This window comes from Aythya marila (genome assembly GCF_965140915.1).
Source record: "Aythya marila genome assembly, chromosome: 3".
NCBI classification, from domain to species: domain Eukaryota; kingdom Metazoa; phylum Chordata; class Aves; order Anseriformes; family Anatidae; genus Aythya; species Aythya marila.
The window spans coordinates 28,144,163-28,720,878 of NC_139044.1; the positions used below are offsets into that span (position 1 = coordinate 28,144,163).

The 576,716-nt window shown below is 39.2% G+C and overlaps 4 protein-coding genes across 24 annotated transcripts; 2 read left to right on the forward strand and 2 right to left on the reverse strand.

The window, feature by feature from the left end:
- Positions 1 to 30,389: 30,389 nt before the first annotated feature.
- On the reverse strand, positions 30,390 to 131,771 carry CEP170 (centrosomal protein 170). Of its 5 annotated transcripts, none has more exons than XM_082757941.1 (19): positions 131,609 to 131,771; positions 110,219 to 110,364; positions 104,915 to 105,004; positions 95,618 to 95,699; positions 94,937 to 94,992; positions 94,668 to 94,830; positions 92,405 to 92,539; positions 83,754 to 84,230; positions 80,652 to 81,289; positions 67,388 to 67,537; positions 61,112 to 61,238; positions 55,196 to 57,019; positions 49,343 to 49,469; positions 44,937 to 45,114; positions 43,342 to 43,509; positions 42,979 to 43,067; positions 37,860 to 37,953; positions 35,561 to 35,612; positions 30,390 to 32,751 (listed from the first exon to the last, which is right to left on the reverse strand). In XM_082757941.1, the coding sequence occupies exons 2-19, from the start codon at positions 110,321 to 110,323 to the stop codon at positions 32,465 to 32,467; spliced, it is 4,842 nt and encodes a 1,613-aa protein (XP_082614067.1). In that variant the 5' UTR covers positions 110,324 to 110,364; positions 131,609 to 131,771; the 3' UTR covers positions 30,390 to 32,464. The 5 variants fall into 5 exon arrangements, with proteins under 5 accessions (XP_082614067.1, XP_082614066.1, XP_082614065.1 ...); XM_082757940.1 differs by having other exon boundaries at positions 45,018 to 45,114; positions 49,343 to 49,577; XM_082757939.1 differs by having other exon boundaries at positions 44,967 to 45,114; positions 49,343 to 49,577.
- A 278-nt stretch (positions 131,772 to 132,049) lies between these two features.
- SDCCAG8 (SHH signaling and ciliogenesis regulator SDCCAG8) lies at positions 132,050 to 246,902 on the forward strand. 6 transcript variants are annotated; one of them, XM_082755544.1, is made up of 20 exons: positions 132,050 to 132,274; positions 139,165 to 139,344; positions 139,465 to 139,547; positions 144,436 to 144,549; positions 144,939 to 145,064; positions 145,357 to 145,497; positions 146,854 to 146,918; positions 149,147 to 149,335; positions 150,976 to 151,114; positions 155,352 to 155,504; positions 157,721 to 157,855; positions 161,223 to 161,339; positions 172,928 to 173,070; positions 192,217 to 192,344; positions 194,460 to 194,568; positions 200,607 to 200,738; positions 234,602 to 234,728; positions 235,402 to 235,425; positions 236,596 to 236,678; positions 241,249 to 246,902. In XM_082755544.1, exons 1-19 carry the CDS (start codon positions 132,208 to 132,210, stop codon positions 236,644 to 236,646), a joined length of 2,223 nt encoding a protein of 740 aa, XP_082611670.1. In that variant the 5' UTR covers positions 132,050 to 132,207; the 3' UTR covers positions 236,647 to 236,678; positions 241,249 to 246,902. The 6 variants fall into 6 exon arrangements, with proteins under 6 accessions (XP_082611670.1, XP_082611671.1, XP_082611672.1 ...); XM_082755545.1 differs by lacking the exon at positions 235,402 to 235,425; XM_082755546.1 differs by lacking the exon at positions 161,223 to 161,339.
- AKT3 (AKT serine/threonine kinase 3) lies at positions 243,855 to 397,775 on the reverse strand. 7 transcript variants are annotated; one of them, XM_082755553.1, is made up of 15 exons: positions 385,163 to 385,298; positions 332,560 to 332,635; positions 318,166 to 318,291; positions 317,021 to 317,111; positions 304,853 to 304,964; positions 303,232 to 303,376; positions 294,055 to 294,186; positions 289,508 to 289,573; positions 287,790 to 287,858; positions 281,572 to 281,694; positions 279,771 to 279,899; positions 262,533 to 262,747; positions 259,767 to 259,854; positions 250,151 to 250,253; positions 243,855 to 247,930 (listed from the first exon to the last, which is right to left on the reverse strand). In XM_082755553.1, the coding sequence occupies exons 3-15, from the start codon at positions 318,205 to 318,207 to the stop codon at positions 247,845 to 247,847; spliced, it is 1,401 nt and encodes a 466-aa protein (XP_082611679.1). In that variant the 5' UTR covers positions 318,208 to 318,291; positions 332,560 to 332,635; positions 385,163 to 385,298; the 3' UTR covers positions 243,855 to 247,844. The 7 variants fall into 7 exon arrangements, 6 of the variants coding, with proteins under 6 accessions (XP_082611679.1, XP_082611678.1, XP_082611677.1 ...); XR_014317073.1 differs by lacking the exons at positions 317,021 to 317,111; positions 332,560 to 332,635 and adding an exon at positions 397,303 to 397,442 and having other exon boundaries at positions 243,859 to 245,414; positions 246,941 to 247,930; positions 385,163 to 385,317; XM_082755552.1 differs by lacking the exon at positions 332,560 to 332,635 and having other exon boundaries at positions 243,857 to 247,930; positions 385,163 to 385,314.
- Positions 397,776 to 469,247: 71,472 nt separating this feature from the next.
- On the forward strand, positions 469,248 to 476,301 carry ZBTB18 (zinc finger and BTB domain containing 18). Of its 6 annotated transcripts, XM_082756580.1 has the most exons (4): positions 469,248 to 469,567; positions 470,304 to 470,387; positions 472,544 to 473,231; positions 473,344 to 473,523. In XM_082756580.1, the coding sequence occupies exons 2-4, from the start codon at positions 470,375 to 470,377 to the stop codon at positions 473,372 to 473,374; spliced, it is 732 nt and encodes a 243-aa protein (XP_082612706.1). In that variant the 5' UTR covers positions 469,248 to 469,567; positions 470,304 to 470,374; the 3' UTR covers positions 473,375 to 473,523. The 6 variants fall into 6 exon arrangements, with proteins under 6 accessions (XP_082612706.1, XP_082612701.1, XP_082612704.1 ...); XM_082756575.1 differs by having other exon boundaries at positions 469,251 to 469,567; positions 472,544 to 476,301; XM_082756578.1 differs by lacking the exon at positions 470,304 to 470,387 and adding an exon at positions 470,630 to 470,712 and having other exon boundaries at positions 469,251 to 469,567; positions 472,544 to 476,301.
- The last annotated feature ends 100,415 nt before the right edge of the window (positions 476,302 to 576,716 follow it).

Genomic DNA, 576,716 nt, shown 5'->3' on the forward strand with positions numbered 1-576,716 from the left:
CCCATGTGAATCAATTTACATTTATTTCCACTGAATGTTACCTGGTGTGCCTACTTACTAATTCTAGCAAATGCAAGAAAATTAAACAAGATAACCACAATTCTGAAACCTAGATAACTATGTAAACATAAAAACCAGCTTGTAACAGTAACAGTGAAAATGGTGGTGCCGTATTCTCTTAAATCTGAAGTGGTGATTTAGGTTTTAAATTCCAAAAGCAGTAATACCTAATCATTGAGATGCTTTGTCCAGAATAACTGCTCTTTCTGACACTAAAGGGATACATGTTTTCCTGACTGATGCTGGCTTCCTAATGGAGCTATTTAATTTGCAGCTTCAAGAAAAAATGTGCCATATATGCATTTCTTGTAAAAAATGAGACTTCTCTTATGGAACAGCAAATATTGCTCTTGTACTCAAAGCTTGTGGAATTTTCTCATAACTGCATAAACCCATAACCAGTAGAGTATAAACATAAAAGCAAAACTCTTACAGGTATTCATTTGATTTAAATGCAAATAAAACCACTATTTTTGCCTGGCCTAGATTCCCCAAACTTGTTGAGCTGGAGCATGTGTGAAAAACATTACAGGAGATAAAGCTCAATAATTGTATAGCGTAGTGTTTGAGAAATATGCTGTTGATGAGTTACAAATTAAAAAAAAAATAAATTACAAACCACATAAGAAATATGAATTCTGACCTACCTATAACTTGTGTTTTGTTGATAAGATTTTAAACAATATGTAATATTAAACAAGATTAGATATTGTTTTTACTTAGATGTTTAATCAGTTGGAAATAAGTCGATTTACTGAGGATTATGGGAGTTTACATGAATCGCATACTTAGCATTTTCATGTTTTAGCTTTCATCCCTACTTCTTTGCAATAAGTTCACAATACATTTGAATACACAATGCACAGCTGAATTCTAACACAAAACACAACTCATAACATAGTCCTCAGATTTGTTTTGTGTCTTACCATGATATTGGTAAGGAATTTACCCATTCTGTTAATGCTCCTAAATGTAGCCTTTTAGGTCTTGCTGAAACCTGCAATGTGGAAGAAAATGCAACAGTTAGCACAAAGCTCAGGCAAAATCCTTCCCTGAACCAAAACGTACCTGTGGTATGGTTTTGGTACATCGCTGGCAACAGCTGACAATCTAGCTCAGTGGACCATGAAGAAACCCAAAACAAATCTTATTAGTTGTGTTAATCCCAACCCTGGTTCTACAAGTACCATACACAACAGCACCATTCTCATTACCATACCAGGCATAATTTTGTCCCAGAGGATCTGGTGGGTTCTTCAGTCTAACCTTTATTTTATCTTGGCTTGTAGCAAGTGTTATGTCAGAACAGATGGCTTTTGCCAATGCAAAAGCACCAGTCCTCTTTTTGTTGTTTTGTTTTGTTTTGTTTTGTTTTGTTTTTTTCTTGTATGTATCTTGCAAGATTTCATAACTAGCCTTAACCTTACCCTCAGAATAAGGAAAAGAAAAAATTGTCTTGCTGGCTTCAGCAACTTTATGTCTTACAGTATTCAGTCAAAATCATAATTCTTCAGTACCCACTGTTCTAACCCCTAGCCCTTAGCCTTGGACATAACCTACACTTAGATATATCTGTCTTGTCTAGACATAGAATTACTGCTGGAGAACCATTATTGTTTCATGAGCACTTTCCGACTTAGCTGGACCAGTTCCAGCTGTAAGAACAAGAAATGGGAGCTACAACTCAAATGCACAAGGGCTGCATAACCAGCATAAAGAGGGATCAACTATATTATTAGTGGGTATAGTAACTGTACATGCTAGGATCCTAGGTTAGTGACTTCAGCCTCTACAGTTTGAGGGAAAAAGCCAGTGGCAGAAATTGCAAGCATGCCTAATTGAGAGCATAGATGCAACTTGTAGTGATAAGGGTACCACAGATGCACAGATTTTGAAATAAAGCTGTTGCCCCCTGTGTTTAAAGAAATGTGATGTTATGCAAGTAAACAAGATTAGACCTTATTTTAGGGCAATTTTCATTCTAATGGAATGACTGAAGTCAATAAGTTTAAATCATATGCTAAAAGCGGGTACATATACAAGTATTTTCCTGATTTATGATCTATGGTTTTTAAATGAGAAGCCAAATTAGTCAGAGAACTGAAAGAACTGAGGAAAAATGAAAATTAGTGACTGCTTGCATGCCTCCATTTCTCAACCATCAATAGCAGCTCTAAAATTTGTGTCCTAGATATGATAAACATTATACTCAGTTTTATGCACATTAGTCATACTGAAGACAATGGAATTTTTTTTGAGTGGCTCCTGTACTATTTAAGAGACCAGTGTGTAAAAATGACTGTCACTGAAAGTGACATCCCCAAAGTCAGGGAAAGCCATTTATTTTCATACTTCTGTTTCTTCCCCAGCAAATAAAAGGAAAATACACAAGGTAGATGAGAATTTAACTCAGGGAAATGGGCTTTCCTGTCTTAGCAATGAATTAGATGAAATAATTATGGCAAGTTCCATGCTGCTAATGCAGACATTCAAAAGCAAAAGGTATTGTGTCCTTAATGTCAGGTTGAAAATAACTAGTATAAGATTTGAGTGAACACAAATGCATTTCTCCCAGTAATGTTTTTCCAAATGATTAACACAGAGACTTTGATTCTACAGGGACCTGTATTTTTTTTTTCCTTTATGGGAACAAGCAGATCATAGCATCATAGAATATGAAGTGAATCTACTTAAATGAGATGCACTATTTGCTTAGAACTTCCCCTTGTTTAATAGGAGACAATGTAATGATCATAAAGAGTTTGAAATCAAATGAATGTGAAAATATATTTTAACAGGATACATAGTAAAAGGAACAAGATCAGGAAATAAAGAGATCATGGTGGTTTTTGGTGTTTTTTTTTTTTTTTTTTTTTGAGTGATGTTATATAATTAATATAAAACAGTTTATCAACACCAGACAGAAAAAAAAAAGTAAATTGTATCTAAACACCTTCCAAAGTAACAAACAACCGATTAGTTCTGTTTATAATAGTCTTCCATCAGCAAAATAAGTGACTTAAATTAGGTTTCTGCTATTGCAGAAATGAAAGAATGAAGAATCAGTCTGTCTAGATATAGGATATTGAATCTGACAAAAAAAAAAAATCAGATGTGCATGTCAGGAGAGCTTAGTAAGTCACACAGTTTATGAATCTAGAAGATTGTCTTCAAAAGTTGTGCTTAGTTAAAATATGTTCCATCAAAGTGATAATGAAGATGTCACAACTAATCAGGAAAGAATAAAAATGCTTCACAGGACAACGCAGAAAAATAACATCCTAAACAAGGCAGATTTAGTGAATTAAATTGCATATGGGACTTAAAATAAATAAATAAAGAATCCCAATCCTGCATAAAATTTTCTATTGTTAAGCTTAAAAAAAAAAAAAAAAAAAAGAATGGACTTTGTTTCAGCTGTGCAAATGGAATTCTGCAGAACTTGTGCCTTTGACTGAAAGCAACATCCACTGGGATAAGAGTGAAAAGAAGCAATCTCTTCCAGTTTTTCACCAATATTGAGAGGCACTTGCACCCAGAAGATAAAGAACAAAACAAGGAGGTTGCAGACCTGAATTCAATTCAAAGCTTCCACACAAATCTTCTGTATGAGTTTGGACAACTCACACCAACCACCCTTTCTTCCCTTATGAGCATTTTTTCCTGCTTTTTGCAGTTAGACTGCAGTCCCTGGGAGACAAAGGCTTTTACTCTGTGTTTGTACAGCACACAGAGCAACAGTGTCAGGACTTAAATTAAAGTCTCTGGGTATGATAAATAAATATAGGTGTGTTAAAAAAAAAAAAAAAAAAAAAAAAAAAAAAGATAAACATGAGATTTTATAATGAAAGTATAACAAAGAAAATTAACTGTTTGGATTTGATACTATCCATGTGTTAAATGTAATGCTGAGAAGATGCACAAATCATAGTTTTTATTATTGCTACTGACACCATTATGAAGTTCTTAGAGGGCAAGTTTAAGATTTTTGTAAGTCAAGTTCTGCCTTGTAATACATAACTGAATTTGTTGTAGCAATTACTCTTAAATGGAAGAGTCACAATTTTCCCTTTGATAATTGTATGTTACAAGGTATGAAAGAGATCTGAATAATAATGCACCTAATTGTCCTTTCATGAGTGAAAGTTCCCAGTTAAGTTGGTAGAGTTATGTGAGGGAAAGCTGAAAACTCAGGCCATCTAAGATACAGCAGTTCCACCAGTTATTTATTAGCTGCTACTCCTCCTCTCACACTTGCCTAGTTTATTACTGTGTCCTTCTTGGGAGATCACTCCTCACACAGCATGAGAAGAAAGGCAATAACTTTTTTTGAATTCAACTTCATTGTTTCTGAGGAATAAAATTCCTGGTCTCATTTTTCATCATTGTTAGTTGATCCCTTGGATTTTCCTATCTCTAGTCAGCAAGCACTCAGAGAGAAGACGGTGGCCTTAGGTGTTTGTTTGTTTGTTTGTTTGTTTCCCCTTAGAGAGGAGGACTATGGAAGGAACAATAGGTCTGAAGTGTCTGTGGTAAGCTGTGTTGCTGAAGAGTGCCATGCTGCAATAACTAGATTTTCCTGAATACTTAAGGTTACTTGCACATTTAAAATGCCTCATTTTGTTACACCTCAGAAGGTGTAACAAAGACATGAGTAACTGAAGCCAGGTCATTACTTCACAGAGTAAGAAAAGTCTCCTAGCCCATGGGAATCCCTGGGAAGTGTTAGTCATCGGTGCTCAGGATTTTGGATGATTGTAGGGACTCTCATAAGTCAAAGATAAAGTTGTTCAAGAGCAAGTGTAAACCTTTAATCACAGGAGACTGCACTGTGGCTTCTCCAAGATGGATTCCTACTAGCTTCCTCATCAACTCTTTTCTGCTCAGATTTACTGCAAGGTAATTATTCTAAAAAGGCAGACCTATTCTATAATTGCTCAAGCACAGAGCCATCGCAGTAATAGTAGCATGTATTTATGTTTAAAACAGGAAACATAACAATGAAGCATTTGCTTATTGATGATGTTCAAGATCATGTCACCTATTTCATCTTCAGTCTAGCAGAGGGTCATCAAAGTGATTAAGGAACTGGAACATCTCATATATGAGGAAAGGGTGAGAGAGCAGGAACAGTTCAGCCTAGGGAAGCAAAGTCTTAGGGGGATCTTATCAATATGTACAAGTACCTGAAGAGAGGGCATAAAGAGGATGGAGGCATGCTCTTTACAGTGGTGCCCAGTGACAGGAGAAGAGGCAATGAGCACAAATTTGCAGTTTCAGTCTGAACACTGAACACCAAGAAGCATTTTACTGTGCAGATGACTAAGCACTGGCACAGGCTACCCAAAGAGGTTGTGGGGTCTCCCTCTTTTGAGATCTTCAAAAGACATCTGAACATGGTCCAGGGCAACGGGCTCTAGGTGGCCATGCTTGAGCAGGAAAATTGGAGCAGGTGACTTCCAGAGGTCCCTTCCAACCTCAGTCATGCTGTGATTCTGTGGAAACTCAGAATCATTAATACTGATATTTGGTAATTCTTGGAACACTGGCAAAGTTCCAGATGATGGGAAAAAAATGCATGCTGTGACAATATTAAAAACACTAATTAGAGACCATCCGTCTGACATCAGTCTTGGCCAAGAGACTAGAATGGCTGGAAAAGACTGCCAGTGAGGAATTAGAGATGGCAATTGAAGCTAAGCAGCGTGGCTGCAAACAGTGGTTGTTTTCACTAATTTGATTGTTTAATAGCATTACAATTTGGGGTGCAAATGCACCCTCCCAGAAAAGGTGAAGTTGTTGATGTAATAAATTGCTTTGTAACATTATTATATAAAAAAAAAAAAAAAAACTTTGATGGAATTAAATTACATATGAAAAAAAAAAAATGAATACCTGACAAATCTTCACATTTAAGCCAGAATAAAGCAGTTACATGTATAACAAATTTCTTCAGGTTTTCCCCCCTCACTCTGAAGAATTTTTATCCAGACCCTAAAAGATATAAAACCACTAATAATATTTACAGATGAGGTTGGAGAGCTTGAAAGTAATTAAAACAACAGACCACTGACAGAAGACAAAGCACATTGATAGGCAAACTGTCCACAAATGGGAAAAAAAATGTATATATATAGAGAGAGAGAAAGAGAGAGAGAAAAAATGATTGGCCCATATTCACTTTAAAAACAAACAACAAAAAAAGTGGGATATTCTGTTTATAGGACTATATACAGGGAAGTATACATCTTAAAAAGACTATGTCCTGCACTGAGCTGTCTGCTCACTCTGAGCACACTCCTTGGGAAACTGGTGAAGCCGTGACCAAGAGCAGTATGGAAAAGAATCATGTACGTTTTGGAACTCAAACTGCATGGTTTGAAACAATACAACTCTTCATGTTCATGCTAATGCCACTGCAGTCATGTGCCTAAACCACAGCAAGGGTTAAAATTCTGCAAACAAACTGCAGAATATATAAAGAAAATAAATTACAAGTGTGATTCAGATATGGTTTCTTACAATGGAAGACTTTGAAAAAAAAAAAGACTTTGAAAAAAAGAAAGAAAGAAGGAAAGAAAGAAAGAAAGAAAGAAAGAAAGAAAGAAAGAAAGAAAGAAAGAAAGAAAGAAAGAAAGAAAGAAAGAAAGAAAGAAAGAAAGAAAGAAAAGACAATATATTTAAAGCTAATATCTCTCTGCATTACATGGCTGTGAAAATGTCTTCTTATCTCTGAGATAATACTATCTTCAATCCAATAAGGCAATAAAGTCTAGTAAAATCTTATTATAATTGAATGCTGGAACACTTAAGAATAGCATCTATTACGTGCAACTATGTTTTGTGTTTCTCTAATTCCAGACTACCTTTCCAAGAAATAACCTGTTAGAGGTCTTCTTAAGACCCCTCAGCAGTAGATGACTCATACAGTAAAATAAATTTGTGCAGCCAAAATGTAATATGTGCAAATAGCTTTTTCAGTTACCTGTTGGCTCATCATATTAATTCAGTGCACATATTTGAAACGATATGCTTTGAATTATATTTTTTTCCCTTCAGAATGAAAATATTACTAAGTATACAATGGAAGTCCTGACATTTAACCTTTCCAAATTGTTCATAACTTTGAACTTCACCAACATCTCATGAATTTGTCTAAAACTGCTGCATATCTCAATTTTCTGTTTCTTTTCCAATTGCTGTAGTTGTGCTCAGGTCATGATTTCAGCAGGAAGTAGCCATGAGGATTTGCTGAATGCTAATGAGATGATCACATAGTAAATTTTTTAAGTAATGATAAATGTGGAAAGAGTTACAGATAATAGGGAATGATACTGCAGCAGAACTGTTCAAGTTTGTCTTTTATAATGTTCCTTGAAGCATCAGGCATTCAAGCTATAAACGACATGAGCAAACAGTAAAGAGGCTTTTTTTGTGGTGTGCAGAAAGCAATGAATGGCACAAGTAACGAAATATACCTTTGAAGTTATCAAAAGAAACAACCATCAAGAATAAGAGATTAGCCAAAATCTACATAGGATAGGGAAATAAAAAAATAAATAAATTAAAAAAAAATAATAAAAAAAAAAAAGATGAGAGAAACAACTATCACTTTGATTTACAGCTGTGCAGCTAAATCCACATAATATCAAGGGCCTAAGTAAAAATCTGATTCTTGGTATAGCCTTTGGCTATATGAGTGAAGCCAGAGGGAAAGCTAGAAAGACAATGCTGTATCTCAAAAGCTCAATGTAAATACTATCATCATTCACTGAAGCCAAGATATTTTAAATCCAGCAATTTATTAAAGGCATTCTGAAACTGTAACCCCACAAAAGACATAATCCAACTGCTTGAGTCCATGGTACTAGACAAAAAACTGTAATTCCAAATTTTAGCCTCCCTCATCTAATGTTTTCTTAACAGGACCAGACATAGTTGTGATGCTTCCTCCAAATTCTTGCCATTTTTGTCAACTCATTTGCTTCCTTCAGAATTAGTCTTATGTGGCTAATTCTGACAAATAGGCTTGTGATAAATCCACAAATTTAATTCATCATAGTCTTATATCAGTTGTACTTAGCTACCCCAATGCAAAGTGACCTAGGTGATAACATTCTGACTAAACAGCTCTTTTTAAACTTGCCTACTACAGACATAAATGAGGATGTGGCCTTGTTGATATAATCAAATTTCTTTAGAGAATGAATTAGTATGGATTCTTATTTATAATATGTTTGTTTACTACCATATTGTAAAGAGAAATGTGTCATTTGCACGTGTCTCAAGCTGTTAATGCATCTGATTTCTTCTTAGCACTGCTGCATATCAGAGACAAACTCTTGGTTTGTAAACACTAACAAATTAATGTCAGTCCCTTGTGTGGGAGTCAACTGCATTTTCAGATTAGCCATGAGCCACATCTATTTTCCACAGAGATATTAAAACATTGTTTAGACACAGTCTCTTGGAAGGAAAATGTGTTTATCACTTTCCATAGGATGACAGCCATTGATCTCAGACTGTTGCTTTCTGTTGCGTTAAATTTAAACCCGTGATGTCTGGAACTAAGCTGTCTTTGCATGTACAGACAACAGAAAAATACCAGCCTGCATCCAAGTGATATTAAATTCTGTTAATAGTATGACCATTTGCAGTCATTGTTCAAAAGGTATACACCCATAGAGCGTTTTGTAGCAAACCATTCCATGGCTTGTAGCTTTTTGTAATGGCTTGCAAACTTTTCTTCGTTAGCAATGAAGAACACCAACAACACTGTCACTTAGTTCAGCAGTTCCTCTATTACTAGCTATCACTGAGCCCTTCCCCTCAGATTTTTAATTTGGAACCACATAAAGCTTTAAAGGGATTTTTTTGAAAATTTATTATTCTGATATTTTCATCTCTGAGGTAGTCTTTCCACTCTTTCACCACCCACCCAGGCCTTCTTTTATGGCTTTATTAAACACATTTTACTCCACACTTGTTCATCCAAAATGCTGAGGGAAATTCAGTTCCCCATCTCCCTGGTGGTTCCTCCTCCTTCACTACACTGAAGAACTTGATTTAACTTTTGAGTAGCAGAAGGAAGAATCTCCACACCACTCCTTTCCACCACTGAAACACAGACTGCTGCCAATAACTCCAGTCCATCTGCTAAATCTTCATACAAGCAGATGAACACATTTTACTTTGCCCCAACGTTATGGGCATAAAGAGAACTTCAAGCATAGGTGTCACATTCCTGGGGCTGGGGCTGACCCTGGTTAACTTCACGAAGCCTGGTTGAGCCTGGTTGCCTTCACCTGTGGGCTGATGAACCAGCCTGGCCTTAACACATCCCCCAGCTGTCCCACCAGCCTGTCCTTCTCCCTGTTTGGGGTTGAGGGACAAGTTCTGGCTGGTGATGCCCTGTCCTGCCAGCCCAGGAAGTGCCCACAGCTCAAGGCTCCTTGGCCCTCTGGAAGCAGCCAGCCCTCACTGCTCTGACAGTAGGCAAAACTAGCTGGTTGCCTGCATTCAAGCCCTCCCTGTAAATCTGAGCTCTGGTGAAGGTAAAAGCTAAATCAAAGTCTAGGTTGGTTTAGTTTAGCGTATCAACAGTGCTTCTTGTAGACTGGCACTGTTGCACATTGTTATTCTCACTTTTTCTTTATGTTCAAAACTGTTTGCACAGAACCATCTGAGATGTTCATGGCATATTCAGTCACTGGGAAGTGTTATTGGCATTAGAGAAGTCAGTAACTCGGATATTCAGTATTAATCACTTTCATCTGGAAACCTGGGGAAGAAGTGCTGAATTATTTTACTCTCAAATAAGTCACTGCTCTAAAATGATTTCTTTCATTTTAGTTTCTCTACAGGCTATTCAGTTTTGAAAAACCAAATGAAAAATAGAAGTTGAAGATTCTGCATTTTAAAATCTCATTATGATTTGGTGATTATTAATATTTCCCACATGGACCTAGAGGCTCTTTTTAAATCTTGGTTGTCTGTACAATGAATGAGAGTTCTTCAATATAGGGAAGACAATTCAAATCTACAGTCTGAGGTATTTGGTATTTCTGAAAATTAAAGATTTCCTCTGAGCATACTTCCCATAAAATTAGGCCAAATCCTATTATCACTTTGAAGATGTAAGTCAGAGTAACTTCATTGACTTCAGACTGGAGACCTAGAGAGTTCTAGTACTTACATAATTTCATGTTTTCTAATGTCATCAAGATGGCAGCCTTCCCTAAATTTATATGGATGACAAAATTATATCCCCAGATACTTACCCCAAAATGATATTGATTGGTTAAATAGCTTTTGATACTATGCCCAGAATTGTCTTTAATAAATAATTATCCTGCTCTCTAAAGATTTTTTTCTGCCTTGAATTTACGTAGTTTTTATAACAAGTCTCTTTGATTAAAAGCACTATTAAGTACGGTTAAGAATGATTGGAACCAAATTTGAGCAATTCATCATTTTCAATTCCACAAGTCAATGTTGGTAAGTATAGAGGTAGCTCTGGCTGTCCTTTGCTGGGGTATGGGTAATTTTTCAAAACAAAATGCCTGTTCAACCTGGCAAACAGCCATAGGACATCTTATAAAAATTCCATTCACCAGCATTGTTGCAGTTATGACGCTCAATAAGACTGCAGAATTCGTTGACTGACCTCTGTAGTTTACAGTTCTCCCAGATGATAAGTCAAAAGTTTACTATGGCCCCATACAAATTACCTTGTTAAAATTGCATTATTTTCAGTTTTAGTTACAATATTTTATTTTTCCTGGTAGGTGTTCCTAAACTCAGAAACAAAATAACATTGCATGTTTTAGGAATGAGTATCTGCATGCTCATGTGTGTGGTATGCAAGGTCCAAGGTGACAAATTGCTCTTCATTCATCCACACTGTTTTTCTCATGCAACAAAGCCATGTTCACCCATTTCCAGACTGTGCTTGTGGCCATTTTCTGAATGGTGTTAAGATCCTAGACTAAAGGATTTCTAAGAGAAGGACAGATAAACACACACAAAAAAAAGATGATGTCTGTGGTAGGTGGACCTCTATAGACAGGCAAGCTCCCATCCAGTTACTCACTCATTCCCAGCAGCAGTATGGGAGAGAGAATCAAAGAGCAAAAGTGAGGGGAAAAAAGTTCACAGGTTGAGATAATGACAGTTTAATAGTCAAAGGGAGTGGGGAAGGAAAAGGGTGAGGAAAAAAAAATAGTTATACAAAGGCACTTGCCACCAGTTAACTGATACCCAGTCATTGTCCAAGCAACAGCTACTTTTGAAAAGCTCCCTTCAGTTTTACATCTGAGCATGATGTTATACAGTATGGAATATCCTTTTGGTCACTTCATGCCAACTGTCCTGGCTGGGTCCTCTCCAAGGCAGACAGGAGAACCCACCATCAGCCTTAATAGTTCTATTTTGCAGCACAAACATAGCCAGTGTCCAAAAAAAGACATTTTGCACCACTGAACACACAAGTAAAGAAGGCCATAGTCTTATGGATGTGGTCTTACCAGTCCAAGGTAGAGCTTCCCAAGAGAGCTACAGGCATGTGACTAACTGAACACTGGCAAGTACCTGTTTTGTTGCTGGTGATGAAAAATTATAATGCTGTTGCCAGCTGGCAACTCTGATTTCAAGGATGTAGCTGAAATTAAATATTGTTTCCAGTTAAAGTAGATTTCAACAGTAGCATAAGAACCTGGTGCACATAGATAGTGCTTAAAAAAAAGCCAAGGTGCATGTTAACCAAGGAGTACTGTATCATGGATGTGGAAAACAACATGAACATCACTGCTAAGCACTGACAAATTGCAACACAGCATTCTCAGAATATCTGTCATTTGTATTCTTTGACTTTGCCAATGATGAAGCAATCATGAGGATGCTTTTGACAACCTGTTTGTTTTTTTTTTTTCCTGTCCTTTCTTTTCCCACTGGTAACTGAACCCAGCATACAATCCACATCACTACAAAGAAATTCTAATGTGCTTTCAACAGTTGGTGCTGGTGTGCCTCTTTGGATGGCTGAAAAAGTGGCACTCTATTCAGAAACACATAGATGCAAATGTTACAAACAAACAAAAAAAAAAGTTGGATGGACTGCAAAGTTCCCACTAGAACACAATGTCTACAAAAGAAGAAAGAAGTATTTTGCAAGCTAAAGTTCCCTGTTGTTGAAGGACCCTGTCACCATTTCACACAAATAAACAGTGCCCTCTCCCAGGCAACATGGGGCTGGGTCAAGGGAAATTAAAATGCCATACAAGTTAACATCGATGCCATATATTGTAGCTGTAATGAATAATCGACTGCAAATGCTAGTACTGTTTTATGGATTGTGAAATACCCTGGGACATGTTTAAATATGTTATAGGGTACTGAAATGCCTGTTGTGCTTATTTTTTTAGACTCCTGGTGTGAATGGACTGCCAATCTGCAAGGGTTATACTGTGCCAAATTAATTTTATAGATTGTGTTGGGCAAAGGTCGATTCATTTAACAAATAATATATCAGTTAATTGTATCTCTGAGCTTGCTCATTAGGGACATGGGGTGCCATTTAATTGGTTCATGTAAATTGCTTGAGCTTTTGTATGTGTCTGTGCACATTTTATTAAAGTGTTTTTGCAGATCAGTGGCTGCCATTTTCTTGCAGTTAAAGCACTGAGAACAAGTGCCTGAACATGGAAATAAAGCAAGGGAAAGAAACTTAGAACAATGCTAACAACAACTAAATGACTTCAATCAACAGATGAGGTTCAACATGTAAATCAAGTATGGAGAAGTGTGTCCTCTCATGCTATCACCCAGCATGGTGCAAGCTCAATGTCAAACACTTAGACTTCCCCCTCTCTTCCCTTCCTTTTGCCACCATGGCTGCATTCAAACACCTGAAATGCAAGTATTTGCATAATAGTTAAAGTGATACAGCTTTATCCTACCAGCAATTATGGCCATTTCCAAGACACCTTTGGTAGGAAGAGAGAAGGTTTTCCTGGTAGATCAGCATTAAATTCACAAGTAATGGAAAAATTGTGTTTTATGAAGTATGATTAACTTGATTATCCTGCATTGCTTCCCCCAGCCTGAGTCTCCAGCATCACGCACCCCAAGGTGGTCACTTCCCATGAAAAAAGAAACAGGAATAAAACCCAATCCAAGCACTAAATGTAATAAACTTAATTGATCTTAGCTTGTTTGGGAGTTGTTACCCAATAACAGACTCTGGAAACAGTGTTAATTGTGTCTTCAAATTGCATAAACAGAAGGCTCTCCTGGATTGCTGGTTAGTATCTTTTGTCTTTCCTGATAGCTCATTTGGCACTGTGACCCAAACCTATGAATGCCCAAAAACTTAGTGAGATTGCATTACGAAGATGAATAGTTCTATTATTGAAGCCAAATTTGTGGCACTTGGCCTACTCTCTCTATCTATTCACCAAAACAGAAGTATCCCTCTCTGTGCTATTAGCTGCATAGGAACATATTTTAGACAGCTTCCTGTAACAGATGTTATCTGGCCATCAGGAACCAGCAGGTCTCTGTTGGTACCAAGAGGAAAAAAAAAAAAAAAAAAGAAAAAAAAAAAAAAAAGGAGTTAAATGCTGAATAAGGCTATGTAAAACGCCACCTACCTTCCATTAAGTAGATGGACAAAACAATCAAAAGATGCCAATCAATGAGCTTAATGATAACTAGTGCTAGGGCAGGATGCAGCTGTACTTGTGGCGGCCACTTGCGTCTTCATGATGATCTTATTGCAAACTGGGCACTTAAAGCATCCAGAAGTAAGAGACTAGTATGTACTCAAGGCAAAAAACTCAGAACTGTGCCTGGACTGAGCCTGCTGTTTCTACATTACTGGCATACCTTAGATGGAATCCAGGCTGTTCCTGTGAGAACTGACTTCAGAGAGGAAAAATAACCTCATAAAGCCTTACATATAAATTTTGTGGAGAAGTTAGCATCTCCTAGGTCTTTGGCAATCTTAGTTTGATGGGGGTGAAGGGGTCCATGCTGTGAGAGATATCTATTTTAAATAGAACTGCAACTTGTCCCATATTTTAAATATTTATTAATCTCTTTGTGGTAAAAAATTTGAGTTCCCTTCTGATTCGATGAACTTTCTTTTACCTACAGTTCTGTGAAATAAAATAGGGATCAAGTTCACTTCAGTTAAGCTAAGACCATCTTTCCTTCCTGAATTCTAGTCTGTTGTCATGTATATACACGAAAGGCCTAAATACAACAAGGTACTTTGGTGTACAGGAGTCCCCTAAGTTGTATTTGTGAAAGTAACTTGATGGTTTGGAGCCAGAGCAAGGTAAAATTTAGTATAGTGGCACCCCTATAAAACTGTGAGCAAAAGCAGAATCCGTGCATGTGTTTTCTCTGTATCTCCTGTTATTGATAGGACCTCAAAGCAGAGCTGATCCTCAGTTGCAATGCCTCCATATTTAGCACAGCATTGCAACTATTTTAATATTCCACAGACAGAATGAGGATGACTACTTCAAACACCTTCTTTTATTAATGACCTAGATATTTAATTAGCAACTGTTTACTTCATCCACCTTTCAGCTATTTAATGATATTCTTGCTTATCTTTGAAGTTCTTTGCTTACTCCTTGTTGAATAAGTTTATGACAAGTGTTGTGACACATGACACTAGTTTAATTTTGTTTTCAGGTCTATGGCATGAGAACAAGTCTTAAAGCTGGTTTTCATTGTATTTTTAGATGCTCAAAGATGAAAGATATTCAGCTAGATTCTTCCAAATATTCTGGAGACTGTAGTATTGTCAGCAGAAAGAAGATGGAGCACTGCTGGAGTCTGCATGTGGGCTAGACCATGACAGTCTATAAATAGGAGCTGCATGAGGCAGCAAGCCTGTAGCATTATAATCCCTCCACCTCACTCTCCTAGTCCAAACTGTCTCATTAGGGGCTTGAAAGATAGCCGTGGTATCAACAAATAGCACTGCATGCACACCTAGACTTAAAGCTTACACAAGGCTAGTCACTGGGAGCAAGAAGGCCATCAACTGATACTTAAACTGCATTTTTTTTGGTGGGATTAATGAATTACTGCTGCTGTGAAGCATGAATACTTTATGGATGGTGATATTTGTTAATAAATGAGTGCTTGGAGGATTTGGGGAAGCAAGAGGAAGAGGTAATGCCAGACACTGTAGCATTGAAACACAAATCAGGTATTTCTTGATGTAAATAAATGGGCTACCACCAACTTTCCCTGGTGGAATGAATCTTACTGACACTACATTTCCTTTGTTCATATGCATTATGCTCTGGGATGAAAATGTAACCGAAGGGTTGTTTTTAAAAACATTTGCAATCCAAAAACCAGGTATTTTATTCCTTATAACAAATTAGCAGTTATGTGGAAGAGTGACAGATTTTAATAGTGCTGACATCCGGAGTATGTTAATGAGACATATATCAGTAATACCAGTATAATAGGAGCACAACATTTGTTTGCTTCTGTGTTGCATGGCAGTGGAATATGCTTGAATACAGAAATATTTTTCAATTTTTGAAGAATGCATTCAAGCATTAACCCTCAGGAAAACAGTCATTATCTGTGATTAATGACCGAATGGTAGTAAACAGCTCAAAGCAAAGATAAAATTAATGTTCTAGCCAAACATCAGCAGACAAAATTTGGCTGAGCAGCCGTGTTTCTGAATCTACTGTCACTTGACATGTCATGTAATGCATGTCATATTATGAAGCAGATGTTTTGCTCAAAAGAGAATCAACTGATAACTACCATACATTATTAAACTGGAAATAGGCTTCACCTAGGAGGACTTTTTTTTTTTTTTATGCTGAGAAGCTGGCCTCCTGGTGAACCGAGGTTGAAATATTTTCTTCTTTTTCCCCTGTGGATGGCAGTTTAAATATTGTCCATTCCGAAAGATGGAAAGAAACCTAGGATGCAAATCCCTCCTTATCTTACCCTTTTTGCTTGTATAATAGCTTAAATGGGGTAAGTTTTTGATCCAGAATACTGCTGTGTTTTTCCTAAGAAAACAGAGAACAGGAAAGTAAATTTCACATGACTTCACCATTATAATTTTCACCCCCCCAAAAAAAAATAGGAAAAAGAAACTGGTACACTGAAGAATTTGCAAGATTTCTGAAATCCTCCATTTGATACTATTTCACTTTCTTCCTTCTGTAAGCCTCAACTAACATATTGGAGTTCAATTTGGGGGGCATAAGACATGGAAGTTAATTTTGAGAGGTGACAATTTTCATAAGCTGTCAATACTTTTGGGTGATGCCACTGATAAGATTTTTAGAAAATCATTTTCAAAATGTAAGAAATATAATTTTGTTTCCAGAGCTCTTAATTTATAAGAATGCCAACATCAAGGAATGCACATAATAAATCATTCCACAAAGTGCAAATTACATAGGAAATGCTGCCAACACTGCCTATATTGTGGTACAACTCTTTTTGTGAGAGATATTGCTGTGGCTATGCTGCCTAAAACAGGAATGTCTATACCAGTGAAACACTTCCTCATGAATAGTTACACTCTGTATGCTACTACTCAGCAAAGTTAATTTGTATGGCTTGAACTACCAATCAATATTTTTTCCATTAACTTTGTGGTAATGAAAGGATACTGGAGTGAAACTGTTAATGTATTTAATATCTAATTCCCAAATAATAGTTCTGGAAAGGATTTGAGCTAGTATTATTTATCATATATCAGGGTTTAAGCTTCCAACATTTAAAGTACCTGCAAAAGCTACAAAACAAAGCAATTTCTTTAACCTTGGCATGTGCTCAGTCATACTAGTTTCTGTACTGGCCTTCTGTCTTCACTATGTTTTGTGTCTGCTTGGGTATTTTCTTTGTCTTTTTCTGTTTTTGATTTATTTATTTCTCTTTATTGATGAAGGTATGGATTTTGATTATGTGTGGATCAGTGTTCAAAACACAATACCTATTATCTACAGGTAATCAGAGGAAAAAAGGTTAGCATGATATTTCTCAGATTGCTAAAAAACAATCAGATGAACATCTAAACTGATTGAAGATCTAATCTCAGGACAAAATACTTCATGCATGATGCATTAGTAGAATTAATGGGGAGAGGGGAATAGAAAGTCACTTAATTAATCTAAAATTTGGGATCAGTTTTACTGTGCAGTAGAACTCAAAATGAACAGAAGGTGCTTATTTTCCCATAGATTTACTGTATAGGACAGCCTTTCTAAGGCTGAAAATTAATACTATATTTTAGTAAGCTTCCAAACCTGCCTTGCTTTTTCCAATGACTTGGGAAAAGTTAGGGTAAAATGAAAATTTATACAAAAAAATGAGATGCAGTACCTTCTCCACAGATTGACCTCAGTCCAATGCTCTTACTATTTACTAGACCTCTGCCTTTATTTGAGAATCCGGAATTTGAAGTTATTTCTGACAATGAAATCTCCCAGTTGTCTCAAATCCTAAATCCAAGCCTTTTCTCAATATACAAATACCAGTCTCATGAAGTAAAGCACAGCAGAAAACAGGTAAACAGATAGTTTACCTGTTTTCCAATAAATAAATAAATAAATAAATCATTATCAACTACCCATTTCACTAAGCTACTAGGGACTTCTTGAAGTTGGCAAACAGCTTCTTTGTAAAGAAGGGAGAAGGATGGCAGCAGGAAAGGGCAGTGGTTAACTACATAATGCACTTATTTGTGACATAAAAGAGACAACATGCAATACAGTGTGCTGGGCCCTGATTCTATCTTGACCTTTTCAACAGTTCAGGAACAGACATCGAAAATAACATCTGGAAGCACCTTATTGAGATTCTGGAGGGAGCCCCCACCTCTCTCTGCAGACAAATACAAAAATCCTTCTTATTTGTCCCCCACGTACCACTTATTTCAGTCATTTACAGGTAAAGTTCCTAAGGTCTTCCTTTCCATGCTCTTTTAAATACAAGCTGCTAGGTAACAAAAGCTGCTTTGAGGAGGCACTGCTGTGTACAGTCTGACATGACCTTCAGCCACTTCAGGTACAAAACAGACGGGTCTGTAAAGGTGGCACTCAAATAGTGCCGTGTTATACCTGTGTGCTGTATATTACTGTGTCATATACAAAGCAACAGTCTCAGAAAGAGCATCTGCAGAATTGTATTCCTGTCTGCAGGTGTACCACATACTGGGACTTGTACACACAGGCACGTGTACATGCACACACACAGGGCAAGCACAGACATAATTACATACTAGCTCTCTCATCTACAGCTTGCTCTTTGTCCATGCAGCTGCCGTAACTGGAAGCAACACCACAGCGAGTGGTTCTGAAACTTTAGACCAATGTGCCATCTAGTGACAAAGCAGGTGAGCCTGAAAACCAAACTGTTTCTTCCATTTTATCTGAAATAGAAATCACTGACTTGCGATGAGCCCACTTGAGTTCGGAAGAGATTTGTGTTTTCAGGTTTTTACTTTGTAGTGCAAGAACACACTCTCCAGACTCCAGAAACTGGAGTTCCATAAAAACCTGTGCTTGCATTTCTATTGAGCAAATGCTGAGCCTGCAATGGACAGCTTTGTAGAAATTCTTATTTCCAGCCTCTCAAACTATGTTTAGTATCCATATTCTTAGAAAGTCCTCCATTTACAGTGGTCCAAGAACCTCCCAGGTATTCAAGAAGGTATATTGGACATAAGTAGTCCTTTCTTCTTTTTTTTTCTGTCTGCACTTAGAACAGCTTGATTAGCTTATAATGGGGTTCATTTAAGTTTGAAAATGTACAGCTGCCAGGAAATTCATGGAGGAAAAGCAGATTAGGGAAGAGAGATTAATATTCTGTTCTAGAAAAATAAAAAGTGCTTAATTTAAAATATTAGAAAGAGGTGATCATTCAGCAGTGCAATATCATCATCTGCATTATATCTTTTTACTGTCAGGCATGGTTACAAGGAAGCTGACAGAAGGCCTTGAGTTTCTTTTTGCAATGTCACAGCCACATTCTAGAGCCAAAATATGAACAGCAGTGACCATTGTAACTATTTTGACTGGCACAAACTTAAGGTTGGACTAGATGATCTTTGAAGGTCCCTTCCAACTGGACTATTCTATTCACTGTAATTTCTTTTCTCAAGGACTGATAGGATGGGACTATCCAACAACAGCATGTTAATAAAGCTGCCTTGAGAAGCATGCAGTTGGTATGCCTTATATACCTCTCATCACATTTGGGATCTCTCCTGGAAAGGATGCAGATAGGTGAACTTACAGCTGCTGAGGAATTTCAGACATTATTACAGCAAGTAGCAGATACAACAGTAAAACAACTATACAACCTGTTACACATGTGTATACTGTTATACAGTAGCAGAGGTCAGATTTCCTTTTATGTCTTATCATCTTTTCTTTCCCTTTTGGAAGCAACTTCGATAGCACAGGTTCAATAGTAACACCAGTATTCCCCTCTACCTTCCTATTTTTGTAAAATGTGCATTCCCAGTAAAAAACAGTGACTTGATTTGAAGTTCTTCAGCTCACAGAGCACTACAAGTTGAAGAAATGCATGTCAAAAGCTTCCCAGGACACCAAGGACACCCTGGGTCAGAGCCTAGATGGTTTTGACCAACCTCCTCAAGTGGCCACCATGATTTCAACTACCCACAACTACAATACTACCAATGCTGCACAGAAGGACGAGCAGAGCTCCTGCTGAGTTCAGCTGGAGTCTAATAGAGGAGTTTGGAGTCATTTGCATGTCTGATGGGTTTCTAATAGCTCCCAGATAGCTCCCCAGCTTCCCTAAATCACACAGAATTAGAGCATCCCTGAAGAAGGTATTTTGTCCTGTCTGACTGGCAGCAATCCACAGAGCAGAGACTCTGGGCATCAGGCAGGCAGACACCGGGAACTGGAAGAATTATCTTCTTGCTTCTACTTCTGTCCATGCTATTCAGGAGTGGGAGCTGAGCAGGATGGGCAGAGAAAGACTCTAAACTAGCTGTGGGGAAGAAGCAGCCGTAGCCCCACACCATCCAGCTTCCTCTGCTTTCACTCCCTCTCTTGTTTACCTCTACTCTCCTCCTTCTGTACCTCCTACATTGAGTAGGAACAGTAGTGCAAGGAGCTTTCTACATTGAGCATGGTAGTGCTTCTCCCCCCTCAGTCCACTACCTACATTCATGTACTAGCTGCAAGCCCAAGTGATGTTTCTGTCCATTTCCCCCAGGACAGCTGGGGGCAGGGCATCATCCCACAAGGTACTCAAGTGGCCTAAATAGGTAACACCTGAGTTTTGCTGCACATTGCTACATAAGCAATTGATTTTACATCCAAGACTTCTTTTTAAAGAATTGTGCTCTGAGTCAAGCAAAGAAATTTTACGGATTCTAAAAGTTGAGAACAATCCTGCTACCAGCTGAAAAAGTAGGCTGAGTCAGTCACTGTATCAGGTTTGATATTTATAAGCAAATCTGTATGGCTGTATATAGGACAAGGCACAGTTCAGCCATCTGCCACACAGCTGGATGGCTGGTGTCACACGCTGGCTGATCTGAAGGCGGACAGGTGGAGCTCTCCTAGAGGAGAAGAAATGAGATGTGGGAGACAGAGAGAACGGAACAAGTGTCAGTGCAGAGACATACAGCCTCCAGTCTTTTATAGCTTATGTTTGCTTTTTTATTTTCCTCAACCGATTTTAGTTGCAATTAGTATTGAACTCTGGGTATATTTATGTTGCACAAGTGTAGAAACAATTCCACCAATATGCAGGTATTAAAGAATCTGGCCCAATCTGTTTATTTTTTCCCAGAACAACAGCACCTTCCTTTGCCCTCTGGTGATGTCTAGAAGGTGACCGGAAGAGTTACCCATGCAGAGTTGAGACAGAAAAGCTTCTAGAAATAGCTGCTGAACAGCAGAAGTAGGTGGCATGGAGAACAGAAAGCCTGACTATCTGCTCTTCTTATCTAAGCCTGTGCTGGGAATGATCAAGAGGTATGAGACAGCCTGGTGTCTGTGCCAGTGCTGAAGACAGCACTTGTCTCATAGTCCATACCTAGTAAACAGCTGGGATAACCTTGCAAATGTTTAGAAAAACTCAGTATCAGTGGGGGCTGACACAGATAACATTTTGAGTTGATAGAGGATAGTGCAGGTACTTTTAGTCTAGAATAATCAAACTGATTAAGCAGTTCTAATTCCTTGAATGGAATGAGCATCGCTGAAGGGTAAACAGCTGAAAATAAGCAGTGTGAACCCTTGGTTTAAATATGGGGAGGTTAAGTGATATAAATCTTTCTAATCACTTCACTCCGTAGTTCAGCTTTGTGCCTCAGTATAGTGTCACAGGATTCAGAGGTGAGCAGGAATTAAAGGGGAACAACAAAACACACACACACCACACAAAGAACAGAAAATTAAAAATTACAAGTTCTTTTGATTAAAAGAAGAAAAAAAGACTTCATATCAGAAATCCTCATTTCAGACATGATTTCCCATGTTTTCTCTTAACCACATAGTTAATACATCTGCCATATTCCAGGCATCAACAGAATAAAAACAGATTTAAATCACAAGTTTGGAAGTACAATGAACTTATTTCATCTCCAGATGCCAGTCACGTGTGAAATGAGTTTGAAGTGCTGAAGTCTTGGTTCCTTCCCCAGCACCAGGAACATACATCTATAGCCATTTGCAACCCAAGCTTGTGTACAAATTGTCACTGAAGTTCATTGGCAAAGCTTCAGGGACTTGCTTGCAAGACATTATCTAGTTGTTTTGTTTCACAGATTACTCCTGTTAATGAAAAAATTTTGTTAAATAAGGCAAATGACTCTATTTAACATGAAAATAAATAGGATGAAAGATGAGAGAGGTTCTCTAGTCCTCAAGAAATTGATTCTTATGTGCAAAAATCTGAAGAAATTGGCAGAAATCCATGGTGAATATGGGAAACAGAACTGAATACAAAGCAAAGTAAATTAATTGTCAGTTTACCTTGCGTGTCCAATGGCATACCACAGACAAAATTTGCAGTCACATACCCCAGTTATTTTTTACATCAGCCATTTATGTAGCCTCACCATTAATTATCTGTCTCTGAATTGCTGTATTTGGTTGTTCAGTTGAGACATAAGAGCTGAAATTTGGAATGAGCTACGGCATATTGCACTGTGAGTCAGGACGTTGTTTTAATGCCATTTGAGAAAAGTCATGTTGTAGTTTGAGCTTTAATTTGATATCATTAACTGTACTCCATGACTAATGCTGAAATCCTAAGGGCTGTTTCTCATGGCCTCAAGCTTAATTCCCTAGTGATCTACTATCACATTATCCTCTCTGTCTTTTCTCAAGTGTGCATGAGAAATGTAGAAGTTACAACATCAGCTTTAGTCCTTCTATTGTACCATGGAGAATTTCTATGGAGTTATAACCAAAAACCACCGTAGCTTTCTTACTCACCAATTTGTCCTTATTTTTTCTAAACTCAGTAAAGTCTCACAGAACAGATGAGACAAAGAATAAAGTACCCCAGAGGTGACAAGGGTGCAACGCCCAGAATTAGGTGGTGAGTTTATTCGAGTCACATTGTTCAGGAGTGCAAACATGAGTAGCAGGAATCAAAACCCACTGGTACCAGGACTGTAGGGCTTAGTATCAAACAATAGAGAGATGTAGCTGTCCTGTTTGCATTTCTCTGACAGAAAACTATCCCCTTCCAGGTGAAAGAAAGCCAGACTAGGAGACTGACCCAGTACTCTCATCTTCCTATATAAAACAACATCCCTCACTCGCAGACCCTCCAGACAGACATTCCTGCTGAACAAACCACAACATATCCAACCATTCCAGGTGTGCCGAAATGTGAAAGGAACACCAGACATTACTTTACATTTTTACCTTTTAATCTCATGGTCTGCAAATATCCTCACTGCACGCTTAAAGCCTTTTCAGTTGAAATTCTTCCCTCTTCCACCTCTCAGAAGCGCACAAAAGCGGGGCAACCTGCAGTGCTAGGACTTTGTTATGTGACTTGGCTGATGATGGGCAGCCTTCCTCCTAACCCAGGCTAAAGCAAGCCAGACTTGCTTTAGTCCTTCCTGGCTGATCATTAACAGTAGCTGGCTCTTCACAGCTTCACTGGAATCAAGAAGAGTTGTTGCTCAACTCCCAGAAGCATCTGGCTGTAGCAAGAATAATGTCACTATTGAATGGTCACTTTACATACTTAATGCATGATCTCTTCACACATTGCACTGCTGAGATCACATAGCACAAACTGCTTATTTACAGTAGTTTATTAAAGCTAGCTCAGGCTAATTTAAACTAATTCTGCTTGGTCATTCCCCACCTAATAGCTGTTGTTCATCACTGCTCAGGTAACTCACACTCCTGGAAACAGTCAAATGTGACAGCCTACATTTTTCATTTACATTAATTTTTGAGAGCACTGTTATAGGTCATTGATTCACCTTCTGATTTAAATAATAATACATGTGGCTGAGAGCGTGACAAATCTGGAAACCAAGATAAGTGCCAACTGGCATTTTGCAGCAGTGGGTTAGCTTCTCACCACGAGCACTTAATTACATTGCTCAGCACAGCTGACACGTATTAATTCTTATTGATGTTCCCCTGGAAAACATTACAGAGAATTAGCGAGTAAGTACAGGCACAGAAGTACCAAGCTGAAATAGCTCTTCTCTCTCCTATAAGGCACCGGTGGGACAGAGTCTGCGACTGTACCTATCTAATGGATGCAGTGATGGAGGAAATGGCTTGAACTCATGGGAGAAGTAGTTATCCTGAACAGCTCTGGTGTGGGCTTTCTTAGAAGTGATGGGCTAGAGGAGAGGCCAGCAGCCAGAGAGGCAGCTGGAAATCAGGATGGGAAATTCCAGGAAAACAGAGCCCGAGCTGCCACCAAATGTGTCAAATAGAGACCTGCAGAGAGGAAATGTGTCAGATAAGAGAGGCTCCTTGTTAGCCACCTATATTATGTTCTGTCCCAAAGTCCTATTCCTATTGCTGTTGTGGTCAACTCCATCACATTTGTGTCACAAACACTGGATGATAAAATCAGGAAATCCATAGGTGCTCATGATTGATGTCAGGCTCATAACAAAACCAAAATAATCCTGATTAACTGATGTTGAGTGACAGCAGATGCAGGAGGAGGTCCAGTATATCTGGCATTCTCCTTGCTCAAACAGCTTTTCCCAACCTTCAGGACAAGGTGATGTCCCGGAGGCTGCCTGCCTCCTGGGACAGGCTCCTTTGTGTCTTCTGTCCTGCTTTTATGTGAATGAAATGAAGATCTTTGGGTTCTTCATCTTTTTTGAGATATCACTGTCATCTTGGTTATTTAGCTCAGGAGTAAAAAAATAACAAATTAATTCAATTTCATTTATAGGCATAGAGACCAGCCTGGAAACATGCTATTGGCTGTCAATATTTGGCTCAGATTTATGATGCAGTGAAGTTGCAGAATATAGGAATTATTGGGTTGCTAATAAATAAATAAATATTTTTAAAAATAAATAAATACCCTTAGAAGAGCCACTTCTCTCTCTCAGTGGGAAGGGCTCAGAGACCACCCTGCATTTGGCAGACACATCCAGAATTTGAGGACTGCAGAATTATTTACACCATCTCTATCTTGTGGAGAAGAAATGATTTATCTTGAATTCTGTTTTTAGAAAGAGCTCTTTAAAATCCACATGGAAATATATGGTCCCATTTTGCTCTTCAGAAGGCTGATTGATAATAAAGGAAAATAAATGAATAACTGGTACTATACTAAGTTGTATTTTCAAGCAACAGAAAGAAAATCAGTCAAGGAAAGCTCTCATGATTTTTAAGGCAGGTTTTACTTTTAGTTATCATCTCCTCCCATTACAAAACAATAATTATTAATTAACGTAGATCTAGGTATGCAGAAAGTGCATTTTGCTGGAGACAGATTCAGTTACTGGTGGAAATCTGGTCCAACCCCTTTAGCTGTAGTGCAGTGGAGACAGGGAGCTTTGCTGGCTTACTGTGCTATGCAGCACTTCGCTGTGCACTCCCCCTGCAGTTTTTGTGCTTCATCACTAGAGAGCAGCTGCTTGATAGTGCTTTGCACTGAATATCTGCCTTATGAAAGTATCTGCCCTACAGAGAAACTATAAAACAGCTCCTGGTGCTGCACTCCACCTGCCAGCCGCATTGCTATCGCTTTTTGTTGCCTGTGTGTATAACATTATTTGGCCAGTGTCCAATTAATTCCTTGCAATGAGTTGATCAGAAACTGGTATTATGGTGTCTGGGGGAAAGAAAAAAAAAAAAAAAAAAAAAAAAAAAAAAAAAAAAAAACAACAGCACAGAACATAGAAAGTCTGTGAAGGTACCGAAGGGCCCATAAAGTGGTCTTCAATCAGATCTGAAGACAGTGACATTTATTTGAATGCATACGTGTTCAGGACAGGAATTTCATGGTTAATGGCACAAGAAGCAATTTTTGGAGCAATCCTATGATGGATAAGGACCATAGAAATCGGTCAAATCCACATTTGTGTAGATCATGGGAAACGTTTCATTTGCTCAGTTATGACGTTAATGTTAGGGATTTGATAACCTGATTATCAACTGTATTTTGACTTAAATTCTTTGCAAAGCACATTAAAATATTTCTAAAAAATTATTTTTAATTTCTTTATTAAAAAAAAAAAATCAGTACAAGCAGCCTAGAGAGGAGAAAGAGAAACTGCTGAGCAGCAGAGCACTGGGCACCGTGAGAGGCTGAGGGAGCACCTTGTCTCTCAGTGGTGAGCCTGCAAGTCAGTGCTGCTCAGTGACTAAAGCTTAGGGCTGCTGTACTTGTGGGTGATTCAAAACTCTTCCTGTATGATGTTCAAATTCTTGGATTCCTCAGGAGAGCAAGAGGCTGTGATGGGAAGCTTTAAGCCCTCATAGTGCTGGGGCATGTGTGTAAAGGCACTAAATGGTCACTCTCCAACCTGCATTTGCAACAGCTTGTAGCTGGGGCTTTCAGTGTGGTAAAGGCTAGAAAGCATTCACTCATATGTAATGTATTTTTCTTATTTTTCGTATCTGTCAGCAGGCAAAAAAAAAAAAAGTACTAAGAAAAGTAAATGGGCAATTTTATTTTTTTTTGTTATGCATGTATAGATCATGTACTGACATGGAAGGGATAAAAGTACTCCAGACGTTCAACTTCCCAGTCAGTCAAAGGAACACAAGAAAAAACTTAGAAATAAGATAGTGAATGTATAAACTTATCCAGAACAATTCATGTTATAACTCTGACATGAGAACTTCATTTTCTTTTAATCTCTGAGGACCTTTGTAACAGCAAAGAATATTAAATTTGGAGATTAAGCAGCAACATGTGGCTGGTTCTGGTATCTCTGTGTAGCAATGGCCCTTTCCTTCTCTTTCATGTTTTTGAACAGTCTCAAGAGACTTCGCAAAGCCCTCGAGGCACTTCCTTCATCTAGATCAAGCAGCCCTGTTTAAGAGCCTTCGTTTCACAGCTCTGTCACTGAGCTGAACATCTGCCCTCACTTTTGGGTTGCCAAAAGTTTCACTCATTCTAGGAAACAGATGTAATCATTTACTGAAGCTTTCGGAAGTGTTCAAAATATAATGAATATGGCCAGCGCCCTGCTTTTATCCTGTAGGGGAGGACTCACTCTTTTCCAAAGCCCTTGCTGGCATGTCACCCTTCCGTGTCTGCTGGACTCCTGTCCCTGTCCCACCACTGACACCCCCGCAGCTGCTTCAGCTGCCTGCCATGCCCATGCCCGAGGTCTGCAGAACCATGGGAACGGCCCTGCCAGCTCCTGCTGCCCTCTCTGGTCCCAAACATGAATGTCTCAGAAAATGCAAAATGCCCCCCTACCCTTACCCTCTGCTGGGTAAGGACAGCCTCCTCAGCACAGCCTGATTTTTTTCCATGGAAATCTCTTGCCTTGCCTTGCCTTGCCTCGCCGCGCCTTGGATTTACCTGAGGAATTGCTAGAGCTGACTGTAATGCACTTCTTTGGATTCCCCTGAGTCCATACATTATTTGTTCCAGCTTGGTTCAGCTAGGTACCCTGTACCTGATCACAATTCCTTTCCTTACAAATCCTGCTGCTGCTAACAGCAGCAGTGCTTTGTCTTCACGATCTGCTTTTCAGAGCTCAGTACAGTGGTTTATATCAGAGAGAAAATCAGGGAGACAAATCTAGTATACTTTTTGCTGAAATTGCCTTTAAAGGAGAGAAGCAGGAGAGCCTGAGTGCTGGCATAGCCAGAGCCAGGAGGGGCCAGAGATAACCTGACCATCATGAAATGATCACTGGCTCTTCTGCCTCTCATTTCTCCTTTGATAGTGATGGTAATAAACCACAGACAGAACATGGGATTATCCACTTAGCTCTGTCCTTCCCAACTCCTGAGTGAGGTGAAAGCCTCAGCCACAATCCTGAGCCTTCAAGAAGAAATTAGGCAACTTGATCTTATTTCAAAGGACACCAGACTTAATGGGGCATGTGACGTTTCTCAAAACAACATCTTTGAATTCCTGGTAAGTAGCAGTTTAACTAGAAAATTTTAGAGGCTTCAGAATTTTTTCTTCCAGAAGAATTCATGTGCTCAGCATGGTACCTCACCGTATTTATCTTTTTTTTTTTTTTATGAGAAGTTGACAGGCGGGTGAATGGCTTTTAGATCTTTTCTGAGCAGTATATACTGTAATTGCCAATATGTTTTTTGGTATCACGATCCTGTGGACATTTAACATACAAGAGCAATGAGGCCACAATCAGTAACTGAGGCTCAGGACTAGAGCCTTCCTACAGAACCCTCCTGCTGCATGCTGTCCTGCAGGGAAACCGGCTTGTGATTAACCATAGTGTTGTAAAAATATAATTGTTCATGTATTCCTGATAATGTTTGGACAATCAAACAAAAAGCAATTACTTGGATGTTTTTTATTTTGTGCTTCTTCCTATATTTTGAAATGGAGTCACAACATTAAATTACATTAGAAAACTAAAATGAACAGCAGCATCAGCGCTGCAAAACTGGTTAATAGGGTTTTGCTGGCAGCAGATCGAAAGCCGCAGGTATTAGTGGCTGAAAACTTCTATAGATACGATCTCCATTAGCTCATTAAATCTTAAGATAAAAAAGATTAAAATATTTAAATATATGCACATAACCCAAGATAATTTGCATGGGAAATTACAGCACTTCATGCACATACAAACCATATAAATTCAAAGAAAACTGATACACATCATGGCATTCAGTGCTGTCTAATAGAGAGAAATAGGGAGAGGCCTGGAAAAAAGATTTTCTGGAGACTCATGAAAATGTCAAAGAAGCACAGCGCTGGGGATTAAGCGTGCAATGCTTGAAGTCTCTGGGTCTGCCAGGAGGAAGCAGCAGCTCCAAAGTGCCTCGCTGGCCGACCCTGGGGATTCCTACAGCCCAGCAGCAGGGAGCACTGCCAGAAAGCCAGTGGGGGAAAGGGCAGGGAGGGAGCAAATTGATCCAGCTGGGAAGGTGCAGTTCAGCCAGAAAGCACCACTGGAGGGTAGGGTCTTGTAGCTCCTTCTTTGGCCTCAGTCGTGTGCTGCAAGCCTACGGGTGATTGTGCTGTTTGTAAGATTATCTGTGCCAGCCCTCCATCCCGCAATCTGGGAGACTTCAGAAAGTGGCAAGACGGCTTCATTGATCTGCAGTGATCCTCCAAAGCCTCGAGCTTTCACTGTGTCTCCCTGGAGAAAAGCCTTAATTAGAAATTTCCTTCAGCTATGCTTTTTAATCATACCTCTTGCTTTATAGATTTTTTTCTGCTACTTTATGCTTTCCATTTTTTGGCTGACTGCATTTTAAAGCAGTAGGACATGTTCCAGCATGTTTCCTAGGCTGGAGGAATTTAAATATCAATTAAAAGAAACCACAGATCTCAAGTAGGATGAATTTCTTCCTACTAATTTAAAAATCCTTGCTTTTGCAACTTCGGGTTAAAGCTTATAATCATCTCATTTAAAAACACTTGAAAATTTCCTGTGCTGCAGGGCAACTTTTCTGAACTCTACAGAAGTGCATGCAAGCAAAAACGTGAACACGGTGGTTTGATTTTGCGCTCAGTCATGCAGGTATGTAACTTCACTTAGATGAACCCTTCCACTGACTCAATGGAGAGCAGCTATGCTTAACTTTAAACCTGTAATTGAGGTTGTGTGCTGGATCGTGTGCTGGAGCATTAGGGGACAAAGACATGATTTGTTGAACAGTTTTCTTACGGCTGCATAAAAAAACATATATTTTATAAATAAAACCATTTCACCGCTAAAAAGGAAATGAGTTTTTATGTTAATGCCACTTTAAGATTTGAAAAGTACTTAAATTGGCCAAGGTTGGAAGTTCAGATTCTCAAACATCTGCTCAGGAGCCTACAAACACATTCCCAGAAACTCCAGCTGGCAAATGGTGCTTACAGCAATGAACCAACCCGCTCAGGTAGGCTGAAACTTATCACCTCTTCTAAGCTCAGTATGCCCTGGAGGTATTTAAGAGATGCATGGATGCAGAGATGGATGCAGAGCTTAGGGACACGGTTTAAGAGTGGACTTGGAAGTGCTAGGCTGATGGCTGGGTTTGATGATCTGAAGAGTCCTTTCCAACATACCTAAGTCTGTGATTCTACGTCAGGTGCTAACATCAGCCCTGAGATAAGTTCATTAATGCTGAAACGTGCAAGCTGGGAAAGAATTGTTGAAATTTAATACTAAACTCAGTTCTGCTCTTGCATGAAACTATCTACAGAGGAGGAAATGCAGTATCTTGCAGGAAAGTTTGTGCAAAATCCAAGCTGGGACAAAAGAAAAACAGGCACCAACCTGGAGCCAAACCAGAATGTTCAATACAGTTTTCCAATATATGAAGCACAAGGAAAGCAGTCTGGAAACAATTTGATATAGCACCTGGCAGGTGCAATAAAGCTCACTTATTTTCACTACATAAAGGGGGAAACAGTCACTATTTGGTGACTAGCATACTGGACTATTTTTGCCTTTAGTTTTGCACACAAAAATCAATTCAAATGTTGTAACAAACCCAAGTATAGGAAAGCAAGCCAGTAGTGTCAGCACAGAATAAATGATGCAGTGGTGGCAATGCTACATCCTTTTCAGTAAAGAAGGTATTTATGAAGAATGCCATTTCCTATTTCAGTACAGGGAAGGTGGAATGCAGGAGGATTGTGTGAACTTCCCAGCCCTGAATTACATACTCACACGCTTGTAAAGTTCCAGAAACACTTTATTTAAAAATGGAGTTGTAAATGCATATAACAAAATAACATACATAATAAATGTAACAAAAATAAATAAGGAGAACATGTTCATATAAAATAAGAACATAGTAATGCAAAATGCTTATTACAGAACATAAAGGTATAAACGCCTGAAGGAACACAAACAGAATCTTGCATGAAGAGCCTGCACCTTTAATCCTTCCTTTAGTCCTTCCTAGCCATCTCCTACTTCCCATTTGAGTCTGCAGAAAAAATGTTTTCAAGCATTAAACAAAAGAAGGAATTATGGCGATGGTTTGGTACACTCTGTTTTCAATACCTAGCTCTAGTTTCAATTTGTTTTTGCCCTTCTGCACCTTCTAAAACTTTTCATGTAGCCCTGTAAACTAGTGTAGTTCAGGCTTCCACAGTTAGCTGGAGTAGAGCATATTGAGTCATACATGAAGGCTGTTTGCTTTTATTTTTTTTTTTTAAAGAAAATATGAAATCCATTATACAACAGATTAGTGGTTTTGTTTTTACATCTCTACAAAAAAAGTTTTTGTGTTTTTATTAACTGGTCCAACTTTTACTGATTTCTGAAAGCCTGTACAATTTAAAAGTGTACAGAAAGTAGATTTTTTAAACAAATGTCATATAGGATTATTGCTGATATTAAAGACCATTTCATAAAAGCTGCAAAACTGTATCTTTAACCTTAATATATAGAGACTGATGCAAACATAGGAAAATTCCAGTCTATTAGTTACATTTAACAGAAATAACATTCCTCCAAATTACAGTGTTCTGGAAATACAAAGTAATTTACTTTTATTTTTATTATTATTTCCAAATGTTAAGTTACTGGGACACCTTATAAGGAAAATAGGCTTATATAGGAAACTTTAAATAGACTTGCTTTTCAGTGGTTTAAGCAAAATGTCTGTGTTAGCAGTCTTCTTCCAGAATCCTTTTAAACATGTAAGACAGAGACAGCTTTACTAGCAAGACTATGGGAAAATATACAGAAACAAATTAAAATCATTTGCTTGGGAGTGCATCTATTGATCAAGCAAATTATGACAACTCTATTTCAAGTCCCTAAAGAAAATTTTACATCTCATGATCATTCCAAGGAACAGTAATTTCTTTCATAAGCTTATGTCGCATTTGAATTGGTGAGAGCCCATTTGCCTCAATATGCTTTAAAATGTCCCACATTGCTGTATGTTTAAATTTGTTTCCTAGTTTCAACAAACATTTGGACAGGAATATGAAATACTTCTACTTTTATTAACATCAAAAAGACATTTGAAGATCAAAAAGTGCCAAATAGTCCTTTCAGAAAGTAAATTAAAACACTGCAATGTTAATGCAAGTACAGTATTATCAGTTTTCTATGTACACCAAAACACTGTTTGCTGTTTAATGATATCGATATGTTCAACTACCACTCCCAGCAAATCTTAGTGCAAACATAATATGTGAACTTTGTAAACCCCAAGACAATTTACGCAGCAACAAGGTTATATAAATCACAGAACTGTTTGAGATTCTCAGCACACAAGAATGAATGTTTTCTGAAATCTGTCTTACCTTTTGCAGTAATGTGTCATTGTAGTCAAAGATAATGCTTCCTATATAAATCATCTAATTCAGGATCAAATGTAACTGTTCAACAGTTTTGTACAAACTTTAGAGGAGGAAGTCCATTAAATAGAGCAGCTTGGCAAAGAGATTTGGGGTTTCAGTAACATTAAATGTTAGACTGCTCGCATGGCTTTTAAAAAGAAATAAATCTGTTAAGGGAAAACTGCTGATATAGTAATTCTTTTGCAAAGCACACAACCATAAAGGGCAAACCTGCCACAATCTGCTTTCCTACACTGGTATCTATGCATGTCTTTATGATTTGAAAAGGATTTGTGTGACAATCAAAGCATCACAGTTAAAGAAAACTGGTTTAATAAAACAATTACTGTTTGACCAAGCCTTTTTTTATTTTTTAGTTATAAAACCAATATTATAATCTTTCCATTATTTCAAAACATTCCACGTGAACGGTATTTTTATCAACACTGAGATGTCATTCACGCAGAGTAGCATCTTCTTCTTCACCATCTGGATTAAACCTATTGAAATGTATGCTGAAATCCGACTCAGACTCAGTGGTCTCAAATTCAGCTGCAACAGGAACAGCAGTGGGTCGAGGAGCCCGTGCTTCAGGCTGGCAGTTTGGCTGCACTTGAGGACGGGTGTTTTGAGAAATAGGACTGGACTTCTGCTTCGGCTGAGCTGGTAAGATGGGGCTGGCAAATCCCAAATTGCTCAGAGCATCCAAGGTACCATCAGGGTCAATCATAGCATTAATTGCTAAGCAATCAAGAAAAGATGAAAGGGATAGGGAAAAAAAAAAAAAAAAACAAACAAACATGAAAAACATTATTTTCTGCACTAATGAAAACAGCTTATTTGTATCTCCATACTTTTTATTCTGTTCACGTATTAACATCTCTGACTAGAGTAAAAGCCTACAAACAATCCCAACAGGATCAATAACCGAAGTTATCTCTCAACTATTCGGAATCTAATTAGAGATGTAAAATCCTATTCTCACACTTCTATTTTTATGATAACAGACAGGAAGTTTTTATATATGTTGACCACTGCAATATAATGGTATATACAACATATATGTTGTATATGATACATATGTTTAAAAACATTTACATTTATTAAAATTGCAGATGAAAGGGAATTGCACAAATTAAACACTGCCTGATGTGGGGGTGGGAAGAGATGATTTAACAGTCTCCAACTAGCTTATGGGGACTTAAAAGAAAGATGGGATTTTTAGTCATGTTTAAGAAACTGTTTCTTTAATCTTATAAGCGCAGTATGTTGCATCCCTCCCCATGCCCAAGTATCCACAGCTGCTAATTCCACAACTGAATGAAATTTGTACAAAAAAAGCCATCACTTATCCTTTTATATATAATGATGGATTTATTGTCCCTCTCCCTCCAGATAGTGAGGGCAAACTGAAAGCATCCAGTACATGTTTATTTTGCTGAACTATTAATACGTGTCATATTTAACAGAATCTTTCTCTGTTCTATTCCAAAACTAAATTAACATACATTTGAATACCACTGCATACACGAAGAAATTTGGTCTCTTTTTCTGGGCTTATTTCTTTGTTATGTAATCTGAACATAACATAATTTGTAACAAATTAACATTTTATTGAAAACTAGCATGAAACAAATATTAATTTGCCAATAAACGTTACTAATGATTTCCCCTGAAATATTCTTTAAAAAAAAAACAAAAAACAAAAACAAAAAACAAACAAACAAAACACAAAACACACATACATATTAATGGAGGATTAAATCTGAATTGAAAAAAAAAAAGGAAATTTAAAACAAAGATAATACAATTATGATTATACATGAACAAGGACAATCAATTCATTTGACTCCTCCAAGTAAAGCAATGATCTAAGTATAAACAACACATAACTGTAAGCTCTTTTTAGAATAAGAATAGTTGAGTCAGAAGAGACCTACAAAGATCATCGAGTCCAACTGCCTGACCACTAAGGGACTAACCAAAAGTTAAAGCATTCAGGCAACAGTTGAGGGCATTGTCCAAATGCCTCTTGAACACTGACAGACATGGGCCATCAACCAACTCACTAGGAAGTCTCTTCCAGTGTTCGACCACTCACATTGCAAAGGAAATTTTCCTAACGACCAGCCTGAACCTCCCCTGGCACCACTTTGTGCTGTTCCCTTGTGTCCTGTCATTTGTTAAAAGAGAGAATTGTCTCAATTTTAAAATATATGCGGCTGTTAGTTGATTTTGATAAATGGAATATATGTCTAAATAACAGACCTTGCCAATGCTCTTTCCCCTCCCCCCCATTTAAACATGTAGGTTAAGTCTGCATGTGAAAAAGCAAAGAAGCAAAGAAATAACTGTTCTATTTCATAGTCTGTGGATGCTGCAACTACAGTGAAAAGACCTAGTAGTGTGAAGGGAAGATGTCAAAAACTGATCCTAAATTTTCATTTTATGGTGTCAGATAAATGACTTTTTTTTTTTTTTTTTTTTTGATCTCCTATAGATTATAGTCCCAGAGTATTACTTATACTGAATTGTTCTAACATGAGGGTATTACTGATGTGCAAAAACTATTTTATAAAGCCTAATCTCAGTAGGGTATGCTGTCTCCTACTCTTCCAAATTTTCACACAGAAATATTTATATTAAGGAAGTTTCACAAGTAATTCTTCTGGGATTCTCTGGACTATTTCATTGTAAATTGAGCCTTTTCTCACCCACATAAAAAATATATCACTGTTCTGTTTTAATACAATTCGGTGATGTATATTTACCAGATATGCCAGTAATTATATGGTATTAAATTATGTAACATACTGTGATCATATTTTAAATAAGATGTGACATTTTTATTTGTTTCATATATATATTAAAAAAAAAAACAACAGAATCATTTAAGTTGAAAAAGACCTCTAAGATAATCACATTCAACTGTTAACATAGCTCTGCCAAGTCTACCACTAACCCATGTCCTTAAGCACCACATCTACCCATCTTCTGAATGCCTCCAGGGATGGTGACTCATTCACTTCCCCTGGGCAGCCTATTCTAATTTCTAATGCCTCACAACCCTTTCAGTGAGGAAATTTTTCCTAATAACCACCCTAAACCTCCCCTAATACAACTTTAGGTCATTTCCTCTTGTCCTATCTTGGGAGAAGAGACTGACCCCCACCCTGCTACAACCTTCTCTAGTTGTAGAAAGAGGTAAGGCCTCCCCTGAGCCTCCCTTTCTCCAGACTAAACAACCCCAGTTCCTTCAGCTGCTCCTCATACGCCTTGTTTTCTAGACCCTTTAGCAGCTTCATTGCCCTTCTTTCGACATGATCCAAAGCACCTTGGTGTCCTTCTTGTAGTGAGGGGCCCAAACTGAACACAATATTTGAAGTGAGGCCTCACCAAAGCCACGTACAGTGGGACAATCACTTCCCTGGTCTTGTTGGCCACACTATTTCTGATACAAAATAAATAAATAAATAAAATAAAATAAATCTCTATATAAGAATTTGGAAGCAGACAATGATTAGAAAGAAAAGTAAAAAAGGATCTCTACCTTGCAACTGTTTCTCAACTCGTTTCAGTTCTTGTAAGATCGATGATATTTCCTAGGAAAGAATCAAATATTCAAATGATCAAGGACATGTTTCAGTAAGGAAAAATACATCCAAACTATGTATCAGTAGCAAATAACCCCTCTCTCCAGATTTTGCAATATGGTGTTTGTGTTGTCCCTCCTTGCATCAAGAATACTCGCTGGGTGGGGCTGTGCCATTTACACCATGGGCCCTAGGTGCTTCAGGACGGACTACTGTGGCCCTCTTGGAAATGAAGTATTCTTCCTGACTGGCCAATAACCAAATCAACAAAGCCTCATTTTGTGCCTTGCTTAATTGCCCACACTAATTTTTCTCAAGCACTGACTGATAGGCATCCCAATTGTGTAGAAACAAGGCAAAGTGAAAGCAAACCTTCAAAGGAAAGTCAACATATAAACCCAGTATCAACGGGGTAGACAAGCTGATTCATAACCTTGCTCAGATGCGAGTCAGAACAGGCAGTAAGATGACTACATTAGGATTTTACCTTCAACCACTGGGCCCTGCTTTTGTGAGGGCCTGCACTGCATTGGCGCTGGGCCTTCAGCACTCATTTGCCTTTACAGTGCCTCTGCCCTGCACTGCTTGCTAACACAGACATAGCCACAGCTGTGCAGTCAGGAACACAACAATTATTAAATGCACCACAGTTTGGATTATGAATATGTAAACCCTACTGCTGCAGGATCCTGCACTGAAGAATACTGCTAATCTGATTGCTAAGGAAAGCTATCAGCGATCTTTATAAGCAGATAATTTTCAAAGGTGCTCAATTTCAGAAACCTATTGAAGGATTTCTGCCCTAACTAATTTGATGTGAATTTTTGTGGCTGGCCAAGAAATTGTATCTTGGATTTTACAAAGCCATTATCTATAAGCAAATTCCACATCTGACCTGGACATATATGTCCCAAGGTCAAAGCAAACATCAGCTACAACTGTCCTCTGCTATCTTTTCATAACATTCTGTGGTTAAAAAAAAAAAAAAAAGCACCACTTTAGTATGTGTTTGAACGATACTTCGCTCTGAAAACTAAGCAGAAACTTGAAAATAAGTGCATAGACCAAAACAAACAAACAAACAAACAAACAAAAAAAACACTTTCAAACACTGTGAGATGCTTTAAAGCATTGGAAGAAAGAATTATAAAGTGCTGAGCAAAATATACAAAAAATAGTGCTTTTTCATGAAAGCCTTAAAAAACACACATTAATGGCATTTAGAATGTAAAATATTAAACTTTGTTATTATTCTGTATATAGATAGGATCATTATCTATTTTCTATAGATATCTATATATATCTATAGATAGGATCATTATCAATTATACTATCATGTTTCTGAAATTACACATTTCCATGAGTAACCTTGATTAATTAAACTTTGAAAACAAACAAAACCCCCCAACATTCTGTAGAAATTACAGGCCAAGTTTCTAATATTTTCAGGAAAAATCAATCTGGATGCATATTATACCAAAAGAACTTGTAATGATATAGCAGAGAAGTACTAGCCAGTTCAAGACCAAAGGAACTATGAGGATATTTTGTTTCTGTATCAGTCCAGGATGAAGGACATGAAGAGGAGTTTCCTCTCCCGGCCTTTCCCTTAGAAAAGAAAGCTGCCTCCAGAAGTTAATTTTTTAGCAACACAATACTCCAGCAGTCAGGGTAATACAGGCTCTCCACTTGCTCTCACATGCAGAAATGTTTTTCAAACCCTATGCTCTGTGTTTAGAAGCAGAGGACAAGTATACCAGGAAAAAACCCTTGTGCTCCATTCCCTCACACTGTCACACAGTCTAGTCATGAAATATTTCTAATTATGCAGGGGTAGAAGACTGTACAATTTAAACAGAGCTGTGGTTGGTATCTTAGAGTTGTCATTTCAGCATAAAATTAAAATGATTAGATTTGAAGAGTGTTTTTATTACAATATGCCTACAGATTCTTTTCCTTCCCATATATCAAAATATAACTATTTCTCATAAATACGACTCATTCTCATAAATATGATTAATCAGTAGGTAAAGTAGTCTTGAAATTGTAAAACAAGTTATTTGAAAGCATCCACCATTCAAACTGATGGTTACCTTCTGTTAAATAATAGTGATCAGTTAAGTCTATAAACAGTTTGTATCCTTTTCAGGTATTCTGTTTGCAACATAATTGAATATAGCACGTTCTTCTACTTATTATTTAGAAAATATACAACAGAGACATTCATTCTATCCCAGAAAAGATACGCATTCATACCATGCTTGATGTTTTCACAATAGGAACTTCACTTTCCGCTCGCAACTTGTTTTCAATTTCTTCCCAATTTCTGTCTTGGTCCTTAAATAATATTCTAGAACAAAGAAACGCAAGAATAGTATGTTTAAAGTAGACAAAAGGTAAACAAATTAAAACTTAAAGATTAGATACACAGTCCGAGAAAGCAGCCTATGGAACCCCGAATAAAAACAAAATCTGAAAATATTAAAAACTGACTGAATTGAACCACAAAGTTTGAATTTGTAGGGTAGCATACAGAGTTTCAGCAACATCATTTGTATTTACATTAAAATAGCAGCAGTGTAGCTAAATACTTGCTTATGGTGTTGAAAAGGCATAGTTGATTCTTTCTGCCAGCACTGAGACAATTTTATTTTATTTTTCAAACTACTTTGTAGTAGTCAGAGAATTTCCTGTTAATGTTGCATTTAATGACAATGGCAAAATATATGAAAAACATTAACACTGGTAAATAAATTCAACTTCTACATTTGTACTTTATATTAATTTAAAGAAAGAACACTTTTGGAAATTAAAAATATGTTACACAGAAGATACTGTTTTTCTAATGCATGAAAACTCTCAATGCACAAATTGCATACACATAGTTTAGCAATACAAAAGTTACTTGTTTAAAGAAGTCACTTCTTTTATTTGTAAAATCCTAAAGCATGTTATGAGATCCCCAGGTGTTTTTTTTTGTTTGTTTGATTTTACTGTTTTGCTTTCCTGCTGTGATAACATTGCTGTATTATAAACATAATTTAAATTGGCCATATTTACACAACTGAAAACAAGGAATCCGTGTATATTTAAGGATCTGGTTTTTTTTTATTATTATTATTATTTTTATTTTTCCCTAAGTGACACCACGATGACATTAGTGGAGTATATTCTAAATCTGCTTCTTTAATTGCTATAATTAAATACTAACTCTAGCTGGAAATGCAACTGCAGCAAATACTAATGATATTTTAGACTTAACTTTAGACTTTAACCTTCAGTAAAACAGGCCTGCTTTCACCCTTATTCTCCTTTAGAGATGATGTTTTTACTTTTTTTTTTTTTTTTTTTTTTTTTTTTACAATTTGAAAAATTTACACTTCAGAAGTTATTTAAAACAATAGGAAAAATGGAAAAAGTAATTTAAAAATGATATTATTTCCACTATAAATTGGACTGGCCAATTTGTTTTTGATATTATTTGAGGAATCCTATTTCCTTTTTGCAATATTTCTTCCTTCTGCTCTTGCCTTTTCCCAGACTTTTTGTTGCAAATCTAACCTTTCTTTTTTGGTTGTGCTCAGTCCTTGTTTTTCTTTTGTTGCACTTTGGAGGATAGACAAACAACTTCAGGAACTGATGAGTGGTGCCTACACTGAGCTGATTGCTTTGCCTAGATTTTGCCTGACTGAACAAGTACTTGCCTGCTGCAAGTCAAGCCAATAGTACTGCATTCTTATTGTACAGCACATATAAAAACCAGTATGTGTTGTCACTACAAAGTGTACTTACCTCTTCCCTCCATAACCTCTGAAAATTCCTGCAAACGCATTACAACATACAAAGACAGAAAAGCAAACAAGCTGTGTATCTGCTTCCTGTGAAGCCACCACAGTAATTCTTAAGCAAAGAATTGGTTACAGAATACCAAGCAAGATTGCTACAGAATTTTTAATTACAATGTCGTTTGGTGTACACCAGTGGGTAAGAACCTGATTACACACACCAATGAATATAAGTATATTAGCAACACCCAAGCTATGACCTTATTCTGAAGAAAAATGCAAATATACAGAGGGTTTGGTGAAAGGAAAGAATTGAGCACTTGAACCTGGTTCAAGCTGAACAACATGCTATGACCTGGAAAAAAACAAACACCTTGGCTAACTCTGAGAGGATTTAGCCAAAGAATACAGCATCAGAAGCTTCTCTCAATCCTATTTCTTAATAGAAGGTAGGAATGATGACAGAACTCAGTAGAACTCTGAACATTATCTCTAAAGTAGGAAACAAAAATGGCAGATCTGATGAAATAGGGAAAAAAAAATTGTCAAGCCAAAAAGATACACATTTATTTTTCCCCTCCGATTTATTTATTTTCACGACTGATTTCTGCTCATTTTAATTTCCAATAGATCATCTTGTTGAAAATGACTGAAAATATTTATGATAATAGTATTTTAGCTGAAGTGATACTGGTCTTTTTAGTAAAGCTAGCTTCTGCAACTACAATATTACAGAAAGAAGAATGTTTATGTTTACAGGAAGCACATCTTTGACCATATGAACTCAGGAGGGATGTAATTTATTTTTTTTTATTAGGTGGAATTTGTAATTGCACTATACTGTCTATGCTCTTGTGAAAGAAGCTTACATTGGTGAAGAATGAAATTTGAAGGAGGACTTAAAAACATAATCAAGCTCACTGGTGCCTATAAAACTTTCTCATCTTCTTTCAGGGTCAAGTACTCTGGAAGAACACACAACTGTTTGCTTGACAAATCCTGACTGATTTTCATTGTATCTGTTGTGGACAGAAATTTTAACTGGTTTAGCTCCAGTGAAATGAATGGAAGGACAGGAGTTTGTTGAACTTACTACAGAATTTACCTTAGTTTTGTTGATGTACATAGCCCTTTGCTCCCTTGTATGTTCTCTAAAAACAATTCTAAAACTATTGTGTTTTTCTAATTCAAAATACCAATGACATTAATCATAATGTCATATTATTCAAATCCATTCTGAGTAGCAGGAAAAGGAAGTTTGGATCACAGTTCTGGGAATTATGCTCAAGAATTACATATTGATAAAAGTTCTCCAATATATTTTTATTGAAAAATGTAATGCCTCTCTTTTTAAATGTATGTACAATATTTACATGTATGCTTATGCTTATAGTTTCATACATGATCAAATAATTGTTGCATTAATTATAATGTAATATGACATACCCATTAAGCTCAGAAAACTTAGCAGAAAAATGTAAGAATATTATACCTGTTTTTCTCAGAATGCATTTGTATACATAAATTTGTTTTAATTCACTGTACTGAACTCACAGTTTTTTGTGTTAAACAACTACAACTGTCCTAGCAAAATATTTACAGATCACAAGCTTCAAATCATCAAGAAAAATCAGCACAACAAAAAGAATAGAGCATCTACTATCTACTGCGTTTGAGGCATTTTAAGATTCATAACATCCTACAAGCCTACCATAAAAAAGTCAGTCAATAAGTAAGATTCTTGTTCCGATGATGCAGCTTTAAAAGGAAAAAAAATATATTGGTAAGCAGAGTTCCTCATGGATGTCACTGTATTTCCCCAGAGAATTATGCTCAAAGCAAAAATTCATGTAATATTTTTGCAATGTTTCTGTTTGCAGTATTTTGAATGCCTTTTAGAAAGACTTTCAAAGAACACTCACACTTATGTATCTCTTTGTACATGTTTCTTTGCTTACTTGTTGGGATCAATTGGTAAAGTAAATGATATGGTGCACTCATAGGTAAATTAAACTTGAATAAGTTATGAATTTCTACACAATTTGTAATAAATTCTGCGTAATAAAGTTGAACTCTGTTAATTTGACACAGGTTTTGAGGGTAACTATATTGTAAATCTGCATTTCACAAATTCACTGGTATCTGAAATTTATATAGCAATAGATATTTATGTCTTTTGCTTAAGGATATTTTAATAAATAATGATACATGAAATCATGTATCTGGGGAAACCAAGAAGGGAAAGGCAGCGAACAGTGTATTCCATTATTATAATCCTGTAGCCTGCAAATGGTAAATTGGAACAAGAAGCAAGACAAATGTCAGTGTGGGAACATGTTCTGAGATAGCAGAAATAACATACTCACAAATGTTACCTATAACCACCAGTAACAATAGAACAGACACACAAAAATAAAACAGATATAATAAGAATGGACTGTTTTAAAGACTTGATTCTTATTTATATTCTTCCTACTAGAAACAGTAATACTAGAAATGGCAGATAATCTACAGTTTTTACTGATTTATATTGATTTTTTTCTTGCTTTATATGATCAAGTCTTTTTCCATAGTCCCATGGGAATACAACATTCAAATATGCTAGTATTTTGCTGCTTTTAGTTGTTACATCACCCTATGATGAATTTAATTTGTGATTTGGTCATCCATCCAAGATTTCAGTATGGGACACTTACTAGACAAACAAATCAATTACAAACCTAATATTTTCTCACATTAAAAAAAATTATACATGAAGTTCAGCCAAGTGACTTACTTTTTCTTTTATTTATGCTATTTTTAAATGATTAACTGCACAAAGACATGAAGAAGGACATGTGAATTATACAACCCTGAACTTTTTATTTAGAATTTGTATTTCCTCTTGTCAAATAAAGTGGTCACCAAATGGTTGTACGCTCACTCATTCAAGTTAAAAGCAGCTGTTGCTAGAGAAACAAGTTATCATTTTTGACATGTCTGTACTTTCTGCTAGCTACTATGACATTTTTGGCAGGAATCTAACTATCTAAGCAGGAGTTTTCAATTAAAAATAACAGATGTCATCATCTGTTATTTTAGTTATTGTCTCCAGAGCAAATTCTTTTTCAGAAGGGTTTACTGAAACTGCTCTCCTCTCTCCAATTGTTTTTCTTCCTAAAATGGTTGATCCTTACATCAGCTTGGCAAGTACGCAGTTTAGCACACTTTAAGCTTATCTTTTAAGAAAGAGAGTTCTATTAGACTTGCATAGAGGTAATGTAGATTTTGCACAGCATTTTCATGCTTTGAAACAGCACTTTGGCTGGAAATATGATAAATATTACTCTGTCCATGCAAATTTTACTGATATTTAACTTCATATAATGTGTAACACACACAAGCAATAATGGAAAAAATATTAATTCCAAATCTTATTGAACACTACAGAGAAAAAAAAAAAAAAACACAACATAACTAACATTGCTTTTTTAAAGCATTAGTTGCTACCAAACACTTTTGCTGTATCTGAATAATACACGTCTCCTACTAGTAATGTCGATGAGAGCAGAACATTTTCAATAACAACAATTAAAAAACAAAAAAACTACCTGATTTTGCCAGCTGTTTTGTCTATGGATTGTCTTATCTTGCGAGAAAACTGGAAGACTGAGGATAACAGCAGACTGTCCCCCATAACCTGCAATAAGTTTTAAGTAAGATTAAACAAACAATTCCATATATTTTCAATTACCTTTTTACCTTTAAAAAAACACACTGGTGTTCTAATTAGTATCCTACACAATCATATTAGAACATTTTGCAAATTAAATAACACACAAAGAATGTTTTCTGGGATTAATGCTACCTGATACAGGTAGGAATGAAAGGATAGTGTAGAATACTAAGCAGAGAGACAATTGTGAAAAATTAAAATAGACCTATTACTACAGAGAAACTTGTTGTGTACTCACTTCATCTCTGCTCCAAGTCCTCCTTCTGGTAATCGTTGGGGGATCTGTGATATCTGGTAGCTGAGGTCTAGCATCATTAGGCCGACCATTCCCCTCTGGTGGTTTGGCATGCACTAGTGGAGGGATTTTTCTAAAATTGAGACTTTCATCAAATACTCGGTCAACCAACTGGAGAATAAAAGAAAAATACAGTTTATGAAACCAACTAATGGTGAAGTGAGACAAATCTTTTTTTTCCTTTTGAAACAGATTACAAGAAGTCTATCAAATAAAAATCATTCTGTTGTCTTTTGTAGTATAAACTGAGGGATTGCCAATGTAATGATACTTTGTAAAAATGAATGCCGTTTTTCAAAACAGCAGACATACGTGGTAACTACACGACCAGCCCACAGAAATTTTGCTTACAGACAGGTAACATGACAGTTACCTATAAACTGGTTTGGCCTTTAACTAATGCAATATATCTGTGAAATTAAGTACAGTACAAGCAAATTTAGATTTTTTTTTCCCAATTAATTGTAGTATTACAGAAGCACCTATACCTACTTAGAGGACATACTGCCACCTGCAGTAGTATGTACACATTGTACAGCATTTTTTTTAAAGAACAAGATAAACAGTAGCATAATAGTCCGAGCAGTCTAGCTGGATTTGAGAAAATGAGCACTTTCCTTGCTGAAGTTTAGCCATGAGTCCGTAAGAATTAAAAATAAAATCTATGTGGGTGTAATTATAATTTTTCGAAGTACACAACTCATAGGTTTCTCGTCACTGTTTATATCTTTTTTTCCACAGAAAATGACAGTATTTTACTAGTAAAAGTCGACTGATGTATTAGCCAAACTTAACATACACAAAAATGAATAAACACATTTTGAAAGGAGTACTATGAAGAAAAAAAATGCAGTAAACATTTATAACTTATTAGGATGAACTGTAATATGGTAGAAAGTGATGATTTCAGTTCAAATTACTGGCATTAGAACTGTGATGGTTACTAGAACAAGTTAGTCAATATACATGTATTCAAACAAAAGCACACCAGAGATAGTCAAAGAAAATTAGAACTAATAGAATCAATCACAGGGTAAACTTATTTCAAGGCAGTTTTTGACAATGTTATTAGGAGAGAAAATATGAAGTTATTGTTAGCTGATGGTGCCTAAGCATTTAAATGTTCAGAAGAAGAAACTTTAACGTCACCTGTGAAAAGAGGGGCTTTTTTTGTTTTTAATTACTATACAAAGTATTAAACATATACATATATATATATATATCCCTGCATACACACTAGTATCTCTAGTATCTTTAAATGCACTTAGATAATATTCAATATCTAAGGCTACGGTTAAGCAAGAAGCAAATAACCATCTAGGTCCTATGCTTTGTGGAAAAAAAGAGACAGACAGATAGGATGCATTTGGGTGATATTTTTTACAATCCGTGTTAACAGAATCATTTCTGGGTAATTTATCAGAACGCAAAAGAACTTTAAATCAAAAGAGAACAGATCATGCGTACAGGTTGGGTGGAAATAACTAAAAAGGCTATGCAAAATGCTAAAAGCAAAAGAAATAAAGAAAAGAAAGAACCTTATGCATTTCTCCATGAAGATCTCCTACCTCTTCTCTAGTGTCTATGGCAGAGCCAGGGGTGGTGGCAGCAGTGCTTACTGTGGTACTGGGGGCAGTGCCTGATGAAGTCACTGAATCTATCTCTCCTGCTACATCGTTGATTTCCCGTGCGATGAGAGCCAGATCTTGACTGATCCTAGTAATAAAGACAGCGTTACTTTCTTCCCTAGAAATACTACTGGAGCAGTAGAGTCCAACCTGCAGCCTTTCAGCTTTTAAGTTCCAGCTTTTGATGGTAACTGTGCTATGAAAATGTGCATGCCCCTCTGAATAGAAAGTCTATTCATGGAATCACAAAAGCAAATTCTTAACTGAAGCTTTTAATAATATGCGTTTATAGAGGAAGATGATAGAAGGCAATCTCAAGAGACAGAGCATCCTTGTTTTTTTTCCTGGGATTCCCAGGCAAAGAAGTGTGCAACACACACACAGTTATGTACAACATATGATTCAAGAGAAATACTGTGAAACTACTGCAAAGATGACTCATGTGAATGCAGTAAATCTGAAATGCACAGAATACCTTTAATTTATATCTCAGTTAACCTATTTACAAAGAACTTTCTTCAGGACCTGTGATTACCCAGCAGCCTTGCAACTTGCTCACATCAAGCTGCTTACATGCCTGAAATTCCAGACCAATATCCTAAATCGTCAAATCAAGACAAGCTTGCCAGTTGGAAAAACAGAACATGCTTGGATATGATAGAGCAATACAAATATATCCAGCTTCTCAGCTGAAGATTCCTGTAACTAATTACTGTTTGAAGTTCTCCAAACTGCTGCTGCAGCCTTCCTCTGCAGTTGCCTTTTCCTTTCTTCTGATCCACCACATCACAAAATAGCCCTGCTCTGTATTCTGCTCAGCAGCATGGAAGCAAAGCAAAGGAGCTTGCCTAGCTCTGCTTGTGCCTCTCCTCCCCAGAACACCCCAAAAGACCGATAGAAAAAACAAAAAGCAACCCAAAGCAGAAGCTAAGAGCCTCCCAATAACTATGGCACCCTGAATCTCCAGCTTCAAGCAGACAGTTCAGAAGACCTAGAATTCAGAGCAGCCCAAGTGATCCCCGCTCATACCTCTGTCTAAGAGGAGCAAAGGCACAGAAGTCAGCAGTGCTGACTCTGCACCACCAAGGATGCTGTGAAATAGCAGCAGTCGCCATTTAAGTGGAAGGAGCTGCATGCAACAGGGATGCACGTGATGCTGGCCAGTGCTTAAGGGTGAGTTTTGCTGTCTTTTATTTATTTATTTATTTTTTGAAATTGGCTTCAAGTCTGAACAAATGGACACCATTGATTTTGAGATAGTTCTACTCACTCAGTCTTAAAACCAGAAAAGCAGAAATAATTAGAGATATTCCCAGCCAAATGGCAACACTGGATTTTGTGGCTAATGATCAGCAATTCATGACAAAGTGCAAGATTGTGTCATAAATGTATATATAATTGGAATAAGGCTGGCAGAGAATATGTGACAATTACCTATGACATAAAAGACAGTATTTCTGAATTCAGGCTATGAAAGACTGGGACACAAAAGTACAAATCAAGTCAATTGATCAGTTTTATAAATTAAGATGTGGTAATTATTTCTACATTAATTTAACCTAATTATTACAATTTTTGATCCAATTTTAATTTGTTTCAGGTGCTTACATATGTACACCATTATAACTCCAAGGCTTGAGCTACTGTTCCAAGTAGAAGAGCTACTAGAACACCTGCTTCCATCGCTTCACACAACCACATCACTTTTTTCATAAACAGGTAGTTGTAGCTAATAATCACTTTTGAATCTCTGGGACAAAATTTGGCACGTAATGAATTATTGTGGAGAAAATAAGGAGGAAATTGCTATTATCAGTAAATCCCCCAGAAGACAAATGTCATTAAACACTAAAACCAAAAGTAGTATAAATCAACTAGGACAACTCTTTACAGAAATCACCAATGCTTTGACATGCAACAGACACTTCTGCTGAATTCTTACCAAGCAATCAAAATTACAGAAAAATGTCAGATGTCCACATCCAACTGAATTCAAATGAATTCTAAAGATACCATATTGAACAATTCTAACATGTATGACAAGCAATTTGTTACACAATCACCACAGTCAAACACCAGCCATGTGAACAAAATCTGGAATCAGTTTCATTGTGATAGTAAGCTATAGCCAGTGCTCTGTAATTTTCTGTACAGAAACAATATAGAGTGCTAAATCAAAAGCATTATGAAAAACGAAACAACTCAGAGTTGGGCTTGCTCAATTATCAAATCATTCTGCATTAACTTATAGAAAGAAAAAGTATGGCTTAAATATAAGGAGTATGTTTTGTATAAAGACTAAGCCTATTTCCCTGATTTATGTACACACTATTTACTCTGTTGTAATGGTAGGTTGTCTTGCAGATTTCTACTGCTTCCATTGCATCAGTCCTAGCAATTACAGAAGGCAAATGGATTCAGGGAGACAAAACCAAAACAAACCTCAAATTCCCAAGCCCCTCCACCCACCCAAGGAAATGCTTCCAGATTTGCTCTGTGAACAGACTCTTCCCCACAACTACACAGTTGCTTCATCTAACACAAGGAAAAATGTGGGAACACTTGGCTTGGAATAGGGAGAGCATGATCTTTTTGAACAACCTTGAACTCTAACTCTTATTTACCTGTATTGAAAAAACAGCTGTGGTGTTCCAAAAATTACAATAAAATAGGAATGCTTCCAAGAAATCTGTCGTAATTCTTTACTCATGGATTACTGAAAACATTTCTATGCTTAGTCTACTATGTCATAAACTGAGTCAATTAATTTTGCAATGATACTTTGAAACCATTATACAAAATATATGTGAAGCTCATATTATTGTATATTCAACCCAAGCCAAAACGTTTTAGACCAGATTTGGCTATTCCATTATTTTTAAATATCTCTTTCAAATTCTCAGTTTTATTAACATCTGTAAATTTTAGAGTCTGTGAAAAGTGCAAAACATCAATCTTTGAAGACCAATTTAAATACAGCATGATGGTAACACAGAAGAAATTAAATGTTTGTCACACAACCTCTACTTTCAACTACACATTTATTTTAAGTAATACTTAATTTTATCGCTCCCCAATTTGATCAGCTATTCAACTAAGACTCACAGAATTTGGTAGGAATCGAGTATTTTTATAGTTGTGCAAACAATGTATGTGTATAAATGTGCACATGTGCACAAATACATAGAGCATATATATTTATGATGTTAAATACCTGTCTTCAATCTGTGTTAAGGGTACAGTATCAACTAAGCTACAATAAGGAAATAGTACATTTGAAGTCTCTAAGCTTTACATATTTCTGATTTTAATCACATCTTTTTCATATTCTTGAATTAAATTGATTAATAAACTTAATTTCATAGTGATACTCATGACTTATCAAGTCTGCCTTAAGTATTTTCTCTTTGCACACAGTACACTAGAAAAAGTATACGTTGAAAAATATTACCAAGAAGAGGCAAAACTAAATTACACTAAGCAAAGCACAGTGATTCACCAGCTGTAAGACCACACTAAGATAAATTTTAAAAAGAAAACACATTTCTTGATTAGGCTCCCTAATTAAGTTCTGTGAAAAGGTTCAAAACTTGAACACTGGCATTTAAGTTTTAAATGACATTTAAATACTTATGTAGTTTTATTTATGTTGTGCAAGCTATTTGAAGTTTTCATTGCCTGGTTATTGCACGACACAGGAATAATAGGTTACCAGGATGTAGAAGTGATTGCCTTTTACGTGGTTAACGTGAAGCACAGTGCTATTAGCAATAATGAAGAAATTGCTACACTAATCTCAGGGTCTCAGAAGAAATTACTTTTTGATGAGTGTATATGATTTAAGCCAGAAAATATCTAACATGAACTAACGTCCAGACAGACTAAACATTAAAGCAAGAACATGGTCTCTCACATTGCCCAAATCCCTTCCTCTCTCTGAGAGGCACAGGTACCAAAATGAAATTTTACCTCACTGTCATTGTAAAGGCAGTATAAAATCCGATATACTTCAGCCTCAAGAAATACACCATTAGCAACCGAGAGTTCCACACAAAGTACCTCTGGAAGTCCCAGTAACGCAACCAGAAGTTTGTATTCTGGGATCTAGCTATCCTAATTCAGAAATGACCATCATCAGGTAACATGGGTGTTCTGTCAGTCTCTTGTCAGAATTCAAATTTACCCATTAAGGCAGTGAATGAAAACTAAGAGCGATACAGAAAATCCATCAGCTCACACATTCTCCCATATATGTACCCATACAACTGGTTGGATACAAATCTTTGTAATTTTAGTGGTGCTCCTTGAAAACCAACCTTGCTATTTCTTCTCGATGAGCAGTCCAGTCACGAATGTAATCTTCCTGTTCTTTTATTCTGTGCTTGAATGTATTGCTACTTTGAGTTGCTGTCCCAGTGCTCTGCAGTCGTGTGGTTTTCAGGGCTGGAGAGGTACGTAGACGGGTATGTTTAGGGGAATTACGGTTTGATCCAAATTCATCTTCTGAGGTGGAAGCATAATCTGTAGGAAAGCGCCTCCATCTTGCACTTACTAAATTAGTTTAATTATTAAAAAAGAATTATTATTGCATCTTTTATAAGAAAAAAAAATATTTCAGTAATATCACAAAAATACACAACTATTCATTATCAATCCCCAGATACCTCACAAAAGGTTTATTTACTACATCTTAAAAAGAAAGGTTAAATAATATTGATTAATAAAACATAAAACGGATGCTCTTTGTATAATGATGAGTGAAATAAGATGTAAAAGCCAGTAACTGTATAAGAGCTGAAGTGAACTGTATCAAAAAAAGGGCCCAATTCATTAACATTTAAGTATATAGTCAGGTTGCACTTTTTCTGCAGATTTTTTCCCCAAGTTTCATTTATAGTTTAAGTGATACACAAAAACTGAAAAGACATGAAGGAAGGACTGAGCTGGCACCAAGCCTAGAATGCATGCTTACGTAAGGAAAGCATAAAAATCACAGAAGACGCAATTTAGCCTAGAAAGAAAACCAATAATACTGTGCCACAAAAAAACAGCATCACATCTAGAAAAACAGCAGCCTTAGAGCAAAAAGTGTATTTTCTCACATGAAGCACAAAGCATATACAGCCATGTTGCTGAAGACAGACTGAAGTATAAGAGTACTGAAATTAAGTAGGAGGCTCTCTTCCCCTTACAAATTAGTCAAGTCTAGAAAATGTGTATCAGATATACTGTCCTTGAGCAATCCAAGCAGGAAGAGAGATCACTGAACGTTAAATGAGTGCTCATCACTGCAACCTGCTAAATTCTTGCAGGGGATTTAATCCCCTAAACTCACTGACATTTATGAGGCTCTGCAATTACTGTAGACATTTTTAAAAGTGTGCGATCTCATTCTGGTAATTTAAAAGTAGTAGATTTAAGCAATGCATATTGGCTCTAGTGTATGAAAGAAAAATGTAAGAAGTAATAATGACTACTCCCGAACCATCAAAAGATTACAGATGAAGTATCAATGAATTTAGGTAACAAATACTGAAAGTAATTTTTAATTGATAAAAGATTTGTGCAGTGCTTTGAAAGTCTATAGTGTGTAAAATATGACATTGGTGTATAAGCTTACATCCCTTCCCTCATGTAAATAATCCATCCGAAAACACAAACATGCTTGCAGAATTTTTTCAGGTTTAAATGCAGTCTTCAAATTGTATCCAGTTCTACTTTTTTTTTTTTTTTTTTTTTTTTTTTAATATTCTAACTTTCTGAAGAAAAGAAAAATGCCTCTCCAGTTACTTATTGTATTCGTTTTAGGGGGTTTCAAGCTCGTTTTTATAAGGGAAATAGTACATAAGCAGAAAAAGCACATTTCCCCACCAGTAGCATGCAAGCAACGTGTGACTGAAGGCCAAAGAGTTTTATGAGTTGGGCCCAAATTTCATTATTAATTTTTCTTTAAATGCTTTGTTCTGGTTTGAATTAAACTTATGAAAATAAATGCAAATTTTATCTTAAAATCTCTCAAGTGAGGTAGTCCAGCAACTCAGCACTGTACAATGAGCATATGTAGTCATACATTTAAAAACTAAAGATTGAATGAGAAGTGAAATTATCAGAAATATCAGAAACAGATTTGATTTCTAGTACTCTACCACTGTAAGTTTCAACATCAGGATCTGGGTCTGGGAGAAGCTTGGGTTTCTCTGTGTACAAAATAGTGTTTTATCATGTTAATTTGTATTAAAACATTCAAATTAGAATCATTTGCTTAAATAAAATCTGTTTATGAGATTAGTATTAATTCCTTTTTCACACAGCATTGACCCCACACTTTTTAGGAAAAGAGTCTTAAATTACACACTCACAAATAAAGAATTTTGCGAAAGCTTAAACATATCAGAGATACTATCCAACTCAAACAACATCAATAACAATTGTCTACGTAGTACCATAATTTTTATTTATATGTTAGTACCTTAAAATGCTTATTTCTGTATGATCAAAAGGTTTCTTATTAACATGGAGGAAAAGTTATTGTAGGCCTACCAGTAGGCAAATCTAAATTGGTGACTACTGCGTGAAAAGCACAATGTATTGATAATACTTTAAGCTGGCAAATTTAGCGACTTGGACACCATAATCTTACTTTTAAGACTTAGGGAAAGAATTGTTAAGCATAACCCTTACAAAATACTCTACTCTCACTGATGCATTCTCAGGAATCATCTGTGTTAAAGATCCTGAGATTCAGTGCTCAATACTTGCAATAAGGCTAAAGGTCAGTTAATAAGGGTTGTTTTCTTTCCATACTTGAAACCTTTGTTTTACTTCAGGGATACCTCAACATCTTTGATTAACCTATCTGCTGATTATTTGCAATGACAACTAGGTCAGCAAGCCAGCAGAGCTGCTATATACAACTAGTTGCTGAACAAGGTCTCGTTGCTTTGACATAATGCAGAATTTTATGATTGCAGCTTGGTACTCTTAACACTGGGCCTGTATTCATTGCTCTTTTTCCCAACGTTTTTTTTGTAAAACTTTTATTTATTTTTTTATACTATTCTAACATCATCTGCAATTTTCCTCCACAATTGTGGAAAAAGTTCTTCAGTGTTCTCAGTTTTATTGATCACTATTTTTTGTCAATTTAGTGCTTTGATTAAATCTTTCATTGCATGTACTATAGAATTACTAATTCTGCTTCACAGCTTTTTTGCAGCGTTGCCAGTTATCAAGCCTCCTGCCATGGAAACACCCTGATAATCACTTTAATGCTGATAATTCCCATCCAAGACATTCCACTTATCTGCTTGCCCTTTCATTTAAAAGAGAGCAGCAATGCTTTAGCCTACCAAAGCTTCAAATAGATTCTTGAAATTATGGACTTGCTCACAGCTCTGACAATTTTAATGCTATTATGTTTCAATTCATCCACATGAAGTAGAAGGCAATAAAAATATCCAATCAATGTAGGTCATTTTTCTGCCCTCCTTCTACAGGCATGTATGTCTGAACATTGAAAAAGATTTGTGAAATGCAGAAATAATTTCCTCTTTGGTAGATTGGAGTTAAAAAGCGTGATTCTGCTGCCAATGCTTAGTGATCTAAAATGTTGTAATGCTAACTGCACTGATGAGAAGGCCCATGGAACAACCTTAACACCTCAATCACAACTGATCCTCTGGTAAAAGAAAAAGAAACTAATTTACTGGTAATGACCATCCATTTTACAGTCTATCTAGGTCCAGGGAGACAAGAAAATACATCACAGTTATGTCTTGATTAAATCTGCGCAAAGGAAAACAAGTTCAAATATTCTGAAGTACTTTTATCAGGCACTTCATTAGTCATTTCCAGGAGTGTGGCAATTTAAGTGAATTGTTGACATTTCTAGAAACAAAATTAAGTTGAGGAACTGGATGCTTTGAATCCAAAAGCTTCTGCTGTAGTACAGTTTTATATAATGCAAGAGAATAGTACATCCTATTCAAAGACGTTTTAAATAGGGATAAAGTGTTATTATATAGTGTTATTATAAAGCATAACTAATAACTTGAGCTTTTGGGTAGTTATTAGCATCATTTTTAAGATGCTAATGGAAAAATGGAGACACACTGAGTAGTGGCTTATATAAGAAAATTTTATACTTCTTTAGCAATTCAGATGTATCTGAAGTATTTAAAAGGTCTACATGCTACTCCCTGATTTGGGGAGTAAACTGATCAAACTGATCAATTCATTTAATAACAGGAGCTATTCCTACTACAAATTTTTCAAACCAGTATTTTTTTATTTGTATTTTTATAATGTCTATCTTACTGTGTTGGGATAGCTCATGAGAAGATGCTTTTTTTTTTTTTTTTTTTTTTTTTTGGAAAGCAGCATATTTTATACAAGCCACAGTAAACAGTGTAATGCAGTGAAATGAACACTCAAGGAAAGAGAAAGCTAAGAGCAATCCACTAACAGAAGAAGTAAACCATCTCAATCTGAGAACCCATTTAGGAAACGTGCAGTAGTACATAAACCTCAAAATCCATACAGTTTTGTGAAAAAAAAAACAAAAACAACTACAATAAAAAAAAAGCAAAGTAGCAAGTAACATCTGGGGTTTGCCTTTTCAGAAATCAGCAATATCAGGATATGAACTCGTGTTAATTCGTAAAGATATGAGCAGTCTTAAACGACACTCTTCCCTGGCCTAACGTTGCCAGCTTTCAGGCTGCACAAATCAATTTAAAACAGACTAAAAGTGAAAAAATGTTATTTTTCCAATAGTATCTTAGAGGGAAAGATTGAGTGTTTATCTGGTGCTTAGCTTTTTTTTTTTCATTTTTTTTCTGTATCTTTGTAGACAACTGTCATCATATTGCAACAGATTCAACTATATAGTTCAGTGAACACCTCATTTGTATCTCTTCAGAAATTTCTATTAAGCTAATAAATAACACAACAAAAGGATACCTGTCTGGGAGAAAACACTGCTAAGAATCCTAAAAAGGTACATTTACAATATACAAGCAACAAAAGGGCTACAGGAAACGTATCTATTGCAGACCTTTAAATCAACTCTGAAGGGGAAGCAGCAAAGTAAAATATATAATCTCAGTGGCAACACTCAGCACTGCAAGTAAGGAAGCTATTGTAATTTTATTTTATTTTTCTTAGATTGTGGACTGCCTCTAAATACGGACAATCTTTGACGATTCAAAGAGCAAGAGATCACCAATTATAGATATCCATTTAATATGAGAGATGACTTAGATAGAATCACCACATTTTTACTTAAGTTGACTTAATATTCCTGTTGGTAAAAAGCTAGCCTTTCACACTGTTCATATTTAAAGCGTTATGTTAGCTTCTAACAAAACAGCAGGTTATAATTCATCAATTATATGGATATTTTTTTTTCATCCATAGATAAGATATTACTGTAAATATGCGACTACACTAAAGAAGGTCAACATGATTTGGAAATAATGATGAAATCATAAATTGTCATGACTTTGAACAGAAAACAAAAACTACTCCAAGGAAAGGCAAACATTTTATTATTAATTACTTTATGGTGTTTATTTAGGAAGTATTTGTGTTTAATTTTTTAATTTTAAACTTTTTTGTTATCATCATTATTAAACAAACCTCATGGTTGTGGTTTTGGAAGCTAATCTTAAATTACAGGTATGATTATCCTAAAAATGCTCAGGGTATTTCCTTGGGAAATACTACATGTTGGGCTTGTAAATATGCTGAACAAATAAATATTATATTTTCTATGCAGTAAAAAGCATCGCTGACCTTCTGAACACTTACTACCATGACTAGCGCAGAGAGATTCCACCCTGTTTTTGTACCAACACAAATCAAATCAGTGCTGCCACACTTGAATGCCTCACTGGAATTCCTTCTTACTGATCTACAGCTACAAAAAATAAACAAACATATATATCCATCCAAGACGGTAAAGGATTGAAATTTCTTGTCTTTGTGATTTTAAGTGAGAAACATCCACAAGCGTCAGCAAGGAAGACTCTTACTTGAAAGAAAAAAAGAGTCAACTAAAGCTCAACAAATTGTTTCATAACAACATTCCTTATAAAAGTATATAAATATAAAAAAAAAAAAATCAAAATATATGGTATTGTAGAAGCTAGTTAAATAATCTGACATACCTGAGGGAGAATTATGAGCTGAAGCCAAAGATTTGGATTTTGAATCTGAAAGTCGAGAAATGCTATTGGCTCGAGTTCTAGCAGAAACTTTACTACTATCTCCAGCTGATGTCAACCTGGCACCACTTCTGATAATAGCTTCTGGGGTACGAGATGAGGCAGTGCTTCTAGTTATTGTTGCTTCAGAATCACTACGTGCTGATAAAGAGCCAAGTCGAGTTCTGCGAGGTTGAGCAAGTAAGTCTATTCTGGAAATACTTCTCCTCCCTGAAGGAGGTTTTGATGTAGAACTTGTAGTGGACACTTCGGAAGCCACTGAAGCTTTATCAGCATCAGCAAGCTCACTATCTGAGGCTTCACCAAGCCGTGCTCTGCGCAAGAGAGAAGTCCTTGTAGGACGAGGTCTTGGAAGAGTAGTAGATTTACTAGATTGCCCAAGTGCAACAGGAGTGCTTTTCGATTTAGCTGACTTTCCTTCCATTTTGGAATGTAAAAGTTCATCTGCTGAGGCAAAAGGAACTCTTCCATGTGATTTGCCAGAGTAGGTTTCCTGGTCAGATGATAAGATATCAGAAATGGCGGAATGAGGTACACTAGATGTTTGGTCATCATCTGTCAAATCCACTGATGGTTGTCTCATTCTTCCACTAGATTGCACAGTTTTGCGAGCATCAGCTCTAGACCCACCATCTGAAGAACGACTTTTAGTTTTCTTTTCCATCTTTTCTCTGGCACTTGTTGCAGAAGATTTTAAAACATCCTTTGAAGGGGAACCAGAGGAACATCTATCTTTATATAAGGTTGTAAAGCTCTTCCGTTTCTGTGTGGATTTTCTTTCAGAGTCACCAGTAACGAGACTGATTGTGCTGGCTGTATCTACATCTGATTCTGGTGATATGGAATTATCTCTGTTATAGCTAGGAGTCTCAGGACCTTCATCAGTTTTATTTTCTTCACGGAGTTTAGCTTCAAGGAAAGCCATTACAGCTTCCGTGTCCTTTAAAATGAGCGTTGTATCTAGACTGGAATCAGTGTCCATTGAATCACTTCTGTCACGTGTCCTGTTTGCAGATGCTGAGGGGGCAACAGATCCACTTTGCTTATTAATATGAGGAATAAGTTCTATCGGTATATTTGTGCTAGGCTTATCTATAGTAAAGCTGCCTTGCCTCACTAATGGTTTTGAAGATTCCTTTTTTTCTCCTCCTGATGTTTTAGGACTTTGTCCTTTAATAGTTTCCTCATTTTTTCTTCTCTTTCCCTCATTCTGTGCCAACTTCACTTCTGTTTTATCAGTAACATGTCCAGAAGCTTTGTCTTGATTATCTGAAGTTTTGTGTGACACAGCAGTCTCCTCCCTACCCTTCTCAACTTGATTTGTAGCAGGTTTTGTAGAAGACAGTTTTGAGGGTGTCCAGTGTCCTTGCTCCTTTCGTTCTTGTTGAATTTTTGCTAAAGCTTGTTTCACTACAGAAGTTTCTCTGCCAGTTTCAGCTCTCTCTTTACTGGAGCTAGGGAAAGAAAAAACTTTTTCTCCTGTAGCTTTTGGTGAAAGACCATTCACTGTTCTGCCTGACTTAGCTATACTTCTGCTGTCAGCATCTGAGGCACGAGCTGGAGTTTCTTTCTCCTGAAGTTCAGTGTCTTGCTTTTCACCTATTTCTGATCTCTGATGAGATGCAGCTTTTGTTCTGGAGCCTTCACTCACTTTCTCCTCTTTGGGAAGCTGTGGAAGCGTCCTCCTTTTTCGCTCACCTTGGCTGGTCACAGAAGTTGCTGAACCAGCGCTTCTGATGGAAATACCAGACTCGCTGATGTCTGTGTCTGAAAATGAGAAAGAAAAAACAGCTAAGAAACCATTCAATATCAAGCTAAACACAAACATTAAATTATTAAGATTGCATAACACTAATCCAGCAACATAAAACAGAATTGCAAAAAGTCATTGGAATATAAAAATGTCATTTGTCCACTTATCTATTCTATAGTAGGATGAATTATATTTAGGTAAACATATGTTATACAAGGTGGAAAAAGCTCTCAGGTGATGGAGATTTGACTATTCTTATAAGCTTTTTGAGTAGGTAACTCTTCAAATAATTTTCCAGCTTAGCACTTGTCCTATTCTCATTAGGCATAATTTCATCTTATGGGTAACAGTGGAAACATTCTTATTATTACAGAGTGGAAACTGTGAATTACATTAACTACTTCCTAAACTATAATCAATAAGTTGAACATAATTGGCTCTATTATTTCATTTCACTTTGTAACAAAAACGGAATAAAATCATGTATGTTAACACAATTTTAGAACAGGTATCTCCTGATTAAAGGCATCAGATATATAAAAAGATATTTCTGTATTACTAGAACTACAATATTAGGAGTGCCATACAAAAGAACAGTTCATTCAACACAACGTCATTACAACCTAATCCAACATTGCTGATACACTGCATGTGTCTACCAAAACAATTTCTAAAAGGTAGCAAGGGAATTACTACAATGAACCATTTGTGGTTTGTCAGAGACCTGATCAGGTCAGAAAAAGCCATCTTTCTTCTCAGTGTTCTTTCTAAAAATGTCATTTTGCAGGAAAACGGAAGGAGTCATTGCAGAAGCAGGGTAAGAATGCAAAGACAAAACAACATTTTTCCTCTTCTGATGCTTCAAACTGACATGGTTTCTTCCCAAAGATGAAAAATCTTGATTGTGATCACCTGGTTGTCTGTTATCTTGGGCTAATTACTACCTTCCTGATACTCTGTATGTATACTGTGAAAGGGAATGCTTTATAAACATGTATGTCATTGCTGCAGAGGGTATAAACTATTTTTTCCTGCTTCATTCTAATTTCAGTATCTGTGTAGCATATGGTCTATGATTGCTCTCATATATAAAGGAAAGTTTTCATAAATATGTAGAATTTGAGCTATGTGAGAAGCTCTCCTTGAAAACAAACTTTTTGCCAGCAAAGTACACCAACACCGTATGTATTAACCTGTTTTTACACTCTAGGTTTAAATAGGTACATGATGTATCGCAGTTACATCAGGGGACAATTACAACAGGAACAGGAAAGCCAGTTTTACATCCCTAAACAGATTCAGCACCACATTTCAAAGTTCCTGAATCGACTAAGACCCTCTCCTTTCTACTCGCTTGCTCCACAGCTGCTTGTCTCACCAAGGGGTTGCAGGCCATCCCTGCAAAACCACCGCTCAAGGACCACTGAAGAGTAGCTTTCAGTATTGAAAAGCCCTATGCATGAAGAAATTACTGTGGTTGCTGCTGTGCAGAGAGCAGAAAATATGTTTTTAATCCAACCAGAACATACAGCATGTCCTCTATATACACATATATATGTACATACAGGAAAATATATATAACACCAATAGAGTAAATAAAGTATATAGGTATAAAAAGCATCAGAAGAAAAACATCACTTTGATCAAATTCTTAGTGGATAGGGAATGCTCTTCTGAAGAAAATATAGGCATCTAAGCCAACTAAAGATTTTGCAAACTGTTCTTTGGACATGCATATCAAATAGTATTTTCATTACATCTTAGGTGCTTGAATGCCGTTTAAATTTCACCCTAAGTACTTTAGAATTCTTGCAGTATGGGTATGCACTACACAGTTGTTGCTTCCCTTACAATAAAGTTCTAATAATGGCCAAAAAAAAAAAAAAAAAAAGCATTCATCCCTCCAAAGATCCTGTTTAGAATCCCATCTGAAACTGACAATTTAAACAAATCCAAAGAACAAGTGAGACCCAAACCTCTTGGTTAACCACCCAAAGGATGAGTTATCAATACATAAAACTAGATTCATTTTGGAGAAATTCCCAATAATATTTGTGTTTCACTTTTTTTTTTTTTTTTTTTTTTTAATTTACTGTTACTAATTTAACTTTAAGTTACTAAGTTACTAATTTAACTTTAGAATTAAAATTAATTTCCTTTCTCTTCCTTTCATTCTGGCAGAATAATACACAGAATTGAAAGCTAACTTTTTGTGAAGAAGCTGGTTTTTTTTTTCCAGTACAGAAAAAATTTACAGATAAGATAAAGAACACAGAAAGTATCTGAATTCATTTACTAGTTTTATCTAAAATCTGAGGGCAATGAAGTAAATCTATGACAAAACCACTTAGGAAATGCATCCATTAGTTACAACTAAATTAAGATGTTCCAGGACAAATAGAAGAAATTTGAAAGAAAAAAAAAATCATTACAGGATTCAAGATTGAGTTGCTCAGACAAGGGTTCAGTTCTCATAATGCAGGTGAGAAACAGTGTTAGCTATCTGCACTGACCAAGAAACGTATAATTTGGACAGAAAAACATGGATGTGAAACTGCTTTTTTGCCTAAAAAAAAAAAAAACCCCGAACTATTTGTTTATTTATTAATGTCACATAGAAGCGATAAACGTTTTGGAGAAATCTCTGCTGCTACAGTTTTACACTTGTTTGAGGACCCAAGGAGAAGGGTGCTTGTGCTGGGAAACAAAAAACAAAACAGGAAACTGAGTAACAAGCTTAAGTTTGTTGTGCAGAAGGTCTGACTGCTGGGCAGAATGCTGAGACCAGGTTTCCGGACTAAGCAGGGAGAGAATCACAGGATTCCACTATTCCACTCTGGAAGCTTTACATAATGGCTTGGTTTTATCAGTAGAAAATGCATTCTTCTGAGAAACTAAAAAGTCAAAGATATAACTTGCTCTGAAATTTAACAGACAGTGTATTCTTGAAAATCTGAACAAAGCCAGCAGCTATAACAAAAAAATAGGGAACACATATTATATTTCTGAATGTAACTTTGTAGAAAAAAATATTAACTAAAAAGATGCTTAGAACCATAGAAAAAATAATTTATTCTACTCACCAATGTCTAACAAGAGGTTATTGGACACGTTCTGTAGATGGCAGTGTATCTTCCACAGTGGTGTACACAGAAAAGCACTCTGCACTTTTAAAGTACACTTTTTCCCTAATTAAAATGTTTTAAAACTTTGTTGTAAATTTCAATGTCAACTGGAGTAAGAGGAAAGGCTGGAGTTGCAGGGCACAAATCTCTCTCCAGCAGGTAGAGTTATAATTGGTAAATTTTTGGTCACTAAGCAGCATATCACTTTTGGAATATGGAACATTCATTGAGATGACCTCCTTTTGCAGTTACCAGTCAATTTTGCAACAAAGAGCCACATTAACTCACATAATTTACAGAAGACAATTGAGGAACTACTTTGCAAGATTTATTAAATTCTACCTCAATATGCAAATACCAGTATTAAAATTCCACTAAATTACCATTTCTAGGCTGAAACTGAGAGGAAGAAAACAGAAGGTAAGTAACATAAGCAACTGCTTCACAGTCAAGAGTGCAGACCCTAAAGAACATACTACTTAAAGTCACAAATTTCCATAGCTTAACTAAGGACAGACAGTTGTTCATTGCTGAAGATAAAGTATGTTTTCTATGTTTCCAAGATCAGGAAGTACACTGCTACTACTCAGCTAACTAATAACTGAATAACGAGTTTCAGGTTAGACCGTTTAATATTAAAATTAAAATCCTGTTTTGAACTTGGGCATTACTGAAAAAGATGTAAAGAAAGAAACATACTATGCAGACCAAATCAAATCTCATTCAAGTGAAAGTTTCTTTTATATCACACACTTTTTTTTTTAGTAACATTCAGTTTAATTTTGACACTCTTCTGACACATCAAAAACACAATCACTGAGCTTGTTTTTCTGTTGCTTCTTCTCAAAGACATGGAAGAATTTCAGGTGAAGATAATGTGCAAAGAGTAATAAAGTTACTTGTTTATGTACATTACTGCTTTTTTCCCCTTTCAGAGGCTTCTTCATCAGATATTATGACAACAAGAACTGCTTTTAGTACCGTTTTCTAGTGGAGCAGGCACAGGTGACTCCAATCTGATGTCATCATGATCATGACGTGTGTGATTGGCAGCCAAACTGGCCCACTGTGATACCCAACGTTTACGTCCAGGGGCAGGAGAACCTTCCTAAGGAAGATAAAGCAGAAGAAAAATTACTTATAGATTAAAAGCATGCTCTCGTTACAGGTTTTCCTGTAATAGAAGTGTTAGACACTTTTCTTGGAGGAAGTTGAAAAAGGAGTTTACTTCAATAAATTTTAGTTATCAGTTCTATAATGGCAACATACATGTAAGTGACTCTATATAGACACAGAATCAGTACAGAATAAGCAGCATTTCCTAGTGCAATGAACTTTTAATCAGAACCCATAGGAAATACATTAGAACACTTGTCTGCTTCAAAACAGAAGAGCAGGAGAGAAACATGGTAAGTGTGTGCACAAGAATTAAGAACGTGCTTCGGGAAGATAAGAAAGTGACATTTTACTAGCTTAAAAGACACTTTTGTCCAAATACAATATTGTATTTACTTCTTTCGGGAAAGACTACCTCAAGGACTGAAAGAATAAAATAATTTGTGATGGAAAGTAAAGGAAGATCAGATCACTTGTTTGGCCTAAATGACAAAAGAAGCAAAGATTAGTTTTATATCATCCTACTGGATCATTATCTGATTGTTTTGTTTTTTTGTAGCTGACCTGAAAAGGAAATTGATTTGATATCCTGAAGGGAAAGCCTTTTGAAACTTTTTTCCATTTAAAAAAAGAAACACAGAAAGCAAAACAGCTGCTTATGCTGTATCCTTACAGTACAAAAACCTTTTTTTTCCCCAAACCAGATTTCTAAATATAATGCAATATTCCTGTTTTATCCGATATACTATAGTTTTGCTTGCTTACTTCCCTAAAAGAAGACAGCAGACAACTATGGCTGTATGTATATGTATGTACACATGCACATATGTGGTCTGTATACTACTGAAAGCTTTATAGGAGTTTAGTTGGTCAACCTTATTGGAATCAAAACACAAAATTCTGCAAATAAGAGAAGTCACTGATAGCAGCTCCATAAGTTACATAACTATAGACACGTAAAACAAGAAATTACAATTCAAGATCAATAAGAGAGATGTGAAGGACATGAAAATACGAGTAACTTGCTTCATAAGAAAATTTGCAGGTGCTATTGCAAAGGTTAGATGGAGCTCTGCTGCCTGTTCAGATCTTGGCATTTATATCCAAAATGTTGATTTTTGCCTAATTCATTGGCCACTCTGGGATTCCACTCTTTGATCAGGAACCAATTCTTCATATTTTATAAAATTTATTTAGCAGAAATGGAATGGTGAAAAATGTCGTCTAGTGTATGAGGGCTTCTTTCAAATTAAAAGTAACTTAGACATCAAATGTCTAAGCAAACTTGAAGTTATGGTCTTGAATGTCTCTTAATTATATGGATGACCCTAATTAATGAAAACAAAAGCATCATGAATCTATTTCAGAATGTTATGAATGAAGCATGTACAGACCGATCAAATCATCAACTACTGTGTCCACATGCTAAATTAATCTTATAACAAAAATGTTACAAAATAAAAATCTTAATAACAGGAAAGTAGGGCAATTCAATGTTTCTGTTATTTATGGGCATTTCTGAACACAATGTAAGGAAAGAGTGCCAGAATGAATCATATTATTAAAAAAAAAAAAAAAGGCAAAAATGTGCAGCATTTATGTATTGACAACAAAAACCATTGCCAGTGCTGATGCTTCATTTTTCTTTCATGTCTAAATTTTGTCTACTCTATTTTCTTGTCCCTACTAGCAAACATCCATCTTTAATAAAGCAAATAATTGCAGCCTAAAGTAAATATGATAGCAGTCCCAATTATCTTTGCTACAGAAAATCCTAATTCTTTGTGTACCATCTAACCAATTCCATACAGATACGATTTCTGACACATAATCAGCAATCTGAATTCCACTTTGCAGTGAAGTACAAAGATTTTGTGAATTAATTGTAATTACCCTGCCAAAAAACCTTTTCTACACAGCAGTGGATGCCAATGTGTTTTATCAACTCTCTGTATATACAAGCACAAACAACAAAGCTATCAAGTTTCTTTTAACAGTAGTTTAAGCGTGGAGATTTTAGTACTTTACTAAAGTTACAAAATGGTTTTTATTAAATCTAATATGCAACACTATAATAAAGCTTAACTCCGAACAGATTAATATCCAAATGTGAAAGCTTTATAAAAAATTTAGGATAACAGAATGTGACCTTTATTTATTTTCCTCTACTATTTCATGTGCTTGCATCTTGCAGGCTTTCCATAAGCAATCCTCCAAATCTTCTCTTGAATAAAAAGAGGAGTTTCCTAGTTTTTTAGGCTTACTGCCAGGCTTACATAAGAGACACCAGCATGTGAACGTTGCATTGCATCTCCTTTCCTTTATGTTTATCATATATTCAAACTGAATTTGAGAAACACATCCACAGAAAAAATACCCATGGATTTCTGTAGACAAATTTTGCATCCTGAAGATTCAGAGCTTTAGGTTCTACATCTGAAAAAAGCCACAGCACATGCAAATGACACCTGAAAGCCTCTCCAATACTTGGCATTTCACAGCACAATAATAGTAACTTTAAAAAAATTTCAACAAACAGAATCAAAGTCTTTTAAGACACACATTCCAATCGTCTCATGTTGTAAGAATCAGACTATGCCATCCTTTCATGAATTTAAGTGCCATTTTGAAAGCAGTCTTCTGGCTTCTCCCCTTTCCATCCCTGTTTCTGAACCACATTCCTCCAGCAGTGGTGATCTTTTTTTTTCTTTCAGATCTTCGTACTCACTCTATTTATACCAATGTTTCCACATTTGCTTACAGAACAACACTGACATCTATCTCAAATACTTCTTTTTTTTCATTCTATTGCATTTACTTCCCTAACACAGCAAACCCCACATCATACCCATGTCAGCTTCTGCTTTGCTATAGTAAATAAATTAAATGGTATCAAGCTCTTGTAAAGCAAGTCTCCATTCACTTAATCATCTGAGCACACCTCTCTGTAGTTTAGAATTCACCCTTCTTAAACAAGAATGGTAACAAAGCTCACGCCAATATTTCAGAGTTTCACCACCACTTCCCATCAGAGACAACACTTCCCATTTCTACTGGCAATATATTGCCCAGTGCATCCAAGAGTCATGTTTGCCTTTTCACAGCCATAGGACCTTGGTGACACAATCATCCTACGTTCTAAGTTCATAGCATCTAAGTTCAAACAAAAAACAAGCATCAAACTTCAGACTCAATGGTTTCTCTATGAAAGGATAGGAAATTTGTGTAATAAGATCAGACAACAAAAGGGCATAGAGCCTCTAAATACGTGTGCCGCTCTCTGCTTCTAAGGAGCAATACAAGTATTTACATGAATAAAGTTATTCAGTATTCACGATGTCAGCACTATTATTTACTTTAATCTTCAGTGACAAAGACATGAAGTAGGCATTCAAAACAAAAAAAGGAGCATTGTCAGCAATGGTACTGATGACCCTGCAGACACAGAAAAATAAAAGAGGTATGTCCTTAATGAGCACATTAAAAATGATATTGATAAATCATGTACATGATTTAAGAACTGTGGTTAGCATATAGTCACTGAAAATTAAATGGAAGTTGGATGGATAAATCATAACCCTACTTCTCTTTGTTCTCTATCATATTTAATATTTTTTCTTAAACCACACTTACCTTGGTTTGCAAGTGGCAGCTCATAATATAGAAAAAAAAATTAAATATTTTACATACATGGATTTAGTATTGTTAATGCTTATTTTTGATGCTTATAACCATTGAAAAGGCAAGAAACAGAGCATGCAAGCTCAATCCAATTGTGTCAGACATTTATTCTGCATTTCATCTAGTCTCATGACTCCTTCAAAGTACCAAAGCTTGTCATACCAAAGGAAAAAGGGAGAATTTCTTTATAAGAAAAGCAAATTGTATTCCCTTCAAAGCAAGTTATTTACAATGTGCCTTCTAAAGTGAATATATTTAAACTCAGGATAATCTTTCAACCCCAAAATGATTTTATAAATCCTCATAATTTCCCAAGCCATCTTTTTCATCTTCCAGAACTGAATACTCTTTAACTTTTAACCCCTTCTTCTATTTCAAACATGTTCTGATTTCATCTCATTCTTCTAAATCATCTATAGGTGCAACTGTCATAGGCAGATGCACCAAGACCTCCCCACAGCCTGGGACACTGAGCTACCCCAAGGTTACCTGATTATTTAGGCAAAATCTTCAATAAGGTTTATTCACTTAGGATCTGCAGCTCACTAATACAGTAAGACTTCCAAAAAGCACAAGTGAAAAAGCTCACGTATAACAAGAATACGATGCTCATGTATTTTGCAAATCAAACACACCTGCCTCTCCCTTTCCTCTCCCTTTCAAACAATCTGTTTTGGTTAAAAAAATAAATAAATAAAAGTTTAAATATTACAACCTTCTCTCTAGTTGAACCAATAGTTATCCTCATTACTATTACCCTACTACAAAATTATGAAACACATCTCTTTTTCTGAACTAGCTTCTCTTTTACTTCCACATATGTATTAACTTACTTCTATTTTTAAGTTTCTCTAGTAGGCTTTTTACCAACCTTCATTTACCCTCATCATTTACCCTACATTAATTCATGCTATATCCATGTTGTTTCATCTCCTTTACTTACAGAGCAATTACCATTTTTCCCCTGCTATGCCTCATAATAATCCTATAAATTATGACTACGCTAAGATAACCCACTCTTTTCCCAATACATGAAGAAAGCTTATGTATTCAGCAAAGCATCCATAGTAATAAAAAGGGACCATTTTTGTAATTTCAACTTAATTCAAAGGGAGTGTTCATATGCCATTGCCAGAAGGGTTCTTAAACCTGTCCTATGATTGCAGAAGTCCCGGTCTTCTCAAATCAACCTGTTATTTGTAAAGTATGATACCTGGAAAGCTCAATCATGGTCATAAAGTAAATCATATATTCTTCTGCTATTATAAATAGGAAAAAAATACAGAAATGGAAACAAATCAGTACTTTTGATAATCTTGAAAACTCACAAGGCACAAAAGAGCTGAATGCTGCAAAAGGCATGAAAAAGAGTAAAACTGCACTTACGGATTCATTCAAAGAAGCAAGGTACAGTAACCTTAGAAAAATGACACAAGGACACTAATCTAAATACACTGACTTATTTAGTGTATCAGGGCTGCACAGTAGCCCAAATACAAAAATGACAACGTACACTTTTTCTATGAAAAGCAGTCTTCTAGATACCAAAACCAATACATTTGCATGGCAGGCAGACCGTCGTACTTTAAGCTTTTGATGTCTTCCAGAAAAATTGCTTATTTATAAAGTTTGTTAATTTACAAGATGGTATTTCAGCGTCAATTTGCCATGGCAAGCAGAATAAATGTGATGTGCTTCGTTATCAAATTTAATTCTGCTCCAGTCTGAGCCTGTTCTATTTCTAACACATTTTAAGCTATCTTTTATCCATCACCATGATATCAGAATGTCTCCCAGGATTTCAATATGCAATATGATTAACATCTAGCTCATGTGCATATTTTGAGTCATATACAAAGAACAGACATTTTCCTTTGCCTAATCTTTTATCAACTGATTTAATTATACTGCTTCTGAGGCAACTAACATAAGTGATTTCTCATGAGTGGCATCTCACTTGAGAAACAAAACCCTGAATTTAAAAACCTCTGGCTTCGTTAAAAAAATAACCTGAAATGTATTTTTTTTTTCCCTAGCTGGCTTTGTATCACACATTAAATGCATATACCTTATTTCTGAATTTTAATATAGTTACTTGCTTTGGGCTATAAAACATAACCAGCTTTTCCTCAGTTCCACTGTATAAACTACAAGAAACATATACTGTGCAAATGTGTGTTGCAAAGGCAATGTTGCAACAAAATTCTTGCTACATTTCCCATACACTGGTATTAGTGCACATGGAAAAGTAGCAAAGTTTAAACTTTTCCCAATTTTACTTGCCTCTCTTTGACATAGAGATTTCAATAATGCAATAAAGGACTAAGAAAAATAAAGAACGTAGAGACCTGAGCTAATATTTTCCAGGCAAGGTTTTGTTTGCTCTTTAACACTTATTTTTCAATTATTAGTGCTCTCTCATCGGAAGAAAAAAGAAGACCATCAAAAGTTAAATTCTACCTCTGTGTCAAGAAATCCAGTTGTACTCAGTGGTCTTTTTTCTTCCAGCACTACTGTAGCAGAATTTATAGCCCAATCTTTTACTAAATCTTTCTGGTTCTCGTTGATAACAGGCCTATTATAATCCTGGCTGTCATCCACTCCAAATACCTGAAAATGAAACAAACCATTACACACATTAACCCAATACCATCCTGATACAATGTTCAATGTTAATGGATGGATGGTGGCATGCTGGATAGTGAGTTCAAGTATTTTTTGTTGTATTATGTTTATCTGACATCTTTATGAAATCTACAGATTAAATAGAAAAAATAGCTACTGCAATTTAAAAAAGAACAGAAATTTATGTCAACACTGACAATTCAAGGATCTGCTATCTGGAATGGTCACATATGAAAAAATGACACTGATGAAAGAAACAAACAGTGAAACCAAAATTATTACAAAAATCATCATGAATCCATTTCCCAGTCAAGGAAAAAAATCAAAAACTAAACCCACCACATTTTCAGAATTTTGTTATTATCTAGTGAAAACAAGAAATGTAAATGCTTAGCTTATATTTACCACTAATACGCTCGTTAAATTATTTCTTTAATACAAACAAGATTGCAATTTTTCACTTCTCAGGAACTTAGCATACATCAGAAGTTCACCAGATCTCACAATGTACAAGAATCTCATTCAGATGTGCCTTGGTATGTGTCATCTACTTTATTGTTTCTGACTGATGCTTATAGCATCCGTTATATATATCCATGATATCCCTGCTTATAGTATACAGTTTGTGAGAAATAATTTTCCCACGACATTCAAAACCATAGGTCATAGAGAAAAATACTAAAAAACATTAGGTATGTTTGAGCTATTAACAAGATAATGTAGTGAAAGGGAGTTAAGCAGGACAACCAGCCAGTATACTTTCTGTCCAATTTATTGAGTCATTAAGGAGTATCAATTGCTTTCAGAATTTACATATATTTCAAAGATATTTAACAGAATATTTTTTACCTTGGAAATACACCTACCATTTATAAAATTTACATTAAAACTGGCTGCTAGAAAGAAGCTATAATATCGGGTTAATTTTAAAGAAGAAGTGGAAATGACTTTCACATGTGTTATGCCCATCAAAAAAAAAAAAAAAAAAAAAAAAAAGTACTAGTACAAAAGAGAAAGAGCTACAGAATTATTTTTTTCCCAAAAAAACGGTTTTGTAATTCAGTTTTGCACAGTAAAGCTAGAGGCCTAGTTTATTAAAATCCTCCACAATGTTTGTGTATTTTAAAGGGATTCACCACTAGATGGCCACAAACCACAATGTTTGTTAATGTCTAAGAAGCAGAGGAAAGGAAAAAAAAAAAAAAAAAAAAAGCACCCAATGATTCTGCTCCTGTTAATACTTCCCAAATTTAATAAAAAAATTAAATCATGTCTAGGTGTTCTTACGCATGAGTTGCTTGAGAGTATTTTATAAATATTTATTTCCTTAGAAAAAGTGTAACAGAACATAAAACTCCTCTCTGTAAAGATATACTTCTGATTTGTACAGTTGCAGCAACTTTTGAAGATAGGAACAAACCAGTTGTCATCCAGTGCCTCCTTTCTTTGAATATATTGGTACTTTGCAGCTTTTTCCTTGTTTCATATAGTTCTACTGTCTAGAGTTTTCTACGCTCTTAAATTAAATGAAATTCTAATTTTATTACCTAAGCATCTGAAGGAAAATATGAATTCATACTTCCATAGCTACAGGAATCAGGACTACAGATCTAAAATGTTGCTTACAAAACTCTTAATATTAGCTGGTGGCACACTCATTTACTATGCTGAATTTCTTTACTTGTATCACAAACATAACCTAGGTTTCTTTCATTCAGTTACCTCTTCTACTCTTGAAGCCTTTTTTTTTAAGCGATTTTTAGTTTTCTTCTTCCATTATTAAAATTACAGCAAAAGCAAATTTGAATGTTGTCTTTTTTTTTTCTTCTGTGAAAGGCGGTATTTGCAACAATAAGATCCAAGTAACAGATTTACCTCCTAATACTACTTCCAATGCACCCTCCATAAATAAAGTGGGGATATTAAAAAACTAAAAATAACATAAAAAATAATAATTTAATAACTTATTAAAAAACATATTAAAAATATAAAAATAACTTCTACTTAATGCTTCACAAAATTCAGAACATTCCAGACACACCAGAAAATGAATACTGTCAGAATTTCAGGATTAACCAATCCACTTACAATATCTACCGAATAATGAAAATATACTCTCAGCATAAACAGCCATGGAATAATCTAAAGGCTCGTGCTGGAAACTGTATTGCTTCCATCTAGAAAAAATGTTACTTGTACTCAACTGGTTGCTGTTGTAAGGTTTGTGTTTGGGTGGTGTGACTGAAGCCTCAACAGATAAAAGCCTCTATCCTCCTAAAGAGACTGAAAAACATTCTTCAAGATTGCCATTTCTTCAGAGCTTTCTGTTCTGTAAGTAACTTCTTGATTTCAAAGGAGATAACTTAACTACCACTGAAAAAAAAAAAAAGCCAGAGGAAATGCTGGTGACACCTACCTTTGCATCTCTTCGCTATTTATACGAAAAGAGTGAAGTTTCTTTCTGCAAAGCTTGCATTTGTCAGAAACAGCAGCCATAGCTTAAACAAGAGGCAATTACCATCTCTATTTTGATCAATTGTGTTTTCGAGAAGAAAAAATGAAGCCAGATTACAAGATGCAGGTTTGGACATGGCTGAGTTGTTTGAAAACTAAGAAGGATTATTGTTATTATATTTTTTTAATTAAATTTGCAAAAATAGGTAAAGAGAGTTTTGACATTTCTTTATGACTTTGAAAACTTTCCCAACCATCTCAAATCACAGGTATCCAAGCACGCTGCTGGTCAGTGAAAAAACAGGTTTGCTAAGTTTTTGTTTGTGTGTTTTTCATCACTGCAAACAATAAAACTTCCATAAAATCATGATTTTGCTTTTTTTCTGGAGAACACCAGGGGGATAGAGAGTAGTGTGTTGTTTTGTTTTTGTTTGTTTGTTTTTTTAAATTTAGGTAGTTGTAAGTAACACAAACAAAGCAATTCCTGTAAGTTTATTTAAGATATTAATACTGTTTTTAAACATGTCTTTTCAAAATGAAACTATAAACTCACCAAAGAAGCTAACTCAAAAGTTAAAGGTTTCTGGCCTGCTCTAGTCTATTATTGTTCTTTTTTATGGAATGGTATTTTAGCAGAAAGACTAGTTTATTTTATCATGAAAGCTGTAAATTTCATAAAGTTACAAAACAGAAAATGGGATCATAGTTTTCCCAGAATCCTTGAAATATGACCAATGGGGGAAAAATCTAGACACTGCCAAAATCTGCAGCATTATTTGGGGTTGCTACAGCATCTCCACCACCCGGCTGTAATGGTGGAACTGTCAGAAACATTGTGTAAGCTGTGCTGGTGGGGTTTATAAATAACAACTTAATTGTTAAGAAGCATGAAACAATTTCTATTGCAAACCAGAACATTTTGAATGGCAGGGGAACAACAACATTTGTACATGAAGTCAAGCCTCGTTTATGAAACATAGTCGAAATAATGTTGTTTAGCCTCAAATTCAAATGGCCTGTACACAAATGGAATAACATGTGATAGAGGGACTGCATCTGGTTTGGGTTCCCCAGTAGAAGAGAGACATGAACAAACTGGAGAGAGCTCAGTGGGGGCTGCCAAAGCGGTCAAGACTGGAGCACTTGCCCTATGGAGAGAGTCTGGGCAAGCTGGCCTCAGGGAAGGCTTTGGGGGTGCCTAAAAGCAGCCCCCCTGTACCTCCGGGAAGGGCATCTGGGTGACACAGCCAGGCTCTTCACAGTGGTGTGCAGCAGGAGGACAAGGGACAACGTGCACAAGGTCCCCCCTCAGCCTCCTCTTCTCCAGGCTGAACAGGCCAAGTGACCTCAGCCGCTCCTCATATGTCTTCCCCTCTAGGCCCTTCACCATCTTTGTAGCCCTTCTCTGGACACTCTCCAACAGTTTCATGTCCCTTTTGTACTGTGGTGCCCAGAACTGCACACAGTACTCGAGGTGAGTCTGCACCAGTGCAGAATAGAGGTGGACAACCCCTTCCCTTGACCAACTAGCAATGCTGTGCTTGATGCACACCCCAGGGTATGGTTTCCTGGCTGCCAGGGAATGCTGCTGGTTCATATTCAGCTTGCTATCAACCACAACCCCCAGATCCCTCTTTACCTGTTCTGGACAGTAATGCCACAACGTCCAGATGTATAACAACAGACATATAACAAAGTCTTCCACGTCAACAGGAAAAATAGCAGTTCTTGAAACATACTTTTAAATTTGAAACCAACAAATGGTAAATTCTCCAGACGTGTCCCTGTGATAATCCATTAACATCCTGTGCTTCTCCCAGCAAAACAAAGGGACAAAACAGCAAGCTAAAAATATAGCAAGTCCCTGAGCATCATGTTTTTACTTGCAGGAACACAAACCCAGCCTGACAAGTACAGAGATGAACTACTGATGGCAACGTAGTTGTACCTTGAAGTAGATATTGATAATTCCATCAATTTAACTTAGCAACAGTTTCACAATATTATAACTTAGAATATAACTTTACCAACATAAACCAGTCATTTAAAAACAAACAAAAAAAACCTTTATCCAGTAATAAAAAAAAGAGGCAACAAAATCTATGTAACACAAAACAACCAAGACAGTCCTTGCAAGAAGTACTGGCACATTTAGGGGGGATAGTGTGAGTTACAGGACCAACTCTGAGCACATGCCTCGTCCTATTCTACAGGGGCTTATTTTGGAGAAAGGAGAGTACTCTCTCCTTGAATGCCATGCACGTTTTCCTGTGAAAGCGGTTCACAACACAGAACAGCTTTAGTGATCAGTTACTGGTCTTACTCACTTCTTCACCCCTCAATAGATGAGTTAATGTTATATTACACAGATAAACTGTTACAGGTCAGTATAATGACTTTAGCAGTAATTAACAAAAGTGATGACTCTTTAAAACCATTTTCATTATTGATATGTGAGAACTTCTAGAAATTAAAAGTAAAAACCAGTCAGAAAAGTTAGAGGCAACATGAATAATTTTTCTGAATCACAAGGAAGAAAATGGAATAGCTAAAAAAAAATACTCGACATTTTCTTAATATGCTTCTAATAAACTTCTAAGTACTTGATTAAGAATCTTCTCCAGTTTTATCTTGTATCTTTCTATCTCATATCTTGTGTCTCATTTGCATGCATTTTAGAGTTCCTAATGTCAGGACATTATAGTTTCTTTTCAATTTCAGGATATTAACTTTAAAACATTTCACAGTTCATGAAAATCACACTGCAGATGTAGAATACTGTAATTACTCAGTACTTTATGTCCACTCTTCTAGTTCACCATCCAAATTGTTACTGAAGACAGAGATACAGATGGAGAAAAGGTCTTATGTGTGACTCTCAATAAGTTCACTCAGTTTATAGCAAATGAGGCATACTGGAATAGGGATTCAGTTGTTCTACTAACATACTCTCTAAAGTTTCTCTTCATAGATTTACTGCAGTAGTCCTGATAAAGGATATACAGAAAGTAACAGTATTATTAAGAAAACAGAAAGACAAATTATTAGGATAATAGTTACAATTCAGAGAGCCATAACTAGGAACCTATCCCATTAATAATGATATTTGTAAACCAGAAGTACATGAAAATTTTCCCCTCTTTCAGTTTGGCCTTAACTACAGTTAAATATATGTTTTGGAGAGGTATTTGAAAAGAAAGTAATTGATATGCTATTCATTTCAGTGCAGGCAGTCTGCACACAAGGAATAGAGCAAAATCCCAACACAAAAGGTGTATAAAAGAGAATTCAATGATGAAAAGGGCAAATTGAATCAAAGCAGAAGGCTGGTTTAGGGACACGGGGCTATGTTGCACAGTGCATTAAAGATAGGACCATGGCAAAATAACAAGGAACAAGTTATTCAATTTTAAATAAGTTATTTGCCATTGAAAAATGAAAGGAATGTAGATTACAATAGCAAGTATTTTTCGTAACTTTTTAAGGGAAAGGAAGATGATGAGTGAGTTTAACTGTTAGGGAAGGCAAATAAAAGCGAATTTCAAGAACTGCGCTGTGAACTGACACAGTCAAATCAGCAAGAAAAACAAAGAGGGAAGAGATATTAATTTGGAAACACATGCTGAATTTGGACACGGTTTAGATGTGCTAAACAAGGATAAGAAAGTGTAAATAAGCTGAAACCGTAAGGATGCTTTACTGATACGAAGAGAGGATTTCAAAGAGTGAGGAAATGGAAGAGGCTTTGGATCCACACTCAGATCAACTTGGCAGTGCTGAGCTTATTGTTCAGACTGAGCTCCTCATAATTCTTCCTAAGAAGGTAGTCTGAACATTCATAATATACAGTAAATTGGTTGTTAGAAGTTACTGATCTGGTGGAAACAAAAGACAAAAGACAAACATTTTCTTTATCAGTTTGAAAAAGTTTGATGAGCCAAAGTAAAATGCCTATGTTCATTTTGTGTTAAGCTACTGTAAGAACTGCATTTAACCAAGTTGCTTCTGAGACATCTGATTTTAATAGTTTATGCTTGTTCTTGGCAGTTAGCCTAGCCATCCCAGGCAAACAGACTGTGTCCTGTGCAGGGAGTAGCTCATGAATAGCCATGGATTTTCACAGAAGCTGTTTATGGCATTTAACTATATATTGAAGATACAGAATCAGACGCAAGACACGCTGGTATAAAAAAGCGCTACATAGGCAAATGAATAGATCAATGTGCCAAGTCTAATAACTTCCTCTTACCAGAAGCCAGTTACATATTTACATGCATACACATTTTGTAGTTGTTTGCTACAATGAAAAATTCATTTTCTTTAGAATTCCAAATTTAAGAGGAAATGGTATGTTTAGAGACTGTAAGACTCCTCACCCTCCTGCAGCCCAGAAGAAAAAAAAATTACAAACACTGCATTCTTGCAAAAATTTATATCCTCAGACGACTTGATAGGCTTCAACTGTTCTACTGCTTTTTCAAAATTGTATTCATAAAATACAGTCCCTCTGCAAACAAGACACTCAGTAGGGCTAAAATTAATTCTTTTTGGAAAAAGTCACTGAAGCAATGGCAAAAGCAATTAAATCCAGAGTGTGAAGAGACAGGAGATCTGAAAGCCATTTTTTGAAAATAGATACATCTGTCTCTGTTCCTTAAACAGTTATTTAAACATGCAGATTTTTTTTTCTCCTAACTTCCTGCCCTCTGAATCTTTTCACATAGTTTGTCATTGCCGCTACTACAAAAATTTGCCAAGTTCCACTTAAAATAAACCATCAATTTGTATATTAAATATTGCTATGTAAAATATCACCACCTTACCTGCTCCTATGCACCATAAATGTGCATTTTTGGATGAACACAGTTTTAATAAATCTGATATATTTTCTAATTCATCTTCAAGATCTTAAATATAAATATGTATGCATATATGTACATGTATATACAATGTATATACAAGGTTTCACAGTACCTGCAAGATTATCTGTACAACTTTAAGGTTTGCAATAGAGAATATCTAGTAAACAAGCTGTCTGCACTGAAAAAACAAACAAACAAACAAAAAACCCCACGCCTTTCAAAAGCACGCAGTCAAACATTAAGCTGTTCGAAACGTATTTTTTTTTTAGAAGTTACCATAGATAATGGCACCTAGGGCTATTTGTTTATGACCAACTGACTGTCCTCCAAAGTTGCCTTCGATGTAAAAATGATCTGATATTAAGCATTTTTTCTTGCTTGCAACACAAAACCAATAAAGACTCTCTCATTAAAAACTCCTAGCTCAGCAAGGAGAAGCACAGAACAGTCCTTGGAAGAATGCAATATTAACTAGTAAGTAACTTAATATAGTATGAGCAGACATACCTCAGGAGCAAAATGAGTAAAGAGATCCCATCTTATTGTAAATCTTATTTATATGCATACTAAAACCAAAGCAAACAAACAAACACCTAAAATATAAGTATCACTGTAAACAGAAAGATGTAGAAAATGAAAACCTGGTGTCCACATCAACACCTGCTCAGTGCCCCCTCCAAAACTATTACAGTTATTCCAAATTTTTAAAGAGGAGAAAACCTCACAACTATAGCAACAGAATGCTATTCTATGTATACCTGACACATGGTACATAATCAAGTATATAACAAGTGAAGGATACAATTTTGGGACAAAAGAAAATTTTATTCAAGCCCAATGTTTCCACAAGTTGCTATAAAATTCCCAATTCCCTGGTTAGCAAAAGGCTGGTAAGATTCAAAACAGACATACATGTAAGCTCTATTATATTCTTTCCCTTCACTGATATCCAGAGAAGTTTAGTGCTGCTATAGTAACTCCTAATACCCACATAAATCAAAAAGGGCCTCCCCCCAAAATACAAAGAGCTTATACAAAACTCCCTGAATTGATCTTTATTTACTGCAATATATAGCCTGATGAAAATATTTTAATATTCCAAACACATCCAGAGTTATTTGCACACTCACTTATAATAAGTTATTACTAGTATTTTGCTTTATTGAAAACATGAAACTCACTAGACTGGTAATTTGCAATCTTTATATCAACAAAAAGAAGATCACAGAATGACACAGTTGTACGGGTTGGAAGGGGCCTCAAGAGTTCATCAGGTCCAAGCCCCAAGATGAACTGCAGAAACTTCATTCTGAATTCTTTCATCCACTCAGAAACTTACCTTTTCTGTGGTCCAGGAATACTTTTTTTTTGCCTGATACAACTGATGAGAAATTACCTCTATTAGAACAAATGTAATTAAAAAAGAAAAACATATAAAGTTCATAATTTAGCGCAAAATAGAGAAAATAGAAATAGAAAGCATTGAACCTATCTAAAGGGCAAAACTGGATGTAAGAAGGAAATCCTGACTATGCCCCATATACTTCTCTAATTTGTGTGTTTAAATGTCACTGAAAATGTTTTAGATCAAGATCCTGAATTTGTTTTGTACTTTGCAATTAGGTGCAACAATAAGAGCATTATTCTGTTACAAGGATGCCTGAAGTTATTTGAGTAGAGAATTTTGTATGCCTGCTATGTTTAAGATGGTCTTCGTAGTATGTAAGAGCAGCTCTTCTCCTTTGCACACTGGTAAAATTGATCTCAATGGCAACTTCAAAAAGGCCTCTACAAGTATAAAAAGAGATTCAGTATCTATTTTTCAGTTAGAACCATATTCCACATCATTAACGTGGAATTAATTTATTTTCTACACCTATTTGGCCTAGTAACCAATTCATACTTCTGTATGAACTTAGTTGCTATTTGAACATTGGTATGTAAAAATCTTGGATAAACATGGTACTTGAAAGAAGCAGGTTTTCGTGCTATTTTTCAAGCTTTCTCTGCTTATAAAGAACATTACGACATACAATATTTATACTGGAGAGAACAAGCAAAAAGAGCACGTGAGTTTGTGAGGAACGGGACTGATCTAGCTTAGAATTTGCATTGTATAAAATCAAGCTGACAGAGGACCATATGGAAATCCATGTGAGAGTAAAAATGCAAGTAAACCACAGACAGAAGAGAGAATGTACAACTCAGCTCCATACTAATACTGGCACTATTCACTCACTCTGGAAAACAGAGTTTGAAAGTAATAGCAATAATGACAAGTTACTCAAAAATAAAGTCAGTCAGAAGCCCTAGCAAAACGTTTTAAAAGAATTTAAATACTACAAGATAGATTTTATATGCATGGGTTCATGCTATTTGTGAAAAGCACAGCTGAATTCTCAGAGAGCTCAGGAATATTTCTAAGACAGCACTTTATGGACTGAAGAGAGAAAGTAGTTAAAGTGAACAACAACTGAAGACTCCATTGTTTGCAAATTATAACTATTTTTCCACTACCTCTAAAGCTTTTTCCATTCAGAAAAATCATGAAATGAAATTGGAACAAGCAAAAACAATAGAACCCAAACTCTTAAGCCATATCCATTTTCCTCCAGCGATAGTCTGGTTTTGATATCTGTCCTAAATACATATATGTATTATGTTTTAAAATAGAAACAGCTTAGAAACAACTATGAAGTCTTATGACTGCTTCTCTGTCTCCTCCTAATAACATGCATGGTGATTTCTTTTTTTCTCTTAATCTGTACCTTTTTTTTAAATTTTTTTTTAAACTTACTCTCTAAGATTTTTCTTTGTTCCGAGAGAAGTGACATACTACTTCTAATCATTCAAAGCTGGCCACATGCCCGTGATATTTACTTCCTCTGAGGAAATTCAAATAACAGCACAGAGGAAATAAGTATTAGTATTTCTGAGATACTAGCTAATTTCTTCAGCTCCTATAATGGCTGATAATAAGAATGGAAGATTTTAAAATATAATCAATCCAAATGATAAACCAACAAACATGAGTTAAATGAACAGTCTTTGGAGTACTCCAGGCATGTATAGGTCTTAGATTTTTTTTTCTTTATTATTAAAACTGAAAACTATCTGCTTATCATTTTAAGTCCTGCTTTTCTGTGTCCTAAAATCAAATCTATTTTAAAAGTAATGCACATTTGCTAACATTTTAACAATTACCTCTTTTCCCACTCATTTTAGTCTTGGTGGACATTTACATAGGTTGCTTTCATTGCAGTGACTTTGCCTGTCAGATACTGATGTCTCATTTTCACAGGTTCAACAAATTTCCTTGGTCTTGGAAGTTGAGAAAGGACCAAGCCTCAAATTAATTTACTGAGCCCTTCATTCTAGGCTTACTCCAAGGTAGTCATCACAGAGGAATGGTTGCAACTATCTCTTAGGGAGAAGTATTTAACTAAAAGGCCTTTTTCTCTGTAACTTAGAAAGTGTTTTCCACTATCCTTCTGATTAGGTTTGTAATCTTTCTTCTATTCTCTTTTCAAAAGACAGGCTTTTTAAGACGTTCATAAAAAAAAATTAAAAAAAAAATTAAAAATTATGACATTTGTTATTTTACACCTCTTTTGCTATGGTCTCTTTACAGAGGCTGAAAGAATAGTGAAAGAACAAATGGATCCTTAAATAAAATCAAGATGTTGAATAAATAAGACAACACCATTTACTGATTATTAAATCTTTACAAATAACTATGTCTTCCTTGAATATTTCCTGGAATCATTAGAAAAAAGCTACATGGCTACATTAAGCAAAAATATTGATTTGAAGGGAATCTTGTCAAAGCAATTAAGGTGTGTTTTCGTTTGTTTTTTTTAAGTTACAGAGAACTTTTCATTTTTCTGATAATTTGGACATTGATTTCCTGAATGCTTCTCTTGGATCATAAACTCAAAGCAACATTATATATCACAACTTAGTATCTGACAATTTAATGTTGCACTTAAATTCGTGGTATGTTCTCAGGTGTTTTTTCTTTTTTGCCCTCCAACAAAGAGCAGAGGCTTTGCCTACAAGGGCAAAACTATGGCTAAGGCTTTGCAAATGAATGAGTCACAGAAGTAGTCTGAGTATTTTGTTTGTTCTCACCCTTCCTTCCAGTAAAAAGGAGGAAAAAAAAATGAAAAAAAAAATACCCGAATCGAAAAGCATTTTTTTCCATAGGGAATTATTCAGGTAAATTAGACATGAATTTTAGCACCACTCTAACAAATTTTTACAGACAGACTGTTTGCACTATTTGTGCAAATGTTTTAGAAAGTTATCCTTGCTATTTGTAATGCATTTTCATCCCAATCCTAGCAAATCCAACTCTTGAATTTCAATGAATCTTTTGACTCAACAGACTTTGAATGAGACTCAAATCAGCAGGCTGGAAAAAAAAAAAAAAAAAAAAAAGACTGACTTGCCAAGAAAAAGAGGTTATGCTGGAATTATTGACTAAATGCATACCAACTATTCTCTTAAATACTTGACAGCACAGCAGTCAACAGGCCAGCAGAAGTCCTTGTCTTATTCCTCACTTATCACCTTTTAGCAAACTAAAAGAATCCTCAGCATTAGCAATTTTAAATGGGAGGGAAGCAAAGCTGAGCTGAGCTGGAGCAAGAAGTTTTGGCTTCCATTTGGTTTTGATTTTCTTCACTTGCTGTTGTTCTTCCACATTCCCAAAGCAAAGAATTATGACACAAAGCTTACTTGCAAAAAATCAGAATCTCTGAATTGGATCTTAAATAAAAGTGAAAAGAGACCTCAAACAATACATCTCTCAACTTTACTTCATTATAAATCTTCAGTTTCAAAAGGTTAGCAGTAAGGGGCATTTATAATACCCAAAGGCTTTTCAATGCAACACTACAAACATTAACCAATACTTAACCACTGGGGAGAAAAAAAAGAAAAACAAAACACATCATAGATACACAAACAATTCTTATGTAATTCTATAACAAGCAATATGTTCTCTGTTAAGAAGGCCAAAAATATGCCTAAAACTGAATGCCAGCATTTGACCACAGTGGATTATTTATGAAAATACAATAACAGGAAAAGAAAATCCCGCTCAAGAGTCAGTTAGGACTAATGGCTCTATGTAGTTTATCCTACTGGTATCTTCCTATTGAATCCCAAGGAAGTTCACTTCTATTTTTACCTATAAGCGAAGTTTATTTGGTCATTATAAGGTTCCTAGGCCTAATGAAACATATCTATAATCAAACCATGAAAATGACATCACTATCATATAAAGATTTTGGGAAAATAAAAGCATTTTATGCTTTCAAATTTAAGTTATTGCAGTTAAGAAATTTATTTATAAGTATAGAAAATGCATTATGTTTTTACATGATAATTTGGATGGAACTGATTTGTATACCAAAAACTACAAAGACCGTAGGTTTTTAAGAACAGGTAAATATTTCTCCATGGGACATAATAAATTGTAATCAAACAATTATCATAAAAATTTAACTAATTTGACTTCATTGTTTAGTACATTCGTGGTACTTACCCTACTGAAAACACCTTTAAACTACCAAAATAGAAGAACAGCAGTATCAAACAGTAACTTTTCATCAAATAACTGCTTCTGCTTTTATTATATTCTTTGTATCATCATTATACACTGGCTTTTAACTTACATTATTGCAGCACCTTTAATAAGTCGAACTGAAGAGGTAGACTGTTGCCCACCCACATAACACATACCAGTTTAGCAGCAACACACATTTTTGGTTTCTCACCTTGTCAATCATTTTGCGGGCTTCCATTTCTTCAGAATTGGGATTTTCCAACTCAATAGTGTAAGTACCTTTGTCACTCTGGTCATCCTCATTGTCCTTCTCAGTAGCAGCAGAAACATGTTGGCTTTTCAACTTTTTGTCCATCTCCTGGTTCTGACTAGGCCTATGGCCGAGGCTTCCTGAACTCCTTAACAACGCAGCTTGTAAGACAGGTAAAGCAGCAGAAGGGTCTTCTGATTTTTGTTTTAAAAGTTTTGCATGTACTGCTCTGTGATGTGATGAACTGGCTTGCACAGATGAAGGAACTGCTTTCTCTCCTGATGTAGGTTTCACTCTTTCAGCTCGTGCATGAGGTGTTGGAGATGGAGATTCTGAGCACAGAGCACCTATGTTCTGAGAAAAAGAATAAGAACGTCTCTTTCGAGGATGGTCTTCATCAAAAAACTCAATCATAAAAGCAGTCTGACTCACACCAGCTTGCTCTTGCTGCTTTTCTGTGGAATGGACTTTCTGGTGAGCCTTTTTCAGCTCTGTATGATGATGTCTTAAGTGCTCTTCAAGTATTGCCCGCTTACTATAATGCCGGTGTGCACCAGCGTTTTCTGAATCACTCTGTGTACCGTCATCATGCTTATTCCCTACAATCAAAGCAAAAGAAAATAGAGCACAATGAAGCTATAAAAAAAAACAAAACAAAACACTAAACCCAACACATACAAAGTAAACTTGCATACTAAGAAAGAATTTCAAATTGTTCTTCTGTGCAGAATCCAACACATTTCTGTACCTAGCTCTGGAAATTTTGTACAGCTGCTGATGATGCATAAGCTAAGCAATAGTATCAGTGCATCTGAATTACCCTTTTCATCAGTATTGCAATCTACAGGTACTTATCAGTGATTTACAAAAGGCAGTATTTTATCAGCTGTGCTATAGCATGGAAGTGGCTTGTTTCCCAATTATATCAATTTCGTTACACAGCCATTTGATTGATTACAAATGACTACTGAAACATTCTAGGCAAGGATAAAATGAAAAAGAAGAACATTAAGACAGACCTTCTGGTACATAAGAATGCCTGTCAAGTGACAAAACTGATGTTGTTAGATGGTCTTCTCCTCACATTGTTACAACAGTTTATCATGACAAATGTCTACTGAAAATTGAAATTAATTCTTTATTACTTTTTCCAAGAAGTAGAATGAATTTTGCCATCATTCATTCCTCTCGGCATCTGATATATGCATGCAAAATGTCTGTTATTACTTATTCATTTCTCAAACTACTTTGAGATCTATGAATAAGGACTACGTACTTAATAAATCACATATAGACATATAAATATACTCAGTAATGAGGCCTGAAAAATGTATGGAAGACTGGGTACTTATACACAGTAAATCAGGCTTAACACTGAGCAACTTCATGTACAATGAAACTTTCTATACTTGCATAGTTAGGATACACAGCTACTATTCATTTAAATGGTAATTGTATGTTGGGAACCCTTACCTAGGGGACTAACAACACTGAATACTCAGTTGAAATCTTTACAGCATCCCTATTTGCCATAGAGACCTCCCTTTGTTACTTATTTGTACAGTGACTCAACAATGTGATGGGTCCTATACTTCCATACAATAACAATAAACATCAACACCACTCTGAAAGTCATATAACAATTTTAGCAGTGTGACATCAATATAGGATACTGTAGGAAAAAGCTGAGCATAAAAATCAGAAAGATTTTGCTTGTGTTGTTTTTTATTTAAAAACCAAAAATTTCAAATAAGTTAGGTACATACTCTACCCTTATGATTTGACAAAGAAGAATTAATGAGAATTAATGAGAATATGAAGAGATCACAAAAGATTACAAAATTCAGATATTTGTTATGGCCAAATGCAACCTATAACTTACAGCTCCCTCAGTCAAAAATTTATCAAACTTCAGGAAGTTTCTGCTGCCAGGAAAGGGCTAAGGCCTTGTAAACAAAATCCTGCCATAGTGATATGGTTAATGTTTTAAAGAAGGTTCATGAATATAATACAATATCATGCAGATAAAAGAATGCTCTGTAACATTCTCTGAAGAACTACTATGCTAGTATCTTAATTTTAGTGCACCCATACAATTCTGTTTTGAAAACGTTATTTTTCAGCTTAATTTGAAGAGCCAGCCCTAAAATACAGACTTTTGATTAGAAAGACAAAACACATTGTAATGAATCCCAGCTGGGTTAAGAGTTAACCATGATAATGTTGCAGAAGCAAGAAAGTGGGAATAGCAGATTAAATCTGCTGAATTTAAAAACAGAAAATAACAGAGACTCAAAAAAATTTGTCAGAATTTTCATTCTGAAAGTTTGAATGTCACTGGAATCTTCAACTGAAAATAAAAACTACTTTCTTCTCTATTCTGTGAAGTTGGATCCAAAAGAAAGTACACTTTAGACACTAAAGATTTGATTTAATTTTATTGGAAATGTCATTGTATGCAGTGAATATGTCTTAACTGTTACTTCATTTAACAGCAGTGTTTTTATAAATATAATATCCTGCAAACATAATATAAAAATCAAAGATTTTTGTTTACTTCAGATTCCGGAGACAAACTTGACTTCATCACACATGATCAATTTAAGCAGAATAACTATACAATGTACTTTTTGTCACCAAATGATTTTCCTAGAGTACATGAATATTCACAGAACATAACTTGAACTTCCGAACTTTGATTCTGTAAAGCTATTCAGCTTTTTAAAGTAATACACAGGAAAAAGTGAAATATGTAAAATTTAACTAAAGGCTTGAGTTTGTTCTTTTTCCCTTCAAGATCAATGTTTTAAAAATATGATTTCTTTGTACCTTGTTAGCTGTACTATAATATCTCCAATTAGTATGCTTACTGTAAGATGACTTGGTATTTGGTTTACTATCCTCTTTAATATTCAATACGATATCCCTGAACAGATCCTTGCACTCCTGTGGAGTACCTGTGATTTCAATTGAACTCCACAAGGGCTCAAGGACCCACTTACTGGATTCTGGTGAAGAATTGTTGCCTTCAGAAATAAGCATAGCTGGAATTACTCACTTTACCTTTTAGTCTCTTCAAGTACACTGGAACGTCACTCTTAATACTTTTGGAATCTTCTTCTGTTGGTTCCCATATCATTCTTGGGGGATTGTTCTGTGCTAGCCAATCTGCTACTTTGCTCTCTGCAGCCATCATCACATTCTGAAGCCCAGGCAGGTCCTGACCACTGGAGGAAGAAGGCTTCTTTGACTTGTGACGCTGTTCAGATGTGAACTTTGTTACGTGATCTTTGATTGTTACTTTCCCTGGAGTGTTGTCATCAAATTCAATGGTAAAGGAGGCATGCCCCGCACCTGCTGCATGGGAGCTCTCGTTATCTTTTGTGGGAATTTCATGAATAGTGCTCTCTGCTACCTGTGAAGATTGCTGGAATTCTTTTGTAGGAATTTCAAAATAACTTGGCTCCCTACAGAAAGGATAAAGTTCTTCACTTGCAGCTGCAGATTGTTCCTCAGCTTGCTTGGCATCTGTGCTGCATCCTATTAAAAAAAAATAAAAAATAGATTTCACAATACTTGGGAACTTCAGGTTCTTCAAGAATTTTCTGAATTTTTGTAAAGGCCACTCAAGAAAATTCTGTAGTAAATAGCAGAATTGTGGAGAAGATTGAGTAACATAGTTCTGGAAAAATAATTCCAGAATTACATATGAAAAGCATTACTGAAAAGACAGCTCTGGCTGTAAGGAGCGTAAAGTGGGAAAGAGCTCACTTAAATTTGACAAAGGAAATCTGCACTCCAAAAATGTTTAGATGACATAAAGGTCACATGAGTTATTAGTAACATGGAAAACAGTCATAAAACATTAGAGAAATAGTTGGGAGGATGACTATTGGCAATTTTCAAGCTATTTAGAGAAACATAGATCAAAGTGCCCCTAAAACAAGTGCTAGTGATGTGGCTTCCATCTCCTACAGTGGAGAGTTAGTTTAATTTCATTTGGTAAAAACTTGGAAAAACGACTCACACATAAACACAAGATATACATTAAGTCTGACTTGGAAGTTTTAACACTGATAGGTACTGGATAGTGTTTTGGAATTCAAACACCTTTTATATTTCTACAAAAGGTAAAATCCAAGAATCAAGATAAATCCTATTGTCATCCACTCTTATTTTACCTGTTTCCATAATTTGTAGAAGAAAAGAAAAAACAACAATAGCTGGAAGCGTGCATAATGTTATAAAATCATGCTCGAACTGGGAAAACACAGCAGAATGTGGAAAAAAGCATGGGGAAGTCCCACTATATAGACTGAATGAAGGTTAAAGCTTCTTGTGGTTGCTAGCAAAGCTATTGATGTGTCTTTAAGAAAACAAATCTTCTGGTTGCATTTCATGAAGCAGTAAGCCAGCCAAAATATCTGGTATAAAGATGTGCTATAAGCAACAGATGCTTGAGATGTTAGCAGCAATGGCAAGTTACGTTCCAGCAAAGAATTCTGAATAGTTCCTACGTGATTTATCATGAACCACATTAAGATGTTTTAGAAATCAAATTAGATTGCCAAGAAAAGGAGTAAGAATGCAATTAAGAGATTTCTGGGGCTAAAAATAGCCACACGATATCAGCTGACACAGTTAACATTTGTGTATGAAATAATTAAGCAATAAGGTAGCAATGGAAACATGCATACTATAAGTCAGGAGTTTAAGGGGTCAAGGATGCAGGACAGTTTAATACACCTATGCTGTTCTTTGCAAACATTTGCTTCTTGTGAAGGTTTAGGAAAAGGGTAAAACTTAAGAAATAAAAGAGGAGAGTAGTTTGATAAAGAGAAATGGAACTAATAGCATAATAGTTAGAAAAGTTGGAAAAGAATGATGTTAGGTAGGGATAACACAAGTCCATATTCTTTATTGATCACCATGCTTTCATACCAATAGGATTAAAGAACGTTAATGCAGGTACACAGTTATTTTATTTCATCTATAAGTAGCTGCTACAAGCCCAAAAGATGTTTAGAATTCAGACATTTTTTAAACTCTGTTGTTGCAGGCTAAGAATACCCCTGCTAACATGTTTGACTGATACCAGTTCTTTCTAAACCAGCCCCTACACTGTCAGCTCTTAAACCAGCCTGTGTTACCTCATCCCTGGCAGGTACATTTTATGCACTACAACAGCACCTGACTACACCACGTTCTGAGAAATGGCATCCTCCAACCTGAAAACTCTTATGACAGCAGATATAGCAATAAAGGATGAATCTATTTTACAGACGCTTGTCTTCTAGAAGACCCGGGGTTAAGTGTTCTATCTAGAGCAGGTTGCCCAGGATCATGTCCAGATGGCTTTTGAAGATTTCCAAGGAGGAACACTCCACAACTTCTCTGGGCAACCTACACCAGTGCTCTGACACAGTACAGTAGTGCTTCCTGATGTTCAGACAGAAACGCTTGTGTTTCAGTGCCCACTACCTCTTGCCCTGGTACTGGACACCATGGAAAAGAGTCTTGCTCTGTCTTCTTTGCAGCTCCCTTCAGGTACTTACATACATTGCCAAGATTTCCCCTGAGCCTTCTCTTCTCCATGCTGAGCAGTCCCAACTCTCTCATGCTCTCCTCATAGTAGAGGTGCTACAGTCTCTTGATCATTTTGTCTTCGAAGCCCTCTGTTGGACTCTTCCCAGTTTGTCTAGGTCTCGCTTGTACTGGGGAGGTGGGAGAGTGGGAACAGAATTGGACACAGAAAGGTGTCCAGGTGCACCTTCAACTATGCTGAAGGAGCAGAAGGATCACCTCTCTTGACCTGCCAGCAATAGGCAATACTTTGCCTAATACAGCTAAAAATACCATTAGCCTCCTTAGCAGCAAAGGCACATTGCTGACTCGTGTTCAGCCTGATGTCCAACAGGACCACCAGATCCTTTTCTGCAGAGCTGCTTTCCAACAGGGTGGCCCCCAGCAAGTACTGATGCCTGGGACTGCTCCTTCCCAGGTGCAGGACTTCACACTTCTTGTTGATCTTCATGAGATTCTTGTTTCCCAAGATACTGTATTTAAAGAAGTATTTCTACTTTGGGGCCTGGAAAGTGTAATCTACTGGCCAGACAATAAACAATATTTTTCAGAATATATGAAATCATTGGTTCATTGCCATCTTTTGATTTTTGAAAATGGTTAAGATTGAAGCCAAAACACATCAGAGGTGTGGTAGGCTAAGGCTGAGTGCGTCTTTAACACTGGTTTGTAAGCATTGATGGACAACTTCAAGAAAAATCTTCTGTAAAATTTCCCTGCAATGAATTTAACATTTGAAGTCAACTGTTTATACTATTTTATTCTAATATTTGATTCTAATATTTTTATTTAAACAGATGATATAATGCTTTTTAAATCTAAATTATGACAGTTAGTTTATTCAAAAGAATTGAGAAAGTGGATTACAAATGTAAAACAATTTCCAGTCTAGAAAAAGTCCAAGGAATTATTTTTATGAGAAATATCCAAAGTACAAGTTAACGTTAGTTACTTAAAAATACTGTTTACAGTCGGAAATATTTGCATTTTTAAGAGAGTTAAATGCATAATCATTGATTAGAATCAGCAATAGAAAGCAAGGATGAAACAAAAATTTAAGGTGAATACTGATCTAAATCACTCTTCCGAATTTTTCAGAAATACTAAATGCAAGCCCTTATTGCTTTCTATATATACACACAAAGATAAGGCTACTTTACAATGAATTTCTATTATAAAGTCATCTGCAAAGCTAAAGGAAATTGTCTATCAGACCAAATATAAATAGATGTAACAGATAAACCTCAAGCAAATTCTTAAGGTAGTAGTCATCACAACTCTGTAATAGCAATAATTATTATTTATAAACAGAACTAGCAGAGTACTTATATAGCAAGAAAATCCAAATTTTGTGAAATTGAAAGTATAGGCATCTGAAAGAAGGAGCTCTCATTCTAAAACAGACTAGAGCTACAAAAGAACGGTGTGATGATTTCTACAGGACAAGCAAGGAAGAAAAAAATGTCGCTGTTGTACAGGCATTTGATGATTATTAATAAAATAGTCTCCTAGAACATCCAGAGCTCACTAAATGGGAAACCATGTAAAACCAACGCTCATTTTTCAACATTAACAGCATTATACTTTCTAGGACTTTTTTTTTCCCTTAAAATATCAAACACACAGCTAGTCAGTACGTTAAAATTTTACTTGACAACCTAGACAACGGATGTGGCAGATGTTCTGCTATTCAATATCTATCCTATACACAAGAAAGTGTGTGCATATATGAAGTTATTATCAACAGCAAATATAGGGTAAAATCTTAGAAGACATTTTCCAGTGTTCAGATGCTTTTAAAAAGTTCTGTATTTTTAAGGCAGAAGGACAAAATTGTAACAATAAAACTTGTAAAATAAAATTGTCTGGAATTTACACAGCTCTTCTTGAAAAAAAATTGTGTAAATGTGGAGCAAAATATTTATTTTCAGAAGGTATGAAAAGAGGCCAGAATGCCACATTTATACAATATCCCCGAATATTTTTGTATTTAATTTCATATTTGGCTGAAGTCAGTGCTTTCAGTTGCTCGTTAATATTCCCCTTTTCCCTTTTTTCTTCTTTCCATATTACACTTAGCTTTTAGTTTCTGAAGCAATCCAGTGGTCTAACAGCATTATTTTTCATTTGATATTTAAAGCCAAATTGTGAAGAATACATAAAATGATTTACCTAATACTAAAGAAAACAACCTTTGTCTTCTAATGTCATCATATCTTGTCTAAAAAATACAAAGTAGTATCATATAGATATGTCCACCTCTCATAATAAATAACTTAAATGAATGCTTTCAGGGAGTTGAACAAAAGAAAACAACTAATCTTAAATATATTGTAGTCATGGCTCTAAAAATTTCTGAGCACTCCCTGGTGCATAGTGTCTACATTCACTTCTCTATCTTCGCAAAGCAAGTGCAGCACATGCATGTATTCCAGGCCAAAACTCAGTAAAATTCTAGAACAAATTTCTCAGAACTTTAATGTTAACATTGATTAAATACATGCATGTAATCTCTTACACATACGGCTTACACCGATATTTCTAAAATACTGGTTAGCCTGCTTTAGCCTAGAATGACTCTTTCGTGTATGTAAGAACATTTAATCTGATATAGAGTTACACAATGCTGGAATTCAAAAAGTACTTCATGCCAAACAGAAAAAAAAAGGATTTCAGGCTCTTAAAACCTATTTAAAAATTATTACTTCTGCCTTTTCTTAGATTTCCAGTAAAGGTATTATTGATAAAACATTCTACAAGTACTAATTAGATTAGCAGAAAATGTTTTTTTTTTTTTTTTTTTACTTTTCCAGGAAGCGAGAATATAACACATGGCCAGAATATTAACTACACACCCAGGAAACTTGTCATTAACATGTAAGCTTAACAGCTGGAGCATAAATAAAACAATGTCATATCATCAGTTTATATGCAACAGATGATTTGAATTGGGGCTAGTAGATTCATGGATCATTAAATTAAAGCAATGTGCACGTCTGGGGGAAAAAAAAAAAAAAAAAAAAAGTTTTCTTTCTTTTTAAAATTTTCCAGGCTTTTCTATTCCATTTTCAAATAACTTCCATTAGTGAGCTTCCATTGAGACAGAAAGACAGTAACACTAAAATAATCCTATTAACTTGAGACTGTAAAGACTAATTGTCTATAGTTGGCTTAGCAGAAACAAATCTCCCATTTGAATCTCCTCATTAAACCTTGCCCCATCTGTTATAATTCATGCCTTCTTTTCTATTCAGGGAATAATCATTAAAGCATAAAGCAAATTCTTCACAGCATTAATTTGTTAGAATGATCAACATGATGCTTCATGTATTTGAGTTACTTAAGAAAAAGTTTAAGAACTTACATAAGTTAATTCATCTGTAATTAATTCTTGTAGGCAGTTTATATCAAGAACCTTGCTCCAAACTGGTGTTTTAAATACATAATTTTAGCACATAAAAGAACAAATAACTGCATCCACTTTGAACAGTTTTTGCTAAATTAAAATTTATTTTTTGGTTCAAAAATATCCAGACATTAAGGTCTTGTGAAGTTTCCGATTTTCTTTCATTGTTTCTTTTTAGTGACTTCCAATTATTATACTCAGCTATGTTATAAGACATAAGCCCATAAAGAAACTACAAACTTCTTGAAAATTAACTTCATGGAAGTTGTATGGAATTTAATTGTAGGCCACAGGGGCCTGTAAAACTTATCTCTTTATTTTAAAATCATATGAAAACCTTTAGGATATTTTCTGTATGCTTCTATACGGATGAAATTAGCGTTTGGAGACTGAGGAGGAAAATACCGTTTCTTATCTGGTCTGTCCTCTCAGGCTCTCTGCCAACACCACTGAAAAACATCCACAACAGTTGAAAACCAGATGAAGAGAAACATGTGACTGATGTGCCATTAGTAAGAGATTAAGTGACAGAGAGAGAAAGAAATCACTCTTCTATACATATTTACACATCCTCTGAAATTAAAGTATTCTGCAAAAAGTGTAAGTACCCCCCCATGTGTATTAAAAAAAAAGAAAAATCAGAAATAATTAGTCCATCTTATCTATCCATCCTTATGATTACTTCACCAAGACAATTTATTTCAAAAATATCCCCGTCAATGTAGTTGTGTCTAGAATACGAAACCAAACTGTAACTCCTTGATTAGTTTGAGACAAAGTCAACATCTTATTTTTCTTTGAACTCAGAACTAAGACAGAAGCACTGATCACTTTGTGAAAAGACTCTTGGTAAAGTGAATAAAAACATTGTAAACCACTTGATGCTATATTGCTTCTGAAAAAGCAATTAAAAAAAAAGGAAAATAACAAACATAGCTACTAAATAGAAGCTGGAATATTGTGTCAGACCTTGTTAATTGTACTGCATCAAAACCACAGACTTCCGGATGTTTTTTAATAATCTATTTTTTAATGAGGATAAACAACCTGCATGTTTCTAAACTAAAACAATGTAGATAGATATATGCAAGAAGAAAAAGCATCATGATTTCATATTTTTGTTATTTTGCTTTGGCACAGTGACTGTCATCAAAGAAATAAAAACACAAATACCAGAGACTACCAACCCTTTTTTTAGTATATGCAGCAAGGAATAGAGTCAGAGGAATCATAGACGATAGTTAATGTTTCCTCCAGTCATGAAAGAGAGAAGAATCATTTGGCTAGCAAACGTACGAATGGTATAACTTGAAGGCAAGGGCTTGATTATTTTTCTTTGTAACTGATGACATATATTTTTTGAGAAAAAAACAAAACAAAACAAAAAAACACCTAACGGTCTGCCTTCCATTATTATTGACATTAGGAAAAAAGATTGTATTCCTTAAGAATGCTTAGAAGCATTTGAGGAACACATTTCTAGACTGAACATGGATTTGAACTGGAGTTATAGAACCAGAGATTTCTAATGCAGGGTATTAATTCCGTACTTAAAAAGCCTCCATAGTAGCACACAATAGCGCCTAACACCATCTACAGTAGACAAGCCTTTGACACACACAAAGTGTCCTACAACTGTACTCCACTATGACCCAGTTGTTTTCCTATGCAACAAAGTTGTTTTAGTTGCACAACTATCGCTACACTAAACGATTTCTCCTGGTTTCCCTTCTACTAGTCCAAATCTCAAACGACTTACTGTCAGAGTCATGAGTAATTTAGACTAGTAAGAAAAAGATAGCTATGGAGTTGGAGTTGATTTCATTACACAGAAGTGTTTAGTTTGTTCTCACTTGTTTTAGAGATTATTCCAATTCCTGCAAAATAGGATTCATGATAACCACAGCAACTACCATTATAGTAAGAGAGAAACTCCCACCTCAGTAGTTTAAAGAACTCCGAAATTAAAACAGTTGAGCCTTAAATGTGCACCTAAACAGCTAAACAAAGATAGGTTGAATTTTGCCCCAGCTTCAGTAAGTTTTGAAGCTATGCCCTTTATTAGAAAAGCAGTCACTTTATTTATATGTCTGATGATAGATTTAGGAGCCTAATTATAGACATTGAGATTTAGGTTTTGGCAACACACACTGCAACTAGACAAGCTGACTAAAAAAATATGTATTATGGGGAAATAAACTTGATAAACAGTTTATCTTTAGATTATGTAAATCTTTACTGCATAAAATATGAAATGCAATTCCTGCTAATACAACATTACTAAATTACATGACAGAAAGTTAGCACGGATCACCTTATATAGCCAAGGGTCAAAAGCAAAACAAAACAAAAAAAAGTGATTTTATTAAAATATCCCACTTTAATCTATAATTTTTAGTACATGAAATGACAGGTATGGACTAAATTGATAAAGAGACACTGGTTCTGGAAACATTTCTATATTTACTGACAAAACTAGTATTAGATACTAGTAAAGTGATGTATCTTGTCTGAAATTGGTCTCTGGAAATTTCTGGTTCCTTGAGAATAACTTTTCAAAGTTAAATTTTAGTAGGCTTTCATCTGTGCAACCCATCTGTGGAACTTAGAAAAACTGATATCCATTTAGTTCTCTAGTTCAGAATACATGTACTCTACTAAGCAGCAAAAGCCCTACAAATATTTAAAAGAAAGAGAGAGTAAGAAAAAGAAAAGATAAACTTACCCGAAGCCCCTGTCTCATGCATTTTTTCTTCACGTTTGCTGTCTGGTTTACAACCACTTTTTTCATCTGCTTCATCATCACCCCACCAGGCTGGCTGTCCATACAGAGGTGTACCACGAGGCATGGCAGAAAGATCTATAAAAAAAAAGCCCACAGCAGAGGAAATTGCTTTTCTGTTTAGTTTTGGTATTTAGGTTCAAGCAACAAGAAGAGAGAGTGATTTGCCAGGATCATTTCTCCTGGAAGCTGAATTGAATTGGTTGCATGCAACCAACTTAGAGGCTGGATAAGTGATCTGAGTTCTAAATATAAAAGCTTACTAATGACCTGATCAAAACTTCTGGCACAAACATTTCTGCAAAGGCAGCTGACACCTCTTATTGTTACCCTGATGTCTGCAAACACTATTTTCTGCATTCAGTTTGGAGTCATCAGTACAGCAGTACATTCCTAAAAGCTGTTCATTGCCATTTCTATGAGAAGAGTCTCACTTTTACCCACATTGACCTTTTGTTGAAATCTGAACTCACAGCATGAAAAAACTGATCAAATTTTGCAGTGCTGCCAAGGTTCCAAATCACTGACAGCTACTACAGAGTGCTGAAAGTTACCTAGTGTAAAACATCAGTGAGCACAATTTTAAAATAAAACAGGAAACAAACAGAAGACAAGCTGCTGTACAATAAAATTGTTTGTTATATAGGATACATAAACATGATTAAACACACTTGAACACAAAGGTTAAGTAAGGAAAGACACCATTATAATTAAGATTTGTACCTTCATGATAAATTGACTGGATTAGTTTTGATTTGAACTCCGGAGAGGATATTCACGCTACTGAGATTTAGCTATTTCAGTATCATACATATGTATTGAGGATACTTTAAGAAGTTTTTATATAAAAGAACATGACCTGTTCAAATCCATCTTAGTTGTTGTCTATTGCTTTGTCTGCCATGATTTTCATTGTTTTTATTCAACAGTTACATATAATTTCATAGCCATGCCAAAGAGCAGCATGATTTGAAGATATTAACTACTTTTAAAACAAAACAGTAACAAAAAAGGACAAAAAAACACTTCAGTTAATACTCAATTGTTTTTAAAAACATGGTGGCTGATGCCCGTGCACTGAATTAGCAATAGGAAACAGCTTTGCATACAGTCAGTGAGAGAATCAATTCCCAAAATGCTTATAAGTTGCAGTCAAATATAAAACTCTATCATTAACTTTTACTGTTATTTTTGGAATAGTAAAGAGAAAGCGAAGCTGAGAAGAAAACCCACTGTGCTCACTATAAAAATTTAAGAGGACCTAAATGCTGGAAAGCAATATTAAATAGGAATACTAAGTTATTGGCTAAGCTTTATGTATCCTTAATAGGATGTCAGATTAGCCAAAAGGTAGTTATACCACTGAGTCCTATAGGTGGTGGAGAGAATTACTTGAAGTAAGCCTTCCAGAAGAATGGATTCAACCTAAACAATGTTGTAACTGCCTTGAATTAAGAAGTCAGACCTAGCCAGAATAATATTAAAAGCACAACAATACACAATTCCTTTCTCATTCTTGTGGTTATCTCCTGTAGTAGCTTGTAGCACAGCAAGCAATTATGGTCAGGTAATTCCTAAAATGAACAATCAACTTCGTTGTGTGGCTTGCTTAACATTAAGACATCTGTGGCAAAGCCACCATGACACAATACATAAATATTAAATATAAACATATATAAAGATGATGTAGAAACAAGATAGAAACTAGTTTCCACCATTTTTGTACAATAGAATGCTTTAATTCCATCCTATCATCTAACCATGTATGCTAATATCTATTAAAAACAAAAAACAAACAAATAAACAAACAGAAAATAAATCAAAAGAAGGAAAACACTTGGGAATGGTGGTGAAAAAAATGAAAAATAGTCCTATAGGAACAGTAGGAACAGTTTGTACAATTCAACTGTAAAAAAACACATCACTTTACTGCCATAGATACTGGAAATTTCTGATTCTTGAGAAAAGAAATACAAAGATCTGTTAAATGCTGCTTAAAAAGAATCCTTTAGGAGCTTTCTTAACATGTGGATGCTAGGAAAAAAGGCAGAAACTAAATTTAGAAAGTTATTAATTATTCTTATAATACATTTAATATTTCACATGATGTTTCTACATCTAATTGAACAATTTCAAAGGCACCCCAACAAAGCAAATAAATAACCTTTCAAAGTTTACATTTTTTTGCTGCCAAAATGCACCTTACCTATTGATTTCTCTTCAGATTTCAGTGCTTCAGTAGTCTTGTTGTGCACTTCATTTGTGGAGTCTGTTCCTTTGGACTCTGTAGTTTTGGAGCTAGTTTGCTTTGACCCTTCTGCCTCTGAAGATTTTTGGGATAACTGGAGCTGGCTTGTAAATTTTTCATGCTAATGTAATGTTAAATAAATAAATAAATTATCTCAAAGAATGTAAAAAACTTTTACCAGTAACTATGCAATGACAGAAAAACATTTAGGAATGGTCCATTATTACCTTAAGTGCTTCTTCAGGTACTCTCATCTCTCCTCTGACAACAGTAAAAAGATTAGTATGTAGGAAATGCTAAGGAAAACGCTCAACTCACAAGACAACTTTCTGCAAAGGCGATAGTTCTGTAGTCTATTCTGCTATTACAGTACTGACAATTGTTTTACAAATCTATTACTGTACAGACTAGAATGCACAATAATACATGTACTTCTGAAAGCAAATGCACAATATAATTATTTACTACTTGTAAATAGAACATTGAATAGATACCTTAATGTTGCAATAAGTTTTCCTTTTGTTTTCATTTAGTAGTTTGCTGAATAATTACTTGCAATCTTTACAATTTGCATACAATTTCCTGTAATACAAGAATTTTCTTATTTGCCTCAAAGTAATGTTTGTTTGCAACATAAAAGTTACATGTTAAGAATGTTACAGCAATAGCTATACAGAGGTTTTAAATAGCAATTGAAAATCAATGTTTCTTTTTGTTAAGAAACAACAACATGTACTTTATCAATACTTCTGACCAAGGCATAGTATTCCAAAACCTGCGATTTTCTCATAAAGAAACAGGTATTTCAAAGTTGCTTCTCTAATAGTATGAGAACATTTCATTTAATGCAAACATACTTTTCAGCAAGAAAAGCATGTCAGCACATTGTGCATTTTTTATGACAAGGATATCATATCCAAATCTCAGCTTATCTTCTAACTTTAGAGTGATGTATGTCTGTTCTGGAATCCTCACATCATTCACAAATGTCTAGAAATAAATGAAGACAGATACTGTTAAATTGAAAAAAAAAAAGGTCACTAAACTAATTTTATAGGAACGTTTTCAGCATTGCAGATTTTCTACCAGTGATTCACTGGGCAATGTTACCTCAAATTAGCATCTAACATCATTATTTTTTTTTGTAGCTTGCATTTTCAATCTCAATTAGCTGTCAGAATTGACATACCATTACATTTGTGCACCTTTTCATATTATATACATAAGTTCTGAGGTAGTTTATCATTTCTAAACATTGTTAAAAGACTTAATGGAAAACAAACATGGACCAAGTTACTGCATCCAAATAATTCCACATACCAGTGATAAATAACTCAATGTACTGCGACTCCTGAACGGCAACAGATATAACAACACTTGTAAGCAGAAACAATTATTCTAACAGCTAGCAGCAAAACAGGGCAAATTCCACGGTCTTAACAATGTCTTTTGAAAATTCAGTTGTTGTACCAAAACTAATCCTCCCTTCCTTCAAATCACTGTTGGAAACAGCAGGAGAAATCAGACAAGCTTTCTGGGATGTGAAGAAGGATTTACGTACCTGAAAGTTTGCCTTATTTCACCAGCCACATCAGTTGGCTGTTAAGAGGTAGTACAGAACAATTCAGACCTCGCAGTTTGTGTGGTTGGCAATCTTAATAGCAACAAATAACAAAAAGCTTACAAAAAGATACTGGTATTAACTTCCACAGAACACCTGAGATGTAGACAACAGCTAATTACAGAAGCAACAAGGAGGAGGAATAATACATGTTAAAATCAAACTGGATCTCAGAAAGGTAATTTGGAAGATTTGGCAAACAATACCATCAATTTTCAAAGGAAAAAAAAGACATTAAACTTAATTCTGGAACTCAGATCCTTGAAGAATCCGTCCACCATATGAGCTGAGAAAAAGCTTCTGCACAGCAACTTGCCTCAAACTATTCCTCAAGGCTGAAACTCAAAGCTGAACTTACACTCAAAGCTCCTCTCCCCTACATGAATGTTCTCCCTGGGCTTTCTTGAAATCTTCCTTCTCCTTTTACCTTAAAAGAATGTAGCATCCAAACATACAATAATGTAGCATCTTCCCCATAAGAAATACGACTAACCAGTTACATATGACCAGTCTCTTGTTTCTTGGTTATATTTCCCTCATCCTCTTTTTCAAATCATTAAAAAGCCTTCATTTAGGACAAATTCAGGGGAAATAAAATATTTATGGTTCAGCTGGATGAGTCTGTTGCATTATTTTATGAATTATTTATCAGTGGTATCATTTTCTGTACCTTAAAAAAAATACAGATTCTTGTTCATTTCTACTTTTTAGAACAACCAAACATTAGTTCTACAGATAGGAGATTAAACATTCAGAGAGAGCTTTGCGGAAAGACGTTTACTATTGTTTTGTGCCAGTTTTAGGGACTCTAAATGCCACAACCATGCAGGATCGTTCTATTTTAAACTTGCAAATTCTACAACAGTATGTACGTTTTTAAGGACTGGAGCAGCTCAAGACTGGCATCTTTAAAGTACTTTAAAGTTAGGAGTACACAAAAAAAAATAAAACTTTAATAGATAGGCAAGCCAAGTATCTGAATCTTTAAACGCTTGTTTTGTTCATCTACATTGAGTATTAGATGAAATCTCTAAGGATAGAAATTATGTCCTCCCCTAAAATAATAAAGGGGTCTTCTGTTTTGTCCTTTTTCTAAATAAAAATAATGTTTATCTCATTTATAAAATTGACGTAGGTATCTTTCACAAGAAATAAGAATTAAAGGTACAACTATTTACCGGTTAGTAAGCTAAAACTTAAGAGCGGTATTTAATGCATATTTATTCTACTTAAACATTATGAGAGTCCAGAGCAAAAACCCATGCCAAGAATATCCTCAAGACAGCCTGAATCTCAGTAAATTACCAAAATTCAGACTGCTTTGAGGACACACAAAGAAGAAAATACAGTCCTTTGATATTGGTGAAATAATTATTTTATATTAGAAACTGTACACTTTCCTCAGAAAAGACAAATTCATCCATCTTTTTAGTATGAAATAAAAAGATTTGCAAGAATGAGCTGGAGAATTACTTGTTTTTTGGAAATAAAGCATTATGTGAATCTGATAAATTTTTTTTTTGCTTTATTTTCAAATCTAGACATACAAAGTCCAGAATGAAGACTTGTCTCATTTTCTCTGAACTGAGCATGAATTAGCCACACAGATATGAGTGTTCAGGTACCAGGGCATCAACTGCAATCCCAGCCCATCTTGTGAAAGTGTATTGGGCTCACTAAACTCAAAAGAAACAGTCTTATGCATTGGCAGTGGCCTTCTCCCCTTAACCCTCAAATTACCTTTAGTGGCTAAAGTGCATTACACCAGAAACGTTCTCGAAGGAAATCAAACTAATTGCAGAGACTCAAAATAAATGTTTGTTCTTGATGAAGGAAGATAAGAATGGGTGGAAACCAATGAAGCAAAAGCAGGACCTTTCTTCCACAGTACTGAAAGAACACGTGTAGTACTTTTGGAAGAAAGAAGGGCTCAGGCCTACATTAAAGGGAGAGCTTATCTGTTGATACCCATATTACCTCCTAATTACCTACCTAACTCAATTTAAATGCAGTTTTCAAGGAAGAGTAAAATTCTGAAGGAACTGCTCTTGTTGGTTGGGTTTTGTTTTTAAACTAGAGAGAACAAAAATGCTGAGTCTTCAGAGAAACCATAGGCTTCCTTACATACCATGTCCTTGTAGAATCACATATGCTTCTATCTCACCTTTATGAAACACCAAATCACAGAAAAGTTAAGGTTTGAAGGGACGTCTAGAGGTCACCTGGCCACACAAGTTTATGTACACATGACATTAAGAATTAAAATGCCGTTATAAAAAACTACAAGTTGGTTCTCAGCTCCAGTAGATAAATGGTTCTCCTACAACTTGCTTTGAACTTTTCATCTGGCACTCTCCAAAAAACTTGGAAGAGAGGCATAAGAAAATTACTTGTATCATTATTAAAAAACCTTGTATAGTAAACCACCTTCTTTTTAAGACCAAATATAACATTATTTACCAAGGGTGATGGTTGCATTTCAAACAACTCAAAAAAAAAACAACCAAAAAAAAACAGATGTGCACTCACATGTACACAATTGGCCTAGAAATTGAAACACAGAACTTCCATAAAGATACTGAGGAATAAGACAAAGGAGTAAGAAAAACCTCCTCCTACAATTTTGAGACACTTGACCACTAACTAGTGGCTCTCTGTGTTATGTTCTTCACTAGAAACTGACAGAAGCACAAAAATACACTGTTACTCTTCAGTGGCAACTGAGTAAAAAAGTGTCTGAAGAACCTGGACCCACAGATACCAGACACAATTTAAAACATTTCACACAGACTAGTGAGAAAACGAGCATCCCTCAAACAAGTAAAGATGACCTTTGAAAACATCAGTTGCAATGCTAAAACAGTTATCTGTCAAGATTATGAGTGACACTATGTTAGAGAATCAGTGACCATGGAGAGAAACTGACACTCAACAATGCTGATTTTAAATTTCTTCAAAGATTAAAGAACTTACACACCATACAAAAGGTCAGACTGGTAGAGGAAGAAATGGAGCAAAGTAACAGGTATGAGGTTCTAGAACACGACAGTCAGAACAATGAAGTAGATAAAAGCCCATCCCAGTTGGAGAGGGTGCCTAAGGCAAGGCAACCTACCCCCCCGCATTGCTACATCATCTGTCAAAAGAGAAAGAAGGGTTATTGTCATGGGGGACTCTCTTTTGAAAGGGACACAGGGCCCAATATGCCAACCAGACCCAACCCACAGGGAGGTCTGTTGCCTCCCCAGGGCTCGGGTGAGAAACTTTGCTAAGAAAGTCAAGCACCTGGTACGGCCCAATGACTACTACCCGCTACTGGTCTTTCAGGCTGGTAATGATGAGGTAGCAACAAGAAATCCTAGAGTGATCAAAAGGGACTTTAGGGCTTTAAGTCTTGGCCCAGTCCCACAGCTACAACATCATCGGCATAAGCAAAACCTGGTGGGATGAGTCCTGTGGCTGGTGTGCTGCAATAGATGGCTACAGGCTCCTCAGGAGGGACAGGTGGGGAGGCGAGGTGGTGGGGTGGCGATGTATGTGAAGCATGGGCTGGACTGTGTGGAACTTCAAGTTGGTGATGGCAAAGTTGAGAGCCTCTGGGTAAGGATCAAGGGATGAACAAATAAAGGGGATGTCGTAGTGGGAGTCTATTACAGACCACCCAGCCAGGATGACAATGTCGATGAACTGTTCTTTGCAGAACTAGGAGATGCCTCGAGCTCAACTCTCCTTGTCCTTATGGGAGATTTCAACTTGCCAGAAGTCAATTAGGATCACCACACGGCTGACACAAGCAAGTCCAGGAGGTTCATAAAGCATCTAGATGATAACTTCTTGGTGCAGGTGCTAAGGAAGCCAACTAGGAAAGGTGCCCTCCTAGATCTGTTGCTAGAGAACAGAGAGGGTTTTGTGGGAGACGTGGCAATTGGTGGCCATCTTGGTCATAGTGACCATGAAATGGTTGAGTTTAGAATTTATGGCAACAGAAGGAAAATTGCCACCAAAACTTCAGCCCTGGCTATGGGGAAAGCAGACTTCAGGCTGCTCAGGGAACTAGTCAGCAAGGTCACCTGGGAAACTGCTTTTGAAGGCATTGGCGTCCATCAGTGCTGGTCACTCTTTAAGCACTGCCTCCTAAAAGCACAAGATCAGGCAATTCCAAAATATCAGAAGCCAGGTAGGCGGGGCAGAAGGCCAGCTGACCAGGGCTCTTCTACTGGAGCTTAGGTGAAAAAAAGCAAGTGTAGGGCTGCTCGAAGGAGGGTCAGGTGACACAGAAGGAATACAGAGATGCTGTTTGTGTTTGTAGGGAGAAAATTCGTGTGGCCAAAGCCCAACTAGAGTTGAAGCTGGTTATGTCTGTGGGAGATAATAAAAAGTTTTTGGTTTTTTTTTAGATATGTGAACAGAAAAAAGGAGGACCAAAGGAAACACAGGTCCACTACTTGATGGGGAAGGTCTCCTCACAGACAATGACAAAGGCAAAGCAGAGATGTTTAATGCCTTCGCCTCTGTCTTCAACACTGATGATGGTCTTTGGGACCCAGGGTGGCCTGAACTGGAGGACCATCACGATGGGAACAACAAACTCCCAACTGACCCTGAACACGTGGGGGATTTGCTGCTCCACCTGGATCCATACAAGTCCACGGGTCCGGATGGGATTCATCCCAGGGTGCTTAAAGAGATGGCTGATGTCATTGCGGGACCTCTCTCAATTATTTTTCAATGATCTTGGGAATCTGGAGAGGTCCCAGTAGACTGGAAGCTGGCAAATGTTGTACCAGTTTTCAAGAAGGGTAAGAAAGAAGACCCTAGCAATCACAGGCCTGTCAATCTCACGTCAGTGCCTGGTAAAATTATGGAGAAGACGATTCTTGAAGTTCTTGAAGCACACCTGGGGGACAATGTGGTCACTGGTCCCAGCCAACATGGGTTCATGAGGGGTATGTTCTGCCTAACAAATTTGATTTCCTTTTATGATAAGATCACCCGTCTAGTCTATCAAGAGAAACCAGCTGATGTGATCTTTTTGGACTTCAGCAAGGCTTTTGACATGGTTTCCCATAGGATCCTACTGGACAAAATTTTTGGACTTAACAAAAACATCATATGATGGGTGAGCAATTGGCTGATGGGCAGGGCTCAAAGGGTTGTGGTAAATGGGGCCAAATCTGACTAGCGGATGATCACTTGTGGGGTCCCCTCAAGGCTCCATTTTAGGGCCAGTCCTCTTCAATGTTTTTATAAATGATTGGATGTAGGACTAGAAGGTGTTTTGAGCAAATCTGCCAACGACACCAAACTTGGAGGAGTTGTGGACTCGGATGAGGGTGGAAAGGCCTTGCAGAGAGACCTGGATAGGTTGGAGAGCTGGGCGATCACCAACCGCATGAAGTTCAATAAGAGCAAGTGCCGGGTCCTGCACCTGGGACGGGGAAACCCTGGCTGCACGTACAGACTGGGCGACGAGACGCTGGAGAGCAGCCTAGAAGAGAGGGATCTGGGGGTCGTGGTTGACAGCAAGTTGAACATGAGCCAGCAGTGTGGCCTGGCAGCCAGGAGGGCCAACCGTGTCCTGGGGTGCATCAAGCACAGCATTGCTAGTCAGTCGAGGGAGGTGATTGTCCCACTCTACTCTGCGCCTGTGCGGCCTTACCTCGAGTACTGTGTGCAGTTCTGGGCACCACAGTACAAGAAGGACATTAAATTGTAGAGTGTCCAGAGGAGGGCGACGAAGGTGGTGAAGGGCCTAGAGGTGAAGACATATGAGGAGCAGCTGAGGTCACTTGGCCTGTTCAGCCTGGAGAAGAGGAGGCTGAGGGGGGACCTCATTGCAGCCTACAACTTCCTCACAAGGAGGAGTGGAGAGGCAGGTGACCTATTCTTTGTAAACACCAGTGATAGGGCCCGTGGGAATGGTGTCAAGCTGAGGCAATGGAAGGTTAGGCTGGACATCAGGAAGAGGCTCTTCACGAAGAGGGTGGTTTCACACTGGAACAGGCTCCCCAGGGACGTAGTCACTGCACCAAGCCTGTCTGAATTTAAAAAGTGTTTGGACTGTGCACTTAGTCACATGGTGTAAACTTTTGGGTAGACCTGTGTGGTGCCCGGAGTTGGACTTGATGATCTTTACGGGTCCATTCCAACTCGGGATATTCTATGATTCTATGAACATGCATTTATATCCTGGAAACATTAAAAAGGAGAATGAAAAAAAAAGTTCAATGTCTTGAAAAGCCGAAAGTCACTTTACTACAGATTTCATAGATAAAAAGCAATAGTGTAGTAAGCACACAAAAAATGGAGTCATACATGTATTTTGGAATGTCTTATCGGTGTTACAGTAACAAGAAAGCTTATATTGAGAAGAACAACTCTTTGGAGAATTTAGCTACCATTTTCTCCAGGAACTCATCAACAAAGTCTGCCAAAACCAAGTCAGATGTTACAGCCACGGTGTAACAAGCAAGCTTTCTCACTAATTTATCTACTTTATTTATGTTATCTAATTTATCACAGATACTATTAGATTTAGTAGCTCTCTCCCCGATCCCCACACCAGAAACTATTTTCCACAAGGCGACTTAAAACAGCCTTTACACACAGAAGCTGGCTGAATTATGCTATAATATAGTCACAGAAAGATAACCATCCAAAAATTTAAAGTTAAAATCAAGATCATTGGTCTAAAGGCATGTGCTGGATTTTTAGGGTTCTGTTGGCTTCCTGTCTCAGCCCCCTCCCTTGTCCAATTTATGCTTTGTCATTTTGAATGCCAATTAAAGCCTTGTATTGCTGTATGTCAATATGCATGGTAAATACAGTCAACACTGAAACTTTTAACTGGACTAAAAGAACCATTGCCTAGTTAGTAGTTCATTGCAGGGTACAGAGGCATTGCATATACTGTTCTACTACACAATTTGACTTAAGTACCATATTAGAAAATTGTATGTTTCCTCTTCAGACTTGAAACCGGATAGGTAGAGGTATGTAAGAAAAAGCACAGTTGGAAACAGACAGTAAAGGAAGCACTGTGAAGAAGAGAAACAAGGACTGCAATGATATAATTTAATATTCCCCAAACTGTGAGAAGAGCTGCTTTGATGTCTCTGGGTAAACAGCTACACAGTTAACTGACAGCTCCAACTTGAGAACGAATCAGATCAAGAGAAGAAAATAACTGAAAGCTGTATACCATACATGAAGGAGTCAAATTAAGGTCTTAAAAATATAGATAGGTGCATTTTTTTTAATTAAACTCAAGTTTTGTGAGAAGGCAATGAAAATCAGGTATGCCTGTTGACTGCAAGAATAACATAGAATTGGGGAATAAAATCAAGTCTCTCAGCAAGAAATTACTATGAGCTGAATTTTGATAATTTCCTTGAAACAGTGTACTGACTTTCAAAATGCAGAGGTGTATTAAATATTTAAGGAGCAAAGTTCTCATCTGCTTACAGCTATTCAAATGATATAACCTTTCAGGTTACACTGGTTTCAGATGGAGTTGAGACTCTGACCCTTTGGAAAGCCAAGTTGCCTACATACATGTTAAGGTCTGTACCTTAAAATACAGAAAAACTAACAAAGACAGTCCGAGTATTTTGAAATGCACTTCAAGATGAAACACCAAGTTAAAAGTCAATGCCAACAGACAGTAAAATTGAGATTCCTTCTTCATCTTATATATATACATATATATATATATACACATGTACATTTAAAACTTGGCACTGCTTACTGAAATTAATACTTAGGAAGTTACTGATAATGAGTAGTTATCAAAGATGAACTCACAATTTTTGGTACTCTATGCACATTCATGACAAACTGAGAAAGTACCAACTATAGCTACCATCTATAAACAGCTCAAACAAATATCTAAAGGGCTACAAAAATATGACAAAGCAACTAAGTTTTTAATAATCCATTACAATATTCAAAATGTTTATAAAAGGTGAAGCTTGTCTAGAATTTTGTATGTGCAATCCCTAGAAAACTCTTAAAATGTAAAATAATATGAAACTTCATTTTGCTCATAACTTTGCATTTGTCTTATGTTAGTTTGTAATAACCTGACATTTATACATTATTCATAGAGATTTTGACACAAAGGATACAGAGATAGAATATACGACTATAAAATATGTTAAATAAGTTTACATGCAATTTGGTTTTTGGATTTGTTTTCACATAGAGTACAGTAACATTCTTTTCTGTGTAAAACAGGATAAGTATAGATCAATTTCTTAAGCAGAAATTTTAGAGACTGAAAGGCTCTCTTTTTTAAAGCATATAATCAATTTAAGACTTTCTGCATTTATGTTTGAAATTAAAAGTTAAATATCCCCTTGTATTCGAGTTTCTTTGTCTTGTCAAGGCCCTCTTATTAAGGTGCTTTGTTCCAGTCCTTTAATTGATGCCCCACAAAATTACATTTTCCTTTCAAATGTTCCATCCATTTGCAAACTTGCATTAAGAAGATATTAACGAACACTTAAGTCACAGCATCCTTGCTATAAAAAAAAAAAAAAAAAAAAAGACTAAGGGAAACTATACATTTTTGATGTTATCTTACCCCATTCAAGCTGCCCAAATCTTTCACCAAGTGTTCATCTGTAGAGGGATCATAGTTAAGTACAGCATGTTGCTTGTCCACACTTCGTGACTAAAATATTAAAAAGAATACAAAATAAAATAACGCATTTCAAGAACAGATCAATATAGCAATAATGGCTATTTCTGCAAGTACTGCAATTATGTTCTTTCCACATGTTTCTTCAAACTGTATACAAAAAAATTAGGCCTACTCTAACTTGAGAGTTAACCATATCCAACGCTGACCCTGGGTGCCCATAACAGAATCAAAAAATTCTGAATAATGATTTTCTTAATGTTTCCTCAAATATAGGTCCCATACCTATACAGTGATAAGAATGACTTCTGTGCTCATTCCTGTCCCAGCACCAGCAGTGCCTGTCAGTTCTAAGGATCCCAGGTTATCAGCACATTAGCCAGTTCAAGGCCTTAAGACCATGCATCCAGGACTCCTAAGGAAACGCTCTCTATTCTCAGAATCCCTTATCTCATTCCTTCTGTATCTCTTGTGACTTGCTAGTACTGTTTTTCTTCCTTCCTTCAATTTCCTTCCTTTCCATGCCAACTTTTCGTTGCTTTGTTTTCTCCTCATAGAAGTGGATTCTCTTCTGCTTATACTTATTATGTTATTTTAGCCATTCTGCTCTACAGGAAATAGAAAGGGTGTTAGAATATAAACAGGGAGTGGGGCGTAGGGGGGGGAAGGACAGACAAAGGAAGAGAGAGACAAATGAACAGCAAGGTCACTGATGCACTACATCAGTTAAGCGTTCTTAACAGTGGGTAAAGATACACTGCTACAGTTCATTTTATATGGGTTTAGTAACCTTTCCTCAATTGAAAAAAGCTCAGTAAAATCAAATTCACTGATGTGAGTGTTCTGCTGAACCTACAATATCAAGATTATGCTTTCCCACACAAGTGGTGCAAGAATGCAAGCAAATGAATTAGCCTATCTTTACCTAGGTTATGAGAAAAAAAAAATCTGAACTTCTCCCAATTATTTTATTCAAATATATATTATGCTATTAATCAGTTATTTTCTAATCTTTACACACCACTTCCTATTAAAAAAAAAAAAAAAAAGTTAAAATGGAAATGAAACTAACAAAAAGATCCTCAAAGCTTCACAATATTTTGTCACATTTTTGAAATGGTAAGAACAATTACTTGAGTCTGTGGCTTTTAGAGCAGCACCTGAAGTTCTGCATATTACAGCTCTCCTCAGGCTTAGAAGACTATTTGCATATAATAGAACATGTTTTTATTATTTACAGATGATCTTTACAAGTCCAAACATTGTGCTAATCTTTGAAATACCACGTTTCTTTCAGATTTATTATTGTTGCATTCCATTCAAATATAATTCCTACCCAACTACTCTTTATAAGATTGCATTGCCCTGGCTGGCAGCTAAGCACTACACAGCCGTTTGCTTGCTCTTTCCACTCCCTCGGTGTGAAAGAGAATAGGACAAGAAAAAAGCAATAAAACAAATGGGTTGTGTTAGGATAGCTTAAGAAGTGTGAAGGAAAAAGGAAAAAAACAATCAAACAAAAAATCAATCAATCAAAACAACAACAACAAAAAAAAAAACACCAACAACAATTCCAGTGACTCAAAGGCACTAACTCACAATCTCCCACAAGCAGACTGATGCCCATCCAGTCTGTGAGCGATGGCTACTCTCCCCAAAATCACCTCCCATCAGTTTTTATTGCTGAACTCATCATTATATGGCACAGAATATCTGTTTGGTTGGTTGGGGCCGGCTATCCTGGCTGTGTCCCCTCCCACCTTCTCCACTCCCAAGATACTCATGAAGGAAGGCAGCAGAAAAGAGAAACAAAAAAGGCTGTGACACTGTAAACCCTGTTCAACAATAGCTAAAACAGGGTCTTATCAGCTGTTTGGGTCACAAACCCAAAGAATACTACCCTAAGGGCTGTAATGATGAAAATTAACTCCATCCCTGCCAGATTCAGTACAAAGATCTATCTACAACTGAATACAATTTTAATCACAGTGTAACTGTGCTAAGAGATGTACGCATATGAAGAGGAAAACTCCATATTCAGTTAAAATAAATTTGTAGCTTACATTACTTTTTCCATACTACTAAAATGTATTCTCAGAATACAAAAAAATACTTCTTTTGAAATAAATCTATATTTTTAGTAATATCAAAGTTATTTATTTTTGTTTCCAAGGATATAACTCCACCATCAAGATCCAAAAGGTTTTCTAAACATAACGCTAAAAGAAGGGGAAAACGCAGAAAGGTGGTGTATTGGAGAAGCTAGTCTAATACAAAGATTGAATACCACATTTGAATACATTTACAAAATAACACAGTTAAAAGTAAATCTGTATTCCCAGGCCTGAACAAAACCCCTAGTAGAAGAATAGTGGTCAGGCATAGATCTGAGGTCTAATTCTATAAAGCACACAACAGAACTGAAATGCTTTTTAATAAGGCTTTTATAACATGCTTTCTGTCAAGAGATTATGAATAAAAGCATTAAATTCCACTTTCTTTATCATGCATTGTCCACATGCTTTGCAGTAAGAGAACAACCAAGTTGTCAGGAGTGGAATGGAAGGTCCTACACAAAGAGCTATACATACAGAACAAGAACACATTATCAGCTTCTCCTTTGGTGGGTTCCTCCCCCCTTCAGCAATTGTGGTGTCAGTCATGCTGGCATGTAGACCTAACAGCAGGCTACAAAGAATATTCTCAAAAATCACCAGGCCCCTCGATTCTTTTTACTATCCCTAAAGTCAACAGAGAGCAACTAACATCCATAAATGACTGGATTCTATTTAAAATATTACTCAAAGAGGGAGCTGCTTTTGGAGGTGATGATGACTGAAGTTCTGTAAAATGAAAGAGTAAACGCTCGAGTGTTAAGCTTTGCTCTAAAGACTTACTAGCTGAAGACGTGGACCATTAAAACCTAAGTTATTTACTAATGAGAAAACTGCAAAATCAAATGTACCACATATGCATTGTGTGAGGAAAAAGTATCACACGTTCTCCAGCTATGGCAAAACTTCAGGAAAATAACATATAGCAAGGAACTCAGCCTTGGTTTACGTGTATAAAGCTACAAAAATCCTTCCTAGGAGTGTTTTAAATCCTTCATTTAGGTAGCAGAAGGTAGAAAATTATGTCAGCCAGAACTCATTTTGTTAATCTTGGTATTTGGTTTCATATGAACTGTTAACTACCTATTGGACAGCGAATTCTTGGTCTTTTCTACTCAGCTAAACAGATCTGCAGTAGTGTATATTATATACACATTGTCTACAAATCGTTTTGTTGGACAAGAACAGATCTATGGCTGGCCTGATGCCACAGTGACTTGTAGGCAGCCAATCCAAGTGAATACTAGAATACTAAAGGATTAAAAAGTACAATAAAAATCAGTACTGTGGTAGAGATGGGAATATTAGGAATGACAGACAAAGAAAAACAGTTAACAAAAAACACTAAGTGCTGAGAAATCACCGTCTTTAAGAAATTGCTTCTACTTTCCCTACCATCTATGAGAGAATTCTGCCTCTCTAATTTCATACTGAACAAAATTTTACAGTTAGAGTAACAAAAGTAACAGTAGTTCTTGCAATCAACATAAAAATATTATAATGACGTAACGTCAATAGCATCAAGCGAAAACACATATATGTGGATTTTAATACAAAATTTGTAGAAAACTAGTCATTTTCTAGAAAGTTGCAACTCTTAACATTCTTCCTGACATGAAAAACTATTTGGATTAAACAGGGAGTAACAGTTATTGTTGGGAAGAGGAGGTGTGAACCAGTTTTCTTACATACCTAACGAGACATAAATTATTTGAAGCATATCACTACTTTTACACTGTTGCAACATTTACATTTTTCCAACCTGTGAACAGTGTGGTCATGTAAGGTATAAAATTATCATTTAATTCCCCACCTTAAAAAAGTGGAGATTGTTGTCAGTTTAATGACCTAAAGCAGAAAAAGATGCGTACCAGTGATGGACAGAGAAGGAACAAAAGGAGGAATAATAGGAGAAAGAAAAAGGACAACAAACCACAAACAAGCTAGTGGAAAAATAAAAGTATTTTGTAATTATAATTTCTTGGGTGGGAACCAATGATGTGGGATACTTTGTTGTTGTTGCCACCTTGTCTTTTTTTTTCCCCTTTTAAAACAAATACTTCTCACAAAATACTCCATACTGACTTTTTTTTTTTTTTTTTTTTTTTTTTTTTAAAAAGACAGTTAGGAGTATTTTCAACTACTTTATAAGAAGACAAAGTATTTCTATCACTAAAACCTTTCGGATAGATTCTGAGGTTGAGAACCAAATGCCTTTTACCTATAGAAATTACATTCTCAGTAATGCACATAAAAGTAGGTTTCTAGGCACTTCATTTGCAAGTGAAATTCTGATTTGGCCATTGATGGCTGCATACACAATTCTTGAGAACAAAGAGTCTACAAGAAAATATTTTACTGAGCGGTTTGGACATATGGAAGTTTAATCCTTGTAAGAGTTCTACAGTAACCAAAGACAAGATTTTTTTTTCCAAAATATTACCATTAGTCATTCAAAAACAAATATACTGGAAAGAAGCTCAGAGGACTTCAGCTTTGATAAGGCAAAGTGTCTGCTGTATAATAATACGTAGTAATAATACATAATAATACAGTTACACACCTCCTTTAAGTGTTCCCCATAGTGATCCAAAAGTTGAGGAACCTACTTAAAGCATTAAACTATTTTGACTAAGACTTGTCTTTTTAGAGTTAAAATGAAACCATTACTGAGACTGAGTCATTCAACTTCCTTAGAGATACAGAAATACTCTTCTCCACTAATTTCATTTGCCTTTGTGCAAGATCAGGACATGGGAATAGAGTTGCATCAAATCATGTGACTAAATTAGATTACAAGTTGCAGAAAAAAGAAAGCTCTTTTCAACAGCATCCAGTGCACTTAGCATTATCACATATTACAGAGCACACAGTTTACTCATCATGCTGCAAAATTTCTTTAATCATCTATTTCTGCATTTTGTATGTGATTTATGTAAAGGAAATCTGATCCCCTATGCTTTGACAATAAGCGTATGATTGATGGCAATATATTCAAACTAACTTTTCCTAAGAACACAAAAGATTAATCAGAACTACTGCCCCTCCCAACATCTGGCAAGTTTCATTTTCAAAAGGAATACAAAACTGGCTCAAGATTGAGCAGTTGCATATGGAAGGCTGATGCAATTACCTGTAACATCAGCTCACAGTCATCTCTTCCAACAAAAATCATTTCTCGTGGCAGCCTGTGGCGGGTGCCTCCACTGCTCACCAAAAACCAGGATGTTAAGCTCATTTTCTGCTTAGCTGATAAATCCTTGGCAAAGCTACGTCATCCTGCAGCGAGACAGAAAGAAAAAGGGACAGAGGAATTCATTTTTGGTTATTTTTAGCAACAGTTCCTACTCAGCAAACACTGAGCTGAATATCTAAAGCCTCTGAAAATACAGCATTTCTCAATAGCAGGCACTGAATCCAAGATTGGAGGAAGTGACAAGCTACAGATTTCCATAGTCTTGAGACTTTGCTTCATGCAAGGAGGCAAACTGAATGAGAGGTAAGCTTCCTCAAAATAAATGAGCAGCCAGCTAATGCCGAAGTCATACATCAAGTTGTCAGAAAGCTTTTAACATTTAACAGCTTATTATCAAGATAGTGAAGCATTAATGTAGCAATTACCACAATCAATAAACAGCATGGCAAATGTTCACAAAAGACAGCAAGTAACTTGCACGTGTGGCATGTCATTACATTTTCATGTGAAGAACTACTTAAATTCATTCCATTTTAAACCCAGGTTCTCTGTACAGCACTAAATTTTGCTTCTTATTTACTGTGAGATGTTCTCAACAAAACTTTAATCTTGGAAATTCGTCAGAATACATTTTGAATTGTAAACAAAAACGAGCAAAATGAGCAATTTAGAAGTTAATTGCAAGTAACAAAACTGAAAGCAGTGTTCCTATAATACTTTAGCTTAATTTACCAAACATGACACATATCATCAAACAAAAATAAACATTTAGCCATTTAAAATGCCATGAAAACACAAAACAAAAGTTTGAAAACTCAATAATAGTACTTTTATGGAAAAGTTCTTCACGTAATATGGCCCATTTGACACCAGATAAAGCCATGATGAAAAGCACTCTCCAAAATTATTCTATAGTTGATACTGGGAAAGTTATCAACCACCGGAGTCACATCCAACTATGATTTGGAATATGTAAAAGCTTAAAAATCTCTCTTCAAGATAAAGTAAGGCAAAGCAATCATTTCTTTCATTCATTACTACTCTCTATTCATTCAGGGGAGCTGAAAATAAAAAGCAACAAGTCTGCATTCCTTTTCAGTACCAAATAGGTGGTATTTCTGGACTTTTATTTATGCCATTTAGTGAAATTATGCAAGGGTAGCAAATATACTGTAAGTAGACACAAGCCTGTAGCAGATTTGAGCATAATCTGCATAATAATAAGAATGCAGTGAGGTTCTCAAACCCAGGAATAAAGGTAAGTACCAAATAAAATGCCAAGCCAGCACCGCCCCATAAGGCAACCTACAGCCATGGAGAGATCCCACAAATTACAAGCCCACACAAAGAGGAACGAGTTACAGCAAAACTGCATCTGAAAATGACACAAGAGGCCACAGTAAGTTGAAAGCTTGCTATGGCAGTGCTAAAAATGAACCAGCAGAGCCGTAAATCCAATTAAAAAAAATTGAATTCAAATGAAGGAAATTAGAGGATTCAATGCGGTAAATACTTATTCCATTAAAAGGGTAAATAAGCATTTGCAACAGAGCTCCTCATATACAGCAACACATATGATAGGATAATCTTCCCATTACAGCATCACAGCAGGTTCTTCAAATGAAGCCTATGCCTACTTAATGTTCTCCAACTCAACAGAAGAAATCATACAGCATCTCTGTCCTCCCTTACAATTACAAATTGCATTTACAATAATAACTTACTAGATGAGTTTAAATTTTAGTTCAGTTACCAAACAAGGATTTTAATAATTGCAACAGCTTATTCAGCGGTTTTGAAGGAAATTAACCTTTATATTTTTCATTTAACCTACTTTAAAAGTAGAAAATAAACTAGGCCAATCAAATGACACCTCTGAATTCCTTTTAAGAAAGAAACAGGAAGCATCAGAAATTGCCAGCCTAGGTTCCCACTTTTAACAAGGAAATTAAACGGACATATTAGAGCAAGCATGCTGATCAATATCAAAACTCATTCAGTTTGTATTTTACTGCCTTTTACATCTCCTATCTACCGATATAATACCATCCTTACCATTAGGCCTTCCTGCACTAATAGCGAATTCAGGAGAACTCTAAGATGATATAAACTATTTTAAAAAGTTCATATTCAAATACTAGATTTTAGTTTACACAGATAGACTGTCAATAAAAACTCCGTTTTTATTTTTAAAACAAACAAGTAGGTCAACAACAACTGAGCTAGAAGGAAAAACAAAATCTCCAAACCTCCTGCAAATGATAAAGCCTGACAACAAACAGATTAAATTAAGCTATCTGAAAATAATTTTTAAAAAGGAATTATACAGAGCAATCATTGCTGCACAGCTTGGCAGCACATTTGTAGTTAAAAGCCCATCACCATTTCTGTCAAACTTAATATTGTTGTTCTTTTCAAACAGCGCTGTCTCAACAGTGACAAATCATCAACCCAGATACATATTTTATTTTAAAGTACTCTTTAGAATAAACCAATGCCTTTGATCAGCAAAGCTCTGCTGAAATCGCACATGGCAAAACTAACTGAAAGTACAGGATACAGTATCAAGTTACTTAATATCAGAAGAAAAAAAGTGCGCTCAAATTTTTGTATGAAACCACGCTGTTCATTAGTTACATAGACAGTATATGAACAAGTGCATTGTGCCCTGAAAACTTCGTGAAAGCTTAACAGTATTTTTAATACACTGCTGTGTTAAGTATTCTGGCTGTAGTGGAGAGTTTCTGAGCGATAAGAGGATGAATGGCTGCTCACCGTCTAGGAGATACCGAATTAAATTACTACAGGACAGGTGCAAAATCATCATAAGTGGCTCTTTACACAGTGCAAATTTAGGCCATGGTAGTTCTTGCAATTAAACACTATGGATACTAGAAGGTTACATTGGGTCAAAAAGCGATAATTATTCAGGGAAGAAAAAAATATCCTTGTGCCTATTAAATCCCATTTGTGAGCCAGGGAGAAGTCCCCTGGTCTCGTCCTAGCAAATGTGCTCCCTTCCTTATAGAGCCTGTGCTTGTGGGGAAGGCGACAGAAGCCTGGAGGAACCTGTCTGTCCTACCTCAGGACAGACTGCCCCTTTCAGCCAAAGTACTCATCAGACATAGTAGGATTTCCTCTCAGCAAAGCCAATTTTAAACCCTGTATTGAAACATTTTATTCATCTTTGCTAAAAGGGCAGCACTGTGTTGCAATCTTTAACCCAGGAAAGATTTCGTTATTGAGGCTCAATCATCCAAACCAATGCTTTGCCCTAGATACCCTGGAAGTCTGTTTCTCAGACCTCTATTACAATTGTGAAACGTTTCCTCGTCTGCAGAAGAAAGAGCATTTTATGGTGAAGGACGATGAATTTCAAAAGGCAATAATCAGTGTGTAAGAAAACACACACGGGTAATAAGTCATTTGAAACAGATGCAGCAGCAAAGGGAAATTGGCTACATCATCCTGTAAATATAATTCAGCCCTAACAACTAAAGCCCTACATTATGTCGCCAAAAGATGGGTGTAACCAATTTCAAATATGTCTAGAGAAACATTGCCAAGATTACAGTTTTGATACAGTAATGTTATTGTAAGCAAAACCCCTTAATAATCTCACATTTGAGCAATCTGGAGTCTACATTTCTGTATTTGCCTGTAACTGAGAAGATCCAACTGTTTCCTCCAGCTAGATTATTAGCAAGCACTGAGATGCCAGTCAAACAGAGAAGCAAAAAGCTACCTTTAAAATTAAAGCTAAACCTAACATACGCCAAGATCAGGCTTAAGCACCAGTCTTCCAGATTAAAACTGAAAATCATATAATTTTAATAGTACATAAAATGTACTGTACAGCAATGGGATAATTATTTAGAATACTTTAAAGTAACATTCAAAAACACCTCTGCATCAAGCTGATACACAATATTGACAATCCCTACATTGCCCAGTATTTGCTGCTTTAAGTTCCTGTTTCCAGCTGCTAAAAACTTCATTCAAATCTTCTTTGACATGTAATTGTGTATTCAGGTGAACCTTGAGAAGTATTGACTCAAACATTTTTGAAACAAAGTAAGTGAAAAAAATTCGATGTTACCAGTGTAAGAAATAGTAACAATAATAGTTGGGAGAAGTACTTGATACATGCAGATTTGTAACTGAAACGTGACAGGAGGCCTTAGTATCAGTTTGTACCTTCTACTACTGTTCCTGTGCAAATTGATCCAAACACAGACAAGCAAAAGGCTTTTGAAAACTTCCTATGTGCATGTTAGTTCAGCAAGTACACAGATAAATTCTCTTACCATCTGTCTACACGCAGCATGCCCTGCGTTTGCCTTAACTACTGCTTTTCCATGCTGTAGTGACAGTCTGAATGGGAACCAGCGCGCCATTGCCCACTACTCCCAATTCAGCCATCACTGATGGCAGAGCACGAAGGCGAGGGGACAGCAGCCGGAGGGACAGGCTGCCAGGCAAGGCAGTTGAGCAGGAGCCAGGCAGACTCTGCAGCCAGGACTCGAGGAAAGAAAACATCAGGTATAAGTCAAGGGAGAAATCAGAATTAAGAGAGTGCTAACGGCATCGGCAGTGACTGGAAAAGACTTCAAGATGATTCCCAAGTCACCAAAAAATGCTGTGAGCAAAGAGTGCCCACTGCTGCTGTACTGACTGTCCAGAGAAGTTGAGAATGCCATGGCTGGCAGGTCTATTTTTGACTGAAACAGAGAAATCTATGCTATAGAAAGAAAGAAGCAAAGTGAATGTAATTCCAACCCTGACAAGACTACAGTATCAACACAGCTGATACTACAAAGTATTCTATAAAGATAAATGATTAAAATCAAGGAAGTTAAGTGGAAAACTCCATAATAATATGGAGTTCTACTCTGTAAAACACTCTGAGGTGGGGCAGTATCACAAGGGGTGTTTCATATGCAATCATAATTAACCTACTTACATACAGCATTCAAAAATAACCTTTAAAATATTATGCGGTGGTATAGTTAACCAGGACCTCTACCTTACTAAGGTTAAAACATAAAGCTTGACGATCAATTAATGAGGGTGGGTTGTTGTTTTTTTTTCCTTCTCCTCATCAATTGATTGGCCTGTACTTATTTATCACACATCACTAAAACCTTTTGTGAATTATTAACTTCCCACTGACTTTATCTGCCATGCTCATTGCCACAGTATGAAAAAGTCACTAATGCTTATGGCAAAAGCTCCACAACATCTTTGTAAAAGGTTTATTATAAATGGGAAACTATAGAGGGTATCTTTCTTTTAAACACTTAAGTACCTTAATATTGAACTATTTAAACTCTAAAACCAACCGCACTTCATCTTAAAGCAGCTAGTTTTATGCACCACTACACGCATTCTCATTTATTTTTACAGTCTAATATATTTTTGTTAAGTCACTGAATACCTCATCCTTTTGCAAGTAAGGCTAAAGAGTGTGGGCGTAAGCTGGTAGGAAAATTAGGACCATCCTTCCAAAACAGAAGGCAATGCTCATCTCTCATCGCAGGGCCTATAAATAAAAGAATTCATTCTGTACGGTAGCTTCTAGATGTCTGAGTCATGAAACTATCCTTGGTGTTTTTTGTAATCCACCGGTTTCATGACTGGCACAGCCGTCATCCCAGAAGTGGAGAGAAAGGGTTCCACAAATTTCAGTCTCTTGGCTGAAGCTATTCTCACCAGTTCCTAGAGTTAGCCCACCAAGGAAATTTGCTAATAAAGAGGTTACCTTGTGCAGGTAAAAAACACCTTTCATTAGGAACTGGAATTCAATTCCACTGAGACTAAGGCTACATAAGCAGTGGTGGTGCGCAATGTTGCTCCTTGATGCTCTTAAACCCATTGAAAATTAAAGAATTTTAGGCTAAAGATAGATGGCAATTTTTGTTGAATTTATGGACCTGCTGAGGTCACAGACAGCGTAGTTCAGAAGGGGAAACAAGATGACTTTCAGCCTTGGTCCTTGCTTGCCAAGCAACACAGGACACATCTGTAGAAGTGTAGCACAGAAAAAGACACCACCCAAATAATGCTTGGACCACCGTGTCAAGTGGAAACACTTTTCACTTTGCAAAGTTCTCTGACAATATCCATATAGGTTAATGCAAATATAGGCATAAAAAGCTACAAAAAAAAAAAATTAAAAAAATTAAACAACTCAATGGAAGTATAAACAAGGTGGGTTATGTTTAAAAGAAAAACTCTTCTGTCACTTCCCACAGAGATGAGCTCACATGCTTATGAAAATTGACCAAAACAATCCCAGATTTTCAAAAGCTGTCCAACAAGCAGCAGTTGCTACATTACCAAATATTTCAGTGGCTGGAAAATTCAGCTGAACAGATCCCTCTGTTCTTAGAAGCATCCACATGGCATACACAGCCCTGAACAAGAAAGTGCTCCTGCTCACATGGGAACTAACAGGAATTTTTATATAAAGGAACACTGGCAAGTTGCATGAAAGTTTTGCACAATTACTGTGGAGTTACACTGGTGTAGCACTGCAGAACTTGATGGCAAGCATGAAAATTGGCAAAGTAGAAGAAAACAGAAAATCCACATGAAGAAAAGTGAAGCATCCATTCAATTTACCCTATTTATTCATTTGCTTTTAATATTCAATTGCTTAAGTATGTTCAGGACAACTGTCCCTCTTGCTAAACCACAACACCTTACAGGAAAATCCCAGCCCTTGGTCTGCTGGCTTTTCATAATAAATTTAAGACATAAGGCAATTGAACAACAGTCTTGGGTTTTCATTCTGCTTCTGAGGTATGACTTTTTCCATCTTAGCTCAAATCTCTGAATGTGGCCACAATTCCTTGAAGAAAGATCATAAATTCATACTGAAGCCTTATGTTTCTTCTAAAACCTCTCTCAGTGTCCGTCTAGAGATGTAACCATGCCAAATTCTACAGAACAAGGGAACCATTGAGAGCAAAGAACCCCTTCTTAACCACTACCCTGTAAAAATCCTCTCTTTTCCTCTTTTTGTCCCCACCTCCCTTCTCTTTTCTTCTCATTTTTTGCACGTGGAGGGGGAAGAAAGCAAAAGGCGGCTATGTAAACTTTTTGAATCTGAGTCTAGAAAATCATTCAGGTCTTCTGTTTATGGGCAGATAAAATAGTTCACTTGCAACATCTGTGAGTTCTGAGATTCAAAAAAGGTATTTTTGAAAATAATTTTGAGATTCACGAGAAGAAAAAAAAATATATAGTCAAACAGAATAGAAGTGAAAACCAGTGCAAGTAAATGCATTTACTGCCCATCAGGAGACCAAGCTGAGCTACCTCCCCCCTTTCATTTATTGATATTTTTACTAATATATATCCAACACAGGTAATAACCCACTGCACAAGACCAACCAAAACAACAAGCACTGGCATTCCTCCCACTCACTAAAGCACCAGCAATGTATTTCTCAGGGTGTCTGGCTGGCAGGGGAGCACTTTCAGCGAGGAGACTCTGAATTCCCTGGGGGGTCCAGTCTGGCACCCTAGGGCCAGATTATCACATCAGCCTCCTCGGTAGCATTTGTGGGAAGAAGCATTTCTTCCCTGATATTTGAATGACAAAGGGGCATAAAAGCATTCTAGTTGGGCATGAGGCTAAGGACAGAGCAAGATTTTCCTCCTGCATTCAAGGAGTTTAAGGTCTCCCCAGAAGGCCCCCAGATAGCCCCCTCTCTCTGCAGGTGCCCCCACACATCTGATGGAGGCAGGAGGAGAAAGCAGAGCAGGAGGCTCTTGCCCTCTGCCAGTCACCCGATAGAAGAAGCGCACTTCTCTCCTGTGATGCGGCTGCACAAACATCCTCTCCCTCCAGTCCAGGGCAGAATTACATCTATGTTATTGTTGTGACACACAGGAATAGCTGTCAGAACAGCAACTGCAATAAAACCTTTCTTTCTGCCAGCAGTGCAGCTGCACTGGAAGTTGCTTGGGTTTTTGAGTTTGGGGGACAGGAGACAACAACTTGTGAGACTGTATCCTGTTTCGTTTTGGATGTGATAAAGACAAAAAAAGCCCCCAAACTTTTCTTTTGCTACTCTGTCAACATCAACATACAAATACTGCAAAAAAATATATATATGAAAAAGTCTTAATAACAGCTAGCAATCAATTGAATGTCACAATATGCAGAAGGATATTATTTTCATAAACAAACAACCAGGATGTCTGTAACAATTATGAAGCCCAACATTAAGACTTCCTATGAAGTGTAAGCAAACTCACACAGTGGAAACTATATCTCCCATTTGAAGCACCCTTAGAAAGGGAAGTTAAATGTTTCAGGAACTATGAAGACAGTCATGCTTTATTCCCTACCATGGAAGTCCCCTTTAAAAAAGCAAACAAACAAAAAAAGCAATCAAAAGCAGCAATTCCTACTAGAAGCTAGGAGATTAAACTGTATCAAGAGCAATTTGCTGGACTAAAGGTGATGTCAGCAGATGGAAACAAAGACTTCAGCAACTCACCAAAACAATAAAATACTGGGTATCTTTACCAACAGTACTGGTAAACAGCAAATTCTTAAAAAAGACTGATGAGAAAACTTAGCACAGGACTGAAGCTGTATGTGGTTGGTTACTGTCTTTCACAAGAATCGTAATTCTTTTCTGCATATTGTTGTTATAATGATCAGGGGTACCTGAGGGTTTACAAAACCAAAAACTGTAAAATTTTAAGGTATTGTCAGCCTAAACATTAGATTCCATACTGTTAAAAGCATACTCAGTTGTTAGTCATGAGGATAAATCCACTCTCAGACTTCAAAAAAGCTTATTCTAGCCTTTGATGAAGATAATAAGGATATTTTGCATTTATTAAAAGGCAACTGATGGCAAATTTGCATTCCTAATCTTTACATGCATGAGAGAAATGAGCTCTCACGAATGTTCCTCTTTGCAGCCTTCCTACACTGAAATGCAACACTTCCAAAAGTTGCTTTCAATAAGCAGATAAAAACAATGAGTAAAGTAATGACTGCCTATAAAAATATTTTAACTTATGATCAAACAATCAAATGTTCATATTTTGTTCATTATTCTCATTCTGACTAAAGAAATGCATAAGGAAGAGTATTTTGAAATTTTCTTATTTCGCCATACTTAAACAAGGCCAGCTATACAGAAATTAACTTACCAGCATGCTAAAGAAACAAGCAGGTTAAAGAAGCCATAACCAAATTGCCTTTAAGAAAAAAATTCCTTTAATGAAAGCTTCAGAAATCCTTCCTTTCCCCTATTCCCTTATCACACTATATCATCAGATTATATAATCGCCAAGAAAAGCAAACAGGAAAATAAATAAAATAATTGGGCATTGCATTCAGGCAGAATGTAATCAAGACGTAGTCAAGTCCTCATCCCACATTTCCTGTTGTCACTGCCTCCATCATGGCATAGCCTGTGTTATTTTGTAGGTTTTGTATGAAGGGCAGGTTTATTTGCATTGGCTAAGTACTGACCACAGTGCCGACCAGCACTGAAAATACAAACACCGCTTTGCAAAGAAAATTGGACCTTTTGACCTCCCAAGGGTGGTGATTTCATTTTCCCCCAAAATTGTGAAATATATGGAGTTTATTCCACATCCCAAGATACTTAGTAAGATTAAATTACATTCAAAAGCAATGCAGATTTTTTTCTTCCATAACACAAGCAATTACTTTCTTTGTGGATATGAAGGTAAGTACACTCTCCAAAGGGGAATAAAACAACCAAACAAAAAAGCCAACCAAACACATGTATTTAAGTAGTTTTAACGTCTATCTTTCAGATTCCAGTCCTGCTGTACTTCCTGACCTGGCACACAAACACAGACCACGAGAGCAGAAGCACTGGAGGACCACTGTTGCAGTCAGCATTACTGATCTCCACATCCATTCACCATGTCACAGATAAATCACATCAAACAGGTATTCAACTGTTAATCTTTGCTACATCTCCACGGTGTGATGAAAAATGTATTTATCTTCTGAAGTTAGGCTCATACAAAATATTTGGTACATTCTACCCTCTCCCTTATGGAATGCTTTGGAGCTTTTTACAATTATTCTCAACAGCCAAGTCCACAGATGTATTTTTCTTGGAAACACACTGGGTTGTTTGTTCCAGGATCTAGTAACACAGGCCCTACACTGGAGGGGGAAAAAAGGAGAAAAAAAGTTGGACGTAGTTATTTTGTAAAACAACCAGAGGCTCAAAATTTTGTCTCTTCAAAGGTATAAGTGATGCATGCTCTAGGGAACCTTCACTGTCTCAAGATGGGGGTAGCATGTTTGCATGTTCACATGTAATAAACTTCATTTATTCTCTGTCATAATTATGCTGTGCTACAGTGGTATTCCACGGACTATTTAATATAATGACAAGCTTAAAACCAAAATTCTTTAAAAATTAACACAGTCGCTATGACTTACAGAGAGCATTTTTTTGTGTTTGCCATTTCTCAGTCTCAGACTGTAATTCAGGATCACATTATGCACTCAATTTTTAAGAGCTTCTCCTGATGGGTAGTATCCTTCCTGGGGATTCATATAAAAATAGAGTAGAAAAAGGCTTAAAGTGTCTTATATTTAAACTATTTTTTCAGTTCTTCAGTCACATCCTTTCTCCTCTCTCCTTCCCATAAAATTAAACTTCAAGGTACCACAGACAGCACAAACACTTTCTCACTGTAAAATCATGTGAAAACAGCTGCCAGAAAAGCCTCCACAGTTAGCAAGATACGAAGTAGGATAAGACGTTTGCACAAACAACAAGAATACCCACGGTTTGAATGATAAACATAAGCTACTGCAAAGATTTTAAAGTGGCATAGACTACACTTCGGATTTTAAAGCAGTCTGTAATTAGTACCTAGGAAATGGCTTCCCTGGAGAGAAGCTATTCCACATTTGCTTGCAGCGCCTGCTCATTCCTTTGTTGTGTGCAGCTAAACAGGAATATAGCTACCAGACTACAGCATGGCAAAGTCTTAATTAAAAAGTCTTAATATTTTTTACACTAGCTCTTATTTATTAAATATGTTCAAACAATTGTGTGTGAGATTGTTGCTATAAGCTTATTACCAAACACAGTGAGTATATACAGCCTGACACTTTTATGCAAGGACTCGTCTGAGCCAGTGTATTACAATCTCTCAAGCAAATTACTATCATAAGCCCTTATTGCTACGCAAGTAGAATATTTTCAGATGGACATTTATAAGCTGGTTTACAAATGACTGGTGATAATTTGGTTTACAATTGATTTGGTACAACATTAGCATAGGTTCTGCAGACTACTACGATGTAAATCTGGTTAACTTTGGAACATTTGGAGACTACTGGAAAGCACTTCTATTATTACACTGAAGTAAATATTTTTAATGGCTATTAAATGCTTCCAAGCACTTTTTTCAGTAGACAGATATCTGTAATTCAAGTAGTTCTGCTGGAGGAAACCTATGTGGATTTTCCTTTGTAAGTTCAGTAATTGGCACCTTCACTTTAGTAGCCTTAAAATAAAGGACCAGAAGGAAGAGATGTGAAAGGGAAGGCTAAACGGGAAGAGCCCTGACCTCCACAAATGCTGCTGCAGGCACAGAACCAAGAGGAAGCAGAGCTCTAACCTCATCCACAAAAAGGGATTGAGTCATCCCTTCTACCAGCATTTCAGTGAACAACTGCTGATTTGGTGTGTTCCCTCCCCCTCCTCCTTTTTTTTTTTTTTTTAAATCCACAGTTACTACAAAAGTCTCATTTTATGTTTCCAACACAAAGATTTGACTGGGAACTTGGCTATGTTCAGCTACATTAAAAAAAAAAAAAAAGTCAAAGGTATATTAAGCAACATTGACCACATGGCTGCAATTGATATAGTCTTCTGGTTTACCAAAAATATTTTAAATCATTTATCACCAAACTAAATACAGACAAAAACATAAGAAGTTGATTAAGACTGATCATCACCAGTTCCCTCTTTTGAGGCTGGAACGATTCATTTCCTCTGTTTGTTAAATCCCTCTATGTTCCCATGGTATACAAGTTAGTATTGCTATTGGTGCCCACCAAGCAACATCGCTGTTAGCTTAATAGATTACAACACCTAACATCTTAGAATAAATTAGTGCTGCATTTCTGTGTTTATTTGTTTTGCCTTCGCTCTTCCCAGACTTTACCTCTTGTATATTTCCCATTTAAGAGATGGTAAATATTTACTTAACATATCTGTCACAGATAAGGCTAATATTTTCTCATGCTTAATCCAAAAATAGCCCAGTTGGAGACTTCATTTTTATTTGTCCCCAGACGTATTTTAGGAGGTATATTGCTCCCATCCAGCAAGAGCGTGTATTTTTTAAACAATTTAGGATTTACGTTTTTTAATTACATTGTCCTTCTGCCACTCAGTAACTAAAACTCTTACTGAAATATTATTTAGTTGCCTGAGCAAGTGTGACCTAAGCAGCCACTCTTTATACCATTCTCTCCTCCTAGCAGCAAGCTTTTAAGAGCTGAAGAGACTCTGACCAGCTCCGAGGGAAGGAGGGCTGAGTACAGATCAAGTTCATTGTAGAATCAAAGAATCATTCAGGTTAGAAAAGACTTCTACATGTAAGATCATCAAGTCCAACCTTTAACCTAGCACTGCCAAATTTACCATTAAACTATATCACTAAGCTCTACATCTACACGTTTCTTGAAGTCCTCCAGGGATGGTGACTCAAACAATTCCCTGGGCAGCCTGTTCCAATGCCTCACAACCCTTTCAGAAAAGAAATCTTTCCTAATATCCAACCTAAACATCCCCTGGCGCAACTTGAGGCTACTTCCTCTTTGTCTTATTGCTTGGGAAAAGATCTGCTCCATGAGCTTCCTCAGCACTGAGGTCAGGCTGGCAGGCCTGTAGTTCCCCAAATCCTCCTTCCAGCCCTTCTTGTAGATGGGCATCACATTTGCTAGCCTCCAGTCAGCTGGGACCTCCCTGATAGCCAGGACTGCTGATAAATGATGGAAAGCGGTTTGGCGATCATCCCGCTGGCAGAAACACCATGCCACAGATTTGACAGGTACCAGCTCCTTGCAGCCTGTTGCCCACCCTGCACTTGCGTGGCTCCTCTGTGCTCGGCCATTCAGGCTGTTTTCCCCCCAGAATATTGCTGGTTCCCACCCAAGCAGACAAGAAAGAGCATGTGTTCACATGGAGGGTCAACATGGTTTGATACAAGACATATCCTTAATAAACCAGACATGTTCTTCTGCATGATTTTCCTCTCCTTTTTTGTTTTTCCCTCTCCTTTTTTTTCTTTTTTAATAGGATTGCTTTACTTTGAATTGCTAGCAAAGTGCTTTCACAGTGTTGCCAGAAATTCAGAAGTGTTTTTTTCCCTTCAATCTTGGATGTACCTGCACATTCCCTGCACTTGGTCCACGAGTCAGACAGGTTGTGGGCAATCCCAGTCTGGGCACACAGACATTTTTTAACAGAATGAGTGCATTCACATGGTATCGCAAGTATGAACACACAAACACCGTAATGGATTAAACAGACATTTTAGTAATAAAGGCCCAGCCGTGCCAGCCCACACATCCATAAAAGTCAAGCTCTACAGCTGGGAACAGATGCTCTAGAACATACCTGTCCGTGACAGTCTGGAAGCTTCCATAAATAAAAAGGCAATTAAAAAAAAAAAAAAAAAAAGGAAAAAAGAAAAGAAAAAGCATTCTATTTCCAAATCCTTCCACAAGTTTTAAGATCTGACAAGATTATGAATTCTGAAGTATATGTTGTATTCAGAATTTTTAATGAGATCGGAGCTGTGTGTGCCCAAAGTTTTACTGGTGGAAATGGAGAAGTTACTTTTAGCAGCTCGATTAAATGACACAATTAAGTCTCTAAACATAGGAAGAGTCTGCTGGACAGCATTATGAGATAAGAATTTATAGTATGGTATCTCTTCTTCATTAACTGCTCAGGCACCTACATTTCCACTGCAGCAAATCCCAAATAACCTAATAGGAGTTAGCATGGGAAGTTGACACAGTTAATAGGCAAATATAGGCAAATACATACTTCTGACCCTCACCATACAAACGCCGAGCTGAAGATGCTGTGGTCCCACGTCAGCCAAATGCAGCCTGACTGCTGTCAGGCTCCAGCCCTCTCACCCTGCCCCAGCCCCGACCGCTCCCTTTGCCTTGGCTGCAGGACTGCTGGGGCTGGGGCTGTGCAGCTGAGCTATTTCAGCGCGTTCAGCTGGTGACAAACCAACTCCTCCCGTCCTCTCCACTCCCACAAACAAATGAATCGTTCCCAGAAGTTAACACACAGAAATCTAGCACCACAGCAAAAGGAGTGGGGCTGCAGAGCTGCAGGGGGAGAAAAAGGCAGGCCCAGGTCAGCCAGGAGTCAGCTCTGCCTAGGCTGCTAGGAGAACCCACTGCAGTTACATTAGTCCCAAAATCTCATGGGACTTCTTAGGTCTACAGTAACTGTAAGAAATATTAATAAAATAATCTTCACGGATAATGCAACTTTTAAAATCTGTAATGGGTAATGAAGAAAACACTTTCTTCTAATGCTGCCTTAGATTAGCGTCCCCAAAGCATGAATAAATACCTTGAAAAGAAAGCACGAATTCCCATGGAGGTAAGCTACACAAATAAAGCAATGCACATGCCCTGAATACAGTCTTTTTTGAAGCATTGCCTCCCAAAAAGCACACTAGGTAAAAATAGGTTTAGTGCTTTTCTTGGTTTTGGAATGAAACTGCACCAAGAAAAAAGACCCACAAAATATGGCAACTCAAATCTAAGCCTACTAAATCAAACCTTCTCCCAAAGTACTGTTTAAAGGTAATTAATGAACTGCATTTAAAACAGCAGACTGATTGTTTATCTTCTACTAAATCAAAGGCTTCAATTTACCACAATCAGGCAAGGTATGACTCAGGGCTTCAGGGGTCACTGTCACATCTTGACACTCGTCTGTTTTTTTGTTTGTTTTTGTTTTGTTTTTGTTTTTTTACACTGCCACTTTTTAAAGGACTTCACTACAAGCTATAGGCTGCCCAGAAATTATAAAAATGAATTTGCCTTGTCAGAGGTTTATAAAAATAATCCAGTAATATTAACTGGAGCAATTGAAAACTTACTGTTTAGGATGCATAAAGAAGGTAGAAAGAATTGAAGACCATGAAGGCAATGTCAGAAGCTCTAGTAAAAAATTTTGCTTTTCAACCAAATACAGCTCAAGACATGACAAATTAAAGCTTTAAAGCATTTCTAGTGTACGTGGATACTGCAGCATGATTCAGACATCCAGAAGTGAGGCTGACGGATAATTCCATTCTCAGTTCTGGTACAAGCCCCAAACCCATCAGAGCAGCTAACCAGCAGCATTTAGAAGTGCTACACCTACAGTGAGGATCATGCAAGAGAACAATGCAAACCGCAAACCAGGTTTTGGAGTATCACCCGGTCAGACAGGAGGAAGCTGACTGTTGCTATTTGCAGGTTTAGCAATGCAACACCCAGAGTATGTTTAATTTTGAGAGTTGAAGATGCTCATACAGTATGTTAAAGAAAATTCAACTGGGCTACAAAATCAGGAAAAGCAAAGGTGTTTACTTAAGAAAAATGATTTAAAAAATAAAAATAAATAAAATGTGCATGCAGTATGCAAGACAATTATATGTGATGATTTAGAGGATGCAAATACTGAAGAAGGAAATACTGCTTGGCATTATCTGATAGCATCATTTTCTCTTTTCCTAAAATGAGTAAGTTTTCTATAGTAAGCTGAAGAATGTAATGCAATAGCTTTATGTTGGACCTTGAACTGTGTAAAAAACAATCCCATATGCAGAAGTCAGCCGCAGTACCTGAAGCTTATGAACTTCACCAAGACCTTGAGCAAACAAACAACTCATCTTTGCCCAAGGAAGTTGAAAATCAAATTCTGAATGAGAAAATATGCTACCAAATTTGTACTCTAAATGGTAATAGTTAGAACTATACATACTGATTTTAACAAACAGGTGTGAATTCTGACAGATTTTCTTATATTTATCATTGTGATCTCTAATAGCAACAAAAACACGGAAGGACTGAAGAGGGCAATATTATCTATATCATGAAAATACTTCAGCTGTTCCATAATTCTTGGCTTCACTAGTTGTGGTCATTTTTCAAAATTCTCTGCTAATCCAAAATCTAAACAAAAAGGAGTTCTGGGTTCTCAATGGCTTCCTGAATAATTTCTGCTCACAATTCAAAACAGATTTGTAATAGCCAGTTTTACAGTCAACCTCAAAACTAAAATTCAAGCTGTGTTTTGACCTGTGAATCACCCCAAGCAGCAATTCTTATAGGAAGTATTTGACCCTCACACTGCAGCAATATTCCCTTTGGAAACCAAGTACAATACGAACACATATCATTTAAAGAAGGGGAGATGGGTGAGCAGAATCTTCATTAACCTCACAAAACTAGGTCGGCTTCTCTTTAATAACAAAAAGAGGCAATAAATCAGGATTGTTATTATTAAATTAATCCAGTAAAAAAAATGAACATGTGTGAGAAACAAAGGTCTGAAAACTAGAAAGGGACAGTTTAACTGAACTGCCTTTTCAAGACAATGCTGAAGAAATGCAGATCAAGTAGAAAGAATAATATTTAATAGAAACCACACCCGACTCAAAAGTCCCAAGCAGAAAACAGATGGAGACTAGCTTTGTTTTAGGAGAAAATAATCACATATGCCTGCACCTTTCTTATGGCTCTCTAGGTACCAGGTTGTAGATGTTCTTGGAGGCTTCAGTAGATTGACTCTTGGCTTGACCCAAGATGGCCATTCTTGAGTTCTTATGAAAAGCCAAAAACAAAAATCTAAGTTAAATGAAACTACAATATTTCTCACTGTCTTCCATTTAGTAAACTAAATTACGAAACTAAGTATGATAAGTCTTACTATTAAGTATAAGGCTAAGTATAATAAGACTATGTTGCCAGTTGCATTGTTGGGGGAGCAATTGTGGGTTGGAAGCGAGACTTAATGAAAGCAAGAAAAATCGTATTCATGAGAAAACAGAAGAGAGATGACATTCTGAGTTCCTGGATTTTTCTTCTGAATCTTGAAACGTAATCCACAACAAGATGACAAATAAGAGATAATTGAAAAGGTCTTGATTTTGACCACAGAAGAGAATACATATGAAGATTGCCAAGTATTTGCAATTCAAAAGAATGATCATCAAGAAAATTATTTAGAAGGAGAAGTCCTAAGTACATCTAATTTAATGGGTTCAGTATATTGCTGCTACCTCCAGACCACAATGGTTAGCTAATGGACTGCTTACAAGCCCATCACGCACTACCACAGCTAAAGACAAGCAAAATGCCCTGTGCACAAAGCAGCATCTTGGAAATGCCAGGGCGGAGCATCACTTCTGGCCCTGGACAGAAGCAAAATGGGCAGAGCCAGAGTCTCGTTTGGAATGGTGTACAGTGATTGGAGATCTGGAAAGCCCATCACACAGACTTAGAAGATTCTGCTATATATTGAGGAAAATACCACCTCAGTTTCAGGGAAAAGTTCTGAATACAAAACATTTTAGTTCACACGGATGGAAACAAGTAAACAGAGGAACCTATAACAAAAAGGCCAATTCTTGCACTAAACCCAGCAGAACAAACTGAAGCAGCCAGGCTGTAAGAGGGCTGCAGCTGTTGGTACAGAGCCTGCTTCCTAGGCCCACCAGTGGATGCTGATGGAGCTCTGAAAAGCACTTTGCTAAGGAAAAACCTATTTTCCAATAACAATTTCTATGCAAACAAAAAGAGGAGGAGAAACAATAAACTTTGTTTATAAACTTTGTTTATTGTTTCAGATGCATGTAGGAAAAGAGATACCCGTCGTCCTAAGTATAACATTCAGTGGATGAAATGAGAGATGTACCATGTATCTGTTTTGAATGAATAAAAACAATTTATCTAAACACGTACCAATTAGCACTTTTCTACAATTCAAAAATAAATAAATAAATCACACTTTTTAATTAATATGACTAGGAAGTAAAAAGATTGCAAAAGCCTCTGAAAACTAACAACCTCAAATTCTGTGGAAGAGAAGATGCCACTGTTAGTCTGGTATGAAAACCCTGTTTTTTCTTATGCAAAGGACACATCGCTTACCAGAACCTCTTTTCATACCCCTATTATAAAGAAACATTATTTTTCATCCAGTTACGTTCTGAACATTGTGAATGTGGACATTTTACATACCAACAACAGGAAATGAAGACTAAAAGAACAAAACCAGTACCTTAATGGCTTTCTTCAATTTATACACATCCCCTTTCTGACTGCAGTATTCTGCAGGAGAGACTGTCAGAGCATAGAGCTGAGCAGACCAAATGGATTGCTGCTACTGGAAAAAGAATTTCCTTCTTCCAGGCTTGACGTTGCTGTCCCCATTCAGTGTAGTTGCTCTGGCACTCATCTGACCACACAATGAAATAATTCAATTTGCTAACCCAAGGGATTAAAAAAAAAAGTCAAGCAAAACAAAAAGAAACTGCTGGATTAGTCGAGCAAATCAACTTTTCCCACTCTCAGCCAAGTAGCAGAGCTGCCTGCTGCACCATTAGCAGAGGAAGCGGGTAAGCAGGGAGCTTGAGGACCAGGAGGATGTTACAGGTGCCAGTCACCCTCCTCTAACACCCACCTACTCCCAGACTTACCCCTTATCAACCATCTAAAGGGCCTGAATGATGCACTTCAACTTCACAGGCAATCCACTAAAACATCTCTGTGGGTTTTATTTAATTCTTTTAGGACAAGCTGCTTTTCACAGAATCACAGAGTTGTAGGGGTTGGAAGGAACCTCAAAAGATCACGGGGTCCAACACCACTGCCAAAGCAGGTTCCTTAGAACAGGCTGCCCAAGTATTATTTTGACATAATACATGACCAAAAAAACCATATTAATTTAGAATATGTGTGTTTTTTTTTTTTCCCTGAAGGTCAAACAAAATTTCAATTAAAACAGTCTTATGACTTAAACTACAAGAGCACCACTAAATTAGAAACAGCTTCCCAGCTTTGAGAGGACAGAATGGGAGAAACTAAATTATAAAAGCGGACCGGGAATTTGTGATTTGTTTGAATATTTTGCTGTGGCAATACAACAGACACACACAAAGCTGTTTAAGCAAGTAGCCTGTACTCTCTTCCCAGCCTCATTTGCATATATTATCTTATAATTTAAGCCACGTGATCACGTACTATTTTTCCCCAGGACATCTGCCTCATTCAGCGCACAGGATGGACTGATGCAGGGAAGCACAAGCATTGTGCAGGGAAGGAAGCTGCTATCTGCAGACCACTCTACAGAGGATGCATAAGGAACAAGACAATGCAAGAACAGATATGGCAATCGACGCTGGAACACAACTGCAGGCGTTCAGCAAGAGCATCACAAGCCTTGTAGCCAATGAAAGGCACCTCCCTGCTTCCCTTAGCCCTGACACAGGGAATGCTGGTAGAAAACCACGCATCTAGCATCAGCTCCCAGGCAGCGAATGAGCAGCTCCATTCCCCAGTAACAAAGAGCTCTTTTTTCCTCAAATTTCAGTCTCCAGGCTACAACCGTACCAACTTTTACTACAGCAAGCAGCACGCTCTTCAAAGAAGGGACCGCGTGCCATTGTAACCTCACAAATGTCAGAGGCAGATGGGAGAATTTCTGCAATTCTGCTACCTGAAGACTCAACACCTGACTCTCCTGCTCAAAATTTTCAAAAGAAAGAATTCTTGGCTTTCTTTCTTCAAAATCTGTTTTACCTCAATTTAATTCTACCTGCAAAGCCAAGAAAGGCAGCACTGACACTGAAATGGTCTTTTTTTTTTTTTTTAGAGACTCGAGGAGGTACTATGGTAACTACGTACATTAAACATTTTTTTGCCTGCATTTGCAAGAACTGGAAATGGTACTTCAAAATCAATTTCTGCAGCCATTAACGTTTTAGGCTTTGTTGCAGTCACTCAAAGAAGCTCCCTAGCTCTCGCGTACAATTGAACACAGACTTTTTTAGTTCACATTCGTAACTGACAGTTATTTTCTGGGTTCTGTGTTACCAAGAGAATTACTGAAAATCCTTCCTGCCAAGTCCCAGACAGTTAGGAAGCAGAAGACAGTGAGAAACCATTCTGAGTTGCAAAGCCCAGCCTGAATAGATATGGGAGGCAGTCACCTTCAGAATACTTGGAACAGATGTCCAAAAGTAAATAAATAAATAAAAATCACACTGCAATGATAGAGTAAGTTTAGTAACAACTTTTATGCCACAATGTTTATTTTAGAAAGAAAGAAAAAAGATTTGTAGCTGATCCATTATAGATAATATGTTTAGAAATCTGAGAAAAACAAATGAAAACAAAAACGCGTCTTATGGTTTTGCACAGATAATTCTGTGTATCCTCAACTTTACTCATAGAATTGCAGAATCATTAAGGTTGGAAGAGACCTCCAAGATCATCTGGTCCGACCATCCCCCTACCACCAATGTCACCCACTAAACCATGTCCCCAGACACCGAGTCCAACCTCTCCTTGACCACCCCCGGGGACGGTGACTCCACCATCTCCCTGGGCAACCCTCTTCTCTCCATCCACCCAGCCCTCATGACCTCTTTCAGAAAACAAAAGCAAACAAACAACCAAAAAAAAAAAAAAAAACAAAAAAAAACCCACACCATCAGAAATCAGCATGCAACTGACAAACCTTTTGGAAAAAAAAAAAAAAAAAAAACAAGAAGCAAGGGGAAGACCCGTAGGGCTCACAGCCGCGGCGCTCCCCGCTGCCGCTGCCCAGGCGTGAGCGCTGCGGAGGCGCCGCACGGGCAGCGGGGCGCAACGCAGCCCCCGGGGGCCGCTCCCCGCAGGAAACCGCCTCGCGCTGAATCGCGCCCGGGCCGCCCCGTCCCACCGAGGGCGGGCGCGGGGGGCCGAGGGCGCTGTCACGGCGGCGCGGGCACGGAGACCTCCGGCGCTGCCGCCCTCCTCCCTCCCTCCTTCCCCTTCACAAAGGCGGCCGTTCCCCCGAGCGCTGCCGCCCCCCTCCGAGCCCACTCCCCATTTATCACCCCCCCTTCCTCCCCCTCCTCCTCCCCCTCCTCCTCCTCCCCCTCCCGCACCCCCCCCAGCCCGCCGCCCCCCTCGGTGTGCGGTGAGCGCTCCGCGGCGCACAATGGCTCGGCGAGCCCCCGGCCCCGCTCCGCCTCCGCGCTCACTCACTCACTCACCCCTTCGCGGCTGCTCGGCCCGGCGCTGCTGGTGCTGGTGGCGGCGGTACCGGCGGTACTGCTGTGTGTGTGGGGGGGGGGCGCAGGGCTCGGCGTCGCCGTGCAGCCGCGCCGCCGTTATTCCCCGCACATAGCGGTAACGGGCACGGCGGGCGCGGCACTGCGCAGGCGCCGGCCGGGCTCACACAATGCGGGGGGAGGGGGAGGAGGAGAGGAGGGGAGGGGGGCGGTGCGCAGGCGCCGGGCGCCGAGCGGCGCGGGGAGGGAGCTGCCCATGCGCCGGCTGCAGACAATAGCGGGGCCGGGGCTGTGCTCAGTGCGCAGGCGCCGCGGGGAGGCAAACGCGGCTTCCCGCGCCTCCGCCATGCGCTATGCCCGGCCGCTGCGGAGACGGGGACGTAGGCGGAAGGCGCGTGCTTGTGCGCAGGCGCGAGCGCGGCCGCCAGCCCCAACAAAGGGGCGCCCGTCCTCCTCTCGGGGACTACACTTCCCAGCAGCCCCCGCGCGGCGCGCTGCGTGCCGGGACTTGTAGTCCCTGCCCCTTGGAAGCCGCAGGGCAGTTCGCTGCGAGCGTGGCCCCGGGAGCCGGCGGCGTCCTGATGCGGGAGCCCGGCGGGGAGCCCGGCCTGGCGGCGGCTCTGGAGCGCTACCAGCGGCGCCTCCGAGGTGAGCGGGGGCGGCGCGGTGCGGTGGGGGGCCCGGAGCGGTTCTCTTGGTCACACGGGTCCCCCCCCGCCTTCCCCCTACCCGAGCGGTGCTGCCCGGCTGGAGCCGTTGGCGGAGGTGACCGTTGGCAGCTCCTCCGCAACGGCAGCACGGCGCCGTGCTCCCTCGCCCCTGCGGTGAGGGCAGGGGGCCCCGGGTAACTTCGGTGTGCCGGCTTCGGGCTGAGGGCTCCGGCTGGGGCTGTGCCTGGCCGTGGAGGGGCGATAAATTAACGTTTTAATTACTGCTGGGTAAAACTTCTGTTGGCGAAACGGGTTTGCCCCAGTGCAAAGTATTGCTGTCGCGCAAGAGAGAGTTTCGATTAGGAAGGCTTATTATTGTTGTTCGTTTCTGCTGCACCAGCGCAGGCATAGGCACAAGCTGGAGGAATGTGTCGGAAATGTGACGTGTTTCACAGCGCTTGCTGTATTTTTAGAGAGCTTGTGATGATCTTCTGCCTGGAACGCTGCTTCAGGCTTGCTTGCTTGCTGTTGTGCAGGTCTGGCAGGGGGCTGCACTGTCACCGAAATACCTTAGGAATTCGAGCTCCTGTTCCGTACAGTGCAGCGCCTGACCTGCTTCTTCATTTTAAGCGTTGGAGGCTAATTTCTGCTGGCCACTGCGAGTCCAAAGTGTGGTGGTGAAGGCGGGTTTCTTGTGCTCATCCTCCAGGAGATGCACTGGTGTGTGTAGTTGAGCTCTAGAGCATGCAGGCAGTGTGCTCTGCTCGGCGTCCGTCCTGCTGGAGCACAGGGAAATGTGGGGATTCAGTGGTTATGTCTGGATTCAGTGGTTACATCGAGCTGCCTGGGCTCCCTGCGGGGCGTGACGCTCTTGGCTTCCTTAGGCCGTGACAGCAGGGGAAGCCAAAAGCCTCTGGAGTCTAAGCCACAGCCCTCTGCCTGTGTTCTCATAGTTTCAGCATGCTTCATATTTCTTCATGTAGATGTTCTTTTGTGTGTGTGGTTTGGTAAGTTTGGTTCATTCCTCGATTCAAATTTGCCATGAAAACAGGCTTTTGTAGTATTTTGCAACAGAGCTCCAGTTTTTCTAATTTTGTCTTAGGCTCTTTGTGCATTTAAAATGTTCCAGTGGAATTTCTCTTTCCCTCAACTAGAAAATCTGTTGAGATGCTTGGGGACTGTTTTATATATACATGTGTGTGTGTCTGTATATATATATGTGTGTGTACATACATACACACAAGTATGTGTGTATATATACTTGTGTATACAGTATCTTTGTAGTTGTGACAAGATTATAGTGTTTTCATATGTGGAGTCTGAAGCATGCCTGTGTACCAAGTTATCTGGATGCTGTAAGTGATAGCTTTAATTCTCTTGTAACTAACTTCAAAGGGCCTTTCTCATGAATCTTGCATCTTGGACTGTTTAACTCTGTATAAGGGTAACAGGAGAGCTCACCATATCAAATGACTTGGATATATTCTGTTCATAAAACTGATTTTGTTTTTTCCTATTTCTGACTGGATTGCCTTATTCGATATCCATTATGGTTTGTAAGCTACTTCAGAGCACAATCTTCTAGTGGCTGTTTTCTTTTCCCCTCTGGGAAGCAGGGACTTTCTGTACAGCGCAGAGGTAGGTCTGATCCCTTACATCCAGGAGTGCCTCACAATGAGCAGATACCAACAGGGCAATATCACAAACAACCCCATTGCTCACATTGTTCCTGGTAGCTTTATGGATTTAATGTGGAACAAATAGATCTATTATTTCATGTGCTGCTGAACCTAATTCTTTACTTGTTTTACCCGCAGTTACGCAATTTGGGATTTTTTTTTACAAACCTGTATCATTCATGTCATCTGGATTCAGGAGCTTCAGATAGCCTTGGGCACTGTTACGTATTTTTGATATGCAGCATTTACACTGTTTGTAGTCCTTGACTTTATCTGGACCCAGGCTGACACATGGCAACAGGTTATAACCATCCATTCTGGAGATCAGAAGAATCATTTCACAGCCTTACTCAGTATGATGGAAGAGTGCACAAGTTCACAAAGATTACCAATTACTCTTCAGTGCTGTGTCCTTTATTAAGAAAAATCCCTCAGTACTGGTATGTGGGGAAGCCCAAGTGTTCAGTGAACTGACTCCTGTAGCCAGAGGACAGAAAGCCAGGCCAAAAATGTGACCAAAAAATAATTGGTCTTAGAGCCCAACAGAGAGGTTTCTGATGGAAATAATGAAGGCTTTATAGCAGGGCTTTTCCTGATTAGTCTAGACTTCGTAAAATTGCAATCTTTCACATTGTGTGTAACGCAGAGTTAGGAGGGTGGTATTTGTACGGCTTGGGTTATTAGGTTACTATGTAAACTTTCACACAATTGAAACCGTTTCAAATGAACTTCAAAGTCTTTAGGAGATAATAGCATTTCTATTTAAGTTATCCCCATAATAGCATTTCTATTTAAGTTATCCCCAAGGGAAGAGAGGTATTTTCTAACAGAGAGTAAGAGCTGTGCTGTTGTAGTCACACTAACCACCAAAAATGGGCAGTTGTGGCGTGAACATCCAGCGAGCCTCCTTCTACGTTGGTATGAAGAGGGAGGAGGGTGTGACAGCAGGTGACCTTTCAGCTCAGCTTTCTCTTTTCGGCTCAACAGCAGTCAATACATGAAAGATGTGATTTTTAGAGTGTACTTTATTTCTAGCATTCACCTAACTCTTTGGACAGAGAATTGTTCACTTTTTTTTTAATATGAATTTTCTGCCCCATAAATAAGCAACCCTTTGAAGTGAACAACGCTGTCTTGCTTTTGGGTCAGAGTTGGTTTAAGAGAAGGGAGAGGCCATCCCTTTTAGCTACAATGTCTGATAGAGGCAACTTATAAATCTTTACTGTAAGGAAATGCGGAAACAATGTTCTCTATTCCACTGCATTGCCAAGTGCAGTATCCTTTTATGTAGTTTCAGGGGATGAAGCTGTAAGAACAGAGGAAATACAAGACTTCTACAAAGAAAACTTTATTGTGCATCTGCCTTATGTGACTCTGTGTCTTTTTCAGTAAATTAGGAGAGACATGCAGTCCCAGGAAAAATGAGATGTGGCCAAGTTACCAGCTTTCCAAGTGAGCTAGGACACTTTAGCAGCTAAGGAATTTTAAATGGTAATCTATAATTGTAAGTTGTTGTTTTTTGTTTTTTGTTTTTTTTTTTTCTCTTTTATTAGGCTTTTTATTTGGCAATTGTTTCTAGGTGTTCTTGCTGAACAGAATATGTAACATGCATTCAAGGTCGGGGAATCCATCAGAAAGGATTGGGAAGTGCTCGGTGTTTCCAACAGGTGAGGGTCTCTAGACCGTAGACATGTACTTTATACTCTGCAGCAAAAGCTGGTATAGGGACTGGTAGGGATGAATGCTGCAGCTCTAGAGAACAACCTCCTCTTAAAGATAGCTGGCTAAAGGAGGTGTTGAAAATAGCAGATTTCTCATGTAACAATGCAAAGCAAGTATGAAAGCTGAGAAGCCAAACCAGACGGTTCTGTAACTCATTATTCTGAGACATCCGTGTGTTACACACATCTTACAACCTTTAGAGGCCTGGCCTAATGAGCAGCCTGGTATCGTCTGTTGTTGAATGTTTACATGTAAAGTCCTAGAAGCACATTTAATACAATAGCTTCAGTCTCAAACTGCCATGTAGTGCATTAGTGGCATGGTAGATCACGTGCCTGTGCTTGGCTACGGCTGTGGTATGAAGAATAGCTCTGTAGCAGAATGGTGAGTAAGGTAAATTACAAGCCCGCACAAAATACAATAAAAACTTGAAAGCAATTTCTCAGCTTGCTTCTTTGTTTCTGAGCAGATATTTCATGTGAAATTTCATTTCAATCAACCATCTTTCACTTGGGGATGAAAAAATCAATTCTAGTTAGTGTACTTGAATACTTACTTTAAAATAATGAGGTGAGTGCATATTACTGTTATTGAAGGACAGTTTGTTGTGTTTTGTGTTTTTTTTTTTTTACCACCCTGTGAAAATCTCTCCAGCAAATATTTTTAATATAAATAACTAATTTTCTGTTTCAAAACAAAATAACCTTTAAAAACTTCTTGCATACCTCACGTTTCCAAGAATGAGTAGATATTCAGGAAGTCAATCACAGAATTGTCGGGGTTGGAAGGGACTTAAGAGATCCCTTAAGAGCTCCCACCCCGCTGCCAAAGCAGGTTACCCAGGTAGGTGACCAGATGGGCCTTGAATATCTCCAGAGAAAGAGACTACATGGTGTACTATTTTTAGTTTTATAAGTGTCAATAGAAACAAAATCAATGTTAATATACTTTGGACTGTAAAATTTTCTTTAAATATCTTTGTTTTCACCAACTGGTCTAATTTCCTGTCTTGTTGGTTAATGTTTCACATAAATTCTATTTATATTATTTTAGCCCTAAAGAATCACTGTAATTTTGTCTCCTCCTACTTTCTAGGGCTGTTCTCTGATTGGGAACTGTGGAATATTAACAAGTGACATGTTAAACTTCCACTTATCTTCCTGTAAACATTATTAGAACTAGACCTTTTTCTGTAGATGATAGAGGTAAAGCAACTTTGTAGTTTTTCTCCAATTTATGTTGCTCAACAATTCTGTCAGTTGGAGTTATTTTCTGTTTCTTGCAGGCACTTCTGTTATTGTGGATGGTTGGTTCTTTTGCTAAGCTCTCCATTAGCTCGAGAGTATTTTCTGTGGCATTTCTGAGTTCATGAATGAGGTAGCTTTGGTGCTTTCGTTTAAAGGAGTGCTCTTCATAGACAGTCTTGGGCAATGTCTGAAAAAACGTCTTTTGTTTAGGCAATGCAGACACAGTTCAATGCCTTCACTGTTTGTGTTTTGTTGTTGTGTGTTTTTTTTTTCTCTGCTTTCCTCTCAGTAGCAAATTGTTCTCAATCTTTTATCTTTTTTTTTTTTCCCCAAAACTGATTACTACTTACTTGGAAATACACCAACCTCTTCCTTGTTGTATTTTGTGTTTTGACTCTAGCCTTTATCTTAAAGTTTTTTTTGGATATGTTGAATGGATCTGTAGTGTCTTTAATTTTTTTTTATTTTTTAAAGTTGTTCTGCAGCAGTAGTGGTGTTCCCCCCCCCCCCCCCACACGCACACACACACAAAACAAACCACCTTCTACCCTTTATATTTATATAAAGATTCTTCTCTGGAAAAAAGGATACCTGTAATGTATCTTCAGAATGTAATACTTAGATGTTGTAGTTAAAATGAGTAGAGAAAATAAAAAGAGATATCAATACTTCTTTCAGGACATGGAAGTATTATTAAGCAGGTAGAATATATAGCACATGCTGTTTGAACATTAATGTTTCAGTTAGGGTCCTATTGGTTTTGTCTGAACCATTATGCTTAACTGAGCTTAATCTAGTCCAAGATTGTACTGATGTTTAGGTGAAGGGATCGGGGTTTCTTTGTACCTACAGCAATGAGGTCTCGAACCAGTTAGTTTCCCTGGTTGCTTCTGTTGTTGAGATAATTCGCAGTGGTTTTCGTTCTCTTAGGTGTTTGGCCAGCTGTGGCGTTAGGTAAGTTATTTGCTTGTCCCTTATGGTAAGTACTGCCTGTGACTTACACATGATAGTTGGCAACTTTTTATGGAGCAGTTGGATTGAGCCCAATACATCAAAGAAAAGAGATTCATCAAGTTCTGTTGCTAGCTTGCAATTTTTCACAGGGATCTGAAGTCCTTTAAATACTGAAAACCAAAGAGCTTTACCAGTAAATAAAACCTAGAGGTTCTGCTCTGAGTATTGCAGAAAGCCATACTATGCTAGATTACTTTCCTGTCTTAGTATATACATGGCTTAAAGGGAAGAGAAATTACTCATCTTCATTTATACACAGGTAGTTAAAAGAAACAATGTAGTTAGTGAATTAACTGATTGAGGTCCTACAGCGTGAAAAAGAAGTGTCACTGTCTAAAACCAATCCCATGTTTTCTGATTTGCAATGCAGTTGTCACCTTTTCAGCTGCAAATCTGTCCAGTTTCTTTTCTGGCATATCAGATGTGTTCAGCTGTAGTGCAGTGATATGGCATTTGTGGTTAGAAAGTTTGCTGTTTTTATGAAATCAGATGAAAGAAGGAAAAGGGAAAAATAAATATAAGAAAAACATATTGAAAATGAGAAAAGAATGTTGCTGTATCACCCCTAAGTCAGCCAGTTGTTGGAAGGGTTCATAAAGTATTTCGTTTTATCTGGAAATAGTTTTTTGCTTTTGGTTTTCTGGAATGATGTGTTTTTTTTTGCAGTTGGTCAGAAGTCATCTATCTTTATTTAATCACAGTTTCCTGTTGCTGAGTTTTTATTTCAGTTACTCAGATATTTTTCATTTGTACTAGTCATTGCTTTGTCATGTGAGGTGTCACCATTAGAATTCACAAATGTTGTCCTTAGAGCCTGATCCTCCACGTTATACGAAATATAGCATGAGCTTTATATTCATTTAAAAATAATAGAGCCATATATACTAGGAAATGTTTTGGGGTCAAATAAGTAGTTGAAGCTTTCTTTCTGCTGGCAATTTCTAATAGCAGGTACTTGTGCTGTTGCAGAGGCTTAATGCATTGACAGGCTAACATACTGTTTATGGCTTGTTCTTTACAAATGTGGTAAATGATTCTCCCTCAAGTTGTTGACATATCATAGTTTTGGTGTTTGCATTAGACAATTACTTCCAGCGGCTGGCCTCAGATGAAGGAGTCAAGCTAAACAGATGCCGAATGCATTTAGTCTTTGCATTTTTTTGCAAACAAATTGTCAATCAGTAAATATTTTCTTTTATGTTTTTTTTTTTTTCTTTTTACTGCAGAGCGTGCTAATGAAAGTATCCATCAATTGAAATATGCCTTGGAAGAAAGACAGTTTGCAGAGGGTAAGGATGAAGTTGGATTTGATGAGTCCTCTGTGGACAAGGGCAATGATGATGTGGACCATGGCAATGATGACAGTGAGAATTCAGCCTGGCAGGATCTACAGCACAGTCATGCAGGTAAGATTACTCAGAAGGCGAATAGCTTAAAAATTGTTAGAAGCGATATTAAATCAGTCGTCCCCCCCCCCTAAAAAATCAGTCTTCTTGCTTACAATAAATGTTTTTATCTCTTCCTAGCTAATCAACTTAAGATTTTGTTGCAACATCAAGAAAGAATGGAAAGTGAAGTCTCTCCATCAAGGAGGAAGATGCTGTTCTGTGTATGTTTCTTCTTGTTTCTTTGTGTTATTTGAATGAACAGCATGCATGCTGAGATCAGTAATTTCCTACTATCCAGGATGAATCATTCTTATATTCCAAAATGTAAGGTTTTTTTTTTTTCTAGGATGTGGTCAGAACTTGGCTTGTTTATGACTATGGCAGAAGAAAAAGAAATTCCTAATACAGGATCTAGACATTTCTTTTTTTTGTTGACCATGATGCATAGGTGACAGTTCACATTACTTTAAGCTTTCTCATCATCTTCTCTCCACTAAAATTCATCCTTTTTGTTTTTGAAACAGTTGGGATTGACTGCATGGCCAAATTTCTGTAAAAGCAGTCTCTGTTTTCCTTTATGACTATACTCAGAGGGCTCAGAAAGGCTTACTTGCGCTATAACCGTGCGTTTTCTCTAGAGGATTATAGATGTCCGTGTAACAACAGGATTTGTAGCTCTGCACCAAAATGCAGTGGTCTCTGCCAAAGTCAGTAAACTAAATGGAAGGGATAGCCTTATCTTGTCTTCTCAAATGTATCCTTCCTGCAGCAGAACTGCACCAAAATACATGCAGTATACAGGTCAGTTACTGGTATATAGCAGTTTTTCTGTAACCAGCAGGGGAAAAAAAACAATTGAAGACATTGTTTCAGTTCAATCTTACAGTGGCTTCTATTGCCTGGGTAGGTTTGCACCAAACCATGCAAGCAACTCTTCCCTGTCAAAGTTGAATTAGCAGTAGGGAAATTGGAAAGACATGTTCCTCTTCTGTTGCTTTGAGCCTGTGTAATAAGTCTTAGCTCCACTGTTCTGATATTGAGAAAATTTTATTGAAAGTTCAACTTCTCATAGAGTTCCAAAATCCCCGAGTTCAGTCTGATTGTCCTGACAGGCACTTGTGCCTCGTAGTAGTGCAGGATAGAATTAGAGTTTTGTATCTCAGGGGAATGGTGCATCATTGTTTGATCTTGAGGCTATATGACTCAGTATCAATTTGTGGTTAACCCATGGGGGGATGGAGAAAGTGTGGTTTTTTTTTTTTTTTTCTTTTTTAAAGCATCTTTTAATTCATCTTTGTCCAAGTTTTCTACTTAAAGAAATTTTAGCCAAGTGGAAAAATTGAGAAAACAAGATGGTTTTTCCAAAGAAACAAGCGTAATCGTGGTGTATTTCAAGGGCTGTATCCAGGAGTTGGACTCAGTGATCCCCGTGGGTCCCTTCCAACTCAGGATATCCTATGATTCTATTAAAGGATGGAGGAATAAACAGAAAATATGGTATTTATTGTATGGATAGAGCATTGGAGCCTTTGAAAGGAAGAAATGCGCACGTGTTTTGAGGACACAGTGTAAAAGTCAAAGAATGTGCAGCTACAAAAGTGTGCGTGCATATGCTTACACACATCCTTGTCTGATACCATCTTGTCTGTTGGTTTGCTGGATACTGCAGAAATGCTTCATGTGTAAATACAAACCAATTCCCTAACAGTCAAGGAAAACAAACACATATTATGAGTAACCTTAACCTTTTTCTTTGAATTATGATGAAATACCTGATGACTACTGAGTAGTAGATAACTACATGACTCTATAGGTAAATAAAATATTTCACAGCAAGCATACTGTTTAGTAAACATCACAACTTTTTGTACATATAAGTAACATTTGCCCTAACAAAATTCCTTTCTTTTGCCTGCTGATTACAAGTGCAGGAGACATCAAATAAGTACTTCTCTTTAAACCACACCCAGATAATCAGGCAGAGGTTTGCCTTTCGTACTCCCCAGCCCAAGATCCTGATGCTGTCCTTGTAGTTTAAGTTTTTGCAACTGCTTCCCGTTGTCTCGTGCCAGTTGACAGGGCAGCAGGTTCAAGAGTGCCAGCATGGAGTGCCCAGTTCCTGGGGCTTGGAAATTTGAGGCATTCTGTAAAAGTACAAGGTGGACCAACTTATTTGGGATGTTGGCAAAACTATTTGTCAGTGTGTAGAACACTAACCTCTAAAGCTGCCAAGCATCTATATTTTATAAACCCTTGTGTTCATACGGTAAACTTTTCAGTGTCAAGAATGCAAATGTGAACAACATTTCTGAGACTTGTGCATAAATGTTTGGTAATTCATACTGATTTTTATAGTTGGCCTACATTAAATATGTTTCCCTTGACCTCTGTTCTTCTGTTCTATAACACATTATTTTGGGGCTGTGATCAGAAAATTTATTAAAATTCCCAAATTAAGTGATAACAATTATGTGGTTAAAGAAATGAATCACTAATTATCTAACAAGCATTCATCCCATCAAATGGCAGGTAGAAGCTTATAAATAATGAAATATCACTGTGACAGGGCTGTGGGTTAACTAGTCCCCCGTTGCTTCTCTGTCAGAAGAAAATATTACATATTCTTTTCTTTGTTGAAACTCTTCTCTAGCACTCTTGCATATCTTATGCAAGTGTTTCTTAGGTTAAACATGAGTACTGTTCTTCAGTGGAAAAATTTGAGTAGAAAAGGAATTTTTCCCACTGTCAAACAACACTGTTGTGTAAACTTTTCAGTGAGGTAATACGAATTCTCAACTGCAGTGTCTTAAACTTTCAGAGAAGAGTTGGGAAGTCAATTGGGATCTGGAGGAGCAGAGCAATGGATTCCAAATATTCTTGGAACCGTAATATGTTCTATTTAGGATATATGGATACACATACACATGTATATTTTGTCTCTTCTTTCTCCCTTCCCCAACAAATGTTTTTTTTTTTTTTTTTTTTTTAATAAAAAAAAAGAGACTATATAAACTAATTGAGATAAATAGCCTCTAAAGCACTGTGAATTCTGAGTATACAGAACACTTACATGCACTGAGCCAAGGTGAAATAGATTACAGATTCAGAGTTTATTCTATAAATGTTTTTCTAGATGGTTCTGGAAAACCCTGCATTTTTCTCCTCAATTCTAGCTCTAGATCTCTCAAGAATCCCACTTTCCTATGGCAGAATTTACATTAGGTATCATTTGATAGGAAGGCTTTTCTTGCCAGAAATTTCTGTTGCCTTTACAGGTATGGTTATTCATTCTCATGTAAGGTTTGGATATTCATTGCCATCATAGCATAGTTATTTCTTTTTTTGTGTGTGTATGGTGGTTGGTGTTTTTTTTGTTTTGTTTTCTGTTTGGTTTTACCCAATTAGTGGATTTTATTGTTTTTTTTTTTCCTTTTTTTTTTTTTTTAAAGCTGGGCAGGGAGTCTTAATACCTCATCTTGGAAAATATAACATTTTTTTTGTCAATTCTTGTCAGATGACCAACTTCTAGATAAGGTAACTATAAGATGCAATAGCTAGCCACTAATAGCTTAATTTATTTTAAATGGTGAACGTTTCTATTTCTTTCAAAACAAAGATGTAGGTTTCTGAATATTTTAGGAGGTTCAGAAGACTAACAGTCCAGCTGTTCAATTAAGTAGTTCCTGAAAATGAGTTCTAGAATCTTTAAAACTTTAGGTGTATTTGAAAAGCATACAATTGATATTTTTTTTGCACAAAAAGGTTTGATTCTGACCTAAGATCACTGAAGGTAGAATTGTAACAGTTTCAAAACTACCTAGAGATCAGCACAAGGAGCCTGTTTTGCCCGGAACAGCAAACTAATGCTAGAAATGTATCTGCTCATCCTCCAAGAGGACCTAATTTGCAGACTTTGTATCCTTTCCAGAAAACAATACAAAGAAGGGACACTTACCCTATTTATGTTTGTCAGTTATGTTTTCCAGTTCAGTAAATTACTGAAAAGTGCAGATTTTTTTTTTTTACAAGAGGATGTATGTTCTGTTTAGAAATGTGTTCCAATTTGACTGCCTCGGTTTTAATTGTTTATTTATTTATTTTTTTCAAAGGTGGCTTGCACTGATAGACATTACCTTCAGGAATGAGAATAGTTAGTATAGTTCAATAGTGGAAAATCAAACTAAGGTAGTACAGCAATACTGAAATATGTAAAGAGGATGAGTGAGACTCTGAAAGCAGTGGATTGTTGAATTTGTCGTTTGAGACTAGTCACAAAAATATTTAACAAATTCAGAAGCAGTTTCATTGTAGACTATCATATTCATGGTTAATGTTGTTACTCTATTAAAATTATTAAAGTATGTCATATTTCATTAGATCTCAATAAATTACTATAATATGCAAAATAGTTGTGTAATAACTACTCTAAATTAGCTCCTTTTTCAGAGTGACAAAGCCTGTGTGTTGCTAGTAGGATCAAAGAGGTGGTAGTTTTCAGGAAGACATTTCAGCTATGATTTGAAGGATATTTTAATAGTAGACTTATTTACATTCTTATTTAATTCGTACTGTATTCTTAGGAGTAAATTCTGTAAAGTTGTAGAGTCTCTTAAAATACCAGGTTCTTTGTTAAGTGTAGTGTCTATTACATATTTTTGTGTGTTTCTGTGGAGCTATTGAACTGGCATAGTTGTGTTTCTGCAGCAATTATTAATGAACACTTAGAGGTGTATCCTTTGATGCATACCAATTAAAATTCAAGGGATTTTTAATGTTAATCTCACAGCAGAAAATATTCCTGAACACTTTTCTAAAATGAATAATAAATAGCGGTGTGAATTTCATTTGGACATTGGTCGGTGGGTATAATTTTTTTCCTGATTTTATAGTGTGCTTAATCAAGCAGTAACACATTTTGACAGGAATGACAAATTTACTTTTTTTGTACTGAAGATTTGAAGTTTTTCCTGTTTATCCCTTCCTCATGATCTAGTACTTGGTGTTTTGTTTTTTTTATTAAGCATAAATAATAATCTGTGTGTAAGTAACATCTTATTGCAGTAAGTGGAAAATCAGAAAATAACACACAGTATTCTTTATTTCCTACAGAAACCTCCAGAAGCTGCAGCTGAAGATTTACCAGGCCTTTCTGATCTTGTTCCTATAATTAACGATCAGTCTCAGTATATTAACCATTTAGAAGCAGAAGTGAAGTTTTGCAAGGTATTTTACACAATATATTTCACCTGAATATGAAACCATGGTACCCAAATATGAAGAATTGCCTTAAAAACAGCTTCTTGCACTTAGCCTTGAGGTTGATTGTTGTAATGACCAAAAACGAACAAGCCACAATTCAGTCAACACTGAGCCTTACCATGTATCTTGGTGTCTATTTAGAGTCTAAAGACCTTCAAAGACATTTTTACTTTATCTTAGAAATGGAAATAAGCATATTTTTAAGAAGTATTTTTGTACCTTAAATATCCATATAATGACTCCTTCTTTGAACATTCTCATTTTGTTTGAAAGTGTTAACCTAGACTTTTGGTCTCAAGATGTATTTAATTGTCTCAAGGAGCCTTTTACATGCAGTTCCTGTTATCATATAGGAGGAATTGTATGGGATGAGAGAACAAGTTCGAGTGGTTGTGCTTGAAAATGAGGACCTCCATCAGAAACTGAAATTTCTGGCTGCAGAACATACTTTGAGAGAACAAACTCTTCTAGATACCTCAGTAAGGTTTTATTTTTGTTGTTGTATTAATCAAGGTTCAGAGACATAACTCCTATTAATGAAGGCTATATAAATGGTCATCCTCAAACTGAATTTTAGTCAAAACCTAATGACAGTTTGAAAACATGGATTTCCGTAGATAACTTCACAGGTTGCTAACCTAATTAAGTTGTTTATTGGTTCTTAAATTCTACTGTGATGAAAATCATAAGATTCAATACTCACATAATTAATATTTGTTTAAAAATACAGCCTACATAAGTATAACTGAAGCACTAATATTTTTATTTTAGGCAAATACTCGGAACTCCTGGCCTGTAGGTGGTAATGACTATAGTCTGCATCAGCCAGTCACCTCATCAGCAGCAGATAACAAAAATCCAGCTTTGGTTACAGCATCTGTTGGAGAAATAGAAAAATGGCATGTAGAACTGGTTGGTATTAGCATTCTTTACCTTTGGAAAAACTTTCAGTACTTTGTTATTGCTGCAGTTCTGAAAATTATTTTTGTAACAGGCTTACAGGAGGAGTTTTAGTTGACTGGAGCTTAATTGGAGGTCAGGTTTTATTGTCTTAAGCATCATTTCCTCATTATTCCCTAATTAATATTGTTATCCAGTTAGATACGGATGGCAGAGTGTAGCTGCAGATGTTGACTTCCAGACATAAGTCTCAGTTTAAGAATGTCATGTCAGTAGTGGCATATACTATACTTTGGAGATTCTTGGCAGTAACACAACCCACAAGCAAGTGGGAGCTAGTTGCTGTAATTCAGGCAAGCCTTTAGGCAAGCTCTTTTGCAATGAGCCTTACTACTACAGTAGCAGTGCAGGGTCAGTAAGGTACAAAAGTAGCTTTATCTTGTCTGCCTTTCCTGAGCCAAATTACACTTTTTGTGCTTTTAGAGATACTGAGGAGCCTTTGTGATTCAGAGTTGTTGTAGTGCCTGTTTTATTTCTTCAGCTTGGGATGATATTCTAAATTGCTTTAATCTAAATTAATTGGGTAACATTGCCAGTTTCTGAGATAAGAACAGGATTAATTTAAATTTTTGGTGTATTTTATCCATGTGCATGTGTGTGCTGTGGAATTGAAAGGGCACTTTAATTCTCCAAGATAATTATTGGTATCTATTAAGTTCTCACAGAAAACTGTATTTTTGATAGTTTATGCCTCATCTATAGCTGAAAACATCTTCAGTGATCCATAACGCCTATTTGAAAGCTAGTTTTTATAATAATTGCACTTCTTCCTCTGTCATGTTAAAGTGGGAGTATCGTATTGATTGTGACTTCTTTATAAACATCACAGTGAGCTGAATCTCTGGTGTTTCTTTGGCTCATTACCACCATTGTGTTCGCCATTGTTGTGGTTAATTCATTTATGTAGTTTGTGGTAATAGGATTTCCAGGTAATTGGAGTTATTGTGTTATAAATAAATAACTGTTTTACTAGAAGAATCTACTATTTCTGCTGAATTAGGGGAGAGTAAGAGCAAAATGAAGGCAAGATTGAAGAGATTCATCTAAATTATTGTAAATAACTGAAACTGCTGGAACTTTTGCAGTTCATACCATATGAGAATCTGGCACATTAAGTAGGAATAAGAAAAAGGAGGGTTATTCATTTCATAAATTTTCACAATAATGTGAGATACTTAGATTTCTCTGGATCTAGTATTTCAGATTTATATCTTCAGGGGAAAAGAGTGAATGCGGCTGATGTCTGGTTTCTTCATAATACTGTCTTAAAGAAATCTAAAAAACTTTTTTCTCCCATCTTTCCTAAAGGAGAAATTAAAACTTCTTTATCAAGAAAAAGTCAATATCCTTGATGCTCAAGTAAAGTCTCTAAGGTAAAGTGATTTTTTTTTTTTTCTTAAAATTATTGTTGAGGAAATATTATCAGCTCACGACAACCTGAACCATTCTTTATTTGAATTTAAGTAACAGAATGGGTCATGTTGTCTAGTAGTGTCCCTGGAAGCTGGCTTTACAAGAAGCTTTCTCAAATAGAAATGTAATGTAGTTGAATTTATTGCTATTATGTCAATATATAAATTTTATAAATTAAGTTGAATTGTTGTATTTACAGATGTTACCAGGCCTTAGAGCTTTATATGAAATCTTTATTCTTTTTACCCATTTTCCATGTGGAAACTCCACGTCTGTTCAGATAACCCAATAAAAATAAAGTTTTAACTTTTGTGAGCTCTTTCATAATTAGTTCTCTTCTGCTAGTGTTTGGTGTCACAACTTTTAGAAATCTTAAGCACTGAAGTAGTTTAATCCAGATAATGATTTTGGAGGATGAGAACACAGTTTTGAAGCATGCATTCTGTGTTTCCAGTCATGCAACCTGCATATCTTTAAAAATAAAAACATAATGAAAATAAGAAATGTATTCTTCAAAGTAACAGTGGTGTGATTATAGTCAGCAGACTATGGAAAACCAGAAACAGATGCATTCACTTTAGAATTTGGTGTTCTGGAATAAACTTTCCCCTGTATACTTGCATTCATGATGTTGCTGCTGAAGCTGTTTTTTTTTTCCCTGAATAAATTGAGATTTCACATACCTGAAATTTACGTAATTGTGTGTTTGTGTCTGTGCAAGTGTAAAAGGACTTAATGGTTTAAATATGCCTTCTGAAGTGATGCAATCATAGATATGCAAAGCCAATCATGCTAGTGAATGTAAAGGAGAATCTTAAATCTCAGCTGTGTATTCTCCTGTCCACTTGGCTTGAAGTGTTAAATATACTCAGAGAAAAAGATTGGAGGTTCAAATGGTTTGAAAACTCCTGTAACTACTCTACTGAAGTTCTTGTTTTCCGCTGAAGGGCATGATCTTTGAAGATATAAGCTCTGCAAAGCATTTGGAGATTTACTGATTTTATTTTTTTCAAGTGCAAAACTCCTTTCAGTGGGACTATCCTTGTTTTTAACTTTTAGCATGAATTTACATTGGACTCACCAGTTTCTGCCCTAGACTTCCCAACAACAGATCTGTTGTACCACGGCCATCTAAAAAATATATGCAGAGCAAATTCTGTTCAGGTTATAGTGATTCTATTTGATACACTGACTACTAAAATTGGGCAAAGTATGCAGATTTCCCAGATGGAAATAAACATGCATGCTCAGTAAATCTAATGCAACCAGAATGTGTCAGACGTGCTACATGTATGCTGCCCAGATGGCCTGCATAACAAACCAAAAGTTTTGGAATCATTGCACAATTTGTCAAATTGATCTATATGTGCACAGTGTGCATTTGTCTGGAACTTCCTGATGTCAGCATTCCTACTGCTCATGCTCTACTTGGCCTTACAGATGCTTAGAAATTCTAGAGCAAGTTTGTTTGTTTTTTTTGTTTGTTGTTTTTTTTCACAACACCTGGTAAAAATTTTGGAGATAAGTTGTTGTTGTTTTTATTATTATTTATTTATTAAAAAACAAAAACAAACGAACAAAAAAAACCACAACCTACCCCTGTTTCCCTGTTTATCTGGAGATGTGGTTGACCTCAAGTTTGTGTGTGGTGATCAGAGTATGTGCTGAATAAACCTGGATTTTTCTTAGGGAACATAGGGGACTTTTATTTTAAGTTGTCACATTCTTGTTAATATGAGAGTAGAGGAGAAATGTGGACTTAATGATACTATAAGCAAGAAGAACAGGAAAAAAAATATCTTAGGATACTGAAATATTCACACAGCTGATATATAAATTTATTTACACAGTTTTTATTGCTGATGAATCCTTTTCTCTGTTCTTGCCAATAGGTAAGTCTACAATTTTCATCTAATCTTTTTTCTATATAACTCCACTGTTTTCTGGCAGTACAGAAAGAACAAACTAATACAGTTTTGTTTCATATACATAAATAATTCCGTTTGGGTTGCTCAACTATTATTTCTTAAGTTTTCTTTACGCTGCTGGTGTGTAAAATAATATGCATTACAGGTACTCTTAGAGTTCCTCTTCTCTATAAGTCTTCATCTGTAAGTATATGTTGCATATAAATATAAGTTGTAAAAGTGTTTGACTATTGCTGAAATATTTTTTTGTTTCTTTCTAGAAAAGACCTTTCAGAATCTCAGAAGACATGCGAAGATTTGGAAGGAAGGCTAAAACACCAGAAGTCCCTCGTTTCAGCCACACATTCTGGTCGGGTTGGTGGTCTGTGTCTGAAATGTGCACAGCATGAGGCAGTTCTTGCACAGACACATTCTAATGTTCATGTGCAGATCATCGAGAGGGTAACAAAGTACGTTTGTGAGGTATTTAGTTTCTCATTGAAAGCACAGTTATTTATGTTAAACCACAGAAGTCCTAATGTGTTTGGTTGCATTCGTAAAGATGTGCCTTTACAGGACAATGGAGTCCCAAGTTCAAATTGTGATGCTAAATTGATGGCAGAATATGACTAGCTCAGAACTGCTCTGAAATCCATGTAGTTTTTCTGCTTATTCTGACTGCAAAATAATATTAGTCATGTAATTATGGTGGGAAACAGCAAGGTGTGGTGCTGTTAATAGTCATTGTTTTCTGCACTTATTCTACAGGAAAACCCTTTGCTCTGTCAGGACAAATGTTATGGAAGTCCGTATATTTTGATTGATAAGTTCCTTATTTTTCTATAGTTAGAAATTTTTCTTACACAACTATGTTGCACTTTTATTACCAGGGACATCTAGAATACATTACCATTGTAATCCCTTTTTCCTTGGACTTGTTTAATAGGTCTGGGGTTTGGGATAGGATGTACTGCTAACTAATTTGGGTGATTTCCTTTGATTAAGAGATAAATTATTCGCAGCAGCCATTTTTAAATTGTAGCTTTTATTTAAATGATTAAATAAACAGTGATACAGGCTATATATATGTAATGTTGTATAAAATCTATAAGATACGGTAATTTATTTGTCACAGAACATGTGGAAAATCTGAACAAGCTATTAACTAGTACATTTTTGTCACCTTGTGTTATAGGGGGGTTTGAAACAAAAGATTTGAGCTAACCTTTTTTCTCCCTCTTACACCATCATTTCAGTGTCAGGAAAATCTGAAATCTACATCTTTGTGATCTAAGACTTATTAAAGACAAATATATTGCAGTAGGGATTTTCAAAGGGACTAAGTAGTTTGCCTAAATGTTAAAATGAACACACACAACTATTTTACCATTCCATCCAGCAGATGCACACAAAACAGCAACGATTTTCAGTCAGAATTTAGTTGTACCTTACATAAATGGAGACAATGATACTCTAATTGAAAAGACTTCATGTCAAAATAATGAACAGGTGAAATTAAGTACTACGCTCTTACTGATTATGCTACTCCATTTGGTACAGGTCTCAGTCTCTCAGTTATTTCTTAGTTCAAGAAGTTATGGAGGGATGTAGAATTCAGGAGTCTTATTCTTCAGTTCCAGTTTGCAGCAAAGGTCTGCAAACTGGAACTGAATTGGCTTGATCTGAATTACTTGTTGACCCTAAATATATATTTTTTTTTCTTTCTATTTTACATTTACAGGGTAATTTCATATAACTTTGATATTTTAGAAACTTTTCCTTTTTTTTTTTTTTAACATGGATTCCTATGATGCAGTGCCAACTTCAGTGTTATTCAGCTTCAATATGTATATGACTTGAGCTCTGCTGTCTTTACCGTCAGTAATTCTGAAGTGAAGGACCGATCAGCAAGCAATTGATATTTTTAGTATCTGCTGAGTATTCTCAGTACCTAGCAATATTCTGTCTTTCATGCTTAACCCATGGTAGTTCTAGTCTTGCTTTGCTTTTCACCTTTGTTTCTTATATGTTAACATCTTATCTTTGATATACCTGTTTTTACCCCCCTTGTGGGAAGACATGAAAGAAGTCTCATTTTCTTTATATACAGAGAAAGAGATGACTTGATGGATGCCCTTGTTTCAGTGAGACGAAACATGAAAGAGATGCAGCAAAGAGAATCCAATGCTTATGAGCAAGTTAAACAAGCTGTACAAATGGCAGAAGAAGCCAATCTAGAAAAAACAAAGGTAAATTTATCAAAAAGATGAGAGTTTTTGAGTATTTGAAACTGCTACAAATGTTAATTAGTTTTCATGCTAATGAGAGAATACATGCGTAAGACCTCTATCACTGATGTAGTAGCTTTAAAAGAATTGTATTGTGTGAATACTTATGAGCAATAACAGGAACTCTGTATTTGGATTCTTAAGTTGTCATCTAACACCATAGGTTGTATTGCAGTCTTAAGCGATTATTTAAATTCTTATGTAGTTTCACAACTAGAAGATAAAAATTGAAAGATTAGAATTTTCAGAGGCATTCAAGACACATGGAAAGGTAATTCTTATATCGTATTTATGAGCTGCTCTGGAAAGAGTACTTGAAATGATTACAGACACCTCTTTTTACCTCAGATGAGTGCAGTGCAAGAACTGATTAGCTAATGTAATGCTTTGAAGATGAGAAGTGCTGTGTGAATGCTACCTGCGTGAACCTTTTGGAACTGTGAAAATAATAGTGATAAATCCAGTGCTTATCTAGTGCTTATGTTAGACCTAGCTGCTGTATATATAATCAACTAATTTTGACCTAAATTATTTCCTTGATTTTTAGTGACATCTACTGTGTTATTAGGGAATTACTATGGAATTGAGAGGTGGGGCTTTTTATGTTGTTCTCTTAATGAAATGCTGTTGTTTTTAATAGTGGACAAAATTGCTTATTTGGTCAATAGAACAATTATATCAGTAGTGTTTGTTACTATCTATCCAGTTTGTGTGTGGGGGAATGTCTTTAACTGTGAGCAGTGGTGGAAAATATAAGAGTTAGAAATCCTATATACTTATTAAACTTGAGTATTATAGCTCCATGTTTTTTACTCAAAGAGAGAATCCTTTTGAACCCACTGTTCTCCAGTAATCACCTGTTTCACCCCGTCCTGAGGGGTTACATTTTTCAATTGCTAACTAGTTTTCTTTGGGCAGGCAAAGTTGTCTCATACAACCATTATTCACTTACTCTTCTTTAAAACTGTACCAAATACTTTTCATCTATGTAATAAAATAAGAGTAGCAGATCTTCCTGTTTGTTTTTCAGTAGCTGTTGGAGGTCTTTGTAATATTCAAAAAGAAAATCCCTATTATCTTACTCAGGGTAGCTTATGTTAGAAATGGCTTACTGAAACAAAGAACCTTTAATTAAATGGGTCTTTGTACCTATACTACTTCTGACATAAAAAAGAAAGCAGCTCCATATGGTCTCTATAGGCCACCTCTTCCCTGCAGCAAGGAAATGTGAAGTATTACATCTGTGTATAAGACAGAGCAGTAGTCTGTTTTTCTAGGCTCAAAAACTGCAGTAATATGACGGAACAGGAAGAGAAATCTTTTAGTTCTATTTATTTATTCTAGAGTTGCAAGAACTGTGTTTTGCATGTCTACCAAGCTACAGCAATATTAAGCGTACAATTATTCACTAATGCTGATGTTACATTTTCAAAAGCAACAAGAAAAAAAGGATTCAAAGCAATAACAGAGGGATTGCCTTTCCAAGGTAGACTTTGCTGATGGGGAAAAAAAACACTGAGAAGGGTCCTGCAGAATTGACATTAACTAACGGAGACTCTTAGATAATCCTCTAAACATGATCACAGAATCACAGAATTGTCTAGGTTGGAAGAGACCTCCAAGATCACCTAGTCCAATCTCTGACCTAACACTAATAGTCCTCCACTAAGCTGTATCTCTAAGCTCTACATGTAAACGTCTTCTAAAGACCTCCAGGGATGGTGACGCAACCACTACCCTGGGCAGCCCATTCCAATGCCTTTCTGTAAAGAATTTTTTCCTAATATCCAACCAAGCCTCCCCTGGCGCAACTTCAGCCCATTCCCCCTTGTCCTGTCACCAGGCATGTGGGATGATCTGATCTGTTTCCCTTGTGAACAGCCCAATACTCAAGGAAACTGAGTACCAGAGACTGGCTTTGAGTAAAAGAAAAATAAGCACTTTGAAAAAAGAACAAGTTTGAAAATAAAGGATAATAAGGTAGTATTCCTAAACATGGGTTACTTTAGCCTCCTTCAGGTAGGATACACTATTTCAGTGTGTATATATACTGGATATATTCAGAATATACTATTTCACTTCTATCGGTGAAATTAAATCTTTTTCGTTTTTTTTTCTTTTAGCTTCTTTAGAAGAGAGTGTCTATTGTGCCTCTTAAGTATAAACTTGCTTTTCTTTCAATAATCCAGTTCAGGCAAATAAAAATTACACACTTCACATGAGACACATATATAACCTGTGTCTTATCAGCTTTTCTTTATCTTTTCTTAAATCTTCTAGGCTTCTTCTCTAGCCTTCTGCACCCAGTACTTTCCGTCTGGGGGAGAACAAGTAGAAATGCGTAGTTTAAGTTTTCCTTCAGCTGTGCAGTTGAGCAGTAACCACAGGTTTCCAATGTTTGCAAGGAGTCAGGTATTAGAGGCTGGTTCTAGAGATGTGCATTCAGGAATTTTACATATAAAACTGACAGGCCTGTCAGTTTGACCTCAGTGCCAGGAAAGCTCATGGAGCAGATCCTCCTGAGAGTCATCATGCAGCACTTGAAGGGGAAGCAGGCGATCAGGCCCAGTCAGCATGGCTTTATGAAAGGCAGGTCATGCCTGACGAACCTGATCGCCCTCTATGACAAAGTGACGCGCTGGGTGGATGAGGGAAAGGCTGTGGATGTGGTCTACCTTGACTTCAGCAAGGCTTTTGACACCGTCTCCCACAGCATTCTCCTCAAGAAACTGGCTGCTCTTGGCTTGGACTGGCGCACGCTTCGTTGGGTTAGAAACTGGCTGGATAGCCGGGCCCAAAGAGTCGTGGTGAATGGAGCCAAGTCCAGTTGGAGGCCAGTCACTAGTGGCGTCCCCCAGGGCTCGGTGCTGGGGCCGGTCCTCTTTAATATCTTCATCGATGATCTGGACGAGGGCATCGAGTGCACCCTCAGTAAGTTCGCAGATGACACCAAGCTATGCACGTGTGTCGATCTGCTTGAGGGTAGGAAAGCTCTGCAGGAGGATCTGGATAGGCTGCACCGATGGGCTGAGGTCAACTGCATGAAGTTTAACAAGGCCAAGTGCCGGGTCCTGCACCTGGGGCGCAATAACCCCAAGCAGAGCTACAGGCTGGGAGAGGAATGGTTGGAAAGCTGCCAGGCAGAGAAGGACCTGGGAGTGATGGTGGACAGTCGGCTGAATATGAGCCAGCAGTGTGCTCAGGTGGCCAAGAAGGCCAACGGCATCCTGGCTTGTATTAGGAACAGTGTGACCAGCAGGGCTAGGGAGGTGATCGTCCCCCTGTACTCAGCTCTGGTGAGGCCGCACCTCGAGTACTGTGTTCAGTTTTGGGCCCCTCGCTACAAGAAGGACATCGAGGTGCTTGAGCGGGTGCAGAGAAGGGCGACGAAGCTGGTGAGGGGCCTGGAGAACAAGTCCTACGAGGAGCGGCTGAGGGAGCTGGGCTTGTTCAGCCTGGAGAAGAGGAGGCTCAGGGGCGACCTTATCGCTCTTTTTAGGTACCTCAAGGGAGGCTGTAGCGAGGTGGGGGTTGGCCTGTTCTCCCACGTGCCTGGTGACAGGACAAGGGGGAATGGGTTTAAGTTGAGCCAGGGGAGTTTTAGGCTAGATGTTAGGAAGAACTTCTTCACTGAAAGGGTTGTGAGGCATTGGAACAGGCTGCCCAGGGAAGTGGTGGAGTCACCATCCTTGGAAGTCTTCAAAAGACGTTTAAATGTAGAGCTTAGGGATATGGTTTAGTGGAGGGCTGTTAGCGTTAGGTTGGAGGTTGGACTCGATGACCTTGAGGTCTCTTCCAACCTAGAAAATTCTGTGATTCTGTGATATAAAACAAATAATCATTGTGGTTGTAGAAAAACAGCTAGTTATTTGGAAAATATACACTAAAAATGCTTTCATCTTTGCCCTGACTTCTAAATTAATTTAGAATTTATAAATTATAGTAGGGCATGTATATACATACAAATGTACATGTTTTCAATTTGTTAGGCCTATTTTAGATGTTGACACAGTAGGATATGCAAAAACATTGTAGGAAGTATCTTTAAAAAAAAAAATCCTTTCTAATAGCAAATTGGTTTCTCTGTAATCATTAGATACATATCACAGTTACGTTAGGTTTCTTTCACTTAAAAAGTAGCTGTTGTTTAATACTTGTTTTAAACTTGTTTGCTTTGTGTTACTTTTTTTTTTTTAAGGCTTTAGTTCAATGTGAGCAACTGAAAAGTGAGATGGAACGCCAGAAAAATCGTCTTGAAAAGGAGTTAGCTGCCCAGTTAAATAAGAGGACTGATGAAAAAGAAGCACTGCGGGAAGAAATGAAGAAAGAAAGGGAGGACTTGGCAGCAATGGTATGAGAGTGTTTCTTTCCTATCTGTTTATTACAAGGAGTGCAAGCTTTCTCTAAACTTGTTTGCATGTCTTTAATTTTTGTTCCGGTTTTGGATTTAAGAAGCCAGCAAGTCACTTATATTACTACTCTAAAGCAAGGTTTGTTTCTAGCTTCCTACAAGTAATGTAATTTAGGTTGTAGAGTCAAAAATTCAGTATTTAGCACATGTCAAAGTTAGGACTCTTTGCTACTTTGAACTTACATGATCTATTAATGTTACAATATCATAATACCATTCTAATATGGTATTTTTCAGAGCAGTCTTATTAATGTTTGATTTGCCCATCTGCAGAAATGTGTTGGAATCTCTTTTTATTTAACTTTCTGAAATGGAATCTCTCTGATCATTTATATTGTGACCAACCATTACAACAGAGTCATGCTAACCTTGTTTTACTCTTCTATATCCTAGTGTAATATGAATATAAAACACAAGTTTTTTCTGCCCACTGGTATATACAGAGGAAACTTAATGCTTAGAGCAGTAAACCTATGAGGTGTGTTTGATTTGCAGCCTCTTCAACCATTTTCTGGTGGAGGTGTGGAAACAATATGGTGACTTTCTCATCTGACTATAGGCTTTTTCTTTTCTTTTCTTTTCTTTTTTTTTTTTTGTATTTATTATCTCCTTTTAGAAATAAGCCATAAAGATTATAAAACAGAGAACTCGGGCTGAACAAGGTAAATCACTGAAGTGTTTAAAAATGAGGAGCTTCTTCAGTAGTGGTTTTGCATGTGACCTGACTGGAAAGCTTCTAACATAGAGAACTGAGATGATATGGTTGTATTTCTGGTAGTATGAGATCGGAAGTTGCAGCCTTTGACTCCAATTCCAGATGTTAAAACAGGAATTAAGTACAGTAATAAGGATTAAGGGATATTTGATATTTTTAATAAGTGAGCTGTTGTAATTGATCATCAGAACTCTGTTGGCAGAACAAATGGAAATTAAAAAGAAAAAAAAAATTGCACTGAACACAGTGAGCTATCATTAAGCAGTTGTTTGTTCAAGTCATTATCTATTGGAAATTATCTATTTTATGCCATTTAGATTTACTTTAGAGCAGAGTATACAGTCTAAAATACAGCCTACTAGACAAGCACGTTGTAATTTTTATTAGTAGAATAATTCACACTGTGTCTCCATATCACTTTGTATTTCATCACACCTGGTGCTGTTTTACTGAAACTAATCCCATCTCTGGAGTTCTAGTCTTTTTTTTTTTTTTTTTTTAAATCATACACTTACATTAAATGACATAGTGAAAATATGATGATGTCATTCTTGGTAATTAAGGATGATCTGGGATGACTTTCTAGAAATCTTTGATCTATATTTATGATTTAAGTCTACGTATGATTTAACTAGTGCTTATGCTTCAGGAAAATGAAATGGTAGAAATAGCGTATTATGCATTAAGTCACTCTCCATGTGAAATTTTATCACTTGCTCTAAGAAGTTAAGAGGAGGAGAATTGGCATGATCCCCAAATCAGGTGGATGTATAATGAGTGAAAAATAGTTATGAATATATAATCCTCTAGGTTTGGCTTTGAATTCCTTTAAGTTAACCTAGAACTGTCAGATACCATTATTTCCACTTTTATTAGTAAGCTTCAGGGCTAAATAGCTGAAGGGTCACTGTCTCTGTTTTATTGTTACTTTTTTTCTACCATTCAGCAAAATTTGATCTGAATTAATTAGATTTTTTAACATATGATTTCAGTATGCTTCTTGTACAATATTATTCTTTGAGTTACAGTGCTGAAATATTAACTGAACTTGGAATTAATTTAAGATGTCATTGCAATGGCAGTTTTCTTTTTACTGGTGCAAGAGATAGCTGGGGGAACATGGTTTGATTGAAATTAATCCTACTTAAGGATTGATAAGAAGGTGTTAAATAGTACTCCTACAGCTGCGAGAGTAATGCAGCCAGCTGCTTCTGACACTTTTCCCATACTAACAAATCCTGGAGACTATTCTGATTAATTAAAAAATTAATCTGTAAATTAATAAATTTATTATTGCTTGGGATTAATGCAAAATAATGAACCTATTGTTACATATTATTTTGCTACATAACTACAGTTCCTTTCAAGGAGGAAGTCCAACAGGGTTTAGATCTGTAGCTGCTTGAATTTCATTACTGTAGTGTTCTTGGGCATTTTGCAGGTGACAGCCATGTCTGAGAATGTTGCCATGTTAGAGGCTCAGGTAGAGAGAATTACAAGGGAAAAGAACTCACTGGCTAACCAGTTAGAAGAATCACAACATCAACTTGCATCTCATGAAACGGAGATGAATAAGGTAAGCATATTTACAAATAAGTCTTGAGCTTGCTTTTCCTTGTTGTTGTGACTTGAAATATGAGAATTTTTTTTCTCCATTTTCCTATGTATTGGTAAAGAGCACATGATAAATATCAACTTCATCTGAAGAAGACTCCAGAGACAGTTTTACAAGTAAAGAGAGAAGTCTGTCAAGTCACCTTGTGATCCAAAAACTATGCTTACTTTCTCATGGAATATGTAAATCTTATTTAAAATTGCAATCCAGTGTTTCATTTTAAAATTGCATTAGGTGTGAATGAGACACCACAGTATTCAACCCTGTCCTGTAATTTCTTCCTCTGGGTTATGCAGTGTTAAAGGGAGCAGTAGTAAATTACTGTTTTTCAAGTATTTTCCTGTACAAAATGCTATGTGGTATGCTGTTTTATACAGTAACGTTGATGGTAAGCATTTTACAAAGAAATCTTTCTTCCAGTTAAGTACTATAGTTTAAAATACATGTATTCCTTCTGTTTTCATATATAGATAGATAGATCTTATACACTTTTTTGTTGTTTTTTTAAAGTGTATTCATATATATGTCTATGTACATATATCACTATATCACTTCAGGGTGTGTTATTTTGCATGTTTCTCAACCAATTAGAGCCTTAATGTGTGTCATAACGTGAGAAGGACTGCAAATGTTTTTTCTAAAACTTATGCTGGAGGATGACATATTATTGCAGTAGTTATTTTTTATTAGCTTAGTTTTGTCAGTCACTTTTTATAGAAATAAATTCAACTTAATGAATATGAGGGGATGCTAAATTTTTATAAAATTGACAAACTGCAAATGACAATTTGTTAGCCTTTGACGTGTCTTTGTGCCTGCCCAGTAATCCTAGAGCTAATCCTACCTACCTAGCAGTTAGTTGCAGGATTTTGGGGAGCGATTCATTCTTTAGGCCTCCCCTTCTGGAGAGTTTTCAGCACTCTTATCTTCCTTAGCTGCCCCTACTGGTAGAAATAGGTGGAAGGAAGTACTGTAGAAAATTTACAGCAAAAAGCCAACCAAATGAGTTAGAAAACTTGATTCAAATTCAGCTGAGAAACAAACAAATGAGCATTTTAAGAATGTCAAAACAGTTTGTTTTACCACTTCTGAAATGTAAGAGTTTTGATTTTTCCAGACTGGGCTCGTGGATGGCTGTAGCCATCCATGGAGGGAGCCAAGGAAGGAGGGAAGTGATGTATATGAATATCCACTGGTTTGAAGGAACTATTATAACAGTAATTTGAAGCAATTTCTAGGGAGAGATGACACTGGTTCCAGTCCTTGCTTGAGTTAAGTGATACAAAGCTGAATAGGCTACTTTACAATAGTCAATACTATATTTTCACTGCACTGTCCTGAGGAACTGGAGAAGGGTGTCCATGACTGTGTGCTCATGTGAGAATTTTTACACGTCCTAGAGGAAAGTTCTAATAACTGAGCTATTGGGACTAGGTACTTTGCTATGACAGTTTGCACTGGTTGTATGACATTTAAATCCCCTTATGGCTCTGACTCATCCAAATTAAGACTAATAGTTACTGGTTTTAATAATGGCAATGTTTTTCCTTTTGAGTTATATCTGAAATGCTTTTTTACCCCTGCATGTACTAGAAGGCTGGGGGGAAAAAAATGTTTGGGGTGAGATTTTTTTTTTTTTTTTAACCTTTGTTATGAACTACTAGGAGGCTGAAGAATCAGTTATTAGGACAGCACCATCTGCTGATTTTTCTGTGTTTCTCAATTTGTACCATGTCCAGAGGAGACGAAGGCAAGGATGGCTGTATTTTTTTTTATTTCCCTTGGAGAAAGGGACATACTACATCTTGTTCACTCTTAATATAAAGAAAGAAGGACTTAGATGGGGCTGGCAATCTATGTAGCTGCATTTTAGGATTTTTCAGTTGCCTGTCATATTTCAGTATTAAAAAATAAATAAAGGAAAAAAAAAAACACATTAGAACATTAACAGTCTTCAGAGTATTTGCTACTTTCCATTATTTGCACTGGAGCTAAATTCACAAGCTCTCCTCCAAGAAAATTATTCCTCTGCCCTCTAGTGCTTTTGATTTGTAGGTGATGCTTCCTTGTAGTTATAACAGTTGGTTTTGTTTGTTTTCTTCTATAAGGTTATTTGATTGCCCTGTGCATATTTACTTTTCCTTCTATTTTTTTTTTTTGGGGTGGTGAAATGTGAAGAGACTGAAAATTAAAAATGAATTTAGACTGTAGAATGTGTGAGAGGAGGTTGCTGAGAAGTACAGTGGACTAGCAGCAAACTAAAAATGTGCATATTTAGGAAGCAAGTCTGAAAGTATGAACAGGGCAGGCAAACGGGTGAGTTTGAAACAAAGTTCTCTGAGAGTAGCTGCAAGTAAACACATTTGTGTTTTCATTGGGGAATGTGAGGGATGGCAATCTTGCATATGTTCGTTTCATGTTAAGGTGAAATGAATAGGCACAAATTAGAAGTGATTGCACAGGATAAAAAGCAGACAGCTTATCCCCATCCTTCTCCATTTCCAGCAGATAAATTTAAATAGAATCCATTAAAAATCTTAGGGAAATTGGAGAGCAATAGCCCTGTACAGCAATAGTTTTGTGGGAGGGATTGGGCTCTCTCCCTCAGGCACTTTGAAATTGAGCTGTCTTCAGGCATTAAAAAACAAGATAAAAAAAAAAAAATAAGAAGAGGGATAAGATGTTGAACATCTCAGCAGCACAGAGTACTTGGCTTTGTGGAAGTGATCTTAAATGTCTGTAAATGCTGCTTTGATCCCTTTCTTCTGGCCCATGCACATATATGATAGAGGCAATTTGAAAATAATTTATTTTCATTTTGTAGTAAGTCTATAGCGTTCTGATCCAACTTTGAAAATTATTGTATTAACATCTAAACATTTTATTTCTTAACAGCAGAGAGCTGGCAAGACAAGAAACTATGCCCTTATATAGGAGTGTGCTAGATCCTTTACTTCTAGGTTTTGAAAGTGTTGGCATAGACTTTCTTCGGATTTTAAAGAGAATGGGAGAAGAATATGAAAGCAACAGTAGTTTAACAGTGTTTAGTAGCACATATATTTACAATATAAATATTTATAGTTAGCAAAATCTTGATCCAAATATAATTGAATCTAGAAGGCACTGCATATTTCAAAGTTAATCACTATATAGAGAATTCAGATCCACCTTTATATAAAAACATTTATCATATGTAGTCTTTAAAATATCTGTAAATTGAAATACGTTGCATTTAAACGGCCTCTAGAGGGCACCAAAAGATCTAATTGCAAACCTTGGGCTATGGGTTCTTCAAGCTACAGATCATGTTGTCTGTATAATCTAACAGGTGTGTGGAGAAATGCGCTATCAGTTGAATCAAACCAAAATGAAGAAGGATGAGGCAGAAAAGGAGCTCAGAGAGTACAGAACAAAAACTATAAGGGAGCTTGAAATTAAGGACCAGGTAAGAGATGATACTGCTATAACTTTGCAGTTATTAGAAGCCTAAATAGGGTTATTTTGGAAGTTGGAATGATTCGTTTTTCTAATAGTGGTCATTTATTACTGTTAAATGGTTTCTAAATTAATGGCAATGAGCCAGCTGTTACTGTTAAATAAATACCTCTTGGTTATGTTATTCTTGTTTTCAGCCCTAGTATGTTCAGTTTTACATAGTACTCATCCCATGTTTTCATATAGAATTACTCTATCATATGAATTCATACAATGTACTTGAATTGTATATACTGTATACATATGTTTATACACCTTTTTTCTCACAAATAAATCCACATGTAATTAGGTATACATATAGCGTGACAAAACAGTAAGAAGTCCAAGTATAACCTAACTATACGAAGGGGGGGAAAAAAATCTCTTCCAGTTTCTTTAAAGATTCAAGGATAACAAATGCAAGGCTTCATGGAAAAGTTTTTTTTTTTTTTTTTTTTTTTTTTTAACAAAAGCACAAACAAAATTTTTTTTTTTAAAAAGTCCTTTTAGGTAGGAAAAAAAAAATAAAATAAAAATTCCAGTAGACATTGGTTGTTGATTATCTAAAACTGTGTGTTAAACAAACAGCAAAAAAAAAAGCAGTATATGCTTTACAGGTAGACTGTGAGAAAACATCCCTTGCAATAAGAAGGGTTATTAGGATTATGTGCAACAAACTTGGTAAACAGCTTGAATTGGTATACTCCGTGTCTTTTGAAGTGCCCTTTTTGTTGAGGTTCTGTCCATTTTTTCTCTAGGTATTCAAACTTGTAGTTATTTCTTCATAAGCTGTGATTTTTCATATGAGAGTGAATGTCTTCTGAATACACAGAGGAATGTATAAGACGCACAGAAACATAATTTTTATATGGATTTAGTACTTAGAGCAGTCTATCCAACAGATGTTAAGTATTTTTTTTCTTGCAAATAAGTGAACAAATCAGATCTTGTGTACGAAAATATGTAGTAAAAGCAGTATTTCCAAAATTATACTTTATCCACCAGTTACCCCAAATCTGTGTATAGGACAGTAAGTTTACTGAAACAGTAAGTATACTAAAGTGTGAGCTTGGACTACAGACAATATTAATTCAAATTATAATCATAAGGTACCTAAAATCAAAAAGTAAAGTCTACTAGATAAAATAATTCTTAAATATGTAAAGAAAAATCATACAGCCTAGAAAAACAGGGGCCTTCCAAAGCCTTTTGTTTTCTTTTTCTGTTTGTTTTGTTTTTTTCTTTCCTCCTGCATCCTTTAGGCCTAAGGACACTTTTTAAAAAAAAAAAAAAAAAAAAAAAAAAAAAGCAGGCTTGTCGTCTGTGTCTTGACAGATATCACAGATAAGAGAGTTGGCATAATCTTGGCATACAAATAAAACAGGATGTGTTTAATAAGATATTTGAAGAAGTATCTTGGATTTTAAATCCTGTTCTTCAACTTGCTTCAGGATTGCCTTCTGAGCAAATTGCAAAATTTAACAAAATATTTTAACCTCATGTATCGACATACTGGTATTTTATTCAGTGTGGGAATGAATACACCAAAATGTGGTAATTTATAATTTGATATAATTGAAGTGATGGGAGGGGGACTCCCTATCAGTAAAGATTATTAGAGTAATTCAGTAATTATCTAAAGTAATTATGTAGTTCACATACGATTGTTGGTTCCTTTTTAAAAGAAAGGGGGGGGGGGGGGAAGAAGGAAAACAAACTATTTTTCAAAATACTTAGGCTCAGTATCTAGCAGCTGGTTTATAGCTGTGACTCTAATAGTCAAGAAAGTTCTGTTTAGGTATTACTAATATTAATACCTATTAAATAATATTTTTAAAGGTAACCAAAAGGAGTTGTTTTTTTAGTATCATTCACTAACTTTGCTTTAAAAAAAAAGTTTAGTTACTGCAAATCATTTCCTATAAATGAAATGAAAACAGCTTAATCACATTTAGTTTTGTATTTAAAGAAAACCCTAAAATGTTTCAGCTTATATGACACCAAATAGCAAACAGTAATCGTTCTTTGGTCTCTCAGCCATGACCTGACCTTCTGGCTAAGACACAGAGTTGATACCTTCCGTGGCCACCATCTGTTCATAATAAATACGTATTTATTTTTTAAAAGTAGAGAGACAATAGTGTATAAACAGTGTCACTATGCATTTACTGTTTAAAAAGAAAAATATATTTTTCAAGTTCACTTTTGATACATTGAATATGTTTCCTGTTTCTTGATGTGATTGTATTTTTTTTAATTACACAGATAAATTTTAGTTTTCAAGCTGTACTTTAGTTGATAGGTAATGACTTCCTAAAAAGGATTAATGTTATCCAGGTGTGTCAGAACAGTCATAAATTCCCATATGTACAATTTGGAATGATCAGATAAGTATCATCTTTAGTTTATCTATAAATTTATTTGAAAATGAATTTGTATCTTTTAGGAAAATTAAAGGAAATTATATATTTGGTCTTTTGTGCTGTTTTTTTCTTAATGTGTACTTTTCTATATTTATTACTCAGCTGGGACTAATTTCAAATATTAACACTTTGGTAAGACTACCTGTTACTAACATTTGATATATCTTAATATAAAGAAGCAATGATCAATGCTACCATTTAAATTGAATAAGTATTTTGTGATATCATCCATCATGATCCTGATTAATGTTAGGGTTTGGGCCGGAGGAGGGAGGAAGAAGGCATATACCACAGTTTCTCAACACAAAAACTGCATCTGTTCATCTGGCCCAGTAGATCATAAAGTAGCATAACCTACTGCCCTCTCTTTTTCTGTCTCAGCTCTCCCATTGTGGATGTAGCTGTGCTGAAAGAAAATACTTGTCCTTCCTAAGAAGGTAAAGTATTACAAGTTACACGGGTGTAGTGCCTTCATGGCAGTAAACAGTGTCCACACTAGGGGTTGTACTAGCACAGCTATATCAGAGGAAAGTCACGCCCTAGCCTAAATAGCTGTTATCAGAGCAAAAATTGTGGCATGTTTGACACTGAGGGACTTCACTTTTGTAATACTTTTTCTGTGAATTTGGAAGCACTGCATGGCATGATTTGTGCATTTCTGGTAGAATTTTCTTCTGGAAATATGAAGTTGTTTTTTTCTCAGATTTGCATTACTTGCTCTTTTCTGCACTGCATTATAAAAAATAAAATTAAGTCTACTGTTAATCGTTTGCTTTCTATTTGTCTGTAAAATCATTTTCATTTGGTTTATAAAATCTTCCAAGCTTCAGCATGTAGAAGTTTGTATTACTGGTTTACATAGTCCCTGCCAGTTTGGGCATCTTCCTTATTAGAGAGTTCTGAGTGGTGGTGTGAGACCACTGGGAGTTAGGGCCTTTGAATAAAGCAACAAGATGTGTTCAATCCAACTTTATAAGATCAATCACTTGAATTTTATTTTTACCATGGAATACTGAAAAAATAATTTTTGTAGAAATCGAAGCTTCTACTCTTAAACTGAAAAACAAACAAACATTTTTAATACCATCTTTATAAAATTCTCCAAATGTAGTTTGAAGCAGGGGGTAGCAGAATTCTGCTGTGTACCTTGTAGGTGACAGAATGAAAAGCTCCAGACATACTATACTTCCCCTTCCTCAGAGTTTAACAAGTTGTCTGTACATAATGTGTATGAGCTTCTGAGCCCAAATAAAGAGATACTGGAGTCACTGATATGCGCAACCTCTACACATGGAAGGAGCTGTACATGACTGCATTTATGTGTTGTATGACAGAACGTAAATGATGTCTATATGCACTATAGACTGAATGACAATTTTGAAGACAAATAAAGATCTGGCAAAATTGCAGTCCAAAAGCATTTTGCCAAAAGGTATTTTGGGAATGTTTATCTCATTTGTCATAAACCCATGATTTATAGTAACCTAATTTAGACATTATAAATGGAGAGATTACTGACTGTCTTCATCAGAAATAAAACAGGTCGAGAATTTGGGTGTATATCCTGGAAATGCTGAGAGCGTGTCTGATGCAAAACAAATAGGATCTTCTGAAGACACTGATTCCCTGAAATGTCGCCTTATGAACAGATATCAGACTTCTATGAGTCAGGTTTTAAAAGATTAGGCTTTTCACAAGCTTGGACACTTAGAATATCACCAGATGTTTTAAAACTCAATAAAACTGCAAGATTTGATAACCCTGTTGAAGATGGGTTAGGATTACGCACCAGTAGTTAGAAGAACTGTTAGAAGAATGCTCCTTTTTATACTGAAGATTTTGTGACCCCATTAATTACAAAGATCTTCTGCAAGTTCTGTTTTTAAAAGAAATTGTAAAGTTAATAAGCAAATTTGAGTGCTGTTTGTCAAGGAGGAGAAAAAAAAAAAAACACAGACAGCTTGAAATGCTTAGGATACTATTTTCATACCTAGTCAGACCTTGAATATAATGGCCTTGAGAGTAACAAAAAAAAAAAAATTGCTTTTGGACAAGAAAGCCTTAAGAAAAACAAAAATTTTGTGATAACCTTCCACTATAACCAAACTCTTCTTAATATATAGTTCTCTTTTCTTTTTCCCTTCCTTTATTCTTTCTTTCTTTTTGACATGCAGTGCACTGATGTGAAAATAGGTATATGAGGAGGGAGTGAAATATTACTTTAGGGCTTGCTTTGATAATAATTTTCTGACTTGTTCAGGAGGAACATGATTGTTTTTATGACAATCTAGACTTACTAGACTCAATGTTTTTTAGGAAACACATTCATATGGAGCCCTGCAGTATATAACAAAGAAATGTCTAATTGCAGTTACGATATGGCTGCTGCTATAGCTTTGCTTTCCTCTGTCAGCCATCCCCAATGATCAGTGAGGATCATCAGTCATCAATATACTCTTTGACTTCTTTTCACGAGAAAAATCCCTGGGACTGGGATTCCCAGTAGTAGAACTTTTTTGTGCTGCTCATTTTCTGTACCAGTTTGCTTCTTCAGAGCAGCAGGCCTGCTAAGAGGAGTGAGCTGAGCTCTGTCAGCCCGTGTTAGTTATCAGGATTTTATTTCTCATAGCTGCAAGTAACCCCAAGTAACATTGGTCCATGTTCTATCATCAGGTGTGGTGTTACCCTTTGAGCACATAAAATCATTTATGTGCATTACATGTTATTTGAAATAGGAAGTGTGCAGCTTTTGGTGTACTATGCGTATATGTTAAACTTACAGAAACGCTTATTTTCTCTATTTTTTTTTTTTCTAGGACTAGAAAACTAGTGGTTTTGTCACCATTTGCCATCATTTATCTACTCCAAAGAAAAAGAGTGTAAAAGTCCCTGACTATCACTTGTCTGTTGTCACTTTGTAGTTTTTCTTAATGTTGTACAGGGGAAAGAAAAAAAGAAAAAGAAAAAAAAAGAGACAGTCCTGCATCAGTCATATGAAAGACAGATTTGAAAGGATAAAAGAAAGAAATTTTATCCTCTCCTGTTTCGCAATAGTGAAGGAGGAGTAATCTCCTTCATTTGTTTCTATATGCATCCCTCCTTTTCTGAAATTCCTTTCAGTGAGTAAGCCATCTATTCTCTATCACCCTATTTTCCCCTGTACCCTCACCCACAACTTCAGTCCTTTTAAAAAAAAAAAAAAAAAACTTGTTTCACTGTAGTAGAAAATCATTTTCTGCTAGTGGCTGCTGAGCTGATCTGTAGTACAACAATGTTGTCCATGGGTTTGGAAATTCTGGTCCTGAAATAGTATTGCAGTACAAATATTTTCAAGGAAATAATGAGGTAAAATCCCTCTACAGCATATTTCAGCCACTCGCTCTTGCTTGTTTTCCAAGGCACTTATCCACAATATCCAGGGGCCATGTTGCTCTTTAAGAAAAGTTGCACAAGGACAGAATAGCAGTAAGAATAAATTAAGCAGTAAGAATACTGCTTAATTTAAAAATTGTGTGTGCATATTCATAAATACATATTTAGCAACATGAATCTTGTCTTTCAATTTTTTCTTGCCCTGACTGCAAGTAACAGATAGAAAGTTTGCTTCGATGGGATTTAAAAATGTTTGAGATCATCCCTCCTCCATGCTATTCCTAGTCCTTTCAGTACCCTTGTTCCTTTGTAGCAAACTGTAGCACCGTGCCTCTTGGTTCCCAAACGTTTTGGATGCAGGGGATTTGTTGCTCCTGACCTTTGTGTAGCTGATGGCTCTGGTCTTAAAGCTTTGCACTTTAGTACGGCACACAGGGTGCCATGGTACTGCCAGGTGTCATTACATTTCTTAACAGTCTAAGAACCCTGTGTGTTTATTGGGGATGCTTCTGGTTTTGTTTCTGCTCATGTCAGTTGTCTTTCCTGTCAATATATGAATGAGTTCTCAATTTCATGCCTAACTTAGGATTTCTGTTTTGGGCTAAATGATTTGTAGAATTTGCAGTTGTTTTGTGGTTTTTGAGAATTTACTTCAGTTGAAAAGGTTTACCCTTGAAAAACAGATTTAGCTTTCATAACTGCTTTGGATCCCCATTCAGGTTTGAATAGGAAGCAGCAGCAATTCACATAGAATTTAAAAGGGAGAAAAAGATTGTTGGGACCTGGCAGGGGTTAACCTCGTGATGGCCCTAACTCTCCTTACAAAGTTGGATAGTTCTTCAGGTGCAATATGCTATGTCAGATGGCCATGCCTGGGAGGTCTGAGGTTTAGAGACTACTCAGATCCGAGACTTGCTTGATTGATACCCGGATTAGGATAGAAATGACTGCAAGTGACCCCTGCTGCATGTGAGCTACTAATTTTCTTTCCTCCAAGTAGAATACCTTGAAATCTTGCTGTAAAAACTGCTTGTTCTTTTTTATAGTTAAAAACAACAACAAAAAAAGTTTCATTGCTTATAGTAGCGTATGACTGTTCTGTCCCTGATTAATTAGTAGATAAATAAGTAACATTGAGATTAGTGTTAGACAATGCAAAAATTCCCTATTGCTGTTATATATCATGTTTAAGTGTACTTGAAAGGCCATATTGGTGGTGACTCTTAAAAAGAGCTTAATTTTAGCCTCAGTCTTGTGCACTACCAATAATTTCTGTGCTTTGAAGGGCTATTTCAGTAAGTGAAACTAAGCATCTCAGCACTGGGACCTGTAAAATTTTATTATGTTTTATTCTGAAGTGTATGTGATTTTACAGATGTTGATTGCCTTTTGGGGGTGTATCTGCAAACACGAACAATCATAGTAATTATCCATCACTTTCTGTTACTTTATCTTTGTTATTCTATTTCTTGGTTCTATTTTCTATCCCTTTAATATATAAAAATTAAGATAATGAAATATGAAACAAAGAAAAGAAAATATTGTAAATTCATGAGAATACCTTCCCCTCCAGAACTATTGTACTGCAGAATTTCTGCAATGGTATAGTTAGTGCAGAATTTATTTTTCAGGTTATGTTGTGCGTTTTCCTACCTGATGTGTAAGAGTACTGGTATAACAGTGAATGTCATAAATCACTTTTTAAGTCAGTTGATTTCAGTATATTTTTGATTTGTTAAAAGGCTTTTAGAGTTGTTTTTGCATTTAATTCAGAATGTGAGTTTTTTATCACTGCTTAATCATTCTCATTTGTTTTTTAAAAAAAGCATTTGTCTTTTCTGTCAGCTTTGCTGCTATTTAAAATTCTATGAAAAACATCTGCTAGTTTGGAATTTAAAGTTCCATTTTTCTGCATACAATAGAATCAGCATCAGTATGAAAAGAATTAGGCAATTATTTTAATCTTTAATTTAGCTTGTTTTGAATGAAATTACTTTATTATTTCATTTTATCAGATTTTGTAGAGATAAAGAAATGTCTAGTTATTTAAACAGCACGTTTTTACAACACACATAAGCATTGTTAGGTGAAGATAATTTCAGATAATTCATGAAGAGGGTATATGAAGGTTGATCCAGTATTTGAGGGCTACTATACGTTTTCCAGGAAGTTGCATTTATTTCACTGAATGAGCATCTCCAGTGTGCTCATCTAAAAAAGCGTTGTGAAAATCAGAAGGCTATTTGTAAACTCATCATGAACTAATGAATGAGAAGTAAAACACTTCTAAGAGTTTCAAGAAACTATAGAAGGCACTATATGCTTCAAACTGTAGAACTTCAAATATAAATCATGTTTGGTGGTAATACTCAGGAAAAAAAAAAAAAAAAAAGTTCTATAGAATAAAGTTCAGGCTGCCATCTTTCAAAGGCAAAAGTGCCTGTTGATACTCATGGGAGTTAGGCAACTGCAGTGCAAGACAGATTAAATAATACTTTTAAAATTATGTGCAGAAGTAATAAGAATATTAAAGCTGGGGAGTTAAGCACCAGAAGTTGCCTGTTCCAACCTTAATGTAGTCTTGTTGTACATATACATTATGATAATTCTGTTCCTTGTTATACTGAAAATCTGTTTCAGATTTTCTTAAACGCAAGATTGTCATCTGTCTTTTTTCAGTTCTGTGCTCCATCTCTTGTCTCTCACATACATTGAAAAGTTAAGTATCTCAAAGAAATACTATCTGATCATGTTGTAAAAAGCTGCATCACAAGTGATAGGCACTGAGGGATCAAATTGACGCTGCATGAGAAGCGGAGTTGTCATCAAAATCCTTTAGTTGGTGGTTTGTTTCTGTTTCTCCCTACAATTACGCTGAGGCCCAGATAGCAGCTACAGAACTGCTTGGAGCTTCCCAGGAGAAGAACTAAGAACTAAAAGTAACACAAAAACTAGTTTGAGTCAGAGTAGTTTTGGAAGGACACTCTCTGAGAAGGTTCCCTGCAGGAACAATGAAGAAGTTGGTGGTTATTGAATTTTTCTATATTTTGAATTCTGATTATATTATGATGAGCCTGACTTGACATATTTCAGGACAGAGTGTATACATTTTTGAGCCTAAGGTTGTGTGTAGTAGAAGGAAAGGTTTTGTTTTCATTGTATGAACATGTTTCCAGTTCAGAGGCTTTGTATGTTTCAAACCATTGTCTGAGTTGCTAAACCAAAGTAACAAGTAGCATTCAGAGCTTGGGCTGTGAGTTTTCAGCATAATGATATTTGGCTTCTACAAGGTTCCTATTTCTAATGAACTGCTTCTGGTGTCTGAGAAATAGTTTAGGTGGTATCCCTAAAATATGTCTGGATTAGATACCTCTGGTTTCTGAGATGCTTGTTAGCATGCCCTCTTGGGTGACAGTTCTCTCCCATCCTTTTCTTGTGAGGTTGTCTGCTATTTCTGCCATAGTCGTTGCCAGAATTCTTGGTTAGAATTCCTACTTTCCTTACCACTCACATTGTGATGACCTCTAAATACTCTGATTTTAAGATATGTTTATTTGTCTCTGTATGCAAAGATCCTGTTAGGGAGTCAATGATTGAGAATTTGTTTCTTTTACGCTTTCATGACAGCTGAAATCTGTGGATGCATTTGGAGTTCAAACCTTGCAGGGTAAACATCTGGCTGATGGAGGCAGAACATTTTCACCAGAGGTTCTTGTGCTTGGAATTTACTTCCTTCTGTAGGTCTGTGTCAAAACCTGACTGAGCCTGTTTAACTAGAGGGAATGGTGTAAAGCCCATCTGTTCACTGAAGCTTTTCCCTGACAGAGTGATTGTAGAGTGTATTTATGTTCTCAGCTGTAGTTGTGCTTTTTCAAATACTTAGTTGATACTTTTAGCTAATTCATGGTTTTGGTTTCTGAAAGGTGTATAGAATAGGTGTATTCTTAAAGGAAATGTTAAGAGTGTTGCAGACTGTCCCTGTCTTTAACTTGTAAATACAGGGAATAACACATGTCCCAGCTTACTATGAATGGAGAAATAATGTTAATGAACTGCTGCTGTTGAGAAGAATAGAGTACAGAGAACCCACTGAGATTTCTGTTGTTCTATTTTAAGTAAGCAGAAGTCTCTAGAAATAAGTGAAAAGAGAAAGCATATGTAGCTGAATACCTTTGCATACCTGGTTTTAAAATTTTCTGACAGTGTAATAGGTTGTTACATTCTTTAGAGGTGAAGAGTACTAATGATCTTGCAAATAGTTTCACTATCTTTGTATTCAAACTTGGAATTACCAATTTAATTTGTTAGGTGGTCTGTGTAATAGAGCAAGGTGACATTCAAATTCTAATCAAAATTTTCTTCGTAAGCCTTTGTTGAGTGCTCTTAGGGGAAAAAATGTTCAGTTAAGTAATTACAAAAATTAAAAATATTAAATAAGAAAAAAACGAACATCGTGAAACCATTTTCTGGATGAAGAAATTGTGTTTGCAACATCATGACATACTAAAGTGATTTAGGTTAACATTTCTTGGGAGGAACAGAGACAAGATTATTATGAAGGTGCTTCAAGTGCAAATATTGGCACCAAAATACATTCATTTGTTCTTGTTTGAATGAATAATTTCATTAACTGAAGAAGATATTAAGGCTTGTCTACATGAGGAAGCTCTCATAAAATAAGTTATGGTGTGAATTTAAAATATAATAGCTATTCAGCACTAACTCCGTACATGAACAATTTTATTCTGAGCTACAAATGACCTTTCACAGTTTAGTTGACTGAACAACATGCAAGTTCCCTCTAGTCCCAGCGATGAATAAATATTTATGTATGGAGTCAGTGTAGAATAGTTACATTAAAAAAAATTACATTGTTAGCTTATTCTGTACTACATTGCCCTCCTTAAAACTGTCCTTAGGACAAAGTGTAGTATTATGTTACAAATATGTTCCTACAGGTACTTGTATGCTATACATGGACTTAGAGCAAAACATATTCCTTCTGAGAATATGTATGAAAAATGTTTAAATTGATGACAATATGATTCAGTTAGAGGTAGTAAGTCCAGTATGCTTCACTGGAATCTAGATATGCTCATACAAGTTTGCCGACCATTGTATGTAGAATAAATTAATACACTTATTAATGAAGTTAGATTTACTTGCTTTAGTTGACTTGTAAGGACTAACGATGTAATGAATATGACAGGATTAATAGTGGCTGATGTGTTTAGGATTCAGTCACTAATTACTTATTTTTAGTAAAGATAATATCAAAATGACCTTATTCTCTTGCATAGTATTAGGAGAATATAACAAAAACTTGATTCCCTTGCATTGTTGCTTATGTCATAGATAAGCAAACGAAGTGAACATGAGCTATCCTCTATCCAACAGCTTCTGACGATGGCCACTGTTCTGCTTTATGTGTTTTTAATATGGTGAATTGTGGACATAAATATGGAAGGTTCACATGAGGATACCGGAAAGTGATTTTATGTGTATATCTCTTAGGCCATGAAGACAATTGCATTGATTGTGTATTAATATATTTAAATGTGATGTGCATTTTGGATTTCCATAAGAACGTAATGTCAAATACTACAATTTACTTGTTTTGCAGATTTTATTGATGAATTTCTTTTGTTCTAAAACAAAACCACGTTCTTTTTCATGAGCTGTGATCACATTAAGATTTATTGTCTTAAAATTTTTTTCCGTGCATTTCTTAAATATACTTTCTTTCGTTCTAAATTTTTCTAAGAAAATAGAAAAACTGGGATTAGAGCTGAATGGAAACAAACAGCGTTTGGAACAAGCCCAGCAGGATGTGACAGAAGCCAGAGAGGAGTGCCTAAAACTGACAGAACTGCTGAGTAAATCTGAACACCAACTGCACCTCACCAGGTACCCCTTATCCTATTACATGCTGTAGTACCAATTTCATTCTGCTATTATTTTTTTTTTTGTCACAGGCTTCCCCACAGCTGATATAGATAGTTGCTGCCATTGACTGCATGGGCAGCCCGCAATCATATTAAAAGTGGAAATTTGAATGACTGAGTTATGAACTATAATTGTTGACAGTGAATTACTAGTGTGTAGAAAAGGCAGTGTTCAGCTCTGGTGATGAGGTACCATACTTTTGGGCAGGACAGAAGAGCCGGGAAGAGCTCTTTTGTTGTAAGTGTGCTTGATTGGACAAAGATACTTTAAAATGTCATTTGAGTGTACAGCAACACCCTTAGGCATAGGAATTTTCAGATTAATAACGTGACGTTTCTGCAGCAGAGTGACCAGGAACATATAAATATACATAACCATGCTAAGCTTCATTGAAGGTTGAACAATCAAAAGGTAATATTACTCTCTGCACATACAGAGTAAACTCAAGTGCGTGAAGAGGGTGTTTAAGTTACTTTCTCAGTGGAAATGTGATACAATGCAAGCATTGTATGACTAGTGACTTTCCAAGAGCTTTTTCCATCTTTTGCTTTAGCCCCTGAACCCACTTATTTTATTACTTGGTATACATTTCTAGAAACCAACAGAAGATTAATGTGCCAATGATTCATTCCAGCTTGAGTTTTGGTAACTGCAGGAATTTTTACCACACAACATTGTCTTACTGTTACAAGGTTTTGGTTGTATGTGTGTTTTTTCTAACCCACTTCCCTCCCTCCCCGAAGAGTGAATATCCAGAAACAAGGACTTGTACTCAGTCTTTAAGCAAAAAGTTGAGTGAGTTTAAATTTTACTTGGGAGGGGGAAAAAAAATAATCAGATTTTTATCACTTAACAGAATGTCTGCATGTTTATCCAAGTCTTGTAGACTCTTTGTTCCTTGTGAGAATTCTGCCATTGAGTAAATGGAAAGAAAATAGCCTCATCTAAACTATTAGATTCAATGAATCAGTTTTTTATTCAGCTACATTTCTGTGTAATTCAGAGCACGGTAGTTTAACAGATGGAAGAAAGTACCACTCTAACAGCCTGTATTTAGAGAAAAAAATATGCTAGAGGTTAATGAACTTGAAAAAAGTTTTGGGTGAGTTGTTAAGATATCTAAAGTTTGGATTTAGCAGAACTTTATTAATAATGATTTGTTGTGATAGTTAACCAAATGGCTTACCACGCTCCTTTTAGCAAAAGGCTGATTATATGCAGTAAAACTCTGGATATCTTGGAGGAAATCTGACTAGCTAATATATTTTTGTGAAAATGTTTGACTTGTTAAAATGAGCATTATTGACTGCTTCTACATAGTGTGGCACCTACAGCTGGGTAACTAGAATACTGATGATTCAGGTAGCTTTTCAATCTACAATTTTTGACTCAGGTAGTTTGTGAGCTACACATCACTGGAGGCTGGGAACAGTATTTTGGGCAGGTAATGCCCTGTGCTGGCCCAGTTCTTAGAGTATTTAATAGACATCTGCTTTTATCTGCTGTTTGAGACAGATACTGAATTAGCACGGTTTCTTTGTCTGACCTAGCATGGCCTCTCTTCTGGAATGTCCTAATCTTTATTTTATACTTTGTGTTCATATTATAGCCTTTGTTTATAAGTATACTTTTCAGGCATTAAAATGTTTTCTATAATGACATATTATTATCAGAAAAATGTATACATTAAAGCATGGGAAATTGGTTCAATTCTTTTACCATAATATTCCTCAACTTCTAGAATACATTGTAGGTTTTGTATCCTTCTTATCTTTGGAGTGCATCTGCTTTCCAGGAGTATATTAGGTGATGTTGCTGTCACAGGTGGTGGTGGGGAAGGATGAGATATTCATTGCTTCTGTACCGTCATCCGTGGTCCCTGTATACTTATATTGGTAGGTTAGAGTTAGGTATTCTCACTTTGTCTTCTGTTTTCCTTGAGTCACAGAGGAAAACATCCCCTACTGAAATTAAACTTTTGCTCAGCCTGTATCCTCTTCTTCTCGGATCACTTCTGCTAGAGCAAGCTTTCTGTATTAGTGAAGGTTCACGAGTTAAATTTCTAATGGCATTACAGTTTTGCATTCTAAAGCCAGTATGTTTTTAATGGTGGTACATCCATGGTAGTTGCATGTGAACTGTATTCACTTGCAGTCTGTCCTCCTTCGTTCTTTATTCCCTTCACCTAAAATGGCAGCTGTGCCAGTGAAAATACTCTCTTGAAGGGTAGTGGTAATAGCAGTCCTATGGGGTTTATGGAACCATTCACTGCAATACTTGCCAAGGAGAACAGATTTTAAGCTCTAGAGTCCTGCCTGTGGGAGATTGCTGCAGAAATTGCACTGATTCAGTGCATCTCTTGGGTATTCTGGCCTTGGCCTCGTCTTGCTGATTTCCCTATTTTCAGGACAGAACCAGCTGGTCAACTGCAAGTCTTCTTTCAAAGCTGGACTTAAGGGAGGCCTGTACTGCTGTTACACTGTTGTGGATAGTTTTTCTGTTGCCTCACATGAACCCTCTTTGTTGTTCTGGCAAAAAATAGAGGTAACTGAGGAGTTTGAGTTCTTTGCTTTGTATGACTTCAGGTATTACTAACAAGAAAAGCTTTTTACTAATCCACCGATTCTAAGCTTGGATATTGTAAATAAAATAATAAAATGAATACAAGAGCTTTAGATGTTAGTATACGAGTATTAGACGGTAAAGATTATATGAATGGATTAAATGAGAAAGCGTATGCAGTCTTTTGTAACGAGAAGAGAAAGTGCTCTGTGAAATTGTGCTCTTCTTCAGGAGTCCCACTTCTGTTGTATCCTAGTTTTCAAACACCGTTGATTGATTACCAGCTAAACAGCTTCTAAGCTAACAAAATGTACTTGTTAAAAAATCAAGAAAAAGGTTACAATTAGCTATTCTAAACCGTTGCCACAGAGTTTAAATTTGCCTTTTCCTGTCACCTTTGTTTCTGGAGCAATATGTTGCTTAGAAATCTTTGCTATTAACATGCATTTCTGATATTGAATCTAGTTAGTAATTCTAATTTGTATGTTTTCAAATGACTGGGAAAATACAGACCTTTTGCGGTGTAGTTAAGGTTGTCTGTCATTTAACTTTGCAGATGTCACCATGCTATGAAGCTGACCATGCTTGTGTACTTCTTGTTTTTGTTGTGTTTTTTTTTTCTTTCTTTTTGTTTTTTAACCCTAATTTCTGTTTTGTGTTTATTTGTATTAGTTACTGTAGTAGAAGGATCTTAAGAAGTTACTTCTGAAGTCAATTGTAAATTAGTCTTACTTTAGCAAAGTTGGGTCTTGCTAATGATGCTTATCTGAATCTATTCTTCGGAGACTAGAAAACATACAGATCAATTTTTCTCGGTTCATGAGAATAATTGTTAAAAGTCATGTCAGTATGCTGGTGGAAAAGATCACATAAAAGATACAAGATATTAACAGTTTGCCCAGTTTTTAGCACATCATCTAATTTAATAAAAATTTTCACTATTCTAATGTAATGAAAGTGTCATTAAAAATCTTTCCTCTTTTTGTTACAAAACAAATCTGAAGTTGTTACTTGTTTCAGTTTAAGTCAGATGTAGTTCCTGTTTGTATATGCCAGAACACTTAAATCTTAAGAAGTGGGAGAATTGATGAATTTCAGAATTGAACTTTCTCTATGTCATCACGTGTTTTCTCAGGCTTGGAGGTAGGTAGAGGACTTGAGATATATTTGACTGAAATGTCATCAAACATTTGTTGGGAGATGGAATTGAAGCAGATTTTTTAATTAATATTTTTATTATTGTTGTTTATTTATATGAAACATTACAAACACTGTTGAATGTCAACTTATAGGTGGGGAGAAATTACTAACTTGTGTAACAACCTATGCTTCCGTGTTCACTAACATGGGACCTTTCAGACAAACCTGAATGCCTGTGTCACTCCCTTGAAGGATAAAAATAAACATTACAGTGAGGACAAAGGGGTGCTGTAGTTCTTGATCTTTCCAATTATGTGATATATCTTTTCTCCCCCATCTGTACAAATGATGTGATGTCTAGAAAGCAGTATATCTGACACAGTGGTATTTGGTGAGTACAGTGTTTTGTAGCAGTTCTTACTATGCACAGGTCTTCTAGCAGCCTCTTGCTTGTTTCAATGGCTCCATTAACACTTACGATAATACTTGTATAATAAAACAAAGCACGTAGATCTATCATTCCACCTCCAGGTTCCTGTGGCATTATTTAGTCACTGCTCTTGTGCTTCATGATGTCATCAGCGTTCCTTGTTAGAATTGCAGCATTACCTCATACATTAAATGCCCAATTTAAACTACACTATGAAATTATAAAATAGAAACTGGCTTCTTGATTTATTGGAGCTAGTTATACATAGTCCTCTAGGTAGTTGCAGAGTACCTGGTGTGTTGTGGTCTTTTTTTTTTTCTAGTAGTAAATGGTAGTCAGCAGCACACTTACTGCAGTGCTTTTTCCAAGAATTTTAGCACATTAGAAAGAGTCCATCATCTATGCTGGAAATGAGATAACAGTTGAAGAAATGCTGTTGCTAATATTAAATGACTGAGATATGTTTTATGTTCCCAGACTGGCTGGCTGATGAAAGGACCAATAACACTTGCATTGTAGGGGGAGAAAGGGGGAAAGCTGAAATGAAGTGTAAGCAGTGATTGATTTCTATTTTTTTTGTATTTGCTAATTTTGTACAAAACCATTATTTTAAAATGCAGGGAGGAGTGATAACGTGAAACAACTCTGATAACTAATAAACTTTTTAGTTTCTGCTTCATATGTTTACTTTTCATTAAATTTAGGGATGGTTGTGACTGTGTTGTTGTGATTCAGTCAACATTTATTTCTATCTGTTTTTCATATACAAAGGCATCGGGATGCCAGAAAATAAACTGTTAACGGAGAATTAACTTCTTTGGCATGCTTTCATACTTATCTTCCAAATTAAAGAAAATGAAATGGGCAGAAGCAGAGTGTAGATTACCTCCTTTTTGTCAAAAATGGTGGGAATTTGAAAATTAATAATAAAAAAGGGAACAGATGCAGTAACATGCCAGAGGGAGATTAATGTGGAGAGTAAAATCTGTGAGCAACAAAACTGAAGCAAACTGAATCAGTGGGAGGTGGTTGTACAATCAAAATCAGGATAAAAGAGAAATTACAAACAACCCTGCACTTGTCAAAGTAGTAGTAATGAAATCCTGACTCTGCCAGCAGCGAGAACCTGTGTTAGCACTTTGGGGTAAGGCCGGGAGCCGGGTGCCAGGTAGGAGGGCAGCGCGAGGCTGCTGGGCGGCAGCCATCGCGTGTGGAACAGATGGCGGGGAAAGCTGGCCGGGGAGGGGCTCCTTAGCAGAACTAATCAGACAGTAACAGATAGGGCAGCTGGGAGGACTGACCACTGAGAGGCAAGCGGCAGGGTAGCCGCAGCTTTCCGTGCGATGTGTGCAGTGGTGTGCCCGTTGGTCTGAGAGAAGACCTTGCAATGTCTTTTTGGGGCAGAAGCCGTGCAAACTTCTGAGGCGGACAGAGCGGTCTGATGCCGCTGGTGGTGGAGGGAGGTGCGAGCTCGCTGCCCAGCTCCTCTTGCAGCCTCCTGAGCATCGAGCCCATCCTGTCTTGCTGTGTTGTGCTGCCTGTTACCCTCAAAAATGTCTTGGCCCTTAGTTCTGTCATAGGATATAAGGGCACGTGGATTTGCGTTTTCTTGTGGCAGTGTGTTGAATGTAGAACTTGAAGATCTACAGAGACACAAAAACACACAGATCTGGGGCCTGATCTGGCAAGCCAATGAGAGAACTTCGCTCCTGCTGACATGGAGCAAAAAGCTGTAGGTCAGCATCGTCCCACAGGGCTGGGCCCCTCCGATGAATGAAGTCAGTTTTGTGATGTTTTATTTTTGCTCGGAGGAGGAACTTCCTTCTTCATAAATGAGAGCTTGTGAGAAGCGAGTTGAGGTCTGAGCCTTCTGATCTTCAGTCACTTGAATAAGTTTACTTGCGTAAGAATAAAGATCAATAGGATTTCTTGTGCGAGTTAAGAGGTGGCCATGTGAGAGAGGATTACTAGGACATGCCCTCTGTTGATGACTGTCAGCTTGAAAGAGAAATGAAAACAAAATTTTATCAAGGATGTAGGAAATAAAACTGTGAATTGTAACAACGGAGACCTGACTTATTACTGCCCAGTTGTATTTGATTGTGATGTGGGGTACTTCCTTAGGCAATTAACAAAGGAACATGCATCTCCTGCATCTACTTTTGAACTTGTGTCTCTCTCTTTTGCAGAAGGTTTATAGCTTGGCTCAATTATCCATTTTGAGCAGGGAGGGGAGGAAACATTACAGGGATTTGAAATAGGTGGTATAACATAGCCATATGCTATTTATGCAGCAGTTTCTGCAATAAATCTAATTTGGTGCTGTCAAAAAAAATTAGACTTATTTGGTATAGCAGCACATTAGTAAATGATCGTGGTAGCTTTGAAAGTTGTCATTCACTCTGCTTTACTTGCAATAGAATCCCGCAAAGCTTTTTTTTTTCCCTGTTCTTTTTTCCCTGAGCAACTCTGTGAAAATGTCTCAGTTCTTTGTCCTGCAGCTGTAGACACTGCAAATATTTCCACAACTGAAAAGAAGGTCTTGCCTTAAGGTAACTGATGGAGAGGATAGAAGAAAGAATAACCTCTTTTGTTAGCAATTATGTGAATGTACAGGCAGAAAAATCAGTAACGTGGGGGGTTATATTTCTCCCTTGCCTACAGGTTTACATGGTGCAGCTGAAATTGTTTATCTCATTATACAGCATGTAGATAAATTAGCTGCTCTGCGTTATTATAGAAGGTAAAATATTTTACCTGCCATGATAAGACCATATGCTGCTTTACGAAGACTGATTCTGAATGATTTGAAATAAATCGGCTCTGTCGTCTTCTGGCAGTGCCTTTTAGAAATTTTGAAGCTGATAAACTTTGTGTCAAGATAATGCACAGTTATTTAAATATCTTTCTATTTAGTCATTTAAACATATTTAAGATCATTGTACAAACATTTAAAGGCCATTGTTGAAGTTTAAAAGGAAGAAAAAAGATAAAGGGAATGAATAAAAAAGAAATCCAAAATCAGTTGTTAATTTTGAATATGAAAATCATTATAAATAATCTTTTTTCATTTGTAAAGAATTGAAACATGGCTTACAATTGAATTTATTGTCCTACAATACATTTTTTCCAGGAAGAAGCAATAATACATTTTCAGATTTCAAGTCTTAGATTTATCAAAATTTTTCTCTGTGGCATTTAAACTGCAACTGGTCACATCAAATTTCTCTAATGATTTCATCTTTTATACATCGCGTCAGGTTGTTGAGGCAGCCAAATTGCTACTGCATGGAGAGTGTAGTTCAGGAGCGGTGACAATACTTAAAGCGCTTTGGAGCGAGCAGCGAATTCAGATGAAATACAGAAGAGACTAACTGCTGTAGAAAACAAGCGTCTTTATAAGGTCTTTGTTTTGAGCAGCTATTATTCAGCAGTAACAGTAATAAGTTTATGCGTGTGTACCAAATATTTACTTTGATCTCATTCAAATTAGGCTTTCTATTTGTGTGACTAATGACAACAGGATAACGATTTTTGGTTTTTGTTTTGTTTTGCTTTTTTTATACCATAATAATCTTTCAGACACATATTCAAAGCTGCTGGATTTTTTGCTGAATTTGCTACTGGAAAAATGTTTCTGAGTTTTATCCTTATTCTTGACTAGTTCTAGGACTTTTCTCTCAAGTCCATCTGAAGGCTTGTTTTTACAACAAGCTAAATATAATTTTTATATCAGTGCATGGTATTTGTGAACTTAATTTTAAAAGCTGCCTTGTGCTTTCAATAGTATACTGGAAGTCATTTACTTCATGCAGTCACAGTGATTGTTTCTTCTCCTGTGCAAGATTCCATTCCTGAAATCCTTACCCAGAAAAGATTTCAACAGAGAACCCAAAGGTCCTTAATTAGGGACTTGATTCGACTTGACATTTAAGAACATCAAACTGTAGGTTGTCAACTCTGTAAATGGATGGAGAAAGGAAGGCGAATTACCTGAGCATGCCAGCTTTGGCTGCTGGGCTGCTCTTGCCACCCCTGTGCCCGGTGCCCTGGTGCCGGTAGCTGGCCAGGGGGAAGTGTGAGCTGGGAGCAGCGTGTCCCGAGTGAGCAGATGAGCGCTGCTTCTGCCATCGGCTGCTCGACAGAGCTGACCTCCTTTCCCTGTCTGTGCTGGCAGCCCAGCAAGCTTAATAGCATGCTACCATTGGTTGCCCCTGTGTTCCTGGTGATTTGAGTATCAAACTAAGCTTTTGCAGAAACAGGAGCAACTGTTTCTGATTAGTTGTTCCTTGTTCAGACACCTTCTACAGGGCTTAAATCAAAATAAGGAATAAAAGTGTTTTTTTTTTTTTTTTTTTTTTTTTTTTTTTTTTTTTTGTAGTTAGATGGTAGTAGTACAGCTGTAGACACAGCTGTATATTCTATTTGTTCCAAAGTTCCTCCTCCATTTCCACTGCTTTTGTTGACCTGTATGTAGTTTACTATGGAAGATCATAAAATCAGAAAACATTCCTTTGCAAATGCAGGGACTAATTCCCATGTAAGGGATGTATCAGTATTAAGTTATTATTCAGCTAAACTTATGTAGTATATGTCAAAGCAATTTTTATTAGAGTCAAATTCAGACCTAACATAAGTATAACTGCATTTCTGCTAATGAGATTGGATTACCTCCTGGATTTGCTCCCAGAAAGCTTTACTTTAATTCATTTGTGGTAGTAGGGTAATAAAATGGGTGGTTCATTATAATTGCTTTTAAAACTTAAAATATGTATTTATATTTTTGGTACTATAGTTAATCTTAGTGAAAGATTTTATTTTCATTTTTATTTATTTTTAAAGGATGCCCAAGATAAATGCAGTGAAATTGAAAGGTATTTCTTATTTTAGAAGAATGAGACTGTCAAGGAGGTTAGTTAATAATTCAGGAGTTTGTGGTTATCAGAATCTATTCCTGAAAAGAAATAGGGGCACAGGAGTTGCTAAAAATAATGTATCCTGTTAACAATGTGAATTTAGTCTCAGCCCTGACAAAGAATCTTTACAATTCATCTCAATGTGTAAGGCAGTATTTTAACAAAGAGTTGCATATGTGTGCTTACAAGGCTTAAACACAGGAAAAATATTCTGGATTTTTTTCTCCTTAAAGAGTGTTGCATTTTAAACATCTGTAGGTAAGTTTGGGGAAAAAAAAAACTGTCGCAGATAAAATAATTTACAATGAATGCTGTTGGCCGCATCTAGGTTTTACTGTAAACTTACTTGGCTGTTCCCATTTTATCTTTGCATTTTTAGTCAATATCTTTGTTGCATGGTGTTAAAGTGAGTCAAAAGCTTTCATTTGTTATTTTTATTGTCATATTTTTTCCTTTTCTACTTCTTTGAATCTCTCTGCAAGTCCTGAGAGATTCTGCCAGTCTTTGCAAGGAGGTATATGTATGTGAATTAGAACATATTAGCTGTTGTAGTTAAATGATTAAAGTCTCTTATTTTACTTCTGTATTATTTCTCTTACACCCCAAACCTATCTTCACAAATAGAGAACTGTAAAGAACTTCATCTTCTGCTGGTTAGCAGAAGTGGATTTAAATCCACGCCGACAGTTCATTTGACAATGACCTTGAGGGGCTTTGCTTCTTGAAGAAGAAAGCAGAAGCTTGCGGTAAACAAAGTTCACTTCTGACAGATGGATTGAATGACAGAAAGGTTGCGAGTGCCAGAATAGCCCTGGCAGAGGAGGAAATGTTCAGTGGAATCCAACAGGAGAGGAGGTGTGAACAGGTGCAGGGTTGCTGACGGAAGGGGAACCAGATGGAAGGAGCCAGAGCCAGTTTATTTAAAGGAAAAGGCAGAAAACACTGAAAGGCTGTGCGATCAGTGGCTAAAAGTGTGCATGGAAGAAGGTAAAAATTCACAAAGCAAAACTGCACAGTGGGATATCTAGCACTTAACATAATGGTAGTAATTGTGAGTTTAGTTTTAAAGTTGCTATTGAAACATGTTTCTCCTTAATCTTGACAGCATAAAGACGGGAGCTTTATAAACTGACCAAAAAAAAAAACACCACCTTTGGCTAATAAATATACTGCTTGTCCATTATTTCTAATACTAATGTACAAATAATGTTGCAATCAGGTAACACCAAAATTATGCTGTAGGTAGTCAGACAAGTAAAGAACCAATAAAGGATACACGAGGCTAGAATTTTATTTTTTGATTCACCTGTTCATATCTAGCTCTTGTGATATGCGGGTAGGTAAACATGTCTTTTATTAGGATGTTTCTGTAAAATCTAAGCAAATTAACATCAGGTACAATGTAATGTTAGCACAGTACTCGATTGGTCTTGCTTTTTGGTCACAACTTTGTCCGTTTGCTATAACGTGTGGTATCTTGATGTAGGGCGGGGGAGATGTCAAACTTTCCCTAGATCAAATACCCTCAAAATCAAATATTCTCTTTCAGATTGTCTTCCTGAGGGATGATTTGTTGTGTGAAGCTGTTCTTCTTCCCAGGCTGTTCATGGGAAGCTTGGTCTTTTGGAGGCAGAGAATACTTTTCCTAAGTTCTCAACTTCAGCAGTAGTTTAGAAGAGTTAACAACTTCAGCGCCTCAGACCTGCAGCTAGCGTGGTAGCGTAAACTGGAAGTTGTATGTCTGCCCGAACAGAATGTCTGAAAAATTTGAGGTGGCTGTTCAGCAGGCATTCAGAGCGCATCTGTGATCTACTGGATCATTCAGCTGTGCTGATCTGATGTGGATCAGGTGTGGGCACAGAGTCACTTTTCTTTTCAATTAGGCAGAGCATGCAATGCAGTGTCTATGCTGACCTGATGCTTGCTCCAGTAGGACAGATGATACCTGATTCAGCATAAAACTGGCTGGTACAAAATTAATATACCCAAATAATTTTTGAAAAAATTGAAATTGGCAGAGTGAGTTCATAATAGATCAGATCTCTGCATCATTTAGGTACATCATTTTCTGATTCAATAGAAGGAGCTTGAAGACTGAATTTACTGTATCATGTTAGCAAGCTGAGACTTGGAGTACAGATTCACAATTGTTCTGTGGTGGTCTGAGTCTGTGCTGCTACTGAAGCATAGACTCAGATTCCCTAGAGTTGTGACATGTGGCTCTGCCTGGCCACATATCTCTAGGCCCTTACATGTGCTGGCACTGGAAGACAGGCACCCTTATGATCACGGGGTTCTTTTTCAAATTGAAAAAGCATCATATGCTCTTGCAGGATAAGTTGTGTGAATGCTAATTATTAGAGGATAAAAAGAGAGACCTTAAACTGGCAACATCACCTTAGACTGGCTTAAACCTGTTATGAAACTGCATCCTAAGAGACTGCTGGTACCAAGATCAGGAATCACAATAAGTCAAGCAAATTACTCCTTTATTTTAAATATAGTGAAAATAATTTTCATAACTATGTGTGCAAAGTAAATGCGTGCGAAAATATTATATGGTAAGCAAGCATTTCAATGTTTAGCCATTTGTGGAAGTGGCTTGAAGGACAAAGAGCAAAGGTGGAAAGAGGATTCTGTAGAAAAGGGCAAAGAGCGAAGGGGGAAAGAATATTCTATAGAAAAGAGCATAGTACTGTGAAGTGGTTAGGGTTGGGAACTGACTTCGCAGAAACCACTTCTCATGATGCATCTTCCCATGCAACTTCTGTATTTAATTGTGTGTTTCTATCTGTTTTTATCAGCCAAATAGTTCACAATCTGATGTTAATAACCATTGCAGGATGGGTGTTTACATGCAATGTACATATCTGGCAGACAAGGCTTATAGATGCACCAGAAAAACAACATTTTGGTCTTAAGTCAGTATATTTGACCTAACACGGTACTACTGTTAGAGACAGTTTTTGCCTTCTCTAACAATGAAATAGAGGGCAGTTAATGATAAAGTTTAGCTGTGGCTTGGCATACAGAAAACCATCTAGACTGAAAAGTAGTTATAGTCTACATTGAAGGCAAGACACCAAAGGAATAGAATAGTGTTATAAGCTAGTCATTTGCAAATTCTTTCTTTTATGCTGGATTTAAAGTGAGTAAGAAATCCAATCCTCTCATTGTAATAGATCTGCTACATAGCAGTAGATATACCACCAGTAATGCATATACTGAAGTTAGCTATACTCAAGCTTCTTCATACTGTATGAACTTGCATAGGAGTAACACTCTGTGTTTCTCAGTTTGTGTGCCCTTACAACTTTTATCTTTCACATGCCCATCAGTATCTACAATTAGTGGTAATTTTGAAGTAGCTTTCAAGTACACTAAGTAATTTAGAAGTAGAGTAGGAATCATCTTCATGCAGAGCCATTAAAAATATTATCTTCTGATGCCTCTGGCAGGGTTTAAAGGTCAAAGCAGAAGTCTAGACTTTGTTTTATTTTGTCAATAGATCTCTTAATACTATATACTGGATAAAGTGCAAACATATATAAAAGTTATAAGCTGTTTCCAATTGTGCAACTACATTTTAAATAGAGAAAGCAGGGAAAAAAGTTTCAGTGGGAACAAGAAAGTCATATGCACTAACTTTCCATCTCAGCAAAATTGAAATTCTCAGAAAAAAGCAGAATGTCTTATAATGAGGTTGACATCGTTTGGATTCTGGGGATGGGGATACAGTTGTGTAACCTTATTTATTATTTGTATTGTGGAGAAAGTAGTTGTGATGATTTTGTCAAATGTTTGTACTTAGTTTCTTGACAAAAGTTTAAAATGTGGAAGTTTAAAATGTAACATCTTGTCTTGTTTTCTCCCCCAAAAATGATCCTTGTGTTTGAGGTGTTTTTGTGAAGTAGTAGTACCCTGGGAGAGCTGTCTTTTCCAATCACTTATTTAAGGTAGGGTAGTAAAAAGTTTTGTTCATGTTTGGTCCATTAACCTACTTCAAAGGTATTTTTACTTTAAAGTTATAGCTGTAGAATATTCTAGTCTTCCAGATCCATATTTAATTTTTGAGTCAATTTGAAGGTTTAATTTCATACCACCCTTGGCCTTTGCATAACTTTTTTTATTACTTTCAGTAGCTTCTTCATATGGTTATAAGAAGAAAACTGTAACGTTTCATTGCTTATGAAACTCTCTGTATCTACTAACTAATGTAACTAGGCATCTAACATGATAAAAAAAAAAAAAGTTTTTTTTATGAACTTCAATTCAAATAGAACCATGTGAATTCTTAAAAATGATGCAAACCTCCAATTCTACCAATTAGAGTAATAATCAGGTCTCTACAGAATTTGACCATACACATGTAGCTTGTACCAAAGTTCACCAAACACAGTGTGCTGGCTGGGGCAGCTTCCAGAAACCTGAGCTTTCCAGGTTTCTGAGAAGACCTGGCAGCCAGCTCCAGAATCAGCATCCGGTCAGCTCTTGGAAACAGACATAAAGAGCAACTCAGTGGATAATTCCCACAATAGGATACAGGAAGGGCACTTTATCAGCTCCTTGGAGAGGTTTAAAGAAGTGACCTGATCATGATGTTTTTACAAGATATTTCTATGTAATTCTTGCAGTTGTATGCATGAGTACATCTTTTTTTCATTCCTTTTTGGACATCAGAACATTCATCTCCTTCAGTCCTGTAAAAGCACCGAGCGCCATAAAATCTAGCCAGCCAAAGCATGCTGTAGTGGTTTTGCACAGGTATGGAAAAATATCAGTACTTTTACTACAAAAATAACAGGTACTGAAAAAAAATCTACAGTGGTAAGAGGAAACCATGAAGCACTGTCCAGCTATATCCTCAGCCACAGCAATCCTTTTTATTAACAAGGATCAGTTAGATGAAAATATGTAAGCTTTATAAAAGAAGAACCAACCAACACTAAGTAAAAGGTTCCTAGAAGCGTGACTTAAGAGAGAGAAATCTTCTGGCCCTAAGTCTTATTATTGACTTTATCCTAACATACAGAGAAGGTACATGCTCGTAGAGCTCTGTTAAGTTGTAAGATGTGGAAATTAATAATTTTGAATCATGGCTACACTTAAAGCCAACATTTACTTCTTTATCAGCACAATTTGGGTTCTCAGTGTTGTATTTCCTTATCTAAGTATCTGAAATACTAAAACTTCAGATAGCATAAATATGTAAACATGTTCTCCATTAAAAATAACTGAATATTATACTACAGTGATGTTAAATTAAAAGGCAGGTCTGAAAGCAGTTTTAAAAGTTTTACATTAATAGAGAAAATGATTTAAGACCATTCCAGGGAAGAATGACTTCTAGGTACCTTACGATTTCTTTTTCATGTTTGAAAACCAGCCTTTAAGCCTTGTCTACTCACTAGAAAAAAAACACAATCCCTTATCCTTTGGCATATGACACAGTTATGAAGATACGTATGGAGGACAGAGGGAAGAAATTTGTGAAGTGTTCTGATCCAAAGTATGATCTTATTCTATATACATTCTTTTATGACCTTTATCAGCATGGTATTTCAGTGCTTTCTGATAGTACAGTAGGAGACTGCAAGTGTTTTTCTAATGTTTTGCCTTACAGAAAAGGATTATTGCAACATCTTGTTCTTTATTCCCCACCCCATCCCCCTTTTTTTTACTGTAAGTGTTGCTATGTTGCTTGAGAGAAGAGCAAGATTATGCTCTGATTTCTATTCTTCCCTTGACACCTGTAGCTGAAATAATAACATGAACAACCTGTAAGAAAGTTCAGGTGCTGCTTGTAATGAACAGTGCATTAGACCTGTAGTGTGGAAGGCTTGCAAAGTAGACTGCATACAGAATTGCTGAGTCTTTGTACCCAAAGTTATTGGCTGAAGTCGTTGAAGTTGTTAACACACATAGGCTTTCAAGTCCTGTTTTCAAAAGTGTTTGAATTGATTCGAGTGCTTGCAAGCCAGATTTTTAGAAAGATAATGGGAATTAAGTGAGTAGGTACCTTCTCAAAACTGATTTTCCATTTGGTATATATAGCAGCTTATGCTATGCATTTATTTGCAAAAAATGTTGGGAGAAGCTCACTTCCTCTAGAAGAGTGTAAAGTAAGTATACATAAAACCCCACAGTATTTTATAATTACATTTTTAACTATAATTAACAAGAAACAAAGATGGCACAAATAAGGTTATGATAAACTCTGGTGGGCTGCTGAACTGACATAATAGCTCAAGTTTTTTAATTTGTTCAATTAAGTTCATGGTCCTTCCTAATGGATCCATTAGCTTTTTACAAAATGTCACATGTTGATCTCATGGAAAAATCAAATAGTCGATATAGGAAGCATGGTTGCTTCACAGCATAGCTGTTTGTGAGAAGGCTTGCTGGCAACTTCCAGTCAGAGGCCTAATTCTACACTGAGGTTTATCTTGTGGCTTTTTGTTTTGCATTTGAACTCTCGCCAGAGCAAAAAGTCTTGCAGAATTACCTACTGCTGAACTGCATTGTGAAATTCAAAGTTATATCAGTCTGAATTTTGTCCTTTTGCAGCCGCAAACCAATTATTTTTTATGAAATCTGACTTTAACTTCACTAGTTTATAAATTCTTTCTTTTTTTCCTTTACTGAGAGCCACTTCTCAGAGAGAATTAGTTTTCTATTGAAAATGGACCTGTGATCCAGTTTTCACTTGCTAGTGGTGGGGAAGGTTTTTGTTTGTTTTTATTAAATTTGGTGGCTCAAATTCAGCCAGTGTACTTTTCATGTCACCTTTGAGGTCAAGGTGAATTTTCACTTTGTTTTCAGCAAGGAGTGTTTGTCTCCTTCATGTGCTATAAACTACACTTTATTTTGGCCTTAGTTTTGACAACAATTATTTGGAAAGCAGAACTTTCAGACCCTGCAAACCACTATGCTGTTCATTGAGATATGTGAACAAGTTAACCCAGTAGGCTGCTCTTGACAACAATAAGTCAGGCTCAGAGGAATGGGTGTTCTGAATAAAAATCATGGAAAATTTCTACTTCAGAGTAGAGCTCAAGGAGAGCTTAAGTTTGCTTCCATGCAAGTGAGTCTTTGGTTGCTTCTGACTTCATGGCACAAAAATGAAAGTCACCTTGAGTTCAATGCTCCTGCTTTAGTAAAATTGAACAACATTATGGCCAAATCCAGAATTAATTATCAGATAGGCATTTACTCGGTATTTCAGAATGGGTATTGTGTTAAAGAACTTGAATTCCTGCTGCTGCCTCCAGTTTTGCCTGGGTGTTTGCATTCTGCTGGAGAACAGACCAGTAGAGCAGAACTGCTTCAGATCCTTGTCATTGGTAGCCATAGCTGGTGTTTTAAAAAGGTCTGGTGAATCTTGAGCTCTTGTTTCTGATGCTGATCTTACCTGTGTCATCGAAAACTGTTTCCTGTGTGTCTACACTTGATAGCTCTGCTTTTTCTTAAATTAAGCTCATTTTCTTTCACATTTCAGAGTAATTGTAAATAAGTAGCCACTCTCAAATCTTCTAAAGCTCTTGCAGTGTTTTCTGGTTGTATCAGGAGTCCTACTAATAGTTCTGAAATTTCTTGGGCCTTCTGTGTGCTTTATGCATGCTTTTTTTTTTCTCTGTATGTGTAAAATATATCGGGGAAATTTTCTGTAGGAGGGCAGAGAGATTGAACTTAGGGGACAAGGAAGGTGTCAAATCAATGTGTGGGTGATTCACCACTCAGTTTAGACAGCTTTGGCTCCAGCAGACATTTCGTTCCTCAGCAGCTCTAGACACCTTGGGTCCTGCTCTTTATATGGCACTGGGTATGTCTCAATCCACAAATTTTCCAGGTGCTAAGGCTGAGACTAGTCAGCTACCATTCTGCTTAAAGATTTACTGTCTTCCTAGTCTTATAGTCAAGCTTTTATCCATTACGTAAAATCTCCTATTTTCACCCACCCCTTATACACTTCAGACAAAAGGAACTCGCCACCATTTCTGAGCTCCTGTTCATTCACTCTACCCAGCAGGTACCACAGACGAGTGGCTTTTTTGGATGGGTCCCCTTAGCAAGAAGGTGTTTTTAGGTGACATCAGGTTCTCCATTTATTTTGCTCTCTTCCATTAATGTGTTCCTGTTAGACAGGAGTGTTCCCAGCAATGAGAAATGGACCTGTACAGGCTTACCTTGGTAGCTTGAGCTGTGCAGCTTGGTACATGTTGAAGGCTACCCCTAGCAGAAGGCTAGCCAACCAGCTGTGTGCCAGATAACTGCCCACAGCCATCTCACACAAAGACAAACAAAATATTAATTAAACAAAATAATGTACAAATGGCACTTTATTTAGCTGGAAGTGTCTGGGGGACGTGTTAGGTGTTGGTGCATTTTTTTTGAGCAGTCCAGTGCTCGTGACAACTGTCTGAAGGCAAAGGAGGTTTGCAAGCGGGGGAAGGGGTTAGATAGACCTTTCCAGCAAATATGGAACTATTTTTCATAATAATGTTTTCCAGATTTGGAGCTTATACTTAGGAAGTGATGTAAGCATCACTCCTTAGGATAGCCCCAATATAGTTACGAAGCAATTCTGAGAATGATGTGATAAGGTGTAGCACGATGTTTGAAATTTCCTTAAAATGTGCTTTGTTTCCTGAAAGCTATAATATTCTTGTTATTTAAGTATATTCTCTGTCGTATCAGTCTCAGTCCCACCTCAGAAAAAAACTGCCTGTGATTTCAAATGGAGTTTTTGCCTCAGGTAGGGCTTGCAACATCAGGACCAGGAATTAGTGTAATGTGACCCACCATTTGTATTGCTTTGGGGTAAATTTAAGAGAGAAGATTTAACATCGTGTATGTCATGCTGAGATATTGCAATATCTCGGATGGGTTATTAGGCACTGATCCAAAGGTTAAGTGCAGCAACCACATGAGATGTGGCTTTATCCTTATATGATCTATGCCCGTGTTCTGTTTTGTAGTTACCTGAAGTGGGAATTATCACACATTTATAAGACTATTGAAACCTATCCTAAGCTATTAAATGTAGTTTCAGGAGAAAAGTGTGTACATATTTATGTCCATTGAAATCTAGAAATCAGTTCTTGTATGTGTGAACTCACAGAAATTCTGACTCTAGGTCCAAATGAGCACCAGATAAATATTTACGACCTTTGGGAAAGTCTAGATATGAATTTGCAATTGAGGATCTTTTCTAATTTATATGCATATATCTTTTTGTTTCTTATTTTCCATGCTGTTTTTGCTTGGCTTGCATTAAATAAAATGCTTCAATGGAGTGTGGTAGTCTAGCATTTGTTTTGCCTCGGGAGTAGATTGCCCCATCTTGCATATCTGGTCAAGTAAATTGCTCTCTTGCCTGCGTACTTCAATAATAGTACTGGGCTTCAGACCCTCCTGTACAACCCCCCAGTGAGCAGGGCCACAACGGGCTGGGCCTGCGTGGTGCAAACAGGCTTCTGTATTGTTATGGATGCATTCATCTCCTATTTGCATAAATTAATAGTTAAAACTTGCTTGGTTGCTTAAAAAAAACTCATTAGGCTTTGAAAGTAGCTGAATTATGAGCACTGTGGCAATCGCTCCTATTGACTTGTCTCCTGCTGGTTCACTGGGAACCAGTCCATCTCGGGGTCAGGTCCCTAAGTTTCATTGCAGTATTAAATAGATAACATTTAAAAGAAAATGCAAATAATCTGTTGAGTGAAAACTGTATGCTGGGGAACTTCCTTACACAAAAGAAGTTGTGTTTAAAATTTTAAAAGATAAAATGATATTTTAGTCGTAAGGGCTAATTTTTGCTTAGGAAATGAATCCCTTTTTTTTTTTTTTTTTTTTTTAATCAATTTTCTACTAGTCACTAGAGAATGTTTGACATTGTAAGAAAAAGGTCAGTTCGTATAACCTGCCATGGGAAAGGAATGCTTCGTGTGAAATCTTGGCCAGATTTTCTTCTTTGTTTTTATTAATTGAATATCCTACTTTACCTTTTTTATTTAGCATTTTCAATACATGATTTTTATTTTTCTTTGTTTTTTATAGACTGGAGAAAGAGAGCATTCAGCACAGCATTAGCAATGAAGCAAAGGCCCAAGCCCTTCAGGCCCAGCAAAGAGAGCAGGAGCTGACACAGAAGATGCAGCAAATGGAGGCCCAGCATGAGAAAACTGGTAGGTGGTAGGGAAAGATTAGAGCCTGGGCACTCACTCACAAGCCAGGCCCACGCCTTACTGTGAAATGACATCAGGAACACCTGTAACCTTTGGCTGGCCGAAGGGAGCAGATGCTAACTACACCGGAGATTCCGAATTACATATTAGTTAGCGTTTAAAAGAGAAAATGGAAAGTATTGCCCACTGTCTGTTGATTTCAGAGTGCTGCTCTCACATCTGTTGCACCATCTGGATTATGAGTTTATTTACCTGTGTTCAAGAAACGTAAAGCTGAGAGAGACCACAACAAAGTAGAAAAACAAAGGGCTTGTTTTTGGCTGGATTTTCAGGCACACATGTTATATAAAGAAAATAGCATCAGAAGCTCTGCGGGAAATGCTCTGAGCTTACAGTTAAAGTCTCCTGAATAGCATTGAACAGTTCCCACAGTACACACATTATAGCTACTCTAAAAGCTTAATGAGTTTGCTTCGGCATCCAAACTGGAGAAAAGCTTTAGCCATTAATCGGTTCTTAATTCACTGTCGCAGCTGGATGTAATTCACTGGCTCCAAATTGATATGTTCCTTTATTTAATCTTTGCAGCCTCAAACATTTTCAGCATTAGTATGTGTCCCCCCCCCACACACACCCCTAATCTAGAAGAAAGATATTTAATCCCTTGCATACTTCAGCTTGTCATAACAGGAGACTCCACTGCACTGATTTAGCTGATCAATAACTTCTAACCTTTAATCTGGGAGTAAAATGGGTTTTACAAACCAAAAAAAAGCCTTTTGTCATTGTGAAATACTATGCCAATAAAATTAATAAAATTCATTTTATAAACAAAAAATAATTTTTAGGGAGGAAATCTCTAACCTCTGAGCATGGAAAGGAGGAGGAGCTCCAGCTTTAATGGAACATGGTATATTCATATGTTTAATGAAATAGCATTATTATCCACCAGTCATCTAGTGCCTTCAGAAAAATGATGTTGCTTATATTACTACTAAGCAGTGCCAGCTAATGCCTGAGGTAGCAGGCACATTTACATCTTCCATCGATTTTTTTGCTTTTTAGCAACATTATCACAGTACACAAGGACCTTATCTTGTGTTCAGGGAATGTAAACTGCTACGTTATGGCTACTATCTACACAGTAGGAGAAGAGAAGAAGCACTCAATCATATTTCACTGCTCTAGCCAGCACATCTGCATATGACCAAGTGTAATTTTGCACAAGAGATGTGTAATTTGCCCTCCTTGTGCATAAATTGTCCCAGTACACAAAAATGAAACAACATTAAGTTTGAGTATGTTTTTATATATTTGTAATAGGATTAGGAGTTGAAAATAAAAGTCATTTGTTATGTACATAAAGAAACCCTTCTGTATTATGATCTTTCATGCATATAGGAAATTTGGGTAACAGTGGTCTGTCTTTCTCTGAATGATTTTAAAAGCAGGAATCAAGAAATATAATTTTGCAATATCTTCCTTTTGGAAGAATAAAGGTCTTTAATTTTTTCGTAGTGAATTTTGGTACAGCACAAGCTAACAGTAACTGAAAATGAATTTATAAAATTGTTTCACTACAACTCTCACTGGACAGTAAGTCTATCTCATTGTTAAAGACCGAAATAAATTACAGTAAGCACAGGACACAGTAAATAAAATAATTGCTTTCTTAAATGACAAAATGAAATGAGTCTACAGTGTGAGCGTCTGGATTGCTAGTGTGTCCTCTGCACCAGTTGAGTAAGCAAAAGGCTGCTAAGGCATGGATTGCTAATTTTATTCCTTCCAGAAATATCAGTAAACTTCCAGCTAAAAAGCAAAACCACCAGATTAGATGCATAGTCTTCGTGGTGATTCTTCTCACACAAGACCTTATTCAATGGTCACCTCAGTTTAACACTTTAGCTTTAGCTTATTCTGACATACAGCCTTTATCTGATGAATGACAATGTTAAAATTCCATGTCCAGATAGTTGAAGCTTAAAAAAACATACCAAGAACAGTGGGATCTAGACAAAAGAAATTAAGAATATATTAAATAGTTCCTAAATTCTCTATAAATTTATACAGTTTCAAAATATTTTTCTAGTTTTATAATTTTATAATTTCTAGTAAATGAACTGGACTCATTGCTGACCTCCCAGAATACATTCATAACAAAATTAAAGGAAGAATGTTTTTTGTTGGCAAGAAAGTTGGAACAAATATCAGAAAAATACAGGTTAGTATATTTTCTTATCCTGTCCCCTTTATTATTAGGATATGCTTCCTTATTTTATATTTGTACTTTAATATTTGTTACTACTCATGTTGTCCCAGGTATTACATATTTTCTCAATATAATACATGACATTTAAATAACATGGATGCATTTTTCCAGGATAGTTCTACTTTTCTACTTTTCATGCAATGTTTCTGGCTATTAATTCAAATTTCCTAGATGATTCCAATGTAAAAATTGAGTACTGCATTCTTTCTGATGTTCTGACACTCAATATGAAAATTTGAAAATTGTTAATGGAGCTACAATTCTAGTTTATCTGAAATTATATTTAAAATACTAAATATTTTAAATTCTCCAATCTGTAGTATGTTGGTTAAATTATTTACTTAAAGCTTCATTCATAATAGTACACACTGAATAATTATCTCTGAAAAAATTGTTGTCAAAATTGCTTGTCATTGAAGCTCTGATTCTGCTGCCACTTGTTATGTGGTGCTCATTAAAATCAATAGCAGGTCTAAATACAAAGCCATTGAAAATTCTGGAGTAGAATTAAAAACTAGAAGCAATAACTGGTTTCAATAAATGCAAAAATATTAAGGTATATCTTTGAAAATTAAGTTCTATAGCACACAACTATTTTTAAAAAAAATACAAATTCTGTGGATCCAGCCCTTGTATTCTTCACTAGTAAGAAATAGGATTTTTTAAGTGTGAAAATAGTCTTTTTGTAGAAACTTTCTGCAAGGTTTATATTTAGAGTACTAAACAGGGCTGAAATGGTGAGTTGGTATTCTGCAACTTCTGTAAGTTTCATGCAAAATGAATTTGTTAATTAAAGTAGTATTCATCTTAGATGACTTATGTGAAGTAAGACAACACTCAGCAAAGGTAAAATTGGTTTTCAAGATAAGCTTTTTCTTCTGATGCATGGATTCAGTCATCCTGTTGAGGTAATATAGCAGGGTCAACACTCACTCAGGGACAGAGCTTATTTATCCCAGTATCCTGTTTTTGGGAATGGTCAAAAGGGAATTATATAAGTAGATGGCAGGGCAGACATATATATATGATGCTTCCCACAGGTACTGCCTCCACTGTCCATCCTGCTTTTCACTGAATAAAAAGTGTTGACTAACTGTTAAGTGAATAAAGTTGGGAGATGAATCCCACCCTGAGTATTTGAGGAAGAAATTAGAAACTTGAAGAAATGTAAGTGACCTTCCCCTGCAAATGCTGCGGTGGGTATTCAAGAGAGAAGCAAACTGAATTTTTTCTTCTGAAAAAGCAGAGCTCCTCTGCCAAAGTAATACAAAATCTAAATAGATTCAAATCATATTATTATTCCAGCAATAAAAATGCACACAGACTTTGTTGCTAGAGCTCACAGTCACAGACTAGTAACTGTAAAAGGATGAAGGAAAGACAGAAAACATACTGTGAAAACACATTATTCTCTGAAAATAAATACCAGAGATTGCCAAGTGTTTCTCCACCTAGCAGCATTAGCTGACTATGTCAAGAACCTGGAAGGGGGAAAAGAAGCCCTCTTGGATCCCCACAAAGTGGTATACTTTGCACAGGGAATATGGAAGAATGTATGAAAGCAGTTTTGAGAAGTTGCCCAAAAATAGCTTGAGATTGCCTGCGCTGGAGTGGGTGCTGCTGCAGGCAGTAACAAGAATGGACAGATACATAAGGACAAAACTAGGAAAGCATACGAAAATGAGATAAGAAAGGTAGAACTGGAGATGGTGTAAAATGGTAACTTAATAGATGGCTTCAAAAATGATGTGATCAGAAGATCAGTTGCAGAAAATGACTTCAGCTAGGTTTTAAATGCATGATCCTTCTTTATCTTTTTGTAGTGCCTTTCCAAAAGGCAGTCCTCACACTCATCATCACCAGTGATAGTGTAAAATGCAGTTCTGAGATAGAAAGTTATACCTTTGTTCTCTGGAAAAAAAGGATCATTTTAGAAAGATTTTATAACTTAGTTCTTGTGTACATTATTAAAAGCAGATCAAGCCTCTTTAAAAAGAGGTGCATGAGTCAGTTTGTTTATTTGTTTTGTTTCTTGATAGGAAATAAAGGGTCCATCTGTAATGAGAGACATTTGAAATTTATTTGTGAGAAGTGCTTAAGGTGGACACCTCTGTATTGTGTGTATGTTTTTATATTAAATATAGGTTTTCTGGTAAATCTAAACTGAAGTTTTCTTGTTTATATGTAAGCTGGAGCCATTTTTTTGTGAGCTAGCCCCTACACAGGATTAGAAAAACTTCAGAAAGACAGTGTCAGTTGAATTATAAACCCCTCAAACTGTGCAGAAAGAAGATAGTGTCTGGGAAGGTTTTTATATGCTTAGGCATGTTTAAAAATACAGTCCTTTGTTGATTTCTTTTCCGTTATTTTGTTCTTTTTTTTTTTTTTTTTTTTTTCTCTGATTGTCACTATCTGAGTTTCTAGGTTGTGGATTAATGCTTAACACTGCCCACTGTGTATTTGTGATTTGCGTTTTGTAATTAAGGGGAACAATGGGAGTCCATTGGGTCTCGTTATATATAATGGTTGGTTTAATTTGTTTCACTTCTATCTTGTTAATTGTAAATTGATCATTAAGATTTGAATTCTAATCTGTCACCAGGGTTGTGAGTATTGAAGCTAGAGCAATGATCCTGGTTTTAATCACTGATGATGAGAAACAAATTTTATAATTTTGGTACATATTGCAGTTCATATATTTTAACACTGTATTTTATGGTGTTATAAATATTGTTAAATGACTTTTAGTGTAGTTTTACTGTTTGGACTATAATGTATAAATTATATTACTGTTTTGGCAACAGTAAGCATCCAACTGTGTGAGTTTAATTGAAGTAAAGAACACACACCCGGCTGAACTATTTTTCTGCATGTTTGGTTGACTGCAGTTATTGCGCTCAGTACCAGGGGTAGCGTGTTTGCTGAGGGTAGCTGTACGAGGATGTGCAGCAGTCTGTCTGCAGGATGAGTCATTAAAATTACATGCAATGATACTCGTTGTGATAGCAGAAAATATTTTAGAGCATATATGTAATTGCTTTGAAAGTAAATAATAAGCTTTAAAGCAGGAAAAGACAATGCCTTAAAAAACACTGTGCTGTGAGTCCAAGTGCTGCAGTGCAAAAGATGGTTGAGAGGAATAAAGGCAGTGTTGCCACCTTCACGTTCAAAAATCAGTTCATCCTAAAAATATCCTAAGTCCGACTTTAAATTATGGCTATTTATTATTTGCTGGTTCTTTGCCTCTAATCTGAATGTTTTGGTTGAGCTTGGATTTTTTTTCCAAGATTTTCCCAGCAAGAATGGGGTGTGTGTGTGTAAAAACTTACATGTAATTTACTTTTTTACCTAGTAATTGAGGCTTCTGTGGTAGATGGCTGGATCCAGAAATAGAGGGTTTTTTTCTGTGGTTGTGCCCCCTGGCATCATCAATAATTTTGAAGATATCCCATTCCTAATATGATGGCTTATGAGCAGAAAAGCATTTACGCAGACCGTGTACTGCCCCTGGCTGGGTGGAATTACTACTCATAGTGTAAATTTGCTCTCGCTGTCACAGTGCAGGTGTTCGGGCTCCTTACAGGTTTGTTTTATTACCCAAAATTTTGAAATTTCTTAAAAACCACATAGAATTAACTTCAGAAACTGAGATTGTTGAGTAGTTTATTTAAAGCTACAGGAGGAATCGTTGTCAGATGATGCAAACTGTCAGTATGCAGTTGTGTATTGGGTCCAGTGTTCTCTTTTTAATGCCAAACTGAACTTTTCTACATTGACTGCAGTATGCATTCTGCCCTTGTGCTGTCCTCTAAAATTTCAGTGCTATGAAATACTTGAATCTGAACTTGTTCAGATTCTTAAATATTTCAGTTAGAGTGGCCATTCTGTAAATAATATTTTAATTTGAATGACGTTTTTTTTTATTGAGTTCCTCAACTCAACAAAATGCTTCAATTCTTTTAATTATGTTACAAAAGATCTAGAAGAGAACACAAGTAACATGGTTCAAAGCATCAGGTGTTTAGAGCTGTGTATTAGCGATAAGAGGTCATGCTACTCATGTTCTCAATGAATTCAGTGCTTTCTTTTGTTTCTTTAATGGTAGTTTTCAGTAGCGTTTTGGTTGGTTTGAAGCCCTTGGTCTTTCCAGAAAGACTTCCTGCACCTTCAAGTGTGCTAGAGACGAGCAAGTCCCTTTAAAACTTTTAGATTTTTACCTCTTTGAAGTTGCTTCTGCTGTATCCGTGAATCAGAGAGCCACATATAAATACAGAAAAAGAAGCAGAATCCCACAGTTGGGAAACCCCGTCAATGTGATAATCTACAGTATTCCTACCAGGAAAACATTGCTGTTGCATTTTCCTGGCAAAAAAGGAACGCAAGATGGCAGATGAGTTTAATCCCTGTTAGCACTTGCTTGGGCTCTGTTACATCAGGTTGCTGGTGAACTGCTTTGCAACAGACCTTTGCTTTTATCCGCTGATTGTCTCTCACAATGTCAGTATCAAGAAAAGGCTGCATTCATCCTGTGTGATAAGAATTGGTCCAACTGACAATACTTTTTGATGCTGAGATTTCACGGCTACCCATATTTCTTTTAAAAGGCAAGAATTAGACTTCATTTACCTCTCCATAACAATCCTGACCACTGTTAGGCACCCATCCAGGAAACTCTTGTGCATTTAAGTTTGATGTGAACATTGGTGTGATTCTGATGTATTTTTTGGTGATCCTTAATAGAGCTGTAACTCCGTATGTAAATTCAGTTGTATACAGTCTTCTTCCAAAGTTGCCCTTGCTAAATTCTTTCAGATTCACAGATGATATCATGTATTGTTCTCCATTTAAATATGAAAAGATGATGTTGTCATTTCCAGATTTGACTTGTCAGTGTAACAACATGTTTTTGAAGGAGGAGTATTCCGTTCTCCCTGCACTTTGTTGTGTTTTTCAGAATGTCAGTTGTTGTTGCATTCTGTAACAGCCAGGAAGGTAAAGTCTCTTCATTCTGTAACTGCAGCATATTTAAATTGATGATTTAAAGATATCTCCGAAGCTTTTTAACCTCAAGATCTGGAGTGGCAGATGCCATAAAACAAATTTGCTTGCTTTTAATTCTTACGTTCTGATGGTATAGCAGATTCTGACATGTTCTCATTAACCTTTTCCAAAGAGTTAAACTGTACAAGTGCATAATGTATATTTTATCACAATTTTATCCGAGATCTTTTCCTGATATTAAGAAACAGCTCATGCCTGTTTCTCCATGGGCTGATGGTTAGAGATATAGCAAGTAACAGTCCCAGGTCATTCATGGATCTGGTGTCTCTGCTCACCCGTGAAGAATAAGAATTGCTAGAAGTGACTAATTTTCTTAAAGGCTGTGCTGAGTCTTATGTAGATTACAGTATGCCTGTATGATTTGTACCTTGTTTTTTTAAGATTTATTCATTTTCCTCTTGATGTTTTTTATCTGTGTAGTGGTATTTGGGCATGTTATGTTAATAAATTTTCTAAAACAGTAGTACTATTGAGAGTTCAACCTGTACAGTGCCGTAAGGGTTGAACAAGTTTTTAGTAGTGATTTTTAAAATTAGATGTTAGCTTTTACCAATAAAGAACTTGAAATTTATTGTCAAAATGCTGGACAAATTTTTGCTTAACAAGTATGAATTTACATTTATCAATGATGTTTAATATCAGTGCCTAATGTCAAATGAGATGACTGTTTAAATTCATCTGGAACAAGCATAGCCAACCTCTGACTGAGTAAATGCTACTGACATATTTCCCAAATACAGTGCAGCATCATGTTCTTCCACCTTAAGATTATTTGAAATAGTTTCTTGTTTCTGTAAGTTCTAGTAATAGCCTGTTTATGCATTTTATATACATGTATGAAATTTTATAAATGCTGAAGCCACATATTGATGGCACGCTGCAGGATGAAATCTGACAACATCCATCATCACTGTGTTTTACTTCTGTAGATCTGAAGTCAACCAGCTTAGTCAGGAAAAAGAGTATCTTCATGGCAGATTGGAGAAGATGCAAAAACGGAATGATGAATTGGACCAACAATGTATCCAGCATGGGAGAATGCATGAGAGGATGAAGTCGAGGTAGGAGGTCCTGTTAATCTGTCAGTATGTGGTACACTCTACTGTACCTGTTGTGTTCTGAACATAAAAATGGCACTAGATTGCTTGAAAGTAATGTTCTTGCTTTATGAAAATGACCACCCGTTCCCCCTCCTCAAGCATTCTGTGAAGTTGTGTGTTTTTTTTTTTTCATAACATCTTTTGCTTGTGCCATTTTGGATAAATAAAATGAAAGCTTGAACAACATAGTCTTCCAAAGAATTTAAGCCTAGTACATATGTGTGTGGGCTGCTTCGGCTGTTCTCTGCTCTAACTTGGATGAATTGTCTTACCGTATAAAAAAAGAGGGAGGGGAGGGGGGACAGGGGGGTGAGAAGAGGGGAGGCTATTCAGTAATGTGAATGTAGGCTACAGATGTGGATTCTGTAAGGTAATGTAATATGTTCTTCAGTATCTCCATTTTACCTTTATCAATAATTTAACTTCTATAAACAGAAAAATCTTTTTGAAGGTCTTAGTATCCAGAGAGCTATTAACAGCTTCCAGGTGCCCCTAGCCTTTTCAGAGGGGTGGTGACTCCAAGAGCTGGGAGCAGCTACTGCAAAACTCATGGGGGTATTTCCACTGTTACCCAATGACTGTTCTGGCCACAGTGTCCAGACTGGTAGTGTTTTGTGCTGTGATTTGTGTCAGATAGCCTTGAAGATCACTGGGGAGACTACTCTTCTTGGTACCAGAAAGCTCATCTGTTCCCTCTTGCTCTTTTTTCCTCTCTGTGTATTCAGACATCAAAGTTTGCTGAGGCATGGTTGAGGGGGTAGGAGAAGATAAAGAAGGGAAATAGCAAGTGCAATAGTAGTCAACCAGGCAATCTCTTGTCAGTAGTGAAAGGCAGAGTACAGTTTAAGCTCATTTGGGCTAAGTAGTCCAGCCAGGGGAAAAGTTTGTTATTCTTGACCACTGACCACCTGACAAGAACAGAGTTTGCACATACTGAAACATCCAGTATGTTTACTTTTTTTTTTTTTTTCCAACTATTGACTTTTTATCTCCATCTTTTCATTATCTGTCTGTCCATTTTAACATCTTTTTTTTTTTTTTTTTTTTTTGCACTCTCTCTGCTTTCTTTTCAGTCTTCCAAGCCCCCTTCTTTCCTCTTCCTTTTCAGATTTGTCTGAACCTCATCCTGTTCCGCCGTACCCCAGAATTACCATCATTTTTTATAGCTCAGAGAACAAAGAAACTCAAGATACTACAATTGTGTCCCTAGTCTGTGACCGCATAATTTTTCCATTGATCTCACCTCTTTCTCCCCACCCACCTCTTTTTTTTCTTTTCTTTTGTGTGCGGTAGATTCTCAGCATTTGGGGGACACATGCACTGAGGACTCTGTTACTTTTTGGGGGGGGATATAAATCTTTTTCTTTTTTTTTTTTCTTTTTTTTTTTTTCTCCCTAGCTGTTCCCCTGTAGCACTACTAGTATCTGGGTGGATATGAGAACTCTTTGTGAGTCTCTTGGAGAGTCTTTCCTCTATGTAAGAGCCAAATAGACCTACTGGAAAATGTTGCTTGTTCTCTGCTGCAGCAGCAGTGACTATACACTAGAAAAGATTGAAAGCATTAATCCAGAACAGAAAAGTGGTTTGAAAACAGAGTGGTCATGCTGCAGGCAGTGCCCTACCTTCTGCTGCTGTTTTGATGATGGCAAGGAGAGAAAACAGGACAGTGATGGTATTTGTCATATTTAGTATTTTAGAATATTTAAATATGGCAGAGATTTATCAGACATTTGAATCACTGACAGTATAGTTTAACAACATTTTCAGAGGGAATTCTTTTAACATTTTTAATTATGTTCTTATTCTGTATTTATTTAAAATCTAGGTAATTAACGACAAGGCTTTGTAACGACAAGGCTAATAAACAGCTTTAAAAATTCAGTGTAATCTGATTTTAGCCTCCATGTGAAAATTATAATAGTTTTCAGTATCAGTTCCCTATAAATCAGCTATGAACTATTCAGTTCTAAGTGAAGAAAAAGGTCTTTTCCAACCTTAATGATTCTACAATTCTACGATTTCTACCACATAAAAAACAGTGATTTTTCCTCTTCTGATTTTTGAAACTAGAGATCTGACTAGGGTATGTAGCAATTGAGATAAGAACAAATACTGATGTGCTTTGCCTCAGATTTCCATCCATCACTCAGATACTAATAATCACAATTTTAAGGGTGATTATTTCTTGTCACAATTATTTGCTGCCCATTTTTATGCAGCTACAAATAACCCTGGTGGTCTTGCAACACAATAATGTGCAGTGGGTTCCTACCCAATTTCCTATCTGTTTTTATTCTGCCTCTCTTTCGATAGTTTCTTGTAGCAAAATTAATTTGACTTAATTTTGGACTTAACATTTGCATTTGAATCATATGAAATTGTGCCATTTGTACCTAAGAAATTTTTGTCACTACTTCTGTTCTGCTATGAGAGCACAAAGGCCCGGCTGTAACTATTTTGTGGAAGGAACGAGATCTAATTGATCAATCAGAATTTATTTTGAAGCAACATTTGGACAGTTTTGATATTTACACTGCTGAAAATGAACAAGATAACTTTTTTGCCATTCCCATCTTTCAGTCTGGCTATATGCTACATATGCATATTGTCTGGAATGATATAAGGAGGTTTTAAAGGAAAGGGTTGCTTTAAATTACAGTCTTTAAAGGTGATTTAAAATTAGTCTTTTTATGTAATGCAAATATCCATCCCTTTCAGTGTTTTTGCTCACTGAAATGCAGTGTTAAAAGAAGTAGATGTCCATCTAAGTGACACAGAGGACGCGTGCTATTGGAACAAACTTATATTGAAAAGTGCAATTTGCGGGACTATGGTGACAGGTTAAGACTGCAGTGGAGCTTCAGAACAGGTGTTCAATTAATGTTGTTAATCTAGCAACCCCGAGGATCTTTGCTTTAGATCTGTGTATGATTTTTTACAGTAGTTTATTCTTATTCTGGTATTTTTGTACCTATGGGCTTTTCATTTTAGACAGTGCTTTAGCTGCTAAGCACATTATCTCAAAAATATTAGGTAGTATGGTACAGGGCTTTGCCAGTGGAAATGAGCTGGTCAGCGTGGGTGCCTTTACAAGGCTGAATCTTGGAAAAATAAAATGTCTGTGGTGTAGCAAAGAGCATATTGATGTCAATTTTCAACCTGAAAGCCAATTTTACAATTAAATTCTTCAAATTCCCATTCTGTAGATGTGTGTTCATAGTAGAAATGAGCAATAGTTTGTATACTTACATGAAGTATAAGGCCCTTTTGAAATATTGTTAATAAAACATAAAACTGTAGGCTTCTAATTAGTGTTTTCAGAACTAATTTTAAGTAAATTTAGTAAATGGGATTTAGAGCTATAAGTTTTTCTGAAATTCCAATTTTGGTGGTTGGAAATGATATATTTTGCTGTGGGTGCTCACTGTTCAATCTATGCAACATTAACTATGCATTTTACACCACGGGGTAAACCTGGGGCTTTTTGCGGTGGTAATTTGGGGAGTTGATGGTAATGCATGTGTTTTAACTGTATTTTTGGTAGCTAAAGTTAAAAAGGAGAGCCTACAGGACTGGCAGTTTGGGGCAGATGTGTGTCTATTCCTCAGGCATCAGTGGTTGTAACTTAACTATAAAAATGTTACAACCATCTGTGTAACAAGACGGCAGAGATCTGCTCTTGCCTGTTACTATAAATAAGAAGGAGATTTGTTTGACTTCATAGACATTGGATTTATAAAGACTATATGTGTCAAATTGTAACTACGTGCCATGTTGCTGAGATGTGTCTGCAGCCAACTACCTGGGGTGCCTTCCCCTTCAGACATGGTAGAGGAGTGCAGCAACTGTGCCGAAATGTCTGTACAGCACAAGATGTCACAAATTATATTTGTTTTCCACCTATGGGGAAACGTATGATTCTTACGGGGATAAGCGTATGTGGAAGACTTACTAAAATGTTAATCGTTAAGTGGACCTCTATAGGAGTTAGGGAGAATAAATGATACTGAGTTCGACAATGACTTTAATGTTCTTCCACCATTAATTTTATTGCTGTTGTTACTAAGTGAATAGTGTTTGAGAGATTGCATATGCATGAGAGAACACAGATTTATGAGAAATGAGGCATATATATTGAGATTATACCAGCTATTTCAAGTAGCTAATACATGAAATCATGAGAAGTGGTTTGCTGTCACCACTACAATCTGAATAGAGATTTTGGGTTTCTTTAGTAATTTTCCAGGAGAACAATTGGTTGAAATTATTTCTTGATAACTGAAGCTAATAAGTTGCACTGCATATTTTACATTTTTCTTTTTAAAGATCGTGATGCCTTTTTGTTTTTTCAAGAAATGATGATGGGTGTAAAAACTCAGTTTTGACCGTTGCTTAAAAGACCTTTATTTTTCTTTCAAATCCAGTTTGTTCTTTGTTGAATATATTGTCTTCCCTATTTTTGTTGTACTGATAGGTTAGTATTAAGTAATAATGAAGCAATTGTTACTTTCTACTCACTAGACTAAGCATCTGTTTTGAAATGCAATTATAGAATAAAAGCTGTATAAAGTTGTGGCTTTTCAGTTTAAAAGGCATTATTTTTTATATTGAAAATAGTGATTAGTATATGTATTGTCCATAAATCTTTGATTATTAGAATTGCCTCAGTGTTTAAACAGCAGTATGCTTTGCTTTTTCCGGAGCATCCTTATTCTTCCCCATGTATCTTTGGTGTGGTTTCGCTGTAACAGGATTGCTCCAACAACTGGAGAGAGTTGTTTGTGTAGCCTTTCATTCAGTGAGGTGGTAAAAAGCTTTGTGGTCAATGCATTCTGCATTGCAGTGCAGCCAGATAAAACTCTCAGCTCTGTCCAGAATTTGGGGTTATCATTCTTACTTATTTTTTTATTGCTATTTAATAGACTCACATTTTAGGTTGAGTACTGTATACTCCAGAGAAGTACTGTAGAAGTGATCTACAAATGTTGTGTATACACGCACACAGATAGGTATGTGTAGCAAATCCTGTCAGAATCTGAAAATGTATTTGGCTTTTGATTAACATGTCTGAATGTTTTAACACAGTGCACATGGTCTGGAATAGGAACTAGATGTTCAAAACTCTCACTCCCTCTTTCTCCCCAGGTCACTGTCTACTTAATTTTTTTCCTTCTCATTATCATCTATAGGTGTGTGTATATACAGCGTGTATGTATATGCATATATCTATATAGTTTTACAAGTATATTATATGTATCAGTATTTCCATTCTAAATAGTTAACAGATTGTGTAAGATTATATAAGCTCCTGAATACTCTCCTTAAAGATTTATTTCCCAACTAGTTAACCAGTATATACATAAAGCAACAAGTATCTTAGTTGTTAAAAAACCTGAAAATGTGTGCTAAGAATAAAATACAGAGTCTTCAGAAAATGCTGCAAAATACTGCACAGATCAGTAGTTACCTTTCTTGAGAAGTAAATGAGAAGTAGAGGGAAATATCACACACAATTTTCAGATAGAAGCTTAGGGAACATAATAATGTTCTGTAAGTTGTATTCTAGTTTGCTGAGTTCTGTGTTCCTCTACTACTGCTATTAGTGAACCTATACATATATTATATGATTATATATTTGATATACATATAATAATTCCTTTGGGACTGTATTGGGCTCCATTATAAGAGTCATTAGGCTTCATTGCTTAAGTTCGTCAAGGGTTTCTAGCACCACTGGTGTACTGATTGGGGCCTTTCTTATTTTCCATCTGCATTTATTTGTGGCCAGCTTGTACCTATTTTTCTTTGAGCCAAAACTGGTGTAAGTAGTTCTTTTGTTCTGTTTTTATTTTATCTGCACAGTATTTCTAGACAATGGTTGTACCCATTCAGTCCTACTTTGAATAATAAATGAAGCCTTTTTCTTTTGTTCTTTTTACAATAAGCTTTTCCTCTCCCTCCATTTTCTGGTTGTTGATCTTTTTTGAATATAGGCAATCAGAACTGTCTGCAGGGTATTGGAAGAAGGCATTTGAATGTCTTGGATGGTGGAATTAATATGTTTACTGTAAATTCCTTGACTGACGGATCCTATGATCACATCTGCCTTTCTTACAGCTACATAATACTGGCAGCTGGTAATCCATCTCTATCCAAGAAGTGCATCCAGGACCTCTACCTCACAAGTAAATCCAAATTGTTAGCAGAGACTTTTGCTGTGAACTAAGAACCCATTAAGTCTCTAGTGTAAGACATTGTATTATCAAATTTCTTCCCATTTCTGCAGTTCCATTCTTCTGAGTCATCTGTTTCTTTCTGTGCAGTGTCCCAGACCTTCTCTAAGTTTATGATACCTCTTAAATTTATCAGCCCACTCCCACTTTTTGTGCTGAGTCGTAATTCAAAATATTAAAATATCTGTTTAAACTCAATGAGAAGAAATTCTTAAATTTCTTCCTTAGCTTCAGTTGTTCCTGTTGGTTGTGCTCTTTTTTAAGTCAGTTACTTACCAACAATGACTAGTTGCTTAGTTAGCAATTGTTATTGTGGCATGATATGTAATGGATTGGTTAGGTTAATGTAGGTAAGATTTATTCCATATCCATAAATAAAAATCAGCTGCCAGAGAAATTAGGATTGATGTAGCAGAATCTGCGTGAGTTAATTTGTGTTTCAGTTTCTCGTGTTTTCCATTTACCTTTATGTCCCTATTTATTCTTTTTCCTTCAAAATGTCTTGTACACTTTTCATGCATTTGAAGTCACATTAACAGACCAATCATTATTGAATTACCTTCTTTTAAGGATTAGCTTTGATATCTTAGCAATGTAGTCAATGGAGAGGGGAACAGGGTCTGTGTTCGCTTTTCTTATCAGGACAGCTGGTCACCACAACTTCAGTGTTTTAGAAACGGGAGAATAATATCTGGGATATTATAAATGGGGGGATAGTCCATGCCTCAAAGGAAAGCTAGGTGGAAAAATAGCCAGGTTTGCTTGCTTCTCTGAACAGCTATCAACACTCTGACTAACACCCCTTCTGTGAAGGGTCTGGTAATTGTCCACTCCTGAGAATATCTTCAACTCGACTGCTTTGATGTGCTCAGCCTTCTCCAGAACAGACATGAGGTTAGTTCTTATTCATGCCATCAACTTCTGGGAGTCAAAGCCTTCAGCTCACTAATAGTAAGCTTGTGCTCTTGTCTACCGGGAATGTAAAAAGCCCTGAAATGTGTGACATAAAACAGCACAACATAAGGTTCCAGGCTGTTCTTGTTACTTTCTGTTGTCAGCACAGTTGCCGAGTTTCAAATTTAAATGTTAATTTAGCATTAACAAAGAATTCTCGATTCTCTCCTCTGAAATGGAGGTGGATAAAGGTGATACTTTTAATAGCCCAGCCCAGACTCCCCTTGATGTGTCAAGATCTAGAAATGCTTTGTGCCATGCAGTGCATCACGCTGATGTTGGAAAAAGCACACATTGCAAGCCTACCCATGGCCTTCCAGTGAAACCCCCTTTTTTTGCTCCTACGTTTGCTTATTTGCTACAAACTTGCTTTTTTTTTTAATTTTTTATTTTAGATGGGGGTTGTTTCCAGTGATCGTATACAATTCTTCTTGTGTTAATCCACCAATTACACCTTAACCACCACCGTATCTTCTTGAAATACTTTGTCTTCGGTGCCTGGTAGTAGCCCTTCAGTTCCACAACAGTAGACCAGTCTTACCCACCTCCCTCACCAGTTCCCCAGAGATGTGAAATAAGAAGTGAGCAGGATGGGTCCAAGCACACCTTTGCCAGTGGGTTCATAGAAACATTGTTGTTTAATGGCAAGAAACAGCACCAAAACATGTCACAGTTCATTGAAACCATCTGCTAAAAGGTATCCAGAGCAACAAAATAAAGGTTTCTACCCAGGATAGTACCCTTCGCAATGTATTAGAAACTCTGGAGGACAATCCTCCCTGTGTTACTTTGGAAAGTCTTGATTGTTTAGACCATCTAAAAAGTAAACTGCTGAAATCTCTGACTGTTACAGTCACCTTGTTTGCTTCTATATTGTGTTGCATCTGCATTTTTAAAGTTCATTCTTCTGTGCTATATTTCTGTGATATCCATGTGATATGTCAGAACATTCAGAAATATATTTACAAGTAGTCACTGTGAGACTAACACTATGCAGTAGATCAGTGGCAACTACACAGTTGGGATATTTAATAATAATTGGGATCTTTCTATTGGGCCTTAAGTGAACTCACAATACTTGTAAAATCTAGCTATTAACCCATTTAAGCAGTAGCAGATTCATTTTTGGTTTCGCTCTCTGTGTATAACTTAGATTTTCATACTAAGGCTATTTGAAATCCTCTGTTCCCATATAACGGGGAAGTGAAAACAGACAGATGAATAACATTCAGAAGGCTTTGTGTGACATGAAAATTTACCAGTGCCATAACAAAATCTATGCACCTGCCTGCTTCCAGGGTTACTGTTGAAGTGAAGGAGACCCCAAACTAGTGGCAATTTATGTTCTTAATACAGAAGTGAGTAGATTTTTGCAAGGCTACTGGAAGGCAGCTTTTTCCTGATAACTCCACCATTTTGATTGCTTCCACAAGGTGCAGTTCTGCTCCTTTGGAAGTTGATGTAATTGTGGATGCTTTCATTTTTCCCATCTAGCCTTTTTTTTCTTTTTTAATCTTTGATTGTTTAGCCTTGATGTGTCTTGTGCCAGTAAGTTACACAACTAACATTTCACTTACAGGTTTTTTTTGTTCGTGATTTTTGGGTTTGATCTATCAAATTCATTGGAAGTGCTGTTGGTTTTGGATTATGAAACTAAAGACTTATTTTTGCACCATTTTTTGTTCTTTAAAATGCAGATAGAATCTTCTGTTGCCCATTTCTTGTCTAACTTAAACTGTCATTCATTTCTGGAACTTCAGTCATTCATTATCCGATTCTGAGTGCACTCAATAATGGTAATAGTAATGGTAATAATAATGGTAATAATAATAATAATAATAATAATAATAATAATAATAATAATAGTAATAATAAAGTAACTAAGTTTTTATTGTGTCTTGTGATGGTGCAAATTGGTAGTAGCCTAAGAGTTACAGGCATTGTGTTAGTTTTTAGAAATATTACCTTAAATATCAGAAGTTATACTGAAATTGGGAGTACGGAAGTGGCTGTAAGTAAAGACAGTATAAAAAGGGGTACTTAGCATCTACATTTTTAATGTACTCAAGGAAGTGTTGTGTGTGCTGTGGGCTTCTTAGTTTGGTTCTGAAAAAAAAAAAAAGTGGTGATAAAGGAATGGAAAAGAGTAATAGATTATTCTATGGTTGTTTAACTTGTTCTTTGTGAACAGTAAAATCTTGTGTGCAGGAAAAGAAATTATTTTTGTTGTTTTGTTTGTTTTTAAAGACCTTTTGAACCTCTAGCAGCCATATTCCAGCTTTAGTTATATGTATGAAAATACATGCTTGTCCCAAATATCTCTCATTTAAGACTTAATCCTTAAAGGCCTTTAGAATTCTGATTTGATTCAAGTCAAGGTTGCAGAATACTTCCAGGTCCACAGACTCAAAAGGTTGACTTAGTGGTAAGACTGAAATTATAGTAATCTTTCCTCTGCTTATGTAAAGTGGTGTAATCCTTCTGAGTGCTACACTAGCACTTCCCACACTAGGAAGGATTTAGCCTTACTTTTAGCTATGTGAATTATATGTAGTCAAAAACAACTTTTAGTTTGATTTATTTTTATTTTTTCTCTCTCTGCTAGGTTCACTCAAGTGGCTGACCTTTCTCATACACGCACACAAACATGCATGCAGTTTCAAAACTGAAAAAAGCTTGTCTGTAAAATTACACCAAACTTAGTCAATTGCACAGATTAAGTATTTGGAGACATCTGATTTAAAAGCATTCTGACTTTAACTTTTACCATCATGAAGGCTGTTGTAATCTGCTGTGCCTGATCACACATGTATTAGGTGGTGCAAATAGTTGGGCTTCTCAAACCAGTTTTATGAATAAAATGGACAAACAAGCTGAAGGGCTTGTTTGAAGTATATGCATCCTGGGGAAAGGGCTTTCAGAGGCTGGACAGAAATGGAATTTCTTCATTGGCTTTCTGTAACATTAACCCATGTCTATAAAATCCACAGGAAATGTGTCTAACGTTTTGTCCTTTTTAAATTTCCATTTTTAATAGCAGGAAAACACTACAGGCAGTGCATTTCTGAGGGATTATTGCATTTCTCGGGTGGCTGAAGTCACTCGCCCTTCAGCCTTGTGCCTCACAACACACCCGAGGTGAGCCATAATCCCCAGCAAGGCACTGCTTGTCTTATCTTATTGCTTAATTATTATACCTATTGAATGCTGCTTAGAACATTGTCAGCTGTTGAAAAAAAGGTAATTATCACTAGTCAAATGAAAAACACTTTTTTGGCTGCCTTACGGATACACATTTTACTGGTACCTTGATACATAATGAAGCCTGATAGCAAAACTTTTGCTTGTCTCTTCTTCAAGCCACAGCTGTTTCCCTGCTAAATTCATCCCATCTGTCTCCCCTTCCGTAAGGCTGTAGGCAGTATAGCATAAGTACAGAAGCAGTTCAGTGCTATTTTGGATAAACATAGCTGAAATTTGAATCTTTGCCATTTGCAATGCACACATTTTGTTTTACTGCTGTAAAGAGAGCTGTCAAAATAAAAACTACATGGATAATTTACTGAAATACAGTCAAATAAAACGATGATCAAAGGGGAAAAATGAAGATATAACATAGGGTCACTCTTACTTTCAGGATATATTCTGAACAATGTAATTGTTGACCTCTTGACATTTCTGGGCTCTGAGAAATTGGTAGCAAGTAAGAAAAGGAAAAAACACTGAATTAGAGTATAGCATGAAGTAGCCCGGGTTTCATGCCAAAAAAGGCTAATTGTAGCAGGCAGTTGTTTGCGGTAGCGCCCTGTGAGATATCTGAAAGGTACAGTTCTTCACTCATTTTATAAGGAGAATATGATTGTGTAAAATAATACAGCATGGGAAATAAAATGAACAGTTCTATATGTGTCACTTTGTCTCTGAAAATGGAAAGATACTATAATGATCACTGGGAGAAAGGTTTAACCACACTCATCTACATCTTCCTTTGCTGTTTGCAGTTTTAGCAGATATGGGGAAGTATATGTTAAAGCTCAATAAGGTCTTTTTGCTTGAGTGTGTTGTTCTAAAATGGATTGGGTGGTTACTTATCCAAGACTTTTATTTGAAATTCCTGGACTTTCAGGAACAAAAGATCCAAATCCCTGTGACATCTGCTTGATAGTTAGCTTTGTTACTTAAATAGAGTACTGTGCAATATAAAGTATGTGAGAGTCTTTTGGACAAAACCATTTATAAATGTCCTCTATTCTGCCTAAGTGTTAGAAATCCTTTGGCACCTCTGTTAAGAGAAGGATTGTGACCATTGCATCTTAGATATATTTTCCTTTTACTGCATTATTGTGGGCTGTGTCCCATCTCAGCGAAGACTATGTTGTGTCAGCACCATACCTATATGGCTGATGAACTCTTTTGAGCCTTTTGCAGGAGAACCTTGGAAACTCATCCTAGGTTAACCCTGATGTGCATTTGGGATAATTCCACAACCTGTGAAAGTTAATTCTCAAAGGCTAGTGGATTGTGTAAAGTAAAGGTGAACAAAGCTGTTCTTGTCCTAACCTAGATGATGCTGTCCTTGATAAAAGATACAGTGAGATGACCTTAACAAAAAATAGTCTAAATGTTATAAGCAGAAAGTTATTTTTGGAAAAAACATTTTGGGGAATTGAATACTACAAAAGTACTATTTTCAGTGTTTTGTGTTGGGATAGAGAAGGGGGAAAGGGATGTTAAATTGTTAGCTCCTTCATATGCTACAGGATTATTTTCAAGCTATATTGAAAGCAACAAAGGCTTTTGTCATGCTACTAAGAAAGGTACTGCTACATGAAAAGCTTGCACAGTGTTTTTCTTGCAAATGTGTGTGAAATCAGTACTCTGTGGCAAGAACCAAGACTGCATTGCTGCTCGTGTTTACAGCAGTGTTGGACTTTCTTTATAACACTGCATGAATAAGGATGTTTTCATCTGGGAGAGTGAATGTCAGTATTTAGTTCTCCCGTAACTAATCCAGGAGCTGGTAAAACAGCTGCTGACAGAACTAGTGCCCCTACATTTCAGCCTAAAGGAAAAAAAGCTCCAGCATTTCTAAAGGAAGCCCAGTTCTTCAAGGACTCCACTGTAGAGTATGCCCAGTAACCTCTGTGTGCATCACATTCAGAATCACCTTAAATTAAAGATTGCAGAAGCCGTACTATAAAGACTTCCATTGCACGAAAGCTTACGCTAAATGCCGTTAACTCTGTGTGATTTTGTTTTGTATATGTTTATATTGCTGGTGCGTTTAGGAGAGCTGTCCAAGTCCACTAGCTGAATGGGAATGTAGCCAACTTTTACCTCATCAACCTGTTGGAGAAAGTTGTTGCAGGAAGATGAAGCTTAAGAAACAAAAGGAGGTTATGGAGAGTTATGCAGGGGGAATGGCATCTCCCCCTCCGCATCCCCTCAAAGAACAGTTGTATGGACTTGCTTCAATAACTATTAGGTTACCCAAACATTGTAGTAAACATCTGGGTACTAAGACCATCTTGGAACAATTTTTTTTTGTTTTAAATATATTAGGCTGCTCTTGAAAGTCCTGCTTGGATCTGAGCTTTTCTTCCAAAAATAGCATTAGGGCTTTGTCATCCAGTTTTGTATACAACTTGCAGTAAAAGGAGAGTGTTTAACATCTGAGAGAAAATGTGCATGCACCAGCTTAATGACTCAATGAGCTTAATAAGCCTTTTCCTCTCCAAAAGGAAAGATTGACTTTTGTGCAGCGTTAGGGATTGAAAATTGTTAGTCGCTGTTAGAATCATTTAGGTAGCCTCTGGAAGTTCATGAGGGAGGCCTGCACTTTTTTTCATGACAAATTTGACAGATCCACTGCATGTTTTTCCAAACAAAAAACTCAGTTTTACAAAGGGTTTTACCTTCTTATGGTGTGTATGCAAATGAGAGTTAGCTATGGAGGACTGGACAAGATCAAGAACAAAACAAGTTATAGTGGCTGTAGTCTTTTCCCATGCACAAAGTATTAAGAAAGCTGTAAGTCTTATGATTTTTATATTTAGTATACCTTCTTTTTGCATAATACCTTACCATAAGTACATGTATTTGTTGACGGTATGATCAAAAATCCAAGATTTTCTGAACTCCAGGTGATCCCTTGCCTACAGTGTCAGGTATGCTTACACTGTTGAGACTGTTTGTGGTGATCTTAATCTAATATGGAGACTTCTGGCTTTGTAGTAAGGTCAAATATAGCACTTCAGTTGCTCAATATGTTGTTGTCTGGCCATCATCTTTTGCTGAAGTCCAGGATATTTTTTTTCCTGCCTATGTGTTTTTAGATTATAAATAAGGCCCTGTATTCCACCCTTTACTTCTATAAGGACAAAAGTAAAAAGGAGGAAGGGGTCAGAGGGTGTCACGTACAAAATAAAATGATAATAATAATCCATCAATTAAAATGAAAGAAGAAAAACATTTCTTACAGTATTGTTTTCTGTTCTTTTCCCCTATACCTTTTCTTGTTTTTCTTGATTTAAGGTAATTTTAGGTACTTCATGTCTATACATGGAAGGAGTATATCCTGGTAAAAAATGTGCTGAATATTTCTTGATCTTCTGAAAAAAAAATCTGAATTCTAAATCTTCTGAAAAATTCTGAAAATTTTTGGAATGTACACAGCAAAAAAATTCCTCTTGCTTAAAATTTTTTATGCAACTTATTTGTTTGCTTGGTTGCCTTGTCATCAAAACCAATAATCAAAGTCAAAAGCAATAAAATCTTTACAGAATATTACTACTTTTCACTCTTAGCTGTCTGCTCTCAATTTCAACTGTATCTATTCTGGCAAGTTTTAGGCTGGTAAATTAATGCTTAGAAGTTCTGATTATATAGGATTTACAAAATCCACTATTTGAAAGTAATTTTTTAATGGCAACATGACATTAACTGAACAATGCATTTGACTGTATGGTACATAAATGTTTTTCTACGTTTTGCCTAGGCTCTTCCAAACAGAGAAACTGTTGCAACTATTTTAAGTGTTCGCAGGTCATCTGTAAAATAAAACTAAAATCCCTTGCTTATAACAGTAGTGAAGGTTTTGGATATGCACTGTTGAGAGAAAGAAAAGCTTACCTTATATTGTATTAAAATGCTTTCCTCTTACTTGCTCTCTGAACTCAGAACCCCCCGGTCCATTTGAGCCCCATCTAACTTACAGAAGCGACACCAAGTTTTCAATGACAGGGGATATTTATGCAAAATCAGAGGAAAAAATAATTTTGGTAAAAAGCAGAACGGATTAGAGTCCTGACAGCTAAATTCACTATCAAAGCTCCCAGTTCCACTTCAGATAAAGCAGTATTGTAAAAGAAATGAATGAGCCTTCCCATGCTGTTTTCAATAACCAGTCAAACATGGGCTGCTGGAAACAAGTGAATTTGTTTAGTCCCTTAAATGCAACAAAGTGTTACAACAGAATTGAAAATGTGGGTTACCTGAGATGTTAGTGTTATTTGTGTGAAAATATGTTTAAAAAATCTATCCTACTAAAATCTATTCTCTCCTATTAAGTTAATTTCTATTCATATTTTCAAATAGTACATTTGGGGATTCTTTCCTTTGTAGTCTTTATGGGAAAGATTTTTTTCGTAATACTTCAGTGATTTTCTGCATCAGATTGGAGGGTACTGTTACAGTCAGTAATGTTTACATCAACAAATGTAAATTCAAATTAAATCTATTATTTAAATAGCATAATGGAAACACATGGTGCTTTGTAGTCATGTAATTAAAGAAGATCTGTGCCTCCAGGAGTTTATGATCTAAAGATCAAAAACAGTTCCACATGCAACAGACCTCTCCTAAATATTGGTGTACAATTTGGGGATTTTGTCTTGCATCTATTTCAGCATAAATTTTACTCCTGTACAGAGATTTCCCAGGCCAGTGCTGTACAGTTTGAGATGTAATGCATAAGTACTATACTTGGCTGTTTGTGCACGAGCAGTAAACTCTTAGAACAAAAAAAAAAAAAAACCTGGTGACTTAATGTCAAGATTTATACCTCACTTATTTAACAGTAACGCTATGAGTTAAACTTTGTGGATGACATTGGTTTAGTTAGGAAAAACCCTCAAATCTCCATCTGCTATATTTCCAAGAAAAAGGAGTCTGACTAGCCATGCTATTTTTTTTCTTCCCCTTCCGATTGAGAAAGTGATTTTGTGCAAAACTGCATTTGAGTTAAATTATTCACTCATCCTGGGGCAATAGTCTGTATTCACTTTCCAGCTGAGCCAACTAAAAATATGGGTAACAGACCAGCCTAGTACTCCGCTGTTGTCTTATATAATGTGGTGGTTTGGAAATGATGATGAAGACAACTGGGATATTTCATGGGTGAAACAGTAGCATCATAAACTAAAAGCTTTGCTTGCTATATGTAATGTTTTCTCCCTCCCTCATTTCTGTGCCCTCGTTTCAGAGATGTTGCTTTTATTAGAAAGAGAGGGGAAAAAAAAAAAACAAAACAAAACAAAACAAAAAAAAAAAAAAACACCTTTTTATTCTTTGTAGAAGTTTTTGCCTGAATTGCTGCCTGAGTTCCCTCCAAAGTCCCGGACTCCCTGAAATGAAAACTTGGAAAAGTTAAGCCCTCAACTGGGTATGGCAGTGTACTTTGTCTAGAGTACTTTAAGTCTTCCTTTTCCCCTCACTCTATGCTACAAAAGAGATGGTTGTAAACACGTAGGTTGTTGTTGTCAAGTGCAGTGGCTCTGGATTTCTTCCAGTTAGCATCTTAATTAGAACACTGAATTAAAAAGAGAATTTTTAATTTCTTTTGGGTGTGGGGAGCTAAATGGAGACCTGTCGGTGAACCCGATGACTCATGGCTGTAAACTATTAAACTCCTTTGTCTCTGGGATGACTTAGCTGTAAAATAATTGGACAGCTCTAAGAAGCAATTTTTGGCTTCAACCTTCTTGCCTGAGCATTTTCCTTAAGTTAAGGTGAGGAGGTTTTTTTGTTTGGTTTGTGGTTCTTGTTGTTGTTCTTTGTTTGTTTGCAATAATGTACTAGAACTGTGAGATTACAATGTTAGAAAAGAAATTTGGTGTTTGGGATTGCTGAGCACTGAATTTTTTTAATCACAAGTCCTTTATATGAGTCTAATACTAATTATCTGAGATCCAAATACACAGGTCCCTGGCACAGTGCTACACTAGCTGTTGTTTCGGGCCTCCTTTTGTACATTACAAAATCCAATATGTCAGTGAAAGATAAAAGCAACAAGGAGGAAGAAGTGTAAAACAAATCTTTGTTGCTAAGTTAGCCCTCATGTGGCAGAGGTTCATGTGAAGCCACATACCATGCGACCTAAAGGGTAATTTTGCTCAGAAAGCTGCAGCTCACTTAAAAAAAAAAAAAAATGCAAATAAGCTTACCTTAATTTAGGGAGAACACTCAGGCAAGGAGTTTGAAGGTTGCTCCTATCAATAAGGGTAGCTTATTAATTGCAGGTGCTTTGGGTAGAAAAATAAGGAAAGATAATAAGATTTCCTAAGAAGGTGTAGCATTGGTTGTCTTACAGCAAAGCAAAATAAAACAAAAAAAGAACAGAACAGCAAAACAACCAACCTACAGAGGTCCTGTGAAATTAGGCAATAATTTTGACATCAGGCAGCTAAATAACAGACTCAGATGCAGAAAACTGTCCCAGTTTCCAACATTCCTTTCAGATGACATTAGAAAACAAGGTAGACTTAGCATGAGAAATAGTGTCTTTATATGAAGAGATTGCTCTTGTTAGGCCCATATGTGAACCATATATCCAGATTCTCTCTACATCCGCTCACATGTCTCGCTGTCAGCATCTGAAGAGAGATCCCCAAATGTTCAAATGTACCTTTCAGATCAGAGTTTAATTTTAGAAGACTTTCTTGGCTTATTAATTTTTATAACAGTGCTGTGATGGAGGAGACACCACAATGCAAGTAAAATTTCAGAACTCAAAGTGCTATAGAAAGATGCTGCAATAACTGACTGTGCAATAATAGGTCTTAATATATGAATATAGTAAAATACGTCTATATATAAGACATGTCATTATTGAATAAGTAATCATTCACTGTGGTGGTACTGTTCATGTGTACTTTTTATGTCACAAATTGCAACGTGAAGGATGAACATTTCCATGATCTATGTGTGTAAAATAAAGGGAGGTAAAGTTTACAAGTCCATGTAAGTGTGGTTCCAGAATTGAGACTTGCAGAAATTTGGAACTTCAGTACTGTAGAACTGAAAACGAAAAACGTTCATAGGTATTTTTGCAATTTCTTTATTTGCTCTTATTTAATTTTGTATACATTCTTTTCAATTTAATGACAAGGTTTTGAACATAAAAGCAAAACCCAAATTCGTCAGGCTTCTTAAAAAAAAAAAATTAAAAGGCAGAAGAAAAATAAAGTAAGAAAAAGAAAAATCTTTATTATTTGGATTGTTCAGTAAGCACCTAGAAAATGCTGAAGAGTCACCCTCTTTATTAAAATAAGGCTGGTAATACCAAAGAGATAGAAAAGTAAAACCAATTGCATTGGAATAATTTGATTACCCTGAAGCTTGCAGAAATGTTAGTTGAAATCTTTCAGGTACCATATTGTATACCTAATTTCTTTGTGAGGTATGTTTTCTTGTTATATCTTTAAAATTAAATACATGAAGTCACCATCCAAAACTAGAAATGATACTAAAATAGGAACTGTGAAACAAAAAATGCTGGTTTGAAGTGCTGCCATTTTGTAATGTGGTTCTGTGCTTTTCTGCTTTGTTAATGACCATGTTAAGGACATTCATGTGGTTAGGAGGGAAGAAATTAATTCCCTTCATAATATCCCCACTTCCTCTTGTAAAACCTTTTCAAATTAAAAGGGCTTTGCTTTGCATTCCCCATTTCTCCTTGTCTCAAGAGGGAAAGAACATTGAGTTATTTCTACACATTACTGCAGTGCCCAATAAAACTGGGTAGATGATTTACTTTTTGTTTGTTTGTTGTTGATATCAGGCATTTTAGGTATACCTAAAGTAAGAAAACCACAAGCATTACAACAATTTCTGTAATCATGATTATTACATTGTTGTTTTTACAGAATCACAAAATTTCTAGGTTGGAAGAGACCTCAAGATCATCGAGTCCAACCTCTGACCTAACGCTAGCAGTACCTCATTTTGTTTTTGTAGCTATGTCCAAGATATGGCAGTAAATTAATCAGAACTAGTCCTTATCTTAAATGGTACAAACTGCAAGTGAACTCATGGGCACTTTTGGCCTGACATCATACAAGGTGAGCATCTTATGAGGCACTGTAATTGCACTTTCCAGTCAAGGGAGAAGCCTGTTCCCAAACAAGAAGATACAGCAGGTGTACAAGGTTCACTTTCCTTCTCATGCCTAAAAAAAGCCCCGTATGTTTTGCCTCTCACCACAAAGATAATGAGCAATGCTCACAGTAAGTGTCAATTCTGAAACGCTTAATCCAATGCATGTTTCACATAATCCAAAGGACCTCTGTTGGCCAGCCCCCGTTTCTGAAATTCCGTTTCTGCTGTCTGCATGGGCTTTCACTGAAGGGAGGATGTACTGAAACTTGCTGCCGAGGGACGAGCAGGGCGTGGGAGGCTGCGTGACAGCACTCGAAGCACGCTGCCTGCTGGAGCTGCTGTCGCAGCTGATGTTCAGACATGCCCCGTGTAGTTATAGCTTCTGGCTGATCAGTCCAGGAGACATCCTGAGCTGGTAGAGGCTATTGCTGTAATATCCAAAGCAACCGAATAGGTAAAATAGGCATTTTTGACATCTTACTATTCAGATTACTGAGAATCTTTCAGGAAAATGCAGGGGAAAATCTGTCTCCACTCCTTCATCAATGAAAATAAAGGAAGTTATGTGCTGTCAGATGGTTGTGAAAAGTTCTCTCTCACATCTCCCAGAGTCCTCTGAGAAGGCTGGGGCAGGCGGCTGTGCCTGGCTGTTAACACCTGAAATGAAAATCAGTTAATGATCAGGAATGTGTGCAAAGCAAACGAGCTTTGAAAGACGTTCATCTAAGAGGCCTGAGGGACTTTTTGTTTGTTTCAGTTTTTGTTGGTTTTGGGGGTGTGTGTGTGTGTGTGTGTATGGGTTTTTTGTTCTGTATTCTTACATTTAAGTAGTTCCACAATTTATAAATTTTGATGAGTATGCATGTAACTAAAATCTTACTCAGTAGTTATTTATGAACATCTCCTGATACAGTTCTTTATTTATTATAGCTGGTAAATCAAGCCCTATCAAATTTAAACTGAGCTAAATTGCTACATCATTGAATACATTGCCACGTTTTACATTTTGAAATTCAAGTGTGTTTTGAACTTCTGTCATCTTTTTCATAAGGAAAAGAGAGAAAAAATGAATTGTTTGAGGAGAAAGTGGCCCTTTTGTTTGTTTTTAGTTAAAACTGTCCATGGCAATTTTGATTAAATTTAAACTAGCCTTGAGACAGAGAAGAAAAAAAGAAAACACATGAAATAAACAGCTTAGAAATTGAGCATTGTGTCCTCAGAAATGCTGTTCTGAACCAAAGCCTCAGCATTGGTCTGCCCTTTCTGTGAGGGTAGGACCTGGCCTCCCCATCTTCCTCTTAAGAACTCCAACTGCTAAATAGCTGAAGTTAAAAACAATTTGTACCCTCCATAGCCAAACACAAGCATTCCCATGTTGTAAGGAAAGCTAGCTTTGTGAAGGCAATGAAACGCTCTGTGCTTCTTAAAACGGAGAGTTGATGTGGGGAGGTTATTGGGAGCAAATCCATGCAGAGTTTCTATCCTTGAAAAGCACTGGAACGTACACATGTGCTTCGTGTTCCTCATGCTACGTACTGCTGCTCTCTGTACAGATCGTCATATGAACAATGCATGTGAGCAGCATTTGAGGTAGAGCTGTTATCTTTTATCTCTTTGATGTCTTATTTTACTGATGCATGAAAAGTTGAATGAGGAAATAGTGTTTCTGAACAAAAGGTGCTGCAAATCCTCAGCAGACAAAATTGCAAAGTGCCGTCTGTCCTTACACATTTCTATCTCTGCCTGTCCTTCATTAACTGAGATCATTATTCATCACAGTGGTTGCTGAGAGTTTTATAGGAGCATTTATTTATAATTTTTATGTTATAGGTATCTATTTTTTTAAATTTCAGGCTCCAAAGTGCATATTTTCTTTTCTGTTATAGTCAATTATGTCATAAATGGTCAAATGATAACTCATCACAAACAAAATTATTTTTGCAGCCTGTCTTCCTAGCGTCTGGATTCTAAAGAGACAACCTGGATGCCTGCATGCCAGTGCAACCAGGATTTCAACAGTGTCAATAATCTTTGCTCATCATACCAAAAAAATCAGTGTGTCAGTGTATTCCTGCAGAGTCATTAGCATACAGACTCACTCTGCTTGCTTAACAAAGCATGGTTCGGTATATTATAGTTTCCTAGTCTGCTTGTCTAATTCACCTCTGACAAAAGCAGAGAGAAAATTCAATCCCTTACTTCAGTGGCACGGTAATGCAGGAAATAAATCTTAGGGCATAAGGTCTGAAATGGCAGTCATTTAAATAATTCAAATGTAGCAATCATCCTGCCCATGTGCCTTTCATTTCTTTGTTTTCTTTCTCTGTATTCCTCAAATCACGGAGAGACAAATGTTCTTCTGCAGCAATCTATATTTTTAAATATCTAGAGCTAAATAATTCCTGTCCTCTTTAAATGCAGTTTAACTGGTTACATGTTAAATAATTATTTGCTCTCTCTTTTGTGGTGTGGAGGGGGGAGTTGGAGGGGAGAAGTAACATACAAGCAGATGTGCTGCTAGATCTACAGGCTTCTGCCAACCATATGGCATCTTAAAGAAAGATGGTTGGAGCGTCTGGATTAGCAAAGAGTCGGGATGGAAAGCCATGTGTCGTGTTGGTACAGGCAGTTGTTTTAGCTCTCTGTAAAAGGCTTCAGGAGATTGTGTAATGGAACAAATGGTACTGCAAGCCTAGTAACAGCCTTACCGCTGCTGGAGAGGCAATTGGCCCCCAGGCGGGTACTGCTTCATCCTTGCTTGTTGGTTTTTCGTGAAGGATTTTTATATCGTTATTCTCTGCTCTTCTTTGAACACACGGGAAACTCGGAGATCTAATTCTGAACTTTATCCTTGAAAGAGAACTATTGTGTGTTTAGGTTTTTTTCACACCCTCGTATTTTATAATGAAAACACACAGCTTCCCTCTGTTTGAAATGAGAGGCTCCTGCCCTTCTGCAAATTTCCTGCATCCTTCGTGAACACTTTGAGACACTGATTCATTGCATTTGTAGCCGATGCCCAGATTTTTTGGGGAAACTGCTCTCTCTGGGATTTACTTAGTTAAAAACAAGATTGGGGCTATTGAGCTGGTGGCTGTAATGTACCAGCTTGGCATTGGTATTCTGTTCGACAAGTTGCTCTTTATGCAAACAAGGGGCCTGCTCCTATTAAAGGCAAAATTCCTTTTGTTTTTGTAACACAGGATTGGGCTCTCGGTGGGCCATTGTGTGCTTTACGGGAGTCTCTGTAGTTCACGCTGCAGCTCACGGGAGTTATTCAGGATCAGGATGAAAGCTTTTGTGTCTAGATCTGTAACAGAAATAGGTTTTAGTCATTTCTCTGCTGTCACAAAATAGAATTCTATGCTGCTCTGTATGTCAATGAAATCTTGCCTCGTAGTACACCTGTTAAGTGCAGTTTTATCTCCCCAATCCTCTTTGTTTCAGAGGAAATTTTAAAACCTGATGTTGCAGTAAAGGAGTTCAATTAAATTAGGATTATTTTATTTGAAGAGACTTTAAGTGCATTATGATCCCGTATCACAATTTTTATGTAACAAGGTAACATGAGAGACACCTAAATATTCACTCATAGGTAAATACCTGCTGAGCAGGTAACATTATGGCTTCAGAGATATTAGAAACAAACCATTAACTACAGAAGCATCTTCCCTACTGGGAATGTTTGCAGAAAAATGTATTATCTTAAACTGAGACAAATGCTACTCTAATGTAGCCTAAATTCACAATCATTTAGAAGCAAAACTATGATTACTGCTCTTTTTTTCTCTTTAATTCTTTCCTTACTCTCCAGAAGGGTCCTTATCTGGAGCTTAGGAAACAGCAGCCTTCAGCTTAATCTGCAGTTTAGTTACAGTAGAGCAGCGCCTGCTTTTTGCTGAGCTGCATTTTTGCCCCCCTGCTCAAGCCCACATATGTTGCTCAACATTGATCAAAAGTGGCCTCCCTGGGGAGAGAGGCTAGGGTTCGTTTTGTCGGCCTGTTCATTACCTCGCCGCGGCTGAGCCAGGTGTGAGGTGGACAGTTGTTGGCCAGGAGCTGTGCCAAGACCACCAGCATCTATCTGGAAGGCTCTGGGCAGCCTTCACGGTGGCTGCTTAGGAGGAGCGGGGCCGGGCCGGTGACAGCCCGCAGGGACCTCTGGTGCTCTGGTCCTCTGCTGAACTGTCACCATCTTTCCAAAATCCAGGCTGGTTTTTGTGCTGTGAGCATGTGAGGTCACCATCATAGTGGTGGACACATTACTGGAAGTGTACATTTCATCCGGAAATGTTCATTTCTCTGTGGAAGTTGCCCAATAATTATGAATTATGAATAATAGTATATTTATGCTGCAGCTACGCTATCAGAGGTTACCAAGTCTAGAAGCTACATTATTGATTATTAGTAGGTGGAGTCTCTGGCTTCTCAGTTTGCATTTGTCTTCTGTATCCCAGCTTAGAAGAACAAAAACCATGGTTGTCTTTTTTAATATACAGGCACAGCTTTGTTTTCTTAATTTACTACTCGTGATTTCAGGCACTTAATTTTAATCATCCAATCACTTATGTAAGTGAGAATGATCATTTCCCAAAAGTATAACAAGATTTCTGAGCTTTCTGATTAAACATTTGTTTCATGGAGCTTTTCCTGTTACTTACCATTGGAAGAATAGGATATAAAGAAATAATGTGAGAAAAGTAAACTCATCCACCAAAACTAAGGTCTTCTGATATAGTCTAAAGGAGAAAGTAGTCTACCTGTAGTCACATTGAAGAAGTGTCAAGAAAATTAGTAACGCTTAATGTAACTTGTAGTAAAGAGAAGGCTAGTAGTTTTGTTGGACTTTTTGACAATAATTAAAATATTGTGGAGACAAACAGAAGAATATGTGTATGCGCAGTCCTGGACAGAATGATTTTTTCTGCAGGAAGATGCCAGTAGCCTTAGCGTGGTGGGATGCCTGTGCAGGGTCCAATGACAGCTGACTGATAGGCCAAGCAGTGATATGGGAGAGCCAGGCTGGAGCCACGTTTGTGCTTGTTGTGCATGGTACTCCTGACAGCCCAGTGCTGCTATCACAGAGACCCAAGAATGGTTATTCTCATCCACAAGCAAAGATTCTCTCACCAGAAAGGCATAATTGACCCTTCCCGCTGGCTGTGATCTGGGTGTGTTGATACTCGTCTCCAGACTGCTTGGTTGCAGTAATATTCCTTATTGTGGAAGGGTTAATGGCTTTCTGAAGATAACTGTAATGATATTCGCCTCTAAAGCAGGAACAAAATTCCTTTTTTTTTGTAGCAGTGATAGAGTTCAGCCTTTAGACTTGGTGCACCATTCAGAGCACAAATGGACTAATATATATACATCATGAAATAGCCACTCTTACAGAGATTCTCTTACAGAGAGTCACTTTTAAGATGTATTTTCTCTGAAATGCTTCCCTGTTTTCCTTCAGTGCTTCTAAGCAACTGCTGTTTTCACATACTTCACATGCAAATTCACTGTGCTTTTAATATAGTTTAAAACAAACATCAAGTGGACTCTGTATTCATGAGAGCTGAGCCCCATGAAGGTCAGCTGACAGTACTGCTCAGATCCTCCAGCTTTTTTTTGTTGTTGTTTTCTGATCTCTGCTTTCTCAGGATGAAACTCTGTTCCTCTGAGCTGCTTCCAATACAAAAGCTGTGTTTGTAACCCTCTCTGTCTCCCCTACCTTTGGTCTTCCATGTTATCTTCCTCACTTGGTGTTTGTTTGACACTGTGACTCTCCCTTCACTCTCTACAGAAGAGCTTTATGGCACACCAAGGGAGCCAGGGAGATCGACGCTGATACAGAGTGCTGTGCTGTGTGGAGAAACAGAGGCTGAAACCTCCTCAGGTCCCTTGGATAAATTCATGTGTGCCTGAGCACAGCTCTTCTCTGCATCTCATGCACACCCTAGGCTCTTCTGCTCAGCTGATCTCTTGGTGTGACCTGTTTCCCAGTATCTTCTCCATATCTTCACTCAGTATGTTCCCCTCTACACTGAGTTTTGTTTCCTAGGTGGAATAGGTTTGGAAAATAGACATGTGATAGAGCTATATATGAGGGGAGGAAATAAGCCAGGCAAGGGACAAGTTCACAAATGGAAGCAATCTGGTCTGTGTGGAGAGAGCAAGGGCCTTGTATGGGAAACATGCATCTGAATATGCTGCACAGAGAAATTATCTCTGTCACATTAAAGTCATATTCATCCTCTTGTATGTCACAAGCATAAAACTTTCTTCTCTACAAATCTACATCTATCATTACAGTGAAAGTAATTTTTAAAACCACAATAACCCTGTGTGAACCCTGGAAGTAAGCAAATGTGTATAGTCCGCCAGAGCTTGTGGGCAATATCTTGCATTTGAAGTGATGCTGGAAAGAGGGGTGTATTGGCACCCCTGGAGTGGAAAATAAGAGTGATGGTGTTTAAGCAAAGGAACTAATGAATGATGCCTGCACAGATATTTAATGGTGTTTGATTTTTTTTTTTTATAACAATCAAACTATACAGTATAGCAGTATTGTTTTTTTTATAGTGGAGGTATTTTTGAAGTGCTATGATATATAAGTATTAAATTGGGCAGACTCCCCTGCAGATAACTGGATCAGAAGGACCATACCTGGCACCCCTGAGCTCCCATTTGCAAGGTCATTACTGAGAGACATTTTACCTTTCAAACACAGGTACTAATAGCTATGAGCACAGAAGCTTTATGCTCTTTGTAATACAGTGCCTGCAGTCCATGCTGATAGCAGCTAGAGTTTGGGCTCAGCAAGGACAGCAGGACTGAACCCAAAGCTGTTCTGCTAGCCTATAATTGCAACTGTCAGAAACAACTGAAGCAGTTGTAGCTCAGCTGCGCTATCCTTTCTAGCAGTAGTATTTTTTTAATTAAGACAATGTTTGAAAAAGTAAATTAACAGAAGCTGATGCTTTTATCAGTGTTTTTGCTTCAAATGCCTGATGTCAGCTTGGGCCACATGTACATTCTGCACATGCCATCGGATAGAAAAAGTAAAGACTTTTTTCAGTTCTCCGTTGCCTGCCCAAACACCACATGTACTGTCTGTTACATGTCGCTTCTGATGAGGTTCATGCTGGGAATTTCCTTTTAAAGGCAAAGTGTTTCTGAAGGAAGGAGTTCAGATTGGGCAGATTGCATTAAAAAAATTATCAATCTCTGACTCAGATATAGTGTTTGTTTTGTGTGGACACCTGGACACTAACTAGCAATCTGTAAAGGGTCAAGTTTGTCTGGTTATAAAAGAAATAAGAGAAATTGGTAAGCTGTGGGGAAAATGGAGCACACATTTACAAAAAGTGAAATAACCACAGAAGGAGTTGGGACTAGTAAGACAAGTACATAAAAAAAAAATACTTCAGTAATGTAGACATGTACCTTGTAGAATGATCCTTATAAACATTTTAGGGGGTCACATTTGAAACCTTGGTAAGATAGGCATCTCTTAACATATCAAGACAGTTTCTTCACTGGGAACTTGTGTAAGATCTGATCAGCAAGCCCTGCCTCCCTTTTCTCCTAAGGTATTCTAAACTAACAGGCAGTCTGAACAGTTTGAAAAAATTTTATTAAGCATTTTTCAGCAATAAGCAAAAAATATTAACAAGAACTGTTCTTCTCCAGAACAAAGTTGATCCAGAGTTCATATTGACTATATTATTGACTGTAACATAGACTATAATATTACTATAATATTGACTTTAATATAGACTATATTATTTTGTATTATTCTGAAGGAGGAAAAAACTTCTTTAGCTGAGAGACTCAGACAGAAATAGATGTTATTGAAGGTTTCACCCGTATCTTTTACGGCTTCCTGTCCATTCTCTCAAAGTGTTTCCTTCCTGTCAAAACCCAGGAGGGCTAAAAGTGACCATCATATCAGCTAAGCCCAGCTGCTACACCCCCTACTAAAGAGCAGGCTGATAATGCTCTTGCTTCAGCACTTCAGACATGAGCCCAAGAATAGATCCAGACTCAGGTTTCCTAAATGATTGTTTAACCTGATGGGCCAGCTGTGGAAGTGAAGATGTATTCTCATAGTCAGTGATGAAATCACAAACAAAGCAGAAGCTACTGTTCCTATGTGAACTTTTAATTAAACTCTATTTGCAGTTGTTACTATGGCTTGTTATCTTCTTGGAGAAGATGTAGTGTAGACAATTCTTGAAAAGTGTGTGGAAAAATTAAGAGTTTCTTTAGTAAAAGGAAATTCAGAGGTTACCCAAAACACATGTAGGAGGGGAAGAAGAAGAAAAAAAGCTTAATTAATAACCACTTGGGTCACAGGTTCCATGGTGAAATGTGGACATTTTCTTTTTAAGTGTCTTATTCCAAGAAATATTAGCCTCTAGTTACCATCTGTTAACGTGAGCTGGTTGTCTCTAGTGTAGGGAACTGCTTACCTTGCTAAAATAGAAGTGGTATTGATTGTATTCCTATCTGGCTAAACAAATGACAGTCATTTCATGTTTCAGAGAGGTGGGAAATGCCACAGAAACATCTTTTAATGTGCCCTAAACCATCTTTCCATGTTAGAAGTCAGGAATTCCAGTGAGACAGAACTAAAACAGTGTTAATCAAGGTATTTGTTTTGTTTTGTTCTTCTCTTTAGATTTCTTTCATTAACTTGAGAAAGCTGCATCATAGCGTTCTGCTTTTGAAGCTAGAAGGGAGTATGGAATTCAGTTAAAGGATAGATAGTACAGATGTTTCTTTTTAACTTTAGGGAGCATACAGGGAATTCTCAGAGATGCTGATCTCACCAGGTCTTGATCTGTGCCTCAACATCTTAAGTAAATACCAATTTAGGAAAACATCTAAACCTTGGCTTATAATCCTCTATTTATCTGTATTTCAAAATGTATAGAATCCTATTTAGTTACCTCAAAATGTAGTGCATAAATTTGTGAATGTTGCAATCCACAAAGAACTAACTTTTACTACTGATTTAAGTGCCCTAGCTCTCCATGGAGCTGGTTGAAGACATGAAGAGATGGTGGATGTAAATTTTACTGTCTTTACAAGAGGGGCACAACATCATTTCTGCTAAAAAAAAAAAAAAAATAGCAGAGCTGAGCTGGGAAGCAGAGGGGAAGTGTGCTGCTGTCCCTGCAAGAGGGAATGGGGAGTGAGAGCAGGAGAGCAGCTGGGACTGCTGAAACAAGCCGTTCCTCTCTCACTGTGAGCACCAGCCATACACCCAAACTCTTCACGTGGCAGTAAGTCTGGCTTTCCAAAACTCTCATGTAGGCAGAGAAAGCCTGATCTTTGATTTATGTGTAGCAGTTTTTTACTGTAGGCAGTGCCTGCTTTATCTGTGTCAAGAGCAAGCTGTGATCACCAGTTTGTATTTAAGGTTGTGTGGTGCTTCTTGTTTTAAGACACTGTTAAGTTCTTTGTGATTTCATTGGGCTTGCCAAAACTTGTGCTTTAGGCTGAAACTGTTCAGCAAGCTCATGGTGAGCCTTGGGAAGAGGTGAGAGGCCGAGCAGGGGAGCTGCAGCGGAGGTGGAAGCTAGGGTGGGAAGAAGCTGCACAGAGAGCCTTTGCTCTAGCATTTCCTAATGCTGAGTATCTGAATATACACATTCAACATCCTTTAACGTGTTGTTCTACAACTATCTGTGAAGTATCACAACTTAAACACTTCCCTACCATTTTAGTATGATAGCTGATTTGCAGGATGACCTGAAAAAAAAACCCTAATAGTGGGTAGAAGTTAGCTGAAGGAAAATCTACTGGATTTTGTTGTCTTTTCTGACTGCCTTGTTCCCTCTTATTATAACCACCTTATTTTTAATCCTGCATGTGGTTTCAAAGTTCACAGTGCGCTAGAAACACCTGAGGTACACAAATGGACAACCACCAATCTGATGTTGATCATTTTGGGGCAGATCGTCCTTCAGTAGCATCTCTGCAGCCTCACAGGTCTGTGGCCTTGTTCCTGAACTTCCCCCTTGCCACCAGAAGCAGTGTCTGATCACTGCATCCACCTCCAGGCCCACAGGTGCTGGGAGAGCGCCATGAGGAATGTAGCCTGTTGCTCTGCCCTTCTCCTGCAAAGGGACGTGTCATTTCAAGCCTCTTGGCTGCGCCATGCCACCTTTTCATGACTTGGGCCTTCTGCAGCCTCAGGACCCTTCTCACCAGCGGGCGAGCAGCAGGGGCCGTGCCCAGTGTTGCTGTGGCTGCCTGGGTGGGGAGGCCCTGGGCCCGGGCCTGGTGGGCCACCCTCCATTTCCTTGGCAACCGGCAGATGGGGGGCTTTGGCGGGGGTCAGCGGGGGGCGGCTGCACCGCTCAATAACAGCCCTTTCAGCTCTGACAGCTCTGCGCGGGCTGGCCAGCGGTAGTTATCAGATTACTTGTATTAAAACCTAATTAAGATGTGTGCCAGTAAATGCAGCGTGGTTATTGGATTTGGTGATTTAGCGGCTGTAGGTTGCTGCAATCCAATCACGCCGTTTCAGCAAATTCAGCTCTGCAGAGTAGAGGGAAAGCGTTTTACGTTAGTACCCTGACTGTACTGAAAGAGTAAATAACCTTTTAATGCCTCTGCTTTGTCAAGGACTGATCCCCGCTGCTGGATGGATGGACGCTACCCACAGATCCTTGCATATTAATTTATTTCAAATCAACTTTAAAACCCCGAGGAGGGCCGACAGGTTGTATTGGCTTTTGTTGTACCAGCTTTTCCCTTCAGCACTCGTGGCTGCCTGCGGATTAATGGACCTGTGACTTCCCCAGGGCAGGGGCTCGCTGCGCACTCACTGCTGGAGCCTGCCGGGTGCCCCTGCTTCAGCGATGGGTCTTTATAGAAAAGAAAGAAGCTTTTATTTTTGTCTGTAGGACACAAAGTGCTAGTTCAGCTTTGTGCTGCTGACCGCTGTGGAAGTTAATTCTGCTGGGTGTAATTCACCTTGGTACCAAAGGTCTGCTCTGTGCTCCATGTTTCACACAGATTCTGTAGTGTCTTGCAAGGGATGTCTATTCCTACCTGTCCAAATGTAGCAAAACATATCTCTCCCTTTCCATTTTGTTTCAGGACAACTAGGTACTAGCCTAATCTTGGATCCAAATTTAATTTCTGTGCTGAGTGAAAGATGTGCTCTACTGCAGGTTTTAGCATGAGCTGCACAAAATGAACAAGGTAGTTTGGAGCCCTGATAACATAAAGCTGCATTCAAATACTGAGCATCAGAATGAAATGCTCATCATGAAGTGCTCATTGCAGCTTGCGATGCCTCAGTTTTGTTTTTCTATGGATGCACTTGCCTCACAAAGCTGTCTCTTACCTGCTGCCATATCAAAACAGGAATTCTGGTTTAGACCAGTTAAGTTTGCATGGAAAATTATTTTAACAGTACTAATACTATTAAATATGAGCTACCCCTTGGTGTAAGGTTATCCTGCAAGTAGTACAAATATAAAACACTTGGAGTTACATGTCTGAAACTTGTGCTTTGAAGTAACATGTCAGAGGGTGGAGTCAGGCCCTACCCTTCAGCACTCCCAGGCCACGGAGCAGCAGTCGCTGCCATCCCAACTGGAGAGCACTTGCCACTTTGGTGGAAAATGAACTCATTTGGAACGGAGGGGAAGTATGTGGTGGTCACGCAGATGCTCAGGACGCAGCGCACGTTTGCCTGGTCGGTGGTGTTGCCAAAGTGAACATGGTGACTGTGCAACCTCACTCACTCGTATTAGCAAAATGTGCAGAAGGTTCTGTCACCCAGTTGTAAAAATGATGGCAGGCATCGATGTGCAGTTGTAACATATGGGAAGTACAGTGAATGTGGGTGGAGCTGTTCATTTCTCATCTTGAATCATTTACGAGATCAGCAGGCAGGCCAGATACAATGCATATGGGAATGTGTGGCTGTGCTGCACATGTCACACGTAATAGCAGACACTGTGAGAGGGCCCAGAGCCTGTCCTCGGGAGCTAAATGCACCGGAGCAGGCTGGTAGTCCCAGCGTGCAGACCAAGGGCCAGCTTGGCAGCAGTTTTGGGAGAGCAGACTGGTAGACAGAATTTGGGAATTCACAGACTGAGATGTGTGCTGACTAGATGTACTCCCTCATTATCTGTTGTGACCCAGAACTGTAGAAAGGAACATTATTAACCCTGTACTCGAGCACTGGAGCTGGATACAGAAGATACAAGTTGTGGTCTGCTAGTAAAGCCTAGTTCAGTGGCTGTGTTGTTTTCCATCTTTGTTCAAGGGCACAGTCTAATATAACATGGTGGGTGATAAAGTTACAAAACAGAAAAGTGTAGTTGAGTAGTATTGCCATAATTAAAGAGTTCTTAATTTGGATGAACTATTGTAAATAAACTTTAACAGGATCTGATAGGATCCTGTCGATAGTCTTACAATAGAAAGCAGTAAGGCTCATATCCAGCGATGTTTTGAAATTTGCATGTGCTGCCTGTGAGTATCTAGTAGAAAGTGTTGTTTTGATGTAGAATTTACATGAGCTGGAACTTACTTCAGTTTGCATGCCAGAACTGGAGGAAGTTCCTTGCACTGAAGTGGTGGCTCTTCAGCTGGAGCCTTCTTCTTGCAGGAGGAGACGCCTGGTAGGGCCCTTCCTCATGGGCTTCTTCATTGGTTGTTGCTCTTGCATCCAGAATGGGCCCTCTAAGCAATGGGCAGCACAACCGTGTTGCTACTTGAGGGGCTTACACACTTAACCATGTCTTTAGCTGCTAGGAGTGCCAATTTTGTGTAAGATGGTGTCTCAAAGATCCTTAAAACAAACTGAAGCACTGGTATAATGGAAAGATTACTAATTAAATATAGAAGTCAGCAGAAATTTAAAGGCTTGAATCCAGACAACAGTTGGTGGTTGTTGAGTGGGGCTTTCATGCTGTCTGAGATGACCTTGTGTGAAGAGAGGATTTCATAGTCTCAAGGCTTCACCTATGGAGGGAGGCACTGGAGTTTTTTCCTTGTCTGTCTGAAGACAGCACGTTCTAGTTACATCTCCCTACCAGTACTGTTATAATGTAGTGAGTATGGTATAAATAAAAGACTGGAAGATGACTTTATTACAAATAAAGGAGTCCAGTAAGCTCACAAATCATCAAACTAAAGGAAATCAATGGCAAAATAGTAAGCAGAACTCAGCTCTCCAGTCTGAAACTCTGCTACATTGCCTCCAGCAAACAGTACCACTGTCTGTGCACTCAGTGGGAGCAATCTGATGCTCTTGGAGGAGCTAGTGTCCTTAAAAACAGAACACAAAAAGTACACGTGCATTTTTTTGGTTTGTGAGGGAATTTTGTTTCTTTTTTTTTGTTGTTGGTGGTGGTGGTTTTTGTTTGTTTTGTTGAATTCCACACCTCTGAAGTCACCCTTTGTAAAGAAATCAAGCATAAACAGCTCATGTATCAACATGTTATAGTTTAGAACATACAGGGACTGTGAAATTAGACACACAGCATGTAAGTGTGTATTTAGTAGAATATTCTATGCTATCAAAGTGATCTTTTTGTTTACTTCATTGGATGTTTACAACCAGCTGTCACTGTTTGCAGCTAGCTGCAGTTACTTTTGTTCTGATCCCCAGGAGATGGTCCTGCAGCTCCTCAAATCCCTTTTTGCAGCTATCCATTAGCAGAGTAACAGGACAGGATGAAATATGTCCATTCACAGTGTTTGCTGCATTATTGTTGCAGTTCAACTTCAAAGGAGGTGTCTGATAGAGATAGACCACTAAATACCGTTTTTCACATAAATTTTGGCAAATTTGTTTCAGCTAAGTTTTACTAGATTTTTATCAAGAATTTCAGGGGTGTTTACTAATGCAGTTATTTGAACGATCCTGATTAAGAATGTGAATATTCAGAGTGATTAGCTTAGCTGAGTTATGACAGCTGTACAACTCAAAACTACCACATGGAGTTGAAAGTAGAAGGATTCAGAAAATCACATGCCTTATTGTGAGCATATAACTAATTCTATTAAAAACACAGACTGTATGAGAGATATGAGCCTAAGCACCTTGTTCAGTTGAAGCTGTTTTTCGAAATGGTGAGCAAGAAATGGTTTACAAAACAAGTGCAGAATTTAAATCCAGAACTTACCATAGCAAAACCCAGGTTGGTTCATGCTCCCTAAATACATAGTGTTTAGACATACAGACTTTTCTCTAGAGCACCGATATTTAAAGAACAGAAGCTTCTAAGATATCTGCAGGGACTTGTAGTTAAAGATGTTTCCACTTAAAGAATGAATGAAATGCGCTTAATGCGAAAACACAATTTTCAGCTTATTTCTGTTTACTTTCCTTGTTACAGATCTAAGCAAACTTTTTAAGATTTTTTTCATGGCAGGATTCAGAGGGCTATCCAGTCACTGGGGACATTCCAGGTTTTGAGATTAAAGTAAAGGTGCAGTTGCCCTTTCTACAAGGATGTTGTTACACTTGTTTCTCAAGTGTAAGCAAAGCCTTTGTGTACCCCTGCTGACACCCACTGGCTTGTTCTCCCTGTTTTGCAGCCCATGATGAGAAGTCTTTGGAGTGGTGGGCTCTTAAATCCTTCCAGAGGAATCTCTGTTAGAGATTAACGCTGACATGCTTAATTACCACTAAGCTCACTTTAAATAATGTTGTGCTCTGTAATAAGTTTTGGGCATTGACCAGGGTGTAAAGAGCAGTGGAATGAAAACTAAACTTTCCGTCACTTCAGGTCCAGTTTGTCAGGGGGTTGGGATACTTGGATTTATAATCTGGGCTAATGTCATTGAAATAACCGCCTAAAATCAGGAAACTGGTTTCTGAAGGAGCTGTAGGGTGCATAGGTCTGCCAACAGGTTTATTGCCGTATCCCAAGAACAGCCCTGAACTCACAGCACCCTTTCTGTAGGAAAGAAGAGCAAGGCATGGCTTGCTCAGTTGCAGATGTCGGATGGAGTCCTATGGTCTTTACTGATGTCATTGAATGGCAAAACTGACTTGTCATGTCACGACAGGGCTTCTAAGTTAGAAGTGCAGACATTTAAAAGTGCTCATTTAAACTGTCAAGATCAAATATACTGAGTGCCCTTCTGTGGAGTAATAATATTTCAGTCTCAGCCCAACACCAGGCCGAGCTGTGTCATCTGGGAGCTTGCACCTGCCAGTGCAAAGATCAAAGCTTCTGCAGAGAACTCCAACTTCAGACACACTGCACTCTTTTTATCTATTTTTTCCAGGTTGCACCAGCTTGACAAGCACTGCCAGGCCACTGCCCAGCAGTTAGTGGAGCTACTCAACAAACAGAATCAGCTCTTCAAAGAGAAGCAGCTGCTAACAGAAGAGGTGCAGTTTCTGCGAATCCAGGTACTGTGCCAAAAGAAAAGAAAGTCTGAAGGGAATATTCTGCAGCTTTAGCGAAGAAATCCACCAGCAGTCTCTTCTCAGCTCTGGGGTTTTATTGTTGTTGTTCTAAGTAAGGCATTGCCTTATGAAAAAAAAAATCCATGCAACTGGAGATAGGCTGGTTGCTGGATCAGAGTCCCACTTAAACTAAATGAAGAGACAATAGAACAGCAGTACTTATTCTTGGTTACAGTTCCTAGCTTTCCTATTGCAAGATTTTGTGTTCCTTTTCCAGAGAAAAGAGAAATCTGTTCTTCCACAGCATTAACATTTAAATAGTAGCTTGATACTTGTAATTTCTTGGAGCATTTTGCTGACATTTGTCAGCTTAAGTCCCCCTACCACTGTGATTTTTTCCCCTTATTTTTAAATGTTATTTTCTTTCCTGCTGCTTCGTGACCACTCACCCAAATGTGAGGTGGAGAATGTGAAATCAATCCACCTGAGCACTACTCACTGCAGTGCACCTTTGGCAGGCCCAACTGTTGCTTCCAGTGGTCTCTAGGATGCTGCAGGTTTCCATGGGCTGTTGTTGCTTGGGTTTTTGACCACTGTTCTTCACCCATTGCTTTAGAACTAAGGGAGAGGACTGCATGGTTTGTTTCATTCTTTCCCTTTCATCCATTTGTTTCAGAAAAAAGAGGAAGAAAGAGAGATAGTAAGTATAGAATGAAGTTTTCAGTAAAACTATTAAATAATCAAACCCTTGTTTTGTGACTAATTGAATCGCCTAATTCAACCATATCATGATGTTTTCTAACTAATAACTGGAGTTCTGTTAAAAGGGTAACAAGTTCAGTGGAGAAAATGTTGTCCAGTAGTACACTTAGCAGTAAACAGAAAATAGATGTCTTACAACTTTCAAATATTTACATCATACTCTTTTTCATAGGCTTTTTAGCTGTAGGATTTAATAAATGTTTAACCTAGGCAAATAAGATCCATATTTTGTTACGCTTTTAATCATGTCAGTGTGTTTGGTTTTACAGGATTTACTGTCGGTAGACAAACCTGGTAACCCAAGATAGCGTCAGGTTATCAGCATGTAGTAATTACTGACAAATTTTAGGGCAACCATAGTGTTCTCTCTATAAGATGGTTGAAGAACATTTGCCATTCAGAAAAGAAAATGAAAGTTGCTACTCTAAGGGAAGCACTCTAGGTAATATGAAGAGACTTCCTACGTAGTCCACAGAGATTCTGTCATTGATAATGTGTTTTATCTGGAACTGAGCATGTTTTTATGAGGTTGGGCGAAAGTACTAAATTGTACAGATGAGGAAAAAAAAAATCATTCAGATACACAACCAAGACTTGACTAGCAAAATCTTCCTTTTTTCTGTTCATTATAAGTTAATTGTGTTCCAGAGGATACTTTTTAACATGTGAATATTCAGAAGAGAAGTATATATATATTTTTTTAATTATTACGAGTCCTAAAAATCTGTTTGTTGCTATTGAAAGCAACAGTGATTCTCTGGGAATTGGAATTCAGCCCAAAAAAGCTGTCTGGAATATCAGACGATTGTTTGAAGAAAACTAAAGGACATTTCACTGTAAACTGGAGATTTTAACTACAGAAAGATGTATGTAGCTATTATAGAAATATATGTTAAAAATATCAATTGCATAATCAGTATTGATCAGAGGTGAAAGTGACTTATGCCATGTTTTACTGTGTTATTCAACAGCTATCCTTTGCAGTTAGTTTTTGGGGAGAAACCACTCATACCTAATGCTTTAAAAATGATGTAAAATACACTGACTGAAATTTGGTGTTATATCTTGGAACACAAGCCACTAGTAACTCTGCAATTGCATATTTCAGGAAAAGAAATGGGATGCAGATCTCAAACAGGACACAGATGGAATCAAGTAAAAACCTGGATGGATAAAGAGAAATGAGCATAAGTAGGTATTTTTTCTATACACTATATATAGAGGAAAGGGAGGGAGAGGAAAGGAGGACTAAAACTATTTGCAGATGTGGGTTGAATCTGGCAAACACTTCAAGACAAAGGGAGAAGAAAGTGTTTGAAATGTTTTGGGGCTAGAAATTGTTGGGGGGGGAGGGTTGTGTGATGTTGTGTTTTTTTCTTTCTATACTGTTAAAAATGTAGGGCAAGCTCTCCAGAAAAGAAACAGGTTTACCTGACAGAATTTAAAAAAAATAAAATATAATTTAAGTTGGAGAGCAAGGAGGACATACAACTCTTGGCAAGGTGGGAACTTTTACAATTCAAATTTTACCTTAGATACCTTTTGGGCTAGATAATCACTGTGGGTTCTCGTTTGATTTGGAGTTGGTTAGCTTTGTCACTTGCAATAGTATTTTCCTTCTCAGAAAGCAAAATGCTATTTCTTTAGAAAGGCTTCAGCTTGTTCTATAATGAATCATAAAAACTCAGTGTCATGTTGTAAGAAACATTATATAAATAATTGCATTTGGAGTGATGCTGTTGGAATGACAGCACTGCTACAGTTTATAGCTGTTCCTATAGCATTGTAAGCATTACCTTTAAAAAAAAAAATGCAATTGAAGTCCCAGATTTTAAAAATTGTTTCATTATTTTAATCTAGCTGATTTACGGGGAAAACAAAAACAAACAAACAAAAAACTACTGCCAAACCTTTAGCCTTCATAGGATTTCCAGTGCTCATATTTGCCATATCTGGGGGAAAAAATGGAAAGAGAGAAAGAGGTCTTTAAATCCTGCTACATTTTGGTGTGTTGAGAATCTGTTTTTCATGGAAAACTCATGTGATAATGTAAGGAAAATTCTTGGTTTCATAATGAATGAAGAAAAAAAAAAAGCCATTTTAAAAGAAATACTTGATCCTGCTACATACTGAATTCCTTACAGGCACCATGAGTTAAAAAGCTTTTTGCATCCTTGTTGAAGGAGTAACCAAGGCAAGAACTATAGGATTCAAAAACACCTTTCTCATCCTTGGAAATGAATTACAGGCTTTTGAAATAATGATGTTAAATCTCATGGTACCGGAGGAAGCTCAGAACAATCACCTGCCCACAACCTTTGGGCTAGGCCATCTTCACTTGGAAAATATTTGTCCCACAGACAGAGGATAGCAGAAAGCTCCCATTACCCATACCACTAGCAGAGATTTACGTCACTGTCATTGTTTTTCCAGTTCATTTCCTTGTCAAACTTCTCTTGTGTATCTTCCATTCTAAAATGTAAAGTAGGCTCTAGGCATAGCCCCTGAGAAGCAGAGGAGTGAAATTCTGTCCTTCCCACTGAAGGTGGTAATGCGTACATGATGAAGATGCTCACACCAAAATTTTAATTTTCAGAGAGCTAAAAAGGATCAGTATGATAATTTGGCCTGACCTTACAGCATGTGCTGTAGATGAAGCCTTCGCATTAATATTTAATAGATGGCAGTAATATTTAATAATGATATACAGCTTAACACAGGCAGATCCACCAAAAGGTAGTCAAAAGTTTAATTACGGGATTTCTACTTCTGATTTTGAAAGCTTTTGAAGGATCCAGGTTTTGTGTTTCTACCTTTGAAAGTCTCTCTTACCCGGCAAGTTACTGCAAATCAGGAGAGCAAGAGATACGTAACTCCCATTCTATATAGTTACTAAATACAAACGTGTGTAATAGAGGAAAATAATATTTAAGTTGAGATGACTAGAAACCTCAGCACTGTCCACCCAGTGTGTTTATGTTTCTGAAGGCTGGAATGCTCTTCACTTGCGGGATCTGCCTTGGTGTCCCTCAGTTTCACAGAAAGAGCTGTTTGTCCCAGTTTTAATCCCCTTGCAGACTCTGGCCAGCTGAGCCTGCCAGCGTGCAGGCCAGCTGACAGGATTGGGACCTCTGGGATTACCCCCAGCCACATCTGCCATCCCACACCGCTGGTCTGTCCTCTCCCCTGGACATCTCCCTGTGCAAGTCTGCCCTTCCCCGTGCTCTCCAGATTGTCATGCTGCTGAAACTGGCTCGTCCCTCGTTTCAGATGTCCCGTTTTTCAGTGATCCCATTGCTCTGTGAACAAACCACTCCTTTCCCAAACAGAACATAAAATATACTCACCCTTAAGTATCTTCCCCTCGTCATGCCTCTTGTGCCTTAGTGGGAGGTACTGTCTGAATTACAGCCGGTCCTGGGCTGAGATTGTCTTTGTTCTCCTAGGTCTGCATGAATTTTCAGTGGGGCCCCAGCAACAAATGCAGTGTTTGATGGGCTCCCAAGTGCCCATTTTGCTTTTTTTTTTTTTTTTTTTTTTTTTTTTCTCAATTTAAACGTTAAAGCTAGCCTTCTGTATGTCCAGAAAATGAGTAGCCCTTCCACTTCTGATGTCGGAATTGATTCAGGCTGATCTTATGTGGGCTTTTTTTTTTTTTTTTTTTTTTTATTGTGGTCTCAATGTACAAAAATGTGCATGTTGGATTTTTTTTAAAACAGCTAGTGACATTCTACAGACACGGTGTTGGTTTTTTTTGGAGCAGGAGAAAGGAAGGTCATGACTACTGCTTAGGTGGCATTTAATCAAGTGGTGATGAGCGTTAGACCACGGTAGGTGGAGCTTCGGGTTTTGTGATGCTGCAGCTGGGTGCAGGAGGCCAGGACGGCCCGGGAGGTGTCTGGCAGTGGCAGCAGCAGTGCGGCCTGGCCCCTCTCAGAGCACCATGCTGACCAAACAGGCATCTAGTGGCTCCTCTCCCCGCCCCTGTGACTAGCATTAACATCAGTTAAAACACTGGGGTTTCTATGGCTCTGCTACCTACAAAAATGAAATCTGTAAGACTAGCCAGCCACACAGCTAAAAGAGCTGCCCCTGAGGGGAGGGAGCATGGGGAGAACTTTGAGCACTTTGTGCTGCAGCACTCTGCTCACTCAGCTGGGAGGAGGAGAGCGGCACATCCCAAACAACTGCTTTAGCATCCAGCCTGCTGTGCCATTGGGCACACTGAGACTTTGCCAGTATTTGCACTTTTGTTTTTAAAGCAGATGAAGCCTGCCTATAGTCAGATGGAGAAATGCTGACTTCGTCAACCATGCAGAGGTTCAGTATCTTGCAAAGCATTAACTTGGAGTAACTGTGCCGATGGAAGAAACGCAGGCAGCCTGCGGCACTAGAGGTGGCCGTTTTGGTACCTAACCCATTTACACGCATCTGAGCAGGGCTAATGAAAACCTTTCTGTGGCTTCAGGTGGTAAGGAAAGGCAACAGCAGCTCCTTAGTTAGAGGCATAGATGACAGGATGAAACTTCTAGGTAGAAATGTTTTGAGGCTTGGTGAGAGAAAACAGCTGTCTGAGAAGGGGTACCTAAAAGAACAAGCAGTGGTACTAAGGATACTCATACCAGTAGCTAGGGGAGAGAGCAGTGCACTAACAGGCCAGGCATTCAGCTGCACCTCAAAGGGCAGCCTTGACAAGCCTCAGGTGGCCAGGAGACTTCTTCAGGAGCTGGGTGGAGTGCTCTTTGTCTTTTTAATCTTTTGTTAGTATTCTTATGCTGGCCCTTTAATGAAGCACAGCCTGGGCTTCCTCTGGCTGTCACTAACAGCCACCCTGATGCTGAGTCTGACCCATAACTCTTTCCAGGGATGTAATTTGATTTTCAGTGCACTGGTTGTGGATACAACCATAGCAATGACATGGTGCATGTATTTTTTGGGGGAAAAAAAAGTACCATGTTATTGTTTTTAATTAATTCTTTAATGAACTGCAACATTATAAATCCTTTCTTAACTCAGTCCTCAGTACCTTACCAACTCAAAAAAAAAAAAAAAAAAAAAAAAAGCAAAACACTAAGTCCTCTAATGCAAAACCAGCCCAAATTGAAAGTTTATTTTTATTTGAGGTCATTTACATCTCTTAAATTCAAATTTCAGAACTCCAGTTGCTTAATTCTAGGTAGCTACCCCAGCTCCACTAGAGTTTGATGTCTTGCCCTTAATTAAGTCGTGAAGTGCTACTGAGGAGGCACAAACAATAGCTATGCGAGAGCTTAGAAACTGCAAATTAGCCTTCCCACCAGAGGTTTCCTAACAGCACACAGGCAGCTTCCTGTTTTGCTACAGCTGCCCACCCCATATACAGTCTGTACAATTCACAGTAAACAGTCTCTGGCACAAACCTGTCTCCTCCTTCCTGGAAGGGAGAAGGGGCAGGATCTTAGACGTGCCCCAAAACAAGAGCTTAGTTATTTACTGCTAAACATGAGCGATGGCTAAAGCTCATGGAGATCTTGTTTTTCAGAAATCAGATAGCTCTTGTTCTTGCTACCTGTAAGATTGCTGATCTTAGAAAGCGGTGAGGACCACAGGAAGCACAGGCTTTGAAACAGAGCTTGTTTACATAGCATTGCCACATTCTTAACCATTTACGTATTTCTTTTCTAAGAACTCACCCACGGGCTGAAGTGACACAAATGAGAGATGCAAGCAGCTCCATACAGACTACTTACTTACGCTCCCATCTCCTTCTTCTGTCTTTCAGTTCTCCTTTGCACCCGTCTGAAACTCGGACTTGTTTGAAGCTCACACAGAGAAGCGTTCGCAGAAAACAGACACACTGGCTAATTTCAACTGGTTTATATTTGTTTTAACTACAGAATCATAAATATTTTGAAACATTACTCACCTACCAAACTTTCTAGGAAGACAGCTGAGACTTTTCTAAGAAAAGGCTAAGCTTGCAATCCAGTTTTAACAGCTGTTATGAAGCATCAGCTTAATTCATAATTTGTACAATGTTTTATAAAATGTTTTTATCTATTTTTGTAATTTAACATAGATGTCTTATTTACAGATGGCAATACCAATAAACTGAATTTGATTCATTACTTTTCCTGGTTGTGTCCTTTTGCATTCAAGGGAAAATGTGTGTTTGGGGAGGAAAGGGTGTTTAAATCTCACAGAAATCACAGTGTGCTGAAGTTCATTACTCATGACCAGAATCTACCAGGGAACTTTGAATGGGAATGACCAGAATCTACCTGGGAACTTCAGTTGTACAAGCTACTTGCCACTTTTATACAAAAGTCAGGGTCCTAACAACTCTTAATCCATCAGAAGGGCTTAAGAACAATTGAGAAATATTCCCTGTAATGTGGAGTAATTTCCACAGGGTAGGTTTCCCATCAAAACAGTCACTGGCTAACTCCTTTGAGACAAAGGGACCCTTTGTTAGCAAAGGCTAATACGTACATGAGGTGCCTGGCTCTCAACACTGAAGTGATTCTAGACTTTCCCCCTGGAAGATACTTCACTATCTTGGGGATGGGCATCAGCTGAACTCTGCTTCAAATTATTGAACTCAAAACATTTGGAGGCTACATTTGGAGGACTTCTTTCCAGTTAACTTTATATTTGTAAAGGTTACTTTCCAAGTACCAGGCTGTTTCAGAAAGAATTCATCTGAACCTTTTGCTGAACTAGTGCATAATAAACTAACCACGTAAGAAAAGGTTTTTACATTCAGTGTAGTTCCTGAATTGCACTGGTAAAGAGGGAGGGAAAAAAAAAAAAAAAAAAAGTGCAAAGAACAGTTCCCAGTCAATAAGGCTACTTCAGCCAGCATGAACACATAAAATGTAACAGAAGTAGGAGTAACAACACATGCAATAAGTTACCATTTGCTGTGGGACACAATCTTTCATTCCTTGTATTTTAAGAATTACTAGTGGTACAGCCTTAACATCAAAGTGTTTTTTCTTCCCATTTCAATTTCCTGCCATATGAAACTGCCAAACACATCTGAACTCCTCCCTAAACTGCTTCACCACTATGACAATAAACATGCTTAAATCGCCTCGGGTCTTTTGGGAAGGGAAAGGCTGCTGATGAAAATTCCTTTCTAGCTCAACTACGGGTTCTCCACGCTAGTCAGGTGGACAATTTTATTTTATTTCTCACTACTTTATAGATGGTTACATAGGTAAGACTATATGTTTATAAATCTGCAAACTTATTACTTTTCCCCACACCATAAATCTGTGTTTAAATAGGAGCAGTGCCTATCAGCCACATGCGTGAAGGACCTCAGGCACCCAGTCCCAGCACTTAGGCTTCACTGAGATCCTGGAGCTGCTGTGCCACGGCCCACGGCACAGCTGGACCCTCAACCTTTCTGGACCTACCTCACCTGCTGCAGCCACCACTGTGACTACAAGGATCAATTTCTCTGCAGCAGCTACTCTACTCATAGCAATCATTTACTCACTGTGCACAGACAGTGCCAGGGCTACCCCGCTCCTGTTCTCCCCACCCCACCCTGTCCTTACCCACAAACTGCTTACTTTTACAAAGTTTACAAAGTTCAGATCAGGCGATCGCATCCAGGAGCTTCCATGCCCACAGCTAGAGCATCGCCCCCCCCGAGGCATCACCCCTGTGCCTCCATGCAGAATGAGCAGTGGCTCCTTCCATGGCCACAGCTGAGTCCTGTCACTGATCTGCAAATATTGCAACTACTGTCCATCTGTTTGTCCCTTTCTTCTGCTCCTTCTGGCCTACTTCAAGGGGAAAACAAGAAAGACCCGGCTCATGCACTTACTTACATTCCAGGGAAGGGTTCATGCCTGAGAACTGAGCTAAAACCCAGATGACCGACTGCTCCAGGGACACTCAGCCCTCCTGGCTGGCTGCTGCAATTAGGCTTGGGCCAGTTGGCGGGCGTCAACGAGTCCCACCCCGAGGTGCCCTGCAAATCACACCTTCCCCTTGCTTCCTCCAGCATGCTGCCACGCTACGCGACTTGAGGCTACGGCTTTCATTCGATGACAACTCGCTTAAATGTTGGCTGTTCTGATAGGAACGTAGCCCTGCATAATCAGTACTTGAAAAGTACAACCCAAATTTACTTTTAGAAGTTACGTACACCTCGCAGAGTTAACACAGACCACCTGTATGGAAATAGCCTTGGGCCACAGCACAAATACATCTTGCTTAGCCATTAAAACCTCTTTTTGTTGTTTGTTTGTTTTTTGTTTTTTTTTTTGACAATACCGTAACTTAATTTACAAGCTGAAACTGATCACCCAGTATCTGAAATACGTCACATCAAGTTACAGTTATCACTAGGACTTCACAGCAAATAAAACTTTGAACTAATCATGCACAGATCATTATATATACAGTGATAAAAAAATAACGATGTACATTTTCTTGTAAGAAGAAATTAAGTAAATTCTTTGTGCATTTCAGGATTGAAACATCTAACCTATATAAAATTACTTTAAAATATGAAGTAAATATTTAAACCAAAACTTGAGAAATCTTTTGTAATCTGCAATATAGCCTTCTCGTTTCAGATTTTCTTTCTCTGACACAGAACAGATTAGGAACTTTATCCTCTAAGATATTTAATAATAATGTGCAGATATAAAAAAATACGTCCTTTGTGGCAAGCTTGAACATATATATAATATATTTACAAACCTCCAGAACAAATTAGCATTAAAAAACACAGAAGTAGCAGATTGACATAGTGTTTTATTTAAGCTGTCTGTACGAAGGAAAATAATGTGCATCCCTATCATATACGTGTAAAAATACTAAGGATGTACAGTGTACAAAAACAGTTTCTTGTAGTTATTTCACATCCTTGTGGGTCATATACTTAAGGAAATAAACAGTTTAAGTATGACCAACAGTAATACGGTTTCTTGGGTTCATAGTCGTGTCTGCTTAATATCCTTAACCATATGACTAGATCTTGCATGGATCTAATGAAAGAACTAGCAAGGTCAAGAAATGTCACAAACTCTAAAGCTACAGGGAGGTAATTCAATTACCAATTTAGAGGTTTTTATTTAAATAAATACTTTACATTTCATGCTTGCCTGTAATGCACTACCAGGAGCAAGATAAGGAAATTCTACTGTAGACAGTACAAACAGTAGCAGCAAAGTGTGTACATTGAGGTGTAATATATAGACCCTGCAGTTAGTAAGGAAAGACCTTACTTTTGTACTCTAGGAGAAGCACATGGCCCCTGCAAGAACAGTCAGCTTTAAGAAGCCGCAAGTAAAGATGAAAAAAATGTAAAACAATACTGGAATAAATGTTCTGTAAGCAACAGGAATGTACTGGAAGATGGATTAGTGTGGAAAGCAAAGCCGTGTGCAAAACTGCCAAAACCCAAACAGAAATGACCTATTTCCTTCGAGATGGCTGCAGTACAAGAGGGCATACTGTCTGCCATGGAGGTCAGTACAAGCTGGAGTCAAAGTCTGAAATGTACTGTGCTCAAAAGGCTCATCAAGGTAACCAGCCACCACCACGCACTGTCCAAACCCAACTACAACTACAAACAGGCAAAGAAGAGCTTTGAGAGTTTCTCCCAGCACAGCTTGTTAATTTCTCTTTCTTCTATCTCTGACACTGCTATGAGGGAATTCCCCCACCCCCGGCAGCATTAAATGACTGCTGACTCTCTCCATAGCACGAACTCGATCTATGATATTTTGGAAGGCAGATAACACAATACACACTGATTGAAGCCTTAAAAAGTTTTCAGATAATTCGCCCACAGATATTTACTGCGAACTGCACTCTAACTAGCTACACTGTGATGAACCTAGCCACAGGGTTTCTTTCTTCTCAGCACGAGGAAGGGTTGGTCAGAGGCACAACTCCAGTTGGTCATTAGCTATAGGTGCCCTGTGTCAAAAAATTTATTGCTGTTAAAAGCTGGAAAAAAAAGAAAAAAAAGAAAAAAACACCACAGGCATATAACACAGATTTTGAATCACCATAGTTTTAGTCTGTAAGTACGAGGCCTTTGCAGAAAACTAATTAATGCCCGTCTCCTAAGTAATTGGTTATTTCAGTCACTCACTCACTGTGTCAGTACAGACACTTCTACAGACCTGCAATGCATTTACTGTGCTCGCTCTCTCTACAGAGGGATAATTTCTACATGTTTAGTGTTACAAGGAGACAGAATGAGATCCTATGTAGTTAGCATATACATCATGATATATTTCTGACTGATTATCCACCCATTACTAAAGATAAAACACGAAACATGAAAAATTGTCTAAATTAGTCTGCGTCTTTAGCTGCCTTGCTAAAATGCCCATTGGCCCCTTGACTGTCCCAGCATATGCACTGCCAGCAGTGGGCTTCACGCCAGGATACTCAACTTTCCACATCAAGAGGCTAAGGCATCTGCGTATGAACATCTCCTTTCAGACTCACCTCCTCACTCACACAACGCAATCAGTAATACTCTGTGATATCACAGTCTTTGTGGGAGCTAACAAGATACGAACACAGAGATACTTCAAATGATAATCCCATGGAGTCAGGGCTTTCAGGCGCCGTTAGCAAGGGCACGTGCACACCATTACTGCACTGCAAAATATCCCAGCTCCTAGCACCAAAGGGTTTATTATTAAGATTATCATTGCTGAAGATCAAAGCTAAAGCTTGTGCACATGTTCTGTTAGATACAGATCTTCGGAAATGGAAAGACGTTTTCCTGTCAGTGGAGTGTTTCTTGCAATGCTTTAAATTCCATCAATCGGGTACCATGGTCACATGTAACATGCTGGGTTTCGTAACTCTTTTGGTTGAGGACAAACTTTCCTTGAGAATGGCTGATCCCAGAAATTTACTATTTTAATTATTAAAGTGCTTTTCTTGTAATCACTGGGGTCTCCTTGTTCAAATATGTTTCCTTCATATAGGACAGAAATTTTCTATTGTGCCATCAGGCTTTTACAGTATCTTTATCCTGAATAGAGCACAAGATGTAGCTTTTTTGTTTATTTGTTTTTAACCCTTTGGCACATGAAGTTGGAACTCCTCACCTCCACTGCCAAAGAATTAAAAGACAGTATTTCATTCACAAAAATCTGATTCTAAGCAGTATGTACAATTTCAGAGCCTTGTTAAAATTTCCACATGGGATAAAAGTGCATTATTCCCTTCAGCTTGTACAGTCCTTCCATATATTACAAAATTAACTGCTATAAGCCTGTTCTATCTAAGATGTAGCAGCATTTGCAAACATGACACATACAAACCTTATCTCTAAAAATAAATACTACCGCAGTATAACAAAAAAAAAAAAAAAAAAAGGAAAGAAAATAAAAGAAAAAAAGAAGAATATTCAGAGTTAAACACCTGTAGAAAAAGCTAATTCACAAACTCAAAAATAAGTAAGGCAAACAACTGTTTACCTTGGTGCACACATTTTGGTGAAAAGCAATACCATTATGCCTGTCTACATTCTTCAGCCATCAGAGGTGATGTATATCATGAAAGAAAAAGAAAAGCATGAGAAAGATGTTATCTGGTGCAAATTATAAGACCCCTAAACAACTTCAACTGCTGCTTTTATGCCTTCATTTCTTGCATGTATAATGTTCGATTCTCCATGATTGCACATGAACCTGGAAGTTCTAAGTGGCAGGCTGGGTGAGCCCAGCCCTTCTGCTTCTTCTGTAGTATCCAACAGTAATTAAAAAATAATATATATATATATTTATATATATCAACAGTTTAAGTCCTTCTCTCAAACGTTTCCCAAGCAAATTCCAGCCAGATGTTAATGACAGAGACCTGCTTCAAGTAATGATATGCCTAACAAAAACCTTGCATATGTACATCACCACCCCTACGTTTTCTTGTTCTAACCAGCACAAACAGATGCAAGAAAATATTATAGACTAGTCTTTTTAGACTAATTACAATTTTGATTCATCTTCTAGAAGAAGATAAGCTGGACCAACACGTTTTCCTGTTTAGCCTCCACTGTGAGGAAAAATAGATGACTTTGTGCACAAAACGTACAACGCTGAAGTAAAGTCATCTACCTTCAAAGAAACTGTTAGTAACTTCTTGACGTTGCTATTATACTGAGACGGTGGGCAGCAGCAATAGCAGGAGAGCATAGAGAGCTACCATATTTCATGCAAAACCAAAATGGATTTTAGGTAGGTTTGGGAAATAACTTTGTTCAATTTGCAATGGTCTCTGAAAGTGCCCCTGCTATCTTAAATAGTATCTAGTACTGGTGGTGATGTTCAGGAATCATTTTCAGTGATAAACCTAAGATGACAGTGAAGCAGCAGAACAAAAAAGTTATTCTCGTCCACTTGCGGAGTAGGAAAACTGGGGGAAATGCGGCCGCCTCTCATTGTCCATGCAGTCCATACCATCCTCGTCATCTGTATTAAGGCAGAAGTTCAAAACGTCATTATATTTACTATAAAATTTTATTATTCACCTAACATGCAGCCCATCTTTCAGAGTTCAATGCTGAAGTTAAAGGCTCGAGTTAAAAATACATCTTCATTCACATAAGTTTATGCTCATACAGTAGACTGATGCTCATGGAAAAGATATCCTTTCAGTAGGTCATCACTACAGCAGTATGGGGATTTTTTTTTGTTTATTTATTTATTATTTTATTATGACTATCACACAAGGACTTCAATCACTACTACCCTTTCTAGGCTAATCAAAACACACCAGCACATCTATTTATTGGTAGCACAGAAGAAAAAGAAAAGAAGTCCTTGCTGATTGAAGCAGAGAAGCAGTTTTCATTGCTTCTTAAACTGAGTTCAGAAAATTATAATCTTGTAGACATACTTAAATGCTTCTCCATTTTGAAGGGAGTTAAAAGAAAGCACACCAACAAAATGAACAATTCGTACAAGTTCTTTTTAGTTCAATTTTTACATACAATTATTTAGTAAACTATTTATTTTTACAGTATTTTCTGGGATCAGAGGAAACACGGACTAAGCCAAATTCATAAATATTTTTATTTACATATTTCCTGTATTGCCAATGGAAACCAGACACCAGATGTTGCCTAACTCTGAGCATTTGGATCTGCATTCTCGCATGGATTTTTAAACAGTGTCCTTAAAGACACCTATTGAAATTGTTATCCTAACAATAGATTTATATGCATAAATTTATTGTGATATATGCGGTTTGGTTACTGTAGATACAAGATATACTTTCAACATTTGTGCACTGGTGCTGGCAATCACCCCTATTTTATTATTTTTATGAGCAGGGTGGGTTGTAGCCTTGCACTGTTTCAAGCTGCATCAGTCACACCATTACTAGAGGCTAAGACAGGAATTTCAGGGAGGAGGTAGTTTCCCAGAGTTCTTATTAATTGACCACCCTGAACTCAATAAATTTAAAGCTGAAGTCATGGTAGCATCTTCGTATTTTGTATTGCTTCAACATTTGATGGAGAAATATCCATTCTCATTGCATATGTGGAGTTTTAAGAGATAATGGCTTTATAGGATCGAACCAATAGTCTCTAAATTAATCCAAACTTAAAATTTGTTAAAATTACAAATATGAAAAAATTCTTATATTAAAAATACAAAACTGAACCACTATAAATACAAAACCCAGAAAACTACTCCAGATTTGTTCAGCAACAGAGAACTGTGGCTAAACCTGAGAATCCTAATCCACCCAAAAATGAGCTAGCTCTATGACAGGATAATCAATCTTAATTACAGTATTTCCTGCCTACTTTTATGATCCTCCTTTTCCTCCTTTCTCAACCCCCCAGTTAAAAAAAAATAAAAAAATAATAAAAAAAAATCTCACTTAGAAAGTGAATTCATTCAAGAATTCAGCAGCAAGACTTTAACTATGCTTTAGCACTAGCTTGGTAGTAACTCTGTTAAGCCCTAGCTTGTCCGATTCCTGTGTGTGCAGTGGAAGATGAAGAAATACAAACTGTGGTGGAGTGAAATTCACTCCTACAAAGAAGGTCTGTGCAAGCCTCAGTGCACTGATTACATCTATATTAATAACTTCTTTAAGTGCTCAGAAAAAGCACAGGACTTGTTAAGAAATTCAATTTTCAAGTAATGGATATCAACACAAAAGGCATCCACTCATCTCTGTCAGTTTGGCGTGGGGAAGGGATTGTTTTTTTCTGGGGGGTGGGCAAGCAGGAAGATGAGGCTGGGGATTGGTGGGGTCTATGAAGTACTTTAAAATATGTGTGTCTCACTAAACTTAAACAACCCACTGAAATCAATAGCAGTCTCCAAGGAGGGTCTATATTCCAATTTACTTTGCTGAACTGGGACCTTTACTGACACCCAGCAAACATTTGAAGCTGGTGTTTTCCCTAAGGAAAGAACTACAGAACTGTGACCTACGTTAAATAATAGTAATAATATAACAAACAAACAAAAGCATGTCTAACATCTAATATTTCAAGCTTTGTAATTATTCCTTCTTCAAATGAAGACTGTTTTTGAGAATTTATTTACACACTTTCACGTGAAGATTTTTGCTAGTAAGCTTTTCCATTCAAACAAAAGAACTTTCATACATAGTGCTTTATTATAAAGCGATTATTTTTAAGTTATGCTTATGTATAATTTTTGACTTACATTTTTCAGGCGGCGTTATTGTAATAGTCTGAGCTGTAAATTCTTCATCAAAATACCTGGTGTCTGTCTCAGATGTCACTTGAGGTTTAAAAGGAGGTACAAGCTGAAAGGGACCAAGAAACAAAACAAAATTACTATACCTAAAGCCAACCAAATTACTACCAAGAAAGGAATTAAAGTTTTAATGTAAGTTGTTTTTTTTCTCTACGCCCTAGGTCAAACAAGAAGTTGCAAGAGGGTCCAACAAGAGACAGCTGAGTCTCTAACTCCTAGTAAGAGATACATGTCATTAGAATCAATCCCAAAAATACTAGTTCAGAATCTAGCTAATAGCAAGATAAGGCTAAATTCAAAGTATCACTTTCACATGACTTGCAGATTAATTGAGCTGCATAATTACCTAGAAACTCTTTGGGCCGTTTCAATTACCTACATAGCTGTCAGGCAAAGGCACCTCCAGGTACTTGCCAGACCTGCGTGGCACGAACAGCTGAGGCAAAAGGGACAGCACAGAGGGTACAGTAAGCACACTGCATTCCGTTTTTCAGCAGTAAGGCTGAGAACTTACCTTTAAAATAAATCATGTAAATGTGAAAATAAATTTTATGTTTGAAAAAGGTCAGTTCATACTTAAGTAAGGTTCCTGAACCCAACATTTCTGGATCTGATCCTGTCCCCTACTTCCACAACACAGTGCAGTGCTTCCCAGCAGCAGGTAACTGGTATTTGCTCACTGCTTACAGGCAGCGCTCCCTCACATCAGCCTCACCTTAAACCTTCTCCTCTAAAAGAACATCCTACAGGCCACAGGTTTTAACTGGAAGGCACATTGACTATGGGATTTCATGCTGTATTGTGCCAGTCCAAAACTACACAGCAGGTTAATATATATGATATTGTAATGCAGTTCATGGAAGGGAAGCATTTTGGTCTGTAACTTGGAGCCCTTCGGTGTTATCCACTCACATACGACTTAAAATGCAAACCCTGAAGACAGCATATCCATTTCCCTTTCTACATAAGAGCTTAAGTTATGGCTCACTGATGTTATCAGACCTTGTGCGTGTTTTTCGCTAGTTTCATTTTATTTCTGTCAACTCCAGAACACCAACACTGAGCAAGTAAATTGTTAATTTTACCCCACATAGGAAGCAAAGCTGCTGTTAACCTCCTCCTCCCACTAGGCTCAATGCACTAGACTCATTTCATGACAGAAATGATGTACTTTAAGAAGCTGTCTTTTGATAATCCCTTTTTATGGTAGTATGAGTCTTCGTTATTTTACTATGTTCAATGCATATTTTAAAGACTTTTTTACACAGCTAGCCTGTCCTATCAGGGCCATATTGTGCATATGTAGTGCTATGCCTTTATAGCACTATGTAGTGCTATAAAACCAGCTAAGGAAAGACCTTGTTCAAGAAAGAATAGATCTCTATCCAGAAAATTATGTAATGAAAAAGACAAGACAGGCAAGGTAAGATCATAATATATAGCAATGCATGGATTTGCAACTGAAGAGGAAAAAAGTAATGCATCAGCTGGCAGGTTCTTCCTTAAAAAATTTCTGGCTAATTACTGATTTACTCTTCTTTTTTTGTCCTCTCTTTTTTGTCCACTGAGATCAACAGGCTTTGCTATGATGTTAGTAAGGGAAGTACAGTACTCAGGACTCTTCAGGAACAAGTGACTACAACAATAATTTCAGTCAGGCTTTACAAGCACCACTAACACAAATGTCACCAGCAACAAGCACATTCTGTAACAGGAGGGGGTTTGGTCCTCCCATGCCACACTCGGTAGCCAGACTTCCAACTGTTTAATAGGAAACTCTTTATCAACGCCATTCAGTAAGTCAGCGGCTATGCCACAAGTCTGGGGAAGTGAAACAAGAAAAACAAACAGAACTCCAGTCTATAACCAGAAGGGAGGAACCTGATGCAGATTTATGTCACTGGTGCTACGGGATTCAGTCATCTTACAGAAGTACCTTTCATACTTGAGACATGAAAAGCAGTAGTGGGCTTCAGTGGCTGTAAACACAAACCCTGCAGCCACGTGGCTGGTATTTACACAGGCTGTACCTTCACGTACACCAACACTGACAGCCTAGGGGAAAGAGAAAATGGCAGCTGAGAGCAAGAGGCATAAACACAACACAAGAGAGAGCAAGAGGAAGGTATTTTCTCTCTTCCCACATGCTCTGCCTCCTTCTCAGCACCACCTTCCAAGCTGAGAGGATAACCAGAGACAGGGTTCATTCCCCTCGACCTGCTCTAACCCCCCACACCAGAACAGCCAAGCCTAAAGTCTCAGAGTCGCGCTGCAGGGGCCTGCTCTGCCCTCACATACACACCTTCCCCTCCAGAGATAAATTCCCTCTCTGACCTCCACATAATTGCTGAGATACCTTCAACACAGACTCCCCAATTTAAAGGGAGAGCCTCTAAAATAATTTACCAGTTGCTGCACAATTCCTGTCAAGAAAAAAGGAACTGGCATGCAGTGCTTGCGTATCACCTCCAGAAGAAAATGGAGCAAATGGGATAAAGTGCTTTCCTTACGTCCTTCCACATAAAGCAGGAGCAGGGAGCACGGTACAAATGATGTGCACAAGTGCACACAGAAGGACACTATACCTCCACAATACAGTCAGGAGATTAGAGGCAGAACCATTCATGTGAGACAGATTTTGTAAGCCATGTCACCAACATGCCAGGCCATGCTACAGAAATTTGGCAATTATGTTTCTGGAGGGATGCCACCTTTGTTCATTAATTGTCAGATTTTATTTAAAAGCAGAAAGTAAAAATCTCCCAAAATTTCAGCTGTAATGAAACTGTTAGAAAGATGAATAAGATGCAACTGCTGCAGAGATAACCACTTACACTGACACAGGGCCTGAATAATAACATAGAAATTTCTCCATACAGCCCAAAAGCTTTAAGCTCAGAGGCTCAATGACAAAGAACAATGCACACAACACTGAGTACATCTCTGATGATCACAACATGAAGATGTCTCTCTATACCCAGTGACATTTTGTGCTGTGATGCCACAAGGACATGGCATCTAGCCGCTCTCACCACAGCTTCTCCCCACTTCTGACCCAAGAAGTCAGAAAGTCCAAAAGGAGAATGTGAGCACTGCGAGGCACACAGGGTAATGGGTGGCCAAAAGCAACAATACCAGCTTCGGTTAAACTCTGCCTTGTCAGTCTGTGCAAGGCTTGTGGTGCTCAGTCCTGGTCCTGGCTGCCTATCTTCACCTTGTGACAATTTGCCCTCTCGTAGCAGCCTGGTCAATTTCAGGAGGAGGACACTTGACCAAACAGGAGAGTTATACATGTTCAGCACTCAGCAGTTGCCTCTAAGGACCAGAAGTACAGACCACGTGTGTTCATGTGTTACACACACACAGAGATGTATATGTACATACATACACATGCGTACAAATAAAGAAATGAAAAACCAAATTCAGCAGTGAGTTAATGGCTATAAGAGTTGATGTTTAAGACAAATCCTATTTCGCACCTGTCAGTCTGAATGTACCTCAGCCATTTCCAAGGTTTGATATTAGAAATGACAGCAGAAGCAGTATCAAATTCTCAGTATTTTTACTACTTCCAGGGAGTGGCATTCCCACCTGGCATCCATCAAGAGCAGCATGTGAGGACCACCACTGTTTTTCCACAATTCAGGACCTGGGAAACTTGACACCCATCTCTTGGGGGAACAAAAGGGGTAGATACAGTACCTGACTACTGCATTCATGAGGATGAACAGACAGACTGTGCTACACCTTCAGCTTTTTCACTCTGACTAAACAACTTTGCAAATACTTCAGTATGAGAGAAAATAGGTAACTTTATTAGCTCAAAGATTATCAGACAGGATCAGTTTGTCTTGGATTGCACAGGAAGTGGCTGAAGCTACTTCAGTGACTGTGATGGACCTGGCCTGTCAAATGAAAATTGCAGTGTGATCTTCCTTCTCCTTCTAATTTAAAAGGAATTTTCCTTCCAAAGACTCAAAATTAACACAATCATAAAAATCTCATCCACCAACAGCCTACAGCTGAATAATACTCTGAGATGAGTGTTAAAGGCATATGAGGTGCAGCTATACACCACCCCAATGAATTACCCAAGGTATTTAAATAAACTAAGTAATTATTTTATAACCACAAAACTCACAAACACACTAATTCTTTAAGTATCATATAAATATTAAGAAGTAAGCACTGCTGTCCTGTTTCAGTTTTTAATCATGAGGAATAACTGTTTGACTTTTATGTATGGTTCAACTTGAATATGACATTGTGAGCTGTCCAATTAAAAAAAAAAAGCACTGTTGCATCCCAACATGTTTTCCTCTTTACTAATGAATTACAATGTACGAGATGAATTCTGCTTTTCTCACAGCTTATGTATTTTGAGAATGTATTATAAAAATAACTACAAAACAGATATTTTAATAATGCCTTGTATTGTCATCATATGCTGTATTTCAACAGTTGCCATCTAGTTTATTATTCAGGTCTGACATATGTCAAAAATTGTGTCAAATGTTACAGTTCTTTCTGGCTATGAAAGTTAATTATGTATTGGTAGTTAAGTGCTCATAATCTGATGTCCAGGAATCAAACTTCCTTCTCTGTTAACCTTCCCTGGAGAGCTATGTTACCAAACTGCAAAACTGTTATTCTCAAGAATCAAGCAGAGGAGACAGATGAGACTAATGAGAATGGCAGAACACGTGCATAACACGGCAAGAAGAGAATGGGGTCACGTCACTGCAACACACCTTTGTGTTTCATCACAGGCAGGCTTGGCTTTAAGTGCTGAAAACATGTCACAATTCTCAGACTTCCTAACTTAAAGAAATATGTATTTGCATTAACAGACTGGATAATTTACTAAATGACATTCCAAGTAAACAGCCTATTTTCACATAAACTGAAATTCATTATATAAATGAATATAACAACCAAATACCACAATAAAGAACCTTAAAAGGACACTAGCAAAGCCTGTCTCAAAATCTGACTTTTTTTCTGATGCATATCTGTCAATGTGTTTCCTCATTTATATCTTCTAAGCTCCCTTCAAAGCAAATAGCTGGTGATCCTAAAAATCATGCAGAGATACAAAACCAAAACACAAAACCTTTAGCTCAGTTTTCAACAATAGGCTGTCAACAACACTTTAAATAAAAATATGTAAGTTCTTTAAAGTACTGGTTTTCCTTTCCTAATGATACCCTGTGTCCTTTTTCTGACGCTAGCTCAGTTACCAAAGGAAAAAGGAGCTGATGAGCACTCTGTCAGTCTGTACGTCCTTCCATAATAAATTCTGAATGGTTGGGCAAATGCACCACGATGGAGCAAAGACAAAGACCACAAAATTACTGAGTTGAGCTCACTGAAGAGAAGAGCCATCCCCAGCTGCATCCCACCCCCAAACTGGTTTCCACTGAGGGCAAGACAGTGACCGGAGCTGAGCATCATGCTGCTCAGCAAGTACTGCCATGGGGACTGGCTCCTCTGCCCCATGCGGGTGGCCAAGCCAAAGGACAGCAGGGAACCAGGAATAGCCTACAAGCCCTGGTAGGAAACCAACCATATGTGCTGTGGGGTTGGAGGTGGTCTCAGACAGCCTGGAGGAGGCAGATCTGGGGTTTTAGTGCAGGGGGACACACCACATCATCGGGGGGGTTGCCCACAGTTGAACCCAGTTTTTCCAGCAGCTGATAAGGCAGAGGGAAGTCACGAGCCTTAGGGCTACAGCAGCAATGGCTTGTTTAAGGATCAGACACCCTTATGTTATACTCTCCTCTTTGTAAATTCAAGCAGCTGGGCAAAGGGGTGGTAATCAATCACTAGCTGTGCACGTACAGTTTATAGTATCACTGGAAACACAATGAAAAGATCAGACTGGTTAGCAGCTTTCTGATCTTTTTACTACTTTGCATGGCAACAACACAAAAGCAAGCAACAAGGGTCATTTCTACAGGCTTTATTACACAGCAGGTAATTGTGCCAAAATAGTACGACTCAAACAGCAACTGCTTAGAACCAGATGTTGGCATTTTCATATTTCCCTCCTGCCCCTTCCCTTAAAATCTGATACACGAAAGCACTTAAATACGTATTCAGCATTGTAGTTATGTCGCAGATTTTGCCAGACCTGAACCCTGAGCTTTAATCATGGGATTTCATCATCTGTTGTGGTTGTGCCTTAAGTAAAGCAAAAGCCGTCACAGCTGGAGGATAAGGAACAGCTTTGTGCAGCTGTCCGACCTCATGCTGCTGTAAGAGAGGTGCCTTTGGCAGCACTGCTCCATCAGTCTTCAGCGAGGTTGGGCACCTCAGCTGCAACCACTGCTGCCACTTGCCCCTACTCCTCTCCCAGTACTAACAAAGAAATTTGCTCCAGGAATAACCAGAGACACTAGCAGAAATCAGATGATATATGCAACTCAGCCCAAATTCCTGCATAGCTTCCTCCTTTTTTCATCCAGATTACATGCAGAAGGAAACCCAGAATTCGCTAAAAGGTCTGGATCTCCTCTAACATGAGGCTACCCGAGTGCTTCAAGCTGCATGCCTGAAGACATACCCAAATTCCTACCTTTAAATTAATGCCCATGTGTTTTTTGTTCAGTGAAAGATCCTAGACAGAACATCTGACAATTTTAGAATATTTTTGCAACCCAAATAAAAATACTCTAAAACTGTTCTTAAATGAGTAACAGAGAAATGTCAAAAAGCTTCCTGATTCTAGCTAAAAATAAAACAAATAATTTATTTAGAAGTATACGGGCTTTTGAAGTCTTCAGAGTTTGCCAAACTATTCAATTTCTCATACTCATGCACAGAGATGAAAACTCATCAGGGTTGAGCTGATCACAGGAAGAACCTGGCACAGATTGCTCTCTTTCATATGCCCTCATGATTTTTCTGCCAAAAATAAACACATCTGATCGCAAATGCTAAGTACTATACATTTTTCATTTAAAGGCAACGACCTTCTCTGCTCCAGTGTACCATGCAACATTTTATTATCATTGTGAAGTACCAAATTAGTTGAATTAGTTAGCAGTATCAGAGAGCTAATAATTCTGTTTGACCATTTGGATCCATTTGACCTGACAGAGCTGCTGTTCGTTGCATGAAACACTCCAAGTTTACAGACAGAGAATTCTGTCTCTAATCACACCAGTAAAGAGACACCCTTGTAAGTACAGTGATGTCCTTAATCTTGAGTAAAAATGATAAAATCAGTGGCACAACAGCACAGCATGCACATGCACAAAACCATTCCCCAGAAACTACTTGAAATCCACATGATTTTTTGGTTTCCATTACTCTGAATGTGAACTTCAGTTCTTTCGTTACTAACAGAAACACATGCCTGAAATGCAGCCAGAAAATTACAGTTTCATGGTGCATAAACCTCAAACAAGAATACTGTGAAATACTTTTACTATGCAAATAATTATATCAACTATAAATTTAATCAAGTGACCCTACTACTAATAATAAACAGCAACAGAGAAACAAGCATAAAGGATAAAGCTATTTGAAAATCAAATGTGTTTGATGCATACTCCTGAGTTATTTTAGAAATTGTATCACACACCAAAATCTCAAAAATATTCACATAAGCATTGTAATAAAAATGCTCAGTTAAAGTTCATTAAGCTTATTATTATGCTTGAAGTTTACATTTCCGAGCACAGTATTCCACTCTGCATACTTCAGAACTGGTAAGACAGTGCATGCACAGGAGGAATGACTGTATACCTCAACCAACCAGACAAATGGCTTCATAATAGCAATAAAACTATTTTTGAATTAAACAGAAAAATGTACTGTCAGAAGTAGTTTTAATGAGCTATTTTACCCATAAAGAACACATTGTATGCCAATACTGCACAAAAATAATTCCTGTGGTCCTTGAAGTTAACTGAGGAAATCCAATTCATTTTTTACTATCAAATTTAGTTTCTCAAAGCAGCAGTGGACAGAGTAAACAAAGAGTGACTGCAATTTCTCCAGTTATAACACTCCAATAAGCCATATCCACCTCCACGAGCATAAAGGCATACATAATACCTACGTTTATGTAGAAGCAAAATACCTCCATTTATTTTAATTGCTCAGAATAAGATCATGACTGTAAAGCACTTGCCATGTTGATTTGGAAAGATTTGAAGCACATGCTTTTAAGTTAAGAGTATATATATTTTCTTAACTGAATTTGATGTTGAACACAGTGTAGAATTGAGAACTCAGTTTCTAATGCAAAACAATTACGAAATCTTTCTCAACAGAGGAAGAGTAATGTAACAGTTTTTTCTTTCTCATTCAATCATAGCACGTGTCAATCCAACCAATTCCAGGTCCTCAACTTCCATTTTCAGATTTTATCCTCAAATATTTCTCTACAATGTCCTTACACAACCAACCAGTAACCTAATCAATATACTTGTCCTGATTATTTATTTTCAAGGTTCTTGAAACATCATGATACTGCCAGGGAAAAATCACACTTGTATCAAGTAACTTCAGAGAGTACCATATTTTGTATCATAATATAAGGTTCGCATTTCAATTCTGGTATTTGTCAGAGAAATACCACACCAACAACCACACATTTTTAAAATCCCAGTTCAACAACAACTGAAAAAACAGTTTGTAGCATTGACATTGGAGCATAAACATATTCTGCTCATTCGTATGTCTTCCATTTTCCTTTTTTTTGAACAAAGCAAAAGAGGAGAAAAATTTTAAAATTACGCAGCTCAACTGGCAGATTAACAATATATAACAGTTGGAAAAAAAAGCACAGAAAAAAGACTTCATCAAAATAGAAGGGTTTTATAGCAACAAGAAACTTCTTACACAAGTACTGAGATAAAATCAGCTTATGTATATAAAAACAACTTAAGTCAAACTGAGTTTCACTACTTAGTAAGATAAATTCATTTTCTAAAATCATTCCCTAAGTGTTGATCATTACGGGAACAGGACTGCGTTTAGACAAAACTGTTCAAATCCAATTCCCAGTACTCTCTTTCTCCACAAGCTGTTTTGGCTCAGAAGTATAATGCTGTTTTAATTTTCCTATATATTTCTCTAAAAATTAGTTTGAAAAAAATATCTACTTAAACATAAATAATCAGAAAGTAGATTTTTGCTTTCAATCTCCCCATTATAAAATTTCAAAAAAAAAAATCAATATTTCAATAAAAGGCAAAAATAAAATTCAGGATTTTTTATTTTTTATTTTTTAACATTTTCTTGATTCATACACCTACTTTTCTCTTGAACAACCAGGAATAAAAAAAGTAAAGGAAAAAAATGGACGTTACCATAACAAAAGAAAAGTCTTTGCTGAGTTTAGTTTGGTTTGCAAAATTTATTTTTGGTCCAGTGGCAAATTGAAAAATGGAAGATTAAGTAAGTTCACCTAGTTCAGAATAATTATTTGCATGTATTAACATGAAAAGTTGCAAAGAAAAATGTGGTTCCAAAGAGCAACGGTTCTATGACTTATCAGTTGAAACAATCTAACAGAAGCCAGATTATTCAATGTCATATAAAAACATACCTTTTTATCATATACATCTTGCCAGTTTACTCCAGCAAAGAAACTATGACGCATGATTTCTTTTGCATCATCTGGGCCTCCACCAAGTCTAAAGAGAGAATTTAAAAAATTATATTAAACAATCATTACTCTTAAAAGGAAATTAAATTGCTTTAATTGTTAGAAAAATGACAACTTCTGAATATCCAGGAACAACTCTGACCTATTTAATATGAAATTCTCACTTGTTTAATATGAATTCAGGTGATATCAAGATAAAAAGCAGTAACAGAATTGTCCAAACCATATTCTGTTCTATTTGATTATTCCAATTACGGTGTTCATTACTGTCCACAATCAGTTTTTAATAAACCACTCATTTAAAAGACATAATTAACTTTAGTTTTCTTGAAAGACCAACTGAAGTTCTGGCACTATTAAAAACCATAACCAACCTAACAGCACTGACACAAAATTTTGCCAGGGAGGTGCCAAGCACTGAATCAGTAATGATTCACACATCATTTTTATACAGTGTTCGCTGCTGTTGCATCTGGGTGCTGTAACAATTAACCAATTACCATAAAATAGTCTCAATCTGAGTCAATTAGTATAAATTAATAAATTGTAGGCCTGCTGAGAAGGTTATTTAAAGGCCATTGTAAATAACCACAATATTCACTGTGGCCCATAGCTTGCCAAAGCCAGACTCTGGCAAATCATCTTAGGAGGTGAATTCCACATACTTTGAGAGAACTTGCACGGGGTGATTTGAGCTCATGTAAGCAGTCACTGCTGCCAAAAGAGGAGGGTCCCACACCTGCCCATACCTCTCCCCTCTCACTTCCAACTAGAGCATCGTTTTGATCACAATACTCACTGGAGTCAGAGAGCTGAGTCAGCTCGCTAATGTGGAAAAAAACAAACCCTACAACAAGAAAACAAGAACGAACTGGCTTTTTTTGTTGTTGTTGTTGCTTTAGCAAATCAAATTTGACTCAAAAACATTCAGTGAGCTCCCTTAAGCTGTTGTTGGTGGAGATAGAGCCACACATCCAGGGGAAGGAACCTCTGCCCCCTTTCAACAGTTGTTGGACTTCAGGACTGCTCAACTTTCATCTAACTTCTTCCCAAGTCCAGCTATCCTATGGTCTAACTGAAAGAAGTTGCAACATGAAAAAAAAAAATAATAATAATTTTAAGTGAACAAACAGCCCATAATTGTTAAATACTAACAAGGAGAATGACACAGGCAGTTTGTGTTTCATTAAAATGAATTGCTAAAGATATAAAGAAAGTTTTTAAAGCAACCTTTTAAGATAAATTCCTCTCTAATGCATTTATAGCAAAGAGCAATAATTTGCAAAATTACAGAAGCATTCTGGACAACTACCTCAGTCCTGTAGTGCCTGGGTATGAAGTTATTCTCATTTCCATGCAGTATTTTTCTTTGTTTCTCAGCTATCCATTACAAAATTTGCTACATCTCCACTAAGCATCCAAATCTGCAGTCTCCAGACTTCTCTCAGTATCTTCCCATCCAGCTGCTCAGAGAAAAGCTGTGCTGCGGTTAACCTTTGTGCTCCTACCCTATTTATCAGTAGCTAGCACCGGAACTTGGATATGAATAAGCTTGTAAATATAAGTCTGTAATAAACACTACTGTCTGCAAAGATTAATTTCAGGGAAGTATCTACAATTCTAAAGGTTAATATGTTTGATGGCTCAAATTGTTTGGAGGTTAAAATGCACTAGGAATTACTACAGAGATAAATTTTTACTTTACTTTCCATGTATTTATTTGGCTGGTCACAATTTGCTTTTAGTACATGGAGTAAATTTAGTTAAAACAGATATTGATGGGCAGCAATGGAAAGGCTGAATTCTTGTACTGTCCTGGCTGCTACACCAAGCTCAGTGCAGCTGAGTCCCTCAGAGGTACATGGTGACTGGTCCTGCCCTGAGTGCCAGCAAGCATAAGCCTGCTACCGAAAACTTGAGTACAAACTGAGGATGAAGGAGGACTAGAGAAGTGAGAAGGACACACAGAAGAATGCCTGCAGCCTAAGGGACCAAGAAGACCAGGAAGACTGGGAAAAAGAGACAAATCTCACTCATTTACAGAGACAGAGATTTGTTTTGGAACCAGAGGGACTGGACGCTGCTGGCCCAGTGCAGGAGGCACTGGAAAATAGATCACCTAGACAACAATCTTCCAGGAAAAAGCCCACAACAAAGAGGTGTAGGCAGCAGCTGGGTGATGCTTGCTTCCAAACAACTTACATCTCACACATAAGATGTATTATCTAACAAGTTTATAGTTTACGTGATCTAATACGTCTTCTTTTTACGTGCTTTAATAAAACTTAGCTGTGGCAGCTTTTACATGTCTTCAGGCATGATCACTTCCAAGAAAAAGTGGTTTATTCCCATTAAGCATTATAGCCAACTCAGGGCTAATTCATATTCTGAAAAGCAATCTAGAGCACTCCCTTTGTTCCAGTACAAAATCTAAACCTGAAAAGATCTGACTTTGTTGTGAAGGATTAAAAAAGTATTCTCTTCCACATCCCTTTTCTCCTTTTGCTTGTTAAACTCACTGTTGTATATTATTGCTGCATTGAAAAAGTGGAACTCTGAGGCTGTGTGGAACTCTGTCTGGCTGTGTATGGCCCTTTCCTATGACTGAAAGATCCTTCAGTCAGGAAGACCAGGCACCACTGGCCTACATTACCCATTATAATCAGAGTATTTACTATCACTGTATACCTAAGTAATTTTACTTACCGCTTATTTGGATCTTTTATCAGTAGGCCTGAAAGTAATGATTTTGCATCTGCAGATAAAGTTCGAGGAAATTTTATGTCTTCCATTAGTATCAGTTCAAATAGTTTCTCATGATCTTGGTTGTAGAACGGTAATCTTCCGCACATCATTTCATACATGACAACACCTAATCCCCACCAGTCCACTGCGCGACCATAGTCATTATCTTCCAACACCTACGACAGAAATCAAAGCCAACTGTAATACACGTGTAATACACGCACTACTTCAGGCATGATAATTTCAGTCTATTCAATGCATCTCTATATGAATGTGTTTTCTTCTATACCATGCAATAAGGTTCATTATGTTCCATGAAGTAGTCCGAAACAGCTGAACTGTACTAGTGCATAGAAGTACGGCAACATTTATACAATATTATGTTTACCACGATACTGTATGTTTATATGATATGATCACAGAAATATAATGCTTATATCATTTGTTAATATGATAATGCCTCCAATGTTGTGTGTCTTATCTTAAAAATAGTTACTCCACAGTCCTCCTCTCAGGAGCTCTAGAGAATCGCAATAAGGAATCTAAACAGTATCTCTTGACCTCTTTATACTGAATTACAGAAATAGAAGCAACATAACAACAGCATAGACTCAGAATGAGTCTGTATAAGGGATAAGGAAACTAAAGGTTACTGTATGTATACATACATAGTTCTGTGCATTACTAGGTGATCACACCCTTTCACTCAAAAGTCGTAAAAATTAGAAGTTCATAAATGGTAACAGAGGGCACTACAATGGTGTGTGCCTAAATTGCCAGTATTTGCTGTAGAAATGTATTTTAAAGAGGCAAAAACCTTAAAACAAGAAATTAGATGTAAATAATGAGCAGAAAGAAAGACCAAAGAAATGCACCTAATATAGATGAACTCTATAAAGAATTAAAGAATATTCCGTGGTTTCTGTATCACTAAAAGGCAGCTTCTGAAAAGCAGCATACACGACTGATTAAAAAACATAAACTAATCCACAGAAAACAAATGCCTTTTGCAACACACCATTGCAGACAACAAAAACGACCAAGAGCTTACCCCGATTCAAACAGGAAGACACACAGAAACTGTCATTAAGATACATGCTAGAGAAAGCCTGGTGATGTGTAGTAACACCTTCAGGCTTCAAGGAATAAGGCAAACTCTAGAAGATCAGAAATAAACTTTTTCCATGAGCATATTATATTGTGACTCTCTAAAAAGCATAAGAATACTTCCAATAGTTTTCTGTGAAGCAAGGGCAGACACAGACCTCACCTATCGGGGGACACCAAGTGGCCATGACCACATCGTATCATATGAGGACATGCGCACTACACCAGCCAGTCCTAATATGGGGTGTAGAGCTCATTTATCTGCCTCTCCTTTTTCTTCCACAGTGAAACCAAGTCCTGCTCTGAAGTATCTCCTACGTGCTATTAGTAGAACATACATCTGATTCAGTATGGCAATTTTGACAATCCCACGGTAATTAATGCATTCATATTCCTAGTTTTCACTGTCCTTAAGGATACGTAGTAGAAACATGATGAAAAGAAGTGTATTGCAAATCCCTCTTGTGTATATATGATTAAAAAATCATAAATATTAACACATTAACACATACTATTTACAACTGTGCCAAAACACACAGACTCGTTACATCATTGATATTTCTAAATAGAGGGTGAAATTTTGGAAAGTGTAAAACACAACAAATTATCTGAATAAGTACATATGACAAAACCAACTAAAATAACTCCTGCATTTTAAAAATAATTAAACATTCTATGAGTTTCAGAATACTGAAAGCTATTTGCTGAAAAAAATTATATGAAATCTGTGTCACTGGGTCTTTAAATCACCATTTCTTCTGCCACAGAATAAAAGCATTATATATTTTTTCTGATACATGTGTTACCACTGTTATTATTTCTCCTATTTGTACCATTAGCTATTTTTTTCTTTTGAAGTTACTAAAATACGTAAAATTGTGAGGCAGTGGTAGATTCTTTTTACAAGCAAGCTGAGGTGTGTTTTGCACATACAATTTACAAAAGAAGGCAACAGGAACATAAAACATTTCATTCTCTGAGCAAGACAAATCACATGCCCAACAGCTAAAGCAAACTGTATCTGGGGCTTTACCTAATTTATGCAGGACTTTACCTAATAATAATAAAAAGTATGAGCAACCTTTTGCTGCATTCCCACAACAGCAACAAAACAGTGGTACAAAGAAAGAGCCAAATGTGATTTTTAACCTCTTTTTACATAAAATCATAAAAAAGCATAAAAGCTGGATTAACTGCCACCCGAACCCGCATATCACCAGCCGGGTTCTCATCCCCAGCTGGCAAAACTGGCAACTCTTTATTTTTGTTTAAATACCTGGTTTACAGCCAGCCAGACCAGCAAGAGCATCAAAAGGGTTTCGTTTAGGCAAAAGGAAAACAGCCTGAAAACAGTGTAAATAAAGGAAACTGCATCTCAATTTATTTTAATATAAATGGAATAAAATGGCGCTTAATGTTTTCACAGTAAATACACACAACTATTTTCTTTAGGACATTTCTATTCCTCATGGTGTTAAGAAATCCCAGGATTTCTGGACTGTGAGAAATCAATGAAAGTGTTGGAGTCCAACAGCTCCTATGATGAAATCTATACAATTACAGTAGGCACAAGAACGTGTCTATATGCACACGTCTATAGCATTACAGGGTCCTTTTCAAACAATTCTTCGAGTTTAGGGATTTGGTTTTAATTACACTGAACACAGGACAAGAAAGCTTCAGCCCAGTGCTAAACAAACATGACACAGTTGCATACTCTGTACCTGTGAGTAATTAAAACTTTTGCATATCAGGAGGCAGATGCCTGCTTTTAGAAATGTCTCCTGAGGTTGTGAGGGCTGGCGAACAGCTATTGCTCTCCTCCAGTATATGTGGGGTACTCGTGTATACAGGGGGTGCCAGTCTAAGCACCTGGCCAGCCTCAGCAGAAATGTTGGTCTCAGACTTTGTACACTGCCCTCTAAAGCAACCTCCATCATCTCCATCCAATTCCTGTTCCCCTGTAAGGGCACACAAATCTGTCTTTAAGACAATGCACTATCCTAACAACCCACTTCCTTCACAGTTGCAGCAGGGTAGGCAGCAGGACCACCAAAACTATCATAAAAGGCACATGCTCATCTACTCTGATACTTGTTACAAACCAATATGTTGTTTTCTAAAGGTATCAAACAGAAGGATCACATGGAACTCATAAACTACAGACAGAGCAGCTATACTGAGTACATACTCCAGTCAGGTGTATTTTCATGTACAGATGAAGTTTATATGCTTTCTTCCCCCAGATTAAAATGGTCAAATCATTCAAGTATACAACTTCTCTTCCTTCATCTGCCTCTTCTACCATTACACATAAGGTATGAAAATTCCAAGCCACCTCATCAAGATCTAGTGGAGGTTTTAGGAGATGAGAGCTCCAGTGTGATGTGATTTCAGTGCCTGGATAACGTTCATAGTCACTCATCCCTATTTTACACCTCACATCCAGCACTGTACCAGTGACTTCCCAGTGTCAAGTAACACAGGAGGTCTGCTGAGTGATGTTCAGTTTGGATGATGCCATAGATTATGAGAAATAAAACACAAGAAGCGACCATCACTTTTATTACTTTTATTACAGAATCTTACTGTTTGTTTTAAGGGCTCTAGCTCAGTGACTGGTTCTTCCAGAGGCAGCACCAGCCTCATGCACGCTCTCATTTCTCTTCCCTCACCACAACTTCACTTATCTTGCTAAAAGTATGCAACACTACGTCAGAGAGTAGACCAGTACTAAGAAAAAGAAAAAAAGTGTTTCACCCTGGGTTATTCAACCTGAATCAAGTCTTTGGGCCTAAGTCACTAAATAATTACTTGAACAGCTGTAGTAGCACAAGTGAGAAGGCAGAAGTGGAAACCCCAGGGCAGGTGGTGTGGAACATGGAATTGCCACCGAAAGAAATGCTTGTTACACTTCACCCACAGTCCTCACCACAGCAGTTACAGAGACTCTCCCAGCTATTCCTGCACACAGACAGCTGCAGCAGCCATTCTCACTTAATGGCAAGATGAAGGGCCTGATTCTCTTCCCAACCTGTATTTCTCTAAAGCACTCTAGCAGTACGAAAGGGCTCCAAAGTGGGCAAAAACTAATTGCTGCACTGAAACCATTGCCATTTTTATGGGCATTGATGCTGCTTTAAAACTTACATCTGTAATAAGAGGACATAGCCTGGATTTATATGGATGCTTTTAAAAAGCTGCACAGGTGCTACTAAAGTTTGTGTTTCTCCAGTTTTAGATAAACATGCAGGAGGTTAAATAACATACACACTTTGTAACAACCAAGAAACATTAGTCAGGCATCTGCTTCCAGGCATATGCAGGTACTTTAGTGCTTTTATGGATCTTTTAGATGCACTGGACAATATTATAGTTTCAGCTAAGGGAAAGCTATTTATTTACCTTATAACTTCATTTGTATTGTGCACAGAAGGCAACAAAGCACAGCTCTTATGCTTGTTTTACATTAAAATCTCAACACTAGCTAAAACAGTACTTGTTTCATTAGTCAGGAGCTATATATAAGAAGTATTACATCTCTATACACACACACACACATATATATACGTTTCAAAGAAAGCTGGACAGCAGTAGTAGTCCATGCCACAGTTTCTCATGCTTCAGAACACTGCTCCCAGCTCTCTCTAAAACTTACTGGAATAGCAGGGGAAATAAAAAATAAAAAAAACTGTAAAAAGTGAAAAGTAAGCATTCACCAGAGATTCTACTCTCTTGAAGGGTGTCTACACCCTTCAGAGTTGCTGGTAAGGATAAGACAGTAAAAAATGGCCAAGGATGTATGAGATAGTGCTACGTAAACAGAGCAAAGACCATCAAACCCTCTAAACAAAACTCAAAATTCTACCTTAAGTAGCTAGAGCCAAAAGTTTTCTGGCCTGCCACAACTGTTTGTAGATACATCTGCAAACTCTTATTTACAAAGGTTTGGGACAGAGACTTAGAAACCAGGCAGTTAAATGAATCAGAAAAAAGATAAGTCAACATAAACACATGCAATGCGCATGATTTTGTGGAGGGAAAAAAAAAAAAAAAGGAAGGTTGGCAGCCTATATGAAACCTATGATCATCTAAAGTCAGTCTTTTTTTTTCTCCCCTTGACTTCAGTGAAACTAGGATTCTCTGATATGTCAATAATCACAAACTGAGATGAATATAGAAAAACCCTTAACTTTATTTGTACTGCATTTTCTTGAAAGAATACATCTCTGATAAGCAACTTCTGGAATATTTTTTGGTTGCACACCAAAAATTCACACAATCAAGAACTATACTTCCAACAGACCACTAAACATTAATTAGTTGCTACAACTTCTGGACTCTACAAACTGACAAATATAGCAATAGCATTGCAAATGGAAGGCTTCATATAATTTGTTGTTGATCTTCTACAAATGGGTTTCATTTTTAAAAGAACAGCTTCAAAATCTCATTTTGGTACTTTCTGCTAGATAACTAAGGCAACTTATCGGGAAAAAAATTGCATATTTACCTAGTTATGGTTACTCTTAATACATTATATATAGACTCTCCGATAGGACATTACAAACAAATAGCTTGCTCAATCAATAAATTCGACAGAACAGATGGGAAAAGATTTAAACATCTAAACAAACTGTCTGCACACCTATGTTGTGATAGAAAACTGAGAACTTGGATACACCAATGTACTGTTAATTTAAGGGGAAAAAACTGTTTTCAATTAACCTTACAGTTCAGGTGGAGTGTATGTTCCATAAGCGTTCCTGGTAACCCTTCACACATTTTTATTGCTGCAGGTGTTGGTCTGCTAACAAATATTCATCCACATATTATTCAACAAAAGTTATAAAGTGTATTTGCTAGAACTTTCTAGCAATTGCAGTAGCTACTGCAACAAAGAGAAAGTTTATGACCTAACACTAATGAACTGAGGTTATACACTTTTTTTTTTTTTTAATAGAAACAGATGTTTATCCTAAATGTATTAAAATTCTCCCTAGAAAAGGGTATGTTTGCCGAACATTATACAAATTTAGTTACTGTCACTGCATCTTCTTATGAACAGGGAAAGCATTGCTTAAATGGATACTTATTGCTTGTGTTACAGAGCTGAAAAGACAAATTGTCAAGGTTATAGATATCCTTGGAAATGGATATCTGAGAATTGAATAAAGGAAAAAAGTTTTCCAATACTGCTGTAAGTTTTGCAGATCATTTTTTTCTATTCTTTATCTGGCTTGCACTTCTGTTTTACTTCTGGTCATTATACAGACAATCTCCCTAATACATTCTTGTTCTACAGATTTCCTACATCCTACCTAGCCTCTCCTAGTGTAACCTTAAAATAAATAGCAAACTAAATTTTTTCATTCACAGGCACATGCTGGGCTGTGTCAGAAATTTTATGTCTTGGTATAAATATATACCAAGCAATTAAGCAATGCCTACTAGAGCTAAAAGCATGCAATACTAATAGTGTTCAACATTCTAGAAGGGACTGAACCTGCAACAGAATTTAAATAGAGTTAAAAAAAAAAAAAAAAAAAAAAAAAAAAAAAGGAATTAAGCTATTGCACATCAAAAAAAGTATTCTAACAAAGAACTGTTAAGACACCAGTTTAAACCCAGCAATCAAAAATAATATATCAAAACACACTAAAAAGACCCCCCCCAAAAGTAAAACCTATTCAATACATACAACCAAACTAAACCAAACCAAAGCAACCAACCAACCAAAAACCAGAGATAGTAAAATAACTGTTTAGTCTGGAGAAAAGGAGCCTATGGGGAAACTTCATTGCTCTCTACAACTGCCTTTCCAGCAGCTACTTTTGCTACCTGAGGTTGCAGAAAGGAGGGTGGTGGTGTCTTTTTTCAGGTGACAACTGATAGGACACAAGGAAATGGTCTCAAGTTGCTTCAGGGGAGGTTTAGGTTGGAGATTAGGAAAAATTTCTTCAGGGAGACAGTGGTCAGGCATCGGAACAGGCTGCCCAAGAAAGCCGTGGAGTCCCCATCCCTGGAGGTATTCAGGAGATGTGTGGAGGTGGCACTAAGGTACGTGTTTTGGTGATGGGACTCAGTAGGTCAGGCTCGTAGTTGGACTCAATCATCATAAAGGTCTTTCCCAACCTAGACGATTCTCTGTTCATATGATTCTGTGGCAGTTCTCTCTCATGACTCTGCTAGATTGGTTCCATTCTATGAAAAACTGCAGACCTGTTAATATCTCTATTAAATGTCACTGTACTGGCAGCAGAGTCCATAACATGCATAAGATGCAACACATGTAAGAAATAACAAATAATAATAATATTGTGATAAATCTTTCTGGTTGTTTGTCATTCTTGCTGGAATAATTTTGAATTTTTACCCATGTTAAACAGAATTTATTCAGCTTTTGTTTTTTTTCATTGCTCACAAATTTTTGCTGAGATTGGAATAATGTGTGCATTGATTAAATGATAATTAATGAAAAAAGCTTCAAGTATATTATTGAGACAGTCTGTATAAGAATTGTCATACTTGTATTACACAAAAACGTGTTTTTCGTAAGAAAATCGCACTGTGCTTTTAAGTCCTGGTTTGAATACAACAGTTTATTTGTAGGCAACATGGAGCTAATCTGTTTTCTAGTCTTTTGTTTGTTTTATTATTTTTGCTTATTTGTTACATCATTCCCCTTGAGAGGTCTGATATTGCTTGTGGACAATTAGTTTTTGTGTCTGGTGAGATTAACTAGATTGCATGAAAATTCAAAATCATGTTACGTCATTGGTTATCCAGTTTCAGGTGAAAGTCTAACTCCTGTACCAATTTATCTCTTGTTGCAGCAGCTCATTCTATGTGTAACAGAGCAATGCTTTCATATACTCATCTTTTGATCTTGATGCTGGTGATTACAAATAAATAAATATTCTGCTCTGGATACCGTGTCTTGTCCATATTCCATCATGTTCACCTCGGGGCCCTGCTGGCAATGCCAAGCTGACAAAAATGCTCAAATTCAAGTTCCTAGCATTTCTGATGACTTAAGCATGTAAGAAGAGACAATGCGGTACACTAAAATATACTATGTGATAACAAAACAGAAAAAAGGCCACATTTGAGATTTTCATGAGGTACTAGCATTTCAAGTTAAAACAACTTTTTGTATTTCCATTTCATTTCAACATAAAAATCAATTTGGTATTTGGAATTCCAGTGTAAGGAGAAAATTCCGCATTGTAAAATCCCCATAAATCAGAAGGGAAACTATTTTCAGGCATTCGTGCTCTTTCTCCTCCCACCCCCGACTGGTCTTCACCCAGAAGTGAAATGTAGCCAAATATAAAACAGACAGCTGTTCAAGAGCACACGCCAACACTAAACCACATTTCCACAGGTAAAATAAATTCTATTGTTTCTCTACTAAGAATCAGATTATATATGGTAAACAGAGAGTAAATAAACTTGAACTATCCTTTTGAAGCCAAAAGTAAATTAGTGAACCAGAATATAACGTAACTCAAGTGTTTTGGTACTGAAGAAATTAAACATACTTTCAGGAAAACGAGTACCACTTTTTAGAATTAGAGGGGGGTTGGTTTTAAGCAAAAGGTAATGACCAAAAGCAAAATGTTCTCTGTCACTACGAAGCAGTAATGCCTCATGCTATAGGTTAAGTATGACTTGATTATCAAAATAAAAAAAATAATGATGGCATCAGCGTCGATAGAAGACTTAGCAAGTATTTATCAGATTAACAGATCAAATACTTTTTAATTTATGGAGAAAAATACATTTCATCCACTGAAATTTTTTTAAAGGTATCTTTTTTAATTTATTTACATAACAGATATTTATGTTAAAACTCCATTAAACTAATGCAAGGGAATAAGCAAATGTTAAACCCTCATGCTAATGGTAGGTCTACTGGATGTAGCAATCCACAGACAAAACAGCAATATTATTTTCGTTGATTATATCTTCTCTTCTTTCTCAGCCTTATATTTGCCTATATGACAAATATGTAATACTGCCTGTTACAGATTAGCTCTAGTTATACAGCTGTCCCCAGGAAAAGTATGACATGCCTATATACAAGCAACACTACAAATAGGTGACATCAAAGTACAACTCTTCTGACAGCACTCTTTGAGCATGGAAAACAATTGATTCGAATGCATCGTTTTCAAAGGAAGAAAAAAACACAACTTCCACCTTTTCAAGTCTCTGGCTGATAAAAATTAATATTCTGTCCTCAGACAAAACACCACTATATGACATATTTTCCTAAATATACATTGAACACTTGTAGGTTCCATTTCTTTCTATCAGTAAAGTTTGAGGGTGTTGTGGGCTTGCTGGTTGATTTTCTCTTTTTTTTTTTCCCTCTTTTTTTTTTTTTTTTTTTTCTTTTTGGTGGTTGGGGGGGAGAATGGAAGGGGGGCACTCAATTTTGTTCATTCTAACTTGGCGATCAAAGAATTTTTATTTTTACACTATTACAGAAGTGCATTTTTCTAGGTTTCCAAAACCACCTTATTCAACCTTCCCCATCTGTCACCATCTGCTTCTTTTTAGCATGTACTTTTTGTGTGATCACATAAGCATGTGAAAAATAACTAACATTCAGATGATTGTCTGCTGGTACATTTGAGGACTGGGCATAATAAAAGTGAACTGCCAAAACGTACTTAACACTTCTAATTTTGTTGGGTCTTGCATGTAAGCTACATTTGATTTTCAAACTGTTTTACAGTTGGAAAGTTGATCAGGTACTCTAACTCAACAGTAAAACTGAGACTACATAATTAGCTCAGCACTAAAAAGATTATATTCAAAGACAGGAACAAAACCCAGAAATACATCCACACGAGTTCACACATCCATCTCGACTGAGTCTGTCTGCACAATGTTGCCTGAGGCATCGGATAAGATGCTACAAGAAGCTTACTTCCGGACAGTCGCAACCTGTCTTCTTTCTAAGCTGCCAGGGGACAAGGAATAAAGGACTCCCATAATTACAAGAGTGTATGAAATCTCATGGAAACACTGGAGGAGCAAAGAAGCTAAGACAAGAGTAGGAATGCACAGAAATGGAATGCATTCTTAACAACACAGCAGGCACTGCTTCTAGGTGCAAAGTAATTGGAAATTGCCATCAAAGCACAAAATGCCCTTCTTAATCAAATTTTACTAGAAAAAGAGAAAAAAAAAAAAAAAGTATAAAGCTAAAGAAACATATTTATCTCCTACCTTCCAAAAAAAAGGAAAGAGAACTTCACTTTAAGAAAATTTTATGTATGAAATTCTTTCCAGCCTGCTAGAGCACCACTACAGGCTTCAGGTTTCAGCATAACCACTATGCACAATATTACAAATATATTAGTACTGATACAGACAATTTGGTGGACTGTCTCCTTATCCTTTCCTGAAAAAAGAATTGAGTGAAGAAAATAAAAAGAATCTCACTAGCAACTGAAACTATCCCCTCCCCCAGATAAACCCCCAAAGCCACCAACAAGTAGGCTTTATTAATGCTCACCAGAAGTAACTCAACAGGAGTGAGAACTCGCTCTCTACAGCATGATGGAAGATGGAGCACAAAATAGTCTCTTTTCCATTGTTTCTCCTAACAGCACTGTTCCAGCTCTTGAAATTCACACTGTTCTTAAAGCCTTGTGAATGCAGGTGCCATCTAGCAACATCTTAACAGATGCCATACCTTAACTTATGCCATTTTCCACAAATTCCTTTTTTCCCTTTTTACCTTTATTATCCATGGGTTCTAGAGATGGAAAATAATGGCACATACCTATTATTTATATAAAGTTGCAGAGAATTTTAAAAAACACATTACGTAAATGCCTCCATTATCTTTAAACTCAAATGAAATTTAAAGGAAAAGGAGATAAAAAGGAAAGTGCTTAAGCCATGGCAAAAATCATCTTGTTCTTCAGTTCCTCTATGTTCCTGGACAAACAGCTCCCCAGCTAGCTCCTTTCCATTTTAATTTGCTCATCAATTTCTACTGCCTTTCCTGTCTCTCTGCAAAACATTCTATTAATTTCTGTTAAAATTAACAAAGTAATATAATTGTTTTTAGTTTAGCTCAAGCTTTCCTTCTTGCCCACAACCATGTTTTCCTCCGTAAGAAAAACCTTCTCATCTCCAAGCTTTGTTTGCTGGCCAAGCAACCTACCAGTGAGACCATTAGATTCCTTTCCTGAATCTCCCTTCTCTCCTGTTAACCTTCCTCATTATTCTCTTCTTTAGTTTACTGAAATTCACCTCTCCCCCCATTTAAAAAGTAAAAAGAAAACTTAAAAAAAAAAAAAAAAAGTTTTGGCTATATTAGTCATGCAACTTAATTTTCTCTGTTGTGTAACATGCCCATCTCTTTACATTCTCACCCTAACCTAACCCTCTCAATTGGTACCAGAGTACCCAGCCCTTTCTGTTGTCCATGATGTTGGTACCTTCATCAAATTCTGTGCAAACAAGCACCCTCATGCTTTTCTCCACACCCGAAGGAGCTCTTCAGTAATATTCACATCACTACTTTTATCTGAGTTAAAATCCATCTTTAACACACGGTTTTGCAGAAGCTTAAAACACCAATTTTCATGCTAGACTGTTTCACTGCATTCTAGGGGTTCCCTCTCTGCCTACATCCGTTAATTTCAGCTTGCATCAGACAAGCTATGTGCTAGATCATCTTATTCTCAGTACAAAAATTTACCAGACTGCCTTTGGTAAGTAGCCTGATCCAATATAAGCAAGTGCTAAAAGAATTAAATAAATGTATAGCTGCAGCGGTGACAAAATGCTTTTTCTGCCTCTGTCACCATATAATCTGCATGCACCACAACATTCCGTAAAAATTCAACTGCAATTCCCATAAAACATGGTAAAAGTTTTTTCTTGCTATGACAAAATCTGCAAGACAAATTACTCTGATTCAGATTGTGCCTGCAACACAGGGCACCATGCTTCCCATTGCTTAAACTCAGCCACTGACCTTCAATGGCCAAGTTCTACATTCTGGTTCACTCACACAACAAAGCCATATCCTTCCAAAAAGTAAAAGCTGTAAATAAGAAATTAAGTGAAATGTGAGGAAAGACAGTGGTTGCTTCTTGATGGAAGAGTTTTACCTTTCATTTTTATGAGGTAACATTCAGGGAAATAACTGATTACATATGAGCTTTCTTACTCCTTTTCCTAATAGAAATATGATTAAAAAAAAAAAAAAAAGAAAAATAAAGAAGCCAAACAAGTTTCAGGTAACGTATCTTAACATGTCTTTCATCTCATACATATTCATAATGTAACCATCCAATGGTTTTATTATAAAGCAAGTTATAAAGCATACAGACCTTTTTATGCCTATGGACAAAAGTATGAATCTACTCTTGTCTTATTTATTGTTGTATAGCTTTAAGTGATCATAAACTGCATAAACTATACTAAAGTGGTCTTGCTGTTTTGTTTGTTTGATTGATTGATAGTTTTTTAAATAAAAACTACTGTTCTTGCAGGAATGTATTCATCTATCTACTCTGTGCTTCTACACGGATTAAACTTAACGAGGTTCTACCATTTTCCTGTTATGGAGAAACACACCAATATCATTAAGCATCAATATCTACGATGAGTCATTTGAATAAGCATGGAAGTCTTTTACAGTCTTGTTCATAGCCAAAACATCCCATTTCTTGTTAGTGAAAAGATACAAAATTAATTTCTGATATTTCATCTCACATCTCCCATGACACCAAAAATTAGTACCACAGTGACTGCCCTACTCTTGCTAAGGGTTTGCTGTTATACTTGCTGTTAAGGGCTTGAGCTGAAACTCAGAAAGTATAATCTCATATAAGAAATTACCTTTATACATGATTGGAGCTACAAGAACGTTTATTTCTCTGCCCAAGTAGCTTAATTTCATGAATATTCTGTTAAAGAAAGTAGACTCTAGAGGTCTGTATCTTTATTAACAAGTCTTTGATCCTTGATGATCAACTGTAAACCATCAAAATCCGAACTGCTTTTAAATGTCTCAAAGGTATGTTTACAAGTACAAGTACTTTCTCAGTTTTACTCTTTCTTTATTAAGCAAATGATACTATTTGGAAAACACAGACGGTCCTGTCCTGCCTTTGCCACTGCAAAACTGCAAAAGATTTTCAACTGATAATGAAATTTAATTGTAATGAAGAATTTCATTATTAATCAGATAACCAAATTGTTCTCAAAAGCCTATACCATTTCACAAATAAAAAGTTACTCGTTCTTCAGTAACTGTGACCAAAACATACATCTGTACTGTAAATATATTAAGCCCTGCTATTTGACAGTAGTAACCATTTTCTGCCTAGAGGATGCATTCATAACCTACCCCTTTTTATTCTTGGTACATGATTATCTAAGACAAAGCACAGTCAATGTTATTTTAGTTTTCTTTGAACTGTAGAATACCAGGGTTGAGTAACAGCGAAGGACAAAGAGAGGAGAGTGGGAAGGGAATGTACACATAGGCCACCTAGCTTGAAGCCCTGCACACCCCTGTAACAGCACAGTGCTTGGTGAAGGTATGCATACACTTCTAGGTGGTTGTCATGAACAATAAATCATTGACTGTCCAGAAAAGTAATTCTAGCTCCAGTGATGCAAAACTGGTTCCAGCCTGGCAATCTCATTACAAGTTTTTTTCCCGTGACCCACTATCCATTTATCCTCGCATGGACATTCTTCTGGCTCTGCCAGACATCAGTAGTCAGTCTTGGGGTCCTGTATAAAAGGTCTTATCAATGTAAAATGAAAGAGTATATTCCTCACTGGATGGGACAGTCCCAGAGGCATAAGGTTTCCAAGCAAAATACAGCAACAGGTACACTTACTTTCTGATTAAGAGCAATTCTGAAATCACCAAGGAAAATAATTCTGTATGGATCCACTGGGACACGTGCACTTGCAAGAAGGTCATGTAAGAACAAAGCCCCCTTACACAGGATTTGCTACTTCATTTTTTCCCATTGAAGTGACTGCAGTCTGTCTTTCACAAAAAGACAGCAAGCAGGACTCTGCCTCAAACAATGGTCCACAAAGCATTCAGAAAACCAAGTGAATCCATAACACTGAGTGCATATAAACAAAAATATTAAATCAGTTCTCAGACTAGATGTAGTTTCTTGACAGTGCAACAGTTTCTGGGTCAATCAACTGCTTCCTGGCTGATACACGGGAACCTTGGGCTATCTCTGAATGTTACAGAGGATGAAAAGGTATTATTAAAAGTACAGATGCTGAATGTAAGTCTCTACATAACTGGAGAATACCTTGCTAGTGAAGAAAGGGTACTGCCTTTACACACACCATGACCAGTAAGATATAAGTATATGCTGCCATTTGTCTTGGGATAAACAAGCAGGAATTCACCATAGTAAAAGGATTAAAGTCCAGCTGTAACATTAAGTTCGTATGAACTGCAATTTGTCAAAAACAAACAAACAAACAAAAAACAGTGTTTGTCATCTGGTAATGATTTCTGTAGCCTGACCTACAAGAAGTGATTTTTGCGTGTTCTTTCCCTGACACATGCCCATGAAAAGATGGAGCACCCCGTCTCATCACGGTCCAGTTATCAGTCAGATCTCCCAGGTATGAAAATAGACACAATTGTCTCACTTGAGCAACTGGTAAATGCTATTGCAGCAGCAGAGAGTTCAAAGGGAAAGGTTTATTTTTTCTAATGGTGTTCCTCTACTGCTAACTTCACCCTTTCAAATAAGAATGTGCTGATAAAGGTGTTGAATCTTCTCATGCTACATCAATAACTGAAATCTTGTCTAGTCTGATAGAAGAGAGCTAACGTTTCCAAAAGTGAGAGATGGAAAAGTAGATGGAAGCAACTGAACAGGATATTTGCATCTTTGAGAAAGTTTTCAGGACTGCTGACAAGAAGACAATGAGGGGATAAGAGCTGGCAATGACAACTGTGGTCTGTGCCAGAGATGATAGTATCATCCCTTGTGCTCTTCTAGAACAGATTCTGGGTATGGAACACAAGAAGAGTGGCCACTGTACCATGCCAAACAAGTGGAAGTGAAACTTCTTTTAAGCAGCCAGGATTCAAAGCAGGACACGAATAGCTCTGGAATCTACAAATTCAGATAAATTCCAAGTGCCCCTGCACTAAACGCAAAGGTGCTGTCAGACATCATCAAAGAGAACAACAATCCGCATCCAAGTCTTCCTTGGAATCTGTGAGATGGAGTTCTGCAAAAGAGACCAACATGGGTGAGTTTGCCTTCACAACTAGAGCAGGCGATGACTCACTAGACAGCTGAAATGAACAAACACACTTAACCAAAATTATTTAAGTTCTTCAAACTTGTAGTGTGAGAGTATGACTACTCATATTTCTCTTCACTGCTGAAACAGTTAAGGAAGATGGAGACAGAAAGCTAGGGGCTCCTAAGAATGCCAATACTTACTTTATAGTTAGAGAAAAAGAATGTATCAAAAGATCTTGCTATGATGCAAGGTGGTTTCATTAATTCTACATACCATGTTAAACTCATAACCAACTATTAGCAGTTTCAGTTTCTTCCCTGAGCAAAAACTGAAGGAGACTTTAAATTTGCTTTAAGACATTTCAGAACACTCTCAGACCCTCAAACCTGTCCATTCTTAGATCTTCGTATCCAGCCAATGGTATCCTGAAGGTGATGTTTACCTGTTTCCTACACATCCCTTAATTGTAAGGTTCAGAATGAGAATTCAAAGGCAATCTAAACCAGCTTGCTCAAATAGGCTCCAGGGTTTCTTACTGCTGCTCAGGATTCAATATTCCCAAAAGCAGGAGCGTGAAGAGCCATGCTGAATCAGTGACACTTAATTCCCTCTCTTTAAACTAAGGCATATTCTTCTTCAAAGAAGATTTTGGATAGAAACTTTGGTAGCACTGTGTTGCTGCAAGAGGTGGGGAATCCCTTGATGAATGCTTCTTAAAAAGAACTTACAGGCTGAAGAACTCTGTAAAGTCCTTTAAGTTACATAGAAAGTTGTGTATCAGGTATGTACTGTGTCCATTCCTGATCCTTCAATACAGATGAGAATGGAACTAATGGCTTATTCAGGATCCACAGAATCCTTGGCATTAAGAAACAATGCTGCCTCTCATGTTAATACCATGCTGCAATTTCACAGCCTCAGGGGAGAGGCAGAATGACCTCTCCTAGCACCACAGTCAGTACATGTTAACTGAAACCAGAGAGGACAAAAACCCAATGCTCAGTGTGCTTCCCTGGCTTTTTTTTTCAATAGGCATCATCAGTAGCAGAGCTGTCAGCACTAATATTGGAGCATATTACTTGACTGACAAGCTTTCACAGCAGATTCTGGAGTGGCCAAACCAGAGTTATGAAGGGAACCAAAACAACATCCTTGTGTCTATCTTTTTGGCAATCCTGAAGAAGTGTGATGTTTTGCACTCCAAGCACTAGCTAATAGTAAAGACGGAGCTGTACTATCTGGGATGGCACTTCAGCATACATACTAGGAGATCGCTGGTTCTTGGTGCCTACCTCAACCAGTTCAGGGATTGATACACTCAACTTTTTAGCAGAAATATCTCAAATGTCAACACTCTCTCCCTGAGTCAGGGGAGTTCAGATAAAACCCAGCAAACTCAACACTTTCCTCTTCCCCCCCTCTGGTCCACTAGGACTATATAAACTCTAGTTATACAGCTCAGTCAAGTAAAATCATATGTTCCAAGTGACAGACAGATGGAAGATTATTTTTGAAGAAATCATCACAAGATAAAAATTTTAACAGAGAAAGGCAAACATGAGAAGGAAAATGCGTGTTAAAGGCATTTTTAAACACTAAGGAGCACAGCATCAGTATACATACAATCACTAAAATCACTAAAAGCAAGCATATAAAATTCTGAATAACAACTGTATAGTATTATTCAGGCAGACAGTCAGCTCTTCACTACAATGAACAGTTTTCATCATACAAACACTGCAGTCTAAAATTAAATGAAAAATAAACATTGCATAGTACATTATAAGAGTATATTCTAAATCATACCTCAGGTGCCAGGTATTCTGGAGTACCACAGAATGTTTTCATAGTTGCTGCGTCTGTGATTCCTTCTTTGCAAAGTCCAAAATCTGTAATCTTTATATGTCCATCTTTATCCAACATTAGATTTTCTAACTGTGTGTTGGGGAAAAAAAGTTCCCTTAGTATTTCTTAAGAGGACAGGCTGATGCATTACATCATTTTTTTTATTTTTTTTTAAAAGCTACGAACTTACAGTTCAATTTGTCTATAATTTACCAAAAAAAAAATCAACATCTATTACATACTAGCATTTAATAGTGTTTACTCTTATACAATTTAAATAACTATTTAATGCTACTTAATACAGTTTAGAATAGTAAATCACTTGTAATTCAAAGCATGGCCTTTCATTCTAAAGTTATATTCATTCACAAGTTTGGCGCATCTTCCATAAAAAGTAAGAAAAATAATTTTCTAAATATTCTCAAGATAAAATCAAGGAATTCAAGGTCACAAACATGACTATCAATTGGTAAGACTTCATAGGTTTCCTTTGCTGATACATGATCTTCATTTATCATAATGTATTTTACTTACTGTGTTGTCATCAAACACTTACTATATATCCATGTCCCATTCTTTGAAAATAAATTCTTAAAATATCTTTATTTTCCACAGTCTTTTTAATAACAGACAAAACTGGGGGTAGAGAGGCTATTGTAAAAATAAAATCTTGAGGCAAATTAATTCTTGTATACTTGCAAAGAATTTTTTCAAATTACTCTTTCCTTATTTGGAATTTAAACAAAAAATCATGACATATCATATCATTCCTTGGCCAGATAACTGCATATTTTTCCAAGAGATCACAGCACTCCATGTTATTGCGACAGATTCTGCTACCAACGTGCAATCCGGTATCTTGTTTTCTGTCTACTGCCCTGAGCAAAACTTGCCTACCACAGCCTCATTGTTTTCAGTTCCTGTACAAGGGAGTTCATGAATGAACTCCACTGGTGCACACGTAAAATGTGACAATGTATAATGGCACAATCTCCCACAGAAAAAAAAAATATATATATTAGGCTTTTCACAAAAATAAAATGGTCTCATCATGGAAATTAGAGGTTCCTCCCATGTAAGTTAGAAAATGTTTCTATTGAAAGTGGGGTTGTTTTTCATAAAACATGCCCATAGTGTGTCTGCAGCACCATATAAAAGGCACTTCAGGCAAGAGAGCAAGTAAGATAACTGCATACACAAACAAATCTAAGACAAACTACATTCCACTATTATCTTTTCCAATATACAAAAGACATTAATTTTAAAATTAATGCTGAAATTCTTCTCCTATTGAACTATTCTGGGAATGTTCTCAAAACATAGTTCTTTGATGAGATAAACAGAATGTAGTCACATTTTCCCAATTCCCCATTTCCCTCATTTGGAGACACTGGGAAACATATTTGAGGTTTGTGTTGAAACCTGAATAAAGTTGTAATTAACAGGAAAAAAAAAAAAAAGTTTGGAAGTTTAAATCTCCTTCAACTGGTATCATTAAGGAATGCTGTTTTTGTTGGTTTGTTTGTGTTCAGGAAAAACTCAAGCAATGTATCCATCTATAGACTACTGTATCTACCAAACTGATTCCTTCAGTATAAAGGTACTTAGAACTTTAAACTGAACACAGATTTTTTTTCCCCATTAACTCTGAATAGTGCAACTTTATAATTACTTCGTGTTTGTCCCAATAGTCTCTGCAGAAACAAAATTTTGATTACTTTTTTTTTCTTTTTTTTTTCTTTTTTTTTTTTTTCTTTTTTACCTTGAGATCACGGTACACAATCTTCCCAGAATGCAGATAGTCCAAAGCAGAGACAATTTCTGCACCATAGAAGCGTGTGCGGTCCTCTGAGAACACCCGCTCTCTCGACAAATGGAAAAACAGCTGCAGGGTAAACAGCAGGGACAGGATTGTAATAATTACTGATTTAGTGGGGGAAATTAACACAAACATAAAACACCTCTCATCACCATATTGTGATGATAGATAGTATACTCTCAGTGGACACTCAGCACTCTTAGACAGCAGCTGGCTTATCTTTTCCAGGTTTCCAAAGGGAGAAAGCGAGCTGTTAAATCAGCGTTTTAATCAATATACCAATCTTGTTTAAGGCATTCTGTTTGCTACTCATTTAACCTTCAGTTACCGGAGGAAAAAAAAGTATGCAGCAGCAGCATTCTGTGCTTCTCCCTCCACCACTTCCTCAAAATTTTATTTTAAGCCATTGAGAAATATCATTAAAATACCTATATGATGGTTCCACCTTAAGTTTTTCAGTAATTTAGTAACTTTTCTTTGCACTGTAAGGATGTCTAGTTCTTCAGCAGACTTTGACTGAACAGGTGAACTGGTATTTTACAAAAACAGCAAATTCATAATGCTAATGATATTACAGTCATTAGAAAAAGCAAACAGACATCTGCTTAGGGCTTATAAGAAGGAACCTATGCATTTATTGTATTTCTTTACTACAGCGTAGACATTTCCTTGTTTTTTGGTTTTTCTTTTTTCTCTCTTTTTCAATACGTCATAATTAACAATACTTCACAAACAATTCTTTAACATAAGTCTTTCAGTGAAAATTATTAGTCATTATGTATTCTCAATAACATCATCTGCAATGGAAAAGCCTAAGATGATGCTAAAGTTCTGTGGGGTTATCATTGTCTTCTCAGATAAAACATCACTCTCTAAACATGAAACACACACGCACGTGCAAGAAAGCAGGATTTGTCCATTTAATTCGAAGTCACTCTAAAGTTGATAGTTGCATTTACTGTGTTAAGAATGCTTAGGAAAGTCTTTAAACAGATTAGTAAGTATATTTCCATAATCTACTTAAGACCAAGCAGGCCTTCCTTACTCCGTGTCAGGATGGTTTTGATTTTACCACAAAAAATAATGAGCAAAAAAAGAGAAATACAGGAAACATGATTTTGTACATTATAGACAAGGGTGTCCATAACTGTGTATTTTTAAATTTCTCTGCTAAAAAAAAAAAAAAAAGTCAGTCCTACAAACTTGTAAAAGTCACCTTTCCTGACAGCAGTACTTCAAAAAACGTATATTGTTTCTGAAGCTAAACAAACTTACCACTAAATTGAGCCTTTTGGCAGTATATCCTTCTATAACCTAAGACTTCACAGAAGCACACAGAAACTATAATTTAATATACTTTTGATTTAAAGAGAGTATTTAATTTTTGTTCATTGTATCTGCATTACCCTTTCAATCTCTTGTTGAATTCTCAAAATACCCTGTACAAAAACGGAATACCTGCATGACAAGGGGGATCATTATTTTGTGTGCATTTCAATTGTTTCTAGTACTCATACCCTCTTTAAATACCAACCCCTGATGCTGATATCAGACAAGCCTATCGTACCCTGATTTCTGTACTATCCCACAGCTTATTTGCCAGCATAAACAGAAGATACACAGAGCCTAAGCAAGCAACTCTGTTTTCATTAAGTGCTTCAGATATTAGAAAATTGAGTAAAGAATAAATATATTTTTTTCCATGCATTTTTGCAGGATATTTATTTACATAGGAAATAAACACCATTAAATAACTAGATCTTCATCCCAAAAAGGCAAAATACAACATTTATAAAGTGTCCCAGTATGAATCTATGAGTAGATAAACTGTGTAGACAAAATTTTTCTTTAGTGTTTCTTTTTTTTTTCCAACAAAATGCTATCAATATTCATTCAAAGTAAAATGACCAGTTAGAAACAACTAGCAATTGTTCTGTATTTGCAAAGGAGATTGTGAGTTCCCAAGTCAGTTTATGTTAATGTTACATACAACCAGAATTTATTAGCTCATACTAATGCACATTAGTATGTCCAGTCTGTAACAAATGCTCCAATTTTCCTTCCACCAGTAACTCACAAAGTGGACACATGCAAGTTATAAAGTTAAGCACTTCCCTTACGTATGACTAGGTAAAAACAAAAACAAACAAACAAAAAAAGGCAACCAAAACCACTTTCTTTTCATCATTGTCTTGGCTGAGAAAGAACCAATTTTTGAACACGAGGCGGCTTAAGGAGAAGTAAGTTAATATGGTTCTCCAACTGGGTGAAGAGCCAAATTATTCTCCCTGAGCTGTTTAGCCACTGGAATTGCTCAGTTGTTCCCACTGCAGCCAGCATACCCCCCGACTGCAGCCCAGTACAGTATACAAAACCAAAGCCAAAACTCAGCTACAGATTGTGGTGGACCAGCCTCTGCTTTCCATGCATCTGAACTGTTAGCATAAGCACAACTATGGACCACTAAAACCATCCAATGCAGAATCCTCTGTTTGTGAATCAGAGCCCCTGAAAATGTTTTAAGACATGCACATGTATTCTGACATCTCCATCCACAAGCAACAGTGGTGACTAACCATGTGTGAAACAGCAGGAACCTGGGGCCTTACTTACCTAGCAGGTAGAGTGGGCAGTGTGTCTGATGGGAAATATGAACTATCTTGTAAGTAAAACATTACCATTTTAATACAGTCAGTTGTCATAAGCATTCTTCGTATTACTATAGCACCTAGCATAGTTGTTATCAAACCATATGTAGTAGTTTTCAATGAAGAATGATTATTTAGGTATAATAATGCATGCTAGAAGTGAATTCATATACACTCACACATATGCTAAAGATCCTAAAGCAACCTTAAGAATTATAATAGAAAAATCTAATTCCATGAAATTACACCAGCATTTTCAGCTAATTGTATAGTTTACTGTTTTGGAATGATTAGGCCACCAGGCTCCATTTACAATTGTCAGAACATGAAGACAGGATTTATTATGTCTGGGAAGGAAAATAAGATATCTGATGGCAGGTTATGAAAAGAGCTTCCAACATTTGCACTATTTATTGATTTACAGTTATTAAATATGTGAGCTAAAGTCAGTAGAATTGCTGTAGAAATAGCTTTGGCACAAAGAAAGCCATTTTGTGCATAATTTTTGATGGCATACATGAGGGTGCTATAGTTACAGTGAAGATTGTAGCTATAAATTTCCTAGTATGTCTGTATTTAAAAACTGAATAACAATGTTGCCATGGTGTTTTTTCTAATAAAAAAATAATGGAAAAATCTCTACAAATAAAAATAAAAAGTCAAATATAAAAGCATATTCAACTGCAGAGCCTAGCACGCCAAATATGTAAAAGACCCAACCTTTACGAATCAATGTGTTAAACTTCTACAAATGTTAGTGCCTTAGTTAGTATGTTGAATGTTGCATGACTGGCTCTTGCTACTGCGTATTAGGCTTGCTCAGCTCTGTAATAAAGCTTACTCGTATGCTTACAGTTTTGATTGTTTTGCAAACTAACATCCTTGAAACTTTGAATTATTTTTTTTTTTATCGTTTCAGACTTCATAGAACTTCTAGGCAAATTTCATACCCAGAGAAATACAGGGACCTGTATTTTGGACTGTAAGAATTTAAAATTTAAGGCCAAGGAATACTCTCTCTTAGGCAGAGTTCAGGAAAAGAAAACAGGACTCAATCCACATAAAAATAACAAATTTTACAATGATATTCAGTTATTTTTCATCAGGTAGCTTGTGAATCATCTCTGTTTTTTTCTAGACAGTAATAACACTTTTTCAATTACAACAAAACATTTGGTTCTGTCTCACTAATGAATTGAAGTAAGAACCGCAGAAGAAATATGCAAGCAGAACAATGATTCGGAATCCTGGTGTGGAGCAACCATCTGAACAAATTTTAGAGTCTAATTTTATTATACAGATAATTACCAATTAAGTTAGTTAAAGAGTATAGAATGTGGAATTATCCTGAAAGTCCAAAGCACGGAAGTTAATCAACTTATTAATCAACTGAATCAGTGTATCCTGTAGAGTAATGTATGTGATAGATTTCACTCCTAAAGCATTTAAGCCTTTACAGCAAAATACCAGAAATCAAAAATGGGAAATATACACCCTGAAAGCATTCCCCAAGAACAGAGCCATTGTTAGTAAATTAATTCATATGCCACATTTTTTACCCATTTTGTGCATCCAAAAGGTTGTGGGAACATTGTAATATACTACTAACTTAAACCTTAAACTGTAATCACATGGTACTTTAATGTAATTCCTTCAAGATAACAATGGTATTCAGAAGTAAACATAATGCCAGAAGTATCATCCTAGTTTTATACTGTAACATAGTTTATGATCAATAGACATTGCTAAACATTTCAACCACAGTGTCTAACAGTAACACTAAAAAAACACTTATTTCAAGATTGGGTCCTTAAGCAGCAGAAAATAAACTATAAAAGTTGCCAGGATAAGAAAAATTTCAGTCAATATTTCTGTCTGAATAATTTGCTTCAAAAAATCCCCGAACATTTTGCTTCTATATATTTAGCTAAAGAAAATAATTTTTTTCAAGTTGAAAGAAAATTAGTAAGTTTACGTTTTGTATGCAGTACCACACTTTAACACAACTTATTTTCCTCCAGAATGAAAATCAAGGACCCCTCATTTTACTGTCTTTTTCCTAATCATAGGAAGAGAAACTGAAGGTTCCTAGTACTGAATAGACTTTTTATTACTGTAGTAAGGCAGAAGCCTGAATTTCTCTTGCTTTCACCCGGGTCAGAGTCAAGGATACTGACATAAATTTCTGACAGAAATTCTAAGGTTGTTGTTTAAAACATACTTTCAAAGTACATCTCCTGAGATTACAGAAATGACTATGAAGAATTAGCTAGTTTACAAGGAGTCCTTTTAAAAACTCCCTGTAAGTAGCACTGATTTAGTATTAGTGATACAAGATTAATGCCAAATAAGCCAACTGAGTGTTCAATAGAAGGTTATTATCCCATAACCATTGAGGGAAATTCTGTATCTACTGTCACTAGCCACAATGGTTCAATGCCTGTGATGCTGGGTTCATGCATACTGAGTTGAACAATACATCCTCCTATATGAGAACCCACACCAATATGTTTGGCCACCAATGGTATAGGGTAGCCACAGATGAGTTAAAATGTAAATGGACACTGGACCCAGAAATTGCAAGAGCAAGGAACATGAGACAAGTAAGGAACACAAGACCCTGCGGGTGCTTAGGCATTAGAATTGCAGTTGAAGACAGTTTTATTGAAGGAGAATGCAGCAAAATTATAATGTAAAACATAGCATCATGTTGCAACAATTCCTGAATTAACACTTTTTTTTTTCATAAAAAAAGATAAAGGAAATGCTTAGTCCTTTAACATTATCATGCAGCATGCAGTATACAAAATAACAAATTCCCCCTAGTTCATGTTGTAATGAGATAACATCTGAATAGTTAAAGGCACTCAAAAGGTAGATGAAAGCTCTCTTCTTATATTGCAATTATTTTTAATTCCACTTGACTGATACTCTAGAGTTTTTGATACTCTACTCTTCAGTAAAACACCTGGAGGACAACAAAGGTTTACAACACTATACAAAATTTTGCACTTAGGTTTAAATTTCCAGAGAGTATATCAAGCAAAGGGGAAAGAAGTAAAGAAAAACATGAACACCCCATTCTTTTCTCCTGGGTACTTGCAATGGCTATAGGAAAGAAAAGGATGCATATTTCACATTAAGACAAAAGCAAGACCACTAAACTATTTTAGCTTGTTTGCACTGGATTAAAACCATATCGTACCAGAACCTGAAGAAAAAAAATAATAAATAAAATAAAATTAAATTAAATTAAAAAGGTATTTTTAATTATTTCTCTCCCGTGAAATTATCTTTCAAAATATAACAGTCTAATTTTTCAAGAATGGGAAGTGTTTTTGAGATAATACTTTAAAGAGTCTTTTTTTTTCTTAATATAATTTTTTTTTTTTAAAAAAAGATACTTCAAAGATACTAGAAAGCAAAAATGGCAAAAAAAAAAATACACCCTTTAAATTGTGGCCCAGTGGCATCACTACCATTAAAAGTGCAGAATGTGTTTTTTAAACTTACCTCTCCTCCGTTAACATACTCCATCACAAAACACAAACGATCCTTTGTCTGGAAGGAATATTTCAAGGACTTGCAAAGAAAACAGCAAAAGCAAACCAATTAACATCTTGTATTAAACCAATTTCTTGCATTTTAACAGTAACAAAATTTAATTTTATCCTCTTAAGCAGACAATTCTGACTTGGTGAGAACTTTCAGGAACTTTCTTGGTGAGAACTTTCACTGTTTTAATTAACCTATCTGGAGCTTGAGATGAATTAACATAAAAACCTTCATGTCTTCCCTCATCTCTGTTACATGTCCACTGAAAATGAAAACAGGATGCTTTTTATAATAAAATATTAAATAGCTATTAAACTACAAAATTTTCTACTGCATTTCTTACTGCCATACATAGTACCATTCATCTACTTTCATCATTTTAATATCTTATTATGTTGATTTACACAATTGAGAGTACATATTCTTTCATTCTTCTTCCAAATAAAATTGAAGTTATCTTACCCTCCAGCTTGCTTTCAATTCCAAAACAAGTACTTTCTATTTGCGCATAGTATGTAATGTTAAAAACACAGAGTGCCAAATGCATATATTGTTTACATATCATTTTTAAATTGTAACAAATGTTTTCATCAATTACAATTTTTGACTTTTCAAAATTTATTTGATTTTGTCAGGAAAAATGATACAAAAGAAAATCTACAGATGCAGGTTTGGCCTAAAAAAAAGAAATGCAGTAGAACAAAATCATAAGGAGGCTCACATAACTTAAATACTGTGTCTCTAAAACGCTTGTTCATCTCAGAAAGATATAAAGATACAACCATAGTGACGTTTTTGCTTGACTTCAGTGAAAATACACCTACTCCTCCTTACCTTTTACATTCTAATTTAAGAAACTTTTAAAGATCTCATTGACTGAACTTCCAAGAGTATTTTGGCCAAGCAATGTAAATGCAATCCTTTCCTTTCTGAAGGGTTTATGTTTTTCTACATGAGGAAGCTTCCATGCCATGCTTTCATTTTTTTAGTAGAGAAAAAAAAGTTTCCTATCTCAGAATAACATGTTATTTATTTTGAAATCAATTTAAAGATTTTCTAATGTATTACCAAAGCAGGAGTGTAAGAATTACTTCCATAGAAGGAAGTATGTTATAAAATTAAAATTATTAATCATAATTTGTCAGTAGTATCAAAATTCTCATATTCTCTTCAGTATTTTGTTTCTATTAAATATTAACCACATGAAGACACAGATATTGAAGGTATTTAAGCTTTCTTGCGTCATGGGTTGCTTTTGCTGAACTAATAGGTATTTTATCATTTTATTGAATTCTTAACAATTTGAAGTTTTCTTTGCAAAAATTACTTCCTTGACAACTATGTGAAATCAATAACTTCTAAAAGATTTATTAAAAGAGTTCATATACAAAAATCGTAAAAAGTCCCTCAACAGTTCCATTCTACCATTAAATTTGCTTTCAGTGCAGTTAAGCTTTACAAAACTTTATTTCTGAACTGTTAAATGCATATTTAACATTAAAGATATAAAAGATATCGTAAATACCAGACAGCTGTTGCATCTTTATAAATCATCATAAGAAAGACTTCAAAAAAACTCGTTCATAAATTATGTTCATAATGGAATGCCCATGTCATTCAAAATTACCTGTTACAAGTTCTTAAATGCACTTAAAACTTAAGTTCCTCATACTTACTGTTAAAAAAGGGTGTCTGGTGTTTTTCAATACTCTGCTTTCTGTAAGCGTATGAGCCACTTCATCCTGAGAAATAAAAAGTACAAGAAGCAGGTTTGAAGTAAGATATAAAATCCTACTTAATTAACTACAAGGAAAAAGTCAACACTTCCAAAAACAAAGCAATATTTCAGATTTAGAAAATGAATTAACCTGCTTGCTTTAAAGGAAAAATGAAAAGTATTCATATTTTTGAATTTTTGAGAATACATTTTAAAGTAAACTAAGTTTGGCACCATGCAATTATGCATATTTGAATTTCTTTTCTTTTTCTTCTATTTTATTGCTTTAAAATGAAGTCTTTATACCCACTGCATAGTGAAAAGGAAAAAAAAAAAAAAAAAAGATATCTGTTTTGATAGTTTAAAAATGTAGTCATCAGAAAATGCCATTCCGATGTGCATTATCTGAACAATGTACACACAAGTTGAATCAATATGCACGAAACATACACAGTTAGTAGCTGACAGGCAACTGTAGAATATAGTCTAATTTAGCCTAATGGTAAGAATAGCCACAACATTTTTCTGTTTTCTAAACGTTGTTTTGGTGTTTGTTTGTTTTTGTTTAAAATCATTCAGCCAAAATTAAAGAGAAACCACACAAAAGCCCTCCTCAGACCCCACAAAATCCTACAGAAGCCACACGAGAAGTGCTTCGCTGGCAGTGCCTACTCTCCCTCCCCAAGGATGCAGACCTTCTCCAAACAAGATGGGAAACATCCAGGAAACGACTTTCCTCATTCCCAGATAGATTTTGAAAATGGGGCAATTCAGAATAAGACAGACGTGCTCTCCTGTCCCTCAGCCTATGTGGCAGGGATTACCAAAAGCCCCTTCCAAACGGAAAAGAAACCAAGTCGGCCCCGGCAGGTATTTGTGCCTGGGGAAGCTCGCCCGTCCTTGCACCTATGGCCGTCCCCAGGCAGGAGGCACGCCAGAGGTGGGAAGGAGCCTCCAAGGAGGGAGCAAAGTCCTGGAGACAGGGTATAGCCCAGCACCACCAGGCCTGCAGAGAGCACAGGCACAGGCCTGGCGGTGCAAGCAGGAGAGGATGGCACAGAAGAGGGCTTGTGCAGCTCCTGAGGACAGGGAGGAGGACAGTAAATTTAGGAAGTTCATATTATATGCATATGGTTGTTTTATGCTGCTCTTTGAGTAACACATGTTGGGAATCCCCCTCTCCCCAGGCTGCTGGGGTCCTGACCTAAAAAGCCTGAGAAGCACAAGGCTGTTTTTTGACATTTACTGTGGCATTAAGCATCAGCTGAGTATTAGACTGAACTAAAGACTAACTTGGTGACTCAAGCATCAGTCATAAGTAAATTTGTTTAGTCAGAACATACTTTAATATTGCTACAAATAACACCAATATAACATTAATGTCCTGTATGTGCTTATCAGGCTCTGCTCTGAAGATAAGGTATTATTAAACTCCAAAGTAAACACAGATGTCAGGAGTTTTAAATTATACGTTTAAAATTGTCAAAATAAGAAGTTAAAAAATAACAACAGAATTAGCAGTAATAAATTATGATGCCATTTAGCTGAATAACAGCGTAATGTTGAATGTAACTAATACAGACAGCCACATACTGGAGGAAAAACAAAAAAAACACTCAAAGGAAAAAGCAAGTCTAAAGATTTTTCAGCATATCTTTAGAAGTTTTCCATATGAACAATGGCAATATGAAGTAACTTTATAAGTTGCATCCTCTGCTTTGTGGATATTTCTCCCCTTGGGGTAAGGGGGACACGAAACCCATTCACTGTGTTTACTAAAATATATGAATAAACAAAAAAAGTTTCACTCTCTCTCCCTTAAGTATACAGCTGTGTTTCCTGAAAGTTGTGAACTGACCTGATGAACAATTTCCAGCTGGGTGGAGGAACTGGAGGAAGGGTGCAACTGCTAAGAAGGTGCTGGAGCCAGAGAATGGACTGGGTCTTGCGTTGTTGAGAAAGACATGAAAGTTTGAACAGGAGGTAGCAGCTACCACTGTGAGCACCAGCAGTGAGTGGTGCTCACAGAACCCTCTCTCTCTATTGTTTGATAGACAAATATTCCTAATAATTCCCAAATTACTCATCTTGGGCCCCTGTCTAAGAGGAATATGCTCCTCAAAGAAAAGCCTTGAAACTTTTGCACCCTTATTTTGCACCTTGCAACTCTGTGCTTCACACCCAGCACATACTCTAGATGCTCAGACTGTGGAAGACAAAGGAGAAAGGCTGGAGGCAACATCAGGAAAAAGCCTAAGAACCACAGGACTTAAAGTGGATGTTTCTAGCCTAACAAAAATAAATCTTAACACAATGTAAACTTCAACTTACGTTTTTATTGCTACATTTTTTTCTATTCCATTAATTTCATAAAATTTTTCAGTACGTCTGCAAAGTTTAAGTACCCAGTTTAGTTCACAACCCAAGACAACCTATGTGACATCGATATCTTCTACCGAGCAAAGGATAATACATTTCTGTATCACTACTGAAAAAGAAGGAATTCAAAATTCCATACTAAGGAGGTCTGTGTTAAAGTTCTGCTTTACTGCTAAAACTGGAACTTCAATGTCTTCACCCAACCAATGACTCTTAACACCATCAGATTTCAACATAAATGGCCACTTTAAAGTATGAAGCGTATCTATTAATGAAGGAGTTAGTGAAAAGGTAAGAAAAAATTAACAATGATATAGCAAAACTGAATAAAACACTTTATCTAATATCTGATGGACAGTCTTGTAATAAACAGTGACATGAAAATAAATTGAACAGACTTGCTACTGATCTTTCTGATCTTCAGTGATCTAATTTAGTCTGCAATAATTTTTTTTTATTGGTGATGTGGAAAAAAAGTTCATTCTCAGGTTCAGACTACAGGTTAAAAAGGAGGGAGAACAGAACATTACTTGTAAATGCATTTTATAATATCCCAAATTAAAAATATTTTTAAAAATGAATGTGAGTTATTTAGGTATCTGCTCAATTTTATGAAATGTCAAGTTCAAAAGCTTCCCTCGTATGTTAATTTTGTGGAGGTAGACTTAAGAGCTTATCTATGAGGAAAATTTTAATAGACATACATAGCATTGCAGTATACTACTATAGAGACTTTTTACACTGTGATGAAAAATCTATTTTAATTCTTATTTAACTAATTTACTTTTACTTTTTGGTATAATTTTCAATACTGTTAAAGGAAAAGGTAAGGATTAATTACACTTTCTCACTAATCTTACTACTGAGCATTAATTATTTTATTAAGCTTCCAAATGCACAAAACATTAATTTGATATTGACCCTATTCATGTTAATGAAAACAAACTGAGACAACATTTACTGATTTTTGGAAATCCCATTCTTCATCAATTGTAATTTGAGCAAATCTTCAACCTATCTAAACTGCTATCACCCTCATGGGGAAAAAAAGGAATCTACCATTTTCCAGTGAATCATGAGGTTTAGATCAGAATCAAGTTGATGAAAAAGCAACACAGGGGCTGGTTTTCATGAAGCTCAAAGAAATGTAATCGCTTTGAGGTTTCTATTCCTTTATTAAATTTAATCAAGAATGATCAACACATTCAAAAGTTATTAGATAGTGAGTGAGAGGCAGACAAATGAACATAGAATAGCCTGCAGAATGCTGTAAGCTCTCTTTCCATTGGTCAACAGGAAAATTGGAAAAACATGAAGAATATTTTAAAATAAAATATATATAATACATAGTAGTTGCCATTCACATTCAGTCTTTAGGAATAACAGTATTCTTAGCCTCAAGCATTCAAAAAATTTCAATTAGGTCCATATCCCTCAAAAACCACCTTAATTAGTAATTGGGATTATTTTAATTGCATAATGATAACAACAGTGTGTAGCATTCCTATTTTCAAGTTGTTTTGTGCAAACAGGATTCAAAACTCTAGAACTTCAAGAAATAGAGCTCAGAGTACATGATCTTCAAGTTTAAACTGAGTAAAATTATAACCAACCACAAGAGCTAACAATGCTACTCTAATCAAGTTTAAGCGACTGGACAATTCCAGTTAAATAATTTTTTTCAGACATCAGCTTCAGACTTCTCTTTTTCCTCAAAAAATGAAACAATGTGCATGTTATTCCCATGCACAGCTTTCTTATCTAACATAGCAAAAATAGAGCATAGGCCCACTAAATTAACTGTATTTATCTGAATAAACTTGCAGATCACTTAGGAAATGTTTAGGTGTACAATATACCCTACAATGCTCTTTTTCTTCTTTTAAACTTTGATCACATTATTTTCTTGCACAGTGAATTATCTCAATGCCTTTGCACACTCTAGGTTATAAGAGAGTGGAAAAAGGCATACAAAATCTGTACACCTAAGTATATTTCACTCATTTTCTTTGCACTTATATTTCTGTCAAACTTAGTTACCATCAAAAATCAAATACACCTTAAGTATTGGATGTTGATTATTCCATTCAAAAACTGACATAATATTAAAACTATAACCTCCCTTACCTTTGCAATAATAACTTCTTTTTTCAAAATCTTCATGGCGTAGTATTTCCCACTGGCCTTCTCTCGGACCAGGATAACTTTGCCAAATGTTCCTTTGCCCAGTAGTTTTAAATAGTCAAAATCATTCATTGTCTATAAGGAGCAAAGAACAAGGATTACCAAGACTTCTGTTATGCAGTTCCAATATATACAAAAATGTTTCTGCATATAATCAAATGATATTACCAATATAATAAGACCAATTTACAAAAATAGGTACACTTCTATGATTAAGCTCATAATAGCTATATCCTTAAACCATAAAGGTGTATTGATCACTACTATTAGTACGGTTCCCTAAAGTCAAATACTGCACAGTATACCACACACACACACACACACAATTTTTAGAAATCACATATAAAACAAGACCTTATTCTATACCAGCATTTCATGAATTCTGCAATTCTAAGAAAGCTCATCAACTCCTGTACTACCACAATAATGCAGCATTTCAGCAGGCTTTTCATAACACCAGCCACTGCACTACTGTTTGTTTGTTTTGTTTTTTTTGAATATACGTAACCCTTGCTGCAATATTCTACCAGTAAGAGTATACAGTGACATTTGCATGAGAGGTTGACTTCTAAAACTCTAAGTATAGATTACTATTACATGGGTTTTACATTAATAAATACAGCTCCAAAAAGAAGGAAGTGTCAAATTTTAATCTTTCATGTGATACCATTATAGTGAATTGTCAAGCATCTAGTATTGCCTGAGTTTTGCAGAGTAAACATACTACAGCCACAGGCATCCAAGAGCTGGTTCCACCACCAGACAATTTGAGTCCATTTGGGAAGCATAACGCAGCAACTGCAGAGTAGCTCTGTGCAGGGTTGCCTTGGATTGACAATACAGTTTATTTGGCCAACTCAGGACCAAATCGCAGTGGTTTCCACAATGCTTTTTTCAGCCTAATGTGTTACTGGTTTGGGTGCAGCACTGCACAAGCACACAAAGCCTGTTAAGGTACCCAGGAGCATTGAGGAAAGCAGTTAAAAGCTCTGAAAGACAACACAACCCACGTACTGCAGGGTTGCTCCTGGGCAAGCATGTATTTCTCACTCTTATTTGGCTGTAGTAGAAAGGTAGTCTCAACAGTTATTCTAGTTCTAACACCTTTTCTCATCAAGCTTCATTTGTTCACTTTGCTTATCGACAGGATATATCCACAACAGCCACCCAGGCAAAAAGTGAAAATTTTATCTTAATGAGTATCAGAAATGTTGTCTATTCCATAGGAATACTGTTGGCTACACCTTAAGTAGTCATCTCAATAGGTAGGAGATATAAAAAAAAAAGAAAAAAAGAAAGAGAAGTCACCTTCCTAAAATAACTTTGCCAGAAGTATGCGGTTGAGAAGCAGATAAATGTGGACCCTAGACTTGTTTCTTTTACTGCTCATGTGATTATCTTTGAATTCCATAAGCCTTATTGCTGACTAAACACCCATCTTCTCTAAGGAAAGGAAATTCTAATTCTGCTAACCGTTCCAGAAGCTACACAAGAGTGCTTCGGCTGATTCTCCAAAGGAAGCCCTGTTTTTCACAAAGGATTATTAATTAAAGGCAAAATAAAAAAATAAAAAAAGCAAATGCACAAAATACATCCTTTGAATAGCACTTTCTAAGCTCCAATGCTACTATGGATGGGAATACCAGGCAGGATTCCAACTTGAAAAGAGGGCCTCTGCTGTCATAGATGATACAACCCCTGTTATAAATGCATTAAGCATGATTTAAGTATAGATTACTCATGATTCTTCCTGATTTTTCTACACTGTTCCAATGGGAAGCCTATTCCAGACACTCACAGTCTCACAGTCTGGAACTTCTTTCTACAATCTGCACATGTATTCAACTCTTCTTTTTATTGACTGTCCCGTAGTATCAATAACTCTCCCCTTCTTTCTTACTGAGTAATATGCCTCCAAACATTTATAAATAGTAATTATATTCTCTCTGAGTTTCAGTTTCACTAAGCTAAATCTATTTAATTCTGTTATGTACAAGGAAAAGAAAAGATCTTGCCTTTCTTTTCACCTTCCTACTATCCCTTTCTTACACCAGTTGCAGTTTCAAGTAGCTTTCTTGAACAATGGCATTCTAGATAAACTTCTATTTGCATCTTATGAAACAGAACTAGTACTTTCCTTATTCCTACTAGAAACACCTCTAAAAGTGTCTGTGTATCCCGTACGCATTCCAGTAGTGTAGAGTTACTGGGCATATTCCCAGTCAGAAATATGTAGTCAGAAATACTGGCAGCAAAATACATTTGCTCCCGTGGGAAAGAATAGAGGACAAAATTTACCTCTAAAATCATTTATTCCTTTAAATTTAAGTGCTGAGACTGTTACCATAGATCTGAAGTTGCTGTGTTCCAGTCCTGCCAACAAACTGTGGAAATAATTTATGCAGTCACTCACCCTGAGTCAGTTTGAAATCTGCTCAGGAAGGGGTTAGAACTCAAGTTTCATCAACACATTAGTGCTGTAATTCCCTCGTTTGGAGGTCTTTGTCCTGCAGCTTAAAAGCTCTTTGGCTTTAAAAATTTTTCAACAAACTAGTTCAGGTAACATCTGAATAGCTGGATGTTGCAAAGCTTTATTAAAGATGCTTTCCACATATCAATTGTCTTGCTAAATCAGGAGAAATTACATATTTTTCCCATGTAATGTCAGTTCGGTAGCTGCTAAGCAAACTAACCTTGGTGAATTTCATTCTTGGCTCACACGTAAATTGATGGGTCTGGTTTTGCTGCCAAAAACAATTCACATCAGGAAGAATAAAACTCCATTTTATCCCAGAGAGAAATATGAGTAACAGGGCTTTCAGATAATACTAAAATACTTACTAATACTTTTTAGCTAAAGTAAATTCACGCAAGAAAACTTGAAGTTTATGACCACAGACTTAATGATCACCTTAAATGATCAACTTTTTCAAAAACTAATAAAATGTGCTACAACTAGTGATGCACAAAACTGGGAAAATTATAGGTAAGTATAAATGCAGGTCTATCATTAATGCATCTATAGATTTATTATTAGTACAAGAAGCTCATATTTCATTCATTGTATATCAGTGGTTACAAAATAATTATGAAACATTTTCCTGTCAAAATGAAACTTCTGTTAACAGTAAACTCTAGGATTTGGATCATGCACAGACTTTAGAACCAAAACATAAACGATGCTCAAGCTCAAGAAAAGTATGTCATACAGCTACAATTGTACATCTTTTTAATACTTAGTCAAAACCTACAATAGTTACTTCTCTATAAATATTTTATGATCTTTTTTATTCCAAATACTGATCCAACTAGTAATTAAAAGTGCCTTTTATGGCACTAGCATCCTTTCAACACATTAGCCTTTTGTTTATCAGGGTTCTAATTTTTTCTTCCATTTATTCTGTCTCCAGTCATATTCCTGCAAACTCAAACTTTAAATAATTTTGAGCTTTCTTCTTTGGTTAGGAGAGAAAAGGAAAATACACACGACTTGTTATAATCCTGATAAACAATGCAAAGAGTAATTAATGTAAAACAGCAAGAATTATTAGAGGACAGACAATAATATTAATACATGGATTTTGATTTTGAACTGGCATATGTGAACATTTTTCAGTCACAAGCTCCTAACCTTTAACAAATTGTTCTAAATCAATATATACTGCCTTAATACCATAACCTATTTAATCTTTGATTCTGTTCATAAAATTATTTTTCTTAGCTCTACAAATAACCTGTTATATAAATGCAGGACATTTTCACAAGGTCATAAAACATTCAGTAAGTAATGGAGAGCTGGTGGAATGCAGGTGCCTTATGCAAGAGGAAAATGCTGTCTATATTAGAAAGCACTACCATCAATCTAAAAAGTTACTTCCCATCACCGACAGGAATATCAAGTGTAAGTAATAATTAGTAGTAGCTTTTTATCTATATTGAGAAAATGGCACTGGCAATCAATCTGAGGTTGGTGATTTTCAAAATGGAAGGAGCACATAGTTATTTCTAGTCATGTAGCAAATATAATCAGCGCATTTATTGTTTGAATTAAAATATCTTTTACAGGAAAGTATTGGAAAATACAGAGATAAGTAAAGGAAATCGCACGTATGTTTTTAAAAAAGGCTGGATAGAAGGGAGTTTGAATAACAAATTTGTCTAAACCTCTTCAAGATAGACTTTCATGATAAACCTTCATTCTGTATATTACATATCACCAACTATACTGACAATTTTAAAAATAATATTATTTAGCCTGAACAAATCCCTCTCAGCTACCTCAAAATACAAAGGGACCATTAGGAGGATTAAGTAAGAAACAATGAAAATACAGATGGATTTTCACTGTAACCTAGAATTTTTGTTTTGATTGTTTCCTTTCCACAAAAACTATTTCCACTCATATTCATCACTTGGGATTCCAAGACTAAGATACAAAACAAGCTACAGTAATTAACAAGGGAAAGTTACAATTTATGGAAAAACAAGTCCAATGCACATGTACATGCATGAGTATGCATAAACATGCATTAAAAAAATCTATTAGCTTTGCTATGTCCCTCTCTGTACAAGCGCAACTTGGATCACAATGGAAATCCACTGTTGACTGGTCATAACCACCCCCCAAAAAAAAAAAAATACCAACAATTTTTTACTTCCATCAAGTTAAAAGAAATACATTCAAGGTCACACATCCTACCTTGGGAATTCCTGAAACTTACTCTGTAAAAGAGCGTTCTCAAATTATTCTTTTTAATTTTGTTAACTGGTACAACATACATGTAAGATTGTGATCCAAACACTATTACAATGTTTGTACAGTGTACCCTAGTACTACTACTACCACTACAGTCACAACTGCTACTTCGTCAACTAAAGAGAAGACTTCACAAATATCACAGTCAGTATTTTCACAGAATCACAGAATTTCTAGGTTGGAAGAGACCTCAAGATCATCGAGTCCAACCTCTGACCTAACGCTAACAGTCCCCACTAAACCATTTCCCTAAGCTCTACATCTAAAGGTCTTTTGAAGACTTCCAGGGATGGTGACTCCACCACTTCCCTGGGCAGCCTGTTCCAATGCCTCACAACCCTTTCAGTGAAGAAGTTCTTCCTAACATCTAACCTAAAACTCCCCTGGCTCAACTTAAGCCCATTCCCCCTCATCCTGTCACCAGGCACGTGGGAGAACAGGCCAACCCCCACCTCGCTACAGCCTCCTTTGAGGTACCTATAGAGAGCGATAAGGTCGCCCCTGAGCCTCCTCTTCTCCAGGCTGAACAAGCCCAGCTCCCTCAGCCGCTCCTCGTAGGACTTGTTCTCCAGGCCCCTCACCAGCTTCATCACCCTAATTTTGGGAAGTCGGGATATCTACTTTGATAATTCTACGACAACCATCAAGGAAAAACACACAAAGAAACTGCCTTTGTGCTAAAGGAGTGAAAAATGACAAAAATCACACACACACAAAACAAAAATGCATTTAACACACAATTTATGTAGAAGATGGGCAGAACCTTCCCCATCTTCATTCATAAAGTTATCAAATTCCCTCACAAAGAAAGGCCAACAGTTCTACTGATAAAGAATACTTAGCAACCGTAAAAGGTCATAACTTCTAACAGTTAAAAATTTATGGGACCATAAACAGCATAAAAGAGGTAACTTTTTCCCATACTTCTGATCTTCCTTGAGAGACTGGATTTAGAGAGAGACTATCAGAGACTGAACAAAGCCAGCTCATAAAAGGAGCCCTTTGCCCACACACAGAGGGAGGATCTTGGCTCAACTGATCACAGACATGGGCTTGATGCTAAGGGCAGCAAGCCAGTCAAATTGAAAGACTTGTTCGCCCAAAATTTGCTTACATAATGTTCACAAAAGCAGTCATGAATCTAGTTGCAAGCTCAGAGCAAACAAATTTTTAAAATATGTAGATTTGAAAGAGGAAAGTAATAGTTTTGCAAGATTTTAAGCTGTGGCTTAACAGAAGGTTATGGCAGTAGTGCTAGTTCTAAGAATAAAGTCTCCTGATGCTCTCATTCTTTAGAATCTTAGCAGAAGGCTTAGAGATGATACGCAGTGCAGGGTAACTCAAAAAGTCTGCCAAAGAACACAAGACCTTGGGAGATAAAAACACAGATGCCATAGCTAAGGGTGTACTGAAAACTGGTGGAAAATTTGAAATACTTCCTAAACCTGAGGGATGTTGGTAAGCAAGTTTGGAGGCTTCCATAAGATTGATTGCTGTTTCCCTGATAATTTTCTCACTTTTTTATTCCTACTGAACTCTGAGGAGTGATTTCTTTTTTTTTCCTCATTACATTACTTTTGGTTTATCTGAAAAATCCATTCTTTACTCACACTGCACCCTGAAAAACAAATTTGTATATAAATAAAAACCAGTGAAGCTACAGAAAACTAACCAAAGAACCACAAAATGCTCAGCCTTCTCTAAAGCCTATTTACTCCTGCTATGGATCTGTTCAAAACATTACAGTTTACTACAGGTATTGAAATTCCTTTCAAGGAACTAATTTTTAAAAATTCCTGATATGCACAAAGAATATATCACTAGGAGTTTTCATCCAACATCATGAGGAAGAAACTCTACTTACAAAGAATAGTCCAGCAATGAATAAAAGCAGCAGTTTGCTAACAATTTCTAGTATTTGAAATGTTACTATTACTGTAGAACTTAAGTGGCATATTGACACCATTATCAAAATTGCAAAGTGAAAAAGTGTCTCTGGTTCTTCCAGCTAATCTGGCCAGGGATGTTGCTGTTATGTCTGTTCCAATCATGTTCCATATCCTAAACACTGTTTTCTTTGTAAATCTTTTGCTACCTTTTTAGAGAGAACAGGCCCACTCCTCTCTGCCTTGTTTCTTAATCTGATTATGCTCTTCTACTCATATGTATACCGTCTGGTGCATGCACAAGCAAAATTTGCTGGGCATAGATGTAATATCAGGTGACAAAACAAGCTTGTAGGACACAATGTGCAAAAAATCCCTGAAATTAAAGGAAATCCAGTACAAGAAAAGGCAATAAAAATGCGTTTAGGAGTTATAACTGAAATGGTTCTGATTATGTTAACAACTACAAATGCTTGAACAGAAGCTTTTCAGAAACAGTTCCGCAAAGAAATATTTTTCGCAATTTCTATTAACACAGAGGAAGTAACAACTCCCTTCATTATGGTCTCTCAGTACTTTTTTATTCCAAAAACTTCTGAGAACCTTTTGTTAAGTCTCCCAACAGTCAGAAACCTATGATTTTGAGTTTTAGCAAAGGAAATTCCTTGGTGTTATCAGTGTGCTCTTCACTGGCTACGCAGACTCCATTCCAATCTATTATTAGGTATTGAATATCACCAATTTTCATTTCATGTTTGATTTGTAGAGTTAGTTTTTGGCTTGTTGCCAAAGCCATTAAATATTCTGTAGCACTGCACATGCACTGTCCCAGTATCTTCAGCATTTCTTAGAGCATAAGCTGCAAGACAGAAACAAAACTGATCTTCCTCCTACTCGTATTCTCACAGACCCTTTTGTTGTACTGGAAAATGCACTGAACTGTGAACAAGGAAAGCATACGTTTCAGATAAACAACTTATATTAGACAGCATTTATTTTGACACCTTGAAAATGCTTGTTTTTATGCAGTGTTTTTGTATTCCACTAAGAGGATACACAAGCTTGGAATAGTGGTCAGATCTTTAATAAAGCAAACCCAAATCGCTTCCACATAATCACACAGCCTCTTAGAAGACTGACACATCTTGAACACAGCCTCTGTCTTGCTGTCACTTATCGTATTTCACCCTGGAACACAATCACTAAACCTCTGTGCTGCAAGGCTAAAAGTTCAATGCCAACCTCTCCAACCTGATAATGTATGATGAGAGTATTGTTACACCTGTACATAATTAGCTTTTACATTTTTGTTTAGTAAAGAAAGCCTAGAAAATTACATACAATGAAACCACATAAAAGTACTATGCTTGTACTGCAAACTCAGGTTATCAAAAGTTAGGACATGATAGAACTAAGATTTCCTGTCACACCTTTGTTATATTCATAAGGATATAGTTTAGTTGTCAGCCACTGATTTTTCTATAATTCTTGCTTCATATAGTGCAAAGAACAAAACATGCTCTATGAGTAAAGGCATATGTTCAATATTCCTTTTCACTGTTCATCATTCAAAGACATTCAGTTACACTAGCTGTGGGACTATTATGCACTGTCTGCAGACTTCCACTTAATTTTCTACAGCTTTCATTTTCTATCTAGAAAGAATGAAGCCAGTCCTATAGAAACAGGTTATTATTTCTCCTGCAATTTCAATGCTTTTCTTGAGCCATGTCAATCCCATGTAGTAAACGAGAAACATCCATTTGAATCCCTCATTATTCTTCAAGAGCAGTCTGTACCTCCAAAAACACAAGAGAAAATGGAAACACAAAATAATAACAAATTTTGTGTAACACTATCTTTTAAACATACATTTAGTTGTGTGTTTGTCCTGTTAACTCTGAAGGTACACCTACAAGTATGTTGTAGCCAGCTATGCTTATATTCCTACTTACAGCAGAAGCTGCAAAGGATAGCAAAAAGTAAAATATTATTTTCTTGTATGTCACTGAAAATAAAAGCAAAGTTATTTTCCCAGACAGCAAAACCAAGGTCATTAAAAGCCAAGTCCTGCTAGCTTTTCTCATGCAAATCATCTAATTTGTACTGGGTATTATTTGCATGAGAAAGGGGGCAAATCTACTTGTCTAAAGAAAATATTTTATTTCTGTATTTCTAAAAAAGTAAACAAATGAAAAGGGAAAGACAAAAATAATATTCAAACAACAAGCAGAATGCTAACATCTGCCTGAATGGTTGAACTTTGTGTCTGAAAATTGTTGTAGCAGACAGCATAACAAATAAATAAAACTAGAGCAGTACAGCTTCATTGAAATAAAACAAGTATTTACTTTTATGCTTGTAATATGCTGAAATTTGTGTACAAACACTATTGCTTGTATATTGTTATACCAAGTAGACCATTCTGCAGAAGTTACTTACATATTAGACTTACTAGATATTTTTGAAGGTTATTACCTTTCTTTTATGATGGGTTGTTGAAGCATCCATCTCCTCTTCTCCTATATTGTCTATCTGTGAAGTTGGACTACAGTTCATCCTCTCCTCTTCTTGCCTCTGAAGTCTGTCTGCAACAGCCTGGATTGCTTCTGTCCATTCTTCCCTATCACGAACAGGCCAACAAGCATATTAGAAACTTATAAAATTGATCCAAATAAATTATATATAATGTTTTTCACATGCAACATTGCTTCATTGTGCAATTTTCATGTTACACAACAGTAGACTCATATAAATTAATTGTTTCAATTTCTTTCCAAATTCTGCATAACAGAAATGGTGAAATTAATCAGCATAAAAAAAAGAATCACTGCACAGTTTATTTCAAGAATTAACAGTATCTAATCTTGCCAATACTTTAATATTGAAAGCTTGAAAACTCTTGCTACAGGTATAATACAGGTCAGGGCATAGTATGTCATATCCTATCTGATATTGTATGATAATAATCTGCTACTTTAAGAGTGTTTTTGGTGTTCCCCCTCACCATGAGAAAATAACTGTTTTATTAATCTACACCATATGTTCAACTCTTTGTCTGTCTCCTCTTAAAACTGAACTTATTGGCCAATTTCACATGCCCCTCAGAATCCAAGGTCCTCAAAGATAATTAAATTCCAACACACACCACAAAAACCAGCAGCTGCATGGAAGGCGCAGGCCCAGATGAGGGTTTCCACCGAGGGAAAAGCAGGGGCAGCTGAGCCCCTGGCTACTTGGCATGCTGGCTGGTCTGCATAGACCTAGCAGCAGGCCAATCTGCACACCACAGACCCACACCAAGTGCAGTATCTGCTGCTTTTTGCTCAGCCAAGGGATGCAAGAGGAGTCTGGTGGTGTTATGGAATGCAGCAGGAGGTACAGTGCTGCATACACAGAAGGAAGATACGGTGGAGTAACAGTATCATGGTAAAATTGAAAAGCTCTAAGTGAATACACTAATACATGTAAAAGAGGAAACAGTGCAAAAAGCAAAATCGTTGTTTACTTATTAATATAAACAATAACAATGAAGCCAAACCATAGTATTGGTCTCAACAGGACAATGGAAAGACACAGTGGATCTAACCAGAGATACAGTAAAGATTATTTCAGCAAGGCACACCGTCCTATCTTCTATAGGCTTCTGGTGTCTTAAAAAAGTTAACTCTTAAGAGTGTGTTTGTGTTACTGAAATAATAAAAGCTAATAAGCAACATAAATTATAACAAACGTACTGCTTTCTGTGCCAAAAAAAAAAAAAAAAAGGAGCACATTAGGAGGAGTAAAAGGAAAATCTAAGACAGCAAGGCTGGAAAATACTCCAAAAGCAGGCTTCTATTGTTCAAAATTTCACACTTCAGAGACATATCATGACATAGTTTTGGCTTATTTGAACACACTCATCCTACCTAGTTGCAGGCAGTTTTTACACTAGCTATGAGCTCGGATCATACTTTACAGAAGCTGACATAAAATCTTCAAATAACTGTTCAGAAGTGCTCAGAATGTCACAATTCCCCACTCTGATTATTGAGCAATCCCAGCTGAGACTTGTATATAACAAATACAGAAAGCAGAACAAAAATAAAACCCTCACCGTTCCTCCGGAGTGTCTACATGGAACGTCCTCTCTATGACAGTGGTCCACTGAAGACATCTGATAATGAACGTGTTTGGCTTTGGTCGCTCTGTTTTCATTAGCTGACATTCTAGAGAAATACATGACATTTCCTCCTTTATACATTGCCAGTTAATGGGTGAAGAGCAAATAACATTACTTTGATAAAATACATATAGTTTACATATACACCTATCCAGCACATAGCAGGAAATACAGAATGCCAATATAACCATGGGCTTGAACAAAAGGTAGAAGGTAATGACCATAAGGTGAAGAAATCAGTCAAAGGAATTGATGGAGCTTGTTCTGTTCCACATATAAAGAGAGTAATGTCCATTTGCAAACTAGGTCTGTTTTGAGGGTAAGAAGAGTATTAGATCCCAGATTGCTCCAGTATGCCAAGGTAACAGCAGTAGCCAAAGGCACATTTTTCCATCTGTACCTGGCAGGAGGAATATGACATTTTCCCTTCAATGGTAATCATGCTGCAATAACTCAGGCTACCATCAACTCAGGATTAGATTTATCATAAATCTTACCTGGGAAAATTCAGATGCTGAAACCAGTCTGATTATTAAACAGGATTACCCCCCAACACACACCCTGGGGCTGCCCCAGGAAGTCATCTGATTTTTCTTAGTGCCCCTAAGCAGAACCAGGTCCACCTAGACTATTTCTCCTGCTTCTCTAAACTCTTTCTACAATTCCCCAAAGTAGTAATTTCAAAACCTCTGTAAGCAAATATTTCATCCAGCTATAAGAAAATTAATTATTTTATAGCTAGAAGACTTTTCCTAGCATTTAATGCAACTGTTCCAATAATTTAAGCATGTTGGTTTTTGCCCTGTTGAGCAGTTTATTTATTTTAGCAGCTATCCCTTTTAGACATCTGAAGACTATTTTTTCTCTCTTCAGTCTTCTCAGGCCTACATCAGTTCAACCAGTCTATCCTCACAGGTTGTGCATTCAGATCCAAGATCTTTCTTGTCACTCAAATCTAGACATACAGTAGACTATCTACTATACCTCTGTCACAAGAGCACAACACTATCGATTCAGGCAATGGTTCGATGAGACTGTATGCTAGATTTTATAATACAGAATACTATACTAAAAAAATTACATTTGTGTGACGCAGAACTCTGACCTACTAGAACTCTTTATTCATGCAAACATATTTAAACAACTTTTTTTTTTTTTTTTTTTTTTTTTTTTTGGGAAGACAAGGTTACTCTGTCAAAAGTATGACTTGTTTTTTGCAGCCACCACAAAGCTGACATGAACATCACGTCTCATGTTCCGGTAATTCAACAAGAACGCTATCGTTTGCTCAAACCTGATCCAGATCAAATGTGTGATCGCAAGTCATTGATCAAGTACACAAATTGATCAACAATGAATATGGCAACAGAATTCCTGTTTACGATCCACTCTAAATTCTGTTTTACAGCTACCACCTACCAGCTGGCCTGCACCTTTCACCAATGGAGTTGAATTCTATAAAAAATTGCATAACATAAAAATCTTGCATAAAACCTTGCACTTACTCTTGGTGAATTACGTATTATTTATTCAAGTTAATGTTGACATTTTACAAAAGTCATGTTATATGACACGTACCACTTTGCAAGGCAGGCTATTCTTTCATTGAAGTATATATTATATTGGCTAACTTTTTTCCCCACACACAAATTCAGTGTCCTGACACCTCAACTGTCATCCATAATTTTACAGGAATGCATTTTAAATATTCTCCAAGGAACCGCATCAGACCAAGCAAATTTCTAAACACTCAACATACTTCAGTACCCTCTAGCCTGCTTTTCCCTTCTCTCTTATTCCTGTTGCTAGTGTTAATTGTACAAGCTGCATACTCATAACTGACCTTCTGAAGTGCAGCTCCATACTGAAAATACATTAAAGCAATTCTCTTTCATTTTACTAGTTTATAACAAGCTTAATGCCTTTGTCCAAGGCATTAATTTGTATGCCTGAAGACCTACATGTTTTGGGACCCATTATCTGAGAAATGGCCTCTGTCTCTGTTATAAAGCTACAGCAAATGTCATCAGACTTACTTGTACTGGCATACAGTGCATTTGTACTTAATCCTTAATACAGGCATGAAAGTATTGATGTTCAGGGGTTCTCTGTGAGGAAACCCAGATTTAAGAACTGTTGTAAAGGCTGGCATGGTGTTTTTGGAAAATTGGTCAAGGGCAGAAGTGGACAAGTCTGTCAATAGGATTTTTTTTCTGCAGATCAGCAGAATGCCTCAGAAGCTTGATAGACATATGTAGAAAAAAAAAAAAAAAAAAAGAATAAAGTAAACACTGTACTACACAGGTGTGTATTCCTTAATGCATAAACCAATGTATTCTCCATACATGTATAACTTATATAAGGCAGACTAGTTGCTGTTCAAGGAGATGACAGTACATTTCACGAACCTGCATATACTATGTAGACTCAAAAGAGAAACAGTAATCCAGTAATTTGTAAACAGTAAACAGTAATTTGGGGGTTGGACCCGATGATTTTTCAAGGTCCCTTCCAACCCCTACAGTTCTGTGATTTTGTGATCCAATCTCACTGCTTTTATATACTCTGCTAAGTCTTGGTTGGGCTGATAGCCGTCCTCAGCATTTAGTGGAAAGAGCTAGAGCAGGATGGATACAAGAAGAGGGAACTTAACACAAAAGCTGGAAGAGAAACACGGAGAACAGAAGCAGATGAAGGGACCTTGGGGAGCATGATGAAGTGGTGCTGCTTAGGATACACAGTTAGGCTTGTGGCTGGCTGCAAGTATTATGAGAGCAAAGAAACCCCTTTCTTCAGGCATACAGCTGAAGTCCAAGTTACAATCACAATGATACTTAGCATAGGGGTAACAGGCTATCTGTTTTGTTAACTTCCTCAGTTGTAGCTTTGAGGAAAGCATAGGGCTAATTTTGTAACAGACAAGACTGCAAGCATTGCCTGTTCTAAGATCACCTGATCTTATCCCTAACAAAACCATCTCCTCCATCTTTAATCCTATCACACTTCAATCACGTAGGCTGAAACTTTCTTTGCTGGGTGTCTGCCTAAAGCTGCACACTGCTGGAAAACACTACGTTTTGGAGATGAGACTTAAAATTTGGCAAACCAAGACCATTGATATCCTTCCAGTATTCCCATGAAAATGTGACACATCTGTCCATACTACCTGCAGGAGAGAGAAGAGTGCAGAAGAAATTGAGGGGAGGGTGGGGTTGGTTTAAAAAAAAAAAAAAAAAACCACCTTACTAAAGTATAAAATTCTTACAAATCTGTGCATTAAATATAATCCAGAGGCTACAGCTATCTCCTGCCTCTACAACTGCTAAACAGAAAGCACTATGTTCATAACAACTCTTGCTATCTTCAGACAGTATGATAAAGAAGCAACCTGGTTGACGTAAAATCCAATATGGAATGATATACAGCAAGTGAAAGAAGAGATATCAGGAACAAAAAAAAAACACAAGGAACAAAGGCAGAAGAATGTAAATAGACAAGAAAAAGACTGGAACCTGTGTGGGAAAGAAAAACTAGGGGGATAAAATAAGGCTCACTTGGAAGAACAGCATTAAATTGCAGCTAACATGGGGAGACTGCAAGAGGAAACTACAAGTGGCAGTTGGTCAAGAGACCATAAAGTGATAATACAAATGAGCTAGTTTAGGAGGTAGGAAGGAAGGTAAAAGAAGCTGCCAGGTACAGAAAAGAGAGATGACTATGTTAGTGCAATCTGAAGGCAAAAAGGTACAGAGTCAAACTTGCAGAAAATTCTGTACAATTAAAGCACATCCTTCCCGGTGCCTCTAATAGAGCCAAAGATTTTGAATTTCACCATTCATTTGCTGATTGCAAATACATACAAAAATGCATACATTAAAATAGCATTAATTTAAGTTTGCCAACTCAAACGCTCAAAAATAGGAACAAGTGGAATTAAACTTGCCTATGTCCAAATGCTATATCTAATATGACCTTTACCTACTTACAAGGTATTCTGTATATAATGAATATATTATTGATATATACTTGTATGGATATGCATGTAAATCTGTATCTAACATAAATGTATTATTGGTACTGCATATCATTATTTTTTCAGACCATCCTTAAAGTGATGCACTTTATTAACAAGAACAAAACACTCATTTTAGCTATAGATGCATATACTGAGCTCTGTAACTACCACAGAGTACTTAACTCTCTCAGGTTTTAACTATAAATATCAACTTAATCAATTAAATATAATAATAAAAAAAATGCTGTGGCAATTGAAAAAGACACTGAAAACATAAAAACAAACAAACAACAAAAAACATTTCATTACAATTGAAGGCTATTGAAAAATAAAATCCAGGAAACCTTACTCAAGTGTTGTTTCTTGTTGTGTTTTTTAATTTTTATATTCTACTAAAACTGGATGAAGGTGTAATTTCCTTGTATATGGTTAAAATTGAATATGTTCGTGTCTTACTCTCTGAAACAAAGAGTTTCAATACGAAGTGGAAGAACAATGTATTTCTAAAAGTTGTGTGCTACCCATCCTTCTGAAGTATATAAAAGTAACTGAAGTCTGCTGATATTTAGTCACCCACATGCTTCACATGCTGCTGTATACAAACGTACGGGATAAACAACATTCCTATCATGATTGCAACATGAATAAAAACTTTTGTGGATGTCTTTCACCTACAGCTACCAAAAAAAATAATCTATTAAGGTGAATAAGTACTCTAATACACAGTTACTGCTAATTACCAAAATATTTTTCTACTAATTACTGGAAAACCTGTAGTAGTTTTAGACAGAGAGAATAGTTTGGAAACTACAAAAGCACAGAAGAATGAGTGAAACTGGCTACTGAAAGCTGGCTTGGAAATCTCGAGTGATAGTTGGGTCATTACCAAGAGGAGAGAACACTCTACCATAATGTCTTCAAGTTTGCTACTATACATAAACATATGTAATTAAAGGGCTGAATCTCAACTCAAAACAGTTGGAACTCTAAATTATCATTCAAAAAGATGAGTAAGCCAGTAAACAGACAGACTCAACTTTGTGTTCTTGTATGCTAGCCATCTACAACTTGGAATTACACATTTTAATCCTAAAGCGTTCTGTCTTGCTAGGATTAAACATCGGTCATGAAAATTTTCCCCTTTAATATTAGAGGAGATAAAAAACCTTGAGGGAGAACACTTGTTCAAAGCAGCAAAATACAAAATCTGTAACAGAAACTGACAATTCAGTTCCAGCAAGTCTGTGGTACTTGCTTGAATATTTTCAGATCTAAAAAATGGAAAAATGAAATAGAACCAGTATGAAAAAATGCAATGGATATTTCTCAATTATCGAGCTTTTTTTTTTTTTCCTTAATAAATAAATAAATAAATAAAAGGTAAGGTTACCTTTTTATACCAGAGGTTAACTTTCATTTCCTTACCCACAAACAATGTGACAATTCTGAAATGTTAGACTTTTTCAAATAGATGCTACTATCTAAATAGTTATGCTAGTTAAACTCTCCTGAGCAACTCTAACTACAAACTGTATTTCAAAACGTTCTGTTTACTTTACACCATTCTGAACCACAGATGACAAAGTTTGCTTGAAGCTGTAATTACTCTGCAAAGCTGGGAAGCCAATTAGAGGGCCTGAAACCTGCCAGTTCCAAAAAAAAAAAAAGCACAGATCATCTGTTCAGATTTTATTAAAAAGTTTAAAGTTTGAATTCTATAACTTTAACCATATAATCACCAGTGTTCTTTTCCTAAATGCACTCCCGCAGCACAAAAACCAACCAACCAACAAACAAACAAACAAACAAAAACACAGAAACAACACTAGTATCATATTATTATTTCATATATGGAAGTTTTCAACTTCAGCAGAATTTGTTGATATGGCTAGACAAGCATGTTAAACATAAAAGCAGCCATAAAAAATGCACTAAAAAATGAACAGAAGGTTGCATATTTGAGAAAATATTTCTAATGCAGACTGAGTTTTAGCACAAAAGAGAACTTCCTATAATTATCACATGATATAAAAGAAATAGTACTGGACCACTGATTTCATTGCGTAGCATATATGTATTTTTTCCATATATAGACTGATAGCTATAAACAGATACCTACATATTTATTTGCATTATAATTGAATCCTTAATTTCTTATTCTTCTGTCTTTCCTTCAGAAGACATACACCTCACTGTCCCAACATTTGCCTCTTCAGTTGCTACTCCAATGCTTTATGTCTCATGTAGAAACACATTGCTTACAATTACTTTTTCATTATTGCCACTCTCTTTGTGCTCTGAATACCCAGTTTTCTCTAATGACCTTTTTTGTTAGACAAGTAGCAGAATTAATGTACCATTATCATAACATTGACATAGATAAACATGTTTTTGCTCATATACGTATAAAAAGCCCTGATAATATATATATATATATATATGTATATATACACACACAAATACATGTGTATACACACACTTTCCCTTAGCTTGTTCCTTTCCCGATTCTTTCAGCTGTTTATCTACTCCCTAGGGTAACTCTTCTTCTCTGAGGCTTTCCATAAGACTCTGTCCTTGGTCTCCTCTTTTCTCACTACATTTTGTTTATGTTTATTTTGTTTTATATTACCCATAAAGATAAGTTTGGTCACACAGAGATATATGTGAATGACATAATATCCTTTCCTTGGTCTCAGCAAATGCAGTTTTCCCCTAAAAATGTCATACCCAAACTGATTATAACAAAATAAAATTAAAAAAAAATCCACAGATTATTTTTCTCCGTTGTCCCTTTGATCACATCATTCTCCTCTTCACATTCCTCATTTCCTACACAGCTCTAGCACATCAGACAGTGGTAACTTTTCAACATGGACTATCCCCACAGCTTAATCTCATCCTCTTTATTACTCTTTATTCAGTATCCAAACGATCATTCCTGCCATCCATCCTCCTCCCACTGTTCCAGTTTCAACACCATTTCTCAAAATCATTCCTAATTTCTCTCTGTTTGCTGTACTGTTCTCCTTTAAATCCTCCTTAAAACTCTCCTTCACCATGATGTGTTAAAAAGCGGAAGGAGGGAGGGAGAACAGAAAAGAGACAAAAAATCTAACCTTGACAATGGATTAGTTGTTGATGTGCTGAGACCACTGCCTGTACTACAGGCTAATACTGTCTCATTGTTTTCTCATACTCCCCCCATCTGTTTGCATCCATCTGCTGTCCCTTGTTTTATATTTGGAATTTTAGTATCTTGGAGCAGGGACTGACTTTTTGTTCTGTATGGGTAGAAATCCCACTTCTGCAGTGCTTGGCTCATGACTAGAACTTGTATGTGCTTTGATGCCACAACAACATATATGACTGCATAACAAACACACACACACATTAAAAAAAAAAAACATATATATGTATTCCTTGAAACTGAAAAAGATCACTGTTGATGCACTTCATCATACTGGAAAAGTTTATTTCCACCACTCTAAAAAGCACTGAAGTAGTATCCACACGCTTCTATCATGACAACTAGCTTGCTGGTCACCCTTTCATGCAGAGAGAGAATGAAAACGAGAGATTTCTGTATCTTATTGTTGGGCTTTACCTGGGGTTTTGCTTGTTATCACAGAAAGTAGTAACATTATATATCCCTCTGTCTTTCATACAAACACCTTGATTTCATTTATGCAACTGGGTGTATCACAACAGGATAAAAAACTCTCAGACTTGCCAATACACTTTCACTTTGACATGCCATGCTTATACCAGGCCCTATTTAAAGATAACTGGGGACTAAGTAACAGTAAACTGCTCTCTGAGAAAGCACTGTCCATTAAAATGGAAGGATAAGATCAAGGAACCTATTTTCATTCACTACCCAAGCCAACAACTAAATCCAAACTTCTAAGTCAAATGACAGAATACCAACTATGCCACCTAGAAACCATTCATAAGGTAATAGGAAAGCCTCCCAAAGAAAAGTACTGGTCCAGTTTTCCAAAAAGATGAGCATAGGCCCATCTAACACAGTAATATTGGTTATACACAGTGGATTTGAATTTGAATTTCCATAGACATATTTGCATATGCAGTAAACTACATATACATTGCCTTTTCCTCCCCATAAATATTTTCAGTGTTGAATGAACATTATTTATTCAATTTTACCATTATTACTTCGGAATTAAATTTGTACTGTAATTATAAGTAACTAGTTACATGTGTATCCATGTGCTCATGTCATCCAATGTTGAGACGACTAAAAACACCTGGGACTTCAAAATTAAATCTCATTGAAAAATTAACTGTGGAGTTGCTGGTACAGAAAGTCATGCCTAATGGCAAAGTATTTTCATGCATAAGTTGATCTCAGCTAAAGCATGTTTTGTTTTGTTTCGTTTTCCTGTTCATTTCCTAACACCATTCCCTGAAAACATTTCAATCCTCATGTTTTGAAGATTTTTTAATCCCCAAAATAATAAACCTTGTCTCTGGCCCATTGAAAAGGTTAAGACTAGTAAAAAGTAGTACAGATTCTCCATTTAGAGTAGCCAGGGTTCATCAATAATAATTTCCACAGAAGAAAAAAAAAATAAGAAAAACATGTTATAAAAGGATACCTTCTCACAATAACTAGAATTTATTTCACCTTTGCTATTTCTTTTCAAAGGCAAGGAGGGTAGCTGTACCACAGAGTGCTTAGAAAGCAAAATCTTTCAAGATACCATAGAAATTCCAGGTGACATCACTTTTGGCCAAAGCTCAAAGGCTACTGCAATGGGATACATCTCTTTCCAATTATTCTCCGCGTGAAGATCAAAATGAAGGCAAAGGGCCAATTCTTAGAGATACCTCATCCCAAATGTACTGTGTGATTACTTACATACTCATTGCATGTGTGAGAAGTGGTTTTGTTTTGTTTTTATTTATTTATTTATACCAGTAAGGCCACAAAAGCTCCTTAAGTAGGATTGGAAACAACCGCCTCTTCTTCCCCACTCTGCTCTCCCTAATAATAACGACCGTCAAAGACCAAGGTGGTTTACACAAAGCAGTATTGATTCTGCTTCAGCAGCACTGGACCACTTAAAAACAGTATTGTGCAACCATACTGTTCTTTTTAGGGACTACTGAGGGTATAAATCCTGTCATGCTGCACAGCCTGAGTACTAGTTTTGTTCAAAAAATAATGGAGTTTTAAAAGACAGGGCATTTTTTAGGCCCCTGCCTATACAGAGAAGCTACAGCAATCAAATCAAAATTATTTTTAAACTGGTTCTGACTGCATAAATGCCTAAGCAAAAGCAATTTAAATTAACATATTTTATTTTGCAGTTGAGGTGGGCTAGGAACGCACACCCACTCAGTTACCATGACTCAGTCAATCAGCAGTGTCTCTTCAAACTACAATAACTTCATTACTTGCAACTGCTTGTCTATACCTGAAATGAGCTAAGCTGATTTTGAACTAGTCAGTTCAGGTAAGCTTATACTTCTGAGGTTACCTCCCAAAAACCAGCATCAATCAGCATTAAGTTTCCACACTGAATTTCCTACCTCATTTATCTTCCAGTGCATGGCTAAATACCACAGCACAACTCTTAGTGAGTCTAAGTGTCAGGGGATGACCATTAAGAACTGAAAGCATACCTCAAAAGCACAGCTCTCTCTGAACTAAGGTGTTAAAAAAAAAAAAAAAAAAAAAAAAAAAAAAAAAAAAGCTCTGTAAAATAAGCTGGCTTGACAGAGTGATTCCTACACACCACTCAGTGTCACAAGATGTTGTTCTCCCCACCACAACCCCGTGGCAGCTCAGTGTATGTGGCAAAGGGCATTCCTGCTGACATTTGCATGTGCCCCAGGAGGGCTGGGGAGCAGCTCCCATGGGGAAGCCAAGCCCTTGATTGGGAGCCTCAGGGCACAGCCAGTAATGGGCCAGTCCCACACCTACCCACAGGGCTCAGCTCCATCCAGCCCCAGTCCGCCATGCCCCATGTGCCCCTCAGTCAACTTCATCTTGCCTCCAGGGACCCACCACCATTTCTACCGCTGGGCCCACACAGTTTCCCTGCTTTTTGAGCAGACAACTGCAGGCTGAGGAGCATGTGCTGCCTTGGGCTCTCCCTGTCTACAGAGAGCTTCTACCTGTTCAAGTGCTGTGTCCTCATGCCTTCCCCTCTATTTCCTCCCCAGCCACTCCATGGAAAAGAAATGCTATCCATACACTCCATCCTATGAGAAAATAACACCTGATGAGAAAGGCATTATGAATAAAGGCATATTCAGTCCTGGAAGCATCATTAACAGGATATAAAATAGTTTTGTTCTCAGGCCTTCCTCTCACTCACAGGATTCCTGAGGGAATACACTGGCTACACAGCATCAAGGAGAGAAAAGTGCTAAGTGTTGGGCTCTGGCTCTGCTTTTCTTACAGTTATCTTGGAAAAAATCAGGAAGCAACTATAGGGAAAACAATACTACATCTGGGAAAGTCTTTTGCAAGAGAGGAAGGGGGCCACACTGTTGGGAAAATATCTATGCGATCAAAGTAACTGGTTTGACAGAGTGGATAAAGAAGTTTTAAACTACAGAACAAGTATCATACAAAGCAGAGCAGTACAAACTTTCCAGTGTTCAACTCCAACAGTGCAAGGAAAATAATACCATAGCCTTGGCCTTTTCTGCTTAAATAACAAGCTGTAACTTAGAGCCAAAGATGTCTATCATTTGGAGAGCAAAAGTAGACTGAGACCACACTCACTTTACAGATAGCTACAAAGATTACATGAAGATAGGACTATAAAGACATATCTTTAAATCCCTGCCAACCTAATCAAGATGGTATTAACAGTGATCTCACACTCCATCTGCCTGGCTAGTAATTTATGAAAAACGTACTTCACTATTACAGGAAAAATATGTTGCACTGCTTGCGGCCACAAACCTACTGCAACAGCTCAGGAACTTACAGATCGGAGGCCGTGAGACCAGTACTTGACATTTACCAGGTACTGCAGATGAGATCCAATTCATTCACATAGTGTTAGTGGTTGTTTTTTTTTGTTTGTTTGCCCTGCTGATGATCTCATCTTCAGACAGATAAAATAGGTGAACAAAAACTTACAGTCCTTTGCAATTCAGAGTGTATTATCATACTGCCTTATATTTTCAGCTTTTCCTTGTCATGCAATTCTGTACTTCTTATTCAAAATCAAACAGAAACCATTTAATTAAAACCAAGTTAAAAATTGGAATCTTATCCAAGAATTCTGATTCTAGAAAATGTTTTGTTTGTCACATTGTGAACTCCATATAGGTACTTCACTTAGATTTTATAGGATTATTTTAGTGAGTGAAAATATCTCTCTATTCTTTCCCTGATCAGCAGTGATTTCTGATTAAACTACTGCTTTTCCTGTCAGAAAACAGAAAAACTCATCTTGCTTACCAAAACTGTATTTTGCAAGATGCAGAAAGGACTCCCTGCTCACTGCTCCTCCCCCCCTCCCCTTTTTTTTTGAGGGGGAAACAATAAGAAATCTTCCAATTCCCATCAAAACAAAGTTTAGTGGCAGCATTCTAATATCAGCATTACATAAATTGGCCTCTGGGTATCAGGACAGAAAAAAAAAAAATCAACACCAGTCAATCAACTTGGCAACACGACTATTTGGATCATCATTCTAGTTGTAATGGCAAAGGAAGACTAGAAATGCAATGAAGAGCATAGTAAATCAGGACATTAAAAAACAAACAAACAAAAAAAACCTTCAGTGCTTCAAGTACTTCAGTACTACAAGTGTTCTTTGTGCTGGGTATAGGGCAAGAAGTATCTAAGAAACTACTAACTGCTACAAATGACTGGGTTCGTACGTTAAGTAGAATAACTAAAGAATAATGGCCTATGACCTAGTCAATGCTAGGTTTACCCACTCATATGAACAACATAAAGGTATTATTGTTTTCTTTTGTTTGTTTGTTTTTTTACTGGATAGCAACAAGGTAAAATGAGCCTCTAATATTATTAAAAGGCTTGTATATTTATTAAAAGGCTTGTATATTTATTAAAAGGCTTGTATACTCAATACCATTTCGAAGACTTCTGTCATAATCAGAATATGCAAGGTTTTCCTCTTCTGGTTGTAGGACAAGACATGGGCTTGGAGCACAAGATGATTTCTTTAATAACAAAATGTGCAAATTACTTTGTATACACTAGCTGACTCAATCTCAAGAACAATCCTATCAAGAAAATAGGCAAATTCAGTCTCAGTAGAATTTGTTCCACCTTCAGCAATGCAGAGAAAGGGTATCCAGATTCCCTAAGTACACGTTCTTGTGGCTCCAGTACTCCCCTACAAAATTAAATGCTGCTATTTATTATATTGCAGTATGCTAAAAACATTTTCAAAGAAGTTGACAAAGTTTTCTGGTTTTCTAGTGTTCTTTTGGAAGTTTCTAGCTACGATATACAAAACAGTTATATTATGGGAGATTTTCTTGCCTGATTAGTTTAGCTCCACAAATAATTTAATTTCTATTCAGAAACATTCTTCTATCAATCTCACTTTGCCAGACGAAAAAAAAAAAAAAAAAAAAAAAAAAAAAAAAACTACAAATTGATCTCTTAGAAACATTCTGGGAAAAGAAGAAATCACAATGTCTTCACTTTACCCAACAGATACATACTTCATAGCTTTGCTAATATATGCAAATTGTCTGATTGCTCAAAATTACTGATTAACCAGGCTGGAGAGCTGATTACCTGATTATCCAAGAGATAAATAATTTAGCATGATTTTGTGCCATTTGACAGTCTAGATAATTTTCTAATTAATTTGAGTTTTCAAGTGAATTCAGGGATACTACCAAAAAAAGAAAAAATGAGGTCAATGATCTGAATACAGGTAAGCTTTCCAAGGATTTTCTTCTTATAGCAATCATTTCTCAAATGTTATTGTTAGTTACAGACACCTCAGACAAAAAAAAAAAAAAAGATAAAAACTGAGTACTTAGATTTAAAAAAATATTCAAAAACCAACCCATGGTAAAATTTTTAATGCCATCTGTAAAAATATCCTGTAGAGCTGGACATGAGATTAGGGGGGAACTAGCATGACGTGTGGCATCAAACTTGCACTGTTACCAATAAATTCTGACCTTCACATGAAGCAATATGTAACAGATATTTTGTCAATATGCTGAGAGAATAATAAATACTGGAAATACATACTTGCCACTGAAAAGTTGTTGAGTGGATATGGCAGATCCACATCCTGGGGCTTCTCCTTATAGCCTATGAAAGAGCCATCTGTCTTTAGCAGGAAATATCTTGGCCGCCAATTTTTTATATATTCTCCTAAAGAAGAAGAAGAAAAAAAAAAACCACGTTCATTAGTAATGTAGAAAAAAAAACTTTGATATTAAAAAAGCATAACATATCATCAGTGTCTAACATTAATTATACCAAAATCTTTTCAGATGTTTTCAATTTACAAAGGAACTTAAAGGAACTTTAACTCCCTCCAAAAGAAGAGAAAATGGAATTGCAATGGTAAGCCTGGGCTATAGAATAATGCCTCTGTAATAAGGAGCTACAAGAACTGTACAGTAATACTCCATAAACCTAAATTTTATTATACTATACTCTTCCAAATCCTACATTTTCATACCTGTAAACAGTTTGAAATTTGATACAGGTGAAAATAAGCACTACAGCTCAACTTTTAATAAAAAATAAATAAATAAATCTCAACTACTACAAGGTAGAATATTCACTCTGCTGAGGCAAAAAACATCAAGTTCCTTAAAATATAATCTATCAGTAAGAAGACTCAAGGTAATGAAGAATGTACACAAAGCATACTTAACAAGTATACTTGAAAGCAAAAGGAATATATAAAGAAGAAAAAGCAGAAGCCAGTAATCTTTTATAAGGTAAGTCTACCCATAAACTCATCACCTCCACTATCTTCCTACCCCAGTCTGAGCAGAAAGTTCTGCAAGCCATGAGGTATTCATTCAGAAACTGCAATGTAAACAGGACAGCACAGAGGTGGTACCTTAATCAGTGTCATTTATTTGTTATTTAAGGGTGAAAAATCTCTTTAATATTGCAATATTTTATAATGCCACACCAAAATCTCAGCAACAACTTCATTTTTTTAATGTGTAATTACTCAGGTAAATACAAGTGCATTTAGACCAGCCCAACTTTCCCTATCTTTGATTTCTTTCAACTCTACAGAGCAAATAATATACATACAAGCATCTAGTAAGATTTTAAATAAGCCATTGTAAAAAAAAGTGCATGTACCAACACAGAATTTCCCAATGTCCTTAGAAGTTGCCACTTATTACACACTTGTAAGCTGCATGCTAAAATACTTCTCTGAGACTCTAAAGATTACAGCAATGTGTCACAATGAAATAAGAATCATGACCTACTCATATTAACTTAAAAAAAAAAAAAAAAAAAAACACACAATTTTAAGTTCAGTAAGGCTGAAACTTAAAAATTATTTCAATTTTTCAGTTTGCAAAATGCTCAGAACTGACTACAAACTGGAGGCTGCACTGTCCCTGGACTAAACTCAGTCCTTGAGTAGTGCTTAATTACCTCAGCACCCTGCTAACTGTAGCTACACAGCTTTTACACAATTCAGAGGTCAGACAGAAATTTACACCCATTAAAAGAAATTTACACCGAGATTGCTCCATTAGAGGCTAATCTTTGTTTCCTGACCCTCGGTAGCAAAACTTTTAGTTATTCATATCTCTGGATAGCAAGGCACCCACTTGATTTTGTTATCTAGAGATTTTCACGTAAGTAGAGAGAAAACTCAAAAAGTTCAGTGTTACTTAATTTGACCAAAAAATAGAGCAGATATACAGCACTGATTACATTTGTATTGACCCAAAGCTTTCTATCTTAAATCTTTGGTGCTAGTTCAGCTGGGAACATCCACGCTGATCCTGCTGGTCTAAATTGATTTCAGAATGGGAAATCCCTGCTCAAATAAAAGTAAGCCCTCCCCTCCTCCCCCCCCCCCCAAAAAAAAAAAAGCGCAAAAACTGTATAATTACACAAAAAGGTGAATACGTTTCTTAAATTAAGTTTGCTGAATATTTGAAAACAAGATAATCATAGGCCTAAGGAAAAGTATGACTCCAAGAACATTTTAAATATGTTCCATGAAATACATGTTCCATTTTTTGCTGAAATCTGCCTGGACTCAAGAACTGAAGCCAAAGCAAAACCTTACATATCAGTTCATCCAGTATGAGTTTTAAAAATATTAGCAGCCTGGTCACTTCCCTAAAGTTGAGCAGATCATAATGACAACCTTCTGTAAGGTTCTCATACACTACATCTTACTTGTTTCTAGGAGACTGCTATGACAGACAGTGCCCCTGTTAGTTGATTTAAAACCTATCAAGATCTTAGTCTTCTCTGGAAGGTGCATTCACTGGGAGGCAGGTGGCTAATAGAAGAAAACTTGTTCAAGGGAAGTTTGGACAGAACACCAGTACACCCAAGCCAGCTCAAAGGTTCAGGTTTCAAAGAAAGTCCTCCTTTCTGTGAGGAATAAACTGGATGGGGAGATAAGCAGACTGGACTCTCAGAATTAGGGATGACAAGGTAAGAACACTAGTTAGTCGCCTCAAAAAAAAAGAGAAACCATCACTAACTTACATACACATGCTCTTAAGAGATGCAGTGCATACTTCTCTATCACTTACTCCCTTCTCTTCTTAGGGCAACATTTAAGATCACATTTAGCTTCTGCTAGGTACTCAGTCTCTTAAGCAGAAGACTGAACAGATTTTTGATCATCTAGTCAGTTATGCAGTTGACATCCTGCCTAGAGAAAAACTGTTAGAAGAGTCTACTACTTCCAAGCTTTTTTGAAGAGAGTTAGGCACTTTGGACAAAAGTTAATCACAGGAAGATATAAATAATTGAATGAAAAATAAAAAAAAAAAAAACAGCTTATCCATGAGCACAACTCTCCCTTCACCCTGCAAACTATAGCCAGACACAGGACACGCAGTTTAAAAGCAACAGCTATAGCTTCATAAGAATACTGTATATTTCTTTCACAGACATTTTTCTTTGAAGAATGTTTCTCCTAAGTGGTTCCCCAAGATGAAATCAGTAACACCCCTTTTTCAGGGCATCTGTACAAACGCATGCACATACACAAATATATAACCCTTTTTTTCCTTGAAATGACCAATATTCCAATCCCTCTTCAACACCTATACAGGAATATTTATCATCTGCCTTTTATTTATTTTGTAATTTAATTAACAAATGGGTGAACACTTTTGAAGAATAAAGTAAACAGTGCTATCAGTAAGCAGTTCACTTAACTGCTGAAGTGGTTTAATGGCTCCCAAGATGCACTCTAGGTGATCTCTTATAACCACATTCCTTCTATAGTATTTGCTTAACGACAGAAAAATATTTTAGTCCATACTTCTTAATAGACATGTTTAATGGACAGTTTTGAAAGAGAAAAATCCTCCATACAAAAAGAGGAAGAAAAAAAAAAAAAAAAAAAAAACAAGATAACAACAATAAGAAACCCAACACTGAAACACAACAGAGTATTGGAAAGAAAAAACACTTTCATGACTTCTACTTTACCAGCCCAAATAAAACAAAAACATCTTTCATAGTTTAAGCAGTATTTAATTACTTTAAATATGTCTGGGGTGTACATTTAACAAGTACCTCAAAAAACAAACAACAAAAAACAAAGTAACAAAAAACAAACAACAAGAAGTTTACATCTGGAAAGTCAGTAATTCAAGTGAAAAGAAATTCCAGGAGAAAGGAGTCCACACAGGCTAACCAACACACAAGACAGCCTGACAATTTAATGAAATGTAGCTGTGGTACTTAAAAAAGCAGTGGATCTGCCATAGAGAATTAATCAGTTTGTACCCGACTTCCTGCTGAGTTAATGTAAGCTAAATTATTATTTTGCTTAAATTTACACCCTTCTAAGTTGAAAAACATGTACTCATAGAATCTATTTATTAGACTGTAAGAAGAGGTCTCTAATTTCAACCACCACAGCAAAGAAAGCCAAGTAATACATACATGTTTTTAATTCTTGTCAAAGTTTTTAAAGCTGCTTGAGAAAAGAGGCACTAAAATGCATATCTCAAATATGTACAGACAATAAATACATATTCACAATACAAATTTAGAATCAGGTCTAGGTTGTTGGGGTGTGCTTTTTTAACAGCTACTAGCAGAATACACCCCAAAGTGGAAATAATACAGCAGAGCATTCTTGAGGCACATGAAAATACAATCTGATCTTTGTGCAAAAGCACCCTCACAAAATGCAACTCTTTAACTAATGCTGGATTTAATAATAAATACACTGGATAACAACAGTAACAAAGAATGCTTAAAGAAGGTCTGTTCAGAGAACATGACCCTTGCAGCTAGCTCTGTACTTGCCTACTGCAATTGTAATGATTTTTCTTTTTTGCCTTTGACAGATAGTAACAAGAATCCTGCCTTCAGGACATTTCAGAAAATATGTTTATTCTAGTGATGCAATGTTTGTAGTTTTGATACTGCGGAGGAGCTTCACAAAGAAGTGTTTTCTAAGAAACCATGTGAGTGTACAACAAACCCACATTAGATTAACCATATCACTCTAAGTTTGCAATTTTTTCACTTCACCTGAGGACTCAAATCATCTCTTCAAACATACACTTCAAGTTGCATTCAATGGTTGCAGTTTTTAGCCTCATCCATTTGTAATCCCCAGCATATGGAAAATTAGAAATTCTCAAAAACTTACTTAGTAAAGCCAAATTAATCTCATTATTAAAATAAATAAATAAATTAATTAATTAATTAACTGTAAGTTTTAAAAGATCACTTTTGCAAAACATCTACATTTTTTAATATGTAAATGGTTTTAGAGGTGTGAAGGAAATGTCTTTAATATACAGTGCTGATAAGCAACAGAAACCTGAGTTCAAAAACTTGCTTCCTTAAAAGAAGCAACAGCTGCCACACAGACATAAGTGAGATTTAAGGGAAGGGAAAAAAAATAACCAAGCCCTCCAAGCAGAGAACACCAAAAATCTGCCTCTCGTCTGTGTCACCAATTTACAAAAATGGCTTTAACAGAAATAATATACAAATATGGTTCTCTCCTCTTTTTTTTTTTTTTTTTTTTTCCTTTAAGAGGCACTTCTGTGTTAAATCAGACCGTAGTTCCCCTGCACTAGCATTTAATAAACAGTTGGGGAAAAAAAAGTGAATGTGTCTAAGAACAAAATTATAGTAAATAAACTTTTAAAAAATAACTATAGGCATATGCAGTTTTTCTTTAAAAGAAACAACTGTAATTAATGCCAGGTCAAGTAAAATATCAGAAGCAATGCCAGTGGTTCTGAGATTGAATTTACTTACCTTGGCCCTCTGAGGGCAGTGTTACCTAACGCACGATTAGAAGCAGCAGTAGACTATTTGACTAAGTCTGTAGACACTAGTGAATGTAAAGCACTCCTGTTTAATATTTACTCACTTGTGATTTCATGACAACAAATTTGCAACACAGTTCAAAGCTACTGTAAAAAAAGAAATGTTTTAAAAAGCTAAAAGATATACCTGTCCTCATGATTCAATATATGCTCTTCAATACAATGTGTGTAACTATACCATCATGCAAAAGGTTTGACAAAAATCTTACTGCATGCCAAAAAAAATAAGCGAAACTATTTTTTTTGAACATGCGTTAGCATTTTTAAAACTTTTTTTTTTATTACATGCTAACTCATAAGAATTTTCCAGCACTTCAAAGAAGAGCAGAATTTGGAACTAAAATTTTTTGATTCTGTCTTTTATACCACAACACAATGATTATTTATTCATGCTAACGGTTTTCCCACAGTTCCCAGTTCACTAAGTGACATTTTGAGCACATCTGTACTTACATTAGACAAATGATTTTTTTCAGTCACAAGAAGAAAATAGTATATAGCATTTCATGCTATACATGGGCATCAGTGTATACCACAGCTAAGCTTCCATTACACTTCCTACAAACTGGGCAATGGTTCCAAACATGAGGTTTGGATACCAGCGTAAGCAAAATGCTGTCATATGGACAGTTCAAAGCACTTGAACTTCTTTATGACATCTCAGCCACCCAATGAAGTTACAAAGACTGGTCAATTTATGCTCCGCTTTTCACAGCTGTGTGGTGAGAAACCAGTGGAAACTACACAGATGCTATGATTTTGCATAATGCAGCAAGCAGACTCAGGAACATGCTCTAGAAGTTACTCAGCTGAGCAAGAGAAGAAGAAAGCAGACACAACGCTCTCTCTTACGCCAACCAAGATGTACTGAAGAGCTGGCAAACAAAAGGATCATTTTTTCTGAAGCAACAGTAGGTTGTGATCAAAACTAAGGACTGCTACAGGTAAGGCAGGCAAGTTCCAAGCAGAGATGGAGTCACCACGTAGGGTGGAGGCACTAAGAAACTCTCCATGGTCTCAGTGTGCTTCTCCGCACATACAGGTACAGGAAGAACTGAGTTTCTCAGTGGGAAGTTCTTCCCTGCTTCTGTTCCTGGGTTTGCTTCCTCTCAGGTTCTGAATGCAACCTACAAAAGTGAGTGAGAGTTTCACCAGGGCTCACATCACTACCCACCCTCATCATCTCATTAGGACCACTGGAGTGAGTCAGTGTCCTGTCTTGTATAAATGCAACCCTACTTCAGCTTCTGTTGTTTATTCAACCTTTTTTCTGTTGCATTAATAATCTTTTCTTTAAAATATATAAAAATCAAGAGGAAAATATTCCGTAAAAGACAGACATGCCACTATTCAAATGGCAAGCAGTTTTCTAAATGGGTATCTAAAAATTACCGATGTGTTTTGGCATCTCATGGAAAATAAATGGTAGCAATTCATACTCAATTTTGATATGCACAAAATTTTGTCCTTTTAGAAATCTGTACCAGAAATACAAAGTTATCTGACATCCTGACAAATTGAGAATTGACCTTTACCATGTCCATTTTGAGCCAACAGGAAGAAAAACTTGCCAATTTCAACATCACTCTCACTTCCCCTCCATTCTTAAAGGATAAGAATTAGAACAATAAATAAATTAAATAGAAGTTGATATTAGCACATACCGTCTGGAATAACATAGTACTGGATTCCATTGACATCCCTGAACAACAAAGGAGATCAATATTTTCTAAATGTCTGCTATTCAAGAGTGGAAACCCATGCTGGAAACATTTGGGGACACTGCTCACATTTCTTAAGTCTCTCTCTTGCTTATGGTTTTACAGTATCAAAGCACAAAATGCTACAGTATTCAGCTGCTTCTAAAAGGAGTTTTGTAGCTTTTAATAGTATTGAGATGTATTTGTACTAAGTACAATTAAAAAAAAAAAAGTAGTCTCACAGGATTTTTGTATTGGTAAAAAAAACTTCAAGTTCTCAGTACTTTTAAATATTTATATTTTTTTTTATACAGAACTATCGGCACTAATTAGTAGACTGTATAACAGAAAACATAAGACTTTCCTTTTTTTTTTTTTCTGTCAAGTACTAGTAGACCAAAAGACCTTTTTTAGATGTTGCAAGTATTTTAAGAGTAGAACAAGCATACAAATATTTATCTATAAATTACACTGAAAAAGATAGCTGCGGCAGTAATGATTTAAATAGATGTACTTGGTAGAAATATATCTATTAAATAAGATAATAAAATGTAAATGATTTTTTACATGTAGCTATGTTGAATTAAACATCATCTTAACATTCCCTACTTACAACTTCTTGTATAACAGCCAACTCTAGTTTACGCAAGAAACCTCAAACTTTCCATTGTTTTCAAAAAGAGTATGATAAGTTTGACAATAGTATTATCATTGAGTTGAGTTTCTTTGACAGATTAATGTGTTGTCAAAAACTGTCTTACCCCTCTTAAAGCTGGTATACTTCCTAGCATGTTTTTTCAAAGCAAACCGTCTCACTTTTACAACTGGCACATCACAATAATTTTAAAATAGCTCCTCTAAACTTTATGCTTGTCACTAGATATGCTTGTAGCCTAAGACCTTATCAAGTGCCACAAAATGAGCACTAACATCATTCATCTGAATTTTTTCCTCAAGCATACCATTAAGGTCAACATTTTCATTTTATCATTCAGCCCACATCATTTGCAAACAATCAACCTGAGACACGTAGAAACATTCCTCAATATGCTTGAGCAGAAAGAACAGTTTTGTTACCACTGTATGCTTCAGGATTTACTTGAAAACTCTTTGGGTGCATGAAATCATGATAAACAATGACACAGGATTGCCCAGAGTACCTTGAGCTTCACACCAGCCATGACACAACAGAAAATTGAACATTTCTGTAGAGAAGAACCAACAACTCAGGTAACAGGTGAAAAGCAATTCACCATCTGCAGTGCCACTGACCTGCGTCTAGATTCAGGTGCAGAAGTCAGTACTTGGGTAGGAAGCAGTCACACCTAAATTTTCAGTTGTAAACATAATCCAAAATTGACTTTTTATGCTTAGACAAGATGATGGTAAGAGGAAACATAAAATGTTCCCATAAAGAGTTATTGTTATCAATGATCTAAGATGGAAGACTTAAGAAAATTTGGAGGGTGGGGAGGAAATCTTGGGGTTAAACAGTTGTTAGATTCATTCTGGTAATATTTAAGGCATATTGTGACTAACCAAAAATCCCTGATATATACTAGTAACTGGAAGACAATCTGCAACGCAGAGCTACAGTACACCTCAACCACTATTTCATTCTCCACTTTTCAATTCAATACAGATATCAGATTGCTGAATTTGCACATAATATTTAAGAAAAATAAATAAGGCTTACAAGTTCCCTTTTGCATTTTTAAACTAAATCATCTGGATAAGATATTGCTTTCCTTTAGCCTTTTGGGGCAAGCTTAATTTCCTTTCATGTTTGTATCCATTTTCATGCTTCTTTCACATTATCCTGGAAACTCATATTGAAAAGCACTCGCCAAACAAGAAATAAGAAAGGATTTTAGAGAAAGAAAGAAAACCATACTCCTATATAGTGATGCAATTTTTTATTTATTTTTTATTTGGAACTGTCAAACAGGAAAATACACAAGTTATGGCTGACCAGCTCCTTGCCTTTGGAGAAAAAAAAATTGAAAATAAGATCAACTGAAAGAGAAAATTAGTTGCTAATCTCATGCTAACCCCTAGCATTTATTTGTCTACTATATGCCAGACAATCATCGATTGGCAATGTCTGCATATGAAAAGCTCAGGATGCAGTAGTAAGGGTATGCAACATATTAGTCTTGAAGTAGACAAAGCTACGTAGGAACTTGTGTAGCACCTGTCCACCAAATGTCTGAGACTGAAATAACTGCGTTATTCTTTCTACTTCTCCAAGTACCAAATTTATCAAGACTTTTTTTTTTCTTTAAATCCACCACATGGAGAAATCAAAAGTTTTCTTTGCTGCAAGAAAAGGCTCTTTTTAGGAATAAACAACGGAAGGAGGGAAGATATTAAACTCCTGAACTAATTAACAGAAGTAAAGGAGGCGGTGGGGGACAATGATAATTAATATGTACCCTCCTCCTAACCAAATCTCCACATACATTCATTCTGTATATGCACACACAACAGCAGCATCATAAACCGTCTCAAGTTCTTGCCATTATTCAGTTCGACATCTGCACATGTTTATGCGTCTCTCCAAACAACCTCTTGAACACCCTGCTGGAGCTGTCATTTTTTTCTTCTCCCTATCTGGCAGATGGCAAGTCAACAATCGGCATCAACAGCAGCCGAATATCTCCCCCCTCCATCCGACCCCCCTAAACAGACACAATAATAACTTCTTTGTGCTTCCCCACAATGCAGCTGCTTAAACCATTTCGCTACAAGGCTGCTTTGCCTTAATAAAAAAAAAAAAAAAAAAAAAAAAAAAAAAAAAAAATCCCTTCTGTCAAGTCTAAAAAGCAGCATAATGTTAAGCAAGCTAAAGCCACAGCACAGCTGCAAACGGGCAGACACATTGACAGCTCCTCCCTTAACAAAGCCCTGTGAATTGAAGGGGGTTCATCTGAGGCTCACACAGTAATTAGTATAAAAAAGTCCGACAGCCTCTATTATGCTAGGAAAAAAAAACTGGACAGAACTGGGCTGCTGTTTTGCGTCAAGAGTTCTGCTGCAGAGTAGATAAATCATGTTGGGTTTTTTTCCTCTCTTTTTAAAGACAGTAATAAGGAGGATGAGAGAAGCTAATTTGAAAACTTGGACACAGTAATTGTACCATATGGTGAGCATTTATCCCTTCTGAAATACACGCTAACAGTCACTTACATGCACAGTGCTTTGTTTTACAGTTGTTATTCTCTCTACCATATTCATAAAATGGATCTGAATATCCGATACACTAGAGAAGTTGTGTGTAATTAGCAACAAAACTGCCTGAGCTTAATATATTGGCCTACCGTAGCAATCTAGTTAATTGCAGAAAATCCCATGCCCCCAAATTTAAATAGTGTCCACTTCAAGGATTTTTTTTTTATTATTTCTGTCAAACTGGCTAAATATCATACATAATAAGGTTCAGAGAAGTAATTTATTGACACCAGTACTCCTTGATACAGTTGACTCTAAAATGCACAAGCAGGACACATTTCCCTTGTCATCCATGTAGGAGAAGAGAGAGGAATTAATTCAAGAAGCATTTAAGGGAAACCCCAAAACACTTAAGTTCCATCCTACTTGGAAAAGGAATTGCTCCATAAAATTAACATGCTGAAACTAAACTTCGGAGTGTGGCATGGCAGGGAGACATAGACTTCAAGTCCACCCCCCCGTTTTCATCCCCTATTTTCTTCCTGATCGTATTTTCCAGTATTTTTGTTAGTAATTCAAACACTTCATTCACAAGAATCTTCAAAATCATGAAAATATACCATTCAACCCTCCAGGTCTGCTCACTTTTTGCCACACACTTCCACCTTTTCACCCTGCTTATGCCACCAAATCAGATGGAAAGCACAGAAGATAAGGAACCAGCTGAACTAAGCTGGGAAAATGTAGGTTTCTTTATTTAAAGAAAACGCTGTATATCAGTGGCAAGACCAATAAATCTTAGAGGTGCTGTTTATAGAAAATGAAATGTAGTGAACTTCCAAGCAAGGAAAATAAAATTTGCAGAAGAAAAAATGCAAATTTGATGAAAAATTAACCAGACACAAAGTCTGCAACTGAGGATCCTGGTATTTGCAAAGAACCAGAAGGGTGTCTTTCTATTAGCCTTCACCTCAGAAGACAACAACAGAAATCTTCTTTGTGCCTTTCCAGGTAACAGACAAATACTTTCACTGCCTCTAGATCAAAAATGAGGTATTTGAGCAGCTTGCTAGGGGCTAAGGTGTCTTAGGGCAATGAACAGAGAAGAACTCCCTCCCCTAAATAAGAACCAAAAACCGAAATTTCAAGTCAATTGGCTGGATGGTAATCTAAGAAAACTGTTTATAATTCTGTTTTTAATCATACTCTTAACTAATGCAAACTGACAGAAGATAAACAAAGCAGCACTGCCTTTCAGTAGAAAAATCATGCCCATCATACCTAAGGGATTTCTTCTAAAACATCAAGAAAATAAAATGGACAAAGACTAACTGACACAATTTATTTCAACTTCTAAAAAGCATTTAATAAGTCTAAAGAAACAGTAGCTCTGTGGAGAAGAAAAAAAAAAGCTGTGTGGTAAAACAAAATAGAAATGGGAAACTGGGTAAAAGAAAGACGGCTAAGCAGGATCATATGGTCAAACTTCAATTACTAATGCTCTATAGTTCTTTTATAGGAACATTTTTAGTTAATATGTACATCAGTGATCTGGAATCACCACTGTATGTACTGCAAGGCAGTAAAACTGTTCAAGACTACTAAGAATGTGAAGCATTTCTGAGTGGCAATGCTATTCCAGTGAGCTGAGATGAAAAGCACTGAAGAATTACTGAAATTAATAAATACAGGAACAATTTTCAATACTCATACAAGGTGTATAGTTTTAAATTAACCACCAAAGACCAATTAATGTAACCATTGCTTAAGTGTGCAGCTTTGTAAAGAAAGAAAATCAAATGTTATCATTTTAAAGGTACACAATTTTAGGAACACTGAAAATATTATCATTTCATGATAAACAATTACAGTTCTGCTGACTATATTTAAAAATAATAATAATTGCAACAGAACTGAAAGGCTTCAGAGACAAAATGCACCAAAACCAACCAAACAAAAAAATCACCGGAGTTACAGAGGAGAGAATGACTAGATTAGGCTTCAGTTTCAAAGAAAGGTCTATGGCTATAGGATTTAATGTTACAAATGACCAACAGCAGAATACCAGTTATCTGAAAAGAACGAATTTTCAGAAGGGTTCAAGAGCGGATTTTCAAGCATCCAGCACCTACAGTTACAGCTGAAGTCTGCACCATTACAATGCAGCCACTCTGCCACCAATTCAGCACCCAGTATCTCTTCGCACCTTTAGAAAAATCAAGCCTCTCCTTCAGTGCTGTAAGGAATCTTCAAACTCGTGTGGACACTTTTTTTTTTTTTTTTGAAAGGAAGTCTCACGTTGAGGAAATTGGAGTAAACATTCGACAGAGGCAGATTGTTCCTTTTAACTGCGATGTATTTCTGTCCTATCGCGAATCTGCTACTCAGCCAGACAGTGCTGACAGCAAATTAAAGTCCCAGTCCTTGGCCACTTTGGGTCATTTTATGTGCAACCTACCACCAGCACAATGTGCTTGGGATGGCAAGGAATATGTGTGAAGGAAGTGTGCTGTGCACCCCATGTGCACCCACTTCACTGTGTCTGCTGAGCCAGCCCATGCCAAAAAAAAAAAAAAAAAAAAAAAAAAGAAAGTTTTGACCTATTTCAGCTCACTGTATAACGAGTATTTGCACAAAGGAGAAACGGGGGAACAATAGGCTGGAGGCATGAAAGATGCAAGGGAGAAGAGGCATCAGCATGAACTTCTGAAAGATTAATGATTTATTGGAGTGCTGGTCTACCACGTGATTGCAATTCTTGTTTTCCAGTTAAGCTACAAGAGCAGGTTTGAATGATTCAAATTTCTAAGATCAACTGCATCATTAAGCAATGATGCTACCGCTGACACAATGTTAAGCCAAGAAATTCCCTAATACAACTTCACATTTTATATAAACAAAGTATATTCTGACCTGTGTCAGAATATATCCTGACAACCTTATTCATACATGTATATACAAAAATTATAGATAAAAAATTTTGTTAGCTTTAAAGAGTATGCACGAATCCTTCTACTCAGGCAAATAACTGAAAATTCACTTAAAATTCTCAATGTGAAAAATCATTTGAAATAAAGTACTTTGACATGTATTTGTGAAGTAGCAATTACAATTTAATGATGTCAACAAAATCTTAGCAACACAGAGATCCCAGTGCTAATTGATATTTTGAGTTAGCCATGCAGTAATTCCTATACTAGAAACAGCACCAAGAAGATGAGAACTTGGTCAGTAACGTATTTTCTTAAACTTGCAGACTATAATTAATGCAATCGAAACTATATGTATATATATAAAAAAAAAAACTCCAGTTTTTAACCACAGGATTCTACATATTTCTAAAATATTTTACTGCCTTAGAATGAATAAAACTGCTCCTAACACCCACATATGAATCACAATACAGTTTAATTTTAATATACATATTTTACAATATTTTATCTTGCATGATTTTGTTATATTACAATTGGAATAAAGGTTCAGGCAAGTGAAATACTTGTAAAGGCTTAGTTTTTCCACTCCTCTGAATTAAAAGAAAGCTTTGCTCGTGAGCAGAAATGTGAAATTCTTTAACCTGCAGTTTTACTAGTACAAAAATTTTGCCTCATTTTCAAACACTCTTTTTGAACGTCTTAAAAACAGAGCTTTTAACTAGGAACCCCCAAATTCCAGCCACAAGGTAGAACTGAAAAATGACTGACCTAGGTAAGACACACAAGTTTAACTAACCAAATGTGGTAAACTCAGGATAAGGTTTGTTACTGTTTTTCACTAACATGCACATCTTGTGGTTTCTCTACTACAAGTATACATTTTTTTCTAATCTGAATTACTGAACAGTTTTTACTGATTTTGCCTCCAAAATAATTTTGACACAAAGGGTAATCTAATATTTTATCAGACAACCTGAAATAGATCCTGGCAAACTCAAATTATCTTATTCAATGCCAAAGGCAAACTTTATACAAGAGAAAACTGTGATAATCTCTTCCTAAAACTGGCCTTCCTGAAATTCAGACTGATTATATATACAGTTATTAACTGACACCAAATATTCAACATTTGTGACACCAAAATAATAGGGACCAATAAGGAACTGTAATTTTCCAAAATATATTTGCATTAATATTAAATTAACAAAACCAATTTGGTATGGTTTTAGTGGATTTTTTTTCCTCTAGAAAGCAAACAGCACAATTTTCTAATTAATACAAACAAAATGGAAACTGACTTACAACACTGACTTCAAAATCCTTGTGAAAGTCTGTACTGGTGATGTCACAAATGCTGTCACATCTGAGCGGGTATTGTCTGTAGAAGGTTCAGAAACGTCCATTTTAATCAAAACATTTATTAGAGGTAGTTGTGTATTTTGTTTTTATTTTAATGAATTACAGAGTTCTCTAAAGAATCATGGTTGCAGCTCCCTTTAAAAAATAATAGATTAAGTAGTCTATGTATCTGAAATACACTATCTGGATCTGATCTATAATGGATGTAGAAAATCATGTAAGAGTGAGGGGAAACCTATACTTTATACTTTCATCAGGCTTTAATAATGATGTTCACATAACATTGATGTAACATTCACATCTTCTCCTTTGCTTGAAACGTCCTACAAATTATAACTTCCTCAGAGTACTAAAATGCCAATGATAAAGTATTATAAACCTTTCAACTTCATTGTACTTTGGAGAAAAATATTTTCTTCTATTTTCCCCACTCCAAAACACTAACTACTCAATTACTTTTCTTACATCTGGGTGTTAACAGAGCACCTGAGTCAAGAAATCCTCACTTTAGTGGTCAGTCCAAACACCCAGAAAAAAAATTTAGAGGCAGAGTTTTAAAAAGATGGGGATATTTGTTCACTTAGATTAAGGTTTTAGGCATCTGAAAATAAACTTGCTTCTCTCCCTTTTCCCTGTGCAGCTGGGAAACATGGCACCACCAAAAGTGCCATGCTGCCCTTTGGGAATGGATTCCAACTGTGCAGGTGCCTGAAAAACTCATAAACATTCACCTTGGTATGTAGAGCACAGAAATAGTAAGATTCATTTGATACAAGCCACCTATATTCTATAAGCATTTTTATATGACCCCAGTAAACTTCATCAAATGAAGAAAAAGCCTTGCCAAGAAAAGCTTGCAAGTAAGAAAAAGAGATTTATATACAGAACTCCTTAAAACATCTTTTAAAATTTCGTATTTATGAGTTAAGAACTGGAACAAATGACGACGGAATAAATCTATGCTTCTACCTAGTATTTCAAAGAGAAACAAATCTAATACCAGAATTAGGTATGAGGACATATGGGCAGTCTATCACCTGACTACCAAACAACCGTACTAAAGCTCACACATGTTTGTTAATCCCACGAGGTAAAACGTTGCTTTGTCTTCTGGGGGTCGTGCTGCAGATGAGTGCCCGTTATGATGCTGATGCATTTTTCTGTGCTAAGATCCCGAGGGAATTTGAGTTCACCATCAGTGAAACAGACAGAAATTTTTCATCTCCTCTGTCCTAAAAGTCTTCAATTTTTTTGTTTATCAAGTGTGCATGTAAGAATAGCAAGTAGTGGCAGCACAGCTGAAACAGTTTCAACAAAAGCTTGTCTTCTGACTGCCTACACTTTAATTCAGTTAAATTTTATACCAAGACTATTTAGTTTTCAGTGACAGCTTGATCTTGTACCAACAGATCACATGTTTGATAGGGAATGACTGAAATTTAGTGACATGATTATTGGTTACAGACAGCAAGCCCTCTCCAGACAATCTGAGATGATTAAGGGGAGGGCCATTTCCCAGAGATCTGGCTATTCTCTGATGCACTTTTTATCTCTGTACGGAGCAGAATAAGGTCGGACCAAGTGATCAAGAATGAGTAAACTATAGAAACACTCTGGCCCCCTAGAAGCTTTCATTCTCTTGAAATAAGTCTGTTTGCAGATTCCTCCAGTTCCAACCATACACCTCAGAGAAGTGCAGATGCTGTTTTTGTAGGGTTTGGGGTGTTTTTTTTTTTTCCTCACCCTTTGGATCCTGCAGCCCATTGTTTTTACTGATCTGATATACCAATTGTGCGGCTCACTTGTACAACATGAAGAAAAAAAAGTGGGGGGGGGGAAGAGGGGGGAGAAGAGGGAGAAGAGGGGGGGGATGTCAAATGGGGAGGTGAGAGCAGGAATAGGACAGTGTCCCATCAAATCATATCACTGACCCCATCAGCCTGGAAGTCATGTTCTTGCTGGAATCTGCATGAAGTGGCCACAGGCATGCGTTCCAGACAGGGTTTAGCTCAACCTCCTCCTTCATTCATTAGCAGCATCTGCTAGATACGATGAAGAGTAGAAAGAAAACAACCTCTGGATACTGTTCTAAAAATTTCCCCCTCTCTCTGGCACATTAGGCATCTGTTTAAATGCTGTATTCATGTGGGTAACAAGTAGGACGGCTGCATGACTATCTATTGTTAATTGTACATGCACCAAAGCACAAGACATGTATCTTCTTACTGTGGCCTCTGTTTGCGAAAGGACGATCATGCTGCCCAGTTGCATCCTTTACACACGTTTGCTCCTTATGGTAGGAAAAGTGCAGAAACAGTAATAACCTCTGCCTTCATTCAAGGAGAATGAACAGTGCCTTAAATGATACTTTTAGTCTCTCTCTCTCTCTCTCTCTTTCTCTCAAAATCTGTATTTGTGCTACCACCAACACAACGTTTTAATTCTTAACCCAGCAACACTCCGCACACTACAGGAAGTAACACTGCATTGTCGTTAAACACCACTAATTACATAATTTAGCAAACAAATATTAAGAAATTACTTGATTATCACAAACACATGCCGTCATGGAGAAAAGTACAAAGGATCAATGGGCTTGACTCGGTGGAACAGAAAGCAGAGAAGCACAGCAAGGGAAGTATGTAGACACTACATTAATTGAGAGACCTCTAACTAACAATAATATTGAGCACAAAGGCACTAAACTGATTCTAAAAGCAGTACCCAGCCAAGAAGGACTATGAAACTCACTAGGAACTACAGTAAATTTATTTTTTAATATTGACACAGTGCGTGTCAACAGGCACCTCAGCAAAGAGCAACTGGATCTGAATAATATTCTGAACAGGTCTCGGACAAATTCTTAACAAGCTCATGTTTCATTACCACCCTGAATTTCTTGTGCTCAAACCTGTATAGGACACTCTGTGATTTTTACTCATGGTATCATATATTTTAAGACAAAAAAGAATATCTGATCATTTCAGTCTAACCTCTTCATGAAAACAACAGGCTAAAGATTTTCTCTGTTATGTATATATTGGTAATGTTGGTTCTCTAAGTGCATATCTCATGCACTATCTTGTTTTGATGCTGTCAAAACACTTTCCTTAGTATTTTTCCAGTCTTCCTCATAGTCACCCGCATCTTCATTCTGAATACATCTGGATTCAACACTCAGTCATGCGGTCCCAATATCCTTACCCTGCTACATTCGAGAGCTCTTTGCCCCATTCTTATGTCCAAGCAATTGGATACTTCTCAATATCTGCACAGGTTTCCTCACTCTTATGCTCTAAAGCAATTCTCTCAACACTGAAAACAATCTTTCCTCTCTACTATTTTTTTCCCAGATTTAAATATTCATTTTAATATTAAATATTAAAAGAGAAACTGGAACGGAACTCCAATCAGCTGGGAAAAAGCCAGCACATTGGCTATGAAAGGAAAGCCTGCCTCACCGACCTGATGAGTTCAATAAGGAGGTGATAAACATGAGGGTAAAAGGCACCCAGTAGGCATAATGTGTTTAATGAGGTTCCTCCCCAAATACAGTTAAAGAAACTACATTGCACAGGACTGGTGGAGGGTTTTTTTATACAGTCTGAAAATTGGCTAAGGAACAGGAAACAAAACATAAGGCTTAACGGCCTCTTTTCAGCATGAGAAAGACAGACAGTAGGTCCCACAGGGATCCATGCTGGGATCATTTTTATTCAACATCTTAATCAATGGACGTTGGTATGATCCATGAACTCTTAAAGTTTACAGGTAACATCATGCTATCGTAGACAGTCAAATATAATGTCAATGGCATGAAACAAAAAAGAAAAAGAAGGACCTCACAAAATTGAGCTGGCAAAGGTGAAAATGAACAACAGGTATAAAATGTGGGATAATGTATATATAAAAAAATAATCTAAACCATGCATCGCAACATTTATCTTAGAATGAGGAAGTACAGTTTAGTAGAGTCCTGGAGTCGCTGCTGACAGCTTTATGAAATCATAAGTTCATGTACAGCAGCAGCCAAAAAAAAAAAAAAAAAAAAAAAGCTGACAAAATGTTGGGCATTTCAAAAAGGATACTGTGAAGAGAACGGATGTCATTTTGCTGACACAGAAAACACTGCTGTGCCCACATCTTCATTAACCTGCACAGTCTGGTCTCCACATCTCATGAAGGATGCAATGCAATTGCAAAAAAAAAAAAAAAATAGACATAGAGAGAAGGACAACCAAAAGGATCCAGGGGATGGAGCAGCTGCCTTTTCTAAGAGAGGATTAAGAAGCAGGGACTTCTCAGTTCAGAGAGGAGATGTTTGAGGGGTTATGGCTGACATTTACAAAATCAAAAGGCCATAAATAAGTGCAGAGTTGTCATTCACCCAATACCACAATACAAGAACCAGGGCACCTGGCAAAGCTACCAGGAGATACACTGAAAATGTGGAAGAAAACCTTTTATGCAAGCCTTTTTTTTTTTTTAATGTACTTCTGAAACTTACTGCCACAGGGAGCTGCAGAGCCAGACTGCATTGGGATGTTCAAAAAGTTTAAATTCACGGACAACGGGTTCATACATGGATACTACACAGATGACACAGGGATGTACATTACTAATACAACAGTTCTGGACACTGGGAAAATGCAAGGGGAATGAATGGCAAGAACATAGCCAAGTTTTCAGGCTCTCCTTGAACAGCATCTCCTTTGCTACAGGCAGATTACTGGGCTAGATAGGACAGTGGTATGACTCAGATATAGTTTGACCATTTCTTATTTTATTTTTACTCTCTGCTGTAACATGAAGAACAGATGTGATCACTTCCTCTTTTTCATTTAGCTTCAGTAATTACAATTCATTCAACCTATACTCATAAAACACTGATCACTCTCATTGCTGGTCTCTGTTAATAGTCTTTATGATCTTGAACTGCAGCACCCAGAAATGGACACAGTTGACAACCGAGACTTAAAGTGCTCAGTGGAGCTGAAAGATGTTTCTCACAGGCTCTGAAACTGTGTATGCATGCCTGCATTTCCCTTCTTCAGAACACTGAGATATAATTATTATCCTGACTGCGATCCGTGGTACCTACTGGTACCTCTTCTTTCTGAAGCACTTGTTCTCCATCTGTTCTTTTGTAAAGTTGATCATTCTAGTGTTTGTGTCAAACTTGCTCCCCCAAATAGCTTCTAGCTCCTCACAACCACATCTCGACATTATTGATGTTCTAAATACCAATCCTATCTTCCAACACACCTGCAGTCCCTTTTGCCTTGGAGGCACCTGAAGACATCAATAACCATTCTCTTCTCCATTAAGCACCTCCGCAATGAAAGTACTGACTAGGCAGAATGCATGACAGAGCCTAGCAGATTTCTGTTCCATATTTACTTCAATTTTGATAGAGAGCATTTAATAAATGCTCAGCACAGTTGTTGTGTTTTTTTTTAAACCATTTTTGCTGCTAGAAACAAAGCTCAGTTATTTCATTTAATCTCTGCATCTCATTTCCTTATGAAAATGTTATTCATAGATATCAGAAGCATAACTAAATCCAAGATACAACATCCCAAGCTTCTCTCCTATGCACAAAGATTGCTACCTTGTCAGTAAAAGGAAATTTGATTAGTTTGATGCAATTTAACTTTGCCAAATCCACAGTGACTCATCTCATTATTTTCTAGATGTTCATAAATAGTCTACTTATTCTAGTATTTTCCTTTCTGTTAAATCGATGTCAAGCATTTTGCCCTATTAAAACACATTTTGGTTGAACATAAAATACACGAAAAGCAATCCGGATAACTTTCTCGGTGTTATTTATTATACTAGTCTGTGATCTCTAAATGTTATCATAGACGATTTCATAATTGTTTTCTTAAGTGCTGAACCTGCCAAAGAGAGACAGGTGTAAAACTGATCGCTGCAGGATACAAGTAGAGTATCATCACATACCTTCATCTCCCAAACTTTTAGACATACCTTCCAGTCTGACTTCAGGTAGAAAGTGAGTTGTATAGGAATACCAAAGAAAAAGAGGGAATCCAGCTTACCGTCATAAAAATATGAAAGAAGAAGCAAAAAACCCAGTCCAGTCTCAAAAGAGGCAAAGTATTTACTGGAAGTCTTACTCCTTTGTGTACAAGAGGCCTCATGACCGATCTTTAACTCTGACATGAACACATCACGGTAAGAGTGTTCCAGAATAATGGCATAATTAACTCAAAATACCCACTGCAAATATAAAAGAAAAACACCTTCAAATATTCAACAAATAGCACCTTGCCACAACCATTGTTATCTGCTGCTGCCAATCAGTATTGTTATGGTTGTACAAAGACTCCAGTGCACCAGACTGTCGCTAATTATGTATATTCAAGTGATTAGCAAGCACTTGTTGCCTCGTTCACACCACCCTCCAAACAGCAGCCTTTGAGAGGAGAATAGACTGCAAATTTATTGAGAGAACACTGTTAATCCTTTGGGGAGAATGTAAATGTAAACAGGACTACTCTACATCAAGGTGCTTTGACAACAAAAATCATCTGCATAAACACATGCTCAACAACAAACAGGTGTTCTATTTCACAACTAGCGCCCATTTGATGCTTTCAAGTAAGCATTATGCACAAACTGTTAGAAGTACTTTGAAACCAGCTGCAATTACTATAATTAGCTGTTTTCCTACACTTTGGGTATTTTTTTTTCCTGTACCTGTTCAGTATTGTGTTGGTTGCAATCTGCAAGCTCAAGTGAAACTGAGGTTCTAGCCTCTTGTTTAAAGATTACTATCCTTTCAGTTCAGCATGAACTATGATAAGTTCATATTTATCATTAAAGTGCCACCAGTTATAAGATGATGTTTGCATAAAATAACTTAGCAGTCCTACAAATGTCAGGTCACTCATGTAACACTCATCATGAGTAGGAAAACAAGGACAACTGCCAAAATAGCACCATAAAAATAGTAAGCCTTCAATGTTCAGGATTTCCCTTTTTAACAGAAATGTCCCCAGGAACTAACAAGATTTATTTTTAATAACAAGAACTTTACTTCTAGTTTTATCAGACAATGGGTGGTGAGAAGTCCTGATTGTAGACATCTACTCCTCAGAACATGCTTCAAGTAAATGTTTAAAATAATTATCTAGAGAGAAATCACGTGCTTCCTTCTCTTTAATGAAGAAAAAAATAATACATACAAAGCACCTCTACATGTTATAATAATTATTTAAATAATTATCTAAGTATCTGACCATTCCTGCCTCAGCATTTCATGGCATCTGCACAGCCTTTGGTTTTCAGCAGTTCCAAATTTTCTGCCGCAGTGATGCATTTCTACAGGTGAGTTCAACACGAACGATGAATAAATCTAGTTGCCTCATCTCCAAAGTCAAATCCTAATGTGCTAATTTCATAAGCTTGGCTGTGCCACCTATAGATAGCTAAAATCTGATTCTCCTACCCTATGATTTGCCAGATTTTAACGACTGAACAGAATAATTCCATATTCAGCATCTGCTGAGGGATGATTTTTTTTTCACAAATGAAAAGCTTAGCAAGCAAAGACTGGGACTGCCCAGGGAGTAAGAACACAGCTGGGAAGAAGGGCTAAAGATGATAAATACACAGTACTAAGATAAGGACAGGCTACAGGAGACTGAAAGAAAGAGTCTCTTTCACCTTGTGTGAAACAGGCAGGAAAATCTGTCATCATCAGAATGCAGCACCTTTCCAAGTCAGGAAGACAGCCTTCTGTTGACTAGTTAATTTGACATCCTCCACCAATATCAAAATATACCTGAGGTCCCTCTAATGCTTCTCCATCTGTAATAGAGGAGTTCTATTTTGGGTATGTCCACAATGGGTGATCTACAGAGTTCTATAATTTTTTCTACAATGTCCACTGTTTTCATTCCAGCAGCGTCTGCTCAGCTGGAAATGATACGATAGCTTCAGCTCGTTTGGGCCAGCCAAGCAATACGACACTGTATTCATAGCAGTTATTCCCTAAGAGAACAAAAGAACAAGTAAAGATTTTAATAAATGTTGTAATATCACAAGACCTCCCACAAAAATGCTGGGAGCATCATATGTCTAGAAAATTCCAGGCAAAACTAATTTTGGGGGTTCTTCCAGAGACACATTACCCTTTGATTAGCCCAAACAGAGGACAAAAAGCCAACTGTGGCTTGCATTAGCTCATACGGCACGCATTGAAAGTGATACATCACTAAATCTACAGCTTATGTATTTAAATGCAAAGGAACACCAGAGAATGTTGTCTGTCTTAATGTAATCTTTGTGATTTGTATTCCTAGTTCTTACACTGCAATCGAAAACCAAATTTCACAATGCAGTCACAGCTAGCCACTGAAAAAATGCAACCACTCCATAGCACCAACCATTCTTTTGACCTGAAGTCAGGTAATCCGAGGAGCTAGACCAGGAGAAAGGAAGCAACTACATCTTTCTGTTTCAGGGCATTTTTTTTCTGCTGGTTTAATATGTTGTTCCAACACTGCTTGCTTAGATGAACACTGCTGGTAGGGCAAAAGATATTGCAGAAATGCATATGCAAAGGTTGCAGTGAGCAGCCCACTCCCTCCCATTCTAAAGAGAACCACATATTAGTTTAGCTAATCTATTATAATCTGTCTCATTATATGAACAGATATGTAATGATTTAAAACAGCCCATTTTTACTTCAAAATCTGAAGGGCTAAGAGTTAGTAATTTGTTGCAGAATTTCTAATGGGAATGGTAACTTCTACAGTCACTGCAAGAAGGGGCTGGAAGGGGCAAATGAACAGCTGTGGGATGCTTAAACAGCTCTAAGTAGATGTGCAAATATGGTTCAGTTATTGTCAAATAAGTCAACTATATGCTAAGCAAAATATACAGCTATAAGGGTGTTTACTGCTCATTCATGTCATCATCACCACACATAAAGATACGTGCAGACACGTCCACTTTGGTTTGTTTGCTTAAGACACTCTGCTAGACACAAAGGGATCTAATTAAGAGAAATAACTGTATTGAATCCAAACATAAGGAGGGGTATAAGAACCTGGTATCCTATTTACACACACAATGTGTACTGTTTCTGGTTTTCAAGTAAAAATGTGAGAGAGAAAAAAAAGAATAGCATATAATGGAAAGTTTCTGTAGAGGTCACTATCAGTATTTGCACATTGTTTGATATTAAAGTTGTATAAACTAGCAACATCCTGAAAAATTTATGCATGTGTTTACATTTACAGGATATATATTTAAGCATGCACATGAGATCAATATGAAATCACTCTGAAGAAACACTCTGAAATCACAAGTTTTAAATGAATCAAAGAAAAACCAATGATACTATTCAGCCATGGGTTTAAAAGAAGAAAGAAACGTAATTTTAACGAGACCCTTTTGAGCTTTACAGCAGTACAGTTACCTCTAATTTACTGCTTTTCATAACACTCTTCTCTCAAAAAACATTTTTTTCCATGAATGCTGCATCTAGATCTTCTTTCTTTTTTTTTTTTTTTTTCTTCCATGTGTTCTAGTGAAAGGTGAGATCTTCCTAAAGACAGTCAGGCAGATGAAAAGGACAGAATATTTTGTACCAAGCTGATGTCCTGAGCTAGTGCTCCAAGCAAGTCTCATAACAGACTATGGTTTTGAGATTATATTTTTCCTGCAAAACAAATATAGTAATTATAAATGCATTGTATTTGAGTTGGTCAGATCTAACTGCCTCAAGAAGACTTTAGTCATCTTTAGGATGAACCAGTTGCTCCTTTCAAATGCTCATGTAAGCAAAGGGTGAAGTCTGAATGGGAAGATGAATCCTATCTTTCAGAACTCCAAAGAATACTTTGATAGCTAGTATTCATCAGGAGTAAACAGGTAAGTGGCTAGCACAGGCCAAAGCATCATACCTACACAGGCCTTGCATGTATTTTCAATATTATTTTGAAGCCTTCCTGTTAAGATGAGCTAACTTGCAATGACAGAGGAATTATGGTATTTATTAGTATGCTAACCAGCAAAGCATGGACAATTCAACTGTGCTCAGTACTCTCCACATGTAGGCCATGGTCGTGGATGTAACCTGTAAGCTTTGACAACTGAACTTTAGCCAAAGAAGTGAGAGGTGTAATTGGTAAGGAAAGGAAAATCCCTTATCAGAAAGTCTGCCTTCTGTGACAAGGACTTCACAGACGTCGTGTACATAGAACATCCTGTGTTGGAAGGGACTCACAAGGATCATCAAGTCCAACTCCTGGCTCCACATAGGACCACCAAAAACTCAAACCATGTGTCTGAGAGCATTGTCAAAATGCTTCTTGAACTCCTGCATATCAGTGCCGTGACCGCTTCCCTTGGGGAAGCCTGTCCCAGTGCCCGACCACCCTCTGGGTGCAGACCTACATGACTCTACTGCAAAGCTGAAACACTCCAGGGCTGCTATGAGAGGAGATCCAAAGAGCTGCAGCAAAAAGACTGGTTGACAGAGCAAGCATCACTAGTGAGAGCAGTCAGACACCAGTCCAGTTTTGGAAATGACTACCAGTGAACAAAGTTAGTATGAGCAGTTAAAATGATCAATAGAAACAACCTGACATGGATGCACCCTTCAAATCAATATTCTAGAGCACTAAAACCCATACAATAGTGACTACCCTAAGTTACAACAGTTTATACAACCTGGCAACTGGGGACAATAAACACCCCGGCACTAGGTAGGACTACTCTACCAACAGCAAACTGAATGGAATACAACTAGAGGAATGGGATTAGTGGCTGGCTACTTTGGCAAACCCTCGTAGCTGCAGGAGATTTGGGTCAGGAGTACTGCCAGCATGTTTGGGGGATGAATACTGATGCTGTTATGATTCTGTTTTCAGTGGTTCAGACCTCCCAAACTGATCTTCCATCATCTTTTCCTCGTGTTTATTGACCTTCTGTGATGGGGAAATTAATGCTTACAGACCACACCTAGGAAACATAATTCAGTATCCTGGTTTCCTAAGAAAGAAATTAAGTTGGGGATGTATAAGCTTTCCATTAGGACCCCTCAAACACCTAACAACAGGGTTTTGGCAAAGAATTGCATACTTCCTCAAAGACCAAGCTTCTAGAAAGAATACACTCTCCTGCAAAAACTTGTGCTGATAAGTTGTGTTCTCTGGATGCCTCCATAACCCATTCCTACTAATTTCCTGCAAAAACAAAACAAGACCATATGCTAACAGAAAACATACATGTGCTTTGAAATCCTTCTTCAGCATACTGGGTGAAAGCACTCCACCAGTTTGCTGCTTGACAAATAAGCAACGTGTACTTGTTGGAACAGTATTTAAAAGGGGTGAGACAGCAGCACTTGTACAAATATTTAAAATAAGTACACTTTCAAAAGTGTTTTGTTAAACAGGGCCATATTATAACTAAAACAATATAACACATTTACAACTAAGCCTGACTAAACAAAAACGCTTATGCCAAAATATCCACAGCAGCGCTAGCACATTGTAACAGAGTGGAGCCCCCTATGTTTTTATGGAACTTTCACAACCCTCACCCTACATTTATATGGTACTTTCACGACCCTAACACAGCATAACGCTGTTGCCGCTCTCACATCCAGTTCCCAGGGAGGGAGAGGCCTGCAGGCAGCCCTGAGTACGCTACTGCCCGAGCATGATGTCACTGTGGTGCTGCCGGAGGGGAACAGTCAGTACCAGGAAGCGCCAAACCCCCTCATTGTGCGCCGGAATCAGCACAGGGATGGATGCAGGTTGTAAATCTGGACGCGGACCAGCCAGATTTCAGATCACAGCTTCGCTCTGGGAGGCAGTTGAAGCAATAAGCAGAACGTCCACTTCTGTTACATGCGATGTTTCAAATGTAAACATTAACTCTGCAGCTGAATTCCCAGTCTACACTACCATAAATACAAAGAAGAAATACAAATAGCTGACCTCTAGTAAAGCTAATAAATCCCTAAGTGTTGATTCCCAAATACTTTCAGATAATTCTCTTCCCCTCTTCCACAAAATACCTTTGGAGTGACATCACTACAGTTTTAAACAGCAAACTACATTTATGACCCTGAGAAGTTAAACAGAAGGAGGAAACAACGAATGAGATCATCTAGAGGGGTGGGGGGGGATGTTTCTTTTCACAAATTACCGCCACTTTTTTTTTTTTTTTTTAATTTTTACTTTTAAAAAAATTTGCATCCTAAAGCTTTTCTCAGTCTCTCCATTATGTAACAGTTCTTTAGGAAACCGCCAGCTACCCTGACAACTGGGATGTTTTGCCAGAACGGCTTTGTCTAAATCCTAAAGCAGTACTTGGCTATGCACTGAGCCCAGTGGCTGCCTGTGATCTGAATGCCAATGAGGAGCACTGCCCCTCTTGTCTGACAAGTCAGAGACTTAAAGGTCTATTTGAGGTCAGCAAACTGTCTGGGCTACTTTCGTAAGCTTGAGAGACTGAGAAACACAGCCAACAACATGTTCTTTCCTTTGAGTGCCACACTGGGCAAAGAGCATTTAATGCACAATTGCCATTACATTTTATTTTAAGTAGCAAAGAATACATATTCTTCATCTTTTGTTTCTGTTTGCTTTGGTGCCTATCTTGAATTCCTAGGATCATCAATGAAATTCAACCCCCTAGTGGACAGGTAGAAATGAAGACCGATTTACATTTACTTTAAAATCAAATAAACTTGCATATCTCAAAATTGAAGTAACAAGATTACTGCAATTAATACCAACACACAGATTGTATCCAGTTTAATATATGCTAACTCTGGTGTACTGGCTTTATACCATTCAAATCCCTAGCTTTCCTTATAGTCCCCATTCAATCAAGCCCTGTATCGCACACTTAAAACTACTATTTTTTGTTGCACATCATGAGAAATAGTGTAGCAGGCCAAAAAGTGCTCAAAAATCTCTTTGCCCAGATTTGTTACAAACATCTTGAAATTCTCTTTTTTGACACTTACAACAGATCTTTTAAGATGGCAATGGGTACATAATCCATCAACATCAGTAGTTATGAGGCAGCAGTAACTTCCAATCTTTTACATCATTTCTACTTTTGGCGGCAGAGCCATAATTATCTGCTAGTTGCACAGAATGTTAACTTATTCTCTTACTATTGCTTTTGATGTAAACAGTGAAAAAAAATGAGACCTACAATGCATGCCGCCTTTTTCACCAATACTATAGCTGAATCTATGAGTATTAATAATTTTCTGATCTAAAAATTTGGACAATTCAAATTTCTATTTTCAAATTTACCACCTTTCATTTGCAATTGGAAATTTAAGCTTCAATTTTTTTGAAGGAAAATTTAACTTCAAACACTCTGAATTCTTAGATATGAGGATATCTCATAAACCCAAAAAGGAAGGGATGCCTTGATTTCTAGGATGATGCAACTACATTTCACACAATGAAACATGTTGTTCACATAGCAAAAATAATTGGTAACAACATGTTTTCATGCATGTTTACTAAAATTCTGCATTAGAAGGTATTTATTATACAGAATTACATGAGATAAGGTGACAGAAAACTGTAACGTATCCACTGATTTCTAGAAGGAATTCCCATTTTAGACAGTAGAGTTCAAAAATTAATGAAAAAAATTGCAAAGTTGCTCATTAACTTGTCAGACAAAACCGCAAACTAAGGAAGAAGCAGTTAAGAGAATAGCTTTGCTAAAAGCAAGGTTACTTCTCCCACTGAGAAAGGGTGCTAATATGTTTTTGAACTTGCAAACTATTCCACGTATAGATACATTAAAAAAAGAACTTTTGGTGATATATTTTGGGCATATGATATGATCTTGAGGGGGAGGTTGCCTTTTCACTTTATTTTACCTACAGTAATTCATTCATTCTGGATGTTCCCTGTGAGCATGGAAAACTAGTATGGAGTAACTGTTGCATATATGATAAAACAAAATTGTGTGATATTTGTAAATATAAATACAATATATTTATAAATATATATATATGTGTATATTTAAAACTGCATTAAAATAATTAAAGAAGATCTAGGTTATAAGCTGTACCTTTTTAGGAAATAATTTAGTAAGGCATATCTCATGTTCTTTTCAATCCATTACCTTTATTACCATACATCATTTTTTCTCAAATGTCCAAGTGTTCACCTGAATTCCTGGCAGGTAAGGGCATTAAATAGATACATTCCTACAAAAACTTAAACAAAATTCACTGAAAATATTCCCAAGTCTGCCTCCCAGCTTCTCAGTCAGGCTCCCAGTATTTCCATCACAAATGTCTACGTAGCAAGGGGTTTCAACATCAGTAAGTTAGACTCTCTGAAGTCTCTAGCTTTGACATGAGACATCCCCAGAATATCGATTATGACCCTTCCAAAGTGATCAAGGTCTTGTGTGACTGTGGAAAACCAAACCTTTTCTAGCGAGTTTCACAAACTTATAAAGAGCAGAAGTAAGTTCATGGAAAAAAATAATAGTCAATAAACCTTGCATCACTTTGTGACCCCAGCTATTCAAAGTCTTCAGCCATGCTTTCAGTATTGCTGAAAAGCACATGCTTGACACCCCTACCATAGCGATGTGCACCTCCAGGCTGACAGTCGGCTGATTAAACCACTAGCTGACAGGCACTGGAATACAGTCCCAGAGGAAATTCAAAGCTTTCTCCACAGTTTGAGACAACCACTTCAGTTCCCTGGTGCTCTTGTCTTGGAGTAGATTCCTCATGAGTTTCAGCCAAGTGGATTTTCAAAGTTTGTCAGCTTCTGTTTCTTAGACCAGGACTGTACTACTAATTTATCTTATCACCTGCTTGTGGCAGGTATCAGAAAAAGCCATATATTAAGTGAAATCTATTAAGAAGAATACCACGATAAAATTAACTGTCCATTTCCATTTTCTTCTTTCATCTTCTCTCCCAGAATCCATGCAGCATCATAGTGGTCATGAAGGTAACAATTTTACATAGTGACTGCACTTACAACACTTAGTACATGGCCACAACCTTCATATTCATAGCAGACCAAATCATTGTGCTCAGCACTACACAACAGCAGCTGGAACATACAACAGTTTCAGAAGGATGCCAACTAGCAACATATCAGCTATGTATTAAATACAGAGGCCATGCAAGTTTGACAAAGTCTCACAGTTACAGTAGATTTTACTTTTCTTTCCCAAACAGATTTTTACTTATTTTGGGATACTTATCACAATAAATAGTTATATATTGACCACAGCAGAATAGCAGTTTGCAATGTGATCATATATAGGTAAGTAACTTTATTTGAGGAACTTAATCACTCTTTTAGGAAATTAGAAACAAAATATGTTTTTGAAAATCCCTTTTCTTCCCTCCTCAGTTCTCCAGTTTGTAACATCCTGTAATTTTATTTCAGGTTCTGTTCTTAAACTCCAATCTTCTTTCACTCACTTTGTGAAAGTGCAGAGCTACTGTATTTTCAAGAATTTTAACAATTCTCTCTAAAAAAAAATCAAACCCAAACCCATTCAAGCCTACAAACTAAAGAGACTTGTAATCTTTAGAATATAAAAAGCCAACATGCCATGTTTTCTTCCAACATGAAAGAAGTCCACTTCATGATTAAAAAAAAAAAAAAAAAAGTAAGGAAAAAAAAATCTTGGCCACAATGGATGACATATATATAAGCAAAAGGATCTCCTCAGCTTTTTAATTCATAGTGGCATCACCTTCCCTATCTTTTGCTAAAAGCTCTACATACAACAAGAAAAAAAAAAAAAAAAAAAAAAAAAAAAAAAAAAAAAGGAAGGTATAAAGCAGAACAGCTCATATAAAGATGTGTTTCTGAACTATTGCATGGTTTTGAGATCAGGTGAGAAAGTCTTGTATTTTTTGACAAGCAAATTCCATAAGCATCCATTTCTCCTCTCTGACCTTTTTCCACTAGCCTGTGTATGTACACTCACTCTGCCGCCTCCCCAGGCAGAGGACTTTCGCTTTAAAAAGATTACTACACATTTACAAGTTTGATCATGTTTTTTGAGGATTTTTGCCCAAGTGGCTGTGCTAAAAAAAGCTATAAACTTCATTAAGTTCAAACACTAACCAATGAAATCAGACCAAATGGTTTAACAATTCTTGCTAAAATACAAATGAGGTAAGTAATGTAAAAAGTAACAGCTTTCCTTCAAAGCAAACATCCTTTGGTGTCTGACAATGCTTTCAAACCTTTAGCCTCTGTGAAATAATGGCCTAACTTTCTGCTTTGAATTTGCTAATAATTCAAGAAGTGCTACCTTGGCAATTTCTCCTGAGCAATTCTGATTCCTCCTGCAATATCTAGTTTGAAGTAATTTTGGTTTCTCTGAGCTCTAAATGAGAGCCAGAAAACTGAAAATTAAAAATCTTAGTATCTGTATTGAGCAAATTAGTATAACCTATTCTTGAGAACAGAAATAGTGGGTAGAGATTTAAATATGACAAAACTATCAAAACAGCTTTTGTAAAAAGAAATTACACCTTAAATCAGAGTTGTTTTCCTTTTAAAGTATTAAAATATTAATAAATATTTTGATCAGAAAAAAATCCAGTTGATACAGACTACTTCAGTTTCCAAACAACATTTGGCAATATCCATTAAAAAAAAAAAAAAAAAAAAAAAAAAGGCTAAAAGGCTACTAAAAATCCTACTCCCCACAAGATAAAAGGGATGATCTTCTCACCAATAAATAAATAAATAAATAAATAAATAAATAAATAAATAAATAAATAAAATATATGCGAAATTGTCAGTTTTCACAATGAAAGGAGGGTCATCAGTGGAGACGTGCAGTGACCTACCTTGAGTTTGACATAGACTTAAATGACTGGGAAAAGAAGATATGGTGTGTGAAGGTGTGGTAAATCAAAGCTGGTGATGAGAAAAGATGTTCTGCCTAGTAAAGAGGAAAGCCAATTGTAATGAACCATAGAAAGACTTCAGACAACATCTTTCCCTATTCCTTATACTTCTCCCTAGCTTCACCTAACATCACAGGTTATACATCAGACTGGCCACTGGGGCTATTCTTACTTCTTTCTTAACCTACATATTCATTCCATAGGTATAACCAAATTGAATTGATAATAAGCTCCTGAATCAGCACAACCATGCGTGTGTTCCAGGACTTTGGCTGTCTCAAGATTTAGTCTGGAGATGGATTTTGTTAAACTGTTTGTGTTTGCCTCCAAGTGGCTTCTCCTGAATGATTCTTCTAGACAGGGTTTTCTGTTCAATATTAAAACATCGTAGAGAGTCTTTCTTAGGCATCCAAGAGGTCAACTCTGATTTCTGAGGTGTAATTTCTTTCCAAAAATTTGTTTTGATAGTTTTGTCATATTTATATATCTTTCTCAAGTCTCTCTCAAATTCTGATCCCTGCCTACATGAACGTCTCTAAAGCCTGGGACACAGAAGCAAGGTCTCAAAACTTAGAACTACGTTTCAGTCATTTTTGGATACAGGTGCTATAAACTCGAGTGCTGTGTATTTCAAAGAATTTCAAAAACAGAGATAGACAGATAGATGAAGATTTTTTTCTGATGTCAATCCTAGCTCTTGCATATGGTTTTAGTGAGAGCTGACCACACTCAAGCCATATTTGCTTTGACATGCAATTTTCAAATTAAAACAGATGTCGAAATTTCATATTTGTTGCATCAAACAGGTAGTTACACTGAGACCACATACACAGCAGAAAGTAAAATCTACAGATGAGATGAATTTCATTATCTGACCAATATAAGAGCATCTTTGCAAAACAGATTATATATAGCGAGGTGGGGAGAGACAGAGGAAAGAAAACACTGATACATTTAGGATTGAAAAAGAACCTCTGCAGTTTCATTTTATTGATGACTAATTCACTATCTACAGAGTTCCAGTATAAATATCATCATCTTTATAAACAACTATGAGCACAGTTAAAATTAGTAATATAATGACCATTCTAGATTTCTAGGTCATGTTCCATTTTCGTAACTCTCAACTTCATCTTCCTAAACAGAGACATCATTATTTGAGAAACTCCCTTAAAACCAAGGGCTGATTCCAAGAGAGCAGGACACTGATAATCTTAATTTTGAAGTACAGCATCATTAAAATAACTAAAGGGAAACAGAACTGATCATTTTACAGATGTTAAAAAATCCAGTAAAAGAATGTGAAAGAGACTATTAAGTCACATTTTACATCTAAACATTTATTTGCAGTGGAACATTGAGAATGGTGGGATAGAAACTTTTTCTACGGAATTTAAAAGGGGAAAAAAAAAAGATTGAAAAAAGCAGGTTTGAGATATGAGGCAACAAAACATTTTTGAACAAAAACAGGGCTCTATCAGGATCAAAGTGACTAAATAACCATGCTAATTAGTACTTCCCAATACGCGCACTCACAAAGCAAGTACACATAATCATTTCAAGCCATCTCCTTACAAACCCGCCAGCCTGATTTTTTTTTTTTTTTGAACTTCTCACTCTCATAGTCTTCTTACATTAATAGAATGAGTTGAAAAAAGAAGTAACAACTCTGCCACCACATACCTACAGAATCTTACTAGACATCAAGTGTACAAGCGCTGTTCTTATTATACTTGTGTAATGAAAATTGCTAAGTAACATCCACTGTAAACTTCATTCTCTGGTCATTCAGACTGCGGACTTCAAGGGTGCTAAGCAAGATGCTGGGATGCTGGACATACTCCTGCTCCACTGTGTGCTGATGACACTATGAAACTAACTGGCATACTTCACACATGTTATTTTGACAGACCTACAAGTCTGGACTTCTTGGGCATCCACTATCCAAGATATGGGCATCCACATCCAGCAACCACTATCCATTATTTTTGCTGAACTAACATTAGAAATAATTTTCCAAAATTATAAACGTTAAACAATTTTAAAACTATGATTTATCAAAATTCAGTTTATTTTGTCCCAAATACAAAATTACACACACACAAATATATATGTTTTCCTTTTCTTATTTAAACACATCCACATTTTAAGAGCTCTTCAAATACTGCATTGGATTAGCTATAGTACTTTTGTCAAATAAATGGGACATTCATATTTAGATTACATACACTTAAATCATAGGTTTTGTATGTGCATTTTGAAATTGTTTTTTCTCATAATGCAAATCAATTCATTTAAATTACCTGAGTGTTTCAAGGAAGAATATGTCAACATTGTTCAACCTCTCTACCTTCCTCCTTACCGGTGTAACAACCATCATTTTCTAGAATAAAGTCTGGGAGTACTAAAGAGCAACATCACCGTATTCAAAGCATGAAAAAGCAAAACTGGACACATGGCTGCCACCACCTCCCTGAACAGGAGGAACCTCAGCCGCCTGACCCAGTTCCCATCTTACTTGGAGGTGGTCTGTCCACTGATCTAGCAGAAGTTGAATACAAATTGAAACAAGTTGAAGCAAGTTGGCTATTTCTCAGGGAATCGGGGGCTACTACACTGTCCAAATGTTGTACAAAAACATTACAGTAACCCTTCTGTTGAGAAGCACTAGTAACTAGGCTTTGAAATTTAACTTGGAACTTGCAATTTGGCATGGGATTTACTTGATGTCAAAGATGTCTCCAAGAAGAGCCACCCAATTGTGATGAGTTTTAATAAATAAATAAATAAATAAAATGCTTCACACCTGGTAAAATAGACTTGTTGAGTCTGGCAGCCCAATTCTCCAAAGCCTTGTTACGCAGACCCTTTTCTCTCCCCTGATGCAGGGTCTGACCAGGTCATTTCCTGCAATTGCTCCTTCTGACAATCAATTTTCTGCAACAGTGCCACGCAGCTAAATGAGAGCACAGACACACTTTCTTGCACTCCAAACATTGCCTTTAATGATGTCCAGGTAGCATAAAGATTAAGGAAGCAGTCCAAAAGGACTAATTCAAGTTGGGACAAATGCATTGCAGAACTCTGACGGTTATAGGACAGGTGTAGATAAAATGCAGAAGATGGGCAGAGGGGGCAAGTGGTTGGCCAGAAAGTATAGAGAGATGAGTGAAATTCAAACTGATTACAGAAATAAAGAAACAGGAGCTGGCACTCCCATAGTCTGAGAAAATAAAGAGAAAGAAGAGGGCCAGTGCTGGAGGGTGTGAGAGCAAAAGAATAGCAGCAGGGTAGCCAAGAGGAGAGCATGAATACAAAAGCAAAGGGAATGTGGGATTAAGTAGCAGGGGAAAGACAAGTGAGTGGAAAGGTCAGAAAGCACATTATCCCAAAAGAGCTGAACTTAGGGGTCCTAAGTTGTTACGTTCTTCTGTCAGCAAATAGCTGTGAAAACCGCTGGAAGCTGTGTTGAACTGCTTCTAGTAGCTAGTTGTCATTACAGATAAGAGCTTGTTACAGCTACCAATTAAATATTTCAAGTGCAAATGTCTGTTCTAACCCAAACTGAGAGATGCTGTAACTCAAGTGATATAATTACTTTTCAGTTTGCTTTTAAATAGGAAATCACATCCAAAGAAAACTCCTTTAAAAGACTGACTCATTACAAACTGAAGGAAGTTTTAAAAATAATAAAACTAAAGATGACTATGCAGGCTTCGTTTCAGGTACATACATGTTAGCATGGGTATCTTGTCACTGAGCAAGAAGATACTCAATATTTTCTCTTTACTTAGGGGTTGTCCCAAACTCCATTTCATATTCTCTGTTCAAATTCTCCATCAGATTCTCTGAATTTAAGAATCATTATATGCAGTTATGTATTAAAAAGCCTTGAATGCATGTAAAATACTCTTATTTTTATATCTATGTATTTGTTAGCAAATTTTCCATATTACATTATTAATGTACAATTTAATTCATGTTTTTATTTCAAAGAGTAACTGTTGGTGTACCATATCTTTCTTGCATTTCTGCATCTAGATATCTCTCAGGGAAAAAAAAAAAAAAAAAGGCAATAGGAGAGTATTCACTGACAGTAACAAATAACTGAGAATTGTGAAACAACAGAAATTGCTCCAGCTCATACATCACCTAAAATACATGAGCGTATCTTTCAGTGTTGAACTGCTGAGGTAAACCTGCAAAGAAAATGGGCAATTTCCCTTTCTTATTTCCTGCAGTTCCATATTTTTCCCACAGGTAGCAAAGCATTGGAATATAAAAATTCCTTTAAATTTTATAGAAATGCAATAGAGAACTTGCAAACATTTATCATATTCCACCCCCAGCCCCAAGAAAAACCCCAAACCACAGAAAAGCGATAAACACAGATCTGTTCCTCAATGAGAAATGTCATATGCCAAATGTGATATTTTAACATTTGAATGTTTGGAATTACTTCAATACTGAAAACTGAAAGACTGATTTAAAGAGAAAACAAACAAATGAATACAAAAAATAATGCTTTCTTGCTCTCTGCCATTCCTTAGAAATCATTACAGGACTCATATCAGGCAAATGAAGTTTATGCTGTGATCTAACACCTCTAACAAAGTGATCAGCAACAGAACAGGAATTCATGCTAAATCACGTCAGTCTCACATATGAAAACTATGGGGATCTTCCCTTCATGTCTCTTTTTGTAAACTACTGTACACTCTTTATTATAGAATCTAACTGGTCTGAGGTACATTCTTAGTACAGTATCCCTTATCTTCTTAAAGAAATGCAGGTGGTAAATTTGTACGTAACAACTGATTTTGTGTAACGACTGATCTTTTTTCATTAGCTCTCTAACATATGAAGATTCATTAATGCAATCCTGAACATTCGAAGTTGTAAGTAGAAACCACTGTTTTATCACAATTATTTTTGCTGTGTTCCAACTCAAGGCTGTAGCAAAACTGCACCTATAGAGGGAAGTGGGGGGTCCTGGTGGTGACTGATTTTAAATGTGATTCATCAAGGTTCTCCTCCCTCCTTTGATTTATACAGCTATCAGAAACCACCAAGATAAACTCAACCTTTCATTGTAGCATATCCTTTGTTCTCTGTACAGTATGCTTTTATTACCACCCCTTAAAAATCGTTTTTATCATTTGATCAAGATACCATACTATTTTGCAGTAAAACATTATCTGGTGAAGAAAGAAATGTATCAGAATGATTTCTTTTATCTGGCTGATGCATAATCAATGATCCACCCTCTACAGATGGCTATGAAAGCGTCCAAAAATGCTTAGATGTGAGAGTTCATCATGTGCCACAAGATGCTTTTTTCTTATTTTTTTAATTAGATTTTTAACATACACCCTCCTTCCTGATCACTAGTCCCTTCAGGGCTTAGGCAATTTTTAACAATAACTAGATCTGTGAATGGCTGGAGTGATGACCCCCCTCACATCTGGCATGACAATTTACACATAGTGAGTATACTATTGCTGATTTTAGGCACAAAGATTCTGGAAATTAAACATATCTATTTGTAGGCAAAAAGGTTAAAATAAAAATATAAAAACATGTATATAAACTGTATAAAAACATATACAGCAAATCAGGCTTATCAGACGGAACATATCTGCCTCAAATTTTCCTCCCCAGCCACATTCCTCTATGTGTATTGTCAGCAGGTAATCAATCACCTCCTGCTCCTGAAAGAGTAACTTACTGACAAAGTTCATACCATTTAGACAAAATTATCAATTAAAGATTACAGAAATCTTTCTAAATTAACGAAAAGCAAAATCTTCAAATGTTAAATCAAGTAAAAGTGATTCTAAACTTTAAACTGCTTCCCCTTATTTCCATCTGTGCTCTTAATAATCCAGTGATATACAGAACTAAATATTTAAGTAAATAAATATTTTGTTCAGCTGAAGGGCCTGGGGGGAAGGCCAGCTCTGAGAAATGTAACTTTAGAAGAAGTTTACTATATCCATTAAAAATATTTTCATGAGTAATTCTTAGTAAATGTTGTAAGTCCCATGCAAAATCAATGCAAACCAAACAGGAAAACACAATTCCATGTGAAGCAATCATAGTTTGGTTCTCTTCTCTAGCCAAAAGCCTACCACGGATTCTGGAAAACCAAAAATGTCATCTGAGCACCTTACACAAAAAGAGTCAAGAAACATATTAAAGTTCCCTTTTAGCAAATATTACCTAAAAGAAAGAAAAAAAAAAAAAAAAGAAAAAAAAAAAAACGTAAACGTGCAAGAAGAAATTCAAATAACATTGTACGTAGCACTAGACATCTTGGCTAAGAGAAAAAGACTCTCCCAGTCTTATCTTTCTCGGGACGTTTTTTTCCCCACTAATACCATAGCTGCCAAGACACAGTTCTTCATTTACTCCTTCCTTTCAAGCAACATAAGTTTTTCTTTCTCTTTCTAAGCATCAGCACAGATTTCACTCTGTCAGAATAGCACGTCCACATTCAAGCAGTAATTGTCACCATGCTTTTTGCAATAGTTAAGACCCCTTTTTCATTCTGTAGCCACAGCTACAGGCTCTATGACAAGGCTTCAAAAGTGAAGTTGCAGCTACTTTGAATTCAGATCCTGTGATAATCCAGCAGTCTGTGATCTCTGGCAATGCAAAATTGGTGAGGAAGAGCCCCTTTAGAACTAAATGAATTAACATCAACAATTTCATAGCAATAAAAAACCTACATCTTCAATTTCATTTGATACTGTAATACAGACAAAAGTATGACTTGCAAAACAAATGAACAAAAACAACAAAAAAACAAGCTTCTTCAATTCAGAATACAAGTCCTATCCCCATTTAACATGCATCCTTTACTTTCTGCCCCAACAAAAGCAGCTTTCTTAAGTGTCCTTTACCTTCTTGGTAGAGAACACCACCAGAAAAGGCACCTTTTTCCTTCTACTTTAATGATTTTTTTTCCTATCTTGTTTGTTTATTACTATCACTAAACTATACATTGGGTTGCTCATTTCACTTGTTGACATTAAAACAAAGTTTTTTGTGTTTGCTTTAAGTTATAAAAATAGTTCAGTGCGATTTAAAATTAGGTAAAACTTCCAGTTACTTTTAGTACAAAAGAAATCATTTATTCTTTCTAATTTATTCATTCTAATACAGTCTTTACATACAGCTTCCTGGCGAATGGCAGAACCACCTCTCAAAAAACATTATACAGAACAGTTTATTATGACTTGTAGACTGAGAAATCATTTCAAAAATACCTCTGTTCTCCTTTTCATGACATAATAATAACAATAGCTTATTAAATAAACTTTCAATATATTGTATTTTGGGTGGAGTAATGTGCATTTTCTACCAATCTTCCAAAAACATTCTCACTCCTACCTTCAAGCACGCATACAAAAACATTCAGCAGCACGTTTCATGTTTCACAAAATAAAGGTCAAAATGCACATAATCTCAATTAATGTTATCAAAATCAGAAGGCTATGAGAAAGGGAGATGAATTGTTTGCCCCAGAAGACTCAATTTTACCAAAGCACAGCACTGTGGTAGTAATATTTTTAAATTACTTATATAAGAAAATCTTATTTCACACACAATGGAAAATAAGAGGAGTTTAAATCGTAGTAACAAAGAACCACTACTAATAGAAGAAGTGAAAAACTGGGAAGTCTATATTTAACTTGGTGCTCAGTCATTAGAAAGGTGCCCCATAACGACCATATGTTACTCAAATATGTTATCACACCTACAATTTCATCATATGTCTCCCAAGAAATTAATTAGCTCTAACTTTTTCAACTTTGACAAAAATGTCTGCAGTAAGTCAGATTACTAGCTGTTGCAAATGCTTCAAAATTCAAAGCTTGCCTCAGCTTTTATTTAACCTTTTAATTACTATCATTGAATAACATTTGGAAGGCAGATGTTCCTTTTTTTTTCTTTTGCATATGTAGTTAATAATAAAAAGACCATTTATTTTAAATTAATATTACTTTTTCAACTGCAAAAATGCTACAAAGACAGTCATCATTTTATATAGCAAATATAGAAACACGAGCAACATTAAAATACCAGTTACCTTAACTGGACATTGAATAATCTGAAGAGAATGTATTCTAATAAATTCGCATAGCTGGGTTCATTTATACAAAATATTGAGAGCTGACCTGGACTCTCAGCTGAACCAAATATACTGAAACAATACAGGAAAGTTCAGCTTTCAACTGCCACCTCAGCTCACAAAAAATAGCAAAAAATAAGTTCAAGAATAACATGAGCACAATGAGGACTGATTGATTCCATATTTAGGAACCTAATAAAATATAAGGGGAAAAAGTCAGAAGGACAGAGCACCAACAAGCAAAGATATATACTAATAAAACAGTACACCCCACCTACCATCCTGGCAGAGGGTCTCAAGCTTATCTTACAGATAACAAACAGTCTTGGTAGATGGCATTCACAACCAAATCTGATTTCTTTTGTTGTGACAGTTACAAAATATCTGCAAAAGTTATTCCAACAGCTTCCTAAGTCTAAAAATTATCCAACAGAAAAAATATTAACATTAAATTATTTTAATTCAGGCATACACAAATTCTAAATGTTTTTACTATCAACAATAATTATGTAAAATAACAAATTAATATTACAATCTATATTCTATTGTTCAAAAATATTAAGCAAAATAGTATAGGGCTCTTTGAAAAGAATCAGTACTTCATTGTAAAAATCAAACAATATGAAAATAAACACGTTACATCACTATTGAAGGTTTACATTCGGAGTTTCTTCAGGAACTTCTATACAAAGCCATTAACCTTGCACAGAGTTATCAACTAAAGGTCCAATGAACAATCAAATAATTCAAGAAAAAGCATGAAACAATCATGTTTTGACCAACGGACATCAAAGACTTTTTCTTAAGGCAGCAGGATGTAACATGTCACCACAGAAAGTAAAACAAGTAATTCAATACTATATTTTCTTCTCCTCCAAGCTCAGAGGAAGGTTCTTACCACTTTATCCACAGTCAAAATTACCCCTTGCTACAAGAATATAAATTTAGCCAGTCATATACATGCAAGGGTTCACACGTAAAAATACTAAAACGGAATACATTTTTGAACAGGACAGATGGTAGCTATGCTATTCCTGTCGTTGTCTACAGGTACCATAAACCTAGGCTATCAAAGTTAAGCCAAAAGTTAAGACAAACCCAGTCTTTTTTAACTATGGTGGAAAAAAAAAAATACAATAAAATCACATTTAACAAACCCTAACTCCCTGTATAATGACAGCATAATTGGACTAAAAATGAGAAAGAATGAATGAAAGAACAAAAAGCTGTCTTCCAAAAGAAAAAGTAATTCAAAAGCTTATTCGTGTCTACATATTTTCAAATATTTTAATTGAGTAGCTATGGCTATTTGAAAGTATTCATTCAACTGTCGTTGGATATCTTTATTTTTATTTCAATCTAAATTTGGTGAGATTTTCTGTGTACCAGAATTGCTAGAAATATAAATTAGTGATGTGTATGCTGAACTGTAAATCTATCTTTCTCTAGAAATGACTATTCTCATTTAAGTAAAAGGTGTCAGTATGCAGTAGTTCTAATTAAATCTGTTACTGTACGGTCGGGTATACAAAATAACAATGGGCCAATTATAGTGAAACATGATCATACCACATAGAAATTATATTTGGATAAAACATACAGGGACAATATGATGCTACAAAATTGACTTCAAAATAAATATTCAAAATATTTACAGCATAAAAAGAAAAATTCATGAGTGAAAATTCATGAGTACAGCTGTATTATAAATAAAATACAAAAAAAAATCATACATTAAAAATGAAAAGAAAAAAATGCTGTCTAGACAAACTCTCTACAACCAGCAAGCCATAACTACAGCCTACCCCATAACTCATCCATTCCCACATAAATAATTCCCCATAGCCTTTCCATGTCTTCTGTATCAAAACTAAAACAAAATATAAGTTTTGCCAAAAAAAAAAAGCTAGGACAAATTAAATTTGGAATTGTTGCTGTGGTGTCTCAGGGAAACTACAGTTCAGCCAACATATGCTCCTATTTTCTCTTTGAGTTAGCTTCTGCAATAGAGTTATATTTTTCATAAGGCAATGGATGAGCGAAAGAGGCAAATTATAGGAAAGAGTTTTGCCAGAAAGCCCAGCCAACAACAGACCAGGGAAATTAGGTGCTCAAGTAACAACTCTATTTCCTTCCCCCACAGCTTTTAAAACCAGCAGCTGATACCACCTACATGTGACAAAGCTGCAGGCATCTCCCCTTCATTCCCATAAAATCCTTGAAAGCAGACACCTCTGTCAAGGAGAGGGGTAGATACATAACCAGCTGGACAGGGGGAACATGCACAGTGGACAACAGAAGAATGTGCATGGAGGGGCTCACACGTGGGAACAAGCCACAAGCAGCCACCAGCAGCCCCAAGACAGAGGCGCGCAGGAGCATTCAGCAGTTCCAGCCCCAGCACGGTCCCCAGGCCACCCCAATGCACCCTGCTCAGTAGCTGAAGAGGCTTACAGCCAGCAAGGATTTTGAGGTAGCTGTCTTCAACACCAAAAGCCAGACTGACTGGACCATCTGCAGGCTGCACTTCAGCATAAGCAGAATACTAATCTTAAAAAGTGTTCATTCTATCTGTTTCACTTTGGGGGGAAAAAAAATCTTTCCACTCCAAAAAGAAGACTGGGATGCTTCTGCTTGAAATAGAAAACTGAGTTTACAATATTCTTCTAATAACCAGTCTCCAAACACTACGGAATAGGCATAAAGGCAGCAGGGTTGCTTTCCTGTCCTCTGTGCACAGGTGTTGACTGACATCTCTTTAGGAACATTCTGAAAAAGCTGATGACTCCTTACTGATAGAAATCATACCTACCTTCAGAAGAAATCCTTACACAGGCATCTTTTACATCCTTAAAGGTGCTCTGAAGGTAGCACAGAAATAGCTCTGTTACATTAAAATACATGTACATCTTTTTATCATACTTATTTTTAAACTGAAATTTTGTGTGCTAGGGATATGTGCATACTTAAAAATGCAAATTTTAATCTTTACTATCATCCTCTGTATCCCATTTTCAGGTCACCCACACAAAGAGATGTAGTGAACCCTGAAGAAAATTAGTTCTTATTCAGACTGCTGTAAGGGACATGAACATGCAAACCAAAAATCATGACCTCCATGGGTTTCAGCTACCGAGCAGACAACGTGTTTAATGATAGCACAACATGTTTTTTGGTATGCTCAAGCAACAATCCTTATACTCCCGCATTGGTGATCTCATGACAACCATTAGCACATATTGGCCACCTTTTTAGTTGCTCAAGACCTTTCTCATATTAGTAATTTTACTTAACCATTAAAGTTGCATCCATGTTTGAATTTCTAATGAACACGTGTTAAAATAGATTTTCTATTGATGTACTTCACAAATCTTCTGATTTTTTTCTATTTTTTTTAACCAGATGCTTCACTACAAACATTGATCAAGCCACCTTTCCTGCCCTCCCACAGGACCCATGTGCCAGTGAGGATGTATCAAAAAGGAAAGTGCCAATCCATCATACAAAATGTTTCAGAAACATCTTTCACCTCTGGAAACCAAGACCCTTGATCACAAAAACAAACAGAAATTATCTTTGTCTCTTTTAACCCCAGCCTACGAAATCCAAGAAACCCCCTCAAATACCATGACAAGTGCCAGGCACCAAGAAGATCCCATGTTGCTGGAATGCCGGGACATGGACATGGCCAGGAGCACGACAGGAGGTTTGGCTTGAGGTGCTCCACAGTTCTCCCAACTTCAGGGGCAAGATGAGACACTTCACCAAAAAAGTTTCTGAAACTGCCCCAGTTAAACTCTCCAGATGTAATTTCTTTTGTAGCAATCAGACTTTGCTTGTTATTTCATATCCTAATCAAAACAACACAGACGAAAATAATTTGCTTACTGAAGACACTTTTTTTTCTTAAAAACTGCCTTTTTCATCCCCTTCCTCTGCCGCTCGGTGCCGTCTCAATAGCTCGTGACATCACGAGGCAGCTGTGCTGCGCTCGCCCCGAGCACAACAACAACTGCACGAGAGCCTCCCAGCCTGAGGCCAGGATGCTGAAACCCAATTAAAATGCTTAAGATAGCACGATGGATATTTCTAATGGTAAATATGAACCCAAACATATAAGCTTTCGCAAATGCAATGGATAATTTTTTAATCTTTTTAATCTAAAAATATTCTGGTATTCCTACATATTGCAGTGAAAACAATCAATACCACTTGAAAAAATGCTTGCTTTTTCTATTTTGCACCTGCATTCTTCTGCTGTAGAAGTATGTTTCTCATCAAAATTTTTACCACCAAGTTCCTGAGGTGGGTTGAATTAGAGTAACATCATTTCTGGAGAACAGACCACTACGCCGCGAGATTCCTTTGTGGACACAAGTAAGCAATAAAATATCATCTTAAAAGAATCTTTAAAGAATATTTTATGATTCTGCCTGGATTCCATGAATTTGCAATTATGTGAAGAGCAGACTTCAAAATACTTTTCCAATTTTAACATTAACATTTAACAAATTATGCATATAAATATTCATATAACTTTATAATAGCTATAGCACATGTGATTTTGGGGAGCTATGTAAGTGCAATGATATGTTGGTTGAGGGCAGACCCTAAGTACCTCTTTAGGCAGTGCAATACTTAGAGACAGTTCAACGTGTAACATTACAGGCTCCACCAAGGTTAATACAGCCAGCAGGGATGCAGAACCTTCAGAAAAACAGCCGTATACTTAAGGATGTACAATTCTGGTACCTGTTTTGGCTAGTAAGCTGTTAACATCCTGGCTATTAAGGATGGGGGAAGAAAGAAAGAGAACACAAAATACAGCAGTGGACAAAGACTTAAATAATTTGGGCAGAGTAACAGCAGGAGCAGGGTAAAAACAACAGACCGGGCTCATTCGCCACACTCCTCCCCTCCCAGGCCTCTGCCAGCCAGCAGCATAGGTCACCCAGCCCAAATTCCAGCAAAGCCCTGCTGGGGCGCAGGGGCCCCCAGGGCAGCCCCGAGCCATGGGCGCTGCCCATGGAGGCCCCCACAGCCAGCTCCCATACAGACCTGAAGGCAGGGTCACTGCTCATTTGCAAGGCCAAGGCCTTCCTTCAGTCTTCTTTTATTACCTGTTACCCTACACCCGATCTTCAAGTATGTATATTTAAAATGCAGTGTCATGTTAGCTTGGAATCTGTAATTTTAAGGAGAAAGCAATGCTGTAAATAAGGCTGTAACAGACCAGAGCAATACACTGGCAGTGATTCAAATGCATCTCAACAGTGCTCAGCACAGACATCAAAGACCCTTACAGGCAAAACCTCCTGCAGAAGTAAGCATTCAATTACACGAGTATCATTGCAGAGCTGGATTGCACTTCAGGCATTCATACTTTTATCTATGTAAGGTTTCACTGTATATGTAAACTGCTAAAGGATGACTGCTGTTTCACATATAATACTACTACAAATTTCTACAGGTGATCTCAGGTATTTAAACACAATTCCTGTTTCATCTTAGAAGCCTCAATTTCAAAGTCTGGGGCTTGACAATGAACTTTTAAAAGATGTCAACTAGCATTTATTATTATTACAGGTCTGTTAAATATTTAATACTTTTACTCAGTTTCCCTGACAGGCCCTCAATGTAGTGGAAGTCCCAATTTATGTTTCTGATGTGAACTAACAGAATGTAAGTTTTACTCACAGCTTCGGGTCCTTCCTCCCCAGCCCAAACCTTGATGGCTGTGGTTCTAAGCTTTACATCCTAAGTGTGGCTAGGACCACAGTTTGGTCCATTTTTGAGTAAGTCTTCTAAATCTCATGGCAACAAGGCAGTAAGTCAAGGGACTATACCATAATTATGAAAATATTTCTCTACACAAGGAATAAATTTGTAGTCTCGACATTTCTACCAAACTACAAATATTTGGTGTATGATTAAAAAAAAAAAAAGAATAATTGGAAATTTAATTTACTTCCTAATATGCAATTTGCACAAGCGTACTAATTCAAAAATGCATCCCTTATATTCCATTATGCAAATATTACATTATGCCAGGGAACAACATTCTCATTGCTATGTTTTCTGAAGAAAACACACCCATCTAAATGACTTTTAAAAGCTGAAAATGCAAAAATTGTTGCTACAAATTAGTTAGGCCACATTTAGAACTATTACAGTATCATCTTCTTACACTGCTGCAGTGGTGTTTTGTGTACTTACCAACTTCAAGAAAATTCTGTAATGTTCAATTGCAAGAAAAAAAAACTTTCAAGTAACACTCAGGTTAGAATTTGGGTTTTTTTTTGATCCAGAAAAGTTCTTTATGCAATGCAAAATCAAAAGAGATGCTAAAAAGAATCTATATCATCATCTACAACATTAAAATAACGCCATCTGGGCCACTGGGCACTCATATCCTCAAATCTAACAAAATGAAATTGATTTTGAAATAAGTACATGAAAAAATAAAGCTACAATATCATCAACGTTTGCAACTCCATTTCTTCTACTGCCATGTTTTACGCTTCTTGGAAGAGGCACTTCAAAATTCGGAAGTAGGATTTAGAAAGCAGATTCACATTCCTGTAACATTTGACCCATTTGGAAAAGTAGAATTTAGCAGATTATGGAGTCCTTGTTGTGTCTGACACCACAAATAAACCGTCCAGCTATATTCCACAGGTAAGAATAAAACAGACAAACTTTTGCAGGCTACTTGTGCAACTGAAAACAGATTTTGAAGTGTTTAAGTGTAAGAACAAAGAATGGAAAAGGAATTGACTATTTTACGTAGAACAAATGAAATAAAAGTCTCTGCTGGCTAGCTTTCTCAAACTAAAAAAAAAAAAAAAAAAAATCAAAAAAGGGACAAATAATGATCAGCTGTTGGAAAAATAGCTTTAATGAGCACTTGTAGCATCACATTAAAACACCCAATTTGCTTAATAAGTAGGGAATGTGAGTCTCTAACTACAAAAGGAGTGTAAAATGCCATGCTATGAAAAAACTGTACCAGAAGAGGAGTGAACGCAATGAATTTAGGCAGAATTCTATACAGAAATGTACAGTAACTTCCCGGGAAAAGTATACTGAATGTCATATCTTCAGCTAGCATTGCATTGTGCTTCCAATCTCCAAAATAATCCAAGCCCTGAAAAGTGCTTACCAGCACATCATGTTCAGAAGTCCTTGACAGTGGAGATCAGGGAAAGCTGGGGGGTGGCGAGAAGGGAAACGAAAATCAACATCTATCAGAAACAGTGTTCCCTGGTACATATTCCCAGCTACCCATATATTGGGGAAGCTATGATCAGCAAGTTCTCTAAGGATTTTGGAGCTTCTATAGTCGCTGGCTGGAAGGTTAAAAAAGGAAAAGGTGTATTAGTGTGATGGGCCCTGACACGGGAGGCTAGAATCACAAATATTTTTGTGGAGATCCAAGAGCTGAAGCTAAGAACTCACTGGCAAAAATAAATAAATAAATAAATAAATAAATAAATAAATAAATAAATAAATAAATAAATAAATAAATAAATAAAGACTGCTTTATAGGCAAAACAGTTTCTTTTAAAAAAATCCCCTGCGTTAAGACTTTATTTGCTGTACCAATTCCTGCTAACATAGCTCCCTTGTTCAAGAAATATATCGGTCCTGCAGGAAATACCCATTTCTTACTAGGGCAGGCCCAGGAGGAATTCTCCTTCGTGCAGGGATTCACGCTGGGTTGTAAAGAGATTATCTCTTCTCCAGCAGCCTCAGATACTCTAGTCAGTCTGTCACTGACTGCTAAGTGGAGCAAGGTGAACTGCTGAGTGTAAGCGAGCGGTCACGTGTAGCTCTGCGCTCCCAGGAATTACCTTGCTGTAACGACAATATGCAAGGCCTCCGACAGAGATAGGTATGAGAGAAAGCTGCCTAGAAGTTTCCCAAAAAAGAATAAAATAGCTGGTAAAGGTTTGGGATCTATTCAGGAAACCTGTATCATATCACACTAACATTCGGGGACATGGACATACTGGTATAGTGCTCCCTACTGTATTTTGTTAGGGATAAAGAAAAGGGAAAGAGGGAAACACCTCAGAAATGTGTTTCCCATACAACCACATTCACAAGCCATTTGTACAAAGGGAACAGCCAAGGCAACACAAGCACCAGGAAGGCTTCCCCAGACTACCAAGGTCACTTCCAAGCCTACTGCAGCACCAAACCACAGAGCCCTTTTTGCAAACAAGCAAACAAATTGAAGAGAAATTGCTAATTTTTCTTTGAAGTTAGTGCTACCACAAATTTGAAAGAAAACCTCTGAAACTGAAGTAAATATACTGGAAACAACATACCAGTTAAGCTCAGCCCAATTTTCAAACAGACTTTGTAAGCCTCACACAATGTGCAAATCTATCCAAAATACCTAATAGCATGGGTCACAAGCAGACATAATCTGATCTTGCATCAAAACAAGAGCTCTGTGCTAATCACTGGTCAAAGATTTCATACAACATTGCTCCGGGTATCTTTATCACCTCTGATAATTCAGAATATCATTATATTTGTTTTCTCCGATCACTGTATTTATTTTTCCTCAGGTGAAATTACTGTTCTTTATATAAACAAACAGAAATTGATTTTTTTCCAAGAGTAAAACATCACAAAAATATATTCTATTTAAAAAGGTCATTGCTTTCCTTAGGAAAGACTAAACATTACTAGAACATCCTAACAGAAACAAAAGATTAAAAACAAATAAACAACTAAACACTATTTCCAATTCTCTTTATAGTACATCAAAACAAACAAACAAAAAATCCTCAGGGAAAAAAAAAAAAAAAAAAAAAGAAGACAGTGGTAAATTAAATGTAACAGGATATGTTAATAAAAGATGAGATTACAATAACACTACCACAGTTGATGGAAGTCAACAGATCAAAAAAGCAATATTTTAATATTATTCATCTATTCCAAAATAAGGAAAATATTCTAGATCACTATGATGCTTCATCCCATTAAAAGCCAACTAAAGTATCCCAAAACTATCATGCCTCAGTGTTTTGTTTTGTTTTGTTTTTTCCCCAAGATTTTTATTTAAGATGGAAGGAAAAATAATTTTCTGTTTATTTATTTGAATTCTGTTTTACTGATCAGTGACCTGAATGTCACAGAGATACTGAAGAGGCCATTCATTTAGGTATAATGAAAAAAAAGAAAAATCTATCTTTAGCATTTTTGCTGGCTTTATTTATTATAGAACAGACAAATGCATCTCAAAAACAGTAAGAAAAAAAAAGACTTTAGAGTTTTTTAGTAAATCAGGTAAAGAACAATAAAATACAAGAGAAATCCTCCAAAAGTTAAATAAAATAAAATAAAATAAAATAAAATAAAATAAAAATATCTGGGTGCAAATCAGTCAGGGGACAAGCAGACAGCAACAGCTCTTTAGAAAAGTAATCCAAACTTAGAAATTTAATTGTCTTTGAAAAAACCCGGTAAGAACAAACAATACAATAATGTTACAAAAGAGACAAATATAATAAGAGATAAATATCACCATGCTATATATGAACAAAGATATTGTCTTTAAATCAAGGGAAATATCTAACCACAAGAAATTATTGTTCTTTACTATGCAAAGATAAAAGCTCTTTAATATCACCATTTACAAATTTTGAGACCTACCAAATTAAAAAAAATAATAATAAATAAATAAATTGGAAAAGGCCCTATGAGAACAATAAAACTATAAAGTTTGTGTTTGCTTGCAGAAAACAAGAAGTTTGAAACAGAGTTAAAATAACTGGCTAAGCTTAGTCTAGAACAAAGAATATGGTAGGGAATAAGAGGGAGGCGGAATATAATATTCTTAAAATATGCGAGAGTCTCATAAGGAGGACAGTGATTAATTGTGCTTCACATCTACAGATGGCAGTACAAAAATTGATCAGCAGGGAAATTTAGATTACATACTGTTAGAAAGTTGGTCCAAATAAAGTTTGTTAAATTGTAGAACAACTTAGTGTCAGGAGGTCGCTGGAGCTTTCAATAGTACCACTGACAAACATTGCGCAAGGACTTTTTTCTGGTTTTGTCTCTTCATCAAAACAGGGGACAGACAACTAGCACTCAAAATCTCGTCCAACAGTACATTTTTAAGTCCAATAAAATGTATCAATACATAATCTAAGTTGGCAGCCTTGTTAGAAACACAGGCCAAGATTTTTGAAGTTAACTAGTTATTTTAGTAGATAATTTGCAACATAAGGACAGCTGTACTAGTTCACCTAGCTCAGTGAGGTTAATGAGGAAGTGATACACTTTTCTTGCAGATTTTCTTATTGAGAAATGCATAGTCATACAAAGACCTGCATCTGCCCATTTGTTCAATAAATACTGTTTTATACACATGGAAAACTCTTTCATCATCCTAATTGCAACCTTGTCAAGAGTCATGGAGCACCTTCAAACATCAAAAATTTATAATTACCTAAATCTGAAGAAAAGTGTCTTTGAAGGAAGATTATTTTATTTATTTTTTTTTAATCGGACATGAGTTAAATTTCTTATTGCACTTAATTTTACTGGGGAAAACATGGAGCACCTCTCATTCCACCTGGATCTTCAGTAAGACCAACTGGAGTTGTTCACAGACAAAGAGTCTGCATCTCATCTCCTCCAGCCTGGCAACAGGAACAGCGCAGAAAGCACTGAATTCTATCTGAACTATAAAACCTGAACTGAAGTTAAAATAAATAAATAAATAAACAAACAAACAAACAAACAAACATAAAGGTCCTTTATCCATGCATCTCCTTTCATATTCCAACCCAACGGGCTCGTTTCCCAGCTTGGGAAGAAGTCAGCTCTGTCCTATCTGCTTGCTATTGCTCATTGTAACCTCAGCTATAGGTACTGGTTTCTGGGAGGAAGGAATCAACTATATTCCGTACACTCAAAGAAAAATTTGAAGGAAATTACAGTCTTTCTTCACAGTCAGTTCCCCAAAAAAACTCTCAAATCAGCTGTGAAAGGAATAAAGTTTAGACAGGGACAAGAACAAAATAATGCAGGCATGCTGACCATACACAGTAGAAAAACAAAGGCTGAAACATTCCAATTTTATTACAGAACTAATTCAGTCAAAAGTCTGGCATAAACAGCAAGGCTGTGCTCTGGAAACCCCCACACACACTCACCCGTGGAAGCCAGATTTCTACAGCAGAGACTCACTCATTCAACCCCTCTTAGACCTAACTACCACTTTGTGAGTGTCATTTGGTTTTGACCATTTATCAAAATGGGGGGAGGAAATCTTTTAGTTTGGCAAAAATCCATTCATCCAACATAAGACCTTCGACCCGAAGGGGTAGCCTCTCTTCTTTAGAGATCAAAATTTTGTTAAATCAAGATTTTCTAGTATATTGTTCCAAAATACTGCAATAAAAATATACAAAAAATACACAATTTCCATAAGCAACCACTTCCTCAATAACTAGAATTCAGTATGTTTTCAAATGAAGGTGTTTACAAATGTTTTGTGTTTTGTTCCTACTTTGTTTAATGCAATCCTACTGAATTCTTAAAAACCCTGTTTCTTCAAGGTGTTTTTAATCTTCTAGTCCTGAAAAATAATATGTCAATACTTTTAATGATCATCCTATAATTGTTCTCTTCAAACAAACCTTGAACGAACAATACAACGCTACTCCTGCCAACTCACTGACCAGAGGTCAGAGCATGTAGTAATCCTGTATTTTTAGCACTTGAGTATTTTTCATTGTTATGTACTGTTTGGCAAAAACCTTTAGCAGTGAGTACAGGACAACTGTATTTCAAAACACTAGTCAACGTACAACCTGAAATAGTATACCATACAATGCCTTTTTACTTCTTTTATTTCCAGAGACCTATCTTTTAAGTACATGTAATGTAGTACCGAAAGCATTACAAACTACACAGAAATTCCCAAGCACACAAAAGAGCAAAGAGCCATGAAAACTATAGGAGAAAAGATAATCAGGGGTGTTCTGGGTTTATTTTTCCATAAAACATACCCAAAGGCAGCTCTGAATTTGGCAGAATAAATAAAGTTTTGTTAAACACCATTTTATCTGCAGTCCTAACTGCATCTAATTACACAACAGATCAGCAGTAGACTCTAAAATTGGCTAAGTAGAAAATCTTGACCAAGTAGCTGTTGACTGTGCTTCACAGCCTACATGTCTCAACTCCCAGAAATGGGAGGAAGGCACCTCAACTTTGTTCTATCAACCCTGAATATGTAAAGTGGATTAAAAAAAAAAAAAAAAAAAGTAATAATAATAATAAAAAAAAAAAGAAACCGGTAAACATTTTTAAAAAGAATAGTAAAAACAAATTATGTTTCCAAATTATGTTTCCTGAGTGTTGAAGCTTTAATTGCAGCTGAATTGCATTTGCAAGCTTTTCTCACCTTTATGAGCCATTAAGGAATATATTCAGCCTAATACTCATTATACCGTAAGTGGAAGAAACAGAAAAGCTGTAGCTATCAATACACATTCAAAAACGTTTGAGGAGCTATTCCCTTTGCCTAAACTTGTTACCCTGCGAAGTGGAACTAACTGAATCTTGGCTCACTACGTAAGACTCAAAAAACAGGAAACTGTTTCTCTGTATTTACAACGCATACATTTTAAAATTGTTTCTGGTAAATCATAGGTGGCTTCAACAATGTTATGAAATACCATGATTCTGATTTTTCAGTATACAGAAGGTGAAAACATTCAAATTTCTCACAAGTAGCATTTATGCCCCACATGTCAGGTTGGGTGTCAGCGAGCTTACTCAATTAGATTAAAAAAAAAAAAAAAAAGGTAAACCAAATTAAAAAAAGAAAAGCCTTATCACACACACACTTGCTTGGGAGCAGCTCCATGTTATCAAGTGGAGAGTTCTCCTTTTTTTGCCTGAGAAATCATAAGGGAAGTGGAAGAAGAAAAAACAAAACTCCAGCAACAACAAAAAAGTCAATTTAAGAAGTCTAATACAGTACCAAATGCCTACTTTGTCCTAAATTAATTCAGATTGTTACATTTTAATAAAATGTTTTCCATTACATGAGAACAGCAGATAGATTCAGATAACAGATTTGAAATCTTACATTTCAACTAGAAGTCTTTTAAGAAATTTATATCCTCCCAAGGTGTTTCCAACACAAACCTTTGTAACATTAGGCTAATACTAGGACAAATCAAAAGAGTAGAGCAGAGTGAGCTTCTACTTCAGAAACTCAAGAACTCCTGCAGAGTGACAGAAATTAATGTTATTACATAGAAACAGATAAGAGCTAACATTCCCAGAGAAAAGAAAATCCATAGTTAACTCAATCATTAACTCTAGGTTACCATGACTTTTATCCATGTAATCCAGAATTCTCTATCACATTCCTGTTGGTTTAATCTGTATCTGAAGATTTATTTAATTTCTCTTGTCATGTCTAAAGTTATATACAAATTATAAAATAAATGAAATACATGACAATTAAGTACTGTACTTATTCTGTGCTTTTTAATTCCAACCTTCATTTATTAATGATCCCTTATTATCTGCAATCTTAACAGAAAACAACCCAAAACCTCCAGTTTACACACACCAGGGGAAAAAAATAGAAAACAACCCACAAATTCCTTTGTCATTCTTGTCTTTTTTTTTTTTTTTTTTTTTTTTTTTTTTTTTACCTAGGTGTTCAATGGAGAGATTCTTTCAGTTGGTGCTTTTTGCTTGTTCCTCCAGCTGCCCAGTGGCATGCTTTCCATGACAGATGCTCTGGCTTCATTCTTAACATATGTTCCAGATGATAATTCCATCTTCTTTTCTGGATAACTTTAGAGCCAAGGGGTTTTTGAGCTGTCTAATGAATCTTGGCATCTGTTATAAATTCATTCCATTTAATACGTAGTATTTTTCTAAGGCATTTGCTTTCAAAGGCATTTAGATGTCTGTACCTTTGTTAGATTTCCAGCTTTCACATCCATATGTTGAGACAGAAAGAAATATCTGAGTTGAAGTTTCACACCCTGGTCTTTAAAACACGGATTTTTTCATGACCGCATCTTATTTAGTTGGTAAATGAAAATGTTGCCTTGCCAATTTGTAACGCCAGTTCCGTTCCGGAATCCCCAGATGACAGGCACCTTATGACCACGATACACAAGTTTATTCCCTTCTTTTATTCTTTTACTTTCCAGTGTAGTATTCGAGCTGGGAGTTTCCAGGGATTAATTATATTTGCTTAGATTTTTTCTTTTAATAACGTAATACTATTGAATAAGTAACAGTGAAAAAAAAAAAAAAGCTTTTCTATTTAACTTCATCTCCCAGTCACTGAAGGACAAGCACATGTTGGGGCATCTCAGGAGTTACTGCAATTACCATGTAATTTTTCTTTGTTATGGAAACTTCCCATGATCTCATAATTAATTACCAGTCTCTCCAATCTAAGTTTTCAGTACTTTTTCAGAAACCCTACACTCACACTAAACTTTCTAACTGTTTTTTTGTTTGTTTTTATATTACTGTATATAGCAATGGTTATTTGATTTCTGTACCAAAGACACTCACATTCCCAGTCTAGCCAACACATCTTTCAAATAGGTTTCCCTGCTCTGTATCCTTCCCATTTATACCAATCGCTCTCCATCCTTCACAGGCCCGCCAGCACAAACAGCAGCATTTACCTGCAACTCCTCCAACCTCACAACTGCGACCAAGGCAAAGGTGTAGCAACACTAATGCCAGACTTTTACACTGCGAATTACTAATAGCAGTTGCAGTATGAAGCAAAAGGAAATTACCTGTAAAACATCCCAATTCGCATTTTTTTCATTTCAGACCAGAAACAGAATCTCTAACTACAGTAGAAGCTGAAATCACTGCTGCATATTTCTCTTTCAGAGACCAAAGCTCTCTTTGGCACAGCATGAGCATAAAAGGCCATTTCCTTGGAGAATGTGCTCACAACAGACTCAGAAAGTTCTCCTGATCTTTTCTGCTGTCAGTGTCTGCTCCATATCCCAGACTCCACAGCACCCTGCACCACTCTATAATTGAAAAGGCACATCAATACAGCTAAAACTGAGCAAGAGATCCACCTCTCTTCTCACAATGAATGAGGACTTAAGGAAGCTGGCATCTTTAGATGCAGTCTTATCTTTCTGATCTTAACTCTGTAAAGGTTTATGTACACTAAAAGCATTTATATTTAAGATGACAATGCATTTTTAAACACCATTCTCTTCTTGCACGGTACATTCTAAGCAGCATTTAATAATATGTTCTTCAAATGCTGAATTACGATGCGTCATGTTTTCTTGCTAGACAGCAATTGTTGATATTTATCTATTTTGAGGAAAGATTAAAATGTTAACAAGGGGATTCATTTCTTGCTTTGTATATTAAAAAAAAAATATATGTACTCCCAAAGTCAAGAAATATGAACAGATTTTCAAGGAACTCCAAAGAAAACAAGATATTTGGAGCATTTTTAAATATGTCAACTGGCAAAACACAGAGATTGTGGTAAGCCACTCTTTTTATAAACTGTGCATCTAATCAGTATAAAACTTTCTTCTATGCTACAGCTGCAAATATATTGACATCAACAGTCTACCAACTATGGCTGGCTTTTAGGAAACAAAGTGGATTGGAAGAAAGAAAAAGCTATTAATATGCTAAACCTCTAATGCAGTATCATAATTTACAACAAAAATACAAACGCCTATTGTGAGGCAATTTACAAGTTTGCATGTTTGCACTGAATATAAAGACCTGCAACTTTTTCTCTGGCAAAATTCACTATTTCATAGAGATATTTTCCTTTTGTAAAGAAAGGTCAGACACATGATGGAAAATCAGACAGTGACGCTTTTGCACTCACATTGCCTTACAATTAAAAAAATAGGCATTTTTCTCCTCATTTTACTCAGCTCTGGAGTTGTGACCTACTATGTCTTTTACAGGAAAATTCATTATAAAAAGCCAACATAAAAAATCCAGATTAAACCTACACTTACATAAGAACATAAAATTATGATAGTATGTTCCTCAAAAAAAAAAAAAATACTAGAAATGTTTATACTGTGATCTTCTTTAAGTGGATCACGCTTTTGCTAACAAAAGCAATATTTATTATTATTTGCATATCTATAGCAGATTATTTAAACCCCACCACCAATACATTTGACATTAGCAATATTCACACCATTTGTGGCATTCTCAATTAATGAGTATATTAACATTTGGGAGGCTGGCACAGAGAAAAATACCTCACTTAGATTTACATATAACTGTGCATTACACAGCTATTATATACCACAAATAATGCACCATGACCATAACTGTTTTGTTAACTCTGTGTTTGTAGAACAAATAATGTCTGTAACGGTTTTTATCCTGGACTGGCTGCATGGGAACACACAGCATCAAAAAATATCCTTTAAAAAGCTGGCTTTTTATTTAAGAAAGGAGAGCTAGCATTATGTTTGCAGCAGAGAGTAAACTACAACATGTTTGTAAGTACCAGGAAAATACAAATCTCACGGCCAGTGCATGCTGTTTGGTGTAACATCAGTGTGGCTGCCCAAGCTGCTGCACATGACAGCAATTCCCTGTCTTCTCAGAAGAAAGGATGGTTGGATCAAGTGAGGGGAAAGTTCATCAGCTCTACACAAGACCCTATGTACCAACAGCAGGTCTACATAAAATCCTATGCACATAATATAAATTAAATGTGTAAAGTTTTCACTGTGATGGAAAAATTTCCATGGTGTTCCCAAATACAAATGTTTATAACAAAAATAGAGTATTCATTGTGTGAGATGTAATCATAAAGAACTTAAGCCTCCTCCAAATTTTGGTATATAACCAAACAAAACCAGAAGCAGGTTTACAAAGAACATATTTCAGCCAAAGCATACTTTCACAAGAATACTACCAAATGTGGCAGTAATATTGCAGAAAATCTGCAAAAACACAGGAGGCATTAAAATGAACATTATCTGAAGTTTTACTGATCATCCACCAACGTAGTCTACACATTATGAAGTCTGAGAACAGTAACTATAGTTTAAATCTTGAGTAACACCCAAAAGCCAACAAACTTACCAGCCTCAAAAGGGTATTTAACATAAGCTTTTGGTGTTTTATTTTATTTTATTTTTAGTTAAAATATTCTTTTTTTTAACACTCTCAAAGTCTAAAACCAAGAGGATTACAAAGCTACTGTGTCCATGGATTAAGACATTGCTTAATGTTTCAGACGTTACCCAAGTCACTACGCTGTTACACGTTACTGTTTAAAAACTATAAACCTATGGGAATAGGAACTAGCTAACCTCCCAAAAGCATTTTTTACTTCAATCAAGTTTGGGACCAGCACCAACATCAAGTCAATTGCTTCTCTCTAAACATGAGTTACAAAAATAAAAAAAATAAAAAATAAATTAAAAAAAAAAAAAAGTTTTTGTGCTGCAGCCTGGCTGTAGTCACAGCCTGAGTTTTCGGTGCAGTTCCATAACCAATTTACTCTTGCAAAGGTGCAGGCTCCCAGTACCAGAAGTTGCCCTGCCCCTCCACACCTCTGGGTCTCTCACACAACTCCACAACTGGGTTTCTCATTCCCATTTGTGCCAGCACTACTGTTTGTGCAGCTATGCAGTGAGTCAGACCAGGGAAATGATCCATCCGAAAGTTAGCTTAGAAAATAAAAATAGATTAGTTTTCAGCCAGAAAAAATTCCTGGTATGATTCACCCTGTGACCATTATGAACACAAATGCCAACACAACAGTGCACGAAGAGGACATGACACTTCCCCCATTTCAGCAACAGCTTCCACTTAATACAAGTTTCAAGTAAACACGGGATTGCATCTATCAGGGGCAAGTTCACAGGATCCTAATTAAAATTCAGTAACTGCTGCTGTTTCTCAAGATAAGAATAAACTTGTTCAGAAAAGTTTCCGATGTATTAGTCAGCATGCACAAATTGGCATGATATTATAAAAGCCAGCACAGTTCAGAACAAAGTGAGTGAACACTAGCCTTAAAGTAAAGCAACCAATGCTGTACAATAATACACTGTTTTGTAAGTATTTTCATGTATAAAAGTTAGACCATTAATACATCTGCAGTTTCATCAGGTCAGAAGAGCACACAAGTAGGTGGAGATGTCACCATGTTCCTATGGAATCCTCGCCCAGGAACAGCTCATCAGGGGTTTCTTCCATTTGCTCTGCAAGACATCTAGCAAAAAAACCTAACCTTAAGAACTGATAAGGTACTACTGGTTTTTGCACCTAATTATAAACTCCTCCCTTTACACACCCCTGGCAAATATCACCATTTTCTCTGCAAAACATCAGGAAGATAAACAAAACAAACAAACAAATAATCCACTGCTTTTTCTTCATGCTAACTTCAGCTAGTGCTAGGCTCATTCTACTTTCTATATAAACAGTATAAACAGCTACATTATCAAAAGCACAAATATTGCAATGTGAAGCACCCCAAGTTTCACAAGGACTACCAAACTCACACTCAGGATGCCCCTAAAGTAAAGTACCAATACTACCTTCCATTTTATCAGAAGAAAACTGTGGCTTGGACAAATTAAAATCCATAACACAGAGTGCCAAATTTAAGACATTGGTGGCCCAGTTCTTCACAGCATTTACCATCTTGTGCATCTTTCTTCATTAGATAGTTGTCCCCAAATTCATTGCAGCCAAAACCACAGAGCACTCATGTAAAGTAGATACCAGATGCCTCTCCAGTTGTGTGTTTCTCATTATCTAGGCCTAGTTAGCAGCAATCTGTGAAAAATACTGTGTTTTTCTTTTTTACAGTAAAATTTTTACACTTCAACTGTTCAAATGTAATTGAGGATTACACAATTTGGAATTTCAATGTAAAAATGTTAACCATTAATGAAAATGGTGACTTTCTATTTTCACACTAGTAATATGCTACCATATTGTGAATAAATATTCTTGTGAAGACTACCCCCCAACATTTCACAAATGAATTTCCAAATCTAACTGGAAAGGAGCAAGCATTTTCTTATCTGTGTACTGGTATCAAATACATTCATTTCCTATTTCCCTGCCAGTCTTGAGAAAGCACTGTATAAGAAAGCAAACTAATAAATTCAGAACTTATGGTAACCTGGACGTCAGTCTGATGATAAGGATCCAATTACAAAGAAATGTAGTTAGTTTACTAGTTAGTTTACTATAGTTTGCTTACTAAAAATTGGCTAGCATCGCCCTGATTTGCAAGGGAAATTATCAATAATACCATAAAGTAATATTTATTATAAACAATATATGATAATAATACCAATAAAAAGCACAGAGTACCCAAGACACAGCTAGAGATGGGGCTGAAGAGGGATGGAAAAAAAATTAGACTGCAAGTCCATCTGCTTTACAGATAGGGAATATACATCTGAAGCAAATATCTGAACTACCAACTATTACAAGCTCTGGCTTACACCACGACTGCACTTAATACATTCCCACTGCTAAAAGCACAGGAACGGACATGACAATGAGTCCAAACCAAAGTGCTGGAAATATGAACAGCATGGACATCAAAATCTAAGCACTAGCTGCTCCACTCGACAGATCCACAGAATGACAAAAGGCTGAGGTTGGTAGGGACCTCTGGAGGTCCAAGCCTCTGCTCCAACAGGTTGCCCAAGACTGTGTCCAGACAGATTGTGAATATCTTCTATTGTGCTGTGTTAGGTGCTAATGGAGAACTACCCCAAAACCCAGGAAATCCTTCCCACACAGTGCAAGTAAGGTCTATGCTGCTGAAATGGAGCAACGCTGTTTTTTTTTTTGCCTGCAGTTTGGAAAAGATCAGTCAGCTCTCAGTAAGTTTGTGGCTGAATAAATCCCAGGCACTACCATCAACTTCCTCCCATATTTGCTGGGAAAGAAAACCTCATTTTGCCAATAGATTGCACAGATGTTCATGAAGGGTCAATACTTTCTCTGAGAAAACAAAGTGCAACCAAGACAGCAGTTGAGTGGTTACAAAACCTTCTTCTCTTGTCCTCCACCTTCTATTCACTCTCTCAATCATCACTAGCCTGATCTCTTCTCAAATCTGATTTTTCAGGATCTCAATTTGCAGTCTCAATTGTTTCTTCGATATTTGTGCCCTAGACCTTTTTGACTTCTCCCTCCATCCCTAAAACTCCTTCAGGACCTAGTTTCATGTCACAGCTGTTGACCTCATTAATGTTTCTGACAACTACAGCAGGGTAGTGTAAGAGGAGTGGGTCCCACAGAGACATAAACTGACCGGCCCAGCTGAGGCAAGGATACATGGATTGCCTTTGAAATAAAAGAAGGACTAGGAGAAACATTTGTTAAGACTGGCACATAGGTATATTGAGGGAATAAAACTTCTCGTGAACTTTCAAAAACTCTTTTATTACAAGCAAGTTATTACAAGAATGAAATCTTAATGTGAAAGTGGCATAAACACAAGTGGATTTAAGTTTCATCAGCAGACTATAGGATGCCGAAAGCATTAGGTAAAGTGACCATTTAAGCTTAAAAAATAAAATAAAATAAAATGTTTTATTTAATAAGGAACATGTCTTAGAGAAACAGTTCCTCAAAGTCCTCCCTGACAGCATACTTCAAACATCTGGTCATGCAGCACTGCCAGGCTGTGAGAGCTGCGAGTAGGAAAAGGACACTGAATTGTTAGAGCCTTGCTTTCCAGTCCCTGCAACCACAAGCATTAACCTTGCTTCTTGGAAAGTATTGCTCTCATGGGTAATAAACTGGAAAGAATACAAGTGACTGGAGAAAGGATTCAGAAAACAAACACTACGGCAGCATTCACTGCATAGGAACTGGAACAGAAATACATGAAAATATAATGCATATCTATCCAGAACGCTCCAAAAAAACACTGCCTAGGTGTTTTCCTGTGTAACAAGCAACCTGTTGTTGTCAGGAGTAGTAGAAGCACTTTTCTACCATAAATCTCAGGACACTTGAGAGGTCAAATGATTTCTCCCTTTTCCTCTTCCCCCCACCCCAAAGACCAAGGTGATAAGCCCAGAAACATGCCTTACCAACCACCAGAAGGGTGGGAATAACAGGGATTCGGTTTGAGTATTGAATCTTTCAACTTTGCAAAAAAACAAACATCTGAAAATCAATAGCACCAAGGTCAAACATGTTGATGCTCCCGTGATTTTTACCCACTAATAATATCCTCTTAAACGTAGGATAACACCTTTCTCCCTCTGAACGTATTATTGCATCTTTGCATCTTCTATCTGATGTATCATTATTGGAAATAATATGGTTAATCAAAGAACACACACAGAATTTTAGCTACTACCATCTACAATACAGCTCTAGAGGAGCATAATTTTTACCAATCAGAATCTCAACTGTAAAATGATTTAGAAATGAGAAAAGGCCATATTACAGTTATATTGAACCCAGAACATTAAAAAAATAAATAAAGTTTTAATGGAACTTCAAAGATTTATTTAGTTTCAAGTGGTTCATCGATGAAGATTTTACCTAAAACTACTATTTGCTAAGACAATTAGAAAAAAATAGTTTGCATTTCTTCTACTTTCTGTAGCAGATGTTCAAGACAGTCTATTTAAATTTGTCTTTGTTAGAGGTGTGTTAAACTACTCGAATAATTCAGACAATCTGCAAACAAGATTTCTGACAGGTTGTGAATAACATTCAATTAGTACCATAACTTCTGAGATTATTTTTTCAATCAAGGCATTCCTGCCCCCACCCAAAAAAAAAAAAAAAAAAAAAAAAAAAACATACCACATGAATTCAAGCTCTCATGTGTATTTCCAAAATTAACATATTTTTGGTCTTGATTCAGCTGCAAACCCCAATGTCCATTAATTTACTTCATGCTTTTTTCAGGATTTGGGGGAGGGAGGGGGGAGTATAGAAGAGAAGTTACTGTAGAACTGTAAACAATTCAAACTTTAAAGATCAATTTGATTCCTACCTGGAACAACAGATTTATTCCACCACATTACTTATTCTTCTAATTAGTAGATACAACAACATGAAATATTTTCCACGTGGTTATTTCATGAAATCCCATGATTTCGACATGATTAAAACATGATCGCATCATGTCTTACATTGCAGAAATGAGAACAAACCAGCAGTTGAATTAATCTCTCATCACAATAAATCAAACACATCTTATTCTATAAATCTATGAGTTTAGAAATATTAACATTACTTCAGGTAATTGTATTCCAGATACCAGGAAGTTATGAAAAGCTATAATTTTAAATAAATAAATAAACAGCATTTGAGTGAAAAAGATATTACAGTATTTCAAGTGATGCAATCATTACAGGACAATCTCATTACAAGAAAGCTTCACGACATCTGTTTTTTACTGCCATCTCATTATAGCAAACTTCTTAAGTTACCATTGTTAAGTTATAGCAACTTTGTACTTCAGTTCCCTCTCTATAAAATTGGTAGACTAGTACTTCTGTACTTGATACGAATGTTGCAAGATAAAATCAGGACATCAAAAATTGAGACTAATGTCACCCCCACAAACAAGTCAGATTCATTATCTATCCCATATAATTTGTGTAAAAATATCTAATAAAGCAAGGTAAACATGGCCACGACAAACAGCATTATCTAATTTAGCATACCTGAATGCAGAAGTCCAACAGAGGCCTAGTAATTGAAGTACAATAGAAGCACAGACTTAAACTGACATTCTGTTTTGCCTTTCGCTAATCATTTAGCCATCTTGTTATGTAATACACATTAGGTATACTCTTCCCCAATGAAAAACCATTACCCTTTCAACATACACACAAAATAAAGTTCATTGACATGTTAAATTTAAAACTGGGTACTTTAAAAAGTTAGCATCTGTGTCAATTTTTCCTTTGTCCCAAATGATCTTTTAATAACATGGTAACACAGACTCTTAAAATTTTTCATATGTTTAAACTAATTGAAATCTTGTGCACAGGTTATATATAAAGAAATTAGGTTGCAATTAAGCATAGTTATTAATGATTGTTAAATCTAATTGTTGTGACTATTATAGACCACAGACAAGGTCAGCTCTACAACTTGTGAAACTAGCTTTAAAGAAAAAAAAAATCACCTGAATTATACGCATAAAAACCTCTTTTGTAATGATATGCTCTAATCATACTAAACATGTTCATCCATTTAAAAGAACAGCTGTTTCCAAACTGATACATTCAAAATATATCCCCACTCTGTAAGACATTCAATTTGCTTTCAGTAAAATTAAAAATACTAAATCTTACAATAATTTGAAAAGACACTGCAAAACACTGTGCACATAAGCAAACCCAAAATGGAAAAGTAATTTCAGCAATTTCTGCAGAGTCCTTACACTAACTGCATGAATATTAAATACATGTTATAACTTCTGCGTGTCACCAGCTAGGTTTGGATCAGTCTATTTCAGATTCTTTGTCAAAATCACATCCCTTTCACCTATATGCATTAGAAGGAAAGAACACTGATGTCATTTAAAAAAGACACTCACAAAGGAAGACAACACATCTGTATTCTAATCTGGCCACAGGAATAGTGGGAAAACAGAGAGAAGAAACAAAAATGATTATCCTCTCTGAAACAAAACACACTCGGCTAGTAAATTGCAACATTATCTTTCCAGCAGCACAGGCACAGAAGGCCATGAGATGGTTGGTTCTTATCACTAGAGCCGAGACAGCAAGTCACAGACAAACATAAGAGCGTCTGTACGAAAAGCATTCCCACTGCTCTCTTGACTGAGCAGAGACTCCCTCCAGAAAACTCCAGCAGAAAACCCAAAACCATTAAAGTCATACATCTGCCTCTTGCTCGGACAAGTTGTGATATCTCATAGGGTACATCTGTGTTAGTACTTCAGTTCAGATAAGGAGAACAAAACTTCTTATCACCCCAGCTAATGCACTTTCCTGAATGATGCAGTCTGGGAGTGCAGAAACCTGGCTCCTTTCAGATGAAAGTGAACCACAAGACGGACGCCGGAGCACTACCACTGCTAATGGGGCACAGAAGCAGTCCAAAGCCAGACCAAAGTAACACCCACTTCACTTTGCAAATGCCTTGAGTGCAGCTAAGTACCAAGTCCTCATCACCAACTAGTTTACTCTCTGGCTCTGCTCTCACTGGGCCACATCACCTGCTCAGGCAGGCCCAGCCACTATGCTTCAGGGTCTCCTTTCACCTATGACATGGGACCTGACGGCTCCTGAGGTTCTCTGAGCTTCTCGGGCTTGGCTTCATGTTGGGTTTCACTGCCTTCTATCATCTGAAGTTCTCAACTTCTGACTGTCACCTTTTGCTCACCTAAGCTCATGTAACAGCTTACTTTTCCTCAGTGTCATCTACTCTCACCGCAAGGAAACATCTTCTTGTGAAGACTGCTCAAGGCCTAAGTATGACCACTCTTAATTAAGTAAACTTAATTCTGGCATTTCTTTACCCTGAGTGCTGAATGATTTTAAAATAGGAATAATTTAGCAGCTTCATCATTTAAGTGTTCGGAGAACAACAGCACACTGAGGCTTCTCATGTAGAATCACGTTGACTCTTCATGCTCAAGAGCAGGGTTAAAGACTTACAAATGTACGACTGTCAGCCCTCTATTGACATGGATACAGCACAAAGAATAATAAAGCAAACATTTTCTCAGTGCATTTCACAGCCATTAAGAATCACAATACCCTGCACTAACAGAATCTCTCCTCCCCAGTCTCTATCTCAGCTTCAACTTTTAGTTGATGCCATCTCAACTTTTCGGCCTCCCCTCTCACTCCTACGCTCAGTTCCTTTAACTCGACTTTTGGCCTATCTCATTAGCTGGCTTTTCAAAACTCTTCTTCATCCCCATACTTTCAAGTCATCCTCATACTCCTTGACTGGGCTCCAAATTGCAGCAAGAGATTGCTCTGTTCTTTTCCTTACATCACAAACCACCCTGACGTATATCACCACCCTGACTGCTAAAGGCAATAGATTTTAAAGGTCCCAAGCTATATCCACATGACCAAGTAATTTGGCATAATAGAAGCAGATCAGTCAACTGAAACAGCTGGTGCCCAGGCCCCCGTTTTTACAGCATATAGGGTTTACAAGTCTATTTCAAGTTAAATTCAGTCTGGTGCCTCAAAAGGAACATTACACCATGCACATGGCTTAGGGCTTTCCAAAGCACCAGCTGTTGGTTTGTACCTTTATGCCTCAGCTAGGGGCTGGAATTTACTCAGCGCATACCTGTAGAGGAGATTCCACACTGTTTTCCTCCAGGAGGAACCTAGTTTGTACATACCAAAACCAAAACCACTTGGAGAACTGAAGCAAGAAGCGTTAAGTAGGGATGATCAGGGAGCAGCCTTTAAAACTGTAACAGCATTATAGCTTGCAGAAGCAGTGCAACTTTAACCAATCCCACCGTGCCTCTTGGTACAGACAGAGAATATTCAGCTGACAAAGTGTACACTGAGCACAGACAAATTCCAACTTTCAGAGTTTAGATTAAGTTCAGATACTTTTCCTTGGCAACAATAACAAAAGTGCTTAGCAACTCTGTCTCCAGAGCAAGGTCAGGGTAGAATCTGTAATTACATGAAATGTATAACCATCGAATTACATGCTTACAAATTTTTGACATTGAAAAACTCTGCTACACTTTTCTTCTTTTCAGAAGCAAAACAAACACTTTAATTGACCAATAAGTGTAATAGGTCATAGAAAATTTAGGAAAACATTAGAAAGCATAGAAAAAAAAAAGTTACCAATAGCAAGAAGGAACAAAACAACCATACATTCACTCAAAGTTCATTAAAATGAGGGAAAAAATGCATGTCATGAAGTGTCTTTGAAAATAAAATATCTAACAAAACTGACATAAAAATGCAAAATCCATCAGCTTTTCTTTAATTAATAGATTAGTAAAACAGCATGAGAGGGAAAACTTTTACACTTCCAATTTTCAAATATTCACTAAGACATTTAGATTCACTGTACAACATTACAATCCTTTTCTGGACCTCAGTTATTAATGCATATCACAGTTGCTATTGTGTTTTAGTAAGAATGAGCAATTTATATGACATTATGTAAGAAAGAACTATTTGGATCACCCTAATCATTTTATAATATGCTTGAAAGAAATTATGTGAAATAAACAACAAGGGAAATCAGATAACCAAACAGAGCAAGCAACAAGTTGGGAAGGAGAAACAATTAAAAAATTTAAATAGCTCCTGCCATGCAAAATTCGATTTGTTATATACAAAAAATATATACTCCAAAACGGGAAGCAGGCCTTCAGCTTCTTGTACATTAGCCCATTTTCATCTGCAATACCCACAATGAAATACCGAAATAGAGTTATGCAGGAGAAATAACAGAATAATAAACTTCTCTCATTCTCTTGGCTTCTTTAACATTTAATGTCAATCTACAATAAGAAAGCTAATGATGATCTTTGTCTTTGCATGCTGCTAATGAAACAAAGCATTTCTTTTTAAATTAAGGGCAATTTCGTTCACACTATTCAAGTCTAAATTCTTCTGGGCTAGAATCACAGAAGCTTGTGGCATACATCACCCTGTAATCCAGATCACCTTCTCTCTGCAAGAGAGATGATGTTCTTTTGGAAATAATCTTGTGCAACACCACAACCCAAAGCAAAGCAGCATGAATTATGGAAGATTTCATTCAAAGTCCATTACATGGTACAAATGCCATTTATTTCTAGAGGTTTCCCACTCAAAACATACAGCAACATTCCCAAATTTGAAAATCACACGGTAACAGATTATGATGTGACATCTCAATAATTCACAGGAATTTAACCATAACAGAAAATATTACTTTAGACTGGCTTATAATTAGGAACTTACTCTTTAATCATATGGCTTCAAGGTCTGCAGGGCAATTAGATATATGCTGAGCTTTACACAAGTAGTATATCGATTTTACAGGGACTACTTGAGTATGTAATATAAGCTGAGCCACATATTGGCATAGAGGAAGTTACACAAAGTATTGCACCCACAACAGCTCCTATGCAACCTTCAACTGTGCCCCTCTATTTCTACCTCTAAGAGCTGCCACCACCACCTACTTAGTCTGATACAGGGGTGACAAGAGCTGCAGCAGCAAGGTTAAGTGGGAATTACCAAGTCCAGCTTCCTCCTTACTGTCAGTTACCCACGTAAAACAGGGGCAGTGCTGAGAGTTAAGTATTAACATGACCCAGGTCTTAATGGCCATTAATTCCATATGGTCAGATTAGCTTGCTGCAGACTAGAAAATAAATCAAGAATGCTCCCAGCATAACTGTACAATGCCACTGCACACAGCCTGCTACACACCACAAGAACTTTGCATTAGGAAGTGGAACTTACCCCTCTTCTGAACCCAGCCTTCCTTCACAATGGTAACATCGCTCATGATGGCTCCACTCTGAACCCCCGACTCAAAAGAGTATTTCTTTGAGTTATCAGCTTGTCTGTTTGGCTTCTCTTCTGCTGCTCTTCCCAATTTCTACTGATGAGTCACCCTGGAAGGAAATATTAGAGAAAGAATTTAAGTCTTTTCTGTTTTTCTCATTTGACAGCCAACAAAAAAAGTCTTTGTTGATGTCTTCCACTGACTGAGCTCACACTAAAAATCTGCTTTTTTTTTTTTTTTATTAATTAACCATATAACGGAATCATATTTCTATAGTCTTACAGCACATTTTCCATGAACACCTTGCTACTTAACAGACCCAGAATGTGTTACATTTTAAGTCACGTGGCACTATTATAAAACGCACACAATAAAATTCCTTGTACTGATGCACAGGATGCTGTTAAATGAAACGGTGCCAGTACTGCTTCACAGGTCCAGCTTTGAAGCCACAGTATCTTTCACCATTCCCCCATTTGTCAGAATCCATGCAACTGGTAAGTGATTCTATTATTAAGACTGCATTGATCAGATCAAGAGTGAAAGGAAATGGAAGGAAAGGTTCTGTAAAGGCACTTAAAGCCAAAGCCTTATGATGATAACCATACCTATAATGCTTAACTGTTAAAATCTGTATTAAGCAATTCACCAGCCATGCAGTTATTTTTTTCAAAAAGTTTCAATTAATTAAAAAAAAAAAAAAGGAAGAAAAAGAAATAGTAAAGGCTACTGAAATATAATATTCTTCCTACTTCCACTATACCTACATGATAGCCAGTACAAACCTCTAAGTTTTTACAAACAGCAGCACCAACAAGTATGTGAACAGAGAAGCAACTTTTTAGGACTGCAAATTAACCAAAAAAGCCACACTTTAGTTTATGAAAAGAAGGAGTGCATGTTTTCTCAGGGCTTTAAGCCAAGCGGTGACAAGAGCACTCTCTTCCCTACAAGGAAGAAAAAAAGCTCGCAGGGGGCGGAAGGAGGCCAGCCCTACAACAGGACATGCCGGTCCCAGAAGCCACAGCTCTCCCTTCCACCACCTCACTCCCAGACTACCAACAAGCTGAGAAGAAGAGATAATAGCACTGCAACCAAGCAGGAAGAGAAGTCAGAGGGCAGGAGAGGTCTCCTTTTGCCAGCAGACTGCCTTTCCCCTCCATCCTTCAAAACAAGGAGGAACATCCAAATCATGCCAATCTAGGAAAGGGACTTCTGTGATGGTGGAGGAACACCCTTCTATGGCTGTACGCACAGGAGCACACCTGTACACACTGGAGGAGGGACACACAGTCCAGTTCAGTACTAAAAAATCCAGCATATACATATCAATTTAGTGTACTGACCAACAAATGTAAGCGCAATAGAAACAAATTCTCCTAAAAGCAACCTGTGCAATGAATGAATGGAGAATGGACGGGGAAATAAACTGTTCTAATCCAACCAAAAACAGGGTAAAAAATGAACCATTATATGTGCACAGGTTATTTCCAATATGTCATTTTAAAAATGTGTATTTGCACCATGCAGCAGCTAGATGGAAGGCTACTTCTGTATGGATGTTGTGCTGTGCAACATAAAACTTGGTATGAACATTTTTTCACGTGGCATGCAACAAATAATGCAGTAGAGCACAACTCAGAAATACTGAGGGTGTATCCATTTTACAGTTACGCGTTCACTTGTTTTCTCAAAAACAGGCAGTAATTCAGGTACTTAAAATTAAAAACTGCAACGTTGAATCATTTAGTAGCACAAAGTTTAAATAATATTGAAAGCATTGCCTCTGTGACATCCCTTTGCACTGGCAGATATGACGGGAAGTCCCATGCAGGTGATGCACACCCTTTTGCAACAGCATCACGCCCCACTGTGTCCAAAAGGACACCAGACACCTCTGTTTATGTAAACACACACTGCCTTCAGACCTTCATGTTTTTACAAGAATTAAAAGAAAATGTTACATACAAGGTTTTGGAAGGACAGGAGATGGTTTCATTAGTGTCAGTTCATCTTTATCTGGTTAGACTGTGCATTACCAGGTAAGACAATGTGGCAGAAATAAACACAACAAGCACACCTTTCCACGGCCTTTACCTCACTAGTTAGAGAGTTATTTTTTGGGCCATACTCTATCAGAAGTTTTGTTTATGCTCTTCAGTCCAGTGATAAGCAAGCCCAACAGCTGTGCCCGGACAGAGAGACTGAGACATGCGGCTGACACAGGTGCCAGTTCTGCCTTCCTGGATGGATGAGGGCAGCACGGTATCAGTTCCTACTCCAAGCACACACATCTTTACAGAACCAGGGGGAGCAACAATGATGCAAGAACAGCTGTTCTGTGATACACAAGCAAGCACATCAGTATCCCAACACCCGACTTCGGTTTGACTTTCCTACCAGGCTTCCAGTGCATTCCTTAACACATGATCACAGGCAACTTTTTTCAACTATAAAGACAAAATAAGCAAAATACTTAGCCTGGGCTGGCATATGCTGTGATTTGTTTTATCCTATCTGTTAATCTAATGCAGTTCCCAATGTTGGTGTGTTCTTATGGAAAGTGCAATAATTTATTTTTATTGGTACAGACTAAGCTGTAAGAAATGAACTTCTGCACTAAGTAGCAATGATCTTGTCTGCCCACATACTGATCATTAAGTCCATGATTCCTGTAGACATATAGTTTTAATGAATGAATTTATGCTTAAAGCTCCCTATTTATCCACTGATCATGATTAAGTTAGTGTTATTTAATCAAAATCTGATCTATGACTGATTTTTATCTCTGCCTGTGTCCCAATAACCTTAAATGCAAGCCTGTAGGACAGCATCCTACTCCTTCCATGGACTACTACATTGAATTTCAAACAAAAATGCCAAAATGCAAAAATCAGATAAATATGGTGACAAAACTAACCAAATTATCTCTGTTTCAGCTTCACAGTGCTACCAGAAACAACTTAAGTAAAATTATCAACAGTTGTATGCAGACATAATGGTTATAGTGATCACTCCCTTAATGGGTAATTAAAAGTCAATCTGAATTACACAGGAAGCTGTAGAAGATAAATCGAAGCATTAAAAGACTAATGAAAATAAAGGTTATACATTCACACTACACTTTCAAGAAGCCATTTGTAAGCATCTGTAGTATTATCCCTTATTAAATTCCTTTGAGGCTTTCTAAAAGCTACACTCATTCACTCAGAAAGTCATCCAGCAACACACTTTTGAAAATTACCTATTGTGACGAAAACTGACCTTAATGAAAAACAGACATACAGAAACCTTTACCCTGAAGATGCACTGGTGCATTTCTACAGGCATAAAATAGTTCCCTATAACATATGGAACAAGAACTCTCATAAGGGAATAGCATTCCATCTACAGTCCAACTATTTCAAGAAAACCTACAGAAACGTTCATGCTACACAGCCTGCACAGAGCTTAAATACTCCTTAGCCATCAACTCTGCTCTCCCAATGCACTTCAAGTTCCAGCAGCTGTTACAGAGTAAATATTACAGTTTCCCCTGTTGCTATAGGATGGAATGGGGAAAAAATGTGTAAGAACTGAAGCTGAGGATGTTTTGCATTCCAGCTGCTACCTACAGGGAAAAACCTAACTTAGGTTTTTATTTATGTTCCAACAACTGAAGAACAGGTTGGATTGCTTTTTCTTTTTTCTTTTCCACTTTATCAAACAGAACTTTTAAGAGGTAATTTTCCAACAGTACATCGTATGTATTTTGCACAATGTATCAGTCAGTCATGAATATGCATAATAAATACAAAAACCTATCATCTGCATGCTTTGTGGTGCAGTTATGACAACTTACTCCATCGTGACCGGTTACAAGAACGAAATGTCTGCATTTATTTTTGGATCTTGTAAAAAAAAAAAAAAAAAAAGTTAATTTTTTTTTCTTTCCTCTTTGGAAAACTATTAAGCCACATTTTGGCATTACATGGAACACTTCAGCACACTTCAGAAGGACTAATACTACAAAGAATTCTAAGTTCCTAGCTGTAATGGTCACAAGGACATCTTTCTGAGCAAGGATCAAACAGAAACTTCTACATGCAACAGATCCTACTGAGACTCACAGTTTTCCCAAAGTGTGGTGAAAAACCAACACCTTTTCAGTTTTCATCTTGAACTTTTGAGACTAACAGCAGTATAAAGAAAAAGTTCGTTTCATGATGCTATCGCCTAGGAACTATAGGACCTACTCTTAAAAGAAGCAATGGGCTATTCAGTATGGAGAAGACACCTTTTCTCAACTTATATTTTTGAATTAAATGAGGCACTCACGCCCATTGCAGCAGTCAGGCACCTCCACAGACTCAGTGGATGGGGAGAAGGAAATATTTTCCTTCCAAGCAGAAGGAGCAAGAACAGTGTTTCAGGTCTACACTTAACAACCACTATGTGCAAGTGAATAATCATCAAGACTCGTAAGAGCAGACAACACTCCCTTGGAATCTGGGCATCCTCCCATTTCCCCAGTGACAAGAGACAGCTGAGTACAGAAGACAGTGCCCATAAATTCAATGTAAATTGTATGATTCAGGTTTCTGTTGTAAGAACTTTCATAAACAGAAGCTCCTACTTTCAACAATTTTGGAGCTGAGAAAAAACAGATACTCTCACATTTACCAACTTAAGCTACCAGAGAGAATACCAACAGGATCAGCTTCACCTCTTCCAATGACTACCCCTACAACTTCACATACCATTCACAACCCAGTGATTATATAAACCTAAATGTATCAGGGAACTGCCATTTTACCTTTTTCAAGTAACCATTTGTTTAATAAAATGCTCTGGGGAGGTGGGGATAGAGGATGATGTCCAAGTGAATCTTTCTCTTTGCCTGACTCACTGAGATTCCTTGGTCTTCAACATAATCAGAGCCAAATCTCCTCATCTTTACATCATTTCTCAGAAAGGTACACTGAAAAATTATGTTTGCACACACAAAACACACACTAATACAAAAAAAAAAAAAAAAAGCTCTTAATTAGTCATCCTCTAGTGGCTATCATACCCATGTTTGTTTATCTGTTTTAGGGGCATTTTTTTTCCAGATCAAGTTCTTAGGAGGTTTTCTTATATCCTCCAAAGTCTGAATCCTCCAATGCATCCAAACAGACTGTACTGTAGCAGTCTTCAGTACTGTTTGTAATCACAAAGTGAGAAATTAAAAAGTTAAGGCTCCAAACTAAAAACAGTTCTCTGTAGGATGTAAAGTTCAGATTCAAGTTTTATTTATATGAAAAATGCATCCATATCCTCTTCCCCTACCCAAGTTGTTATCTGAAAGTCTGGTCAAACAATAAGAGGATACATTGCACAGCATCAGAAATTACACAAAAGACTATGCTGCAGAACAGAGATTGTTACAAAACTTCCTAAATCAAAATAACCTGTATTACTAATGGAAGAATCACATCCAGTTCAGTGGTTTATCTAAAAAGTAGTGTATTTATACAGGCTTCTACAAACTACATATTCTGCAATTTTGGTTATACTTCAAAAACGGTGCAGTTGGATTATGCCCCTCTTTATGGTCTCAGGAGAACTGACTAATTTAAATAGTGTCACTACTTAGACTGAGAAAAAGGAACCTGCAGAAAGATAATTTTTGTTCAACTTCAAACAACTTCTAAACAACAAAAAAAAAATCACAAAAAATACATTAACTGGTTTTACAATACAAAGAAATATAATAAAAACCAACATTCTAAATACATTCTAAATCTATAAAATCTTTACTGCTGTATGCACAATTAAGACACTTAAGCATACCCCTAAACAATTTCTAATTTTATATGTTCCTATTTTACAAATTTTACAACAAAGATAAAAAAAAAGATATCTCTGCAACAGGCATTGCAAATATTTTTTTTAATCGTATTCTGCACTAAAAATCTCGATGTCATTAAGAATATTGACATTAAAAATTATTCCTGACAATTTTATTTCCTAAGCCTTGGCTTGGAATTAGAAGGAGGATAACAAAACTAGCAATATTTACACTTTGTGGTAAGGAAAAACAAGATGCTTTAGAAAAGATAAATAGGTCTTTATAAAGCACACATATGTGTATACTTTGTGCTTTAATATTTTCAGTCTTCTGTCTTCACTTACTGTATGTCAAAAAGCTGCACATAACTCATACATGTTTAGATAAGCGAGTTAGAGACTTTAGATAAATTCAGTTGTGACTGCAGTCACACTTAAATTTTAATATATTAAGTTATATGTTTCAGTTAGATTTTGCAACTGAGTAATTTGCCAATAAAGAAACTATAATCCTGTATTCTTTTTCATATTAGAATGACAAATTAAGCTATTTTAAGGGACAAAGGTACAATTAAGGTAAGGTGAACAAACCCACCCTTGTCTTTGTTTACCAAGGTATAAAGGAAGTTTCTAACAGTAGCTAAATTGTTTCTCTAGAATCCCACATGAAAAAATAACAACCCATTGTTTGCATTGTTTTTATTGACAAAAATGCTTTGAATCCTTTTCTCTCCCCAGTCAGAGAAAATAAAAATAAATAAAAAAAAAATCAGACAGGAGAGTGAGAAAATAAAACGTATGAGAATACAGGTCTGAAATTCAACCAAAGAATATATTTAAAGCAGTAAATGTGAATGGAGGGCTAAAGTTATGCATTAGAGAAAAAAGTTACTCAGACAACGAACTTGGGAGAGTTTTGAGACTTAAAAGAAGTCAAATTAAAGATTAGTTGAGGATCATAACTATGACAGCCATATTCCACTCAACACTTCAAAATATAATAAATTTAACTTGCTGAGGATTAACATAGGAATACTCTTTCTTGCCATTTCAAGATGAAGTTCCTTCACTCTTTAAAAAAAAAAAAAAAAAAAAGTTTTGTAATGTCTCAAACTACCAAGCAAAATTAAACTCAAGTTTCATATTTTGAAAACAAATTAAATTGGATTTTTAAGTCTATAATACCCTGAAACAGGTTGTCTAATTTGTGAAATGTCACAGAACCAAGAAATTCCCATACATTCTGCAATGAGATAGGTTAAAAGATATCTAAGAGATACAAAATAGAGCTTCATTAAGCTCATATGTTTGATTTTTGGTAAGATAGTAACTTTTGTGGAGCACAGCACCATAGTGCATACACAATGCCAAGCACATAGGTGAAGCCACAAAGAATTAAGACAATAAAAGTCAGAAATAAGCAAAGTACCATGAGTACTGGGAAAAGGAAAGTACTGAAATAAATATGTGCTCTCAGACTATTAATATACAAGATGAAAAAAGTTCAATGACATGTCTACCAAAAGACTTTCATTCAAACTCCTAAATTAGGATTTATTTATTATTATTTATGTATTGTACAAATTAAATTCTGAATTTGCTTGAAAAAGTGATTCTTTCCCACATAGCCATCAAAAATTGCTGAACTTGCTAATTCTACCACTACAACATGACCAGAACTACACTCCAGCTTCTAATCTAAACCTTTTGGATCTGCTTGTTCATCTTCAACAAGCATTATTCTCATCAACTTGAGATCTGAATGTCCTAAGCACAGAATGAATTCTCTACAACCACAAATGTAGACTGTTCATTTTTCAAAAGCATCTTGTCACTTGAACACATTTAAGGCTAGATGCAGTGCCTACTAGACAAAGGTCTTCAGCAAATGTTATACAAAAAGACAGATTACATGAAACTCACACATTTAACCTTAATTCTTTGCCCTATAGTATGTAGCTTTAAGAAAAACACAAGACAAGTTGTACCAATCACATATCCCAGGAAGCACACTAAACAGTTGGGAAAAAAAAAAAAAAAAAAAGAGAGAGAGAGAGAGAAAAAAAAAAAAAAACACTTTTGTTGGTAAAAATTGTTTTGAAAGCCTGCTGAGACTCCACCAAGAAATACTGTATCACTTTTGTGGGGTTAAACCACCTGTAAGAGAAGCTTTTGACCTCTAGGCACTGCCACCCCACACCTAAAAAAATCCAGTGGCAAGACCTTATTGATCTCTGTAAAGCTGAATCAGGCTCTTCACCTGTGCTCCTACTGTGGGATGCATTCAAATAACTTCATCGCACACACAATGCAGTAACATCTGACAAACAGTGCTATCACGTCATTCAGCCATGTATGAAACACTGAGGTCCTGGCTGCATTCTTAAGGGAATTATTGCTGCTCTTTAGTCAGGATATTCCAGAAAAATTCACAGGGTAAGAGCTTGTTCTTAATACTCTTTTTGATCAATAGGACTCATACCTAGACACTCGCATAGAAACACATGGAAAGATAGGGTTGCTCAAGATGGATGCGAGACATAAGAAGTTATTTCATCTAAACATAGTCAATGTTGACACTAATATCAAAAGTCTGAGAAATATTTAAAATGATCAAAAGCAAGCATTTTTCTATACACAGGACAAAAATGCTTCCTCTCCTTGAAAAGAATATTTAATGATATTTGTAACTTTTTTTTTTCTTTTTTTTTTTTTTTTTTTTTTTTGTAAGTATAGACTTTGCCACAGCTTCCTAATATACCTGAACAACACCTTTAAATAACAAAGACAAAAAGAATCTGTTTGGAATCCATCACATGTGCCAAAACTACTTCAATTGCCATACTTAATGTTGATGTAGAGCTACAGGACAAGGACAAAATGCCATACCATCTATTACTACAGCCTTGCATTTTCTGCAAGCTTTTTTTATAATTTTTCTCTTCATATAAGCAGCCCCGAATCTGCTTCATACAAGCAGCCCAGAAGAAAACACAAACCAAAACTTTAAATATGATTTGACACCACACAAAGCACTAAGAAGTTACCTTTCCTGTTCAGTAGTTTTGTTTGTTTCTCTGGCTTTAATAGTTTTGTAAAACACTTTGAATAAGCTTTTCCATTTACTATGTAACTACGGCTTAGAAAAGAGTCTTCTACATAGCCTGCCAACCTGTTGCAAAGACAAGCAACAAGTGCCACAAATTTACCAACAAGAATTTGCAACACTCAGGGCTGCCCTTCCATGTAACCAGGAGGCAACATACTAGCAGACACGAGGCTCCTCATCCCAAAGATCCCTTGTTTTCCAGGCAGTGCCACACTCCCTGACGGACCTGTTGTGCTAGACAGCAACCCCTGTCCCTGACATGATATCCTTGGTAACCATCTCCTAACAGAATGAGAGCCAATCTAATACTCTAGAATGAAGGGCAATCTTACAAGTGATGGTAAATTTCATACATATATTGGAAACAAAACTGACATTTTAAGGTAAATAAAACTTGCGAAGGCACACATTTATCTGTTCCACTCTCTTTGAACCATCAATGTTGTTCACAAAAGGAGCACTGCACATTTTGAACAGAACGCTTACTTTATTAGCTGGGAAAAACAAACCAGAGGTCTTTGGGCACATAGTGCTGGCTGACTTGGGACAACTAACATCCCTACTAAGCATGCAGCTACAGTCTAGTGCATTCCTTTTAAAGCAACTCCATTTATGCATTAACCATATTGAAATGGAAGTACACTACAAGAAAGTTTTCACTCTACCTATTTCAAGGTCCTCCCACTCTCCAGTGTTGGTTAAAACTAGCATCGTGCCAAAGCCACCAAAGATGCCACCAAAGTTGGACTTCCACGCACAGAGTCGACCTCTCCTGCTGCATCATTAGCAGCACAAAATGAAATTACAACCAAATACATTTATTAGAAACTGAATCTTCTTTATACTAAGAACAGCACAGAAATTTCAAATTTATTTTAACATTTGAACTACTGCAATAAAGGTATCATACCTTCCAAAGCAATCAAGTATTTCAAAGTTATTTCACCAAAACAAATAAACAAACAAACAAAAAAACTTCTTGGGTATAGAAATGAATATCTCTTTAAATTGGGAAAATTTGCACACGGAAAGTGAAAGAAGACTAAATAAACCAGTGGCAGACAAATTCCAAGTAGTCTGAAGGATGCCGCAGTTATTATACAAACTTCAGACACATGCTGTTTCAAACTGAAGTCGGAAGTCAAGATATGGTTTCTGGGAACATCTTGCAAACAGAAGCTTGGGTTGCAAACAATAGCAGAGCTCCGGTGGTTTTGGGGTAAGCTAAAGAAAAAACACTACTGTTATCCCTTCCTTCCACAAAGCATTTGTTCCAGTGTCAAGATGTCAACATTTTCCAGTACAAGTTAATGCCATCGCAGCCTTAACACTGTATCTGCTTCAACTGGGGCAAGATATAAACTCGTATGTGTCAGATGTCTCATGGGCTTCCTGTAGAGCAGCAGCATGTTGTTTAACCAGGCATCATCTTCCCCCAAACTGCCAAACAAGTGAGGGAGCACGATGCTGAAATACAACTTTCTATGAAGCTGCCCATGAAGCTGAAGAGCCCGCTGAGGTAAGGCAAACCTAGCTAGAGGAAGGCAGGAACGCACCACAGCATTGACCACCTCAAATATGAGTTTCACTGGTTTTACCTGTGTGTGTGTGCATACACCAAACATCTATGTTAGAGGAAAAATGAGTTATTGAAATATGATACAAAGCTTTCCAGGAAACAGGATTTTTCTTATCTCTACAGTTTTTCTTTGGCTCTCATTTGAACTTGACTGACTGTCCGCATCCAACCAAAACAGATCCACGTGGGCTATAATTAGCAATCCAATCCAATTAGTGATATTGGGGTCAACTTAAAGGCTCCTGCCATAAAATAAACAAACAAGCAAAAAAAAAAAAAAAACAGTCCTAGAGGCGGGATCTTGAGTTGTATGCTTATCTTAAGAGCCAAAATAAGCTTTCTTCCCTATTTCATACACACTTTTCATATTTGTATACAGAAGCTAGCAACAACAGGTCACGCTGAAGAAGTCCTTTCTCAGAAGTTTAGGACCTCTCATTTGCATGCCTCTTGCCCTGGGAAATTGATTGCTATGTACAAAATATGGTGAGGTATGGGGGAAGTACGTCTGCCTATTCGCCAAGTTTTGGTAGGTCCTAATTAAACAGCGGCAGAAGAGGCGGCTGCGAGTTCCTTCAGTCCTGGGAAAGGCTGGCGATGGAGGTACCTGGGGCATTGGGGTTTTCAGAACAGAACTTCTTCAGGAGAAGTTAAGCGAGTCAAGCCGTAGGCGTTATTTTCATAAAAATAAAAACGAGATCCTGTAGATGTAGCCGAGTAGCCAACCAACTGATAGCTACATTAAAAATATAGCATGAAGATGTGGAGCAATGCAGTTGTTTACTCCCTACCAGCCGCACAAAACCAGGAATTTGGGGCTTTTCTTTACATTTTTTTAGCCTAACCCCGTTAGATAACCCAGCGTGGCAGGCTCTGGGTAGCGAACCAGCAGCAACCGCGCCGCCGCCGCGCTGCCCTCCCCTCCCCGCCAGCTCCCGGCCCCTGCGGCTGGGACACGGCGACAGCATCCCCCCTATCGCGACACGCGCGCCCCGGCGACATGAGGGGGGGGGGGGGTGCAGCACGTGCGGGGCGCGCCCCCGCCGCGCGTCAACTTGCTCGGCATGTGCGCGGCGGCCTCCATGATGGCTGGTGCGGGAGGAGGAGGAGGAGGAGGAGGAGGAGGAGGGCTCGGGGGCGGCGGCCGGTTTGTTTACTCGCAGGCAGGAGCCGCCAGCGGCGGCATCACCCGGGCGGCGCGGGCACGCGCGCGGCGGGCACGCGCGCGGGGCTGCCAGACCCCCGCGCCGCAGTCACCCCCGGCGCGCTCCCGCGGGGTGGGGGGGATAAAAAAACGTGGGGGGGAGGATAACGGGGGGGCTGCGCTCGCTCCCGCCGGGGGCGCGCCCTGCCCGACCCCCCCCCACCGTTACATAACGCCCGCACCGCCCGGGGGGGGGACCCCCGCCCCCGATCCCCAGCTTCCCTCCCGGTCCCCCCCCAGCCCCGGGCCCGGCCCGGCCGCGCCGCCGCCGCCGCCCCGCGCCCCCTCCGCGCCCCCTCCCCGCCTCCCCCCCCGCTCCCCGCCCGCCTCCTCGCTCCCTCCCCTCCCGCCCCTCCCGCCCCGCCGCCGCCCGGCCCCTCCCGCCCCGTACCTGCAGAGGCGGCGGCGGCGGCGCCGCGGGCGCTGCTGCGGAGCCGGAGGGCGGCGGCGGCGGCGGCTCCGGCTCCGGGGGGAGAAGGGGAGGAGGGCGCCGCTGCCGCCTCCTCCTCCTCCCCCGTCCCCCCGCCGGGCTCGGCGGTCCCCGGCGGCTCCGCGGGGGCGGCAGGAGGCGGCCCCGGCCCCCCCCCGGCTACATGGAGCCGCGCGCCCCGCTACGCACGGAGCCGCCCGGGCGGGTAGCGCGGCCGCGGCGGCATCGACGCGCGGGGGTCAGGAGGAGGAGGAGGAGGAGGGCGGCGGCGGCGGCGGCGGCTCCCCCCGGCGCACTCACCCCGGAGCCGGCCGGGCCCCGCTGTCGGCTCCTCCCGCCGCCTCCGCCGGGCTCGTTATTGACTTTCAGGAAAACTCCCGACGTCACCGGCTCCCCCCGCGTGTCTCCCCCTCCGCGGCGGCGGCGGCGGCGGCATCGGCGGCATGCCCAGCTCTCGCGAGAAGCGCGCCGGGGCCGGGGCCGGGGGGGGGCCGCCAGACGGCGCGGGGGGAGCCAGACAGAGGGGGGCGGCTGAGGTGAGGGGGGCGGCGGGGACGGGGCCGCCGCCGGCTGCGGAAGGAGGCGGGGAGGCGGCGGGGACGGGGCCCGCCCGCCCGCCCGCCGCGGGGCGGCCCCGGTGGTGCTGCAGCCCCGGCATCCGCAGGGCTGCGGTCGCCCCGACGGGCACACGGATGCGCCGCGGCGATGCTCCCGCACGGCTCGGCTGCCGGTGCCACCCGCGACAAGGACGCGGCGCCGGTGCCCCAGACTGGTGTCGCAGGGTGTCCTCCCTCCCGCACCCCGCCTTCCTCTACAGCCCTTTGAAAGCCCAGTCCTGCTTCTGCCTCTCCTGCTGCAGGGCTTCGCCGAGAATTTCTAGAGGATCCAAATAATCGTATGAGTTGGCATAGGACTGGAAAGTTGCCTCCAGGGGCAGCGAATCCATTCCCTGCTGTGGTAGGCAACCGTACCGCACAATCCCGTTCATAAAGCTGCTGAGTTTCATCTTCGAGCTGCAGAGTTTGTTTGCCCTACTGATTGCACTAGCAGGCTGCACCCTGTGCTCCCCGTCCCCTGAATTCTGAAGAAAAGCAACAAAATATTTATTTGATTAACACAACTTTTTGGGAAATAAAAATAAAAATAAAAGTACATTGCCAAGCATTACTTCCTTTCCCCGAATTTACGGTTCAGTCTTCCTCTTTCCTCAAAATAACTTGACTGAGATGAGTATCTCATCATCTATCAAGATGCACGTAAAGCCATAATATCCATTATTCAAATGGATGTATGCATTAACGTCTCCCCTCACCATTGTCACAATGCTGCTTCTGAGAAACGAAAGGTGTGGCTGGTTCTTGGAAGGTGCCTTCTGGTGGCCGCTATCCCCGCAGAGAACCCAGAACCTGAGGCAGCATGAAGTCTGCATGGGCAGTAGCTGATGGACTGGCAATAAACTGTTCAGGCACCAAATGTGTAGTGTGAAATCTGGGCCCACAGAAAGCAGAGGTATTTGGTATTAGGCAGACCGGGAATTTGTAGCATTTCTGCTGTGTATTGATCCCTGGGGCAAACAGTAGCAAATTTCTTACTAGTATATTTGTGTAGTTGATCATCCTAGTTTATTTCTCCTCACTTTCAAAAAGCTGCCTAACAGATACTTCTTCTAGGAGGACAGCAATTTGCTTAATTTTATCCGTATATACTCAGTGTATATCACCCAGGAAAATCTGGCCTAAATGCACATTTTTTTAATCTAAAAAGAAGAAAAAAATGCTCCATGGTGAAAACACTTTCGTTAGAGAGGCTAACACTTATCTCCAAGAAACTGTAGTTTTCTATGTTTTTGTTTTGTTACAAATTGCTGAAAGAGTATGCTGAAATCTGTTGAACTGATCTGGAGACTAAATGAATTTTTTTCAGTAGTTCTCCATTAGGATATTTTGGATTTATCTGTACAATAAGGACAACTATACACCAGTTAATAGTATTTTGCCCAGCATGACTTTGAAATCAGATTCACCACCTTCATACTCCCTAGAAATCAAAGATCATTGCTCCGTTTGGAAATTCGTAGTTACTAACTAGTCCTAACATTTTGATGCTGCTCAGCCTTACATATTGACCTCAGTGAGCCGAATCTTACCTATAATTTTTGTACAGATTACTAAATGTGCTATATAAATAAATGCCTCTATGCCACAGTTTGTATTTTATTTTTTCTTACAGCATATAAAGCATATAACACTGCTTAGTGTTTTACTCCAAGACATCAGAATGATTTCTTGCAAAGAGTTAATCACTGCAAGGTTGGCAGAAGTGACCTCTGGATTAATAACCAAATAGTGTCATACCTCTTTCAGAAATAACATGGCTGTGATGTACATACTGTGAACATAATGAGGTTGTAGGTTCTGCAGAAATGACATCATTTTCAGATTAATGACTATGTGACATGAATTTAATGAACATATTAACAACATATGCTAATGAAGAAACTACTGTAGTTCACATGGTAAGGACTATAGGACTACATGTAAATACAAGAGAAAACAGGAACCTCTGCGGTTGCATGCTCCTAATACAGAACCCTGAATAAAACCCATTCGTTGTCACCCATACTGGCACGGCCAATAAGGTTGATAAACTTTTATATGATCACTGATAATCATGATTCTACAGAAACCAAATGGAAAACTCAAATACAGTCTCTGCAAATTCTACCCATTCTGAAGAAAAAAATAAAATAAAAAAATTAAAAAAAAAATAAAAAATGAAAGAAAGAAAGAAAGAAAAAGAAAAAAAAAAAGGACATATGCCTTGTTTCACCTAACATGTCTATGTTAAGTGTGATACTACCAGAGTGATAGAGTCTAAGACTGTGGAGATAGATATAACTCCTGCAAATAAATAGTTAAGTAGGAGAAGACAGCCTGCAGAGCACTGGTTCTTTCTGCCTCTGTGCATTACGTTGCCTTCATTTTAATTTGTTTCCTTTTTTCTTGTGTCAGCTAATAAGCTTACTTCCATGTAACAATGCATTTTAAAAACAATTTTAACTCAAAGTGCAGCAATTTTCAGAAAAAAAAAAAAAAAAAAAAAAAAAAAGGCAGTAGGTCAGAAGACAATCTCTGCCTCTAAACTCCCTATTAATGTCTGTCTTGTTATGCTTTGAGGAGCACACAAGTATCAGTGGCAACTGACTGGCAGGAAAGCAAAGAAATTCACTACATGCAGTGATGCTTAGAAGAGATATGCATTTTGTTGTAGTGGAGTTAAGATGTTGCCTCCAAAAGTCATGACCTAAGTTTTTTTATATATGCGTAGTTCTTAAAAAGTTTAAACGTCTGTCAGCATAAGTTCAGCTGCTGTGAGGGAGAACATGTTTGTCTTATCTTGAGCTGTGACTGGATTCTCTGTGTTGTCACAGGCACACAGCTGATTCAGGACTCTAACCACTGCTGCCCAAACCCTAGCTGTCTCCTGTGACAATTAGATTCCTGGCGACCAGAGGCAGCTCATTGTAAAGCTGCACAATTTAGATAAGACGTTTAGGAAAAGCATAGGCAGGGGATGTTGCAATCCAGGGGATGCTGGGAGGAAACAAAACTTACACAAGTGCAGTTGGATTTTACAGTGCTTTTTTTTTCCTTTCTGTCACATTCACTTCTAAATAACTTTATTGCTGTAATACCTTTCTCCTTTTTCTTTACTCTCTTTGATTCCCAGTTGATTTCTTTTTGGCATTTCTGTCTCTGAGGCTCTCTCAGAGGGCAATATCCCACTGCTTCTGTAAACTTGCTTTGTTTTCTTCCCCCTGTCCCTGGATATTTGTGACTTGTTTGGGAAAAATAAAACCAAACCAAAACAAAACAAAAACATGAAAGAGTCATTCATTTATTTCAAACAAGAAAATCTTGCCATGTAGATTTTGCCTTTGCACCCAGTGTTTTGCTGCATGTCCCATGAGACTGGGCTTCACCATCAGGTGCCATGCGGCTGAGCTGCCCCACGCTGCGAGGTGGCTCCTTGGTCCATTGCAAAAATTGTCTGGATTCAGAAATTTCTGCTTTCCGTGGACAGTCACGGTTCATCAGTGCTTACCAAAGGTATTAATATATGGACTCAAATTATTATTATTTTAGACCCACAGGGTGTAGGCTGTCTGTGAATATGCAGTAAAGCAAGATAGCAATAAAGGAATTATTATTCTGTCCACCTATATTTTGCTGAACAGCACTATAATTATGCTGAACACATTAGAGACTTCAGATAAAGGACTGTGTAAATATCAGTTGATAGCATTTATTTTACAGCATGTTATTATTGCTTTATTATTTATCCTCCAAAGATCTGAAACCGTGTTTTCCTTCCCCTTCTTTCCTGTACTCCCACACACCGGCACTTTGCAAACACAGAGGAAGGCACGTGCCCTGCCCCAATGACCTTACCCGACTTTGAAACAAGATATGACAGTAAGTATGACAAACAACGAGAGGGAAGGATGGGAAGAGGGCAGTAAGATTACACAGATGCACAGTTTAGCTATATGCTTAAGTTGATGTATAGGCCTGCAGCTGAACTTGGAAATTTTTCCTCAGTGAGAAAATAGTTTCCATGGTGCACGGATTTATCTGAGGGAGGTCAATCTACCACAGAAGAAAGCCAAAGAGAAATAAAATGCCAGCCTTTCTGCCTGAGCTTTCTTCTCCCTCTCTTTCCTATCCGATTTTAATTTCATCAGTGCAGATAAAAAATGTCTTTGAATAAAATTCTGCAATTACCAGCGTACAGCAATTTCTAACACAGCACCCTGTCTGTGTCCTGGTCTCACTTAATTGAAGTCAATGAGAAAATGCCAGTTGATGCTACTTGGAAGGTTCAAGTCTGTAGTGCATGAGCAAAATCAGAGAACGTAAAGTTTAATGGGGAGAGGGACAGAATTTTAAACAGATGTCTTCTCTTCAGAGGTTTTGTGACCAGGTGAATTTTCCCCACGTGGTCCTGAGAGGGTCATGGCTGCCCAGAGTTAGAAAGAAGCAGCTGAGGAGAAAGCTGGCTGCTGATGAAGGGAAGGGAAGCCATCTATTGCCAGATGGAGCCCAGATCTTTGCCTTTGCTTGGAACTTTCTTTGGCAAATGATCAAGTTATTAGTGGTAAAGCACACCTTATCCTTTAAGTGTGATACTTAAAGCACCTTCCTTCACCCCTGGATACCATACAGACTTTACCATGTGATTTGCTGGGCTGCTTCTCCACAGTATCAATCCCCTGGCTTGTAGCCGTGATTTTGTCTGAAGAGAGTGGCTGAAGTACAAGGAGACTGCTTTAGTGTCAACAATAACGCTATTCCACTGGTTCCGGCCAAGCCATTGGCTACACTCTTTGCCTTTGATACATTCCATGCTAGAGAGTACCTGCATTTTCTGGAAACTAAGCTGTGACATGAAATCAAAGAATTAGCACAAAAGTTTAGAACACGAAGACAGATTGGGGTTGTGATAACAAGGACCTTCTCAGATCTCATATGTATGTTCTTGTTAATAAAGAGGTATAACGATATACTAAAATATTAATGGTGCATTCATTAATAGTCTTCAAAACTGAAGGGCAGATTGCCTTCAGTTACCTTGCACAAGTTCCGGTGGTTTGACTGGATATATATCTGCTTTGTACAAAGTAAAACTAACAAAAGATGATGATGAATCCAGCCCTTTGTACATACCTATTGTATACAAGAACATGGCACACAAAAAAAAGAGGAATGTCTACAGTAAGATTTTCTGCCACGTTTGTTAGCAATCTGTTTAGCAAACTTCATGATAACAGAAATCTGATCAATTATTGACCTCTTTTTAACTTTATTTACCATGAGCTGAAGACAAAAAAAAAAAAAAAAAAAAAAAAGGATATTAGCTAAGAATGGCAAGTTCTAACTAAGTGCAAGAGACAAAAGCATTCACCCATCTTCTCATAATGCCAAGATTTGAACAGGGTGCTCCTGAGCAGATGGTTTAACAGACTAAAGCATTAGTTTGCTGATCCTCCATGCTTGCTAATTAATTCTTCAGTTTACTAGGATTTAAGATGATTGTTAAAAACAAGGCTTCTCTTAAAATAAACTTTAGGTAAATGTTATAAACTGGTGGTTAATATTATAATGGCTGCAACAAGAATTTAGTGTATTTTTTAGAAAAGACGTTCATCAACGTAAGCCCCAAGTACTATCCTTAACAATTCTGCCACTGAAACTGTCTTTTTTAAGAATTTGCTTTGTTTTCCTAGTTAATTAATCCTCTGACTTCCCATTGACACTGTTGAGTCAAGATTATGTCCTTGACTTCTGTGAGAATGGCATATACATTAACATGGGAAGGATTTAATCTTTTGTAACAAAACTGTCCCCTCTCCCTGAATTGTTTTAAGCCCACCATCATGAACAAAGCAAAAACTGCACTAGTGCCTGTATTGTTTCAAAAATCATTGTAATTCTAACCTACGTTTTCTTATAGTAATTTATTTCAAGTTAACATTAAAACAATGAGTTCTCACTGAGTGTATTAAAATGCAATATTGTAGAGTAGCTTGCTGCTTATTAGATTTAGACAGTAGGTAAATCATTCATTTATTTCAGATTTCATTTTTATAGCAGTTTTATAAACTGGACTTGCATTTGAAGACAGCTGAATTCCACCCAGTAGAAATTATGGAATTTATACTACTGAGATGAAAAAAAAAAATGCACAAATATATGGTGATAAAATATTCTTTTGCAAAGAAGGAATTGGGAAGAAAACAAAGCAGTAGCAGGAAAATAAGAACTTCACTTACTAAAGCTAAGATATAAACTTTGAAGGCCCATCTATCATTGCTTGCAAAGGGGACGTCCATATTTAATTAGTGGACTTGGGTAATTTCTCTCAAGTTGTCTCACTATGGCCTAAAAGAAACTCCTCTTTCTTGGTCCTGCTTTGCCAGAGGAGATGCTGTGAAATTCTGCAGTTGATTTTCTTGTCATGTTTTGTTACTTCTGTGTTTGTATGGGTTTTGTGATATCTTCCTTTGTGTACAGATTCAGATTTACTGGTTAGAATTCAGAGCTGTATGTTATCTCTGTAACTGTTCATGCTGTCAGAAGCATTATTGGTTGTTTGTTATGTTAAAAACTCTTGGCAATTCCCTTTCAGAACAACAGATAAGAATTCTTATTACTATTGAACAGAATTCATAACTTGTCTCATTCTATAATCTATCTATCTTGTAAACCAAGAAAAAACTATTATTATAGACAATTCAAGGGTGAACTTCCTAGTAAGCTGTCAGTATGTCGTCTTCATAGTACCAGTCTTCAGCTCCTTTCAATAAGTCATTTTCTTATCCAGGACAACTGCAAGGAATTTTGAAATAGTTTTAATATATCCTTAACAAGGAACCTACACTGAGGGTATAACCTATTTATTGAGGTGACATCTGGTTTGAAATAAAGGTAACATGATAAGCTGCTCAAGGTGAATTAATGTTAGTAAACTTGAAGTATTAATTTCAGTAATTGTAGATAGATGGGTTACTACCATATTAATTAAAGCAGTACTAGAACACTATGCCCAGACAGTGCTCCCATTTTAAAATCAGCAGAAAGAATTAAAAAGAATTTTAAAATGAACGATCTGATGTTGAAATCTTACTTTACAGTGAAAGATTATAGTCTGATCTTCTTAACAAAAGGAAGAGTTAAGACTGCAGTGTGACTTTGTAGTAAGAAAATTCCTGTGTAAGAACTTATGGTAGAGTAATTAGAGCACTCTATGGAGTACTCTATAATTCAACATAAAATGGCAACAGTCTTTTTTATGGGTCTTTGAGAAGATCCAGTGAATGAAAACTGAGAGCAAACTCAAAACTCAAAAAGAAATAAATTACAGCTTTACCCACAAGAATTATTAAATCCTGGAGCAGTATTAAATTGTGATAATTTAAGTAACATGTGCTAGATTCTCTGCTACTTTAGATCTCAATTAAATACCCTGTTCTAGCTCACCTAAGATTAAGAAATTAGGAAATTGCTGAAGTTTGTATTAACTTGACAGTCAGGATTTGATGACTGTGGTAATATTTTCTGGTCTTAAAATCTGAGTTTATGAACATTTTTTTATTGTTGTTTTTTCTTTACGTTGAACCTTAGTGATCCAGATAGTGATCTGGAGATAAACATTGGCTGTTAAATGTAGATAAGCATAAGTCAAAAAATAAGATGTTCCACAGGCAGTGGAACTAAAGAATCTAGGATTCTTTATAGACTAATTCTTTCCTATTTCCCATATCGTTACACTTCTTGACTCCATCTGCCTTGCAGATCCCTAATATCTCACCTATTCAAAAATGTAGTAAGTCCTTCCCGTGTGCCCAAGACCACAGTAATTCTGCCAGTTCCATACCAGTCTCTGTTCTGAGAGTATCCAGTGCACCCACTAACTGTCTGCTGGGCAAAAATCAGTAAGCTGCTTCTGACATATGTACTTAGTGGCCACCTTTCACAGACTGATAGCCCAGATGATAGGCAAGCAAGATAGCCATTAAGTTCTTATTTCGGACTTTGTCATATAGAAGAGAACCTTTTCACTCAGTGTCCATTTCTCATGAAAGTTGTAGGCACTATCTCTGAAGCTTTCACCTCTGTTTTAAAAATGGAAGAAGGAAGACATAAAAAGTTATTGGACAGGAAAGGACAGGTAGTCAGAGGGTCATAAAGACAGTGGAAGAATTTCCTTTGCAAGTTGTCCTTGCCATACATTTTAATGAACATTCCGAGAGGCTGAGACTGCTTAAATAAATACTGATTGTATGAAAGCATACTATCTGCTTCTACAGTATGCTTTACACTCATACATGACCGTACTGGAGTATTAAATGTCATTTCACTCACAAACCAAATCCAATCTTCTCTAAGTTGAAAAAGACGGCTCGCTTTACTGCACATTGCAATGCTATGTAACTGTTTCAGGTGGGAAAAAAAAAACAGAACATTATATTTAGAACTCTTAGAATATTTAGGGAGTCAAAATCTGATTATAACTTATATCTTCATCTACAAATCTAAAATGCACATATGGTTGATATTTTTTTCTATTATATAGCATGTATTTCTGGAAGCCTTTTCACTTCTGTCCCTTTTTGATCTGAAAAACATTTTTGTAGAATCTTCAGATGAAATTTCAAATGAACAAAAAACATTTATCTCCCTTCACTAGCCAGCAAGGCCAGCTACCAAAAGGCACTCTAACATCGTATCTCCTTATGAATCATTAATATGGGATTGTAATTATAGTAAAATCTTTTTAATTTTTTTTTCAAAAAAGGTATTGTTAGTTGAGAAAGTTGCTTTGTAACATATTTTTCATTAGGGTTGTCTATTTGACAGTGACTTTTTAATCATAGCTAATTATAAATGATTCATCAGAATGTTTTAAACCCTACAGAAATGTTTAAATAACTCATAGTTCTTACTGCGCAGTAGTTCTTTAAATTATACTCATAACAGAAGAGTAAATTCACTTAAGACTGTTGTTGCTCTTATCTTCTTGACACAAGTTATAAGCTGATTCCTTTGAATCATCTCTGAAACATAGTACTACTAACAGACGTCACCTGGAATATAAGGTCATAGAATTTTTATCATTTATCTTGTTTTCAAACTATTTATTCCTTAGCATCCTTCATCTATGCAAGCCAATTCTGTGCAGAAAGACTGTCACTGCCACAGCTTTTTATTTCCTGCTTTCCAGTTGCAAACAAAGCTAGCAAAGCCTTCCAAATGTACTAAAGGCCAGGTCTTAATTCTGTGTACAATAGATGTGAAAATCTAATTTTTTGTTTGTTTGTTTGTTTGTTTGTTTCTACTGTCCTAGTCAGTGCAACCATTGGTAGGTTTATCTGTTTTACAAGGGTTGTAATTATGAATTACTATAGTAACTCTTGAACCTGGACACAGGGTTACAGTCATGGGAATAAGATGAAAATGGATTTCAGGATTAATCTTTATTAGAATTCCCAACTATACATTTAGAAGTCTAAGTTATGATACTAGTTAGAAGGCTAATTCCTTGATGATTGCTATGTTTTTAATGGAGTCCTGCTCTAAATCACCTTTTAGAAGAACCTGCCTGGCTCCATTGACTTTGTGAGTGGTCTCAGCAGATTTGCTTTCTGTTTCAAAAATGTAATTTGGGTGGCTAAAGTTACATGTGTTGAATATCACCTTACTTCTACTGGTCTGTTCCATGGCAATTCCATCATTTTTTAAGGAACAATGTGATAGTAGAGAATGCTAATATAGAAGGAAAAATGGTTTAGTGCTGTGCTAATTACCATCTTGATTTGGCTCTTGAATTATATTGCAACAAAATAAATGTCATCTGTTTCTCATAGTGTGAAAGAAGAAAGTTGATTGTGAGAGAAGAACCCTATATGGTCAATAAAACTTTGTCACTCTTGGCTAGAAGAAGTGATAGACCCATTATTCTTAGTCCATTTCAGTATTCCACAGTGTGTACAAGATGCTTCCAAAATATTCAAGAAATGTGTACTCCGTAGAAATTCAAATCTTGCAGCAACTGGATGGAAAGACATCAGAAAACTGGTAATGACAATAAGCAATGTTTGCACAGGTTCACAAGACAGAAGACAGTTTTTCTTAAGACTTGAATTTGAACTGAATTGGTCTTTCTAGATGAGTCTATGCAAACACTAAAGTTCATATGAAAATGTTTTCAGCTCAGAAACAGAATGTGATAGCTGATTATTGAATTCAATGTTGTACTTTTTTCTTCTCCCCCCCCACCCTCCCCTTCCCACCCCCCACACCCTCACCCCCACCCCCCGGTGGAGGAGGTAAGGAAGGATTCTTTTTTTTCTCTTCATTGTCTAGCTACAAAATTTCATGAAGAAATGTAATGCTTTTGAGACTACTATGTCCCTGCTAAATTTGACTGGAATTGGCTAATGGATTCAAAAATTATTGGGAAGAACTGGAAGATGAACAGACAATAACAACATGAAATAACTTGATAACCTTAGGAAAACAGACTAAAGCCTATGATATTTTGATGCCCTCAAGTTTAGAGGACAGTGGCACAGCAGAGTTCCTCAGAGTGCCACTTTATACATGTAAACACCATTATTTTCTCTGCATCTGGCTTTTGAAACAATAAATGAAGTAGAGACATAAGCTTCCACAGCTTCGGTACACAGGGCCACGTGGAACATCTGGTAACAATATTTTTAATTTCCTAGGAGTGGAGCAACACAAGCTTTATGAGTAACATTCAATATCTTTTTATCTTCTAGTGGAAATCTGTTTTATTTTATACACAAGGAAGCATATTATGACCTTAAGAGATTTCTCCAGGAAACAACAAAAAAAATAGATGTAGTTGTAGCTGCTGGCACTAAAGGTGTGGACACCTGAGCTTTGTCTTACCAATCTCAAATAATACTGACTTAAATCCTTACCTTGCAACTCAGGAAACTGAATTTCATCATCATCTAGGTATAATTTGTGAGCAGTATTTCTCAACCTTCAAATTCTAAGTCCAAGTCTTAGTTTAACACCATTATCTGCAATAGAAGATTAATTTGAAAGTCACACAAATAAATCTGCAATAGGATATCCACACTACTCTGTGTAGATTTTGCAAAGATTTTAGTTCATATCTTCTTTTCACAGTTAAGTGGTTAATGAAGTTGGTGATCTTCCTCCTTTTTAAATATCCCTACAACTACGCAAAAGTTATCCCTTGCTGAAATGGAACAATTCTTACATGGATTTCATCTCCTGCCTATGAAGTATGCTCCTGAAGCTGCTGAGAGGGATAATTTTGATTTATTTTGATCACTCTTTTGAAGCTCCAAGTATTTTTTGAAAAATACATGTGCAAAAATATGTTTTATTTGTGGCACCAAATTCAGTAGTCCTTCATAATGGTTATCGATATATGCAGTGGAAAAGTGGGTGGTAAATTTTTTTAAACTACTAAAATTAACAAGAAGAATACCCTTAAAGCTCAGTTTCAAGCTCACTGGTTTTGTTTAGGCATGCTTGCAAGAAGTCTTACTATTTCAGTTTTTCAGTATTAATTCTGTGTATTCTTACTATTTCAGTATTAATTCTGTATTTAAGAACCCATTCCTTAAATGGCTCATACAACTTTCTCTTACTGTCCTCTGCAAATCTAGAGATTCTAGGTTTTGGTGTTTCCAATTATAATGAATGTTCTTTTAATTTCACTTTTGTCTGATTGTGCTTACTCTCATAATGAACTCTTGTGTCTTCCGGTCCAGAAATGTCTTTCCACTTTGTTAGCTGCTCTTCTTGATGAAGTACCTAGAGAATTGCTTGTTGATTAAAATCCTTCTTCCTTTACACAGTTTCTTGAATCAGGTGTCCAAAGCAGTAATTAAATGAGAAAGAACTTCTGAAGAAATATTTTTAGTATTCTTTGTTGTCTTGTTTTGTTTTGTTTTGTTTTTGTTTTTGTTTTCTTTGTTGTTTTACTCTTAATTTCCTACCTGTAGAATTATTTATTTTGGTGACAGCTCTACCACTAATTCATGATTATGATTTATATTCTCCTTATGCTATAATTCTGGTTAAAGTATTTTCATATTACTTCATAATTTAAAGTATTTCCTGATATTTTTATTTTGACATACTGCATTGTGTTCAGTAGTCCTGATTTTTGCTTGATAAGAACTATGCCTTGTTTGTATGTGATCTTAATAAAATTTAGAAAGCATGGCAAGAAATGAAGAAAGCATTCTAAATAAATTACCTCTCAGGGGTTATGGTAGGGAGACTTTACTCATAAATTCTCCCTGAAATTTGAAGTAGTGGAGTAATACAAGTTTAATTTATACTGTGTTATTCATTTTAATTAGGGTAGTGGTTAAGAAAAATCAAATTAAAGGTAGGTTAAAAAAAAAGCCATTTAATTATCTGGGAAAAAAAAAAAAAAAAAAAAAAAAGACATCAATAGCTCAGCAGAGCAGGCTTTTCTGAAAAACTTGGTGACTATTCCTGAGCTCTGATACAGGATAAGAACAGCAAGGAAGTGCAGATAGCTCAGCCAACATTCACATTCAGTGAATCTTAGTGACTCTTCACTAAGTCTACTAGATTACCAGCTGGTTGCATCTTTAGGTGTATATTTCTGCAATAAGACCACAGTAACTTACAGGAAATATACATTATATATTGAGCAACTTGGACTACTACCAGTATGTTCAGTGCTTGAAGAGGTGTTTCACAATATCAGCTCCTGCAGATCAGAACAAGTATATAGAAATCTACACATAATCTCTGCTATCCTGAATTCATGTGATGCTACATTAACTTTGGACAACAAATCCAAAAGTTAAAAACATTCACTACACCACTCTGTCATACTAAGTTAGTGCTAAAGGGGAATGGAAAACAAGCACAATGCCTCAATTTTCAGGACAAATGCTAATGACATTTCTTCTGTTACTTTTCTTCTAGGTACAAAAGCCACTGCCAAGTTCAAAAGTGTTAGGGGACATACGTGAAAAGAGGAAAAAACAGCAATGTTTATTAATACTGAACATACTGATATCTCAATATCAGCAATAATTTCATACTATTCAACTGGTCTAGCAAATCTTGGCAACCTTGTTTTCTAGCAAATCAACATCCACAAAAAACTCTTCCCAAATATTTTCATTCACAAGGATGTTATTTTGCATTTCTGGTGTTGCCTAGCTTTGTGTTTTTTTGTTTTGTTTTGGTTTGGTTTGTTTATTTATTTTTTGTTTTATCTTTTTTTTTTTTCTTTTTTTTTTTTCTCTATCATTTGTACTCTGTAGTATCTAAATGTGATATAAATACATGTATGCATTTAAATCAAAGTTCTCTTTTCCAAGACTGATCCTGCTCATTTTGAATTTAGATCATTATTTTTAAGTAAATATCTATTTGTTCATAGTTAGTTAAAGGTGCCAATACAAAATTAATATTGTGAAATTGTAATAATATATTCCGGTCCAGTCTTGTGTTTCAGGACCTTGGAGAGCACTCATGGTTCTACCACGAGCTCAGGAAACCACACACACACACATACATGAAGACAAAACAACTAGAGCAAACTGTTTAATTTTAATGAGCCTACTAATAATCTCTGAGGTCTTGAAATATTTTGAGATCTATCTCTTGAAAGAAAAGCTGTTAAATTACTTTGAGAATATCATAGGTGAAATTACATTTTGCATATTCAGGATAATCTGCTGGCTTCAGCTGTTTTGGCTATTGAAACAAAGCTGAAATAATTTCCTCATAATATGAATTTATTGATACTTCCCAGTTTGGTGTGAAGACTGCTGTGTGTGACCTGGGCTGCTTGTGAAAGAAGTATGGGACATAAACTCTATTCTGATAAAGTCACAGCATTGACTTCACAGAAAGATTCTGTTTCAATGAAGGAAATATATTCAGTAGAATAAAGCTACTGCCCTGCCTATTGAGGCAGATCTGGGCTAATTTGGCCTTCATTTCAGAAATGGCCAAGAAGACATCTGTATTTATATATGCGTGCTATTTTACATCCATTCCAGACTATCTTTTTATTCTCATGAAACAACCATTTTTCTAAATGAACAACGGGAGAATTTTCTGAAAACATTAGCTGGAGTCTAGACTTTTCTGTTTGCTTCTATTATGTAAAACTTGTTTCAGACTGAAAATAGTCTGGCAGAGGAGGAAAGCAGTAGCACTTTCTGCTTTTACAGCAGAAAGGTAAAGCAACTTGTTTTGATAGTTTCTAAGCTGAGCAAGGAATGTCCCCAGTGTAGTCTCTAGGTGTCTAGTACCTTTTAAGATGCCATAAATTTTTTTAGATAGACACAGAACCTGCAGGAGACTTCTGCTTTCCTGGAGTGACAACATACCAAGGGCATCCAAAATAGCATGGATACCTATGGTATCTGAATACCATCATTAAATAATCATAGCAAATAGATACTCTTTTTCAGAAATGAGAGGGGAAAGCATGCATTTGTACACAATAAGAAACCTTTGTTACTTCAATAGTGTGCCATTTACAGCTCATTTAGAGCTTGTAAACATTGTAAGTTGTTATAAGCCATAGTGTTAATTTAGATCACTGCAACTATAGCAGATATAGCATACCTAACCCGTATTTCAGAATGAGCAAGTTTTTTCTTCTCCATTTCTGCTACATTACAGGTCACCAATCCCCAAACACCATTTCTTTCTCCCTCCCTCTCTCTGTCTCTCTCTCTGTCTCTCTCTCTCCATAAAAAAACTTTTCTGTGTTAAGAAGTATTTTAACTGTATTGCCTTTACTGGTGAAATATACACCAGTACATAAATTCTTAGATTTTTGTTTTGACTGGAACAGTGGAAAACAATGTCCTGTGCCTTGGTCCAGGTCCTGGATAGCACACTCATGGTCTTAGACAGCCCATAATCAGAGATCAAGCCAGGTTCAGACAGCTAGATCGGAAAACCTCAGCTCATAACAAGTTCATGAAGCAAATATCCATAAGCCAAGACAGATAAACTACTGGTCATGCCATACTATAGTCAGAAAGAAACTGGTACCAAAGTCAGAAGCAGGATTAATCAGGAAAAGCAGTGATTTGAAAGATGGTTCTGGAAAGCCTATAACTGCGGGCGGGGAATAGGGAATTAGTGGAAGGCAGGGGTAGGGCAACATTTGTGTAGACTAGAGATTGTGAGCAATATTTGCACTTCTCACATGAAATCAGTGACAAAGTTTTCATGCATTTTTCTTGAGTGTTTGGAAAGTATCCTCCAAGGACACCAGAAAGCATCTGAAGGATGGAGAAAGTAGGCTGGAAGACTTTCTAACTCAAAGCTGACTTTTTTAGCCATTTCTTTTCTCTTCAATTAATGGTTGCAATAACAAGCCAAGTGAAATCCTAATGTAGACAACTGCTATCTATGAGACAGTGTTTGTGTCTGTAAAGACAGCAGCCAATGGTTGCCTGCTTGAAGGATGATTCAGTCCCAGGTGCTGAGGGGATGATTCATCCTCAGGCAATGACTCACTACAACTCTCAGCACCAGTTTGGCTCTGGCCCTTGAACATGTATACATAGATATTTGACATCACATGTTGATACTATGTGTAAGAAAGTTCCCTGAAAGATAATAAATGGGTATCAAATGTAAAAATGTCCAGGAAACCTCCCTTAACTTATGTAGAGAAGGGTGCTACATAAGGAAGTAGAACTGCAGAACTATGGTGAAAGGATTATTGCAATTGAGAAAAAAAAGGGTACGGTCCCGCTTGCTTTCAAACAAACTTAGAGAATTTTCACAACAATTACCACCTGAAATAAAATTCAAACCAAGTTTTGAATGTCAAGTAGATAAAATGGAACTATAACAACACTGTTGCTAATTCACAGTTCTTCGCAAAGCATAGAAGTCAAGCCACATACATACCATCAAAAAAGAAATAAAAAAGATTTGTGTTGGAGTTTGAAAGTCATCATAACCAGAAGTTTAAAGGGTCTTTTGATTCTCTGATGTTGCAATAATTTGTCCTGTGACAATTTATCCATTAAAATTCTACTGGAAATAACAAGAAAAGACATCTAAAAAAATGTTGTGTATACATTCTAATTTTTATTCTCCTGTCTCATTATATAGCAATGCAAATAGTGAGATGAGTTTCTTACTCAATAGCCACTGTTTTTACATGCCACCCCTTTCATTTCCCTAAAACTCAAGGTAATAGCCACAAGCGATTAAGTGAACAGATTTTGTTTCATGTTTCTGTTAATGTTTAGATGTCAATCTTTCCTTGTAAGCAGTGTAACATCTATTGATATCCCTGTTGGCCTACCTCATGTGTTTCTTCTCTGCACTTTTTTATGTTAGTTCAGTGTTTTTTTATAGCGTACTATGAATGTGTACTAATTATTTTTACATACTATCTTTCACTGAATGCACATCTCTTTCTGTTTGGAAACAAGAAAAAAAAAATTGTTAATATGCAGAGGTTAGCACAGAGTAGAACACAGCAGCTGAGATCTTCATGAAGTCCAGCAATTACAGTTATTGATGAAAAATAAGGTGTGTTTCCCGATAGCCTTGTCATGGAACCGCAGCAGAAAACTGAGGAGGAAATGACACATTCAACTCAGGTGGTATGAAACTGGGGTAAAGGAGAAACCCAGCATGCCTTTATAGCTAAACTGGAAAAGCAACCATTCAATTTTACTAACTATGCCTCGCCTTTTTTTTGGAATTCTTTATGTAACTGAATTTCAGTATAAACTCCTCTGTGAACGTTTATGAATTTTAGATGAATCTCATCACTCATACACCTATTTAAAGTTTCTTTGAACTTATATAATGCTGGTAAAGAATATTCATTATCAATACTTTTTGTATGTCTGAAGAAAAAAGTTAGACTCACAATTCTCAACAGCACTCAAATAAAATTCCCTCCTTTTCAAATATGTACTTACAGACGCTTTAATATTAGGGGTATTGTCATTTATTCACAAACATATCTGTAAAATGTTTTTCTAACAGTAGAGACAAAGACAAAACCTTAAGAAAGTTTAATGCTTGTGTTAACTTCACTAGCTATAGCCATGTTGAACAGTGGAAGGATTAGGATGAGCAGTGACTGTGGTGCTCAGGCTGGAAAAGGGCCTGCTCCCCTGTATGTGGAATGGAAAGAGGTGTGTGCATGTCTTTGAAGGCTAGTATTTTAGTGCTGGAAGTTGTTGGCAGAGATAGAGCAGACTCTCCAGGCTCTGTGGGAGAGTTGGAGTGTGAGAGCAGTGTGTGGAGTTCATTTAGTAATTATGTTGTAAAGTACATTGTTTAGCCTAATCATATGGACTGAAAAAGGATTCAAAACTTTTCAAGTGTTGGGCTGTTTCTACAGAGAAGGCTCCATCTCTGAGTACAAACCATTTATAAACGTTTCCTCTTCAGCTGAGCTCCCACAAGTACCAGTTCTGCCCAGTGTTAGTGTATGGAAGGCCATACCCTGGGCCTCCGGCATCATGCCCTCAATGTGGGGGTCCTGCACCTGCCTCCCCTCTCCCAGGAGGTCTGTCACCACCTCACAGTTGCTGAGAAGAAAGCTGGAAGAAGCCTCAGAGAAGATGGCCTCCCCTTCCCTTGGGAGCTGTCCTGCAGTGGAGACAGTCTGCTGACCACCAACCCTGCTGATCTGGGGAGATCATCCTGCAGATGGACTGTCTGGCTTTACCCAGCTGGCCATATCATGGGGGCAGCTGCCTCGCAGCTGCCTATGGATGACCTGGGTTATTGTCTCCAGGCTCATCCTTGCCTTGCTTAATGGAAAGAGCAGGGGCATGGGACCTCCTTTTGATGATCTGAGTGCTCCCCTCCTGCCCAGCCCATGCTTCAGCTGCTCACCAGTGCTCATCTTCTCCCTTTGCCCTAAATTACTCTCCTTCTATTATCCCCCACCCTTTGAGTCATATCAGCCCTTTCCTATCCAGATGTGTGTAAATCTTATATTTCAGAAAATAATGAGAATGCCTCTGATTTATCTAATATATCCGGAGGACTTTCTTCTCAAATATCCATTCATTCAGGGGATTCAACCCTACTGGGCTGAAAAAATAACAACAGGTCTCCAGGCTTTCTCCAGTTTCCGTCAAGAGTGGGATGTGCTTTGCTTACTCAGTGGTCCTGGTATAGCTTTCTGAGTAATTCATGTCTTGTGGTAGTTGTCATGCTATCTAGAAAGCCTATGGCCTAATCTTTTTTCTTTTTGTTCTTTTTTTTCTTTTTTTTTTTTTTTTTCTTACAGAATTCATTAAGTCAGAGAACCTGACTTTTTCCCCATTAAATCTTATCATTATAATGATTTATTCAATATCGTGTTTCTAAAGAGACTCTTGAGACTGGATCAGTGGGAGTATAAATAGGCCCAAAGCTCGAAATATCAGGAGAGTATAGCAGTTTTCAGAATATTTTTATTTAGAGGACTGGCTCTTCTCTCATTTATCCTCCATTTGAATCCGAAGCCCTGATGCATGTTTCCATGACATGCCCCACATTTGAAGGCAGTGCACCTAACCATGCTTATTTATATTGTTTATAAGTTTCTTATTGTTGTCTGTAGCAGGTCTATGGTTGATGTCAAAGCAGGAATTTTGACACCATCCCTGTTGGTACTAGAAGTAAATTTGAAATATTCCTTCAAAATGAAAATGCTAAGATGAAAAAAAAAAAAAAAAAAAAAAAAAAAAAGTAATAAAGAGTAAGGAAAAGCATGCTTCTGTGGATTAACAAAGTATGTGAATATTGATGTACTGAATTCCTTTTAATCTATTATTAGTTCACTGTGATATTAACCCTCCTTCAAAACGAACATCTTGAGAAATCTTATTAAATATTGTAAAAGTTATGCAATGACAACCTAAATGCTTTCCAGTGGGTAAAAATTGGCATGATAATTACAGCCTACACACTGTCTGGAATGAGTGGAGCTGGTACTTACAATCTCTGTTTCATAGGTCAACTGTGCTTTATCAATAACTACAAAAGATTGGTTCACATCTTGGACATCTGTCATCGAAGAAGAGATCTGCCTAGGACATGTTACCCAAATCCTATTCTGGGACTGCTTCAATATTTTGAGACCTGTGGCTGTTATCATCCTTCATGTTTACGTTGCAAATGTATATGCAGTGGAGCCTAAGCTGCAGTATGAAGCACATATTTACTGTGAAGCATTCACAATTTTTGGAAAAATGAAGGAGTGTTCTTATTGAATGAATCTGGTCAGTTCTAGTGGCTTTCAGGGGCTAATTTGCAATGGCATAAAATGCACAGATGCCTAAATCCAGACCTAAATGTTTTTAGCAATTTAGTCCTCATTATCCCACTTCTGGTATAAGTAGTCCCAGTTGGAAATTAAATAATTGCACACCTTAAATGTTTAAATGAGAAAGGCTTGTGTTATGCTTTGATGATGCATTTTTTAAACACACTGAATTTTCTTGCTTCTTTCAAGTCATTCATTGACTCTTTAATTTGCATGGGAAATTGACTATTTCAAATTTTTCACTATCAAACTATTTAATATTATTCTTCTGTTACTTACTTACAGCTAAAGAAATTATAAACAGAAAATTATTAAAGGACTATTACAGTCACATAGAGGAAAAACAATAATGAAGAAATGAAAGTCATAAAAGAAATCTTGCTATAGTAAATCAATTATAAATATCTGAAGATTGATCTTATAAAATGATTTAGTAGGGTACTGCATTTATTCCCTTTTATATTGATTCTACTTCCTTTAGAAGTTAAAAAAAATTACTCTCTATAAGCTAGCTATAAAAAATCAGCATGACATTTTAGAGTTGGGCATGAGTTCTTTTTTCATACAACATAGGGCTTCGGGATGTGAAATTCAGGCTCTAAATAAAAGCTGTGCAGCTCCAATCTTCATGGTTCTGAGATAAATTTTTACAAGTGAATGAAAAGACCATATTTCATCAGGATTCGGATCAGGCCACCAAAGGAAGAGGTCTGAAAATTTGGCACAAGTATAATCAATCAAAACCAGGTAAACTAGCTTATTGATGAGACACTGCATTGCTGCATTTTGAGCACAAACAAGCAGCACTGAAGCTGTTGCTTTTAAAGCAAACAGCAGTTCCTGACTAAATATTTCTGGGCAAAAAGCTACCATTTTACATCATTGATTTTCATTTTAGTATCATACTTACAAACAATTTTTCCCCATACTGCCTGTATTGGTTTCAAATTTCATACGGATTACATTTTTTTTAATTGACTTTAAAAAATGCAGGTTGTCCTTGTAAGAAACTTCTTAATTCGCTGATTAAAAAAAAAAAAAAAAAAAAAAAAAAAGTCAGGGTGAGAAAATTGTCCTAATATAGCACTAACTCACAGGTTTTTCTGTAGGAAGCTGAACTGTTTAGTCATTGAGCTGACTGCATCCTAGTCAACAGAAGGGCCCATCTCACTGGCCTAGGTGGTGCTTCTCAAGGTGATGCTAGTGGGAATTACTTCCAGCCCACTGTGGGAGCTGTGCTGTGGGCCCTCTGCCACAGCCCCACATGTAGAGCTCAGGCACATTCCTCGTCTGCCCAGGTACCCCTACCAAAAACTCACAAGTGCTATGTAAATCTGCCCGTGTGTATCTGCAGTAAATGTGCATGTATTTACACACTTGTACAAACCTCCTTTTACTCTCTAGTGTATTTTCCTTTTCTTTTTACATTTCCATTCATTCCTTGTTCCTATTTATTTCCCATTTTTATTTTCTTCTTCATCTTCTTCTTCTGAAGTCCTTTTTGTTCCTTTATATGTTCAGTATCAGCTACCTTTATAAAATCCAGCCCCAAGGACCTTTTTTCCCCATGCTGGTAGTTATGGAAGCACTGTGAGACAAATGTTAGCAAGGTCACTGCGGTTCCTCTATGCCCTACTTAATCTCTATACGAACCCGGGAGGAAGGAATTTCATATATTCTTCTGGAATGCTTTGGGATCTATGAATAAAAAAGTGCTCCAGAAGTCCTAAATAGCAATATTTTGCATTTGTTTTTGTAATTTCATCTATCTTATATTTGAAATCAGCCTGTTTTCTATCAATGTGAGTAATAATTTACAGTTCCATGCTAATTAGTGCTATATTTTTCTCTCAATTATAGTGGTGTTGGTCCTTTTACCTTCAGCAGTTCAGTGATTCTTTTGACCATGTTCAGATTATGTACCATCTAATTCTAATAATTTACAGGTTTTCTACAGGAATTGGATCCATATGGATAGACCCTCGGTAGGGCTTTTTCATTTCAATTGAATTGTGTGGATGCAAATATCCATACATTTCCACTTCAAAACTCAGATTTTGGTGAAGTCAGAAGAGAGAAGAACTTGAACGGGATGAAAAAAGCTTGCTCTTGAGAATCTAGGTTCCACAGACTTTTTTTATTCCAGATCTTCCAAAAAGAAGGTATACATTGTTCCAAGTAGTTTTTTAGACCGTATTTTGGAGTACAGTTTTTCATGGAAGAGAGAGCCTATACAAGAATTAACACCTAAATAGACTGTGGAGGGTCTGGGCCTATATTCTCTAACTCCTTCATTAAACTCCTTACTGCCATGAGGAAAAGTTCAAGAGTTTACTGGGACTGAGGTAATCATTTTTGGCTGGGAATCCTGTGTGAAGACAGATGGCCATTGCTCATCATCATGTTAGTAAGAAGCCTAATACTTCTGGTCTTCAGCTGTTAATGCTAGTGTATTGGAGTAATTCTAGCATCAGGTATCAACTGTGTTTCCTCTGTCTTTTTATACCTGAGAATTTGTAACAATGTACTGAATTTAGGAATATAAGGTATATTACAAAGCATAATTACAAATTTTCTTGCTATACCTGTGAAAGGAATAAAGAAGGCACTACAGGTCGTTAGATTTTATTAAGATGAAAAGTCAAGAATACTGTCTTTTCAACAAAACATGATACCTGAGAAACTATTTTTATGAGACTGCAGAGTTACCAGTAGTTTTTAAGTTATTTTTCTGAAGAGTTTCTCAAGGTTTTAAAACTAATTAATTTCTTCTTTATTTCAGGCTATTTGTTAATGCATTCATAAAACCATTGTTGCCTTTTATCTCCACCTTTTCATTAAAAGACAAAGTAAATTGCTGCTTCTTTAATTTGTGGCACAACCTTTCAAATTTGTGCATAATTGTTTGCAATTTTGACAAGCTCTAAAAATACTTCTGCACAAGTAGCTTGAAACAATAAGCCTTTCTCTGTTCAATCTGTTCTTCAGAATCAAAAAGAGCGGCTCAACAAAGTGTAAGAGTTTACATTTAGCCCAAGAAAAGCAACATTCTTACTCTTGCTTCTGATGACAACTTATGGAAAACATTTTAGTATGCTAAAATGAAGTTTTAGGAAGAAAGAAAAATGAAGGCTCCATTAACAAGTGGAAACTTATGCGATCCAATGAGAAAGCCATGAGCCCACAGAGAGAAGTTCAGGCTTTGTAACATTCTTTTCAGTGCAATCCTGCTCATTTGTGCTTGTATACACATAAGAAAATGGCTTGCCAAGTTATTTTGGGTATCCTCTGTGTTTTTCTGTTGCAGGTTGTCCAGAAGTGAAAGAAAATTACAAATGACTTTGTGCGTGCTGGCTGCAGATTACTGGTGCTCACAAAGAGAGGATTATTACTTTAAGTGGAGAATGGGGGTTATTCTGTTGATAATGCACTACAGTAACCTCTGTTCATTCCTTTCATTCCTTTGAAGAAGCTCAAAATATGATCACGCACCATCACAACCCCTGCCAAGAGACACGGACTGTAGCAGCCACAGGCATCCCACACCTGCTGCCTGCTAAGCCTTTCGCTGATCAGCAGCGTGGAGTGGCCCTTACAAGCAAAGGCTCAGGCAATCTCTTTCCTGGCTCAGCCACCTTCTGGAAGTTCACCAAATCTCTCTTCATTTTAGGCCTTTAAGACTATTCTGTCACTTGAGGAAGTGTCTTCAGTGTACTGATGTGCTGAGGGCTCTACTCTGTGATTTTTCTGCCTTTAAAACCCAGGCCAAAGTGGTAAACATGCAAATATTTTCCATTATTAAGGAAGAGGAAATACATCTCTGAAGTTAAAAGAAACACTTTTAAATATATAAAACATGTACAGCAACAGATACTACTCTTACAATAGATAGTGCTCATTTCAATGACTGGTGTACCAAGTCACAGTGTTCACATATTTCTTTGATAAATTATTCTTTGACCTTACAAATAATAGATGTCTCAGTAATGCAACTTGACATCACCCTGAGTTCCACTAACAGTTCTTTCTGCTCCCAAAAAATTCCCAATGATTCATACTGGATGTTTGTTTTCCCTTTAGAATTACTACTTAAGTTCCCAGAAAAAATTAGAAACCACATTTTGAAGGCCTTGATAATGAAGCCGCTGTGATTAGACATCATGTCTGTCCAACAGAATTGTAGTGGGGCAAATCTGCAGCAGATGTAGGTCAGCGCAACTCCACTGAAATCAACACCAGCATTTTAAAAAGGTGAAAGCATGCTATAGCCACAAAGTCAAATAATCCCAGTTAGTATATAGGAGATGTAATACCACACATTAAACTTTTATTTGTCCCCTTGTAGTGTGATTTAAACTCTACACTGAAAACAAAATTGTTAACCTCACCACTTTTTCTACATTGCTCTAACCATGGATTCTAATCATTTTTCTTTACAGTGCACCTATGACCATAAGCAGTTTGATTACACTCATGTTATAGAACAGAGGTGAGATAAGAAAATTCAGGCCAAAACCTCTTACTGTCCAGTTGCTTGGGATCCCAACTTCAGACATTCAGCTCTGGTTTATCCAAGATACGCAACATTATTGGAGCATCCTATTTTTGCCAACCCACATATATGCTCAAAGCAGGGGCTGCAGGGACAGCAAGGCTGCACTACTAGAGTGGGTTGCCCCTGAAGCACCTGGACCCTGAGGAAAGACATCCTGACACACACTGTGTGATGTGCGTGTGATAGGAGACAAGCGTGTGCTCTTGCTCCAGCCAGCCCACACAAAGTCCAACCTCAGCTGGGGAATCACCACGGGGCAGTGTGGGACTTACAATGTGTTCCAGGGTGCACAGGGTGCAGGCTGGGAGGTGCTGGGCATTTCGGCTTTGCCTGTGGCCAACATGCCCTCAGGGAGCAGAACAGGACTCCGCCAGGGGAGAGTCCAGCCTCCTCCCTGTGAGGATTCTTCAAACCTCTGCAGCACTGATAATAAAGGAAATGGTCAATACCGACATTAGGAAATTGCTGTGTGTTCCAAAAAAATTTGTTTGCAAGGAGGTAACCGTGATACTATATTTCCTATAGTGGAACTATGCAGGTGCAGGTTATATTTGCTTGGTGTGTGCTAAATTTCTAGCAAACTGGTCCTTAATTTTGAGTTTCTAAAAGACTGGTTTTCATCACTAGCTTTTCCTCTGTACCCGAGCTGCAGTACCATGTCCTGTTGTGGACAACATGTCCCTTTCACCAGAAAGACCCACAGAATCAAAGGCAGAAAATACACATTGTCACCCTTCCATGACATGTTGGAGCAGTATTTCAACAAAGGAAGTCAAATGATAAACAAGCAACCAGTTTTATAAATACTGAAATGATACCTGTGATCATCTTTTAATGTCGGACCCTGGCAATTTCCCTGTGGAAAAATGAGTCTCTCTTTCCATTTCACTGATACATTCAGCCCTGTGAAAATTAATATCTCATGTTCCCTCCTTAAAGTCTTTGTTGTTCTCTTTGTCAAAAGACAAGCTATGAGCTTCCTTGATCAAAATCTTGGCTTTTAAAGATCCAAGCTTTCTGTCAGCATCTCTCTGTGCATCTTTCTTTGTCACTTCGTTATCTTTTTGCCATTGCAGTCCACTCAGGATCTCTTTTTCTTGAGGACAGCTTTGAGGTATCACTCCTTGACTTGAGCTATAAGAGCAATACAGAGTACCATCCTGTCATCCCTACTGAAAAATAAACATTCATCAAGAATTACAACAGAAGACCTGAGACTGCAGAGATAGTTCCCATGCTTGGGAACAGTGTCATTTATGTTCAGCTTCCAAGAGGACAGTCATTAGTAAATGACAATATCATTGACATTTTGTAGACAATAGCATGGTGTATGTTAAGCAATGTCTCAAGTGAACTCCTGTTCCTAACATCAAGGTAACACAGCCTGGCTTCCAAACATGGTCACAGCCAAGTATTTTCCTTCAGTTGCAGTCCATGTTACAAGATGCATTGAAGCTGGTTCTCGTGTATTAAAATCTTTGTTAAAAAGTAGTAAAAACAAAATATATCATCTTAAATACATACAACAAAAACAGAACAAAATTGATGTATTTTACAAAACTGTCATATTAAATATAATGATAAATATGCACTTCTGACCCAATCTTTCTTTCATTTAGGAAAAAATTCATCCCTATCTAGTATGAACAGCATGAGTCCTATGTACCATAACAACTTCACTGATAAAGTGATCAAGGATTTTAAACTCCATTTGACTTGTGCTGGTCTTCTGCATTGGGATAGCTTTCTTTTACAGTGCATAATTATATGCAGCATTAGTGTTTCAGCCTTCAGAAATGTCTTTGGTGATGAATAGTTTTGATGTCAGAATCGTTCTTGATCTTTCACGAGCTTTGTTATCAAAAAGCCGATGTTTAATTCAGAAGACAAAGTTCCTTCTCTAGATCTGTAAGAAAGCTTGTGTTCGAATGGATTAAGGAATTCAATAAATGTCCCTGCTTGTGCCCTTATTAGGAAACCACATCTTTGATTTTTTGCTTAAATGGGTGAGACTCAATACTTGCACTGAAAGTGTGCTGCCATATACCTTCACTTAGTTACAAGTAGGTGAAGAACTTAAACTCATTTCAGATTTGCATCTTCAGGGACTCCCATCCCTACACTGGAGGTATGTTAGAAAGAATGGACTAGGTTTGGTTGCCAGTCTGCATTTTAAGCACTGGCAAGTGACCCCTCTCCCCACACTTGTTCTTTTACTGTCACCTTCTTTCACAGCTCAAATTAAATGCACATTTAGTAATGTCACTGCAAACTGGAAGTCACAATGACTCTAGGCAAAATGAACAAAGAATCATGTTGTTTTATACTAAGACAGTGTATCTGAGAATACTTTAAGTTTACAGAGCCAGATGAAGAGCACAGGGAGACTTTCATTTGGTCTGTCTCTACTGGGAGAAATTTAATTTGATTGACGTATAAATGAATGGCAAAATAAATATTAACAGTTTTAATGTCATGCATCTCATTTAACTATCAATAGTGCTAATGCAACAACAATACTGCACTGTCCTAGTCATCTGTATTTCTAAATTTTGGCAAAAGCAGTGGAATTAAATGGATATGGTTAGAGGGAGTTTTCTGTTCCACATGATATAGTGAAAGACAATTAGGGAAAGAAAGCAAACTTTTCATCAGAAATATTGAGCAGATGCTTGCACAGAGTATGAGCTTTCTTGCACTGCCTTCTTTTTTTTTTTTTTTTTTTTTTTTCCTTCTTCTTTACAGATGGGCTGCCGATGAGTTAAGAATGAAATTAATTGACCTGTTTTTAATCAGATGTTATCCTTCCTCGTCAACCTTTGTCCTGGTGTCCAACAGCTCTAGATTTGAAGGATTTTTAGGGAAAAGCTTTTCAGGCATAAAAGTGCATTTTTCAACATGTAAGAAAACAGTGAAAGCTCTAAGTGGGCTGTAGGAGGACTGAGAAAGCCAGACAGCATTTGTGAGTTCGCCACCTCAATGAAGCACGAGATTCGGTTTGAATGAATGATCCCCAAGTGATTGCATGCAAAGCACAGACAGCCCTTTTTGACCCTTGGCCTGAGAGAAGGAGGAGTCAACACTCATGGCTCCAGTTCTTCAGTGACTTTCCAACAACAGTTCTGTCCTGAAATTATTTCTATCTCTTGCAATTTTGTGTTTTAGCTGCATTTGACATAAAATGCCAAGAACTGTGACTGAGATTTACTCATGCTTGCAAATGTTGTTTTTATTTGCATTGACTGAATCCCCCCGGGCATCCCTTATTTTGCCTGTAACAGGACAAAGTACAGTCATAAATATTCATGTCCCTGAAAGGTACACCAATAGGGAAAAGGGAATACATGACATCCCAAACAGCCCCATCTAAGTGTTTCAAGTGCTTTTAGTTGTACCACCTCTCAGGGCAAAAAGATGATCCAGTCTTTTGCTCCTTGGTTGCTGCCTAACAAGACTGCCAACAGGAGCATGCCAGTGATGGTGATTTGTTTTAGCACGTGGACACTTGTCCAATAAAAATGCTATGAAGTCACTGGCTCATTTTACATAAGCCACTGAACAGTCATCAGCGACTAGGAAAAGGATGCTGCTGCATGATCAGTAAATAAGTAGGTGAAATTCTGTCTTGTCTGTGGAGATGTTGGAAGTGAAATCTGCTGCACAGCTTGCGGGTTTATATGAACAGTTTGCTAATTAGAGTTGTATAAAATGACAATTTTTCAAGAAAATTTCCACTCTTCATAGCAGCCCAGTGTGAAATCTGATATTTGTTGAAAATCCAACAAATGAGCTATTCTCATATTATAAAAAGTTTCTACAGGCAATCCAATACCACCACTTACTGCTGTAAATTTTTCAGTACCGCTTAAATGTTTCTTGCTGCACAGATATTTGTCAGGTTTTGGCACCCTTCAGCTGCTTTCCTCCTTTCTCCCCTTTCTGTCCCTGTTGCCCACCAGAGTAATGAAAAAAGCATCAGGAGACCTCACACAAACTCGGTGTCATTTTTTAAGCTAGAAGTAAGGACATCTGTTAAATGGTGTGCAATAATAAATAGATAAATAAAAATACTGAATCATGTTCATTCTTTTAAAAAATCCATGCGTTTGCTGCTGCAAGAAAAATTCTCTCCAGTCACACCCATTGAGCTGTTCATGTGCAGACTTTGCTGTGGAAATTCCTTTTTGGGGGAATTCGGGAGGATTTTAAAGTGGATTCTTCAGTCTTTGTTTCTGTTCCCCAGATGAAGCCAGAAGAGTGGGAAAAAGCTGAGAAAGAACAGGAGCACTGTAAAAGTTTTCAAAACAATCTCAGTTCCTATTACATCCCTTTTCCATTGCTCTGCTAAACTCTGCTAACTGTGAATTTCCCCTAGGGGGGCAGCCAGAGTGGGAGTGCCTTTTGATGAAGCATCCCTCTCCATAGGGACAGCTGCCAAGAGTGGATATGGGATAAGGACCATTTTTGACCTTTGGCCAGTCCTAAGATTAGGCCAGACAGAGAAGCAAATTGGGATGGAGCACGTGGCTTTTGTGAGCAAATCTTCCCTCCCAGTAAATCTGGAGAGTTCCTGTGCTGATAAAATGGAAAAATAAAATATTTTTAATTCTCCATACTTTAGTTCTTATGTTTATTTATAAGTGGTATTGAAAAAAAAAAAAAAAAAAAAAAAAAAAGAATGTGGTTTATGCCCAGTGAAATCACAAGTTTGGCTTTAATGGAAGCTGGACTGTACTGCTTGCGAACATGGTAGTAAAGAGACAATAATTTGTGTGTGCGTGTGAATGCGTGCACGTTCATGGTGGTGTTAAAGGAGCAAAGTGAGTATTTTTAAATAGTTCTTGCTCTGTAATGTCAGGTTTTGACACATAGCCTTCTTGGTCACTTTCTCTTTCCTTTATGAGCATATGAGCTGAAGTGGGAGCTGCTCAGTATTCCCAGGCTTATATATATAGATATATATAGATATAAATAAAAGTAACTTACATTTGCTAGCTAGGTGGCAAGCAGAGTGATTAAAGGGTCAGCTGTGCTGCTTGGGACAAGGAGCAGGAGATTTATGTAATTCAAGAAGACTTGAAAGGGGAGGAAGCAATGGCCTTTAGGGAAAAAAGGAATAAATCAATAAATCTCTTCAGAGATTTAGACAGAACTGAAAACTGATAATATCCTCAGGGCTCTGCCACAGTTCCTTCCCTTAAAGGAAGGACTGGCTTTCCTTTTTTCCAAAACTCATGGAGCAGACGTCTAGGCAGCCAATTGATATTGTTGCTCGGGCTGGGGCAGCACGGAGAGTGGCAACAATTCCCAAACATGTCCCAGTGCCCTATAGCAAAGACAGGATCTGTGGTAAGCACTGAGTAGTAAGTAAATAGCCCAAAGGCCCTAGACAACCCAGCTTGGAGAAAAAGGTTCATTCAGAACCTTTTCAGCTCAGGGAGCTCTGAGGAAGGCAGCCTCAGAAATGCTTCCTATGGACATAAAGCCTGCTGAGGCAGGTGGGGTGAAGGACTTGCCTTGCTTTGTGACTGTGTGGCAGATGGGGAAGACTACACAAAGGCAGTGAAGCAGGGTAAGTGTTATTTAGTTACTACTGTCAACTCTGTTAATTCAGACTGTATTTGGCAGTAGGCAGAGTGAAGATCAGGGCCCCATTGCTGTTAACACTGCAGAAACACAAAGTTACCTGCCATGTTGAGGGCTTTACTGTACAGGTAAAGACCAAGCCTGACAGGTGGCTGCAGACCATGGGGGAAGAGGTGGCAGACCGGGGAACTGTGTCCTCCAGTTGTGCGATTTGGGACCTCAAGGGATTTCTAATGTTATGAATCATAGTTTTCAACAGCTTTGTCTGAGAAATGGCGAGAGCTATTCCTTGATTATAAATCTGTCCTAAACCAGAGGCAGAAAACTTTTCTCTCTTATTTTCTCTCTCTGTTTTCTCCCTATTTTTCAATCCCATCAAAGAAAGGGACAAACAGGCCAGAGGCGACTGCACTTTGGAGCCCTCATGCACAGTGACCTGCAGGGCTCAAGGAGCCTGTGAGATGAAATTTGTCCTGACAGCCAAGGGACAAGCTCAGCGTGGTCTCCAGTGCTGTCCTGTTGCTGTTCCTAGGCAGGGATGTAAAGGGAGAGATGACAGGGATTGTGCACTGGGCTTGTGCTCTCAGGCAGGAATGGTCTTTATTTCCAGGTACCTGACAGTGGCAGCTTTTGTCTCATTCCTGACCCCACCAGACCCCAGAGGCTACCATGCTCCCAGAAGTCCCACCACCTTCAGTGAACATAGGCATGTGGCAGCACGTTTCCCTTTCACGAGCACATCCTGGGGAGCACAGCCCTTTAGCACAGCCCCAGAGAACATCCCTGGTTAATACACAACATGAGCTTCATTCTCCTCTCTGGGCTGCAGCTCAACCTACTCCGTGCAGCTAAACTGGCATCTGGTGGGCTACTCCTGGTCTGCAGGGTGGGTCAGGGGATCGAAACCAGAGCTCTCTAGGTCAGCATATCAATGTGTGGGCCATTTTCATGGCAACCACAGGGATTATTTACAGCCTGTTTGCCACGACCCTTATCTTTTTCTGTTCACTTCTCTGCAGCTACATCCTCTACAGGAAAAAAAATCTTGTCAGTAAGACAGAATTTGTATCATCACGCGCGATTTAATAAGATCAAAATAATTTTGACTGAATGCGGAATGACAAACAAAGTTCTGTTTATGGCTAGATAGATGTAAAGCAGTTGTAGTGGTGATTTAGAATTGATTCGATCTAAGCACATCTCAAAAAATTGTGAAATAGAATCTACCAGCTAAAACTAATGAGCACAAAACTACATTGATTTGGCCCAGGGTGGACAAATAGAACATCTGGCATATTTGGCACCGATGACACAGCTGGCATTGTTGGACCCGTTTCTGCAGAAGGTACAGATGCAGAAATGGGAGAATTGGTACAAACAGTGCAGATGGAACAGTTGGAACAGATGACAGTGGGCAGAGCTGGCGATGCTGGCACAGGTGTCATAACCTCAACAGCTGGCACAAGTTGTGACAATCCTGGGATTTCTTAGTGCAAGGCACATGTTCATTTTGGCTTTGGCTGCAGAGAGATAAGAGCATTTTATAATTAGTAAATGTGCCATTTAAAAAAGAACTTTTTTCCCCATCCTTAAGGACATCCACCTCCAACTGTTACAGCCTGGAATGTGGAGCATTTCTGCAAATTACAATTTCCCAGAGAAAGCCACAATTGATAAATACAGATTTAATATAAGGTAATTAGACATTTTTATTCTCATATAGATAATAATCATGAATAGGATTTCTTCATAAGAGGTTTGTTAAAAAACATGGTCAGATCTGTAGCCTGATCATGGAGATTAAAACAAGCTTTGTCTTAAAGCCAAGACTTGTTTACCACCAAATTGGTGGGATATATTTTCCAAAAGTGCAACATTTCACAATAAAATGGTGTTTGATAGAAACCACCAGGAAGAGAAGAGTACACCTCAGAAATGGTTAACTCTGGCTGAAAAATGAACAAGGCAAGAGTGAAAGAATGGAGAAGCCATGATACTGCCTTTTCTTCAGCAACGTGGCTTTGTTAAACATTATTGAATATATCACTGTTCAGAATCTGATTTTCATCTGAGAAAGCAAATACCTTGCTCTCCCTCGAGCCCCTGCTCTGCGAGTGGCTGTAACGAGGCAGGGTCCTCTGATTCCGATGAAAAGATAAGCAATGAAATGAAGTTGCTTGCCAAGGATTTAAACCAGAAATTAATTCCTTCTTTTATTTAGGCTGTTAAATGGTGTGGACAGCAGCCAGGAAGTAAATTTTGCTGAACTCTGGGGCCTGATCCTGCAAAACCTGATTCACGGTTGTCCTCAATAGAAGCACAAGCCTGCAATGGAAGGGCTTGCAGGACTCAGCTTCCCTTTTCAGAAGACTTACACCCTGCAGAGAGCTTACTTGTTGGATATATTTCTGAATGCATCTTTTATCATGCTGCTTGCACAAAACCAGTTTTCACCAACCTGATTTTGCTGCACAAAGAGGCCGCTGGCTGGTATTTTTAGTAAAGTGAATTCACAGGAAAGGGGATTTATAAAAAAAGGACAAGACCCAGGACAAACTAATAAAAATATTGAATTGAAAAATATTTAACAGCTTGAAAAACCACAAATGCATACGTACTGTCGCGGCTGGAGAGGTTTTTCATACTCAGCCATTTTAAGCAAGTCTTTGTCCTCTCTTTAGTCATGTGCTCCCCTACCTCGTGCTGTAGAGTGCAAAACCACTAGTTAGTCAGATGTGCTTTATATCAAACGATAACTACAATTTAAACCCTCATAAAACAAAAAGGAAATAGCCTGGAGTAGGGGAAGCAGAAGCTGTACCGCTCAGCTGTGGCTCCAGCTATGCCACAAGTCACGGAGACATTCAAAGCAAAAACTCAAATTTCCTGTGCCTCCATTTCCTGCCTGCAAGACATGGATATGTATTGGTGTGAGTGGACGGCTGCAAAACCGAGGCTGTAAATGTCCTCAGAGTTAGCAAGGGGTCCCTTATATTGACTTAGCTGTAGGAATTTTTGTTTTACAGGCTGCCTGTTTGATGAGCTGGCCCTTCCAACCACAAACAGGTATGGTTCTTTCAAGCAAAGGGTAGCTCATCACCACAGCTCTCCTGGTTTCTGGAAGTGCCTGGGTGGCCAACATCACTTTTCCAGCCTCCCTGGTGCCAGCGATCACCCCACATGGCTGGTCGCACAGCGATGAGCTGTCAGCCACCACACCAGTCACTGCTGTCATGCACGAGGTGCAGATCTGCTACAGGAGCTAACCGGAGCACCTGGGAATGGGCAGGGGGACAGGGAGCTCCCCTGGGCTGCCGACCTGCTGCTTGCTCAGCTTCTTAAGAAGAAATAAACATGTGGTTTCCTGTGTTTCATGAGCGCTTTGCTATCTGCCTTTTATTTAATAGCTGTCTGCACGCCCAGAGCTTTATAACCTACTGACGTCTCATGAAAACATTCCTCCCTTGCTTCTGGCTGCAAGATTTTATGACGTGCTTTAATCCCCCCCTTCAAACAGTTGCTGCACATGCTGGCTTGCTGCTGTCCCCGGAGAAGTACTGCTGGATCTTGCTGCTCCAGCTGGGATGGCAACTGGGGACTGGCCGCTAATCCCCTCCTCTGTGGGCAGGCACACCCCGGGAACACTTCTGCCGACCTTGGGGTGGGCTTCACGTTCTCTGCCTGTCCGGCAGTGAAAAGTGATGACCAAGCAGCATCTTGAACAAATGTGTTCATGGAGAAATGGTAGCAGTGGAAGTCCATTCTTCCCCTGCTGTGTTGGTGTAGTGGATGCCCCTTAATGATATATGACGGCCATCTGACTACTGCATTGGGTGTTGCGCTTTTATTTTCTCTTCCCAAATTTCTGACTTGAGATTGCTGTGTTCTAAAGCAAACAAAGGCTGTTTGTAAAATCAACTCCTATGCACCACTTGTACTCCACTTAAACATTCAAAATTAAGGTCATGTGGGATTTAATTACTGTCCATGACCGGTGCCACCTCTCTGCGCGTAGACTATATTTCACCCACCCCTCTGGAAAGGAAACCTGTTAATCATTTTCAAGACACTGCTCAGTCATCACAGCTCAACATTTTCTCTCATCTCAATACTGTCTGATTGAGGATCAGTTCCCCAGCAGATTTGAATCACTGCATCTTCTCCAAAGTCAACACAACTCTGCTGATTGCCTTATTGAGGATCTGGCCCTGTGTATTATGGAGGCAACATCTCCATGAAATTGATTTTGGAAGCAGGAGTGCAATTTTTCTAATATGATTAAAGCACACGCTGTTGTGACAGGAGGTACAGGTTGGACATCAAGTTAGTAAATAATGAGTAATGGCCCTTTGTATGCTCAGGCACCAGCCTTTGCGAGTTCCTTTTTTACCCACTTCACATGCTGCCCACTGTGACTGATGTATTCTCCCAGTACCCAAGCAAATCTGGTTGTTTGGGTACTGCCATAAGGAACCATAGCATGTCTGCTTTTAGCTGCCTGAGCAGGCAGGGAGACCAGCTTTCCCATTTCAAAATAAATAAATAAATAAATAAATAAATAGCCCTGTGTCCTGTCTGGTTAACAGTTCCACTTTAGTACTTTTGTCTCTCATACCATTGCTACACTAAGCCTCAAACACAGAATAAAAGGAATAGTGGCTTCATTTACTGCCCAGAGCCTCAGAGTCACAGCGTTTGCAGTAAGTGTATCTATCACCAATTAATCATTTATGAACAGAGTGGCAGCAATTTTTGTTGTAATTCCATACCTTACTATGAATTGATTCCTATATTGATGGAGTTAATCTAACTTTCTAAATTAATTTTAACCTGATTTCTGTTGATCGAAATTATGAGCACTCTTTCATCTAGCAGCATTGGATCTTTGCTACATCAGATAATTGTCAATTTTTGTCCCCAGTATTTTGTGTAGATTTTACAGTCAAATCTGGAGAAGACTATTGTAGACCTTGACCCAGAACTCAATTAGGTCAAAACTCAATTAGGTCAGAGCCCCTTAGGCTCTGAATCAGGGCATTTTCAAGATTCACTCCTCCCTAAATCATTTACCCAGGACTGGTCTAGGTGCTTAGACTGCTTAGACTGTACAGTGGGTATCTTCTAGGGGCCCTGGAGAAGAACAAGGGAAGATGACCCATCTCTCTTAGTCCAACATTAACCCAGAGTATTTGTGCTTTCATCCAGTGGTACCTTTGGCTTCCTGCCTGAATAGTTTATGTAGTTAATTAAGAATTAATAGCTTGTGGCCTGAAACACCCTCTCATGGCCCACAGGGCAGGTGCACTTCTGCAGCAAATTCCCAAATTCTGCAGGTCACTGACTGACCACGCTCACTGCAGGCTTCATGTGGGAGTCAGAGAGGCAGGTCTGCTGCTCTTTCCATGTCCTGGGTAATCAATTAGGTCTATTGGCAAAGCGCAGTGTGCATGTGAGCAACCTCCAGCAAGTGATTTGCATCATGGGTGTTAACACTACGCAAATGCTCAGAAAACATACTCTGATGCCTTCACTAACACAGCGCAAATTTAACTCCATAAATCATCTCAAAGACTTCAGTGGTGCTGTTTACTGAGCAAAGCACTGTTCTGCATGGTATCAGAATATGGCCTTAAGTGCTTTCCTGGACCAGGGCCTAATACCTGTACATTTGCCTTGGAAGATAAAATAAGTAATGATGTATAGGGCTGGGTGAGAGTCATCTCATTACATCGTCTGCTTTTCTTGGCTGCTGCAGTTTTCTGATGTGACTGTGGCTGAGAGAGGACAAATGGCTCTGCAGATTCTGTCTTTGGGATTTACTGGGCTTTGTATGCTCAAGAACTGCACAATATTTTTCCCATCAAGACTGGACTTTTCATGTATAAAATTTCATTATTGAGGCTAGCCATGTACCCAGGACCACATATCCTGGCATTTCAGAGGTCTAATTCCATTCCTCAGGAGCTGCAATCACTCTGGGAAACACAAACTGAGTTTTGCCTCTGCGTGGGGCCTTCCATGTCACCTCAAGCCTGTGATACTGGCCTCCAGTTTCCTTCTTTTTTTACACATTCATTCTACTTTGCCTTTCTTACTTGTAACCTGAGAAAGCAAATTTGTGAGGTGCAAAGCCAGTTCCAGCACCAACTGTTTTCAGCTACTGGGCACAGCCCACTGTTCCGTTTCAGTTTATGAGCCTGGGCAGGATTTGCACAGCCTCCCCTCACTGGACTTAACGGAGGAGCCTTCTCCAGTGAGGAAATGGGATTTACACTTTCTATTGTGAGTGGCAGTGCAGAGTATGATAAAAAAACTATACTGCTTTTTTTGTCCCTTTGGGATATTCTTTTCTTTGCTTTCTGGTACCCAGTGCACCAGGATCTTGGATGAAGCACAGTTTATTGAGATTTCTGGCACCAGTATTGCTGAATTATGTTTAATTCAGCTCCACATCCCCAAACCCTCAGTGCTGCAGGGCTACACATCAGGCTTCACCGCCTTCCAGTAGGTTTCTGTATTCTTTGGTCTTTTCATCTGCAACACTCCCTTAAAAGCAGTTGATGTTCAGAGATGGTATAAATGACTGGAATAATCTTCTTGGGCTACCCATATTCAGTGTTTCAGTAGCCGTCCCTACAGTGAAGTCACTTCTTACTTTTAAGTGTTTTGGGGTGTTCATGTATTTTTAAATAATTCTAGCCTGAAGTGGGGTCCTGCTTCTGGTTCCCAGACTTGTGTGATGCACATTGCAGTTATTATGAGCAATACTAATAGGAATACTAACAGCATGCTGCTGAAGTGGAAATGAGCTCCACATCCCACCTGAACGACAGAATGGAACCACTCATTTCCTGTAGCTGCCGTGACTTTGTGCCTACAAGCAGCATAAAAAAGTAGGTTTGCTGGAAGGGACAGGTGGAAAAAATCAAACAGATCAAACAGAATATAATAGTTCAGGGGAAGCTCCTCCTTGGTCTGACAGAAGATAGCTGGAAATCACTTTGGTTTTGGGGGAGATGGTGAGGAAGAAGGAGAGAGAAAGGGAGAGGAAAAGGAAAAGGGAAAACAAACAAAACCAGCTTTCTAACAAAGTTACAATGATAAAACCATACGCTCAGGACAGCCAGTGTTTTACACTAACTTCTATTGGGCTGCTCTTTGAAATCAATGAGCGGTCTCTCTTTCGCAGGACCACAACCAGAAGCTGGCAGTTTAAACCAAAGGTTAAAGGGAAGCAAGCATTTGGATAAGAAGGAGAAAGAACAGCTGCCTCCTACGTGGGAGGTTACCAGCACATAAAAATGTCTCACGAAGGGGCACAACACCAGCAACTGACGGGGCAGATCCTCCTAATCCCCGCCAGCAGCTGGCCAGCACAGCCGCACGTAGCATCCCGCACCACACATAGCCAGCACTGAGGCCCCTGGCACTGCCGCCCCTGAAATTCAGACGGAGCTGGTGGACCGCCTGTGGGCCCAGGAAAATGCCTGTCCCTGCAGCCCAAAGCCCAGCAAACTGTCCTTAGCCAGGCAAGTTATTCCTACGAGCTTTCACGATGAGTAGAGATGGCAGTGTTTGGCTTTGTCATACCTTCTGGTAATTATGTAAATAGACCATCTCATTTACTTCTATCATAACCACCCACTAATCAGTGTCTGTGCCAGTCTCAGAGAGACAATTCGTGAGACTGGAGGACAAATGAAAGGACAGGGCTGCACTTGCTATGCAAGTGTCTCATTCTTTCACTCACGCCTGTTTTGCACCACTTGCTTGAGGTGCAGGACATCCACGCATATCCCATGTCTCAGCAATAGGCTTGACTTGCACTACCTTAAGATAGGGCTCACTGAATTTGCATGAGAAAGTAAATACTTAGGTGTATCTTCAGAGATGTTATCAGCCAAATTTTCTAAATTCCTATATACTTCAATGCTATGAGTCAAGGGCGGCACTGAGGAGATGCTTGGCACTAATGAACACTTACTCTCTCCTACCTTTTCTGCCCTTTGTCAGAACAGGACCTTTCTTCCCAGCTTCCACATGCCCTTATCCAGTGCTTCCTCTATATTCAGGACAAAACAGATTCAATAACCTGTGTGCTGATCTCAGGCTTTCACAACAGTCTGTGCATACACCACACACACACATGTGGCACCTCTGGAGAACTCCACAGCAGTGGGTCACACCAGCAGGCACACCGCTATGCCAATGGCACCCTATTTTTGTGTAAGGTGCAGCTCTGCTGGGCATCTCCTGAGGCTCATCGAGTTTGTGTAATGATTTCCCTCAATGCATGCCGAAACCACAAAGAAGCAACTGAACAAGGAATATATTCCTGTGAGACAGCTCCCCTCATGGAGGAAAATGTAGATGAAATTTTATAGGGTAAAAAAGGGGCTTCTCTTAATCCAACTCACGTATTCAGGACAGTCACTCACCAGGCAATGGAAAAATATTAACAGCAAAATAGTGCCTACAGTTTCTGTTACTTGCAATATATAAAAAGCAGAAGAATCAAAACTTGTTTTTTGTTTGTTGTTTTTTTTTTTTTTAGACCTAGCTGAGCTTGCTGTGTAGTAAGTAGACAGAATAAAGCTCTGCAAGTCTGACATGGTTGTTACTGAAGAAAAGCCAGTACAGAACCCAGCGAATTGTTGCGGCAATTCTGTATCCATAGCCAATGCCATCAGTCTGGCAGGCATGTTTTTGTTAGGCTGTCACTTCTACGTCAGTTCAGAAGTGGTGTCAGATATTGCCATAACAAATTCTCTTGTTATAAGAAATTGGGGTGCATATTTTTGTAACATTAATATATAATACATGAAGTGGTTGGAATTCATACCAGTTGGCACTCAGTATAGGAGTCTTGTTTTGGCTGATATATACAGCATATTGGGAGAGGAGGAAATTTGCTTTCTTTGCAAACACGATGACTTTCCACAAATCAGAATTCTTCCCCTCCTGTTGAATATTGCGGGGGCTTTTCACAATTGAGCGGAACAAATTTAGGGCTGTAAGTAATTGAGAGTTGGCTGCTTGCACACAGGAAGAAAGGAAGACAAACAAAATGTCACAGTGATTATTTTTATCTCTGTAAAGTGTGTGAAATTAATTTATGAAAGCAACATTTTTGCCCTTTTGAAAGTATACGTACACAAGTTAGATGTCTGGGTGGTTCTCTCCGGGCTACCAGGAAAGCAAAACATGTACTGTATATCTGCCCTTTAATCTAGCAGATCTTTATTTGCAGATCTGGCTGTGCATAATGTTTCTGTATCTGTGTTTCTGCCAAGTGCAGGACCAGATTTGATTCTTAGATACGCTGGTTCAAAGCTGGAGGAATCTCACTGGCTTCAGAATACGCTGTTGAAGGAGAGGAGGAGAAGCAGTCCACCTCTCAGTTTAACCCCAGCCTTTTCTGTCTGTATGGATGTCCTTGCCTATGTGGAGTTTTGCTGCATAAGTATTATTTCACCCTTGGCTGATCAAATGGGAATAAAGGAGGTAAGGCTCCCGGAGCTTGTCCTGATCAGGGGCTCATCCTTGGTGAAAGACTACTCTCTGTATCTAGTCACTCCACTCCCACAAGGATGTGAAAGCAGAATAGTTGTCAGGCCCAAGTCAGCCCAGTGTGTTACCAGCCCCAGGATAAAACCATCTGAGCAAATGTTCCTAGGAGGACCTTAACTTCAGGGATCAAACTAAGGAAAACAGCCCAAAGTAGCAGGTCAGTCTATACAATGTCAGTCTACCCAAAGTTGACATTGGCTATCTAGAGCATCAAGGGGAAGGAAGTGTTCTGAAAGCCAGTGTTCACACCATGAAACCCAGAAGTGGTGAGTATGGAAAATGGTGAGGAGGTGACGAAGCTGCTGGGAACACTGAGATCCCTTCCATCCTCCTTGGAGACTGCCCCAAGCCACTGGGCAGCTCTAAATGCTCCTCCAAGGATTACCCTGGGAATAATGCAGCCATTTAAAGTCAAATATGACCAGATCTATTAGTTTTTAGTTTTGCCTTGTTTTTTTAAAATGGCAGATTGTCTGACACAGGGGAGGGGCTGGAGAAGAGGTTCCATTTTTAGGTGAAGCTCAAGCATGAATAACAAAATATTTCTACAGTCAGGAGCATTTTTTTCTGCTTTTTAGCATGGGCATCTGATGCCACGAAAGGCTAGGAGACATGGTATGGCTTCAGGTGATAGACGTTTTGGTCAACTGGAGTTCAGTTCTCAGAGAGAATACCACTGTGTACTCCTCTGGGGAAGAAAGACTAAATTACTGTGCAGACAGTGATCCAGCATTATACTCTTCTTCTTCCTCTTTCCCTTGCCCATCTGCACCTTAGATTTTTTAAATTATTTTCCTTTGTCCTTAATACATCTGATAGACACTTGTCTGTCGCTAGACTTGTATGTCTTTAACTTTTTCCTGACCCTTCAAAAGGTCATTTGTAAAATTATTCCTACCCTGCCCTTAGTGCTATCAGCTACTATTTCCCATCACTTGTAAAAGAATGCTTCAAACTCCGTAGAAAGACCAGAGTACATTTTGGTGTATTGGTACAGTCTGTTGGTGGCTCTAATGTTTTTTAGCTGGTGGGAAATCTCAGAAGAAATTTTGATAATAGACTTAGTATGTTTGTGTGTACATAAAACTTTACCAAAGGTCTAAGAAAGCAATACCACACAAAATCAAGAACAGCACAAGATATTAATTATCTGTATATGCCATATGTTATGTTTTCAGATGGAAAACAGAACAAGTGGCCAGTATTTTGTAAAGGACCTTGTAGCTTTCTCCTGCCAGCCCCTCTCCAGGCTCAACCTGACACTGTGAACTCAAGGATAGCAAGGAAATCCCCCAGTAATGCTGCAGTGCTATTACTGTGTGACTCCACTGCTGGGGTGTATGACCACCCCATTGGGTCACCATGATGGACTCGGAACTACCAGGAGCAACATTTACACTTTATACACGAGGAAAAGAAGTCTCAGAAAGATTTCACCAAAGTCTGCAAAGTTCTTTTGCATATGCCTTCCACCACCTGTAAAATGAAACCAACAATGCTTGTCCATCTGCTGTATCAATAGGCACAAGAAACAGTAAAAACATGAAAACTGCAACATAAATCCAAGTCCTCATGTGAAAGCTCTGTAAACATTATCTATTACTGTCTAAAAAGATTAACCAAAGAAATGTAATCCAAGTGCTAACAGGGATAAATCTATCTGGGCATGGAGATTATGCAAAATTTCTCAGGATTTTCTAAATATAGCTAAAATGTAGAGTTTCATTACCAGTTTGCTTTCTTAATTAGCTAGTCTTGAGCAATAAAATGCAGAAAGGTCTTGCCAGCAACAACCACCAGCTACTGAAGGGCACGCTGCTTTGGGGAATCTAGTAAGAAGGTTGGGTACCCAGGAAGCACTCCTGCATGTCATGGCATTTGATCAAAGCAGGTTGTGAATGTTCTGTTTCATCAAATTACAACTTCAAAAGAAAGTGATCAACACAGCAGAAGAGACAACCAATATGGATTTCTGTACTTATTTCTTTTATATATATATATTTTTTTTTCCTTCATGTTTATTTTTGCAATCAAGGAATTGAGAAATCTTATAAAATAAAATGGATTTGGTGGTGTGGTTTTTGAATCGCATTTAGATTTTGACTACTTGTTTCCATGTGTAGTAGTGAATTGTATCTCCTCTTCATCCTCTCTTCTTTCAGCGAGTAATCTCCAAAATTTATCAGGGGAAGAGATGCTCCTTAAATCAGGTAACCTATTATTAGCACCTTGTTTCCAAATATAAAGTCCCTATTGTCTTAATTATGTTACAATGGTGGCCAATTTGGAATGAGATGGAAAATCTTTTGGAGATTTGCCATGTCAGATTCCCTGCCTCGAGCACGGAGGAAGCTTTGGTTGCTAATTACAAAGAAGGGTTTTTCTGGATGCCCTCCCCCTTCCAGACAGAATCCACAATAGGTATGATGTCGAAGATTCAATGGGCATGACCTCATTTCGCCTGATGTCACATGTTTGTTCCAAGGGGAACCAATCTTGACCAGAGTGTAAACTAGATTATGCCAATGCCATCTTAATGCCCAATAATGCTAACTGAAGCTGAAATATTGAAAGTGCTCACACAGACAAGGTGAACCTATGTATGATTTTCTTGGTTTTCTTTTCACATCAAAGATATAATTGAATTTACCCCTTATGAATTTCACCCTGATTTGGTTCTTCTGTATTCCACAGCCCAAATATTGTTATCTTTACCTTCAAAACCTCTATCTTGTTCCAGATACTGAATTCCAGCTGCAATGTGTTCTAAACTGCACAGCTGTATTGTGTTCCTCACAAACAAGGGTTATAACAGTGTAATACACGGACTGAGACATTCTTCTACATCTGAGTAGCATGGTGAAGAGTTAGATCATAAGCAAATGCAAGGCCACAAACCTTAATGCTGCAGCACTGTGCACCTGAAGCCACTACTACCCCTGGGACACTACAACTAATGGCCTTAGTATTGCCCTAAAGAGCTTGGATGCAGATGTAGTCACACCTGCTGAAACTGCCTCCATCTTCGATCTGGGTTCACTTACTGGAGTGAGACAGACCTGGGAGATGGAGGGGCACCATCTTTTCCACCCCTTGCAGAAGGGTAGAAACAGCCGGGGGTACTGGTGGTGCTTTCAACCAAAGATCCATTTGCAATGTGTGGCTGTGGTCACCTCCTGTTAGTAACCTAAGATTTAGCAAGTACAAAACTTTCTGCAAGTGGAAAGTTAGTCCTCTGTCTCAAACCCCAAATTAATGCTATTTCTTGCATGAAAACAGTAAGGAAGGTTGGGGGTCAGTTTGATATACGCAATTTACCACCTCTCAAGAGAACCTGGAGTTTTGCCCAGGTGATAATACTAAAAGAGGGACTTTAAAAATGTCCATCATCACTGGAAGCACATTTAACTGAAACACCGGATTTTTGTTGCAGAAGATAAAGACAATATTGCCAAAGCTACTACAGAATATAAACAATGTATGAAGGGTTTTGTTTGTTTGTTTGTTTGTTTGTTTTTAAGTACTGTTTGTCTACCTACAGTTGCAAGTATGTCCTTCGGAATACATAATGTAATGTGCTGCAGGAGCCCAGATCCTTCAGTTATTTTAGGGCAGTTATGTCAGAATAAAAGGAAATAAAAATAAAAAAAAATAAAAAATAAAAACCCTCTCAGTGCTTTACATTTAAAAACTACTGGCATGACATGTGCTAATTCATTTAAAAAAAAAATCTCATTCATCAAAACAATTCATTTTTTGTCTGAGCAGGCTGAATAAACAATTTCTTACTGATTTAATCCTGGCAGCCTTTCCAGCGACAAGTGGCTTCAGTTCATGTACAAGCACCACAGTGTCCTTAAGTATCAAGAACGAATTGCGTACATAAAGGACATTTAGTGATCACCTCTGCATGACTGCCCAGCATTCCAACTCTCCTTTTTCTCCCCCTTGTTTCACTATTTTTCTACTGTAGCAAATGCCATTAAAATCTTGAGTTTATCAGAACATTCTGAGAAACATCTGGATTGGATACATTCTTTTCTTTCTCCTGCCAATGATGGGCTGACATGGCATGAAACGTTGTCCTGAATCAGCACTAGATTGTGTACTGTCAAAAAAGGTCATAGAACAATGTTGGAACAGCAAACAGCCACTTTGAAATGTGTTTACTGTCAGTCTCACTCTTGTGAAAATAGAGGAAAACATTATATTTTCAACACTTTCAAACATATACATTTGTTTTTAATATTATTTCCTTTTTCAGTCAGCCACTAAGCGTAAACACAAAATCTGCCTGCACCATAATGAAAACTACATGCTAATATCCAACAGCTACATAGGTGTCAAGTAAAAAATAAATAAATATTTTTTTTTTCAGTGATTTTTTTTTTTTGCAAGTTGCTTGGTTCTTCTCTGAGGTAGGTTTTCCTTTTTCAGGGCCAGTGGCTGTTACCATTCAATCTGAGATGAATCATCTCTCACACTAAATGTTTGTCCATCTGCATACTCTGCACTTCTGAACAGGTTCCTCGGCTCTGTGTTATTTGGCTACCTAGCTCATCACCTCATCTTTCAGGGTAGGTCTCCTCTGAAACTGCCATGAAAACATGGCACCATCTTACACTTGAGATCTGTTTCTTTTGCTGATACAGCCATGCTATTATTTCGGTGATAAATGTCATTTTTCACTGTTTTTCATGTGGGCACGTTCTGAAAAGCTACAACTTTTCATCTGGGCTGCTTTCCTTTTGATGCACTAGTCATACCGCTATCAACCCTCAAATTCCATCTGCAATGTCTAGTTCTGCCTGGGAAATACACACAGCCTATTCCACAGTGACTGGGAGCCAACAAAGAGAGAAGCCAGCAGACTTGGTCTACTTGATTGATGGTACCCACAATAAAGTGGGAGTCAGCAGAGGCCAAAATGGAAAGTCAGCTTAGTTAAGCTGAGAGCCAAAAAAAAAAAAAATTATATCCTCTTTCATAATCTAGGCTATTTTTCAGGCTTGACAATTAAATAATATATATATGTGTGTATATATATATAAATCTTGATAATAAAAATTAATATATATATTAAGCTTGATAATAAAATATATATCCATACTGATAATATATTTTATCAGTATGGATAAATACGACAGTTTTTCAAATCTATCCAAGTCAATTTTCATCAGAAGATCCCATGTAACAACTTAAAAGGAAACTGTTTGGTAGAAATGTAAAACTTTAAGTGGCATCTGGTGTTTAATTTTCCCCCTCACAAATTGGAATTTGGGAAGTTCTCAGCTAGAAACATACCAGCTTAAACATGGGTATGCCAACAATGGCAAAAAACAGGTTACAATTTCAAGAACCAAAATAATTTTCCTACAAAATCATTTGAATATGGAAGATTCTTTTGTAGAACTTCTCCATGTGTCTTTACTGCAAGTGTCCTTAAAAACTATGTGACCTTGAGCAGAGCAGCTGTTACTCCTGTTCGTCAGTGGTTTCAACTATAATTCTCATCTTAAAGATTGTGAACAAAGTGAAAAAAAACAAGAAATGAAAAAAAAAATTGAAAAACCTCAGCTCTGCCGCTCCTGGGCATGCTCTAAGCTTAGCTATCCTCCTTTTCTCCTCTTCCAAGTGGCACAACAAATGAGCAGAGCCTGGTGGTTACTGGGTGCTTTACAGAAGATCAAATCAACACGAGAGTTTCCAGAGACTTTTAAAAACATTTAGTCACATATGTTCAAATAAAAGCCCAGTCAGGGTTTGTTTTTGTCTGGCTGATTGGATTTTCCATGAGAGTTATTTAAAGCTGATGGTTGGAGACTTATTTTTTAATTAAAGCTCAATGGTGCAAGACAGGGAGGGACTCTGACAACCCCATAAAAGTGGCATGGATGAGTTTTTCTGGAAGCTACTCATCACAACAGGCAAGCAGCACACTGCAGGCCATCTGAAGCACTCAATGGGCAGTTTTCACCAATATGTTGCCATAACTGTCACACAAGAAATCCCCCAAGACTGATTTTTGGTCTCACTGCCTCCAACAGTCATTAAGTGGGAAGTCAACTGGGGGTGAAGAGAACAGTAAAGTGACCAACGCAGACAGGAATAAAACCAAACAGTTCAAGTTCTTATCACACCCAGGAAAGCAGGACATAGGCTTAATGGCTCATAGCTCATGGCAAAAAATATATATATATATATTTTTTTTTCAGGGAATATTGATGGGGGATTGTCAGCAGAACTTTAAACTCTTTATAAAAGAAAATGTTAGGACAGCAGTTTTACCAGTCTGCCTCCAGACCAGTAAAATCTCTCTTTTTATGCTCCCCAGTAAGAGGATGAACATATTACATCTTCTAGGGGATGTTCAAGTACAGCTTTAGTACGGTTTTCAGTGCGTATTATGAGCAAACTTTCTAAATCCACACTGAGGACACTTATGATGTGGTTGGACAGCCTCAACCATTTCAGAAGAGAAGAAGGGTCCTGCAGCTGGAAGGGATAAGGTTAGTGTTGCCATGTTTCCCCATCTCCTTCCTCTCTCTGATTCCTATTCAGAAGCTCAATTCCTTCTCACCTCACCCACAGCCAGCTATGCACACAACATTTCCTCCTTCAGTTTGCACCTGCTTTTTGTCCTTCCCTTCATTTGCTCTCAGGCTCCCCGTTCACCCCCAGCTTTCTGTCCTGCGTGACCCTCACCAAGGTCTCCTAGGACCTCTGCACAGCCCCCAGCTCCTGCTGCTGCAGGACCAAAGAGCCCTGGAAAATGTCCCCTTCTCACAGGAGGAGGTGGCGGGGCCTGGGGAGGTCTGCAGAGGGGACTCCTGCATGCCTGCCTGGGGGTGCAGAGAGTTCCAGAGCCGCGAATCTCTGCCCCCTCTGCATTTGGAAGATTATTCGGGTAATAGTGGGAGGAATTAATTCCTTAGGAAACATCTGCTACTGTATAATATTGGAATTGAGCAGCAAAAAGAGAAGATCCTCACCTCAAATTGTATCACTTTAAACGCTGCCACTCCCAGTTATTGCAGCACAACAAAGGAGGTCTTGTTGGGGTAGTGGGCACCACTTCCCCTGCAGCTGGTGCTGGAGGTGGAATAGCTTTCCTTGCCAGTTGTGGGCTACTTCACAGATGTCCTTTTGTTCCCCTTTCACACTAGCCACAATTTCCTCTTAAACTTTAATCCTCTCTCCGTTTCTAATGTATGCAAATATATGCCAAAAATCAAGTCGGAGATACAAGACAGAGCAAGTTATTGGGGTGGGGGTGGAAGGGAGGGAGACAAGGAGGCAGAGGAATTTCTTTGTTAGTATAAATGTTGCAAGGATCAAAACTGTTTAGAAAAATATCTGAAAGCAAAGACTGAAGCGCCTTTATTATCCATGCTAACCTGCAGGAATGGAGAACAGCTGAATTTTCTGTACTGCTCAGTTAACATTAGAAGGACTCTCAGAGCAAGGAGGAAAATATCTGCTTGTCCTCCCTGCATGCAAGGTTTCAGCCAATGTGCTGACTGAAAAGAGGCTTCCCCTCTCCTACAGTCCCACAGAATTCCCATTTTGCCTCCCATTTTTTAGTTTCCTGCCTTACCTCCCCTGGCTACGCAAGTCGCACAAGCAACTGCTTGGAGGAACTCGTTCTCAAAAGAGGCAGATAGACATGGTCATCTCCAGCAACAGATGGAGAGCACAGGGAAATGGCTGTAACATAAATGAAAAGAAATCCAAACTGAACCAAAACAATGAAAAATTAGGAGGCATTTCTTCTCAGAAAGAGCAGTCAGGCATTGGAACAGGTTGCCCAGGATAGTGGTGGAGTCACCGTCCCTGGGGATGTTCAAGGGAAGGCTGGATATGGTGTTTAGGGACATGGTTTAGTGGATGACATTAGTAGTAGAGGGTCAGTTGGACCAGATGATCTTGGAGGTCTTTTCCAACCTTAATGATTCTATGAGTAAAGTCTGAAACATTAACTGCTGCTTAAGCAGAAAAATCTTTCTGGTATCTGAAGTTCGGGTCAGTGATGTTGGAACAGATCAGGAGATGAGAGACTGGTTCCATCATTGGCTGCCATTTCTCTGGGTGACTTGCATATCCCCTCTTCTTCCCAGTGTACAAAATGAGGCTTTGGATACTGGAAACTGAGAAGTGCTTGACGATCTGATCAGAAAAATGAGGAAACTGTATTTTCACAGAATCACAGAATCATCCCAGTTATTTTAACAATCCTGAAGGAACAAAAGGGGAAACAGTTATGTGGGTTGCCCACAATCTCTGACTTTCTACTTTCTGAATGAAAATAGGTTCTTAATGTCCCCAGCATGCCTGCCAAAACTCTCTGCCACTACAAGTGAGTGCAAACCAGTTGCATTAGATGTTCTTACTGTACAGACCACACACATCTACTCCTTTCTTTGTCTCCTGGTTTCCTTGAAAAGACACCCACTTCTCTCTGCCCTCCTTACCTTTCTCTGACCTCTTTCCATTCCTTCAGTTGACCATCTCATCTCCACTTCTCCTTCCATCAAGTTCAATTGTACTTCAGTCCATCAGAGTTTCTTTCTTTCCCTCAGTCTCTTAAGTCCTCCACATTTGTGAATATCATGTTAAAAAATAATAATAATAAAATTAAAAAAAAAAAAAAGACCATACACACCAGAACTTCTCTGAAGTTCTTTGCGTGGTACTTGGTGTGGCAGGGAAGCTTTCTTATGCATGATGCATGAATGTACAAAGGAACACACAAACAACAAAGGCACAATGCTGTGGGCATCTCACTGCATGTTAGGTGTCGTCCTCAAGCTCCAGCCTCCATCACTTATCAGTCTGCTATGGTTACCTCTTGTTCCTTTCCTGTTACTCCATCGGGCTATGGAGGCTGTAGCATGAACACTCACTGCTAGCAGCTCGGGAGCACTGATTCAGTCTCTATGGGGCTAACACAGTAGTTGTCACTGGCGTGGGATCAGCTGAAATTTAAAGTGCTGAGGGCCTCAGGCACTTAGTACGTGCTTTTGCTCACCAAAGGAAACATGAAACCTGCTGACCAGGATGTATTTTACTAATTTCATTTTAACAAATTTAAGGATTGCAATCTCACAGAGGTTTTCACCAGCCTTGTGTATTAATTTGTGAAGCTATCCATTTCAATCCAAGAATCTGGATTATATTAAGACTTTTATGTGAATCCCTCAAATGATATCTGAATGTCTCCAAATCTTTAATGTAGCCATCCATCGTGAATGTCCCAGTGAGGTAAACCAGTGTTACCATTTCTCATTTTCAGAAATGATGAATGAAGGTGTGGAAAGATTAAATTGCTTGCATGATTTAATCATCTATAGGAAGTCTGTGACAGTGCTTCTGGTAAGGGATAGCTCTTAGAATAGCACCACCTCTTCAATGCATCCATTTTGATTTCTTAGACAAAATACATGGGCAGACCTTGTGGACAGAAAACCGAAATGATACTTATAAGAAACTGCAGATATGAACAATGCTTCAGATAACAATAACCAAGTGAAAGGGTCTGCAACTGACTGTGTATGCCAGCTGTGGGAGAAAACTTGCCAGAAATTCCAAAAATAAGACTGAGACTGACAGTCTACTTCAAGTATACGTCCTGTGTACCTATAAGTATAAATGTGCAGGTCTGTAATACCTCTTCAATATCACACATTATGTAACACATATCATTCAATATCACACGTTATGTCTCTGATTTTGAGACCTTGTTCTAATTGGTTTAAGTTTGTCAGAAGATGTTTCTGAGCTGTAACAGGGTAGGATGACAGGCGTGTATTTTGGATGTGCCTGTCTTCTGCTCCTATGTTCCCCTAATTCTAAAATGGACTAATGTCACTCAGAACAATCATATTAACTGGTCTTGTTAAAACCACATCCACTCTATCCGAGTAGGAGAACCGGTCACAAGACTTACATAAATGAAGCTAAGACCCAGCAAACAGATGTTCTCATCTTGAAACTGGCCCATGGCAAACTTCAAAATCTTGAGTGAGATTTCTGATGCTATCACAAAAAGCTCTGAGTCCAGTTATTTGTTTGAAGATTAACTTCAGAGACCTGTCTAAAACCTAAAAGACAATTCTGAAGATACAAATGTGTATGGAGATGACCTTCATGCTATTCCTGAAGGGCAGGTAAGCAGTTTCTAAGGTAGCTGTTGAATGAAGTTTAAGATCAGTTATCCACATTCATCAGTAGCACTCCTTGCGAGCCCTGGTTATATTCTGCAGCACAGAAAAAGCCAAATGCAGATGGACTTACACACACACATGGAGTGAGGTATGGAGTTCAAGCTGTAGGTGCAGTATACATGCCTTCTGTTCTAAAAGTTCTGCCACTTGACCCACACAGAATATTTTTAAACTTTATTTTTTGGCTGATAAGTATTTCAAAAAATTTTTTTTAATTTTTTGCTGAGAGAACCTCTTTTTTTATTTTATTTTTCAGCAGGAAGGCAAATCATCTTTGAATACTGCCAAATATAACAAACATCTACAGATGGGTTGGTCTGCAGCTGGAGGCTTTAACTTTGTAGTATTTATTTGAAATATCAAAGCCAGCAGAGCAAGGCTAAAACATAGTGGGCACAATTCACAGTGTTTTGGCTCTTGAGCAAATAGCAGTTGAACTTAGAGGTTGGGTTTTTTTTCCTGCTGAAATGGAATTTATGCAGATGTGCTTTGCACTAAATTCATTAACAATTACATCCTGGTGCGGTTTTCACATTTTTGTAAGGGATCTGCATAAGCGCTAATTAGATCTAAAACAATGTTACTGTGCAAATTACAGTGCTGATTGTTCAAGTCGCCTTACATTCTGCATCTGCTTTGCGACGATGATAACATAGGTGCACACAGTACAAATGCCAGCTTTTCACATTTAGTAGAACAATTTATTTAAAAGATAGCAGTGAACAGATAATACTGCAATTTAAATTGCTCTAGGCTGCTTTTAGGTAATATTGTAAAGTAAAATAAATACTAATGCTAATAAGTTGCATAAACTAATTGCCATTTCATTAGTCAAGAGTGATCTACTCTGACGTATACCCATGTTCCATTTGGCAACAAGAACAAACTAGGTCCTATGGCTAAATGAAAGCAGCACTTTAAAAAAGATTGCATTCTCACTTGAATGGTGGAAAGAGAAGTCTCAACATCTCAAATCTATTGCTTCAAATGATGGAAATGAAATTATCGACTTGCTCTCTTCTATTTCCAGATAACATGTGGCAGGGGAAGGTCACTAGGAATATAATCTATTTTTAAAGAAACGCTGTAGTGTTTCAATATCTTGGTCCCAACTCCATCTGCAGTGTCCCCAGATGTGATAAGACAATATTAGGCTTTAAAATCACTTTAAATACAGAGTCTTAAATTCAGCCATTGTGCTGCTCTCCTTATTAATTTTAGTGCAAGCTGAAAAGGCGTTAGAATGGAGCCCAAGATGTCATAATGACATTTGTTTATGCAGTGACCACATTCGCTTTCAGGAGGAGTCATCCATAAAGATTTCCTGCCTCCCAACCAGCTGTGCCTGCAGTTGGGATGCTAACCATGCATGCAGATACCCCGGCAGCATCCCAGTATCAGCATCTTCCCCGGCATTCCTCACTGGCAGAAGCAGCATACATGCATGAATGCACACATACACATGCTCACAATGTTATTCATTGTTTTTATGGAGGGTAGCAGGTCATCCCTGATCAACTGAAGCTATTGGGAGGAAAGGATTAACCTGTAAGAAGTTCTCCAGTTTAGTCTGCTTATAGAACAAGCCTGGAGGAAAACAGGTTTTGGGGGAAGAGAGGGTTTCCCAGTACAACTTCTAGAGCATGAAGGATGTTTCTTTTCACCTGTCTTTCTACAGCTGTGATGGAAAAATAGGGTAAATGGAAAACATTAGGTTTTGCTTTTCCTGGTAAATGTTGAGGGAATGTCATCAGTCCAAGAGAAACACCTGTGGAGACTGAGGCAGGAGTTCCAGCTGCCTCTCCCTGTGAGAGTCCTGGGCTAGAAGTACCGTGTTTGCTAAAACCTAATCATTTTCCTGGTGCTCTCTATGCTTCTGCTGAAGCATTCTGGTTCATGTATCTACTCTAGCTTTTCTTGAACAAAACATTTTAATTTTCATCTTTCTTTTAGATTTATGCAAATCATACTAGGAATGACAAAGTAGAGCTGGACTCTGCCTGGAAGATTACAAGAGTCTATAAAAAGAAGAGTGGTGTAAGAAGGGTGAATAGGGACGGATTTTTTGTTGTCTCTTCTCATACAAGAGCTATGCTGTCAGATGGTAGGTTCAAAATAAATGAAGGAAGATTCACCACCTTGACATACAGCATGTACTTAGCCACAGAATGGCCTGCCACAAGAGGCTGATGGTTTAGACAGGCTTAAGAAGCAGCTGAAGAAATTCATAGAAGAAAAAATAAGCACACTGAGGACTGTTAAGCACCAAAATACTCCCTTTAGCTCAGAAGGTCACTGAGACACAAACTGCTGTAGGCTGGGGAATTGCTATGGGAGGTGTTTCACCATGTGCTTCTCTTGCTCTTATACCCTTCCCGCAACATATTTTGGCCACTGCTGAATACAGACTATCTGACTAGATGAACACTGTCTGACAGAGCATTCTCACGTTCCTCATGTCTTATGTTAGCCATTGAACTTCCACGACTGAACTTCAGCTACTGAACTTCAGACATTTACTGCACATAGGGACTCCTGTCTCACCTCTAAGGGCAAATGCTTTAGGCTTAAAAAGCAGGCATTGTTTTGAACACGCTGTGGAGATCATTCACACTACCCTGTTCCAAATACTTCTGTTAGGGACATTGCTTAGCAGCTATTGTCTGCTATGTTTCCCTATGGCAATAGAGAGAGGGGAGGTCCTGCCCTGGACCCTGAGCTGGGCACAGTCCTGGAGCACAGGTCTAACAAAGAAACCTCAGGGGAGTCCTTCTATCTTCAGTAATTAGAAGGAGAGTCCTGGGAGCCTGTCTTTACCAGGCTAAAGTTAAAAATCATGAATACCCTTCTGACATATTCGGAACTGTCTTAAATGCCTAAAACCTGCAGATTTCATGAGTATGGCTATCAACACGACTAACCTCATTGGGTTTAGGCTCTGTAGTCACTCACATGCAAATCTTATCTGTGTTTTTCAAATAAAATACAAAATCAGAATAATATTAAAAATAAATTTAATATAGCAGTATGTTTAAATGGTAGAGACTTTTTTGCTTATTTTATAAAAGTGCAGTAGTCTCCTAAATTTAATTAAGCCAGCCTGAGAACATGATGAAAGGGATCTTTAGCATAAAAGTCTTTGAAGTTTCCAGAAAAGAGTGAGGTATATAACTCTGAATAAGGGGATCCCACAAGATTTCACTGTGCTGGAATTAAAGTGCATGCTCTTACCTCAAGGATTCTATTTCCATCATCTCCAGGGTATTATTAGCTTTTGCAGCACGTGCTGCTGTTGGTTATGCTGCATTGCCCACACAGGCCAAAAAGACAGAGATAGAGGGAGGCTCCGAGTAATGTACAGGAATATGTTGAACTGAAGGCTGGGGTTATGTGCATCACGGTCTCCCTCCACCCATGCACTGGAGGACATTTTAACTGTGCAGCCTCACATCATGCCTGAAGCACAAGGCAGTCATTATTTCCCTCACTTCACAATTTATACCAGGTCAGTTCTAGCAGAGGTGGGAACAGAATCCTGGTTTCCCACATGGCACATTTTGTCGCTTTTTCTAGCTCTGAGGCTCTAGCAGCTGCTTTCCTTTAATCAAGGAGAGACTTGGGAGTCTGGTTCTCCAGTACGTTATTGATGCATTGCCAAATACTTGCGGAATCTATCACTTAAATCTGTATCAGATCCTCTTCAGTAGCTGGCCTACATAAAATACATTAGTTGCTTCCCTAAGTAGCATTTATCTGATTAACTGAAAGTTTGTGGTTTAAATCAGCATGGTGACATGTGCTCTTGTTTTGTTTTCAGTTTTCCTCTTTAAAAACCTTCTGCTTATATAATGAAATAACATCCTTAACATGTTTGTTTTTTTTTCCCCTAATGCCATGCAAATCCACGAGTGTGACTAGGTAGGGAAGAAACCCAAAGCCATTTGCGTTTTTGTCCCTTGTCACATGTTTCAAATGCTGGTGTCACACCTTGGCAAACCTCAAAGGTGAGAAGCAGATTCCCTTCTGCTACAGGGGGCACATTTCTGCTCAGAGTTTCCTGTTGTTGCTCCTGGCCTGCTTTATGTAAAATGCACCCATTTTTCAAGGGTTATCCTAGCTCAATAAACCTTGAGACCCAATTATTGTAATAAGGATCAGGGCATTTTCATCGGCTCCCTGGAAAAATCCAGTTATTACCATCAAGCAGTGACAATGTGCACATATTGTAAGGTGGCAGAACTCTTGTATCATGAATGTAATACAAAAACATTTGTCTCCAGCTCAGACACATTCTGTCAGAGCATCCTCGGCGCATCTCTCCCGAGGAGTCAGATCTGACACTTGGAATGGCTGGCTGTCTACTCATCCACCCACTTCTTCTCAGGGTTTTTCTTTGCCTAGCAGGAGTGGGTACAGGGTTCACCGAGAACCCTGAAAGTAGGATATTAAGTGACCTAGATTGGGGGGGAGAGGTTCTATTTCTGTGCTGCCCTGTGTGCTTATGTTAGTTGCCTTGTCTCCAGGGCAGGCTTTATCCAGCAGGAAATCTGGTAGGGGGAGAGGAAAACGTATAAGGGAGGGCAGGCTGTCTGGAGAAAGGAGAGAAGATGATGGTGAATAAAAAGAATGGACCCGAGGAATAACTGGAATACAAAAATGCAGTTGAAATCCAATCCTTTCTTATGTTTGTGGCTTAACATGTGTCAGTTGGCACATTAACAGTAGCATATGGGTTGCTCTGATGTGAGTTACTGCATACAGTATGTTATGTTCAGGCCTAAAATGTGTAATTCTTTTGGATTAGTGTTGGCAGATTTCAGAGTACAGCGTACAGTAAATGTTCATAAATTTAATATATTTATAAGCTTTTCTGTGGAGCTCATTGCCGTCTGATCTGAGAACCTCCCAAGCAGCTCTGCAGAGCACATCACTGGTAACTTGAACCTCCCTTATCAAGGCAGGGGACACCACTGGGCTGAGAGAGGAGCCTGGGCCATCTCCCGAGTCCTTGCCCAGTGAGTGACCTTCACTGCTTTCTCTCCCTTCTTGGGGTCCCTGCAGGGAACCCCCGATACCACTGAAGAAATAGAGGTTTGCCTGAAGTAGCTTAGTGGGAGTGTAGCTGTGAGGTTCTCTACCATACACTTCCTACAGGTGCTGCAGTTCAAACTGAATACCTCCCAAATGACTTCCTTGCAGCTCATCACACTGTTCTGACAAAACACATCCTGAACGCAGAGGGTGCATCTTGAGAGCATCGCCTTTTTAAATGGAGCACATCAACAAGTAAACACTCTCCATACTAGCTCCACCCAGGCCCCATGCAGCAGGACAGCAGTCAGCACTTCCCCAGAAGCAAGGCGGTCAGGTCAAATCTGCCCCCACCAAGGGGTGGCAGGTGGTGGGGCTGGGCTGCAGTCACCTGTCCCTGGCCTGTCCTGAGGTTAAGGTCTCAAAGAAAGAAACAGCAATATTTCACTATCTAACGGTTCTGAAATAAAGGAACAAGGGCAAATTATTTATTGCTTTACAGATGATTGCAGTGGAGTCTGCCTGTTCATCCCTTTCCCTGAAATTGTTGCTAGCCCTGTGCTCTCAGTGAGGTTGGAAAGCTCTGGCTGTGGTCAGCTCCTGGAGGTCTTTGTCCTGTCAGCAGAAGGCTTAAGTAACATCAGGAGAGCAAAAACATTGGCAGAGAATATCTTGAAAGTACGATGCTATTGCTCAGCCTTGCAAAATGTTTGTTCATTTGGCTGGGGCAAGGAATATTTTCTAGAGCTGTGCATAAAGTTTTTTCCAGCCTCCTGCTAAAATTGGTCAAACTGACTCTTGTGCTTGGAAAAAGCATGTGACTCCATGTCAAGCTGGCTTTTAGTAGTGACAGATGTACAAGAAACTTCTGCATCACCAGTACATAGTGCTCTTAGTGCTCACCAGTACTGGCATGCCCCCACCCCTCTGCACCCCAAACTGCACCTAGAGAGAAAGCACAGCCCTCCAAAGGACAAAAAGAAAGCACCCAGCAAGAGCAGCAGCATTCTGAAAAGAGGGTAGAAAATGTTGAATGTAGTTAAGATATGCAGTCCTGAATTGAAGGGAGCACACCAGGTACGAAGATGGCAGTGGACAAGGTTATGCAGCTTGACATTCTGCTTGCTGTCCCTCAATATTTTGATTTTAGTCAGAATTTGTGTATTTTTTCATAGTGATGAAATGCACACTTTTTTTTCCTCTTCTGAAGCCTACTCTCCTGAAACCCATTCATCCTCAAAGCCCTATTGTCTTAGCAGCTCTGATGACAGATTTCTCAGGACTTTTTATTTTTTAAGAAAAGATACTGGCAATTAGTTTTTAATCGTGAAAACCTGGGTTTTAATTGGGATTATTTAAAAGGAAAAAAGAAGATCCCTGTTATTTATATTCCTAGTGGAAAACTAAAAACTGCTTGTCCATATCTAAACAGATAAACACACAGCCAGTGGTTCACATGAACAGTGTCGGCATGGCCCAGCTTCCAAACCAGTGGCTCACCGGCTAGCTCTTGCTCACCTTCAACCAGGAACCAAAGTTCAGCATCTCCAAAGAAGTGGGGGGATGTGGTGGAAGGGGAAGAAGAAGTATTACCCCAAAACAGCAAAGTGCTGCTGAAGGACTGAGGTATCCCTGCTCTGCAGCAGCCAAGCACACGCCATCCGGGGAAGGTGGGAAGAACGAATATGCTCTGTGCTTCCCTCAGGACACGAGCCACAGGCATGACATGGCCGTATGAAGCAGGCGGTTAGCTCCAGCTTTCCTTTCCACCCCTTGAAGGAAGGGAGAGGCAGGACATAATAAAGGCAGCTGGAGAGACGGGGAACATGTCTGTGGGGAAGCGTGGCTCCCTGCCGAGGCTTGAGAACTGAGTCTCTCTCCCCGGGCTGAGGAAGCTTTTGTTTGTTATTCTTTCTGCTTGCTTTACCTCGTTTGATTTGTAAAGGGTCCTCCCAGGCAAACATACCTTCCTGCCTGCCGATGCATTTTGTTTCTGCTCAGTTATCTCCTCATCCTGCACTTGCCGCATCCCCAGGAGTGGGTGGAAGCTGCTGGGCCTGGCGGAAGCGGCTCCAGCACCCTCCTGCGAGCCAGGAGCACACGGCTACCTGGAAATGGGCAGCCTGCCTTCCCTGCAGCTAGCCTTGCTACTGCTCACTGCTATACGGGCTGAAATAATGACAGCTCCTGGTAGTCAACCAGAGCAGCACCATGTTTTTAGTGGAAGTGGAACCCGTTCTCCTCATCTAGTTTTCTCCCTACATTCTACATGTCCCTCCCTGATGGCATTCGCTGGTCTCACTTCTTTCACCATTTCTTGTTGGGTTAGAAAATGAAACCTGCCCTGGCAGGGGCTGGGCACGCTAGACACAGAACTGGCACATTTTAAAGTGCACACATAAAGCACATTGGGGTGAGTCCTGCACAGCTGGTGGGGGCCTGGTGACGAGATCCTTGTGGGGTAGGGGCACCTGGATGCCGTGCACCACACCCAGCCAGTTCTGGGAAGGCGCTGTGATGATGGCACCCCAGAGCCTGCACACATCTGCAAGGAAGTTCACCCTTCAGGTGTTATTCTGCAAACGCGGTGTTATGCAAGGAAGCCTTGCTCAGCAAAACTGCTTGCTGATGCTCTGAATTGTCAGCTGCTGGGTTGACAAGCCTTGCAGAGAGATGATGGTCAAAGCCAGGAAGAGATGCAGCTGGACCAGGGATGTGCACTCAGACACACAGACACATAGAAAAGCAGAAATGTTAACAATTGTGGTCTGCTCTAGCATCCTCTGGGGTTCACTGGAAGTGTTTTCCTTTTTCTCACAGTTGCATCACTTCCTTAGCCTTAGATATGAGTCCACAATACAACATATGAGCAAAACATCACCAGCCAAACAGGGCCAAGACAGCTCAGCTAAGCCAGCAGTGGCTCTGGAGCACTCTCCAGTCACTCTCAGTAAGTAGCTAAACATCAACATCTTAAGAAAACGGGGGGACCTACACATGTCACAGCTTTGGAACGACTAATTTTGAGGGAAATACTAAAGAGAAAAAAAGTGGAAATCTGTTATCTGTCAATTAAATTTAGGGCATAGACCTGTTAATCTTTGAAATAAAAATAAAAATAATAATAATAATAAAAAAAAGATAAAAGATAAAGAAAATATAAGAAGGAAAACATATTTTTGACACAGCAAGACCCAGACTAATGACATGACACTAGCATAAAGCAATATTTTCCTAGAGAAATTGGTAAAAAAATATTTTTTCTTAAGAAACCACCAAACAAAGACTGAGCAACATAGATTGGGTAAAACATCCAAAATGGGATAATCCTCCATTTACAGTAGGATGGATGGACAGTGGTGGGGAAATGTAATGCATCTTCCTAGCTCTATTTTATTATTCTAACAGTAGAAAATCAAATTAAGTTATTGCTAAAGTAGTTATTTGACTTGTAATGTTCAATTTCCATTAGCTTTTGGCTTTTCAGAAGTTTCCTCTCCCTGGACTGAAATGGCTTGTGCTTAGCATTAAACAAAACCAATGTGCTTATCTATTTGAAAACTTGAGAAAAACCTTTTTTCTTCAGTCAAGAGAATGGAGCAAGAGAGATCCTTCAGCTATACACATGTACATGCACCCATACTGAAATGACAAGTGATAATGTCTCCTGACACGCAAACACTTAATAGCGTTTTTGTATGTAGGTGCCTATAGACACAGCAAGGTCCCACGTGCCTGTTCAGAGCTCCCAGATGTTGTAGCCAGTGTACCTGGCATGCTGCAAGGCACTGAAGCATAGCAGTAGAGGTGTGCGTGTGTATTGTGGAAAAAGGGTAAGCATTGTTATGTGCCGATTTCCCATGCAGGTGAGTGAGTGGCTCTCCCGTGGAAGGCTCAAAGAGTGGCTGATTAAAAGACATTTTCACTCACAAAGGGTGTGCATATTCAGAGGCACGCATGCACATTTGCAAAGCAAAATAAGCAGTTATGTACAAGGATGCCAAATGTACAAGTATCACTTATGACAAATGGTTTCAGGACTTCAGCCTCTAAAAACTTAGGCAGGCTTTTTTTTTTTTTTTTTTTTTTTTTTTTCTCTTCTCTGAAAAGAAGGGAAGAAACTTGGGTCAATTTATGATGAGGTAAGGAGGCAGACGAAGTTTGCAGTGGGTTTTCTCTCCCCTCCTTTTCTCCTGAGTGGCAGAAAAAGGAGCCTCCATATTCCTCTCCCACATGCTGTCCTGAATTTCTCTCCTTTCCTCAACACTTAACTTTTTCTTGGAATGCCTTTACGTGCCAGATGACAACGAGTTACTGTGCTAATTGCTTTATTCTTCAATAAGGACATTTACTATACCAAACTCCTACAATACTTATGTGTAAATTAGAATTTGGCCTTGGAACAGCCCTCTTTCAACAGTTAAAAAGCCTTCTTGAATGGATAGCTTTATAGATAAAAAGGCTTTGTCTTGAATAGATTTTTCTTCTTTTTTTCTTTCCTTTTTTCAGCATTAGTAGCTGTTTCTACCCTTATGTACCTATCACACAAGTGAAGACTGATAAATCACCAAACTGTTCTCATTTATGACTAAATATGCATCCTGACCTATTCTACAATGCAGAATTATGGAGCCCCACATACAAATTCCTTTCTTTAAATAACAGTGTTCTTCAAACATATAAACTGAAGTTTTAGACAAATGTTTATCAACCTGTCAGCTCTGTTGAACAGTGTTGCAGCTGCATGACAATCATGTCGAGCCATGGGGAGTAAAAGAGGAACTTACCACTTATTTCTTTTTGCCCAGAGAAGAAATGATAATTTTAGTTATACTTTGCTCGCTTGCAACAATAAAAACAAAACGAAGCCACAGAAGAAAACTGTCATGTTACACCCCTTCCATCTGGCCTGTGCTACACACCCACATATCCCGTCATTCTACAAATTAATCTTTCACACATTTTTTAACAAAAAAAAAGTGTTAATGTTATAGAAGAGAAAATAAGGTAAACAGAGAGCTGTGTAAAAATACATTAACATTAAAATATGGTGGCAGTTATGGATTTTCTTAATTGAATAGGAGAGTAAATATTCACATCAAATCAATGCCAATGGCATGCAAATTAAAGCTACATTAGGGCAGCCTTGATATAGGCATTACCATTTTTGACACTTCTGTGATTTAAAATAATGTGCAGACTTTATTCGTTAATTTTTTCCTCCCTTCTTTATGTTATTTTTGAGTGGGTAATTTGCCATTACCGAGCAGAATCCTTCTCTTGTGCCCTCTTATGTTACACCACCTTATTTCTTTCCTGTGCCTGGAAGGCCTGGTGAGGGCTCACCCTGCTTGGTTCAGGGTTAGCACTGCAGCCCTCCCTGCTGCTGGACAGATGGACAGACATCACCGAGCAGCTGCCTTGTGGTGGCACCTGCCCCAGCAGCAGCCAAACAAAGCACCCTGTCGGGAGAGTCTGAGAAAAGGTGCACGAAGACCTACGGGCATTCCTCTCTCCCTGCTGTGCTTCTGTGCTTCTCCCCCCACATCTTTTTTTTCATCTTCCATTCAAAAATTGCTTTTTTTTAAAAAAAAAAAAAAAGAGAGAGAACAAACCCCAGTACCCCAGCACCTTAAGGAGGGACAGCCTGGCAGGGGCTCTGAGAAGCTGCAGGGCTCCCCAGGTAGAAGTGCAAGGTGCAAAACTCTCTGCCTGGCGTAAAAATCAACTCTGCTGTGAGGAGACGCAGGACCAATGGAGCTATAAGGGACAGTGATGAGGGAGTACATAAATCACATGATGCCAGCAGCTGCTGAGTAGAAGTTTTACCACCATGGGGATGATGCAGGTATTTCCACCTGGATGAACGGAGGGACTTTCAACCAATGCTCTGGCGGCCACAGAGGCATCACGTATTTGCAGCCTGAGACCCTACAGCACGGCATTTTCTTTGGAAGCTTCTTTTTTTTTCCTGGCAATTTTTCAGCCCTCATCAATCACTGCTGTTTCTCTATGTTGTCTCCAGCTTTTATGAGGACAGGTCTGCAGTCACACCACCTTGTCCCCTGAGCAGGGCAGCGCCTGGCTCACAGCGCTCTTGCAGGAGTGAAGAGGGGTCACGGGGAATGGAGAAAGCCATGCAGGAGGAAGACACAAAGCTTAACTGTTATCCTTCCATATCCCCAGCTTAACTGTTCACCTTCCATCCATAAGGACTCAGGAGAAGGCTCTAGCTTCCCTTACAGCATATACACACAGCATTGAAAGGCTCTGCTTAGCTTCATGTGTGCTGTATGGCTATTGCTTATGGCTAGCAATGCTCCGGTAATAAGATACAATACAAGTAATACAATAAGAAAGACTTAATGGAGAGAAAAAAATTGAATCCTTCTACACAAAAAGTCCCAACAAAAAGAATTTTTACTGGAACTTGAGCATCTCAATCCTATACAAAGCTGATGCCCAGTATTAAGATTTTCTCTCTGTTCTTCCACACATCCAAGGAAAACCACAGTGGTACACAAAAATATGTTGCAGGATCACACGATGCATGTCAGCTGTATGTCTTGGAAGTTGCTCATCAGAGCCCCAGCAAAAGGTAAGAAGGGCTCCTTTCTACAGCAAACACAGCAAAATTGCCATGGCTTAGCAGGCTGTAGTAGAAAACTGTGCCTGTGAACCTTTGGGTGACCAGTTTAGGACAGAGGGGTTTGTGAGGAGCCTTTCCTGCTCTGTTCTGGTGAGCCCTATCTCACCCACCAGGACGGTTCTTACTGGGGAGGAGGGCTGCAAAAGCACATCTTTGGTTTCAGTGAGCACCTTGTACTGGAGCAGAGAGCTCACCAGATTCTCTCAAAGTTTCTCATGGGCACTGAAGACTGTTTATATATATAAATGTATCCAGATCAATTCCCTTCCCTTTACTGCCTGATTTCTTCTAACCTTAGATCTCGTTCAAGCTGTTAGTTAGATTTCTGTACTTCTTTTCTTTCCACTTGCATTCCCTATCTTTTTCTCCCTCTTTTAAATTTTGTCTTCCCTACGCATTCATAGGTGTTGTTTTTCTCTTTTCTTTTCTTTTCTTTTCTTTTCTTTTCTTTTCTTTTCTTTTCTTTTCTTTTCTTTTCTTTTCTTTTCTTTTCTTTTCTTTTCTTTTCTTTTCTTTTCTTTTCTTTTCTTTTCTTTTCCTTTCCTTTCCTTTCCTTTCCTTTCCTTTCCTTTCCTTTCCTTTCCTTTCCTTTCCTTCCTTTTCCTTTTCCTTTTCCTTTTCCTTTTCCTTTTCCTTTTCCTTTTCCTTTTCCCTTTCCTTTTCCTTTTCCTTTTCCTTTTCCTTTTCCTTTTCCTTTTCCTTTTCCTTTTCCTTTTCCTTTTCCTTTTCCTTTTCCTTTTCCTTTTCCTTTTCCTTTTCCTTTCTTTATTACAGGGAAATAAGGGGACTTCAGAGTTAGCAACTCAGAGTGCTGAATTCTAATATTATTAGCATGATACCCATTTATTGTGTCACTTTGGGGAAATCCACCTCAGGAAATGTCCCAGCTTCTTGATCTGAAAAGCTGAGACAACAAACTCCAATTGCAAAGACAGTTGGCCATAGCAGTTAATGTTTGTGCAACACTTCACGTATCTAAGCATTGTATCTGCTCTTCACCACAAGAAAGACTTGGAGCTGCTGCCGCTGTGACCAAGCCAGCCTCTGAATGTGATGATTAATGAGCTCATAGCAGTATTTTGCTGCTGAAGTTAATGCTGCTTCCTGAGGGCAACGCGCCTGATGAGAGAACTTGCAGCAGTCCATACGCTATATTGATTCGAAATGCCACTGTATGTTTTAATTAGCTTTTAACCATTACAAAGTTGGGCTGCAAATGAAGATAGCACATATGCTTGTGTGGCAAATGCCTACACCAAAAAGGTGATCATAGGGCAAAGTTATCGACCTGTATGCTGAATCGCCACTGGCAGTCAAAACTCATCTTCCTGGCAATTAAGGCATTTCCATAGATTTGTGTGTGTGTGTGTGCGTGTGTTAGCATTATGCCAAATATGCACTTACATTTATTTTCAAGCATTGAGGACTGCATTTTTTTCACCCACACTATCCTCTGAGAGTTATAACGTTATAAAAGTTCAAAGCTTAATTTTGAGGAACTGTGGTTTAGAAGTAAACACACAGGGAGCAGGGTCCATTGAGGCTGGTGAGAAAGCGTTGTGCTGGAATGAAACCCTGTAATGTCACTTGTCCATCACATTACCAAATAGTCTCAATGTATCACAGAATCACAGAATGGTTTGGGTTGGAAGGGACCTTAAAGACCACCTGGTTCCAACCCCCTGCCATGGGCAGGGACACCTTCCACCACACCAGGTTGCCCAAAGCCCCATCCAGATGGCCTTGAACACCTCCAGGGATGGGGCATCCACAGCTTCTCTGGGCAACCTGTGCCAGTGCTATTTATAAGGTGCTCATTATCTCAGTATGTAATTATTTCATAATCTGTATTGCACTTATTCTCAAGCACTAGGATATGAAAGAACTGGCTGAAGCAATCTGGTAATCAGTAGCAGTTATTTTTGAGAATTTTTGATGGGAAGGGGGTGCTTTATCCTTATAAGAGGATGAAAAGAGAATTACAGGCCAGTTATCAAACTGGAGCAAATAATCAAACATTTTAAAAACACCTAGAAGACCACAAGCAAGTGAGCAATATCTTGAAATAATTTGTCACAAATAAATCACATTAAACAAATCCAGTTCCTCTCTGAGACAGGTTAAGAGGCCTTGAGTGAAGGGGAGAGGTCAGAGTTACCACATCTTGCCTACAGCTGGGCTGTCTGCATTGACCTACCTGATGCTCTTTGGCCCAAACCAGAGCACACGTTGAAGCTGAAGCTGGTTGCAGTCATGGTTGCAAGACAGGCTGAAAAGCCACACATGGGGAATCATTACTGAAGACACACTGCCAAACTGAAGTAATATATGAGGCTAGTTCTCCAGCTAGCCATCCTAAGTTTGATACAACTCAAGTGTTTCATTAATGATACAGATAAGCAGATTAAACAGATTACAGTTCCTAAATTTGCAGATGACACCAGATTGGAATGGGCTGCAAGCATGCTGAAGGAAAGATCATAATTCAAAAGGGTTCTGGCAAATTGGAAAATGGCCAGAAAAAGCTTGGTGCATAGCAGATACAATGAAAGAAAAAAACCCCTCTGCTTTGGTAGGAAACAAACTGCAAATTCAGGATTCACAGTCAGGGAATGACCAAGAGGGATGTGGACCAACTGGACAATGTAGAAGATGAAAACAAAGAAACAAAACGTGAAAAATGCGACCTAAAAGGAACATGTAGGTCTGCTTAATCTAAAGAGGACAAGACTGAAGGAGGTGACTTCCTTCACGATGGCTGACCTCCAATATGCGAGGTATTAGTGTAAACAAGAAAGAAACTCTTCTGCATGGCCACTCTGTGTAGAACAAAAGGTAACCAGCTTCTTATAACAATACTAATGAGAAAACACCAGCAAAAACTTAATGCTAAGGAGGCTAAGCAGGCACTGGAACAGATTGCCTAGATGGACTGTGGAATCTCCTTCACTGGAATTGTCAATAAATAAATAAATAAATAGATAAATAAATAGATAAATAAATAAATAAAAGAGGGATAAGCATTTGTCAGAAACAACACAGATACAGATGATCCTGACAGGGATGCAGACAGGAAGATAAAATAAGTGATCTCTTGAAGCTCATTCTGTCCTATTTTTTGTGATTTCTGTGTTACTCATGGGAGGCACAGAGCTACTTTGTGCCTCAACTGCACACCAGTGAAGCAGAAGTATCAGAGGCCAAGCTGAACGAATCAATGAAAATGACTCCCACTGAACTTGGCTGCCTCAAACCAGTAATCATTTGAGGTTTGCAACTCATACGGTTTATCATCTGTGCCGGCTTTATCACCAAAAGCAGATATTTGCCAATCATGTTGTGGAGAAAATCAGATATTGCTGTCATGACTAAATGCTCTTAAATGCATTTAAAGCATTACAGACTAGTTAGAAGCAAAGTATATTTAAAATATTTAAAAACAGCAAAAGATCAGATTGAGGAAGGAGAGAAAGATGGTAGAACAGTGACACTGTGCAAGTTAGTTTAAATAAAGAATCTTATCAAATCTACTGACTACTTGTTCACATCTGTCCAAATATAACTTATGCCATATGTCCTACTATATAAGTCAGCTTGGAGGCAGGACACTTCCCTAAGCAGCAATTCACTTCCTGAGTCTGCTCTATCTTGTGGAGAATAGAGAGAAAAAAAAATGACACATTGCAGGAAAATCTGAGAAATAAACAAAATAGCTTTCTAAAAGCCTCTGGGAAATAAAAATCCTTTCTCTAACAGTACAGTTAGCTGAATCTTTTGTCTTTTCATGTAGTAGGAACAGTACTCATGGTGATGCTGTGCTTCCAATAAGCTGCATTCAAAGAAGCCAGATGCCTCGGTTTTGCTGCAGCTTTTCATGGTTTGTCAAAGTGGCAAATACACTCTAGTAGGTCACCCAAGTGACCACCCTCTTACCATGGAGAAATAGCTTATGGTGGCAGCCTCTCTTTTCCTGAGCCAGGTCAGACCCCCAGGTATGGCCAGTCAGTGCTCTAGCATCTAGCATCCTTCTCTAAGGGCTTTCATGGTCACCCTGAGAAGCAGGCAAGGGAGGGGAGGCACCACCCTGCTGAGATGCAGGACTCACTTACCAAATGCTTCCCTTGTTCTCTTTAAGTGCCACGGACTGGAGCTTTCACTTAGTTGGGTAAGATAAAAATATCAGCATCAAAAGCCCGTTTCAGATACCAGAAGCCTCCTTATGGCTCTAAGAGTTTAATTTTCATTTAAACATCAATAAATACAGGCATAAGGGTTTAAGATGAATTATGTAAGCCCTTTAGCCATAGCCATTACATTCTGCCACAAAAATGAGCTGCTGTTCTCACTTTGTTTTATGGGCTCAGTGTAGCCTGTTGTTATTGTAGCTGCCAAATAAAAACCAGCAAACCATGCAAATGAAAATATAATCTTTTATGCTTTCATAGTCTTAGGATAAATCAGCATGTGCAGTTTTAGAAAAGTATTTTTTTGTGGTCTGCATTGTTATGCCTCTGTCTTTGGAGCCTCTGCAAGTGGAGAGAGAAGCAGTAGCTCCTCAGTAGCCTGGATGGGGAAAGCTGTCCTCTGTCGGGATGAGAGCTGCTCTCCCACCTCCAGCTACACCAGTAGCACCTACTCACTGGCAAGAAAACTCAAAAATGGGTTCCTGAAGGTTTGAAGAGAGGATGGATTACAGAGATCCTTTCATAAAAGCGGAAGGTCTTCTTTAAAAACAACAGATCTTCCACCTCTAACTTCTCTCAAACCTCCTTGTTCCTTGCTGGAGCAAATACTCCATGACTTACTTTGAGCCATGCATTTCCCTAGGGTCTGTCGCCCAGCAAATGTGCCAAGAAAGCCATGAGAAGGAATCACGACAGAGAACAGTAGCTGAAAACATGTGCTACATGCAAATGACTCCATATAGAAATACCTGGGACAAAGTGTGTGCCAGCAGGCTATCGTATGTGCAGCTCCTGGGGAGTACACGAGGAGAAAGACAAAGAAGAGCCAAGTGGGAACCAAGCAAGAGATGTGATTTTACCCATGTGATGTAAAAAATGGGAATGCACAGCGAGCATGAGTTAATGCACTTTCAAGTTAATTACAGCAGAGCACAACAACTATATTACAGGCAGAATATTGAGCCTGTGAGCATCTGGACTCACACTTAACATCCAGTCTGTAACTTTTCCATGCAAAAGTGAGGTTCCAAGATGCTCTCCTTCACCTTTGCTGTCTTGTCTCTTCCTTTTGTCTGTCTAGGTTTATTTTTGTAGCCACATTCACTGGTGATAACATTTCATATTTTGTGCTTCCTAGTGGGAGCTATGCTGGATTCTGACACCCACTCTTGTGCAGAGATTTTTGCATGTTTTTTTTTCTCTTCCACCCGTTTTACACAAGATGGTAACATATGGCCTTGGGTGATTAAATGATTTAGTGAATGAACTGAGCAGAAAGAGCAGGCTGATTGGAAGAAGACAGCTTCTGTTTAGGCATAGATGTCTTTGTAATCTGTAATGATAGGAAAGAAATTACAGAAAAAGCATAAGACAATTTAATTGGGTTTTGGTTAAATATTGTATTTTTCAGGTCTGCCCTAAATATAGTGAAATAACATCGTAGCAGCTATTATTTAGTTTCTGCAGTATGCCCTTGTAGAGAGGCCAACCCCCAAATGTACACAGATGTGTACACCCACATAGAACAGGTAAAGAGGAAAAAATAAGCAAACCGTCTTCAAAACTAAGTTGGAGTCCTATTTATTAACTTTCAAACACTGCAATGCAACATAAGTTTGTGTACAGCCACAACACTAGTTGGAAAGACTTCACACTTTCAAACTTCCCAACAATTACTCCAGTTACAATACACTACCGCACCTCTGCAATCTCAATAGGAACGCAGAATAGTTTTGTGGAAGGAAGATATCCTCTGAGTATCTTCACCAAATAAATTCTTTGCCACTGTAGGGGCCTACAGCATTAATTAAAAACCACTCCCACTCTTTTTCTTTCAGTACACTTTGATTTCTGTCTTGTCTTTTTGAACGCTAGGTCTTGCATTTGTGATGTGTTTGGGGAAATCCTTTTGTGTTCTTGTGCATGGGAGCATGCGGTGGCACGTGGAGTAGGTCTGTCCTGGACCATGCATCCGTACCATGGTTGGCCAGAGCTCTGGGCCACAGGGCATGAGCAGCCTTGCATTCCTATGCTAAAAATTTGGAGGCAAATCATTCATATCCAAATCTAGCCATCTTTTGAGAGGAAGCACTTCTGTGCTGGTTCTAGTGACCGAGTGCATCTCACTAGTACTCAACAATCAAAATTCAACTGAACTCCAGCTCAAGTCTCCATCCACAAGGCCAACTCCATTCTTTATGATCAAATTTTTACATAGAGCCTTGGAATTGTTTCAGGACATAACAAAGAAGTCACTGATCTCAATAATTTTTGCCATGTGAAGCAGGCGCTGTAGCTTAAAGCTAGATGGATTACGTATGCTCCAGAAAAGGGCAGTTGGACCTAGGGGAGGTACATCAGTGGTGCCTCAGATTGCAGCAAGCATGCTAGTAGCCACCACGGTGATAAGTTTCAGTACATGGTGCTCTTTCTCCTTTACACGACAGAATTTGAAAGGAGAGAGAAATTTTTGGCCCATGTGCTAAGAAAAGCTCTTAGCTGAGCAAATCATGGTGGCTCGCCCAGCACAGCTAAGGCTGATAAGAATTACCGATCTAGGCAGACTCTGGCACAGTAAGATTTACACTTAGCCAATTCACGCAAAGGCTGTATTATATTACCTTGGCACTTCCCCAGAAGTGGTTCCCCAGAGAGAAAACTCTGTTCCATAGTGACATCAGTTGAACCACAAGTGGGATGACAGCTCCAAATACTATTTAACTTTCTTTTTTCTAAAAACCTCACCGCCATTAATTAAGTTTCACTACGACTTAAAAAAAATAAGTAAAAATGAATAGATCAAGAGTGCTATGATCACAAGTCTTAATTTTCACTCTACTGGGATCCATAACCATGGGATATTTGCTGCTGTACCTCCAACCCCATTAGTGAAAGCATTCTGGGAGAGTTTTAACTAACCAAGGGGGTACCTACTTCCCGCTGTCCTATCAATCAAAAGAGCAGCAATGCCTATGGTGATGGTATCTGGTCCTAAATAACCTTTAGAGCAAAAACCCAAAGCATCTGGCTAAGATGAGTGGGGTAAGTTGTTGATTTTTTTCAAAAAGAACAAAATGGATGGCAGGTATGGTAATTAGCACAGCACTACTCTACAAGAAAATGTAGAAAGCTGTGTGGTAGCAGGTATAACAAGAAGAATTAACAGGGGAATTTGCAGCTGGTTCCACAGTATAAGTGCATTACATTAACATTGAAATCTATGGCTCTGGACCTTAATACCTTGCAGGCACCTCTGACCTTTGTCAGCTCACACTTCTCTGTGGGACCATTCTCAAGAAGAGTTTCCAAGAGCAGATAATAAAATTTAGGCCACAGAAATGAATGTGAAAAACACATTTCAAGGACTGTAGGCAAGCTGGCCTCTGCAAACCATCCTGCTACACAGCAATCAATCCTGAGCAGCAACAAACAATACCATACTGGGAAATTCACCACACAAATTGTTTTTAAAAATGCCAAGAAACCTCAATGTGTTATCAGATCAGAGGCAAGCAGAAAGGATCCACCAGAGCCGCCGGCAGTCCCGTAGCACCACATTGCAACGTCAGCATTGGTTATGAGCCAAAGGCCTTCAGGCTTGCTTGTTGCCTGGAGGATATAAATGAAAGTCACCAGGTGCAAAGGTGCAAGAAGTGCAGAATTGCATCACATCTTTCCAAACCGTGTTTATGCAGTAAATGAGACTCATTTCTTTCCACACTGAATTGAGACCATTTTTATTTTCTTTGGCTTATGAATGCTCTTAGTTCAATTTTCACGTGTGTTCTCCACGGTACCTTGGGATGCCTGAGGTGATTTATAAATGTGTGTAGAGACCAGGTGTATTGCCAGATGTTTATGTCCCTTTACAACAAGGCTTCACGATCCCTTCCAGTGCAAGGCCCGTCCTATATTATTTTTTTCTAATAGAGCATCAACTGGACTACAAGGTATTTATGAGTTTTCCCAGTGTAGGATTTTTTCTTAATTCACTTATCTATCATCTCATTTCTATATTTAAAATAATGCTAAGTCTTTAAACCTCTCTAAGTACTCTTTAAAATTAGAGTTCCTTTCACGTAAAAAAAAAATCGCAGAGAAATGTCAACAGTTCCAGGTTTAAATGAATGAAGCTTGACTCACTGCCAAGAAGATTTTTAATCTCGAAGTGTTACCTACATTGACTTCTTTTCTGTTTCACTTCATCACCTACTTAGGAATAGTAAAAATTGTTTTATTATTATAATAGTTGTATAAATTGCAACTGCAGACCACTCTCTTAAATACAACATAACTGTAGTAAGAAATAGTCCATAGCCCTGAAGGTGAGTCACTCTGAGGAGGCAAAAAGGACAGTGATTTCTCCAAGGTCATATTGTCAAGGGATAGAATGGAAAAGAGAAAACAACCAGATTTAATTAGTAATTGGCACTGTAAATAGTAAGTGAAGAGCAATAAGATTTTTCTCAGTATGTCTTAAAACATAAAAATGTAAGTTTATGTGTGTGAGGAGGCAAGTGGACCAAAAATATAAACAATAACATCCCATGAAATTTTGTTTTTAAAGTATTTAGTAATTCTAGCTGCTGTCAAAGTCTATAAAAGTCTACTTGTTAAATATCTACTTTAGCAAATAAATTCTTTGATTTTTTCACATTCAGCATCCTCCTTTTTCCCCAGTTTTGTATTGTGAGAATGACAAATCTGCCTCCCTCAGTAAAGCTGCACTTGTATAAGTAAGTATACATAAAATGAGGTCTTACTAACAGACCCCAAGAAGTTGGTGATGTAGGAAGGAGGAAGGATGCAGTTCGCAGAACTAGGACAACATAGTTAATGTAATCATTTCAGGCACAATCACTGACAGTTCAAACATCCATAACTGCATAAGTTATTTGTATGTTTTGTATTAAAACAATTGGTAGAGCTATTTTCAGCAGTACTTCCCAATAAAATTCTTTTGAAATGTGTTTTGGGAATTTAAAGAAAAAATGTTGTTAGAAAGACGGTCAAGAAATGATGGGCAGCAGGGAACGGAGTACTGATTTTTCTCGGATGAAGTGATTATTAGCACTGAGGACACAATCAGGAAAACATGAAGAGTCAGCATCTTAGCTGCTGAATCTTGAAGACGAGGGCAAAACCCCGCTGAGTTTGAGGAACACGTTACCAATGGAAGGAAAAAAAACACCAACAGCTTAAGCGTGGCATCGTATCACTAAGACGAACGGAAAACACGACGAGGGAAATGATTAAGAAAACAACGTTAGGTGTGCATGAGCGGTCAGTTTAACAAAGGACAGAGATAAAAGTGTTTTTGTGCGCGTACGTATTGTTTTTTTTATTTATGCAATCCTCGAGGCACGCTGCGTGACACCGGCAGCAGTGCTGTCAAACACGTTAGGCACAGCCAGACCTCGCTGCGCCTCCTCGTAGCGGCTTCACGCTGCTGAAGGGGACTAAACGCACGCCTTGTTCCTGCGGCCGCTCGAGCAGTTCTGATTACTAACACTCAAGTTACTTCGCCCCGCGCCCCGAGCGAGCCTCTGCCGGCGGTGCTCGCTCCCTCCAGGCGACCTGCCGAGCTAACCGCGCACCCGGCGCCGCAGGGCAGCAGGGCACAGACCCCGCTCCCTCGGACGACCTCCACCGGCCCCTCCGCCCCACGCCGGGGGTTCCCCAGGACCGCCCACAGCCTCCCCCCCGGGTCCCGCTGCCCCCAGGTGCGGCCGTGCCCGCGGCCGCCATTTTGTGTCCCGGCTGCCCCCCGCCCCCGCAGGTGCCCCCCGGCCGCCCCGCCCCGCCCCCTCCCCTCCGGGCAAGCGGCGCGAGGCCGCGGCCCGCGCGCGCCCTCCCGCGCTCGCCCCGCCCCCTGGGCTGGCCCCGCCCCTCGCTCGCTGTCTCGCCACGCCCCCTCCTCCCCGCCGCCGGGGCCCCGCCTCCTTCCGCCTCTCCTCCCCGGCGCTCACGCCCCTCGCCTCCCTGCGGGCCGCCGATTGGCCGCGCCGCCGGCCTTCCCGGGCCGGCCTCCGCCACTCACCGCCCGTCGCCGCCCGTCACTCAGCGGCGGGGCTGGGCGCCCATTGGCGGCGGCGGCGGGGCGGGCGGGCCGTGCTGTCAGCCGGCCCGTCACTCAGTCAGTCGGGCGGGCGGGCGGGCGGGCAGGGAGCGGGGTCCGCGCGCGGAGCGGGGCGGGGCGGCGGGGGAACATCTGGCTGCCGCCGCCGGGCCCGGCTGTGCCGCCGCCGCCGCCGCCGTGCGTGTGCGTGCGCCCGGCGCCCCCGCCCGCCCCGCCGCCGGCCCCCGCCCCTCCCCTCCCCTCCCCCGCGGCCGGCCCCGGCCGGCGGTGCCATGGGGAGCCGCTGAGCGCGGGGCCCGCTCCGCTCCGCTCCGCTCGCGGCCGCCAGGGGGGAGCCCGGGGGGCGGCAGCGGGCGGGCGGCCGGGGGGGGGCTGAGGCGCCTCCCGCGGCGCCGAGCGAGCCCCGAGGAGCCGGCGGGCGGCGGCGGCGGCGGCGGCAGCGCGGGGACTTCGGGGCCGCCGCCGAGTGTGAGTCCCGCCGCCCCCAGCCCCGCGACGGGCCGCGACCGGGGAGGGGGGCGGGCGGGCGGGGGCGCTCCGCTGCTGCCGCCGCCGCCAGCGGGGCACCGAGCGGGGAGCCCCGGGGCCGGCCCCGTTGCAAAGTTGCCGCCGGGGATGCGGGGGCCCCCCCCTGCCCCCCCCCGGTTACCCCCGTGCAAGTTCTCGACTGGGCTGGGCTCGGGGCGCCGCCGGGAGCGGGGGGGAGGCTCCGGGGCGCCCCCGGGGCTCGGCTCGGGGCGGCGGGGGGAGCCCCGGGGCCGCTGCCCGCCCAGCACAGCCGGCATGGAGCGGAGCGGGGCTGCGGAGACGGCAGAGCCCCATATGTTTAGGATTTTCTTCCCTCTCGCTCTCTCTCTCCCTCCTCTTTTTTTTTTTTTTTTTTTTTTTCTTCTCTCCCCCTGTTAGAAAGTTTGAAAAAAAAAAAAAGACTTTGAAGTATTTTGTTTATACTAACAGAAGAGAAAAGTTCTCCTAAGAAAAAGCTGGTGGCAGGAGTGTAGAGGAGTAGCATATGGCATTAAAAGGAGCACAGCTGGAGGTAGCATTTCCATCTGAACATGATGTCAGAGCAGCTGACAGCCTGCCATCCCTCAGCCTTTTATTCTAACACACAGACAGGGAGTTAGTGTGTGCAGATCTGTGTGTGGAGAAGGTATCTCATTCCTCTCTAACATCATCTCCACTTTGCATCTGTCTCTCCTAGTCTGCTTTTTTTCCACCGATCTAACAGACCTGGAGCCAGCAAGACTCAGAGGAAAGGACTTAATCAGGTTTATGTGTACTAAAGGTAGGAGTAGCAATAGATTAGATACAGCATATTTCTGTTTTGGTGTGTTGTTTATTGAATTTCAGGAAAAAATCACATTACTTTTCTAACCAAGTTTAGAGGTAATATATGAAATCGAGTATTAAATAGATAAGTGGACTTAGTCGAAAAGGCTTGGGCTCTAGTTTGAGAGTATCAGTTCTGATGCACGTTGATAGAATTAACTTTAATGCATGTCGTGAGAAGAAAATTTCTGGTTTTAGGACGTGGCGAGAGCAAGTCCGGGCTTAATTTCTGGAGACCAAAAACCGAAATGTATTTAGTGGCGAGCCTAATGAGAGTTCTGGTTTGTATTTTTGTGTTGCATCTTTAAATCGACTTTATGGGGGGTTTTGGTGAAGCGTACACCAGCGTGCTTTTTTAAAAAGAACCGTGCTAACTCAAATGTGTTTGTTGTGCAGTCTTTCATTAAACTTCGTGGTTAAATATCCAGCAGCCCAGAACTGTAGTAGCATACAGCTGTAGTGCTTCTGAAAGATAGAAATCAGTTATGTGTTTAAAAACTTTTGTACCCAGGAGAATAGCTCGACTGGCTTCCTCTTTTCTTTCCTGCATGTAGTATTTGAGATCTTTTATTCCAGCGTAACAATAATTATTTGAAGGAGTTTTTGTATTTGCGACTAATTTAGAACTTGTAGATTTGAGCTGCCTGAATTGGCCAGACAGCTGTAATCGCACTCCTCTATTCTTAATCTCTTTATCTGGGCAGCAGCTGCCATATGGCCACAGTCAGCTGGATCAGATGTTTATAAGCTTCCTTCTTCGTCCCTCTCTGTCCTTTCAGCCTCCTAATTTGATCACAGCTACCTTGTGAGCTGCCCTCCAATCTTTATTTTTAGCCCTCTTAAGGATTAGGATTGATGTTGGCTGTGGGGCACTTAAAGTGATTGTATTGTAAATCTTCGTGCTTTACTCTAGCGATGGTATTTTTCAGAATATAGTAGGGGTTGTGCTGCAAGTTTTAGTACGCCTTGCTTTGCCGGCGATGACTATTTTTCAATAATATCTGCCAGCCTCGAGATCCACGATCTGTCTGGATGGTTTGGGAGAGCGTTGCCATCAGTCACAGAAGAATAGATTGAGACAGGTTTTGAGAGATTTTACTTTCTGTTTGAGTTTTGACTTCTCTACTTCTTTGAAGTGTGTTTTGTTTTGTTTTGTTTTGTTTTTTATCGTCAAGGAGGGTGTATAGAAAAATACTTGGCTAAGAGCGGTGCTCAGGATACTCGTTTTAAATGTGCACACACACTCGTGCTGAATGACTTTTTTTTTTTTTTAAGTTTGGTACTGCAGACTGGCTGGTGTGGGAGGGGAGGGAAATTTCTGTCCTTCTGCATAGGGGAAGCGATGCTCATTGGCATTTTAGTTGACAGTTTTCTTTTTCTTTTGTAAATTCTGCATATTAGCAAAAAATGTTTATGTTCTATTGTACAGTATGGAGAAGGTTCAAAACCTGAAACTGTACCTACCAGGAGAACAAAACAATGCAAACTTAAATTTCTAAAAATTTAAATTTTTGATTTTTTTTCTATCGATAAATACTATTTACCCTTGTCGATCTATGTTCTTTATGAATGTTAGATTTTCAGATTTGGGTACATTAACATTTCTTCGTGCTCAGGACTCCCTCGTTACTGCAATTTGACTTTAAAAAGAATATTGATGGTCTGATTTTCTCTTTTTCCCCCGCTCTGTGATCTCTCGAACTTGGTGTTAATTTAATTTTATTTTTTTTTAATTTTTTTGATTTGCCCTCCTAGGGACGCAACCTGGAGGAAGTTCCCTGGAAAAATAACTGTTGAACAGATTTTATGAACAACTGTGCTACTTTAAAAAAAAAAAAAAAAAAAAAAATTAAAAAAAAAAAACGTAGATATATATAATAATGCAGCTGAGTGCTTATTAGAATAGCATCTTCCCCTCTGAGAGGAAGGCATGACTTCAGTGGTTGATGGGAGAGGGTGGCCAGTGTGCGTACGCGTTAAATAATCTTTGCGTAGGGGCAGCGCTAGGATTCTGGCAATATAAATGCCAGGCGTTTGGAGTGGAGTAACTTGGATTCGTGAGTTCTGTTGTTTTGACCTACATGTAATTTTTTAAAATCTCGTTGCTTATAGGTTATGAAGACAGCATGGAGTTTCCTGACCACAGTAGACATTTGCTACAGTGTCTGAGTGAGCAGAGACATCAGGGTTTTCTTTGTGATTGCACTGTTCTGGTAGGAGATGCCCAGTTCCGAGCGCACAGAGCTGTACTGGCTTCATGCAGCATGTATTTCCACCTCTTTTACAAGGACCAGCTGGACAAAAGAGACATTGTTCATCTGAACAGCGACATTGTTACAGCCCCAGCTTTCGCTCTCCTGCTTGAATTCATGTACGAAGGAAAACTCCAGTTCAAAGACTTGCCCATTGAAGACGTGCTTGCAGCTGCCAGTTATCTCCACATGTATGACATTGTCAAAGTCTGCAAAAAGAAGCTGAAAGAGAAAGCAACCACGGAGGCAGACAGTACAAAAAAGGAGGAAGACGCCTCAAGTTGCTCAGACAAAGTGGAGAGCCTCTCCGACGGCAGCAGCCACATGCCAGGAGACTTGCCCAGCGATGAAGATGAAGGAGAAGATGAAAAATTGAACATCCTGCCTAGCAAAAGGGACTTGGCGGCTGAGCCTGGGAACATGTGGATGAGATTGCCCTCAGACTCAGCAGGCATTCCCCAGACTGGCGGAGAGGCAGAGACACACGCAACGGCAGCTGGAAAAACAGTAGCCAGCCCCTGCAGCTCAACAGAGTCTTTGTCCCAGAGGTCTGTCACCTCCGTGAGGGATTCAGCAGATGTTGACTGCGTGCTGGACCTGTCTGTCAAGTCCAGCCTTTCAGGAGTTGAAAATCTGAACAGTTCTTATTTCTCTTCGCAGGACATGCTTAGAAGCAGCCTGGTTCAGGTGAAGGTGGAGAAAGAGGCTTCCTGTGATGAGAGTGATGTTGGCACTAATGACTATGATATGGAACATAGCACTGTGAAAGAAAGTGTGAGCACTAATAACAGGGTACAGTACGAGCCGACCCATCTGGCTCCAATGAGGGAAGATTCGGTCTTGAGGGAGCTAGATAGAGAGGACAAGGCAAGTGATGATGAAATGATAACTCCAGAGAATGAGCGAGTCCAGGTGGAAGGAAACATGGACAGCAGCTTGCTCCCTTATGTGTCAAACATACTTAGCCCCGCTGGCCAAATTTTTATGTGTCCTCTCTGCAACAAGGTCTTTCCCAGTCCCCACATCCTGCAGATCCATTTAAGCACGCACTTTCGAGAGCAGGACGGGATCCGCAGCAAGCCTGCTACTGATGTCAATGTCCCCACCTGCTCGCTGTGTGGTAAGACTTTTTCTTGCATGTACACCTTGAAACGTCATGAGAGGACTCATTCAGGTGAAAAGCCCTACACTTGCACCCAGTGTGGGAAGAGCTTCCAGTACTCCCACAACCTGAGCCGCCACGCAGTGGTTCACACACGGGAGAAGCCACATGCTTGTAAGTGGTGTGAACGCAGGTTCACGCAGTCCGGAGACCTTTACAGACACATTCGGAAGTTTCACTGTGAGTTGGTGAACTCATTGTCTGTCAAAAGCGAAGCACTGAGCTTACCTACTGTCAGAGACTGGACCTTAGAAGATAGCTCACAAGAACTTTGGAAATAAAATTTTTATATATATAAATAATATATATATAAATCTATATAGTTGTGGTACAGTCTAAAAGCAATCTTGTTTCCTTGAACTCAAAGTTTGGCTATTAGCTTGTTTTTGCACTTTAAGGCAGCATGAATATTTCACTAATTTAGCACTCTGATAAAACCGAACTTTAGAGGTGACATGACAAAGTAATAAACAACGGAGCGTATTTTTTCCCCCTTTTTGGAATAGAAGCCAGTGGATACTTTAGTTTTAAAGAATCTCCAATTCCAAAATGTTGGCTTGGCTTTGTTCTCCCCAAAACACTGCGTTATTTTGAGCTCTAGATACTTTTCCTTTCAAAATCTGAATGTAGAAATCCTCTCCCAATTATATCAGTTCCTTTACATTTCTCTAATTGCATGAGTCCTTTCTAGCTGTTGGAAACCTGAATGCTTTTAGACCCAAATGGAAAATTTCTGAAATGCTGGATTATCTATTTTTAAACAAGCGGTTGACTTAAATCTTATTACAGCAACTTCTGGATTTCTGACAGTTCCCACTGGAAAAAAAACAAAAACACAAAACAAAAACCCTGAGAGTACACTGGGATCACTGGGACTCTGTCTTATGTGAAGGTTTGCTTGGGATGAAAAAGGATATTGCAGCTTCAGCAGTGATGAACTGTGTGTTTAAAAAATGTGAATTACTGTTATTGTATACTGTAATTGATTACATGGGCCGGGGGGAGGTATCAAAGAACTTGGCAGGTTGTGTTGATGCTCTTAGTTGAGTCTTGAAAAGTAAATATTAACGCTACAGAAATGCATGAGTTTCAGTATATTTTTGTCTTTGTTTGCATTGTATAACTTTAATGAGTGAGTTTAAAATTATTTAATTTCCTTAGGAAAAGGCACCGTTGAAAATGCCGGTGTTATGAAGAACATAAATGCACTGTTTTTATTTTATATAATTTAAATTTTCTTTCCCACTGTCTTTCAGTTGAGACAAACTTAAGCTACAAGTTGACAATTTAGCTACATAACAAGGAAAATATGAATGTTTACAAACAGGCTTAAAGATTTGCATGTGCAGTGTGCATTCATTAAAAGAAAACCTTCTAATTGCACAAACCCCACGCCAGCTCAAACTTTAGGTGCATACATTTACCCAGATGAGCATTTTTAGGATTCCTGCTGCACACATCCACAATAGGTCATTCTTTTTCCCCCCTTGAAAAGGGTCTGTGGACTGAAAAAGCCCCGGGCTGAAAGGACTGGAAAGCCCTGATTGACGGGGGGGCCGGGGGGAGGGTAGAGGGCTCTGTGTATCCAAGCAGCAGAGACTGCAGCCTGACGTGTGGTTTTAATGACCAACACGCAGGTCAAAAGCATTTTGCACAGTGTTTGTTTTCCTGTCTTGCACTTACAAATAAGGTCTATGGGAGTAGCATGGAAAACGTTTGCTGTTTTTCCTTTTTTTTTCCGCTTTTGTTTAAAATTTGATCGCCTTAACTACTGTAAACATAGCCTATTTTTGTGCTTAAGATACTGAATGGAAAACTCCATTGTGTATTGCTGGACTGTTTTGGAAATATTTGGTCAAATGTGTGTTAATTTGGCTGTAATGGCATTTAAAACAAAAAAAAAAAAAGCTGTGAAAATGGCCTTGGAGCGTTATCTTTAGTTACTTGAATAGTTTCTAGGTTTAAAAATACATTCTTTTATTAATTTAGAGAAGACAATCAGTGTCTGAGAAAAATGGACTTTCTCTTGGATTTTTTTGTGGTCCTTGTGAGTGATTGCTTTTTTCCTTTTATTAGTTTCACATTCTTCTTTTGTTCTAAAACTTAGACTGACATCTAGCTTTGACAATCATAGTATGTTTTATTTTCCTGAGGGGGGAATAACTTATAATGCTGTTTAGTTTTGTACTATTGGTGTGTTGGTGAATTTTTAAACTGTGTGCTAACTGCAATAAATTATATGAACTGAGAAATCAATTCCCTTGTCTTTTTTCCCTCTTTTAAATTATAGTTACGGAGTATTTTTTATAATGTGTAACTTTATTACTTTTGTACAGACTTATATTGCTAACTGTGTATTGAATATGTTTTCAGTATGCTTTTGAGCACTTTGTTGCTAACGTACATATTTACATCTCACTTAACATTTAAAAAAAAAAAAAAATTAAATGCTTGTGTTTTGAAAGCATTTCTGTGTGTGTAGCTCTCTATCATTCTGTAGAGGGATTTTTGCTTTTTTCCCCTAAAGACTTCTGCAGAAGCCATCTATTCAATTCCAGAAATTTTCATTCCACTCAAATTTCTCTAAAGATACAAAATTCCTTTTCTGGGCTAAATTTCGCCCCAAGTAGGTCTCTCAGGCTCACCCTTTTGTATTTTCTTTCTATCAGGAGAGCAGAGCAGGAGGAAACAACTTAATCTGAAGTACTGCTCGGGTAGGGACTGTCAGTCTACGTTACAGAGCAAGCAGCAGTCAAAATGTCCAAAATACCGGCAATCCATCAAAACTGTCTAGATTACAAAGGAAAATTAGAATAATCCTACAACTGTTTGTGAGTTTCTCTTACAGACTAAACCTTATTATTATTATTATTATTATTATTATTATTTTATTATTATTATTATTATTATTATTTTTAAGTAAAGCATGGTGAAACCTTTGTAAAAGGCATTTTGGAGTGTTTTGGTTTTTTTTTTTTTGTTTGTTTGGTTTTTTTTTAGGATATACCCAGAATTCTTTAAGGAAATTGTTCCCTCCTAGGGATGAAACCAGCCCTGCAGAGCCCAATGGGAATACAAAAGTAGTGCTAAATTAGAAGTCTGTAGCAGTGACGGCAGTGTGAATTTGAAGGGGAAAAAAAAATCTGAATTTAAACATTTCATTACATTTGTCATCTGCCTAGGTACATCTTCAGTTTTTGTACCTTGACCAAATGAATCTCGTGACCTAACGCTATCCTGCTTATCTTCCTACATTTACAGTAACTGGTACTTATCCAAAATGACCCTTTTCACTCTTTGGTTCTTTATAATAATTTTCAAAGCATCTTTTATTTTTTAATAAAGTGGGTTATTTTGGATATTTTGGAAACATTTCCTTCTGTAAATGTTAATATCCTTGGCCATGTAGTTTCCTCATTTTCTACCAGCAAACCTGTTCTGCAGTCCAGGCTTGCATGCGATAGAGTAGTGTGCGTAGTTAAAACAGTTTAAAGCATCATCAAGACTGGAAAAACCCTAACAGGAGTTCTGAAATGCATACAGATGATGAGCTTTAGATGTAGCTCTAGGCAGATTTGCCATTTGTTCTAGAGCAATAAGGTTTTTAAGAATCGCAGGATCACGAATGAGGCTAGACTCAGAAGGAGCCCTTCTTCAGAAGGGTAACAGAAAACATAACTCAGCCATTAACGACAAAATAATTCAAAATACACTTCATACATTCGGGTTTTATCTAGACTGTATATACATGTGCAGCACATACTTGCTTGTGGCTATCAAAGTGTTTCTTCAATGAAAAGATGAAACGTACTTCTGTGTGCCGCTTCTCTCCATAAGGTCTAACGTACTGACATATCTAAATAGCTGTAACCTTCTTTTTTCTTTTTTTTTTTTTTTTTAATATAGCCCCTAGACAGTGAATGATGAGAGAATGTTTTATTTGGCTTGGGGATGTGTGGTAACAAAACCCTTACTCTTCATATTGCCATTATGGTCTAAGGCAAACTGCGAGGATGGAGAGTATGCCGCGAACTTCAGAGGTTCAGTAGACTTTCTCTGGCCACTGCCCGCTGTTACTTTTTAATTGCACGTACTTGTAGCCTAAGACTCTCGGGGAATACACTAAATATATCAGTCAGGTATTTTTTTAACCATTGCCTGTGTTAACTTACTGTTCTCTAGTTATGCATGATTTCTCTAAACTCGGGGTTGGTGTAATAGAGAAATTTTCTATCAGGCGTGGTATTCTCTACGCCCCGTATTTAATAAGACCATCGCGTGCTTTGGGTGAAATTTAAAGAACTTGGCGGGAGTTTAAAACACAACTTTCAGGTCAATGAACGGAAGGCATCGCCAGTGATTCTTCTGCTCCCAGCTGTTGAGGAAAAAGCGAAGACCAAACAATTCCAGGTATATTCAGAATGAGAATCATTTCATTTGAAAGCCTAAACATGCTTTTAAAATTAATTCTGGAAACTGGCAATTGCTTTTCCCTGCTCTGTTGCCTCACCCCGGCAGCTGCGCTCGCTCACCTGCCCAGGCAGCACACCAAGGTTGACTTTCCTCTGCCGAATTGTGTCTTCTGCTTCACTGGTATGGACAGTGGGTACAGCGGGGTCTCAGCACTGCATCGACTTTTTCCTCATTAAAGCTGGCTTCTACAATAACAATGTATTCTAACTCTTTCATGGACTTTTCAGGCATCATAACTTGTAAAATACATTTTCCCAGAGTAGTTTCTAAAATTAAACCCCTGACCCCCTTTTTACAGTCAACAAAGCTGCAGCGATTTATGGCCAAGGAAGATTTGGAAGGGGAGAACATTTCTACATGCTGCTTCTTTTCCTATCGAAGCACCGTAAATTCCTTCCAAGTTAAAGTGAACTGCATTTCGGGTCTGCACAAGTACACTAACACTGGAAATCAGTCCAAGATATTATAATGCAGTCCTACGCAGCAGTGTTCGCAAACTTATATATTATTAACACTATTTGTCCACCTGATTTTGAAACAGAAATGTTTCCAGGGAGTATGATCTTTTATTACAGAAAGGTAGCAAAAGCAGTAAGATTTATTTTAGTTTAGTGGGATTCTAAACGTGAATTTTAACAGAACCACTCGCTATTTTTAAAAGAAGGAAAAAACAAAAAGCAAATGTTCTGGGCTCTTTCAAAATATTCTGCTTTTTTTTTTAGTGATTTTTTATTTAATTCTTGATGCTCTCCAGTCATATTTTAATCGTGTCATTACATATAGTGAACTTGGCAATAAATATTATTTTCTATTTGGTAAAAGAGAAGTTCTTTCTTAGTTGTATTCGTAAGGGTGCCTTTGAGTAGAAGGTGTAAATGTTAGCTTTTTTTGGCAAATTAAAAACCTCCTAGGAATAAGAACACTGCTTGTTAAAGCCTGGAGCCAGGAGCTCATTCTGGTGTGATAAAATTTAGCTAAACCTGGTAACGGGTGGTACTGATGAGAGTATACACACTTTTCAGAAATACTATATGTTTTATTATTGTAAGCTAAAAAAAGAGTACTTTTAGCTGATCGTAGAGTCTAGATGTTCTCCGAGAAAACCACCCAAAGCATGCCCGTCTCCATCAACGTCCGAGAGGCGTCCGGCTTCCAGTAGAGCAAGGCTCGGATGAAACCAAAGGTGAGGTAGGCTTAGCTGTGACAGTGACGGCACATGCTGCAGAGATCGCAAGCGATAGAAATGTTTCCAGAAAAAGGTGGTTGTTTTTTTTTGTTTGTTTGTTTGTTTTTGTTTGTTTGTTTTGTTGTTTTTTTTTTTTTAAATATTTGACCGGGTATATTTCTCTTACGTTGGAATTCCTGAATTCCTTGGGTTAGTGGATTTTATTGACTATCAGAACTTGATTCAGTCATATGCTTGAAATCTTAAGGTTCATTTCAGTTTCATTTAGTTCTCTTATTTATTTTTTTTCCTAGCAAGACGACTGCTACTCTGAAACATCATATTAGTTGTGCAGAAATTATAGAATTGCCATTCCCAATAAGTCCTTGTCATTAACCCTTCGCAAGAAAACCCCTACCTCGGTGGGGCAGGATTTGTGGTTCTTGCACCACCCCTGCCAGCGTTGGGCCACATGTTTTTTTGCATACTTTTATTTCTGAGATTTTACAGCCAAGCCGTAACAAGCCTTGGCTTGGGGCTATAAAATAGAGCACATGCAGTCTAGCCTTGGAGCTGAAATTTCGAGTTGATTTGGGATTTTTGGGATTGCAGGAAATAAATAAAAGATTAATTACAAGATGGAGCTAGTGGTTATTTTATAGGAAATTTTAATGTACGGTGTTCTGCAATTTCTTAAACTCAGGGCTGGGCTTTACAATGCAGACTGTATATGAACATGTGTGTGTGAGAGGAAGTGCTTTAAAATAACTTGCTAATTTTTCTTTAGGTGTGCTTTGAAATCACATTCTCAGTTATTCCTTGAAGATTTTTGGGAGACGTGTTTCGTGCTCATATGCGGCAGCCAACGTGACGTTGCGTTGCATGACCTATTGCTTGTCGTTCTTCCAGTTATCAGCGCTAATCTGAGCACCAGGAGGGATTTTTCAGACACGGGGGGAGCACGCCAGCTCTGGATGCACACAGCACATCACCAGCCGCTACAGCCCAGTGCACAAAACCCGGCTCTAAATCAGTAAAATATTTTGGGAGCGAGCTACATGTGCATCATGACTTCCGAAAGGATTTAACTGGTAATGCAATATGTTACTGCCTTAGTGCTGCAGTAGGTAAATTAAAGGGCTAAACTGTCTCCAAACAGCTATATGGCATGTTATAAGCTGTATCTTTATGTAGAGATAGAGATGGGTTTAAATATTTCTTTCACAACCTTCCTGAAATACATTTTGGTTAAGTTTTATTTACAGCTATTAAGAAAATAAAAACTACCCTCAATGCTACATTTTAGGCTTTTGTAAAATTGTCTTCAATTTTAGCATTAAATCTACTTTTTATAAACTTTTGGATGTGAGCCCAAAATACATTTTACAATTTTAAAAATGTACTTTACCTATAAATAAACCCCCTTGAAACTGATAGAGGTTTATCATATAAGACATGATTTATTTTCAACTGCATTTACTCATGCTTAGTGAGGATTCGTGTCAAGATAATTTTGGAAATTCATTCCGAGATAAAATACTGTTAAAATCTTAATGAAACGTATCCAGTTTCCATAGGCTATTGCTACCAGGTCTTTATTTTCTGTAGCTTGTTCTCTATTTTTTAAAGTAGTTTGACTGGCAGTGTGTATCCAGAATCTGATTTCTGCTCTTAGATGGTTTTCAGGTACACGTGTGACAGTTTGAAAATACTGCAAATACCAATATTTCATCGATTTCAAATGGCTGAATGGCTTCAAGGAAGGAATCTCCTCTTAACAAGCTGATTAAGGATTCAGGATTAACTAGGCAATCCTGAATTTCTTGAGCACGGGAAGTTGCACATCCCTGTGCTACCTGTGAGGACATCACTTGATGAAACCGGGACCGCTGGGCCCCCTGCTGCTGGCCAGACCCCGTACCCCTGTGGGAGAGCCTCCAGCCAGATGCAAAGCATTGTTTTGCCCAGCTCAGCATGAGAAGTATAAGCCCCGCAAAACATACTTCTTTTTTGTAAAGATCAAGAAAGTCTCACGGAGAGAAGGCTTCAAAAATAGTGAGGGCAAAAAAAAATGGCATAAAGCGGTACTTCACTTACCAAATTTGGTATTCATAGCCTACATTTGCATCAAGAAACCCATGCACTTTAAAATCTCTGCAAGGAGACCTTTTAAAGCCCGCAATCAGTAGTTAAAAATGGGAGTAAACGGAGAGACCTTTATTTTTCAATCAGAGCGCCAATTTTAACATGCTCTTTTATTCTCTCTAATATATGATGTGAGGGTTGGAAGAAAAGGTGGGATTCCTGCACCGTGGCAAAAACACAGCAGAGCCACATCCACTTTCCAACTGTGCTTAGCCAGGGTGACAGTATGGGGTGGTTTGCAGGTGCAGCCTGGAAGACATCCTGCTGTTTTGCCAATAAGCACACTAGAGGCAAACACCCAGCAGCAAGAAGTGCTGTCCTCAAAAGACAACAACAGGTTTGTGGGGACACTTCTGCGATGATTTCCAGTGGCCGAAGTGGGAGGACAACGGGTGAGGAGGAGTGAAGCAAACAGGGAATTGAAATATCTGCACTAACACTTCCTCGGCACACAATGGAGATGTGAGCACTTGCTGCCCTCCCCAGAGCTGACAGATCTGTAAGCCATACAAGTACTTGATGATAGAAGCTGATTTTAAAATGTTATGCTCTGAGCTAATTGTGACACTAGATGGTCTGGGGCTTGATATCTAGGTGCTGTTTCGCAAGCACTAATTAAAATAAAAACGCAGTGAATTTACTTGCCTAATCTCTCAACCTTTCTTCACGGAGTAGGAACGCGCATACAAGCGGAAATGTTCAGATGTGGGCCCTACCTGATGTGAACTGCATGTGAGTCACTATCAAGACACCGAGTAGATGACTAGCACTCTTCCTAATGTTAGTCTTCTATTTTAGGTTGATGCTCTTCACATTCAGGGCTCCCCCACATGAAAGTGCTACCATTTAGTGCATTTTTTTTTTTTAACAAGAGTCTTTGATGGTTCCTACAAGTGTTCATGGGTAAGCCAGATTGCTAAGTTTCAAAACTGCCTGTATTAACAGCAAAATTCTTCTTTTGGAAATACTCAGTCCTTTGGGTAGGTACTGTGACTTCCCAAAGCAGGTAGAAATATGTCACACCATAGTCATGAGCAGAAAAAATATATATATATTTACGAAGACGTGCGTTTCTAAAATTTAGTATCAGTGCTCACCTTTTGAAACAATCATATCTCCAATCTTATCTTCTTTTATTTAGAACAAGAAGGAGGAGTCTGTGCTTGGGACTGAAATGTGGTGAGAAGAGAGGGAACATCTGTAAATAATGGCTTTTTTTTTTGAAGAAGGATAAGCACATTGTTAAAAGAATGAAGGAAATTACAGAAAAATGAGGTTTAAGGGAAAGCACATGTTGAAAGACAGAGCACATTAATCAGGATATGGGAATAGGAGGTATAAAAACCCTTTTCTACACCACTTTGATTCTTATTAAGGACAAAAAGCATTATGAGTTTTTTCTTTCTTTGCTTGCTCTGAGGAAGGAAGCAATATACCACTGGAAGTTTGTGGTCCTCACTTCTGGTCCAGTCGTGGAAGATGAAGCACTTTTAATTCATCTCAAAGGCTTCCTTTTTTTTCCTTTTTTTTTTTTTTCTTTTTCCTTTTTTCTTTTTTTCTTTTTATTTTGAACAAAGGAAGGACAGAGTCATTCCCTTGATTTTACAGACAAGAGGACCCCAGTTGTGAAGGCTCTTCACCAGGTCAGGGCGAGACCCTGCACGCAAAGCTTGGGGCCGTGGAGCCTATGGTGGCAGTGCTCAGTAGGGATGTGCCGCTTTCAAAGGCACCGAAGTCACTGGAGAAGGATGGAAAAAAAATGCAAGTGAAAGCCGTGTTTATCCTGGGGCTGGATGCAGGATTTGATATTTCCGAGTGTTTTCACCACATCTTCTGTGCTACCTCTCTAGACCCTTTGTGCACCATGTTTGATGCCTGATGTTACACTTGGCTCTATGCCTCTCTGCTGTCAGCGGGTTTCAGTTGGATGTAGTCTTTGAGAGGTATTTGTCGGGGAGAGAACATAATTTTAAAGCCCTCTGGGTAATGCTAGAGGTGTGTGCTTGAATTAAAGTCCACACCTGGGTTTTAGGCCGAAGCGGTGGTAACTGTGGAGGTGCTCATTCTATCTGAAATCCTCCTCAGGTATCAGGGGACACTTGCCAGACCCCTTTTGTGTGTGTGTTAGCATCTTTTGTTTGGAAAAAGGCAAAGGGGCCAACCACCCTACCTCTTCCCACCCCCAGCCCCACTGTCCCCAGGAGGCCATTCTGTGGCCTGGTCACTGGCTGCGGGACCACACAGCACACGTGGCCATGAGCGTGCAGCCTGGTGCCCGGCACACTCCTCGCCAGCACAGCTCCCGTCAGAGCCTGGCCCCAAGAAGCAGGGCCAGGCACCCCCCTGCCCATGGGAAGGCGAGGGAAATGGTGCCTCCTCGCCCATCTGCTATGGGTCTGAACCTACACACAGGTTGGAGAGAGGGACACAGCCCTTCTACTCCCCAAACCTCTTTTTTTTTTTTTTTAAATAGGAGCTTTCTAATACTTTTGGCATCTCATCCGTGATGGTCTCTGAGCCATTTCAGGCTCCAGCCGCCTGTCCTCCTCGGGCCTCAGATGATGCACATTTGTGAGGCGACGAACTCCACAAAAACATCCGAGTGTGATCTATTTTTTCCTTCTCCTTTGTTGCTTAATGGATGACTCAACTTTCTTTTGTGAGTGGATAGCTTTAATTTATAGTTTTTAGGAGAGTGATCATTCCTCTCATTATTTTTGGTTAAATATTCTTATTTGTTGATTATTTAATAGTTTGTTTGGATAAAGATGTAAAAAAAAAAAAAAAAAAAAAAAAAAGCAGCTTGGTGCCATAGACCGAGTCCAAAAGAAATTAACTGCTCTGCTGCACATATTGGAGCAGGGAGTTTGCAGAGAATGCAGCCCTGCTAATGGACTGGCAAACTTATAAAGGCTTTAAAGATTCCATAGAACCACGCTCTGCCTAATTTTATTAATTAACCCTCATTGCTTTGTACGCAGGTTGTCCTGGCTATGGCATAAATGAGAGAAGGGGCTGGCCAGTGGGCATTAAGCATAACTTCACACTTAGCATCGCAGAGGACTAAGGCGTGCGGGCTTTGGGGGTTGTTCTGTTTTGTTATTTTATTTCACTTGAATTTTTTCCCCAGACACATCCTTCCCCTGCCTGTGCTCCTTGCTGCTTACCGAGGTGAGCAGTTGCACCCTCCGTCCCACAGGCCGTGGCCGAGGCCGGGCCCGGGCGAGCACAGCGCTGGCTGAGGAGGAAGGTGGGCGGCTGGGTGCAAGGGGAACGGGGAGACAGCCAGCAGCAGGCACCCCGCTGCCGGCAGTGCTCTGGAGCAGCAGCCGGCTCCTCGGTGGTGTGTCCCGGTGAGCAGGCGCTGTTTTGATGGACGGTGGTGTTTAATCACCGCATAGCTGAGGAGCGGCTCGGCTGCGACGTTAAATATTTCCCTGAAATAAAGGTCATTGTGATTTTAAGTTTTTGAATGATTCACTAAATATTAAAGCTGGTTTTTGCTCCGCTGCATCGATGTTCTAATATTCACACTGTGTGTTTGCTTTTACAGTATGTACAGATTATTATAAAGCCTGTCAACCAAAAAGGGGCAATAGTTGAGACAGAAATGAGTGCTTTTTTTTAATCTGTATGATTCACGGGACAAAGTTCTGTGATGCATCACACCATCCAGTCTGTCTGGACCGATACAGGGTTTTTTCTGTTTCTTTTTTTTTTTTTTTTTGATGGTGTTTTTTTCTAAAACATTACTTCTTGGCAAACTAGATATGCAAATGCCAGAATACACTAAAACCACATTTAATTGGACCCACTTGCCAACTTCTTGAACACAGCTTGGATTATTTCACTGGAGGCTGCTTCTGTTAAAAGATGGGGGAGGAGGAAGTGGCATATTGACAAGGCTTCAGATAATTTTTTTTCCACTAGAAGTACAATTATGCTATGAGCCAAGTTTGGAAGTATTTTACTATGTTTAATTATTATTATTATTAAAGGATATTGTAAACATATGCATTTAAGTGTAATGCAATGGGAATACAATCATGTCACTAATTTAGCTTTGGATTAATTTTCATGTTTTTTTGGTGTTGTTTTTTTTTCGAGGGTAACTGCCTTCCTCAGTCAGCGGAACCTGCGCAGCACTGCAAAATGCTGGTTTAAAGAGAGGACACGCATCCTTTCCGCGAGCTAAATGAGATGATTAAAAATATTCATTCTTTTAGAAGATCTGTGAAATTTCCATCTTTGACTAGCAATCAATTAAATATAAACCGTATAATAGGATTAAAATCACAAGGTTTGTGGAGTTCCCAGAAATTTCATGCATACATAGCGGATACATACGTTATACTTTAGGTTTTCAGAGGGAAATTGGAAACCCCGATAAATTACCACCTTAATCACGCTGACGCTGCAAAAAGCTAGCAGAGGGGGCTCAAATCACTTTCCCAAGCCCCTTTCTGCATGGATCATGCCTTCTGATGGCTTCTGACAAGCGTCTGCAAGCTGTGGTAGGGGGTGGGGGTCACTTTGGGCCATGTGGGCCAAGAGTGCTGCAAGACCTCATTTCCTGCAGACCTGGCTGGGCCAGCAGCTCTCCAGCATCAGCCCTGGTTGCTGCAGGAGCTGCTGGCCAGCCCAGTGGGCAGGAGGTGCAGGGTGAGGTGAGGACGCAGGGCAAGAACCATGCCGGGTCCCTGCCGCCAAGCCAGCCTGCAGCCCTGCTGGGCCTGGGGAGAGGGCAACGTGTCTGCTGAGCGTCTCCTCAAGCCCCTAAAGTGGTCCAAAAAATTGTCACTGGGCTTTGTGTTCTTTAATCTTGCCATCCACCCAAAGCAAATTTCAAGCAGAGGGGGCTTTGTGGTTATTATAGGGATTGTTTGAGCTATACCTGAGGAGAGAACTATTTCTTTGTCATTAGAAAAATCACTGGCTCTCCTCTAGCACATAAACAGTTTGCGCGATGTGGTTTTAAAATGTGCTCGTCTGCAAGCCTTCGCAGGAATCTGAATTGTGAACATTTCAGTGCTTGGATGTAAAATCTGGGATCTCGATTTAGCCTTCTGTAAATGCAAGGATGAAGGGCAAAGCACAGATCTGGGCATGAATTTTTAAATTAAGGGTATTCAGTTTCACAGTTTTAGGATGGCACCTATATGCAGTCGACAACCAAGATGTCTGAGCAGCTCACAGTCTGGAGTTTATTCTTAAATAGTCTGTGAGGCCTGGATTGCCTATTGTCCCTCCTGCGTCAGGTTCTCAGATGCATTGGCCCCGGTCTACGTTAGCAAAGCTTTTCAATGCAAATGTGTCAATCGGCAGCGTTAAAACAGAACTTAAATTATTCTCATTTACAGCAATACAGCCCTCTTTTTCTGGTTTAGATTATCATGCTGCAGCAGTGGGTTTTAAGGTGTTGCAGGAAAACCCATCTCACGCCAAACCAGGCCATAGGCACGTGTGGCAGCTGGGAGGTGCGGCCGTACCGGCAGCCCTCGCTGTGACACTCACAGCCAAACACACCAAGTTACCACCACAAACCAGGCAGGAGGCTGGTGCCAGAAAAGAAATGGTAGCACACCAGCCTTTGTGCTGCTGCATAGTGTCCGCGCCCCCAAACCATCCCTTCCCTGCTCCCAGCACGGGTTAAAAGCAGCAAAGAGTTGTGTGCAGCCATACCTTTGTGTTAGAGCCCAGTGATCTGCCCCAGAAAAGAGATCCAAACCTTTCAGTGCAACAGAAATCAGTTACAGGAGCATAAAGATTGATCCAAGCCAGGATATGGGGTGATCTGTAGACAGTAAAAAATGATGCAATTTATTGTAATTAATAAAGAAAGCTTTTTTTTTTCTTCTTTTTTCTTTTTTTCCTTTTTTTTTTAAATTTTTTATTTATTTATTTTTTTCTAAAGAGCAAATGTGTTTCAGAAAATGGAGTTGGAGGATGGCTATCCGAGGAAGAAGCAGAGGCTCAGCAGGGGTGTGGGGCTAGGACAAGGGGGAAACAAATCCACCAGTATGTGAAACATGAAACAGAAGGTAGAGGCTCTTACAGCCATGAAATTAGGGTGTTTTACATCAAAGCTTTGTGAAAGGCAGGGAGGGTTGCATTGCAGGGTAGCTGGAAGAGTGGTGTGTAGGAAGTCTTCTCGGCCTGGATCGATTTGCTCGGACACTGCTGTGAACATAGTGGGGGGGAAGAACAGCCACCTGCTGTGAGGGGGACAAAGGATCAGGTTTGCTTCATAGGTAGAGGAGGAGAGATGTGAAATCTTTCAGGGAATTGCACAGTGAAAAACACTCGGCCCTGAACAGGGGGCCCTGCAAGCCCTCTGCGCCTCCAGCCTCCAGAGCTAGCCAGGGAGGCTCTACTTTGTCTACCTATGCATATCACTGAAATACATCACGTAGGTCCAGAAATAGGTGTTTTTCAGATGAGGGTGTGACAGATGAGATGTTTCAATGTGCCCAGGCATATTGAGCTGTAGTAAATCCAACAGGCAGGACGTGCCCTCCCTGTCACTGGGGGACCTGCTGTCCACACAGGCCTGCGCAGCAGGACCAAAGCCACATGGCTTCTCCCTGCAGTGAACCTGAGCAGGACTGAGCTTGCACTCCTGGACCTGTGCTGACTTTGCAACTTTGTTCATTATTTAGACTGCTGTGTCTGGCCAAGTCACAGACGTAGACATGTCACTGCAGGATCACAGCTCACCCACCAAAGGGCTGAGGTTGGACAGGACCTCCAGAGGCCATCTGGTCCAACACCCTGCTCACACAGGGCCACCTTGAGCCAGCTGCCCAGGACCTCATCCAGGCAGACAGGAGTATATCCAGTGTCAAACATTAAGTAAGATTGATGCCATTTTGCCTGGCTAGTTTTTTGAAGAGTGCTTTGTTCTCAGGTGGTACCTGCTATGACCCACCTCCACCTGCACTGAGCACTGACCGATGCAATAGCTACAGGAAGGTCCCACTGCCCTCCTCTGCATCACCACATCTTGTCCTGCCTCGTAAGCAGGTGTCAGGAGTTCCCCTGGTACCATGAGGCACTTGTTTTCTGCTGCAGGAACATGGCATTAGAATCACAGAACCACAGAACCACAGAACAGTTTGGGTTGGCAGGAACCTCAAAGACCAGCTGGTTCCACCCCCCTGCCATGGGCAGGGACACCTCCCACCAGACCAGGTTGCCCAAAGCCCCATCCAGCCTGGCCTTGAACACCTCCAGGGATGGGGCATTCACAGCTTCTCCAGGCAGCCTGTGCCAGTGCCTCACCACCCTCTGAGTGAAGGATTCCTTCTTTATATCTAATCTAAACCTTCCCTCTTTTAGTTTCAAGTCATTACCCCTTATCCTGTCACTACACTACCTGATTCAGAAGGGCTAAAGTTGTTTCAAAGACATCTTGTGGTGCAGAAGCTCTGGGATGTAACGCTGGCATTTTGGAGTGGGCAGCAGCCAGGTTGCCTGCTTTTAAATGAGCTGTAATAGGGGGTAATGGCAAGATGTTTCCACATTGCAAACATGGCAGGGGAATGTTTATCTGCCTTGTAAAAGCCTGAATAAAATTGCTGTTCTCAGTAAACTGAAGTTTCTATAAAATCAAACTTGAATGTTTGAACTTAAATCTGCCTTGAAAGTGATGCTAGCAACCCCCTGACTAAGAGAGGTGGTCAGATAACATTTGATAAGTCAAAATCTGAGCCAGATTTTAAAAAATGCAGGCAGATTTTGAAGGCTGGGTCATTACAGTACGTGAGATTTCTGTGAATCAGCATGTTACATGGTCTGATGTATTGAGACTCAAACAAATGTTAGACATATGGAAAGACCTCTATATAATGAGAGATGTGAAAAACAGGATGACTGTTTAATTTAGAAATAGGATAAGGAAGAGGGGCACATTAGAGGTATGTAAGGCAGTGAAGAGCACAGTGGAGATGAGCATGTGCTCCCGTTCCCTGTATATAAGACTGTAATTTTTTATTTACTTATACATGATCGGCAACAGAAAATTTTCATCAAGCGTGGGCTATATACCACTGGAACGCTGTGCCACCATGTACCAGTCCTTTAAAGAGCATAAGGAGGTTGCAGAAAGAAAAAAAAAAAACAACACAGGTATTTATATGGATAATGAGCTATAAATCACAGTTTAGAAAGCAAGCCAACCAAAGGTTGGAAAGAAACATCCCACCCGTGGGCCGTATGTTTCCCAAACTGCCCCATACAGGCTCCTTGTACCTCACTCTCAAGTATCTGTGGCAAGAGCAGCAGGTGAGATGGGTTGTGGGCCTGTATTGTGGTCCAAAAAAATGATTTTTTTTTTTTTTTTAGGAGCAACTGCATCCCAGATGTCCTTCTGCACTTGGAGTGCAACTCCCAGCACGTAGGGCATGATACAGGGGAACCCCTTTGACCATGGGCAGCCAGCAGCTGGAGCAGCCTGCCTCTCCTGCAGGCTGTGTCTAAGAGGGACAGCAGAGAGCCTGTGCTGAGCACACGCTGGCACTTCCAGCAGTGGCCACAAACACGCCTGGCTGGGCCGGTGACCAGCGTCCAGCCACAGTATGGTGGCAACAGCCAAGAAGCTGGGCAGGCGGGATGGGTCTCGCCCACCCCTGGGCTCTAATCCATGCTGCTGCAATTCCTGGCATCCTTCACAGGGCTGGTGAGGACCAATGCTCAAGGGGCAACACATGGGCATGCAGTCCTGCCTCCTCCTCGCTGAGCAGGAGCCATGGTAGCAACTGGGCTCCACAAGGACGGTTTTCTGGGAGAAAACATGATGTGGCAAGAAATGCACATGCCTGTACCAAATGGCAGCAAACTTATGGTAAAGCCCCTGCATATAATCTATATTCTAATTAATACTCTGCATCATCTAATCAACAGAAATCTTCTGGCATGTGCGGTCCAGTTTGCAAACTATTCAGCAGAGAGGCTTTTTGAGCCTCTCCACAGATCAGCGTAATTAAGCAAAGCTGCTGGAGGGGCTTCCCTCTGCCGATTCCTCCGCTCTGGGAAGGGGAACGGTGCTTGAAAAAAACAGCAACCTCTGGCAACATCCCCCAGCCCTGGAAGGCTCTCTGGAACAGAAAGGGGAAAAATCCTCTCCTTTGCTGCTGCTGTGGAGCTGGTCTCTCTCCCGCTGTCTCCCTGCCAGCGCTGAAAGCCCATCCTGCTTCCCTCGCACCGAGCACACCGGCCGGCCGGCAGCAGATGCAACGGCGGCAGTGGGACCGCACAACTCCAGAGCCTCTCCAGCAACCCCTACAGTAGAAGAGCACAGCTCTCCTCACAATATGCTGTGGGGGAGGAGGAAGGAAGGACTTTGGCCCTGCTTGCTCGTGCTAATTGATGGCTTCTGTTGCAGCTATTCACACTTCTAAAAAATGGTAACAGCTATACTGATTTAGAAGCAGGGAAGAAAAACCCAGCAGCCTCACCAGCGTGGCGGGTGAAAGCGAAACTGCACGCAGAGCACTCCACAGAGGCGCGGAGAGCAGGAGAAGCAACCCAGAGGCAAACCCTGAGCCCTGCACAGAGGCACAGAAACCATAAAGCGTGTCCCTTGGCTGGGGTGCACAGGGACAGCCTCCTCCACGAGCAGCGGGCTGGGGAGTGGTGGTTCTGCAGCTCCTGCTCCACCTTGCCCAGCCCTGTGGTGGGGTGGGCTTGGCCTCCTCTGTGCAGCGAGGTGTGTGCCTCTGAGCTCAGTGCTCTCCTCAGTGCAGGCACGTATCTATCTGGGAGCTTTTTGGAGAAGGAGCCGCAGACATCTTCCTTCTCCCTCCTGAGGCCATGTGCTCGCCTTTTCTCCTTGCTCCCAGACATTGTCTTCTCCTGCTGGGAGAAGCGCTCTACCTTGCTTAGCAGTTTACATGGTAAGTCTCTACTGCAAGCCGGAGGTGTGATCACAACACGCCTGGGTGAAACCCCGCTTGCTTTAATTTAGCTAGCTGAGATATTAATTTCCGAGGAAGAGGCAGCAGCGTGCACTTTGGGGCCCATGGCCTGGTGTGCCGGTACTGCCCGTGGTGCTCCCGCATCCCTGGCATCTAGACGGAGCCGAGCATGAGTAAGCGGCACAGCGTAGGACGGGGGAGCTGCAGGCACCGTGGGCGAGGTGAGGTAAAACACGGGCATTTCAGCACTGCCATGCTCTGCTCCTCTCTCTCCAGCAAGGGCTCAGTGTGTCCCTGTGCCCACCAGGCTCCTGGCTGCCGAGGTCCGTGATCCTGCTGTAGGCAGCAGACCTCTGCCCGCTCCCCTCGCCGCAGCCTGCTGTAGCGTTTTCACAGGGGCCTTCACCTCCTGTGACAGTCGTCCTCACGCTCCTCATGATTCACATCTGGGTGCAAGCAGCCCGGTGATTTCTTTTGCCGAGAAGGTCGCCCAAAATACGTGTTTAACAGGAGCGCTCTCTATTTTTAACGTGGAGGAACCTCATAAAAAGTCAGAAGACTAATGCAAAATAATAAATGAGATGTTTAGTCATAGGTCTCCATCACATTCACATTATAAACAGCTCAGAAATGATTTCCACTTGTGAGATAAGATTTAATTGTAAATCATGGAAAATGGTGAGATATATATTGCCTGGAGCAGGGTGGTAAACATATTTCTGGGTCTTGAGGGAGAAAATAAAGCAAAGCGTGTGTCATAACTGAGGTGGGCCCTGAGCACAGCTAAGCCAAACTGCATTTCAGCCCAGGCTGCTGCTGTTGTCGAGAAGGCCACCAGCCCTCTGGGGGCTCTTTGCTCCTAGGGGTACGGAGGGGCACCTCTCCACTGAAATTTATCGCTATCCAAGGCTTTGCTACAAGTTTCTTCTGATGAAACTGTTTTTTTTTTTTTTTTCCAACTTAAGCTGTTCCTTAAGCAGCATGAGACCAGATCGCAACTTAAATGGCAAATGTACGGCAGTAACTCTCCTAGCTGCAGAAGGTGATATAGACAAATCTGTTGCTGATACCAGCAAGCTCTGAGCTGAGCCCCTGTTTCTCATTTGGAGTGCATTGCTGTGTCTCCTCTGACATGTTTCTTCATAGCACTGAAAAGAGGCACTTGGAGAAACAGCTTTGCTACTTGGGGGAAGCTTTGATTCCAGGGCTGGAAATGGAGCGGTGTAGTAGGTAATCGGCAGAAATCAAAGAGCGTACATGTTTTTCCAGTGCAGAAAGAAAGAGGAAAGATCAATTTATTTAAAGCAGTGGAAACGGATTTCTCAGTTGGCTAGCCTGTTAACCTGCTCCCATGGGATGAAACTGAGACAGGGAGGACACTTGGGTTTCTTGCACCTTTGTGTTCACTGTTTCAACCATCTAGTGAAGTCGGGATGCTGGTGGAGTCACCGGTGGTCCTCCTGTTTGCACATCCCCTGCCTGCCGGCTACCCCGAGCCTCAGCCACAGCCCTTCAGCGAGTGGTGCTGTGTCTGTGGTGCTCCTGTTTGACTGCCAGAGCAAGGCTTAGCACCTGCAGCACACTGCTTACTGAGTGATTACTGCAGCGAGGAAGCGGCAGGTGGCTTGGACAGGGCAGGACGAGCCAGACACCCAGCACACACCCCAGCCACTACACCAAGCATGAGGGGTGAGGCAGGGACAGGGCTGGGGCTACATCCCTCAGAGCCCACCTTCTGGGGGGCTGTATGGGTGGGGAGAGGAAGACAGCTCCCGTGCTTCTTACCCTCCATTTTCAGTGTAATTTGCAGTTATTTCTGTGCTGCTTCGTGCTGCGATTCTCCATGGGGTTGCATTTAGGATGCATACTGAAATATGCCGTAACTGAGGGCAAGATTAAAGCTCAGTGTTTTCGGTGTAACACACCTGCCTTCAGACATGTGTGCAGTTGTACCACTGAGGTGGGCTGACTCTGTGCTGGCCACATTCACCCGAGTGCCAAAGCAGCACTGCCGAACCACAGCCCGCCTGCTGCCCCTCTCCTGGGCTCGCCCGGCTCCAGACAACGTTGCTGTGGGATGCACGCAACTTTTTCACTATCTGGAAATAGGAATCTTGCTCTATCCATTAGTTACTGTATATGCAGTTTGTATATATAATATTTATATTTTTCCCCCAAAGTTGTGAAATATATAAAATATAATTCCTCTAGCTGAGAGCTCATCATTCCCATGACAAGGTGCAATCAATAAATTATGCACCACTTGTGGTTATTCTGCATGTCAACTCATATTTCCATGTCGCTGTCCTGACTGTTACTGAGTGTTTGTGTTGTTGTACCTTTCCACCTCCTCAGTGTTGATTTAGGAGTTATTATTCTGGGCTCATAGTAACTGCAAGAAAATCAAGTTCCAAGTGTTTCTGCCAAAAGAAGAAAATGAAATGAGCAAGTCAACAGAAAATTCCACTTGTCAAACACCATTTGCTTACGACTGTGGCTTTGTTAAGGAAACTTGCGTTCGGACAAGCTGCACGAAGTCAACAATTCGCCTTTGCGGCGGGATAACCCCTGTGCCCGAAGAGGACTCTTGGTCGCGACAGCTGTGGTCCTTGAGCGAGCTAACAGCAAAAAAACCAAAGCCACTTCTGACACTTACAAATTATATCTTCTGAATAATGCATGGCGCATCCAGATTGGCTCCGGGAGGGGGAAGGGGGGATGCTTTTTCAATGGACAACCAGACGGGTAAGGATTGTATTCTAAGAAGAGTTTGACATACCAAGAAGGGGAAAAAAAAAAGAAGCCCAAGTACTCGCACACACTTTGAGATTGACTGTCAAATCATTTCACATCTGTACCTAAAGCAAACAGACATAATGCTAACAGCTTGCTGGAGCTCAGAAATGCCACCCACTAATCAGTCCACCTGTGGAATTCTCAGTCCATCTTGCAAGCCGTGTACCCGATTGCCAAGACGCCTGACAAGAAGATGTATATTAAAATGTTGAGTAAGACTGGAAATACAATGTGGTGTAGTATAAACAGAATGCACTCGCCGGGCGGCAAGCGGAGACGCCTTTTCATTCCTGGCGTGATGACCCGGCACTGCTGGCTCCTGCCAGCGCTGCGCGGCAGGGACGGCTGGCCGACCCCAAGGCACGCTCGCCTCCCACGCATGATCCTGTCTCGCTCTGGTTTTGCAGGAGAATAAATCAAAAAATACCCCCCCAACCCTCTGTCCCTCTTAATTACCCTTTTTTCTTTTTTCTTTTTTTAATGTCCGTAATTAACAATTGCTTAAATATAGGTGTTCACAAGATAAGTCTCAGCAAAAAAAAAAAAAAAAATTGCTAAGGAATAATCTCTCCTGCACAATGAATGCACCCTTCGGGGTAAGACAAAGAGGTAATTCAGAGGAATGGGTGATTGAGATGGTGCGTTGCGTGAGCGCAATTCTTTGAGACTAAATTACATTTAGGATTACAGCACCGGATTGCCAGTCACTATTTAACACGCTGGCAAAATGATCATTTTGCTCTTTTCGTCTCCAAAAGGGATATAAAGGAATGAAAGGAGAAAGTTTACTGGGGTTGTCAGAGAAGGAATGAGGAGCTGGGGGTGCCGCGGGGTGGATAATTATCCCCTGCAGCACGCCATCAGAGGGTTACGCTGTTTGCGGTGCAGAGGGAGGCGGCGTGGCACAATTAGGCTCCTTAGATATAATTTTCTATAAATCCCAAGCTTTTACATTTGCACAGTAGCTGTTTTCCCTATCTGTGAGTACAAAACGCTATTTTAACATCTGTTCTTTTAAGGCTATTTGCTCTGGGAAGGCAGTGTGTTTTGCCATAAATTTAGGTCATTAATTTGTATCTCCTCTTTGTTTATTTAAGAAACAGGACAAAAGGGCAGCTGCTGAACCATTTGGCTGTGCCGAGGGGTAGTGGGCTCGACGTGCTGGAGCTCTGCGCTCGACCAGCTTGAGTTTGCACCCGCAGCTACAGGACACAACTTTAGGGACAGGCTGTGCCAAGCCGCGCAGCGCTGCCCCGAGAACTGCCAGAGCGTGGCCCGTGGTGAAGCCCCACGATCTGCAACGGGAACACTGCCGGCGCTGCTCTTGGGCTTCAGGTTATTTTTTTAAGAGAGGTTTGCAAAGCAGTGGTGTTTTACTGCCTTGACTCGAGGTGCTGCTGTTGGCTACCGAAGGTAACACGCTACGAGCAAATATGACCTGTTTAATTAGACATTTATAAACAGAAGCACAATAATACCTAGTAAATTGATTGTTAACAGCATTTAATGCTCTTAAATTGGCCATTAAGTGTGGAATAATTTCTGGGGTATTATTGATATTATGAAGCATTAGAGAGGTTTTATTTATTCTCATAAGCCTAATGGACTCAAACAAATTGACTGTGTTTGAAAAGGTCATTTTTTGCTTGTTGATTCTCTGACATCTTCTAATCAGTTTAATCAGATCACATAGAAAAATTGCATAAGTATCTCGAAGCACGTTCCATTTCCAGCTTCCCATTAGGAACAAATGCGTGAGCCTTACAGAGCCCCGCATTACCAGCTAGGCATGAAAAGCCCAGGCGCGCAGTTAAAGTCAGATACTAAAAAAGAAGCGCTCGTGTGCACACTTGCTTGCCACACAGCTCCTGCAGGCTGGCTGGCATGCAGCACTGATTCTCGGTGGGCACAGCATCTCACCTCTCCTCCAGAGAAGATACGTGTCAAATAAGGTACAATTCAACAGGAGAAATATTACCAAAATGCACCACCCAGTAAGCAATTTAGATCTGGTCTGGCTTCTCGTGGAGATGGCACTTGGTCCCATCGCAGCAGCATTAGACCCAATTTGCAGAACTGGCCCCCAAACCCAGGCTCAGTATATTCTTCATTGACACTGATCTTTAGAAAATTAAAGGCAGTACTTCTGACAGTGCAAAATATGTCTCATTGCCGTTTGTGTTTGGCAAAGAATTTCTCTGATTTTCACTGGGTCCTTAGATGCAGTAAATCTTCAAGTGTTTCGGGTGCCCAGACACACATGGCATCTCCCAAGGGCAGATTTTTAAACCAATTTAGGCTTTTACTTCCTTAATCAGTGGGAAGGAGCACCTAAATGTCTTTATAAATCTGGCTCTGAATCATTCACAACTGAGGAGCATACTATTTAGCAAAATCCCAGTGAAACTATTATAAGGGGGTGAAACCGAAAGTGTCTTAGGGAAGTGGTTGGAGTTAATCCAGCAGTTTGCAGCAGATCCACCATTTTAAATGGTGGGACTGAGGAGCACTTTTATAGTTTGCTCATATTAAAACCTTGGTCTTCTGATGGTCTGACTGGTGAACTCTGGCACTTGTGTGTCATTGCTGGCCACAACCTGAGGTGAGGGCCATGCCTCATTGCTGCCCTCCCATTTTGTGCTTCCAGCTGGCCTTTGAAAAGCCCTTCCTTCCATACAGCAGGTCCCATTATCCAGTTTCACTGCTCCATCTTTCCAAGCCCATGTTCACCCCAGACCTGCACAGGGCTGAGCAAGGTTCAAAGCCTTGCCCCCAGGGTTTTACACCGCAGCATGAACAACCTGTCCAGGTAGGGGAGAGGTTTCCTCTCACAGCTCTTCCCAGCCATCACTGCCAGCAGCGGGTGAGCTCACACCTTGTGTGACCAGATCAGTCACACGAATATATATGGATCTAATGTATAGGAGCTGGTGGGGGGGATGCCAGCTGTGGAGCCCTGAGGGTCTGGAGGGCTTCTTGCTACAGACACCTCCAGGACAGACCTTTTCTGTGGGAAAGCTCATTTTTATCTGTCCAGGTAACCTGGACAGATCGGAGAAAGAAGAGTAAATGAACAGCCCAAGGAATCAAACTAAAATTATCAAACCTTTGTGAAATCAGGGCCCTTAGGAGTAGACACACATTTTGGTAGAGATATAGACATTCAAAGTCATGTGTTTTAAATTTAATTTTCACAACGAAAAAGTATTTTTCTGTTTCAAATAAGGCAGCATATTATGAGCACAAGCTATTCCACCCTTGAAATTCAAAAGCTAAAGCCTACTGCTCTCACTCACTCCTTACCAAATAACACCTACCAACTTAAAGAAGGGTTTGTGGAAGTGAATTAACCATGGCACAGGTGAGAAGCAGGTCTTCAGCCAGAACTGGGAAAATCAATAGTGCATGTCGTGTGAGGCTGTGCTTATTTTTTCAAAGAATATGCTGCTGTGTTTGAAACATGTCAAAATTTCTTTCTGGAATCCTAAACCTTCTTCAGGTAGGAATGGGAAGACAAAACATCTGGGTCAAAATGGCTAATGCTCCATTCAAAAGCAACAGGTGGTTTGCTGGAGGTGGCAGAAGCAGTTCTTGTGTGAGCTGGGAACTCATTTACTGTTTATTACAGTTAAGATAGCAATGTGCTTTGCACATGTAACCTCTCTGCACTTTAAGTTCCCCATCTGTAAAATAAGAGCAGCAAAATGCAGTATTCAGCTTTCTGAAGGGGTTCTTCAGATGAAAAAGTCATATACCTGCCTCATTGTATGTGTATGGAAATGCACACACGTATGTGTACAAATACACAAATGAGATTTTTTAATGAGAAAATGTATCGCATACTCATCTTTTTATTGCTAGAAAAAAAAAATACAACTGCATTTATATTCCAATTCCAGTTTTACTCATGTCATCTCCATACAAGTGTTCCTTTCTACATTTATCTCATCATCTTTTCTAGATCATTTTAATGGACTGAAATGTCTGAGTAGACTATTTATTACATTCAAAAGTCACTGTCTCTTTGGTTACAAAACTTAAAACTGCCTAGTTGGAAACTGCTGGAGGGAAGAAGGATTATAGAATAGCAATAAAGAATGATTTTACTAAATTCTGTGTCATTCTGATTACAAAATCACTGTTACAGAAGAAAGATGCTTGCAGAAAGTACCCTGCCCTTTTCCATTTCTGCTAACGCTCCGCACATTCTTCCAGGAGCATCAGGAGATTATTCTGTAGGAACTACTTCATGTTTTCTTACTATTTTAAATTGAATTAATTGCACTTGACGAGGGGTCCCCCGCTCTATTTACATACCCATCTCTCTCTGAAACAAGAGTGAATTTGGCTAGCTGTTTTGGGAACAGGTCACGCTCCTACATAATTATTTTTTTCTTCAAACTAGTATATTTTTCATCAACGACACTTCACAACAGGGAAGAACGGGTGTCAGGTTTCAGTCTCATATGTTCTGTAATTTTACATTCTGTGGCAATGCCCACGGTGCTGGAATAATTTGAAACAGAACTACAATCTTTCCAAGTTTTGTAGAATAAATGTTTAGAATTGGTAAGAGTTTTGAAATGCAAATGTCAAAATTCTTTCGAACAGTATGTGATTAATTCTTGAAGTACTAACAATGCTTGCCTGTAAATGGAATTAGCGATGGGGACAGAGATAAGATACCAGCGGGTGAAAGAAATGCAGGTGCAATTTTGGACAGTGAACCCGCAATGCTTCTTATTTAAAAACAGTGAACAAGCCCTCTGAGGAAGGGATGTTGAGTCTTGTTAATTAAGAAAGGTCCCCATGCCCCCACGCTCCCCAGCATAATGCTCCTTGGGACCTTCGCCATCACCCACGGTTGCCACTGACCTCTGTGGGATGAGTCCTGATGGCAGGAGCCCACAGAAACCAGCCTGGCACATATCTGCCAAGGGGACACCCAGGGACCCTCTTAGTGCTCAACTGCAAGTCAGATGGCCACAAGAACAGCCATTGTCACAGTTTTAGACAGGGACCGTGAACAGGCAAGGTGATGGCCCACCACGCTGACAGTTTAAAGAGGGCTTTTGCCTCACCCCATCACAGAGAATCCCGGTGATGGGTGGAGTGCTGCTTAGTGTCTTGATCCACATTAAGAGTAGAGAGGCCCCAGCATCCTCCCCTGCCTGGGCAACTTGATACCCTTCGCCTACCCTGTAATGGCTGAATTTTACTCCCAAACACCACCTGGATTTGCTTGCTGAGACCCCAGGAGAAGGAGGAGTCTCAAGACCCCAGCTGCCTTGTAGGTGGCCAGAGAAGCGAGCTTTGGGCCAAGGAAGTGAAGACTGCAAGCAACAGAAAGAGGGGAGATGTTACGTGAAGAGCAGCAATAAGACCTCCTGGGCATGAAGGCTTGGAGTGGAGTCCCTGCTGCTCAGGCCCTGCACCAGGTCCAACCACATGGGTCATGACCAGAAATTTCAGAGCTGGAAGTATGAGGAGCAACCCAAACTGACATCAGGGATCACAAGAGGCTTCAGACTCGTATTTAGCTGGACTGCTGCTGTCAGTCTTTGCAGGACACAAGGAATCATGGATGTGGCTTTCATGCCTTCACTCCATTTAACTTTCCATCCTTCTCCTCCTTCCTTCTACTACAACACAAGTCTCTCACTGTTGTTAATATATTCCTACAATATTTTTGGTGGCAGAAGACACCTCAAAGAGTAGCCTACTATATCTTCATTGGAAGAGTGCTTGGCCTCCAAAGGTCATTTGCTAACAGCATCCAAGAGGCCTGACAGGTATCTCCACTCCCTGGAGGTCCCGCTGGGCAGCTTGCCATGCTAAGTCAGTGCTCACAGCGGGGTGTTAAAGGGAAGGTGTGGGGAGCACCCCAGCTCTGCTGCCATGCCAAATCCTCTTCCTGCTCCTGTTGCCTCTGCCACCACTCTCCTTGAAGGTCCTGCTTAAAACACGGATGGGCTTCAGCCTGAACACTTGCGCCTGGCCCTCCCATTTGGTTTTGTCGGTTTGCAGAAATAGAGGACAGACCGCAAAAATCGCCTACGGATTTCCTCCAAGTGTAGTGGGATTTGGATTTCCAAATTTGTTTTAATCCTAATTATATTTTAGCCCAACAGCTTCTCCATTTAATACTTACTACATCTATAAAAAAAAAAAAAAAAAAAAAAAAAAAAGGTTCTGTGTGGCAGACAGAAACGCACCCATTTATGTTTTCTTCTACAGTCATTAAATACAGATATCTGATCCTGTCTACACAGTCAGCATATTGGCAGTGTGTCTCTGGTGGTACTGGCTGGTGGGAGCATCACCTCCAAGGGTCAGGGCTGGATTTCCTTCATCATAATGGACCTGCTACATTATGCGCAGTGTGGCTGTGCCTAAAGGGCTCCACTTTAAGATGATGCAAGTTAATGCAGCTTTTCAAATACGGAGATCATCTGTAAATATAACATTCATCATCTAAAGGATTCAAAAAACCTTTCTACTTCTTGTAAAGAGTGTTCAGCCTAAGAATAAAAAGAGCTACATTAAAGCTAAGTTTGTGTTATTATCTACAAACACTAGCTTAAATGAATAATCTTGTAAACTGCAAGCAGTTTGCTTTATTGAAATACACTGGAAATGTGCTCCAATCCTTGATATCTGTAAGCAAGAGATTACAATTTTTTTTTTCATGTTTAAGTTTGAAACTGCAAACTCCATATTTTTAAGTCCTTCAATTTTTTATGTGTGGATTTTTCTACTCTCTTGATATTTACAGGGGCTTTTCAGGAGTAAAGAATCTCTCTCTCTGACTATAAAGAGAAAATGGTTCATGTGACACAAAGCTTTGTCAAATGCATAAAAATGCTGCCTGAATTAATTACTCTACTTTGCTAACACTGAAAGCAAAATCAGTGATTTCAACCATTTCTTTAAAGTACAAAGAGGGGGGAAAAAAGGGTTCAAATATAATATTGCTGTAATTCTATATCTGTGTGACTCCGGCATAAAAAACAACAGGATTTATCCAAAACAAGATGTTCTAACTATAACTACAGACATTGCTTTAATGAAGACATTTTCAGGAGTGCAGGCTATTTCCGACCACAATATAAGAGCAGGATAATTTAAATTAATATAAAAGATCCTTTGGGGGGCTATATTTTTTAATTGTAATTACACAATGAATATTTGATACCTATATTTGGCATTTAATGAGGATTAAAACGGTATTCCCCAAACAGAGGTTTAATAACAATGTAAACTACCAAGAACTTCATTACAGGGGCTAAGGGATTAGAAATGAGATTTGAAGGTGACCAAAGGGAAAATCAGAGACATCAAACACCTCTTCTAATATAAATTGCCCTATTTAAAATAAAACATGAAGAATTGATGTGGGCCTCAATCGAAGCACTAAAATGCTGCCTTTGAAACTGCGATGGTCCCACATGAAAACCCAGCAGCTGCAGCCCTTCGCCCAGAGGACAATTTTGTTATAGCCCAGGTCTGGAGCAGCACTCAGCCCCATGGGGATGCTTTGCCTGGCTGGGGACTGCACGGACCTTCATGCATAAGCCTCTACAGCTTTAGCTACAGAGTGTGTCTCTGGGGTTGAGAACGATAACAGGCACCAGCTTTGCAGTGCAGGCATGGAGTGGGATGCACCATGGTCACTGACCTGTGGGTATGTTATAATATGCCACAGGTTTGCTCCCACCCAGTGGCACTACTACCTGCACAGGGGGAAAGCCCGGCCACTGCCTCGCCATCTCCAGGAGGAGAGCCTATGATGCCTATGGCTCTGGTACTGGAGCTGAGGCAAGGACAGGAAAGTCCTAGTGTGTTATTCCAGGATGTCAGTCCTTGAAAATGAAGAGCCAAGGTTTTCCAAAGTGGTTCCTTACATGATGCTCCTAATTGAGTCTTTGGGTATCTGAGCAGGTATCTGTAGGTGTGAAATAATTGGCAGCTCCCTTAAGCCCTGGTGGCCTTTCCAGTCTAAGGCTAGATATTTTCATAAATCTGTCTGCACACCAGAGCCCAGTGCCAGGCACTCTCTGGAATCACTGCATGGCTGAGGTTGGATGGGACCTCTGGAGGTGACCTAGTCAAACCTCCTGCTCAAGTAGGCACACCTAGAGCCATCTGCCCCGGACCACATCCAGGCAGCTTTTGAATATCTCCACAGAGAGACTCCGCCTCTCTGCCATGCCTAGGTAAAACTGACAGGGAAGCCCATCTGCTTCCAAACCCAAAATCTTTTCAGAGACAACCTCAGAACCTGGCCCTCCAGCAGGAGCTGGTGACAGGCCCCCTGCACGGTGTGGTGAGGCAGCAGGGCTGCTTCCACCAGCGATAATCCCTCACTGCAGCAGGCGGTCCCTCTCTGGGCGTCTCACATAAGGACCAGTCCTACAGTATGTAATTATCCCCAGACCCAAGTGCAGCCAAGGTGTCTCACGGGTTGCTTCCCTCTCCTCTCACAAAGGCTTTGAGACAGCTCACATCCCTTGAACACATTTCCTACCGCATAAATATGTCTAAGTACATGCCTGCCTTCTTGTGAGCAGCTGCAGCAGTTTGTGAAGATGCGTCACTTGACTAAGAAGCTATATATATGTATTTATACACATATATACGTATGGTATGTATGAGACTGTACACATATGCTATATATGTGTATGTACACAGATACACATGTACATATGTATGTATATATGTATTTGCCTGTGTGCATTCAGTTGTGTGTAGGAAAGTGAGTGCAGTTTAGAACACGCACTCTGTCATACCCTGGCAAATGCCATTGTCAGGGCATGGACTGCAACATTTCACGTCTACAAGCAAATGATGTACCTGCAAAGTGCAAAGTAGCGCCTCCTCTCTGCTCTGGTTGCTTTTGTTTTTACTCCTTTATTAATCATCTCCTACTGGTATGTGGGAGGAGATTCTGATGATGAATATGTGTTAAATAATTTGCAAGCATTCGTTTTTTTGTTCTGGTTTTCCGACGTATTAAACTGGCATAAATATTGGCAGAATTTCCTTTAATCCTCCAAGGGATCCCTGCCTCGCACTCTGTCCCAAGCCCTAATCCCTGTAACATGTTGCTGGGTCACTTATCCAAGATGGAGGGCGTGCATCCTTGCCTAACACATTTTCTTTCTCTTTCCCTTCTGCTAACACGGGCTGTGACAGGAGAACTGCCCCCTCCCCCTTTGCTCATCAGACAAATCCGTCTCCCACCGTACACAGAGGGGAGAATGCACAGAGTAGCTGGATTTTTTGGACGTGAAGTGGTGTCTTTGCGGGTCCCTAATTCACCCTTCCAAGTCTCATAATTGCCAACAGAGGTCTTTTTTCCTTCTCATAATGTACAAAATGATCTGCCCTTTTATGATTGCCTTGAGAATATCCCACAAAGCTGACGGTGAGGGAGCAGATGCCTCATTCAATTCCAAATAGAAGGAAATCTGTTGTCTCAAATAATCCCTAAATTCAGACACTTTCAGCCAGCTATTATCAAGAGACCACATTTTAAGAGCAGATGTGTTATTAAGGCTGAGAAATGTTATGAGTACTTCGTGATCTGACAAATGAATTCAGGCTATCTAGCATTCCAGCATTTGATCTTTTAATAATTCAAAAAATGAAATGGAAACCGCTGGGGGTGGGGGAGGCTCTTCCACCAGATCCTGACCTGGCATTTTAGGACTCGCTTGGATTTTCTGGGGACTATTGCCAGCAGAGATTTGGGGCACATGCTGCCTATGCTAATGCTATCAGTTCTTCCATGGGATTGTTAGACCTCTGCCTTACGAGTCAATCCCCAGTTTTGACACTCAGCTTCATGCCGTACGCCTGGCTAATGAACAGCTTCATTTAGCGGTGATGGGAGAGCTGAGCCTGGCTCCAGTTCTGCTCCCTGCCTGTCCTGGGTCAGGCACGGGGTCGGGCCAGGCCCAAAGGCCACGAGCAGTTGGTGCTTCACCTTGCCATCACAACACCTTGCTCATGCTTCCCTGGGCAGCATGTATGGATTGCTGTGGGTGCCTTGAAGGGAGGCTCTGGAGGAGCTGCTCATTTCCTCCCCTCCCATCCAGTTGCTGACTGCAAGGAAGGAGCATGGGAGCCAGAATCACAAAGCACCCAGAGCCCTTTCTCATCACAGGGCCTGGGCTACACACACCTCCAGGTGCTGGCAATGGGAAACTGTTGGAGATGAATTCAGACAAATCACTGGAGAAAAAAAAAAAAAAAATCCAGTTAGAAATTGCATTGCCAGGGACCAGACCTGGAGTGGGGAAACTGCAGATAAAGCTATCAGAGATGCTATGTGTCTCAGGTGCTCAGACTAAACTCTTCTATGCACTTCTGGAATTTCTGTTCATTGTCTCCTCAGAAACCCATCCAGGTTCTCTTCAGTACCCTCAACTTTGACAGCTGTATTTTTAGGGTTGGAGAAGGGGCCACAGGGCCCCAAATGAGGCAGGCTGCAAGAAGCATGGAGACCTCTAGGAGTGTCTCGCAGCACCCCCGTCTCTGGTAGGCTGGATGTGCCACTACCGGCAGCAAGAACATGATGCAGTTGTCCAGGAACCAAAGCCAAGCACTGCTCAGACATGCCATCTGTAAAAAATAATGATCCCCAGCATTCTGGGATTTTTTACTTCAGTTTGGTCATTCTGAGCTTCTCCAATCATTAGAAAAAGCCTCTAGCCTCTAAGCACGTTTGTTTAAGAAAGCATATTTCAACATCTTTTACTTCTGAGCTGAAAAAGAAGCAGCCTGCATAGAAACCTAGTTTTCCTCACTTCAGTGTACCACATTTTAAATTCAGAAACAAAGAGATGCACATGGGTAAGTGAAAGCACATCTTGCAGAGATCATCTGAGAGCTGCTACGTGTTTCAGGCTGCTACCTAAAGCACAGCCTGCCGACCGCTCCATCAGAGGGAAGAAATGAGAAATTACGAGGGTCACTGGGCGCCCCGCGCACCTCCGAGGGCTGCAGTTATGTGGCAAGTCAGGGGTTGTAATGCTGCTAGCAGGAGAAGGGCTGAGCTCCTCGGTGGGCTCCACACGCTCCACTACCTGTGTGCTGAGGTGGCTCGGCCACCACGGCGAGGACGAGTTAGCAGCCCCCCCAAACCACGACTGCTTCCCGACAGCCGGGGCTGGGGTGTTATCCTCATGTTTGTGATTCTTATTCGCAGGAAGACTGCAACGCGTGTGGGGTGGTTTGTGGTGTGTGTGTGTTTTTTTTTTTTCTTTCTTTCTTTTTAAATGCACATTTAGTCTGAGCAGTAGTGCAGGAGATCTGAGGTGCTAATATATGATGTGAGGAAGGACTGAAGTCTCCTGGGGGGGGGTCTTTTTGGCAATGACTCGCCTCAGTGTGAGGCTTGAATGAGGAACGCTACGTGCACCGTAAATCACACACAGGACACACGCGCGCGGAGGCAACAGCTCGGCGGGTGCGGGGGGAGCATCCCCTCCTCACAGCGCCCCCCTCGTGCCCGTCACCCCACCATGGCTCCTGCATGGCCCCCCCAGCAGCCATGTGGCACCTCTCCTGCTGCTCGGACCTGCTGCACACACACATTTCCAGCTCAGGTCTAAAATGGATGGAATTTAATGTGAGCACAAGGCTGGTTTTGCAGATAGAGGTTAGAGAGGCTGCGCTTTTCCAAATTGGGCTCCTTACTCCTTAGGACAAGCGACAGTGACAGGCTTTCCCCTGTGGAGGTAACCATGAGGCCGCCGGTATGAGCATCCCCTCCAGGTTGCACCAGAAACTTGGAGCTCTGCATCAGTTACTAAAATAAATAGCAGTCCTGGGTAAATTAGTTCTTTCTGGTCAGAAAATGAAGACAATTTAACAAAAACAGAACAAATACTGAAGAAAAATAATACTCAACATTTTAATTTAAGACTTTTTTTTTCCAAGTCAAGATCTTGATATGGAAAGTAAAGGTTTTAAAAGAGCAAGCAGTAGATGTTTTTTAAACAGGGTGAGGCCACGCCACCCCCCCCCCCCAATAACTTTCCCTCAATATTCTGCCACAATGAAAGACATCCCTGTGATCAAAGCTGACTCCACCAGAAGAGTTATGATAGATGTCCTTACAGCGTGCACATATGCTCTTAACAGCATGACAGATCAAAATCTTTCTAATTGCTTTGCAGGTTTATAAATGCTGGACTGCTTGATCATTATTTGTTTTAAAGGTAAAATTAGGACAGCAGTTTAGTTGCAAGTTGGTTTCTTTGACAGAGAGAAGTTATTTTCAGTGTGGTACACAAAGCCCAGAGGTATTTGGGTAGGCCTGAGAAAAAGGACCTGTGGAAAAGAAACCTCTAGTCAGTAGGTTTAAGTTTGCTGTTTGGAAGGTTTAACAGTATTGCAGAACTAAGAATCAGAGCATGGCTGAGGTCAGGAGGGTCTTCTTGAGTCCCTTAGCCCCTTGCTGAAGCAGGGCCACCTGGAGGTGGCTGCCCAGGGGCTTTTGGAGATGTCCAAGGAGGGAGGCTCCACAGCCTCTCTGAGCAACCTGTGCCTGTGCTCCACCACCTGCATAGTGAAGAAGTTCTTCCTGATGTTCAGACAGAACCTCCTATGTTCTAATTTGTGCTGTTATCTCGTCCTGTCCCTGGGCACCACAGAAAAGAGCCCGTCTCTGACCTCTTCACACCCTCCCTTCAGGTATTTCTATACAATGATGAGATCCCCCTAAGCCTTCTCTTCTCCAGGCCAAACAGGCCCAGCTCTCAGCCTTTCCACATAGGAGATGCCCCAGTCCCTACATCTACTTAATGGTCCTTTGCTATACTCCCTGCAGTAGTTTCACCTCTCCCTCTGTGCAGACAACATTGCCTTCTTGGGAGCAGGGATCCCCTCCCTCGGCCTGCTGGCAACACTGCTCCTAATGCAGCCCAGGATGCCACTGGTCTTCTTTCCATCGGGGGCACATTGCTGGCCCTTGGTCAGCTTGGTGTTCACAAGGACCCCCAGGGGCTTTTCTGCAAAGCTGCTTTTCAGCCAGTTAGCCCATGTATGATACACAGGGCATGTTGTAAAGTGCAAATCTAGGAAACAGTTTGCTGTAGATTAGAAGGGTTTTCTCAGCCATAAGGTACAGAGGTACCTTGAATCACACGGACATCTGCTGTGTCCTTAGCAGTGGGTACACAGGGCACACTACTCTTCGTAGTGATAGAGGGCATGCTCCCATCAGTGGTGGGCAGAGTTAAGGGTCGCTGACTCTGGATTGTTCAAGTGTATTTTGAAATATTTTGAATTTGCCTTAGCTTAGAATTTCCAAACTGAATATGAAATGGACTCAACACACAAGAGACTATGGTGTTGGTTTTTTTTTTTGTTTTCTTTTGTTTTCTTTTCTTTTATTTTAGTACATATCTGCACTTACAGCTCAAATGTGTTAATTGAGCATTTGATATACAGTGTTTTAGGGATTCCTTCCTGTACATTTTCTTCATTAATGTCCCGGGTACATCTTGCATGCAAAGTGAGACCATTTATTATGGTAAGAAGAAGAAGAAAAAAAAAAAAAAAAAAAAAAAAGGAAAATCTCTGTTCTGTGCAAAGCTTCTGTGCTCTGCAGGGGTTTATTTGCAGTAGTTGTGATCACATAAAGAATTAAAGAATTCTGAGTGATATATACATCCAAACCTTCAGCACCAGATCTTTATCACTGTTGTAACACAATCCAGTTCTGAAGACACATTATCAAAGCATCCAGGTTTGCTTACATAGAGCCTGTGGCCACTGGCTTTTCAATGTAATAAAATTTGGGTACTTTAAGGTATACTTAAGGTACACACTTACCTGAAAGTTCAAATATAAGTGTCACTAAAAGCACTCAGAGTGGTAGTGGGCAAGAAGGCCAGTATCAGTAAGATTTCTGACTTGTAGGACAAGAAAAAAAAAATGGAAAAAAATAATTATCCTACTTTTTAAACTTCCATGCTTTAGGAAGGCAGGTCTTCTTGACACTACTTTTCAAAACAAAGCAAAACATCTTCTCTGCTAGCAAGAGTAAATCTATAAACCCGTGATTGTTCAGGTCAGTCATTTTAGGCTGGATGATGACAGAGGAATAGAAATTGCTTTTTTACCAGCAACCTAAGTACATCGTTATCTACATAGAATTTACCATCTCCACATAATAATATCCCATCTTTCAAAATACACTTATCCCTTAAAAACAATTGGTTGCAAGTTTGAATATAACCAAATTCTGTGGGGAAACATTTTAGCTCTGCATGCTTTCCAGTATTGCTCCCCCCTCTCCTTCTCTTCTTTTCTGTTGGCACTGTGAGAACTGGTGTAAAGCAAGGCCAGCCAGCAGGACCCTTCCACACCTTACCTCAGCTTCTTTGCTACACTGGGCTTAAGTAGCAGGTTTGCACCTTTTCTGCGGGAGGAGGAGAGGTTGCCTTCACAGCCTTCCATGCAGCAAGGCCTGTCTACATCAAATCAAGCTACAATTTCAAGCCACATTCTGCTTCCCATGTTTGCATAAAACTCCCACTGACATGAATAAGAGTTCTGTGTATATCATGCTGTGTAATAAATAGCATTCAAAACAGAACCTATGCAAAGCTTTCTCACTGTTTTGGGCTACCAATTTATCCTTGTATTTACAGAATATTGATGTAAGCAGATGCCCAAGCTGCCTGTCATTTTTAAAATATGCAGAGATGACTGGTACAATGGCTACTGACTGCAGAAACACTGCAGACTTCCTGATCTTGCCCGTCCCTCCCACAGGACACCACAGAAGATGCCCTCACCCCAACGCAGCTCCAGGCACTTACCCACTCTGCAAATCGCATGCAGCTGAGCCTACCCCTGGTTTCACTCACACACCACCATCCACCAAGCTACCTCGTCTCTAAGTCAGAGAAGAGAGACAGAAAAGAGAAGCTCCCTATCCACCAGGTTGTATCTGGAGGGGGGTTGTATGGCTAGATCTACCTATTAAAGTGAGCTGGATCCCCTTCCAATCCCTTGGGACTGTGAACCAAAATCCCAGCAGCAGGTCCCACAGGAGCACGAGAGGCAACCGCATGGGTCCCTGTGCCTGCAGTGTGGGGACATCTGACTCTCCCTTCCTGCCTGCGCCAGAGGGAAGGCTTTCATCTTTCTCCCAGCTAAGACATTCTCTCAAAGTTTCTAGTTCTTAATAAGTCAATTGACAAATAGCATCGACACGGCGTAAATCACACACTAAATATTTATGTGCCATATAAATCTCAGGAAATGCTGTCATCTTTTGTCTACTCATTTCAGAGCCTCAGTGTGCTCATTACGCGTGCTAAGGGAGCTGGGGGAGAAAATGAGTAACTAAGCTGGTTAGGGCTATAACTTTCCCCAGTGAAAGCCTAACACACACATAATGAGAGGCACACTGGGCACACTAGATTTATGTATGGAGATTGTCATCAGCAAACTCTGCACTGGAAACATCGGGGCGGCTCTGCTCTGCTAGGTATAACACCCAGTTTCCTGAACTTTTGCAATATCACCCTTTGACTAAAGCCCGCCCCAGCTTTTGGCCCAGGACACAAGCTCTTTGCAGTGCCACTCACCCCTCCCAAAGGCCAGCACAGCCCCCAGCACACTGCTGGCACCTCCTGGGGCAGCTTGTCCCACACAGGGTGCCAGTCCTGGCTGTCCCTCTCCCGCCCTCCTGCTGGAGAGCCACAGGTAAGCTGAGGGCTGGCAGACCGCTTTTCCCAGCTGCAACCCAGCACCAGTGCAGAACTGAGACACATTACCAAGCCTGGCATCAGCTCATTGACTAACATCCTCCAACACTTGACTTCTTCCAAGCCAGCAGAACAGCTCTGTGCCGGCAGTGTGCGTGTGTGCATGCCTGGGTGCATGCAAATAAGCTTTCCAAAAGCACCCCGTCCATCCTTACCGAGTGTGCTTTGGAGGTGTGCCACTCCACAAATGGAAAAGCCCTGTGGAGCTATTTTATTTTATTTTTTAGCATTGCTAGTATATGACAACATCGTTTCCACCCTTTGCAATTTTCCACAGATGATTTCTATGTTATTTAATGTTGACTCTAAAGCCATTTAATGGGGTTTCCACAGAGCTCAGCCATCTCAAGGAGGAAAATAAATGGTTCTGCTGCCCTGAGGAAGCCAGAGGAAACAACTCTCAAAAAGATATCTGGATGTACACATTGCATTTAGGAAGAAAAGTCACTGAGACAAGAGCAATATATATATATATATAGTAAATCAGAAATTAAAATTCAGTTCTTTGCCTAGGAAAAGCCAATTTCAAGTCAAAGAAGTTTTAGCCATACAACATCTGCAGCAAGACACTAAGCAGTAACGCCCCGTACCGTGAAAGGAAGGACACAGCCACACAGTCATACCATGGTGCTTGGTGACACTTATTTTAAGAGCCAGGCACTTTTGGTTATTGACCCCTGAGCGATAACAGGCACCCAGGTGTTTGCATAAAGCCAGTTTCCATAAAACTTTTTCATTTTCAAAATTTTTCATTTTTAGCTGTCTTGGATGTGGCAATTAATTTTGCAGCCAAGGAGACTCTCCTGTGCATTTCCATGAAAATAAGTCACTGTTTGTATGTTTACCCAGAACGGGATGAAAAATATTTAGCAATTTTCTACACCTCACTTATTGATTGTGCAGCTAAGAAATTGGACATTTGTGAGGTGTGCTTGTGGAATGAAAAATAGCAAATTCTCAGTCTTATTTTTATTTTGTAACTCTGATTTTTGAAAATAAAAGCAAGGTGTCTATTTCCATCACATATTTTAATGTGTTGACCTTACAAGATCTTTTAGGATGCATGAAAACGCACTTTAACTTGAAAGCAAGAGGGAAAGACTGAAGCATACCAAAAACTAAAGGGGGAATTATAATGATTGCAAGTGATTTGGGGCTGCTGTTTGTTACAAAAACTGCCCACGGCTTTGTAACACAAGACCATGGTTTTGGCAGCTTACAGCTGTGCCAAACATTAATCATTTGAAGAGAAATTTTCCATACTGTTCAGGTTGATTGATTTTTTTTTTTCAAAATTTCTGATCCATCAGCTTGGGCATTTCCAAGAATGAGGTTTGGGAAAAATATGTTGTTTTGCCCAAATTTAAATGTTCTGGCAACTTTTTCCTGGAACTGTTGTAGCATTCCCATGCTTTGAAGCAGGGCTTGAAATCTGGCAGGGGGCTGGCCTTGACTTAAGGGATGCGCCTTGTACCATCTTGCTGAAAATCCACCTAATTTGGCCAATACATGCTTTTGGGAAGGAAATCTCAGTTTATAGCTGCTCAGTAGAGACTCTATTGATATTAACAGATAAAACCCCCAAAGATGCCACTTTCATGGACCATGCTTCTTCCCATCATTAGCTCCAAGAGACAATACAGACTGAACATGTGCCTCTCTGTGAAATAACAGAGCACGCCTGAGGCCAACATTACGGGACAAAAGCCAACCTTCCCTGTAATAGCTGCTCTAGGCTGAGCTAGAGCCAGAACTGAGAAGAGGGACCATGTCTGTAGTGTACAGGACTGTATTTTTGTGGTATCCTCAGGTTATGTTTAAGCTGGTAGGCCAGTAAACATGTCCCAACTCTTAAAGGTGTGTATGCAGCAGGTTGTCACTCAATCCCTTCCAGTGGGATGGTGCAGGCTCTGTCCAGGTCTCTGATCAAGACAGTCAGGGCAGAGGGACTCCAGATGATGACATTTTGATTCCCTTCTGCTCATTCATGATACTGTCTCAGTGACCTCCTGGTAGCGGGTCTTAAGGTGGAGGCTGTTTCAAATGCAGGAAAGACAAAAAGTGGAATGAGGATGGTAGAAAGAAAAGACAGAGTGAAGCAAGGGGTCAGCTGGCACTGGAGCTAGGAAAATGAGATCAGCCAGGGATGGGATTATCTGTACAAGTAGTCTGGCAATTGGAGCTGGGTTTGAAAGCAAAGGAGCATCAAAGTGAATGAGCACAGGAGACGAGCTGTGGGCAGACAAGGGAACATCTGGGGCAGGAGGAAGGCCAGGTCATGGGGGTGGCTGGACTGGTGGAGGTGGAGAACAGAACTGGGGAAGGAAGACAAACGTGGCAAGGAAGATGATATAGAAAATGTCCTGGTACAAGAAGTAGGAGTACTGAAGAGGTGGAGAGGAGCATGAGAGTTGGACAGAAACCTTAGGAAAGCATAACTAGGCCTGTTGGCTAGGGTGAGGAAAAAAAGAAAAAAAGAAAAAAGAAAAAAGAAAAAAGAAAAAAGAAAAAAGAAAAAAAAAAAAGGAGGGTGAAGGGGAGGCACAGACCAACAGACCATAAATCAGAGGGCAAGCTCTCAGGGAGATACTGGATCTTGTGAGGTAAGGATCCTGGGCTAAATAAGAAGTTCAAGGTCCAGCAAGGCAAGGAAAAATGCAAAAGAAACAAGAAACCAGGAACAGGAATCAGGGAGCTTGAATCAGGGGCATAAATCATTTAATGAGCAGGAGACAAAACAGGTCAAAGCATGAAGAGGAATGGGCAGAGCAACCATGAGCAGCAGAACGTGTTTCTTAGTGACTTTTCTGCAGGGTCTGTAAGGAACAATTGTACTGTTATGGGGGATCCCAACATATTTCAATTCTGGAGAAATGTGTTCACAGGAAAGTGCTGTAGGTGAGACTTCTTTGACACAAAAGACAGAGTAGCCAAGATGAGGGAATTCCAGTTTGGACCTCCTTACGGTTTGTGAAGATCAAATAATCAGTGAACTGGAAGTTGGTGGCTGCTTAGGAATATTCATCATGACCTGACTGCACTTACTATGCTGAAGACTGTATCCCTAGCAACACATACACTTGACACTTGAGAAGGGCTAATACCTAAGGTGATAAGAAATGTGAAGAAAACTGGAAGTAAAAATTTACAAAGGTACCAACAAGGGCATATAGGAATGCTCAGGTCATTATAGGGTCAAAAGGCCAAGCCCTCACAATTAAGAGAAAGGGCAGATTAGTCTGACAGCTCATTATGTTTGTGAGGCAGAAAGGGGGCATCTCTTAGGGAAAAAAAAATGCATGACATATCACAAGAGAGGCAAATGGAAGGGCAAGGAACACCAAACAACAGGCATTAAAACTTACCAAGTGCAGAAAGCTCACAAAGTAGGTTCAAAGAGCAGGGGAAACAACAGACTGAGAAGGTCAAGAATGATTTATTTAATATAGTAGAAACAAAAGGAATTGGCATCAGCCTATTATTGGTGGGGAGGATGCCAACATTGTTAATGATGCGGAAACACTCAGTGCATATTTCCGTTCTACTTGGAAAGAAATGGGGCAACATATCAGTATCAAATGAAGATGTGAAAGTCCTTTCCAATCTACAAATAACTGAAGGGTATATTAAATTACTCCTAGAGAGAGAAATATTTTTAGATTAGTTGTTTTGGATAACTAGCATGCAAGAGCTGTAAAAGTTTTGCTGAGGCAATCTTTCCCACTATTATTTCTGGCAAATATTTGTACACCATTCAAGGAAACCCCAGAAGGCTCTAGAAGGATGGGACTTTGAGCAACCTGATCTAGTGAAGGATGTCCAAGCCCAGGGCAGGGGAGTTGGACTAGATGATCTTTAAAGGTCCCTTCCAACCCAAATCATTCAAAAGGCAAATCACCAAAAGCAGATTTTCCTCAGTGGATACTAAAATTGCCTACTACATTTTCTGCAAGGACATTTTGAGATACGAGGATCTTTTGTGCAGAAGTCTTGAGCTCCCCCATGCCAGCTGGGAGCCCACGTGTGGAGCACAAGAGCCCAGGAGTTCCATATGGGTCACCCTGAAGCATTGGACCTTCTCATCTCCCTGAATAACTCACCATCTAAGACCAGAAATAATTCCACCTCCTTGCCTCTGAAAGGTGTTGTAAAAATGAAGCCCACCAGTACAAAAACAGTAAGTACATTAGAACAACCTGCAGGAAAGTTAATCACGCTGTCTTCACGTTGGGGTCTGAACAGTGCTCAGTGAATAAGGCACGGGGTCTTGTGCTGAGCACAGACCCAATATAAATAGCTGCTCATTAAGCGAGCACCACCTGCTCCATGAGCTGGATGAAGCAGGGGTTCTGCGGGACAAACAGCACAGGATTATGCTTGTGTAATTAAAGACTGCCGCAACGTGCAGACGCACAGAGGGGCCAAACTGAAGCTCTGCAAGCCAGCTTAGCAATGGCCTTTTCTAGCTTCTCAGTGCTTGATTTTGCAACCCCTAGTAACGATCTTTCACTGTGGTTTGCATGTGTAATATCATTATGTGGTCTTTGGTAACTGACTGAAGCAGACTTGGCATTGTGGAGCTCAGTGGAACCTTATTTAATTGCCTCAGAGACGACATGGGTACAGAGCGACACAAAGGTAGAAGAGGGGGGAGACAAAAGAAAGTGTAAGACTCCTCATATTGCGGAACACATCTGAAGAGGAAAGGGGAAAGAGAAGAGAAGGAAGAAATGCCAAATGTGACACTTGAGTGAAAATGCAAACAAACAAACTCTCTGCCCCCCTGAGACCCCAAACTTCAGGGAAGTTTGCCTTCTGATCCCAGTTCCAGCTCTGTGACTCAAGCTTCGCTCTCCAGATCTGCAATCTATCTTCCCATTTAACTCTAACTAGGACAATTTCTGAGTCCTATATGAGTCATCGGTAGGTTTTATATAGAAACCAAGGAAGGTTCTTCCAGTCTCTCAGTAAGATATTCCGTGCTGCCAGGGAAGCACTTTTGGTTGTTCTGACAAGCAATTGTAACTGCTCTGAATTGCCAGAAATACCGACTGAAGAGCAAAAGGATCACTTTGCCATCTAAATCCAAAAGGGTTTATGATACAATCTTTGTATTGCCTCAGTGTGTTGATCCCACCTTGTGATAGCAGATATTAGGCTTTGCAAACTGGCCAGATCCCAGTGGGTATAATTTTCAGGCTGGCTAATTTGCCGGGCTCGAGTGATGCCACTCGGGGGCTCTGAGCCAGCTGAGGGGAGGGGGCGGTGTGTGACACATGGGAAGGGGTCTGAGTCAGGGCTCCTGAGAGCAAGGACCTCCTTCCTGCTGCTGGAAAGCGCTCCTCGCAAGCCCGGTCCCATCGCTGACGGCCACCTACCCCGCAGTTAGGTCCTGTCCTTTCTCAGCTGAGACAGGAGGGACAGGTGGCCTGTGCCGGAAGCAGTGGCTGCGACACAGGAGCAGGGGGGAGATCCTGGTAGAGAGCCCAGAGCTGCAATGTGACGAACAGGAGGCCAGGTATTAACAGGTGGGTGAGAAGACAGGGGCTGGCTGGCTGCGCGGGGAAGGGGCCGTTTCGAAAGCAATGCAGCAAGGATCACAGGGAGAGCATGCACGGCGGGGAGGGCATATTTTGAAGAGGAGGAGGAAGGAGCTGTTTTGGAATTGGGTGCAAAGCCATTTGTTTGGAGGGATGCCAGGGTAACAGTAGGTGCCCAGAACAAACGCGCACAGCCGTCCTCGCACCCGGCGCCCGCATGCTCGTCCTTCGCAGTACCTAAGTAGGTCAGCCCGCTTCTTCAACCTTTCCTCTTCCCTTTCACACTTGCTCTCTTTGTGGGAGGTGGCGGTGGCGGTAGCAGAGGGGCTACACCCGTTTTCACTGATTTCCAACACTGTCTACGTGTGAACAAGAGAAGCAGAGAGAAGCTAAAGCTGCTTTCTTATTAACAGCTGGTGACAGTCCCTTTGCACAGTGCATGTCGCATTTCTTAGCCGAGGTAGAAAGGAGAGAAAGAGGAAAGCAGTTATTTAAAGTTTAGCATTACAGATGAATTACAAGGATATTCTGAGGCTCACAGTCCCCCCCAGTGATTCTGCAAGCCCTGAGGCTGGCCTCGCCACACCTTTGCAAGCAACTATTTTAGGCAAGTGTGCTCATTGGGTTTGGGAGGATGAGTGCTCCAAGTAATTCTGGGATGCAGGTTTCACACCACAGGAAGCCAGCAGGATCCAGTGAAGGTTATGGACCGTCTAGCCTGAACTCCATCTGTGCCCTGAAGTTTCCTCTTGGCTGGGCACCGCTGAAGGACCAGAAGCAGCCAGTAGGAAGCAGTAGGCACAGGGACTCATGGGGAATTTAAGCCATCTGAACGTGGCATGCAGTTTTTAAGACAACATTTTTTTAAACACTGTGAACATATTGCACCCAATTATAATTGCGTTATGTGCTCCACACCGTGCTATCAGTGCATGCCTCCTCGTTGCTACAGAGGGGCAAATCTGACATACATACAACAAGTGTGCCGTTTTCTCCTGTGCATCTTTTCCCATTGTGCTTATCACGATAGGATTTGCATGCCTCCCAGTAGGGCACTGAGCTATGCGGAGAACATCTGCCACGTGCTATTTGTTCTGTCCTCCTCTCCCAAGGAAGGAGGTGAGTGTAGTGGAACATCTTGTTTTTGCAGTGCATTTGGTCGACTTTTGCTATTCCTGCATGTGGAGCTATGTATTTGCGTTAGCAAAAGGGCACAGAAATGTGTCCTGCAGTTGGAAATGCCTTTATTTCAGTAAGGAGTTTTATGGCTAATTAAGTCAAATTAAAAAGGGAAGAGAGAGTTGATTTTCTTTATTCTCAGCATACTCTGTTTGACAAATGGGTCTTAACCACAGATGACAGTATTAAGCTTCAGCCTCTCAGACAAGGAAATCTTGGCTTCTATTCCCTCTGCCCATTTGTCTATGACAAAATTTAAAGACACATGTTCTCCCTTCCTGGACAAACACTCTTTGACTCCTTTTTTTTTTTTTTTTTTAACCCAACATTAAAATACATTTGGAATCTTTTTATATGTGTCCTTTTTTCCTTTCTTTGAATGGGCAGCCCTTTACAAAATGCTCTGCGATGCCTCAAGAAGCCCTCTGTGGACTTTGTTGAACAATAACATTGGCTCTGGGTTCAGCTCTGTTTCATGGCAGTTTGGATCGGCACCTGATTGAGTGCCAGAGGCAATTCTGAAGCCTAGAAGCATGGCCTACATGCACTTCTATCTCTAGGGATTTGAGTATTTTCACCCTAGCATTATGTTGGGGGTTATTAACAATCCTTAATCAAGCAAATAATTAGTATTATTAAAACAATAATTCTCGTACTCCACAGGGAACTGGAACGTGGAGTAGACTGACTTTTCAAGACTGAAGACAAAAACTGTATTTTAGCCAGAAACTGAAATGTCATTTCTTGAGCCCAGAGTCAATGTCCTGTGCACTGGATGTGTGTTTTTTCAGCTTTTACAATCTGATATTCTTTTATTGAAGACAGCTTTTCAGAGATTTTCTTACCATCAGTATAAAAACAAAGACATACCCAAGTGTTGCTGTTAATAGTAAGTCAATTCATGCTTTTTCTATGTATATTTTGAGATCACATTATTGTAAAGGGTCAGAGTGAGCCTTTCTTTTCTTTAAGCTGGAGCAAAATGCTCTGTTTCTCACAATCTCTGCAATTGCCTGCCATGAGCTCTGTCTTAGAGGTTGCAACCTATCAGTTACAGACTCTCATCCTGTACTTGCTGCTTTGGTATTATGACAAGAAGCAAACAGATTCGCAAAAACATTACAGGAAGCAAATAGTGCTTTTAATGTTGGAGAAGAGCCAGCCCAACAAAATGAAGCCCGAGACTTCCCTGACCTCCAGCACGACACTCAGATGACAGTCAGGATCCAGCCTGCAGAGACTGGGGCTGCGTACGGTGCACATTTGGTAATGCCCTTTTCCACACTTTGGGGACATTTGTTGGCACGATCTGTGTCATGTCTCCAAGGTCCAATATGAAGTGTAGCATTTCTGTGTGCTCAACACCCCTTACAAGTTTTCTTTTAATGTTAAAGTGATTTTAGTGAAAGAAAAAATACAATGCTAACAAAAAAATACACTGAAATGTCAGGGCAGGGGCAGTATAAAACCCATCATACAGTTCACAGGAATTTCATGGATTTATTCATGGATTTACCTAAAGGAAACAAAGAGGATGACAAAGGTGTTCACTGTATAGGTAGAACCTCTTTTGCAGGAGTGGGGAGTCCCACCTTCCTCCAGGCAGGCTTGTGGGGGCACTGAGGGCACCTCTCCCCCCTTTCCTAAGACATTTCTGGGCTTTTGGGCTCATGCAGGGCTGTGCCCTGCCTGCCTCAGCCACCAGAGTCAGCCCTAATGCCCCTGCTGGGGCACTGAGGACGAACCCACATAGACCCTGTACATGTTGGCCACCCCATGCTGGCCTCGCTAGGACTGCCTGGCGGCAATGGAGGGGTGGCAACAGCCTCCCATGCCAACCCCCTGCCTTCTTGGGCCAGGACTTTGATAACAGACCCTGCCTTGCCAACACCAGGCCTGGCGCTGCCCCAGGAGGCACCCCAGGGCCCTGCCCAGCCATGCAGCCAGCCCTGGCACCCACCGCTGCCCCGCTGTGGCTGCAGCGTGCCCCTTGAGGGTGAGCACCGGTCCCTGTGCTTCTGGAGAGCTGGCTGGTGTAAAGTCCCCCACCCCGCACACCACCCCACACCCTTCGGCAACACCATTTGTTTGTCTCAAATACGGGTTTTTTCCTTGGGCTGCCACAGATTTTCCACCTCGGTGGCCAGCCAACGGCCAGTAAGGAAGGTTTGTTATCACCCCTGAGAAACGCTGCCTTCCAGGGCCGGCCTGGCCTTGCTCGCAAGGGAGGCAGGCAGCAGCGCCGTGTAAAATGCCAAACAACCCTAATTGTTTTCCTCGGTTGCCAGGGTAGGAATTAACGTTGTCCCCGGCGGAGCACAAGGACTCCCTGTGATAGGAGCAGGGACAATGGGAAGGTATGTTTTCGTGACCCACTGCAGGAAATCCTGTGCGTCTTGCAGGGGAACGCAGCGCTTTCCTGCGCTGTCTGCGGCTGAGCCCCGGCTCCGGGGGCCCGCAGCAGCTGGGTTTGAAGCAGCCCACGACAAACCCCTGCTAAGTTTTAACAGAGAGCACTTTATTAGGTGCCCACGCAGCCCTAGGCGCTAGGGGTGCTGTGTGGTGCTGTGCTGTGGTCGGCTGGGCTGCCCTGCCTCGGGGACTGAGGGGTGGCAGGGACAACCTAAAACAAAGCTGAGCTTCTCAGCTAGTATATGTTGTAGGGACAGCTCTGGGCTGTAGCACTCAGAAACGCCATCAATACAGCTGGGACAGACACACAGAAACTGTCTGTTTTGAGTTTGGGTTTTTTTTTGAGCAGTGTGGTTAATACAGTAACTCAGACGAGACAGCGTTGCACGACTGCTTTTGAATAAAAAGCATGGGTTGTGTATCCCCGCCTCGTGCCCCAGTGGAAATCACACTGATAATTTAAACACAGCTGTCCTGCTGTGCATTTGTGTCTGTGGCCCTCAAGGATGGTGACACGCCGCAATAGCTGTGGCTGTCTCAGAACAGAAATAATAAGAGAAACATCTGTCTCCCTGTTTCTGCTCCCCCGGCCCCTACAAACAGCACTTCTGAGTCCTGCTCTAGATGTGGGATGTGCTCCCAGAGAAACAGAGATACCTGGATCATCTTCGTTATCTGTCCTGGCTGACGCTAAATGGGCTACTTCCACTGAGCATTACTGCTGCTGTTGATTAACCATTTAAAAAAAAAAAGAAAAGAAAAAAGAAACAATTCAGAAAGTGACGCATTACTTCTGCCTGTGGACAGAGGGAACAGCTGAAACGTGGGAGTCCAGACTACAGCTGTGTGACTACAGCTTTAAAAAAAATGCATATTTTAGTGAATAAAAACTTCTGATTCCCTCTGCTGGCATTAAAAACCTTATTTACTTACTAAAGTGGTGAAACCTGAGATTGTAGTCACAATAATATCTGTGAAAGGAAAAGAAAGACAATGAAGAGAAGCTGCTACCTCTTCAGAAGTGGGGGGTGTTAAAACCACAGCAGTTACCCTGCTCGGCCTTTCCCACAGACCTCTTTCATTCACCCCGTCCATGTATCTATATTGTCTCCTTTTGTCTTTGTCATGACTTAGGGTCCTATCACACGAAGCAGCCTAACTGCCACAGACACTTGCATCCATCAGGGGAATGGGATCATTGCTAGGAAATAAATATTCATCCAGATAAATTAGCAGCAGAAGGGCTTCTGCAGCCGTTTGGAAAAGCCTCACACTCTAAGACCTATCAAATGTTTAGGGAATGTGTACGGATAATTTCTGAACAGGAAAAAAAAACAAAACAAAACAAAACAAAACAAAACAAAACTAATTTCTTCCTATGAGGCAACACACAAAGACAATGCCATTAAGGTTATGTGACACATCCATCAGAGAAAATGATTAGCCAAGATTCCAAATAACCTGTTTACAGTCAAGTCATAGGCAGCATTTTTAAGCGTTTCTTTTTTTCTTGCCCTAATTCCTTGCCAGGCAGCTATGAATGGGAGCATACCCATGAACTCGGTGCACCCTGTGTGCAAAATTCATGCTGAGAGTAGAAGGATGCATTTATTAGAAAATTCATTTGCAAAAGCTGATCAGGCTGGCTGGAAGCCTCACTGCACCTTTCCCCTTTTCTTTCCCCTTCAGAACAGCTACAGGAAGAGCAACATCTCCTGGAAACATTTGTGCTGGAATCGTGTGATACCTTGCACTTCCAAAATAACCTCCCTTACACAAACGCCAATGATGGGTCCACGCCGTTAGAGCATGAGGACACCTCCTTCTCTACATGCTGTCTCCCAGCAGCAGTGCAACAAGGCAGCTACCACAAGCATAAGCCTACCATTAATCTGTGGATCAGGGACACACACAGACACAGGCTGCTAGAGAAGTGTGTATGTTTGTGGAACCCCATCTAAACAGCTCCATAAAACAGATGTGATGCACCATGTGCCTGCTGGTGGACCTAAAAATGGGAAATGTTCACCCTACCCCCAGTGGGGCTGGCTTCTGGTCCCATGGTCAGTGCAGAAGGAAAGGTTTTAAACCTTTAGGCTTTAAGCCTGGTAAAGAAGGTTTAAATTAAATTAGGCTTTAAACCTGGTTCACAGCATCTGGAGAGTGAGGGCACACAGAAAGCAGGACTTTCCTCAAGCATTTCCACCAGCATTGCATATAGGGCTGCATCCCTTGGCATGTCAGCAGCTAACCATCTACCTCTCTGGTGCTCCTTCCTACTGATCTACTGATGCTGCACCTGTCCCTGTATCCAGGAGATGAGGTGCCTCTGGAAATAAATGTTAGCATAGATAACATGCCTTTGGTGGTACACGATGTGGTAGAACTCCAAATACAGAGAGATTTTGTTATTTGACTTTTTGCCCCCCATCTGGCATTTCCTCCCCTCTCTGCATCTCCTGACCTGCTCTCTTTCCTCATCTGTGCTTTTGTCCTCCTCACTATGGGTCTTTGCTCGGCCCCACTGCCCTTGCCCTCCCTTTCCCCTCTGTTCGTCTGACATCTTCTTAGGTCCCATCGCCTTTTCCCAGAGTGTGCTCCTGGTGCTTGGAAAATGAGAATAAAAACTGTGATCTCAATGGTAAAAGAAAGCAAAGAGTTGCAACAAGCAACTCTTCTTCTTGGGAGCAGTTGACCACTGACTCGTTCCCAGGGCATTTGGAATGACAACAGGCATCTTCTCCTGCCTTCGCTGTTGCTGCTGTTGTGTTCATTACAGCAATGCTTACCAGCCAGTGGAGAATGGGGCCCCCTTATGCCTCGTGCTGCATAAATCATTTTCTTTAGCCTGGGAAAAGAAGGAGGAAAAAAAACACAAAACCAACAAATAAAGAAGATGAATACGTGATTCAAGGATTTACTGCTCAGATTGCTTTGGGGGTCTTTTATTCCTTACCCTTTCCTTTGTTTCTGTCCCAGGCTGTCTTTCCTGCTGGCCTAGCCCTTCACCCCACCCCATCACTCTTGCTCCTGTCTGGCTGCCCCCGTCTGATTTACCTTCCATTTCACTTTGTCCCCTCCTTTGTCCACCCAAATGCTTCTCTTGCTGTCACTTACTCCCTTTCCTGTGTGGCCAGATCTCTTGGTTGCCTTCTCCATTCTGTGATACTGGGTTGCTTTTCATCACCTTGCTGGTGGAATCAAGAGATGCAAAATATTCAGTGTGAGGTAGACACTGAATGGTTAAAACTTGGCAAAGTTATAGAAAACCGAAAACAGGCTCTCATAGCAGAAAGTGTCAGGTACCACCAGCTCCAGCTAAATTAAATTCTGTCCCTGTAGTGTGTATGCACAGAGACATTTATATTCATATTTTTAACAGCCTTCTAAACTCTGCAGTTCACTGACAAACCCTTCATGAAGCTATCATTCCTTTTTTAACACCTGAACTTTAAAATGTCACATATAGCATTTAAAAGGACAGGCAAATAACCAAGGAAACATCCTAGCATGCATTTTGCTTCCTCTCCTTATGGTTGATCTGAAGTCCATGGAAATCAATGGCAGTCTTTCCATCTAGTTCAGCAGAGTTTGCACCCAGTAAGTTGGTTCCTTCTAAAATTCCAGAGGAAAAAGACCCCTCATAAACATGGTGAATTTTTTATATTTTTTAGTTTCCTTTTACTCATATATCTTGCAAGACTGATATGCTGTCAAATGATCTTTTCAGTGCTAAATATATACCATTAACTACTAATAAAATTATATATATATATATATAAAAAAAAAAGCTTTAAAAATTCAGCTCTTTTTGGCATCTGTACAGAGCATTCCACTTGATCTCACAAGATGTATGGTTTGCACTAGGATTGCAGTCACAGTTTTCTTGTTAAAGCTGTCAACCATTCAAGTGTCTATCTTTACAATGCAATTCAAACCTTGGTTAGGAAAATAGGCATTTTTACTTGAACTAGGATATTAAGATCGTTTGCCAGGCCTTTTCTGCATCAATTTGCAAGCTACAGCTCCTGTTAAGACTACATTGCAACATGAAAATAAGGAAGGGAAGAAGCTGATCTCTTCTGTTTGAGATTCACCCAGTGGCAGAAATTTTGTGGACAATAAATGCTTTCTTAAACATGCTATTTCATAGAAAAATATTGTGTTAGAACAATTTATGAGGCAAAACTTCACTGTCTCATCTTGTTAGAGTTACAAAGGTAACTCCAGGACAGAACATAGCCTTTTGACTCTCTTAAAATCAGCAGAGAAATTCTCCTGAACATCACATTTGCCACAGCATTGCATTGGTATCTGATTGGACTCATTAGCTGATATTTGCTAATGGCATGGGAGAGGTGGTATCAAGTTTATGGTTGTCTTCTTGTGAAAACTGATCTTCTAAAGACAAACCCCCAAAGCATTTTTAACAAGCCTCTGTAAATCTTCAGCCAACATTGCCCAAATCAACTTTAATGTAGTGACATAAAGCAAAAGGAAAATACAGGTAAGAGACAAACGTATGTCTTCTAGTGCTTGGGCACAATGGGGAGCCCCCTTATCTGCTCTCATAATGCGCCTTATTATGCTTAAGTAATGGGTATTAGAAGCCAAGCAGTATGTTACATCTCCTCCTACATGGTACATTCCCATACTGCCTAGATACATATGAATCCTGTATGTCACATGTCATTACATTTTCTGAAACTATATCTTCATCCATGCTAAAAATACACAGAGAGAGAGAGAGAGAGAGAGAGAGAACTTGAGTGTAAGAAACAGATACTTCTGCACAGACCTTTAGCAATACCAAAATCTGAGAGATTCATACATGTGTTTATTATTCGTCATTGTTTGAACACCATTTGTGAAGATATCTGGCCCCCAGGGAGTTTCAGAGCAAGCACCCACTCGGTGCTTGCACCCATCCCTTCCCAAGCTGGAAGCGCCCATGTGGGGCCCTCTCCACCTGCCTGTTCATCTGTGCGGTGGCCTGTTTTTTTTTCTGAAGTGCTTAGTTACAGAGTCCTTCCTGTAAAAATATCTCCAGAGCTATCCATAAATACTCTTGCTTGGAAACTCCAAGCAATGAGCAAACCCGTGAAATCCATGACCTGCTGGTGTCCCGCTCCTCTGCTGTGCAAACACGGGGACCACCAAGCCCCGGGCCTGCTGTGGGGACGGGCCACCCTCCAGCAGCCCTGCCCTGACACCTTCATGGCAAAGGAGCAGGGTGTCCTGCAGGACAGCAAGTTGTGGTAGGGGTGCAAAGCAGAACTTTTGGACCAGACCCTGCTCCCTTCTCTCCAAACCCGGGAAAATTGTCGGTATCAGGGCTACTTTTGAAACCACAGGCCTCAGACCTTGCTCCAGCAGCTTCGTCGCTGGCGCACCGGAGCTGGATTAAGTCTCACCTACAAGAGACAGGAGGAGCAGCAGTCCCCAGTGACATGTGTCAGGCAGGAAGATGGCACACGCTTGACACCCCCAGTGTCCCAGGCTTTACCACTTCTGTGCAAGCAGCCGAACGGGCAGACCCCTCCTGCTCGGCTGCGGCAGATGGAGCGGGGAGGCAGGCTGCGCGTCTGCAGGGCTGGGCAGCGGAGCTGTGCTCTCCAGCTCCAGCTAATGAAGCTGATTCGATGAGCTGATTATTCCTGTGTATTAGTGCATCGCTGACATGGTGCTCCACACTGTACCGGATGCAGAAGGAAGGGCATAACACGGGCTCCCGACCGAGCTTTCCACCTAAGCGAACGGACGGCTCGATCCCGAAAGGCGTGATTCTGGATGAGGAGGAGGAACGGAGCCCCTCTTTATAACAGAGCACTGCAGCTTTCTGAGCTGGAATGTAGCAGCATTCCTAATTTAGATACTCTGGTTGAATTTTAAGTGGAAGTGAACAAAACATTTGAAAAGCTGTCCCCGTTCTCTCAGCAGGGAGACTTCGAGAATTTTCTGGTTTTGGGGAAGGAATACTGGCACAAAATCAGCCAGGCTTTTCCCAGGTAGAGACGTGAGCCCTGGAAGCAAGTGCGGGTTTTCTAGTTGTGATGGATGTAAACAAAGAGGGGTTGGTTATCATGAGGTGATTCATGATGGGAGGGATAATGATGAATAGGTGTTATGACAACAACTGCTCTGCAGCTGTAGCTCTCTCATCTGCCACAAACTGCCAAAAACTCGCCAGCTTTCTCCTGGGACCTCCTAATGACAGTAAACAAGGCTTGATAGTGTCCAACACAGAAGGTACATGACTGTTGACCTCCTCGTGGCATGAGAAAATTGGCTAAATAACATCAAGAAGTAGAATTGCAGGTACCTGTTAAGTCTCTGTGTTTTTTGCAGACAGCAAAACATCCTCCAGGCAATATTATTCCTGGTTTACAAAAGCCATTAATTATGTTAATTATGTTTCTACCTGTGCAGTTTCTCCTATTTTAGCACAATATTCCTCCCTCAAAATGCAGAGAAGTACTTTCTGGGAGCACAAAGATGGCTTTTTATATATTTTTGTTCATTTGCACCTTGAATTGAACGAGAGCAAGCCCCAACAGAATTTTTTCAAGCAGCGTAGTGGTTCTGCTCCTGCTGAATCATCTGTGACAATGATTAGGCAAGACACAAAAATAAACATTCCTTGGCAGCCAGGCTTGAATCTCCCCTACAAAGTATCACAGCCACCATTTAGAGATCGGCCGCAGAGTTTGAAAAATACTGAGAGGTCACTTGGTCTGTGCTGGGCACGGAGAACAAGCGGTACCATGCAGAGAGAAGCCCAGTGCAGTGCAGAGGAGGATGAGCTATACACTGGGGATAGGTGCTTTAACACAGTTACTGCCTTGCCTCCACCACGGTATCCCATCACACGCAGAACAAACAGGAGAGAATTGCTCGTGGCGGCGATGCAAGGCTGATTGCGTACAGAGGTCTGTTGGAAAGCAGAGCTGACATATGATAGTGTTGCTCACAATATTTATGTACTCATATATATTTGAACATGTTTCCAGATTCCCTTGCTTCAAGTGCCTTATTCACGCAAGTCCCACGCTTCACCCCATCCAGAAGGATTTTGATCGTCAGCTCCTCATCTCTGTCATTCCTCATTACAACAGTCACCTATGAGAATAGGTAAGAAACAAAAGGCCAGATGCACAGCTGCACAGATGAGTGGAGCACACTGGAACAAAGGAAAGCAACTCTCATTGGACATAACTAACATGTGTGAACTTGCTTGACTGTTTGTAATCCTGTTTTGTGTCGCCTGCTCTCACAGCTCTGCTGAATTTAAAGATGGTATTTTCCAGCCAGAAGTGTCTTCTTTTTCAAATGGTAAGTCTCATTGAATCTATACATTGAGGCGTTGAGATGAAAGGGGATTCAAAGAGAAAGAAGATGAAGGGAAAATAAGGTTGAGAGTTAAAGCAGAGAAGTCCGAGCCAAAGTCTCTTAGTTCCTTTTCCAGTTCTACCAGAAAGCATCCTGCATGCCTTTGGACATCCCACTTAGCCAGCATGTGCCTCGATTGGGAAATTCATCAGCTGGGAACACCGGACACCCCACAACAGGATGTCTTGCTGGGTGTTCCCGTTGCATGTTTGTGAGTTTCTCAGATCCCACACTGGCTAGCACCATACAGAAGCTTTTAACTAAGCAGGCAGAAAAGGAAGCGGAGGCTCTGAGATCTGGAAACATCAGTCTGAGGATTCATGCCTGGCAAAGAGCGTCAATATTATTGCCAAGCATATTCTGCTGAACTTCCTGTGAGGTAGCTCCTCTTGTTTCTACACAACAGTGAACATCCCATGAGGTACGAAAGACCACCACCATATACTTGCACATTCCCACTGCAAACCAAAGAACAAAGCCACCAAAATTTCAGTGATTTTCAATCACTCCTACAGCCATTGCAGGCACAGTGGCTTTATACATGGAAAACTATATTGCACAGAAAGGCAAGTTTCCCACCCAGGATCTGCAAACCAGAATCTCATTCATGGCACAGAGTCACTGGACTCTCCCTCCCTTGTACCCTGGAAAGCTGAGATAAAGAGCAGATCATCGGACAGGAGATGATATTTACTCTGTCAGAGCCCCCTGCTCCCTAGTGGGATGGGGTTGGGTTGGGCATGGGGCTGGTCTGCACAACTTTGCAGAGAAGGCTTTTCTGGCTCTTTTACCTCCACAGGCAGAGGACTGGCTTACACAGACACTCCTCTGATGCAAAGGCTGTGCTGGCAGTCCTGAGCTATCAGCCCAGCCCAGGAGCTGTACTGGGAAGTCACAAGAGACCAAGCATGCCTCTACTGCAGAGCCATAAGCACCACCTGCCTGCAAGCTACTCCAGGATCTCCTGCCCCACTCAGCTTCCCACCACATATTTTGTGATTCTCAGCCTCGTTAAGATTTTGATAGGAAGCTTCCTCAGACAAGGAAACTGGCTGCCTGGCCAGTATCTCTGCTGCTGTGACAGTGTAGGACCCCACATTTCAGACACAGGCTCTTGTCTTAGTCTCTAGAAAGTGATAGATATAGCTCCAGAAGGCACTCTTAGAATTCAAGGTTTACTGAACTGTCTTATAAAATCACTTCTCTCCAGTCCATCCCTCCACTGACTATATAAGATACCTAAAGCATGTCTCAGGGATATGTCTCAGGTCTCTTACCAAAAATCTGACAGGATAAAACTGGGCCTGAACATGCAATGATTTTAGCAGCTGGGTGTGCTGAGCCTGTCTCCTTCTGCCTTCAGCTGTTCATTTCTGCTGGCCATGCATCCCTCATCCTGTCCTTCTCCCTTTCTAGCTCCCATTTTTTTTCTCTCTCATTTTTTTTTTTTTTTTTTTTTTAGGGATGAGCATATAACTCCCCATCTTTGTGTAAAAGGGTTATAAAATAGCTAGAACAGCACCCAGACACTCAATGCTCTGGTCCAGGCAGAATCCCTTAAATCTGACCATCCAGAAGCACCTGTTACCAACAGCTCACTGAGTCAGCTTCTTCTACCATCAGGTGCATGCAAATTAAACATATTCTCTGCCCAAGCCATTGGGTAAATGCTTATTTTTTAGTAATGCTTTAGCTGTCTTCTTGGTAAACCATGGTTTAAAAAATAAAATTATGTTCACTTTAAACAACTACTGAAGGAAATGGCTAATGAACAAATCAGGCATTTTTTGACTGTGAAGGTGGCATCTTTCAGTGACATGCCATGATGAAAACTTTGGGAGTGATGACCTGGAATGGTAGCAGGTTCATGTGAACAGCCTCTCTTGGCTGTGCATCTTATGACTGAAACTGAAGGAACTGAAGAGAGAGTGAAGGATTAAGAATGTGTTAGTTATCAACTTCTCTTCTGACAAGTTTCTCAATACAACAAGACCCAAAGGCAAGTTGGTATGTGCCATGAAATCTGTAGATATTTATGAAACAGTGAGCAAACCTAAAAAGCTGTGTTTTTCAAATGTGACTTAGTAGTTATACAGTGGAGTTACAAAACAGAAAAGATTTGTTTTGGAGACAGTTCGCTTATCTGAAACTTGAGTCAAACTGTTTCTGAAGTGGAAGCAGGGTGGGAGAGAAAAAACAACATGTCAGGAACATACCTGTGCCTCGTCTTTCCTTCCTCTTCTTTTCCAAAACCCAAGTTTTGTCTAAAAGCCACAACCAACGCCTAAAAAAGTTTACTTTGACACCCAAATTCTGAATGTTGGTTGTTTTTTCTAGGAAAGGAGTGTGAACACAATGGAGCATGAAGGAGACTGCAGCTTAAGTGGGGCAGAAGCTTGTGTAAGAGAAGATTAACGCTGGAGAGCTGGCTCGGAAGGGGCTGGAGTAAATCATCTCTCTTCCTCAGAAAATTAAGCGTATGCAAGGAGTAACAGACAGTGACTATGGGAAAACCTGTCAGAACAAAGTAGCAGTCTTCCATTCTCTCCTACCTACAGATGCAGCCAAATGCACAAGAATGGGGTTGGGGGTTGTTCATAAATAGTCTGGCTGCTGTTTGTCAGAGGCAACAGTTGAAATGTCCGTACACAATTGCTACTTTCGCATGTGCTAAAAATGACAATGGCATCCAGTCGCAATGGCCCCGCTGAGAACTGTCGTTCCAAGTCACAGTCATAAAACTACTGGTGGGTGGTCTTCATCTCGCTTGTCCTCATTATCATTTCATTGTGTTTCCGTGGCCCACTGCACCATGGCACTCCCTGCATTTTAAAGCATTTCATTGACGGGGCAGTTTGACATTCATATTTATATGTCCTTGTTGTACTGCAGTGGTTTCTGCTATTCTTGGGATCCAAGCCCTTTGTGAAATGGTGCGAGGAAGATGTGTATTCAAATCTTGGCCCAATGAATTGGGTATTGTCAGGAAATAACAGAAAGTTTTGAGGATTTAAACATCCTGGACACCATCCTGCTGCTGCCGAACGTAAAGGAAGGGCTTTTTCTTGCCAGGGACTGAAAGCAAGGCTGCAAAAGGAAATCAGCTGGGGAGCACATACCTGCCCTTGGGTTCAAGAGCAAACAGCAAACTTACCAGGTTGCGGTGCTAAAGCAAGGCAGTCTGTGCTTTGTCCTCTGCCAGGAATGGACAGAAAAGCTCCTGTTGACTCAAAAAACAGAAAGTTGAAACCCTAATAATATCCCTTTTTATTTCTTAATTCTTGCTTGACATGCAAATCCAAAGCTAAATGAAGCCTATACGCAGCTCAGTCATTGGGCAAAGCTTGAACTGCAAAAGCAAAACATTTGCCAAACCTGTGGAAAATAAAAACAGGAGAGAGTTTGCACAGTAGAAGAGTAACGACTATTGAAACCTGAAGATTTACTTCAATTGTTTTACTTTGTGCTGTTGGCAGACAGCTCCTCTGCGTCAGGAGCTGGGGCAGGAGCAGCGCATTTGTCCCATGGGCAGGACAGCCAGGGGGCACTGTGGAAACTTGACACATGCTGGGCTGCCTTCTCCGAGCTGGAAAGCAGGGTAAAGTGGGCAGGCATAGGAGGTATGAAGGGATTTTGCCATTTTGTGGGGCCAGCGTGTACATAGCTGGCTCACTGTGCGGCAAATACCCCTGCTCTGTATACATCGGGCTGCACTACATGGCTGTTGTGATTTTCCAAGTTTTGCTCGTTCCAGACACACGAAGGAGCAGCTGCTGCTCATGTGTGCATGCAATGTTGCCCAGTGAGGAGTTGAGGATGTGTCTTGGCAAATGGCAAGAGCCTTAAGTTTGCAGGTAAAATGCCATGGAAAGGAAAAGAACAGATAGGCCCAACTAAAAACGAAAGAAGGTGTTTGTTTAAATGTTCCGTGGATGACTGTTCAAAGTAGGGCAAGGCACTGCCTGAAAATCAAACTAAAAAAAGAATAAGAAATCTGGCATGGACTTAGTCCAGATTCTCTTTTAAAAAATCACCCTTGGGCAGGAAGTCAGTGGGTTGCTGTCAGCCCAAAGGCCAGTCTGCCCCTGAAGTGCCCCTTCCTGGAATACAGCTTTTAACATGATCACCTTCAGACACCACTACTGAGAGTGCCGAAATTGGTAGAGGAGCCCTCAGCCCCCTAAGGTCATAATTCCTCCCTTACCCAGAGAGCAGGTCCTTGCAAGAACGAGGTGTGCAGGCATCTGGCATTGCTCTGCCAATGTTCCGCAGTCCTGATCTGCAAGGTTTCAGAGCAGGATTCATCCATCCCCCGTGCTCATTCAGTCCTTGGCCTCCAGCTGCTGGTGCCAAAAATGAGAGCAAGTAGAGCCAAGAGGGATGACAGCTTTTTTGCCATGCTCCTTGGCCCACTAGAAACTGGACGGTGAGACAGCAATAAAGCTGCTGTTCTCAACCATTGCACCTAGATCCGTAGCAAACCACCAGCAGTAACAACTGAATCTGGTACTTTTATGCCTATATAACAATGAGCTGAAATGGAAGAGGTGGCTCTGGACAGACAGAAGAGGCCAGGACACATCTCTCAGCGGTACGGCAGAGCATCTCTGACATGCTCTATACTCATGGCCTGAGACCCCTGCCCGGTCCTCCTCTGTGAGGTGGGAGTCACGCACAGCAGAGCAGTAGTAACGCTATTTGTTCAAACATTACTTGCCATGGTTGTAGCGCTTCTGTTGGTGAATGATTGATGGGCCAGCCAGAACTGTACTGAGCATATTCGTAACTTTTTGGTATATTTTTGCTTTTGGCTGCCAATGGCTCAGGGTCATGATTTTCATCTTGTGCCTTATTTATGAGCTGTTTGAGCTGACAGTTTCCTACTTGCCGTTCACCCCTCATCGTACTGAGTTGGTCACCCAAACCACACAGTACCCCTTCTGTTTCCCTCTGGGTAGGTAAAAGTAGTCAAAGAGAACGGTAAACAAGGAAATACCACCATGAAAACATTCATGTTTTTATGTGGAGATGGGCATTACAAAGAGCAACCAACCACTCCAACAATAGACAACCCTCATTTCCCTAAGCAAATGTCCAGAAGACAGATCATGGAAAGAAAAATCAGATGGAATTTAAACAAATATTCACCAATCCTCGTTTTTAGTGCTTAACCTGTTCTGTTATTGGGATCCTCACCTTTTGGCCATGTAGGAATCTTTTTGGAGAAAATATTAGTGTGTATTTTTAATGCTAGTGTGTGATTTCCTGATGAATTCCCTTAGTACTCACACAGGAGAGGGGAGAGGTTCACATTCAAAATCTTAACCAGTTACTTGGTTATTATTTTGATCTGTAATGTGTGCTCTTACCAGACAAAAATCAAATTAACTTTAGACACAGTTCCGACCTACATGCAAAAATGAGACCCGACATTTGAAACTTATTAAGTACTTTAATTTTAAAGGCAAGTCATTTCATGAAACACATGCAGCCTCCTCCCATGCTTAGAGCTGCACAGGTGCTCCAGTCCCTCACCAGACCATAAGCACTGATTGCTCTTTTTAGAGGTGAACCCCTATCTCTCTCCAGATAGCCTGCAAACAAGAACATATAACAGTTTGGCTGTAATTTAACATTTTTGGCCCCATTGGTAACAAGAAGGAGGGGAAATGGGGGGGGGGGAAGGTGCCAGCCATTAGCCTGCATATTTGACATCTTGCCTTGATTCATTTAAGGAAGACTGCAAGAACATAAGACTGCAAGAAAGACTGTTACAAAGAATTGTGAAAAGACGAATCTGGAAAGCAATTGCACAGGAAAGATTGTTATAAATCATGTGCAGAGATTGTCTATAGACTGCAGGGAATTATGGAAAGAAAAGAAACCTTTTTCCTAAATACAGAAAATATAGGTTTAAAAAGAAAAAAAAAAAAATGAAGCAAGGGATACCAGAACACTGCTGCTGTGAATGTTTCATTATGTTTGGTTGGATTTCGTGTAACAGGATGTGTCACTGACATGACTACCTCACTGATATACTACTATCCATAAGGATAAAATTCCATGCAGTGGCATTTTACACTGTGTATAGCAAAGAAAAAAAAATAGAAATACCCTTTTCATTTTTTTTCTTTTGTCGTTATTAGTATTGGAACATCTGCACGTGGATCCTGCTGCAAACAGGAGAGTTTTTGCTGTGCATTGTCCCCGGTGTCTGGCCGGCTGCTCGGAGGCTGCTCTGCTGCACTGAGAAGCACTCAGCGGGGAAACGGGGTCATGTTGGGAATCGGCACAGCCAGCTGTGACCCAGCTCTGCCCACATCCAGCATTACCCGGGGCCCAGTTGTAGGCGCGGGACGTGTCCTGGTCCCCAAGCGCCATCGCCTGTGTTGCCGTATGCATACTGCAGCAGTATGCCAGCAAGCTCCTTCGGCTCACCCGCTCCCTGCAGCCCCATCCCACCTGACACCTCCAGGAGGCCAGGTCCTCGCACCCCTCCTGCCACAGGGGGAAGGTTGCTTCCCAGGAAATCAAGCTGCCCAAAGGCCCCATCCCAAGATGACTAGAAGCAGCCCCTCCCCACCCAGCAGGGCACGTGGAAGTACAGGTGCTGGGATCTGGGGTCCAGAAAGGCTCCTTCTAACATGCAAGAAGTCGCCTTGTGTTTTGAAGGCTTAATTTGGTCACTGGGCAGCGCCCCCGGCCATCTGTGCCGAGCGGTATCAGCCCTCGCTGGCTGGGCAGAGGCACTCGGCTCCCCCCCACCTCGCTCACCGCTGACAGCAGCCTGACACCTCCGATTAGCCTCCCCACAGCCCTCTCCCCCCGCACCCTCTCCAGGAGAAGCAGCTTCTGCCAGGGTCCCCAAAACCAGGTGGAAATGTGGCTGGATAGGGTCTGAGCAGCGCCCTCCCCAGCACAGTGCCCTGTCTCTGGCAGGAGACAGTGATGGGTGCCAGAGCAGGAGATGCACAGACAACTTCCCTGCTCACCCCCAGCCCTAAGGGGCTGCAGGTTGGAGATGCTGAATGCTGCGTTCACAGCCACAGCTCGTTCGGTACCCACAAATTCCCCCATTTCAAAGATTTTCTTCCAGTCCTAGAGACTCCAAAATTGCACTGAACCTCAGCTTCCAGAAACACCAGCAAGAAACATTTTTTTGTCACACAGAAGTTTTTGGATGTATGCTCAATGTTAGACTGTCACGTCTTCAAAATGATCCCCCTTGAAGGAGGAAAAACCGAGTGCGGGAATGCCTAGGTGGTCTGAAAAAACCCTCGGCACTTTTTTGATACTAGCGGCAGCATTGCATTTCATTCTGGGAAGAATATTCATGGCTAAGCTCTAAGCCTCTGATTTATAATGGAAATACTGATAGATCCAGATCCATTTGCAGATGCTATTATAATGTTTCATCCTGGGGAGGGGAGGGGAGGAGAGGGGGAAGGGAAACAGCCTCCTTCCCTTTTCATTTTAAATATCGGTACACTTTGATATTGGTTTCATGAAGCATTTGGATGGGTCCTTATTCACAAATGAATAAAAATGAGTAAAGTCCTCAGAATCAAAGGTAAGCCAAAACTGGCACCCATAAGCACAAGGCAACCCAGAGAGCCCATCTGCAGCCAAACCATGCAGCAGACCCAGACACAGCTTAAAGGCTGGCAACAAGACCGCCTGCAGAATCTGCCAAGGAGCCAGATGCTGTTGCTTCCCAAGCTTGGCATGAGGGTTCCTGATTGCCATCCAACAAAGAGGAAAAAGAGGAATGATATAATGTGGTGGGATAAAACACATCCCACCTCAACCTCCTTTATTGCTCATTGAAAAAAATCGTGGAAGATACTACTGGAAATGTATCATTGTTTTCAGAAATACATACATTAGCCACAACAATGGCCTTGCCAAATGGGAGAAGTAGTAGCTATTTAAATGTATGTGCCATTTGAAAAAAAAATTAGATCTTCATATGCTGTGTTTTGGGTATGGATGTCTTTGTGTCTTTTGTTAACTGTTACAGTGATAACCACTAAAATGAATACAAGTGTGGCAAAAAGCTTCCAGATTTTTACAGTAATATTTCAAAATCCCCTGTCTCCGCACAGCTGTCTAGATCAGATAGATCACAGTGATGGCTACTGAATGTAAAGAAGCCAGGTTTGTAAAAGGTGCTGCACAGAAATAAATAATAATAATAATAATAAAAATCTGTAAATAAAGATATGTGTAGAGAAAGACATTATGAAACAAAAAATATGTTGAGGCATTATACAGATAAGGGCTCTGCTCTTCCACAGAGTTACACAGCTCTGTATTCATGTAACTCGATTTCATTGGCATTGCACCCAAGGGAAACTGGAGTAATACTGTGAAGAATTTGGACCAGGCAATATAAAAAGAAGTCATGGGGCTTGTACACCTGAGGATCTATAAAGAGATGTGGGCACCATCACGTATGGTAGGAGGAAGCAAAATAAATGGCAAAGCAGATGTAAAATAATATGCTGCAGGTAGGTAAAGAAATAGGAAGCAGTAAAACAGTGGTGTAAAAGAAGAAATAAGAAACTAGTGTTAGAATTATTTGAATAACAGCAACTGTTATCTTTATTCTTATACTCTTCACCATCATCTAATATTTTGGAAAATACCAAGTGCTTCCACAAATGGTATTTCAGGGAAACACAAACATATTCTTAAATTCAAGTAAAATTTGCTAGAGAATCTCATCTGAAACCAATTCATCAGAACATGGTGGACAAATCCATCAAATTATTTCCAACACTATCTGTTTTAGAACATGCAGAAGACTCAGACACCTGTTAAAAAAGGGGCTTCCTATAAAATTGAGGGCAAAGAATCCTCTTTTATTTAATAGCACAGCTGAGGAGACTCAGCTAAGCCTGTAGACCAGTGCACAGGGTATTGTCTGAAGGGGGCTGTGGTGTGGCTTCACATCTCTTCTGTACACGGGAGAAATATTGAATGTCAAACCTGAGCCCTCCATGCCAACAAGGCTGCTCTAGCTGCTGAGATGCTGGCTCACAGAAGCACTTCCAGTCCATTCCATGATTCCAACTTTTACCACTTTTCATTATTATACTTGACTTTCATTACTATTTTATTGTAATTATTATGACTTAGAAAGTTGTTCTATTTTCTTCACATGAATCAGATCGCTTTTAGATTTTCTTTTTTAATTCTAGTCTGGTTTTGGTCAGTCTAATCTGTTTTATTTTTTTATCCAATACAATTATTCATACTTCCAATGCACACATGAAGTCACACAGTCCTTCCTACAATGTTTTCAACAGATGAAGTTGAAAATACGTGGTGGACTATGAGGTATGTAAATATATTTGTAGTCCAAGAATATGAAATAGTGAGAAGTATATTGTAAAGTGTTATATACTAAAAGAAATAAGGTTGTTCTTGGTGCATATCCCTAAGTTTCAAATACATATTTATATTTATAGAGTGCTAGATGCGATAAATTTATTATATGTGTAAAATCTCCACTGTTAAGAATTTCAGTGACAACCACATTTATGCACTGGAAAGTGGAGAAATGTGATACCATGAGAAGGTGTATCTGAAATGGTTTCTTTCACCTTTGCGAGCCACTGAGAAATGTTTCCCTTTCTGGAAATGGGCATTTAAGACTAGTAACAAGGAAGGCTTTGGTTTGAATTGCCACTATGGATTTTTATAGCTGACCACTCCTGGGTAGGTAGCCTAAAAAGTCAGTATTACAATGCATTTGTGTCTTGCTCAATGTAACTCTCTTCTTAGGGGACAACATTGCTTACTGCAGCAATATCATATCATGATGTCGTATCATACCATGAATTACAGAAAACATGGGCACTAATGAGCACTAAAGCATAGGCCAAGATTTCTATTCTAAAACCTTTGTTATATCCTAACGTGTCTGAACATTCACCACTAGAGGTAATATTTTCCATGATGCTTAGCTGTCCCTGGCTGATAATTACGGTTCCTATTCTGATAAGTTTTAGAAAAATAAAAATAATAATAATTAAAAAATCCTTCCTTGAAAAAGGGCCTTCTCTTGAGAAGTAAATTCTTACAGGGAGTTGACTGTCTGAGGACTCCTTTTCTGTGAGAGAAGGAGTAGGGCAGAAATGCCCATTCCCTGAGATTTGACCATGGGATGGACCATCAGCCACATGCAGCCAACTCTGACCACATTACAGCCTTGAAAAGGCCAGGCTGGTCATGTCCAGCAGAGGCAGTCTGGGGACCAGCACCTCAGTCCACTGGGCAACCTGAGCAGGCGTCGCCTTGGGGTGCAGCACCTGTGTCCGGCTCCTTGCCCTGCCCACCCCTGGCGTGTGGCTGCTGTGTCAGCACCATCGTGACTCTGGGAGATTGCCTTGGCCCCGTAACATGGCCGGTGCCACTGTGGGTCCTCACACTGAGGATGTCTTGGCTGGCAGGGCACCTGCAGAGCTGGCGGCTGCCCAGCTCCCTGCTGGTGGGCAGCAGCTGCGGCTGAGGGGGCTGGCGGGGCTGGCACTGAGTGGCAGGGGCACCCCGAGAGGCCCCGTCCCCATGAGCAGGCTCGGGGTTGTTAACAGCTTCCCTGGAAGCCATGCTGGGGCCGGGGCCAGGGCAGGCAGCCAGCCCAGCATCCCAGGAGGCTTCCTCAGCTCTCCTCGCCCACCTCTTGTGCTCCATCCAGTGGTGATGAGCCACCTCGGAGCCTGCAGGCGTTGATGATGAGGACAGGGGGGTTGGGGTAGCCCCAGGTCCCCCCGGGGGCACATGGGGCCCCTCTGGGTCACTGTCACCCCACAGAGGATGGCTGACCAGGACCCCATCACCACCTACACTGGGCCAAGGCCTGAGCCCAGGGTGCCAACTCCTTGGGTGCTCACCATGCAGGGCACCATTTGGCCCTGTATGATTTGCCAGGGATTTTACTTCTTCTTCCTTTTTTTTTTTTTTTCTTTGACATTGATGTCTCTTTTATCAATGCTAAGCTCCTAAAATCTGCAATCTTACCATAATTTTTGTGTTTCCTAATGGAGAAACGCACTGTCCTGGCAGCAAGGGACCAGCTGTGAAGGCTGAGACTCTGACACCCCCTCCCCGCTCTGTCCTCTCTTACCTGAGGTGTTTCAGATAAAAATAAACAAGAGCAAGTGCTTCCACTTCCTGGGAGCAGAGCCGGCAGGGCTGCAGCTCGCTGGAGGAGAGCAGCTCAGACCTGAAAAGCTTTCTTCTCTGTTGGGATCACAGCTTGAGCGTAGGCTTGTTGTGTCGGAATGGGCCTACTGTACCCAAACATCTGAGCTTTCTCCAGCTCCGAGAGGAACATTTTATACTCATTATACATGCAGCAGAATTTCAAAATATGTCCCTGGGACCAGAATGCAGGAGGAGGACATTAAAGGTTAGGAGGTAGTAGGGGAAAAGCAAAAGGAATGAGTAATCTGGAGTTGCCTGATAACCATTTGAGGCTTAGCCAGAATTAACCACACCAAGCTATCGTGAAAGGGAGAAATGTGCTCCTTGACGTATTGTTAACAAAGAGAGGATTTTATTGCTTTAGCTACCTTTTAAAAGTAGAAAGCAAAGGATCAGCTCCACATCCCAGGTTTCAAAATGTTATGATCTAAGCGCAGAATTCATCACTGCCACCACTAAGAGATCATACATCCTGGAGTGTCATGAGCCATCCGTGATTTGTGTCATTGCAGAGGATGATAAATCACTGCTAAAGACATAACAAGCAGCATCATCACTGCAACACAATAGATCATGATGCATCAAGATCTTTGCTAAAATATTATTTACAGTTAGCAGGGGCTTGGAATGGCAAAGCAGAAGCCAATATTAATCTTGCCTGTATTGTGCCTTTGTGCACACTAACAGCCCTGCCCTGGGAAAAATGGGGTCTGTAACTTCCACTGAGGCAATAACCACCAGTTGTATACACTGTGTCTGAAAGGGATTAAGTATAGATATATTTTTATGGAGGAAAGAAATGATGGCGAGACCAAGTAAAGTCCCATCTTTCAGACCTTTGGGATCTCAGTGATTACACTGTTTAGAACCCATTTGTAAATGCAGGCATGTAAAAGTCCACATTTCTTACAGCAATGATAGAGAAAGAACTTTATCTTAAATGTTGAGGGGAAAAGGGACTTACTGGTGTTCAAAACAGCTCTAAAGGTCTGGAAAAGTCTCATAATTTCTTCCAGCTCTCATAACATACAGCACGTGCAGACTGAAACAAATTAACTTAGCTTTACTCCTAAAACCACTTTGGGAATCACTTGTAGAGAGGTGCTAGATAAAAAACAACACAGATGCTAAATAAATAAATAAATAAATAAATAAATAAATAAATAAATCTGACCAAAGTAATGTTTGAGGATTTTTTTTTTTTTTTGCCTTAAAATAAAATTATATTAAAACACACACACACAAACAAAAAACATTAAAATCAGACGAATCAAAATTCTGAATACTGCTACCAGCTAATTTTATAGTAGACTCTCTGGAAACACTCTGGCTCTGTCAATCCAGACAAGTGTTTCTGAGACGCTGGGGACTGTGAATTATTTCTCTTTCTTATGCAGGACATTGCTGATTTAGGTCACATCAACGGGACTAACAGTTCCATTTAAAGAAATGCTGAGATGAGTAAAAAGTTTTTTAAAAAAAGGCTTCCTGTTAGAAGGAAATCTGCATTTCCAAGCTGCTGATGACCTTTTTGACAACAACAACAAAAAAAACACTAATGCTTTACCAGAGTCCCCTGAGCTCCAGCCTTACCGTGTCAATGCAGGAATATTATCCACCTCCTGCCATCCTAAAGACAAAAGACACAAGGAAAGTGCCTTTCAGTCTTATATCAGTTACTCATCCTGTGTTTGCCTTATGATGTGAAGCTGAGCCCTCCCACAGACTTTAATTGAGTTAAATCATTGCCAGAGCCTTCCAGGCTGCGAGAGCGCACCCTTGGATGCACGCATTTCTGATTAGGCATGTGACCAGGGACACGCTCCCAGGACAACCGGGAAGCAAGCCACCTACCTGGGAGCTCCAGATATTTCCATCAACTATATTTCACTTGGACATTTTCTTCCCGTTTAGATGATCATCAAAGTTGGGGAGGGGAATAGGGAGGAGCTGTGAGCAATTTACTGGAATATGTACAAGCATTCCCCAGATTTTCCATCCTCCTCCTTAATTGGATATTATCCCTCATTAATGACTCTGTCAGAGCCTGTACAGTACTAATTGTCTGTGGTTCCTCTATCTTTCCCTCTCCTCTCCCCTTCTAGTGATTCATCTTTTGTTCGAGCTCATGAAGTTTAATTTCTGTTCCCCTCACCGAGATGGGAAGCGCGTCCAACTTTTGTTCCACCAAAGTGCTCGGAGCCTGGCATCACCTCCCGGGACTCGTTCTGCAGGCACAGGGGAAGACCCACAGCCTCCTGTCTGCTGCATTGCCGGTCACCAAAGCACAGCTCTGCTGGCTGTCTGGCCATGGCCTGGCGTAGCAGCGAGCCTGCAGCCACCTCACACCCCCACAAGACCCCTTCTTCACTCCCCAGGCAGGTGGGAATGCAGAAGCAGAGCCAGAGCTCACCGCCGCCTTTCACCAAAAGCAGGAGGGTGGGCATTTGCTGCGTGTCACCCCCATTTATCTTGTGAGGGGCTTGTGTTCTTTCACAGCAAAACAGCTAATCCCAGAAGAACAAACAAACAAACAAAACTTAATTTAAGCGCCTATTAATCAAGGGCTGACGTGAAAAATGAATGGTTTTGAACGGCTGAGTTATTTTGCACTGTCGCCTGCTGTGGTAAGCTTTCTGCCTGGTTTTGGCCTTTTTTTTTTTCCGTCTGGGTACTTTGCTAGGATATTTTAGGTCAGTTTATTTAAAGCATTAGGACTGGCAAAGCTTCCACCGGTGCTAGTGAGCCCCGTGACATAGCTCTGAGTGCAAACAGCCCCTCCTGACTTACAGCCCGCGTGGTGCCGTTCGGGTGTGGAGCTGCTGTGGAGGTGTTCGTGGGCACACGGGGCAGCTGGCAGTGGGCCGGCTGTCACCTCCACACAGCCCCACACAGCAGGGCACCTCACCTTCTTGGACCTCACCTGGGATTTCTGCCCTGCCCATGGAGCACAGCCCTCCTTGCCCCTCTGCTTTTGTGCTCTGGGTGCTGGAGCAGAAGTCTGGGCTGTGGGGGTGTGGGGGAACCTTTGCTAATGTCTCCAGCAGAGTTAAAATCTCACGACCTGCTTTTTGCTGTTCTGGAGGCCTGCTAGCAGGAGTCACTTACATATTGCCCATGTACACTTTTTCCCTTTCCTGTAACTCACAACCAGGGACTGGCCTGTCAACACAGAGAGGCACGGGTACAGAGAGCATGATCTTTTAACCATTGCTGCTTAGGGAAACCTCACTTTCCAACCAGTATCAGATGACTTGAAACCAATTCTTCAGGAAGACCTTCCATAAAGAGAGATTATTACGTGAACAAAAGATCAACTCTTCTAAAAAAGAACTGCAGTATAAGCCTCTGCTAGCCAAACTGGCCGTGCTGAGGTGAAGGTGAGACATTTGTCCAGGGAGCTATAGGCTGTTCTCCAGCCATCGAGTCGGCCCCAAGAGGCCCCATTTCCACGTCACCCCAGGACACTGGTGAACAGGCTGGCTCCCGCCCGGGGCCGCACGTTTCTGGCAGGCCTGGATGTCAGGCAGTCCCATGAGCACCCCATGACCATCTCCATCCTCCTCGCCACTGCCAAGGTCAGCTCTGCCCAGGCCACAGGGACAACCTGCCACCTGCCTCTGGTCCTCACAGGGATGTGCCCCAACACGGCTGCTGCCCCTGCCCTGGTGTCCAGCACTACCCTCCTGGGCCTTCCTCCTCCCCTCCAGCCCTGTCCATGTAGCACCGCTGCATCCAGGGCACTGCAGCTGCTGGGACTGCATCCCACTGGGAGCTGTTTGCTCACCAGCCTCTTGTTCTTAGGATGGTAGCATCTGGGATGATTGTTTTTCTTTTGTCTGTCTCAGAATTGGATGCCACTTATTCTCCTGGAGACAAAATACAGGAAGCCAGACCTTCCTCTCGTGCACACCTATGCTGCTTAAGACAACTGGACCAGGAGTGTTTCCTGGTCCCATCCTGAGAAATATAGGACAGCAGTGACTACATGATGGTTAGAGACTCTGCTATAAGGTCTGACCCATTTCTGTCCTCTAAAAGCAATATAACATCTGTTCGCAGTATTTCTGTGTGCCATTTAAGAAATACCTCTGAAAAAGCACCACTAATTCATGCCCTGTCCACTTCTGAATTGTATTTTTGCAGCTCCTACTTTATATAAGCTTGGGGATAAATCTTACACAAACTAAAACTTACACAGAAGATTATCCTGGGGATAGGTTCTGTAGCCAAATGGACCTGTGGCAGTGAAATCTTAGATCAGTCTGACCATCTTGCAATGCCTGGTGTGAGTAAGTGGGAATAAATGTTAGTTGCTCTGTGCTTAGGTATCCCTACAGAGCAGCAGCTTTTTGGAGGACCTTGCACAGTCAGGAGGGAAAGGGACTTGGCCCCATCTATTGGGGTGCCCCAAAGGGAGACAGCAAAGTCCTGCTGCCCCCATGGAGGCACAGTGGGTCCTCCATTTCATCCCAGGGTTCTGGGAGACCTGGCTCTTGGAGGTGCTGGCTGTTGCTAAAAGTCTTCTCCAGTCCCTGACCGAGACGTTCTTGTTCTGCAGATATTATCTGCCAGTAAATATTCCTCTAATCTGAGAGCCATCAAAAATGCTGGCTCCACTTATTTTAGAGTCCATCTTTGACCTTTACCGCTGTGAAATACATCTACTGATATTCCACCAGAGGCTATAAAACATCTGGCCTGACTGTGCACCAAATAGCTGGAATTTTCTATCCATTTCAGCCTGTGGCATTGACCCCAAACAGCAATTTATCTGCAGCATTTCTGAGTCCCTTGGAACCTGTGGAGCCCATGATGCCGGGAGCAGCATAGATGTGCCAAGCAAACTAAGCCTGCATCTGGGGGAATGGAGAAATCCTGATTTTGAAGGAAGATAGCTCCTACCTAGCATGATATAGCAGCCTTCAGGCAGGGTGAGGAGGCTGAAGGATGCTCCAGGTGTACTTGTGGATGGTGAGGCAACTTGCCCCCTGCCCTTCAGCACACCCGCCTGCATGCAGCAGCACTGCTGGGTGGCAGAGCAGTCAGAAAAGGCTGAAGAAATGTGGACAGTCTGGCAGGGTGGTGGCAGCCCCTGCTTCAGAGGCTGCAAAAGACTCACCTGCCCCCGTCCCAGTGCAGGGCAGCACCCACATCTGCCGGGGTGAGGACCAGCAGCCTGCTCCCTGCCCCACGTTTCTGGCTCTGTCCATCCCTCAGTCCCTCCACCACAGCCCGTGGGGCTGCCAGAGGGTGAGATGGGAGAGGGCTGGCCATCATTTCAAGGTAACTTCCTTGGGCAGCAAACAACACCTTCACCTTGTGTTTCTTTGGCTGGGCTGCCAGGAAGGTCAGCTGCCCAGGAGCGTTTCTGGTGGTGGCATCCAGGCTGGCAAGACACTGCAGTATCTGCGATTGCACATCTAATTCATTGTGTTTTCTGCTACAGATGAATAGACAAAAGACCTTCCAGGCGGGAGGGGGGGCCTGCTCCACCAGAATTGGGATTTTTCACTGTCAGCCAAGCAGAGGATCCAAACTCCAACAATGAGCTCCCTGCTCCAGCTGAAAAACATTTATAACCTCTCCAAGCAGAGCTCTGGCAGGGCGATACAAACTGTGAGCTCCACAAGCTAATGACCTTGAAAGTATCCATTTATCTTGGCCTTTCCCCCCAGCTTGAGATGCCACAGAAAATGTGAGGCTTTCTTTCTTCTCCTTTCCTTCTACTTTTTTTTTTTTTTCTTTCTTTCTTTTTGAGCAGGAGGGATGGATATTCACAGAACGCAGATGACATGGAAACTGCTTGGTTTCACCTCTCTGGCCGGAGCTCAGGGCTGAAATCCCAGCAAAAACCCAGCACAGGGGTGACCATCCCTCCTTAGTCCAGGTACACCAAGAGGGACATCCACGGTGAGTAACAATACTGCTCTGCCCCTTACCTGACTGTCCCCACTGCCTGCTCCTTCACTAGTCTTCCTAAATAAAACAGTATTTATAACCACAATGTCCAATCCTTTGAGCCCATTGTTCTCTGTCTTGGTGTGCTGTGACAACCTGCACCACATTAAAATCAGGAAACATGCTAGAAATGTCCCTCAGACAAATGGAGCTGGTGCACAGTAAATGGTATTTCCTCAGGGAGAGCAGCAACTCCCTGGAGAGTTTTACTTTTCAAAGTCAGTATCTGTTTTCTATGCATTGCCACTGTATAGAAACCACTAGCTGGCACAGCAGGGTGCTCCCTTTCTTATGGGATATATGACTTGGGTGTAAAATAATCCCTTTTCATTTCCTTTGGCACTCAGTACAGACAGCTGAAAGTGAAAAGGAAAGTCACACAAAGCAGCTGACGGACATGGGCAGAAGCTGCTACTAAGAAACATCCTTCCAGTTACAGAAAAAAAAAATAAATCTGATATGCCAAGATGTTTTCTGGCTGCTGCACGTTCTAGCCCTCATACAGATGTGGTGGGAGCCGACAGCTCCGTGTGCAGCTCGCCCGAGCTGGCTGCTGCGCTGCAGATGCTCCAGCGCCTGTGGGCTGGGACCTGGCGCTCACCTTTGATCCCCGTCGGCATCACGGGCTGTGTGCTAGGACCAGCATTTGGGCTCCAGAGAGAATGTGCTGGCTGCTGCCTTTGAAGCTGTGGAAGCGAGCACCAGCTCGTGTTTCCATTTTAGGCATACGTGTAATGTACATCTTTGCTTACTGGACACTCTGGGACGCAATCCAGCCTCAGGAATTCTTGGCTTCCCGCTGGGTTTTGATGACTTTATAAGAGGTGGTTTTGCACTGAAGAGGTCCGCAGTAGTCATCTCCTGACTCCCTGCCAGCAGGATGGAGGCTCACACGGTGACTCGAAGAACCGAATTTTCGCTCCAGAAGATGCACCCAGGCGGGTGCTGAGCACCCAGAGCTGGTGCTGGCACCCACCCGGTGCCATCACTGGAGCTGTGGCTGTGGATCGGGCACAGCAAGGACATGGGGCTCAGTGTGACTGTGCCCCACAGGCAAAGACTGCCCCATGGCCCCAGGGGCCAGATCTGGGCTTTTTGGCAGGGTGGGGAGACTGAGCGAATCCCTAGTACAGCCACCCTTCAAGCACCCTGTCTGTGGGGAAATGTTTGGTGAAATCACGTATAGCACCTGCCTGGCTCCTCGGGCTCCCAGCTCTGTAACAAAGCAGGGCTCGCCTCACCTGAAGAAGAAGGCTCTTTGGAAAGCCGTCACTTCTAAACACACCAGGTAGAGCTCTGCTGGGTGAAGGACTGCCATTGAAAGTGACGGTGTAATTCCCACCCTGTGGCTGCCGGTGAGATGCTTTGGAGCTCCTGGCCTCAGCCTGGCTCCCAGGGAGCAAACCCAACCCCACAGAGCACCCACATCACACCAGATCAGCAAGGAACTTGGGCGCCAGCTGTAAGCCAGTGATGGGAGGTCGGTCGGCATTCAGCGTACCGCTCGCACAATGAGATCACATTCAGCCTGAATACAGCTATCAGAGTCTGGCTGCTTAAAAATACCTTTATGATACACGGCTTTAATTATTTCTTTAAAAAACAAAAATCCCTGCACAGAGAAGGAAATGTCAAAGCCTTTTCAAAGCTCGTTAACACAGTGAATAAGAAGCCAGCGATGATTTACATAACAGAGATATACATACGTATGTATACGTGCGTGTACATTTGCATGAAAAGCATTTGCAGAGCATTCTAAAAATAGGAGACATTTCAGAGTTTTTTGGGGGCAAATAAATCTTTACTCGATTTACTGTTTTATTACTTCCCTCTAAATTAATCGTTTAAATTAAAATCCAGTCCTTTGGCCTCATACAACATGCAACGCAATGAACCACAGACTTTCCCCCAAATACCTCGCTCTAATTCCTCCCTTGCAGGCACAACCACGCACACCCGGTGCTACAGGGATGGAGGTAAGTAAAGGAGAGATGTCTTTGTCTGTGCTCTGGCGGTTCTCCTAAGCTGAAACTCAACCTTTAATTTGGAGGCCAATTTTTTTCCGTGGAAGGTAGAAAAGCTGTAGCGCTCCCCTCTGAAACACTATTTTCACATGAAGATATTTGGATGTTTGATGTACGAAAGCAGGAAAGGGAGGAGGTTAGATACCAGCCCTTGTGAACTGTATGCTCCAAATCCTTGAAAGGGTGCTTAACCCAAATCTCAGGCATACCCTTGCTGACTCGGGGGAACAGCTCCCATACTTCACACTAAGCGTGTGCTTAACTGCTCCTCTGGGTCAGGGCCCCAATTAGCAGACCAAGATCTAATTTTATTCTCGGTTACAGCTGCATAAGACTATATTAAGCAAATCAGTTTGTACAAGTAAAAAAAAATTAGATTAAAATTTGGCTCGGGATAGAAACGGAGAGCATGACACAGAAAAAGGTATTTTGTTGTTGGATGCTGCTGCCTCTGTTACATATTTTTGCTCTCTGACAGCTCTTTGTCCTCCTATAATGTCTCTGCTTCAACCTCTCCCCATTCAGATCAGTCTTTCTAATTGCTTCTGCAAAGCAGCCTCTCAACAGAAAGTGCTTGCATACCAGTAAGTTAACACCGCACACCAGAATCCCCCGGTTTTTAAAACAAAGCCTGCTGGCTAAAATCTATGTGAACACATAGATAAAACCAGTGTCCACAAGTTAAACCCACAGCTATGCCCATGAGTAACCACGTTGGGCTATCTCTGTAACCTCTGTTTCTTCACCCTTCCCATCTCTCCAAGCTGTTTAGACCTTGACCCTGTTGGGACCTCAGCCCAGGGCTGATGTTACTCAGAGGTCGAGACCATTGACTTTGGCTTAGCTAAAGTGTGTTCTCCACATCCCACTTTGTACAGATTTACACTAAATTATCCACTCATTGCTAGAGGTGTGTTTTGGTGTTTCCCTGAATGAGACAGACTTAAATATGAACTGAAGGTTTTCTTTCAGTGCCTTCTCCACCCAAGGTGCAAGAAGCTCAGATGACCAGCCCTTAACCTGTGTACCCTTGGACAGGCAGCTGGCTTCAAAATGCCTCGCACACTGCTGGATCCACAAAAAACAGCTAGTACTGGTGTGCTTGGTTCGCCCATCACATGCACCTGTAAAAAATCAGGGACAAATGCAGCAGAGATCAATATGGGCAAATGGTGCATGCAACCAGGGAATGCGGCTCCCGTGCTCCCGGCTTTTGCATCTGCCCTGGGGGCACTGCGGGGTGCCATCCTGCAAATGGCCATGCCAAAACCATGGCAAGACACCAGGCACGTGGGAGCCTCCCCCCAGCACAACCAGGCCACCGGGTTTGGCCAAGGGCCCCAGAGGCTTGGGGCTGGCTTTGGGCAAGCATCCAGAAGCTGGTAACACCCAATGCGGCAACAAACAGATGCCTGCGCTCCTAAGGCGGTTCAGAGTGAATGAATGCACAATTCACAGCAAACACATGGTTTACCCCAATCTCTAGCAGCAGCCACTCCATTTTTCAAAAATATGGTTTCATCTGCATACAAGGAAAGTAAGAAAAAGCAGCATGGATGGAGGCACATTTGGAGAACACCAGAGCCTATCTAAAGCACTGCCAGGTACTGGGGCCAGTCCTGGCTGGCTGTCCCCAGGCAGGGAGGACAATCAACAAAGAGTTTAAATTTTATTAAGTGCAGCTATTTTTTTCTGTTACTTTTTTATTTATTTATTTGGCAAATGGCTGTAGTGGTTCTGATATGCAATGTAAAATAGAGGGTTTGTAGAATCACTGGTAGGACAGCGTCGATGTGGCAAGCCAAAAGTTTGAAGAAAAATCCATGCATGCAGGCTCCTAAATATGGATCTACACGGTTATTTTCAGCCAGAGTCTTGCACATCCATAGCTCTGGGTTAGAAAAAGACAAGCCCCAGGTGAAATGCGTCTGGGGGCTCTCTGCCATCTGATGGGAAGGAAGACCCCTGTCACACAGTCATCTGTATGACCTACTTGCTGCTAAGGAATTGTCCAGGACTCACATAACAGCTCCAAACTCAGGCACATTCCTCGAGCTGTGTGAGGAAGCTTGCACATTGCCTGACCACATTATATCTGCCTCTAGGCAGTGTTATCACTCCTTCCCTTCCATATGCTTAAGCAGAATTTTTACAAAAATAAATGAAATACATATGTACATTATGCAAAGAGTGTTCTTGAGCCGTGCTATATTTGGTTTTGCATGATACGTATCCAGCGTGTAGACCATTGGCACTCAGTTTTTAACTGTTAGAGATAAGCAGAGTCACAGCAAGCTACAAAAGAGTGTAAAATATGCGGGGCCTGATCCTCCGGCTGACGGAGGCCCCTTTACATCACTCTGGCACTGTGCTGGAGCCTAAAAGCAAGTGCACATGTGACTGGAATCCACTCTGAGGCCCTTTTATACTGCCAAAAGAGCTTAAAGTTGCCTGCATTCAAATGAGACTCGGATGCCTGTAGCACAAGCCAGTAGCCGTAATTAAAAGCTTCGTTAGCACGGCTGCCCATCTGCCCCCGGAGGAGCGGGAGCGCCATCCCGGGACGGGCACAGCAGGTCAGGCCTGGCGGTGCCCCCACGCTGGGGACATGGGGATGGGCTGAGGGGGACAGGGCACGAGGAGGAGCTTCCCACTTATCCCAGCTGGTCCTGCACAGACCAGGATCTGCACCACCCACAGCTTTCTCTCCAGGGCTGCTTTTCTGTGCACCAAGCACCAGCAAGGAGCAATGTGTGTGTACGTGCCCAGGTACACCCGCCCCTGGTGGCAGTCACCCAGTGCAAGCCAGGGCAGCACAGACGTGCTCTGCCCTCACCTCGCTCCCCATGCAGAGCTCACTCCTTGGCCTGGGTCGGATCCTGATGCCCACATAAGTCCCATCTTCTGTCCTGGCCCTGCCTCCCCGCTACTCACCCAAGGACCTGGGCACGTCTACGGGTGCAGCCAGGAGGGAAACCTGGGCTTCTGACCCAGGACCACCAGTTCATGGCTCCCTCCTGCAATAAAAGAAAGTTCTCTTACATCTGAAGTGCTGGGGGAAAGGATTTTTTTAATATATATATATTTTTTTCAATCTCCAAAGTCACATGGCCAGACTATTTTAAACATTCCTGGCTATTCCCCCATGCACCAGCTCCCTTGGCTGGCACCGGGGTATTCTCGAAGCTCGGGTAGGAGAGTAAACTCTGCATGTATAATTTATCCATTGTAAAGGATGCAAAATCTACTGGGAACAGGAGGGGATAAGAAAGAGTGAAGACACTTGTGGATGCCAAGAATTCCAAGTGCCAGACCTTGCTAGCTCTCTTCCAAAATGGAGGGTCCTACACGGCTTGCGTTCAGCTAGAGCTGAACCCAGCCCTGCCTGCTGTGTTGAGATTTGGCAGCCGGCGCCTCTCCATTGTTGCCACCTCGCATCCAGGCGGCGGTGCCAAGGCTCCGGCTGCAGCCCCCGGCACGGCGTGCGCCGGTGCCGCACTCTCTGGCTGCTGCAGCTCTGCCGGGGACACCGGGACGCCAGGGGACAGCCACCGCCCGGCGAGCCTTGGCCAGCCCCGCGTGCTCCCCGTGACGGATCGCCGCTGTGAAAGGAGCAGAGACGCGGCAAACAAGCGGGGCGGGGAGGGAATCGTGAAATTTTATGCTTAATCCTCCCTGCTGGGCTAGCCGAGGGGGCCTCAGCAAGGCGGGCAGTAACGCTACGTGCCATGGGCACTGCCACAGGGCCGGTGCCCGCTGGCTGCAGGCGGCTCAGCCCCGGTGCTCTGGTGGCAGGGAGAGCCAAGGGCTGCGTGCCACAGCCCAGAGCCCCGTCCTCTGCTCCGGGTGGGAGCAGTGCTTCCTCCTACTGCCAGCCCCCTCGGGACCTCATCCTGGTTTGTGTGGAGGTGAAGGGCAGGCTTTTGTACCTCAGCAGGGCGATGGTGTCGTTTTGAGAAGCAAGACACCCAGCCCAGTGTCCAGCAGCCCTAGTTGGCCTCCCAGGAGTTTGCCTTTCGTTGGCATGGGGGGTCCGATGCAGACACGGTGTGATTGCTGCAAGCAGCCATTTGGTGGTTTTTCAACCTCATTCAGCGCTGGGTTTGAACTGGAGTTTGCAAAATGTGAATCTTGTAAAAGCCAGGACTGAGCCCTGGCTGCCATCCCAACAGCAGATCCCTGGGGAGGGGATGCGACAGGGGGAGCCAGCCCCAGCTGCATCCCAGCTCCATCCAGGGCCAAAACGAGGTCCAAGCACCCAAGCCCTTGCCCATCCCTCTGCACGCCTCTGGAGAGGGGCCCTGGGCTTTCCCCTCTTTACAAGCACCAGAGCTGCACCTCAAGGCAGGGGCAGGGGAAGGTCTGGGACCAGGGTGTCACCTGCTCCATGCCACCACATCCTGATCATGCCTGTTGGCCAAGCCACAACTCTGGGAGAAGCAGTGTGCTCCGGGCACTAGGGCAGGGAAAGCAGCAGTGAATGAATACACAGCTTCCCCATCTCACTTTTTAAACTTGGTCTCAGCCTCCTTTTGTTTCTATATGTACTTTCAGTTTGTCCCATTCTTTTTGTGACCTAGTAGTCCTTTTTTTTTTCTTTTTTTTAATTTTTACTCCTGTTTCTCCTGTCTCTTTTTGTCTCTCTCTCTTTTTTTTTTTTTTTTTTTTTTTTTTTTTTTTTTTTTTAATCCAGTTGCCTCTCCTCGCCCATCAATGACCCACAACTCACTCTTCTGGGGTTCAGCAATTCCTGACTCCTCTTCCCTGGAGCTCCTTCACTACCTCCCCATATATCCCATCTCCTCTTTGTGGCCTCTCTCCCCTACACATCCCCCAGCACAGGGCACTTTCTGCCCTGTGGTAACTAGGTGCCTTCGCAGTGCTGCACACAGGTAATTAGCAGTGGTTTAATGCCCGAGCCCTTCCCACAGACACCGTCATGCTTCCCTAGCTTCTGGCAGATAAGAAACGGGGACTTAATGACAAATAAAACCTTCTTCATAAGGAAAACACAAACAAAAGCATCTGAAGATGCCCATGAAGGAGGGCAGCCCACAGGCCTCAGGGAGGGCAAGGCACAGCACTGCACAGCCCGGCTTGGCTCTTGGGCCCACGGCTAAGGCAAGCTGGTTTTGTCCAACAGACAGATATACAAATAACCAAAATCAAGTTTCTGTGTAACCCTTAATAGCTTATGAAGAATCAGTCTCTTTAAAGAGAGAAGTAGTGGCCAATAAAATTACAAATGACACCAGTCTAGGAAAATATGCATTTGTCTGCTGACTTGTTGGAAGGCAACTGAACATGTTCTTGTGCAGAAAATGGATAATAAACGTCACCTTGAGAGATTCCCCCAGATGTCGGATCGAGTCCGTAACGGGAGCTAATCAAACCTCTGCCATAATTGTTTATTATACAAGCTGCACTTCAGAAAAAACCTGCGCTGAGAGTCCCATTAATGTAATGACTGATGGTAAACGCAGTTACTGCACACAGGGAAGGGCACCACTCTTCAAGGGCAGCCTTTAAATGTTGCCTTACACCGGTCTGGCAAAGAAAAACTCACCTTCTGCGGAGTGAGCTGGCCGGGGGACACTTCTCCCAGTGTGGTTGCGACAGTGCCATCACCTGATGCGGGGCTGGGAACAGAGCATCCACCCTGCTCTCTTCTTCACGGGACACAAGTGTGTGGTGGGTCTATTCCCAAACACCCAAGAGGAGTGTTTCTGATTGCACAGCCTTTTTGTGTAACGCCTAGCTGGCAGCTTATGATTTCCACTTAGTGGTATGCTGCTATTCAGATCTCCTGTGCTACTAATATGCTTTGAAAAACCACATTAGCTGCCTTTAACTATAACTTCATGTAATAAAGAGTCATTACTATTTTTATTTTACCAATTCAGTGCTGCTCCTTGCCCCTAGATGACACTCACTGCAACTGACTTCCCTCTCCGCTGCAGGTGCACGTGGCCCAGTGCTGAGACACACGCCCTCCCCAGTGCATCACGGCCAGCATGGAAATGCAGGAGCCAGGAATAAAATCGGGAAGCCTTCTCCTCCTGGACGTTCCTGAAGGCCACTGGTGAGAGTATCCAATGTTCAGGGAAGACTCTACGGCACAGAGCCCCTGACTACTGGATCTCCAGCACCACTTACATGTGTGTGAATGCACACAATGCTTGGCTTCACTCGGGGCCAGCTGGGAAAGGGCTCATGGACACAGGAGGGAGGGAGCCAGGAGGTGCTCAAAAAGTGTGAAGAGATTTTGAAAGCCCTGGCCAGAAAAGAAAGGCCTGGGAGCAGCACCTATGAAGTAGTTTGTCCCTTCAGGGACCCAACAAGTCCCTAATGCTTTTCCACAGTTGTACACATTGCTCAGAAACTCTGCGCCCCGCTTCTGCTAGTGCTTTGTAAATGGGATGGCAGGGAAACTGCTCCCCCATTTTCTGAATGGAAAACTTGCTTCCCCACTCTTCTCTGCTGCCCTCCCCGTTACCATTGCCTTTTTTAGTTTGTTTGGTTGTTTTTTAAACACTTGACCTGATCATCCCATGTGACTCAAACGTGAGCCCGCTGGTGCCACGCCACCGCGCCACCAGCCCAGCCCGTCCTTCTCCCCACTGTCACGCAGAGCGCAATTTTCACCTGGTATTGACAATTCAATATTGGGAGCTTTTAATTCCAAAGATTTTGATTTTTCCATGAAAAAGTGAAAATGAATCTCGGCAGGGCTGCAGCAGAAATGTTGCAAATGAGCTGGTCACGTTGAGGTGGAGGGGGAAGGAAACAGGCAGGAGGAGGAGGACAGAGCGGAGGGGAGAAGTACACATAGCTGGCCCTTACAGGAAGGGGCTTAAATAATTCAGGTGAGAAGCACGACCAGCAGCACGGATGTAGTTTGCTGCACAATCCAACAGAAAACAGCGCAGCTTGCACTGACCCATCTGTTACATCAGTGCAGTTGTGCCGGAAGCTCAGCTCACACCACCCATGAATTAAGACCCCCCCCAATTTTGGAGTAGTTCTGTGACATGGCTGCAGGTCCTTGTAGGTGACATGCTTATTAAAATGAGTGGGATTTTCTCCTAAGGGTTAATTGGATTGGTAAAACAACAAAAAAGTGGTGTTTAAGAAAAAAAAGAGTCCAATAACCAAAGTTAAATATGAGTTTGTTTTCCCTGATATTTCTAATAAAATAGCCTATATTAAATATTAATGGGTCACTTCTTGGTCTGTGTAGCTGGAAATCTCACAGGATAGAGGGCATTGTGCTAGTCCTTAGTCGTGTAGGGCACTGACCTCTGCATCTGTGTAGGGGTATGAAGAGAGAAACACAACACCTCTGCACATCCCAGTCTGCCTGGCAAGGTTTTGGATGGATCCTCATACCCCAGAACCAGAAGGCTTCATTGATGCTGGTCTTAGGGATGTGTTTCTGTGTCTCCCATGTCTCTGCTGGAGACCCATTTCCTACCTGCATCAAACTCTGAAGTCTTTCATCATCTTATGGATGAGCAGCCATCGGCTTATGCCCAGCAAAAACACGGCTGCCCGTCTTTCTCCTGTCCCTCTGGCGGCTCCCCGTACCTCTGATAGCCCCGCACATCCCTTCACCCACCCTCCAGCCCCCTGCCCCTCCATCCCACCACCTCCATCCTCGCCCCACGGTGTCACCTGGGCAGCGGCTCCCGCCGGCGCCTCCCCCGGGCTCCCGTCCAAGCCCGCGCTTTGCCGCTTGCAGATTCTTTCTGCAGCACGTCTCTGAGATATGGCCTTCCTTACCCATCTGTACAGCTAAAACTCTTGTCAAGACTCTCAGCGTTTCACATCTCAATTACTGCAAAATCCTTCTCCCTGCTTGGCAAAGGCAGCCTCAGCCAGCGCTTCCTCTCCCATCTCCCTGCCCAGCCACCACCTCACCCGCCAACCGCAGCTTAAAGCCATTTTATGCACCAAAGGATCACGCACAAACACCTCCTAGCAGTTATTTTTCTGCCATCCCTCGCTGGCGGTCGCAGAGCAGCGGTGAAGACGCAGACGTGGTTTTACAGGTCCCCCCTTCTCGCAGCCATCAGGACCTGGGAGCTGGGGCGATCTCGCCACGACACTGAGATGAAATGAGGCAGCCGGGGACGAACCCCACCACAGCGTGGCACTGCCTCTCCTGTGGCTCTGTACATGCTCATCTCTTCCTCCCTCGTCCTCTCCTCCCAGAGCTGTTCCTCTTCTTCCTTCCCCTCCTGCTGCTTCTCCCTTCCCCTTCATCCCCCCTCCGCGGTGTGAGGAAGCCTGTAGCTGGCTCCTGTGCTTCTCTCCTGTTTATCCGCAGGTCTGCACAGCTTTTACTTTGTGTTTTCTACCCTGAAGACGACAGCAAACTGAGGGCTTAAACAAATTTGGCTTAAGGTGCTTTAATGAAAAATTAACGGTTTTAATACTGGCTTAACCATCAAAAGAAGAACATTAATGTTTAATATTTAAACAACACGTCCTCGCAATAATTCCACCACATTTCACATTGAGGATCCACAGCGAATGCCTGGGGTAAGGCAATCAAAAACCCCAACAGTAACGCTAGCTACTGTCTTAACCCCTTACTGACTGTCTTCCCCAGTCTACACAACAATCTTTTACGAAGAGAATTGAGACATTTTTCAGTGATGTGTCCTCCTTTCCTCAGCCACAGTGAAAGGTAAGAATATTAGACTTCAAATCAGAGCCCTGACTCCTTAAGCCTTCTCAAGACCAGGGATATGAAAATGTTATGCAAATGAGCTGCCCTTTAAATGTATCTTTAGGAAAAGAAGAGAAAAAAAAAAAAAAAAAAGAAAAAAAAAAAGAAAAGCAACAACACATCACTGGAGAAAGATTGAATTGACATTTCATCTTCAGTGCATGCTGTCCAGGTGCGGGTCTCAAAGAAAAGCTTCAAATGATAAGGAATGGCTCCAGCATCTGTATTTTTTTGAAGCCTCCCCAAATTACCATGCTAAAGGGATTTCTTGCCTTGAAACCACAGCATGCCTCGCAGACAGCCTGGGGTGGGGGTCCGTAACTCCTGTCCCTCTGCAGCCCCAGCTGAGGGCCGAGCATCGCCCAGCTGATATAATGATTTCTTAAACTGTGAGGACGTTTAATTCGAGACAGGAGTCTCACTGAAGTAAATCTCTGCCTATAAAAGTGTATGATCCAGCTGGATAGCAAGAAAACAAATCACATGCACTGCAATACAGAGGAAAGAAACTACAATGCTTCCAGATGCATATTACAGGAAAATAATTAAATAGCAGCCCTGGAAGTAGACATCACAGTTGAAGTAGATAAATAAGAAAGCTTTGTTGATGTGAACCCAGAAATAAAGCAGAGGAGGAAAGCACTTAAATATAAAAAGTCATCAAAGAAGTTGCGTGTCTGCCTTGATGGTGCTTCCAGAAAGTTTCTAGATCACATGTCCATGCAGTTTTCCTTTCAGACCTGATTTCTGTAACACAACAAATATTAGGCAGGAAAAGATGGACAGCCAAAGCAGAATGCAGACAAGGATTCTCAGACCAAGACACGACACATTGCCTGAAAATTCAGGTTAAAATGTCTCCGTGCTCTTTACGTGGCGCACACGAGCAGCAAAATATACCAGCAGGGAAAGCAGCAGAGTGAGGCTTGCTCAGCCCCAGCCTGGGACCGCTGCAGGCACTGACTGCTCCACCGCCCCCTGCACCACGAGGCCATGTGCCAGGGTGCTCTGATTCACGAGGCAGAACATGCTATTAAGACCAAGGATGTTATTTAAGAGCTACCATGTCCAGGCAGTTGTGGAACATAACTGATGAAGGTTAATGTCAGTTTTAATTGGCACTCTTCCTGGAGCGGCTCCGAGGACCGTTCGTATGAAGCCTGATAGACTCCAGCTTCCACACCCACAGTCCTGACATCCCCACACGGCCAGAACCTTCTTACTGGTGGCTACCACGCAACCTGTGAGGATGTGAATGACTCCGTGAGTGCAAAATTACACAGCAAATATCCTCCAGTCCAACTCTTTGCAGCATTATCCTTTACCCAACTGCCTTTAGGGTTGTGAAGGTTCCTATGATACCCTTATGCTCTCCACAAACCGAGAGTACTCCTCCTTTTCCTTCTCCCTGTTAATTATTGTGCCCACAGCTCCCAGTGGAGCAGACTTTCCTCCACAGCCAGGCTGACACCCCTGTGATGGGATCATTTCTGCAGGGGGTTGAGGAAGAGTACTGCTCAGATCGCAACCAAGCGGAGACCCCGCTGTCCTTTCCTTGCTCAGCTGTGCACAGAGGGGCTTGCTCCACTGCTGCGACTCCTGGCTGCTGCCACAATTCAAATAACGAGTAGGATGAACACTTTTTTCAAAGGGAATCAGTGATACGCAAGCCTCATCTGTATTACGGCTAATTCCACTTTCCTTGGCTATCATGTCCCCCCTGGCAATTGCTGCCCCATCTAAAAGGTCTTCAGTGAGTGGAAAGCCCCATGTCGGGGACCTCAGAAGAGCAGTGTTGGGACACGGTGTGATGCTCATGACGCTTGCTTTGATGCTGAGCAGCAGCTTTATATCGGGTTCAGATTCCCACTGCTCTGAATCACATTCAGCAGAAGTGTTACAATTGCAAGATAAAGCCTTTTATCTGAGTTTTCTCAGCTGTTTCCACAAATTTTCACTGGTGGCAGGTACTAGGACAGGATGCTGCTGCTTCCCTGCAGGGGCAGGTGATACCTGCTAGTTTAGGATGGATTCCATTAGCATGCGGGGCCAGGAAAATGTCAACCAAGAAAGGAGGGCAGGAGTGGCCTTAAATGCACTCACTGAACTGCTCTGGTAGGGAAAGCATTTAGTTCATTCAGTTGCTTGTCACAGCTTTTCTGTGCCGGTGCCATACACAAATATGCACTCAGAGCCTCTTTTGCACACCCCTGCAAACTGTTCCTATTAGGTAGCGGACCCTAGACTTGATGTCAGTTCGCAGTGCAAGCAAACAATATTTAATCCAAGGACTTTTTGCTGTGTATTAACTTTTCAAAGAGCTTCACATGAAAGCCTACATTGTTTCTAAGTGCTAGACATTTTCCTTCTCTAAAGTTTCTAACACGGAACTTCTGCTGGGTTTTGGATTCAGGTCTTGTCGGTTCCCTGGCTGCCAAAATGACTTTTGTGAAGCAGATAAAACTTGGAATAGATCTGGTTCAACCTTTACAGCCAGCTCCTACGCCTATGAAGTTTCTGAAACAAAACCCAGAGTCTCTGGGGAGGAGAAAAAAAAAAAAAAAAAAAAAAAAAAAAAAAGGAAAGGAAAGGAAAGGAAAGGAAAGGAAAGGAAAGGAAAGGAAAGGAAAGGAAAGGAAAGGAAAGGAAAGGAAAGGAAAAAAAACCTCCTGCACTCTCGATTGTTGCTCGGTTCTCAGTCAGGTTTTGTAGTCGGGATTCATTGCAGCCCTAAAATCAGTGAGCAAAGTGCCCCCCCCGCTAAACCTGCCTTTATCCCCTCTGCCTCTCAGGGTGTCCCCAGCTCAGGGCGCTGTGGGGGCTCCGCTTTGGGGCCGCTGGCAGCCGGGAAACCCGAGCGGTGCGGATCGCTCCCCGCTGCCCCGAGGTTTCGGCTGCCCTCCGTGCTCAGCCAAGCACCGGACATTTGCCCGAGCTGGAGGGCAGCATTACCCAGCGGGGCACGGCGTTAGAAACAAAAAGCAGCGCGTGAATGCCGCCTCCTGCCTTCACGTGTCCTACAACCAGACGCCGCCCCGACCCCCCGGCTCCCCCGGCCCGGCCCCGTTGTCCCCCGGCAGGACTCGGGGCGCAGGCCCCGGCCCCCGGCCCTGCCCCGGGCTCCCCCCAGGTGCCCCCGTGCAGCAGCCCCGCGGCCAGCCCGGCCCCTCGCCGCCGCCCGGCGCCCGGAGCCCGCAATGGCGGGCGGGGAGGGACCCCTAGCGTCCGAGCCGCCCGGGCCCGGCTCCCATCGCCGGGGCTGCGGCACCCTCTGCTGCTCGCCCGCCGCATCCCCGGCCCCGCCGGCAGCGACGGAGGGCAGGGGGGCGGCGGGGGTGCGAGCCCCCTGTGCAGGGCTCCTGCACCTCAAGCCATGGCGGAGAATAAAACCGGTGCGGCTCAGCACACTGCGCGTGGCCTCGGGTCGTGCTCCCCTGCGGTTAGGTAGCGCCTGGGGTGCTGACGAGTTCCCTGTGCTCATCTTTGTCCCCATCCAGGCTCCTTGTCCTCCCCAGCCAGCCCCACACCACACCAAAATCAGAGAGATTTCCACACAGGATGTCCCAAAAGGGGCCTGCAATGCTGGGTGAGAAGGTGTTGACACCACCTCGCACCAGAGAGAGGCCACTGCCAAGCCACCAGAAAGGCCAGCCTTGCCAAAACCAAGGGTTTTGAAATGGTCAATGGCTGTGGTGCTGGAGGCACAGCCTTGACTGGACGCTCATCCTGCTGGGACACAAGAGTCTGCCACTCTGCTCTTCCGTGCAGGCACCACCTTGCTCCCATCCACCTCACATCCACCAGTGCCAGCCCCACCTGCCCAAAATCATCACCCCAAGCAGCTGCTGAGCACACAGCAAATGCACCACACCTACAGCTGGGCATTTATAGACTCTCATAACTCTCCTGTGCTTCCTTGTTCTCCACCAGCCTGCCGAAGCGCCCAGTGCTTCAACAAGGCCATTGCTGTTTCCTGCCCCTTGTCACCCCTTGTTTGAGCTCAGAGATTTGGCTGCTGATGTGCAAGTAGGTGCCTAACGCTGTGTTCTTTATTTTGTGTGAAGCAGAGCTGGAAAAACTTCCTTAAAATAAAAAGAGGGGTCAGTCTGTTTTCCTATCTTAGAAGGTGATGTTTGTCTTGCCCTGCTTTATTCTTGGAAACCTGGATGGATGACAGAAGAGCTTGTGGGATTGAGACACAGGAGGAAAAAGGCAAGTGTAATTGATTTGCAGGAAAGTTACTTTATCATATTTTTGTGGTTTTGGCTGTGCCTTGAGCTTTCATTTAGACCTGTGTCTCATATATTTGGGAGATGCATGAGAGATGAGGCAGTCTTGCCTGCCAGCTCTCTGAGACCTGAACCAGTGTTCCTGGAAAACAAACCTCAGAGGGAAGACGAATTTTGTGACCAGGATATTCCTGTTAATTTTACTTAGAAAAAATAAAAAATGCTTTGTCCTACCAGCTATATATCATGAGTAATAAAGCAAGGGTGGGCATTTTTTTCCACAGAAAGCCCCTTTGAACAGGTGAAGAGGAGTGGAAGTTGTGAGGAGGAGGAGCAGCACAGTCCTGCATGCCCATGCCATGCTCCCTGATGGATCTTCCCACGTTTACACAAGAGATGCGCGTACACACACAGGTACATGTGGCCTGGTAGCACAGCAGAGAAAGACCACCTGAGGTGGGGGCTGCCTCTGAGCCAAGTCTCAAACCCACAGGTATGCACAGTACTCATGCACTCCCTGCTGCAGGAGCTGTGCTGGACTCACAGTGTTCACCAGATGGAAAACTTCATCTTAACTGCAAGGCAGCATGATGCCTTGTGGGGCTGGAAGGTGTGTTGGGTGGTGCTTGGGGATGGGGATGTGCTAGCGATCCTGGGGAAATGTCCAGCAGCTCCTGTGAGGGGGCCCTGATGGGTGGCCCTGAGGGTGTGGGCTTGTAGCAGGATGTACTAAACACTCCTCAAATCCCTCAGTGTCACAAAAACTGTGAGGCCCCATCGGCTGCACCCTGGAGGAGATGCAAGTCAGGATGCAGAAGCGCCAGAGGGATGCAGAGAAAAAGAGGAGAAGACAGCTGGGGGTGTTTTTGAAGGATGCAGCCAAGAACTTTTTTTCTGACCTCACAAAAGTGCACAGAGGACAGCGTGCAAAGGGCTAGGAGTGCATTTGGGGGAAATGTGGCAAAGTGGGTGCTTGGTGCCTGCCTCTGGGCACCCTGGAGATGGGGTGGAAAGCAGGATGGAGTGCTCTGCTCAGCACTGCTCTCCTGGCTGGATGCTACAACCCCCAAGACCATGGTCAGGAGGAACAGGGAGACTGTTTCAGTCACTTGAAACACAGAACCAGACTGGAGAGGGGATGGAAATGCGGGGCGAGGCTCAGTCTGTGTCGTGAGGGGATGCTGGGCTCACTGCTAGCTCCACGTTTTCCTTTCCTTTCCCTGCTGGTGTGAGAAAATGCACGCTGCATTTGTTCGGCTGCCAGGAGGATGGCAGCTCAAGCACCATCTTGCTAGCTTTGCTGTGTGTCTTTTCCCACAGCATTGCTTTAAATAATGAACGGAGTCATGATCCACCAGCTGGATTAGATGGTATGAACTTATCTGGCTTAAATCCAATGGTGATATATTTGGTCTCATTATTTTATTCACAAATGCCACAAAACAGCACAAGATATTTCTTTTTTCCTCCAAAATACTCCTTTTTCTTTTAGTGCTGACATTTATTTGCAGTAAGATTTGCACCGAACAGCCTGTGCCAGGCCAAATTTGTCAGGCAGGCGTGCCTGCATTCCCGGTTTGTCCCACGAAATCAGGTGTGGAAGTCACACCCTGGTCCTGCCAGGGGACAGCGAGTGCTCCCCAGCCAGCAGGGTGACCCCTGCAGAGCTGAGGGAGGGCAGCCGGTGCTTTGCAAATGCTGGAGATACCAAGGGAGCAGAGGTCGTGGAGGGGTAGAAAATGCCCTGAGCACATGATAATGAGAAGGCAGAAGCCTTACTGTGGCTACTTCCAGCGTGTGGCTCCTGCAGAGCCTGGCACTGCCGGGGAGCCATGGGATTGCCTGGGAGTGGGTGCTCGTGTCCTGCCACCTGGTGAAGTGCTAGAACAGATTCACAGAGATGCAAGTCACCTGGGACATAGTGCCCATCAGCTTCAAAATTACGATTTAGTAGTGATGAAAGTGCAAGAAAGGAGGTGCTGGGCAGGAAGCTTTACCCAGGCGTCCTGGCAAGATCCCACCATGTTACAAGTCAGTCCAGCCCCCAGACAACGAACTGCTGCTCTGCTTCCAGAAATAGTCAGTGCCTGCGCTGGGCATTTCATCTGACAATCCAGAGAGAAATCGAGAGTAAAGAAGCAGAAATCTACAATATTTGAAAAGACTTTTGTGTGTTGTTTTTTTTTTTTTTTTCCCTTTTGCTTTGTGTTCCCTATAGTCTTAGGCCAGTATGTGTGATCGTGCTGAGTCTGCTATTTGGAGGAGTTGCTGAAAAGTAAAGAGCAAGCTCAGGAACATCTGGAAAAAACATGAGCAAAACAAATCTGAAAAGCAAAATCAGGCTCTCCCCATTCTGTTTTTTATTAAACAGAGAAAGGAAAGAGAGTGCTTCACGTATTCAGCCATTCAGGTGCAGCATGCTCAGCGCTGCCTGGCTGAGCCCAAGCACCACTCTGCAAATATCAGCAGTCTCTTCAGTTAAGCAAGAGCTCTCAGAGTCTAATTTTAAGTGCTCATTACGTGTGTTCCTCAGTGGCAGTCATGTAATTAGGGGAAGAACAAGGCCGAGGGTGCCTGGTGTCTCTTCCAGACAGGTCTGCCTAATGCCCCGCGGCACCACAGGACTGCGCTGCAGGAGCTCACCTCTGCCGCCACAGCCCTTAATCCTCCGTATGGATCCAATGATTTAGGGTGAAGCTTACAATAGCATTCTTTTTTTTTTTTTTCCTTTCTAATATTTCAATTTTTAGCAGACGCAGGGACATTTTACAGACTCATAAAAATGCCCCCAAGAGTGACGAGCTCCTCTGACGGCAGTGGCTGCCATTCCCAGGCACTTCACAGAGCACAGTGACACGTTTGGACCTCGTGAGTCCACAGCTGAAGCACTCCCAGCGCTGGGGCTATATGCAGTGACTGCTGGAGTGCCTGTGGCTTAACAACATGGAAAAATCCCGAGCAGGAAGGGGATGATGCCTCCTGTTCGCAGTGTGATCAGGAAGCAGAATCAGGGAAGCTGGAGCACATTCCCATACACACCCCTGGGATATGCTCAGGACACGGGTGTTTATGAAAGTCCTGCAAGAAGCACCGCTGGACCTTCAGTGGCCACGGGTGGCCAGGATTTTGGCTGGACGTTATTCTTAAACTCTTCACTAAAAGAAAGGCCAGCGTGTTTTCTCCACGGGGACATTTCCTATCCCCCTGGCTCCTGATGTAAGCCACAGGCCCTCTGTGTGGTAAGATGTCCCTCTTGCTTTCTGCATTACAGAGACGAGGAACGAGAACCAGACCCCCCAGCTAGCAGGATGCGAGGCCTCTCCAGCGCTAACTGCTCGGTGCAGTCATACAAGGCGACAGGCAAAGGTTTCAGGAGCATTTCAAAACTGTCAGATAATCGATACGGAGGCAGAGGAGCAGTGGTGGGGTTCACAGCTAAATGGATAAGGTGTCGTGTCACGTTTGACCTATTTCACAGCATCAGCGTCATTTCTGCCCCAGTTATCTTTTAAGAGACATCACTGGATCCCACTGCTGCTGAAGAACAAGAAGTAAACACCACAGTCTTCCACCGAGGTGTTAAATGGGCTCCACCACAAGTTCAATTAGCAAGCCCCAGCGTAACTCTTCTGTAATATTTCTAAAGAAAAACTGAAGAAAATGAATGGTCCACAGCCATTGCTCAGGGCAGACTGCCACCAGTCTGCTGGCTGCCACATATCTATAGGTGCATCCAGCCAGCTCCCCCAGCACTCAGCTCGCTGTCAGGCAGCCTCACCCTACAGGAGAGCAGGGCAGGGCTCCATCCTTGCTCTCCCACAGCCACTACAGGCTGATTACTGATGAATCTGAGACCCCAGCAACCTGCCAGGCTGGAGCAGGTAGGCAAAGCAGGCAGACTTTATGCCCTAGGAGTGCAGCAAGCCTAGTTTGCCTTGTAAAATGAGTCCATGCTTCTGGAAAAACAGTCATGCTGATCAGCAGGTATTTGCATGGTCCTGCCCAGAAGAGTTTTGCTTGCTCCCAAACCTTCTGTCCCACCAGCTGTGGAAGGTCAGCCCTGTACACCGTCATCTAGGATGGGAAGAAGTGATGGACTAGGGGATTCCCAGATATACCCTGCAAAATCATTATATAAGAGGTGTAAGGCCATTAGGTCAATGAACAGGGCGGCAACAAGGAGCTGCTCCAGATGAACCCGGTAAGAAGGCAAAAGCAGACACAAAGGACACTTCTTCAGGTTCCCCCAGTACCTGATCATGTGGCACCCCAGGACACAAATGCTCCCAGTTTTCTATGTTTTGGTGCTTGGTAGCACACGGCTGTTAAATGGTTCTTGCTCCCAGCTGGGGCACAGACCAGCCCTTACACCTGAGGTGAAATGCAGACACGTGAAAAAGCAGGACCTCCCCTGCTGCTGCACCACGTGCTTTTCACCCTTAGGGTGCCTCCCATGTCCCAAACAGTTTCCTCCTTAGGAAATGGCTGTGTTCAAGGATCCCTTGCTGCAGGGCGAAGGCCTGAACCAGGACATGTGGAAACCCAGGCAGCAATCTGTATCTCCGCTTCGACATGCAGAACCAGTCCCCTGCATGCTAGGCTGAAACATGAGTGATGCCGCTTGGATCCCTGCCTGGCATTCAGCACTCTCTGCTTTATGGGCCAGGAACAAAGCCTTTCAGCTACGCGCTCCTTCAGCTGTGCGCCAGGTTCCCAGCCAGTGGGGCTGGAAGCGCCTCCAGAGGCCTGCCTGTCTCACTAGGAATTGTGAAGATGGCAGGAGGGAGCTCCTCCTGGTCTGGGGTCTGCACACCTTGGTGCTCTCCTCCCGCACCATCCAGGCACAGTAGTGCAGATTCAGATTCAAGCTGAAGTGAATTATGTGTGGTTACTGCTGGGCGGGTGAATGCATGGGGCTTGGATCCCTACCACTGCGTGTCCTGCTCCCCATGCCCACCATGCTCCTTCTAGCACCACTTTTTGCTTCTGCAGTGCTCCTTGTGCAGCTGCAGTGCTCACAATACTTCCCTCCTTTATCTAACGCTGCACCCAAGCTCCCGTGAGTTTGGACTTACCTTTTCTTCCCAGATGTTTCTTCACAAAGGAACAGAAGTGTGAGAACTGAATGTCTTTGAGAACACCACCCTCAGCCAAGCTGCCTGGAAAGGTCAGAAGTTACTTGGAAGGAGCTAGCAGACCAATCATCAAGCTTTGTTTCTAGGCTTTAAGAAACCCACAGGCTAAAATGTATGGCTGCTTCTTTCATGCTTACAGTTCCCTTGCCTGTTGTCCCTAATTTGCCCAGCTTATGCTCTCACCCTTCCTCTTTCTTCCACACAGAAGTGTGCCAGACACCAGGACCCTCTCAGCACTGAAACACCCTCAGCATTAGGACTTCCTCCCCAGCCACCCCATGTTCCCCAGGGGCCCACCACCTTGCTGCACTTCCAGACCATTTGGGCCAGTTTTCCAATTTCCAGTTCCTGTCCCCCAGCTGCTACAACCAGAAAGCCAGGCAGGTTTCTCCAGGGTAGGAACCGACTCCTCTGTATGCCCTGGGTTTGCTCCTGGATCCCCCTCCACCCGGTGCCATTACCCAAGCATTTTCCTTTTCAGAAGTAAGGACAGCATATGTCTGGATCTGCAATTACACGTTGTATCTTTGTGAATCGCCAAGAAAAGAATGCTCCTTGATCCAGCCCATGTGTTGCTTCTCCCCCCTGGTGCCAGAGCATATGATTTGAGCGAGGCACCCAGCCTACCTCTGCGGAGGGGAGCTCTGCTCAAAGTAGCACTCCGGCGCGAGAGCTGAGAATAACGCAGTGCTGCTCCCCTTCCTCTCTCTTGACACAAAAAGCAGGGAGCAGGTCTGGACTGCCATGCTCCTGTGCATGTTTGCAGGTGCAGGGCAGCCTTCTGGGGGGCAGGAGCAGGTGAAGGCAGAGCCGTCTCGGTCCGTGGGTGCTGGGTGATGCAGAGCCCAGCACCGTTCTGCCTGGGTGCGTCTGCACCAGCAGCTTTCCCAGAGCTGCTGCTTACTTTAAGCCACTTATTCTATTATCATCCGGGGGGGATTTTTTTTTTCCCAGCTGAAGAACATTAATGGCATTAAAATAATAAGAGATTTAGAGCATCCCTGTGTTTATACAGTGACATGCCACAGTGACAGCCTCAATATAAATAGCTAAACACTGAGATAACTAAACACTTAGGCTGATGAAAAAAAATACCAACATTTTTCCCATTCCAAATTCTTTAGAGTAATCTCATTTGACCTCCAGCACAATGTGTGCTTTAATGATGCCTGAATAATTACTAGGCAAGGAATTAACTCCCACAGTGGGTTAACGCACTCACTTTCACCCAGAAGACCCAGTCTCAGGCCTGAATAAATCAAATGGATTTGGTGATCTCATTCCCGTTCCTCCCGGCCCTTTGTTCACATGCCACGATCTGACACAGCCGGTGGCCTCGTGTGGAGAGAGGCCTGGCATTTGGCTACCAGAGATGCTGCAGGTCAGAGGCAGGGCGCATTAGCAAAAGCCAGAAAGCCCCCCCCTGATGCAGGGGTCCTGGCCCCATCCCTTCACATCCCCTGAAAGAGCAGGAGCCGGGCGGGGAGCGCTTCTGGAGAGCGGCAGCACCGTCACACCACCTCCGGGAAGTCGAACGCGAGCTGCCGTCAGACACCTTGATGTCAAAAAAAAAAAACAACTATTTTTGACTGCACAGCAGATGTTTGAAGAAAACTGCCTCAGTGTGACCAGCTGCAGATTTGTCTCACCAGTTTTATGAGTGGGAGAGCAAACGGGATTCGTGTAACCTGTGGGAGGGCAGGGGAGGTCTTCACCAGGTGGCTCTGCTGGCAGCGTTTTGCGCATCCTATGGAAACCCTGCACCTACAAAGCAGGAGACTTGCAGAAAAAAACGTTCTTCTCATGCCCTGTATTTCCTACATTTCTTTTCTGCTTGTTGCTGAGAACACTCAGACAAAGTGGGAACCTCTGAGTGGTGTTTTCAAACCCCGTTACTGGAAGCTAAATGCCTGGCACCCGTACTGAGGCCCACAAACGACATCAGTGGAAGTGCTTGGTGGCTACAAAAATCACATCATTTCTGCCTACAGGCTCTGCTGGGATTAATCAAATCGAAAGGCTGCTTTGTTTTCATCATCATCTTTTTAAAAATTATTTATTTTTTTAGTGTCTCCTGGTAGGACCATACCCAAAGCACAGTCAGTAACACCACAGACAATTGATGTGGAAATAACTGAGTCAGAATACTCTATTATTTCACTTTTAGAAATGTAGGCAGCCAAATTCAAAGGCCAGTGAGGCAAAGAGCATGTTTCCATGCAAATATAACTGCTATTAACAACAACATGGGGTTGGCACTCCATCCCAAATCAGACAGAAAGAGAAATGCTCTCAAAACTTCCCTGTGAAGCCTCATTCAGAGTGTAAATACACTAGGAATAAATGCTTTTTAAAAGATTAGTACAGACAAGTTTTAACAAGCCTAACTTTTTCTTTTCCTGGAGATGATGTTGACTGCAGCCTCGAGGCCTGCAGTGTGATGTGAGGGCCGCTTCAGACAGCTAAGCAGTGCTTTTGCTGGGGACAGCCTGGTCACACAGTAGTCAGTGGGAGCTCATGCCCTTTTTTAAATAGCAATGGCACATCATGTTTTTGATGTGCATGTTAATAAAACAATCTTTTCTGGCAACACAAGGTACTGAAACACTCAGAAAATGGTTCGGGTGCTGGTTAGTAAACCAGGGAGCACTCCCGGCACAGCAGGATGTCCTTCCTGCCCCGACCCCGCTTCATGTGCAAAACATACGGGGCACGTTCACACTTCTATGGAGCCCAAATGGTTTCTGTGGCTCTGTGGAGCCAAGAGGACCTGAGCCCTTCCCCTCTGTAGCACAGATCCTGCCTGTGCGCTGGGGCTGGAGCTCACCGTGAGCTGCTGCTGAGCTGCAAGCACACCCTGGTGCTGCCCGAGGGGTTGGAGAAGTACCTGCAGGTGGGTGCAGAGGCACAGGGTGAGCTGCCCGTCCCCATAACATGCTCCAGCTGAGAAGGCTGACACCATGGGGAACAGCATGAGCTCACCATGGCCCAGCACAGCTCATCACGCACCACCAGAGCTCCTGCGTGAGAGGCTGGGATCAGGAACAAGATGCTCTTCACAAATGTTTCTGCACCACGAGGGCTCCGTGAGGTTGGCCCACACTCAGCTCTTCGGCTGAGGGAGCCAAGGTGAAACAAAATGCTCCAAAACCCACAGGCAATGGGTTCCCTTGCAGGGTGGCAAGCAGCAAAGCTTTGCTTCCACCCCGTGCCTCCGGGCAGGGCCGGCCGCACCACCCCGGCAGCCCTGCACTTGACGCTGTGTGCGCTCTCCCTGTTTGCACACACGGATTTAAAGCATCTCCCCCGGTTTCTCCGCAAATTGCTGCATTCAGATGAAGTGGCAGCTGCTGTAATTAAGACACAGTTAATTACATATCCCCTTAATTGCGATGATAGGATTTTGTCAATTTGGTAAATAAGAATTGTGAGGTTTCTTCCGGCAAGTTGAGCCCCCGCGCAGCTTGAGCACGCCTGGCTTTGTCACCCGGCAAACGCCGAGCCCCCGGGCTGGGCACCAGCAAAGGCGAGGGCAGGTGCTCTGCTCTGCTAGGGGAGAGCCCCAGCTTGCGGAGTCCAGACCTGCCCTCAGGAGTGGCTGCGAAAATTACCTTGCAGGCTGCTTTCTGTAGGGCATCTGATGCATTTCCTCGCTGTGCTGAACCTATCGACTGCTCTTCCCCTGCTAAACTGCCAGCCCAGCAAATCCTGGGGCTGCAGAGGCACTGCTCAGGTGCTTGTCGTCAGCATTAGCGTGCTGCAGCTCCAGTGCTGATGGCTGCTTTTCGGGAACAATTCCCCACCTGTGCCAGGGTGACTGGGTGCACACAGTGCTGCCTGAGGGGAGAGAAACCGAAGATAAAAGGGCTACAAAATAGAAGGACTGACTCTGACCTTCCCAGCCCATTTCTGGACGAGAGCTGAGGCAGCCTCTCCAGCAGTGACCACAGCCTTGGACGTACTGTGGAGCCAGGGGGATGCCGAGGTGAGGGAAAGGTAAGAGGTACAGGATGCGTGGGATTTTTGGAACTGCTTTCCAGCGACCCAGTACACAGAGCTGCCATCCACGTTAATTAATGGACTGCGGCTGACTGAACAAGTACGCTCAGGATGTTCTCACACAAAAAGCAGCGGTACAACAAATCATCTAACAAGATAAGATAACCTACAACCACCTTAGGCTTGATCATTAGTTACAAATAAGTCACGATTAGTTAGAAATTGATGAAAACATTGTTTGTATTTGCCTTCTGACCCCTTACCCAGTGGGCAAACCCAACCTTTCTCCTGAGGGGACATGGGGAACAGCAGGCCGAGGCCTCATGCCAGCCCAGCACGGAGCTGCCTGTTGCTTTTCTGGGCCTTCACAGAGCCACATCCACAGGGACCTCCTCGCCCCCTCGCTCATCCTCTGCCTGCTGAAGGGAACCAGGCTGGCACAGTCACAGGATGAAGATCAGGATGATCTTCAAGTATTAGCATCCTGATCTTCAAGATCAGGATGATCTTTGTAATACACAATAAATGTTTGTTCATTGTCTTTTGTATTATAAAACAAGGAGTTCCGTTTGAGGAGCAGGAGTTGCAAAAGCTCCCTGCTGAAGTAAGATGTATAATACTTGGCTAGACACTATGAAAATTCTTTTGCTTAATGTAACAAAAAAGAGAACCCCCTCCCCTTCTCTCCTTCTGCATCTCAGTTGCCTCTTTTGTTCAAAGACACTGCTGCAAAGTTCATGTAACCATCTCCTGATAAGTTGCTAAACTAGTGTATCAACATCCTGCATTCCTGTCTCACGCTGGGCCAACATGACCAAATAAAAAAAAGAAGTTGAACCACAACGCGGAGGAAGACTACGGCCTTCATCTTCACGACCACCAGAGGGACAGAGACGACCCCCTAGCAACAGTGCGCGCAGTCGCAGAATATACCAGGATGTGCTGCGTAATCCCGGAATTACCAAGATATAAAAAGGGACCCTGGCGGGGGTGAGGTGCGCGCCATTGGTGGAGCCGAGACTCCCCGGCCGCCCAGCGCTGTTTTGCTTGCTGTTGCTTACTCAATAAATTCCTTTCTATTATTAATGCAATGCTCTCTGAAAATTAATTAAGGGGGCAACTTATAACAAATTTGGTGCCGTGACTCGGATGAAGGCAATCTGATTGAAAGACCTTCGGAGGGGGCGCCCCGCTGATTTCAGCGGCCTTCGCTAGGACTGCTTTCATTCAAATCCTTCACCGACGAACCCTAAATTCGGCAGCAAGCAAATAAAGCCGGCAACCCCTAGTAATCTTTGTGCACGAAGACCGAACGAAGACTCAGGAGTGAGTAAGTATAGGCCGGTGATCCGTTCGGTTGGGGTTGGGTATCCTGGAGCGTGTCGCTGTGAGACGTCCAATTGCGGACGAAGCGAGTGCGGACCCCTCGGTAGTGCGGTTCCCACATCCCGCGAGGGACTGGGCCACGAAAAGGGGGAAGCGATTTGTGTGTGTGTGTGTGAAGGCGCTCCAGAAGATGGGACAGAAGAAGAGTAAGCCTTCTGGTCCCATGGGCGGGGTAACGTCTGATGTTAGGTTACCCCGGGATTAATGATTAAAAATTGGGAGGATTCCCCTTTTAGGCGGGGAAGGAATAAAGTAAAAATGATACATTATTGTGTTGAAGTTTGGGGTGGTAAACAGATTTGAGGAGACCACCTTTACTGGCCTGTATTTGGGTCCTTTGAAGATTGGGTTTGCCAGGCCCTAAATATTTATGTAAACTCAAAAGAACTTTTTAGTTTGGAAGAAAGTGAATATGCACATTTGTGGATCAGCTCGGAAACTCGAGCCAATTTATATCCTCTAAAAGAAAAAGGAGGGGATGGGAGGCACAAGATAAACCGAGAATTAGAGATTCCAGCCCCACTGCCTCCCTATATTCCACCACCCCCACCTGCAGCCCCTCCAACTCCCGGGCTTCCTAATCTGCAACCCCGGGGAGACTCTGATAGCAACTCTGATTCTAGCACTCAGGGACCAGTGACTAGGAATATGTGGCAGTCCCCATTAACTCCGGGGACGTCTGAGATTTTAAGAAAGAGACAGGAGGAGGGTAAGTGATCTTTAATGGCAACTGGCATAATGTTTGCAGCTGCTGAGGAATAATTCTAACTGGAATAATAACTGTACATTGTATATTGTATATATAAAAGCCCGGGCATTTTTGTTAAAGTGTTCTTTTATACATATGTTAATATGTTAATATGTAAATATAAGAACTGCCATTGAGGTGTATGTCTAAGGGAACAAAATTTGCCCAGGCATATTATCGGCTCATCAGGTTTAAATGTCCCCAGTGTAATTGTCTACAGGCAGTTAATTTACAGTGGTTTGATTTTACTTGTGTATCTGTATATTGTGGATTTTGGAGGGATTGGGATTGACTAGTAAAGAGCTTCTAGGAAAACAGTGGAATATTAACCACTGTAGATTACAATAGGAAAAGTTCAAAGCAAAGAAATCCCGAGGAAAAGCCTCCTAGGATGTATACTAACACATTGGAGGGATATAGTGGGGTGAGAGGGTACAGAAAGTAAAAGAACTCTTATCAAATATTGTAATCAGTGGTGGCCACTTTATAAACTAGAGGATGGAGCGGAGTGGCCCCTAAGTGGAACTACTAATTATAACACCATATTACAGTCAATGTTTTTGTGGAGAGAAGGAAAACAGGATGAAATGTTGTATATTGATGTTGTTTCAGCATCTTGGAGGGAAAAGGTATGGAATTAAGTTGGCCCCTGACTGAGCCTTTGATGTCGGCATTAGAAAAGTAAAGGCTAGAGAAAGATAAAGGAAGTGTTAAAAGGTTTGTGGAAAGTGTTAAAGGTGTTCGAAGTTGAATGAGCAGGGAAAGGTGATGTAGGTATTATCTAAGTAACAGTCTAGAAGTTTTGGTATATTTGCATATTTGCTGTGGTGTTTGTTCAGTTTCCCAAGCATCAGGGAGGGGGGAACAGCCTGCTCCACCAGGGGCCTCTCCAGCGGCCGCAGAGGGGCTTCGGCTCCAGCGCCTGGAGCGCCTCCTCCCCCTCCTTCTGCACTGACTTTGGTGTCTGCGGGGGGGTTTCTTGCTCTCCCAACTGCTGTTGAGCAGCAGGTTTTTGTTTGTTTCTTTGTTTGTTTGTTTTCGTGGACGTGCTCTCACAGAGGCACGGACTGTGTTGCTATGGCTTGGCTCTGGGCAGCAGTGGGCCCCTTTAGGGCCAGATGAAATTGTCCCTTATCTACCACGGGGAGGTTTCTGTTTTTGTTTTGTTTTGCTTTGTTTTGTTTTTTCACGGGGGCTGCCACTGCAGTTTCGCACCCCCACACCCCTCACACCCCCCCGAACCTTGCCATCAAACCCAATACACTGGGGCAGCTAAGTCATTACTGACTTGTAAAGTATCAGGGATTAAATTAACTAATGAAACCCTAAATGTGATGGGGGTAGAAGGGACTGGGATAACAGTGCCACTTTTGGGGGATACCAAGCTGAGACTAGGGGATAAAATGATCGCGGGGCAATTATTGTATGTATCCAAGGCAGAGACTAACTTGTTGGGAAGGGATTTGATGATTAAATTGGGCATTCAAATAGTAAATTGTTAGACTGGAATAACAGTGTTATTAATGGAGTGCTCTCTGGCCCCAAGAGCAAATATACATGTATATTCACCTCTGACTGGAAAGACCCTGAAATGGGGGCGGAAGCAACAATATAGGTGGACAATTTTACCTCAGGGATTTACAGGGCCACCTATCTGGGTAAATTCTAAAAAAAGATTTTGGAGTAATTACAACCTCCCAAGGAGGTATTAATGTTATAAATATGTGGATCATTTTAAGGAAAATCGATACTCCCTGATGGGAGAGAAATGCTGAATAAAGTGATAATGAGGCAAATATTAACTGTTTTACATCAGAAGAATCATTGGGAGGTGCAAGCAATGTGTGATGTTGTTCTAAGAAAGCATGTCTGTGTAGAAATATATACTTTAGGGAAGCACACATGCAGAGGATGTACTACTATATGTCAAAGGGTAAATAAAAAGGTCTTCTGTAACCTATCTAGAGGGGGACGGGAGCCAGGGGTTTGACCTTTCCAAAGTATACAGGTAGACTTTACTGAGTTACTTGTTTGTCCTAATCGACCACGTGACTGAATGGGTGTAAAGCTTTACTGCAAGGATTAAAGCAGGCCTTAGAGATTGAGTGGGATTTTCACAGCCCCTGGCACCCCTCCTCTTCTGGAAAGGTAGAGCGAATGAATGGTGAAATTAAGAAACAACAAACAAAACTTATGCTGGAAACTAAGGCTTCTTGGGTAAAATGCTTACCTCTTGCACTGTTAAACATATGGACACAGCCCAGAACTGATATAGGAATTTCTCCTTTTGAAATGCTATATGGTATGCCCTATGACTCGGAATTGCCACTTGATCACCCTCAATTCTAATTAAGACTTGGAAAGAGACTTCTTTAACACCACGATGGGGAAGGCCCCTATGTTGTTTTGCTTACCACAGAAACGGCTATTCGAACTGCGGAGAAAGGATGGACGCATGCCGGCTGAGTGAAAGGACCAATCCGGGAACGTAAATGGGAGGCAGCTCCAGGCCCTGACGACTTGAAGCTGACGCTAAGACGGACTCGATAAGTATTGTGTATTATCTGTGTATCGTGGGAAGGGGAGGAGGCCCTGTTTCGAAGGCTCCCTAGTAGGTTCCCCTGAAGAACACTGCTGCTGCCAAGAAGAACCGATACCTTGTAGTTCGCTGCAACCGAACTGACAAGCGAGGCAGAGAAGTGAAAGCGGTGGGGGACTGCGGGGCCGACAATTTAGATGGGCTCCGACCACCTCCTACGATACATGGGAGTCAGTATCATCGTTTTGGTCAGCTATGGGTCTGCGCATCCCCACCAGCCTTTTAAATGGAGCTTAATCAGATGGGAGGATCAATTCATCATCCAGCAAACAACGACAGCGGGTGCTCCCAGTTTCCGCATCACATTATGTGACCTGGCGTCAGTGCAGCCATGCTTTAACCTATCAGGATTTTATTTCTGCCCAAGTTCTAACCCAGGAAAGGGGTACTGTAATTATCCAAACACATATTATTGTGCATACTGGGGGGTGTGAAACCATTGCTACGGACTGGACACTCGGGGCTGGTCGGAATACATTCTTACAAGTGGGATATGGGCCGCAAGGTTGTAACTGACAAGTGGATCCCCGTTACAGGTGGCAAGGGCATGGTATAGGGTATACAGGAACCTTCCATGGAAATAAAGAAATTTGCAAGATACTAGCTGGGTACTAGGAAAATGTCAGATTTTACGAACACAGAACAGATAGGGGAGGACTCATACTAATAAAAAGGAGGATGCTGATAGGCCCCAGGCAGTAGGAACAAATGAGGTATTGTCAGAAAATGTCCAGGGAATCCAGCCTGTGGAAAATACTACAGTGCCAACCCTCGGCAGCCCTACAAGCTCAGGTAAAGCTGAGAATGATAACATAGTTGAGAATAACATATGGGGGGGGGGGTCATGAATGCCAGCTACCAATTATTAAACAAAACAAATGTAACAAAACACTGTTGATTATGCTTTAGTATAAGGCCTTCATATTATGATGCTATTGGGGATCCTGGGGAGCCCACCCGCACAAACAAGAACAGCCCTCTACATTGCAGTTGGGGAAAAGACATAAGGGTAACACTAACACAAGTCACTGGAGGTGGTAGGTGTGTGGGCACGGTTCCTAGTGGGAAGTGTCACCTATGTAATACCATGGAGAATGGAAAACAATCAACCGAGTGGCTAATCCCAGCCAACAACGCTAGGTGGGTTTGTTCATGAGTGGGCGTAACTCTTTGTCTATCACTAAAACTCTTTAATGCGTCTCGTGATTTTTGTATACAGGTGATAATTATACCAAGGATTCTATACCACCCTGAGGATTGTATGTATACCCAGCACACAGTGGCAAGTTATCATCTGGAAAGACGGGAACCATTCACGGCTCTAACTTTGGCCACCCTAATAATCCTGGGAGGAGCTAGAGTGGGGACCAGGGTAGCCTCATTGGTTAAACAAAATCAAGAATTTACTTCCTTACGCGTTGCTGTGGACGAGGACCTGACCCAAACTGAACAATCCATCTCGGCCCTGGAAAATCTATCAGGTCACTTCAGAGGTAGTGTTACAAAATCGTAGGGGATTAGATTTGGTATTTTTCAACAGGACGGGCTGTTTGCAGCCCTGAAAGAGGAATGCTGTGTATGCTGATCACACTGGAGTGGTAAGAGATACAATGGCAAGACCCAGGGAAGGGTTGGAAAAAAGGAAACGGGAGAAAGAAGCCCAACAGAGCTGGTACGAATCTTGGTTTAATTATTCACCTTGGCTTACTACTTTATTATCAACAATAGCAGGACCTTTGTTGTTATTAATAATAGCACTAACTTTTGGACCATGTATTTTTAATAAATTGATTGCGATTGTAAAGGGATGTTTAGAAGCGGCACATCTAATGCTCATACATGCCAAATACGAGCCAATAAGTACCAACGAAGGAATCGAGGAAACATTAGTTCTTAATAGCCAGGCATTGCAGAGCTTCAATGAACAAAATGAGTAACTAAAAGAAAAAGGAGGGATTGTAATACACAATAAATGTTTGTTCATTGTCTTTTGTATTATAAAACAAGGAGTTCCGTTTGAGGAGCAGGAGTTGCAAAAGCTCCCTGCTGAAGTAAGATGTATAATACTTGGCTAGACACTATGAAAATTCTTTTGCTTAATGTAACAAAAAAGAGAACCCCCTCCCCTTCTCTCCTTCTGCATCTCAGTTGCCTCTTTTGTTCAAAGACACTGCTGCAAAGTTCATGTAACCATCTCCTGATAAGTTGCTAAACTAGTGTATCAACATCCTGCATTCCTGTCTCACGCTGGGCCAACATGACCAAATAAAAAAAAGAAGTTGAACCACAACGCGGAGGAAGACTACGGCCTTCATCTTCACGACCACCAGAGGGACAGAGACGACCCCCTAGCAACAGTGCGCGCAGTCGCAGAATATACCAGGATGTGCTGCGTAATCCCGGAATTACCAAGATATAAAAAGGGACCCTGGCGGGGGTGAGGTGCGCGCCATTGGTGGAGCCGAGACTCCCCGGCCGCCCAGCGCTGTTTTGCTTGCTGTTGCTTACTCAATAAATTCCTTTCTATTATTAATGCAATGCTCTCTGAAAATTAATTAAGGGGGCAACTTATAACAATCTTCAAGTATTAGCAAGCCTCTGGTATCACCTCAACCGGCAACACGTTCCGGCTTGCAGGGTGCCTTCATGAGCAAGCGAGGAATGTGGTCTAGGTAGACCTGTGCTGGGGTAGGTGCAGAGTAGGAAAAGGGAAAAAAAATCACATCCCAGAAAGTGATTCACCATCAAAGCAGCAAAACGCATTCAGCAAGAGGCTGTTTCCATACAGATCACATTCTTCATACTGAAGTCAGCAACAGAAAAGAGAATACACTTCATAAAATGCAGGTGTTGCAAAGCTGAGAGGAGCTGCACGGATGCTAGAGAACAGGATAATGGTTCAAAATGGCTTCAACAAAGCAGAGAAATGGTCTGAGGAAAATAGGTGCAATGCAGAGAGGCTCTAGGCAAGGCTCTACATGTAAGCAAAAATAAAGTATTGACAGCAAATGCAAAATGGAATGAAATATAAATCAGCAAAGCTATGGCATTGGAAAGATGGAAAACATTGTGCTGGAATCCAAAAGTAGACTCTTTGATGCAAGATATGCAGTCATCTATCCATTCTCCTCAGTATTGCAAGCATCAGCGAACAAACTGACTTTTTTCAGGTCCCAACTCCCTAGTGACAGAGGAAAAACAAGGGAGTCACAAACAGGCTCAGATCTCCAAGCAAATAAGGAGAAAATTGGGATTGATCAGTCTGAGGAAAAAAAAAAATAATAATAATAATACCAGGACATAGCAAAAGGTTGAGAAAGGGGGAATAATGTATCCTCCAAACACATAACAAACAGCAAGCTTAACATGGCAGCAGGAAGGATCTGAGTGGATAGCAGGGGAAACTTTCTGATGGTAAAACAGAGGAGCAGATCCTCTGGGTGGTTGTAAAGTCTCACGGCAGGAGGTTACTCAAGTATCTGCCTGGCCCAGCGAAGGCAGAGTCCTCCCTCCCATCCCAGGCCCCCACTGACCAGAAGGCCCCTTGTGGCTCTCCCTGGTTCCAGGGTCTGTCCCAGGAGGCAAACAAAGCTCTTCCTTCTTCCCTGCTCCACCTTGATATCCTGAGTTCCCCCCCTTTCACTGCTGAGATGCCGGTTGTAGCTCACATGACAGAAGGGTGCGTAAAAGAAGTTCCAGACTCAAACTACACCTACACCTTTAATTACGGAAAGCCTAAATAAAGCTTTACCTTCTGTCTACAGCAAGATGCACTGGAAGGTCTAAAATATATTACACACACACACACACACAAAAAAAAAAAAAAAAAAGAGTTTACCCCATATCCAGCCCTGAGCTTCTTGTGTCAGTCCTTTTGTGTTTTCTCATCCTTTGAATTTATTAAATCTCCCTGCTGCCAGGAGGTGCTCCTACGCTCAGGCCTAGGAGTAAGGGACCAGAAGACACAACTACCTAGTTCACCGAAGCCCAGCAGCGCTCAGTGGTGGGTCGGGAGAACAGGGGCACAAGTTTCCACGAGGT

Bases quoted from the DNA above. Each gene is read 5' to 3' on its own strand.
- AKT3 (XM_082755551.1), bottom strand. From the start codon at position 385,208: ATGAGCGATGTTACCATTGTGAAGGAAGGCTGGGTTCAGAAGAGGG. The intron at 303,377-304,852 runs GTGAGGGTTTTA...TGTTCGTGATAG, and splicing joins GTAGACACTCCGGAGGAACG to GGAAGAATGGACAGAAGCAA. The intron at 250,254-259,766 runs GTATGTTTTTAT...GGTCCCTTTCAG, and splicing joins AAGATGTATATGATAAAAAG to CTTGTACCTCCTTTTAAACC.
- CEP170 (XM_082757938.1), bottom strand. From the start codon at position 110,323: ATGAGCTTAACATCCTGGTTTTTGGTGAGCAGTGGAGGCACCCGCCAC. The intron at 94,831-94,936 runs GTAATAATGGAC...ACATTACATTAG, and splicing joins TACCTGAAGAAGCACTTAAG to CATGAAAAATTTACAAGCCA. The intron at 32,752-35,560 runs GTAGAGATCCTT...TTGATTGCTTAG, and splicing joins AGTTGAGAAACAGTTGCAAG to CAATTAATGCTATGATTGAC.
- SDCCAG8 (XM_082755544.1), top strand. From the start codon at position 132,208: ATGCGGGAGCCCGGCGGGGAGCCCGGCCTGGCGGCGGCTCTGGAGCGC. The intron at 192,345-194,459 runs GTAGGTGGTAGG...TATAATTTCTAG, and splicing joins GGCCCAGCATGAGAAAACTG to TAAATGAACTGGACTCATTG. The intron at 194,569-200,606 runs GTTAGTATATTT...TTACTTCTGTAG, and splicing joins CAAATATCAGAAAAATACAG to ATCTGAAGTCAACCAGCTTA.